The following is a 576,716-nucleotide window of genomic DNA, read 5'->3' as shown; positions in this document are numbered from 1 at the left end:
GCACTTGTAATTGGGTCTGTACTTGTTCACTTCAAGGGTTCCATGCTATTTCTACTTGAACCCATTTTTTGATACCGTTCAGCTCAGCAGTGCCAGCTAACTCTTGTTATGTAGTTGAAAAACTGTGGCCATTAAAAATAGGATACGGTGTGATTTTGTTTTGCAGCACTGCATGGAAAATCAGTTGCTGTTCATAACAGCTCTGTGGTTGGTTGATTTAAAGCAGGGGGGTGACTTGGAATTGACAAGCAGACAGTTTGTGAAAAGGGATATTGTATCTTTAAGGCTTTCTGACTGATTGTGTTTAACTGCGCCACGCAGCAGGCAGTAATTAGGCTGTAGCTTCACCGAGCGCTTAAAGCACCGGCTCTGGCTCTCAGATCTCCAGATTTTTTTTTTTTAAGCACAAACATTTTTTTTGGGGGGGGTGGGGATTTGAAGCCATGATTTTTTTTTTCCCCAAATAAACCATGAGTGAGTGTGTAAGTGAGCAAATGAAATCTGACCCCAGCGGCTTCCTGTGTAGACTGTCTCCAGGGACCACTCTGTTCTGATGGACTCTGGGGAGACCAGACGGTCACCCTGGGAAGTGGTGAGAACCCTGATGGGTGTGCAGGATGCTAGAGAAGGTCAACGTGCTCTTGAAATGAAAGGAAGGCAGTTCTTATAACATGACACGGTTTCTTCTGGCCCAGTTCGCAATGTTAATGAGACTAGTTGAAGCCTGTTTCTGAGATTAATAGACAAAGTGCCTAATAATTTTTATTTAGGGGAAAGAGAAATTTTCCTTTACCTATTAAGTAGAAAAGAGAGCATGCTACAGAAACAAAGCAAACAAGCCATTAGTTTAAGGAAAACTTTCCATCCACCACTCTGCCTCTGTTCCCCCAACCCCTCCCCCCACCTCACCTCCTTAAAATACTGCTGTGATGAACATTTTCAATTGTTATTATTTGGTAAAGCCCGAATTTCAAGTTTTTCAGGCGTTTGTTATCACAGAGGAGCAGTTGACAGATTTTACATTGACCTTATAAAAAATGAACCTTTAATTACTGGTTGACCATGGTAGCTGTCTTCGTTCTGAGTCAGGCCACAGGGGCTGAGTCTCAACTAATGTGCAAGATGCTACAGTAGGTGCCATGAGAGATAAAACTGTCCTGGAAATGGATTGTGATCTTGACTGCACTGTGTACAAGCATTTCTTCCTTTCCCTGGTTGTCTGAGTGAGATTCTGTACAGATTTGGGTACCATTTGATTTTTACATTGTTAGGCTTTTTTTTTTTTTTTTCTTATTAAGTCAATTCCTTTAAAGAAAAAAAAAAACCCATCTCACTTTCTTAGTGATACTTATAAGTATCTTTATCTATCCCTTCTAACACTTCTGTAGATTACAAACATATAGGGATCACAGACATTTTGGTTTAAAATGATAACTCTTCATATTTGTGGATCATGCCAGAGTTTTGGATGTGCTTTACCTCAAATGGTATCATTTAGTCTCTCTAGCCCATCATGAGGGTAGCAGGGTAGCTGAGAGCACAGTGTTGAGATACTCAGGAGCTGGATTTTGAAGGGGGCTGGGGTTAGGGATCAGCTTCGCTGGATTTCTGCTCTTTTCACTATAACCTGGTCATATATCCAATTCCAGAACAAAGCATCTTCTAATTTAACAGTAATAGAAATGGGGACTTCCCTGGTGGTTCCCAGTGCAGGGTTCTGTCCTTGGTCAGGGAACTAGATCCCACATGCTGCAACTAAGTAAGATCTGGTAAAACCAAATAAATAAATAAGTAAATTATATATTTTTTAAAGAGTAATAGATACATTTTGTTATAACTTTTCTAGTTAAAACCTGGAATTCAAAGTCAAAAATAGGTCTCCAGAAGGAGATGCTGATTTTTAAAAGTTGCTTCTAGCAGTTTTATGCCAATGATCGTACTTTCTCTAAAGAGTTTCAAACATTCAGAAGCATTCTATTCTTTCGGTTTTATTTGTTTATTTATTTTTGGACTGCCTTGAAGATAAATTACTTTAATCTGCAGGCCAAGTTGCATTGCTGTATTTATCTTTCCCAACATGCTTTCTCCTAAGGTCAGTCTTTCTTAGAAAGATTTGATCTAAATAAATTATAAATGTGTATCAAAATCTATTTGCTATTAGTGTAAACACATTCAAAATAGATCCCACTGTTGCTCTGAAAGAAACAAAGATGAATTCCATTCTATAGTTCAAATTTCAAATGTGCATGTGTACTTTTATATATGTCTGCGTCTAAATGTTGAGGTCAATATTTCTATAAATTCCTAAGGTTGGTTCATTTTGTAGTGCTGATAAATGTTCCTTGGAATTAGGATGTGTAGAAGATCAAAGATTAAATTGCAATTTTTTCCCCAAAGTGACAATGAGCCTAATTTACTGTCAGTTAATGCCAGGTGTTTCTCCCCCTTGTATTAAGTTCTTCAAAACAGTGGCTGCAGAGGACACGATTCACAGAGGCTTAGCACTGGGGAGAAAATGATTACATTAAATCGAATGATATGAATAATTCATGACATCACGTTTTGTAATCCTGGTGTTAAGCATAAAACCAGTGGTTTATTTTTCAGCAAAATGTTTTTGTATCATTTTAGATAGTGCATAATGCAAAACAATAACTGCATACATAATGCAAGAAGGATGGTGGTGAATAGGGTCCTTAATAGGGCTTGCAGCATCAACTGGGGTATGATCACAATAAACACATTTTGAGCCAATGCCCATGGGTGCCCATCGCTTGCTGGAATCTTCTGAGTCCAATAGAATGTCTGCCTTTTAATTTGTTTTTGAATATTACACCTGACCTTTACGAGGGATCCGAAAGTCAGTCCTTGTATGTTGCTAAAACTATGAACCCTTTCATCCCCCTTTCTTTTCCGTGTGCTGGGCGGGGAGAGGGGAGGTGGATTCTTTGGGGGTAAATAGCAGATTTTTAAAATGGTCTTTTATTTTCCAATCTGGAGTTGGAAATTCTAGAAACATCCATAGAGCCTGAACTTAACATTCTTCAATAAAGATCTTCAATCTCCTGGAATAAAATGCCAGTTATTTAGTAATTCAGCCAGGTACCTATTAGGAATGTCATTTAAATCTTTGAGACTAAATAAATGATTCCTTATCTTATGTAAATCTTCTCAATGTTTCTTAGGAAGAAAAAAATCTTTTCTTTGTAATTATCAAAGGAGATTGAAGGTGGCCCTGAAAGCCTTCATGAAGCAATTTCCAGGTCATGTACACTGTAGCAATACCCTAACATGAGTCTGATTATTCTGCCGCATTTCAGGCTGAAATAATTGTGGACCCAGACCATCTGCGGCTGCCTTTTCCAGCACCTTCCTGTGGACAGCTCCAGGGCACTCTCGGGAAAGCCAGAACGGACTCCTGCTGACTTGCCCACATATTTGTCTTGAATGAAAGAATGGCATGTGCCAGTTGATTTCAAAGCTTTTCACAAACCATCTCCACATTTGAAGTCTCAAGAGTTTATGTCACGCATTTGTATTACTTACAAGTAATTAAATATACCATTGGTGTTTTACAACACAAGCACATCTGCTGATAATATTGTAAATAGCCTGTATTATTATTTATTTGAAACAATACATTCATAATTAATGGTTGGTCAGGAACCTTGAAATCCTGACCTATTTTTAATAGATATTAATTACCACATATATGAACAATAGTTTGTTTGAAATTCTTTCTTCACAAAAGGATAATCTGGAAGCATGTTCAAGTGTTTTGTTATCTTTATTTACTCTGATCCCAAGAATATTGCTTAAATCCCTAGTTTTAAGATTTTAAATAGACTGCCAAAATAAGTAGATGATGATAATGTTGTTGCTGCTGCTGCTGCTAAGTAGCTTCAGTTGTGTCTGACCCCGCGTGACCCCCTAGATGGCATCCCACCAGGCTCCCCCATCCCTGGGATTCTCCAGGCAAGAACACTAGAGTGGGTTGCCATTTCCTTCTCCAAAGCATGAAAGTGAAAGGGAAAGTGAGGTCACTCAGTCGTGTCCGACTCCCAGCGACCCCACGGACTGCAGCCTACCAGGCTCCTCCGTCCATGTGATTTTCCAGGCAAGAGTACTGGAGTGGGGTGCCATTCCCTTCTCCAGATAATGTGATTAGGGAAAAATAAAAAGATGTAGCATATAGTAGTGCATTATAAGATCTTGTTGAGAATATTTGATGGAAAAAAGTCTTGATGACCCAGTTGAAAGGTGTGGAAATGGGAACACTGCATTTGATTCAATATAGAAATGCTGAGATGCATGATACATGAGTTGTAGCTTGAGATTTGTCCTTCTGTGAAAGAGATATGAATTACCTAGAACTAACAGAAGGCAGAAATCAAACTCTGTAAGGGAACTGATATTTTCCCCTAAAGTACAAATTTTATGTTAAAAATCCAAAAGAAGGCTTCCCTGGTGGCTCAGTGGTAAAGAATCTGCCTGCCAACGCAAGAGACACGGATTGGATCGCTGGTACAGGAAGATCCCACATGCCTTGGGACAGCTAAACCTGGGCATCATAACTACTGCGCCTGTGCTTTAGAACCCAGGAGCCACAACTGCTAAGCTCCCATGTGTAGCTACTGAAGCCTGTGTGCCCTAGAGCCGGTGCTCTGCAACAAAAGCTGCCGTGTTTAGATCCCATGCACCGTAACCAGAGAGTAGCCCCCACTCACTGCAGCTAGGAAAAGCCCGCGCAGCAACCCAGAACTGCCAACGATAAATAAACAAACTTATAAAAAGATCCAAAAGAGAATCCTGTTAAGACTATGCCACAGTTGAGTATCAATAGAAGTTGGTTCCCACCTCCACCTCTCTTATTCCTACAATTGTTTCTAAAGTTACCATTTTGAGGGTGACTGGTAGTGATGATACAATCACTTACTCACTGAAGACCTGCTCATCGTGGTCCTGACAGCTGCTCTATGAAGGGACAAAGATCTCCGAGTTCCCTCCTCCCCATTTCTTATCTTCATTTATGGGAACAGTAACTTCTTTTTGGTATAGCCTATCAAAAGGAACAGAAGAATTGTGCATAACGTAATTTCAATTCTGAATACAGAGAATGATGAAAACATTGCTAAAATGAAAATCTATGGATCCCTGTAGCAAATATTTCCATTTTTTCCTTAATATACATAGATAGCTATGCTGCATGGCATAAGGCAGAACACAAGTTTCAGTGTCAAATGTGACCACTTATCAGCTGTGTGAATTTGGGAAAAATCAGTGAGTAACTCAGAACCTCAAATGCTTCGTCTGTAAAATGGGACTACAGATGCTAGCCTGGGTTTCCTACAGGAAAAAAAAAAAAAAAAAGAAATGATGCACAAGGGACTATTCTATAATAATTCTCTATGGAAATAACTATATTTAACTATTTAAAGAATTTCTTCTTTGTCAGATAATAGGTGATTAAACAGTGCCTTAAAATATAAATTTGTTCCAAAAGCAAAACACAGAAACCCATTGGGAGGTTCATCTATATGTTTAAACTTTTAAGACCACCAAATCAGTGATGTGGGCTTTCATGGGTGTCTGGCTTTCTCACACTTTAATGCATAACCTTGAAAGGGATAAAAGTTGCTGAGTTGGCTATTTCCCTGCCTTCCCCAGAACATATGTCAATGGAGCAACAGAGAATTAGCTGTAGCAAGAAGGATGGTTGAGTGGAAGCTCGTTCAATAATTAATCCGCTGAGTAACTGTATGAATATTTGATAAATATTTAGTCAACTCTGTGTATCATGCAGCACTGGTTGCATACCAAAGAATTTGCAAAGGTAAAAACTGCCAGTCACAGGCATCAAATATCTGAAGATTTCAAGCTCACAAGTCAGAGATGTGCAAACTATTCCACATAATATAAACCCCAAAATATACGTTCATGACTATCCACGTGATATTTTGGAAAGGGTGATAGAAGACCATTACTTTATTCTCCACAGTTCTTTTAAAGTGTATTTGGCATCACATTTTAATTTAATAGCTGCCTGCATGCTTATGTGTGTGAGGTACAATATTCTGATGCATACATGTAATGGAATTATAAAATAACAACCGAGTGTCCTCTTGAAATTCATTCTATGGTGCTAGGAAAGCACTGGTGGGTGATCCACTGCTTTTAACTGAATGGAAACAGAATTTGCTTCAGTATCTAGAGAACAGACATTTGAATTCACCTTAATAAACATTTATTAATTCCTTGGGATGCCTAACCACTATGCACAAAGAGACGCTAACCTGTGTGAATCTTTTTAGTGCAGGATATGTAAAAGTTAAATCAGTGTAGCAAAAATGAGTAAGTAAAAATGAGAAGGGGGTCTCTGATTGCTGGAAAGATTATCTTTTATAGTGAACATTTTGAGGTTTTCATTTTACTATCCATTTAATCACTCACACATCGTGTTAGGTTATGAATTCTTTGTGAAATCCTCCCAAATCTTTAAAAAAAACCTCTCCAGAGAGCTCAAAATTTCCTTCTGCCGTGGCACCCACACCACCTTCGGTTAGTCGCAGGTCCTCTGCTTTCCTGGGGGTGGCTGTGAACACTTACAAACAGAAGGTGCAAGTGCCTGCTCTTCCTGGCACCCCCTGCTGGCCACAGGGGCACTAATGATGGCTCCACGGAGGCCTCATCTTCTCTCTTCCAGCCCCTGTGAACTGTTGCCATGGTAGCCACAGCAATAAAAAAAAGAAAAAGAAAGGAAAAAATAGGAGCCCGGGGCTGCAGCATATGAAAGAGACATGACCCCAAATGAGGCGCTGGAATGGAATGCCTCTAGGACTTCCCCGCAAACACAAAAGACTGATCTTGCAGGAAACTATTCTACCTGGATTTATTCACAGGAACCATGTTTTATTCCTTAATTATGGTTCCTTGTCCATACCCCCATACTTTGATTCTCTGTTTCCTTACTGTTCTCCTCTTTTACACATGACCAATAGAGTGAAAAGAGACTGAACAACAGCAAAAACAGAGATAGTAAGAAACGTTGACAATGCAAGGACCAGTTTATAGATCAGGCGACTTACTCTTGGTGAGGCGGCAATGCTCCCCAACTGATCTACAGATACAATGCAATCCCTGTCAGAAATCCAGCCAGCTTCATTGCAGGAATTGGCAAACTGGTTCTAAAATTCATGTAGAATTGCAAGAGATTCAAAATTGGCCAAAACAATCTTGAAAAAGAATAAAACTGGAGGACTCACACTTCCTGATTTCAAAACTTAGTAACAAAGCAACAGTAATCAGGACAGTGTGGTACCAGTATATAGTAGATGGAATAGAAAAAAGAGTCCAGAAATAAACCCATGCGTCCACAGTCAACTGATTTGCAACCAGGATGCTGAAAGGATTGAATGGACAGAAGTCATCTGAATAAATCGATAGCCACCTGAAAAAGAATGAAGCTGTACCCTTAGATCGTACACAAAAATCAATTCATAATAGTTCAAAAAACTTAAATGGAAGAGCTAAAACCATAGAACTCTTAGTATTAAATTCAGTAAATATTCAGGACCTTGGATTGGGCAGTGAATACTTTGATATGATATTAAAAGCATGAGACACAGTGACAAGATAAATTGGACATCATGTAAGTTAAAAATATTTATATTTCAGAAAACACTATCAACAAAGTGAAAAATGGGATGAAATATTAATAAATCATATGTCTAAGATTTGTGTCTGGAATATATAAAGAATTCTTACAATTCAATAACAAAAAGACAAATAATCCAATTAATAATGGGCAAAGAACTTGAACAGACATTTCTACAAAGAAGATATAAAAATGGCCCAAAATCCCCTGAAAAAGTGCTCAACAGTATTAGTAATCATGGAAATGTGAAACAAAACCACGATTAGGTATTACTTCACACCAACTAGTGCACCAAGAATAAAAAAAGATAATGAGTTTCAGCAAGGATGTATAGAAACTAGAACCCTCATTACTTGCTTGTAGAAATGTAAAATGATGTGGCCACTTCAGAAAACACTCTGGCAATTTCTTAAATGGTTAATATATACCCAGAAATTCTGCTTCCAGGTATATTCCCAAGAGAAAGGAAAACATGTGTCCACATAAAAACCTGCACAGTAATGTTTATGGCAATGCTATTCAGAGTAGCCTAAAGGTGCAAACAATCTAAACATCCATCAACCAATGAATGAATAAACAAAATCAACAGGATGGAATATTATTAAGCCAGGAAAGGGAGGTACTGATGCATTTATAGCATGAGTGAACCTTGAAAACCTAGTGCTAAGTGAAAGAAGCCAGGCACAAAAGGCTACATATCCTGTTCACCTTTTCTGTTTAAATGAAATGTTCAGAAGAAGCAACTTTATAGAGATACAAAGTCGATTAGTGGTTACTTAAGCCTGGAGGGGATGAAGGATAGACAGGTGGTATTACAGGCTTTCTTTTGAGATAATAAAAATGTTCTAAACTTGGCCATGGTGATATTTGCCCATATCTATGAATATGCTAAAAAAACCCAATGAACTGTACATTTAAAATGTGTGAGTTATATGGTATCTAAATTAGATCCTAATAAAGCTGTTTACAATAATGAAATGACTTTTACAACATTAGGATCAGTGTATAGCAGAGAGGGCCAGCTCTCATCCAAACTGTGTTTGTGTTTCCATCACCTTTCTTAGCCCCCTCCTATGGATCTCCTTGGTTTGTGAGCAGCTGCCTCCTCTACTGCCCACCACAGGTGCTAAAATCCTTAGTCTCTTTTTATGTGTCCAGATACGTAGAGCTAATATCGGCACTTGATTTCTTGTCTAAAAATTAGACAGTGTGTGCTCAGTCGCTCAGTCACGTCCAACTGTCTGTGACCCACTGGACTATAGCCTGCCAGGCTCCTCGTGGGATTTTCCCAGGCAAGAATCATGGAGTGGGTTTCCATTTCCTTCTCCAAGGGATCTTTTGGGAGCAAACTCAAAGTCTCTGTGTCTCCTGCATTGGCAGGCAGATTCTTTACCACTGAGCCACCTGGGAAGCCCTCATATACAGAATACATTGTAGTAAACATGATATTTGCATAGGCAAACCTAGGATTATATTAGCTTCCCCCTATTAATTTTAACTACAAAAGTATACTTTATATGAAGATAAAGGAGTAGAAAGAGGACTAAGTTTATAATTAAAAGCCTGAATTCAAATTTTGACTCTCTTTTTTATCCTGTGTTTTCTTTTCTTTTCCTTACCATAGCCCTAGCCCTTAGAATATAGGTTGAAAAATAGTAGATACTTGACAAATAATTTTCTAAGAATAATGCATATTATGTGTATAAGAAATACAAATGTAACTCACTTAAATGTAAAAGGCACATTATACATATAAAGTATAGAATCATAAACTCTCGTCTAGAGCGGGCAATTACAGAAAACCAGGAATTTGAAAATATAAGATCACTAAGACATAGGATTTGCACTTATTGTGAGTGTAAATACTTAATAAAAAAAAAAGTAGGCTGACTTTGAGAAAGTCAGAGGAACATGGGATTAAAGGAGACTCAGTGATGACGGCTTGATGTAGAAGCGTGGTTCCCAGTGGTGACCACAAAAGAGAGTACCCCTCAGGAAAATCGTTCAGCACCTAGGTGTCGATACCACACCCACAGACCTTCTGACTTCCTTGGTCTGTGACGAGACTTAGGCATGAATATGTTTTGAAACTTCTCCATCTTATTTTGATATGCAAACAAGATTGTGTGTCACTAGGATCTGATACAATCACTTCATGGGAAGTAGATGGGAAACAGTGGAAACAGTGTCAGACTATTTTTTGGGGCTCCAAAATCACTGCAGTTGGTGATTGCAGCCATGAAATTAAAAGACACTTACTCTTTGGAAGGAAAGTTATGACCAACCTAGATAGCATATTGAAAAGCAGAGACATGGCTTTGCCCCAAAAGGTCTGTCTAGTCAAGGCTATGGTTTTTCCAGTGGTCATGTATGGATGTGAGAGTCGGACTGTGAAGAAAGCTGAGTGCCGAAGAATTGATGCTTTTGACCTGTGGTGTTGGAGAAGACTCTTGACAGTCCCTTGGACTGCAAGGAGATCCAACCAATCCATCCTAAAGGAGATCAGTCCTGGGTGTTCATTGGAAGGACTGATGTTGAAGCTGAAACTCCAATACTTTGGTCAACTCATGCGAAGAATTGACTCATTGGAAAAGACCCTGATGCTGGGAGGGATTGGGGGCAGGAAGAGAAGGGGATGACAGAGGATGAGATGGCAGGATGGCATCACCGACTCGATGGACATGAGTTTGGGTAAACTCTGGGAGTTGGTGATGAACAGGGAGGCCTGGCGTGCTGCAATTCATGGGGTTGCAAAGAGTCGGACATGACTGAGCGACTGAACTGAACTGAACTGAGGATAAGGAAAAATATTATAGATTTTGAAAAAAGATGCAGTTATGTTGGAATTGGTGATTGTTCACTTACTGATTGAGTCATCTCGGGCAGTTACTTATTATCTTTAGCTTTCATTTCTTCACCTTTAAAATGGGGATAATACCTGTTACATAAAAATATAAACATCAGGTGAGATGACATGAACACTGTTCCTAAAAGAGTGGTCATTCAAAAGTTAATGTCGGCTGCATTCTTGTACATCACTGCACTGTGCTCCTTTTCATGCTTTGTTGTTTTTCAGTCGCTAAGTCCAACTCTTTGCAACCCATGGACTGCAGCACGCCAGGCTTTCCTGTCCTTCACCATCTCCCAGAGTTTGTTCAATCTCATGTCCACTGAGTCATTGATGTCATCCAAGCATCTCATCCTCTGTTGGTCCCTTCTCCTCCTGTCTTCAATCTTTCCCAGCATCAGGGTCTCTTCCAATGAGTCAACTCTTCAGATCAGGTGGCTGAAGTCTTGGAACTTCAGCTTCAGCATCAGTCCTTTCAATGAAAATTCAGGGTTGATTTTCTTTAGGATTGACTGTCATGAGAAAACCTATAGCCACTGGGATGGATGAGAGGGAAATTAGTGAGTGATGGGCCAGTATTATTTCTTTCTGGATTTGGTGGCACAATAGCATTATTATTGGTAGCATCTAAATTCATCTAATTATCAGTTAATTATTTTTTTTTATTGGTTATGCAGAGTTCTCCCAATAAGCAGAAATGGAAAATAACTGAGGGGTCATCTGAGGCCTGTTTCATGCTATCTTGAGTCATCCTGGTTAAAGAAACTCATTTTTAGTTTTAAGAAACTAGCACAACTTTTTTGTGTGTGCAAGTTTCCAAGTCCTAGAATTCCATTAAAATTTTCCTGCTCATATCTAATATAGTGCCTGGCATGTAATCAATGCTCAAGATATATTTTTAATTGAATTGAGTTTTAAGATAGTCTCTCTCTCTCTCTCTCTCTCTTTTTTCTTTTGCTGACAGTTTTGTTTTCCTCACTGTTCTACCTGGTTGTCTTCCAGGTTTTGCAGATGGAAACTTTACTGAGCAGTAAACGTTCAGGTGACTATTGTTAATTGTAGCAATGCCAGGGTCATGCCCCTTCACTCTTCAATATTAATTTTACTTTTTGGCTTCATTTGCTTGATCCTTTGATGCCTGGTTTACCCAGCCATTTTGTTCCTAGTTTGAGACCATCTGGCATGCTCCTTTCCTACTTATATCTTTGTGTATATATCTCTTCAAATCTCAAAATATCTCTGGATTATCACCTATTTTCTCTTCTTTCCTTATCAAGAGAATAAATCCCCCCCCCCCCCCCCCACCATTGCCAGGTCTAAAATCCTCCTGGAATCCTCCCAACTTTATCCCCTCTTTGCTTGCCTCTGGGAGCATCAGCTGGTCCTTGTAAGAATGAAACATTTAATCTTTTAAATACCTTTCCATTGGTGTCCCCTCTTGTGCCTTCAGATATATCTAGCTTTCTCTTATTTTACACACACACACACACACACACACACACACACACACACACATTCAACATTACTCAAACTTCTTTCAGCCTTTATACCCACGTTAAGTTCAACCCAGTAATTCAGTGCTCAGTCGTGTCCGACTCTTTGTGGTCCCATGGACTATAGCCTACCAGATTCGTCTGTCCATGGGATTCTCCGGGCAAGAATACTGGAGTGGGTTTGCCATTTCCTCCTCCAGGGGATCTTCCTGATGTAGGGATTGAACCCATGTCTCTTGCACCTCCTGCACTGGCAGGAGGATTCTTTACCACTAGCACCACCTCTTCTTCTCTTCTTGACATCCTCTTGTCGTTATGCTTTATTTAAACTTCAGTATAGTTGCTTTACAGGTCTACAGCAGTTTAGGTATAGGTATATATACCTATATATAGTATAGATATATTATAGTATATATTGTATACCTATACTAATGTATAGTATAAGTATATAATACAGTGATTCACAATTTTTAAAGGTTGTATTCCACTTACAGTTATTGTAAAATACTGGCAAATTCCTCATGTTTTACCCTTGTAGCTTATTTTACACATAATAGCTTATATTTCTTAATCCCCTGAAGAAAATGACAACCCATTTCAGTATTCTTGCCTGGAGAATCCCATGGACAGAGGAACCCGGTGGGCTACAGTCCATGTAGCCATGTAGAGTCGTGTCTGTAGCCCACCGGCTTCCTCTGTCCATGCAGAATCTCACAGAGTCACACACGACTGAAGTGACTTAGCACACATGGACCCCTATCTTGCCCCTCCCCATTCCCCTCTCCCCACTGGAAACCACTAGCTTGTTCTTTGTATCTAAGCTGTATGTCTGATTGCTTTTTTGGCATATCTGCTACTCTGTTGTGGTTTTTAGATTCCATATATAGGTGATATCATACAGTATTTGTTTATCTTTGTCTGACATTTAACTTAGCACGATACCCTCCAAGTCCAACCACAGAGCTGCAAATTCTTTCTTCACTTTTATGATTCCTTCTATTTCCTTTCTTTCCTTATTTTACTTCTTCGTTTGTCTATAGTTGGGTGAAAATTGAGTTGATTCTTATTTTTATTTAATTTTCTCCCTCCATATCTTGTAGAATTTATTTTTTTCTGACAATGTCAAATATAAATTGCAGGTACCATTCATTTAAAAAATTTATTCCAAAAAATTTATTCATACTCATTGATCTACTTGCTCATTTAAAACACAAACAAAACATGAGCCTGACTATGAGAATGAAAATTAGTGACCTGTCTGTAAAGATAGTTTTCTGATCTCTAGTCCCACTGCCTGCTGTATTTCATCATGTATGTGCTATGTGCTAAGTCGCTTCTGTCGAGTCCAGCTCTTTGTGACCCTCTGGACTGTAGCCTGCGAGGCTCCTCTGTCCATGGGATTCTCCAGGCAAGAGTACTGGAGAGGGTTATCATGCCCTCCCCCAGGGGATATTTCTGACCCAGGGATCCAACCAGCTGTCTCCAGCTTTGGCAGGTAGGTTCTTACCACTAGCGCCACCTGGCAAGCCCAAGACTTCATCACAATTTCCAACAATATGTCAATAGCCAAGCTAGTTCTCTTGCCCCCAAAACTGATTTCTGCAATGCGTCTCATCTCTTTCTGACTTGCCTTGGTTGTCTGGCTCACCCCTTATCTCTTCCTCTCTTCACATAATGTGTTCATCTGACTTCTCTTTCATCATCCTCATTTCCTCCTTCTGTCCTCATGAGCACTCTAATATAAAATTCTCGTCTATAATAGAATTTGAGTCTCTAATTGATTTTTTGGACAGTCTTTCCTCCTCTTAGTCTTCTGGCACGTAATTTTCAGCTTTTTCCCCACAAATACAAGCTCTATCTTCTATTCAAAAATATTGTTGTTGTTCAGTCGCTAAGTCATGTCTGGCTCTTCGTGACGTTATAGACGGCAGCACACCAGGCTTCCTTGTCCTTCACCATCTCTGGGAGTTTGCTCAAACTCAAGTCCATTGAGTCAGTGATGCCATCCAACCACCTCATCCTCTGTTGCCCTCCTTCTTCTCCTGCCCTCAATCTTTCCCAGCAGAAGGGTCTTTTCTAATAAGTCAGTTCTTTGCATCAGGTGGCCAAAGTATTGGAGTTTCAGTTTCAATATCAGTCCTTCTAATGAATATTCAGTGTTGAGTTCCTTTCTATTACAATAATAATCATCCTCAAACTTCTGTACCATCAGTCAGTACCCTGCTTCTTCTCCATCTAAATAAACCATCCACTTTAGGTGATTATAATGTCCAGATTTGTCAAAGAGATTTCTGAATCTGTCTTCCGTGTGCTAAACCTACCCTTCTTTGTAGCTCAAGTCCCTAGGTAGTCTCAGCCTTAACTAACCACCCTATCCTTGCCTGAGTCACAGAGCAGGTAGTGGCTGACACTTGTTTGCGGTAAGCCCCTCATATATATAATTGTCTAGTATCACGTCCTGCCTCTGGGACAGAATGTAGCTGTTTGCTGGTAGGGAACACACATGTGCCATATACGCTGTGGGCAGAATATCCATAGTCTCATTGCCAGACAGTGAGAGTCAAAAGAACTTGTGTTGACACTGGGTGATTTTTCATTTTTAAACTCCAAGTATTAAAAAAACTAAATATAAATTGTGAGCATTGCTGATTAGCCTTTGAAATGACTGTTTTCCAGAGTGAATAATAATGAGTGTTTTGATGATGCCCTGATAACGTAAAAGAACGTGTAGAAGAGAGAGAGCTAGAGAGAGAGAGGGAGAGAGAGAACATGAGAGACACAGAAAGAAAGTAAGAACTATATTCCTTATTTGCTTAAATGGAGAAACTAAAATGTTTGATCTTTTGACTTCCTCAAGCATAAGCAATATAACATTTTCAGAAATAATGCATATAAGTGAAAGTTGCTCAGTTGTGTCAGACTCTTTGCAAACCCATGGACTATATAAACCATGGAATTCTCCAGGCCAGAATACTGGAGTAGGTAGCCATTCCCTTCTCCATGGGATCTTCCCAACCCAGTGATTGAACCCAGGTCTCCTGCATTGCAGGTAGATTCTTTACCAGCTGAGCTACAAGGAAAGTAATGCATAGGGCCTGCTAAAAATAAGCACATTAAAATGCTTTGATAGTATTGAAACACATTTGTCTAGTGATTGCATTTCATCTCCTGTGGGAGTGGCTTTATTTCTTTATTTTTGTTACCCAGCCCAGTCCTGCTCAGATCCTGAGTGCTCATAGCCTCTTGGCAATTGACTGTTAAAAGGGACACGTGTGTCTGTGTTAAATGCACATGGAAGAAAATTAGCCAAAAATGGTAGTAGAAGGAACAGAGTAGGTGAGAACTTTTTGCTTGTGGTGTCTGCTTCCTTGGTGGCTCAGTCGGTAAAAGAATCCACCTGCATTGAGGGAGACCTGTGTTCGATTCTTGGGTTGGAAAGATCCCCTGGGGGAGGGCATGGCAACCCACTCCAGTATCCTTGCCTGGAGAATCCCATGGACAGCGGAGCCTGGTGGGCTACAGTCCATGGGGTCGCAGAGTCAGACACGACTGAGAGGCTAAGCACAGCAGTCTGCCAAGCTGCTTGTCTTCTTTCTTTCTTTCATTTTTTTAAAGATTTTTTTTTTTAATATGGACCATTTTCAAAGTCTTTATTGAATTTGTTACAATATTGCTTCTGTTGTTTATGCTCTGGTTTTTTGGCCTTGACGTATGTGGGAATCTTAGATCCCCAAACAGGGATCTAACCCACACTTCTACATTGGAAGGTGAAGTCCCAACCACTGGACCACCAGGGGTGTCCCTCTCCCTGTCATCTTTCTCCTCCTACGTTTTCACCCCAGAACATCTTCTTTCAATTTGGATGAGAATCTGTTTTCTTTTACCTGGTCCCACTCTGTTATACTGACTGTGTGTGTTTTAGTCACTCAGTTGTGTCCGACTTTGCCACTCCGTGGTCCGTCCATGGAATTCTCTAAGTAAGAATTCTGGAGTGGGTAGCCATTCCCTTCTCCAGGGGATCTTCCATACCCAGGGATCGAACCAGGGTCTCCTATATCCCAGGCAGATATTTTTTTGCCATCTGTGCTATCAGGGATTAGTTTACAATTTCTACCTTGTTCCTAATCTGGGAGCAAGCCATTTATTACCATCTCTGATTTCTCATAATTCAACTGGAATAAGATCCACTGCCCAAGGGCCATTAAAACCTCACAGAAATTGTGTTATCTTCCCGTTTCACCCTCAACACTCCAAGGAGGGGATCCTAGCTGGATGCCTCTGTCCTGGGGCCTGGTGGGTGCTGGCCCCCCAGAAACTGACCCCGGAGGCTGGAAACAGTGTCTGTCTGAGATGCGTGGGTCCTTCAACCACCTTCGCCACGGACGGGCCTTGTCCAAACAAATCCGCTCCACTGAAGGGAATCACAGCTCTCTAATGTCTTTTCACCTTTCTTTTAAGCACCAAAAAGCTAGAATTTATACATCCTCGAGTAGACATTTTCCTCATGACAAAGTGGTGCAAATAAATATGAATCCTAAAACATTTCAGTTTGATTGATAGTATAGTACAGCTCCTGGATTTTTGTCACTAGGAACTGTTTTTATTGGCTTTCTCCTCTGGGATCTTAACATCCAACCGTGAATGATAAGGCATCTTCTCCCCCTATCACCCAAAAAGAAAATTTGAGCACTTTATGCTCACTGGGAGGGGCAGAATATAATTAATTCATGGTTTTAACGTGCAGGGAACTTACTCGACTGTCTCTAGGAAATAAATGACATCCCAGGTGGTAATATGCTTGCTGGTTGAATGACTTACTGTCTCTGCTTTTTTTGCCTAATCACCCTCCTGACCTCCGTATCTGACCCTCATCTCACCCCCCACCCCTCAGGATTCACTAACTGAACAGGGATCTTAAAGGTATTCTCCAAAAGCACACAGGGGTTGTGAGCTTGCTTTCAGAAGCTTTTATTGTCACTTTTAAGGCTTATTAATCGAGTGTTTGAAATCTTGACCCTAGTATCATTGTTCTTCTCATAGAGTTCTTTGACTTATCTAGAAATATTCATATATTTTCTGCACACATATTTGGTTACATTTTACCCATTGGTGTATATCTTTGCTTGGCTTAAAATATGTGAAAAAGATCTTTAGATTTTTGAAAAGGGCTATTGAATTAGGTGGAGTAATTAATAATTATGGGAATGAATGTATAAACAAGATAAAAAAATAAGATGTTTATTATTGAAAGTTAGTTTCATTTCTATGGATAAGGACAAAAATAGGCAGACAAACTTTTAATTATTCTGGATAACCAATAACTGGTGATGGGGAGAAGACATTTTCATGGGAATTAAATATAATCAATTTCAGGCTATATACACATATGTGTATGCATGTATTGTATGCATACATATATGTGTACATATAAGTGTATGCATACATATATGCTTGTATTGATGAACGGAGTTTGTAAACTATCTGATCTAATTTGCTCTTAAACTACTTTAAATTTTCTGTTTAGTGGTATAGCTACTTTTCTCAGACGCTAATAGCGATATAAGAGTTGGGAACAAAAGGCTTTGATCCGTTCTCTGTTTTCTTATGAGTTTGAACATCAACATGCAAATGTCTATACCTTTTGTTCCTGAGGCAGTCTGGTTTTTTCCTACTTGGTGGGGAGCTGCTGTGGACATTGGTGTCCTGGAATATGAAGAAAATGGTTCTCTAGCATGTGCTGTTGTTTTGCATGTGGGCATCCGTTTAAAATTCTTATGGCTCTCCATCTCCTCCCCCCACCTTGAGAAGCAAAATGCATTTAGCTCTGAGCTGAAGAGACTGTGGCTGGAGCAAGCATCTCCTGGATCACACCAGCATATACACACACGGTCATTGTCTCCGTGCTTCCCACGGCCGCTTTATATAATAACACAAGCCGCGTCAAAGAGGCAAGCCTGTAATATTAGGTAAAATCTAATTTCAGTTTGGTTATCATATAGTGTTCATTTCCCTAAGGGAGGGAAAAAAATTAAATTTGTAAGCTTAAGATTCCAGCTGAAGGAGCAGAAGATATGAAAGGCTTTCCTTTGCCTTTTATTATTCACTTTATGAATTAGCCTTAGTTTACTTGTTTCGATCGGTGTCGACATATTTCTGAATACTATTAGCATAGCAATCAGGGCTGTTCTCAGGTTATTGAATGGTGTGTTGACTTCCGAAATAAATAGATATGCAGTGTGAAGGGCGAGCTGTCACTTTAGGAGAGCTTTCCTGATCTAAATTAAAAGGCACTTCTAATTGAAAACTGTAATAGCAGGAGGGTTAGGGAGACAATGAAACTGCTCAGTCCTTTCCAATTTTCACAGGATTCTGTTAGTGAATGTAGGAGAAAAAGTAAAATGAAAATATTAAATTACAAATTGCAATTTAAGTAGCAATATTAAATTATACCTAAATAGCCATATTGCTCTGAAGCCATTTTAGATGTTTGATTTAAAGGCTCTCAATGCATCTGAGTTTTTTCCTGTAATATCTTGAGCTACCTGTTTTATTACTTAGCATATAATTCTATGTTTACACCAACAAATGCATCTTTATTTATGAAATAAGAAATCAGTCTTGAAAGACTCCAGATTTTGTGGTGTAATCATAAATTCTGGCTTCCATTAGCGTTTCTGTGTCTTTTATCAGACCTGAAGGGCTATGTCCAGACTAGGGAAACTCAAAGTCAGGACAGTTTTCTAAAACCTGAGATAATCATTCTTGAGTCAGCTATGCAAAATGTTTTCATAAATTTACATAAAATCAGTTATGAACTTAAGTATTAGATGAAATTATTAGCTATTTCAGTTACATGAATAGCTACCAGCTGTTTGAGTCTATATATTTTGGTCCTTTAAGGGTTAACAATTGAAGCCTGTCTATAGCTCATTTCTATAGTAACAGCAAGACGGAGACTTTTTATGGGCACCTAATAATTAGAAAGTGCTAGAAGGTATAACAATATAATGAATCAAAACTGATAGACTTGTGGGTTTCCATAGAAACATGTATAATTATGATAATCGGTCCCTGGCGTACCCTCAGAATTGTATACATTCAGTTAAATGCAATAAACATTAGGCACTATTTAGTGAGCTGTGATGCAGATTAACAGTGTGAGATATGGGGAAGCTATGAATAAAATTGCTGTACAGTTTATCTCAAACTAATTTCCCAGATTGCTTTAATAGATGTAGTGTGTGGATGTGAAAAATTGGAAGTGTATTTTTGTTAGTGGTAAAGCTAACAAAGATAATATTTCATAAAGTGGCTGGCTGATTGTTAATTTCGGCGCAGATCAAAATGGGCTGCGGCACATTAGTCAGGGCAGGAGCCCAGGGCCTCAGAGCACGTGGCAGTTTGGACCTCCCTTTGCTGATTTATCTCAGAAGTAAATTATAAATCTTTTTATGGCTGTCCATTTTTCTTTCACCTTCTCTCTCCCTTCCTCTACCGCTCCATTTGAGGGAGACTTTTTGCAGTCCTGTTATGGCAAGAGCAAATCACAGAAGGGAATGTCCTCCAGTTCTCATCCAGGGAAAGGCAGCAATTCCTTCTGGCTCCTTTGCATACCTAGGTTTTAATTTTCTTTCAGCTTCTAGATTTCACATGTACTGGGCCTTAGCACCAGCAGAGGCCCACGAAACAGCCAGAGTTCCATTGTAAAGGGGTACAAGTAATCATGTGTGCCATTCACTGTATGTGTGCGTGTGTGCATGGGGAGCCAAGGGGGAGGTGGTGCTACCAGACTTTTAATATTATTTTATTGGATTGTTTTCTTTTTCTTTGCTGAGAAAGTCACACACCCGTTTGGAAGATCCCAGACTGTTCTTGAGGGGAGTAAAAGGGCCTGGAGAAGGTGATGTGGGCTGAGAGTTGTAGGAGAATATTCTCACCAACAGAGTTGAATGGAGAAAGATGCTTTCAAGCCAGTGTGTGTGTGTATTTATCTATATTGCTGTCCTCTGCCAATGTTCAGTAACCTGCCAAGCACATTTCACGAGAGACATCTGACTTTTCCCTGATGCAGGAGGAACATGATTATCCAGATATGTATGTGAGAAATGGAAGAACCTTTATTCTGGGGCCGAGATTAGGGATGGAATGATACAAATGTACTGTGTTATCTCTTGAACCAACTTTAAAAAAATAAAGTAAATGAAAGCCTTCTGGGGGAAAAATGTTTTTCCTAGGCAGCTTCAGGGCTTCTCTTGGAACTGACAGTTGGGCTGGGGAGGTCTTTTCTTCTGACTCAAGGCTGCCACAGTCTTCCTTGCAGGGGAGCCTTTTAGCATCCTGGCCACATAGATGAAGCTTTTCTTCTCTCCTTTGTGATCCTGTTACTTTCTAATGCTATAATGGTGCTCTACAAAAGAGTCTAGTTCCTGCCTGGCAGGAGTTGAAGTGCTGAGGATGTAGGGGAGGGAGGTTGGCTACAATGTCTCAATGTGCAGAACTTGTCACCCCCTGTTTCTAAGATTCCTTGTCTTCAAAAACCAATGGAAGACTTTTCCATTTCTCTCTTTTATCCATGGCAAAAGCATCTAGATTAAACGGATGGTAAATAAAGGAAACATGGAATATAACTGCTTCTTTGAAGCTCATCTCTTATACTTTATCTTTTCTTTTAATCAAACCTTAACATCCTTCTTCCTTCACAACTCAACTCAGTGACATTTGGCATATACCATTTACCCCAACATTTATGATACCATGCCACTGTGTCTATGCATTTTTATAGCTTGTTTTATATACACATATGTGAATATATTAATGAATTATTCAACAAATAGACAGCCAGGATCCACTTAACAAGCATGTACACATATGCACGCATAACACACCTAAACATTTATTGACATTATATTTGTTTGTACATGTATGAATGACAACTCAATCCCAGATTATTGCTTTTTACAAGACTCCTCCAGTACTTATTATGGTAAATTATGAATATATGTTACTAAGCATTACATGACTATGATATTTTATCTCCACACAAGGCAGTCATTTCTCTGTACAAAAAGGAGAAACAATACCTTTCTGGCAGCTGATGATATACTCATGCATATACATTGGCTGAATAAGGAGTTTGTATTAACACATTTGGGTTTCCCTGATAGCTCAGTTGGTAAAGAATCCGCCTGCAATGCAGGAGACCCCGGTTTGATTCCTGGGTCGGAAAGATCCGCTGGAGAATGGATAGGCTACCCACTCCAGTATTCTTGGGCTTCCCTTGTGGCTCAGCTGTTAAAGAATCCACCTGCAATGCGGGAGACCTGGGTTCAATCCCTGGGTAGGGAAGATCCCCTGGAGAAGGGGATGGCTACCTACTGCAGTATTCTGACCTGGAGAACTCCATGGACTGTAGAGTCCGTGGGGTTGCAGAGTCAGAACACATTTAACAAATATTGATTAAATGTTGATTACACTCAGAGTACTATTAATCTTATGGGGAGCTGTAAAAGTATATATTATGATATTATCTATTCATGTACATATTTATTTACAAACAGTAGGTTGCTGTTGCCAGTGGTTTCAGCAAGAAATAATGGAAGCAGCATTAAATAAAGCACACTTATAAGGCATTTATTTTTTATTTCAGCAAATATTTATTGAGAGTCCTCTATGGAGTGGCTTCCCTGGTGGCTCAGATGCTAAAGAATCTGCCTGCAATGCAGGAGACCCGGGTTCAATCCCTAGGTCGGGAAGATCTCCAGGAGAAGAGTGTGACTACCCACTCCAGTATTCTTGCCTGGAGAATTCCATCAACAGAGGAGTCTAGTAGGCTCCAGTCCATGGGATCACGAAGAGTTAGGCAGGACTGAAGCGACTTAGCGTATACTCATGCACACTGGTGAAGTCTAGGACTTCCCTGGTGGTCTAGTGGTTAAGACTCCAAGCTTCCCATGCAGAGGACACAGGTTCAGTTCCTGGCCTGGGAACTAGGATTCTGCACGCCACACAGTGCAGCCAAAAAAGAAATGCCCAATCCCAAATTATCTTTTATACAGACACTCAAGTGTTAGTATTTAGAGCTGAGAATTTTAAAAAGGAAAAAACAAAACTAGCATTTGTGGGGTATCTAGCAGGTGCTCGATACTATGATAAGCTGTTTTTGCCCCCCTCAGTGGGCCATTTACTGCTTATATCTTGCCCTGAGAGATGGGCAGGTATTATTATCTCTACTTTACAAGAAAGAAAGGTGACATTTAGTTGCTAGCCCAAGGTCACACACTGATATGCTGGGATTGAAACCCAGTTCATTTTCTTCCGAAGCCCATGCACTGTTAGCAGCACCCGGCTTCTATACATTAAGAACAAAGAAAAATTCACATTTTCAGTGCCACACAGAAACGTATCTAGCTTTCTTTATTCTTTGTATAGCTCAAGAATTCTGTTTCTCTGAGAGAGGACGGGCATAATAACTTGACTGGACGTATCGGAACCCAGACACACAGTTTTCCTGAAGGGCTGTTTTCTCCTGCTGAACCACACGCAGCTATTAGTCTAAGCTTTCTTATTCAAATCCTTAGGGATTTGTAGGGTAGAAAGTCTTCCACATGGCTGCATCTCTGCTGCTTATTTTTAGTTGAGCACTGTTGTTGGGAGGATATTTTTACAATTTCTCTTCCACTGCATTGTGTGCCTTGAAAACAAAATTGTTTCTGTCCTGGAAAACCTTTGAAGAGTCTTAGAGTGTTGCCTATTTCATGATCTGAGTTCAATTATTTTGACTGAGTTTACTGATGACTTTGATCAAAGAAAAAGGTTTTTTTTTTTTTTTTCTAAATGTATTTACTAGTTGTTTGGTTTACTGAAATGGTCATGATTAGCAGTATTTTTCAGCAGGATTTCTATGGAGAAGAACCGGGGGTTTGTCTGTTGGATTTCTGGAAATGAGACATTTGGTAATGTCTGCAGTAATATTACAGTATAGATAGATCAGCATTTTTCTTTCAAACAAAAAGATATGTGCATACTTATGGTGGAAAAAGCAATTATACTGTACCCATACAGCAGATATCTATATTTGCATTAACAGTCCTTATCACTGGGACTTTCCCTAATCAACACGTATGATCATTTGATAATACTGTTATATTTAACCAATGTTTTGGTTCACTTATTCAAAAATATTGAATGGCTTAATAAAAAAATGCAGTAAAAGATAAAAACTGTATACTGTAAACTTACATAAACATGCACACATCCTCTTTCCTTGAGGTTTTATCTCATCATCACTAATGACCAGATTGACGATTACAGTTCAAATGAACTAATATTTGGATATGCATGAACAAATTAGTTGTTTGGTTTGAAGCCTTGACCATATAGATGTTTTTGAGAAACATAGACTTCTCTCTGAGGGTCTGTGGCTTCAGATCTACATGAGGAATGAATAAGTCTTATTCAAGAAAATATTCTTAACTGAGGTTTCTTGAGTTTAATTCTTTTCTAAATGGGAAACAAGGAAAAAAGTAAGGACTTCTGTTTTGTTTTGCTCATGATTTCCTCTGTTGTTTTATGAAGCTCATACTGTTTATATATCTCTATTTTTTCCATTTACAGAACTTGGAAACAGAAAGCTGTTTCCTGCGGTTGCTGTAAAGAGTAATTAATTCCAATAATTATTACGAGTTTGCATATGGACAGTGTGAAATGATTCTTGGTTATAAAACGCCAAGGATTCCTCTTTGGTAATTTGGTAAATAAAAGTGCTGGGACCAGTACAGGCCTTTCTGTTTGGGCCAAGATTGGCTACTCAGGATCAAAACTCTGCCATCTTGTCAGGTTTCTTTTGGTAAGTTCTCCTGTTAATAATTCCATCAATGGCAGTTCTCCAGCTTTGGTATTGTTGACACTGAGATGCAAACATCATAATGGATCTCTAGGTGCAGACTAGTTATGTATTCCTATCAAATATTACCCTCAAGCACTCACACAGCCCTCAATTTACAAAATAACAGAACAAAAAACCTATTGCTTAAAAAGTGCTAAAAATGACCATTTATGTAACTCAAATATCCTACAATATGTTGGCTAAGCCATGGTACAGCTATTCAGTAGAATGTTAATTCAGCCATTAAAAGGCATGTTATAGGGACTTGATAAGGTGTCCTTGGCATATTGTTGAATAAAATGAGTAGGTTAAAATATTAACAGATATATGCATAAAGAAAAAGCAATCTGGAGCCACATACCCAACGATATGGATAGTAGAATATGAGTGATTTTTTTTTCTTTTTTGAAATTTCCTCCACATTTTCTCAATTTCCTACAATGAATATCTGTGACTTCTATATATTAAAATATAGGTTTAACTCTACACATAAAATAGATAAACAACAAGGTCTTACTGTATAGCACAGTGAAGTAGATTCAATATCCTGCAATAAAGCATAATGGAAAAGAACATGATTTTATATATATATATATATATATATATACATGCTTAGTTGCTAGTCACGTCCCACTCTTTGCATTCTCATAGACTGTAACTCACCAGGCTCTTCTGTCCATGGGATTTCCCAGGCAAGAATATAGGAGTAGCTTTTTGCTATTTCCTCTTCTAGAGGATCTTCCTGACTCAGGGATCAAGTCTAAGTCTCCTGCATGTCCTGCACTTGCAGGCAGGATTGGCAGTGGATTCTTTGCCACTGAGCCACTTGGGAAGCCTATATATATAACCTTTATATATATATATATATAGATAAATATATATATACACACATATATTAATGTATATAACTAAATGACTTTTCTGTACACCAGAAACTAATACAATATTATAAATAAACTATACTTTAAAAGGTTTTTTAAATATATATAAATACGTATAGTTTTAAAAGAAATCAAAATGTTTTTCTGCATTGTAATATTAATCATATACATGCAGACATACAGATGCCAGACAGACAAAAAGGTGAAATATTAGCAAAGGATTCTGGATAGTGAGATTATGTTTGATTTCTTATTCTTTTCTGTAAGCTCTAGATTTTCTCCAAATACCTGACTTTTTATAGTCAGAATTAAGAAATTGTTCCAAGAAACAAAAGGAGCTCAACTTCACTCATTATCAGAGACATGCAAATCAAAACCACAATGAGGTATCATCTCATGCCAGTCATAATGGCTGCTATCAAAAAGTCTGCAAACAATAAATGCTGGAGAGTGTGCAGAGAAAAGGGAACCCTCTTACACTGTTGGTGGGAATGCAAACTAGTTCAGCCCCTATGAAGAACAGTGTGGAGATTCCTTAAAAAACTAGAAATAGAACTGCCATATGACCCAGCAATCCCACTGTGGGACATACACACGGAGGAAACCAGAATTGAAAGAGACACGTGTACCCCAATGTTCATCGCAGCACTGTTTACAATAGCCAGGACATGGAAGCAACCTAGATGTCCATCAGCAGATGAATGGATAAGGAAGCTGTGGTACATATACACCATGGAATATTACTCAGCTATTAAAAAGAATGCATTTGAATCAGTTCTAATGAGGTGTATGAAACTGGAGCCTATTGTACAGAGTGAAGTAAGTCAGAAAGAAAAACACCAATACAGTGTATTAACGCATATATATAGAATTTAGAAAGACGGTAACAATGACCCTATATGCAAAGAGACGTAGATGTAAAGAACAGACATTGGACTCTGGGAGAAGGTGAGGGTGGGATTATTTGAGAGAATAGCACTGAAACATATATATTACCATATGTGAAATAGATTGCCAGTCCAGGTTCGACGTATGAGACAGGTTGCTCAGGGCTGGCGCACTGATATGACCCTGAGGGATGGGATGGGGAGGGAGGTGGGAGGGGAGTTCAGGATGGGGACACATGTACACCCATGGCTGATTCATGCCAATGTAGGGCAAAACCCACTACAATATTATAAAGTAATTAGTTTCCAATTAAAATAAATAAATAAATAAAAGGAGAGTGGCGTGTGTTTTCTAACAGTCAATGTTAATTTATCCCAATATATGTCCCAGAATGTGGTGACTTGCCTAACGGAGCTCCCAGCAGAAGACCCTATGCTATTCATGTATTAAATCACATTTTACCATTAAGCCAGAAACATCGCCCCAACTCTAACTAAACAGTCCCCTAACCCTGTTGCCAGTTATATGTGTACAGTATAAAAATAATAGATGTTATTCCCCATATTTTGAAGTCCTGGTATTGTAAGTTCATTTTCTCCAGCACCGTCAGGACCTTCCCATTCTCCTCTAGAAGTTTTGCTTTCTTTGTGCGTGCCTCTGCTTCCCTCTCTTTTGTTGAAACCATTGGTCATCTTGGCAGGAACTTGTTCTAATCACAGCTGCTGATGTTAGATGTAGTTACTAATTTCAAGCTCTAGCTTTTCCAAAGCTGCAAACTCCAGTTTCTGTTTTTTGTCATTGAAAGGTTATTGGAAAACTACCTCTCCCTACCACCCCCAAATAAAGTAAAAATTTAGAAATAGCAGATGGAGCCAACTGAAAAATCAAGGAAGAAAAATGGGCCCGATTTTAGGGTTTCTGAGCCACCCAGAGAGTCATGATTCATTAACTAATCTCTGTATTCTGAACGTGGGAGGATCATTACTCACCTTTTGGTTTCTCTTGAATTCGGATATACTAACTCTTGTAGGAGTTTTTGATATGCTATTGCAAAAAATTAAAATCAGGTAATGAATTTGTTTTTTGAACCAGCAAGTGTTTTGACATTGGACCTTTTTCTCTCACACACCAAAAAAAAAAAAAAAAAAAAAGGAATAAATAGAGCACTTGAGAAGAAAAACCCCTGCCAAATCTGTTGTTTGATAACAGCTACTGAAAACAACTAAATTAGTGCCCTTATATGCTGTCTGTGTAGACACAACTTGAAAATATTCTTCCTCCTAAAAAATGTGCTTCTCTATCTTCTTGAAAAAGTAATTTTTCTCTTTGTTATCCATTTATGTCCAAAATAGTATCTTTGCATCCTACTTTTTGCACTATAACTTTTGATTGAAGTCATTGCATAGAAGAGAATGAATCCAAAATGGAAGTTAATACCCAAGGCTGTGGCTGTTTAGTTGCTGAATTGTGTCTGACTCTTTTGTGACCCCTTCGACTGGGGTCTGCCAGGCTCTTCTGTCCTTGGGATTACTCAGGCAAGAATACTGGGGTGGGTTGCCATTTCCTTCTCCAGGGTGTCTCCCTGACCCAGGGATCAGACCCATGTCTTCTGCTTTACCATCTGAGCCCCCTAGGAAGCCACAGACCAATCAGCACTCCTTCTAGCTTTTCAATGTACTTCCGCAATTGTAGTTCTTGCTCGAGTTCAGACCAGAGGTCATGCCTACTGAATACCATCAAGAGAGCACACTATACTATTTTTAATTTCTTTGAAGTGTGGTAATTATTACTAATTATCATCTCACTCAGAAATTAACAACTGGTGGCAGTAACCTAACTTCCTTCCTGTCCCTGTGGCTGCAGTGGAGCGGGAAGTGTGTTATTGGGTGGGTATTTCATACTTGAACACCAAAGAAGGCATTATTACCATGGGAGGGGAGTTCTATAGACACCCAACGAAATCTAGGCTTCTGCTCTGCAAAGTTATTTCTTGATGTATCAATCCAAGAATTTATTTGTTATACTAACTTAAATGTGTAAAGCTGCTCAAAAAATGCTCTCCTCCCAGTTGCCCCAAATAACTGTCCTGGGTATTTTCAATTATTTGTTTCCTTTTGATTTTTTCCCTGTCTCCTTTCTTCATTATCCTCTCAGTCTACAATTACTTTAATCTTTGGAGTTAGGGTCTAATGTTGCTTCCTTATTCAAGTAACATAATACTACTGGCATAACTACTAGTAATAATAACTACGACAATAATAATGATACTAATACTTAATTATTATGATGTGCCAGGCACTGTTTAAGAGCTTTAAGTTAGATAGTCCTTCATTCACACATCAAGTCTTTAAGTTGTTACATAATATTGAATAGAGTTTCCTGTGCTATAGCATTGTTAATCAACTACTGTTATTGTTGCTGTTCAGTCACCAGGTAGTGTCCGACACTTTGTGACCTCATGGACTGCAGCATGCCAGGCTCCCTGGTCCTTTACTACCTCCTGGCATTTGCTCAGATTCATATCCACTGAAACCTATATGCAGGTCAGGAAGCAACTGTTAGAACTGGACATGGACCAACAGACTGGTTCCAAATAGGAAAAGGAGTATGTCAAGGCTGTATATTGTCACCCCGCTTATTTAACATGCAGAGTACATCATGAGAAACGCTGGGCTGGATGAAGTACAAGCTGGAATCAAGATTGCTGGGAGAAATACCATTAACCTCAGATATGCAGATGACACCACCCTTATGGCAAAAAGTGAAGAGGAACTAAAAAACCTCTTGATGAAAGTGAAAGAGGAGAGTGAAAAATTTGGCTTATGTCGGAGAGTGTTTTGCCTATGTTCTCCTCTAGGAGTTTTATAGTTTCTGGTCTTACATTTAGATCTTTAATCCATTTTGAGTTTATTTTTGTGTATGGTGTTAGGAAGTGTTCTAGTTTCATTCTTTTACAAGTGGTTGACCAGTTTTCCCAGCACCACTTGTTAAAGAGATTGTCTTTTTTCCATTGTGTATCCTTGCCTCCTTTGTCAAAGATGAGGTGTCCATAGGTTCGTGGATTTATCTCTGGGCTTTCTATTCTGTTCCATTGATCTATATTTCTGTCTTTGTGCCAGTACCATACTGTCTTGATGACTGTGGCTTTGTAGTAGAGTCTGAAGTCAGGCAGGTTGATTCCTCCAGTTCCATTCTTCTTTCTCAAGATTACTTTGGAGGTTTTTTGTATTTCCATACAAATTGTGAAATTATTTGTTCTAGTTCTGTGAAAAATACCGTTGGTAGCTTGATAGGGATTGCATTGAATCTATAGATTGCTTTGGGTAGAATAGCCATTTTGACAATATTGATTCTTCCAATCCATGAACACGGTATGTTTCTCCATCTGTTTGTGTCCTCTTTGATTTCTTTCATCAATGTTTTATAGTTTTCTATGTACAGGTCTTTTGTTTCTTTAGGTAGATATACTCCTAAGTATTTTATTCTTTTTGTTGCAATGGTGAATGGTATTGTTTCCTTAATTTCTTTTTCTGTTTTTTCATTGTTAGTGTATAGGAATGCAAGGGATTTCTGTGTGTTAATTTTATATCCTGCAACTTTACTATATTAATTAATTAGCTCTAGTAATTTTCTGGAAGAGTCTTTAGGGTTTTCTATGTAGAGGATCATGTCATCTGCAAACAGCGAGAGTTTCACTTCTTCTTTTCCTATCTGGATTCCTTTATGTCTTTTTCTGCTCTGAGATCTTCTATGACCCACCTCCCAGAATATTGGAAATAAAAGCAAAAATAAACAAATGGGACCTAATGAAAATTAAAAGCTTTTGCACAACAAAGGAAACTATAAGTAAGGTGAAAAGACAGCCCTCAGATTGGGAGAAAATAATAACAAATGAGGAAACAGACAAAGGATTAATCTCAAAAATATACAAGCAACTCCTGAAGCTCAATTCCAGAAAAATAAACGACCCAATCAAAAAATGGGCCAAAGAACTAAACAGACATTTCTCCAAAGAAGACATACAGATGGCTAACAAACACATGAAAAGATGCTCAACATCACTCATCATCAGAGAAATGCAAATCAAAACCACAATGAGGTACCATTACACGCCAGTCAGGATGGCTGCTATCCAAAAGTCTACAAGCAATAAATGCTGGAGAGGGTGTGGAGAAAAGGGAACCCTCTTACACTGTTGGTGGGAATGCAAACTAGTACAGCCACTATGGAAAACAGTGTGGAGATTTCTTAAAAAACTGGAAATAGAACTGCCATATGACCCAGCAATACCACTTCTGGTCATACACACTGAGGAATCCAGATCTGAAAGAGACACGTGCACCCCAATGTTCATCGCAGCACTGTTTATAATAGCCAGGACATGGAAGCAACCCAGATGCCCATCAGCAGATGAATGGATAAGGAAGCTGTGGTACATATACACCATGGAATATTACTCAGCCATTAAAAAGAATTCATTTGAATCAGTTCTAATGAGATGGATGAAACTGGAGCCCATTATACAGAGTGAAGTAAGCCAGAAAGATAAAGAACATTACAGTATACTAACACATATATACGGAATTTAGATAGATGGTAGCGATAACCCTATATGCAAAACAGAAAAAGAGACACAGAAGTACAGAACAGACTTTTGAACTCTGTGGGAGAAGGTGAGGGTGGGATGTTTTGAAAGAACAGCATGTATATTATCTATGGTGAAACAGACCACCAGCCCAGGTGGGATGCATGAGTCAAGTGCTCGGGCCTGGTGCACTGGGAGGACCCTGAGGAGTCGGGAGGAGAGGGAGGTGGGAGGGGGGATCGGGATGGGGAATACGCGTAACTATATGGCTGATTCATGTCAATGTATGACAAAATCCACTGAAATGTTGTGAAGTGATTGGCCTCCAACTAATAAAATAATATTAAAAAAAAAAAACAAAAACGAAAAATTTGGCTTAAAGCTCAACATTCAGAAAACTAAGATCATGGCATCTGGTCCCATCACTTCATGGGAAATAGATGGAGAAACAGTGGAAACAGTGTCAGACTTTATTTTTGGGGGCTCCAAAATCACTGCAGATGGTGATTGCAGCCATGAGATTAAAAGACACTTACTCCTTGGAAGGAGAGTTATGACCAACCTAGACAGCATATTAAAAAGCAGAGACATTACTTAGCCAACAAAGGTCCGTCTAGTTAAGGCTATGGTTTTTCCAGTGGTCATGTATGGATGTGAGAGTTGGACTGTGAAGAAAGCTGAGTGCCGGAGAATTGATGCTTTTGAACTGTGGTGTTGGAGAAGACTCTTGAGAGTCCCTTGGACTGCAAGGAGATTCAACCAGTCCATCCTAAAGGAGATCAGTCCTGGGTGTTCATTGGAAGGACTGATGTTGAATCTGAAACTCCAATACTTTGGCCACCTCATGTGAAGAGTTGACTCATTGGAAAAGACCCTGATGCTGGGAGGGATTGGGGGCAGGAAGAGAAGGGGACGACAGAGGATGAGATGGCTGGATGGCATCACCAACTCAATGGACATGAGTTTGGGTAAACTCCAGGAGTTGGTGATGAATGGAGAGGCCTGGCGTGCTGTGATTCATGGGGTTGCAAAGAGTCGGACATGACTGAGTGACTTGACTGAATTGAACTGAATTGATACCCATTGAGTTGGTTATGCTATCTAACCATCTCACCCTCTGCTGGCTCCTTCTCCTTTTGCTTTCAATCTTTCCCAGCATCAGGGTCTTTTCCAATGAGTCAGCTCTTCACATAAGGTGGCCAAAATATTGAAGATTCAGCATCAGTCCTTCCAATGAATATTCAGGACTGATTTCCTTTAGGATTGACTGGTTTGGTCTCCTTGTGCTCCAAGGGACTCTCAAGAGTTTTTCTGCAACACTGCAGTTCAAATCTGTTCTTTGGTGCTCAGCCTTCTTTATGGTCCAACTCTCACATCCATGTGTGACTACTGGAAAAACCACACTTTTAACTATATAGAGTTTTGTCAACAACTCAAATCCTAAAACATGTTGCTGTGAAAGTGCTGCACTCAATGTGCCAGCAAATTTGGAAAATTCAGCAGTGGCCACAGGACTGAAAAAGGTCAGTTTTCATTCCAATCCCATAGAAAGGCAAAGCCAAAGAATGCTGAAACTGTCATATAATTGCACTCGTCTCACACACTAGCAAAGTAATGTTCAAAATTCTCCAAGCCAGGCTTCGATAGTATGTGAACCGTGAACTTCCAGATGTCCAAGATGGATTTAGAAAAGGCAGAGGCACCAGAGATCAAATTGCCAACATCATTTGTATCATCAAGAAAGCAAGAGAGTTCCAGAAAAACATCTATTTTTGCTTTATTGACTACACCAAAGCCTTTGAGTGTGTGAATCACAATAAACTGTGGAAAATTGTGAAAGAGATGGGAATACCAGACCACCTGACCTGCCTCTTGAGAAATCTGTATGCAGGTCAAGAAGCAACAGTTAGAATTGGACATGGAACAACAGACTGGTTCCAAATCGGAAAAAGTATGTCAAGGCTGTATATTGTCACCCTCCTTATTTAAGTTATATGCAGAGTACATCATGAGAAATGCTGGACTGGATGAAGCACAAGCTGGAATCAAGATTGTGGGAGAAATATTAATAACCTCAGATAAGCAAATGATACCACCCTTATGGTAGAAAGCAAAGAACTAAAGAGCCTCTTGATGAAAGTGAAAGAGGAGAGTGAAAAAGTTGGCTTAAAACTCAACATTCAGAAAACTAAGATCATGGCATCTGGTCCCATCAGTTAATGGCAAATAGATGCGGAAACAATGAAACAGTGACAGACTTAATTTTGGGGGGCTGCAAAACCACTGCAGATGGTGACTGTAGCCATGAGATTAAAAGACGCTTACTCCTTGGAAGGAAAGTCATGACCAACCTAGACAGCATATTAAAAAGCAGAAACATCACTTTACCAACAAAGGTCTGTCTAGTCAAGGTTATGGTTTTTCCAGTAGTCATGTATGGATTTGAGAGTTGCACTATGAAGAAAGCTGAGCACCAAAGAATTGATGCTTTTGAACTGTGGTGTTAGAGAAGACTCTTGAGAGCCCCTTGGACAGCAAGGAGATTAAACCAGTCCATCCTATAGGAAATCAGTCCTGAATATTCATTGGAAGGACTGATGCTGAAGCTGAAACTCCAATTCTTTGGCCACCTGGTGAGAAGAGCTGACCCATTTGAAAAGACCCTGATGCTGGGGATGATTGAAGGCAGGAGGAGAAGGGGATGACAGAGGATGAGATGGTTGGATGGCATCACCGACTCAATGGACATGAGTTTGAGTAAGCTTCAGGGATTGGTGATGGACAGGGAAGCCTGGCGTGCTACAGATCATGGGGTCACAAAGAGTCAGACATGACTGAGAGACTGAATTGAACTAAACTGATACTCCAATATGAAATTAAAAGTTAAAAAAAATAAGACGGAAAGATGGGGCATGTTATTAACCCTGACTTTCTACATGACACTGAGGACTAGCAACATTAAGGCACAAAGGTAGTGAGATGCAGACCTGTAATAGGAATCAGGCAGCTGGACTCTTGAGTCAATGCTGTTCTTACTTCTATACCACATCTCAAGGTCAAAATCTCAGATGTAGTGCCTTGTGTAGAATCAGGGCTTAACCACTGCAGATTGGATCCAATTATCCACATTATTATATAGCGTGTTCATTGCCTGTAATGATAAATTTTATAGCTCCCTACATGCATAGCTCTGAATTCTCATTTACACATTTCAGTTTGAAGTGGTTTCTTCAGCTTCTCTTTTACTGACTATAGTAAATAAGACTCTTGATCTTTATGGAAGCGTACATTAGCTTCTTCTGTTTTCTGTGTTACAGAGTGGGAAACAGGGAGGGGAGTAGAGGACATTGCATACGGAAGACATCTGCAGAGTCTTGCTTCACCGGTTCAGTTTATAAATATTCATCTTAATTTTTTTCAATTACTTTCTTGGACATCATCACATAAGCCATGAAATCCTAGACATTCCTCCTGAAGTCCCTGCAGGCCAAGGGCTCAAGAACCCTTGTGCACTCACTCCTGAAGCAGAGCCAGTGCTGCCTTGAACAAGGTGCTTGAGGGGAATCTGGAATTGCAGCCCTGCCATTGCCTGCTGCCGCCACGTGGAGTCACTTTGGGAGACCCCAGTGTGTGAGAGGCTCGGGTCTGCTCTGCCAGGCTGCCCGCGATGCTCAGATCCCTGCCAGCTGCACTGATGCCCACATTCCAGCTCTCTCCATTTCATGCCCACGGGCTTGGCCATCGTTCCCCAAGCTCCAACCACTGTGCCAGCGTTGCTGGGTCAGTAGAAGCTTCCAGAATCTGTCATGTGCCATGGAAAGCATACAAACACACACAATCTCTGTCTAATGAGCACTTAATCCCTTGTAGAGTGAGCAGATGCTAACCCAGACTCTGCCTTTCCTCCAGATAATTTAATTGTAGGAGTATTGTTGTTCTTCCCTGCCTTTGGTCCTGATGTGAAGCATCCACGTTCATGCCCGTGGGTATCCTTAGATTTGAGGACTCCGGAGTATCCTTTGTAAATTGGTTATAGACCCCCACTTCTCTAGGGGAGGGAGATTTTTAAATTTTTAATTGGAGGATAGTTGCTTTACAGTGTTATGTTAGTTTCTGCTGTATAGCAACATAAATCAGCTGTAAATATACATATATCCCCTCCCTCTCTAACCTCCTTCCCCCACCACCCCACCTCTCCAGGTCATCACAGAGCACTGAGCTAGGCTTTTTGTGCTATATAGCAGCTTCGCACTAGCTAGCTATTTTACACATAGTAGTATATATACATCAATGCTACACTCAATCTGTCTGTAGGGGAGAGAGATTTTTGACATGAAATTCTAAAAGCAAACACAGGAACTCCTAAACATTCTCATTCCAATGTCCTTTCAATACCAAGGGTAGCCATTTACCACCCTGCATTTACAAAACCAAGAAAAAATATTGAAAGAAGTTCCCTAACAATCTTCTTCCTGATAAACTGAGATCTCCATTCCTAAATCTAAGACTGCCTAGCATTTCAACTACCCTTTGTGGGTGAAATTCATCTGAATCATGTTTGAATGACACACCCACCCCTTTGATAAAGTATAAAGTGATTGGAAAAACAATATACATTAGACATATCCAGAAGGAGTGATAAAGAATAGATACACCCAGAAAGACAAGAGAACTAGCTTGTGTGTTGTACCTAATCATGTGCAGGACATTGTTAAATTGAAACCCTGTATGGTTGACACATATTTCAGGATGCCCGGGGCTGAGGCTATGTGTGTTACATGCACATGTGAACGTGTGTGTGTGTGTGTGTGTGTGTGTGTGTGTGTGTGTGTGTGTGCGTGTGCTTGCACACAAAATAGCAGGAAAAGTGCCCCAAAGAGCAGTGGTTGCTTTTGCAAGAAGGGCAGGTATAAATTCCCTGGTCATAATTGTAGCCACTCTTCCTTCCATCCACTTCCCGGCTCTTCTTCTGTCTAAGTGTGAGTGAAAGTCAGCATTTCAATTCAGGATCCTTTTTGCATTTTGGATTTTATGTTCAAAAAGCCAAGTCCAGGCAGATTTTGATAAAGGGCAGTTGTCAAGGCTTTAGATGCATGAGAAGGCAAGTATTTGAGCCAGCCATGACCTTCCCCTCTGAGGCCATGTTACAACCCAACAGGGGATTGTGCAAAACAGGGGGGAATTTGGGTACTAGCCTCATACCATTTTCTGGGCTCACTTTTAGAGATCAACTGTCACCTTGACACCCTAAGTAACAGTGCCAAAATGTCCTCTTGATTGACACCAGGTTAGTGGCAGAGAGTTGAACATAGGTCTTCTGGACCTTCAAATCCATGTTCAGTAATCTCATAGCAAAGAGATGGAAAGTAGGTTTTAACTCAAGTTTTATTCTGATCTTAACACAGTGTAAAGGATTCACTCTCAGGGGCCACTCTGGGAGGACCCTGAATGTTTGCCATTGGCGGAGAGGAAAGAACTGAAGTTCTCGGGTCAGACAGCTACTCAGCAATTCTGTTCGAGCCTCTCCAACCCGAAGCCCCAGGTCAGGAGAGACAAAGTGCCCCCATGCTGCCTGCATTCCAGACAAAGGAACCAGATTGTCTCATGTTGCCTGTGTGCTCGATCACTAAGTCATGTCTGACTCTTTTGTGACCCCATGAACTTTAGCCCACCAGAGTCCTCTGTCCAAGGCAAGAATACTGAAGTGGGTTGCCATTTCCTCCTCCAGGGCATCTTCCCAATTCAGGGATCAAACCCGTGTCTCCTATATCTCCTGCATTGGCAGGTGGACTCTTTACCTCTGAGCCACCTGGTAAGCCCTTTATCTCATGTCAGCAATGTATAACAAACAAAACCCAAATTTCATTTAGAGCGAAACTTGCTTTTGACAATTTATATAAAAATTTTTTCCTTCTAAACAATTAAAAACATGATAAGCTCAGTTTGATGCACATACATATGGCAACCCTCTCCATATTCTTGCCTGGAGAATCCCATGGAGAGAGGAACCTGGCAGGCTACAGTCCAGTGGGTCACAAAGAGTCAGACACGACTGAAGCAACCTAGTATGCATAAATGGCACTTGAGGCTTTATTGCTTTTTCTTCTCTCAAGTTTTTTTTTTCTTTTTTTTTTTTGTAGAGAGGGAAATTTACTAAAGGCAGAAGCACCCTGACAGATATTTGTATGTTCTGGATAATGTCCTGTAATAGGCAGTGAGAGGTACAGAAAGATGAATTCAATTTAAGAAAACAAACACAATGAGAAGAGAATAAGGTGATCCATTTCAATTTGGGAAATATTCTGAAAAACTTAATATAAAATATAGCAGTGATTGTGGGTTTGTTAAGCTGGATTTTCGATTCTCCTGCAAGGAGTGAGAGATCTGGAAATGCATGGCAGGGGTGTATACAAAAAGCTGGGTGGAAGGAGACAACACAATGTAAGTTCTGAAGACAAGCAATAGGCAGGAAATTACAGGAAAAAAACCCATAAACATGACGAAAACATAATTCCTTTTCTGCCTTAGGAATTGTAGAGCTCAAAATTAAAATCACCGGTGTTTTTCTACCTTACTTTAAGTAATGTTAAATAACAGGAAATTCACTGTTGCGATACATCCTTAAGCTATTTAGGCAGTTTATACATAAACCTTTTTATTGCTTGAGTCTCTGTGCTAGTTTTTGTATAGATATTCAGCAGAGGTTCTTAGGAGGTTACAGTCAAAACATTACACATTTGCATTTACAATATTATTCTAAATATAATTCAAAACACAAGCAAAAAGAAGATTATGAAAGTTGAAGAAAAGAAGGACAAGGAAATACAGGGTATGGGAGAGAAATAGCCTTCTACCTACCCACTTGGATTGGCAGAGAAGAAGAGGGAAGGAAGGAAGGAAGGAAGGAAGGAAGGAAGGAAGAACAGAGAAAGTGAAGGAGGAAAAAGAAAGAAAAAATAGTACAGTTAAAGTTATTTTCTCTGGCAGCTTCAACAAATAGTGTTAATGCAAAGTAGAGACAGGCCCTGGAACTTGGGCTCCCAATGACAGGGAAGGTCAAGTGTTGTAACAAAAAGCCTCAAATCTTGATGGTTGAATACAAGAAAGAATGATTGCTTACCTACCTTACAGCCCACAAGGGTTGGGAAGCTCTCCTACAAGCAGGAGACACAGGGACTTAGGTTCCTTCCATTTGTGGTGCTACCATCCCAACCAAATGTAGGAGGGAGCTCACAAAGAGGATCTCAAGAGGGTGACTGTCTACCACAGAATAGGGTCATACAACCCTGCCTAATTGAAAATATGCTGGGAAATGTATTTATTTTGTTTCCAGGAACTGGAGACAGTTTTGGTGTAAACATGGCCAGGCTCTGCCCCAGTGTGGTGGAAGTATCCAGTGTATGAACAGGTGGAAGCAAATGGCCGAGAAGGAGAAATGATTTTCTATGGATGCTGAAGTTTCTATAAAAACTTTAATTAAATATTTTTAGACCTGAATCCTTATAGGAAGGGGCTTCCCTGGTAGCTCAGTTGGTAAAGAATCCATCTGCCATGCAGGAGACCCCAGTTCAATTCCTGGGTCAGGAAGATCCCCTGGAGAATGGATAAGCTACCCACTCCAGTATTCTTGGGCTTCCCTGGTAGCTCAGATGGTAAGAAATCTGCCTGTAATGTGGGATACCTGGGTTTGATCCCTGGGTAGGGAAGATCCCCTGGAGGAGGGCATGGCAACCCACTCCAGTATTCTTGCCTGGAGAATCTCCCTGGACAGAGGAGCCTCGTGGGCTACAGTTCATGCGGTCACAGTGAGTCAGGCATGATTGAGTACTGAGCATAACACAGCACTCATAGGAAAGGTCTATAGCTAATTAGTTAAGGTTGTTCTTAGGCCAAGAAACTGTCTTGACTTCTTCCGAGGCTCATTGCTTTTCAACTATTGCATCCTCTGATGAGATTCAATGAGCCCCTTTGTATTATTTTTCCTTAGAAATTCTTGTTGAGTTCTTACCCTTTTCTGAGGACTCAAGCAGAAATCAGAGTTTAAATGCATTGGTCCCTGTCACCACCCAAGGAAGAGATGGAGAGACATCTCTTAGAGATAACATAGAAGAGGTTCAAGAGTTTCTTTTCAGTTCAGTTATTTCAGGTTATTCTGGATTCTACATATTAAGACAATGTTTTTAATGATTAAATTTTGATAACTTACCTTTTGATTTTGATTTTTTACAAGTCTTACACAGTAGATATATTTGCTCTGGAAAAAAAATTGTGTTTTTCTCCTTTAATCTTTCCTAATTTCCAATCATTTAATAATGGCAAAAAAAAAAACACCCAAATTTGAAACTTTCATATTTCCAATCAAAAGTTAATCTTTTACAGTCTTATAATTACACAAAAGAGAAACAGAATGCAATTACTAGAGTAAATTTAGCTTTTGTATAAAAGAAATCTATGGTAGAACTATAATTATTATAATAGCATAGTAAATATACAGATTGTAACTCTCTGCTATATTTCAGTGTGATCATTATAGTGTTGCTATTACTAGGTCCAATTTACTATAGTTTTACTAGGCAAAATATTAGGTACTCTATTTTTCATTTAATAACTATGGTTTGTTATGGTTTTATGACAAAGCTAGAATGCTATTATAATGAATTTTATTACGTTGTACTTATAAGTTGTAGAGAGGGACTGTTAGCTTATTTTCTTGCTTGCTGTTTGTACTTATACTGTGTTATGACCCAGAGCATGTTACTTGAACTTCCTTAATTTTTTTTCCACTATGGAAAAATATTCATTTTAAAAATCCCTTTAGAAAATATAATCTAAAATCCAGTCCTCACTAACTTCACTTAGATTCACATCATGGATTAACTGAAGTGAAATATCAACCCTCTGTTATTGAGTATATATTGAAGTACTTTTCTTTACTGCAGTGAATTAAGTTACTCATAATAAACAATATATTTACTCTCAAAAAGGAAATAATAAAAACTGAACCAAGGCCCAGGAGGTCTTTGTCCTCATTTCTCTTTGCCTAGTCTGATCTCTTCAAGTTTCTTCCCCTCTCTGACGAGTATCTGTGTTGGCAATGTCAAACTTTTATGCGTTCTAAGCAAAGACAAAGTATTCTTGGGATGATTTAGGTTACATACCACCCATTTGAAGGTACTGCTCTATTATTGGTTATAACCAAAGTTAAACAGAATGATTAAGAATGAAATTGTTAAGTGTTATGCAATATATTGTTTTAATTGTCTTGGAATTTTGTAATGTCTACGCATTCTTCTGGGAGGGGTTTAGTCACCTTTGATGTACATTGACTTTTTAATTTTGCATGCTAAGTTATTGCTTTAAAAAATTAAACGAAATAGTAGATTGGTTTATGCTGAGCTTTATGCCATTTTTGTCCCTCAAAGTTTAAAGCCATTGGAGAGAAAGGATCGAGATGGAACGAGATCAAGATATCAGTTATATTAGTGAAAAGTTCTATTGGGAGTGTGGCTTGGCTCCACAATCAAGTCCTTCTAATATTCACACTCTAAATAACTCTCCAACATGAGCCGAAGGCAGAACTGTAAGGTAGCCCTGAGTAGGCAGGCACTTCCCATACAGCAGAAAGATGAACCAGAGAATTCTGAACATTGCTCTAAATAGATTAAGGAACTGAGTCAAACATGCCAGGTGTTTCTTTCAAATTTATCAATGAAATAAATTACTACAACGAGTAATGAAATGTTAGTAGGGCAACCACTGCCTCTGCATTACTTTGGAAAAGTCTAAGAAAAAAACAATCAGTCAGGAAAAAAAAATTGTAGAAAGCTAAATGGTTTTCAAGTCTGATTATTTAATTTGGATTCTATCTCTTCCTCTTATTAGCTCTGTGATCTTGGTCAAACTTCTTAACACCTCTTGTCTTCATTTATACAGTGAGGATCAAAATACCCACTTCCTTGAACAGAAGAAATGTAGCTTTATGGGCAAAAACCCTTTCTTTTTCTTCTTTGGTATCCAAGAAACTGTTTCACAGACTATGTGATTGATGTTTTGTCTTATCACACTTTCTGCACAGTCCTCCGTACCCTTCATTTCCTTGCACTCTAGCCAGACCAAGAATCCAATGAAGGAACTCAAATCTCTATAACTCAGAGTATCTTAACAATTATCCAACTTTGCAGTATGGTTTGTTAGGATTTTATAGAAGGGAAATGTATCCCTAAAAAGATGTCCTATTTCTCATAATCTCAAAGTAATTTTCTGTAGATTTCCATACAAATGAAAATAGGGAAGAAACAATCCAATGAATTGAGATTAGAAGTAGGCAGAAATGAGGGAATTGAAATAAATAAACAGCTAAGATAAAAGAGACCAATACATTAATACTATTATAATTCATCAGTGAAATATAATCAAAAATTGTGTTTAACACTCTGTTTAAACTTAGAACCATCTCTCTTCCTTTTACAGATTTATAGAGAGACTTACTTTATATAGGGATAAACTAGAGTGCTCATAGCTCCTAAGGGGGAACAAACAAAATAAAAAACCTTGACTAGCCTTCCAACGATTCTGATGAAACTAATTTTTGAAGGTCTTAGATCCCTAAAGATGATTTTTCTTTGGCTTACTGTTTGTATGTTTACTCACTCAGGGAAAACTGATTGTGTCACATAGGGTCACATTTAAAAAAATTTTCTTTTGTCTTTCCAAGTGGGCATCTCACAGGCACTGCGCTTAAAGCTCCTTGAGAATAGGGAGACAGTTTGTTTTTTTTATGCTGCTGTGTATCTAACAATTAGTATGTGGAGAAATGCAATGTATTATTAAAAAAAAAAAAATAAGGCTGAAAGAATCTGTACAAGGGACTCCCCTGGTGGTCCAGGGGTTAAGAATCTGCCTTGCAATGCAGGAAACACTGGTGCAGATCCTAGTCAGTAACAAGATCCCCAAATCCTACATGGCTTGGGGCAGCTGAGCCTCTGCCCTGGAACTCCTGTAGCCACGCTGCAAGAAAAGATTCCACACACAGCAGGGGAGATTCCAAGTGCCACGACTAAGCCCTTGTGCAGCCAAAAGTAAATAAAGATTTAAAAAAAGAACTGTAAATCTTTATTTACATGAGTAATGTTACTTTCATTTTTTAAAAAGTTGAATCAGCCCACATGCTCGAGAGACCGGGTACTCTTTGACACATACAGTGGTTTGAAGTAAGAGAAGTGATGGATGGTAGAGCAATGAGTTAAGAAGTCCTTTATAATCCAGGCACATTGTTTACAGTTGGAATAAAGTTGAGACAGTGAGGAAACCAAAAGGGTGCAAACTTGGGATTTTTTTATTTTATTCCATTGAAGATGAATGAGTGAGAGGGAAAGATAGAGGATATCCTTTATATTTTTAATTTGAACAGTTAGGAGTGTGGGTAGAAATACTATTGACCAAGATAAGAGAGTCTATGTAGTGAAGCAACGTGATTAGAAGAAGACAAAAGTAGTACGGCCAGTCATAATATATTATATGTAGTTGGAAATGAATAAGAGCAATTGGAAATATGAGTCAGGAGTTTAGGCACAACACTGGGGAGGGTATAGACTGAGAATCAGAAATGCTTTTCATCCAACCACACCTCATGTGGCTACAGAGCATTTGGAACAGAGCTAGAGCAAAGAAGAATACCTTCTAAGAGTAATATGTAAGTGGGTTTGAAGACAATAAAAAAATGAAAACCATTTCATCAATTACTTTCACATTGACAACACATTGAAATGAAAATATTTTGGCTACCTTGAGTGAAATAGACTATATTACAAAATGCTTTGCCTTTTTCTTTTTAGACTTAGTTTTTATTTTTAAAAAAATGTAACTACTAGACAAATATAAAGTTACACACCTTGGTTGCATGATTTTTCTATTGGAAAGTGAAAGGCTAGTATGTTGAAAGGAAAAATAACTGATAGCTTTATACTTTATTTAATTCTCTTTTATTAGTTATTTTAAGTAGTCTAGGTATGGCAAAAAATGAAAAAAAATACATTTTAACTACCTGAATAACAGTAAGAATACCATATAAAACATTTTACAGAGTAAAGCTTGTGTGTTTCCTGTCTCTGCCAAGGAGGTACGAGTTCAGTGCTGCCCCAAGAAGTTCCTACAGGGGAAAGATCAGGGCTCTGTGATATATTTGCATCAAGCACATGGTATGTGACTGTGTGTGCATGTGCACTTATGTGTGTGTGTGTGTGTGTGTGTGTGTGTGTGTATGGTATATATAGACATGGAATCTGCTATTTTCTTTCTATACTTTATATGTAAAATATTGCTTTTTTGGTTCCTCCAAATTTGCATGTATTCTTTCTAAGAAAAATGAACCCAAGTTTCTGCAGCAAAATTTTTCTTCTGGCCTTCAACCAATGGAATAAGAAACAACTGTTCCAAGTATATTGCAGTGGGGGTGGGGTTGGGGGTGGGATGGGCGGGAACTGTTCATTTAAAAATCTGGGAATTAGATTACACAACATCTATAGCTAATGGTGGAAGTTTGATTGTTACTTAATCTATTGCTCTTACTCTCCTTTAAATTAAATTTATGTAATAAAGTAATCCAATACTTTTATCATTTCTCATCAAAGCATCCAGAATTGATTCAGATTGAATATTACAGCAAGGGTAGAATTCATTTCATCCCATATAACTTATTTGCCCTCTCATTCTAGGTGTCTTTGGCAAAAGCCATTATTTCATTCTATTGCCAATATTGTCTTATGTCAGATAATCTCTTGTTCTATGTTCTTACAAACAGAAGTTCATGTAAGAAATAATTGAAAGCTACCTATAAACTTCAGGGAATATTCTGGGACAGGAATAATTATGATCTTTATAATTTTTTTAATTAAAGAGAAAAATTGTTAATATTCCTTTCTCCTTTTTAGTCAACATGCAAATTTTCTGTATTGCTGATAAGAAAAGGTACAGTCATAAAATATACAGTTGGTAGAGGATGTTCAACGGCAACTTAATATTTTTGAATATAAGTAGGAATTGTAATAGACTTAAACAGAACATAACCCAAACCACATACATTAAAGTCCTTGCCTTTTTAAGATTTTAGTATGGAGTTGGTCATATTAGGTAAGGATTTCCAAACTGAATTGCTAATGTAGATATCTCTTTTAAATATTAGTTATGCATCTATAACTAACACTATATATTGTTAAATAAAAAGTACAAATTCTTGTTTATCTGCTTCCTGCTCCAGTCAACTCATTCCCCAGGGAGTTATTTATTGTTTTTTCCTATTTCTTAATTCAAACAGAAATTGGTTATGAAAACATTTTCATTCACACGCCAACCTTGGTGGACCTCTTCCCTAAACTAGAGAGGTTGGTGAAGAAAAGGAGAGTTCAGTTTGTTTTTCAAAAAGAAAGTAAATACTTGTGATTGTTTTATGACACAGATACATACCTCCTGATGCTAAACTGTGAATCCTAACAATGAGTCACCCCCTAACTATCAAATATCAATGATTTTTAGATTTTCCCAAGCTTGATCAAGTTTGAACAGTGGCCTAGTTAAATTTTTTGTTTGTTCCCAAGACCCTGAAAACCCAATTCCTTTGTGTTCCTACTGAGTTCTTTTTTAATACAGTTCAATGAATATATAAATTCACACTTCTTATAATCAAACAATAAAAACAAACAATAAGCAAACAAGATAACAAAATAGAATACATATTATTAGATCTTAAGTAACAAATGCTGAGTTCAGTTCTACTCACCCAAATAGTGACCAGAGAAGAGACAACACCAGAAAATTCAGTTCTGTGCGATTGTCCCACATTGTCCCAAATAGCATGATATTCTAATTTATAACAGGTGGCCCAGTAGTAAAGAATCCTCCTGCCAATGCAGGAGACACAAGAGATGGCGGTTTGATCCCTGGGTCAGGAAGATCACCTGGAGTAGGATATGGCAACCCACTCCCATATTCTTGCCTGGAGAATTTCAAAGACAGAGGATCCTGGTGGGCTACAGCCCATAGTGTTGCAAAGAGTCAGACATGACTGAGCAGCTGAGCACACACACATAGTCTACTGTAATTATAAATGTTCCATTAAAATGTGTGAGAATATAACATGGAAGATACAGCATAGCACTACATTTTAAAATGGCCATTTTATAACTTCAATAAATTGTCAAGCAAGTATCCTCATATAGTCAATGAAGATTGTGATATTTTTCTGTTATTCTTTTAAAGTCTCCACTTACCATAGTCCTTATAGTTATCAGTTACCTCTTATTCAATTCCATCGTTTTTTGGGAAAAGCAACACGATACTAATGAAGAGATTTAGTGCTATTTTTCTAGTCTTTCAAATTCATTATTTTCTTAAAGATGTCTGTAGAAACCAACATGCTAAAGAACACCTTTACTCTGAATGTCAACTAGGTATTTAAAGTGGTCCTTCAGCAGGATTTTTCTTGGCAATATGGCTATTATTTCAAATGCTTTGGAAAATTAAAATGTGTATTTTGAACTCTCCACCGCCTGAACTTATTGCGGGTAAGATGTGTGTCTTAAGATGTTAATACATACACTTGTGCTGATGATTTAGCTTGGACATGGTATTCCTCTCAGTCCCCAAAGGCAGGCAAAAATCTATTCAGATAATTCTCCACAATGGGATAATAGAACCTTTTTAAAGGTTACTATGAGAGGAAATGTTATACAAGACCCTGTGGATTTGTGTTTGTAAAAATAAAACACACAAATGGCTTCACAGTTCTGTCAATTCAAATTTGCAGCCATTCATTCCCCTTTGATGCTCCTTAAGATGGAGCCTCTAGGTACATACATTTCCAGGGCTTAATGAATCCATGGCAGCTGGTGCTTGAATCTCCAGCCTGGCACATCTTCACCCTCTGTTGTATGTTATGAGCACCTGTAGGCTAAAGTCATTGTCACAGTCTTTCTCTTTTGTATTCCCTTCTATTTTCTCCTTCTATAGTATCCATCAGATAGTAAAGAATCTGCCTGCAATGTGTGGGAGACCTGGGTTCAATACCTGGGTTGGAAGGATGCCCTGGAGAAGGAAGTGGCAGCCTACTCCAGTATTCTTGCCTGGAGAATTCCACGGACAGAGGAGCCTGGCAGGCTACAGTCCATAGGGTCACAAAGAGTCAGACTTCACTGAATGACAGACACTTTCATAGGATCCATAGTGTAATAACTAAAGCAGCAGAAGTTACTTTGAGTTAACCATACTCTCAGAGAAGAACTTATGCATCAGGTCCTGCCGATTGTGCCATGATATGAGCCTTAGTCATGATCAGAGCCAGAAGGACCCAAAGAAGTCCAAGACAAAGATGCTTCTGTCGGGACTGGATTGTGAGCAGGCATGCTCTGTAGTAGATAGGATGGTGAAGTCATGTTTTTGTCCCAGTGTATCTGCCTCGTAAATAACATGCATAAAAAGCATATCAAGCTAACATATTAAAAATAAAAATTTGAATTTTTTGTTTTGTTGGTTTGTTTTCACATCAGAGAGGAGTCTGAATGGAGTGGCTGAGAAACTAAGAAGATAGATGAAAACTGGAAAGGGAAAGCCCTGCAAAGTCACATTCAAGACTGGGTTGTTTTGTTTTGTTTTTTTCCTTGTTTGGTTTGTTTGTTCTGTTTTGTTTTTGTTTTTTTTTTAATATCCATCCACAAATATCATCTTAGTACCACCCCTCTGGCCATCAAGTTAGACTTCTCTGGTGGCTGAGATGGTAAAGAATCTGCCTGCAATGCAGGAAACACAAGTTTGATCCCTGGGTTGGGAAGATGCCTGGAGAAGGGAATGGCTACCCACTCCGGTATCCTTGCTTGGAGAATTCCATGGACAGAGGAGCCTGGATTCACAAAGAGTTGGACATAACTAAGCAACTAACACTTTCACTTTCACTGCCCATCAAGTAGCCAGATGAGAGAGAGGCTCCGGAGCCAGGGACTCTGTCATGCAACAGAAGCACAAGTGTTTAGGTTCAGATCTCCAGTATCTCAGACAAACAGAGAGAAGTATAACAGAAGTATTTTAGGAAAGACTCCCTTAAATTTTGCTGAATACAAAATTAACTATTTTATATATTCTTTCTGAGTTATTTTTAAAGTCTCTTTAGCTTCTACTTTCCTAGGGTTATAGAATATCAGAGCTGCTGTAATGAACTGGAAAAGGAAATGTGCTTTTGAGCCCCACAAAGCCAGCTAAAAAAAAACCTGCCCTCTTTTCTGTGTGGCTTTTGACAATTTACTTCTCTCTTGCCTTGTTTATCCGTAGCCTAAAATGGATGAAGGGAAGCCTGGCATGCTGCAGTTCCTGGGGTTGCAAAGAGTTGCACACAACTAAGCGACTGAACTGAACTGAAAAGGGATGAATGCATGTTATTCTGACAGTAAAACATGGCAATAATACTGAAATAACACAGAAAACTTCTTAGAGTTGTGATGCAAAACTGAAAATAATAAATAGAAGCAAATGAAAATTCTCAAACAATAGTTAGGAATAATAGTAGAAAGTACATAGCTGAAGAGGGAGTTCGTGAGTTCAAAGACAGGACAGAAGAAAATAGACACAGTGGAACACAGAGAGCCAAAAATGATGGAGAATATAAAAAGAAAAGAAAGCATAAGAGACATAAATATATATTAAAATGACTTACATATATGTAATTGAAGTATCAAAATAGAAGACATATGTAAAAGACAATGACTAAGAGTTTTCTAAAGCTGAGTATAGAAACAAACTGCAGATTCAAGGAATACTGTGAACCCTACTGATGCATACTGGATCAGAGCAGAGAACATCACAACCAGGTAATAGAACAATTGTTGACAAGTATTCTAAAAGCATTCAGAGATAAGGAGATGCACGACTTTGAAAGGAGTCATAATCAAAATTTCTTAACATACAAATTAAAAACCTGAAGACAAAATAATGCTGTCTTTAATGATAATCATTGCCAACATCAATTTCTACACACAATGTGTAAGTTCTTAAAAAAATAAAGGTGATATTAAAAATTTTTAAGCTAAAGAAAACCTAGGAGAATTTTCACCAGGATATACAGTCTAAAAAAATTTTTTTTCAGGCAAAAGGAAAATAATTTGAGGAGTATTTGGAGGTGCAAGAAGCAATGAAGGACAAAAATAATAATTATTAGGACAAAATAAATGAATATTGATGGCTAAATAATGACTACTTATAAACTATTATAGTAACAAAAGATTTGAATCAGTCGAAATAGGTAACAATTTTAAATTAAGATGTAACTAATAATATGACTTTAAGTTTTATAAGCCCCAAATTAATAGAACTATAAGAAAAAATAGATCTAATTGTAGTCATGGGGAGATTTTTAATATACATTTTTTTAACTGATAAAAAATCAGAAAAAGTGCTAAAATGTATATACATTTAAATAACGTGATTAACAAATTTGACATAAATGACAGGTATAGAGTATTAAATTGCCAAACTGAAGGATTCATATTTTTTCCCAAATATATATGAAATTTAAAAAAAAATCATTATACTGTACCATAAACTAGTTCTTAACATATTTCAAGGGATTGAAATAATACTTAAAATGCTCTTTGGTAATGGTAAAATTAAAAAATAAATGATTGAACCTTGGTCTCCTGCATTGCAGGCAAATTCTTTAATGTCTGAGCCACCAGAGGCCTCCCAAAATAAATAACAGGATACTATCAATAGAAAATCTCTCTATCTTGGAAATTTTAAACATTTCGATTACTAATGAGTTAAAGGAAAAAATAGAATGAAAATTTTAAAAACTTCAAATTATTTCATACCAACATTTGATGAGATGCAGTTAAAACCTCAAATTTATTTATAAAAAAGAAGAAAAGTTAAAAATAATTATTTAAGCATAATTTATGGTGAAAACTTGAAGTTTTTTTTTTGTGTTTGTGTGAGATCAGAATCAACGGAAAAATGATCATTATCATCTGTCTTTAAACATCATAGAGAAGTTTGGTTTGAAAAAGCAAGAAAATGCATATTAGGATAAGGATTAGAAATAAAGAAGTAAGACTCATTGCTCTCAAACAACAGGATTCTTTATGTAGAAAAAGATAAATCTACTGATAAATTATTAGGAAATGTGATCTTAGCAAGGTTTTAATGAACAAATAATTTGAATATAACATTTAAGTAATTATACAACTTACAGGAACATCAGCATACATCAAATTCCTAAGAATAAATCTAACAAAAGCTATGAAAGAGCTCTACCCAGAAAACCATAAAATTTTCATTGAAAGGAAGTAATAGAGACCTAAATAGATGGAGATATATATTATGTTTATAAATTGGAAATCTCTACATTATATTAAAGAGAGGTGAATTCCCAAATTGATCTATAAATTCTCTGAAATCCTCATTAAAATGACAGGTTTTATTTGTGTGCACCTGCGTGCTCATGCATGTATAAGTTGACAACCCAGTTCTAAAATTTATATGGAAATGCAATGGCCAAGAATAGTTATAAGATATTTGAAGAAAAAAAAAGCTGGTGGAAGACCATGCTCTACTAGATATCAAGACTTATTCTAGAGCTACATGATTTTAAGGCACTAACATAAATGAAGAAATTGATCAATTTGACTATGCAAAATCAAGTTCTTCTGGTCATTAAAAAACATCAATAAGACAGTGAAAATGATTGTTAAGGTGTGTAGGGTGGGAGAAAGTATTTGTAACATGTATAAATATAAAACATCCATTTGTACAGTCTGTATATAGAATCCCCCTTCAATTCAACAAGAAATAACGGGAATCACTTAATAGAAAAATACAGGCAGACTTGAGCAGAGATTTCAAAATAGTAGGATACCCAAATGGTCAACAAACATATGAAAAGTGGCCCAACTCATTAATCATCAAGGAAATGTGAATGAATTAAAGTCATAAAGAGATACCACTTCAAAACACCAATGAGCTAAAATTAAAAACACAATAATCAATGTTAGAAGAATATGGAGCAATAGTAAGTCATATGTTAACAGTGACAAAGTCAATGTAAACATGAATAATACAACTACTTTGAAAAACAGAATAGCATTGATTAATTGACGCATACACTTACCTTGTGACCCAGTCATTCCACTCACAGGTATATAACCGACATGCATATGTGCATAAAAACATACACAAAATGTTTACATACAAAATATCCATAACAGCATCACTGCCAGAACTAAACATATGTCCTAAACATTGGCCGAAAAGTTTGTTCGGTCAGTGAAAACACTGTTGAATGAAGTTCCAGGTGAATACGAAAAAATACCTGTTTTAGTTGTACTTAAACCAGAACAAACTTTTTGACCAACCCAGTGTAATGTAATTTATCCACAATATGTGCATGTGCTAAGTTGCTTCAGTTGTGTCCAATGTGACCCCAGGGACACAAAGGCTCCTCTGTCCATGAGATTCTCCAGACAAGAACATTTTTCTTCTCCAGGGGATCTTCCTGACCCAGGGATTGAACCTGTGACTCAAGTCTCTTACACTGGAAGGTGGGTTCTTTACCACTAACGCCACATGGTTAATGGGAGACTGGTTAATACCAGTATCCCATTAATAGCAATGCCAATAGGCAGACCAACAGTAAGACATACAATACCGTCTGTCACAACAGTATTGCCATATTTCTTGATCTCCTTCATTTTTTTTCCTTTTGATGTGGACCATTTTTAAAGTCCTTATTGAATTTGTTAACAGCCCTGCTTCTGTTTTATGTTTTGATTTTTTGGCCACAAGACATGTGAGATCTTAGCTCCCTGAGCAGGGATCAAATCCACACCCCCTGCACTGGAAAGCAAAGTGTTAACCACCAGACCAGCAGGGAAGTCCGTTTGATTTTCATTTCTGTAGTTACATATCCTTTCTCACTTATTATGCTTGAATTATATCAAGCAAAGAAAATAAGTGACTCTAGCTATGTGCAATCACATGGATAAATTTTATTAAAATTATTTTTGAGTGAACAACTGAACACTTAAGATTACATAGTCTTTGATCTCATTTATGCAAAGCTCACAAGAGGCAACGCCCTCTGTGGTGTTTAGAGGTCAGGATAAAAGTCACTTTTGGTGATGGAAAAGAGACATGATTGAAAGGGCGTGAGGAAGATTTCTGCGATGCTGGTAATAATCTAATGCTTTATTTCTACACCATGAGACAAAGGGGTGTTTGCTTTGGGAGAATTCACTGCACCCTACACTTAAGATTTGTGGATGTTTGCGTGTGTGTTCTATTTCAATAAAAATGGTAGGAGAGCAGTTTCTTTGTACTGTCTCACTCTCAATGTACTACATTATCTCACTCCTCAACATTATTGCCAAATGTCTGGGAAGAATAATTTCTACTTGGTTCTCTCTCTCTTAATCTGGCTTTTTCCCTGCCCTGGCTTCTGCCCTGGTACTCAGAAAGTGTTTTCACCAAAGTCACCCACGACCTGCTAATTGCCAACTGTGTGTTTTCAGTCTGGTCCAGCTCGACCTCTCCACACCACGCGATGCTGCTGAGCTGCTATCACTTGTAATCCTTTCTTCCCTTGACCTCTTCCTCATCCTTCTCTTTCTTTGTGGACTATTTCAGTTGTGTCCCTACTTCCTTGGTTTGCCTTCAAACAAATGTTTATCTACTTTCTTGGCCATTAATTTTGTGTTTTCTAGTTACACGTGTTCAGGGTTCTCTAAAATCAGATTTACAGATTGGCTGTAGACATGTTTTCTGTGATTCAAAGAAGTTTTTAGCAAATTATGAATTATTTGCTATTATATAAATCTCAGCAGATTTTACATAAAATATCACGTTTCTGGAATTAGAAAATTTAAAAAGCCTGGGTAACCCTGGGATTCACCCTGTAGAGGGGGCAGAGATCTTTTAGAAGTAAGCAGTAGGATATTTTAGACCAATACAGAAACTACTTATCTCTATTTTTTTTTTTTTGAAATAATTTTACTGAATAAGAGTTGATTTATAATGTTGGGTTAATTTCTGTGTCTCTACTTTTTATAGTCTGTTTGGAGTACTTAGGACACTTGAACTTCTCGCCATGATAGCATGTGTCTCCTTAGAATATAGGTTTTGAAATAAGTGGAACTTCCCAGGGGTTCAGAGGTAAAGAATCTGCCAGCCAATGTAAGAGATGTAGGACACTTGGGTTTAATCCCTGGGTCAGGAAGATTCCCTGAAGGAGGAAATGGCAACCCATTCCAGTATGCTTGCTGGGAAAAGTCCGTGGACAGAGGAGTCTGGTGGGCCCCAGTCCATGGGGTCTCAAAGAATAGGACATGACTGAGCACACACACACTTTGAAATGATGTAAAAAAAATAAAATAAAATAAATAAAATACATCACATGGGAAACTTGTTCAAATGCTTTTGTTTCATCCCCAGGGAAAGCAATATGACTGGTATTGGGTGAAGTCCAGGAAAGAATATATTTAAAAAATCCCAGGTAACTGTGATGCAAGTAGTCCATGGAAGATTGTTTAGGAGATTTCTTTAACCTTTATGTCTTGAACTCTCAGTTCTTGGTCATAAGTGCTTCACTCTTTGCTAGATGATATATCTGTACAAACAATAGCTGTAATAAATATGCCTGATTGATTGTTCCTCCCAGGCAAGCTGAGGCCTGAAGTTTCCATCTCTGTGAAAGTCTACAGTTTGAATCGGGTGTAGAGCATTGACATTTTGAATACTGGGTCAAGGAACTGTCTCACTGAGCAGGAAAACTGTTGAAGAGTTAATCAATATAATTAGGCAGAGTTGTTGTTGTTGTTTAGTTGCTAAGCAGTGTCCAACTCTTCATGACCCCGTGGACTGTAGCCCTCTAGGCTCCTTGGCCCATGGGATTTTCCCAGGCAAGAATACTGGAGTGAGTTGCCATTTCCTTCTCCAAGGGGTCTTCCCGACCCAGAGATTGAACCTGCATCTCCTGCCTTGGCAAGAAGATTCTTTACTGCTGAGCCATCAAGGAAGCCCAATTAGGCAGAGAGACAGGTATTAAGCCAGAGGACAAGGACAGGGAAACCAGCGGTCAGCGGGAAGTTTTGGAAGAGGCATGAAGAGCTGGGCTTGTAGCAAATCTTCGAGGCATGAGAAGGTGGCTGCCTTTGAAATAAAACTTTTGATGTTAGCACAAGGGGCATAGTTAAATTGGTGTGGATTATAATATGATCAATGTTATACTGGAGTAATACATTGTGTCTGTAAATGAGGTTCCATCAACACCAGAGTCTGAAAATAGTCCCGAGTCATTTAATGAACCATTTAGGTCAGCATCACTTGTTTGTGGCATCAGTCTGGGTAGCAATGATGTCCAGCTGCTGAATAGGTTCCGTGCTGTTTACCTGTAGCTACAGAGTTGAATCCCTGTTTTGGTCCAACAGTTGGATTCAATGAATCTTTAAGGTATAAAGAAAAAGAGGGCAGAAGGCTTGAGGGTGATGGTGAGTGATTTCAGAGCTAGACCATAGGTTCAATGCTTAATAGTGAGGCAAGAAGTTAATTGACAAGGAATGAAACCATCAAGGAACTGGTGGCCGAGGTGACATTAGAGAACAGGTAGGAAGAAATGGGAGAAAATGAGGAGTTGATGAAGGAAAATTGTAATAAAAGAGCTTTTGGTGATTAAAATCTCAAAACCAATTCATTTAGGGTAATGGTGATATTTCAAAATGTTGCTGAAATGAGGTAGAGTTGAAGGTCTTTAGCATGAGAAGATTAAGGAGCTATAAAGTAAGAGAAAGAGTGTTTGTGAGATAAATGTATTTCCACATGTAAATATCAGAAAAAAGAAGTTGTTTCTTCTTTTTTAAAAATGGTTTATTCCTGCTGTTGCATTAGTTCACCTATACTCTGACTCATTCATGGTCATTGTCAATTTGATGAAAATCCTTTGCATTTTTTAATCTCTTTTTTTAATCAAATTTTTATTCCCTGAAGAGATGATAGGAAGAAAAACAGTTCAGTCTACATAAATAAATGAGAGGTAAGATAACATGGATAATACTGTGGAATTCCACAGTTTTCAAGATATGTTTCACAGAAATCACTACACTTATTAGAACACCTCATCATGTAGACTGGGGAGAAATTATCATCTACTTTTAATAGACAAGAAACACTAGAAGACAAACTGAAGGTAGTAAATTAATAAGTGACAGAAGACACACTAGAATCCCTGCACCTCTCTTTTATTTTTAATATTTTAGATACTTTTAAATTAATGAAGTTGTTGAGGGTGCATTTGGTGTTGCTATATTTTCTTGCTTTGCAATTATCATTTTGACTTATGATTTTCCCATTAATGCTCACGAGAAAATTGAGTTATTTAAAATCATCTAACAGTTAATCCAACTTACATACTCATTATGGGAAAAAGCAAGAAGACTTTTACTTTTAGTCTTGTGTAGCTTAGTTTTACAGGATAGAAGCAATTATCTAATAGAATTTATAGGACTCTGGGTTCTGTCACCTTTCGGATTTTTGATAGAAATAACAGTAGATCTAGTTGATGTGTATGTGGTGTGTATGAATTCTCATAGACCTCTAAGTCTTATACAAAACACAACTATCAAGAGCCGCTTCTGGGACTTCCATGGCAGTCCAGTGGTTCAGACTTCACTTTTCAGTGCAGGGGGTATGGGTTCGATCCCTGATCAGAGAGTCACATGCTTCAAGGCCAAAAAAAGCAAAACATGAAACAGAAGCAACATTGCAACAAATTCAATAAAGATTTTTTGAAAAAGAGCCACTTCTAAAATTTTCTATCTGTATTTGATGTTTCAATCTTCATTTTTCGGTCAAGTTTAATACAAGAGGGCTCTTGGTAAAGTTTAATACAAGAAGGGCTCTTTATAGACTATTTCTAAAAAGAACATTTTCCATATGAGGGCAGGTCTCAAGAATGAACTGCAAAGGGAGAAAGGTCAAAATGTCTGAGCTGTTCTCGTTCTCTCAATACACTCACGTCTATTTTCCCAGCTTTCTTTTCTGGAATATACCCCAGAAGAACAAGGTGTGAGGGAAAGGAGGCAAAATGTCTACTCAGAAAATGGGGTTTCAACTTATTTCACCTATAAGCTTCATAGTTACTGTACTCCAGTTTCCACATCTATAAAATGGATCAAATAAGAAAAGGTACATGGGAGCATTTTGTAAAATATAAAGCACTTTATAATAATATATTTGATGAGGTGGAAAACACATGACCCTGGAGTCAGATCTACTCTGTTACTGGCAGCAAATCACTTAATCTCCCTGAATCTTAATTGTTCATCTGCAAAATATAGATAACACACTGTTAAACGTTGCTTTGATAAACTTGGGTTCAAAAATCAAATCATGTGTAGCATCTGTATTTGCATTTATAAATGATACATTTTAACCTAGAGAACAGGGAACAAGAACCCTTGCACAAGGCCTAGGCTTTCTTACAGAGTAAAACACATTTTTTTCCATAGCAAATTCTGCTAGAATGCTATGGTCACTAGATATTTTTAAATGTTTTAATAACACACAAATAAATGGGCAATATCTATCTGACTGAACATGCACAAGGTGTATAATGACCTTCTCACCCAATTTTTCTCTTTGTATAAATTGGTAGTTTTTTTTTTCTAGTTATTAATACAAGTAATTTTTTAAAGGAAACATACAGTTCTTGGTAAATATAGAAATACTATTAGAATTGAACACAAGGAGTTTCAGAAGCCAGAGTGCATCCTGACTTTGAACCAGCTTTTGACCTGGAAGAAAGAAGTGACACGAAATATAAGCAATTATGATAAAAACACAGAATTCAGTAAAACTGGTTTGCATGGCTCCAAAAGGGATGGGAACATCACCTTTTTTTCCAGCTTACAAACAGTTTTCAGTGCAGTGGTAAAGACGACAAGTTTCTAATTCCGTCACGGTTATGTCAGTTACTCCCTAACGTATGTGATCTCCTGTCTTCCCACCCATTCCCCACTTTGCTGTCAGAGAGATCTTTATGAAATGAATCCCCCTTTTAAATCCTTCAATGATTCTCCACTGCCCTCAGGATAAAATTCATATTTCACATCAGGGTCCCTGTCTTCCTCTCTGCTTTCATCTTCTCCTGAGATTCTATTCATGTTCCTCCAGTTACAATAACACACCAGCAACTAACCACAGCCTTGTTCCTTTACACAGGTTTCTCTCTTCACCAACCCTTTCTCACCCTTCCCACCTTCTGAATAGCCCTCCCTGACCTTTTTCTATTTAAATTTTATTCCTCTACATTCCCAGACTGTCATGTGCTTATCTCGATCTTGCAGCTTATATTATCCTGTCATATTTATTACTTATTTCAACTACTAGAGAGTTTATGTTCTAAGTACTGAAAATTTATTCCTATTATAGATAGACCTTTGATGTCAAACACAGTTTAGGAAACAGAGTGGGCACTGTAAACATTTGCTGAATGAATGAATAAAGGCAATGGGCATTGTTGTTATTGGTATTTAGTTGCTAAGTTTGACTCTTTGGCAACCCCATGCACTGCACCCAACCAGGTTTCTCTGTCCATGGGATTTCCCAGGCAAGAATACTGGAGTGGGTTACCATTTCCTTCTCTGGGAGGGATCTTCCCAAACAAGACATTGAACCTGGGTCTCCTGCTTGGCAGGTGATTCATCACCACTGAGTCACCTGAAAAAGGGCAAACATTGGGATATATCCTTGGGTTGCATCTACTAAATCTCCAGCTAATTATTAACATTTGGTAGTTTAGAATGTGAATATACAGCATTCCCTTTTTAGAGAGCATTTAGAAAAAATGTCAAGAGGAAAATCAGCATGAGTCCTCTTTCTAGCCAACTGTCCGAGGTTAGAGAGGTACTTCGAGATTAGTGAAGGTTGTATACTAATAGGCGAAGGAGGTAACTGGAATGAAGTCCCTACCCATCTACCCTTTTAGGGGAACACAGATTTAGTTTTCCCATTTCTTCTCCTTCCCTGAGGCATTGGCTAGCCCACTCCTGAGATTAAACCAAATACCGGATGGCTTTGATGAAGCCCACGAGGAGATAAGCTCAGCTTTTCAGGACAGATGATTCATTGCCTCACATGTCACCCATTTGTGCACTGAGGATAATAGTACAGGCTGCCTCCTAGAGATGCTGCGAGGATTAAGGAGCTCAGAGAGATAATAAACATAAAAGAGCGTTGAAGGTTGCTTTGGGATCCAGTCTGAGAAGTAGAGGGAGATTCTCCTTAAATGCTCCTTATTTACCCGTCCTTCATCTCCAGACCATGTTCTGAATGTGCAGACTCCAAAGCGCAGATGGAAGAGGTGGGGGCCAATCCCTGGGACTTGATTTTCTGGTTTGTTCTACAACGCCATGGCCAACTTCTGTAGGTTCATTCAAGCCTCTGACATTTTCTGAGTCATTGCACTGTTGCACTAGACTCCACAGACATGGAAGCCAGATAAGAAGCCCTTGATGCTTCTTTAAAGGAAAGCTTGTTGGACCAACGAAGCCATGATAACCCCATAGCAAAGGACATGGGAGCTGCCCCACTTTTGAAGATCTGGTTTAGGATTATCCATTTGGGTGGACTTTGAGGGGAACATTTTAGAGATCAGAGTGCCTTGGACAAAACAGACAACTGGAAAAATAACCACTGAACCAAGTTAAAGAACTTGAACTGAAGTCCTGTACTTTTCCTCAAATATCTAGATATAGTCAGTGCTCTTTTCTCAAACTGTATGAAGATATGTGTTTGGGGCTGCATGCTGGTATCCCTACTGCCGAATTCTGGTAAATGATGATAACAAACAACGGACATATATGTACAGAATATCAGCAACAGCAAAGAGAATCTGTATTAGTTGTAGGAAGTGTGTGGGTAAAATTGAATTTTAATAGTGACCTGCTAACTACTTGTGTGTGTGTGTGTGTGTGTGTGTGTGTGTTAGTCTGCATAGTCTGTGGGGCTGCAAAGAGTCAACCGTAACTGAGTGACTAACATACATACACACGAATGGTTAACAGGTTTCATAGAGGTACGTGGGGTTGGTGTTCCCTTCTCCAGGGGATCTTCCTCACCCAGGGGTTGAACCTACATCTCCATTGGCAGGCAGGTTCTTTATTGTTGGGCCACCAGGGAAGCCTATGTAATTCTTATATTTTAATTATTTGAGTGCTAATTTAATAAAACTTGTAATATTTTAGGCTCTATACTTGAGGCAATGCATTTGTACTTTGGCTAATGATTTTCTTAATAAATCTTTATTCACACAGTTGGTGGTCTTGAGGTTAGCAAGACAGCTCACTTGATGTACAGAATTAGAAGAATATCAGGGTCCTTTCAAAAACTGAAAAAAAACCTAATCCTTAATTTGGTTCCATTGATTTTCTTCCTGTCATTTGATTTGTTTCATTCAGGATTCTGCAAAACTTTCTCAGAAAATATTTTATTATATCTCTGTTTTACTGATTATCTTGTCTCAAGATGTTTTTAAAGCACATTCAAATTTGTATAATTTTATAAAATAAAGTGTACACTTCTTTCCTGCTTTTTCAATATTGAAACATCCTCTTTACTTCACAGTTTGTTTCTAGTGTAATTATTTTACCATTTCGACGGATAACTTTGTCTTTTAGTTTCACAGAACTTCTTTTGAACTTCAGAGTTATTTTGGACCCAGCATGTGGCCCATTTCAACTATTTTGATGTCTTGATTTTAGAGCAAGGTGACCCATGCTCTATATTTTCTGTTGGCAAATGTATACTTACTTCTTATTACAGCGATTCTACCTGTGATTTATGACACTTTTTTTTTTTTTTAGTAATTTAACTCAGTATCTCTCTGCAATTCCATGTTGGGCTGAAGGCTAAATGGATAAGATTTGCAGCAACTTCTCAAATGTGTTTCTAATGAGCATGCTGCCACACCTTTCCATTAAGCATTTATTTCCAACTTTACATTCTTTACTTGAAAGCTCATTATTTTGCATTTACATATAGGGAAATATATGTAATTTTTTGTCTATCAGCACAGACACATCAATGTTTTCAGTCTTGATGTATCCCTCACAATCTTACTTATCCTTGCTTTTCTAGTCATTTGAAAATAATCTGCAAACAAGCAGAGTGAAAGAGTGGTGAATCCTATCTAATCTAGGTTATGTCTTTTTTGTTTTTTTTTAACTAATACAGATGGATTCTGAAGAAATTTAATAGAAGGAGAGGAAATAATGATGAGACTGACTTGCTTCCTCGGCCCTTTGACTCTGACATGAGCACCATTGTTTTACTGCACATCATTATGGTAATAGCAGTAAAGCAATGTATGGCCATAGCTAAAAGTAATTGTCCACTGTGACCTTCCCAGTTATCTTGCTGCCTAAAAAATACAAGGGAACTATGATCATACATAGCAATGAATGGATTCAGAGAGTTCCATATGATTTTAAGCTGTGTTGATAGGGGTATCATGTAAGAAGTTATTTTATTTAATGTTCGTTCATTTGTTTAATAAGCATCTACTGAATGTCAAGTACTCATGAACTTTTTTTTTAAATTTTGTCTGTGCTGGATGGCATGTGGGATCTTAGTTCCCTGACCAGAGATAGAACCTGTGCCCCTCTATCATCAGCACGAAGTCTTAACCATTGGACCACCAGGGACGTCTCCCTGTAAGAAGTTATTGAATCAAGTAATTGAATGAATAAAAATGAATGAGATCCTTAAAAATAATACTGAAGGAAAGGGTTCGGTAGGTCTTGAGATGTAAGGTCTACTTATTCAGAGTTATTTTGTAAATGCGATAATCTGCCTAAGGAGTGTTATAGTTGTGGGGATTCATTGCTATTATGTGTTATTATAGCCAGAGAATCAAGAATGTCTATGTCCTTTCAAATCAACAATCCTTTTTAAAGGATTTACCTCCACAGTAACCAGCAGCAGATGAAGTATGAAGGTAACTTTTCATGACTTCGTGCGTGTCTAATCATTTAGCAAAGAGTTTCTATTAACATTGGATTGGAGGGTATTTCTTGAGCCTCAGAATTTAAGTGGGGGCTCAGTAAAAAGATCTCATCCCCATATTCTGAATTCTGGAGTCAATCTCTGAAAGCAGAGAAGGAGTGAAGGGAAAGAAACACAAGAGAAAGGAAGAGACTTTGTATCTAAGAACTCATCACACTCCCTGGAGAGGAAGAGAGAGAGGCTTCCTGAATGGGCGCCAGGAGGTAGGGCCCTCCCTGCCACCATCTACCACAGAGGTAGGAAAGGAGACCTTTGCAAGAAAGGCAGAATAGAGTGTGTTCATCTATTTTTGTGTGTTTTAAGGCATGATGATCCCACATCGTCCAGTGAATGTCCTGGGAATCAAAATAATTAAATAAAAACTCCTTTTATTTCCCCAGTATAACCCTCCAAAGCGGAAGATCCCTGGTGTGAGGTTATGCTTGAACATTCCCTAGTTGATTGAAGAATGAAGAGGGAAACATTTTAGTTTTGGGAAGGGATTGGTAAGACATTCCATGGTGGTCTAGTGGTTAAGACATTGCCTTCCAATGCAGGGGGTGCAGGTTTAATCCCTGATTAGGGAGCTAAGATCCCCCATGCTTTGGGGCCAAAAAGCCAAAACATAAGACAAAAAAAATCTTTAAAAAAAAAGGTAGGAGCTAACCAGATGATAAAATGGGCAAGGACATTTCAGAGCAAAAGGACAGATGCACAAAATCACCATTTGCTTTTTTTTACTGTGGAACTGAAAGAGGTTTGATTTGGTTGGACCATATAGTGGGGCAATCATATATCAGCTGTGTCCTGGGTGGTCTAAAGAGCCTCCTCTCAGACTGATTTTAGAATCCCCATCATGAGTGAATATACCCCTTTCAGAACTCTATTCTCAACAATCTTACTGTATCACTTTTGCGATGCAGACATTTTCATCCTGGGTATAATTTTGGAAAATTTATTGAAACTCTGTGTCTTGGTCCACCCATATGCCAACAGGAAATATACAGTAGCTACTTCACAGGCTTGTTGGAGCACATATGGAATTATGTCTATGAAGAGCTTTGTGACCTGGGAAGTATAATACAAAATTGTGATTATTAAGTGGATGAGATCTCTGTCATGTCTTCTATTTTGTACCATAGAGCCAAAATTTTAAAAACAAATACTCATTTCAGTTCAGTTGCTCGGTCATGTCTGACTGTGATCTCATGGACTGCTGCACACCAGGCTTCCCTGTCCATTACCAACTCCCGGAGCTTACTCAATCTCATGTCCATCGAGTCAGTGATGCCATCTCATCCTCTATCATCCCCTTCTCCTCCCACCTTCAGTCTTTCCCAGCATCAGGGTCTTTTCCAATGAGTCAGTTCTTCGCATCAAGTGGCCAAAGAATTGGAGTTTCAGCTTCAACATGTCTTTCCAATGAATATTCAGGACTGATTTCCTTTAAGATTGACTGGTTGGATCTCTTTGCAGTCCAAGGGACTCTCAAGAGTCTTCTTCAACACCACAGTTCAAAAGCATCAATTCTTTGGTGCTCAACTTTCTTCACAGTACAACTCTCACATCTGTATATGACTACTAGAAAAGCCATAACTTTGACTAAAAGATGCAATATTCAACAAATACAAGTCACTTGATCTTCTTATGTACAAATACTTCTTTTTCCATAAAGTTCAACTCAATAAAAATGGTTATATTTAAGAAAAAATCTAAAGCACAGATGTCAGGTACACGGTACATGGGGCTTAATTCCTCAGTTGTGTTCTCAAGGCAGATCACTAATTGATAATGCTTTTTCCATTGTGCCAGGATGGAGCCTCAATATTCTTCTCACCATTCCAAGTAGCTAAAACATAAGTAAAAGTTGACCCTTGAAATCTATTATTATTTTTACTGGATTAAAGCTAGGAGAAGGCAGGACACCTTTTTCCTCCCTGCAAATCATCCTTGAAAATAACTAATTCAGAGAGAAAAACTCCATCTTAAAACATTTTTAGGGATGAGAAAGTGAGAATTGTGAAGTGAGTTTTCTTAACAATGAAACAAGAGAGATACTTTTAAAAATTGGGGGTATTTTTGGTATCTCAGATTACTGATTGCTTAATTTCCTTCAAATTCAACATGATTTTATATCAATTGTGTTAGTTTTAAAGTGATGATTACAAAATGACTAGGTGTGTGCCAAATAATAAATATAAATTCAAGTAAAAATATCCTTGAATAGCTCAGAACAATTTTGTGAATGGAGTCTAGAATACAGGCAAATGCATTAAAATGCCATAAGCATGTATACACATAGTTATCAAGCCATTGTTGGATACTATCTTCATGCATCATTTTGATGCTGCTTAATGTAGGATATGCTGAAAAGCTATTATTTAGTCTTTTCAAAAATACCTAGTAAATAACCTTCTGCCCAATTACACTTTTCCTTAAGATTCAAACACTAAGGCCTTAAAGATGCATAATGGTTTTCTTCTGAATGTGTAGCAAAATATATAAAAAAAAAAAGTGCTGCTTTTAAGCTGGTAAATACTTGATAACAGACACATTTAGAATGGATAAGTGTGGACCAGGAGAAATGAAACATGCTGTGAAAAGGAACATTCTTAGGTTTATGCAAAGGTTCTGCAATGGAGGGGATAAAGATGAGGGTGTGAGTAAAGTGGACATTTGTACTGATTCTGATGTGGGTCTCACCTTCTTGTAAAATGTAAACAATGTGCCCAGTAAGCAAACTGCAGTGTTAACCATTTTGAGAGATGAGAAGCAAAAGCCATAGGCCATTCCCTCAGCCTCTCAATACCACTAAAACCTGGCCTCAGGTGATTTTTCTTCCCTTCATAATGGAAGGTCCTCCCACTCTGCTTTACCTCCTGAAGGATGATTTATTTTGATGAACTAAGAGACAGAATTATGGCAGTAAGATGTGAAGACCAAGTGAAAAACAAAACTTGTTTTGTTTGTGAATACAAGATGCTGTATTTGCAAGAAGCTATATCTGAATAGCCATGTGGGTGCAAAAGGGCTCCTCCCTCTGCAATTTTAACCAACATGTGACATAACACTGCATTCACTTACACACCATAATTAAAGGTATGTTTTAGATATTTTTTCATCTGTGGCAGAACATAGGTACACTTGCTCCAGTGACCCAGTTCTTTCAGTTTTATTCATTTAATATATGCAGTGCAGAGGGTTAGAGGCTCAACCCAGCGAGATGCCAGTTTTTCCTTGGCTAGACAATTGGAAAGAGACAGAGAACCGATAACTCTGCACCCTCAGATGTCCTAGGGGGAGATGTCAGTTCAGATCAGATCGAAAGGGCAACCTTGTAGAAAGAGAACAGAAAAATACTCTTATCCCAGCCTCTGTCAAATGTTCATCAGATCTTTCAATTTTGCAGCAAGAATACTGATACATTATATCTCACATATAGCAGTTTATTAAGTATGTATATAAAGAATAAGCAGCATGAACTATGACAAATTATAGGGAAAATATCTCATGACTTTGGGGATATAATTTTAACGTAGTTAGTCTTCTCCCCATGATAACAAAAGGGGAGGTGGTAGAATCTTCTAGTTAAATATTTCAGTGTCAGAGTTGGAGAGACAGGCTTGATCAATGCCAGTTCTCCCGCTTACTGGTTATATAATATTGAGGTGTCCATCTAGCACAGGAGGACAATAAGAGAGCCTATCACACCAGCTCTCCTGGGAGATACACTGACATAGCACTTTCAATGTATGTATTATATTTCTATACATGTGCATTTTCTGAAAATAACTTATGTGTAATGTAAGGTATTGTGGCTAACATTTATCTTTTAGCCATTCAATCAAATACATAGACACAGGTTGAATGTGTTACACATGGATGGATATAAAAACAGGAAATTATTTAAGCATCTTTAAACATCTGAATTCAGGTGTCTTTGTTTATTTATCAAGATATTTATAACACTAGCAGCTGGACTTCCATGTATAAAGAGTCATGAATCTAAACAGTGGCACAAGGCATTGACTCCATGACAATTAGGTAACTTTGAACTTCTCAACACATAAGCTGTAAAGTGTCTATGTTCAAGGAGAAATGTTTTCTAGGTGTCAGCTTCTCGAGGCTGCAGCTCCAAAGGAGGTCACTGCCCTGAGTAATGAGAACAGTTGGGACTCTCTCCCCTTCTCCATCGCCTGAAGGTCAACAGCCATCTGGTCTAACTCATGCTGGCTTTCCAATTGAGAATGAAAACAGATTTTCTATCATGTCCAAGAACAAAGGGCAGGGCTGAATCATGGGAAATGTAGATGACACATTTGCCTTCATCCAGGCAGAGTGTGTGTCTCAATTTTCTGTAATTCATTCATGGGCAAAGTGTCCTGTGATTCAGAGGCAGAAGTATAAAGGGTATTGGAAAGAGGGGGAAAATGAGCCATGCACTGGCATCTCCTTGGAATGATAATGCAATTATGAAAATGAGGAATCTCTTTGGTTAATCCAAGTGCTTTCTTTCAAATACAGAGAATAAACCCACCAGTCAAAGAGCTGCCTACTCTTTGCAAATATGAAACAGAAGTTGTATACTTCAGCATTCTATGTCATGAACCTTTTCTTTTGCCTTTGCATAAAAGAAATATGACACCCCAAATAGAGTACTGACCAACAGGTTAAAATCACTTACTATGAGTGTACTTTATATTTTTGGTAGGCTATGTGCTAGTCCAGCAGTTATCCATTTTCCTTTTTCCCTGACTGGTTAACAAATATTATCTGGTGATATTACTGTCCAATTTTCTTATACCCAAAATTATAAATATTGGAAAAAAATGCTTGGTTCGGGTAAATGTCTTATCCATGTTAAATATTTCAGACACATTACAGAGTTCCATGTACTTGGTGGAACATTTAAAATAAATATCCAAGTGCCAAATACCTTGTTCTTTCCAATTTATTTGAGGGATATTAAATATGTTACAATTAATTTCATATGCTGTATTAAGACATTCCATTTATATGCTCAAAACTACAGGAGTCTCCATAACAGCCCTGAGTGATTCCATTTTGCAGTACAAGGGATATTGTTAATGTTCAAAGATTAGAAAATTCACCTTCTTTGATCTTTGCTCCTTATTGAAAGGCAGCATTCAGACACCAGGACTGCATTTTCCTCCAAATAGTTGATTTCTCCTAGAGGAAGATATAATTAAATAGAATACTCCAGACTTAATAAGGCAACAAAAGAACTGGCAATTTCTTTTTAGCTCCCTTCGTTCTAGCTTCCCAGAGCTGTTTGCCTTGGGATTGAGAAACTGAGATGGAACAAATTGCTGACCTCAGAACAGTCACGTGAGTTATTTTGGTCATGCCAGTTTTGAAAAAGAACATGGGCCAGAGGCAGAAACGCTTTGCCGAGTGGGCATTCTGTACAGTTTATTTTAATAGAGGTGTATTAGTCACTCACTACTGACTCTTTGCGACCCAATGGACAGTAGCCTGCCAGGCTCCTCTGTCCAGGGAATTCTCCAGACAAGAATACTGGAGTAGGTAGCCATTCCCTTCTCCAGGGGATCTTCCCGACCCAGGGATAGAACCCAGGTCTCCTGCATGGCAAGCAGACTCTTTACTGTCTGAATCGATGGCTCAATGTATATTATAGATTGGGCATCTGGTCAAATGTGTCTTCAAAATGACTGGATTCTTGCAAGTAACAAAACTAGAGGTTTAGAAAGGAAGTTTCCATAGCTACTGCCCGCATTTCTTCAAATCTCTCTTTGTTTGCAGCCCTTTTCCATAACCCTTGATTCTTGTAGTCATTCATTCATGGAGCTATTGCCTGGTGTAGGGGTAAGCATTAGACTTTTGATTATGTTCACAACTTCTTTTCATGGGGATTACAGTTCATTGATAAGACATCATGGATAGATATTTAGAGTTCTAAGCTAAAGTTTCAACAAATCTAGTGCATTATTCCCCTTTAAAATAAGCTTTGGCTAATTGCGTGGCCCATGCAACCACAGTGAACCCTTTGGGTTCTCCTGGTGGTTCAGCAGTAAGGACTCTGCCTGCCAATGCAGAAGATGTGGGTTTGATCCTTGGGTCGGGAAAATCCCCTGGGAAAGGAAATGGACACCCACTCCAGTATTCTTTCCTTGGAAATCCCATGGACATGGAGCCTGACAGGCTAAAGTCCATGAGGTTGCAAAGAGTTGGATGTGACTTAATGACTAAACAACAATTGCAAAATGCATTTCTATTTTTATTAATACCTGTGAAAAACACAAGATAGCAGATAACTGTAACCAGGCTCTCTCCCACAAGTCTTTTCAAGTATTGCCAGACTGTCCCAGTGGCCTCACTTTACTCTATCTTCCATTGTATCTTCTAGAATGGTTATAGCTCAGAAAATTTTCAGCAGCTTTCCATTGTCCTCAGAATGAGGACAAACAGTTTGAATGTGACCTTCAAAGCCAGGCATGATCTGACCCCTGGGGACAACTGTAGCCTCATCTTCAGCTCAATGCCCTCCAGCTAACTGTTTTTCTCTCAGTTACACCTATATTCCTGACCCAAATCAATCCAAATGACATGGCCAAACCCAAGTACAAGTAGCTAGATCCAGGGGTGTGTGTGTGTGTGTGCCCAGTCTTGTCCGAGTCTTTGCTAGCCCGTGGACTGTAGCCCGCCAGACTCCTTTGTCCATGGGATTCTCCAGGCAAGCATACTGGAGTGGGTTGCCATTTCCTTCTCCAGGGGATCTTCCTGGACCCAGGGATTGAACTTGCATCTCTTACATCTACTGCATTGGCAGGCAGGTTCTTTATACCAGTAGCACCACCTGGGAAGCCCACTATGTGCCTGGGTTGTTGCAAATTCTCTTTCCTCTACAAAGTTCTCCATCAGAATCAAACCTTCTGAGCTTGGGTAGAAGGCCTCCTGAAGTTTGTGAAACAGCATTTCGTAATTTGTCTTGAACCTATTCCCAAGAAGAGATCAGAATCTAAGCATGGTCTCCACATCTGTGGAACACTTTGCTTCTAAATCCCTTTATTCTAGATTTGGTCTCCTGAGTTGATGTTAGGAACAGCATGGCAAAATTGCAAAAACTTGGTTAATGCTGTGAATCACTTTTTACTGGAATGTTACTCAATAGAAAAAAGACTGCAAAAAACTTAATAATATATTAATCTAGAAATTTGAGTTCATTTTAGAAATGTAATTTTTCAGAATGTTTTCTTTGAAGTAAAATTTCAATTTAACAAATATTTACTGAAGATCTTCCCCAAGTAAGTAAGTTCAGAAATTTTTTGGTAATGATTAGAATTTTTTAAGTGTTTTATTTCAGCAGTATTTAATTTCATTTGTGATTTCTCTCTCACTGACATCTGTATCAGTGTTATCTCTCTATTAGTGGATGAGAACACAGAATGAAAATTACTTGATCACTACTCTGATTTTTGGCTTCAGGGGGGCACTAGTGGTAAAGAAACCGCCTGCCACTGCAGGAGATACAAGAGACACGGGTTCTATCCCTGAGTCAGGAAGATCCCTTGGAGAAGGAAATCCATTCCAGTATTCTTTCCTGGAGAATCCTATGGACAGAGGAGCCTGGCGGGCTATAGTCCATGGGATCACAAACTGTCAGACACAACTGAGGTGACTTAACACACACATGCACCCTAATTTTCAAGTCCAATGATGTATGTGCTTTTTAAGCCTTTGTTTGTGTCATATTTCCTAACATCCCACTGTCCAAAGTAAATCTAATGGCTAAGCTTAGAGGCAGAGTGAGAGAACACTGCTAGGTTATGTGACAAATGTATAGATACAGAGTGTGTTACGGGCTGACAATTCACTGACACCCCCCACAATTCACTGACACCCTAACCCTAGCACCTTTATTTGGAAATGGAGTTTTAAAGAAGTGATGAAGAGCATGAGGTCCTTAGGGTGGGCCTTCGTCCAATTTCACTGGTGTTCTTATAAGAAAAGGAAATTTGAATATACAAAGGGACACCACAGGTTCAGGCACATAGAGAAATTATTCAAGAACAAGAAAAAAAGACAATCATCTATCTGCAAGTCAAGGAGAGAAGCCTCAAGAGAAACCAAACCTGCCAACACATTTATTGTGGACTTTTAGAACTGTGAGCAAATAAAATTCTAATGTTTAAGCCACCCATTTTGTTATGGCAGCCATGGCAAATTAATGTAGGGAGAGATGCTAAAGATGATGAGAAAGAGAAACCATTGTTTTTGCAATATATTACAAACAGATAAAAATCTATGTATTCTTAGACCCTAAATTCCAGACTGGAGAAATAAAGAATACCCATAATAAAAACAATGACCTATGTAACAGATGACAAGGGGACAAATGCTATAGAAAAATGAAAGTTACTTGGGATTAGAGGATCAGTAATGCTGGAGACAGAGGAAAGCAGTTTGCGGTATTAATTGGATAGTTAAGGTGAGCATCTCTGAGGAGGAAAAAATGAACAAGCACTTGAAAGATGACTTCCTTCAAGGGAGCCAATCCCCAGGCTATCTGGGGAGAGCACGCCAGCAGAGACTAGACGAGCACAGAAGCTCTGAGCTAGAGGTCCCTGGAAAGTTGGAGGCACAGCAAGAAGCCAAGGTGGATGAGAATTGTAGGAGATGAGTCAGAGGCTGAACAGAGGCTAGCCTAGGTGGAGCCACGTAGACCAAGTGAAGACCTCAGATATTGCAAGGTTGTGAAGGACTTTCTCCATGCATGGCTCCTTCTCATTTCTCAATATCTATGCCTGCCATTGGTCCTACAAATTCCCAGTTTCTAAAAACTGGCTACTAACCTGGTCCAAGGTTTGCCATTTCCCATAAGTTTGAGATATTTAAATGGTACTCCATGAGGAAAGGGCTTCCTGGGTGGCTCAGTGCCAATGCAGGAGACACAAGACTTAGATTATATCTCTGGGTCAGGATGATCCCCTGGGGAAGAAAATGGCAACTGGCTCTGGTATTCTTGCCTGGAGGATCCCATGGACAGAGGAGCCTGGAGGGGTACAGTCCATGAGGTCGCAAAAAGTTGGACACAACTGAGTGACTAAACCACTAGCATCACCATTGCATGAGGAGTACCACCACTCAGACTCTACTTCTGATTCTCAAGGTTTCTCCCCTTAACTACCTAATCTTTGGCTTTCTTAAGTTGCTGAAATGATTATGTTATAAACTCTTTCATTTGACACTTGCTAAAATTGCTTGTTAATGCTCGGATCAAATTGAAAAATATTGGAGACCCAGGACCATTGCTTGTAAAGCACTTAGAACTGAGTGTCTGGCATACAGTAATTGCTTAATAAAAGTCAACTTTTTTATCTTTAACTGTATTGCTTTTTATAACCCTGGCAAGTTGTTTGATGGTCACCTTGCTAGCATCCAGGTCTTCTGAATTTTTTATCTACTGCTTATTCTGCCTGCACGAGCTTTTGCTGAGGGATACGTTTGTGAACAAATTTGGTATGTGTGTTCAAACTGAAATTTTTCTCAACTGCATGTTCATAGAAATATGAATAGTTTTTTATTTGATCTTGTGCATACTACCATTCAAATATGGATTTTGAGATCATTGCCAGTTAACTCAAGTCTTTCAGATTATAATGAATGATTTAGAAAGGTTTCTTACTGATTTTTTAAATGTAATTTTTATTGTTTTTCAAAGATATCTATTAGTAAGTAATAAGGTGAAGCTACCAAGGGAAAAGTATATTTCTCTTGCCACTTGCTTTACTTTATATCAAGTTGAAAACTAACACTGTAATTTCTTATAAAAAATTAAAATAGTGATGGTTTCCAATGAAATAAATACAATGTTCACTAGAAAAACTTTCCTGTGTTAAATCAATATTTATCAGTTCATTCGTTTCAGTAGCTAAATAATTTTTATTTGAATCAGTAAAGTTCTATACTGTCATTATGAGCTAAGATTTTATGCATTTTGTTAATATTCAGGAACTGTAGCTAACCTAGTTTAAATAAGGAGAATTTTAAAATTAACAAAAAGGTGAATTTTCATCATGTTACATCATCATCAGATATTTACCGAGTGTCAGGTTTCAGGCACAAAAGATGTGGTGAAATAGACATATTGGATTTCTGTTTTCTTAGAACTTATATTTTAGCAGGAGAAACAGATAATAAATGAGTAGAGAGGTAAGTAAATCAATAAACAAGACAACTTTAGGTGGCAGGTGCAATGAAAAAATACTACAAGAGCAATGAGGTCAAGAGTGACTTCCAAAAATGGTAAGTAAGGTGGTTGGAAGATACCTTTGAGGAAGGATGTTTGAGCTGACACCTGAATAATAAAGAGTTTATCAGGTGAAGATCTGAAAGGACAAAGCTCTGGGCAGCAGAGAGGGTCACTGACTAGGCTCTTGAGGTCTAGAAAGTTTTGGTGGGAGTGGACAATGAAAGGGAGAAACCAGGGAAGGCAGGGTGGGTAAGTGGAGATGAAGATAGAGATATTGGCAAGACTCAGATCATATGAGACTGAATAGCTCCCACAAAGAATTTGCACGTTATGTTTTTTCTCAAATAGAAAGCATCAAAGAGTTTTGAACAAGACAAAATGAAAGTTGATCTAGAGGGCTACCTGTTTGGAAGCTATTGAAGTAGCCTAGTCAAGAAATTGTTTGAAAAAAAAAAAAAAAAGAAATGGTTTGGATGATGGTTTGAACTAAGATGGTGACAGTGGATATAAGAAGTGAACTGATTTGGGATATATTTACGGGGCAATGAGAATAGGACTGCCAGCTGAATTGAGTGTGAGTGTTGAAGGAATTCAGGATGAATCCTATGTTTTTGACTTTGCATGTACGTTGGTGATGGTGCTATTTACTGAAATAGGGAGTATAGGGAATCCTATTTACTGTTAGAGAGAGAAGGCTTGAAAATGAAGGTGTATCAAGCATTCTAGCTTGGGTCCATTAAATTTTAGATACCTTTGACACACTCATGGGAGTTGGATTTATCCCCTAGGTGACTTAGAGGAGAAGCAGAGATGGGCACACATGTTTGTGAGTCATTGAGGGGCAGTGGATGAAAGCATTGACATATACGCTTTCTTAGGACAGTCACTACGCTGCCCTGTGAAGTTTGAGAGAACCCCAACTTTAAGACTCTGAAAAGCCAGGACACCAGAAAATTCGAATTCCCCAAGAACTGAATCAAATACCCTTTTACTGTCCCATTTCCATTACCATCCAAACTCCCTAGAATCCTTCACAAGAACAATCTCTTCCTTGCTGTCCCTTATAGTCCATCGACATGTTCTACAGATTTCCTTAGCAATCTGAAAGCTTGTGGTCTTAATACACAAAGTGAAAGTGTTAGTTGCTAGTCAATCAGTTGTGTCTAACTCTTCACTACCCATGGTCTGTAGCCTACTAGGCTCTTCTATCCCTAGGATTTTCTAGGCGAGAACACTGGGGTGGATAGCTATTCTCTCCTCCAGGGGATCTTCCCAACCCAAGGATCGAACTCGAGTCTCCTGTATCACAGGAAGATTCTTTATCATCTGAACCACGAGGTAAGCCCTCTCCTAATATACAAAAATGACTGTGTAAATCTATGAAATCTTATGAGGCTCCAAACTCTACCCACTGCTTTCTTTGCATTCCAGCCTCCATATTTGAACTCTCATGTCCTCTCAAATTTTCCTGCTGTGTGTTAATCGTCTCAGATTCTGTTCTTGCACAAACGCTGGTGAAGGAAGGATGAGCAGCATCTGGAAGGTTTTTTTTTTTTTTTTGGTTTTCTTCTTTATGTATAAGAAGAATGAAGAAATACGGAGTGGTCAGAATGTGCAAGACTAGCTCAGCAGATTCCCACAATCAACCAAACTCCTGTCCTTGTCTAGTAAGTCAGAACGCAAGGCCAGATTCCCAAGTTCAGGCCAGAGTGTGAGTTGTCTGGTGAGATGCAAGGCGGAGCCAAGAACAGAGCTGAGGTCACAAGCTAAACAGAGAACCAAGAGGAAAGTTTTGAAATAACCAGTTTGATGTAGCCTTCTGTGTTTTCTGGTTCTGAAAAGATACTCATGTAAACAAAACCATCACGGCTTCATCTCAGATCCCTACTTCATTCATTTCTCACCCCCACAGCCACTCATTGTTCATAACATCAAAATGGCCACTCAAAATATTATGTAACAGACCTAAGAAATAACTTCTTGTGTGAAATTGACATGAAAACTTGACACTTTAAAGAAACCTCAAGCTGAAGTGATGAATTAGATGGGCCAAGAAGAGGCATGTGGTATTCGGTTGGAAATTGGGAATACCAGAATGGAAGCAAAGATTTTAAATTAGGAGAGGTGGTGGTACAATATGGACCTGGCGTGGATTATGTGGTTCTCAGGGGCAGAGCCATGAGGTCTTTCTTTTGCTTCTGTGGCCATGGTGCATGGCTGACAAGTGGTCAGTGGGTCAGGACCCAGGATCACTTTTTGAGTTTCTTATCTCAACCTGCTTATTCTTCTGCTCTTGTCACCTCAGCCCATTTGAGCTCTGACCAAATTCAGCACAGTTCAGATGGCAGACAGAAAAGGCAGGCAAGCAGCCGACATCCTGACATGTTGGAAGCGCGAGATTCCTTCATGAAAATGACATCCTCAAGGACAGAAGACTTAACCAGAGCCACACAACCCATTCAGTCAGTTCAGTTCAGTGGCTCCATCGTGTCTGATTCTTTGCGACCCCATGAATCGCAGCACGCCAGGCCTCCCTGTCCGTCACCAACTTCCGGAGTTTACTTAAACTCATGTCCATTGAGTCAGTGATGCCATCCAGCCATCTCACCCTCTGTTGTCCCCTTCTTCTCCTGCCCCCAATCCCTCCCAGCATCAGGGTCTTTTCCAATGAGTCAACTCTTCCCATGAGGTGGCCAGAGTATTTGGAGTTTCAGCTTCCTCATCAGTCCTTCTAATGAACACCCAGGACTGATCTCCTTTAAGATGGACTGGTTGAATCTCCTTGCAGTTCAAGGGACTCTCAAGAGTCTTCTCCAACACCATAGTTTAAAAGCATCAATTTTTCGGCACTCAGCTTTCCTCACAATCCATCTCTCACATCCATACATGATCACTGGAAAAACCATAGCCTTGACCAGACTGACCTTTGTTGGCAAAGTAATGTCTCTACTTTTTAATATGCTGTCTAGGTTGGTCATAACGTTCCTTCCAAGGAGTAAGTGTCTTTTAATTTCATGGCTGCAATTACCATCTGCAGTGATTTGGAGCCCCAAAAAATAAAGTCAGCCACTGTTTCCACTGTTTCTCCATCTATTTGCCATGAAGTGATGGGACCAGATGCCATGATCTTAATTTTCTGAATGTTGAACCGTAAGCCAACTTTTTCACTCTCCTCTGTCACTTTCATCAAGAGGCTTTTTAGTTCCTCTTCACTTTCTGCCATAAGAGTGGTGTCATCTGCATATCTGAGGTTATTGGTATTTCTCCCGGCAATCTTGATTCCAGCTTGTGCTTCTTCCAGCCCAGCGTTTCTCATGATGTACTCTGCATATAAGTTAAATAAGCAGGATGACAATGTACAGCCCTGATGTACTCATTTTCCTATTTGGAACCAGTTCCATGTCCACTTCTAACTGTTGCTTCCTGACCTACATACAAGTTTCTTAAGAGGCAGGTCAGGTGGTCTGGTATTCCCATCTCTTTCAGAATTTTCCACAGTTTATTGTGATCCACACAGTCGAATGCTTTGGAGTAGTCAATAAAGCAGAAGTAGATGTTTTTCTGGATCTCTTGTGCTTTTTCGATGATCCAGCGGATGTTGGCAATTTGATCTCTGGTTCCTCTGCCTTTTCTAAAACCAGCTTGAACATCTGGATTTTCACAGTTCACGTATTGCTGAAATTAGCTCCCTTCTATTTCTGCAGATTATATGAAAAAGTGATACAGATCTATAAATAAAAACAAAATTTTTAGAAACCACTTTTTAAAGGACTTGAGGTTGTACATGATATTATCAGTGCATTTCTACTGAATGTTGTGCCCTTTAAGAAAGTCAGAGATGCTGTTAAATAATAAAATTTGGCTTTCTGAATTATAGGTTGAGATACTGAAATTTAGATTCTTTTCAAAAAATTTTTCAATATTAAAAAAAATTGTTTTTTGGCCATGTGGGATCTTAGTTTCCCTGACCAGAGATTGAACCCATGCCCCCTGCATTGGAAACGTGAAGTCTTAGCTACTGGACTGCCCCTGCAGAGAAGTCCCAGATAGAGAAACTTAGGTTCATATTAAGGGACTAGCAGTATAAAGATCAGGAAGAACATTAGCAGGAAGCTTCTAAATTGAGGAAGATAGATGCTCAGATAAAACTATAGATATTATTAAATAAAACAATTCTTATGAAGAAATATAGCTGCATCATAAAAAGATGTCAGTAAGAAAAAATGTCCAGTAAAGCCAAAGAATAAACAAAAGGAAAGACAGTTGGAAGCAACACAAGGGATTCTTGCCACACCAAATTACTCACGTCTCCCCTTTCTTTTGATAGGCAAAGTGGTCAAGGAGAAACAGAGTGCTTCTTGATTTCAAGAGGCATTCACAAAACTCTTCCATAGTTTCCCTTCGTGGATAAAGTTTAGAAATGTAGTCTGATAGCCCGGCAAGATAGAGTCCCAGTTGATTAAACATCCGAGAGTGCATATTCTTTTTACTCCAAGTGAAGTCTCTCCTAGCAGCCCAGATAGCCTTTCTTCATTTGGGCCTGTGTCATGCTGAACTGAGGACTAAGATTGAGTTGTGAGTCACATCCTGTTCAACTCTGCGACTGACTCAAAATCCAAGATGAACAGCAAATACCAAAATAACAAAAAGAAGGTTGAAAATGGTATGAGCAGGCTGAAAGGAAGGCTTAGCTTGTGAGACGAACTGTAATGGTAATCAACATGATGATCCACCACCAACTTGGGAAAGTCCGCGGCTGAGTTGCAGAATGGGCAGGCCAGATGTCAGCAGTAAAATGATCTAGGAGTGTTAGGGGAACTCAAGGTTCAGTGTGAGTACAACCTGGCTGCAAAAATAAGGCCACATCTCATTCCCCCTCTGTGTGAGCCATTAATTATTTCAGTAGTTCTCCAACTTTCCTTCCATCTCTAAAAGTCCATCATGTTCCGTTTACCCCCATGGTAGAACCACCACTTTCAGTTAAAATGTAGTTGTGTACCTACAAGGAAGGGCTTCCCAGGTGGCGCGAGTGGTAAAGAATCGACCTGCCAGTGTAGAAGACATAAGAGACCTGGGTTTGATCCCTGGGTCGGGAAGATCCTCTGTAAGAGGACATGGCAACCCACTCCAGTATTCTTGCCTGGAGAATCCCCATGGACAGAGGAGCCTGGTGGGCTATAGTCCATGGGGTTGCAAAGAGTCAGACACGACTAAAAACACTTAGCATGCACACACGCAGGTGTGTGTGTGTGTGTGTCCCAAGTCCAAGTCCAAGTGAAGGTGTCTGTGCATGTGTAAATGCTCATACAGGCCTGCCCAGGTGTGAAGGAGCAGTGCCTGACCACAGACAAGATCACATCCCTTCTTTTTCTGACTTGAGGTGTGTGTGTGTGTCCCAAGTCCAAGTCCAAGTGAAGGTGTTTGTATACGTGCCGATGCTCATACAGGCATTTCCAGATGTGCAGGAGCGGTGCCTCACCAAGGATGGGGCACACCCCTTCTTTTTCTGACTTAGGGCACCTCCCTGCTACCATTCTCTGTATAAAGCCACTTCCCTGGGTGCAGTTGAAACCACTCCCCTAGTCTGACTACATGCAGAAAAAAACTGAGTTTAATGACAGGGTGACATATAAATACAACAGGAGAAAAGCAAATGGAGGCCTGAGACTAGCAAACCTGAATTTAAACTTGACTTGAACCCTCACAAAATCGAAATTCTTCCATGCAATTTTTTGGGTAAATATTATTTTCATAAGGAGCAAAAATGATGTTCTTTCAAAATAAAAAACTACTGGAAATAGGCAGTTTCTGAGATGGAGAATCCTGACCATTGCTGTGTTTTAAGGCAAGCAATGCCATTGTGCCTTCTGGGGGAAAAACCTGCTTTTTTTTTCGCCCATAAAGCTACAAAATGTTTTCATGGAAAGAAGCTCAGGAGGAAAGACTATTTCCTTCATTTCCCATTTTTGTAGAAATTCCACGAGGGTTTTTCATCTTTTCTGATTTTGTCAGAGGTAAGGAATTTTTTTTTTCCATAGAGCTGCAATTTCAACCTTCTGAACATTAAGCAGATATAAATTATCTACAAGGCTAAAAAGTCTTTGATTAACAAGCTGGGGAATTGCAGGTATTAAAATTGCCCCCCAGAGGGAATGCATACCATTTCATGAATGCATTAGATATCTACTTTGAATTACAAAGAAAAATTAATTAAAAAGTATATGTTTATAAGTAATGTGCATTCCCTTGAGTTCCTTCTAAAAGCCACATATATGAAGAATCTAATAAAATTAAATTACATTCGCTGCCTATTTTACTGCAGCAACATGGAGAAAAAGATAAAAGCAGGGGCTACCTAACATTTCGTTCTGGAGAACTGGTGCCCCAACTGATTGGGATGGATTTTAGTGCCTGATACTCATGGGAAAATTCTCTGTGTGGCCGAGACAGGGCTGTAGCTGCCTTGACAAGGGTGACTCCGAGCTCTTGCAAACAGCTCTGTTTCCATCTCACTCTTGGCTCTCTGAACTGGTCCAGCCATGCCCACACGAGTTCTGCAGATCCGTGGTGGTGCAGGCTTCACTTGCCGGAAGACATCTGCATTGGGAGCTAGCAGGCAGCCCTGCCTGTGGTTGGCCATTTTAACAAGTCCAACCACAAACACAGTCTTTTTCCTTCTTGTCTGACCTGTCAGGCAGTACGGCCTTAGCATCTCTGAAAGTATGTAGGTCTAGAAGCCCTAGGAGTATTCTGACATCCCACACTTGCCCATATTTTGTTTATTCCATAGGTGCCTCATTCCGTTAGCTTTTTGTGCCTCTTTTTTAAATCCCTTTCCTTCCCTGTGCTTTTTCCCTTTTGGTTGCCATGGCAACCATTTCCCTGGTAGGGGAGGAGCCTAAGGGCATCCAGGAGTGTGAAGTGAAGTCAATTTATATCATGGTTTGTGAAATATTGGGAGTTTGTAATCACTGTTATCACCACATATGGTAAATCAATCTCTCTGTAGAGCAAATTTCTAAATATTGATATGAGTATGGGGGTGATAGAATTTTAGAAACTCGCTCATCCCAGAAACTTGCATGGCAACCTTTATGATATACATTTCTATTTTCTGTTGTTTGTATAAGTAGGACATGAAATACAAAAGAGATACTTATGCTTTTTTTATCTATTTTAACTTCTTCAAAGGCATGGAATGGTCTCTAACACAAAGCATATGGTTGTTTTAATGATTCAAATTAAGAAGTCCTGTCTGGTCAGTTATAAAGTTTGTATATATTCTGTATGTGTGTGTAAATGTGTAATTTTTTCACATGTAGCTCACGTATAGCAGAGCAGTTATGCTATCTTTACACTCACTGCTATCATCACTTGAAATCAACCGATATTTGGACAACTGTGTTAATTCACAAAAACGCAGGCTTTGAAAGTTTGTCAAAATATGTGCACTACACACAGGCAAGTGAGGTGATTTTATTTTTTAGGTTTTAAAATAGCCTGGTCTGTCCCACTTGTCGGAACCACAATGTGTTTATTTGGCTTTAATAGTCACTTGTTCTGCTCTCTGTTTTTTCTCAAAGAGCCGTGAATGATGAGACGAGAAAATATTGGATTTTTTGTGTTGTTGAAGCAGATGCTACCTGAGTTGTGACAGGTATTTTAAGTATCATCTCCTGCACTCATTTAACACTCTGATGTGAACATTTTCAAACCATGGGCATCTTCTTGTTCGCTTCCCACCAAAATGAGTCACCTCTTGGGTGTGAAGAGAGCTGGAAGAAAATGGGAACATAAAATTCAGGTGCCAAGGGGACCAGTAAGAGAGGGGGAGTAGAACTGTTGCTAAAAGTTTGGCTGGCTCTAAACACAGATGTAGAACCAGGGAGACTGTGAGTATTTTGATTTTTTTTTTGTTTGCTTGTTTTCTGAAAGAATACCCTATGTTAATTTTAATGAAATTGTGGTTCAGCTGACATTTTTGAACAACTGTTCTTAAACAACTTGTGCATGGTGCTATCCTAGCATGTTGGCCACTTGTGAAGAGGATTAGAGACTGACTAGATCCTTGAAACACTGTGTAATCTCATTCCCTTTTTAGATTTGAGGAATGATGAATATTTTATGATCGTTCAAGACATAGAAGTCTTTAGCTTAAAAAGGGAAGAAATTTTTAAAAACTTGAAAAAAAAACTCAAGCCATTTTAAGATTTTTATAGAATGTACACAAAAAAATTAGACAATGGAATTCTATGCAATTAAAGACAATAGGAAAGGCCTGGAGGGAGGGGATGGAAGAAAGGCCAGGTTGATCATTGAACTTATTTTAAAAAGTGCCTCTGATTTCAGCAGAAAGCCAAACAAGTCAGGACACTGCTGGTTGGGGTGTCTGTTCTTTTTCCATCCTTTGTCTTCCTCTGCTCAGAGACATGTTGGTTGGAGAAGCACTACCCTTTCTCCCAGGCTTTGTTTGATTGCATGAGTTGGTTTTACAATTTTTTTTTTTTTTAAGTGTTATTGAGGTGTAGTTGTTTTACAATGTTGTGTTAGATTCTGCTGTACAACAAAATGAATCAGCTATATATATATGTGTGTACACACACACACAGAGACACACACACATCCCCTCCCTCTTGGACATCCCTCTCTCTCATCACCCACATCCCACTCCTTTAGGTCATCACAGAGCACAGAGCTGAGCCCCCTGCTCCATAGAGCAGCTTCCTGCTAGCTGTCTTTTACACATAATAGTGTATATATGTCAACCCCAATCTCCCACTTTGTCCCATCCAACTCCCCTCCAGGTCCACACATTCGTTCTCTATGTCTGTGTCTCTATTCCTGTCCTACAAATAGGTTCATCTGTACCATTTTTCTAGATTCCACATACTTGCATTAATGAATGATACTTGTCTTTCTTTTTCTTACTTTGCTCTGTATGGCAGTCCCTAAATCTATCCATATCTCTACAAATGACCCAATTACATTATTTTTTATGGCTGAGTAATAGTCCCAGGTGACCCAGTGAGTAAAGAATCCACCTGCAATGCAGGAGATACAGGAGACTCAGGTTCGATCCCTGGGTTGGGAAGATCCCCTGGAGAAGGAAATCGCAGCCCACTCCAGTATTCTTGCCTGGAGAATTCCACGGACAGAGGAGCCTGGTGAGCTACAGTCATTGGAGTTGCAGAGTTGGACATGACCGAGCAACTAACACTTTCACTTTTGGTAAAATTGGAAAAGCTCCAAAGTTCTCACTGTATGTTTATTATTTGTTTGACTTTGATGTCCAACAGATAAAGGTCATGGGTGACTTGAAGAAAAGGAAACATTCAAGAGCGTGGGTCTGGTCCTGAGCAAAGTCACTGCCAAAGCAGAAAGGGATAGAGTCATGAACAGAAAGCAGGGAGAAAATATCTAACTTTCAAATTTTCGGATACTACATCTTAGTGACCTCCATCTAATTCAGTCAGCTTCAGTTAGATGCCACCTCCCCCAGGACATCTGGCCCCATGTTATTAGATGGAGCATCAGAGACTCTTCCTGGGCCCACAGCAAGAGGGGTAGGAATGGGCTCATTTAGGGAGTAAGAAAAAGAGCTCATGTCTAGAAATTGGTGCCCAGCTAACGACAGAGAATGGCTTTCATCAGAAGGTATAAAGAGACAGTTTGGAATTATAAAAGGAAGACAAATCATGAGAGCAGAAACCAGGCAGGTCTGGGAAGCTAGGATGAGAGGTGACATTGAAATGGAGCAGGACCCTATGGCGCTTGTCCCCTGCGTCCTCAGCCTGCCTTTTGTCTGCGCAAAAACTTTAGCCAAAGAGTAAGTTTAATCAGAGAAGTGAGAACAGGTAGAAACAAGGGAAAACAAAGGACAAAAATAGTAATAGTTTAGTCATTAAGCACTGTCCAGGACTTTAGGTTCCTTCTCAAGGCCTACAGATAATATTCAGAGCCGTATCCTATGAACTGTCTTATAGATCCTGAAACTCCGCCATGTGGAGAAGTTAACCACACGACGCCCAGGCTGCAGCTGTGACATAAGATGCCACAGTTCCAAGAACTGCCATGTAACCCCCTTCTCTGTCTATAAAAGCCCTTGCCCCCTGATTGTTAGTGGAGAAGAGTCAGCCTCTGGAGTTTGCTTCTCCTCAACACATCCCTGCTGCCACAGTTGCTGGCATCCGAAATAAAGCAAACTTTCCACCAACCTTGCCTCTTTATTGGCTTTTGAGCAGTGGGCAGTTGGACCCCACTTTCAGTTACATCATAACCCAATGTGCTCTGGATGGTTGTTTGCTGGGTGACACAGGGACAGACCACGTGGGATTCTGGCAGGTTGAGAGGATCAGGCAGCAACCTCTGTGCTCGCCATGTGTTCTCTTGACTTGGTGACATCAGACTTTCTTCTTAATGAAACTTTGCTATTCTGAGATAATTGTGGATTCATATAAAGTCTTTTGAAAGAAACCAGAAAGAGCCAGGCTTCCCTAGTGATAGCATCTTGCAGACCTAGAGTACAAGAATCATGACCAAGACATCAGCACAGATAGAGTCAAGATGAAAGATATTCCCATCACCCCATGGTCTTTCAGTTGCCATATTCTAGCCACATCCATTCTTTCTGATCCCATCATTTCCTTACCCCCAGTAACCACTAAGCTGTTCTCTATTTCTGGAATTTTATTTTTTCAAGTATGTAATGTAATGGAAGCACTGTGTAATCTTTAAGAACTAGCTTTCTTTTCAGCATAATTCTCTGGGATTTCATCCAGATTGTTGTATGTATCAAAACTTTGTTCTTTTAATTATTCACCCATTGAAGGACACCTGGATTATTTATAGTTTTTGGCTATTATGAATTAAGCTTCTACAAACATTCACATACAGGTATTTTTGCGAACCTGAATTTATTGTTTCTTTAGGATAAATACTAGGTTGTATGGTGGTTGCTTGTGGAGTGTTTTAAAAGCTACCAAAATATCTTCAAGAAGGGTATATCATACCTTCCCACTAGGTGATCTAGTTTCTCTGCATCCTCACCAGCTTCTGATGTTTTCATTATTTTTTTAACAATAAAATATCACTTTATATTTATTATACCTATAAACATTATTTAAAAAAAATTTTTGCCATTCTGATAGGTATGTAGTGATTTCTCGTTGTCATTTTAATGTGCATTTCCTGACTGGTTGATGATGTTGGTCATCTTTTATTTGTTTTCAATAAAAGGTCTCCTCAAGTTTTTTGTTTATTTTCTCTCATTGGATTATTTTTACTGTTGAGTTTTGAGGGTTTTTTGTATATTCTAGATTCTAGCCCTGTATCAGATATACTGTTTGAAAGTATTTTCTCCCACCATGTAGCTTGTCTGTTTATCCTCTTGACAAGGTCATGGGGTAAAAGTTTTCAACTTGTCAATAATTCCTTTTGTGGCTCATGCTTTCATCATCAAAGCTACACGCTGCATGCTTAGTCCTAGATCCTGAAGAATTTTCTCCTATGTTTCTTTTTCAAAACATTTTATAGTCTTACATTTTGCATTTTTCAAAAAAAAATTAGACACGAGACTTAGGCCTTTTTTTTTTTTTAACCTACAGATCTCTAAAGGAAGCGTGAGAGTAAAATTTAGCATGAGTTGCATATGACAATCAAGTGCATCATGACTGTGTCAATGAATGTCTGTGAAGATGCCAACACCAAGAACAAGGGTATGGCAATTAAACGCCTCATTGAAAATCAGCTCAGGGTTGACCATAACCAAAGGACAAATTCTAACTGTCCCTTTACTTGCTATGTGACTTTGGAAAAGTCATTGACCTTACTTGCTTTGGTTTCCTCACCAATATAATGTAGATAATGTTGCCTATGCTAGTGTATAATGATGAGTAAATAACATATGACTCCCCAAACATGGTAAGAACTGGAAAATACATAGGTTGACCATATTAAAAAATATTAATGTATATCCTATTCATCTCATTACTGATTCATTGGCTTTTAGGTATATCCTTCTGTCTTCTAAAAAGAAGGAGAGTAAGAATTTTCAGAGCATTTGTATCCTTTTTTCTCTTGAATCCTAGATATTCAGACTAGGATGAGGGCGTCTGGGGAGGTAGGAGGAGAGAAAATGGGAATTACCATTAAATGACAGCCAGAAGAGTCAAATACTCAATTGTTAATAACTCAAGCTGGATATAAGGTCATTTTTTCATTTTTCACTTTTCTTTTTATTAAATTTCAATATCCTTAAGAATGTCCATGAACTTCTTTGAATTAGAGACTATCGTGCTTTTGTTGACATTAATGGTGGTTTATAGAATGAACGCTTTAGATATGAGACACACGCATCTAATACAAGTGGCAGCACACTTACATTCATAGAGTCAGTGCAAGATGGTGGAGCATGAACTACACAGTGGGAAATGTGGGTGAGGGAGGCTGGTTGTTGAGGGAAAGAGAGTATCTATCCCAAGCTCTGTAACCATGGCAGTGGGGTTTGGTAAGAATTTAAGACATTTACATTCTCATAAAAGGAGAGAAACATACTCCTTAATTCTTTCAGTGCTTTCATTGGTGGATTGCTGTTAGGAAAACCTTTCTGTTTGGTACTTAGCATAGTTTGGTCATTCTCTACAGTATAATGATGTGTTCTAAGCCAGTCATTTCTTTAAACTGGGAGATAAAATTATTTATTTAAAGAAAAACATATTATTGCTTTAGGGCCTCCAATGATGTGTACAAAATACAAATTCAACAATTAAATTACATTAAATTAAATTAACTCCAGCAGCTGTAATTTCCCATAAAAAGCACAGCAGAGTATTGGGCATGAGAGAATGCCATGTAAAACCTATTACTTTTTTCTTATGGTTTGAGTTATTTAATCTTTTCATTCCCCAAAGAATCAGAATGTGCAAATATATTTTTATATGATTTAAATCTTTCATATTAAATATATCTACTTGATTTGTCTATGAAAATTTCTGTTTGGCAGCGTATCATTAATAACTTGACTGCCTAAATTGAAAGACAAACTAACAATAATTTGGTAACTATCAATATGAACTGATGAGTACCACAAAAGCAAATTCTCATAATATTGATTATGGCTTGTTTAGCATATGTGTGTTTTATAGCCATACTTCAATTTTTATCTAATAGTAATTTAATATTATGAGCTCCTTGCAGCCTGGAACTATTTCAATTTGGGTATTTAGCAGTGGTTGACATATCATACTTGTAATTTGAGTTAAATTTAAAGACTACATAGTATTGGGGATTTGATTTTTCAGCTTTATTTATTTTTTTTAATGTTTTAGGGCACACCGTGTGGCTTGGGGGATTTTAGTGGGTTTGATCAGGGATCAAAACCATGCCCCTTACATTGGAAGCATATTTTAAACCACTGGGCCACCAGGGAAGTCCCTCAGCTTTAGTTCTTAGCATCTAGTTTGAGTATGACATTTAGACAAAATATCCTTAAAATGACTCATCTCCCTCTCTGCCTCCATCTTCATCTCCTTCTTCTTTTTCTTCCGATATATATTTTATTTGTCTGAATTTTTTAATTTGATTTTTGAACTATCAATACAGGTTGTGACTGACCTCAAGAATTAAAGATTATCTGAAACTATCAAAGTTACAAACAGCAATAATTCGGGCTGGTATATACAGCTGAAAATTTGTATATACCAAAAGTCTTTACTTAATCTGCCAGTGTATCTGGATAATGATACTGAAAATGGGAGCCAGGTGACTTAGGTTATGGTCCTGGCCCTGGCATTACTCTCTTTTTCAAACTCAGAAAACTCACCTGATCATTTTTTGATTTAGTTTACTCATATATATCATGAGAAACGCTGGGCTGGAGGAAGCACAAGCTGGAATCAAGATTGCCGGGAGAAATATCAACAACCTCAGATATGCAGATGACACCATCCTTATAGCAGAAAGTGAAGAAGAACTAAAGAGCCTCTTGATGAAAGTGAAAGAGGAAAGTGAAAAAGTTGGCTTAAAGCTCAACATTCAGAAAACTAAGATCATGGCATTTGGTCCCATCACTTCATAGCAAATAGATGGGGAAACAGTGGAAACAGTGGCTGACTTTATTTTTCTGGGCTCCAAAATCACTGCAGATTGTGATTATAGCCATGAAACTAAAAGACACTTACTCCTTGGAAGGAAAGTTATGACCAAGCTAGACAACATATTAAAAAGTAGAGACATTACTTTGCCAGCAAAGGTTTGTCTAGTCAAGGCTATGGTTTTTCCAGTGGTCATGCATGGATGTGAGAGTTGGACTGTGAAAAAAGCTGAGCACCGAAGAATTGATGCTTTTGATCTGTGGTGTTGGAGAAGACTCTTGAGAGTCCCTTGAACTGCAAGGAGATCCTACCAGTCATCTTGAAGGAGATCAGTCCTGGGTGTTCATTAGAAGGACTGATGTTGAAGAGGAAACTCCAGTACTTTGGCCACCTGATGCGAAGAGCTGACTCATTGGAAAAAACCCTGATGCTGGGAAAATTGAGGGCAGGAGGAGAAGGGGACGACAGAGGATGAGATGGTTGGATGGCATCATCGATTCAATGGACATGGGTTTGGGTAAACTCTGGGAATTGGTGATGGACAGGGAGGCCCGGCGTGCTGCGGTTCATGGGGTTACAAAGAGTCGGACACGACTGAGCGACTGACCTGAACTGAACTCATATACAAAGTGCTGATAATATAAGGGCTTCCCTGGTGGCTCAGACAGTAAAGAATCTGCCTCTAATGTGGGAGACCTGGGTAATATGACCACATGATAATATGACTATCTAAAATAACCTAATTATGAGGTTGAAAATGAAATATATTTATAAAATATATGTTATACATACACACATATATTAAAAGTATAGATATTATGCAAATGTTAGTTGCTTTGTCAGAATTGTCAATAAATTAGTTAATAAAATACAGAGTTAAAAATTTGCAATCTGAAGCATTATAGTTATTGTATTATATAAATTGTCACATGTTCCAGAAACGTGTTAGCAATGTAAAACTGTGCATTCAATATCTGTGGTATTATTAGAAAGTCTTGAAAGATATCAATGCTCTGTTTTAATAAAAATCAAGTTTTACCAGATATCCAAGCCAACCCAGGTGTTCTCTGCTCCAATAGACTTGCAAAATTGAGAATTCATTAGCCCTAAAAGCAATCATCTCCATCACCAGGAATTTTGCAAGCTTTCATAGATCTCTGAGGAAGTTTTTTCACCCCTTCCCATTGGCTCAAGATGGCTTAGAATTGAATTTAGACTTGTGAGGAGAAAGTAATTGGTAATTTTTCATTTTACTAATATCTCTCTCTGTGTGTCTTCGTGTGACAGAAAAAGAGAGAAAACTATTGATGTAAAAGTCTTATAGCTTTTTTTTTCCCATATATACTTTCCCCATTTTTTCCATATATACTTTCCCTATTACACATCAGAAATTTTGGTGGCTTGGTTAAAGCAGATATTTGGTCATTATGGCTTGGGGAGCAAAACATATTTTAAAGATAGTTCAGGATCATAGTTGCAGATCAGTCTAACGATCTGGGTCTGTTTCTATGCTGGAATTCCTGAGGACTTCATGCAGAGTTCTCCACTGTGTCTGTGCTTATTATGCAACACTGCAACAGCAAAGGGAGAACAATAGCTTTTCATTTTTTCTGACATATATTGTTATTTTTTGGTGACTGAAGGAAAAAGCAATGTGTGCAGGACAGTTTCTATAAAACTAAGAGATTTCTGTAGAAGGCAGCCCCAATTGTGTTATTATTGTTCAGTCATTCGGCCATGTCTGACTCTTTGTGACCCCATGGACTACAGCACACTAAGCTTCCCTGTCCTTCACTATCTCCTGGAATTTGCTCAGACTCATGTCCATTGAGTCAGTGATGCCATTTAACCATCTCAACCTCTGGTGCCCTCTTCTCCTCTTGTCCTCAATCTTCCCCAGAATCAGGGTCTTTCGCAATGAATTGGCTCTTTTCATCAGATGGCAAAATTAGGTTCTCACAAATACAATCCTCAAACCAACCAGATGTAGTCTGGTTCATGAAATGTACTGATTTTATGAGCTGTTTTCAGGGGAAAAAAAAGAAAAGAGGAGGAATTCACTTTTGGAAGCTATTGTCCAGAATCTTTTCTAAGTCACAGGAAAAGGAATTGGAGGCAGAATGTTGATCCAGACCTCAGGTCAGCAGAGACCCCTTTCTTCTCTGAGAGCTCCTATTAGATCTCACATATACAAAGGTGAATCTTTGTTAAATGTATATATTGTTGTGTTGTTGTTTAGTCTAAGTCATGTTCAACTCTTTTGTGACCCCACGGACTGTAGCCCACCAATCTCCTCTGTTCATGGGATTCTCCAGGCAGGAATCCTGGAGCAGGCTGCTATTTCCTTCTCTAGGAAGGAATCCCTGACCCAGGGATTGAACCTAGTCTCTTGCATTGGCAGGTAGACTCTCTACCACTGAGCCACCTGGGAAGACCTATATATATATATATATATATACACATATACACATATATAAACATATACACATACATAAACATATACACATATATAAACATATACACATACATAAACATATACACATACATGTGATTGTCAGATTCCCTGAAAGCAGCTTTGTTTAACAACATTTATCTGAGTGATGGAATTTGGGAAGTTCTGGTCCCTTCCACCCTCTGTCACAGGATGCGAGGACTTGGAAGGATGCTGTGAGATCTTTTTTAACAGGCCTGTTTTGGGTCTCAGACTTTACCTGCCTGCTTCCCCACTCTTATATTTTACCTCTTCCCTTCCAGAACTCTATATCTAGTCTTACTCTGTGACTTGCACTTCTATAATGAATGAACTTGGGAGCCTCTTATATCCAGAAATTCCATCCTTCCTACATCAACTAATCTTGAAAACCTTCAACTTTTCCTTCATGACTCAGGCCATTGTCTTTGCTACTAAGAAAGTTTCAATACTGCTGGTCTAAGTCAGGTGCATCATCCATTTATCCTGATAGATCTGGTGTACGTTTTCAGTGTACCACTTATCACACCATATCACAATTGTGTTTATTTATCAGTCTACTTATGAGCTCCTTTAGAGCAAGTGCAAAAACTTTTACCTATAATCACCATAAGGTCGTATAGTGCAGAGATCATTGTAGATCTTTATCACACATGTGCACAGGCTTGCTCGCGCACGCACACACACACACACACATTTTAATTGGTGAAGGAGTAAATTGGAGAAAAGGATTCTCAAACAGGGGCTTAGAGAAAAGTTGAAGATTATAAATACCTCTTGAGAGCAGGGATCATCTCTTGTTTACCTCTGAGCTCTCAAAGCTTAGTACAATGCTTGGAATATAGTATGTACTCCATAAATATTTATTGAGGAAATAAATAAAGGGATATATAGAACAACAGATGAATATTTGCTGTCAGCAAAAGTGTTGCTATAAAACTTTGATTATCTGCTCGATAAGGGCGTCCTTGCCACCAGTTTAATTTCTCCTGTTTTGTCTTCTACTCCCTGCAACTTGGTGTGTTGGCAGATAGACCCACAGGCCCAGGCCTACACCAGTTCTGAGCCAGATATGACAGGGGCAAGGATTATATCAATAACCTCAGTCCTACCCTCCTGGGATCCAGTTTTCTTGATTACCTAGGCCTGGTGCATCATGAATAAGTTCTGGGACTGTGTCAGCAACTTATTAATAACAACCTTGGGTGAGCAGGGCCCATTTGGCAGGGTTATTTCATCATCCCTCCTATCAGTTTCAATTTCCTCTGCTGTATGCTGGTACATTTCACTTTCCTGACTGGACTTCCTCCATAGACAGCTGGTAGGCAATTTTTTTTTGTTTGTTTGTTTCTTTCCATTATCACACCCTGCTACCTGCTCTCTTCTTGATTTATTAGATTTACCAACTGCTCAATCATTTCTGATACTGAATCTTTACACCTCTGCTTACCTCTCTCCAACCTTATGTTTCATGAGGTAAGATGCAGGAGTGGTGATGGTCTTCTATTTTCAAATCCAATGAGGCAAATCGGGTGGTCTTTGGGGCATCCCTGGTAGGTCACTTTTTCCTTCAGAAAAGTTCTATTCATTCTGAGTACCTGGCTAAGCATATTTTTTCCTAGACTTATTTTCTCTACATAGACATTGCCAATGTTTTCACACATGGTAAATTTTAAACACTTTGATTAATGTATTTATTTGGCTGCACTGGATCTTAGTTGCAGCATGTGGGATCTAGTTTCTTGACAGCAATGGAACCCAGGCCCCTTGCAGTGGCAGCATCTTAGCCACTGGACCACCAGGGACGTCCCTACACTGGTAAATTTTTGAAGGCTCTCTTACACATCATCCTTAAAATGAAATAAATATCCATGTGTTCATATTGATTTAGAGATAAAATAAGCATATAAATTAGGAAAAGGAAAGCTCTTTCTAATAGAAGAATTTCAATTAATAAATGTGGAAGAAATGAGGGAAGATGAAAATCTTCAATGGACAACCAGTAGAGTAATAGTTGTTACAGGTGAGGTATATCAATGGATGTTAAAATTTGTGGGCAGAAGCTTGAGGAGAAATATCATGTTCATGTAGTCTCAAAGCATCTCTCCCAAATATTCATTAAATACAAAAAGAATTAACATTACTGTGTAGATGTCTGCAGGCACAATCTTATCAAATAATCAAGGTGAGCATCATGCCCTGGTATGATTCACTGACAAGAGCACATCATTTCTATGGTAAAATTGTCCCAAATACATAATCTTAATCATGAGAAAATAATCAGGAAAATAAATTCACCTGGAGGGCATTTTACAAAACACCTGACTGGTACTCTTCAAAAGTGTCAATTCATGAGAGACAAGAAAAGACTGTCACAGACCAGACAGGGAGAGACAAGGAATTGTCAGAGATCGAAGAAGATTAAGGAGACACAACAATTTAGTACATAATAAAAGAATGATGGAAGAAAAACTTGCAAAAATTATACTAGTTTGTGGTTAGTAGCAGTACATCATGTTAATTTCCAAGTCTTGTTGATTATCATCCTGTGATCATGTAAGGAACACTAGGAATATCCTGTGAACATGTAAGAATGTTAACACTAAGGAAAAACTGCATTAAAGGTACACAGGGATTCTCTGTTCTCATATCAACAACTTTTCAGACAGTTTGTATCTGCATTAAAATAATGAACTTAGGTTGAAACAATGTAGATTGCTTAGAACAGGGCCTGGCATACAGTAAAAACAAAGTCTCAGTTTTCCCGGGTTGTGCTGGTGATAAAGAACCTGCCTGCTAATGCAGAAGACAGAAGATATGCAGGTTCAATCCCTGGATCAGGAGGATCCCCTGGAGGAGGGCATGGCAACCCTCCAGGATTGCCTGGAGAATCCTGTGGATAGAGGAACTTGCTGGGCTATATAGTCCATGGGGTCAAAAAGAGTCGGCTACAACCGAAGCAACTTGACAGGCACACACAGTCATCATCATTGTCACTTTAGGTGACACCCAGTATGCAAGTGAAGTCCACTACACATACAAGCTCTCCGCGCCAAACCCAAGCCCTGTGTGACAGAGCCCCTCTAACCAATGAGTAGTTCTTTCCAGAAAGGACATGGGAAAACTGGGCTCTGATGCTCCCTTCCAAAACATGTAGGAAAAGAAAACAAGAAATTGTTTTTGCTTACTTTATCTGTTCATCTACTTGAATAGATTGCTTGAATTTCTCTGAATGTACATAGAGACTACTAGTCAGATTGCTCTGAGATAGTCAAGATGGACTCAGGCCTGGGAGGCCATATTTCTCTCATTGTCCAGAGCCGTTGAACAGCACTGCCTCAATAGATAAGAAAAAATTGTTTTCAAAAAGCATTTGACAAGATTTGATGTCGAAGATTTATATCTAAAGCAGACCCAGGGAATAGGAGGTAAAATAGTGTATTGTTGCAGAAAACTAATTTAAGAGCTGTAGACAAAAGGCAGTCTTAGATGGCAAGCTCAGCTTCAAAGGGGGTTAGAAATGGCATGCTTTCTAGAGCTCTGGGAATCAGGCCCACCTATTTGGGGACGTGTGCAGAGAAGGAAAGATCATCGAATTTGCTGGTGATACTAACATTGAAGTCTTAGCGAATAATAAGGTGCAATATTATCAGATTGAGAAGGATTTAAATTGCAGGTGATTAAGGCAGAGGATGCCAAACATGGTTCAGGTGTAAAGATACAAACTACTGAGTACAGGATCAAGGAGCCAATTATGCAGAACATACACCCAGGAAAGGATTTGAGGATATTGTGGGGAAATCTGGAAAACCATCAAGACAGAGCACAACTGCATTAGAAAAAGGAACCCAGATTTACTAGGTTATCTCATCAAAGGCGAAGGAGATGAGAGGAGAGAGTAAAACTATACCTTTTGAGGTATTTACTTGATCCCTACTTTGAATACAGTGTCCACTGCTGGACTGAACAGAAGATGAAAGAGAGGAGGTTTGAGGATGGGAGATGTGGCAAAGAGAAACATTTAATTGGGAACCTATTTCCATTTTACTCTCATTGGGAAATAAGGGATTTAATGGTGGACATTTTTTTAAAATGGGATATTCTCAGGGAAATTTTTGAAATACAGAAAACAGTGGACACGTTAATGTTTAGTTGCAGACCTAAAATCTCCTTTAAGAGACTCAACTAGAAAAGTCAACTATACTGCCAATGTGTTGGTCTGTGCACATAAAGGCAAAACTCAGCCCCGGGGTTAATACAGTAGAACCAGAGCAGAACTATTTAATGCTATATCCAAGAAAAAGCTGTCAGGAAAAGCTGGGAAAGTAAAAGTGCAAATGAATTGAAGAGACACTTCAACTTATTTTTGGTGAAGGAGGTGATTAAGAATCACTGCTAAAAAAAATAATAATCACAGGGAAAAGGAAGTGGGAATAAATTTTAAGTGGCCAGTTTTGACAAGCTAAATTTTCCTAATTTGCAATATCTTCCCATATATCCACTAGAATGTAGTTACATAAACAAGACTTGAAGTTTTCCACTTATTTATATTTGTGTGCATTGCCTTTCTGATTCTGCCACAGCAAATGTGGATCCATTTTAACTAAGCAAGGTATGCCAATTCCAAGTAGCTCAATCTAGCATTCTGCTTCCCATGGTCCACTAGACTTCGTATATATGAGTCAACATGGAGTTTTGCCTACCTTGGCACACAGTAAAGTGAAAGCAGAAGCAATTTTACTAGTGATTTAGGATTAAAAAATAATTATCATCTGAAATATGCAGACCAGCAAAGCAAAGTAGAGTCTTGTTTACTCTTTGAAGCAGCTATGTGATTATCGCAGCTTTCCACTTTACTTTGCATGATAAAAAAAATCACAGAAATTTCTAGCTGGAAGGGACCTGAAGAATCATCTAGTACAATCCTCTTAAATTTCCGATAAGGCAAATGAAAAACAGAGGTATTAAGAAATTTACCCAAACTTTCAAAGGTACTTAGAAGCAAGCCCAAAACTTAGAGTCTTGATTCCTAATCCAGCATTCTAATATTTGAAGTTGGGGTCTCCTAAATGTATAAAACAAATTTAATAATGTAACCTTGAATTATAACATGCAATTATGTTGGATATGTCTTATTTTTTTCATATTTTTTTGAAGTAGGACGTCTAGAGTCTCTTGCAGCATTACAGTGTAGGATCCAACTGTTGAGAGCAACACAAAGGTTGAGAAGTACATGTCATCTCTAGGACAAGAGTGGCCCCTGACTATTAGACTGGGAGGGGACAGATCAGTCCTTGAGAAAGCATAGTCCTTCAGCAAGAACCACATGCCTTAAAGTAAACATTTACTTGGAGATCAAAACGACTTTGTATCTGAATCAGGAAGATCCCCTGGAGAAGGAAATGGCAACCCACTCTAGTATTCTTGCCTGGAGAATCCCATGGTCAGAGGAGGCTGGCGGGCTACAGTCCATGGGGTCACAAAAGAGTCGGACACGAGTGAGCGACTAAACAACAACAAATCTAGTGATAGCTTTACTGCAACTAATGCAGCTTGGGCAAATCAAGTGTGCTTCTTTCTTCCTGATCCTCCTAAGGGAAAGAATAGGATTAGATGGTCTGTTGTTGTTTAGTCACTGTCATGCCTGACTCTTCTGTGATCCCATGGACTGTAGCCCGCCAGGTTCCTCTTTCCATGGGATTTAGCAGGCAAGAATATTGGAGCAGGTTGCAGTTCCTTCTCCAGGGGATCTTGTCTACCCAGGGATCAAATCTATATCTTCTGCTTGGCAGACAGTTTCTTTTCCACTGAGCCACCAAGGAAGCGGAAGCCCTTTTAGAAGATCTACAACTAAAAATATAAGATTCTAACATTACAGTTCCTAAAGATGTAAGATTCTAACATTACAGTAACAATGCTTCTTACACAGGGGATGAGGAAGTAGAGAGGATGGAGGGAGGGGAAAAGTGTAGTGAAGAGAAAAAGTATGAGAAGCATAGACCTGAAATTAAAAAGTAGAGAGGGTAGCAAAGATGAGATTGGTGTGTGACAGAAATTACATTTGGACGTGCTTTAGGAAAGTGCCATATAATGCAGTTCCAGGCTTCCACCACAGGAGCCATGGGTTTGATCCCTGGTTGGGGAAGTTTGGCATTCTGCTGGATGCTGCCAAAAAGAAAAGAAAAAAAAAATTGAACGTCCCTGGTGATCCAGTGGTTGAGATTCCAGGAAAACACAGTATTGGAAATCAACATGCAGTTTCTCCATAAAACCAGGACTGCAAGTTTGTCTTTCTGAAGCAGACAGCATTCTGTGGGGTAGGGGGAGTGAGCATCACATAGAAGAGATTTTTTTTTGTTGTTCAGGGACATTGATATGTGAGAAATACATACTAAGGTGATTTAAAGTACAATCACATTCAGGGCTGCAAGATGTTCAAACTATGAGAAAAATCTATGCTTCTGAGACCAACTGAAGGAACATAGCTCACTGCATGGTCTCGAGAACCAGGAAGGTAAATATAGATTTCAGGCCGCCAGGGACAGAGGGTAAAATATTTATATAACTCTCAATTAGGGAAGATTTTCTTTATCCTTTAAGAGAGTCTTCCTTTGACCCAACTGGCTTATTGACTTATTAATCTGTCATTGTTTCCTCCCCAAAAGTCTCTATCTTGTTAAAATCTTTAAAGTATTAATATCAACATAACATGATATCACATGTGGATTTACAAAATTGCAGGACTCTATACCTATTGGAAACTTTTCATGCATATTCTCTAAATGTTCTGCCAGGAGAACTTTGCTTTTACTAACGAAGATATGTTAAATTATTCAAATAATATTCTGGGTTACATGTTCAAAGCTAAATGAGGGGAGTGGAATCTTGCAAGTGGCATTTCATTATTTGGTACTGAAATGGGAGCAGCCACAATCTGTACCTGACTTTGAACATCACATTGTTATGGCAAGGCCCCTGTAGTAGTTGAGATTGTCTGCAATATATGTCCTCTGAGTGTATGGGACTATGATGTTGCATTATTTTGTACCACCAATTCATCAACATTTTGGAATATGTCTACCACCAGGAATAGGACAATAGGGTCCATAGTTTCTCTACTATATTTTGAGCCCTGCTCTTTTGTTGTTGTTTAGTCACTCAGTCATGTCTGACTCTGCGACCCCATGGACTGCAGCCCGACAGGTTCTTCTGTCCATGGGACTTTTCCAGGCACGAATACTGGAGTGAGTTGTGATTTCCTCCTCCAGGGGATCTTCCTGACCCAGAGATCCAAACCAGGTCTCCTACATTGCAAGTGGATTCTTTTACTGCTGAACCACCAGGACATTTACAAAAGCCCAAAGGATATTTACAAAATGTGTGATTCTTTGTTCTTTTAAAATCATGTAATTAAAAAATTAGGTAAATAATGTAGTAAAGTTCCAAAGTCATAGCTTGAATGATCTTATTCACTAGCTCAAGAGTTCCTAAAAGTCAAACCTTTTAGAACTAACTGCTATTAATAACCGTCATAGTCAATATATAGACTTCTCTATTTTCTTGCTATTTTTTCTTGTAATTTATTTATAAAAGGTGATGTTTTGATATTGTTTAAAGGAGATTGTTATTCATTTATGTGTGGCCAGATTTGTATTACAAAGATTATGCTACACAATAGTTTGGGTGATTTATTTAAATAGTATCTAATAATAAGCAAAATCAGAAAATATTTTGGTGATTACATAATTATAAGGAATCCTTCTTGTGTTTAAATATAATATCCATATTCTATCAGTCCACTGATATCTTATGATAAAGTAGATATTTGTAAGATGTTTAAATTTTAATTTAACTAAATGTAATGAATAAACACCACTGATATTTAAATAATTATACATGGATACTTCCTTAGTATATTATCACATGATAAATTAATATGAAACAGTCAATTAGACTAAATTCAATAATGTTTGGTTACTGAATATTAACCAGAATATTTTTGCTACCTTTAAATGTTATAAAAGATACAAACATCTGTGAAATTATCATTAAGTTAAAGGTAATGCAGCCTATGTATTTTTCATCACTTTATAGATTGAGGTAATAGATTTCCAAGACTATGGGTTGTGGTATTTGACTCAGCCCTAAATTATCAGGTCAATGTTGAAATTAATTATATCATGGGTTTTAAATGAAGAATATGTTAAATCTCAGAAATTGTTTTAAAATATGCATTCAGAATATAAAATAGGCACTGAATAATTAATGATGTTCAGAATGATAAGGAAGAAACGAAACAATGACAATTTCTGTAGAAACTTTTCACTTACCTAGGCACCTTCACCCATTTTACTTAATATTATTTTTACTAGAAACAACCATACCAAATATAACCCACTCAAGAAAAAAAATAGTTTTGCTCCACTTACCTCGCCTACAGTGCCAGGGGGATGGATTTAATGATCTTATAGGACTTTTCAATCTCTCTAATATTTGTGAAATGGCAACTGTCAATGTTGAACCAGAAATTGCTGAAATAGCACAACTTTTTGAAATGGATAATATCTCATAGGACAAGAGCCCAGAAATGGAAAGAACAACCATAAACCTCACTGAATCTCATCTCAATAGGATGCCAACTTCACTCTTCAGCTAATAAAAACAACCAACTTTCAAAATGATATCTGTCAGTGAGTTAAAATCAGCCAATTTGAAAATCACAGTGCCATGTATTATGTGTGCCAGGGTATAGTAACTCCTTTTTTTTTTTTATAATTGACATATAGTTGCTGTACAATATTACATAAGTTACAGGTATACAATATGGCAGTTTCCAATTTTTAAAGGTTATGCTCCATTTATAGTTATTAACAGTGACTCTTTCTTAGTGTGTGTATTTTTCATTTTGAGTTTGCTGCTGCAGGAGGAGAAGGGGGCGACAGAGGATGAGACGGTTGGATGGCATCACCAACTCGATGGACATGGGTTTGGGTGGACTCTGGGAGTTGGTGATGGACAGGGAGGCCTGGCGTGCTGTGGTCCATGGGGTCGCAAAGAGTCAGACACGACTGAGCAGCTGAATTGAACTGAACTGATCATTGGTTTCTATCATGTCTTGTTAAAGAGTATGATCAATTATGTATATCCTAGATGGAATTAAGTTTAGTGTTACATACTACTTAGACTGCCTATTTGTTGATAAATGGAACTTCTATGGAAATACAACATTTAAACAAAAGCATTTTCAAGTTCTTCTAGTACTTTAGGCAATTAAAATCTCTCTTCCTATTTCCAACATAGAATCTGAATTTCTAAATATTATCAATATATGACAATTTTTTTTAAGTCGCGATTTTAGAGCAGAGATCCTTGAGAGAAAGAATGCACAGAGAAAGGAGTCCAAGATACTTTTATTTTCCTCCTAGAGGCATTTGACAAATTCTAATGTATATAAGACGGTAGACAAAGAAACCAAGCAGAAGTCACTGCACAAAAGTTGAATTTTCAGGAGTCGTCTAGTGTTGAGGGTGTGAGAACTAGTGTTCAGGCCTTACCAAAGAGGAAGGACCCTAGACAAGCAGTAAAGACACAGAAGAGCCAAGCCTGGGAACAGGGGAGAACCAGAGGTAGAAATTAACTATAAAACTTCAGTTCGATTGAATCATTCTTATATTAGATTAAGGTGATCTGCTCCAACTCAGGCTGCCTACTAGAAGATATATGCACATCCTCCAGAGTCTTCTCAATTTTCCTTGAACAATACCTTGACTGAATAGCCAAAAAATTTATAGGCATCCAGAAGAGTCAAATGACAGAAAACATACAAAATTTCCAGATGGACCAATCCATGTAGTTCTCAAACACAAACTTTAAAATAACTGTAATTATAGTATTCAAGACAATACATGACCAAATGAAATATTTCACTGGAAGTCCAACATCCAGAAAAAAGAATAAAATGGAAATTATAGAATCACAAAAAGCAGCAATGAAAATTAAAGACTAGTAAATGTGTTTGATCTCATACTGGACACAGCAGAAGAGCAGTTTTGTAAACTTGAAGACAGGTTAGTAGAAAATATTCAGACTCAAACATGAAGATCAAAAAGAATGGAGAATTTGTAAAAGGGGTCTAAGAAACACAAGGGAAATATGGAAAAGTCTAATATATGTTCAACTGCCTTAGAAAGGCAGGAAGGAGAAAGCATGACAGAAGTAATAATTACAAAGGTAATGACAAAACATATTTCCAAACCTGAAGAAAGAAATCAACTCATAAATTCATGAAGCAATACGAAATCCAAGTAGAATAAACACGAACAAACCACTCCTGGACACATCATAATAAAACTTCTGAAAAAGAAAGGCAAAGTAAGAAGTTAAAAGAAGCCAGAGGAGAATAAAACACATTAACTTCAAGGAGGAAACAATAAGAAAAATAAATTTTTATACAAAACAATAGATGCCAGCTGCAATAGAATGACAGTTTTAAAGAGCCGAAAACTAGATGACAACCTGAAAATTTTATACTCTAGGAAATTATCTTTCAACAATGCCAGTAAAATATAGAAATTTCCAAACAAGAAAACACTCATATAATTTAATTCATTGCCAGTACATCTGAATTAAATAAAAATAAAATTGAAAGGACTTTGTAGGCAGAGGAAAAATTATTCTAGAGAGAAACAAAAGAGTGCTGGAAGTAATGAAGAAACCAAGTAAAGGTAGCTATGTGGGTAAAAATAATTGAATATCCACTAAACAAAATACAAGAGTAGTGTTTTGAGACCTCAAATGCATAAAGAATTCAAAGGCATGGTAACAGCAAAATTTGTGGCAGTTTGGGGAAAGGAAGATGTGCATCTAAACTGTTTATTAAAACTGACCACATGCTGGCCATAAAACCAATGCCCAGAACTTTCAGAGAATAAAAATCACTCAGGATTCCCATGGTGGTCCAGAAGTTAAGAACTGCCTGCTGGAGGACACAGGTTCGATTCTAGGTTTGAGAAGATTCCATATGTCACGAGGCAGCTGAGCTGGCATGCCGTTCAAGTCTGCCTGCACAGAGACTGCTCTAGAGAAGCCCCTGCCGTGAGAAGCCCACACACTGCATAGAGCAGTCCCTGCTCACTGCAATTAGAGAAAGCCCATGCAGAAATGAAGACCCAGCACGGCCACACACAAAAATCACACAGATTATGATTTCCAATCATGGTAAAGTTAATCTCAAAAACAATAGCAAAAAGTTAACTTACAAAATACAACAGTACTTGGAGATCATGGGAACTAAAGGTACTAATTAATAAATCTATTAATTAAGAATTTTCAGTGGGTATCAGAAAGCATTTTTATTGTATAATAATAAATATAGATATATAAAAACTTGTAAAATGTTGCTAAATTGGAAATTAGAATGAAATTTGTAGTTTAAAATGCATTATATTAGAAGAGTAAAAATGGTGAAAATGTAGTCATCTAAATACAATCCCAAAAAGTTAGTAATGGTTAGTTAAAAAAAAACACAAAAACCCACAACAAATAAAATGGAAGGAAACAAAGATGATACAGAAATTAATGAAATAGTAATCAATAAGTGGAAATAATTAATCATGCCACAAACCAGTCACTTGAAAAGTATAGCCTGATTTATGAATATCTGGCAAGATTTATCAAGAAATAAAACAAAGTACAAATTCCTGATCTCAGGAATTAAAGCAAAAAGAACCACTATAGGTGCTGCAGATCATAGGAATCTATATTGTAGACAATTTTTTTTATATTGTAGACAATTTTGATCTGAAAATTAAAAGAAAAAAGTTTTCTAAGAAACAACATTTACTAAAATTGATATAAGACAAAACAAAATAAACTGAAAGTTCTTTATCTAATCAATTGAATCACTAGTTAAAAGCCTCTATAGAAAGAGCATTCCAGGTCTAAATGATTTATTTTATGATTATATTCTTTCAAATATTGTGGAAGAAATAAAATCATTCCTATACAAATTCTTCCAGAGGATAAAAATAGAGGGTACATTCCAAACTCGAGCTACTTATAAGATCAATATCATAATACCATAATCTGGTATATTGAAAGAAATGAAAATTACATTCCAATCTCACTTATAAACATAGGCATAAAAGTCTCAAATAACATATTAGCAAATTGAATCTAGCAATAAATAAATAGAATAATATTTCATGACCTAATTGAGCTGATTTCGGGAATGCAAGATTGATTAAAGTTTGAAAATCAACCAATGTAATTCACTGCACTAGCAGAACACTTCAGAGAAAATATATGATTTCATTAAAAGCAAAATAATTTTATAAAATTCAATACTTACAGTAATTTTAACAATGTAGAAATAAAAATTTAGCCTGATACATGATATTTGCAAACACAGATAAAATAAGTGTTTATGAAGAATCAGACAAGGAAATTCACTACATCTTTGCAAATCAAAGTAAGGTTTATAGATTGACAGCATCTGTATCTCTAGGGAGCTTGTTAAAAATGTAGAATCCTAGGCCTCACTTCAGACTTACTCCCTTAGAATTTGCATTTTAAGAAAACCTCCAGTAGTTTTATATGCATATTGAACTATGAGAAGGATTTCTTCAAACCACTTTGATTCTTTATGGTCCTATGGTCTCTGTTAAGACAGGAGGTCTTAACAATTGCAATAAGATAAGACAAATAAATAACATGTACAAGGGCTAAAAGGAGAGGAAGTAAGGTGTCGTGATTCAGGACAACCAGATAGTGTATGTAGAAAATCTGAAAACTCTATAGATAAGTTATTAGAATTAATAAGTGAAGTTAGTACAGCTGCTAAATGCATATTTAACATAAAAGTTAAAAGTATTTCTATATATTAAGAAGAATTGATAATAAACTTGGAAATTTAAAATGGTACTTAGTAAAAAAAAAACTAAGTAAAATATCTAAAATATTTTCTGTGCTGAAACCTATAGAACATTATTGGAAAAAATTACAAAAACCTAAATGAATACAAAGACATACTATATTTTTGTGCTAGAATATTTTATACTGTAAAAATGCTAATTTTCCACAAATTGATCTAAACATTGCAATTCTGTAAAAATTCTAGAAGATTTTTTTGTTGAAAAATAATAAGCTTCAAAAAATAAGATTCAGAATTACAATGAAACTGAAAAGTTTCAAGAGTATTTTAAAAACATTTGAATAAAAAGAATGAATCTGGAGGGCTTTCTCTACTTGATATTGAGACTTACTAAAAAAACTATTGTAATTAAGACAGAGTGGTAAGCACATTGGGCAGGCAGATGGACCAACAGAACAGAATACAGTCCAAAAATGTATATAAAATCATCGGAATTTTGATGAAGTTACCACTATAATACAGTAAAGAAAGGATTGCTCTTTCAATAAATGATGCTGGGTAAATTGGCTATCCATAGGAGCTGCAAGAGACGCCTGTTCAGTCTCTGGGCCTGGAAGATGTCCTGAAGGAGGGCATGGCAGCCCACTCTAGTATTCTTGCCTGGAGAATTCATGGACAGAAGAACCTTGCAAGGCTACAGTCCACGGGGTTGCAAACAGTCAGACACAACTGAAGCGACTTAGGACACAGCACACACAAGGGAACTGAATTGTGATGCTGCCTTATTCTATTGAAAACACAAATTCCAAAGTTATCAATAGACCTAAATATAGAATCTACAATAGTAAAGCTACTAGAAGATAACTTAGAAGAATATGTTGACCTGGGATGGGTAAAATTTCTTCAACTAGGCAAAAAACATACTCGCCCATAAGAAAAGAAAAGATTGGAGAATGGTAAAGAAACTGCCAACTAATGCAGGAGACATAAGAGAGGTGGGTTCGGTCTCTGGGTAGGGAAGATCCCCTGGAGGAGGGCATGGGAAGTCATTCCAGTATTCTTGCCTGGAAAACTCCATGGGCAGAGGAGCCTGGAGGGCTATAGTCCTTGGGGCCACAAAGAGTATAATGTGATTGAAATGACTTAGCGCAGCACAGCACTTCATTAAAATTAAGAACTTTTGTTCATCAAAAGAACACTGTTAGGAAACTGAAAATGCAAACCACAGAGTGAGACATATGTCTGGAATTCATACGTCCACCAAAGATCTCCTAGTCAGAAGAAACCTTTACAAGTTAATAATCAATAATCAATAATCTAATAAGTAAATAGAAAAAGTATTTGAACAGTCACTTCACAAAAGAGAACATCAAAATGGCCAAACATGAAAAGGTGCTCCAGCAGAATTAGTCATCAAGAAAACACTGATTAATTCCAAAACGTGGTACTGGTATAACTCTACCCAAATGGCTGAAGTTATAAAGACTGTCAATAGCAATATCTTATGAGAATATGGGACCAACAAGAATTATCATACATTGCTAGGGAGAGTAAAAATTCTTTGCACGAAAGTGATCCTTTTGTCAAGTAACCTATGTGCAACCATAACCATGTGTCTTGGGAGACACATGGGAGCCAACCAAGAAAGTAACTTGAGAGATCAGCCTCAGAGCAGTCCTGTGTTCTGTAAAGCTGGGACAGTGTAAAGGAGCTGAGACAAGAGAAATAGTCAGATCACCTCCTCTTTGGGATTAATTTCAACGTCTTACCACTCAAGGGCCAGCTTCCCAGGTGATGCTGATGGTCAAGAATCTGCCTTTCAATGCAGGAGACACAAGAGATGTAGGTTTGATCCCGGGGGGTTGCGAAGATTCCCTGGAGGAGGAAATGACAACCCACTCCAGTATACTTGCCTGGAGAATGTCACGGACAGAGGAACCTGGCGGGCTACAGTCCCTAGGAGCTTTGAAGAGTCCGACGTCACAATAAGCACCACTCAAGTAGTAGAAGCAAGTTTGACCAAAGAGAGCTCAGGCACGTGTGCTTCCATTTCCATTTAACTAATTAACTAATGTGTGTGTTTATATTTTTAGATTGGTAACTGTATTACCAGTCTTTGCTGCATTACACATTACTCTCAGACTTAGCGGCTTACACAACAAGCATTTATTATTTCCAAGTTTCTCAAGGTCACAAAACCAGGGAGGATTAGCTAGATGGTTCTCACTTATAAGGTTCAGAATATACCAAAATCTCCCCTGGACACCAGTTCCATTTCTTGGGTTTATCCACTCCTTGTGTGCCCCAGAGACAGTGTGTGCTGTGCTATGCTTCATCGCTCAGTCGTGTCGGACTCTTTGAGACCCCTCCAGGCTCCTCTGTCCATGGGATTCTCCAGGCAAGAATACTGGAGTGGGTTGCCATGCCTTCCTCCAGGAGATCTTCCTGACCCAGGGATTGAACCCAGGTCTCCTGTGTTGTGGGTGGATTCTTTACCATCTGAGCCACCAGGGAAGCTTCAGAGACAGTCTATGAAGTTACAAGTGCTGCTAAGACTTTAAATCCTCTGAAAGTTCTAGTTGCAGGGCGTGTGTGCTAAGTTGCTTCAGGCGTGTCTGACTCTGCACCCCATGGACTGTAGCCCACCAGGCTCCTCTGTCCACGGGATTCTCCAGGCAAGAACGCTGGAGTGGGTTGCCTTGCTCTCCTCCAGAGGACCTTTCCAATCCAGGGATTGAATCCGCATCTCCTACGTCTCCTGCATTGATAGGTAGGTTCTTTACCAATAGCACCACCTCGGAAAATACGGCTAACACTAACTCCTTTGAAAGCTATAGCTGCAGTACTATGAATTAAACAGTCTCCCTGACTTTTATCAGTTCAAATCAGCACTGTTTTCTGTGCAGGGTGTGAGTAGAGGAATAGAGAATGACCTTCTCCATTCCTTCTCATATAAACTCTTGCCAACTTCAACCCACTTAAAATTGTAGTATATGCCTTTTAAAACATCGGCTTAACAAAAGCTATTTAATTGTAGCTGGTTTTCCCCTCTTTGGAACATTCTTTGTGGCTTTCTCTCACTGTTATCCAGGGCCTTAGGCAGTTACTACTAAGGACTAAATTGAGTTGCTTTTGTTATTAGCTGTGGTTTGTGAGTCAGCTTACTGCTTCTAAAACAATTACCGAAGGAAGCTATTATTTTGAATAGAAATTTGAGTATATTTAGAAGAAAACGAACCATGTATTTTCTTCCGGCTGCCTCTGCTTCCCAATCTCATTTCAAAGATGAAAAGACTTTTTAAAAAAAAAGAGCAAAGAAGGAGGGGAATAAAAGGGGTTAGATTGAGAGTAAGAGAAAAGGAAAGTGAAAGACAGAGATGTGGAGACAAGGACTTGAAAGAAGCATGGCAATACTCAAAGATTGGGAAAATTACATTTTAAATTTTATAGAACATACAGTTAAATTATTTTATTATCTTGAGATTTCCCCAAATGATAGGATTTGTGCTGACATACTATGCCAATCCATATTAGCCCAAAGAGATCAATTCTGAATAGCTTCATTCTTTTAAAGATATGTAATACATTCTGTGACTCTTCCTGGGGAAATGATGCAGGATAATAAAATCATTGTTTGTGTATGTGTGTTTGTCCTAGATATGTCACACATGGTTTAGATTCTCAGTTTTTTTTTTTAAAGTGAAATCTAAGCTGAAACTAAAACCTAAAGCAAACTTCCTTTGACCTAATTCATATCTAGCTAATAAGAGACTGATTTTCCCTTGAGATTCTAGTATTTGAACACTGTGGATGAGTTCCCTTGTGCCACAAACAGTTCAAAAAGTTTTCATGTAAGTAACATTTATGAAGAGACCATCTTTCACTTGTTTGGCTAAATCTTCATTCCCATTTAAAACATCTTACATCCTTTTTGGAAGTAGGTAGCTTATATTTAAATTGGTAAGTAGTCACTTTAGAATTTCACAGATTTTAGCAGACAAGCCATGAAAATTGTCATCCGTGACATGTTTATGGTAGAGTTTCAGAAAGAATTTTTTATCTCCCTAAAGTTCTAAAGCAATGAGGATAGGTGAGATGATTTCTGTTTAAGAGGAGACTTGAAAGCAAATCTTTCCGAGTCTTTCAATCCCATTTTTACACTGGTTCTTTCCAGAATAATTTTAAAGATTAAAATATAACTGTATACAGTTAGGTGTAATCAAATAATAGTGGACAGTCAAAATGCAAACCTTTAAACAATCATTCTGATAATTTTATCAACATGAAATGGCAGTCTATCACTAACAACCATTTTAGATTAATTTTTTCCCCTATAACACAGCTTTAATCATGAACACTTTAAGTTCAAAAACTCCCAGTTGCTCACTGTTCCCTTAACCTGGCATTCTTAGGGCTTCAGATTCTATTCTTGGTGTATTTCTCCAGCCTGAGTTCCCACATGTCTTCCCATACACCACCCTAGACCTCCCATATGTATGTATGTCTGTGTTCAGTCGTGCCCAAGTCTATGCAACCTCATAGACCGAGGCTCACCAGACTCCTCTGTCTATGAAATTTCCCAGGCAAGAATATTGGAGTGGGTTGCCATTTCCTACTCCAGGGGATCTTCCTAACCCAGAGTTCAAACTTGAGTCTCTTGTTTGTATTGGCATATGGACTCTTTACCACTGCACCACCTGGGAAGCCCCTAACCCTCCGGTAGTCAAGGCAAAGTGCCCTGCTGGGGTCCCCAGGCACTGGAGCTAACAATAGCAAAAGTGTTCTGCTAACCCTGTATATATCACTGGTCTCCAGTTGGTCTAACCTTGGGCCCAGGGTAAAAATGGCTTATTGATCCATTATTGTTCTGTTTTCTGGACTTCTAATAGGCCCTAAGCCTAAGGCAGAGATGAGGATGCATAGGCTATCCCTAGAGGCTTCCCTGTAGCTCAAACAGTAAAGAATCTGCCTGCGAGGCAGGACACCAGGGTTCGATCCCTGGGTTGGGAAGATCCCTGGAGAAGGGAAAGGCTACCCACTCCAGTATTCTGGCCTGGAGAATTCCATGGACTGTATAGTCTTTGGGGTCGCAAAGAGTTGGACACAACTGAGCGACTTTCACTTTCAAATGCAAGTAGAGGTTCTTCTTGTGTTAGTAGGTGAGTAATAGATGCTGAACTACCTAGAGTTCCCCAAAAGATGATGAAATTACCTGATGAGAGCTCTTTGGAACCATCTCTAAATTAGAAATAGAAGGTCAGATTTTCTGGTTCATTCTTCCTGTGTCCTGTCTTGTGTTATTAAAATTAATTCTTATTATTACAGGATGCATTTCAGCTGAAAAAAAAAAAAAACCACACTTAGGATGACAGACTTAGCCTCTATAAATTGTTATTATAACTTATTTCTTAGGGTGGTATTGGGAAATAGCAAAATCTACTCCCACGTTACTACTTCTATATTCCAAAGATTTTTCTAAGAGTCTGAAAGCTGGAAAGGACTTCACCCTCATTCCATTAGCCCAGTGTTTCCAGGAGGCATAACTACCAAAATGTTTTCCCGAGTGCCCTCGGAGCTTGAAGACCCTTTTAAGTTAGGCTTTAGACTTCTTGTCTTCTGGTCATCATTCAGCCAAAGCATCATCTTGGTTCTCCCCAGTTTTCTGATCTTTTACCATTAACGGGAACCATATCTAATGTTATATTTATATGTGTCAGAAACAAGTAAAAGTTACAGCAAAGGGAACATAAATTGGTACTTGAGTATAGAGTTTTCAATCAATTTCCCTGACTCAGTCAAGGTCCCTGACTCAAGGAGTTCCTGACTCTTCTCCTTTGCTGACTCCCTATTACTTGTAGGCTTCCCTGGTGGCTAAGACGGTAAAGTATCTGCCTGAAATGTGGGAGACCTGGGTTTGATCCCGTGGGTCAGGAAGATCCCCTGGAGAAGGAAATGGCAACCCAGAGCAGTACTCTTGCCTGAAATATCTGATGGTCGGAAAAGCCTGGTGGGCTACAGTCCATGGGTTCACAAAGAGGTGGACACAACCTGAGTGACTTCACCTTCGCTTTCCTTCTTTCATTACTTATAGTACAATGTATATGCTCATTATTATCTACAAATAGCATTGGCCATATTTTCGTATTTACAAATTATCTCCAAATCTGAAGATGCAATGTTAATATCATCCAGTGGCTCTCCATCAATTGAGAAGTGGATATCATACTAAAAGGTTAATTGAAATAGTTATTTAGCACTTGGAGTTAATTTTCCTGTCTAATTTTCAAAGTCTTGGGGGATCCAGGGATGAATTTCTGTGGAAAATGGGAGGGGGGATTCTCTAAAAGTATGTACAGCTTAGAACAGTTACAGTCTTTCAGAGCTGGAACTGAAACTCTTACTAGGGCCATAGGGGTCTCATGTCAGATCCAGTAACAAATTCTTCCTACTTACTGATATTTTTACTACTGGTTTTGTATAGGAAAAAAATATTTCCTTGGCCTTTTTAAAAAAAAAAAAAAATTTGTTTATTTATTTGGCGGCATTTGATCTTAGTTGCAGCTCGTGAGACCTTTGTTGTGTCATGCAAGATCTTTCTTTGAGGCACATGGACTGTCTAGTTGTGGCCTGTGGGCTCAGTAGTTGTGGCATGTGGGCTTAATTACTCCATGGCATGTTGGATCTCAGTTCCCCAATCAGGGATTGAACCAATGTCTCCTGCACTGCAAGGCAGATTCTTAACCCCCAGGTCAAAGGGACCAGGGAAGTTCCTTTCCTTGGCTTTTTTTCCCCTTAAATTCTCAATTAATTCCTATTGCAAACCCCTTTCTCCTGCATTTCCTTTTCTGTCGATCACTGAAAATAATTGATGTTCCAAAAATGCTGCCCTAGGCGTTTTCTTCTTCCTCTACTCCTCTTGATGCTGTAATACTCATTTAGAACAGAGACACATGCCACTATTATCTGCTTTCTAATCACAACAAGAGTTGCCAAACATGACATTTTCCCCCTTACTAATTATAGAAGTAAATTTAGACTCAGTATAGCTTCTAGGAAGGCCCCATTGATTTATTTGAGTTGCTACACAAGATGAACATTCTGGTTATTATTGACAGATGCTGAAGACATTGAAAAAGATACTTGCTTGTCCTGGCTTCAGATTCAACCATTAAATGAAAGTCAAAGTCATCACCAGGCTTCACAATCTATCTAAAGCAATCTCTTATCCTTTGCTCTAAATCTTACTAGGTTTCTTTAATAGTAGATATACAGATATACATATGTCACTTTATTTTCAGTTGATAAATTTAGTATCCTTCTACTAATTATGCAAACCAGAACACTTGATGTCATTTTTCTTCTCTTTCTTTTCCTAATACCTGTGTTTATCACTTTTCAGTTGTACTTCAGAATGATTCCTAACACTTGTTGGGATTTTTCTTTTTTTTACTGTTTCATCATCACCGAGGCAGTTCAAACAGCAGTGCCTTCTCTCATGGACTATTAACAAAAGTTCTCGGACAGAACACCCTCTTGGTACAGCATGATGACTGGATGGATGGCCATGGAAACCCATTGATAAAATATGTGGAGAAAAAGCTAATGAGTTAGTTTTGGACATGATGGGTTAAAGTGCTCTGAGGATGCTTGTAGCAGTTGTTGAGGAAGACCCGCTCAGGAGGATTACGCTAAGAAGAAAGTGCTACCCCAGAGAGCAGACTGGGAGTTGGCCTTCAATCTGTCTCTTCATCCTGCTAGAGTGATATGTTTTCGAAAACACAAATGTGAATGGTTTCTGAAATTTGTCAACAACTACCCGTAGTTATCAGGATAAAATCACACTACCGTTCCTTAAATTAACATTATCAAGGGAAACATCATGTTGTTGGATGTTGTCATCTAAACACTTCCGCTAGAGTTCAGCTTTCAAGAATGACAGATTGTCAACTCTCCAACGGGACCTTGCAGTTAGAAACTCTAGACAAAATATTTAAAAACCACTATTTGAAGGCACGGGAAAATGAGCAAAATAGAAGATATACTACAATTCCACATAAACGAAACCCTGAAACATGCAACAAATCTATAGGAACAGAAAGCAGATCAGTGGAGAAAGGTAGGCAGGTAGGAAAGGAGGGTGGGGTTACAAAGAGACCCTCAGAAACTTCTGAGTGTGATGTATATGTTCAATAACTTGCCTATAGTGATGGTTTCTTGGACATACATGTGCACACAAATAGATCTATATACAAAACTTATCACATGGCACACTTTATGTGTTGCTTCCAGTATGACAATAATTACTTACCAAAAAGTTATCATTTTCATATACCCAGAGATACTACAAATCTAAAAAAGTTAATAAAAATAGATAGAAACATTTCACAAGGTATATGAGTTTTCTATTACTGTAGTGACAAAAATGTGTGTGTGTGTGCTCAGTCATGTCTGACTCTTTTGCAAACACCTCTGTTCACGGGATTTTCAAGGCAAGAATGTTGGAACGGGTTGCCACTTCCTATTCCAGGAGATCTTCCCAATCCAGGGATCGAAGGTGATTCTCCTGCATCTCCTGCATTGGCAGGCAGAATCTTTACCACTGAGCCACCTGGGAAGCCAAAATACACAAGCCTTAAAACAACACAAATTTATTATCCTTCAATCAGGGAGCCCCCAAACCCCAATCCATCTCAAGAGTGAAGTCAAAGGGCCAGCAGAGTGGGTTCCTTCCAGAGACTCTGAGAAAAGAATTTCTTTCCTTGTCTTTTTCAGTTTCTAGTGGCCACCTGTATTTTGGGGTTTGTATCTTCCTAGTCCATCTTCATAGGGCATCACTCCAATTTATCCTTCCAGCCTCACATCCCTTTTCCTCTAACTCTAACTCCTTCTGTGTCCCTCTTTTAAGGAAACTTGTGATTACATCATTATACCAGGCTTCCAAACAAGTATAAACAACTATCCACTGGAATGTTGATAGGACAGTTCAAATAATTGCTAACCTGACAAAGTTTGCTATGGATGCCACTTATCACCACACACAATATTTTGTAAAAGAGAATTTGCATTATATTAACTGTGCATATAGAAATATGGCTCTTCAGAAACGCAAATACTGTTTAGAAAATGTTCAGTATATATATTTTGTATAATGTAAATGTAAGTACTATGAGCAAACTATTTATAAATGATTCCAGGGACAAGGGAAGGTAACACATATGATTTGTATATACATTGAATATTTAAATATGATTTTTAAAAGCAAAAATGAAGTTAAACTACATATTACAAGCTATAAAAATTAGAGTTATAATAAAAAAAAGTGGGCCACACATTTTTATGAGGTAAAGTGCTTAGAATCATTATATCTTCCCTGAACACAAGCTAGCTTTAATTTGACATGGAAAAGTATTTGTAGATATACCAGGGACATAATTGGGATATTGAATTATTTTACTAACAACTTGGCTGTGGTTTGAAAATTTTCAGCTCACTTTGGAAGTTTTCCACTACCATAGAAAAGTTCTAGAAAATGTTTAATTGTATTTTTACTTTCACTTTGTACATAATGAAAGCTACTTAAGAGACATTTTTCTAAGAACCACTGGAAGCATTACGGTTCCTAATTTATCGACAAAATAATAAAGGCAATATTCACTTCTCATTTCGACAAAAACTGAGTACCTCTAAGGCAAAGACTGTACTTATACCAGAAAGGATTATTGTGGAAGCGTGGCATGCACAGTGCCCTTGAAACATTGATTACTGGATTATCCCCAAGCTATTATTCCCCAAAGCTTATTGTGATGAGAGGAAAGTTCCAGTGATGGTAAATCTTGGAGGTTGTAGCCATAACTTCTCTTTCCGTGGGTAGCATTGGCATGCCCATAAGGACATTTATTACATTTGGCTTCGCTCCTCTCAGAAGCTGTCTTCCCAGCCAATCGTGAATTCATCATCGTCATTGCCCGTCATCCGGGTCTGTGGATCTCCTATAGCTGATAGTGTGGGAGGGAGCCGTCTCCCATTTTACAGCAACACACAGGATTCGTCCTCCCAAAGATTCAGTCTGATGTGACAGAACTGTTCTCTTTCACAACCCAAAAGTCATATGTCAGTGAGCTATTAATATTTTCAGTTTCTTGACCAGTAAAAAGGCTGACAGAGGTTTTTTTTTTATCTGTGGCTGTTTCAGCCAATTTGACTTTTTTCTCCTTAGCTTCCCAAACTTTTCTCAAAGGCTCAAAATTGGACTCCAGGTGGGTGGGGGAAATAAGCAACGGGCATGATTTAAGTTTTGTGGATTATTAGGGAGACTGGAAATAATTTCAACTCAAATTGAAAGCAATCAACATTGCAAGAAGAATTCATATGAAGAAATCAAAATCTGCAGAACCTAGATGCCTAGTTTCGGTCTGAAGTAATTGAGTTATTGCTATCAGTTGGAGCAATCAGACAACACTCTTTGTAGATTTTTGTGGTTAGAAAACATGTGTTGGGTAAAATCTCCTCATGCATCCTTCCAAATCTCTCTAGGTTATTCAGACCTCAGGACTCAAAAGACTGGAGATTCTGTTGTCTAGAGACCTGGAGGAAAAGAATAACACAGCGTAGATATTTCCATGGGAGAAAGAGTCAGGTAGGTGTTTTCAGAGTAGCCTAATGCTGTGGTTTTTCTTCCCGGAATTAGTACTTTGCTCCTTTTCTAGCTACCACTTTCAGAATATTAACCTGATTTTTTTCCCCCTTGAATTCTAATCATGGCATTATGGTCATTATATCTTAATTCAAGAAACAATAATAAAGCCTTTTCAGCAGGTGACAATTCCAAGTAAGCAGTAAGCTCTGGGGCCAAAATATTCTGAAAAGATTTTGTAATCCAATAAAATGCTCAGTGAATTCTGGCAAATGCTTTATCTTGAACTTACTATTCTGTTCTATTATGTGGATAAGATTTGTATAAATTACATGATGTATCATAATTTCTATAAGGTGAACTTTTTTTAGATTTTGAGGAAAAGAAGGGCATAGTGGATGTCATTTTGCTCTGCTGAAGCACATACAGAGTCCTAAGAATTCCAACACAGAGTTGCTGGGATTGATGGTAGCCCCTGAAGGTCCATGCATCATGAGTGATGGGGCCTCAAGTGTGTGTCTGGCTGGGCTTCGGGGAAAATGAGATCCTTCCCCTGTGCTATGAAAAGTTCCTTGACCAATCTCAGAACAAAGAGAAACTCAGGGCATCAACCAAGCCTTGAAGACAAGGTAGAAGATAAAGAGGAAGCAAAGCTCTCTGAATGGGCTTCTGTGGTGCTCTATGGCAAAGAATCTGCCTTCCAATGCAGGAGACATGGGTTCAATCCCTGGGCTGGGAAGATCCCCTGGAGAAGGAAATGGCAACCCACTCCAGTATTCTTGACTGGAAAATCCCATGGACAGAGAGCCTGGGGGGCTACAGTTCATGGGATCATAAAGAGTCACATATGACTCAGCAAGTGAACAACAACAACAGCAGAAAATTCTGAGGCAGTGGAGGAGACGGAGTTACATCATTCTTGCTTCCTCGCCTCCTCAGATACACCCTCAGCCCCTTGGGTTACATCTCCTAAAGTGGTTCAGACTATCTTAGTCTAGAATGGTCATGGGTCCATCTTAGAGACCTCTTTCCTCGCCCATGATAAAAGGAATCTGGGATGAGACCCCTAAACATGTTTTTATTTCTTTCTACACATCCCAGCTGACCTTAGTGAATGACCACACTGGTAGTAACTATAGTGGCTTAAGAAGAATGTTGTGGTGTCCCCAGTCATCTCCCCTAAGCCTGCAATTTCATTATTTTAAACTAACAAGCAATAATTACTCTAGCAAGTAATATAAGATGCTGTTATATGAATTCATTGAATCCAATTGCTTTCCTTGTTTGCAGAGGGAAAGAAAACTGGAGAACTTTTACCATTTGTAAAGTGAGATTATGTATACCTACCTAGCATGGTAGAAGAGAGGATTAAGTGAAATTATATATGACAAATACAAAAAGGCAAAATGGTTGTCTGAGGAGGCCTTACAAAAAACTGAGAAAAGAAGAGAAGTGAAAGGCAAAGGAAAAAGGAAAAGATATATCCATCTGAATGCAGAGTTCCAAAGAATAGCAAGCAGAGATAAGAAAGCCTTCCTAAGTGATCAATGCAAAGAAATAGATGACAACAATAGAATGGGAAAGACTAGAGATCTCTTCAAGAAAATTAAAGCTAAAAAAGGGAACATTTCATGTAAAGATGGGTTCACTAAAGGACAGAAATGGTATGGAGTTAACAGAAGCAGAAGATATTAATAAAAGGTGGCAAGAATACACAGAACTATACAAAAAATATTTTAATGATCCAGATAACCACGGTGGTGATCAATCACCTAGAATCAGATATCCTGAAGTCTGAAGTCAAGTGGGCCTTAGGAAGCATCACCATAAACAAAGCTAGTGGAGGTGATAAAATTCCAGCTGAGCTGCTTCAAATCCTAGAAGATGATGCTGTGAAAGTGCTGCATTCAATATGCCACCAAATTTGGAAAACTCAGCAGTGGCCACAGAACTGGAAAGGTTCAGTTTTCATTCAGTTTTCATTCCAATCCCAAAGAAAGGCAAGGCCAAAGAATGTTCAAACTACCACACAATTGAACTCATCTCACACGGCTTCAATGGTAATGTGAATTGAGAATTTCCAGATGTTCAAGCTGGATTTAGAAAAGGCAGAGGAACCAGAGATCAAATTGCTAACATCTGTTGGATCATAGAAAAAGCAAGAGAGTCCCAGAAAAACATCTACTTCTGTTTCACTGACTACACTAAAGCCTTTAGACTGTGTGATTCACAACAAACTGTGGAAAAAATCTTAAAGAGATGGGAATACCAGACCACCTTACCTGCCTCCTACGAAATCTGCAGGTCAAGAAGCAACAGCTAGGATGAGACATAAAACAATGTACTTGTTCAAAATTTGGAAAGGAGTACATCAAGGCTCTATACTGTCAAGCTGCTTATTTAACTTATACACACAGTACATCATGCGAAATGCCAGGCTGAATGAATCACAGTCTGGTAAGCTGACACCAATCTTATGGCAGAAAGTGAAGAGGAACTAAAGAGCCTCTTTTTTTTCTTAATTTAATTTTTTTTACCATTTATGTTTATTAGTTGGAGGCTAATTACTTTACAATATTGTAGTGGTTTTTGTCATACATTGACATGAATCAGTCATGGATTTACATGTATTCCCCATCCCGATCCCCACTCCCACCTCCCTCTCCACTAAAGAGCCTCTTGATGAAAGTGAAAGAGGAGAGTGAAAAAGTTGGCTTAAAACTCAACATTCAGAAAACTAAGATCATGGCATCCAATCCCATCACTTCATGGCAAATAGATGTGGAAACAATGAAAACAGTGTCAAACTTTATTTTCTTGGGCTCCAAAATCACTGCAGATGATGACTGTAGCTATGAAATTAAAAGACGCTTGCTCCTTGGAAGAAAAGCTATGACAAATCTAAAAGCAGAGACATTACTGCACAAATGTCCATCTCGTCCAAGCTATGGTTTTTCCAGTAGTTATGTATGGTTGTGAGAGGTGGACCATAAAGAAAGCTGATCACCAAAGAATTGATGCTTTTGAACTGTGGTGTTGGAGAAGACTCTCGAGAGTCCCTTGGACTGCAATGAGATCCAACCAGTCCATCCTAAAGTAGATCAGTCCTGAATATTCATTGGAAAGACTGATGCTGAAGCTGAAGCTCCAATACTTGGCCATCTGATGTGAAGAACTGGCTCGTTGGAAAAGACCCTGATTCTGGGAAAGATTAAAGGCAGGAGCAGAAAGGGAAGACAGAGGATGAGATGGTTTCGTGGCATCACCGACTCCATGGACTTGAGTTTGAGCAAGCTCTGGGAGTTGGTGATGGACAGGGAAGGGTGGTTTGCTGCAGTCCACGAGGTCACAAAGAGTCAGACAGGACTAAGTGACTGAACAGAACTTAACTGTTACGATAAACTCCAGTTCTTGTTTGCATGTGTATATAGTCAAAATAGGCTAGCTGTTACGTAATACTTATTGGCTAATAAGAGAACGTTCGACCCCAGAAGTGTTGCTAACTATTCCTTAAGTTTGCTATTTAATATTCTGCTTTTTTAAGCTTTCAATTTATAGTGTTGATTTAATTTAACATTATGAATGTCTTCTCTCTTTCTCTCTTTTCCAGGTGACTTTCTTGAGAAGAAATAAAGAGCAATCATTCAACAAGGTTGGGAGTGAGAGCATAGGGTTGAGTTAGCAGGTGGATCTCCAAGTCAAAGCAAGCAAATGGAAAATTCAAGTTCACTCATGAAGAGGGGATAGATCAGACAGTATTTGATGATCTGTGAGTTAGTTGACTCCTTAGAGGCAAGTCAGCCTTGAGAACGACACTGAGCTCAAAGACAAGCCAGACTTGGAGGACAGGGGACTATGCGGCTTTGAGGCATTGGAAAAACCAAAGAGAAATGTGGAGAGGATCTCTGGTCTTAGAACAGAGGTTATTTGCCTTTTGCCGGATTAACATTTCTCACGAGTACTTGATACACAAGTTAGAGGTAGAGTTTGAAGAGGTAACATTGGCCATCTGATGCGAAGAACTGACTCATTGGAAAAGACCCTGATGCTGGGAAAGAATGAAGGTAGGATGAGAAGGGGACGACAGAGGATGAGAGGCTTGGATGGCATCACCGACTCGATGGACATGAGTTTGAGCAGGCTCCGGGAGTTAGTAATAAACAGGGAAACCTGGTGTACTGCAGTCCATGGAGTCACAAAGAGTCAGACATGACTGAGAAACTAAATTGAACTGAAGAGGTAGTGACCTGATTCTGGTAGAGCAGAAAATCAGTGTGTAGAAGTAAAAGGAGGCCCTTGTATGGATATAGACACACTAACACCACCTCTCAGGTACATCAGATATTGTGGGAAATTGAACTGTATTTCTCAGCTCTCTTATGTACCACCTAATAATTCAATAAATATACTCAGTGTACTGAGAATACTGAACCTTCATGTGGCACGTTAATGTCAATGTGGCAGCTCTTGTTATCATAAGAACTAAGCAACAGAAGGGACCTTGTTCAGCATCTTTAGTTTTCCTTGTGAATTGTTTGTGATAGGAGAACAAAATCAGGTCACCTCAAGGAAATGATTTAGTCCTAAAAAAGAGCCACTTAACAGGCATATATTTTCACCGTTCAATGGAAATTAATAAAGTGTTAGTGTCTACAACTTTTCTTTTAGTATAATGTGTTATGGAAATAGTATTCATTTGCATTGGAGAAGGCAATGGCACCCCACTCCAGGACTCTTGCCTGGAAAATCCCATGGACAGAGGAGCCTGGTAGGCTGCAGTCCATGGGATCACTAAGAGTCGGACACAACTGAGTGACTTCACTTTCACTTTTCAGTTTCCTGCTTTGGAGAAGGAAATGGCAACCCACTCCAGTATTCTTGCCTGGAGAATGCCAGGGACAGGGGAGCCTGGTAGGTTGCTGTCTATAGGATCGCACAGAGTCAGATACCACTGAAGCGACTTAGCAGCAGTTGTGGCACTGGAATTTGCATTGCATTAGGAATTTCATCCACATCTGAAAAGCAGGATCAGAGAGCATTATATATAATATATAATATATAATACAATTATATTTATAAGTATGCTTATTACATATAATTATATTTAAAGAAAAAGAGAGAAGAGGAAACATGCCCAGACAGCCAATTCCTAGCTCGAGTATCATTATCAGTAGGGTCATAGTAACATAATTACCAAGTTTGCCCACTTGTGGCCTCACCTAAGTGACTATAGCATATCGGCATTCCTGCTAAATCGCATGTTATTTCTGGGCATACCCGGGGGTATGTCGCATGTACTTGGAAATACCTGCTCTCTTTCTTCCATTTGATGCCCTCCCCAAAGCCTACTGACTCGAAGTCCTTTGATGAACCCCCTCCATTCTGCTCTTGCTGTGGTCCTGGGAGGGGGTCCATCAGACTGTTCTAGGATGCTACTGAATTCCATGTATAAATTGAGAGAGTTTCATCCCCCACTTCTGATACCTCACTAGTCACTGGGACTCTGAAACTGCATCACTTACATCCTGACTCTCATGACATGCCTCCTTCAAATGGCCCTTTTATCATCTGCTTGCAGCTAGTCCTTTTCCTTCTAGGTGGGGTCTTAGACATAGTCTCTCAGAGTGTTGAGAACCATCTCCCTAAATAAAAGCTTCTCTGTTGTCTCTTAATTTCCTTAAATCTGCCCTAAGGATGATGTTGGTCTTCCCTGGTGGCTCAGATGGCAAAGAATCTTCCTGCCAAAGAAGGAGATCCAGGTTCGATCCCTGGATCAGGAAGATCGCCTGGAGAAGGGAAAGGCTACCCACTCCAGTATTCTTGCCTGGAGAATCCCATGGACAGAGAAACCTGGCGGGCTACAGTTCATGGGGTCTTGGAGTTGGACATGACTGAGTGACTAACACTTCACTTTCACTGATATATAGTATATATATATATTTTTTTATATGTATAAAATATATATATTTTAATCTTCTATCATGTATTTTCTTATATTGATATTCATGAAAAACAGTGTTTAAGTATCATATAAAATCATAGATACAGCCATCATAACCCTTCCTATTGCCTTGAAAAGAGGAGCATAATTCTTCAAGTCTGCCCATGCTAGGTTGTGGTGGGTACCACAAGCCAGGCAAGGCCGATGGTAGGACGTGGGTGTTACATGCACTCTTAACTGCAAAAGTGGTGTGATTTTTATAATACCCAATGGGGCAGTTCAGGCCAGAAATGAAGGTTGGGGTCTAACAGGTAGATATATGATGTGTTTGAGAATGAGGATGGGTTTGGGTTGGAAGTTCTGGCAGGACAGGATGGTAGCACTGTGAGAAGATATTCCATGCACCCAGGCAAGGGTGAAACTCATGCTTCAAGCCAAGCATGGGCGGACATGATTGAGAGATAGGGACCAAACCAGAAGACCGCATGAACAAATGATCACAGATAAACTACTTTTTGGCTGTGCATTTAAATTACGAATCACTGAACATTCATGAGAATAAACTCATATTCTAAGTCAGTCTGTATGTGCTCACTTTTTTGAGGAATCACATGGCTTTTCTAAAATCATATGGGACTTCCCTGGTGTCCCGGTGGATAGGAATTCATCTGCCAATGCAGGGGGCAGGGGTTCAATCCCTGATTCAGGAAGATTCCACATGCCTTGTAGCTGCTGAGCCTGTGCAGCAGGGAGAGAAGCCACGGCAGTGAGAAGCTTGGACACCACAGTGAAGGGTAGCTCCTGATCACTGCAGCTAGACAACAGCCTGCAGAAAGCACAGACTCAGCACAGCCATAAATAAATAAATAAAATGAAAGCAGACATTGCTACAATGTGACTGAGTCTATATTCTAATCCACTGAACTGAAACTGGTGTTCTAAACCTATCTCAGGAGAGAAAGAAATTGCTTAAAATGGCTAATTTTTCTCTCATGCTAAGACTTCTTTCTCACTCCCAATCTTTTAAAACATCAGTAATTCATCACAAAGAAAGTAACTTTCTAAATCAAAACTCTTCTTCTATGTCTCAAAAGCCATCTGGACTCTGCCTCTCCCAAAACCCCCTTAACTTTGAGTCCTAGTGAAAATGAGAGTGTGCTGATTCCCAACCTCCCCCCCCAAATAAAAGCCCATTTGTTTCCATAGGATCTTTTTTAAGATGTCTCCAAATTATATGGCTTGCTTACAAGCACGACGAGAGAATGTGCAGCTGAAAACTCCATATATAGCCCCATCCAAAACCAGAAACATTCTCAAAGGAAAACACACTTTAGATTTGGGAGTATTTTTAATTGCTTATGTGCCTCATCCCAGCCTTAGCGCTTACATTCTGAGTAAGCTGCCAATTTATAATCATGGTTTAGCCACTCTGACTTGTCTCTCACTCAGGTAGACACTTAACGGGCTTCCAGGTAAAGACAACTTGCTGCTTGCATGCTTTTGAATGCATCAGTGAAAAAGATACTTCAAGAAATGAACCCAGTATATTTTAAGCTGAATATATTGTGAAAGCAGAAAACTATCATATAGACTACAGCATTAGTCAAAACTGGTATGCCTTTACTGATGAATATATCTAGTGAATATACTATTACTTCAGAGCCTCTGATTAAAAAAAGAAAGTAATACAAGTCAGGTAGACCTAATTCAGCCAACAGCAGTTTAAAAAGTTAGAAAAGAGGTAAACAGATGGAATAAGAGCCCAGCACCTTTATTTCCTTACATGGACGAGTGAGAACTTTCAATAAGCTTTGGACAATGATTTAGAAGTGGGGAATTGCATTCACTCTCTCTACATATTGATTAACAGTTTTTAAGCCCATCAGTCATACTTTAATTTCTATGTGTGATGTGTTTAACATGAGCTCCCAATCCACCTGATTGGATTACCTCACCACCCATAAAAGAATCAGCAGCTAGTGGTTAAAACTGTAATTAGAATCAGGCAGTAATTTGTCATGGGGCGGGGGGGGGGGGGGGGGACATTCTCACCCCTTCTGTTTAGATTTTTCCATACAGATAATGAATAATAATTATATTTCATCCAATTACCTCTGAGATAACACAAAGTGTATATGTGACAGATAACCAAAGAATTTAGATATTTGAACTCTATTTCTTCTTTTTTCATAAAGTGGTCAGTAAAACACTGAAAGTAGGTTTATTATTCACAGTCTCTGATTTTAGTAAAATTAGAGAGTGGTCAGAGCTGGATCCTGTCTTGAATGCTCAATATAGGCCGCTGCTGCTAAGTCACTTCAGTCATGTCCGACTCTGTGTGACCCCATAGAAGGCTCCCCCATCCCTGGGATTCTCCAGGCAAGAACACTGGAGTGGGTTGCCATTTCCTTCTCCAATGCATGAAAGTGGAAAGTGGAAAGTGAAAGTGAAGACACTCAGTCGTGTCCGATTTTTAGTGACCCCATAGACTGCAGCCTACCAGGCTCCTCTGTCCTTGGGATTTTCCAGGCAGGAGTACTGGAGTACCCGGGTTGCCATTGCCTTCTCTGGCTCAATATATTTTCCATTATATTTCTGTTCTGTGGATCAAGAGTCTTAAAGAAATAAATAGTGTCTATTTTAGGATATAAATGAACACAAAATTCTATTTTTAAAGACATTTAAAATATATTTATTTTCTTTTATGTATCATGTTGCTGAGATAGATGTTTTCTGTGAATGCTTTATGTACTAAGTCACTTCAGTAATGTCCAACTCTTTTTGATCCTATGGACTCTAGGTTCCTCTGTCCATGGGGTTCTCCAGGTAAAAATACAGGAGTGGGTTGCCATTTCCTCCTCCAGGGGAATCTTCCCAACCCAGAGATTGAACCCCCATCTCTTACATCTCCTGAGTTAGCACTAGTTTAACACTAGTACCACCTGAAAAATCCCAGGGGTTTTATAACCATGTTTTTTTTTAAAATTAGTTTTATTGTAAAATTCACTCCCAAGAAATGGACATTGTTCAGGACTTTGTTGAAAGCATTTATCTTATTTATATATACAGCTTTTTAAATTATTTTCTGGTTAAAAAATATAATGTCACTTCTAAGACACAGAGGTCTTGAAAAACCAAAATGGTTTTTTGGATTAGCAATCATGTGATAAAAGACATAGTGACACTGCTTTTAAGATGTGACTTGAAAAGTTAGTCTTTGAAAGTCCTAAAATTAATTAAATCAAAGATGTATAAGGAAAATTTCAGTGTCATAGGAAATAAAACTGGAAAATCATACAACTGAGTGAAAAATGGGATTTGGTAATTTAGCATAAGATGCTATAAGTTGAATTAGTTCCACAAAATTCACACATGGACAGATTGAAATGGAAGAAGCTACTTGTGATATCATGATTTATAATAAGAAATATATATTTGGTTTTGGTCCCCATTTCTGGCATAGAGCTCCTCAAATCCTTGGAATCTCCTAAGTTAAGAGAACAATAAAGGCGTCTTTTGTTATGTTACTGAGGTGACTTTTGGAGAGCACCTAGGGATGTGGACCGATGGCCAGGAGAGCCCACCATGTAATTAGAGCGTTGGATATTTCAGTTCCATCCCCACCCCAGCCTCCAGGGAGGTCTCATCAATCACCAATAGCTAATGAGCTAATCATTTATGCCGATGTAATGAAGACTCCATAAAAGCCCAAAAGGATGGAATCAGAGAGTTCCTGTTGGGGAACGCATGGAGATGTGGAGAGAGTGGCATTGTCTGGGGAGGGGATGGAAGTGCCAAGCCCCTTGTCATGTGCCTTGCCCTCTGCATCTATCTGGCTGTTCCTGAGCCATATTTTTATGTAATAAAGTGGTAATCTAGAAAGTTAAATGTTTCTCTGAGCTCTAAAAGCCACTCTAGAAAATTAACTGAACCCAAGGAGGTTCACTCGAACCTCCGCACTATGGCTGGTCCATCAGAAGCACAGGTGACAACCTGGGCTTGTGACCAGCATCTTAAGTGGAAGTCTCATGGGACTGAATACTTCTCCTGTGGGATCGGATGTATCTCAGTGTCATGGAGTCTGAATTGAATTGAAACTCACTATAGTATTCTTGCCTGGAGAATCCCATGGACAGAGGAGCCTGACCAGCTATGGTTCACAGGGTGGCAAAGAGTTGGGCACAACTGAAGTGATGCATGCACACACATAGGACGCCCAGCTGGTATTTCAAGAGTTGCTTGTTGATGGAGAAACATCCCACAATGAAAGCATGTGCAGAACCCAAAGGAACTAAATCTCTTTCCCTTTCACAGCACTAGACAATTTTGCTGCCTTCACCTTACTCCAAAATCACTGCAGTTGGTGACTGCTGCCATGAAATTTAAAAATGCTTGCTCCTTGGAAGCAAAGCTATGACCAACCTAGACAGAATATTAAGTTAGACATTACTTTACCAGCAAAAGTCTTTCTAGTCAAAGCTATGGTTTTTCCAGTAGTCATGTATGGATTTGAGAGTTGGACTATAAAGAAAGCTGAGTGCCAAAGAACTGATGCTTTTGAAATGTGGTGTTGCAGAAGACTCTTGAGAGTCTCTTGGACTGCAAGGAGATCCAATCAGTCCATCCTAAGGGAGATTGGTCCTGAATATTCATTGGAAGAACTGATGCTGAAGCTGAAACTCCAATCCTTTGGCCACCTGATGCGAAGAACTGACTCACTGGAAAAGACCCTGATGCTGAGAAAGATTGAAGGCGGGAGGAGAAGGGGATGACAGAGGGTGAGATGGTTGGCTGACATCTCCGACACAATGGACATGAGTTTGAGTAGGCTCCAGGAATTGGTGATGGACAGGGAGGCCTGGTGTGCTGCAGTCCATGGGTCGCAGAGAGTCAGACACGACTGAGCGACTGACCTGAACCTTACTGCATGCACACACATGTAGATGCACAGGCTAAAGCCAAACTAAAACAAAAAGCATGCATGACGATGATGATAACCTTTGACCATAAATCTCAAGACAGATAAATGATGGGTCATAATTATTTCACCCTCTGTCTCTGAGCCAACATGTGATTCTGTACTAAATCTTCCCTCTCTTCTTTCCCTCTTTCATCACATGTTATCATCCCAACCCATGCTTGCTCTTACTTCCAGCCATTGCTAAAAGCTGCTGCCCCCTTTACTGTCTTTTCTCATCTCTATGGGTCACTTTGTTTCTAAAAGTCCAGTTCATTTCTTTTCCCATTTTCTGCCCATATTAATATCTTGTTTCTTTAATTCCTTGTGCAGTGATTAATACCTATCTTGATCTAGTAGAAAGAACCTTGGCTTGGGCCTTCATAAACGCCAGTTACTAAGGTAAAGACTAATTAAGATATTAAGACTAATATCTCTGGGCACCAGGTCCCTGATATGTAAAATGAGGGGGAGTTTGAGAGAATCTTGAAACTCTAAACATTGTACAATCCTTCCTACACAGGTAGCTTAGCATTTTCATATTGTTCCTTGCTCAGCAGCAATTTCACAAATGGATGCTCTGCCTCTCTAATTGGACTGTAAGATCTCCAGGAGCATACACTGGGACTTCCTTTTCTGTTGTACCTTATAAGTTTCTAGCACAGTTCTAAGTATTTTATAGATATTCTTTAAGCATTCATTGATTAGTTTATTGAAGCCCCTTTGGACGAATTTTCATTTCATATCATTACTACCAACAGTCTAGTGCAGAAGGGGACACATAAAGCAATTAACAGGAAATTAATAGAAAAAACAACAATGCAACAAAAATGACTCTGCCTTCTATATTACCTGATAATTATCTATATTTGTAACTTGCTCCTTGGCCCTTAATAATTATACCAATAACTTAAAGTGCAAATGGGTAAAAGCTGTGGGGATAAACTTAAAGGTTGCATTAAAGAAATGATTCTTAATTTAGGGAGGGAGGAGAAATGGGGAACTTTGAGAATCTGATGTCAGCTATGGACTTTCTCTAAGATGGTTTACAGGTTCCTTACCTGTGATGTAAACGCCATGTTTTCCTAAATCCTGAACATGGGTCCCATGTTTCCATTTTAAAGGGTTTTCTTTAAAAGAAGATATCAGTCACTGCTGCTCCACTTAAAGTCCTTTTGAAATGAGGAAGTCTCTTTTAGCACTTACGATTGAAGCAGAGGTGGATATGTCTTAACTACCTATGTAAGGACTGGTTTAAACAAACATATAGAGGCCAATCAGACTCCTTCCTTGGGAGTTTGAAAAGGAGGTAAAGTTTTAGATTCAAGTTAGTTGGTAGAGGGTTCTAGAATTTTATCCTTATAAGTGTCACATAGTCTTGAGCTTAACTGAGTTCATGGTATATATTCAAGAGGCATAGTAACACAATTTTTATTAACTTTTATGGAACTTTTGATGGGCTGCTCCAAAGCTCTGCCAGGGATTACACTCGGAGACATATCCTTTCTTCTGAAAAAAAATAATATTTTGTAAAATGATTTTTAAATGCTAAGTATTTCACAGATGTTTTCAGTTGCTGTGGGGAATACCATGGGACATATGAAAAAGAAGGAAGGAGGCCAAGAATGGAGCCAGAACCACACACTGCTGGTGACTCTACACCTCTGTTTTCAATAGACTTGCCAGCAGAAAAGAAAAAGTTTTGGCTTGTCAGGAAGTCAACATGGGATTCTTAATTTCCTAGCCTGTGGGTTTTGTTACTGTATCGAGATGCTGAAGGATCTTATTCCTCTCTTGCAGGTTTGCTTTTTGAATTTCTGATCATAGGAACATGAAATGACCTCTTCTGGAACACAAATAAAATACTCAATGCCTATTTATCTGTTGTACTGGCAAATATTTTGAGGTATTTGAATAAAAGAAGCCTTATTAATTTTTCCAACTTTTTACTGTAAGAAATGTTCTTAAATGTGTGTGACGCAAAAATAGTGCATTCACTTTTCAAAAAAATAATTGTTGGTTAAAATAGGCAATACTGTAATACTTGGAAAACAGAATTGGTGAGGAGGGATGGGTTGGATTTTTGACTCAGCCCCACCATGAACTTACCCAATGTCTTTGGGCAAGTCACTGGTCTTCATTCCACCTCTGCATTAATACCAAAAACAGAAAGAATAATACCCTTCAGACTTTGTTAGAAGGTTGGGATAATCACTGAGATCATGTAACAGAATGTAAGAAATAGAAGGAATTTTAATGGTCATTCCAAGCCCACTAATGTTACATGGACAATAACTAAACCCAGCAGTATTGAGTAACCAATGGTTTTCCCCAGTCTCCATACATAGCTTCCTCTTTACACTTTTATGAGAATGCTTGAGTCACATGTGTTAATTCTCTACCATATATCTCCTGACTAATCCATACGAACTTGAGAACAGAGAAAACATCATATTCATATTGGTCTTTCATACCCATTTTTCTCTTATTTTACTCCTGCTCAGCATTCCTAGGGAAAGATTGTTCTGATCCCATACCTTTGTTATATCTTTTCACCACATCCTCTACTTTCTTAGTAACACTATCACGACTGCAATTTTACATATAAATATATATAATTGCATTAAATAGATATATTTGCATAATTTATATATGTATTATATGTATACATATATATACAATGATTGGGTTAATGTTTTTCTACCCAACCTGTTATGTTGCAGTTTCCTCATCTATTACTTGTGAACAATAAAGGTATCCAGCTTATACAATAATTGTGAAGAACATTTGATTAACAGTATACAGGACACACAAGAGGAATTCAATGAATTATTATTATTGTTCTTATTATTATTACTATTAATTTCCAGGCAATCTGTTTATCACTCGGAATGATGATAGAGATTAAAACAACTTTTGATATCAGGCTGGACATGATAGCTTTAGGTTTAACAGGTTGTAAGGTTATCTCTGATGTGAAGAGTTGACTCATTAGAAAAGACCCTGATGCTGGGAAAGATTGAAGGCAGGAGAAGGGGATGACAGAGTATGAGAAGGTTGGACGGCATCACTGACTCAATGGACATGAGTTTGAGTAAGCTAAGGGAGAGAGTGGAGGACAGGGAAGCCTCCCTGCTGTAGTCCACAGGGTTACAAAGAGCTAAACACAACTGAGCAACTGCACAACGTTATCTCTGTGCTGCATCATTGGTGGGTCATCCACCAGATTGCTTTTCATCTCTTCCTTCTAGAGGCAGATAATTCTGTTCAGGTAGAGCAATCACAAGGCAGACTGAAGAGAAACCACAGAGGGTCAAGTCTCGGGCTGGGAAGACCCCCTGAAGAAGGGAATGGCTACCCAATCCAGTCTTCTTGCCTGGAGAATTCCATGGACAGAACCCTGGTGTGCTACAATCCGTGGGGTTTCAAGAGTTGGACACGACTTAGTGACTAAATAATAGTAACAACCACAGCATATGATTGTAGTCTAATGGTATCTTGCCAAATACATGCTTATAGAAAGTTTCAGTCAATTCAGTCTCATGCATATTTGAATTTCTGCTCAGTTCATTTCAGTTCAGTCAGTCAGTCATGACCGACTCTTTGCGACCCCATGAATCGCAGTACGCCAGGCCTCCCTGTCCATCACAAACTCTCGGAGTTTGCTCAGACTCATGCCCATCGAGTCGGTGATGCCATCCAGCCATCTCATCCTCTGTCATCCCCTTCTCCTCCTGCCCCCAATCCCTCCCAGCATCAGGGTCTTTTCCAATGAGTCAACTCGTCGCATGAGGTGGCCAAAGTACTGGAGTTTCAGCCTCAGCATCAGTCCTTCCAATGAACACCCAGGACTGATCTCCTTCAGGATGGACTGGTTGGATCTCCTTGCAGTCCAAGGGACTCTCAAGAGTCTTCTCCAACACCACAGTTCAAAAGCATCAATTCTTCGGTGCTCAGCTTTCTTCACAGTCCAACTCTCACATCCATACATGACTACTGGAAAAACCATAGCCTTGACTAGATGGACATTTGTTGGCAATGTCTCTGATTTTTAATAAGCTACCTAGGTTGGTTATAACTATCCTTCCAAGTAGTAAGCGTCTTTTAATTTCATGGCTGTAAACACCATCTGCAGTGATTTTGGAGCCCCCAAAAATAAAGTCTGACACTGCTTCCACTGTCTCCCCATCTATTTCCCATGAGATGATGGGACCAGATGCCATGATCTTAGTTTTCTGAAGGTTAAGCTTTAAGCCAACTTTTTCACTCTCCTCTTTCACTTTCATCAAGAGGTATTTTAGTTCCTCTTCACTTTCTGCCATAAGGGTGGTGTCATCTGCATATCTGAGGTTATTGGTACTTCTCCCGGCAATCTTGATTCCAGCTTGTGCTCCTTCCAGCCCAGCGTTTCTCATGATGTACTCTGCATATAAGTTAAATAAACAGGGTGACAATATACAGCCTTGATGTACTCCTTTTCCTATTTGGAACCAGTCTGTTGGTCCATGTCCAGTTCCAACTGTTGCTTCCTGACCTGCATACAGGTTTCTCAAGAAGTGGATCAGGTGGTCTGGTATTCCCATCTCTTTCAGAATCTTCCACAGTTTATTGTGATCCACACAGTCGAAGGCTTTGGCATAGTCAATAAACCAGAAATAGATGCTTTTCTGGAACTCTCTTGCTTTTTCGATGATCCAACGGATATTGGAAATTTGATCTCTGGTTCCTCTGCCTTTTTTAAAACCAGCTTGAACATCTGGAAGTTCTCGGTTCACGTATTGCTGAAGCCTGGCTTGGAGAATTTTGAGCATTACTTTACTAGCGTGTGACATGAGTGCAACTGTGCAGTAGCTTGAACATTCTTTGGCATTGCCTTTTTTTTGGGGTTGGAATGAAAACTGACCTTTCCAGTCCTGTGGCCACTGCTGAGTTTTCCAAATTTGCTGGCATCTTGAGTGCAGCACTTTCACAGCATCATCTTTTAGGATTTGAAATAGCTCAACTGGAATTCCATCACATCCACTAACTTTGTTCATAGTGATGCTTTCTAAGGTCCACCTGACTTCACATTCCAGGATATCTGGCTCTAGGTGAGTGATCACAGCATTGTGATTATCTCGGCCATGAAGATCTTTTTTGTACAGTTCTGTGTATTCTTGCCACCTCTTCTTAATATCTTCTGCTTCTGTTAGGCCCATATCATTTCTGTCCTTCAGCGAACCCATCTTTGCATGAAATGTTCCCTTGGTATCTTGAATTTTCTTGAAGAGATCTCTAGTCTTTCCCATTCTATTGTTTTCCTCTATTTCTTTGCATTGATCACTGAGGAAGGCTTTCTTATCTCTCCTGGCTATTCTTTGGAACTCTGCATTCAAATGGGAATATCTTTCCTTTTCTCCTTTGCTTTTTGCTTCTCTTCATTTCACAGCTATTTGTAATGCCTCCTCAGACAACCATTTTGCCTTTTTGCCTTTCTTTTCCATGGGGATGGTCTTGATCTCTGTCTCCTGTACAATGTCACGAACCTCCGTCCATAGTTCATCAGGCTCTCTGTCTATCAGATCTAGTCGCTTAAATCTATTTCTCACTTCCACTGTATAGTCATAAGGGATTTGATTTAGGTCATACATGAATGGTGTAGTGATAATCCCTACTCTCTTCAGTTTAAGTCTGAATTTGGCAATAAGGAGTTCATGATCTGAGCCACAGTCAGCTCCCAGTCTTGTTTTTGCTGACTGTATACAGCTTCTTCATCTTTGGCTGCAAAGAATATAATCAATCTGATTTCGGTGTTGGCCATCTGGTGATGTCCATGTGTAGAGTCTTCTCTTGTGTTGTTGGAAGAGGGTGTTTGCTATGACTAGTGCGTTCTCTTGGCAAAACTCTATTAGCCTTTGCCCTGCTTCATTCCATACTCCAAGGCCAAATTTGCCTGTTACTCTAGGTTTTCTTGACTTCCTACTTTTGCATTCCAGTCCCCTACAATGAAAAGGACATCTTTTTTGGGTGTTAGTTCTAAAAGGTCTTATAGATCTTCATAAAACTGTTCAACTTCAGTTTTTTCAGCTTTACTGGTTGGGTCATAGGCTTGGATTACCGTGATATTGAATGGTTTGCCTTGGAAACGAACAGAGATCATTCTGTCATTTTTGAGACTCCATCCAAGTACTACATTTCGGACTCTTTTGTTGACTATGATGGCTACTCCATTTCTTCTAAGGGATTCCTGCCCACATTAGTAGATATAATGGTCATCTGAATTAAATTCACCCATTCCAGTCCATTTTAGTTTGCTGATTCCTAGAATGTCAACGTTCACTCTTGCCATCTCCTGTTTGACCACTTCCAATTTGCCTTGATTCATGGACCTAACATTCCAGGTTCCTATGATATTGCTCTTTACAGCATCGGACCTTGCTTCTATCACCAGTCCCATCCACAACTGGGTGTTGTTTTTGCTTTGGCTCCATCCCTTCATTCTTCTTGGAGTTATTTCTCCACTGATCTCCAGCAGCATATTGGGCACCTACCGACCTGGGGAGTTCCTCTTTCAGTATCCTATCATTTTGCCGTCTCATACTGTTCATGGGGTTCTCAAGGCAAGAATACTGAAGTGGTTTGCCAGTCCCTTCTCCAGTGAACCACATTCTGTCAGACCTCTCCACCATGACCCGGCCATCTTGGGCGGCCCCACAAGAATGGCTTAGTTTCATTGAGTTAGACAAGGCTGTGGTCCTGTGATCAGATTGGCTAGTTTTCTGTGATTATGGTTTTAGTGTGTCTGCCCTCTGATGCCCTCTCGCAACCCTACCATCTTACTTGGGTTTCTCTTACCTTGGACGTGTAGTATCTCTTCACGGCTGCTCCAGCAAAGCGCAGCCGCTGCTCCCTGCTCCTTACCTTGGATGAGGGGTATCTTCTCATGTCCGCCCCTCCTGACCTTGAACGTGGAGTAGCTCTTCGCGGCCCTTCTCCGCCCGTGCAACAGCCGCTCCTTGGCGGTGGGGTAGCTCTCGGCCGCCGCCCATAATCTCCGGGGTGTGGTAGTTCCTCTTGGGCGGGGACCCTGATATCCGGGGTGGGGTAGTTCCTCTCAGCCACGCTTCTGCGCGGTCCTAGAAAATCCCAGAGAATAAGACAGATAAAGAGACTTTCCATTGAGGAGAAGACTTCACTGTAACACTTATACAAGTTAGGGCAAAATGTGGAAGACTGAGGCTACTACAGGATAACTAAATATTTCTGAGAAACCAGCCTGCTAGCAAAGAAATGTAGTAGAGAAATAAAGTCTATGATAATCTGGGAAAAAATGAAACATGCAGTTTTTAGGATCACATGCAAAGGGTGAGCAATTTAGAGGTGAAAGGATCAATATTATTTTTCTTCATTCTCATGAAACTGGGTAGCCCAGTTCAAAATAAGCACTCAGTAAGTTGGTTACATCTTCAGAGTTGTCAAATGATGACAGGTTAAGTACCTTGCAAATTTAAAAGCAATTAAAATTATTGAGTATTTTGTTTCATGAATGTGTCTAAATTTGAAAGTCGAAACTACATTCTGTACAATTGTCTTTTAAATGAAGAGATAAAAGTATGTCTTTTTCAGTGTTTATTATGAAGTTAACCAGTTTTTATAAATAAATGCAGTTGACAGGTATGGGTGAATTTATGCAAGGTAGCTTTGAACTATTGAAGTGAGACTTAACATTATAAGGTTTGATATAAGAGGGGGAAAAATAGTTATGCTGCAGAAGAATTTTGTGACATTTTCTGTAAAGTAAGTTCTGAGTATAATTTGCACCCTGAATTGTTTTATAATGGAGTTATACATTATATAAAATAGATTATTTTATATTTATATAAAATATATTTTAAAATTTGGGATATTTTATAATATATTTATATGTTATTATTTATATGATACTTGCCAACTATGACCAATCCAATGATATTGGTGAATAAAATATTTCCAGTTTTAAGACATGCATCTTTTCAAACTAAAAGCACTCATAGAACAAAATCTTTAGCTGAATACTTCACTTTTTACTAGAGTGTTCAAAAATACCATATACTTCCTTCCTGTTTATTGCCCAACTCTTTGTAACCCCAGAGACTATGGCTCCTCTGTTCATGGGATTTTCCAGGCAAGAATACTGGAGTGGGTTGCCATGTCCTCCTCTAGGGAATCTTCCTGATTCAGAGATCGAACCCAAGTCTCCTGCATTGCAGGCAGATTCTTTACCATCTGAATCACCAGGGAAACCCACTTGCTTATAAAGAATCAGTTAATTTATTCCTGATAAATTGTTTTCATCCTGATGTTTGATTGCTTTTTAATGTTCACAGTACACTATGTACTGGTTTTTAATAAGGATACTGAGGCATAAATAAAAGTTAAAAGTAGCAGGGAGTTATATCTGTCCCTATAGGTGTCTAATGAGAGAACAAATAACTATTTTGAGGGATTTTGTCACCTGGGAAACATTAGAATTTTTTGGACTCAGTCATTTGACTAAATGATTATAAACATTTGTTTTTAAACTAACTTTTGTTGAAATTACCTTCTGTGCAGGACACTGTATTAGGTGCTGTAAGGAAACAAAACTTGAGTGAGCTGTATTTTGTGTTCTCAAGTTACTTCAAGTCCAATTGTGGAATATATATACACACAAATAATTTCAATAAAAATTTTTGATACATATGACAGAAGAATAATGTATAAAGATATGAACGGAGGCAAAGATAAGTTTGTGTGTGCTCAGTCATTTCCAACCCTTTTGCAACCCCATGGACTGTAGCCAGCCAAATGCCTATGTCCACAGGATTTTTCAGGCAAGAATACTGGAGTGGGTTGCCAGTTCCTCTTCCAGGGGATCTTCCCGAACCAGGGATCAAACCCGTGTCTCCTGTGTCCCTTGCACTGCAGGTGGATTCTTTACTGCTGAATCATTAGGGGAAGCCCAAATTTAGCTTCACTTCAGTTCAGTCGCTCAGTTGTGTCCGACTCTTTGTGACCCCATGAATCGCCAGGCCTCCTTGTCCATCACCAACTCCTGGGGTTTACTCAAACTCATGCCCATCGAGTTGGTGATGCCATCCAGCCATCTCATCCTCTGTCGTCCCCTTCTCCTCCTGCCCCCAATCCCTCCCAGCATCAGGGTCTTTTCCAACGAGTCAACTCTTCACATGAGGTGGCCAAAGGATTGGAGTTTCAGCCTCAGCATCAGTCCTTCCAATGAACACCCAGGACTGATCTCCTTTACGATGGACTGGTTGGATCTCTTTGCAGTCCCTGGGACTCTCAAGAGTCTTCTCCAACACCACAGTTCAAAAGCATCAATTCTTTGGCACTCAACTTTCTTCACAGTCCAACTCTCACATCCATACATGACTACTGGAAAAACCATAGCCTTGACTAGATGGACATTTGTTGGCAAAGTAATGTCTCTGCATTTTAATATGCTACCTAGGTTGGTCATAACTTTCCTTCCAAGGAGTAAGCATCTTTTAATCTCATGGCTTCAATCACGATCTGCAGTGATTTTGGAGCCCCCCAAAATAAAGTCTCTCACTGCTTCCACTGTTTCCCCATCTATTTCCCATTAAGTGATGGGACCAGATGCCATGATCTTGGTTTTCTGAAGGTTAAGCTTTAAGCCAACTTTTTCACTCTCCTCTTTCACTTTCATCAAGAGGCTTTTTAGTTCCTCTTCACTTTTTGCCATAAGGGTGGTGTCATCTGCATATCTGAGGTTATTGGTACTTCTCCCGGCAATCTTGATACCAGCTTGTGCTCCTTCCAGCCCAGCGTTTCTCATGATGTACTCTGCATATAAGCTAAATAAACAGGGTGACAATATACAGCCTTGATGTACTCCTTTTCCTATTTGGAACCAGTCTGTTGGTCCATGTCCAATTCCAACTGTTGCTTCCTGACCTGCATACAGGTTTCTCAAGAAGTGGATCAGGTGGTCTGGTATTCCCATCTCTTTCAGAATCTTCCACAGTTTATTGTGATCCACACAGTCGAAGGCTTTGGCATAGTCAATAAACCAGAAATAGATGCTTTTCTGGAACTCTCTTGCTTTTTCGATGATCCAACGGATACTGGAAATTTGATCTCTGGTTCCTCTGCCTTTTTTAAAACCAGCTTGAACATCTGGAAGTTCTCGGTTCACGTATTGCTGAAGCCTGGCTTGGAGAATTTTGAGCATTACTTTACTAGCGTGTGACATGAGTGCAACTGTGCAGTAGCTTGAACATTCTTTGGCATTGCCTTTTTTTGGGGTTGGAATGAAAACTGACCTTTCCAGTCCTGTGGCCACTGCTGAGTTTTCCAAATTTGCTGGCATCTTGAGTGCAGCACTTTCACAGCATCATCTTTTAGGATTTGAAATAGCTCAACTGGAGTTCCATCACCTCTACTTGCTTTGTTCGTAGTGATGCTTTCTAAGGTCCACCTGACTTCACATTCCAGGATATCTGGCTCTAGGTGAGTGATCACAGCATTGTGATTATCTGGGTCATGAAGATCTTTTTTGTACAGTTCTTCTGTGTATTCTTGCCACCTCTTCTTAATATCTTCTTCTGTTAGGCCCATATCATTTCTGTCCTTCAGCGAATTCTTGAAGAGATCTCTAGTCTTTCCCATTCTGTTGTTTTCCTCTATTTTTTTGCATTGATCACTGAGGAAGGCTTTCTTATCTCTCCTGGCTATTCTTTGGAACTCTGCATTCAAATGGGAATATCTTTCCTTTTCTCCTTTGCTTTTTGCTTCTCTTCATTTCACAGCTATTTGTAATGCCTCCTCAGACAACCATGTTGCCTTTTTGCCTTTCTTTTCCATGGAGATGGCCTTGATCCCTGTCTCCTGTAGAATGTCACAAGCCTCCATCCATAGTTCATCAGGCACTCTGTCTATCAGATCTAGTCCCTTAAATCTATTTCTCGCTTCCACTGTATAGTCATAAAGGCTTTGACTTAGGTCATACCTGAATGGTCTAGTGGTTTTCCCTACTTTCTTGAAAGTGAAAGTGAAAGTGAAGTTGCTCAGTCATGTCCGAGTCTTTGCGACCCCGTGGACTGTAGCCCACCAGGCTCCTCCGTCCATAGGATTCTCCATGCAAGAATACTGGAGTGGGTTGCTGTTTCCTTCTCCAGGGAATCTTCCCCTACTCTCTTAGGAAGGGACAAATATTAGGTAAAACTTCATGGGAATAGTGACATTCAAGGTTTACCTTGAAAATGGCATAGAACTTTGGAGGAAGCAATATCGCGGAAGGCTTCTCAGTGGACGGAGCAGAGAGGACACTGGTGTGGAACTGACAAAATTCTAAGCATATGAAAAAACTAGTAGAAAAATGAAGAGAATTATGTGCTGGTTCCTTTGGTGTCTAATCCTGTTCTCTGCATAACGTATCTGCTTAGGATTAAAATGAAATAAGCTGTAATTAAACATCTATAAACTAAGAAATATTTACCCACACAAGCGTTATTTTGAGGCAAGAGATTTTGACTCTTCCAGTTGGTGGTGGCTTATTAGTTCCATGCTCCTTACCAGACCTCCTCTCATAAAACAGCTCATGCAATGGATAACTATGGCACCTGGTCAGGGTGGGCAGCCTTAGTCAGTGTGTTTCCCCGAACACCTTCAACATGGAGTTATGGACAGAACAAGTCTGTGGGTCAGGGGACCTTGACTTTGCAGCCCTCTGGTTATGTACTTTTGGACAAAGGCCTCATCTCTGTATCTCAATTACTACCAAATAACCTCTTAGGTCCTTTCCAATTCTTTTGTAATAATATCTTTTTAAAAGAACAAAATGAACATTAACTTTTTTTTCAGTTTGAAACTCCTCCAGATTGTCGAGATTAAAACAAAGGAGCCAAGTCATAAATCTGAATGAAGATTTGAGAGTGAAGGAATGTTTTAAAACAATATTGTTCTCCTAAATCCCTTTCTAAAGGTGTAAATTGCAATCTGACATAACTGCCATTCTGAGTTGTTTTGTTTAACAATGGGTTTAATCAGACAAATAGCTCTGTAAAACCAGCAAACAGATGGGCCATCAAATTTAAAATGTGGAAGCCCAGTAAAATAATCTGTTAGCCTCAGGCCAGGCAATTGTGACCCACTAGCAGGAGAAAATACGGGGGCAGAAATGTTTAGGAAGATGCTTGTTAATATGTTTTAAACACCATGAACAGAAGTAGATGTTACCATCCTCAAATATTTGATATTATCTAATTCATAACAAAAATCAACTATTTGGACACTGTTGATGAAACTGCTTCAATTTATAACATCCATTTACTGAATATGACTTTAGTGGTAAGCAACCTACCTGCCATAGCAGGAGACACAAGAGACATGGGTTTGATCCCTGGGTCGGAAAGATCCTCTGGAGGAGGAAATGGCAACATGCTCTAATACTCTTGCCCAGATAATCTCATGGACAGAGGAACCTGGCAGGCTACCGTCTATGGGGTCACAAAGAGTTGAACAGGACTGAAATGACTTAGCACACACAACAGGAACTTCTAAAACTGTTCTTTAATACCCATGACCTGTGGTGGTACTGAGGTAGGAGATATTGGCCCCAGGGCCAGACACCTGGGCTTTATCAGTTCAGTTCAGTTTAGCTCCTCAGTCATGTCTGACTCTTTGTAACCCCATGGACTGCAGCATGCCAACCCTCCCTGACCATCACCAACTCCCAGAGCCTACTCAAACTCATGTCCATTGAGTCAGTGATGTCATCCAACCGTCTCATCCACTGTCCTCTCCTTCTCCTCCCACCTTCAATCTTTCCCAGCATCAGGGTCTTTTCAAATGAGTCAGCTCTTCAGATCAGGTGGCCCAAGTGTTAGAGCTTCAGCTTCAGCATCAGTCCTTCCAATGAACACCCAGGACTGATCTCCTTTAGGATGGACTGGTTGAATTTCCTTGCAGTCCAAGGGACTCTCAAGAGTCTTCTCCAACACCACGGTTCAAAAGCATCAGTTCTTTGGTGCTCAGCTTTCTTCACAGTCCAACTCTCACACCCATACATGCTACTGGAGAAACCATAGTCTTGACTAGATGGACCTTTGCTGGCAAAGTAATGTCTCTGCTTTTTAATACACTCTCTAGGTTGGTCATAACTTTTCTTTCAAGGAGTAAGCGTCTTTTAATTTCATGGCTGCAGTCACCATTTGCAGTGATTTTGGAGCCCCAAAACTAAGTGGAGTACAATTCTAGCTTTGTTCTCACCCAGGCCCCCCAAGGACAAATTAGTGGTAAAAGCTGAGCTCCAGTAAAGCAAAGAGGTAAGGTGCCCACTCCCAAGGTTCAGGAAGACTTCCCTGCATTCTCAGGAAGTTTTCTTGGGGGTAGAAAAGGGCGGGGGCCCCACCCCATAATATGGATATTTGCCCATAGGCCTCTGCGGTGGGATCCATCTTAGGAAAAAGTTGCACACGCATCTTGGGGAGCTTCCACGAACCAGTCAGGTGTGAAGAAAGAAACAGAATAATCAGCCAAAGGTAAACAAACACCCGTATGGACTGTCCTATGTCAGTGATTTACGTCATCTCTTTACTGAGCTCCTCCTCACTCAGGACGCCCGCACTCCTCTCGGGGTGCGCGTCTCTGACTTCTGACTTACTGCGCTCCTCCCCATTAGAGCGGGCGCCCATGCCCTTTCTCTCCAGGTGTGTATCTCTGCCTAGGTTTTGACTCACTGCACTCCTCACTCAGGACACCCGCGCTCCTCTTCGGGTGTCCATTTCTGCCTTCCACACCTGAATTGTCTTAAACGTTTCTCTGTGTGCACTCCCATGCATTGTGCTGTGTCTCTAATAACAAATTTTGTACCTATTTTTACAGTTTTTGCCTCCTGGATGCATTCTTGCTTTCAAATGGGGGAAAGAGCCAGGGCCACTTTGCTTCTAGCCTCTAGCCCCTGCTGGTCTGGTGGTTAGGCCTCTTGGTTTCCATCCAGGTTACCCAGATTCAATTCCTGGGCAAGGAAGCTAAGATCTCTCTTTAGGACTGACTGCTCAATGCTTTCCCTCTGAAATCAGTATTGGGATGCATCAATTTGTCCCCATTGTTCCATTTCTGAAACCCAGCAGTTGTATGAGGTGAGTCATTTGATTGCATGGGATAAAACAGGGTAGTAGGTGAAAACCTGAGATTTAAAATGTTTGCCTGTCTTTAAAAGTTAATTTCTTTTGAAATAATATGATTTCTCATTTAACCAGAAATTTTCCATTTCTATTCCATATTTATTTTTTGTACCTAAAATTGAAGCTTTATGCATTCTACTCTCAAATTTTCTATGTTGAAACCAAAATTTGTTTGTTATGTATGTAGACCTATTACCTTAAACCACACAAAATTTCCATTTGTTAGATAAAAAGCAGTTAAATATTATTATACCAAATACATATGTGAGTTTTTTGTAATTAGAACACACATTCCATGAATTACTGAAAATAACTTCCGTATTAGACAGTGACTTTTTATTTTACTTTGCATGTTTTTATTTTTCCCACAGCTGAATCTAGTGCAATTGACAGTTTAGTAAGTGTTTCATGAATACTTGGTGATGAATGTTATATATATATATACGCACACACACATATATATAATACTAATTATATATATATATAATTGTACATATCACATGTATATAAAAATTATGTATGTCACATGTATACACACACACACACACACACACACACACATATATATATATATATATATATATATACATGAGATAGTGGTGGTTTAGTTGCTAAGTCAGGTCGCTTTGCAACCCTATGGACTGTAGCCTGCCAGACTCCTCTGTCCATGGAATTCTCCAGGCAATAACACTAGAGTGGATTGCCATTCCCTTCTTCATGAGATCTTCCCAACCCAGGGATTGAACCCACGTCTCCTATGTCTCCTGCATTGGCAGGTGGGTTCTTTACCACTAGCACCACATGGGAAGCCCATAGCATGCCAGGCCTCCCTGTCCATCACCAACTCCTGGAGTTGACTCAAACTCATGTCCATTGAATCAGTGATGCCATCCAGCCATCTCATCCTCTGTTTTCCCCTTCTCCTCCTGCCCCCAATCCCTCCCAGCATCAGGGTCTTTTCCAGTGAGTCAACTCTTCCCATGAGGTGGCCAAAGTATTGGAATTTCAGCTTCAGCATCAGTCCTTCCAATGAACACCCAGAACTGATCTCCTTTAGGATGGACTGGTTGGATCTCTTTGCCGTCCATGGGACTCTCAAGAGTCTTCTCCAACACCACAGTTCAAAAGCATCAATTTTTCAGCACTCAACTTTCTTCACAGTCCAACTCTCACATCCATACATGACCACTGGGAAAATGGTTTGGGGCTATCTAAAATCAAAGGGGGAAAGTACAAAATTCCTATTCAAAGCTGTCCCAGAAGAAACATGATAAAATATTTGTTGTCTTCAGGGTCATCATGTTCTAGTGCACACCCATAATTAGTTCTTTCTGAGCTGAAAAAGCTAATTAAGAAAATGCCTATCAACTGCATGCAACTGATGCTAATGTGTGCTCTGTGATGAATGGACTCGACACCCAGGATTGTCATCCCATCCAAACCCCTAAGGAGGAAAATTTCAAGACTCTGTGTGCTAGGTGCAATCCCAAAATGGCAAAAATGGGTAAATTAATATGCATACATATGTGCACATAGTGATGAAGTTGTCAATTTCAGGTAGCAGGAAGAATTTACCAGCACTGAGTTCTGTTAGGCAGAAGCCATCAAGGAAGAGGAAGTAGATATTAAATTTAGATATTCATTTAGATTTTTTTCCAAGTAGGATTACCAGGCTAAGTCCCATGTAATATCAAGTCAGTTCAAGTGAATCAAATGTGGACAGAGAAAGTGGCCAAGACTCCCTTGTCTTGTTCAAGAAATGTAGAGTTTCTGAAAGTCTAGGAAAGGATACACCTCTTCTTCCTCTTTGGTTCTTTTTAAGGGCTAAGACAGAATTTTGTTTAGGGAATACATTGCTCTGTCTTTAGCCATTTTTTTTTCTTTTGTGTCCCTTGCTGAACATTAATCTATTTATGTATCTGGAGGAAAAGGTTTAGAGTCAGCAGATATCAATGTGCCCTGATGGAGGGACCCCAAAATGGAACCAACTTTTCAGAGGACAAAAAGCACAGACTTCAGAGTCAGGTGGACTTGAGTTTGAATCTTAGCTTCTCTAATTTCTACTTGTGTGATCTTGGACAACTTACCTAACTTCTCTGAGAATTATTTTCCCCTTCTGTAAAATGGAAATATTAATCCCTACCTGTTGTGATGATTAGATGAGGCAATGCATGTAAACCATCTAACATAGCTTGTGACACTGTACAGTCTGAAAAATCTTTTTTTTTTTTTTTAAAGAGTCACCATGTACTGGGCACTAATGTATCCTGAAGGTGTAATAATCAGAGACACAGAGTTATTTTTTCATTATGTGTTTTCTCTTCAGTTTCAAAGGTAATGATCTAGTCTTAAAACCAACAAATATGACAACCTGAGTCCTTCCATGCAGACTTTAAGCCAAGTATTTGGTAAGTGTTATGGGAGTCCATACGAGAATATAGAATTTCTCTATGGAAACTGCAAGAAGATATGCTGAGTACTTTTCACTTCTTCCCACAAAACTTGATCAAAAATGCGGAGAAAATGAAACTTTTGTGATTCAGTTCCAAGTGTTTCTTTAAAGGGGCCTCTGAAGATGGTTGAAGAGTCAGCTCACTTTCAAGCTAATGCTCCCAACGTGCAATGTGATCTCACTATGGTTAAAAAAAAATAGATTTCAAGGTATAGAAGAGAAGAATACTGTTGAATAGCATATTTAGAATGAAAAACTGGACACAAACTGTGCTGTTCACTTTGAAATCGTATAAAAAGCAGTAATGCGGCTGGCACTATATAGCCCCAAACTGACTGATACGTCTTTCCATTGAAGATAGCAGCAATCCCACTGTGCGTGCTTGTTGGGGCTTCTTTGAAAATTCTGCATTTCCTTTGCACACCCTCAAGCACACTCGTGTCCCATGGCCTTCTCTGACACTGTCCCAATCTTACAGGAAACACTGGAGACTCATCATTTATACCACACGACCAGTGCTCTGTGGCACCAGCATGTAGCCCAGCAAGGTATAACTGGAAGTTTTTTCTTTCTGTTGCTGTTGAAACCATAGAGGATTAAAGATTTGCCGAAGTTCAATCTAGGTAATCCCTTCTATAGGATTAACTCACTGAATGGCTTCCCTGGCGTATTTGTTTTAGGAAAGAAAAAAACAAACAGATTTCAAATCCCTAAATCTGGAGGTAGCATTTTATTTATTGCGCAGATAACATCATCGATTAGCTGTGTGTCTGTGTGTGCATGTGCTCTATGTTCACAGCTTATCTCATGAGAAATCTAAATGAAAATTTAAAAAAAAAACTGTAGTTTTTCACAAACTATAATTACTTTAATTACAGGATAATTATATAAATAATGCATTTGAATGTAGGTTTCAGATTTCTTTGTTTTCTAAATATTATCATCTTTCAGTGTTTTCAGACGTGTAAACAGGAAACATTTAAGTTTCGATGAAGAGCAGGTGAAATGCCTGTGATACAAGTACAGACAATCAAAAGATGATTAGGCTATTGAAAACTGCCTAACTAGGTACTAATTTTTAAGTGAGCAGGTGTACTTAGTCATTATAACTTTAAAATGAAAAAATATATGAATTACACCAAGACCCCCCTTCCCAACATTAAAATAACATTAGAGGTCTGCCCGTTACCAACTAAATCCAGCAAAAGCAAAAGAGGTGGAAATTCCACAATGAGACAGTCAGCCACTCCAGAATTAGAGAAGGGATTAAAAAAAAAAATACAGGCTTCTAAAGAAATGTTGAAATGATTTCACAACACTTTATTGACTTTTTAAAAATACAGCCCAAACATCATTAACATGGTACAAAGATTAATATTTTGGTTATTGTGAAGGGATGATTAACTTTGCACAGGAATTGTATAAAGTAAGAAAACTCTTATAATTATCATGGGTGGAAATCAATTGTTCTTGTTTTTTTTTTTCCTTTCTCAATTCAGTTTTTTTTCTGGTTGACAATGAAATGCAGCAATGCACTCCCATTCATGTGGAATGCACAAAGACTCAATTCTGAGACAAAAGGAGATGGTAAACTTGTGACTAAACCATGAGCATTGAATTTCAAGGTGGTGTGACGTACATCATACTCATTGAATTCACATATGGCTGCACCCGAAATTGAAAGCCCAATTTTCATCAAAAGTTAATGCAACAAAATAAACTTATACAATATTTGATACAGGGCTAGTTTAGATCCATTAAACACTATGGAAGAATGTAAACTGTTTGTAAGTATCCAGGTGTTATTCAGAACACTTTGCAATTTAATAAATTTGTCTCCATTGTGCAAAATTATACTTCAATGATCAGAAAGGTCCAAGAGTCTGTGAAAAGAGAAAATGTACTACTACACATTCAAATATATATGAAAATAATCTGCATGAACTCCATGTAGATTATTTGGCTGGATGTATCCTGTGATGTAATCAACTTCCAACTCTATCTCCTGAGGCTTGAAATGCCACTAATGGTCTCATCCTCTGATCTCCAACACCATCTTTTCTTCCATCATCCTTAAGATATATTTTCTTCCAGTGTCAAAATTTGTGTATGTTCTACTCTGCATATACTGCAATGGATTCACTCTGAGTGTCTCATTAATTGCTTTAAGTTTTTGTTCTATAATAATTTAGCCACTTTTATGCAACTTCTTGGCACCCTATGCTATTTTTCTTGTCTTATCACAAAAGGAACAAAGCAAAATTGTATTCAGTTCCATCTGTTTTGTGTTGTCATGCTGCACATGCAGAAAAGGGTTATTGGCAAATATTTCAAAATATTTCTGGCAGAACTGAGGCCATCAGAATTCATAGATGGTTTTGCTATAGTCACAGAAGAGAGGTTGCTGGAACCGTACATGTAGGTTTGGTGCATGTGCTTAATTGTACAGACCCCATGAACTGTAGCCAGGCTCCTCTGTCCATGGAATTTTCCAGGCAAGAATTCTGGAGTGGGTTGCCATTTCCTACTCCAGGGGATCTTCCCGACCTAGGGATCCAACCTGCATTTCCCATGTCTCCTGCATTAGATTCTTTACTGCTGAGCCACCTGGGAAGCCCAAATGTAGGTTTATGGCACCATAAACCTCAATTTTGAAGAAACTCAGAAGAGAGAGAGAACTTGGAGGCTGAGAAAGATGAAGGCAGTATGCAAGCTTACTCTGAGCTAGGAGAATCTTTACCATGGCTGGTGTCAACCATACAGCAAAGGAAACCATTACAGGGTTTAGTGGGTCTTGATAGCACAGCTGATTCTCCAAGGGGCATGAATGATCCCTTTATGTTTATTCAAATACCACATCATGTTACTTTCTGTACGTACAGGTAGAAAAACCTAGGCTTTAATATGAATTGACATAACAGCAGTTTCTGATATCAATTGCTGCTTGTGTGTATCAATGCTAGAGTAACACAGACCCTCAATGAATATGTGTAGTTTGGAATAATAAACAAATGGACATCCAACTCAAAAAGTCTTCTACTCATGCATTTGACTTTCCTTCATTCCTTTCAGTTTTTCTCTTCTACAGTCCTGATTCTATCTGGTTTGTTTAATCCCTTTCTCATCTTCTTACTCTTAGACTGATTCAGTGTAAGGCCTGTGGGACTCCTAATTCCCATAATTAAATTTCCAGGATATTCATCAAATTAAGGTCTTCTTTAAGATCTTCATGAATCTGACATTAGTCTTTTTTGTACTCAGACACATTCCCTATGCCATCTTTGCCTATGGAAAAGGAAGCGGATACAGAAGGGAACAGACACTCCCCTCTGTATCCACTTCCTTTTCCTTTGGCAAAGATGATGTAGGGAATGTGTTCAAGTACAAAAAGAACTAAAGTAAGATTCATGAAGATCCTAAAGAAGACTTTAATTTGATGAATGTCCTGGACATCGGGCTTCCCTAGTGGCTCAGATGGTATAGAATCTGCCTGCAATGTGGGAGACCTGGGTTAGACCCCTTGGGTTGGGAAGATACCCTGGAGAAAGGAATATCTACCCACTCCAGTATTCTGGCCTGGAGAATTTCATGGACAGAGGAGCCTGACAGGTTACAGTCCATGAGGTCACAAAGAGTTGGACACGACTGAGTGACTTTCCCTTCAGTTCACTTTATTAGACATTTACATAATATTTGATAAAGAAATAAACCAGGCCTTCATACTGTTCCTAATGAAAACCAATAACACTTAGATTCAGAGAGTTGAATCATCTGGCAAGAACAGGCATCTGGTAAGTACTAAATTTGGACTGAAAATGAAGCTTAGAACCATGCTCTTTCTATGTGTCATGCAATCTTCCCACTGCTTTTTTTTAAAAAATAGAAAACTTCTAAAACAATTACTGAATACATTACAGAGAATAAAATAAGTAAAAAATTAAAACAAACAAAAAATTGAGAAAACCAAAAAAAGAGCCAAAGACAAAAGTCTGTCTCCCTTTGCTGATTTTTGAAATCCCATTACTGATTTTTGAAGTAGATCATATCAGATGGCCAGAGAGCTAAGAACTTAGACCACATTTGTTCTCCCTTTGCAGACATCTCTTTTCTGAGTTATATGTTCTTTCTTTCAATTTTTGTTCAGGTCAGTTGAAAGAAACATTCCTATTAAAACCACTTGAGCTTATACTTTGGTGAAGGCAACATCCTTTGGAAATAGGTACACATCTATCTTTCTTGGAGCACCAATGAGATTTGTATATTTCTCTTTTTGTATTTTCTCCTCTGATGGCTTATGTTCGTTTTTTATTTCATGTTTTATTTTATTCATGTTCCTTATCATTTTATAAGGCATCCCAAATCTTATAAAAAGAAATGTGAAGTATAAGTGAATGAATTAACTTTGTAACCCTGATGTCAACAGCCAACCTGTCTACAAGGGTTGACTTGTTTTTTGTTTTTTTTAGGCCACACTGTGGGACATGTGGGATCTTAGTTCCCTGACCAGGGACCGAATTCACATGCTTTGCATTGGAAGTACAGAGTCTTAACCATTCCCCAAGGGAATCCCCAGGGTTGACCCTATTTTGACTCTATTCACAACTTAGTATTTACTTGTGATCAGCAGATTTGAATTTTTTATTAGATATTTGGGTTGTTTTCAGGGGAAGTTACAGTGTGCCTAGAAAACTCACACCTCTCCCATCACCATGAAGAGAAATTGCACATTAATTACAGAAAATCTGTAGACTATGAGGTGATTCTTTTATTTATATATAAGAAGAGAGATACTTAAGCATGGCTATAAGGGGCAGAGAAAGACACAGAAGGATCTGATAAAGAAGAAGAGGCTACAAAAAAAGAGGGAAGGGGAAATAAACGATACAGCTATAGCGAGTATGGAAAAGGGGATGAATTTGACCAGGGAGAAGTCATGAACTGAGAAAGAGGCAGATCTTTCTAGGGGATGGAAGATAATATGAGTGATAGTGATTACAGTGTACCCATGTAGTTAAAAGAAAATGGAGGAATTTTCCTTTTTATGTCTTGTTTTTTTTCTTTCTCGAATAAGAGTTAGTGCTTTACATTGAGATGTGGGTGGTGAAAATACCCTTGAGAAATCTGGTAAAAATTTATATAATTTCCATGAGAAACTCAGGAAAATTCACTTCCAAGAGAGAACGTCAGAGGTAGGACAGTAGAGGTTGGGGAAAGGTAGTGTTATAAAACCTAGGGACTGATAGCTAAAGGGGATGAGGTCAGGACGGCATTGAGCTGCTTTTGAAGCCTATGGGATGATAGAATCCAAGATCTACTCATAAACCCATCAATTCCAAAGTGATTAGAGAGCTACGGGCATATTAACAGCAGTAACTAGGGCTATGGGTTCTTTCCTAACCTTGTTCCAAACTCTAGAGCAGAAAAGAAAGCCAGCAGAAGACACAAACTTGCCTACTGTCCTGTCTCCCACGTCCCTTCAATCTTCACTCCAGCTGAGTCAAGTTCACATCCTTGTGTTCTCCCAATATAATTTTCTTTTCCTGGAATGAGACTAGAAAATTTCTGATTTTGTCACGAAGTTCAATAAAGACAATAAAAAAGCATTATTATCTTTAGGAATAATTAGCCTTAGGAACCATGGATGAGGGGATGAACTATAATTTATTGTTACTAAGGGCTTCCCTGGTGATTCAGCAGTCAAGAATTCACCCACAATGCAGAAGACCCAGGAGACGTGGGTTCATTCCCTGGGTCAAGAAGATCCCCTGGAGGAAGGCATGGCAACCCGTTCCAGTATTCTTGCCTGGAGAATCCCCTGGACAGAAGAGCCTGGCGGGCTACAATTCGAAGTGTTGCAAAGAGTTGGACATGGCTGAAGTGACACAGCAGGAGCATATGTATTATGTATGCGTGTAGGTAAGTATGTATTCTAATCAACTGGATAAAAACCTATGACCTGAATATCATAACCTGTATTATATAAAAGAGGAAGCAGATTTAGAGAGATTGAGTCAGCATGCAAAGTCACATAGCTTGTTAGTAATAGAACAAGATTCAGGCTAATAGTCACAGACTCTCTAGCCTGTATCTTTGAGGTAACAAAGGCTTTAGGTAACACAGCTGTGATCAATCAAAGATCTTTGATATCAAGATGAATGGTCACCACTCAAGAGCTCCAGACAGTGGATTCCTTTTACTTAAAGTTCACTTTCAGTATATATTAACATGATACTTAGTATTCTTGCTTCTCACCTCACCCCCTTTCACACATGACCTGACACCCTCTTGTTGGCCAGCTGTAATCTCATGAGGTTATAAGACTGAGATTCCATCTTGGGTCAGGATGTTTGAACATCTGTAGGAAAGGAATTCATATTTGGGGAATCATTTTCATTTGAAGAGTTGTATGAATATGATATTTATTGACTGCACCTATTGCCAAAGATTATATCCAGTTCCAAGATTTCAGAAAAAAAATCTTGTTTTTTGCTGCTCAGAAAAAGTTTACTGAAAATATCAGTTCACTAAAAGTGCTGAAATCTCAAAGTCTCTCTCCTGCTAAAATAATGTTTACAATTACAGAGGGTTTCTTGCTGGCATGCAGTGGTGAGGATAGTGAATGATATCCAGCAAGCATTTGCCTGGTTGAATACAGGCAAGTTGAACAAATTATAGCCCTCATTCATCACATTTGAAATAGTGCTCCAATGATTTGTTCATTTTAAGGAAGATAGATTTTGGTTAAGTAGAAAAAATTTTTATCCATATTTGAATTTTGTCACTGCTATTTGCAGACACCCTGTGCCTTAAGAGACTTTGGTGAAGAAGTAAATACAAGATGCAAAGAACTGACTCACTGGAAAAGATTCTGATGCTGGGAAAGATTGAGGGCAGGAGGAGAAGGGGTTGACAGAAAATGAAATGGTTGGATGGCATCACTGACTCAATGGACATGAGTTTGAGCAAACTCTGGGAGATAGTGAAGGACAGGGAAGCCTGGTGTGCTGCAGTCCATGGGGTTGCAAAGAGTTGAACATGATTGAGTGACTAAACAATGAACAACAAGGTAACTGGGTCTGAACAAGGACTGTGCATGGGTTCTGTTTGTTTGTTGTGCTTTATTATGGACACTGTGAGTAATGGGCAGTCTAAGGAGGAGGACGTATTTCTGGCACAGGCTCTCCATTCCTCTTCACACAGGGCTCATCTTACATTCCAAGTCACACTAATTAACAACACCAAGTAGCTCTCTAGAACCCTGAACAACTCATTTGTAATAAATGAAGTTACTCAAAATTTCCCAAGTATAAAAGTAAAGGGGATACATCTTAGACATACCTACATTAGGCGCATTTAGGCATTATTGACAAATAAAATTCATTTAGGAAAGACATGAATTCACTGATGAACATTATGTTTTCCACCAAGCATTTTTTTTAAACTTAAGGTGCTCAGATAGAGTCCATTTTCCCATAGTGTTAATGTTGAAAGCTCTGACAATGACACCACAATAATGCCCATCACCATGATGCATAATATAGATGTTATTACACATAATAGAAAGCATTCTCTGGGGGTAATGCATTTTTGTTGCCTACTTGCTGACACCAAGCATATACAAATGTGTCTTAATGTGTTTCCTTTTAAAGGGCCAGTGTAGATGCATCCCCACGTACACGTTTTGTATAAGGTTTGGTGAGTGGCTCACTTTTACTAGCTGCTTTCTAGATTCACTTTAGTACTCCTAATAGCTCTAATTATAAGCTGCACCGTTTTCTATTCCTTCCTTGCTGTTCTTTGTCATTGCACTGCTCATAGACATTTAAACAGTGGAAGCTGTTTATAGTTCATTAAACGCTTTAAGCTGTTGTTCTAAAGTTTTCTACTTTTTTTGTATTTTCCAAGTCATTTCCCTCTGCTGTCATATGAAACCATGCACTGCAATTCGACAGAAGACATCAGAGATGCACATTTAATGAATAATCAGCAAGGCTAACAGCCATAAATGAATCAGAGACCTTGGCTATCTATTTTTTATTGTGTTTGGTATGGCACTTGACATAGAATGCATTGGTATTTTTTTAATGATTCCCTCTAATTCTTTTTAAAGTAGAAATTTTGCTTCTTAAATAAAAACACTAGCCAAAAGGGAGTATTAACTCATATTATGATATGATAGAGCACAGAAAATGTGGCTATTGGAAAACTAAACATTTCCTATCATATCACAGTAGGAAAAGATGGGGCAATTACTCCAATAAATGACCCACTAGGATGATATTAGAATTTGAAGTAAGACAGATTTAACGTGTTAAGACTGCCTTGGAATGTGTAGGAGACCATGGTGGTATCAGAAGGAGGCTGTCTCTTTGATTTTTATTGTACAGTCACACTATGCCTGTCACTTTTCCATGTTCTCCTGGGCAAGCCCTGCATCAGCCATGGTGTTGGAAAGCAGAGTAGAACAGGCTAATTTAGAATTCCTCCCCTAGAGCACGACGTGATCTTCCTGTGAAAAATGAAAGTGAGAGAGAGGTCAGGGATTTATTCTTTGCTGTTCAGACCATATGAAAAAATTTTCTCCTTTGTATTAACATTAATTTATTAAACAAATACTTTCATGCTCATATTCAGCATGTTTAAGACCCATGATTCTACACTAGAGGCAAGAGCAACATACCAAGAACCAGTTTAAAATACTAGAGCAAGAAAATAAATCAGCTATGAGACTATATTGTATAGTGCAGGGGATATGGTGGTGGTGGTTTAGTCCCTAGGTTGTGTCTGACTCTTTGTGATCCTGTGGACTGTAACCTGCCAGGCTCCTCTGTCCATGGGATTTTCCAGGCAAGAATGCTGGAGTGGGTTGCCATTTGTTCCCCTAGGGGAGCTTCCTGACCCAGGGATCGAACTTGCAACTCCTGCATCACAAACAGGTTCGTTACCACTGAGCCACTAGCCAATATTTTATAATAACTATAAATGGAGTATAACCTCTAAAAATTGTGAATCAGTAAGCTGAACATCTGAAAATTATATAATACTGTACATCGACTACACCTCAATAATAAATAAATAAAATACTAGAGCAAAATAGGAAGAATGGTACAAAGAAAAGGAGGCTGTAGGTTAAGATTGAATTTCCCAATGATGATTAATTTGAGACTCCAAAGGGTGCCTTCTTCTCTAGGAAGAAGCTAGCTGTGGTAAGGGGGCTAAGGTGCAATTGTGCAGATGACCCGCAGTAAGCAGGCAGGCCCTCTCTAGGTCAACTGCATGAAAAATGAGTCTATTTTCTTCTTATTCCCATCCATGCAATATCCTTCATTCCTGACCTTAAAAAAAAACACCACATTTTCTTTTATTATTATGAAATCAAATGATCTCATAATAAGATCAAAATAATCACAATCAATAAATAGGCTTCTAGTGGAAAATTTTTTGTATCAATACACATAACACAAAGAGAGCAAATTTCTTTTAACGAATTGGACTTTGTGAACCCTAAGATTTTTGGATGAGCTGATTGGATGGCATCACCAACTCGATGGACATGAGTCTGAGCAAGCTCCGGGAGTTGGTGATGGACAGGGAAGCCTGGTGTGCTGCAATCCATGGGGTTGCCAAGAGTCGGACATGACTGAGTGAACTGAACTGAACTGAACTGAAGATTTCTGGTCCAAAGTATACAGTTGGTAACAAACAATCAACTGTTTGTGAGTACTGCTTCTCTTGATTTTAGTTCATGCTCACAATATATGTATGCTATATGCATCAATGACTCAAAGTCCCCCAAATCATTTATATTAATTATTACCATAGGATATAATTTTCAAGAATATGCTTTTTTCTCCAAAAGCTGGGTTATATTTCTGCTCTGTCATTTACATTTTTGTATAAAATCTTGTGACTTTATCTCAATATCTTTATTTGTAAAATAGGGAAATGATATCTAATATAACAATGATATGAGGGCACATGAGTATTTTTTTCAGTATGAAAGCACTTGGTAAATGATACACAATGCTACATAAACGTGTGTATTATAAGTCTTCAAACTAGTAAAGATTTCCCCATTGTTTTGGAAAGTTAATATTGAGACAACCTGGCAGCTGGGACCCAGGACCCTTTGCTTCTTGACAAAGTCTCCTTGAGCAACAGAATACAAAGAAACAGCAAGGGACTAAAAATAACTGCATGCATGAGCAGTTGGGGCAAATTATGAACAACAGGCTGCAAAAAGACCAAAAGCTCAGCTGCCAGGTTTGAGGTGCCAGGAGCAAAACCAGGGAACTGTGGGTGATACCTGCACACAGCACCACTGAGGGGGTGACCCAGCCACCCTAAGACCCTAAGCCACCCCTCCAGCCCAACCCAAGGTCCATGCCTATCCTTACCCCATGTAAGGTACCAGCTCACACCACTCTACCGTCATCCTGCAGGGAGCAATCAAGGGTACCTGTTGTTGTTTTTGCACCCTCGTCCCAAAAATGCACGGCGTGAATTTTTCATCTGGCCTCTTATCCATTCCTATTGGTTAAACAGTCTAAGAACCCCATTCAGTAACAATATCAGGAATGCCTTTGAAGAAATGAATTGAAAAGAAATAGTGAAGAGAAACACAGAACTGTTTGAATGATTGACAGAGAGCTGTTGGTGGAAATGCCGGAAGAAGCACGTCTAGTCGTTTTACTGTGATTCTGCATGGACTGCCCTGGTGGCTCGGGTGGTAAAGAATCTGCCTGCAATGCAGGAGACCTGGGTTCAATCCCTGGGTTGGGAAGATCCCCTGAAGAAGGGAATGGCAAACTGCTACAGTATTCTTCCCTACAGAATCCCATGGACAGAGGTATAGCCCAGGAGGTCACAAAGAATCAGACATTGATTGAGTGACTAACACTTTCACCTGCATGGTCCCTTATGGTTGTCACACAGGCACCCTGGCCGCCAGCGCTAAGCCTGGTTCCAGCTGTGTTTTCATCTTCTCGCCTTCCAGCACATCCTACTGTTTATTAATATTTTATGTTTCTCTCTTCTCCTGCTAGAATGCCCTGAGGGTCGGCACTTCGGCCTACTACCTACTGATATATTGCTGCAGCCTGAAAGAGTGTTCATGGGGGGTGAGGTGCTCAGTGAGTATCCGTGGAATCAACATATGGATGGTTCAATACTCACTGGGTCTTAAAAAAGTAGAGAGTTGTTCACAGAAAAGGCGTGTGGGAAGGAGGAGTGTCTCAGACAGATTCAGAAAACAAGTGACCTTGAGTAGAGAGACAGTGACAGAGAGGAGAGACCTCTGGGCTGGAAATGACCTTTGGTGTCCATTGAAGGAATTCTTTCAGTAAAGGAGCACTGGAGGAAGACTGAGGCTTCCCAGGTGGCACTAGTGGTGAGAAACATGCCTGCCAGTGCAGGAGACATGAGAGACAGGGGTTCGATCCCTGGGCCAGGAATATCCCCTGGAAGAGCCTGGCAGGTAACCGACCTCAAGGTCACAAGGAGTCAGACACGACTGTGGTAACTTAGCACACGTGCATGCGTGGCGGAGCATCGTGTCAAGCCCTAGGCTAATGACACCAGGAATATAAGACTAATAAGCTAGAACTCTAGAGCAGGGGTCCCCAATCTCTGGGATCTAATGTCCAATGATCTGAGGAGGAGCTGATGTAATGGAAATAAAGTGCACAATAAATGTAAGGCTCTTGTATGATCCAGAAAGTATCCCCCCATCATGTTTCATGGAAAAGTTGTCTTCAATGAAAGTGGTCCTTGGTGCCAGGAAGGGGCCCTGCTGTAGAGGCACTCAGCTAATCCTCACTACCCCTTCCAAGCATTAGCTCCCCCTTTTCTGAGACATCAGAAAGCTCTCACTTGTAATTAGAGCCCCAGGTGTCACTCGCCCTGCCCACCCTCCACCTCACCTTCTGGGGTCAGTTCTCATAACCACAGCTGGAAATGTCAGAGAGTTTCACTCTCTTGCTCAAAATTTTCCCATGTCTTCTCATCTCCCTCAAAATAAAAGCCCAAGGCCTTGCAGGGGCCCACATGCTTGGAGTCCTCAGACTTCAACCTCTCCCTGACCTTCAGATCCGCTGGAGAAGGGATAAGCTAACCACTGCAATATTCTTGGGCTTCCCTTGTGGCTCAGCTGGTAAAGAATCCACCTTCAATGCGGGAGACCTGGGTTCGATCCCTGGGTTGGGAAGATCCCTGGAGAAGGGAAAAACTACCCACTGCAGTATTCTGGCCTGGAGAATTCCATGGACTGTATAGTCCATGGGGTCGCAAAGAGTCAGACACGACTGAGCAACTTTCACTTCACTTCACTTCATACTGGCGTCTTTGCATTTCCTGTAAGATGCAAGCATTTCCTGCTCAAACCTCAAGATTTTCAGATTTTCCCTCTGACTGGAATGTTCTTCCCCCAAATAGTCACATAGGTCCTTTCTCCTTTGATTCAGTTTTCCGCTCAACTGTCACTTTATCAGGGAAATCTTCTCTGACTACTCACCATAAAATAGCATGCCCCACTCCACTCTGACTCTGTCCCTCTTGGTCAGTTTTAATTGCTGTCTTGACTGATGCATAGCAGCTGATCAATAAATATTTTTTGTTGAATGAATGCATAATTTGTGCCAGACTTTGAATGATTGATAATAAAATGTGATCTTTCCACAAGAGCAAATTATTATACATAAATTTACATTAAAATGAGAAACATGACTATTTGGGGATAAAGAGAATTATGAGGAATTTAAATTTTCTTTAGGTTTCTTTATATTTAGTTTTTACATGTTCTACAATAAACTATATATTTTTTAATAATGTGACACAGCTATTAGAAAAGCAAATTTCTGTTTGCTGTTAGTACGTGATACTAGATATGGCTCACTAGTTTACTATATTCTCTTTGGAGAATTCTGGAAGAAAATGTAGTCTGACTTAAGTATCCCACAAAAAGTTGTAGTTTATCTGAACTTTTGATCAATTTTTATCTCAAACACGGTGTCCCTATATCTTTGAATGTGTCAGCTCTTTTGAGTCTTGGGTTTCCATATAACAACAAAATTTAGGAAATGACATATATATTCAAAAGTAGAAAGTGAGTGAAATCAACAATATCCCTATATGAAAATGCACCCATATGTGTTTATCAGTACATAAAAAGAGATTTTTGAGGCCGTACAACAAACTTTTATGAGTATGCAGAGTGTGGCAGTGATGACAGAGGGAAATATTTTTATTAGTTGAACATTTTAAAGTAAGTATGCATTTTATTGTCATTATACATTTTATATATGAAAATAAAATCAGATAACATACATCAAAGTGTGCAGAAACAGAAAAATATTCACAGTTTAAAAGTTTTAGAGTAGTGTACAGGTTAAACCATCATTTATAAACATTAAATAAAGATTACATGGAAGTAGCTCAAATTGGCAACAGTGGTATCTCTGATTGCATGATTTTAAAGGAGTTTATTTTATTTCCCTTCCTTCTATACATTTATTAAACATATTTCAATGACCCCATTTTTCTTTGTTAATAAACAATCTTTTCTAAATGAATTAAATTTATAAGGAAAGCATATATAAATTTCTGTGTCTGAAGAGAATAAAAACTGCAATGCATATAACTATCACTACATAAAGACCTCATAAAACAGCAGAAGTACCCAAAGACCTCAACAGATAAACAGTCAAAGACCGCAAAAAGACAATCTCTTTTGAGGACAAATAGCTAGGGATAACATACGGAAATAAATATTCATCATTAATCAACCAAATGCAAATTAAATGAGGTAACTCTTTATAGATTAAATTAGCAAAAAATGTAAATGATCATACTCAGTACTTTTGAAGGAACAGTGTACCTACAATCCTCATGCCTTTCTGGATGCCCTCACCCATGGGGCATTTATGCAGAGTCCAAGCTCTGGAGACACAATGCTTTGCTGCAAATCATATCCCACCATTTTCTTGTTGGGCACTGTGGCATGTGGTGCATCCTCTCTGCAGCTGCAAGATGGGGATAATAATAATACCTCCTGATAACGTGCTATTGGGAGGATTTAATGAGTCAATACCCAGAAATTTTTTAGAAGAATTAACAGATAATACATATTAACTATTAATTATTGACTAGGTATCAACTAGGATTTCAACAGGAAAGAGATAACACCCACATTAGTCTAATTCGAAGAGGATCTATTTTCAAAGGACTATTCACAAGTTGTGTGCAGAATGTAGGGAAAGCATTAAGGGAGGGGGAAACCCTGGTTGAAGAAACTGAGGCTAACAGTACTGGGCTGTGGTTACATCTAGTCCAGAGGAATCATAAATAAAAGGAATTTCTGAAATATAGAAGAATACTTAGATATGTGTGAAAAGAGGAGTGATCTTCCAGTGGGAGAGAGGCTCAAGAAGGAGATGATATATGTATACATGTGGCCGATTCACCTTGCAGAAAGGAACACACCTTTATAAAGCAATTCTGTTGTTGCTTTGTTTAGTGGCTACGTTGTGTCTGACTCTTTTGCAACCCCATGGACTGTAACCCACCAGGTTCCTCTGTCCATGGAATTTCCCAGGCAAGAATGCTGGAGTGGGTTGCCATTTCCTTTTCCAGGGAATCTTCCCGATCCAGGGATTGAACCTGGATCTCCTGTATTGCAGGCAGATTCTTTACCACTGAACCACCAGGGAACCCCAAGGCAATTACACTCAAATTTTTTTTAAAAAGGCAACTTAAGGAGAGAACCAGGGGGAGTAGATATTCCAACCTCATTTTTCTCTCTCCTTGTCTTGTCAAGGCTCCCCATTAGCTGAACATAGCTATTCATCTTTGTGGAAGGAGTCAATGGATGCAGCCCATGTGGCTGAGCCTCCTGGCACACAGCAGAGTGCAAAAGGAAAAGAAATGGGTCTAGAGGTTGCCTAGCCTAGGCCCTCCTAGAGAGAGAGGCATAAAGCAGATTTTTAAGTGTTGTAAATCCCCACCAGACCTTCCTGTCTTCTCCAAGGAGTCTTTGAGGAAGCAAATATATTTCTTGTCTTTTCCTTGCAGAGTATCTCTACCAGCTTCCTTCAGTCCTAGGGGTCAGTGGAGCCCAAGCTCTGAACATCCAACCTCTGTGAAGCATCAGCAAAGAATTTAAATACAGTCTCTTTTCAGAAGTTTGTCTCACACTCAATGATGCTGCTGACTAGCCATCACTAGGCTTGCTGTTGTTGTTGTTGTTTTTTATAATTTACTTATTTATTTTAATTGAAGGATAATTACTTTAAGACCAGAAACTACAAAACTCTTAGAGGAAAGCATAGGCAGAACACTCTCTGACATAAATCACAGCAAGATCTTTTATGACCCACCTCCTAGAGTAGTGGAAATAAATACAAAAATAAACAAATGGGACCTAATTAAACTCAGAAACTTTTGCACAATGAAGGAATCTATAAGCAAGGTGAAAAGACAACCCGCAGAATGGGGAGAAAATAATAGCAAATGAAACAACTGACAAAGAATTAATCTCCAAAATATACAAGCAGCTTGTGCAGCTCAATAATGGAAAAACAAACAACCCAATCAAAATGTGGGCAGAAGACCTAAACAAACATTTCTCCAAAGAAGACATACAGATGGTGAATAAACACATGAAAAGATGCTCAACATTGCTCATTATTAGATAAATAAGAGTTAAAAATACAATGAGGTACCATATCACACTAGTTAGAATGGCCATCATCAAAAAGTCTACAAACAATAAATGCCGGAGAGGGTATGGAGAAAAGAAAACCTCCTTACATCCCTGGTGGGAATGCAAACTAGTACAGCCACTATGGAGAATAGTATGGAGATTCCTTAAAAAAACTAGGAATAAAACTACCATAGACCCAGCAATCCCATTACTGGGCATATACCCTGAGGAAATCAGAATTGAAAGAGACACATGTACGTCAATGTTCTTTGCAGCCCTATTTACAATAGCCAGGACACGGAAGCAACTTAGATGACCGGATTGTTTTGAGAAAGTGGTTGAGGGCTGTCCACAGAGCATCAGAGGATGTTTGATGACATTCTAAGCCCTGCATATGATTGAAATGACTGTGACAGGGGCTAAGGCTTCATCACCAAGGACAAATCATTCCATGACTGAGCCAGGGGTATTGGCCAATGGCTAACTTCTGCTGGATTGAGGAACACTCTTGTTGGAAGCAAACCTCAGGCCCTAAGAGTATGAAAAAGGACTCCAGAAACCTCAAAGAGTGGTAAACTAGGCAAATCAGTGAAAACTGAAAGAAAGACTATACATTCAATTCAAAGATGGATACAAATATATAGCTTTTCCATGGCTAAAATAACTGAATGAACTTGAAAAATAATTAGAATTCACTACTGCACCTATAGAGAGTTCTGTTTCTTTTGCCTGAGTCTTTTTAGTACTAAGGAAAAGATGGACTAAAAAAGTCCAGTGAGGAACAGGTACATTAAACTAACAAATTTTCTCTAAGCCATTATATGAAAAGTGTGTGTACCTCCTGCACAAAAGCTCCAAGATTTAAAATATAACAGAAAATGGTAACAGTGAAAACGACAAATCTTCAGCTTCTTCTCATTTTCGTCCCAAGATAATTTTGGTGTCTGTACATCCTCATCCGCTCACTTTCTTTCTCTCTCTGCCTGTTTTTGGTAGCTCCTCTTCTTCCTCTCGCCTCTGAGTCTTCATTCAGATTAGCTCCAGGAAAGAAAAGGGAAGAAATCGTCTTGCTGTATGTCTCCCTCACCCCTGCAATATTTCACATCCCTTTTCACCAGGAAACTAGTTATGCAGCAAAAGCAGAGGAGACCCACCAGTGCTGTGATGCTAAGAATGCTTTATCTTGTGAGTAAAGTAAACAAAAAGGGAAAAGAGATCACGTCATAACACCCAGAACGGTTTCAAGGGCAAAGAACAGCTATCGTCATCCTCAGTCCATGTTCTTCTCTTTGGACTTCCTTGGAAATGATTTTCTTTTCTCCTTAATTATAAATGATCAACAATCTAGAATAAAAAGACAAGAAAATCATTTTCATCCTAACAATATGTGAGAAAATATTACTGGCCATAACTTTGTAAATAATGGTTTTATTTAGATTTACTGTTGCTGCTTATATTTCTAAATAATCATCATTATGTGCTTATATTTATTGAAGCAGATTATCAAAATGCATAACATAGTCTTTCCATTAACTCTTTCACATTAATGAGTTGCTATTTAGCAAATTACTATTTCCCGTCACTAAAATGAAGGAAGCCAGTGGCCTGAATGATTTTCCAAAGTGCCTATTAATAAACACCCAAGGCATATATTAAAATACTAGAATGCAAAGGTCTTTGGGAAGTAGATAAGCACATGAACTAGGTTTTTTAAAAATGTGCAGTAACCCTTTCATGACCAGAGCATATTGTCCAAAAAAATTCCTCTTCCTGGTTTGCTTATGGCAATTTTGCAATGACTTTGACTTAACCAAGGCCATTTTCATCGCATTACTTTGTGGGGAAATACTAAATGATTATTTCTAAAGCAAGGATTTTCTGATTACATTGCTCCATTTTTTTATTTCATTATGTTAGAGAGAGAGTAGTATACAAGTCACCCACAAGAGTGGAAGAAAGTGAGTGGAATATGTTTGATTTCAAGACTCACTATATAGTTGTACTTAAATAGTGAGTCTTGAAATACATGTATATATATATACATATACACACACACACACACACACACACACACACACATATATACATATTTGTGCTGCTCAGTAGTTTCACTCATGTCCAACTCTTTGCAAAGCTGTAGACTGTAGCCCACCAGGCCCCTCTGTCCCTGGGATTCTCCAGCAAGAATACTGGAGTGAGTTGCCATGCCCTCCTTCAGGGTATCTTCCCGACCCAGGGATTGAACCCACCTCTCTGACATTTCCTGCATTGCAGGCATATTCTTTACCCACTGAGCCACCTGGGCATGTTTGTGTTCAGTTGTATCCGACTCTTTTGCAACCTCACGGAATGTAGCCTGCCAGGCTCCTCTGTCCATGGGATTTTTTGGGCAAGAATACTGGGGCGGGTTGCTATATATATATATGATTTCAGGCTGAAATATATATATATGTGTGTGCACATATACTTTCTAGGTTTTAAATCATATTTACATAGCTTACAGTCTCCTGATGTCATTTTACTAGTTCAAGTGAACTATAGAAACTTTACCTTCTTTTACTCTGCTCTGTTTATGATATAATTATATTTCTATTTCCCATACATAGATTTAGAACTATATCAGATAATATGAAATTTTTTTCTTCAACCATCAAACATAATTTTAAGACCTCACAAGAAGAAGGAAAACAAAATTTTACCTGTATTTTTGCTTATCATGTTCTTGCTTCTTTCCTGAATTTCAAAATTTCCTTCTTCAATCATTTCTTTTCTGTTTAGAGGACTTTCTTTAGACATTCTTTTAGAGTAGATCTGCTGGCAATAAATTCTCGTAGTTTTTCTTTATCTGAGAATGTCTTGATTTTTTATTGCTAAAGGTTATTTTCACTGGGTATATGATTCTAGCTTGAGTTTTTATTATTATTATTTTTAGCACTTGAAATACACTCTACCATTTTCTTCTGGTTTCCATGGTTTCTGATGAGTGAAGAATGATTCAAATTCCTTTCCCTTCTATATGTAAGATGCCCTTTTTTCCTCTGGCTGTTTTCAGTTTTTCCCCTTGCTTTTAGTTCTCACAAGTGCAAGTATGATGTGTCTTGCCACAAATATATTTGGGTTTATGCCATTTAAGGCTTCTTTAGTTTCTTGAATCTGTAGATTTATATGTCTTGCCAAATTTTTCAGTCATTATTTTCCCTTCTAGTACTTTTTGCCCCAGTCTGATTCTTCACTCCTAATGAGACCCTGATGGTATGAATGTTTACCTAGTTTATAATTCCTAAGTTTCTGGGGCTCTCTTTATTATTTTTTCCCACTCTTTCCTCAGGCTGGGTAATTTGTATTATTCTATCTTCCATTTCATTGATTCTTTCCTCTGTTCTGTACATTCTGCTCTTGGTCCATCCATCTATTGGGCTTTTTATTTTGGTGTTATTGCTTTGCTGTTATACTTTTCAGCTCTAAAATGTCTATTTGTGGGGACTTCCCTGGCTGGCCAGTAGTTAAGACTCCAGCTCCCAATGCAGGGGTTGCAGGTTCCATCTCTGGTTGGGCAACTGAGATCCCACATGCCTGTGGCATGGCCAAAAATAAATTCAAATGTCTATTTTTTTAATGCCTCCTTTTTTTTTTTTTTTGCTGAAGCTTTCTATATCTTTGCTGAGTCTATTTTTTCATTTGTTTTGAATGTGTTCATTTTTCACTGAAACATTTTTATCAGAGCCACTCTAAAATCTTGATGAGATCATTCTAAGACGGCTGGCATCTCAGTTTTGGCATCTGTTCACTGTATTTTTGTGTGGAGTTTGAGGTCCTCCTGGTTCTTACTTTGGCAAATAACTTTCTCTTGAAAATTGGACCTTTGTGTATCATGAAATGAGACTCTGGATCTTATTTAAACTTTTTGTTTTAGCTGGTCTGCTGTATTCCATGGGGCTTCTTCTGAGCCAACCCAGTGTTGAGAGGAATAGCCATCTCATGTGTGCTGGGTAGCAGTGAAATTTCAAGATTCCCCTTTTGTCTTCAATGATGTGGGAGGGGAAGGGGTTGTCTTTACCAGATAGACCAAAGTCCTGGCTCCCTCTTTGGTTTTTTCTGATACTATTTGGGCAGGGGGCTTCCCAGATGGTTCAGTGGTAAAGAATCCACTTGCCAATGCAGGAGACACAGGTTCAATCCCTGGGTCAGGAAGATCCCCTTGAGAAGGAGACGGCAACCCACTCCAGTATTCTTGCCTGGGAAATCCCATGGACAGAGGAGCCTGTTGGGCTACAGTCCATGGGGTTGCAAAGAGTCAGACACATCTGAGTGACTGAGCATACACATCTGGGCAGAAGTTTGGAGCATCTCCTTATATACTTATGAGTATGGAAGTCTAACTAATCCAGCGTCATCCATCCCTCATTTAACCTTAGCTGACATGGATGGGAGTGGATTCACTTTTTTTTTCTTTCTGTAGTGTTTGGCTAGAGTACAGCTCTTGCTGGCTAAAAGTTTTCTTTCTTGGTGGGCTGCCCCTTTCCTTTTGGGTAGAGAAAGCGGGTTTTTCTTGAAACATTTTTGTGTGTCTGTACCTGTTCAGTTTCTGGGTTGTCAGCTTCTTCAGTTTCTAGTCTGAGACAAGAAGGAAATCCAGAAAACTTGCCAGTGTGTTATACCTTGATCCCTCGGGCCTCAAGGACATTGCTTGGTCTGCTGTCATCTCTGCACTTTTTAGATACTTGTTATGCTTATTTCTTATGCTTATTTTATATATATATATGGTTTCCCTCATAGCTCACTTGGTAAAGAATCTGCCTGCAATGCAGGAGACCCTGGTTTGATTCCTGGATCGGGAAGATCCTCTGGAGAAGGGATAGGCTACCCACTCCAGTATTCTTGGGTTTCCCTCATAGCTCAGTTGGTAAAGAATCTGCCTGCAATGCAGGAGACCAGGATTCGATCCCTGGGTTGGGAAGATCCCCTGGAGAAGGAAATGGCAACTCACTCCAGTTTTCTTGCCCAGAGAATCCCATGGATGGACAGAGGAGCCTGGCAGGCTACAGTCCATGGGGTCGCAAAGAGTTGGACACGAATAAGCGACTTTCACTTTCACTATTATATGTATCATGTCCAAGGATTTTTGTTGTACTTAGTGGAAAGAATAGAGAAACTTATGTCCACTTCATCTTCCCAGAAGTCTCCAGATTTTTATTTTTTAAAGATGGCTCTTCTGGTAGTGATTCTGAAAAAAATTTTTTCCAAGTCTTTTTAAAAAATGATTTTTAGTTATTTATTTTTTGGCTGCACCACATAGAGAAGCGGGAGAAAGAATGAGATGTCTGGATGGTATCATCGACTCAACGGACATGAGTTTGAGCAAACTCCAGGAGATGGTGCAGGGAAGGGAAGTCTGGCATGCTGCAGTCCATGGGGTCGCAAGAAGTAGGACATGACTTAGCGACTGAACAAGAGGGTACTGATGTGGGCAACTCCCTTTCTTGATTTGTCCTGGTGTATTTTATCTGCTGTTTGATGTTGTGCTCCCTCAAGCAATGGGCTACTTCTCTTCCTGGGCTGTTTCTTTGCACAAGCTCACTGTCACAGCCCACAGTGGAGAGGCTACTCCAGGGATTTTTTTCATTTTTCCAACAGTTTAGAGCAGGAACTTTATTCATGGATGTGTGGAAGACATGGTAAGAGCCCTCAGAGTGGAAGGCAAAGGGGCAATGGATGGGGACTGAAAACAGACACCCCAAGTCAGATTCTGGGAAGTGCTCAGGAACCTGGTGTGTGTGCGTGTGTGTGTGTGTGTTGGAGGTGGGGGGATGGTGGATGGTGTTGACCCCACCCAGAAAAGAGATGACATGGTGGCTGATTCCCACAGTGGCAGCAAGCCAAGAATCCTCAAGTTAGAAGGAAACAGGGAGGGATCAAAGGTAGTGCGTGTGTAACCCCAGTGAAGCGCCAAAGACAGAGTGGCAGCGGGAACGGCTCAGGCCTCCACCTCCAGCAAATTCCATCACTGCTTTGGGCCTGGGCACCACTTTGGCTGCTCTCAGAGGCAGCGTGCCCAGGCTCAGCGTGCTGGGCCATGTGCCCTTGACCTTGACGGCTTCTGCTCCGGGGCCCAGCTGTCTCCTCCTCACCCAGCTCCCTCGGCACGGCCACCAGCTCCTTCTGTTCTCTGCGAAGAGCCTGCCAGGCCTGGCCCCACAGCTGCAGCTCCACCACCTGCCCGTTCTCGGCCTTCTGTTCCTGAACACCATGCCGCGGGGTGTCCCATTTCTGCAGGAAGCAGAGCATCTTGGCGCTAGGCTGGTCTTCCTCCAGGACCCACTAGGGTGCCAGGCTGGCTTCTCGTGGTCTTTGCTGTTGTCCACAATTATATCCAAGGTATTTTAGACAGCTTGCAGCTTCCCCTTGGGCACGCTTGGTCCTCCTGCAGGTGTGCATGTGAGGTTTGGTAGTCCCCTGTGAGCAGGCCATGGGGCTCCCTGCCTGCTTGGACTGAGACAGCTGCTACCACGCCCCATCATAAGACACAGGAAACCCTACGTCTAACTCCAGCTCTCTGGGCACACACGTGCCCATCAGTGGAGGAGGACAGAGAAAGTTGTTGGACAGAGGCATCAAGGGAGAGCTTAAAGAGCCCTGAGGATGCAGGGATGGGCTGGAAAGAACCCATGGAGGCCGGTATTAGGCAGGGTCATCTGAGTCAAGATTCCAGAACTATGGCACGTGCTCCACAGTCCCAGGGGACTTCACTGACAAAACACAGATAAATTCAAAGATAACATTTAAAGATTTTAATTAAAAGTTATTAAAGTATAATTGCTTTACACTGTTATGTTAGTTTCTGTTATACAATGAAGTGAATCAGCTGTATGTATACATCACCTCCTCCACCCCCCTTGCAATCCCAGCCCTCTAGGTGATCACAGAGCATGGAGCAGAAGAAGGCGAACACAAAGCATTAAGCCTTAGCATAGCAGCCTCCTCAGCCCAGTGACCTGCATGACTTCACAAGTCTTGTGCAGTGAAGCTGGCCCCTGAACGAGGGAAGCAATGGTGCAATGCCTTGAAATTCTTTTTAAGACTCCCAAAGAGACTGTTTTCTTTTTTATTTAAATGTAAAACTTTAGTCTTTAAAGCATATATTTCATGTGTTTTGTTAGCACACACTCTAGGAATCTGACTATTTTTTAACTAAATTGTCTCGTTGTTTTGACACTTGGAAGACATTAACACCTTCAAGTGGCTTTGATGAGATGGGGCTGTTGACTTCCTTAACTTCATCATATCTTGGTATTATGGTAAAGACACTTATTTTACACTCATAAATTTCTTAGTGATCCCATTATTATTCTGTAATTATTCCTTCAAGACAGAAACTAAGTTCCATTACACAATAGGGACTGTTTAGTTTCATCAAGAACAAAGAAGCTGCAGAATATTTACTGTCATCGGTGGAACTGAAAATCCTCAAATGACTCTCACCAACATCCTCTTCCTTTTTTCCCCTACTTTGCTCTTAAGTAGGTATGTTTGTTTGGGTTTTTTTACCTTCACTAATACTCAGCATTAATTCTTTGGGCTGAATCAGTATGTCTACCTATGTGGCTGTCTAATAGAATTGAATAAGTTGTACTGACTTCAAATTTCTTTCTGATGTTCTTGCAAGATTTCTTTTTAATGTTCAGGTAAAATAATAAAGATTAAAATGTTAGGTTTTATAGCTGATTTTAGGATTTGACATGAATTCTAATAATAGTGTTACTAATGTCAATGGTAACATAATTTTTTTTTTTATTGAAGGTTGCCTATGTGTCAAACAAGATGTTACAGAATTTATGTCTCCTTAACACATTTAATGGCAACATTTATTCTTTCAATGTTGCAGAATAGGTATTATTGTTTCTAATTGACAGATGGGGAAATTGAGGCACCGCAGTATGAATTTGCCCCAAGAAATTAAAAAAGGTACAGTTTACCACTGATGTTCTTTCCACTCTTCTTTGTAGTCTCCCCAAAAAATGTCTTCTCTTGCAAAAAACGAAAGTCTTATTGTTATACATTTGTTTAAAAATCTTGTAAAGATGATCGTCAAGGATGCCTCTGTAATCTAAGATGCATTACTCACAGTATTTGTGGTGTTGTTTGGTACTTTTGTTTGTTTATAGCTTGCATATTTAGCCATCAAGAATAAATTTATTTTACAGAAATACTTAGGAGAACTGGTAAGATATTCACCCTTTTGTTTGAAAAATAATGAAATTTCACCCTAACTTGCTTGATAAATAGACACATCCATCTTGGAGTTCTTGCGTGGAGAGTAAGTTGCCAGCGACAGCAATGCTCTGGGATAACTGGATTCTCTCTAAAGATGACTTTGGGCGCATACCTCAAATACAGAGACGCAAAGTGGCTACCGGGCAGGTGATTCGTGACATTTACATGCATAGTTAATTTGGGATTTGCTTATTGCTCTCTGTCTTCATTTCAGTGTTTCTACCGCTTCTAACCAATTCCATTTTTATGTGGAACTTACCTGGAATGTTGGCTTGAATCTCTAGGAATAAGAGAAATGGGATTAACACATGGGGTCATTTTCCCCAAGAGATTAGAATGTATTTAAGATGTTCTCTTGCCTATGTTTTGGTACTATCTAACTTTATAGTTCTTTTATACGGAAAACATTTTGAACCAAATGCAATGTATCTGACAGAGTTTACTTATGCTATTTGGGCTTCCCAGGTGGCTCAGTGGTAAAGAATCCTCCTGTCACTGCAAGAACCTCAGGTTCAATTGCCAGGTCGGGAAGATCCCCTAGAGAAGGATATGGCAACTCACTCCAGCATTCTTGCCTGGGAAATCCCACGGACAGAGGAGCCTAGTGGGCTACAGTCCAAGGGATTGCAGAGAGTCAGACATGACTTAACAGCTAAACAGCAACTTATATTGTTTTCTTCTCTTATGAAGATGTAACTTAACATGATTTGAAGCAAAAGAAAGATAATAATGAAATCTGATAATTTTTATATTACCTGTGCTTTCTGTATAGGCATCACTGACTCGATGGACGTGAGTTTGAGCAAGCTCCCGGAGCTGGGCTGAAGCTTGCTATGCTGCTGTCCATGGGGTCGCAAAGAGTTGGACATGACTGAGCGACTGAACTAGCTGGTTAACTATACCTTCTGTACTGAGTAGTGATTTAGCCTAGAGTTAAGAGTACATCATGAGAAATGCTGGGCTGGAAGAAGCACAAGCTGGAATCAAGATTGCCCGGAGAAATATCAATAACCTCAGATATGCAGATGACACCACCCTTATGGCAGAAAGTGAAGAGGAACTAAAAAGCCTCTTGATGAAAGTGAAAGAGGAGAGTGAAAAAGTTGGCTTAAAGTTCAACATTCAGAAAACTAAAATCACGGCATCTGGTCCCATCACTTCATGGGAAATAGATGGGGAAACAGTGGAAGGAAGCAGTGTCAGACTTTATTTTTTGGGGCTCCAAAATCACTGTAGATGGTGATTGAAGCCATGAAATTAAAAGACGCTTACTCCTTGGAAGGAAAGTTATGACCAACCTAGACAGCATATTAAAAAGCAGAGACATTATTTTGCCAACAAAGGTCCGTCTAGTCAAGGCTATGGTTTTTCCAGTGGTCATGTATGGATATGAGAGTTGGACTGTGAAGAAAGCTGGGCACCGAAAAATTGATGCTTTTGCACTGTGGTGTTGGAGAAGACTCTTGAGAGTCCCTTGAACTGCAAGGAGATCCAACCAGTCCATCCTAAAGGAGATCAGTACTGGGTGTTCATTGGAAGGACTGATGCTGAGGCTGAAACTCCAATACTTTGGCCCCCTCATGCGAAGTGCTGACTCATTGGAAAAGACCCTGATGCTGGGAGGGATTAAGGGCAGGAGGAGAAGGGGATGACAGAGGATGAGATGGCTGGATGGCATCACTGACTCAATGGACATCAGTTTGAGTGAACTCCGGGAGTTTGTGATGGACAGGGAGGCCTGGCGTGCTGCGATTCATGGGGTCGCAAAGAGTCGGACATGACTAAACGACAGAACTGACTGAACTGAATTAAGAGTGCAAACTCTGAAATCAACTCACCTCGTTTTGATCCCAGTTTTGCCTCACTAGTGAAATCTTGAGAAAGGCAATCAAATCCTCAGATCTCAGTGACCTCATCACTACCATAAGCAGTGTTAACAACCATGCCTGGACGATTTTATTAAACATAAACTGTGAATATTGTTTGATTTCATCTTGTTGTTAATGCTGAAAATAGCTTCCTAGAACATTTATAGTTAACCTTTAATATAGACCAACTAGGAAACTAGGGTTCCAAGTGTTTTCATGATCTAAGTCTTAGTATCTGCCAGCAGATACTTTATGACTAAATTATATATCAATTAGATGACCAACAAGGACCTCCTGTATAGTAGAGCGTGCCACTTGATATTCTGCAATAATCTAAATAGTGAAAGATTTAAAAAAGGATATATGTATATGTATAACTGAATCATTGCCGTACACTTGAAACTAACAACATTGTTAATCAACTGTGCTTGAATATAAATTAAAAAATTTTTTAATTTAGTTCAGAAAAAAAATGTTGGCTGATTCTTAGACAAGATCTTTTACTTTTACTCAACACATGTGGATAATGAATGTTTTTCCATTTACCTGAATACAAGGTTCTCAGTAATTTTAGGTCCTTTGTGAGTTGTCTAAACTTTCATGTGTAATTATTTAAACTCTCTTACTGAAGTATCATTCTTCCCCAAATTGCTCTGGTTACTTCATTCTCAATCTTGGGGACTCAACTTACTCTGTAATACCATACTTGGAAAATCTTCCTTGAATAAAGTCTTAACTCCTCCCTGTTTCAAGATCAAGTTATACTTCCTCCTAAATGCTTCCTTAGAAACCTACAAGTTAATTATCCTACAAGATAATTTGCCAAAAGTCTGATATTCCTCTCTGTGACAGTCCTCAGTCCCTTAGTCGTATCCAGCTTTTTACATGGATGATAGCCTTCCAGGCTCCTCTGCCCAGGGAAATTTCCAGGCAAGAATACTGAAGCGGGTTGCTATTTTCCACTCCAGGGTATCTTCCTGACCCAGGGATCAAATTCACATCTCCTGCAGTGGCAGGTAGGTTTCTTACCACGAGCACCACCTGGGAAGCCTCATGCTCCTCTCAAACAGATTATCAGGACAAGAACTGTATCTTCTACAGTGGAGTCTTTCATTTGAAAGAAATGCTATTTGATGGGTTGGGAGTTGAGGACCAGAGTAGGCTATTCATCTCTCACTCTTGATCACATCTTATCTAATTCCTACCCCATTTCTCTTCCTTCCTCTCAAGTGCTCACTTTTTCTACTTTGTCACACAGAATGGTAAGTGCACATACTAGCAGAAAAATATTTTTTTCTTAATTTTCCTTTGTTTGGGCCAAATCCTGGGGTAAACTCCAGGACTACTTAGTTGGAACATAATTTACCTAACACTTCTTTTGCTGCTGACCAGAGTCTTTCCACACTATAACTTCCCTAAATATTTTCCATCAAGGATTATGAGGCATTTTGTGAAACAAAGATAGTCCCATAGAAAACTAATGACCGGTCTATACATAAAAAGAATTCTATGTTTAAATAGGGGCAAAACAAACAAACAAACAAACCCAGCCTGGCACTGTCCCTTTTTAGCCCTCATGATGTGCAGTAGAGACTTGTGAAGGCTGTAGTTGACAGCAAAGAAATGAAATCACTTACATTACCTTATGTTTAATCAGATTTACCTCAATTATCTGCCTATGAATTCTTAGCTGCAGTGTCTTGTGGTTCTTGCTGTCTTGGGTTTGCACCTGGGGAATCTCATTCTCTCCTGAAATATGTCAGCTGCTGTCATTCTTTACACTAGTGGTGCCCAGACATTTTTGGCACCAGGGACAAGTTTCCTGAAAGAATATTTCTGTGGATTGGGGGCAGGGAGATGGTGCGGTATTGTGGGATTGCAAGCAGTGGTAACTCAGTAATATGAGCAATGGCGAGTGATGGGGAGCACATATGAAGCTTTGACCGATGGAGTTTGAGGACTCATGCCCTACACAGAAGATAATCTGTACTGATTCTCCAACATGTCGTGTGCTTTTTAGGTTCTCATTTGTTAATTTGTCCCCTGATTCCCAATGATTGGAACATCATTTTGACTGATCCTGAACAAAATTTTTAAGGAAGAGTTTTTATACAGGAGACACTAAAGAAATATATATGATACTACAAAACATAGAAATTGTTAAGAATATTATAGTTAACATTTCTGATTCTTGGTATACCTTCTGGTGAGTTTCTTGTTTATGCTTTTAAATGAATTAATTGCACTTCAACTGAATGTTAACAGAGTTTGTAGTCAGTTTTTATTGCTAAATTTTCTTTGTATAATCATTCTTAATATGCTTTTCACATACAGTCAGAACAACTAGGGAAACACATCCCAGGTTTTATAACTCTTGGACATTTGATTGTAGTAGTCAAGAAGCAGTGTGTTTGTCACAGTGTATTTGAGGTGCAAGAGACTTGAATATATTTGAAATGGTTCCTTTGTATTTTTATTAAACTCTCTACTTGTTTTTCTATTCTTCTCTGACTGACAGATGGGCTTATTTCCCCTATTTCTTTTGTCAATATCTGTAACTCAATAGACGAAGAAACTGGAAATTAGTTTGTACCACATTTTCGAAGGAAAATGTTTTATTCCAGCTGTAATTTGTTTGAAAGAAAACCTTTTGGGTGACTTATCTACAAGAGGAAAAATAAGAACCCAAGTGTCCAAGATAAAAATGCTTGTGGTATTTTCCTGATTATCACAGCAGCCCAGATGAACACAAGGTCACTTCCAGGTCCTTCTGATTACAACCATTCTCCCCATCACTCAAAGGTGGGTGAGTTCGCTCAGAGAGTTTATCCAGTTGTAGTTGTTTTTGTTAAAGAGCTTGTTGTTGACTTGACAGATGCTGTGTCTTATGAAATAAGGCTTCCCTGGTGGCAAAGTGGTGAGGAATCTCCCTGTAATGCAGGAGACCCAGGTTCTATTCATGGGTTGAGTAGATCCCCTGGAGAAGGAAATGGCAACCCACGCCAGTATTCTTGCCTGGAGAATTCCATGGGCAGAGGAGCCTGGTGGGCTACAGTCCATGGGGTCACAAAGAGTTGGATGTGACTGAGCACACATGTGCTATGCCTTATGAAGATATCACAGAATTTAAAAATCAAAATTTGATGGTGGTCATTGTATGAAGAATTAAATATTGCAATGTAATATTGATGCTTTCAGGGGAAAAAAAATTATTTTTCTATGCAGTCCCCAGTCCAATAATCTTCCAGTCCAGAGAGTCTATCTTGAATCTGGAGCCTATCTTGTCCTGAACACTTTGATTAAATCTCACCAAGCCAGATCTTCATCCTTCTATAGCACGTGTGTCCTCCATATGTATCTGCCCATGCTCCAGAGGCTCTGGCTGGCTTGGTACTTTCCTGGGTAGAGTGAACTCTTTCCTGATTGGCTCGCCATGAGCCTGACTCACTTTTTCAGGCCTGGGGGTTCCCTGAGGATTGCCATATTTTCTAATCTGTATTCTCACAGCTGCATAGTATTCCCCTCAGATCTGAGGAAGGAAATTAGACAGCCCAAGGTCATCTACATCTACAAAGAGGCACAGGGAAATTTAAAGCCTTGCTTAATTTATGCAACAGTTACTGTTGGTACCATGGACAGAACATTCTATTGGTCTATCCTCAGTTCTGGACCTGAGATGAAAAGGCTCAGTCTCATGAATGAGCTCTTCATTTCTTGGTTTTGCTGGTCCCTGCTCCCCATCCTATGAAGAAAATCTGCTTGGAGTTTTCTTACTTCTTCTGTGCATTCAGACATGCCTTATTTTCTTGCTAGGGAGAACCTCTTCTCTTAGTATTCACGTTTTGTCCCTTCTTCAGGTGCTAGCTCAAATTTCCTGTCCTCTTAAAAGCTTCCTAGTTGAACTATGCCGATATCTGAGTGTTACTTTTCTTCTCAGGTGGGTTTTTATACATTAATTGGCTTATGCTACAATTTCATTGTGAACTTTCTTTTTTCATTTTCCCACCCAACCTCCCCTTCTCATCAGGTTATAAAATCTCAAAAATCACATCTTCCATTTTTTTTTTTTTTTAATTCTTTAAGGTGCTGCATAGCCATGAGCTCTGTTTTTTGTTGTTGTTGTTTTGTTTTTTCTCTTTCTTCATTGCATTGAAAAAATAGAATGCAAATATTTTCCCTCCAGGGAGGCTTTGGGAAGGAGAATGAGTTTTTCAGTGGCTAATGATTTGTACTCTGTTTAATGGCCCAGTGAAGTCTATTAGGTAATAAAGGGTGGAAAAGAGGGTTCTAAAGGAAGATGTGTGCTGTGTGCTAAGCTGTCTCAGTCATGTCTGACTCTTTGCGACCCATGAACTGTAGCCCACCAGGCTTCTCTGTCCATGGGATTCTCCAGTCAAGAATACTGGAGTGGGTTGTCATGCCCTCCTCCAGGGGATCTTCCCAACCCAGGGACTGAACCTGCATCTCTTCTGTCTCCGGCATTGGCAGGTGAGTTCTTACCGCTAGTGCCACCTGGGAAGCCCCTAAAGGAAGGTAGGAGGGGATAAATCGGGATGAGGAAATAATTTCCCTGAGCCTACAGGGAGGATGTTGGGAAGTGGAGGCGGGAAGGGTAAGTTTTACGGAAGAGGAGCCTGGGGACTCAAGGCAAATGGGAGGGAAGGACAATCAGGGAAACCTCAGGTTCAGCTGAGAGAGGCTGGATCTGATAAAGGACCCAGGAAAGGCTGTGTTCCAGAGCCCAGAAGGCACCAGAGCTGAGTTAGAACTCACAGGTCAGTTCTCCTTCTGGCCCTCACTGGAGCTGGCATCTCTCCTTTCTTCCACTCAGGGACCAGGAATGTGGCACCTTTGGTGCCTGGCAAGTTCACCTTGCATCATTCAGCTTCTCACCGGCTCTCCCCCTCTCTGTGCTGGCCACCCAGCTGGGTCTCTGACAGCCACCTCTATGAGGCAGGGGTATGGCATATGGTGGCTATATGTCATCTCTGAAGCTTTTATCTTCAGCACAGATTTCTCTTCTGATTTTAATTCCCCATTTACATATCTATTCAAGTATCATGGACATTACAAATTTAACACATCCCAAAGCCAACCTCTGATCTTCTTCATCTTAGTAAATAACATCTCTATCCATCCAATCACTTAAATCATCACCCCAGAAGACATCCCAGCCATATTCAAATGATGTGTTTTAAAAAGCAGAGACATCACTTTACCGAAAAAGGTCTGTATAGTCAAAGCTATGGTTTTTCCAGTAGTCATGTACGAATGTAAGAATTGGACCATAAAGAAGGCTGAGCATAGAAAAATGAATATTTTTAAACAGTGGTGTTGGAGAAGATTCTTGAGAGTCCCTTGGACAGCAAGGAGATCAAACCAGTCAATCCTAAAGGAAATCAACCCTGAATATTCATTGGATGGACTGACGCTGAAGCTGAAGCCCCAATACCACTTGATGTCATCCAATACCATCAGTGAAAGACACTGATGTTGGGAGAGATTGAAGGCAGGAGGAGAAGGGGGCAACAGAGTATGAGATGGTTGGATGGCATCACCAACTCAATGAACTTGAGTTTGAGCAAATTTTGGGAGAGAGTAAAGGATAGAGAAGGCTAGTGTGCTGCAGTCCAATAGGCTGAAAGAAGAATCAGACACAACTGAGAGAATGAACAGCAACAGCAAGAAAAACCTATTTGCAAAGGTGAAGGTGGTGTTTAATAAAACCAGCAAGTAATTTTGCAGTATCTCTGAAATAGTAAGAATGAGAATCCATTCCTAGGCCTGAAGGGGCAACAGAAAAGAGTAGTTCCTAAAATCTGAGGCATGGAGGGGTGTGTGGAAGGGACTTGACAGGATCTGTGTCTTCCAGATAATGGATGTGGGCAGCCTCCAGCACAGTGAGGGGTGTAGGCTGGAAAGGAGACCTCAGAGTCACTCTACCAGGCACCACTCCTCTACTCTTTCTGAAAGCCATAAAAAAGAAATTTAAAAAAAAAAGGAAAGAAAACAAAACCTGTTGATGATATTGAGATGGTCCTAGAGGTGAGCCTCCTAGAACACAGGGCAGAGCAGAGAAGGATAAAGAGTAAGTCAGGACTGGGACTTGCCTCGTGGTTCAGTGGTGAAGAATTCACTTGCCAGTGCAGGGGACATAGGTTCAGTCCCTGGCCTAGGAAGATTCCACATGATATGGGGCAGCTTAAACCCCTGAGCTGCAAATGCTAAAGCCGGCGTGCTCTAGAGCTCGTGCTCCCCAAGAGAAGCTACCCTAATGAAAAGCCTTCACACCACAACTAGAGAGTAGCTCCCTCCATCCTCTCACCCTCCCACCCCTGCTGCCCACTTGCTTCAACTAGAGAATGCTTGCTTGTAGTAATGAAGACCCAGTGCACCCCAAAATAATTTTTAAAAAAAGCAAATCAGGAGAGACAAGGAGAAGAAATAAAGTACAATTTTTGACTCACATCTATTTCATGTCAATAACTTCCTCATGGTTCTCCAGTATGTACTTAAAGAAACAACCCAAAAGGTGGAAGGCGGTTGGGGAAGAGACCAGTCTGAGAGCCTTGGACTGGACTGTGAGTGGTTAATTCCTTGTCTGCCCAGCGCCTGCACACTGTGGGCAAGGGTTGACTGTGGTTGTTGACTGCCTCCAGCTCTCTCACCCCCCGGAAGCTGAGGTTCATTCTTTCTGGCTTGTGCACTTTCATGGGAGCGTGAAGCAGCTTTTGAAGACCAGTTTTGTTGTGCTCATTCATTTGCTGACATATAATCAAATGTTTTACTTTGGTTCCATTATCTTTTCATCAAAATGCTTTGAAAAACTATGATTGATATCACCAAGTTGGTTCAGTCGAGGACAAACCATCTTCAAAGCTGAGTTGTCTCTCCTGATCCGGCTCAATAACTTCACCATATTACATTCATAAATTGAATTACTTCTGATTGCTTCTGACTGACTTTTGTTGAAAACAAAACTTATTCTCTTTTTTACATAATCAATCATGGAATAAAGTAGGTGACATAGGTCATTTGCCACAGATCAATTGCTCTATAAAATCACAAAGGAAGGTCAAAGAGAAGAGGGTGAAGGCTTTCTAAATTGCCAAAATGGAAACTTTGCAAAGAAAATCTGAAACTACTTCTTCCTTTGGACCCCAGAAAGCTGCATTCTCCTCTTTCTCTAAGGGGGAAGGGGGCGGCGGTTGAACCTGATTTACGACTCCTTTGACAATCCTCTTTTCAACAGAAAATCTAAATTCCCTCTCTTTAAATATGTGTTGGGTTTACTGACTCACTTCTAACACTGTGTGCTAAGTTGCTTCAGCCATGCCCGACTCTTTGCAACCCCGTGGACTGTAGCCCACCAGGCTCCTCTGTCCATGGTGTTCTCCATGCCAGAATAGTGGAATAGGCCCTCCTCCAGGGGATCTTCCTGACTAAGGGGTCAAACCCGTGTCTCTTAGGTCTCCTGCACTGACTTGGCAGGTGGGTTCTTTACCACTAGCACCACTAGGGAAGCCCCACTTCTAACACTAGAAGGAGGCAGAAGCAAGGCTACCTACGAGACTTCTAAGTCTAGTCACAAAAGGTGTTCTCTTTTGCAAGGCTCATGGTTTCAGAGCCCTGAGCTGCCATGGAAGAAGTCTGACTATGCTGAAGTCACCACGTTGGAAAGATCATGGAGACACAGGGCCACTGGACACCAGGGGTGTCCAGTCTTCCAGCCACAAGCTCCTCAAGTGCCACCCCCAGGAGAGAGGAGACTCTGGTGATTCCAGCCTCATTACTCTCTGACTGTAATGAAATGAGAGACCTTGACGAAGGAACATCTGTGGAGTCCAGTCAGCCCCCGGAACCGTGAGACACAGTACGAGGTAATGACTGCTATTATTCTGTTCCACTAATTTTGGTGTGGTTTATTACATAGCTGCAGTACTCAGAGCACTGGTCTTTCCCTTCATTAGACTTTGAACGGTGGATGTTTTTTATCCAAGTCTTGGGCATTCTCCTCTTATGTATTATTCTCTTTCTGTCAGTAATCCAATCCTCCCCATGGTTTTATTTTGTAAACTTTTCCATTCCTCTTTTTAAATTAACTTTTATGGGAGTATAGTTGATTTACAATGTTGTGTTAGTTTCTGGTGTACAACAAACAGTGTATATATATATATATATATATATATATATATATATATATACTCTTTTTTTTAAAGATTCTTTTCTAATACAGATCATTATAGAGTATTGACTTGTGCTATACAGTAGGTCCTTATTAGTTCTCTATTTTATGCATAGTAATGGGTATATGTCAATCCCAGTTTCCCACTTTATCCCTCTCCCCCACTGTCCTTCCTAGTAATCAAAAGTTTGTACTCTGCATCCATGACCATTTCTGTATTGTAAATCAGTTCATCTGTGCCATTTTTTTTCAGAATCTGCACCACATATAAGCAATATCACATGAATTTGTCTTTCTCTGTCTGACTTATTTCACTCAGTGTGGCAATTTCTAGATCCATCCCTGTTACTGCAAATGGCATTACTTCATTCTTCTTTTATGGCTGAGTAATATTCCATTGTGTATATGTACCACATTTTCTTTATCAATTCTTTATTCATGCCTTTAAATAGCAGTTATATATTGTGAGGGTTGACTTTATGGGTCACCCTGATTGGGCAATGGGGTGCCCAGACATTTGGTTAAATATTATGCTTAAGCTTGTCAACCCAGAAGTTATTCTAGACATATCCTTATCCCTTATGTTCCCAAACCAATGCATCACCAAGTTCTAGCAATTGTTTTTCTACATAAGAACCATTATAAATTATTTTGGTCCTGATTTCTGCCACCCTAGTCCAACCAATATTGTCTATCACATAGGATAATACAGTAAATTTTCAATATTCTCTTTACTTCTAATTTTGCCATCTCCACTGCGACCACTCTACAATACAGTCTTCATGTAATGGATGTTTTAAACATAAATCATATGACTTTATCCTCCTGTTTAAGAACTCTCAATCAAGGCTAAAATTCCATATCCTCTAACTTGGTCTCTGAGACCCTGCTTTCCTCTCTCACTCCATCTTGGCTTGCTCTCTCCCTTGCTCATTAGGTATAATCACAATGGCTTTCCCTTAGTCCTTAAGAAATCCCAGACCCTTTCTTCTTACATGTGCTGTTCCTTCTGTGTGGAATATTTTTCTTTCCTCCTCTAGTCACTTACTCATCCCTAAGTCATCTCTTCTCTTAATTCACTCACATTCATCTTTCTGGTTGCAGCCTAAATGTCATTTTCTCAAGTATCATCTCTGACACTCACCTCCAAATTTGATTTTGGTTTCTAATGTTAGTCTCCATCAAAAAATTGCACTTATTTTTAAAAATATTCATTCATTTACTTATTTGGCTATGTCAGGTCTTAATGTTGGCTCAGATTCAGTAGTTGCAGCATGCAGGCTTAGTTGCCCTTTGCCATGTGGGATCCTAGTTCCCCAATCAAAGATCAAACCCACACCCCCTGCATTGGAAGGCAGATTCTTAACCACTGAACCACCCTGCACATATTGTTAATTATAGGCATTATCACAGTTTGAAACCATCAACTGACTTTTATTTATTTGGTTTACAACTTATTCCCATCACTACTCTGTAACTGAATTCTTCTACTCTGTCGCTACTTATGACAACAGGGATCAAGCCTCATTTGTTTATCACTGAACACTCAGAAGTTAATAGTTTCCAGAGCTGAGTAGGTGCTCAATACATATCTGTTAAATGAATAAAATGTGTTCTTTGGGTCGACATTTCTGAGATACTTGGCACTTTTAAGAAAGCTACTTTGTGACCACATGATCATGTAAATAGACATCTTAGAGGGATAACTCTTCCACTAGAGGATAAAATTCAAGAACTCTACTCAGAGGCAAACCACAGTCCAAGATCCGTCTTCAGAAAAGTCCTAAGACCGTAGGTTACTTCCACTTAAGAAATCTGTAAATTGCTCTCTACACCTTTCTTTGTATTTTATGCAGCAGATTTCTAATGGTTTCTAAGCTTCCCACTCTAAAAAGTCAATTGAAACCAAGATGAATCAGACAAAAAAACCCTGCAACATTATTATTAATAATAAGGATGCTTTTCCTCAGATTTACTGAGACACAAATAACTTTCTTTTAAGAATAAAAATGAAATCTTATTTCTACTATTCCTAATTCTTTTACCTTGGCTTTAAAACCATCCAGAGCAGCAAAGTAAAAACAAAAACTTTTTGTGGTCTACATACTTGTTCCATTTTTGGATATCTCCATGGCCAGAGGATCAAGAATTCTGAGAACTAAGTAAATAATAAAATAAATAAACATCTGAAGTAGAATAGACAACAACAAAAGCTCTTCAAAGGCTACACTACATGAAATGACTATTCTCTATATAAAATATCATTGCAATTCTGGCTTCTGATTTGCTGCAATCAGAACCCTAACAAAGATTCTACAGTGAGCTGTGGCTAAGAAATCATGTCTGTGATTACATACAGTGCAGGAAAAATTCTTTGGTGAATACCTATCACATGCATGAAGCTCTCCACTACTATTGCTGCATCCATAACAATTGAGAATAAAATAGGTCAGATAAACATCATTCAATCACATTTTCCTTTCCTCCTGGGATCAGAAACATCCCAGCTTTCTCCTGCTGCCCTGAGCCTGATATCAGCATTTTTAAAAAAACCTGCAAGATTGTGATTAACTATTTCCCCCCTCTGTCAATACTTTTAGTAAAAAAAAATAAATAAATAAACTAAATAAATTAAATCAACAGATAAAAGAGCATATGAATGAATTAGGCATTGGTCTCTCTCATCACTGTCCTTTCTGTAAATGACAGATTAGCTGCTCATCTAAAATCTGTCAAGCAAAGGCTTTGAAAATTGAGATAAATTAAAAGAATTATAAGACAGTCCTGTTAGGCAGACGTAGATGACAGCATTATGTCCTGTAGCTGTATTTCTTGAACTAAAGCCTACAGGCAGCAGTCTTGAATTTTTGAGATGAATATTTTTCAAAATTATTGTTTTTTTTATAAGTATGTTTTTGCTCATTGAACTAAGCTCCTCAAGTCCTACTCCTTAATACCCTTTCCCCAATATTTTTAGAAGTACGCACTTTATGTTTGTACATTATTTCCGTTACATAGCCTTTCCAAAAGTGTTATTGCAAGATTTAATGTTTTATGTTTAAAAACACACACACACACACACACACACACACACATTTCTTGGAAAACACTGCTCTAGAAAAATTCACATAAGCATAAAGCAGCCAAGAGAGCCCTCAGTCATTCATTTTTCCTCTCTCTCAGCCTTAGGCTGGAGAATTGTCAAAAAAGCAGAGTTGGCCATTTGTTAAAGGTAGCAAGACAGATTTTATTCAGGCCACTGCAGTAGGAAGGAGACATTCCAGTATAAACTATGCTCACCTGGAATCTGTGCATAGCCGTCTGGACATTTTAAAGGGAAGATGAGAGAGGAGGGAGGAGGAACACATGGAGGCTTGAGCAGAATCAGGGAAGTGGCAGTTTTCAAAAGTCAGGTAGGGGGCTGCTTTCCAAGAACTGTTAGATGGGGTGGGTATAAGATCAAGGTGTACCTCAAACAGTAAATTTTTTTGGCTACCTTGAGTGTTCTCAGGCAGGAAAGTTAAAAGGGAAGGCTGCATCATCCTAGGGATGTAAACACTGCAAACTGTTAGTAATGTTGCTAGTCAAGTCTCTTAGTGTAGGGGGTGGTAGGTGAAAGTGAAATGTGTGGATGAAATCATTTGCGCTGAGAATCTGCAGTTATCATGGGCTAAACCTGAAGCTTAGTGAAGAAGAAGGGTGCAGTGGAGCCTGACTAAAGTCAGCCAAGAAGACAGTCTTTGTTAGATTTCTTTCTCTCTTGTGTGAAGTGCAGTGATCAGTCTGAATGACAAGATCTCTAGGTCCTGACTCAGTGAGGCCAACCACTCTCCTTCTGTAGGGTTTGTAATAGAACTGAGGTGAAGGAAGATAAATTAGTAGAGATGGAGCAGAACGAAAAAGATACCAAAGATGCTCACTAGGACCCCACAGCTGATTCTAGGAACCTTTATAACTTTCCTCTACTCAAAGCAGTGAGACCATGAATCAACTTACAGTTGGTTCTTTTATTATGTCTCTTTTTAGTATGGGAAGCGGGGTAAGGATTTGGCTTTTTATTCTCATTGATGATTTGAAATTTTAGGGAAAAAATACAGGAAAGAAAAGAAAAATAAATGCCATTTGTTGCAATTCTCTGAAAGATATTCAGGAATGAACAGTGCTTTCAGTTCTATCCTGGGCAGTATGGTATGGCTCTTCCTTAATCTACAAATATTCATATCCATCATAGATAAGATATTGTCCTGGGAACTGGAGGATATAGATGTGAGTATGTAAGAAGAAGGGAAGAGACAGACTTTCTCTTAAGAACTTCTAGCCAAAGAGAGGGGGAGAGAGAAAGCCTTTACAGAATTAAAGATGGTATATAACATATATAGATGTATCATAAGGATATGAGGTAAAGCAAATTATTTTGTTGCACTGAAGGACAAAGTGTGTGAAAGGAAGTAGAAGAAATGATGCTTCAAGTAGATCCCACTGAGCACTGTGATAGGATAGATATCATTTAACACATACAAAAAAGTGTGCAAGTCCTGGGCTTACAATGACATTTGTTGTTGTTTAGTTGCTCAGTTATGTCTGACTCTTTTGCAACCCCAGGGACTGTAGCCTGCCAGGCTCCTCTGTTCATGGGATTTCCCAGGCCAGAATGCTGGAAAGGGTTGCCATTTCCTGCTCCAGGGAATATTCCTGACCTCAATGATTGAACCCCAGTCTCCTACATTGGAGAGTCACCCTGCATCATAAGAGAGAGTACTATACAGCATGTCACTAGCCTGGGAAAAGATCAAAATTCAACATTTGAAGTACGATTTCTACTGAATGTGCATCAGTCTCAAATCACTGACATCATGCTCTGAATTACTTACTTGCAATGCAACCAATAAGAAGGTCAGCAAAGTAAGCAATGGGAGAAAAAGCACATATTATCATTCATAAATGATGGGTCTGATTTGCTGGTGACAGAGTTTGTGGAGTTTGCGTAGCAGGAAGTGTAAGTGGAAAGCAAGGAGACAAGGCTAGGAAGATCTGTGCTTCCTGTCCAGTCTTTATAAGAATGGATATATGCATAACTGTATAGAGAATGAATGATAAGGAGAGGAGGGAGGAGGGAGGGGAAGGACAGGAAGAAGAAGGAAGAAGAGTTGGAAAAGGAGAAGGGGAGGAGGAGGAATGGGAAGGGGAAAGACAAACAGAGAAGAAGAAGGAGAAAGAAGAAAGGAGGAGGAAGAGTCAGTGAAGAAAGGGAGGTATAGGGAGGAGGGAGAGGGGGAGAGGAGGATCAGGAAAGACTGCAATGTGAAGGGTGTCAGAACTGAGCTGAGCTGGAAAGTGGAAGATCCGAAGGTAGAGGAGTTATCACCACATCCTCGTTTAAGATTAGTTTACAGACTAGGTAGAGACTAGGAGAAAAAAAAAACATTTTACATTATTGCTGGCCCAGAGGCACAGAAGAGGGTCAATGAGGTAAAGACCCTGTATTGATATGCATGTGACATTCAGTGTAATTCAAATAAATTGAGTGCCCTTGATGGATCCCTTCTTTCTGCCAGAAAATAGACTAGAGGTATACAAAGTGGAACCATCAATCCTCTTTCCTACCTTCAGGGAGATTTTAGGCTAGTGGGAAAGAGACAGCCTGCATCTAAATAGCCATAAAACAAGTGCTTTCAGGGGGGACTTGTGTGTGCATGCATGCGTGCTAAGTTGCTTCAGTCGTGTCTTGTGGACCGTGGCCCGCCAGGCGCCTCTGTCCATGGAATTCTCCAGGCAAGAATACTGGAGTGGGCTGCCATTCCCTTCCCCAGAGGATCTTCCCAACCCAGGGATCGAACCTGGGTCTCCCTCATTTCAGGCAGATTTTTTTTACCATTTGAGCCACAGGGAAGCTGTCAGAAGGGAAAGGCACAGGCAAAATATAACCAGGAAATGAACGTGGTGCAGCTGAAGAAAAACAAACAAAAACTTGAGATGAAGTCATACCCATACAAGTAATTTTCTCTGCACACCTAGCTGCTTACCATCTCTTTAAGCTTCAATTTGCTCATATGCAAAATAAAAGCCTGGGACTTCATTACCTGGAGGCTCCTTATTGTGTGCTTATTCGCTCAGTTGCGTCTGACTCTGCAACCCCAGGGACTGCAGCCCGCCAGGCTCCTTTGTCCATGGGAATTCTCCAAGCAAGAATACGGGAGTGGGCTGCCATTTCCTCCTCTAGGGGACCTCCCAAACTAGGGATCGAACCCAGGTCTCCCACATGGCAGGCAGATTCTTTACCACCCGAGCCACCAGGGCAGCTCCTTAGCAATTCTAAGTGTCTGAGCCATTGCTCTGCAGTTGGCCAGGGTAAGATTTAAAGATTCCAGGCATTCAAGAGAAGAATTAGCAGCTGATAGGCCTCTTCATCATTCGTTTTGTTTCCTATTTATTTTATTATCAAACTTACATTAAAACAAGTTAAGCAATTGTTTGAAACAAAGCATCGTTACTCAGAAAGCAGCATTTCAGCTGTGCTGTGATTAAAAGACTTTGAAACGCTCAGGAAGTATAGTTTTCTCCCCATTGTTTTTCCTCTTCACTACAAAAACCTTTTGTGCAGGTTCAAGTGTAAGATTAGATACCAATTTGATTCTCGGTGTTATGCAACAGTCTTTAAACACAGAAGTGAGATATGCGCTTATCTAGAGGGACTATTTTTGAAAGAAATGCTGCTTTGTTTTTTCTAAATTATCCAGACCAGAAATAGCTGGCTGATGTGTTGATATGCAGATAAATTATTTAGCCAGCACTGCCTGAATATCTTTCCACCATCCTGGGAATATTGAACTTAAAAAAAGAGAGGAAGAGAGAAACTTTTATTTCCTAAAGAATAAACATCAGATGTTACATAGTCCCCTTAAGGAATAAGAAAATTAGATAAGCTCCTCTTTTTTTTTTTTTTTCTCACAAAATGAAATTCATTCTCTTCGAGTACTGATAGAAAGTTCTCTCTAGATGGACCTGATAGAATGTCAAAACGGAGGACTTGAAAACAAAGTAAGTTACAGCCTTGCCTGGCTATGACCAAAATCAAGAGTAATGTCTGATCAGTTTCCAACTAGAAATGATGAAATAGCAATTAACTACGTCAAGATGAGACTTCCAGTTGGCTCAGCAGTAATGCCTGTCAATGCAGGAGACACAAGAGATGTGGATTTGATCCCTGGATGGGGAAGATCCCCTGAAGAAGGAGATGGCAACCCACTCCAGTGTTCTTGCCTGGGTAATCTCGTGGACAGAAGAGCCGGGTGGGCTGCAGTCCATGGGGTCACAAAGAGTTTGAAAGGATTCACCGCATGCGCACGCAAACACACATACACACACACACACACGTGTGAAGATGCAAAATGCAGCTTTCTTTTAAAGTCCTGCTGGCTACATGGGTTGTTTTTCTCTCCACTTGCCCTTCTAAACTCTGTAGCTTTCCATTCACATATTGAAAGACTTTTCACGGGACTAACCACTCAAATTTAATTGAAAATTCCAGTCAGATCTACGTGGTTTTGTTTTGGAATATCCTTTCCTCTGACAGAATTTGTGTTTTCCAATTTCAAGGCAAGTGGGTTCTATGTTCAGTTTGCCAAATTATAAATCCTGAAGCTGAAACCATGTAACTCAAATTAGAACTAGAACCCACAGTCTCACACTTGGTCTCAAGACTTAATGAAGCTCAAGTTCTTGATGTCTCATTGCAGAAAGAATTCAGTGAGAGACAAAGTGATAGGTAAGAAGTGGATTTATTTAGAGAGTAACACATTCCACAGATAGTGTGGGCCATCTCAGAAGGCGAGAAAAGCACCAGGGCTTGGTGGTGTCAGTTTTTATAGGGGTGGATATTTTCTTAAGCTAATAAGTGGGAGGGATCTTCCATCTATTTTGGGGAAGAGGTGAGGGTTTTCAGGAATTGGGTCACTGCCCAATTTTTGATGTGGTGTTGGACAATAAAGAAGGCTGAGAGGCAAAGAATTGATGCTTTCAAATTGTGGTCTTGAGAATCCCTTGGACAGCAAGGAGATCAAACCAGTCAATCCTAAAGGAAATCAACCCTAAATATTCATTGGAAAATGTGATGCTAAAAGCTGAAGCTCCAATATTTTGCCCATCTGATGCAAAGAGCCGACTCATTTGAAAAGATCCTGATGCCAGGAAAGATTGAGGGCTAGACGATAAGTGGATGACAGAGGATGAGATGGTTGGACGGCATCACTGACTCAAGGGATGTGTGTCTGAGAAAACTCCAGGAGGTAGTGAAGGACAGGGAAGCCCAGTATGCTACAATCAGTGGGGTGGAAAAGAGTCAGACACAACTCAGTGACTGATCAACAACAGCAACCGCTTTTTGAACTTCATGGTTGGCCTTGGAAGTGTCAAGGTGTCTGTGGGTGTGTCATTTAGCTTGCCAATGTGTTACAATGAGCATATACTGAGGCTCAAGGTCTAGTGGAAGTTGAATCGTCTGCCTTCTTGGATGTATTTGGTTTTAATTAGTTTATGTCCCGTTCTTGGGCTGTGTCTTTCTTTTAACGGTTGCGCCCTTCCCCCTTCACTCCTGTTTCAAAACCATGTTCCTGTCAATTAATGCCAACACTTTTCCATTGCCCGTCACTGGACCACTCCTCTTTCCTTTCCTTCTTTCTACACTTCCACCTACTTTGTTCACATTACTGTCAGTCTAAAAGTAAGACATCCCCTTCATAGTCTGTCCTTAAATATACAACTGCACTTCTCTTTTTCTCAAGGTGATCCGTGTAGAACACTAGTAGCTGATACCTGCTAAAAACATTTTTCTTTACAATGGGCGGCTGCTGCTCCGAGCTCAGTCATATTTGCCTCTGCAACCCCCATGGACTGTAGTCCACCAGGCTCCTCTTTCCATGCAAACTTCCAGGTTAGAATACCGGAGTGGATTGCCATCTCCTACTCCAAGGGATTTTTCCCACCTAGGGATCGAACCCATGTCTCCTGCATCTGCAGGTGGATCCCTTAGCACTGTGTCACTGAGGACTATGCTTTGTTAAAAACTAAGTTCGCACTTACAGCATCCTTTGAGGTTGCTGCTCCAAGAAACGATTTCAGCTTTCACTGCCTCACCACCTTGCTTGTCCTACTTTCCTCCATGAGAAGAGTAAGGCTTTCTACCTGTGACAAGGGCAGCTGCTCTTTTTGCCCATCAGCGTGCCCCTGCTGTGTGTTTCTCCGGGCACTGCCAAGTTCTAGGCACCAAGGAGAAGCGGCCTGCAGCACCTGCCACGTAGCTGCTAGAGCCCAGACGGGGCAATGTGTCTGTCTGCGGATCCCGCACCCACAAGTCCTTATGGCACGGAAAGACTGAGTCCAAAAGAGGCGAAATACATTTCATACCAGCCCAGCGCACATCAATACCCTTCCCCAAAAAGTGCAGAGGCACAGGAGGAGAACATGTGCAATCACACAGCTTTGCTGGAGGGAGGATTCCAGGTGGTGAGGGGAGATATAGGCACCGAACAGACACAAGGTTAACCTTGCAGGTGGTCAGAGCAGGTGTGCACCCATGTGGTAAGATCTTAGGGGGCCTGGGAACAGCTAAACACTAGTGCGAGATCTAAAAGCACTCTACATGAAATGTTCAAAATATCACTGATGCAGATTCAACCCTTTGCTGGGCTTCTGCCACGTGATGAAATACAAATACCTTCAGAAAGGGATAGATTTTAAAATGTGTTCATCAATATCACTTTCATGGAAAGGGTTTATAGTGCCTCTTCTGAAATGCAGTCCATTGGGTCACAAACTGTTGAACACGACTGAGCAGCTAAACTTTCACTTGTGAAATACAGCAGGCTTTTCTTGGTGGTAGGTCAAAAATTATGTTTTCACCCAATAAAAGAGGAGAAAGAATGATAGGGGCATATGGATGTGAAGGGTAAGGTTACTGAAGAAAGCTCTGGTGAACAACCTGCCACAGGCATAGTTCAGTATTGGAAGGATCCAATTGGCAGTGCATTCTCTGAGTTCTGGAATCTTCATCCTGTTCTTATTGTACTCAAGTTGCATTAAGAGCAAACACATTGCTAAGGAACATGCCTTCCTTTTATTTTCCAGAAGGTGTTGCATCCCTCTAAATCCAAAGAAAACACCACAGTATAGTACATTTTACTTTCACATAGAATAACATTTCCATTTATATTTGAGGTTTTAAGTAAATTTCTTAATACTGTGTATCCTTTCTCAAGGCTCTTGATCTTGTTAATTATGCAGAATAATATGATTTTATCTTGAAAATGCAAACTCTTAGCATATTTCTTTGATATCTAGTGTTTACATGTTATGTATTTAAATTATAATTAAAAATTAATGAGTCAAATGTACAAAGCATGCAATGCAAAAGAGAAACAAAATAGAAAAAGAAAAGAAAATATGACTAAAATAGGGAAAGTTAGCACTCTTTTACTTAGATTCTTTTCTCTGTGCATGTGAGCAAGCATGTTAAGTAGCTTCAGTTGTGTCCGACTCTTGGCCATCCCATGGACTGTAGCCCACCAGATTCCTCTGTCCATGGGATTCTCCAGGCAAAAATACTGGAGTCAGTCACATGCCATCCTCCAGGGGATCTTCCTGACTCAGGGATCAATCCCATGTCTCTTATGTCTCCTGCATTGGCAGGTGGGTTCTTTGCTACTAGTGCCATCTTGGTAGCTGGTATTGCAAAAACAGAACTTGGTTATTTTGTTAAATTATCAATTAATAATCTTACTGAATTTAATGATCAAATCATTTCTTATTTTTTGAGTGAACAGGTTCTATCAAAGTTAGAAAGTTTTCTAAGATAATTTTTACTCCTAGGTTCAACCTCCATGATACTGTTTCCTGTTAAATTTTCTCTGTCTTATATAGTGTATGCATAGGTTATCATAGGTTTTGTTGTAGATTAATCCCTTATGGGCAGTCTACAAGTAAATGAATTAACAAATTGTCTTTTTCTTTTTCTAAGATTTCACGTTTTTCATTTAAGTAAAAAAAAAAAAAAAAAGATAGTGAGGCCAGGCCTCTGATTTCAGCTATAAAGAATTTGGTATAATTGGTGTCTTGTTCTTTCTTTCAGGTAGCATAACAAGGGGTTGCAATGGATAAACTCTAGGTCCTTTTTCAGATCAAAAATTCTAGACTAAAAATCAGAAGATTAATTCCTAGAACAATATATCAGATTAGGAGTCTGACACAGCCTATATTGTTATGTGACAGAAAGCTAAAAAATAATAATTTGAAAATAGGACAAAAGTTAATTTTATGCCACAAAAATTAAATGCTATACAAATTGTTAACTTTCTTGAACATAGTGGATTAATATTTTTAAGATAGGAAAATGAGCCTGTGTTTTCTTTTTATAGTTTCTATCTCTTTATTTATATTCAGTATTTAGTGAGATAATGTTCTCCTGGTTTCTCTCAGTTCTTGATTCATGGATTAATTTGTTGCTTTGAATGTATTTAAGATAGTTGAATTAACCTCTTTGTCTCATAAGTCCAATCTATGGGCTTCTTTAAGGATAGCTTCTGTTAATTTCTTTATTTTCTATGAATAGACCACATTTTGTTATTTCTTTACCTGCCTAATATGCTTTTCTGTTGCTGAAAATTGTATGTTTTAATATTATAATATAATGTGGCAACTTGGAAATCAGATTCTCCCCCTTGCTAAGGGCTTTTTTTTGACTGTTACAGTGGTCATTGTATATTTATTTAATAATCATTCTGATTGAATTTTGTAAAGTCTATATTCTCTGTTAAATGTATCCACTGAATTCTATATTTTGTTGGCTTAGTGGTTAGTTAGTGATGGGACAGGGGTTTTAAAACCTGGCATAAAAAAGGAAAAATAATTCTCTTATTCTCCGCAGATGGGCTTTGTGTACGTGAGGCACACATTCAACACCGGGCCAGGCAATTTACAGCTGTGTTATAGTTTTTGCTTTCTGCTTTCACCGAGTCTGAAGGTCAGCCAGATGTGAGCATTAAGGCTTTTTTAGATCTTCTCTGGGCATACACCATGCTTTCTAGATTCTAAGAAATACATCAGAACATTTCACATACCTTTCCCTCTAAGCTTCTCATTCTCCAGCCTTACTTCCTAGGCATCCAGTTACTCTATAGCTCATCCCTGGTTTGTTTGTTTTTTTTCCCATAGCCCTAAGCATTAGAAACTAATACCTTTTTCTTTAAATGTTTTCAACAAATACTTCATCTCAACACTGGGGGAACTCAGAGTTAGGTGAGAAAGCACCAATCCTTTGCGCCAGTACTGTTGAGAGCTCCCAGACAGCTTAAAACAAAGGATCACAGAATAAGGCTCACTGTGCCACATTCTGCTACTATGTGGTACGAGCATCCATGTTTACTCTGGGCTGTTGTTCAAGGCCAATTACAAATATTGGGATGAGGGATGTGGCCAGGGTGAGTTAAAATGCCACAAAACTGTCTTACCAAGATTCAGCGTCTTTTTATTTTCTTCCTAATTAAATGTTTTCCTGGTTGCTGTAAACTTTTGGTTAATTCCCAAACTCCCCCAAAGTTTGATTCTGATAGTATTTGCTGCTTATTCTCTGCTTTGTGAAGGATTGCACTTTTTCCCCACTCTGCTATTTTTGCTGATGCCAATTTGATTTTTGACAAGCATACAAAATTGTGTACCTACCATTATAGGATAAACGTGATAAAAGAAGTCAGATTTGGTGTCTCATTCCAACTCATTCCCTAATAATCCTAACATTCTCATAAAACATGGAGTAGCAAGAGTGCATAAGTGATAAGTATTAAAGAGCAAAGAAAAAAAAAAGAGCAAACATCATAGTTTGGAAAATAGTGCCCAGGAGAATTATGTAAAGGTCACAGGATATGAATAAATATTAATGCACTTATCATGCAAAATTGGAAAAAATGTGCTGTTACAACTGAAATATTATTCAAAGACAAGCATTGTAATTAAGGGTTTCCTTTTCCCATGGCGATAGTGGAGAAATGCAGGTTTATTCTCAGCCTTTAGCCAGTTCATAATCATTTTAAAAATTCAAATGTAATTCTTGTTGCAATAATGCTTAAAGACAGAATGAATAAGTAGTTAATTCCTCAAAAGCATGGCATTCAATCTGCTAAACATTCATATTCCCCATCTAGCATGTTCAGGAATGCTGTAGTATCAGCTCAGTTTTAATCCTCAGAAATTTACATCTAACTGAAAACACTATCGGCTCATCATCTTTTGGGGACACCAGACATTTTTGGATGATCTATTTCTGGTGCTTAGACGGTAAAGAATCTGTCTGCAATGCAGGAAATCCAGGTTCGATCCCTGGACCAGGAAGATCCCATGGAGAAGGGAATGGCTACCCACTCCAGGATTCTTGAGTGTACAGTCCTGTGGACAGAGGAGCCTGTGGCTGCAGTCCATGGGGTCACACAGAGTCGGCAGCGACTGAGCGCCTAACACTTTCACTTTCCATAGACAGCTAGCATCTATATTTGGGTCAAAATGTTATCTCTCCGCTTCAGACTTCCTTTGTATTATCCAATTAAGCAGAAGAGTTTTTGTGGACTACTTTGCATTTGAGATCTAAGATCAGTGTAGCTCCATCACAGTTACTCTGTTTAGCTTCTACCTCAATGATATTTCAGTTTCCTTGTGGCTCAGACAATAGAGAATCTGCCTGTGAATGAAGGGGATTTGGGTTTGATCCCTGGGTTGGAAAGATTCCCTGGAGAAGGGCATGGCAACCCACTCCAGTATTCTTGCCTGGAGAATCCCATGGGCAGAGGAGTCTGGCTGGATATAGTCCATGGGGTCACAAAGAATTGAACACAGCTGAATGACTCACACACACACACACACACACACACACTGATAATTGCTCCACATCACTACAATATATAAATGTTAGCAAACATTTAGAGGGGCAAGTTAGTTCTGAACCCCATGTCAGACAGAGGGATGATTGTCTTCATGGTTAGTCTCCCAAAGGGCTTCCTAAAATAAAATTTGATTCCAAACCAAATAGATCTTAACTCTGACACACGTTTTCTCTGGTTTCCTTTGTATTTTGAGTCTTGCTTAAAATAGCAAAATTACATATTAAAATAAATACACTGAGGTTATAAGGAATAAAACAGGAAATGAATCTATAACTTTGTACTGCTTTCCTTTTCCAAACAACAGAAATTTTTAAGGATGATGTAGTTAATTTTGATTTTCTTTAATTATCAAAAAAGTCAAGAATAAATGGAAGATTCAGAAATATCATTATCTGATTGGGTTAAAAATTTTAAATTGCTTACTTTTCCATTGATAGACAAGCAGAACATTAAAATAATGCACATGCAGTGTTTTTTAAATTTTGCAATTTTGTTAAGTGAAATGCCAAAGCAAATTAGGTCACAGATTAAAAAGCATTAAGAAGTGCATATTAATATTCATATCAAAAAGTACCTTGCCATGAGAAATATAAATATATAATAGTACTTATATAAAATATTTCTTCAACAACAAAAATGATGACAAACATTAGCAGCAGATGAACTGAGATATTTAGCTGTGACAGTAAAAGAGGCTCAATTTCTTTATACTTACTCCAAATATGAAATTTTTTACTGTTTGATGGTACAAAGTCTTGCTTTCTTTATATCGTCCACAAAAGTATGCACACTATCAGATAAATAATGGCTTCTCAGTAAAGACTTATTGAAATAAGCTAAATCAGATTGAAGTCACATAATAACTATTTCTTATCATTTTGGCCCGTATGAAAGGGGACAAAGTAGCTGAAGAAATCTTTATGAGGAGACTATTTTAAATTTAAACCAGAAGAAAGTGTTTCAGAGGTGCTTCTATACACTATGAAGTATACTGAGGATTTTCAAGTGGGTATAGTTGCAAGTCCCCGGAGGAGGGCATGGCAACCCACTCTAGTATTCTTGTCTGGAGAATCCCATGGACAGAAGAGCCTAGCAGGCTACAGTCCATAGGGTTGCAAATAGTCAGACGCAACTGAAGCGACTTAGCATGCGTAGTTGCAAGCTTGGAACTACTTACTTACCACATCATGATGCATCTTGCTTCTGTGCCTTTGCTACAGACTTCTTTTTATTATTTTTTAAGTTTTTTTTATGTGAATCATTTTATAAGTCTTTATTGAATTTGTTACAATATTGTTTCTGTTTTCAGTTTTGGTTTCTTGGCCTCAAGGCATGTGGGATCTCAACTTCCCAACCAGGCATTGAACCCACACCCCCCTGCATTGGAAGGCAAAGTCTTAAACACTGGACCACCAAGGAAGTCCCTCACAGATTCCTTTTGATCAGAAAGTGTTTTCCTCAGTTTTTTGCCTGGTTAATTGTTCTTTCTTCTTCAAGATTCAGTTCAATTTTCACTTCCTTTCAGAAACCTTGCCTTATTGTTCAGGCTGAGTTAGGTCCTCTTCATTTGTACTCGTATCAGTTTTTGTCCCTTCTTCCCTGGTGACTCAGTAGTAAAGAACCCACCTGCCAATGCAGGAGACAGAGATTCAATCCCTGGGTTGGAAAGATCCCCTGGAGAAGGGAAAGGCAACCCACTCCAGCATCCTCACCTGGAGAATCCCATGGAGAGAGGAGCCTGGTCGGCTACAGTCTACAAGGTTGCAAAGAGTCGGACACAATTTAGCAAATAAACAACAACAACTAGTAGCTTGGAAGTGATTTAAGAGAAGCAATGATGTACTAATAATTTTTTATTTTCCTTGCATCTCTCCTGATCCTTGAAATATCATGGACCTTCTATTACAATTTGTTAAAAAAAAATGGAAAGAATTATGCTTAAACAAAAAACTACAATCCTATTTGGTTAACAGTTATTTTCATATTTAAACCTGATAATATGTGTAAAGAAAAAAAACAAAATTGCTCCTTATATAAAATGCAATTATTTATCTATCAGTGGGACGTGTGTTACCTCCCGAAAACTCCAGGAGGAGTTTGAGCCAAGTGGCTCAGTGGTTAAAGCGTCTGCCTGCAATGCGGGAGACCTGGGTTTGATCCCTGGGTCGGGAAGATCCCCTGGAGAAGGAAATGGCAACCCACTCCAGTATCCTTGCTTGGAGAATCCCATGGAGGGAGAAGCCTGGTGGGCTACAGTCCACAGGGTTGCAAAGAGTTGGGCACGGCTGAGCAACTTCACTCACTCAGTGTTTGAGCCAGGAATCAAGGTGGGTCTTATAACCTGTATAGGCTTGCTTCTGCCACTTGGCGCTAGTGGTAAAGAACCCGCCTTGCCATGTAGTAGACAGGAGTTGGATCCCTGGGTCAGGAAGATCCCCTGGAGGAGGTCATGGCAATCCACTCCAGTATTCTTGCCTGGAGAATCTCATGAACAGAGGAGCCTGGCAGGCTACAGTCCATGGGGTCGCAGAGAGTCGGACACGACTGAGTGAGCACACAGGACATGCATTATTGTTTTGAGATTTATGTCACTTCAAGTTACATCCAGGGACTTCTCTAGTGGTCCAATGGCTAAAACTTCATGAGCCCAATGCAAGGTGACTTGGTTCAACCCCTGGTCAGGGAACTAGTTCCCACCTGCCAAAATTAAATCAGCCCGAGTGCTGCAACTAAGACTTGGAGCTGACAAATAAATAAATACAAAACGAACAAACAAACAAAAAGTCCTAACCTTCTAGTCCATTAAAAAGGTGTTGGGTGAGAATTCATTTGAATCAGTTCTAATGAGATGGATGAAACTGGAGCCCATTATACAGAGTGAAGTAAGCCAGAAAGATAAAGAACATTACAGCATACTAACACATATATATGGAATTTAGAAAGATGATAACGATGGCCCTATATGCAGGGCAGAAGAAGAGACACAGAAGTACAGAACAGACTTTTGAACTCTGTGAGAGAAGGTGAGGGTGGGATGTTTCGAAAGAACAGCATGTATATTATCTAGGGTGAAACAGATCACCAGCCCAGGTGGGATGCATGAGACAAGTGCTCGGGCCTAGTGGGCTGGGAAGACCCAGAGGAATCGGGTGGAGAGGGAGGTGGGAGGGGGGATCGGGATGGGGAATACGTGTAACTCCATGACTGATTCATATCAATGTATGACAAAACCCACTGAAAAATAAAAAATTAAAAAAAAAAAAAAAAAACGTGTTGGGTGAGATGGAGTAAAGTTAGCACTTATTTGTCCTCAGGGAAAATACCCCAAGATTACAAAGAAAATATGAAATAGATATGCATGTTTGATAGTCAATAAAACTAAGAGACATCTAAATTTTGAGACACAAAATCAGAATGAGGAGTCCCAAAACAGTGAAAATCAAATAAGCATTTAACAGAGTAAAGTGTAGACCCCCACTGTAGCAGATATAGAAACAGCTGGCATAGTATACTTCTCCAGGGTGATACTCAAACCCAGAAATCTCATTATAATACGAGAAATCACTGTATCAGCTTGTAAGCTTCTCTGGACTTGGTTTGTTTCTGAGGAGAAATTAAGGACCACCTGTGCTTAGTCCCTCTGTCATCTCTGACTCTTTGTGACCCCCTGGACTATAGCCCGCCAGGCTCCTGTGTCTATGGGGATTCTCCAGGCAAGAATACTGGAGTGGGTTGCCATGCCCTCCTCCAGGGGATCTTCCCAACCCAGGGATTGAACACAGGTCTCCCACATTGCAGGCATTCTTTAATGTCTGAGCCACCAGAGAAGCCCAAGTATCACTTAGACAAGCCATATTTGCAGAAAACCATCCATCACATGGACTAGGCTGAGTAATCTCCACACTGTGAGAAGCCCAACAATGCCAAATTTGGGGCAAGTGTGAAGTAAAGACTAAAAAAAGAAAAGTTACACCATTATTCTATGACATTTGAAGAATCTCTGCTAGTCTGAAATATGGACCTGGCCTTTCTGACACACAAAAAATCTAAAAATAGCTGCTCAGAAAGAAATTCCATTCCTCAAGACAGCAATATAGAAAGAAGAATGGGATTTATAGAAAAATAACACACACACATGCAACCGGAGGCAAGGAAGGAAAACAAATGGAAAACGAAGAAAATATAATGGAAAAAAGTCTTGCATTAAAACATATGAAAATTGTGATCCAACATTTCCTTAAGAACTGAACGTTTTTCCAAGAACTGAAAACACTTAGAATAAGTAGGTTTATAATGGGAAAGCACTAAATAGAGATAAAAGACCCCAGGAATAAAATGGCAATGAGAGTACTATAAAATATTTATTAGTAGAGGTCAAGGAAGAAGTAAAATGAAAATAAATTAATGTAGAACTTAACAGCTTTTATATACATAAGCATCCATTTTGAAGAGATAATGGAAGAAAAGTCCACAGTTTCAGTGACAGCAACACGCATGAAATATTTAGGATAAAATGTACAAAGAAATAGTTGTGATTCTTTAAAAAATCCATAAAATATTACAATAGGGCCCAAAAGGAGAATTAAACAAATGAAAAGTCATATTTTTGAAATACTATCATATAGCATACATTGACATATAGAGATCAATTCTGTCTAAGTTGATAAAAGAAAAGCTGTACTTTTCAAGCAAAGAAGCTAGTTCTTAAATTCATACAGAAACCTTTAACCGTCACTAGTAACCAAAATACTGAAGAGTCATGAGAAATGACCCTACTAGATATTAAAATGTATTATCAAGTGATGACATTTAAAATAGCTTTGCGCTGGCACATGAGTATATACATCAATAGAACAGAATAAAAAGATACTAATAATTCAAATATATAAAAATATTATGGTATAATCACTATTTCAAAACAGGAAAGCAATATTATTTTTAAAATAGTAGTAAGACAACAGAAGAGGATAGCTACTTGGAAATACAAACAAACAAAAAACCTGGAACTTTTTATTCAGAAATGAATTTTAGATTGATCAAATATAAAAATGCAACCAGAAATTATTTTTTAAAAGACCAGTTTTTTTAAATTCCAGGAAAGCTAAGGCTTTTCTAAGTATGCAGTAAGTTCCTGAAGTCATTAAAAGAGATGGTTGATTCAATCAATTTCTTAAAAATAATTCTTTACTGATTCAACATAAGTAAAATCAAAAGCTGATCTAAGCAATAAGAATTAAAATTTATAGAACATCAAAGGGCTAGTCCTTATATGGAAAATTTCCCTACAGAGCCATAGTTAAAAGTCCAACAAGACAATTAAAAAATGCAAAAGATAAGAAAAACAGGTCATGGAAAAGTAAAAACGCTTAAATAAATATTCAGACTGAAGCTGCAATGAGATACTGTCTTCATCTCTTCAACTGGCAAAGACCCAAATGCACATAGACAAGGTCTGGTGATGTACCGCGTCGGCCATGGTTTGGGAAAAGCAGATACCCTCACATACTGATGATGGAATGTAAATTAATACCACCCTCCATAAAAGCAATTTGGAAATAAACGTTAAAAACACAGATATTTTTAGACTCGGTGATCATACTTCTAGAAATTTGTTCAATTGAAACTCACATGGTGCAACCTGACATAAAAGACGTTATTGTGGCAAATGATTTGTAATAACTTAACTGTGTAATTTAACAGAAGATTGGTCAAGGAAGTTTGTTATACCCATATATTTTCTAATATTCAGTCGTTTAGAGTATTCTAATATTCAGCCATTTAGAAAAAAATAAAGCAGTATTTATAAACTGATAGAAAATGGCTGCAAAATTAAGTGGAAAAAAACAGGATGCTAAACAATGTATTTAGTAAGCTAAAAATTTCATTAAAAAGGAAAAATGGGTATATTCTATAATTGCTCATATTTGCATAGAATATTTCTGAGAGAATACTCAAGGATGCAATAGCAACAGTTATTTTTAGAGAAAGAAACATGAAGGCTGGGAGGCAGTGTCATGAAAGAAATCTTCACAGAATATTTTGTAGGTTTCAAATTTTATACCACAGGTTTATTCATTTATTTTAAAGAAAGAAAAGGATGGTGTAGAGAGCTTTGACTTTGGGTCAAGTACTTAAATTTTCTGTGGCCTATTTTTCTCATCTGTAAAATGGGAATAAAATGTCTGCCTATGCAATAAGGCTGGTATAAAGTCTTGACTCATTAATACATGTAAGGCAACTAGAGTACTTAACATAGAAAAGTGCTTTATTAATTAGCATTTTCTCATTAAAATAAAAGGGTAACACAGACAAAAACAGATGTACTGGGTATCAGTACCATGCAGAGCTGACTGGACCTAAGTGCTGAGACAGTTTAGAGAAAGACATCCTGACAAACTTAGATTCAACGTGGGGCTGAGCTTCTGTGACAGCAGTCACTGAACTTCTCAGAGAGAGAATTCAGGTACCTATCAGTTTAGTTTTTACCAAGCTGATCCTACAGGTGCCATTCCAAAGGATCTGGACTTATACAACAACCACCACCAACATCACCACCAACCTCATCCCTACCACCATCACCACTAGAAGGTGTGAATGTAATATAGGGAGAAAAAGTACTAGCTGAGAAGCAGAAAAACACACAAGGTCGTCTAGCTCTGATGACTTCAGTTGAAGAAGACACAGCACAGAGAGGGTTCCAGGATAGCGACCCCATTTTCAGAGGGGCAGAGACCAGTGGGAGAGAAATTTCTGTCCAGGAAACAGAAATAGAAGCTTCCTGAACTCAGCCTCTAGTGTCAGCAGTTCTTCACTGGGCTGAGTCACATCCACTGAGCCAGTTCTTGGCTGAGCTCTGAGAAAAAAAGAACTGGGCCTCCCGGGCCAAACAGAGCTGTGTCTCTCTGATACTAGAGTTTTGTATCCTTTATGTGTCCTCCTCAAAGAACTTTACTACTGCTGCCTCAGTGAGTGTGTGTTCATGTTCAGTGGCTCCCCTCTCTTTGCGACCCTATGGACTGTAGCCCCCCGAGCTCCTCTGTCCATCGGATTCTTCAGGCAAGAAGCCTGGAATGGATTGTCAAGTCCTCCTCCAAGGGGATCTTCCCCACCCAGGGATAGAAACCGTGTCTCCTCCTGCACTGCAGGCAGTTTCTTCTCCCACTGAGCCACCTGGGAAGCTTTACTACCTTAGTGTATTTGCCTAATTGGTCAGTAGCCATGGTGAAGTCACACTGAGAAATTTAGTGAGAGTTTAGGTTTCTTTTGGTATATCCAGAGACAACTGTAAATGTGTGATATGCTCCTTTGAGAAGGTAAATTCAACAGGATCCATTATTCTGTATAATTATACAATTCAAATTGGAAGCAAGTTTTCATCTTTGGGCAACAAAAACAACAAAAACAACTTCTGAATCTTCCATGTATGTATAAATTCAACTAAGATTTGTTGGATAACTAGTGTGAACAAGATACACTCTGCCATGCTTTCTCACCACGTGCTGTCTTACTGGAAACAGAGGGCAGAGGATGGGGCCAAATTCAGCTTGGTGGTCTTGTTTTGAGCTGAGGTTTAGGCTGCTCCCCAGATTCTCTTTAATGCCTTTCTACGCTATCCTTCAAAAGGATGAACTCTCAACACTTTTTCTTTGTATTCTATCAGTTTCCATCTTTGACACATTTTCTTCACACTCACGTACAGTGGGTTTGGTGGGGGTTTTTGTTTTTTCCTCCTGGATTTCTCTCTTAATGTTTTTTTATTCTGCTTCTTTGGGGAAAAAAAAAAGTTTGCCTTGGTCTTCATGTTTACCCTAGCCTTTCTGATTGCCTTATCTTAATCAAAGTTGTTGATCACCTATCCTCAAATAATCTCCTTTTATTAACAGAAGCAGAGACAAGTAGACATCTGTGACTACTAGGGGGAAATGGAATTTCTCCTAAGAATGAACAGAGTCATTCAGACGTTCTTAGCATCGAATAGTAAGAAAATAAGTTTTCTTCTTTAAACTTCCAGCCAACAATGTGCTTTGTCTCATTCATCTCCCTTAAAAGAAAATCTGCTTTGTCTATTGAGCAAACATCTAAGCCAGAAAATTGAGATTCTTAGTTTTTAATCAGTGAGGGGTTTTGTTTTTGTTTTTGGTGTTATTTTGGGGGGCGAGTGTGTGATTTTTGGAGATCTATAAAGACATCTATAGGATTGTTATAGAAATTGCTGTTCAAAGCATTCTTAATCTGGAAAGAAGTGGTTATGAATGAGGATGTACAAGTCACTATCAATTTTCTTCAAGCTGGTCCATGTCTGTTTATCCTTTTGCTGTATGTGATGACACGCATTGCAGTCTATGTGAAAATGTCCCAGCCGCCAGTAGGAAAAGCTTAATAATGTATTTGCAGTCCATCTTCCTCCAGACAAGTGCATGCCATCTATTTGCTGAGTTGTGTAACCAGCTCTCAGATGGGGCACATGGTTGGCTGCAAATGGTTCTGTCTGACATCTTTCCATTCCTCCTCGTATTGATATTTAGCCCCTGAAAGCCTGGTCTGCATTTTCAAAACAAACCAGAAGTGAGGAATCGGTTGTGTGATGTTGGGAGGAAAATGTCATGACCTTGATTATAACTGTCATTTCTGAAGGGGAAATTATAGACATGAAATTCTTTAGGGTCAGAATCAGTGCAGAGCACATCTAACTCAGAAGGGCATTTTCCAGTTGGTCTGTGAGTAAGTTTAAAACCTAAACTGCAAGGGAACCCTGAAGGCATTCTTTGTGCCCTGGTCAAAGCTCTTTGCTTCTGCACTAGGATCATATACTAGAAGATCCCTGCCTTGAATAAGGAGGAAGATGTATTTATAAGAGTCTAAATTAACCTGATCTTGAAAAAAAAGGTTAAGAAAATGATTGAACTTACAGGTTTCCTTTCATTCTGGATTATTTATTTATTTATTACTAACTCTACTCTCATTTACAAACACCTTGGAACTTATTAATGTGATGATCTTTTGCTCTAGAATGGGATGCAAGCAAATCTAATGTGGACAATGTACCCATTAGATATCAGTTTGGAAGCCACTCAAATAACCTCCTACAAAGCCCCTATAAAGGGCTTCCCAAGTGGCGTTAGTGGTAAAGAATTCATCTGCCAATGCAGGAGATGCAAGAGACTTGGGTTCAATCCCTAGGTTGGAAAAGATTCCCTGGAGGAAGGCATGGCAATCCACTCCAGTATTCTTGCCTGGAAAATTCCATGGATAGAGAAACAGTCCATGGGGTTGTAAAGAGTTGGATGTGACTGAGCACACACACACACACACACACACACACACACACACACACACACACACACACACACACACACAGTCTCTCTACTCTACTTTCAGGGCACAGATTCCAAGGGCAGCATCATAGAAAGGCTCTAAGTGCTCTATGTTCTACTGGCCTCAGCTTCACCTTTCTTCTGTCTTCCTGAAACACTTAACTCCAAAAGGCTAAGAGCATGTGACAGACACCTGTCTGTGAGAACACCAACTGAGCCTCTGGAAAAGAAAAACCAGTAGAAAACAAAAAGAATTGCCTAAGCATAGAACATTATTTCATAGACTGTTCTGATTAGTATCACTCTGGTTTTATCCAGACTCAGAGCTGGTGATTATTTCCATGGCCCAGAGGAATGATTTGGCAGAATAAAATTGCAATCTCTCTCCCACCTATTTTCTGCAGAGATTTCACACATTGACTAAACATAATATGCCACACTAAGAACCTTGAGGTTTGAAATTCCTCTCCAGCATCTGTGCAGAATACTAAAAAACCAAGGGGGCAGTGATTTTTTGAGCTGAAACTTCATCCTTGCACTTTTATAGTCAATGTTAGGAAATCTCAGAATTATGTTTTCATACACAGAATCACCTCATGTAGTCACCTTGCGATGACATCTTAACATTTAGAGACAGAAATCCCTTTAACGTGGCAGGACCTATGGCCCTTGGGGTCAGCTGTGAAACCTATGTAGGGATTTCCCTTCTACTATCTTGCATGCCTGCGTGCTAAGTCGCTTCAGCTGTGTCTGACTCTTTTCGATCCAGTGGACAGTAGCCCACCAGTCTCCTCTGTCCATGGGATTCTCCAGGCAAGAATACTGGAGTGGGTTGCCATGCCCCCCTCCAGGGGATCTTCCTGACCCAGGGATAGAACCTGAGTCTGTTAGGTCTCCCACATTGGCAGGTGGGTTCTTTAGCACTAGTGCTACCTGGGAAGCCCTTACTATTTGGTACCACAAATTTAAATTCTACATGACATTGTGTTCTTCTTGGTTGTCGTATGAAAAGGGAATTATTTAACTTTAGCATTCTGGAAGACTCATGGTCCTTCTTTGGCAAGGCACTACTTTTGAACTAAGAGAGAGGTTTTTCCTCTTGTCTACACCACTTTAATTGTTGATGGGAGCCCCATGGAGCGTGTTCAGAAAGCATGGAGCCATCCTCTATCTATTCATGAGGGAAAACTGTTCTAAGCCATTTGCATCCTTTACAGGAAGGCTTGTGAGAGCACAGCGGGACACACATCATGGAAGCACGTATTGGTCACGTAGCGCTGCTGTCAGCAAAGACCTCAATGGGCTTAGAAGAGGATATGGATGCTGCAGAAAATGCCGTCCATCAGCTATGGCAACAATAAAGTACCAGAGAGAATGAGAATGAAAAGGTGGAAGAGAAAGAGAATGGGAGCCGATTCAGAAGACTGGGATGATAGAAGTGAACTGTTTCAGTTTGGGGAGTGAAAAATTATACTTACATAAAAGTGAAAATGTTAGTTGCTCAGTCATGTCTGACTCTTTGCAACCCCATAAACTATAGCCCACCAGGCTCCTCTGTCCATGGGATTCTCCAGGCAAGAATACTGGAATGGGTAGCCATTCTTCAGGGATCTCCCCAACCCAGAGATTGAACCAGGGTCTCCTGCTTTGCAGGCGAATTCTTAACCATCTCAGCCAGTAGGGAAGCCACCACTTTACAGAAGGCCCCCAAATTACTTCCTAATAATTTTACATAAGTCCCCCCCCAAAATACCTACACAAGTCCCTCCCTCCCAAAAAAATTCTCAGTGGAAATATCAAAATTGTTCATGGTCAGAGATTTTATCTTCAGTTCAGTTCAGTTGCTCAGTCATGTCCAACACTTTGTGACCCAATGGGCTGCAGCATGCCAGGCTTCCCTATCCATCACCAACTCCTTGAGTTTACTCAAACTCACATCCATTGAGTTGGTGATTCCATTCAGCCATCTCATCTTCTGTCGTTTTCTTCTCCTCCAGCTTTCAATCTTTCCCAGCATTAGGGTCTTTTCAAATGAGTCAGCTCTTCTCATCAGATGGCCAAAGTATTGGAATTTCAGCTTCAGCATCAACCCTTCCAATGAATATTCAAGACTGATTTCCTTTAGGATGGACTGATTGGATCTTCTTGCTGTTCAAGGGACTTTCAAGAGTTTTCTCCAACACCATAATCCAAAAGCATCAATTCTTCATTGCTCAGCTTTCTTTATAGTCCAACTCTCACATCCATACATGACTACTGGAAAAACCATAGCTTTGACTGGATGGACCTTTGTTGGCAAAGTAATGTCTCTGCTTTATAATATGCTGTCTAAGTTGGTCATACCTCTTCTTCCAAGGAGCAAGCATCTTTTAATTTTATGCTGCAGTCACCTTCTGCAGTGATTCTGGAGCTCCCCAAAGTAAATCAGCCACTCTTTCCATTGTTTCCCTGCCTATTTGCCATGAAATGATAGGATCAGATGCCATGAGCTTAGTTTTCTGAATGTTGAGTTTTAAGCCAACTTTTTCACTCTCCTCTTTCACTTTCATCAAGAGGCTCTTTAGTTCTTCTGTGCTTTCTGCCATAAGTGTACTGTCATCTGCATATCTGAGGTTATTGCTACTTCTCCCGGCAATCTTGATTCCAGCTTGTGCTTCATCCAGTCTGGCATTTTGCATGATGTACACTGCATAGAAGTTAAATAAGCAGGGTGACACTATACAGCCTTGACACACTCCTTTCCCGATTTGGAACCAGTCTGTTGCTCCATGTTCAGTTCTAACTGTTGCTTCTTGACCTGCATACAGGTTTCTCAGGAGGCAGGTCAGGTGGTCTGGTATTCCCATTTCTTGAAGAATTTTCCACAGTTTGTTGTGATCCAAACAGTCAAAGGCTTTGGCATAGTCAATAAAGCAGAAGTAGATGCTTTTCTGGAACTCTCCCACTTTTTCGATGATCCAGCAGATGTTGGCAATTTGATCTCTGGTTCCTCTGCCTTTTCTATATCCAGTTTGAACATTTGGAAATTCACAGTTCACATACTTCTGAAGCCTTGCTTGGAGAATTTTGAGCATTTCTTTGCTAGCGTGAGATGAGTGCAATTTTGTGGTAGTTTGAGCATTCTTTGGCATTGTTTTTCTCTGGAATTGGAATGAAAACTGACTTTTTCCAGTCCTGTGGCCACTGCTGAGTTTTCCAAATTTGCTGGCATATTGAGTGCAGCACTTTCACAGCATCATCTTTTAGGATTTGAAATAGCTCAACTGGAATTCCATCAGCTCCACTAGCTTTGTTCATAGTGATGCTTCCTAAAGTCTACTTGACTTTTCATTCCAGGATGTCTGGCTCAAGGTGATAATCACACCATCATGATTATCTGGGTCGTAAAGATTGCTTTTATATAGTTCTTCTGTGTATTCTTGCTACCTTTTCTTAATATTTTCTGCTTCTGTTAGGTCCATAACATTTCTGTCCTTTATTGTGCCCATCTTAGAATGAAATATTCCTTTGGTATCTCTAATTTTTTTGAAGAGATCGCTGGCCTTTCCCATTCTATTGTTTTCCTCTATTTCTTTGCACTGATCACTGAGGAAGGCTTGCTTATCTCTCCTTGTTATTCTTTGGAAATCTGCATTCAAATAGATATATCTTTCCTTTTCTTGAATTTTACATTTGAATAATTGTACCATTGAGTCGGTTCTTATATTTATGAAATTGAGTTACTGAATGGTGTTGACATCTTAAGATACTCCACTTTAAGTGTAGGAAGGAACACAAATGAAGAGCCAATTTTCTCACATCCTTATTTTGAAGCACACCATTAGGCAACAGGAGGACTGTGAGCTTGTTTGACAATTACATTCAGCAGGTATATCAATATGAAGTGTTTGGCAACTACTCCTTGTTGAGAGATGTTCTCTGAAACCACGTACTGGCAGGAGGAGTTAGAGTCTACTCATCTACCTCGGGCTTCCCAGGTTGCACTAGTGGTAAGTAACCCACCTGTCCAGTGCAGGAGACATAAGAGACATGGCTTCCATCCCTGTGCTGGGGCAATCCCCTGGAGGTGGGCATAGCAAGCTACTCCCGTGTTCTTTCCTAGGGGATCCCATGGACAGAGGAGTGTGGCAGACTATAGTCCATGGGGTTCCAAAAGAGTCAGACATGACTGAAGCGACTGAGCACACATCTACCTCACATACATAAATGTATTATGCCAATGGGACAGAACAAAATTATAAGAAATCATTTCTCAGCATGAGCTTTGAAAGTAACACTAGCGTGATCTTCACTCATCAAAACTACTTAGAAAACTTCCCTTCAAAACAAACCTTACTGAAGAACTAAATCTAATGTATCCATTGCTTGACTAAGAGAAAGAAATGGATACCTTAGGGTCATTAGGTCTGGAATTTCCTTCATCATTAACACTGATTCATTTTGCTTTCACATTTAGTGCTGAAAAACCTGGGGTTAATTACTTGATTATTCTCATTTACATCAAAGATGTTTCATTGCTCCTAGGGCTTTAGAACTTAAGATAGTCATTTGAGAGGAATAGGTAATAGGAATTAAAATGAATAAAATAATGTTTTCAAACATCTTCTTTATGTAGTTCATTAGTTTAAAAATGTGTTGTTTGAATTGAATCAATATACTGAAATTGAGAAAGATGAGATGGACAGAAAGTATAACTACCAATATTGTAGGAAATGTTATAGGTCAAAGAGAAATCCTTGCTTGAAAGAAATTCTCAGATTCAAAAAAAAAAAAAAAAAAGCAATTAGGGCAATTAAATGTGTAATTTGAAAGGTCAAAATATTTTCAGCTTTAGGGTTCTTGTTCATGCTATTCTCACAAAAAAAAACTTAACTATTGCTAATCCTGTCTCTTTTGCAACCAGTCCAGTAAATTGGTTCTTCCTGGGTCAGGAAGATTCCCTGGAGGAGGGCATGGCAACCCTCTCCAGTACTCTTGCTTGGAGAAGCCCATGGACAGAGGAGCCTTGTGGGTTATGGGTACAGTCCGTAGCATAGCAAATAGTCAGACAAGATTGAAGCAACTTAGCACACACACAAACATATTTCTAAATATAATGATATATTATTATATGTATATATGTATGCATACATATATATGTCAGAAACTACAGCTCACACACTTTCTTAGTATATGATAAAATACATTTGACTATTTTTGTCTTTTTGAAAAAAAATTTTGAAAATGCATGATATCAAAGCTCCACAAGTCTAGAGACTATGTTTATTTTGTTCACTCTTGTTTGCTCAGTGGTTGGCATGTAATAGGAACAAATTTTGTTAAGGGAACTACTGCAGTGACCATTTCATGATGATGGAATTCTCCAGAGAAGAAGGCACATTTTAAAGGCATCATTTTTCAAATGAATCTCTTCATCTGGAACTGTGAATCTAGTGATCCAAGTAGTTCCATGTTTCTTTTCTAGAAGTTTTTTTGCCAGTGAATACCACTGTAATTTGAACAGTCTCTTTCTTTGTAGTGTACTTCAGTACAAACTCTGTGAGCGGACTATTCTCTCACTAATAAGTTGTATCCTTTGGGGGTTTCAAAACATTGTCTCATTCACACATTTTAAAATGTTAGGGTTGCCATTCTCTTTCTCTAATAAATCATTCATGCTAGAGTCAAAAAATATGATATATTACATTGAAACCTAACTTGAAATAATTTAACTGATAAAGAGACTGTAAGATAATGTTTAGTTAATTTTGATAACAGTTTATTATAATCATAAGTGAAAATTGTTTTAGAACTAGACAAAATTAATTTGATCAAGGGTATCTACCATAGATTTACAAATTCTTATGCAACTGGAGTGTCAGCATATTTGAATCTGATAACCGCAGAAATATGCCAAAGGATAGAGGGATCCCAGATGTTTTATTAGACATAATGCGGGATTGAGTGCTCTAAATAATGCCTTGTGCATTTTTACTTGTCTATATTAATATTAGAATATTAATAATCCTATACTAATGCATTCCCCCATGGCATATCATTTTTACCTTGTAGGTAGGTTGATTCCATACATAATCATGTGTGTGGATAATGGATCATGTATTTAAACTGCCTCTGAATTGTTTTAATACAATTGAAAAACACTAGAAAGACTGATTTCCTTCATTATTTGAATTACTAGATTGAAACAGAAGACACCTATGCATACTGTTCATGTTTATTTCTTGTATTCTTTAAAATTTATAAAATTAGATATGCTTAAATATTTCTTAATTTTGAAAGTGGAGTTGTTTCTGGAGCCACAAGAAAATCTTAAATTAAAATATAGTACACAGGTAATCCTGTACATCTGGAAATTATTCATTTACCAAAATATTTATTCTCAAAGAAATAACAGGATGCTATTTTCCAAAGTCATTAAATTATGTTTGAAAGAAAATATTTATAAAGATTGATTGTAAAGCATTGCAAATACTTATTCTAAAATACTGGAAGAAAAATGAGAATAACGTTTTCCACATTATGAATACAATTATGCAAAAGTGTCCAGAAAAAAGTGACTGGAAGGATGTACCTCAAAATCAAACTTGCTATTGTTTTACTTAGTGGGGAAAAAAGTAGGTATTCTCTTTTATACTACTATTTAATATCTAATATTCTATAATTGCAGTATCATTTTATATATACATATAGAATACATTTTATTTTAAAATGCAAATTTAATTCTTGCCTTTTTTTCACTTTAAATCTTTTCTCAGTGTAAATTTTTTTCTTGTTTTGATCCTTTTGCTTTTGTTAGCTGTACTATTTTCTCTACTATTCTCTTCTCATTTGCTTCTCAGAATTGTCTCTGGATCCCTACTCCGGTCATTGTTCTCTCTTCACTGCTTGCTTCTTTAACCCCACCAGCTTTTGTCACATTCTGGTTCTTTGTCTTCATCTCTGCCCTTGATGACAGCTCAGCCAGTTTTCACCCATAATCAACTCGTTATCTCTTTTTTCTGACCCTTCAGCCTTCTCTATTTCTAAAGACAGAATGTTACATTAATAGCAAACAAATAGCTTGTTAATGACATGATTTATCATCTTCTAATCTGTTCTCAAAAAGATCTTTTCCAACAATAGAAATTTTGTTGCGTCTTCAGTGCCTGTGGAATTATCTTCTTTCCAAGGGGACTGGCCAGCTTGTTCTGTCTTTATAGTGTTTTGAAATTCATATACGTTCTTTTCCTCTTGCTCCTTTTCTGCTATTTTCTGTTGTGCTTTTTCTTTCTCCATCACCCTTTTCCATATTGCTGTCAACTCATCATACCAGCTTTGTGTTTTCCAAAAATTTGAAAACTATCATCAGTAACTGAGCACATATCCAGGGAAACCCCATGATCGAGAAGCTAAGTAATGAATGCTGTGCTGAGAATGTGGTCTTCAAAGCAGACAGACTTGGGCCTAATTCTCAGCTATGTGACTTTTGTCAGTGACCAAATCTCTCTCAACCTTGAAAGTGAAAGAGTTAGTCATTCAGTCATGTCCAACTGCAACCCCATGAACTGCAGCCCGCCAGGCTCCTCTGTCCATGAAATTCTCCAGACAGGAATACTGGAGTGGGTTGCCATTCCCTTCTCTAGGAGATCTTCCTGAACCAGGCCTCCTGCATTGCAGGCAGATTCTTTACCATTTAAGCCACCAGGAAACCTTGATCCTCGCTTATTTTCAAACAGGGGCAAGCATGTTCTCATAAGCTTCTGTGGGTATCTAGTGAAAGAAAGATCTTGGGTAAATGTGCTCTGTAAACTCTGAAGGACTGACCAGCCTTGCTCTCTGCCATCTGGTTTATACCTCTTCCTTTTTCTCTCTCAACACTCCACTCTATTCACTGCTAAATGCTATGTTTCAGCTACACTGAATATGCGGCTCCCTGAAAATACCTTGCTATTTTTGATATTGTGTTTGCCTGAAGTATTAGCGATCCTCTCTCAACCTGGCAAAGTTTTCCTTATCTTCAAATTTCAATGGAAATGTTGGCGTCTCTAAAATCCCTCTCTTCTTACTCCCCCAATCTCACCCCACCCCACTGGGTTAGAGGCTTCCTCTGTGTTACTCTCTGCCCTCTGTATTTCTCTGTAATTTTTCTCACATGACTCTTTATCTCTCTCATCAGTTTTCTAAGCTATGAGTTCTTTGACACTTTGTCTCTTCTCTCAATACCCCAGTGTCTAATGGTGCATCTCATGTGCTACAGAATGTGCTACAGACATTCTATAAATATTGGATGAATAATTGACATTCAATGAATGCCAATGAAATTATTTGCAGCAGCAGATTGCTTAATCTTATTATTGCATTGAATTAAAACACAGAAAAATAGATAGATAGACGATAGATAGGTCCTCCTTCACATGGGTACTGCATATTTGCCATTAAGTGGTTGATTCCACAGTCAATATAAAGACTATTTTATTCTTCATGGGTCTTTTCTGTCCTGAAGCAGTACCCAGGTGCCCTGGGAGAAAAGATTACAGATTTCAGGGAAGGCACTGAGTTTGGTGATAGAGGAGGAGAAGGAAAAAAAAAAAGTCAGAGAAATGTTAAAGAATTAACATGAAATGTATGCAATCCCAAAATGGAGTAATTTGACTACAGAACAGTAAACCTGCAGAAAGGAAGCCTAAATAATTACTGTTCACTTCCAGACAGTTCCTTGAATTGGATTCATATTGAGCTAAGGCTATCAGAATTAGAGGCAGCTGTATAATCCGAGTGTCGTGCAGCATACAGAATCAGATTGAGTGCTTGAGCGTCTGCACCCCAGGAAATTGATTTGACGACTATGTCAATTACTTCTGGCACCAAGCTTTCTGTGGGTTGCATTACAACTGCTCTCTTGGTCAGCTGTGACTGCCTCCCCATCCACGCCTATTGTTTTAGATTTATTTACTGCACCGGCAATCATAAATCATGGACTTTTTTTCTATACCATCTGGAACTCTGGTGTCATTGTTTGGGTCACTTTTGATTGCTCGCTCTTATTCTCAGCTACTGCCAAGGCTGATGTATCTTGAATTATGAAAGACTTCCGCCAGGAGCTGACCTATTTGTGAGCCACCTTTCAGCATCTACATATGTTTATTTTCTCCAACACATAGCTGGGTAAAATAAAAATTGTATTCTCTAACCCTCTAGGGATTTATTCCTTTGCGTGCAATACTGAATTTTTAAAGATCACAATTTGCCTAACAGTTTGCTTGCCAACTCTCTGTGCATTTCCTTTATACTCACAAGGTCAAATGTAACAGGAGGAGCATCACTTTTTCCTTGGTGCTGGGAATGTAATTTTCCCAATATTCTCACCCCAACTCAATCCTTACCAGAATATTCCATTTTGAGCCTAATATTAGAGTTAAGGTTGCTACTTTGCTGTTTTCTTTTTTTCTTAAACAAATAGTGCTTAGGCAAAGATGCTAACACACTTTTTGTCTCTTTTTATTCTGGGTTCCCTATTCTAAAAACGGGGGTTAACTACTCCACCACTTTCCCAACAAGCTCACTCGAAAACATCTTAGCAGTGTTCTTTTTTCGACCAATGAGGCTGATGTCTACCTGCACTGACAATGTCAGCAGATTGCTTTCATTTTATGCAGATGGTTCACTGGCAGTCCAGATCAAATCTGAAACTGTGCTATCAAGCAGTTTTTATCTAGAGAAGCAATTTGAATATTGGAATTTTGTTGAATTTCCCAGGCCACAGCTGCTTGCATCTGACATCTGCTTCAATTTTTGGAGCAGCCAATTTTTTTCTGGCAATCTCAAGGTTGAATTTTGTAGGGCTGTGTTCATAATTACTTAGTCCTCATCAAGGATCCTTCCCTAAGGAGGGTAATGATCCCCATTGCACTGTGTATGGTAGAATCCTGACTCTTTTCTACAGCTCCTTTTTAACATCAAATGCCAACTTAACTATGGTTAGGCAAATATCCATTTTCCTACACCTTTTCCCATACAAGAAACTTCATCAGGGCTTCCCTGGTAGCTCTGTGGTAAAGAATCTGCCTGCTAATGCAGGAGATAAGGGTCTGATCCCTGGGTTGGGAAGACCTCCTAGAGGAGAAGATGGCAACCCACTATAATATTCTTGCCTGTAGAATCCCATGGACATAGACTGTAGACTGGAAGACTACAGTCTATGGGGTCGCAAAAGAGTTGGAAATGACCTACTGACTAAATGACCCCAAACGTCATCAACTATCATTTGTTGGAGTCACTATCAAATTGACGGGAGACAAATGAAGTATCATTGTTAGAATTTTCTTAAATAAGTTTTCCATGAGTCCTCAGTAGATGTAAGAATGCAACATGAATTTCTCATTGCTCAAGGATCCTAGAGAGGCTATAGATATCAAGGTATTTCTTTTCTCCAAGACAGAGCCCTAAAGAATGTAGTCTAATTAACGTTACATCTTGCTATATGAAAACTACCATTTCACATCTTTGACAGTAGCGCCTGCTTACATAATGCCATGTCAAATTACATCTGATCATTTTCTGTGATGTTAGGTTTGCAACGCTCCAATAAGTCATGATATCACCAAAGCAACATAGTAGATACTTGAAAAACTTCTTGATTTGTTGCTTCACCACCAACCTTTCAAAATGCAAAGTGACACAACACATGTGTCGAGCACAGTGTATTTAAGGTGTTTCAGCCATCGTTTGTTTCTAAATGATTTTTAATCTACCTATAAGGCCCAAAGGTCCGCTGTTAGTTGTTAACATATTGTCATATTTCCAGATCATCTGAGTAACAGATCTAGCAAGAAAGCAAAGAGTAATATTACAAGAACACCTGTGATTTGCTATTGAAAGAAGTCATAAAAAGCACACCATTTTCTCTTTGTTGTTCAAAGGTTGAATATTAGCATGTTGGGCCTTTGCTTTTAAAGAAAAAATATAATAAAGGGCGCTGTTGGCAAGGTGCGATATTACTTTAGACATGTGTCTGCTATGTTCCCATCTTCCTTTTACTTCCTCCCTGTTTACCCAGCTAAGGAGAAAAGTGATGAACAGTTTGACTGGTGTTATTTCTGGTGAAGAAGCTACAGAAAGAGGAGATTCCTTGATCTTTTGCTAGGCACGTTTGCAGTTCTTTTCCTTAGACTTTTCAGAGCTAAATAATCAGAGTATTTGCCTCAAGATTCCCATATACAATGGGTCTTTAAAATATATCAAGGCAAAAGGATAAAATATACCACAAGGCTGGTATTGACAGGCTTCCAGTGATAAGATTTTTAGATTTTCACCATCAGAGAAAAATGTGGAAAGACAAAAAGATAAGGTTGTAGTGCAGAATTCTGAAGGTTAAAATGGGACATTCAAGTCAGAGTAATTTCTCTAGTCTATTAGCAATAATAGTTCTTGTTGAACAGAAACCAATGCTAAGCAAGAAAAAAAAAAATATTTTCTGCAATTAAGAAGACTCAGAAGGCAATCTTTTCTTTGTGTTTGTCTCATTTGTTTTAGATTTACCAAAATAAAGGGGAGTCTTTTTTGGATCATTGTTGAAGACCCAAAGTATCATCAGTGACTGGAAAAGTGAAGTGAATGAGACATCAAAGAAACACTCATTATAATGCTGTTTAACATTTTATTAAGATTGCTATTGTATGGCAATGCATGAAACAGTGGATATTGGGCTCATTACATCAGTACTATCTTGGCACTTTCTGAGGTCACTCTAGTCATCTTTTATTCATGCTGTCACTGGAAATGGAGTTATGCTAATAGAGCTGGGTCAGCCTAAAGAGGCATAAGGAGAGGTTGAACATAAATCCCAGGCAGTAGGTTCATCAACAGTCAGGACTGCAGCAGTGAAACTGCACCAAACAGGGCAGAGGGGCCCAGTTTGAAATCATTGTCCTCTGGTCCCTCGATGACCACATGTCAGGTAAATCCCATGTGACCTATTCATTCGCCATCCATTCATTCATTTATTCATTCATGTCCAGTAACAAAACAAAACTGGCAATGTAGAAGTAAGAGTTCTCATGTCAACCCTTTCCAAAATAAGGTATGTCTCTACCATTTACAGAGCTTTAAAAGCCAGAGATTCGTGCCAGATTTGGGTTCAGAGATGTAAAAACCACAAAAAGTCATCATGCATCTTTTGAAAATACTTTAACATACTCATCTTAAAATTTGCCATGGTTTTGTTCTCTTTCCAGTTCTTCCTTTCAGTTCAGTAATTTCTAACATCTCAGCTAAATAAAGCTTGACTAGTCTCTCTATGGCCCATTTTTCATTATCTTGTGATAAATGACCGAGATACCACCCAAAGGAGACATTTCAATGGATTTTTCAAGGGTATTATTTTCTTTCCTGAATACTATGGCCGATGATGAAGATGGTGCACGCTCGGTCGTGTCTATTTGTGACCCCATGGACTGCAGCCTGCCAGGCTCCTCTGTTCATAGGATTCTCCAGGCCAGAATACTGGAGTGGGGTGCCGTTTCTTCCTCCAAGGGATCTTAGCCATCCGGCGATTTTCTGCCTCTCCTGCTTAGCAAGCAGATTCTTTACTACTGAGCCACCTGGGAAGCCCTGCTTAAAAGAATATATTGTCTAAAGTAAATTAATATTTTAAAAGATGTATCTCTACCAAATCTTTAAATAACTTAAAGAAATGAAACAATTCTCTTCTAAAAAATGATTGCTTTTTCAAATTTATACAAACTCTAATTTTATATATTTCACTAAATACTGGCAATACCACCATGTGTGCTCATTACATGTGATTATATTTAACTGATGAAATAAAACATGTGTTCTTTTCATTGAAAGATTATTACACATTCAGAAATTTCTCATTTGAAAACTAAAGACTTAATTTAATTTTAAAAGATAACTTTAAACAGAGTAGCTGACTCCTTAGTTACTCCAAGCAGTCCATGATGTACCAATAACATAAAATAACCATGAGTTAATGTTAGAGTTAGATAAACTCAGTGTATGTATTGCTCTTATTGTTCATAATGGGTCTAAATAAAATGTCAATATATATGGAATATATATGGGAGCAAATGCTGATAAAGGCAAAGCCAAGCTTGTTAACAACAGTGTTAAAACCAATGTGCTTAATTAAAAAAGTGAAGTCAATTAAAATCAAAATAACACTGCAGTATGTACAAATGTTGGAATAATCATTAGGCCGTGCTGAATAATGGAAGAGTATAGAATTTTTTTTAAATGGAACAGCAGGGGCGATACATTACACAAAGCAACAATCTACAACAATATGACAATCGAATTACTTCAGCCCCATTAGGCAGGTGCGGAGGAATAATTAACATGAATTTTTCCAGTGAAAAGGAAAAAATATAACTTTTTTTCCCCTCCAATAACACTAAAGTTTACATTCCTTCCAACCCTATATTTAGGACTTTTAAAATGGTAACCTATGAATGGCAAACATCTATGATTTTAAAAAGTTAGAGTTTGCTAGACAAAGAAGATTTCTGTTTATTTCCCACATAAATTGTGAGCAATATAGGAAAAGATATATATGGAGCCCTTGTGGTATAATGCTAACTTCTAAAATGTACTTTGCCTGTACGCATTGCTTTTGATTTTTTAAGGATTAAAAACAAAATAATAAAGGATTTGCACTAGTTTCTTATGGTCTAATCTAATTCAGAGATAAAAGGCATCCCAGAAAGCCCTAGGCAATATTTGTTATCTTATTTCCAGCTCAAATTCAAAACAAATTGTGACCTCCAGTTTAAAGTGAAGAGAGAGTCAGCTCAGTAAAATGCCAATAGAAATGAAAGTAAATTCACATTTCTTCATGAAGGGCAAAGAGTTTAAGATCTCTTTGCTACTTTCTCTGACAAAAATATCCTGTTTTAAAACAGTAAGATAAAAATCTGACTCTTTCATTTACTTCCAATAGGAACCATTTAATTTATACTGAGATAAATGGCTATGTACTGAAAAGGCTGAAATGTTTTATGTCTTTCCTTACCATCAAGAAATTAAAAAATGAAAACCCCTCATCCTCAGATGACCTCTTCAATTTAGATAGGTCTGAATCAACTAACATGTGTGGAGGTTTTCATAGAGAAGGTGACTTAGTTTAGAAAAGATAATTGTTTGCCCTCATAGGAGGCCTTTTATCTTTAGTCTTGAAGTAGTTTACTGGCAAGGCCTCATTAATCCCTATTTAGCTTTTAAGGAAGTTCTTTCTTCCTCATTTGGAAGAAAGAGGCACCAAATTTCTCCAGATGCAGCAAGGTACAAATGTTCTCCTGAAGGTCATCTTGTAGAATCAGTGGAAGAATCAGAACAGACCCATTGATTCTCCTGTGGTGGCATTTTGTCGGTGGGTAGATATGTCACACATGTCAGGAGGAGGGTGGACATGGCTGACAGTGTGAACTGAAAATCATTATTCTATGGAAGCCATCACTTTGCAATTCCAAAACAATCTATCCATATTTTATTCATAGGTTACTATGAAAAGTAGAACTATTGAAGTAGAAAAGAGTTTTAAAAAATTTAGTTTGGCCCCATTTTTACTAGGAGAAACAAAGAATCTCACAGGAAATCTTCTGTTCCCAGAGATTATCAGTTCTCAATTATCCAAAATCTGAATCTTGAATTGGTATAATATCAAGGGATTTTATACATACGAAAGTTTAGCTGTAATGTGAGAAATGCAATCAAGTATTTTCCCATGTGGTCTGGAGCTGAAAGTACAGAGTATGAAATTTCTAGTTGGGCTATTGACCAAAACATTTCTTTCTTCATCCTCTAGCATGCAACTCACCAAAATGTCAGAATGACAGTTTTTAGGTGATTTGGAAAGATAGTCAACCTTCTCAATTTATGAGAGCTATTGCATACTGAAATAAAATATTGGTAAGTAAAAGGTCATCTTTACTGATAACAAGTCAACAAGAATGCAGTAGGTTTAACATATAGACAAATAACACATTTTTACATGCAAAGTATTAACATTCAAAATGAATTCTCTCTTTTAAAATGTAGGTTTAAAAGCATTATAAAAGCATAGATGGGTGTTTATAAGAACTCACATAAATAGAGGGATTTAGAGTAACTCAATGTAAATAGAACTATGTCTCCTATGGTTTGTGGTTTGACTTAGTGGGGTGAAAAGAGACACATAGAATCAGATTGCATCAGATCATAAAATTGAATATGTGAAGACGATGTGGGAGAACAAGTTAATAATAAATGGTCACACTGTAATGGCCAATAGACACATGAAAAGATGCTCAACATCCCTAATTATTTTGAAATGCAAATAAAAACTATAATGAGGTCCACCTCCCACTCGTCAGAATCAGTTCAGTTCAGTTGCTCAGTTGTGTCTGACTCTTTGTGACCCCATGAATTGCAGCACGCCGGGCCTCCCTGTCCATCACCAACTCCCGGAGTTTATTCAGACTCATGTCCATCGAGTCGGTGATGCATCCAGCCATCTCATCTTCTGTCGCCCCTTCTCCTCATGCCCCCAATTCCTCCCAGAATCAGGGTCTTTTCCAATGAGTCAACTCTTCGCATGAGGTGACCAAAGTACTGGAGTTTCAACTTCAGCATCAACCCTTCCAATGAACACCCAGGACTGATCCCCTTTAGGATGGACTGGTTGGACCTCCTTGCAGTCCAAGGGACTCTCATGAGTCTTCTCTAACACCACAGTTCAAAAGCATCAATTCTTTGGTGCAGCTTTCTTTATAGTCCAACTCTCACATCCATACATGACCACTGGAAAAGCCATAGCCTTGACTAGATGGACCTTTGCTGGCAAAGTAATGTCTCTGCTTTTTAATATGCTGTCTAGGTTGGTCATAACTTTCCTTCCAAGGAGTAAGTGTCTTTTAATTTCGTGGCTGCAATCACCATCTGCAGTGGTTTTGGAGCCCAAAAAAATAAAGTCTGACACTGTTTCCACTGTTTTCCCATCTATTTCCCATGAAGTGATGGGACCAGATGCCATGATCTTGGTTTCCTGAATGTTGAGCTTTAAGACAACTTTTTCACTCTCCTCTTTCACTTCTATCAAGAGGCTTTTTAGTTCTTCTTCACTTTCTGCCATAAGGTAGTCAGAATGGCCATCATTAAAATGTCTACAAATAATAAATGGAGATGCTATGGAGAAAAGGGAACCCTCCTACACTGCTGGTGGGAATGTAAGCTGGTACAGTCATTATGGAGAACAGTATGTAGGTTCTTTATAAAGCTAAAAATAGAGTTGGCATATGATCCAGCAATCCCACTCCTGGGCATATAGCCAAACAAAACTATAAAAGAAACATACACCCCTATATTCTTTGGAGCACTGCTTATAATAGCCAAGATATGTGTGCTTAGTCGCTCAGTTGTGTCTGACTCTTTGCAATCCCATGGACTGTAGCCTTCCAGGCTTCTCTGTCCATGAGGATTCTCCAGGCAAGAATACTGGAGTGGGTTGTCATGCCCTACTCCAGGGGATCTTCCCAACCCAGGGGTTAAGCCCAGGTCTCCTGCACTGCAGGAGGATTCTTTACCATCTGAGTCACCAGGGAAACCCAAGACACGGAAGCAACCTAAATGTCCAGCAACACATGAATGGATAAAGAACGTATACATACACAATGTGATATGAAGAGAGAAGAGGGACAATTAAGGATGCTAAAATGTCAGGCCTTGGCCTGGAATCAGTTCCTGAGGAAGTTCTTACTGCTCTATTAGAAATATGAAAAGTGCAAAAAGAGAGTTTTTCATAAAGTCAATACATCTCAAGAAATCTATCAGTTTGAGGTTGTCTTTCCTGCATTTATGCTAATTAAAATGTTTTTAATTCATAAAATGTTAGTGATTACAGCTGCTAGGTTATTTAACTTTTTAATATACTTATATGGGGAATTTTGTAATGTCCTTAACCATATAATAATTACTCTTTTCAAGAGAGGTCCTAGATATGATTCTAGTATTTTAATAAACACCAGATTTTGATATTTTAATAAAACTAAATTTTAATAAATAAATGTCACAGTTTCCTTTCTTAATATTAACTGAATTTCTACCTAAACTATTTTCAAGTATATTTTTACATACAGATTTTGCTGTTCATTTTTAAAAGATTCATTTCACCATAATCAGAATTCTTACTGAAATATTTCAGAGCTCAATATCCAGCAATAACTAACTGAAAAATGTAATTTAGTAAATTATCTTTCAAATATGAAGACAAATCTTTGCAATTTTCCTACTATGAGTTATATAAAATTAATATAGTTTTACCTAGGTAAAATATAAGCTTATATCTTACTTAGTAAATGCATAGTTTTCAAAGATAAAATGTGAAAGTAAACATAAAGAACAGAAGCAGCCACACCTAAAAGTGTTCTAGGGTTATTTTCTGAAGACTAACATTCTCAAATAAAAACAAATTCCTAGCTTCAGAAATACTATCATATACTGAAACATATTAGATATATTTTTAAAATGTAATTTTGAAGACATATTCCCTAAGAGTGATTCTTTGGAAACCTATATAGATAATTCATCTTCACCATATATTTAGATTTCAAATCACTGATATTTAAAAATATATAATCTAATGAATTGTCTTTCTCTAACAGTGGCTGACTTTATTTTTCTGGGCTCCAAAATCACTGCAGATGGTGACTGCAGCCATGAAATTAAAATACACTTACTCCTTGGAAGGAAAGTTATGACCAACCTAGACAGCATATTAAAAAGCAGAGACATTACTTTGCCAACAAACGTCTGTCTAGTCAAGGCTATGGTTTTTCCAGTGGTCATGTATGGATGTGAGAGTTGGACTATAAAGAAAGCTGAGTGCCGAAGAATTGATGCTTTTGAACTGTGGTGTTGGAGAAGACTCTTGAGAGTCCCTTGGACTGCAAGGAGGTCCAACCAGTCCATCCTAAAGGAGATCAGTCCTGGGTGTTCATTGGAAGGACTGATGTTGAAGCTGAAACTCCATTACTTTGGCCACCTGATGCGAAGAGCTGACTCATTTGAAAAGACTCTGATGCTGGGAAAGATTGAGGGCAGGAGGAGAAGGGGACGACAGAAGATGAGATGGCTGGATGGCATCACCAACTCGATGGACATGGGTTTGGGTGGAGTCCAGGAGTTGGTGATGGACAGGGAGGCCTGGCGTGCTGTGGTTCATGGGGTCGCAAAGAGTTGGACACGACTGAGCGGCTGAAGTAAACTGAACTGAAAGCTTTTATATAAGCAGGAAATTAAACATGCTTATTATTTTTTTATGCTGTCTACCAGTTTACCATGGGCTTCCCTGGTGACTCAGATGGTAAAGAATCTGCCTGCAATGCAGGTGACCTGGGTTTGATGCCTGGGTCAGGAGGATCCCTTGCAGAAGGGAATGGCTACCCATCCCAATATTCTTGACTTGAGAATTCCTTGGACAGAGGAGCCTGGCAGGCTACAGTCCATGAGGTTGCAAAGAGTCAGACATGACTGAGCAACTAACACTTTCACTTTCACTTTACCATAAATAGATAGAATTGCATATATTAAAAATGAGAGATTTAGATATGTTTTTTGATTTTAGCTCCATTCTCCCATGGTTGTCATCAAAATTTCTTTATCATAAAAAGAAGTCTTAAAATAGTAAGAGACACGGGTATATGGAAACTTAATAGTTCTTTTTTAATCTTCTATTTTTGACTTTTCTTCAACCTTTGCAGGATATGGAAAGGAAAGCAGTCTTTGTAGTGACAAAGTTGACCAATATACCCTTAGGGAAAAGACTCATTTTCTTCAAGACTGAAAAAGGCAGATTTTGACACCTTAACTATAGGTGTAAAATTTATAATTAACCTCTAGAAATGAGCTTTACTCTCTGGCCAGTGACAGTGAGATACACTGCACAATACTGACAATATCTTAGCTGTATATACCAACACGTCCATCCTTTTAGCAATTTGATATTTAAATCAAAAGGGACTTGAGTAATATGTAAGGGCTAATTACTTAGAGCTGCAAATGCGTAAGTCAATAGTGACAGAGAGTAGTTTTCACTTTTAGCTTAAATCTCCAAATAAATCCTTTTTGCTAATTCAGATATTAAAAACATCCCTTTGTGTGATTCTTCAAAAATGTATTTGAAGGTTACAATATCCAGGAGAAAACATATTGTAAGTGAACCAGAGATTTCAGAATATCATGAAAAGATTGTTTTCACTTGGGTCAGGTTTATTTCAGTTGAAAGTGATGTTTGGAATTTTTATCCACCCTAAAACAGAATCCAATGAATATATAGTTCCAGTGTTTGAGAAAAATTTTAAAATATTGCAACACTGAACTACTAGGTTAAGTGGGCTCCAGTTGGAAATTCAAAAATTGTAGAATAATATGTGTGTGTGTGTGTGTGTGTGTGTGTGTGTGTGTGTGTGTGTGTAAAACAGAAAGTTCTAAGCCTAACAAAGCCAGTAATGCATTGAAAAGCTACTGTGTCATGATCAAAAGGAAATTCAAGGATGGCTCACTAGTTATTTTTTGGTTTTAGCTTATTTATATCTTTAGCTTATTTTTCAACAGTTCTTTCTAGTAACTTGATGTGTACTCTTGGAGTATTAGTGTTTGGATAAATTAAATTAGATATTTATATATTATACATGAACAGGTCACTCACAGAAGAAAAAAATCAATTTTTCTAATAAACGTGAAAGAAAGATAACCCTCTCTAGCAATAAAAATGTGAAAATAGTGCAACAATGGGAATCCACTTTTTATTCACTAGGTTAGGAAAATTTAAAAAGAAGGATGATATCAATTTTTCATGAGGAGGTGTGAAAGCAGTTTTATCATGCACTGCTGAACAGAATATGAATTGCTATCCCTTTCCCAAGAATTTAGACAATTATTATTAAAAATGTAAAATAAATGCATCCAATCCAGTAGAAAATTTTTAAAAATTAAAAATTAATTTTATAAAAATGTCTAAAAAATTTAGACAATTGTTATTAAAAATGTAAAATAAATGTATCCAATCCAGTAGAAAATTTTTAAAAATTAATAAACATTGAATGTGAAATAAACTTGTGAAGTAGTGCTGGGAATATTAATAGGGAAAATCACTTTAGAGTGACTAGTAAGTGGGTACATATAATTCCACTTTTGTGTATATGCTAGTGATATTTGAACACAATCACAAAGGGGGGTGTGATGGTTAATTTTGTATATCAACTTGATTGGGCCACAGGGTGCCCAGATGTTTGGTCAAACATTATTCTGGTTTGTCTGTGAGGAAGTTTTTGGATGAAATTAACATCTAACTTGTTAGACTGAGCAAAACGGATTGCCCTTCTTTATGGGAATGGTCCTCATCCAATCAGTTGAAGGCCTGAACAAAGCAAAACTGCTGGCCCTCCCATGAGTGAAAGGGAATTTTTCTGCCTAACTACATGAGCTGAGATAGCAATCTATCCTTGCTCTATATCTATATCTGCTCTTCGGGGGTCTTGAGCCTACCGACTTTCAGCCTGGAACATATACCATCAACTCCCCTAATTTTCAGGCTACAGGATTCAGAGTGGACTGACACCCTAGGTTCTCCTGGATCTTTAGTTCACTGCATATCTTGGAATATTTTCAGCTTCCATAATTGTAAGGGTTGACTCCTCCTCATAAATTTCTCTCTCTCTCTCTCTCTCTCTCTCACATATACACCGCACATACACACACACACACACAGCCTCCAATTCTCTCTTATACTTGCTTCAATCAGGTTGTGCCCAACCATTCCATCTATGTAAAATACTTCTGCCAAGTCCCTAATGACCTCTGCATCACAAAATCCAATGCAAAATACCTTTCTTAATAGTGATCATTGATTTGCCACTCCCTGCTTTCAGATATGCTCTCTGTTCTTGGCCTCATAAAAACCTCAAGTGGAACAGTTGGAAAACTTAACTCCTAGTCATTTACCTCTCTCCCCGCTGTGTGTGTTCCACCTACAGTCTTCTTTCCAGCTTGCTTTATAGCAATCCTAACCTTTCTGTAGTTCAGATCCCAGATCATGTAATTATCTTTTACTACTCGGTCTCTGTCAGAGGCTACATCTATTAGTACAACAATGCCAGAATCCAAACATTTCCTTTTTACCACCAAATGCCAAGCTATTATTATTTCTTACTTGGATTATTGTAAGATTCCTAAAATGTCTTCCTGGTTCTATCTCTGTTTTTCTTTAGGTGACTATCTACAGATCACCCATCAGACATTTTAAAAAATACACTCTATTTTTTAGAGTGGTTTTATAGTCATAGCAATATATAACAGAAGGTGCAGAGACTTCCCATAACCTCCCTGCCTCTACACATGCATTGCTTCTCCTGTTATCAATATCTCCCGATAGAGTAGTACATTTGTTACCTTTGATGAACCTTCATTGACACATGCCACCAGTTTTTCCTTTCTTTGCATGAAGGGTTAAGAGGCTCTTCTACAAACCTCAGGTCTTGTGCTCCCAGGTTTGAAGAAACTTCTTGGAAAATATTAGTTGGATAGCTTTCTTCATGTTAACCTCTTAACGCCCCTTAAGATAATTCACTGGTATCAACTTATACCCACAAGAACTCAGATAAAATAGGTAGCAATGTACAAGAATAAAATTGTCTTTGGATTTGGAGTCAGATAAACCTAGATTTGAATCCTGGCTTCAGGCACTCATGAGCTGTGAGAACTTGAATAAATTATTTAACTTTTCTGAGTGCCAGGTACTTAGTTATACCTGTGACATAATAAAGTAACACAAGACAGAAAATGTAGGCAAATCATACAGCATAAACAGGTGTCCAATACAAGATCAGTTCAGTTCAGTTCAGTCACTCAGTCAAGTCCGACTCTTTGTGACCCCATGGACTGCAGCACTCCAGACTTCCCTGTCCATCACCAACTCCTGGAGCTTACTCAAACTCATGTCCAAACTCATGTCATCGGTGAGGCCATCCAACCGTCTCATCCTCTGTCGTTCCCTTCTCCTCCAATACAAGATAGTTATTACTATTACCTCACTATGTTGGTGCTTTGCTGATGCAGGCCATTATAATTAACAATTTATGGTTATTTTTAGTGTTATTGAATTTAGATAGACTTTAGAAAAATAGATCTTGGGAAGCGAATTTGGTAAATATTTCATCACTGCTATCCCATGGTAATGGTAGTAGTAATGGCCTGAAAAAGTTCACATGCTTGCAAAGAAGCTAAATTAACCAAGTGGATTGGGGAATGCGGATGAGACAAAGAAATAGATTATAGTCTATCTAAGATTGAAAAGACCTTGAACCATTTCTGCATAATGTTAAAAACTATACCTGGATGCTCACAGTCAAATTTTACTGATAAAAAGGTATTCAAAACAGATGTTAGATTAAGTTGGCTGGTAAATTTAAAGAAACTGATTAATTCATTGAAATCACTTGAATAAGCAGGCAGCCACAAGTACATGTATGGAAACTCTTATCACAATATTCTCTTTTTTCCTCACTAACATCAATTCTCTGCATTTCAGACTTCTAAGTTTCATTAGAAGCTATTACCCAGCCACAACTCCAATAACCACAGGATGCCTTCTTACATCATGAGAAGTAGAACTAACTTCAGCTATAATAAACTTATTATAATAATGTTGACTGATGAAAGAAAGTTTATAAAAAATATTAATAGTATATGGAGAACAAGTAAATTTCTCCCTGGCATTATTGTACATATTATAATCCCCACTGTTTTATTGTTTTTAAAAATAATGGCCCAATATACTTTTTGAAATACAAACGTCCTGTCTTTTAACATTGTTGGTTATTTAGTGGCTCAGTGGTGAGGAATCCACCTGCCAATGCAGAAGATGCAATGATCCCTGGGTCAAGAAGATCCACTGAAGAAGGAAATGGCAACCCACTCCAGGATTCTTGCCTGGAAAATCCCATGGACAAAGAGCCTGATGGGCTACAGTCCATGGGGTCACAAAGAGTTGGATATGGCTGAACATACACAGCAGTACCTGGAAAACACTCAAATCATCATTGCAATCATGTTATTTCTTTCTGACTCTAGTTATCATCTAGGAATGGAAAAAGCAACTTTTGAATATTTGTTGCTCATCTTAGTCTTCATTAGATTTTTTTTTTTAATCTATAAGTCCACCTGACTGGGAGGTGAAAAATTTTAACAGGGCTTCCATCTGTGACTAACCAAGTTACTGAAAGCAGACATGATTTCCCACTGTGGACAATTTAAAAAATGGACAAAATATACTGAACAATAGTTTTCAGACTGTAATCCCAAAGAGAAGAGAATCCCAAGAGTAAGTTCTAAGCTTTCTGCCTTTAGGCACAAAAAAGACTAAGGCACAGAGAAGGCAAACTCAGGCAGCATGAAGCTGCAGAGACAGACTGAAGTTTGAGGAGCCAGAAATGGCTGGACATCACGGAGCAGGGCACAGAGACAGTAGACATAGAAAAAACTTCAGAGAGTAGACATAGAAAAGATTTGCACTGGGGGCTTCTTGTGTCTTCAGCTGCATACCAAGGTCAAGAAAGAAATCACTACCCAGAAAAAGAACTTAAAAACTAAAACTTATAGGTAAAACAATTAAAAATAGCTGTACTTACTATCTCGGGATAGTAGATTTCTTAGACGGACACAGCACAGACCATAAAATTTAAAAATGGATATACTGATTGGACTTCTTAAAATTAAAATCACTTTAAAAAGACATCTTTAAGAAAGTTTAAAAAAAAAACAACAAAAAAGTGTAACAGGCAAGGAGATCCTATTAACAGCACACAGCATATATATCTGATAAAATACTTGAATCCAGAATATCTATGAAGAAACTTTCCAACTTAGTAAGAACCTAAGCATCTTAGTTTTTAATTTGTGCAAAGGATTTGAACAGACTCCACAAGGCAAAATATTTCAATGGCTGGTAAGCATGTAAGTGAAAGTGTTACTTGTTTTCATGTCCAACACTGCGACCCTGGGGACTGCAGCCCACCAGGTTCCTCTGCCCATGGATTCTCCAGGTAAGAAGACTGGAGTGTAGCCATTCCCTTCTCCCAGGGATCTTCCCGACCAGGGATCAAACCCCGGTCTTCTGCATTGCAGGCAGCTTCTTTACTGTCTTAGCCACCAGGGAATCCTCCATGATGCCAGGTATGATTAATCAGCAGTAGTCATCAGGGAAATGTAAATTAAGACCTCAATGGTTTATCACAAAATACACTAGAAAGATTGAAATTTAAAATACAGTAACAAGTATTGGTAGGGAACGAGAGCAACTAAAGGTCTCACTTGTTAATCTTGGGAATATAAAATGGTATCCACACTTTGGAAAATAGATTGGTATTCCTTAGAAAGTTTACCACCCACTTACCATATGACCCAGCAATATTACTGCTAGGAATCAAAAAGAATTTAAAAGAAATAAAAACATTTGTCCACACAAAGACTTGTTCACATTCACAAATGTATACTGAAATTCTGTTTATAATAACCAAATTTGGAAGAACACAAATATCCATCATCAGTACAGTACTACTCAACATGGGTGAGTTTGACATTATACCAAATAAAGAATCAAAAACAAAGAGAACACATACTCTGTAATTCTACTTAAATGAAATTCTAGATCAGACACACTAGTCTACAGTAACAGAAAGTAGAACAGTGAGTGGTTTCTTGGAGTGGGGGAGAGTGTGGTTGACTGCAAATTGGCAAGTGATAAATTTTGAAGGTAAAAACCTTCCATAGCCCAATTGTGGTGGTGGTAACAGAAGTGTATACATATAAGAATTCTTTTGTCTCTATTCTTATACTATACTTTATTAAAGTTGTATTAAAAAGTAACAAAGAACCATAAGATATAAGTGCATTTATAAAACATGGTATAAGAACATAATTTTTAAACATATCTAAACTCTTCAGTGTATCAACTTCTCACATTCACATATATACTATATTTAATGAGATTTGAGGGATTTTTGCACTTTCATATTATGTAGAATGGATTTACTTTGTTGCTTGTGTTAAAATTCTTTATTCTGGACAAATGCTCCTTCTCTGTAGGGAAAATAATGTAGTTATCAACTGCACAGACTAATCACTCTGAATTAAACATTTTCTTTTGGATAATACAATTTAAACCATCTTGAATATTATACAGATTATTGCTAAAAGTAATTAAGGACTAGAAAAAAGGTAATTATAATTTCTGATGGATGAATTGATAGGGATAAAGTAAGCACTGACCTGAACTCTAATCTAAAACTAGAACTAAATTAAACAAAATCCTAAAACTTAAGTTGTGTTTTTAATTGATTTTCACACATCAGTGCACTTCCAAGTACCCTATTTTTATTGAGGACTGTAAGCAGGAAAGATATTATGGTACTTGTGACAAGGAATGAGTCCTCTGGAAATATCTTCCAAAAGATATATGACATGCTGCTTTATTCTAAAACCTACATATTCTTAAAGGAATTTATTTCCAAGTGGAATTTCTAAAGTTGTTGTTTACATGGATTGGGGAGAAACAAATCTTTCTAGGATATTAGTTAAATAATTGGCTTCCCTGGTGGCTCAGTGGTAAAGAATCTGCCAGCCAATGCAGGAGAAATGGGTTAGATCCCTGGGAGATCTAACTGGAGAAGGAAATGGCAACCCACTCCAGCATTCTTACCTGGGAAATCCCATGGACAACGGAAGCTGGTGGGCTACAGTTCATGACAAAAGAGTCAGACAAGACTTAAAAACCAAACAACAGCAAGTTAAATAATAGTGAAAGATTGATTTCCTGACTAAGACTGGTTCAGGCAGTCTGATTTATGCAGGATCACATTAATGAAAACTCATGTTTTGGAACTGTGTGCCTGCCTTGCATGGGTTCGTGGTAACTGATGTGCAAAGCAAGGACATGATTCCGATATGCACGAGTTTCAGTTAACAGTACTGTGGCTTTGCTATTTCCCTGCTAACACGTATTCTTGATGAAATAAAAGAAAAGAGTCAATCAAATAGCTGGCTTAAAACTCAACATTCAAAAAACTAAGATCGTGGCATCCAGTCCTATCATTTAATGGCAATTATGGGAAAAAATAGATGGTAGATTTTACTTTCTTGGGCTTCAAAATCACTGCAGACAGTGATTGCAGCCATGAGATTAAAAGACACTTGCTCCTTGAAAGAAAAGCTATGACAAGCCTAGGCAAAGTATTAAAAATCAGAGACATTGCTTTGTTGACAAAGGTCTGTATAGTCAAAGCTAAGGTTTTTTCAGCAGTCATGTACTGATGTTAGACTTGGACCATAAAGAAGAATGAGCACCAAAGAATTGATGCTTTTGAATTGTGATGCTGGGAAAGACTCTTGAAAGTCCTTTGGACAGTAAAGAGGTCAAACCAGTCAATCCTAAAGGAAATCAAATTCATTGGAAGGACTGATGCTGAAGCTGGACCTCCAATACTTTGGCCACCTGATGCGTAGAGCCAACTCATTGGAAAAGAAACTGATGTTGGGAAAGATTGAGGGCAGGAAGAGAAGGGGGTGCAGAGGATGAGATGGTTGGATGGCATCACAGACTCAATGGACATGAGTTTGCGCAAACTCTGGGAAGTAGTGAAGGACAGGAGACTGGTGTGTTGCAGTCCATGGGGTTGCAGAGTCGGATACAATTTGGCAACTGAACAGTAACAACAAAAAGATCTCATATATCTCTATTTCATGCTTGTCTTTACTCTCTAAGGAAAATGACATTTACAGTATGGTATTTTTCTGTCAATTTCCCTTCTATTATATATGTATGTATATATACATATATATATATATATATATACACATTATGCATGTATACTACATTTAGATATAGCATATGTAGTATATTTATACATGCTGTATATGACACAGTCATAGATGAATTTTAACAATTTGCATTTACTAATTTTTCTTGAAAATGAAAATACACATGCAATATTCTTATAGGTACAAATTTGTTGCATCCCTTAAAGTTTTATTATTATTTATATACTTTGAGATTTTTTATTCTTTCTGTAAATTAAGGATGCTTTAAAATTTGCAACTGTTGGACTATGTATGTTTAAAAATCAATGCACTAAATCAATCAGATTGTCTATTAGTCATGATACACAATTTTTTCATGTTAAGGAATTTTCCTTCTATAAATAATTTTAAGCTTATTTTTATTTTTTTCTATTTATTTTTATTAGTTGGAGGCTAACTACTTTACAATATTGTAGTGGTTTTTGCCATATAATGAGTTGATACAGAATTTTATCAAATATGGCTTTAGTTATCAATAGAAAAAATCCCATAGAGACATATATTAATGAATTTCCTAAAACTAAAAAAAAACTCGCAAATTCCTACAAAAACCCAGGTTGATTGTGTTTTATGTTTTAATTTGGGGCTAAGTTGTTAATATTTCTGTAGCATTTTTACATCAATATTACAAGTGAGATTTTTTTTTCCTATTTGTTTTGGGATATTTCTGTTAGGTTTTATTTTCAGTGTTATGATGAATATAAATACATTTTTAAAATTCTACCTAAGCTTCACATTCATTGAGTTTCTTGGGTGTATTTTATGAAAGTGAAAGTGAAGTCACTCCGTTGTGTCCGACTCTTTGCAAACCCATGGATGGTAGCCTACCAGGCTCTTCCGTCCATGGAGTTTTCCAGGCAAGAGTACTTGAGTGGGTTGCCATTTCCTTCTCCAGGGGATCTTTCCAACCCAGGGATCAAACCCAGGTCTCCCTCATTGCCGGCAGACACTTTTACCCTCTGAGCCACCAGGGAGCCCAATGGTGTGTTTTATAGTTTTCATCAATTTTGGAAAATTTGAAGTAATTTTTCCTATTTTTTTTACTGTTCTCCTTTCTTCTCTTCTTCAGGGACTCCAACTACACATATATTATACTCTTTGAAATTGTCCCACAGCTCACTGATGCTCTTTTTCTTGTTAAAAAAATTATTTTTCCACTCCATGTTTTATTTGGATAGTCTCTTATTGTTATGTTTTCAGGTTCACTCATTCCTTCTGCAAAGTCTACTCTGCTGTTAACTCCTCCAAGTGTCATTTTCATCTTACACATTAAAGTTTTCATCTCTGGAAGCTTTGTTTAAAATATTTCTTATGTATTTCATGTTTCTACATAACTTTTGAACATATGGGATACAGTTATAATAAGTCTCTTAATATAATTGTCTGGTAATTTGAACATCTGTGTCGGTTCTGTAGTAGTTTTGATTCGTTGATCACTCCCCTTATTATTGGTTGTGCTTTGCTACTTGTTGCATGCCTGATCATCTTTAATTGGGTGCCAAACATTGTGAATTATACATTGTTGAACGCTGGGATTTTTGTATAGCATAAATTTTCTTGAGTTTTGTTTGAGAATGTAGTTATGTTACTTGAAAACATTTTTATCCTTTTAGATCTTGCTTTTATGATTCAGTATGGACACTCAGTGTGGAGTTCAGTCTAACTATTCTCTACTATCTAGAATTATCCTTCTGATCATTCTACTTGGTTTTCTGTGAATTGTTTCTCCAGTCTTACTGGTGTGAATGGGTGCAATTCTCAGCCTTCTGTCAGCTTGAAGTTACTGTTCTCTCAAATCCCTTTAGCTGGCTCTTTCCCTAGCCTTGGGTAATATTCTTTGCAAACAAATAGTCTGCTTTTACTTTTTGGGGGAATTATATATAATTGATATCATATAACATATTTTTTCTGGAAGACTTCTTTCACTCAACATTATGTTTGTGAGATTCATCCATGTTATTGCATGTGGAAACAGTTCATCCATTTTATTATTTTGCCCTATCCCATTGTATGAATATTTATCTATTCTACTACTGGAGAACATTTGGTTGTATCCAGTATTCTCTTACCAGCTATACTGCTGTGAATTTTTTGTACATATCTCTTGGTAAACACGTTCACACATGTCCGTTACATATAAAACAAGGGTTGGATTCGCTGAGTTCTTAAGGTATGCATATATTAAACTTTACTGAATAATTTCAAAAGGTTTTCCAAAGTTATTGTATCAGTTCATATTTCCACTATGAGTATATAAGAGCAACAACTCCCCCACATCTTCAACCAACTCTTTCTAGTATTGCTTTTCTAATTCTAGCTACTTTGGTAGGTGTATAGTAATACCTCATTATAGTCTCAATATATCCCTGATGGTGAATGTGGTTGAATGCTTTTCATATATCAATTAATTGATCATTTGGATAGCCTCTTTTGAGAAGTACCAGTTTAAGACTTTTGCATATTATTTTATTGTATGCTCTTTTTATTAATTACTTGAAAGAGCTCCTTTATCTTGGCTATGAGCCTCTTGTTATATGTGTGAAAATATCTTCTACTTTGCTATTTGCTACTTTGCTATTTACTCTCTTTTGAGGAACAGCCATTCTTAATTTAAATTCATTTATATAGTTTTTCTTTTATGAATAATGTTCTATTTAGGAAATTATGATGATATAGGTCATATTCAAAATGCTTAGTTTGTTTTGACTTTCAGGTAAAGAAGTACAGTTCAACTGCAATTAATTTTTATGTACAGTGTGAGATAGGGATCAGAATTAATGCTTATTCTATATGGAAATCCAATTGGCCTGGTATCATTGAAAAAAATCATCCCACTACGTTATAGTACTATCTCAGTGCTAACTTAGATAGATATTTACCCCTATGTGTTTAAAATATTGATAATATTTTAAGTGATATTGTCCCTTAAATTTTGTTTCTTAGTTATCTCTTATTTTGAAAATTCAATTTATTTTTTAATCTAAATGATATCCAAAATTTGTTAATTATAACAAATGTCAGTTCTGGAGAGGTTTCCATGGACTGATTATTTTCTTTATTATGGGCTGTGTTTTTGTGCTTATTTGTATGCCTCTTAATCTACACCTGAATGACAAATATTGTGAATTTTACATTGATGCTTATTTTGTATCTCAGTTTTCTTTGTACTTAAACATAAAGTTCCTCTGATTCTCTTTATATTGTTTACTAAATTCTACTTTGCATTTCTGTTTGCAAAATGGCCTGCTTTTCAGTTTTGTGAATTTTCATTCATTTAATTATCCCCAGTTGTTTAAGGTCCCTTCAGCTTCTGTGTGTTTTCCACCTCAGACTCTTTGCCTTCATAACCACCTTATATATAGCTGCTAGAACACAGGCATGCATATTATATATAATGTGCTTATACATAGGATTACTAGGAGTAATCATCATAGTCATAATCAGCAACTAGGCACTTAGCACATATTATATGCCAGATGCTAAAAATATAGCATTTCTAACAAAATCTTTTGAAATGATTCTATTCTCATTTTATAGGTGAGAAGACTGAGTCTCAAAAACCTCTCATTTGTATAAGGTCTCAGTTCTCACATGAGGAAAATGTGAATCTAACATCTCACGCTAAGAGTTAAACATAAGACCTCATATACTGCGTGTTCAGTCTGTCCGACTCTTTGTGACCCCACGGACTGTAGCCCCCCAGGCTCCTCTGTCCATGGGATTATCCCAGCAAGGATAGTTGAGTGGGTGGCCATTCCTCCCCCAGGGGATCTTTCTGACCCAGGGATAGAACCCATGTCTCTTGCATTGGCAGACAGATTCTTTATCACTTGAGCCACCTGAGGAACCCAGCTTACATCTGCTTAGTCCCAAAGATTGTAGTCTTGAAGGTGCCATAGCTCACTTCTATAGGATGTGTTATATATTGTGAGTGTTGTTATTTTTAAAGTCCTTTCGAATGGACTGTAAGCTTTGTGAGGTCTTTGAGTTCTTTTATATCATCCAAGCACAAACTGCCTCAGAAGCCAATAAATATTGATCAACTGGTTGAATTTTTGTGACAGAATTCTTCAAAATAAGAATAAGCAGGTAGCAGAGGTAAGTTTAACCCAGAGAGGCTATAAGGCTCTTTTGCTCCAAAATTGTACTCACTGGACAATGGTCCCTTGATGAGAGAAAATAGTTCTAGAAAATGAGTTAGTAACAATGAGGTCATTTTCTCCTTGGGAAAAAAAAAATGGCTTCAGTTCAATAACACCTGGACATTATATTTTACTGATATCCTCTGAAAAGTCAGGAAATAGGAGACCATCTCCAAGGTTGTTTCACAACTAATTCAGTGAATTTTCAGTTTTCACTTCAGTCAAGGTTACAGTCACAAAATGGGGCATCTATCAAATTACCGGACAATGCAGACTGAAAGAATTTCCCCTAACCCTATACACATCCACCCAAAAGAAAAAAAATATGGAAACTGATTAAAGGAAAAGATTCACAACTTAGTTTGTGCTCTCTACTCAATATATCTTCCATATATTCATTACAGAATTTTTCAGTAAGTATATGTGCTGTCAAAGCGAGCACTAGAATTTTTCAATTATTTTCTTTACTTTGGTTAAGGTGATGTGATAGCTTCATTATGAAATGTAAGTTTTTCCCTCTCTGGCTATTACCAGGTTGAAGAGATTAGATAGAAATACAAGTAAAATGGACATAAATACAGAAAAGGAATAGCTAACCTAGGGAAACCTATGTATCTTCCCGAATTTGACGACAGACTTGGGGATTTATGAACGACTATTGTTAAGCTATAAGTGGTTGTAAAGACATGTGTCTGGATGCTGCAGGAATGTTGTTGTTCAATTGCTCAGTTGTGTCCAACTCTTTGCGAACCCATGGACTGCAGCACACCAGGCTTACCTGTCCTTCACTGTCTCCGGAATTTTCTCAAACTCTTGTCTATTGAGTCGATGATGTCATCCAACCGTTTCATCTTCTGTCGTCCCCTTCTCCTCCTGCCTTCAATCTTTCCCAGCATTAGGGTCTTTTTCCAATACTTTGGCCATCAGGCTCTTCACTTCAGGTGGCTAAATTATTGGAGCTTCAGCCTCAGTATCAGTCCTTCCAATGAACATTCAGGGCTGATTTCCTTTAGGAGTGAGTCTTTGATCTCCTTGCTGTCCAAAGGAAGCTCAAGAGTCTTCTCCAATACCATAATTTGAAAGCATCAACTGTTTGGCATTCAGCTTTCTTGATGGAAGAAGGAATGGTGGAATGTAGCCATCGAAATACATGAACAATGACTTTTAAATAGAGTCAGATTACTTAGTCGTGACTTTACTGATGAGTAAAATTTATTAAACTGTTGCTTTCTGAACACTCATTCTAAGAATAAAATGGGATTAGATTTGATATTTTAAGCTTTAGCTACTGTGACTAGTGGCATTTAATTGTATGCAATATATTCAAGTAAGCAAATTGCAAATAGAACTGAATGATCTCTTAATGTTAACTGTGGTTTTTATTGACTCATTTCCCTCTATGTTCCTTAAATATTTTATCATTCTGTTTCCCTGTTGCCTTTTATGCATATTTTCAAACAAGAGTTTTCTTGTCCTACAGTCTTTTAAATTAGATCACCCTGTTACTGTACCTATCAATATTGTAAGTAAACACTATTATCCCTGTTAATATAAATTGATCAGCATTTCATTTATGGTGTAAAATTCTATTACTGTCCATTAAATTCCCTGAAAAAGAAGACCTTAATCTGTGAGACATCTTTCTTTTATATATAGCTAGAAAATACCACCAAATTCTCTTGGCACTTTAGGGTTTGTGTTTAGAAATTGGATGTGATTAAAGAAAAACATTAAATGGATATGATTTTTTATAACAATTGACAGGGCTTTAGAAAACACTCATAAATGGTATACTGATCCTTTGTTTATTCTTAAGTTCATTTTATTTTTCTCAGATATAAAAGTCACTGGACAGTGGGATGCCTGAGTCAAGTGCTCGGGCCTGGTGCACTGGGAGGACCCTGAGGAGTCGGGTGGAGAGGGAGGTGGGAGGGGGGATCGGGATGGGGAATACGTGTAACTATATGGCTGATTCATGTCAATGTATGACAAAACCCACTGAAATGTTGTGAAGTGATTGGCCTCCAACTAATAAAATAATATTAAAAAAAAAAAAAAAAAGTCACCGGACAGCTCCTCTTATGTGGCTTTGCTCTTATAAGGAACGCGAAACTGAGAGACTGTCTGGATAAACCCAGGTGTGATAGGAAACTGATTTCTGTATCAGAGTGGCTTATTGGATCTGTTTCTATGTTTGTTTTCTGGATTCAGTGGCTAATTTGGTTTCTAATCATGCTTTTGACCCCATTTCCAGCCTGTTTGTGGTACGGGTAAAAGAGAGACCCTGTAGTAGGTAATTAAGTCTGCAAATGCAAGGCTGCTTACTTTTCATGGCAGCAGATAATCAGAGTGCTGCTGCTCAAGTGTAAAATGCAGAAATTAATGATCCTATATAATACAGATTAAGGCTTTCATTTTAAAAACTATCAGTGCAGAAGAACAAAGGTAGGAAGAACAGCATGATATTTGGAATTCCAATATATAGTAAAGCTTGCAAATTTTGAAAGAGCTTTCTAAGCATGAAACTAATCAAAATTCGCCTTGTGTTCTAAGGTGATTGATGAGTTCAGAACGCAAATATGTGACTGCCCCATTGCATCTTTGAAAAGGCACAATTAGACACATTTGTCCATGTCTTTTCACTTGTAAACATGCTCTATTGTTCACTCAGATCAAATGGCTTACGTGGAAGCATTTAGCATACTGAGTGCCACATAGTAGGTACTCAGTAAATATTAGTGTTTGAATAAAAAAATCATAAAGAAATAACAAAGCAATATCCAAGAGCCATGAAAATAACATGTACGTGTTTAAAAAACACATAATCTCATAAAATTTTTATGTATTGTTTACCCCAGTCTAAGGGGCCACAAAGAGTTGGACATGACTGACCACACACACACATACACACACACACACCTTGTTTACCCAGATATTTTCACTGTTAGAGCTCAGTAAATCACAAAAGGACTCCTGACATAGAAGGGTATAAGTTTACAGAGTATTCTTCATAGAAAGAAAACTGATTTCCAACAAAACGCCAATATTTGTTGATACAAAGCTTACATATACCCCCCAAAAAATGTATACATGGCACCACATGATCCAATGATTTAATTTTCACTGATCTAAGCATACTGATATAGCTCAGAAACATGATCAATTTAATCGAAGATTAAATCTATAGATTTTCCCTGTTCTTTCCTAAATTATTAGGTCATCATGATAATATGCTTCTCCATGATACACCATTAACCATTTTGTCAATGATTTTTTCCTGCAAAGTTATTTTTCATTTGTCACTGATAATAAACTGATTAATCTGATAAATACTTCCTTAAAGTAACAACAATGGTGCTATACTGTTTGTGTTACATACTGAGAAATTTAGACACAGAGTAAAAACAGTAGAACTTCCTCAATGGTATAGTAGGTAAATGATCTACCTGCAATGCAAGAGACACAAGACACACAGGTTTGACCCCTGGGTTGGGAAGATCCTCTGGAGAAGGAACAGCAACCCACTCCAGTATTCTTGCCTGGAAAAATCCCATGGACAGAGGAGCGTGGCAGACTACAGTCCTTGGGGTTGCAAGGATTCAGACATGACTGGGCAACTAAGTACGAAAACAGTGACACGATTGTCATTTATAGGAACAGTCCTTATCAATTAAAATGTATCATTTTGTTCTCTAATTTATTACAGAGTCTCACCAGGTCATGCTCAGTGACTCTTAGATTGGAAAATACAGTCATAGAGCCTCTGAAAAACTGCTTTAAAAGATAAAGCCAACATGAAAACTCCAAGCTAAACAATTCATAAAGAGACAGCACCACTCCCTTTCAGCAGTTGGGAAGACATTTGGTGTGTTGATCTGGCATGGTTCTAAGCTTGTATTAGAAAAATCATGAACACATGAAGAGCAGCATTTGTTGCATATTGGTAACCATTCTAATCTATTTATAAAATATGCTAGGCAGCATTGTTTTCTAAACAGAGAGAAGTGGATTTCTGGCATGTCTTCTCCATCAGATTTTAAATGGCAAGAAAATGGTTTGAAGTAAGCCCAGAAGCTACAATAATGAACTCTCTAGTCAAGCCCTTTTGCTTTGCAGGTCTGGCCCTTCTGCACATTGGCCAGAACACACTCAAGGGTTTAGTGTTAATTCATTGTTTATTCAATAAATACAGTCCATTGCAATACAAATTTGCTAATTTATGTTCAGTAACCATAATGCTGTCACCACCAACAATAGGAGAAACCAGAGTCTCGTTGCACTAACATTGCAAGATCATGCAGATGTTTATAGCTGAATTGATTTATTCCTTTTGCAACAAATTATGCAGTTAGGTGTTTCATCTTAGAATTTTCCCAAAAGCAAAAATTAAAATTACTGTTGGTTATCTTGAACCAAAATGATGCTATTAAAAGTAGGATACTACAACTATTGAACAATCTGGGTTCTCAGGAGGGTCTCCTCTTGTGCTGCTGTCTGGAAATGGATATCCGGCCTCTGGCCCACTAAATAAAAGCCAATAGGGAGAACTCCAATGCTGGTGCTCTCATGATGAAGGGATGAGGACCCAGGGTTCTGATGGACTACTCCAACATTTTCTCTCTTTTTTTTTTTTTAATATTTTTTTATGTGGGCCATTTTATAAGATATTTATTGAATCTATTGCAATATTGCTTCTGTTTTATGTTTTGCTTTTTGGCTATGAGGCATGTGGAATCTTAGTTCCCTGATCAGGGATTGAACCTGCACTCTCTGCAGTGGAAGATGAAGTCTTAACCTGCACTGCCAGGGAAGTCCTCCAACATTTTCTTAGGCTCAGTTTCATGGTTTTAACATCTTTGAAAGATTTTTTATCCAAAAAAGCCCCCATTTATTCATTGACAAGTCCAAACATGTGAAATAATTGCTCTTCCAGGGTCCAGCAAATAGGTGGGAACAGTCAGCAACTGGGTCTGAATTCGATCACTTTTACATGCAATGTGAACTGACAGAATCAGAGTGGGCGCAGGAGATAACAGGACTACAAACCAAAGGTAAAGGATTGAGCAAGAAAAACTCCTATTTCCTTCTCTTTAAGAAATCAGTTTATTCACATCATTTGGTTTTAGATTCAGGCCTATTTATCTAGTTACCACAAAATAAGAAATTAAAGCAAAAAAAGAAAACTGAACTATGATGTTGGAGCTGTTTTTGTTTTTAATGTCCACTGGTCTTCCCAAGTGGTACTAGTAGTAAAGAACCTGTTTGCCAATGCAAGAGACCCAGGTTCCATCCCTGGGGCAGGGGAGATGCCTGGAGAAGGGCAGGGCAACCCACTCCAGTACTCTTGCCTGGAGAATCCCATGGACAGAGGAGCCTGGCAGGCTACAGTCCACATGTAGCCAAAAGAGTTGGACATGACTGAAGCAGCTTAGCACACACACGTCAAGGTTTCATGTTTCTTAAATCTAAGAATCCTTACAAGTTGACTTTACTATTGCTACCTTGTAGATGAGGATAAAAAGAGTTAGACTGAAGGATTGGGGGATATCATTCAACCATAAATAGAAAAGCTGAGGCTCAAATGCTCAATTGGAAAACTGAACTGGTACAAATAGAACTGAACATCTTTAAAAGAAGCAGAATCTAGCTTAATTTAGCTTTGATACATATATATTGCCATACGTAAGATAGATAGCCAGTGGGAGTTTGCTGTATCACATAGGGAACACAAAGCTGGTGCTCTGTGACAATCTAGAGGGTTGGGATGGGGAGGGAGGTTTAAGAGACAGAGGACATATGTATATCTATGACTAATTGATAATGATGTATGCCAAAGACAATCACAATATTGTAAAGTAATTATCCTCTAATTAAAAATAAAATAAAAGAAGAAGCAGCGTGGTAGAAAGGTACTGTCCAGTTTTGTTGGTATTTATAACCATTTCCCACTCTCCCATAGTAAAGGCTTCAAAAAGTATACTAAGCTACTCTTTTTGACTCTTGCTATTTATTCTGAAAATTCCTCTGATTCTTAGCCTTGAATCCTTTCCTTCTTTTTTATCAATTTGTCTGCTTTCCACATCTAACCCTATGAGTTCATGGCCAAAGTCGGATAGTTTTCCTTTTCTTTTCTGTCTCTATCCAGATGAAGTTCCTCAGATTAACTGTTCTTTACTCCATGCAATTCAAATGAAAGTAAGAGGCTCCCTAGATTGGACCCAGAATCCAGACTTTCATATCTGTAAGTGACACCGAATAGAATTTATCTCACTAAGTAATCAAATATATAATAAAACTACCATAATTGAAAGATTTTGACCCTAAGGTAAGAATAGTTATTTCAACTTCTTAGAATAATTAGACCACACAGATGTTACTATTTTTATAAGAATTTAATATTTAATGAAATTAACATAGTACACGATGGAAGAATAATATTCAATAAAGTATCTAAAAATGACCTAGAAGACTGGAGAAAGATGATATTTAAGATTCTAATCTTATCCTATATACTAAAATAAACTCCATAGGCATTAAATAACTAAGAAAAAAAATCATCTCATAAATAACTAAGAAAAAATAAGAAATAACTAAATAAAAAAGATTAAAAGGAGTAATGGGATATTTAGAAATTGCTGAAAAGTTGATTCTGAACTAAAAAATATATACTGAAGATATTAGGACAAGAACAATAATAATGACCTACTGAGCACCCATTAGAAGAGCTGACTCATTTGAAAAGACCCTGATGCTGGGAAAGATTGAGGGCAGGAGGAGAAGGGGACAACAGAGGATGAGATGGTTGGATGGCGTCACCGATTCGATGGATGAGTCTGAGCAAACTCCGAGAGATGGTGAAGTACAGGGAAGACTGGTGAGCTGCAGTCCATGGGGTCACAAAGACTCAGACATGACTGAGCCACTGAACAACCGAGCACCCAGACGAATGGAGGAGACTAAGAGAAGCATGGCATTGGGATGAGCTTCCTCCTGCTTAGGAAGCAAACAAAGACAAAAACAAACAAAACAGCAGCTCTCTGAAAAACCAAAGCAAGAACAAAACCCCTCAGAACTCAGGAAAATGTCCATTCATGCTAAGTTGCTTCAGTCATGTCTGAATCTGTGCGACCCCACGGACTGTAACCAACCAGGCTCCCCTGTCCGTGGGGTTCTCCAGGCATGAATACTGGAATACTGGCACAGGTCACCATTTCCTCCTCCAGGGGACCTTCCCAACCATGGGACCAAACCCACCTCTCCTGCGTCTCCTGCATTGGCAGGCAGGTTCTTTACCACTAGCTCCACCAGGAAAGCCCCAAGGGGAAAGGGGTGTGTGTGTGTGTGTGTGTGTGTGTGCGCACGCACGTGAGCACACACTTAGTTGCTCAGTCATGTCCGACTCTTTGTGACCCTTTGGACTGTAGCCCACCAGGCTCCTCTGTCCATAGAATTTCCCAGGCAAAAATACTGCATTGGGTTGCCATTTCCTTACATCATCTTAAAATTCTATGTGGACTAACAGGACTTGGGCAGGATATAGGAATCCAGGTGACAGGAGGCACCAATGTCAACCAGCTGGTCAGCTCTCTCTCTTACTCTGAAATTCAGACTGGTTGCTTCAGGGTTTGCACTTGAGATTGGCACTATGAAAGATATGGAAGAACCTGGTTAGAGAAACAGAAGCTGGCTGTGCATTTTGATATCCTGAAATGAATGCCTGCTTTTGACATGGTCAAAGCACAGTCTGCTCTTGCCTGAACCAAAACATTAACTTGCAGGCAGCCACACTCCAGGCACCTACACAAACCTCAATCTCAGCTCTGCTATTTTGAAAAAAAAAAAAAAAAAAAAAAGCCTTATTTACCTTCCCATGTGCAAAGGAAACCCATAGCAGTTACTATAGCACAATCTCACTTAGCTATTCATTTCTAAATTTTTGTAGATTATCGAGAAGTTCAGGGTTAAGAGTACCTGTTGGGCTTCAAGAGAAGCCAGAAATGCAGAATTCTGTGTGAGATTCCTCAGGCTTAAATGTTTGTAATTTTACAATTCTAAAAATATGTACAGCCCCCACACATCTGTAGACTGATCCAGCATTCTAGATCTAGTCTAATTCTTGTGACTTCTGTACTGTAACAAAAAGACAAGGAAATGGGAAATATGATAGAAACTTAAGAAAATTTATCACTCTAGAATGCCAATATGTAACAAGAGGAATTCTAGAAAAAAATTATAATTTTCCAATTATGTAGATTACTACATATTTACGACATAGCCCTTAGGCATGATTTACAAGGGGGAAAAAAAATGGAGCTATTCTAGTAGGGAAACTATTCCCAGAGAATATCAAAGGCTTCCTGAGACTATTTTTTTCAAAAAGAAAATAGATTTTATTCCAAATGTTTTGTGAAAAATAAACTGGCAGCTCTCCATAAGATGATGAAGAAGACATACTTTTCCTGTCAGTTAAAAGACTCGGATATTGGAAATGCCAGGGAAAAGTATTTGTTCCATGAAGTTGTGGTCCAAACATGAAGTGAATGAACTTGTGCCGGAATAATGGTGGTCAATAATAAATGACTGCATAGATTGCATGCTCAGTTAGGTCCGATTCCTGACAACCCTGTGGACTGTAGCCCGCCAGCCTCCTCAGTCCATGGGATTTCCCAGGCAAGAATCCTGGAATGGGTTGCCATTTCCTCCTTCAGGGGATCTTCCTGACCCAGGGATTGAATCTGAGTCTCATGTGGCTCCTTCATTGGCAGTGGGATTCTTTACCACTGCACCAAGGGAAACAGGTGATACGTATTTGAATATGTATTACCTTTTAAAATAGAATTTAATTCAAATCAATTAATGTAATCGATTTAAGCATATAATTAGTTTTAATAATGGTCCTGTTTAACAATTAGCTCACAAAATTCGTAAAAATTTAACAGTTGGCTATTAAGGGGCATCCCAGGTGGCCTTAGTGGTAAAGAATCCCCCTGCCAGTGCAGGAGACATAAGAGACACAAGTTAGATCCCTGGGTTGGGAAGATCCCCTGCAGAATGAAATTGCTACCCACTCCAGTATTCCTGCCTGGAGAATCCCATGGACAGAGGAGCCTAGCAGGCTGCAGTCCATGGGGTGGCAAAGAGTCAGACATGACTGAAGCGACTTAGCATGCATGCATTAAGAGGCCACCTGAGCTGGCTCCCAGGGCTTCTTTACCTCCTATTATTCAGTGTCTAGCTCCAGAAAGTACAAACCTATACTGAACCTTCATCAGTTTGGTAGAGGGGTTCCTTTATTTAAAGTGATTAATTAATTGTTTTAAAATACAGATAGCGTGGAGAAGGAAATGGCAACCCACTCCAGCATTCTTGCCTGGAAAATCCCATGGACAGAGTAGCCTGGGGGTGGAGGAGCGGCTACGGGGGTCTCAAGAGTCAGACACAGCTGTGTGACTGAGCACAAGCACGCAGATAACATAAACTGTACCGTGTTAACCATTTTAAAGTGTACAGTTCACTGACACTGCCACCATCATCACCATCCATCCACATAACTCTTCATCTTGCAAAACTGAAACTCTGTACCCATTAAACAGCAATTCTCTATCCCCTTTCCCTACAGTCCCAGGCAGTCACCATTCTACTGATCTCTGTGAATTTGGTTTCTCAAGGTACTTCCTATCAGTGAAAGAATACAGTATTTGTCCTCTTGTAATTGGCTTACTTCACCTAGCAAAATGTCTTCAGAGTTAGTCCATGTCATGGTGTGAAGAGAGGTTCCTTCAAGGATGACCAGTGGTCCCTGGCCAACCTCAGAAACACCGGGGATTCCCTCTGCAGCCTCCTCGTCCTGCTGGTCCCGCCCCCCAGAGGGTCCTGTCGGACAGTTTTCTGCTGTGAGTCAGGGACCAGACATTGCTGACCATACACATGCCAGGACTTCCCTGTCGGTCCAGTAGTTCAGACGCTGCGCTCTCAAGGAAGGAGGCATGAGTTTGAACCCTGGTTGAGGAGCTAAGGTCTCGCGTGTCCCACACCAAAGCTAAACAAGAAAGAAAGAAAGAAAATACACTTGCCAAGCTCTCCAAGTTCCCTTCACTTGGGTTAGGGTTACCCTCAGAGAAACCCTATATTGTCCAATATTTATATAATAAATACTCATCTTCTCCCATATGGTCTGGAAGGGGTTAATGAATGACAAACCCCTTTGGGGTTATATTTGCTACAGGACTGTGGAAGCCCTAAAGCGTCTACTCTTCTCACCTCTGACTGGTGTTTAGTCACTTAGTGGTGTCCAACTCTTTTGCGACCCCATGGACTGTAGCCCAGCCAGGCTCCTCTGTCATGGGATTTCCCAGGCAAGAATATTGGAGTGGGCTGCTATTTCCTTCTCCAGGGGATCTTCCAGATCCAGGGATTGAACCCAGGATTCATGCATTGGCAAGCAGATTCTTTACTACTGAGCCACCTGGGAAGACCCTTTGTTCATTACAATATTAAAATTTAAAGTGATCCTGATTTTCTCTCTTTCCAGCTCTTCTCTTCTTTCCTTTCTTTTTGTCAAATGTTCACATTTCTAACTATATATTTATATATAACTGTCTCTCTATTTTTTTTTTATTTTAAGAGACACATGTTTACATATGAGTCTCAATGGTATATCTGCTTTTATACGTAGCATTTCTTTCACAAACTCTTGGATATATAATCCTAAGTAATGCTTTTTCATAAAGAAAGATTAAAATTTACTAGAACAAATACTCTTCTAGTAAAACTGCACGAACTCAGTTATATCAGCCACCAAAATCAGGCTATTGGTATCCCATCTCTGCTCCTAATGCTGTCTCCAGATTTGCCAAGGCATTGCCCACAACTAATTGTTCCTTTAAACTTTCTTTCCCATTATTTCTCATTCATCTCATCCTAAAATTCTTTTTCAAAGCAGTTGTTCATTTTACAGTAACTCATTCTCATAGCTCCTATGTAGTTTAACTAGTAGGTAAATACATTAAGAACATATTTGAGATAAAAATAAATATCATCTATTAAAGCACATATATGGAATCTAGAGAAATGGTACTGATGAACCCATCTGCAGGGCAGGCATAGAGACGCAGATGTAGAGAATGGACTTACGGACACAGTGGGGGAAGGAGAAGGTGGACTGAAATGAGAGAGTAGTGTTGAAACTGTAATGACCTTGTGTAAAATAGACGGCTATTGGGAAGTTTTGTTGTGTAACACAGGGTGCTCAGCCTGGTGCTCTGTGATGATCCTGAGAGGTGGGGGTGGGAGGGAGGTTCAAGAGGAAGGGTGTGTATACACACACACACACACACACTCATGGCTGATTCATGATGTCATATGGCAGAAACCAACACAACATTGTACAACAATTATCCTCCTACTAAATATAAATTTTAAAAAAAGAATGTATTTAAACATCATGGTCAAAATGAGATCTGGCACTTCATACTCTCATTGATTGAATTTCTCCAGTCTCAGATAAAACCACATGGGCAGAACTCCTTTCCTATCTGTAAAGATAGAGAATTGACTAGGAAGCTCGATAGTTCTAAAACAGTGCCCTTCTATGCCCAGGTCATAAGCAATTAAAACACCAGAACATAGTTAGGCATCCTTACATCTTTGGTGCCTAGTACCTAGAACTTGAAAAATTAACATGTTTTGAGTGATGTAAGTCATCAATATAGAGCCACATCACAGCTTTATAAGATGCAATGGGAGAAACAGGCTTAATAAGAGAACAGCAATTAGAAAAATAAAATTATTATGCTCTGTTTTGGTATTAACTTTTGGCAGAAAGGGAATGGAAGATTAGAAGGAGCTAATTGAATTGTACCTTTTTTTTCTCTTTCATCCCACACTGGAATATTATTTGGCCATAAAAAAGGGATAAAATTGGACCATTTGTAAAGACACAGATGGACCAAAAGTGTGTCATACAGAGTGAAGTAAATCAGAAAGAAAAAAACAAATATTATATACTAAGGCATAAATGTGCAATCTAGAAAAACAGTATAGGTGATCCTAAAAGCAGAAATAGAGATACAAACTTAGAGAAAAAAAGTATGGGCTGCAAGGGGGAATAGTAGAGGTAGGAGGAATTGGGAGATTGGGATTTACACATACACTATTGATATCATGTATAAAATGGACAACTAGTGAGAACCTACTGTATAGTACAGAGAACTCTGCTTACTGCACGGCAGTGCCCTGATTGGAAGGAAGTCCAAAAGGGAGGTGATACATGTATGGCTGGTTCATTTTGCTGTGCAGTAGAAACTAATGCATCATTATAAAGCCACTATGCTCCAGTAAAAATTAATTTTTTAAAAAAGAAGGAGCTAGCTGGAACCCAATTTATGCCACACACTATCATATATATATATATATTCCTTATATGCATATAAGATTAGTGATTTAGAGTACACATTGGTGTCAAAATACTTGAATTGGAATCCTGACTCTGCCACTGTGTAACTGTGAGACTCTAAATAAGACATGTGGTACCTCTATCCCTCAGCTTCATCAACATAAACTGATACTAACAGTCCAGGCTGATAAAGTGATTGTGAGAAGTGAATTAAAACATATAAAGCTTTAGCACAGAGACTGTAATATAAGTGTGATTTTTAAAAAATTTTTTATCATTAGTTGACCATTTTATCATCACTTAGAGGTGGGTATTAATGCCACCACTTTACATCTAAGGAAATCTGAAACTAAATACAATAATTTGCCATGCATTACACAGTAAAACAAATTTGAACTCAAGACAGAGAGACTTTAGCTCATGTATCATAAAAGATGCTCTTATAAAGCACTGTATTTTATTCTGTGTCATTCAGGCTCATTACTATTTCTATCAGTTATTGTACAGTTCTAATAGCCATGTTATCATGCTCTGAAGAGCTCTGAGTTCTGTAGAGTCATTTGCTCCTGCTCTTCGTGGCCCTACCTTGCCTGCCTGTTCCACTTCTTTTATCTGAGTTCTGAAGTTCGATGCTCTCCTCCTCCAGCCCATGTGGACAGCCCTTCACAGGTCTGCGCTGGCAGCATGCCTGCCAATAGTAATCCCCACTTCCTGATGATTTTTACCTTAATCATTCTATGGAGTTGATAGAAACAAGTACATACAACCAGACAGATCATGACCACCTCAAAATCAGAACAAGCAGAAACTGAGTGAAGATCTGAAAGGAATAATATGAGTGAAATCCAGATACTGTATGTATGAGCATTATAGAATCTATTTTGTCTCCCCAGAGACCTTTAACTCACTTGTGTTTCTCTGTAAGTTCATCAGGGTATTTGTTAATGTACTTAGTTAATTCATTCAACTGTACCACAGTGTAAACTTGGAACACTAATACCTCAAGATGGAGATTTATTCAGAAAATTATTTTGAAGCAAGACGATTGATACTTCAGTCTGAGTTATCTGAGCTGTGATGCTCTGCAAAGTTAGGTACCAACAAGACACTGAATAAGTTTGTCACTAGGTGTATTTTCAGAAATTTTACTGATTTTTTTCCATCTGCAACGTCTCACGAGGAAGATGACATAAATATTTCAGATAATCACTTATCTGAGAGCAATCTGTTTAAGGATGCTCAGTGCAATGCACTAAGCATGATACATACAATAAAATGCTACAATTTTTCTTGCAATCCAATCTAATCCTTAATTAGAAGAGAAATGGTGACCTAATCTGTCTAAACTCGATTCCTAAATATTTGCGTGCTAATTTCATTTTTCTTCTATTTCTACTCCGGTTGACATGCAGCACTGTGTGAGTTTAAGATGAGCACTAAAATAATTTGTCTTATAAACATCATGAAATGACTGCCAAAATAAGTTTAGTGAAGGTCCACTATCTCATAGAGATACAAAATGGAGTGAAAAGAAAAAAATTATTCCTTCTGACGAGGACTCAGGATTGTCTTTTTTATTAACCTACACATATAACATACTGCAGTGCCAATTATATTTATCACGCTGTACATTACATCCCTGGTGCTTATTTATCTTATAACTGGAAATTTGTACTTTTTGGTTACCTTCATCCAATGCTTAATTTCAACTTATTTAGTCATTAGATTCTAAAATTTATAAAATTGTGAAGTATTTGAAACAATACTTCTTCTTTAACTTTATAGTAGTTTTATTTCATCTAATATGCTTTTCTAATTTTTGCATATTACTATTTCAGACATGCAGATGAGAAAGCAATGCTGCCTAGTGAAACACCCTTAATTATAATTATCAATTTGTATTGCTTGATGGTCTTGCTGAATTTACTTTCAATCTTGATGAATTTATTTTGAGCAATAATTTTCTTTTAAATTGTCCTTTTATTTTATCATGATCCTGTCCCAAAACAGTTATAAACATTAAACTTAAATTATTCATCATAATCATTGCTAAGCTTTTTCAACAGTTTTTTCCTACTATAAAACCCTAAAGTCATCATTCCAATACCTTAATCTTTCATACAAAATCTTTACTATAATATTGCTGATTTGCTTATTGTTCTGCTTATATTACTTATTTTTCTTAATTCTTGCCATTGCATATTAGTTATTTTTCTACCATAATATCTTTTTTCTGTACTCCATTAATCCAAATATCATATTTTCTTTGCATCTTCCAGCAAACTTTCTTGCTTTAGCCACACCTAATTTTTGCATATTTTTAATATGGCTAAATTGAGCATGCATGAATTATTTATATTATTTGTGCTGTTGAATATGCTTTATTTTGCCTTCCACTTGAGTATATGACCCACTTTTCAAATCAGATAAATCAATTGCTAATAGGCACCACATTTTATCAATTCATATTTATCTCCTTTGGCCAAGATATATTCTCTAAGTTATACATTCTTAGCACATGTTATTGCTTGACTAATAATAGAGAAGCTTGGGGAAAAGTGAAAATGGTAAAACTTTACCATACATTTTATAAACTTTCCTGTTTTACTATGTCTTAGGTATTTGGCTGAAAGTCATGAATGTGAACATTGGAACAAGTGTCAGAGGTCATCAAGTCTGACTTATATTTTACCAATAAGGACTGGTAGGCCTCAGGTGGCACTCACTAATGGTAAAGAATCCGCCTGCCAATGCAGGAGACTTAAGAGACGCGGGTTTGATCCCTGGGTCTGAAGATCTCCTAGAGGAGGAAATGGCGCCCACTCCAGTGTTCTTGCTGGGAGAATCTCATGGACTGAGGAGCCTGGTGGGTTACAGTCCATGGGCCCTCAAAGAGTCAGATGTGATGCAGTGTCTGAGACAGTACAGGTCTAGAAAAGTTAAGGCACACATGTGTGCGTGCATGCTAAATTATTTCCGTTGTGTCCAACTCTGTGTTACCCTACAGACTTTAGCCTGCCAGGTTCCTCTGTGCATGGGATTCTCCAGGCAAGAATACTGGAGTGAGTTGCCATGTCCTCCTCCAGGGGATTTTCCAGACTCAGGAATGGAACCTGTGTCTCTTACATCTCCTGCATTAGCAGCTGGGTTCTTTACCACTGAGCCACCAGGAAAGCCAAGCACTGTTTTAGCCTTCCATATACCATGCCTGAGCTCTGGGATACTAAGGGGCCATGGCTCTGTGCTGGAACAGAGGTGCTGGAACAAAGAAATGTCACGTGCTGACCATGGTAGCAGAACAAATCTACAAAGGAGTAAAAACAGAACACTCTTCTGTGTTCTATTTCTTAGTGTTGTCAACGAAACTACTGCGCCTTTGTGAGAACAAATTCTGTCTTCCCCAGAGGCTACATAACTCCCTAATGGTAAATTAGTCACTTTGGAGGCACATTAACTCGTCCTGGCCACTGGGGTGTCATTATTAGGAAATCTTCTGTTTCTAGGCCATTGGCTGGGATGATAGTAAACTATGCTAAGTGGGATCCCAGTGGCCCGAAAGACCTAAGGTACCTTCCTTAGTGCTAAAGTTGCTGCAAAACCTAGGGATATTCCCCCTAACTCTTCAGCTCCCGGACACTTAAACATGTTTTAAGGTTTTTTGGCTAAAGTTGGCACCATATCAAGTTGGCTTTGAGTTTATTTTAACTTCAGAGGTCTCACATCTGCTCTCCATTCATCCAGTATCTAATTCATCCAGGGACCCAGAGTCCTCACACTGCCTCCAGGTGTTCATTTTTTTGTGCCATCAAGACTTGTGATCCAAAAAAATAAGACTTGTGATCCATCTTTACATTTTGCTCTCCTGGCTCCATACTCCTTCCTCTTCCACAGTAAAATATATCAACATTCAATTCCATTCCCACAGGAGTCTGCACCAGCCAGGGTTTTGTTTTGTTTTTTTTTTTTCAATTAAAATATAGTTGACACATAAAATTATGTTAGTTTCATATATACAACATAATGTTCAGATATTTGTATATATTGTAAAACACAGAGGCAGTTTTATTTAAGGGACAAAATAGCACATATTATGTTTTTAGCACTGTGAGTTGTTAAATAATGGTTTAATAGTTAATCATTAAATGATTCAATAAAGTTAAACTAATAATGACTTTCATAGATAATAGTGAATTTACATCTTCCCTCTAAGATATGCTTTAAAACTGAATAATTTATCTCATTAGATCAAGAAGTGCATTGATATTATAAGAAATTTAAAAGGTACAAAAAGTTATAAAGTAAGACATGTCTCCTTCAGTCTCTGATCTGATCCTAAAAGTCTAGTCTCCCCCTTCTGTAAGGCCACTTATCTTATGAGTTAACTGTGCATTTTCCCATGGGAAATCTATAAATATGTTCACATATACACAAATATATAGACAATTTTTTTATACAAAGGTTAGCATTTAGACACATTGTTATAAAACTTGCTTTATTCACTTAAATATATGGGCTTCCCTGATGGCTCAGACCATAAAGAATCTGCCTACAATAGAGAGACCCAGGTTTGTATATGCAAATATATAGACAATTCTTTTATTCAAATGCTAGCATTTAGACACATTATTATACAACTTGCTTTATTTGCTTAAATATATAAAGTGGGATAATTCTATTTTTATATATACTGAGTAGCAGCATTATTAACAGGTATATAGTTTTCCTTCAGTTCAGTTCAGTTCAGTCTCTTAGTTGAGTCTGACTCTTTGCAACCCCATGGACAGTAGCACTCCAGGGTTTCCTGTCCATCACCAACTCCCAGAGCCTACTCAAATGCATGCCATCCAACCATCTCATCCTCTGTCATCCCTTCTCCTCCCGCCTTCAATCCTTCCCAGCATCAGGGTCTTTTCCAATGAGTCGGTTCTTCACATCATGTGGCCATAGTACTGGAGTTTCAGCTTAAGCATCAGTCCTTCCAAAGAATATTCAGGACTGATTTCCTTTCAGATTGACTGGTTTGATCTCCTTACAGTCCAAGAAACTCTCAAGAGTCTTCTCCTAACACCACAGTTCAAAAGCATCCATTCTTTGGTGGTCAGCTTTCTTTATAGTCCAACTCTCACACGCATACATGACTACTGTAAAAACCATAGCTTTGACTATATGGACCTTTGTTGGCAAAGTAATGTCTCTGCTTTGTAACATGCTGTCTAGGTTGGTCATAGCTTTTCTTCCAAGGAGCAAAACATCTTTTAATTTCATGGCTGCAGTCACTATCTGCAGTGATTTGGGAGCCCAAGAAAATAAAATCTGTCACTGTTTCCATTGTTTCCCCATCTATTTGCCATGAAGAGATGGGACCGGATGCCATGATCTTAGTTTTCTGAATGTTGAGTTTTAAGTCAACTTTTCACTCTCCTCTTTCACTTTCATCAAGAGGCTCTTTAGTTCTTCACTTTCTGCCATAAGGGTGATGTCATCTGCATATCTGAGGTTATTGATATTTCTCCCAGCAATCTTGATTCCAGCTTGTGCTTCATCCAGCCTGGCATTTCGCATGATGTACTCTGCATAGAAGTTAAATAAGCAGGGTGAAAATATACAGCCTTGACGTACTCCTTTCCCAATTTGGAACCAATCTGTTATTCCATGTCTAGTTCTAACTGTTGCTTCCTGACCTGCATACAGACTTCTTAGGAGGCAGATCAGGGGGGTTGGTATTCCCATTTCTTGAAGAATTTTCCACAGCTTGTTATGATCCACACAGTCAAAGGCTTTGGCATAGTCACTAAAGCAAAAGTAGATGTTTTCTGGAACTCTCTTGCTTTTTTGATGATCCAGCAGATATTGGCAATTTGATGTCTGGTTCCTCTGTCTTTTCTAAATTCATATTGAACATCTGGAAGTTCACAGTTCACATACTGTTGAAGTCTGGCTTGGAGAATTTTGAGCATTACTTTGCTAGCGTGTGAGATGGTTGCAATTGTGCAGTAGCTTGAACATTCTTTGGCATTGCCTTTCTTTGGGATTGGAATGAAAATAGTTTTTCTTAGGATGGAAATATCATGATTTATCTAACTAGTCCCCAGTGGTAGATATTTAAGGGTTTTCCTTCCAACCTTCTGTTATTACAAACAATGCCACATACAATGTTTATTCACTTATTTGTTTTTGTCACAGCACGTGGCTTGCAGGATCTTAGTTCCCTAACCAGGGATTGAACCCAGGTCCTTGGCAGTGAAAGCAGAATCCTAACCACTGGACCACCAGGGAGCTTCCTACATGTGGTATTTTTAAAAACAGCCTTTAAGCATGAGTGTGAATATATCTGTAAAATAAATCCCTAGAAATGGAATTGTTGAAACCAAAGTCCTATATATTTTTAGTATTGATAATATTAAAGGGCCATCGGCAGAATCTGGAATGATTCACATGAACTCGACACTATATTGTGTTATCATGTTTCAATGTTGGCCAATTTAATAGGCAAAAAAATGATTTCACAGGGAAGAAGCTAACAGTTGGCTCACGGAGCCAAGATTCACACAAGATTTAGGACTATCAGACACCTAAACCAATGCTCTTTTTCCCCTCTGAACCTAGTTACAGAGATACAGTTAGGAAAAGGGCTTCCTGTATAGCCACAGAAAGGACAGCACATTTGTGGACCCCAGCATCCTCTGATCTGAGTAGTCAGGCAGGAAGGGTGTGAAGTCTGGGTAAGAACAGGTAGCAGAGGACAGCCAAAATACAGAGAGAATAGGAAGAGGGGGATAGTAAGAGTCACCACTGACATAATGCAATGAGACCTTGGCGACACCGATGGGACACATTGAAAGAGGGCATGGTGAGGAGGTATCAGTCACCCCAAGATGGAGCTCTGACTTGACTCAGCAATCAATGTTACTTCTCCTCCATAAGCCCTCTAGAATCCTTATTCTTCTTCTCACAATGGTATATTTACAGGTTTTGCTTCTGAAACATTAATAACAGACTTTTCATCCTACGCAGCAGGATTTAGCAAGAACCATGTTTCTCTAGGACTTGTCTTTCTTTCTTTTTTCTCTCTTTCTCTTATCTTTCTTTCAACATTTCTGAAATACTGTGTTTGAATCAATGGAACAAATGGTAAGTAAAAGTATCCCAAAGACTCTCTTTTCATTAAAAGAAAAAAAAAAACTTAAATAGGATAAACCAATCTTTCCCAATAAGAAGAGAAAAAAGAAATAACAGACCCAACATAATAGTCTTTATAGCCTCATAAACCACAGTACCACCCAAGATGTTAACAAGCTGGCATGTTTTGAGCATCAAAGATAGTGAGGAAACCGTGTTTACATGTTTGGCACAAAAACTAATGAGGAAAGTCAATTGGCCCTTTGTCTTGAGGGTCTGAAGCGCTCAGCTCTAATGTTTGGTTTCTTCGTTGGCACTTGTTCAAGTAATCGCTCGTGGCCTGACAAAGCCGCACTTGTGTTTTATTACTGGCCATGCTGAACTCTCCGGCGTGAGCTGTGTTGTCTCTCAATAGAGTGCTGCAGCCGAGGGCACACTTATTTGAAAACACTAAATCAGAGCATGATGATCTTTGCCCAACCAGAGCAACTCAGAGAACAACAAAAAAATGTGCAGAGTACGCTGCCTTTTGTTTGCAGAGGGAGGGCAGTGAGGACAGGAGGAAGATAGCCCCGGAGCCTGCGACAGAATGATGTGGAAACAGCAGCTATTAAACCTACTTTGTAAGAGAAATCTTTCCCCCTCCTAATCAGGGAAGCGGTGTTAACATCAGAACCTGACTTCCTGCATCACAGGGCAGGATCTGATCCGTGAGGCCTCAACTCAAGCCTGCAGGGGCAAGAGACGTCAAGGTGACCCCACAGGCCTTTTCCCCCTGGAATTCGAAGGTGCTGTGAAAGAGTAATCATGTTACTCTGTGAGGAAGCTGACTTTGGCTTTGAGAATACAGTCTGGTAGGAAGGGAAAGCTCCAAAGTAGGTCAAGCACCATGTTTGTAACTTTTCTCATTAGCTCACTTAAAAAAAAAAAAAAAACCTTCCTTCCTGCTTTTTCTTCTTTCTTTTATCATTATTTGTATTATTATTATTTTCCATTTAGACTTAGAAATGCCTTGGACCATCCTGGAATTTTTATCTGCACCACTGAACAAGTATCCAAACATTTGGCTGCTATTTTCAAAGTTCTGAACCAGAAACGAGGACTCCAAAATCTGGTTGCAAACAACATTTTTTAAGTGACAGTTTTGGCACTCTTACCTACAAATCCAGTAAAAATAAAACCTAGAACAGTTTGTTCTTAAACTATTTCTAGTACCAGTACTGTGAAGAAAGTACTGAGCTACACATAATTAAATTTATTTTTCCTTTAAGTGACTGAAATTTTACATGTTCAAAACAGGAAAATTTGGGCTAGGTTAAGAGACGTCCTTGCCTTTGCCAAGTCCTTGAAGTTCTCTCTGGCTGTCTGCCTCCCCTCAGATTTTTTTCCTGAAGGGTGTAAGTGTACACTCAGCACTGCCCCGCCACTGAATGAACCTGAGCCACGCCTGTGCTGAGAAGATGCTGAGAATTATCCCTGGGGAAGTCACATGATGTAAATTTAAGCCTTTAGAATATTCAGATTTAACTGCAGTGTCATCTCTCTACCTTTAAATAAGCAGTATTTTTTTGCTAATTACTTCTTCAATATTTACTTTGTAAAATGAAGAGGATGCTCATCCCAGGAATGCTGCTTCTGACAAATTGTGGACTACTTTAAAAAAAAAAAAAAAAACTTTAAATTTTATATTTGAGTAGAGACAATTAACAACGTCGTGATAGTCTCAGGTGAACCGCGAAGAGACTCAGCCATTCATATACATGTATCCATTCTCCCCCAAACTCCCCTCCCATCCAGGCCACAACATGACGTTGAGCAGAGTTCCCTGTGCTGTGTAGTAGGATGCTGTTGGTCATCTGTTTTAAACATAGCAGTGCGTACATGCCGATCCCAGACTCCCTAACTATCCCATCCCCCCATCCTTTCCCTCTGGCAAGCATAAGTTTGTCTTCTAATTCTGTGTGTCTGTTTCTGTTTTGTAAATAAATTCATTTGCATTATTTCTGTTTTAGACCCTCATATAAAGGATGCCATACAGTATTTCTCTTTTTTATATATCTCAAGCTTCCACAGTTCCTGCAGAAAGGAAAGCATTAATTTTACATGCAGGTGAAGTCATTCCAAATTCCTATTCCTGTTGTTAGCAATATTTACTCTTGGGTAATGACCTGAGTGTGCCAGAAACACAAATGACCTGTTGGTGGTTGTAGAATAAGTAAATACGTAGAAGCTTCCTAAGAAAAAAAAACAAAAAAAAAAACAATCCGTAAGGCGCGGGGGAAGAAAAATGGTGGGCTGCGGGCCTTTGAAATCCACCTAAGGCGATACTAGGTGAAGTCTCCTACCTGAAGTCCACTACCCTCGCCAGTGGAGACACTGTGTTTAAACAGGATTTGCTTGTATCAATAGGCGATTCTATTCTGAGCCTTGAGATGAAGGGAGATCTCCTGGGAAGGGATGAGCCCCCCTCCACGCCCAGTTCCCCGTCTGCCCCTGCTCCTTGCCACCCAGCTCTCCGCTCATCCTGCGTCTTCCCACCCGGCGTAGGCACCCAATATTGCTTCTTCCCGCAGGCTCTGCTGCAAAAATGTCAGCCATCACATCGCAGCAACTCACAGTCAGAGCTCAGATTGCGAAGCGGAGCCAGGGGATGGAGGGAGGGGATGGAAAACAGGAGCTGCGCTCCTAAGCTACTTCTCCATGGAGGAGCTGTCCACAGCCAGCGCTCTGGATGGATGGGCTCGGGCTGCGGAGTTGCAGGTTCTGCGAGCCGCCCTGAATCCTTAGCCAGGGAAACAGGCTGCTCTGCTCCACGCAGAGGGACCTGCGGGCCTCCTGACCTGATCCCTCCAACTCCCATCTTCTGTGGATGATTCACTCAGTATCTATCGACCTGAACGTTAAAAGCTAACCACTATCATGTTCTTTTATGGCAAAAACTCCCCCCATCCCCATTGTGACAGGTATGCCCTCCCTATAAACCATTTGCAGTTTTAATGTACACAGGGCCTTTTTGTGAAACAACATAAGCTAACGAAATTTGTTTTCAACCTACAGTGGTATATAAACATATCTATGAATAGTCTATACATGTCATAATGTGTATTATATTTGCTATATTTTACAACACATATTCATATGCATCATAATGTTTAGCGGTGGTGGCTTAAGTGGTGAAGAATCTGCCTGTCAATGCAGGGGACACAGGTTCCATCCCTGGGTTGGGAAGATTCCCTGAAGAAGGAAATGGCAAACCACTCCAGTATTCTTGCCTGGAGAATCGCAAGGACAGAGGAGCCTGACAGGCTACAGTGCATGGGGTCACAAAGAGTCAGACATGACTGAGCAACTGCATACATACATATATATATATATATACACACACACACACACACATATATATGTATATCTATACACATATATCATAATGTCTACTTAAATGTATACTATTAGAATCCATTCTTTGTGTAAACACACTAGGCTACAGAATTAGCTTAGTCACTAAACAACTGTTCCACATTCAATACCTGTAATTCATGGGGATATGGGATTCACTCTCCAAATGTGGAAGAACCGGGGCCACCCAAGTATAATAACAACAGTACATGGATGAGTGTAAACGCCACAGTGGGAACCATACCTCATAGAATCACGGTGATAGCTTTGTGCTTTTGGGTCCCTCTGTTGGGGTGACCACCACGTGATCAGTCTTCGGATTCCCCACGGATCGTAATGCCTCAGGCTGATGAATTAGACCTGCTGGATGGACACTAGGCCTTTAGGCAGTGAGTCAGGGGACACTGTAGTACCACCTGTTCAGGGAAGTGGAGGTGGAGCAAAATAGGCAGTGGGGAAAGGTAAGAGAGGGAGCCTTGTGTAATTTCCCTCTAGAAGCGAAATATTTTCAGACAGTTGTTCAGATTACAAAATCAAAGTTGTTCAAAACCAAGCCCCCAGATTTTTGAGTAGCACTATAAAAATTGACACTGAATGGTAATGAATTAGAAAACACCTTATCATCTCCTAAATATATTTTCACAGTGACAAAAAGAATTATCTTGTACAAATAACTGGTTTTTATTAATTGCATGTTTATCATAGTTATAAGAAAAGAAAACCAGAAAGCACTGATGTATGCAATCACAAACAGTAGGTTCTGTGTATCACAGAAATCCAGACACTTCATAAACCAGTTTCACAGTCTGTTTTCTTGGGGGACCATTGCTCTCTTGTTTTTCCATCACTTTAAAGACACCAAGGTAAATAAATAGGCCCAAATCTTACGTACTATTTAAGCACAGACTGAAGATGTTGATAGCATCATTTTTTGGTCAATAAGTTTGTACATTAATTTATAAAACATAATTTTATAAGCATTTAATGATAGCTAATGATAGCATTTCATTCAACCTTTTCCCAAATGTTAACCAATAATACCTACTGTTTTTTTTGCCAAAAATATTTACTAATAGAATTGTCATTACTTTAGCTATGATGGACTTGAATATCACAAATAAGTTGGCTACATGATGTTACTGATACTGGCATTTTTTGGAAGTCTATAGGCTATTTTATCATTGAAAAACATTAAACTTAAAAAATTTGAGGCAGAGCTTTCATACAACCCCAGTTGTTTTAAAACAGTTGGAAAGATAATAAGTTAGCGGCTTGTAAAACGTTAGAAATTTCCTGTAAAAAGTTAGAAATGTTTCTCATAACTAAATTTGACATATTTATGAACTATCAGTAGTCTCAACAGAAATTCAGAAACTATTACCAGAGATTTTCATTAAAATTTAAAGTTTATAAATAACAAATTATGGCATATTTTACTTTTTAAAAAATAAAAAACTGATAAAGATATTTATCATCTCAGTTTGATGAATTCTGCCTAAGGTCATCAATATAATTGTATTATGATATCCAATAGTGGCAGTAAATTTCCCCCCACTCTGGGCTGTTATATTGCTCCCAACTCTATTCTGAACTATTAATACTACATTTTTCAAAATCAACTTTTTAAAAATGTCAGGATATGAGGCTACTTTATAATTAGTCATTTTTTTTTTTTACCATTAACAGGATTCTTTTAATTTAAGGATATACTGTGGGGAGTGTCATTACTTACATATGTTATTTTCTCCTGTCAGGGAGAGATGTTTGATTGCTAGGCTGGATATAAAGCAGAAGATCTACTCAGTAAATGGTTATGGTTTTTACTCTTTTGGTTTTATAATAATAAACAGGTATAGTCATTCCACCTATCAAAAAAATGTGAAAACACAAATATTTCTGAAACAATTCAGAGAAAGCACCTGACAGTCTTGTTCACAGCTCTTAGAAAATAAAAGTATGGCTTTCAAGTGGTTGAGTCTTTCCTTTAATTTAAAAACTGATGTTTTAATATAGATATTGATGACCTAATGCTGTTCTCTCTATATGGTACAATTTTTTGACCTTCAGAATTATTCATAAGCCTCAAACGTAGCCCTGCGTCTTAAGCATGCCTTTGAAGTCTTTGACTAGATTCAATGTTTACAAGGTTTCTCTCTGCATGAATTGGGTCCTGTTGTTACCATACCATGTCCAAAAACCAAAGAGAAATGGAATTATGTATTGGCACATATATGATTCATCCTAGTTCTTAAGAATGAAAGGATAATTTGACTCAGCATTTTAGGAACTGTTGAAATATAGTTATAATTTAATTTCATTTATCTAGATTGACTTTTGGTAAGTATCTAACATAACGTTTCTTTGGAAAACTGAAGGTCCTTCCTAAAAATCCAAGAGGTCAATTTGATCATTTCAACCCTGAGACTATAAGATAGCTTTTCCTGTCTCTCATTTTCAACCATTCCAAGGGTTCCACTGAGTAGTGAGATAATGCAAATGGACCAAAGCTCCAAGCCAGGCTTCTGCAGAGAAAAATCTGAGTCCTGCAAGTTCGATTAAGCTAGCTAATTTTCAGTCCAACAAGCTAATTTCCAGACAGACTCTTCTGATGTTTTCCCTCTGTTTGTAATTTGCATCATTAAATAGCTCGGTGTTTCAAAGCGAACCCAGTACTAAGGTCACAGGGCTTTGTGCTAAATAGCAACCACCTCGATTTTTCTGGTTTTTTTTTTTTAAGGAAGAAACAGAAAGCAGCTGATCCTGCTGTAGCATGGATTTCTTTCTTTTTTTCTCTTAGTGAGAAGAGGCTGGAGTGTCTTGTGGATCACAGAAATTTCGCTTTGGTTTGGAGAACAGTTTTCCTCAGTGTCTTTGTGCTCCAGAAAGCAGCTTAGGATCACAGGTGGCCTTGATTATCAAGATTTTTTTTTTTTAATGGTATCCCCCTCCCTTTTCTGGAGCAGCAGGACATCTCCCTGACATGAATATCTCATTTTTTTGTGGCACAAAATTAAAAAATCTTAAAGAGATATCCAAAACATAAATTTAAAACATATAAATCTACCCTTGAACTTCAAAAGGTAAAAGTGGTCAACATCATTGGTGCTACAGAAAGGGTTTTACAGGCGGATAGGTGGAGTTATGGCTTTTCATGGCCCATTTTCCCTAGAAGGTTTTCAAAGGACTGCTTCTTAAAAATACGCCATATACAGAGAAAGCAGGAAAACACCTCTTCTCTCTTACCTATGCGTCTCAAGAATAAAATCATTCCTCTTTGTCTCTGTGGTTACAGGAATATGTAACTTGGGCTCACTGGTACCCTGGAGCACTGTTTCTACCCTTCACGCAGAAAGTGGGTGCTAGTATTAAAAAATCTTCAATCATGTAACTCCAAGCCATTCATATTAATGTGCACGAGTGAAATGACCCTTCCTGTTCTGCAGGGGAAAGGAAGACCATAAAATGCTCTCTGCGTCCATCAGGATAACCCCACAGGCACAGATGGGAATTTTTCTCTGAAGTGGGACGGCACTGCCTTCCTGCAACATGACCTACTGACTGCAAAGAGTTTCTTTGGAAACCCCATCATGTGTCTTAGACCCATCTCTGCCACATCACACATTCCTGAGCCATCCCACAGCAATGTTCCTGGGAAGTTAAGAGATGGCTCAGAAGAAAAACGGCCACCTCTCACAAAGAAATGCAATACATGTTTGTCGCGGGGAAAGAACTAATTCAATCGACGGTGTCTCTGGGTTTCTATTTCGACTCGAGTTGTTTTCAGTACATTCTCCATGCATCCCACAAAGTTAGAAAGTGTTATTTGAGGAAATGCCACCATGTTTGATACTGACTGAAAACGGCACACTCAGGGATTTGTTTTCCTGAAAAGAGAGCCCAGAGAATTTAAAAACACACAGTGTAGAAGAATTAGACACGTCCTAGGATGCCATGAAAACGTAGCAGAGCTCTTGCCAGACAATAATGAGATGTGACTGTTGCGAGGTATACATGTGAAAATGTCTATGTCCTTTCACTGACACTGGTTTTTACTGCCACAGGTAAACTTGGGGATTATAAAACATTCCACTGTTAGAAGGAATACTTAAAAATTTTTTTTTCCCAACGTATAGTTCACTAATGCTAACCTCTCTCAAGAGTAAAACTGTTCTCTCCTATCTGGTCCCTCAGTAATTGGCTTCAGAATTAAGTATAACATTTACCCCTTCACATCATAGTCTTAAGAGTATGATCATCTCGTGGGCAGGGACTGGTTTGGGTACATCTCTGACACAATGCTTGGCACATTTGCTGAACCAATCACACAAGGCATTAAAACACATTTGCTTTTTCTTTTTAGAACAGCATTGTGGTATCTCATGATAACATTTAGATTTAGGTTATTTTGAAAAGTTTCAATTTATTGGGGAGAAGCCAGGGGAGGGGGAAACTATTCAAGGCCCTTCCAACAATGACAGAATGTTAACAAGATCCATTAACAGATTAAGTGTGAGGAAGCAACAGAAACCAAGAATTTACTCATCAGCAAGGTATACAAATGTTTTGGTGCAAACACACCTATGATCATTTATTTTTATTTTTTATATTTATTTATTCAGTGGCTACAGTGGGTCTTTGTTTTGGCACCCGGGCTTCTCCATTTCTGGCTCAAGGGTTTAGTTGCCCACCCATACATGGGATCTTAGTTCCCCAACCAGGATCAGACCTTCATCCCCCTGCACTAGAAGGCAGATTCTTAAACACTGGACCACCAGGGAAGTCCTGACCTATGGTTATTTAGATGGATGATTTCTCACATGAATTTACTATCCATTCTACTCTAGGGATGTTAGGGGAATGTGTGTACACTTAGTTATCTATGGGCTTCCCTGTGGCTCAGCTGGTAAAGAACCCACCTGCAATGTGGGGGACCTGGGTTCAATTCCTAGGTTGGGAAGATCCCCTGGAGAAGGGAAAGGCTACCCTCTCCAGTATCCTGGCCTGGAGAATTCCATGGTCTGTATAGTCCATGGGGTCGCAAAGAGTCAGAAATGACTGAGTGACTTTCACTTCACTTTTACTTTGGTTATCTATCTTTACTTGCCCAATGAGATCCCATGGCGGGTGGCGGGGAATATGAAAATACTTCAATAAGTGATACAAGAAAGTTTCTTTTGAGTACATTCCAGTGTATGCAAACATGACATATTTAATTAGTATTATATTTCATCGTTCAAAAGACACCCAAGATTTGAGATATGATAATTACCCTGTAACAACCTACAGCTGTTAACTTCTTAGGTAACCAACCATAACTGCTACCGGACAAGTCCCACAGTAATGAAACCAGAACTGGAAACTTATTGTTTTCATACTTCTCAATGGAACCCGGCTAACGAGCCATGCACCTATGTTGTAAGTTCTCGTGGCTCAAAGCAAAACAAGCCTGAACAGCTGCTTAAATAGATCATGAAAGAACTTGTGATAGGTGACAGATGTGTTATAAGGACGTTGTGTTTATCCATGGTACTTGGGTTGAAGAGAATCATCAGGCTTTTAATTTTGCTCTAGAAAAACTAGTTAGTCTTCAAAAAGCAATTCTGTGGCCCCCACTCTATCGGATAGGCACAGCATTTTCAAAGCAGCACCATGTTGTAAAAAAAAAAAAAAAAATGCCCTTTTAATCAGATTACCCTTGGCGAATGTCCCAAACCCAGGCTGGAGGGCCGTGCTGTGGTTTTCTCAACAGCTTACACTAAGCCTGTACCATGGAAATAATCTACTTTTAAAACCCAGGAAACAAATCGACTGCACTAAGGACATAAGTCGCTGTCATTAGGGAGTGATTAGGCTAAACATTTTTATACACTCTACCAGCCCACTTTGAAATTCTATATCTCTCACCGGTAGGAAAAAAAGGTACTTCAGGTGAGTGTTCAGAATGACCATGCAGAAAAGTTAATAAATCTGAATGAATAGAACAGAGAAAAGAAGAATGAAAAGATCTCTTGTCTCAACTTTAAACTGCTAATACCTAAATCAGGATTTTCTGAACCAAAAATGGAGCATTGGGTCCTGTAATACAGGAAAAATATTTTTCCTGTGTTTTTATTTTTCACACAAAAAATATTTTTCTTTTTTGCATAACATGTTTTCAAGGTTTAAGACATCACATGCCCCTCTTATTTTTTCAGACCAACATGTTTCCTATTACACACTTTTTATAGCAACTTCTGTGAGGATTAAGGAAATATCATTTTTAGAATTTATTGTCAGACCATCCATTTTCTTTTTCTTTTTCTTTTTTTTTTTTTTAACAGGGAGGGTTAGGTTGGGGATTTGGTGATCTATCCTGGTATTATATTGTGGAAATTACAACAGGGTCCTAAACACATCTCTCTTCCCATAAGCCCTCTTTCCACAAACACACAGGAAAGTGCTCTGGAAATAGGACATTTCGAATCCTACATTCTGTTAATATTTAGTGCTATTCTACCAGTTAAGACATTAATACTCACTAATGAAATTCTTAGCACTGAGTTTCTTGATTTTAAAGTCACCTTTGAGGTTGTTTTCCTTTTTCTTGTGCATTTAGTTTGTCTTTGAGAAATAGAAATGAAAAATATCATCCTGCCAAAAACATGTAGAAAATATAGATTTATTTAAGGAAAGAAGCTGAATATACGTTCTCAGCCAGTGGGTAGGGAGGTTTATTTTTTTCCCCAGAAGATTGAAAGGGATTGGATTTAAGACTGGGCTATTCCACTGGCCCAAAGCTCTGGCTCAAACAATGTTTGAATCCTACTTTGGACATTCTGCTGATAGTTTCATCTCTAATTTATGAAACATTTCATTAATCCCCAATCTGTCAGCTCTTTCTTTGACAACAATAGAGGCTGACAGACAAAAGATTAAAATTTATTAAATACTCTACACTTAAGAAGTGTTTGAGACACTGTTCATTTTTGTCTGCCTTTCACCTAATTTTAAACAAACTATGCTCTTCACAATTTCCTCAGAAAGCAAGTAGACACAACAGTCAAATAGCGTTTAAACACCAAAACATACAACACTGAATCCAAACATACAGGGAAAAAAAAAAATCAAAATACAGCTATTCTTGAGCAGAATTTCTGGCATTCACATTAAAAGCATCTCCTATCCCAAGTATTTCAAGCCTATATATATATTTTTATATGTTCTTCTTCCTCATCCTCCCAGTACTCCCCCTCTCCACTTTTCCAATCTCATAAATAATTCATGAACTGATAAATATGCAATTTCAAAAAGTGCAGACAAGGCAGCACTGCATTAAAAAAAAAAAAAAGCAAAAAGAAAGAGAAAGAGCTTGTGCTTTTTACACACAAGTCCTGTGCTGCACTTTACGGATGACAAATTTCCTAGTATTCAAACCCTGTATTGTATATGATAGGAGTGTGACTGCATTTCTGGTCAGATACCTTGCTAGACATGTTATGAACTATTCAAAGAAGGCTGTAATACATAACATATAAACACTGGAAGAAATGAAGTTAGCAGTGTTTTAGAGCCGGGCACTGTACAGAGGAATTTTTGAATGAATGGTTTAATTGTTGACTCTATCAAGTAAAGGAGAGCAGGGACGTACAGGTTTTACTCCGAGGATGTCTCTCTACTGATAGATAACACCACAAAGAGCTCAGGCTCCTAAGGTCTGTCCTAAGCCACAGTCATTTCTTTGACATTATAAGAATGCTCTTCAGAGGTCAGTTTAACCAGATCAACAGTAAACTGTTCTGCCTGAGCTTGCAAACAGGTAAAACCACCCCATCGGAGAGCCAACATATAGAGCAGAGCCGAGAACCTCCATTTTGTGGCTAATTGCTTGATTATCAGCCTGAAACAAAATGGAGGCCAGACCTTTTTAAGGCAGCTCAGGGCTGATGTACCAGAAGGGAATAAATGTGTGGCGGGGGTAAAAACGTCCCTTAAAGGCTATGAGTGATCCAAGCCGATAAGTATTAAAGGTTATGTCATCAATACAGATGGCACTGTACTTATACAATGCAAACAGAGAGAACAGAAGGAAGGCACCCCTTGAAAGAGAGCTATTCTAGTATAGCAACAGTTAAGTTTTTTAAAAAGAAACCTGATTTCTGCCTGAAATGTAACCTTTCAAATGAACACTTAAATTGGAAAACACCATGGGTAAGAAATAGACCACAGCATTTAATTTGGACCGGCTAGTTGGAAGCCTATATTTACTGTACTATAATTTCAAATTTAATTAAGTCACACTGCTGACGCCAGTAGCATCAACGCAGTAAAGATGATTAATTGCATGCGTAAATGAAATATAAACAGCCCTAAAAGTAACATTAATGCTGAAACTTGCACACAGAAATGGTATGATAAATTTAAAGATAAGCGCCTACCTGGTCTTTGAGGCACATGCCAAAATGGGGACGAGGGCCCCCGCGTTTGAATGGAATCACTGTACCAAAAATATAACCTTTTACAGACCATTATTTTTCTAAGACATGTGTCCGGCCTCCCCCTTCCCTCTCCTCTCCCACCTCGACCCCCAACATGATTTGTTATCTTCGAGAAGACTTTTCACACAATTTGCATTGTCATCTTAGGGACTGGCCACCGGTGCACAAACACGAGCTGACACACGGCGGTGGCGGGGCTGCGCTGTCACAACACGGCAGCTGCCCTGTTCTCTATTCCACTTCGCTCCCATTGTCCTTCCAGGCACAGCAGCAGTGGGACAAAGGGCCTGACAGAGCTAACCACGGATTGTCACCTTGATTTGTCCAGTCTAGGAGATACGCAGAAATGAATTATAGTCTCCTGCTTTATGAACACAGCCCAGAAGCAAATACGCTTGCAAACAGAATCTTCCAAACCATATTATCTAAGAAACATCAAGCATCTCCATAGATTCTACATGCTGCCTGGCTCAGTAGGTGAGGAAATGCAGAAAGGACCATCCGATCAGTGAAGACACAGAAAAGCTCTCCTCCCCTAATATATTCTTGACATTAGAGCCCCAACTCTCTGATTGAGAGATATGTAATTTGTATTCTGCGTGGCTTTTATTGTTGATGAACGGGATCACAACGCTTCAAAACGCAAACTTAAATCATATTTTTCAAAAAAAAAAAAAAAACGTGCTGTGGGAAATCTTGTAAATAAAGCTGTTTTCCTTTTAAGAAAAAAACTGAGTTAAACTGAAATATTTTTATTAAAAATGAGAAAATAAGTGACCACTTCATGTTTGTTATAATACTCTTTTTGCTAAACCCAGAGTCCATCCTTTTAAAATTTTGCCAGTGTTAAAGCTCTAAGCCTGAAACACCCAAAATAGTTGTCTGCTAATGAGGAAATTTACTGGAAGGTTTTCTGTTGTTGTGTTTTTTTTTCCTATTGCCAGTCATTTAATTTACTACTTTATTGACAAGGTGTTTGTGTGTCTTTGAGATCCAGGCAGTTTTAATAGCCACACATGGATAAATGGCAGACAGGGTCTGGTCATTTCTTTATGAAAAGATGCCTTCAAAATTGGAAAAAGGGGGAAAACTGTTTTGTTTTTTTTTTTCTTTACCAGTTTTTTGAGGGAAGGATGATAAAGGAACATTTCTCTGTGAAGCAAAGGGAAAAAAACAAAAACAAAAAACTGTTGTCCTTTAAAACAAAATGATATAAAGATTATTTCACACACTCATACGTTCCCTTACAAATTCTTTCCATTTTTGTAGACAAAGCAGTGTGCTTGCTGATCCCCTCAAAGACATATTTTTGTAAAAAACCAGAGTCTCATTTTAAGAACTCTGCACTACATAATGTAACATAGAGTTCATTTTATTATTATTTTTTAAAGCTACCCACCTTGACAGTATACATAGAGTGCCTGGCTCTGAAGAAAAGCCTCAAGAAGCATTTCATTTGTTTGTTTGTTTTTTTCTTTTAATTTATGAGACAGAGCTAATCGGAAGATGCAGCATTTAAACACCAAAATACTGCATTTTGTATCTGAGTATCTATTTAAAATACCCACAGCAAAAAATATGTTCCATTCCAAAGACCTATTAATTTTGAATTTTAAATTACACTTTTCTATTGTCTTCCACTTATACATATGGATTCTGCTCACAAGGCAGCACTAGGTACCTAGTGTTTTAAATGGTGACTAGCACGAACCAACATGATACATGTAGTAGACAGTATGTATGAAAAGAACATAAAACCCGGCCCCATACAGAAATGCAAATGATACTTGATCAAAGGGCTGTACATCCTAGGGAAGGATTCAGGCAAAAATAAAACCTCCACTTTAAGGAGAAAGCAGACGTAAATCCTGTGCACTTTCCAATTGACTTAGGGAAAAAATCTAAATGTATCAAAAAGTACTGTTGATTATTGTCCAGGGGAAAATGGCACAAATGTGTCTTTCCTCGGAATTCTCTGCAGACAACCATCAGAGCTCTGCCGCCCCGCACCTGACTGCAGCAGGATCAGGCTTGATGGTTACGGTGGGTGACAGAAAGGGGCCACTGCAAGTGCCATTATGCAGTTTGCACGGGGAGCTTTCAGCACATTTCAGCTTTATCTAGTTATGCTAGGTAGTTGTGTGTTCCTTCTCTTTCTTTTTCTTTTATTTTACTAATAGTTGTGCATAGCTTCCAATTCTGAAATCCAGTTTGGACTCTGTGACCACCATTTACAGAGCCCTGTGTTTTAAGATTTAGCATTATTTGACAGGTTTTCAAGGTGCTTTGGCATTTCAGTCTGCTTTATGGTTGTAAATAAAATTCACATATTCATGCCTTCGTGCCCGTAGTCCTCTTTGAAAGAGATGTAATGCCACTTTATCTCTTTATTTTAATGGTAAGTTCTGAAAATGAGATAACAAAATACCAAGGTTTTCTCCTAACTTATAGTAGAAATATACTCAGTTTAAGGCTTTCGTGAAATTTTTCCATCTTTAGGACAAAATGGATTCCTCGAAGCGTGTCTTTTGTGTTTTTAAAATGTAACACATATATTTTTCTTTAAAGTTAAGTGTGTCTTATTACACACAAATTTGAAATTTGGAGTTATTTGCAATTATTTTATAATAAGTACAATTAAATCTCTACATAAAAGGTGGAGGAGCATTCTATAGTCATTAAAGAGGAAAAAAAAATTGCCAAGGTTGAAATTTTAAAGGTTTAAGATAAACACATACAACCAGTTATTATTATTTAAAATCAGTAATTAAGCTTAAGGAAAAAAAAATAAAGCATTTCATAGAGAACATAAATAAAATATTTGAAAACCTAAGATTTTGTCCCAGACAATCTTAATTGGTCACCATTGCATTCTCACTCCACACCAGAATGTTCTTTAGGAACATAGGTTAAAAGGGGGGAGGAGGCGCACGTGACTGCTCAGCATTGCCCTAAACTTTCATTACATTTAAGAGCAAGGCAAGCCACACAAGTCTGCTACCTGATATATTATGGAGTGGGCCGTCTAAGGTTCTATTTTCCACGTAGGGTCAAGACTGCTGACATGGGATTAATCAGCTACTCCTCCTAAACCATGAATCAGAACAATTGCTGTCAGTTTCATGTGGTACAACTGCCTGGAAACAGGAGAGTTGGAAAGTGAAAGAACATACCAGGAATGTGGAAAAGAAAATGTTAGTGGATAGCTGTAACTCCAGTTGGGATCCTTGTGATTTGGGATAGTAATCAAATTAAAAGATGAAATCTATGTCCAGATGACTTGGGAACATCTTTCTCACCTTTGTCTTTTCCCATAGAGATCTCATTCCTGACATCAATGGTGACATTTGATAAAAACTTCCCACTCGTTGACTGTCTTTCTGTAGGCACCACTTATGTTCAAGTCCACATTTAAACATGTCTGTTGACCCAGGGTTAAATTCAAGGAAGCCTGTGCAAAATGTGTGTGGCTCTTCTGCATACATATTGCAAAGCCAACATTGTATTTAACCTCTCTGTGAATGTTTACATTACAGAATTGGAAAATAGTAGGTGCAAATGTCTGGGTAAAGGGAAACTGAAATCCTTAACTATTAGAGAGGAGTGTGACAAGCTTCTTTTCATACCAGGATCCACTTAGATTTAAATGGCCTTCTTCCTAAATAAGATTGCTTCTTTTACTAAAAATGATATGAAAATGGACACTTACCGATCACATTTGGAAAAAATAACTATCTCTTGCATCATAAATGATATTCAGAGAAAACCAAGAATTATTTTTCTTGAGGATAAAGTATCACATGCAAAAGCATTTTCTATTTGTTAGCATTAGAATTGGATTTTCTCAGGACAGCAAGTGTTAAGACTGTGTAATATAATATACAACCAGGCTACATGGGCAAAGGTGATGAATAATTGTGCCATAAAAATGGACTAATATTTTATTAGGGGATAGAAAAATGTAGGGAATTTTTTTAAATGAAAATGTATTGTCAATGATTAAATTTAATATTATTCAATAGCAATCTTTTGTTAAATTTTGAGACAGAGTTCTCTAGAAAATAGTCCTGCCATGATTAAAAAGTGAAAAGATGTCTTTATGTTGACAGATTTTTTTAAAGTTGAGAGAATATGTTATTCAAAATATTAGGAACAAAAATTATGTATAAATATAATAATGTGTCATTTATAAATGTAATTAGATCCCATGTACACTGAGATCTGCTTTTGCATAACTGATTGAAGATAAAAATGTATTTTGGTGTTTTGTGATGTTACCAAAAAACTGTTCATAGCATCAAATAATACACAAAAATATTCAAATTGATAGTATATAATGCAAAAATTACATTCTATGAACCAAATTCACTCACCATCTACTCAAATTGTATTTATCTTAGCCACATACATGGTACATATGGGCAACTAGAGGTTTGCTATTATTAAAACATACTGCAGAATTAATATGTTAAATGAAATGAAATTATTCCAAAGAAAGATATATAACATTAAAATTATATAACTTTACTTTAGCAAGCAATAGTAAGTACTCATTTTATACCACAAAATTTCTATAGTTATCTTAAATGTAATATTTAATCTATCTATATTAAAGTTCTCAAGAAGACAGAATGACATAAGAAAGAAATGATAGTATAGGTAACCTTGTCAGAATTTATTCTTCTTTAAAAGAACTTGCCCTCTTACTTTAAGACATTGCTTGGGAACAAATGTATTGCTGTCATCACCACCTCTTTAAGATTAGAACAGTATTTAAAATGTTTTTGCAAATATAAATATTTATTTGAGTAAATAGTATGGGGATTGAAATTAAAGCTATATTATTTCTTCAGTGAAAAATATTTTTGTTTGTAGAAAAAAGTGTAAAATGATGTGAACATAGAATAGCCCTGTAGAAGTGATTACAAGAAACACTGTTTTTGGAAATAACTGGTTTATTTTTACCTAAATAAGATAAAAGATTAATGCATTTGATAATTGATGAAATATTTGATTATAAAAATGATTGGTTACAGTGTAATTCAAAATGACTGTTTAACAGAACCCTGACAGTGATTTATAAGATGTTTGATAAAATTACTGCCACGTTTTCAAATTGTACAAGATGGTCTAAATAATTGGTAAAAGGTTATTTAGAATGATTTTAATTTTTCTTCTAGTTTTTATTATTGCTTGCAATATAAGTAAAAACATGATAAAAAACATTTCCAAAGCCTTCCATAAATGTACCTGGGTTCTATATACATACATGCATATATATATATATATATATATATATATATATATATTCTTTTTTTTTTTACCATTTCTGGGATTTATTCTAATTTGGAGCATTTAGTGGTATTCTTTTTACTTCAAAAGAAAATTCATAGTATCAGTATAATTATCCTAATTCTTGAACGAAAGCATCATATGAAATTATTTATATAGCAAGTGGTATTTTGCTCCTTTTTTTGAGAATGAGAATATTCTGTTTATCCAAAATTTTTAAAAATGTGCTATATATATATTTTAAAAGATTTGAAAAAGGTGGTCAGAGATGAAAACACATGCATGAATCTCTGAGTAAAATCAGGGTAATTGAGTACAAATAAAGATGAACAGGTTTAAGGCTTAGCATTATACCTGAAAACAATTTCTGCCAAAGTCAAACTGCTGCAGAAATATAGAAGTGCTCCCAAAGAGAGTAAGGTGGGGGAGGCAGCAGAGGAAAAGAACAGGGGTCTTAATAACCTTTAGGAAGGCAACCAGTTCACTGATAGGACTCCTACCTTTCTGCACAGAATGGTTTGCACTGAGAAAGGCTGGACACCCTGATCAAAGCCATGCTCAGCCTCTGGACTCTTGCTAATTTGTCCTCAATTATAGATGACCTTTAGGCAAAGAAGGAAAGAGAAATAATTCTGTATCATTTTCAATGGAATAAAATTAGTACTTTAAAATTGCTGTGTATACATGCACGACTGAACCTCAGACCATTTTTACTGGCCTTTTCTTTACCTACGTTTTGTCTGCTTTCTGCGTACCACTTGGGAGAAGAGTTTTAAATACTTATGTATACCTTTAGACAATATAATCAATACTTTATTTGCTCTACAAATTCCATTTTAAATCTACTTACAAGGATCAAGAAGCATGTGTGAAAATGATTTATAAAAGCAGAATTTTTTCTATAAATAATTGGTGTAAAACCTTGATTTTTTTCTAATGAAAATAATACCAAAAGGGTTGCTAATTATAGTAAAACCAAGCTATTATTATCTCTACTTGGAAAAAAAATCCCTTAAGCTATTTGCTTACCAAATATATGGATACCTTGAAATTAGAAAACTGTCAAATATAATTTGAGGAAGAGAGAATTCTTCTGGCCAACTAAGAATGCTCTAAACATATATCTGAGAAAGATTTTAATATTATTAAAATTACTTTTAAAATTTATATGTTTTTTTATTTGAAACACAAAAATATTTTTAGCTAAATGCTACTCTAAAAATCCACATGGAAAAAATAGAACTATCACCTGATAAATGTATTGTCAAACAGGAAGAATTTTTGAATATCAACACATTCCATATACGTAGTATTTGGTTAATAAAATTCCTCTTATAATTTGGAACTTACTCTCAGAGATGCCAAATCACATAAATTATCTAGTCTTTATTCAAATCACTGAAACGGTTAAGAACAAAATTTAAAGATTTTATATCTTTAAAAATCATTTATGTCTTTCTTACATTATACCAGAGAAGTGACACTTTAAAAGCCTTCATAGAATCCTTTTTGTTAAGAAAAAAACCTTTGTAATTTTTTTTTCATTTTTTAACTCCACTGTGTTAAATCTGAAAAAAATGCATAATAAGAAAATAAATCATCTACAATCCTAAGAGCCATAGGCAACTACTGAAAATATTTTGGAATATTTCCTTCCAGTCAGTTTTTTCCCTATAATTTTGCTTTTATTATAAATTTAATATTATAAATTTTACATAACTTAGTATTCTATACTTTTGTTTCAAAGTATATTAGAATTTTCTCACATCATTGCAAGCACTTTGTAAACAACTGCAAAGATTATGTGATAATCAATCATATAATAATGTTAGCTAAATCACTTTTAAGAAAATAGGGAAAGATAGTTGTTTGAATAATATTATGGTGGACACTTTTGTGAAGATAAAAGTCACCCTGAGTTCTTTTTTTTCTTCCTTATACAGTTTAGAATTTTTTCAGTTATTTAAGACCAAAGAGAAAAATAAAAAACACTGAGTTATAGTGAAAATTGTTTATCAGATAAATAGCTCATCTTAAACAACACAATTTGCCTAAAAGCTTGCAAAGCGTCCCTCACTTGGGGGCATGTGAGAAGGGCTGTAATAAGAATAGCTGAGATTTGCTGGAGTCAAAGCTTATGGAAAGAAGAATCTGCAGGTTTAAAAGGTAATGCTATAATCTTGCGTTTATTCGGCGCAAACCACAGATGTGCAGTGTGACCATTTGCAAATGTCATTTAAAAAGGACACACAGCTATGAATTCCATATTTGTTTCAGATAACCTTGTTGTTCTGTATGCTGAGATAATATTTGTGTGTGTGATATATGTACATTCACCTTAAAATGTTGTAGAGAATGAAAGTCACAGGAACTGCTAAATGAAATGATGAGGAAAGTGTGCAATCGGGTGTGTAGACAAGGTGTCCATTTGAGAATATTTAAGAATGTTTTAGGTGCATAAAGATCTTCTTTCTTTGCTACTTTCTCACTATAAAAAATTCCCCAGGAGAAAGAAATGGCCTGTTTATATCAATAGGGTTTTTGGAGATATTAAGAAATATCTTGCCAAAATAAGCCCCAGCAACAACAAAATCTCATCTTTATTAGATGGTATTTGAGATATACAGGCAAGATTTTTTATTTCCTCTTTCACTGATCATTCTAATTGACTGAACTGACTTGATCTGACTTGATGCTAAAGATACAATGGAGTATCTTAAATGTAGTGATCAACTGAACAATTTGACAGAATTTTTGTTTAGTTGAACAGTTATTGTGCTTAATTGATCATCTTATTTTGTTTGGGGGATATATTGTCTCCGTGTGTGTGTGTGTGTGTTTGTGTGTGTGTGTTTATGTGTGTGTGTTGAGACAGGGATGATGGCTAGAAAATTTCATGCCTAAGGAGAAGTAGAAATGATCACAGATGCAGGAAGTATTTAAAATAACACACACAGGAATCTCTGAAGCCTTGATTACAAGTGTCAAATATTTCTCACATGTTGCAACTATAAAATGATCCTGGCTCCATTACTTCAGAGAGCCAAAATATATGGTATTTGCAAGTTAAAGATCTAAGTAGGGTATTAATTGTGCTCTTTCTCATTGGAGTTTATTTTCAAAGCAAAGCACACAGGATATATTTAGAAATATGATTTGATATATCCATGCTTGCAAAGGGGAACCCAGTTGATTGAAATGATTTTATAAAAATGAATATGTCCTAAGATGCGCCCTCTCAGTTGTTTTGATGGTTTATTTTAATTCGGAAAAAGTAATCTAATCTCTGCTTGTTAAGAAGATTATTTAATGTATTAATTTATTTAAAATTTGGATACTCTTGATATCATGTGAGTTCCAGACATGCAAAGCAGAGAAAGAATTATGAGCCCAAACACAAAAGAAGGGTTTAAGCTTCAGTATCTGTTTTATTACAACCCTCATTTTATAAAGTAACAAAAGTGTTCATTCTTGAGTTAATGAAAAAAGTAATAGTCTCCATTTTTTTTTCCCCAGCAAATCATCAAATTGAAGAATGAGCCCTACCAAATTTGAAGGAAAGTAAAAACTTAAGATGTTCTTTCTTGTTTTCCTTGGGGGTGTAAAGAGAGATTGTTCTTTTTCAATTTATTTTGTCCCAGGAAGTTACGTATTTTTGTGTATAATTTAATTACCTTCTATACCTTGTGGATTTAGAACATTTCAAGGAATGTTTCCACTTCCCTCCCCTCCACCCCATATCTCACATATGATATGCAATAGAAATCTTTGAAATGCTAGTGTTTTCACATGAGGCTAATTCCTTGAAATTATAATCTTTGTCTTTCTAAGGGAATGTGTGTGTGAATCAAAAATTCTTAGCTTGGTAAAATATGTTTAACCCTCTCAAAACACTCAACATATACTTGTTTTCACTTAGTTACTTCCATCTAATATACTATAATGAATTCCACTGACAGATCCCATTCAAGCACCATATAATTGTTTCCTGATTTGGGGTACCAGAATTCCACTAAATGTAGAGAACTGAATATAAATTAAGAGACGTGATCTCACAGAAAAACCCCAAACTGACATATTCAAAGAAGTCTTTTCATTTAGAGGCATCATCTCAAGAGCCTGTATTTACTCCATTTGTGTGGCCATTCTTGTCTTTAAAATGAACTTATATGTACACCCCACTTACAAATTTGCAGTAAGGGTAAATCATTGTGTATTGAGAGGATTTGTCATATCATTCAGTGTCAATACTGGTGGACATGTAGGTAATCTAGCTTGTTTTAAGTGAAAAAGAAAAGAAAGATTGTAAGAGGCTGGGTGATATAATCATGAGATCAGTTTTCTGTATTTTTCTTTAAGCTTTTTTTTTTTTTTTTAATGTAGACCATTTTAAAGCCTTTATGGGGAATTTGTTACAATATTGCTTCTGTTTTATAATTTGTTATTATGGCCACCAGGCATGTGGGATCTAAGATCCTTGATGGGGGATTGAAATCCAGTCCCTTGCATTGGAAGGTAAAGTCTTAACCACTGGAAGCCCAAGGAAGTTCCATGACAAATCTTCTTGTGTGATTCATGACCATATTCAGAAGATAGTTCTAAAAGATGAGTTTCAAAACAAGTTATGAACAAAGGCAGTAGAATTGGTGAACTGGATGTATGGGCCCCAAGATAGCTCATATAAAGGACAATACTCATTTGAATATATGCATACTAATTTGCTACTTTTAAATATATCTACTCATTACTCTATAGCAACACATTTTATGACTTTCACTGCATTTATATCTCAAAAGGCAAAAAAATCATGTGCAGTTGGAAACTGGAGCAACAGTATATTCTGTAGCTTGGGTTCCAGCCAGTTAACCATTTTCTCCCAGGACTGCTATTTATAAACTGTAATCTATTTATAATGTATTTATAAACAGGAATAGCACTTTATTCCACTGCACTGGGTTTTGTTTTGATTACAGAGTCCTTTATTTGGTCATTTCATCCATTAGTCACACAAGAAAGTCAGTCTTATTACCTTTGCATCACAATTTTAGACCCCCAAAATGGCATTATCCAGTTTGGAATGATCGGTTTATTTGGATGTATCTTTGAATGTGTTATCATCATTTCTCAAACCAAAATAATCCTCAAAGAGAAAAGGTTTTCAATCGTTGATGGGAGTCTGTAATTTGAAGAACATGTCACAGGTTGTAAAAATATTTCCAAAATTCCCTTTTAATAATATTTTTATCAGTGCCCACTCATCAATTTTAGGTGACTTTTTGAAGGGGATAGAACTCTGAGTGTCTGATTCCTGATGTATGTGTCTAAAGCTTTTTCAGAAAATTTTATTTTCACACATATAGTTATTGCAGAACATAGTTATGAAAATGATATTAAGTCACATGATTACTTTGTCTCTATGAGTAATCCCTTACTTAGGATTTAAATTCAACTCAGAATAAAAACTAGATTAAAGAGCATACCAAAACTAACTTTAATTGTAAAGTAAAATAATTTTTAGAGGTAGTGTCTTATTATGTTTCACTTCCCCATTCCAGGAAAACAGCAAGATCATTATTGTTGGGCTCCATTTTTATTTTTTACTACAAAAGTTTAGAATAAGAAAGAACTAATGTATTTCAGGGCACTGTTAGAGGAGTAATAAAAAGCACTTCAAAATTAGAAATATTTGATTTGTCAATATATGATTATGAGCATCTTATCCACTGATTGACTTAAATTAGTTACATGTCTATGTATATGGGCTTCCCAGAAGGCACTAGTGGTAAAGAATTCACCTGCCAATGCAGGAAACCTAAGAAATGTGGGCTCGATCCCTGAGTCTGGAAGATCTCCTGGAGGAGGCGATGGTAACTCACTCCAGTGTTCTTGCCTGGAGAAGAGAATCCCATGGACAGAGGAGCCTGCTGGGCTATAGTCCATAGGTCACAGAGAGCTGGACATGACTGAAGCGGCTTAGCACACAGGCACACACACAGGTCCATGTATGTAGGATATGTCTGGCCAGGAAGTCATCAAATCCTTTCATGTATTTCCCTGGGCCAATTTCTTTTGTGTAAGTTTGGATATTTCAAAATGTAAATGTGAGAATTGTTTTAATCCTTTTAAATTTTCTCTTGCTTTATTTTACTTAGATGGAGAAATCTACAGATTTCATTGGAAAATATTGCTGTGAAAATTCTTGTTAATATGCTGTTCCATTTCCTAACCATTAAGACTTAAAGCCAACTTCAAGAGACACTACTTCTATGTATAGGGCTCCAGAATTCTCTGAACATTTATGACAAAGTTTCTCTCTCATCCATATATCTCCTACTCCTTGCCCACCCCACCCTTCAAATTTCTTATACATTTCCTATAACACCAAACTTTATCAAGGAAAGTTCTAAAAATATGATTGATGGATAGATTATTTTCAGAACCAGAAGAATTTAGTCTAATTCTATATTCTGTACCTGTGGAAACCAAGACCCAGAAATGAAAGAGGTGATTTGCTCAAGATCATCCACTTGGTATCTTTCAAGTGTGAAGAACTTCTCCAGACTCTCAGGACATACCACAGTGCTCCATGATAGCAGAAAGAGAAATATAATCTCTCTCATTCTTTTTTTGGTCTCTTTGTATTTAGCTGATCCGATGCTGTTTATTATCTAAAGAGATTTAGAACTCATTTCGGCTCCCCCCGTCCCCCGCCCACGATCGTGCAAAAATACATTTTTCTCAAGGGAATAAGAAAAAAGTCAAGGCTAAAATAGGTCAAGCTTTGAAACCACCAAAGTGGAGCTGATTTGAAACTTTTCCAAAGCAGTCAGTGTCCCCGCACTATAAGAGGTGATGGTCGCCAGGAGCATCTTGTCTCTGGAGCCCCCATCAGCTCTGTAGCAACACAGGGGGACGGGGGGAGGGGGGCGGTGGTGCAGGGGGGTGGGGGTGGGGGGTGGCTGCCAAAGAGATGAGCTGAGCAGTAAATCCTTGAAGACCACAGGGCTTTTTAGGATGTTCATTGTGTTCTTCCTTATTTGGAATTCTGTTTATGCTGCTAACATTAGCATAGATTTTCCTTAATGAATGCTTTCCAGCTGAAAGATGGTGAAAGATATACTATGTGAATCTTTTTAATATTAGTTCATTAAATTAAAACAGTTCTGACTTACAATAAGGGCTTCTCCTTTTGATGTGCAGGCTCGAGTTTGCAGATAATGTCCATGACAATACACGTGTGTCCCCCAAAGATGATCTTTTTAATCAAAGTCATTTAGTGTTAGCACACTTGTATAATAATTCGAGAATTTTTCTGTCAGATAGCATGAAAGTGATAACATGAAAATGTGGCTTTTTTAGAACGTGGATCCATGCATTTAGTTGAAATCATTTCTTTCCCTCAAACTCAGGCACCGGCTGCCAAAATATACATATACATATTTTACTCCTTACCAGCATTAAGTTAGGCTACTTCTTTCATTTTCTTATAAATTACAGGGAGTGGGGGGAGGGAGACTTTTTCAAAATCCACCTATACAAAACCAAAGGGAAAACATCACCACATTCTTGATGGCTGCATTTACTAAATCACTCCCAAATTAGATGCTTCAGAAACAACATGCTACACAAATAGTAAATATCCAATTCATGCATTGCCTGAAGGCTATGGACTGCATTACCCTACATACCCATCACAGAAACAGTAAAATAAAATGATTCTTCAAGGCTAGAGAAATCAAACCCACTCAGCCACTTTTCACAAGGAATATTTGGATAACCAAAGCTTGATGCAAGTATTTGTTACCATCCTTTGTGACAAGCTGGGGACATTCCATGATCTTATTAGTATCTAGTCATCCACAGTTTGCCTTTTTCTGTATCAAAACATGCACACAGATAAAAGGAATAAATTGTTTATTTCCCATGCTACTAGGCAATTATAAATATTTCAGCAAAAAGGGTTTTACAGTGCCAAGGTTAGAATCTAATAGAATAATTCAAGATGCAAATAGCATTGTCTAGTTAGGGAATGCCGATGCCCCAAATTATCCTCAATGATTGACTTCTAGAGAAAAAACTTAGAATAATGTAGACAGTAGCTTTAAAAAGCAGCTAGCCTATCACTTGTCACTTCCGTGGAATCTCTTTCATTTGTTCTTCTCTGGATTGTATTCATAGGAAATCGTGCTATACACTGCCCACAGATATTAACAATTGAGAACCACTTATTTCAGTTCTAAAATATTTTTAAAAAATATTTTTAAAGTCAATGATAAGAGTATTTATTGTAACAAATATTGAATTTGTTATAATATTGCTTCTATTTTGGTATTTTGGCCTCCAGGCATGCAGGATCCTACTCCCCAACCAGGGATAGAAACCACACCCTTTGCCTTGGAAGGTAGTCTTAACTACTGGACCACCAGGGAAATCCTTCAATTCTAGAATATCTCTTTTTTTCTTTATATATATATACACACACACATATATATACACACACATATACATATATACATATACATACATATATACATATATACATATACATACACATATACACACATACATATATACATATACATACATATATACACACACATACATATATACATATACATACATATATACACACATATATACATATACACATATACATACATACATACATATACATATATATATACGTATACATACATATATACATATATATAATTGAGTATAGTGGCTTCCCAGGTGGCACTAGTGGAAAAGAATCAGCCTGCCAATACAGGAAACATAAGAGATGTGGGTTCGATCCCTGGGTTGGGAAGATTCCCTGGAGAAGGCAATGGCAACTGACTCCAGTATTCTTGCCTGGAGAATCCCATGAACAGAGGAACCTGGCAGGTTACAGTCCATGGGATTGCAAAGAGTCAGACCCAACTGAACGACTGAGCCCACATATACTTGCCATGTTTCAGGTGCACACTTATACATGTACACATATATTATTTTTGAAGTTATTTTCCATTATGGGTTATTACAAGATATTGTAGTTCTCTGACCTGTACATAACATCTTTGTTGCTTGTTGCATATCCATATTTTTAAAAAAAATAGAAATCTATCATTCTATTCATACTAAGTCAAGCAAGTGGAATCAAAATCTAGGATATTTTAAACATAAAATTTAAAAGAGTTACCAAGCTACTTGGTTATCTCACCGTTTCTCTTATATAAAAATTTCAGGGAACTCTGCCAAATTTAACATACTAGGCAACTTTTGTTAGTACTGTTTTTCATAACTTACAGAATGGTTTGCAATAGCAAGCATGTAAGTATTTATTCACAGGGTGGATAGTCTCTGACAAATAAAAATATGGTTATAGAGTCATGGAAGTAGAAGGGCTTCAAAGACAGCATGCTGGTGAAATAAAGCAATTTGTCCTCAACTGAAGTAAATCTTTGGTGGCAGAGGCAAGACCAGTACCAAGATCACATGACACATTGGTTGATGTAATGCTTCTTATCCCATATTACATTTTTGCCCTTTCCTTTCCAGAACTAGTGTTTATGTGTTTGCCTGTTTGTTTGTTTTTCAGGAAGGGTGAATAAGGAGAGGCTACTTAATTGTCTACCTACTCCTTTTGCATCTGTGTTTCTCATAATCCTCTATAGCTATGGAAATTTTCAACTCTTCTATGTGCCAAAATCATTACCTTCATTTTCTACCCTTCTCATGACATTACCCTTGGTGTTCTTTCTGTTGTACGCATTACAAAAGATTCTTAAACTACTGTGGTTCTTTTTCAGAGGTTCTGGGATACACAGGAAGGATTTAAGATATTTCAAAACAGAAATCTTTCTTCCACTTATAAAAGATGAAGCAGATGGGACATCCTGCTCCGCAGTCACTGGAGTCTACCTTAGGGAAGAAAACCAGGGGTGGATTTTTCCAGAAGTTTTAGGCTCCTTTGTGATTAAATTTTAATCAGCTAACTCTTTGTCAGTTAAAAATAGTCTGTCTTATGTCCATTATGATAGAGGAGTGGTAAGAGATGAAGAACAAAAACAAATTCTCCCCTTTGTTGAAGGAAACAAAATAAAGGACCAGGCTACTTGTCCAAAATTTTAAATCTAAGAAGGATGGGCAGAAACAAAGAGGCCATTTGTGCTGCTTTAGTATTCAAGTGCATTAACTAATAACATGCTCAGATGGTAAAGAATCCACCTACAATAGGGAAGACCGGGGTTCAACCCCTAGGTTGGGAAGATCCCCTAGAGAAGGGGAAGGCTACTTACTCACTGCAGTATTCTGGCCTGGAGAATTGCATGGACAGAGGAGCCTGACAGTCCAAGGGGTTGCAAAGCTTCCGACACGACTGAGTGACTTAATTACTTTCTTTCACTTTCTATATTAGTTCATTTGGGGGTTTTCTTGGTGTGTGTATGTGTGTGTGTGTCTGTGTGTTCCATGGACAGAGAAGCCTGGCAGTCTACAATCCACGGGGTTGCAAAAAGTTGGATGAGACAGAGCGACTTTCACTTTGTATATTAGTTCAGTTGGGGTTTTCTTGGTGTGTCTATGTCTAAGGGTCAGTGTATGTGTCTGTGTGTTGATAGAAGTGAGTATCTCATGTGTGTATCATTTAGATTCTTTCCAAAATATTATTCTGAAACATGAAGGAGGCAAATATTTCACTAATTACCATTGTAAAAATAAAGAAAAATCCAGTTAACTGGTGAAGGTTGTTCAACTCAATGCTGTGAGATCCCAAATGGGAATACAACCTTCTGGAACACATCCTTTAAGAGAATGCATCCAAAATATTAATTAAAGCAGTGTATCCTTTGAAATGCACATGTTTTTTGCATTTTTACATAGTTTGTTTATTAGCCTTATATGTTTTCTGGGCATATCAGAATATATGTGTGTGTGTGTATATATATATATTTAAATATGTAAAACAGCTATAAATACAAACACAATTGTTAATCAACATAAGATGCAAGAGTTAAAACATTATAGAACTTTACCTCCTCCTCCTCAAAAAAAAAAAAAGTAAAGCAAAGATTCTAGGCTAAAGACACAAAGAGTGGGGGAAAAAAAAAGGCTACTATGGAACATTCAGAAACTGAGCATGAGGCTCATTGTATTTCACATTTCCCTTTAGAATGGCAGAAGTACTTGAGTAGGGCAGAAGTACACAGAGTGGGGACACACAATCTTTATACACGATAAATAAAATGGCGATTTTCCAAGAGTTCTAAACTGCAGCTAATTAGCATATTAATTTATATAAATAAAATTCTCTTTGCTGTTCCTCAGTGTTCTGCCTGAGAAATGCAACGAGATGAGTGAACATGACAAATCAAAGTGAAATTTACAGGCCTAAAAAAAGAAAAGATACGGAAATAATCCTTTGACCCTTACTCCAACTTTTCTGACCCTCTTTTATCAGGGACATTCTTCCATGGAGCCCCTAAACATGAACTTCTCATTCTTCCAGACTTAAATTCTAAAGGCAAGTTTACAAAGAAGAGAACACCCATCTGTTTCCTTCTGGACTTGGACTCCTGGCTGGAAGAGCCAAGATCACAATGCAGGGGAGTGACTTTCATTTATTCTTGCATCTACTGTTAGGTTTTTGTCACATACATTTTCTTAACAAAAATAAAAACTTTTATTTCCATCTTTAAAAGACTTTTCTCTCATACCGAATATTTTAACTATTTTTAACTACTATATTTTAACTACTTTTAACTATTTTTAACTACTTTTGCTAATTTTTATGTTTAACCCAATTTAAAATAAATGAATCTTTTTTCAAAGCAAAGTCCATATTTCAAAAGAAATCTCTGGTTGAAAAGAAAAACAAGGCCCTAATTTCCAGGAAATATTTCACTCAACTAATGCTTTCTTATAACCCTGTTACTCTGAAAATAAGTTTGATATAATAAGTACTTATAGATATGTGTGTATATACCCACTCATTTTTCTCATTTTTATGTAGACACATACATATGTACATATATCTGGCTATAATCCCTTTGGCAGGATACAGCCTGCAAAACCTTAAGTGGTAACGCTGGTTGTTAACCACTACTAAGTGGTAAAATCAGTTCTATGAAAAATAGAGTAAAACAGAAAAGAATTTATTTCATATAGTAAAGATAAATAATGTTCTGTGAGATATTTTATCAGTTATGTGTCTGTGTCTCAGTGTGTATATTGTAATGTATTATGTATTCGTTGTGGTAAATTATAGCCACAACAGTGGGAAAGATCTTCCAATAAAGGAGCATATAGGAACATAGAAAAAAAAATAGAATCTAGACTATGAAATGCATTACTTAATACATATGTTCAATAAATATTTATCACTAGTACAACAGAGAACAAGACAAGGTCTGTGGAATGATGGAACTTATAGTAGAAAAAATACACAGGTAAACAAAATGCACATGCGATATAATCTCTAGTGATAAGTGCTATAAAGAAAGGAAAGATAAAGAGGATTAGAGGATGAAACCAAGGATAGGAGGGGAACTCTTGCAACAAATATGACTGTAAAAGCGACCCACGAGGAGTTGACATCTGATCAGGAGCTTGAACAGTGTGAAGAGCATTTGAAACGAGGACTTAACAAAGGCAAAGTCCCCAAGGTATGAACAAGACTGGCATGTATTGAGGAACTCCAAGAAAATCAGTTTGAGTGGACTGGAGTGACTAAAGTGAGGAGTGGTTGAAATGACACCCAGAGACACAGCTGCCAGCTCTGTGGAGGCTTGTCAACTTTGCAAAGAACTCTGGACTTCATCCTAAGTATGATGGTGAAGTTGCATGGAGGATTAAGACAGGATTCCATCTCTTATAGATATCTCTAGGTACTCTGCGAAAAATAGACTAATGTGAAAATGGTAGAGTAAAAAGAGAGAGGAAGAAAGACTAGTAGGAAGCCAATAGAAGTAGAGAAAAAATAATATGACAAGAGCTTGCCATAGGAGGGCAGTGATGGAAGGACAAGAACAGGTTTGAGTCAGGATACATTTTGCCCAACAGGATCAGCCAACAGAATAAGTGATGAATATGAAGGAAAAAGAAGCACAAGAATGAATCTTCGACGTTTGATCCTAACAATTCTGTAGACAGTGGTGGTCTTGTACTGATATGTAAAAGGCTTGAGGAAGAGAGGATTGGGGGTGGGTAACTGAAAGATTAGGCACTTTTGCTTTTTCCTCCTCTTAATATGCTATCATTATTATAGTTTTCAAATAAATATTAAGAAATTTCTAGGATCCAGGCTCCGTGATAACTGTTGGGAACATAAAACCTTTACTTATGCAAAGAAAACACAAACCAAACTAGAAATTGTAATGTAGAGATCATTTGTACTATCATAAGTGTATGAAGAGGATATTTGAGCAGCAGAGAGTAAAGAATCTATATGACTTTGAGAGATTATTAAGTATTTCCAGTAAGGATGAAACTGGAGCTGTGTTTTAAAAGATGAGTTGAAATTAGCAAGAATAACAATGGGTAGGAGATGCAGAGCATAGTGTGCATGGCCACAGACTTCCCTGGTGGTTCAGTGGTTAAGACTTTGTCACCCAATGCAGGGGATGTGGGTTCAGTCCCTGATCAGGGAGCTAAGATCCTACATGCCTCATGACCAAAAAACCAAAACATGGAACAGAAGCAATGTTGTAGCAAATTCAATAAAGACTTTAAAAATTGTCCACGTTAAAAAAAAAATTTCTTTAAAGAAGTTCATGGGCAAATGCATAGAGACATAAAACCCAAATTTTTGGAAAACTAGAAGCTCATAGAATAAAGGGTCTACGTTGGATAGTGACAAATGAAAAGCTGAAATGCTCAGCAGGGACAAAATCATAGAGTTTTGTCTAGAGAGCTAGGCATTTGATTTTTACTGAAATATATGAAAAGACATAACAGGATTTAAATATGGGGGAACATTGAGAGTGTTGCTCAGTCGTGTCCAACTCTTTGTGACCCCATGAACTGTAGTCCTCCAGACTCCTCTGTCCATGGAGTTATCCAGGCAAGAATACTGGAGTGGGTTGCCATTTCCTTCTCCAGGGGATCTTCCCAATCCAGATATTGAACCCAGGTCTTTGCATTGTAGACGGATTCTTTACTATGAGGCACCAGGGCATAGTATGATTAGATAAATTAGATGAGGGTGAGACTAAAGGCAGAAAATACAAACAGAATGCTTCTACATGAATCAAGGATAGAAGTGGTGAGATCCTAAATAAGGCACTGATAACAGGGTTGGGAAAAAAGAAATTAAGTTCCCACTACGTTAAGGAATACAGTCACTGTAAGGTGGGTGCCCTATGAGAGGCTCTCAATCCATGGGCGTGGAGAGTGCAAGCCGATTACACTTCAGACCCATTTTATGCCGGCTTGGGAAATATTTAAAAAGATCCAGTCATAACAACTTAAACAGTTCACTTGCCGAGCTCTAGACTACTCTAACTTAGGTTCTTCCTGATCCCAGACACTTTACACTTCAGGCTCTTAGGTCCCGATTTCTGTTACAATAAGCTGTCTAATCTTCACTTCCCCTTTGACCTGTACACTTCCCGTTGTTCTATTATTACAAGCAGTGTGTGTGAAAGTGTCAAGTGCATTGGCAGAGGAAAGAACAGTGGTGTAGACCTCACACCTGGTGCAACATTAGCCACTAACCAGCTACTTGGCCTTCAATAAAGTTCCTTTCCAGAATATAAGGGTTTTCATCACAAGGCTATTTGTCACTGTGAGGAATTAGAAACATTCATAATGGGCAATAATATGCGATCAAGTAAATAGAATTTTTGTTAAATCTCAAAATATAATGTGTGCCTTTGGAATATTTAATAATACAGAAAATGTGCACGAGATAGTCTTGTGTATTTTGTTTTAAGCTATGAAAAACTGGATACATATTATAGAAAAAACTTTGAAATGATATTTAACAAAAAGATATTCATGCTTATATCTATGAAAAGTGACTGTGGGTAATTTTTATTTTCCTATTTGCAATTTGTCTGTACTTTTTAATATGTTCTCTAACAAAAAAAACTAACTTTATAATCACCAGAGAATTCATTAAAATAATCCATGATTTTCTCACCCCAAAGACCAATTTCAAATACAGTGTAGATTTGATTAAGGTATATTCAGCAGTAACTCCAGAAAACTCAGTTAAAAGTGCCTTATATTCCACTCCCATTCAGGATAAAAACAGTTTCAGGATAATGTTGCTTCCATTCTAGCAATGAGAATAACCCAGATAACCTATACAACCATAACTTTGTTTTTCTGTTTTTTGTTTTTTTGGTTTGTTTGTTTTTAATCATCATAGACCTCAGGATGCAAAGAAATCTAAATAACTGATATCTAGAGAGAAGGTTGAGTGCCGAAGAATTGATGCTTTTGAACTGTGGTGCTGGAGAAGACTCTTGAGAGTTCCTTGGACAGCAAGGAGATCAAACCAGTCAATTCTAAAGGAAATCAATCCTGAATATTCATTGGAAGGACTGATGCTGAAGCTGAAGCTGAAGCTCTGATACTTTGGCCACCTGATGCAAAGAACTGACTCATTGGAAAAGACCCTGATGTTGGGAAAGATTGAAGGAAAGAGGAGAAGGGGTCAACAGAGGATGAGATGGTTGGATGGTATCATTGATCCAAAGGACATGAGTTTGAGCAAACTCTGGGAGATAGTGAAGGACAGGGAAGCCTGGCGTACTGCAGTCCATGGGGTCAAAAAGACTGAGACATGACTGAGCTACTGAACAATAAGAGATTCCAGAAGAGCAAATAAACCCAAGCATAGGCTTTCAGAGTGAAGTTTAGGGCTGGGAGATGAAAATGTGAAAGAACACCATTAAGGTGTTAGACTCTATTCTGTAGATGACAGGGAATCATTAAAGGCTTTTGTTTTTACTTTTTTCAGGTAGTAACAACAGATGCCATTTCCAAAGATCATTAGTAATAGTAACAACTATTTGGCAATAGTAAGTTCAGATGGAACCCAGGAAAGAGAGATTGGGGAGATACAGGGTGCCAGAAAAACCCCATGACACAGAAAACTTACAATAATCTACTTGAGAAATCAGGAAGGTGTAAACTAAGGCTGGTAGAAAAGGATGGAAAACAGGGAGCTGGTAGGTTACAAGTTTTGGGAAAGCTTAATTTTTAGAAGAAATGCCAGTTTTAGCGCTAGCTACAATGTTTGAAATTTATGAGAAAAAAATGTGAAGTTTATTGAACGACTTTTATTTACAGACAGTCACATAAGAGTACCAGCAAATAAAGTGTTGTGAAGTAGAATTCTGCAAAATGCTTGGATTATTAGAACAAACATTTAAAAAGTTACTATTTGTAGCCAGTAGGTACTATTAAGCTACTTAAAACAAGCCTGAATGTTTAAGTAAGATAAGTATTTCTTTCTAGAGGAAAAGAGCAATTTTCTTTTTTTCTTTTTTTTAACTTAATTAAGATGTCTTTTTTTTAAAGACACATATCACATTAAAGCTCAATCCATTTCTGGTTGAATTGTTGTAAATTATAAATTAGCAGATTGGGAAGTAACAGGATTTAAAAATACCTAATCAATCTCTATTGCTTAGATTTAAATTTCTTTCTTACTTATTTGTTTTTTGGAGATAAAAGAAAACTGATTTATACCTCTATTTAGGATGTTGGTCTAATGGAGAACACATGAAAGGGTCTCCTGGATTCACTGCGTAAGTTATAAACGAATTAACATTTCCTCCTGGACAAATCTCTTTCCCCTTTAATCCTAGTGATTTGACAATACCCTGACTCCCTTTGCCAATCATTTTAGAGCAGTCTTCAGTGTTATTCATTAATCCTATTCTCTATGAAGCAAAGCAGTCATAAGCTTTATTCCCATTTCACAGATAATTTATTTATTTGAGCAAAATTCTTGAACACATAACACCATTCAACAGTAATTTTTGCACAAAACTTATCACATGTATTCTTGGCTGTCAGTTGTAAAAATGGAAAATTTTCTGCTTTCTATGTTTTCTATAACTCCATTAAAAACACCTGCAGCCATAACTTGAAATTTAGTATGTTGTTGGTGATTCAGCAACATTCATGAAGTATTGATATATCTCATTTTATATATTTTTAATACTGTAGTAGTTCAATCTCTTTATTATTATAAGGTTGTGTTCTAGCGACCACTTTGGTTTTAAGAACCTAAGGAATATAAAAGAAAGCATGGACCAGTTAAAGAGATGTTTAGATCAGTAGCAGGGCTTCAGTCTCATCTCTGACACCGCTGGATTTCTTTGGGCAGTTCACGGAGATCTTTCTGCAGCCATGTACATCGTTAAACTGGAGACCATGATCCCTGGATCAACTTTATTCAAAGGATGCTGTGTGAATGAATGCAACAATGTGTCTGCCGAGAATGAATGAAAGAAAAAGGATTCCTAGTTCATAACCACAACACAGAGGACTTCCTATAGATCCTCTACTGATTTTTATAATACGTAAAGAGAAATTTCTGAATCTCTGTTTTTCACAACACCTTATAATTCTTATTCCTTTGATTGACTGCTTTCTGATCCTCATAAAATGCTTGGATTAACCAGTTTCTGATCTCTGCAAAATGTTCTAGGTGGCCCCAGAATTTCTTTCGGCAGCTACAATTTCCCCTTTATTTTGTGTTCATACACAGCAAAGTTAAGGCTTATCCACTTGAAATGAAGAAACTAAACGTGTCTGCTAGGTACTTAGATCTGAGGTACAGGTAAATTCCAATTACTTCCCTCTGACAATCACAAACTTTTAGAGTTCTCAACTCTCCATCAGAAAGTCCACTCCACACTTCAAAAATAACTATATAAAATATGAAAAGAAATTATTTTGGTGGAATCCCCTGCTCTAAATTAAACACTGTTTATAACAGCCAAATTAAAATAACAGCAAATTGCAGGATGCATATATATGTTTATTTACATATTGGTGATGGTTTAGTTGCTCAGTCATATCTGACTCTTGCCACCCCATGGACTGTAACCCACCAGGCTCTTCTGACCATGGAATTCTCCAGGCAAGACTACTAGAAACTATTAGCATGTAAATTTATATTTGCATATCAATAGCTTCAAAATAGTGAAATATCTTTGGAACTTCATTAAGAATTTTTAGATATTTCAGAATTCTGATTTTTGCATTCTAATTTGAAGTTTAAGTTGGGTTTATACCATTGGTACTTTTAGAGGTACTGCCATGGCTGCAACAGGAGCCTGGTGTCTGCATGCTAGAACTTACTTTAAAATCTTGAAACTCTGGTTATTTATTACCTAAGCTACAAACCCATACATATCTTTATTTGAAAGACATCAAGACTGTATTAATTTATAGCCTGCTTTTCTTTCCTCTGTGAATACTGCATCTTCCATCATTCAGGCTGGATCCCAGGACTCTGGCACATTAGTTATACCAGAGCAGAAATGCCCATTTGGCTAAAGCAGAGCTGCCCTTGGAATCCCATCTCTGGCCCCAGTTGTGTTTATCCTCAGTATCTGGTTTCAGTTATCTTTTTGTTCTATTTTGGACTGTGATCTATTTGTTTCATTGGCTAAGCTCCCCATTATAGACTGTTGAACGGGCCAGGGCGAGGTGCACAATATGGCCAGGCTCAGCCTCATTCCTCGTCCCATGGCTCTTAATTACTACACTTTGCTTGCCAACTATTTCTTGGCAACTAATTTAATTCGGGGACTTGCCTCAGTATTTAATTGAACTTGGAGAACTTTTTTCAAATGTTTATCCCCACTTTGTCTTTTACCTCCTGCCCCATCATTTCTGTACATTTCAGATCAGATCTATTTTCATTTTTTCCAAAATACTGGCCATTCAATTTTTTCTGCTGGGTATAGTGACTCACATCCCAAATCCTAATAAAATTTTATTTTTTTAAAACATAGTTTGCCTTCCTTTTCTTCTACATCTCTTCTTGCCTCACTATAGCAGAAGAATTTTACATTTTCTCTGTCCACATAGTTTTTATCTACCTTGCATCTCAACCCTCAGATAATTTTCTGCATAAAAATAGGCAGCTGGAAGGAAATGAAAGTGGGTTCCTTATACCTGAAGCCACATAAACTTCAAATTTTCATATCTGACCACAACTCTACCACTTGGCTCTTTCACTCTCTAAGTCTCTCTTATATTTAAAAGGCTCTTCAATTTCATCAGTATCTACAATTTCATGACCACTCTTACTTCTCTTCTCAGTTGATCTGCGTTCTGCTGGTTTATGTCCTTCTTTCTGTCCTCAACCTCATTTCCCATCATTTTATCTAGCCTTTTGTCGTCATCTGCAAGCCCGTATCAGTCAGTCCTGTTACTGTTATTGTTGTTCAGTCTCTAAGTTGTGTTGGACTCTTTGCGAGCCCATGGACTGCAGCACGCCAGGCTTCTCTGTCCTCTACTCTCTCCTGGAGTTTGTTCAAATTCATGCCCATTGAGTTGGTGATGCTATCTAACCATCTCATCCTCTATAGAACCAATACTTCCAAATATACTTTGAGCTGGAGTTTTTCCTTACTAACCTCCAAATCCCTGTGTTTGCAATTCATAAATAATGGGTTTACCCACAATATTGATAGCATGTTTAAAAGTGTGGTACCAGTGCAAACTTTACCAAACCAAATAAATGTAACAGATAATCTAGAAATAAATTCAGTACTGTGTAATAAGAAAATATACAAATTAGTGGGAAAATGGATTATTCAATAACAATATTAGAACAACTGGTTAGTCATTTGGGAAAAAATAAAATGAGATCTCTACCTCATTTCTAACATCCAACAACAATAACAAGAATATAAATAGCAATAATTATTTTTGCATCATTGCAATTATGAGTTTATTCATAAAAAGTAATGCTTAAAATACTTATAAACTGGCTTTAGGGGAAGCCTTTCTAACCATGTCATAAAAAACTAGAAACAATAAAGCAAAAGTGGTCAAATTTAATTACATCAAAATCCTGTTTTGCACAACCCAGTCAAAAAGTGGGCAGAAGACACAAATGACATTTATCTGAAGAAGATATACAAATGGCCAAGAGACACATGAAAAGATGTTCAACATTGTCAATTATTAGAGAGAAGCAAATCAAAACTACAATGAGGTATCACCTCACACCAGTCAGAATGGCTATCATCAAAAATCTACAAATAATAAATGCTGGAGAGGGTACGGAGAAAAGAGAACCCTACTACACTATTAGAAATGTAAATTGGTGAAACCACAAAAGAAAACAGTATGGAGATTCCTTAAAAAAGCTAAAAATATAGCTACCATACAACCTAGCAATCCCACTCCTGAGCATATATCTGAGAAAGATGAAAACTCTTAATTCAAAAAGATACATGTAGCCCAATGCTTATATCAGCACTATTTATAATAGCCAAGACATGGAAGCAACCTAGAGGTCCATCACAGATGAGGGCAAAGAAGATGTGGTACATATACACGATGAAATATGACTCAGTAATAAAAAATGAAATGCTTCCATTTATGGCAATATGGATGGACCTAGAGATTATCATACTAAGTGAAGTAAGTCAAAGAGAGAAAGACAAATGTTGTATGACATCACTTATATGGGAATCCAAAAAGTACTGCAAATGAACTTATATACAGAACAGAAACAGACTCACATAGAAAAAATAATAATGGCTGCCAAAAGAGAAAAGTTGGGAAGGGATAATTAGATATATGGGATTAGCAGATACAGAATACTATATATAAAATAAATAAACAATAAGGATTTACTCTATAGCAAAGGAGCTATATTCAATATCTTGCAATAACCTATAATGGAAATGACTCTGAAAAAGATTTTATATATATATATATATATATGAATTACTTTGCTGTATACTTGAAACTAACAGAATACTGTAAATAAATAATACTTCAATAAAAAATTTGTTCTGAAAATAAGACAAATAAAAAACAAGTAAACAAAACAAAAAATCAAGATGGCACAATGATGTTATCAAAGCATTATTTAAAATAATGAAAAATTAAGAGTATATTTTAGCAAAATTTTTAATTCATTAAATTAAATCAGTTAATACCTATTATAAAATGCTATACTGTACTAAAATTAAAACTGAAGCTGTAATACATAAAGTAGTATATGATAACATGGAAAGATAGCCATTTTTTCTTATCAAAGAAAAGATACAAGTTTGCAGTATGGTATAACATTGGATCAGTGTATGTATGGGTGCATGAACATATATGTGTATGTACAGTGTATACAATTGATGTGAGTTTCTATAAAAGGAAGGCTGAAAGAACTTAGATCATTAAATTAATATAAAATCTTGCCCTCTACTATTAACATGCTTTCAAATTGTGGTGCTGGAGGAGACTTATGAGAGTCCTTTGGATTGCAAGGAGATAAAGTCAGTCAATCCTAAAGGAAATCAACCCTGAATATTCATTGAAAGGACTGATGCTGAAGCTGAAACGCCAATACTTTGACCAACTGTTGCGAAGCGCCAACTCATTGGAAAAGACCCTGATGCTAGAAAAGACTGAAGGCAAAACAAGAAGGGGGTGGCAGAGGATTAGATGGTTAGGTAGCATCACTGACTTGATGGCCATGAATTTGAGCAAACTCTTGGGAGATAGTGAAGGACAGGGGCTTCCCTCATAGCTCATTCAGTAAAGAATCTGCCTGGAATACAGGAGACCAGGATTTGATTCCTGAGTTGGGAATAATTCCCCTGGAGAAGGAAATGGTAATCCACTCCAGTATTATTGCCTGGAGAATCCCATGGACAGAGGAGCCTGGCAAGCTACAGTACATGGGGTCACAAGAATCGGACATGACTTAGCAACTGAAAAACAACTAATATATTTTATGTGAGAGCACTACTCCAGGAATTAAAAATATAACTTGCCCCATTTAACAGACTGTAAATTGTCTTAGAGAGAGTGAGCAACTTTCCCTGGATAAATCAGTAGGACAATGATGAAGCCAGAACCTTACTCTTAGTCAACTGTCTGATCTACCACCTGAGAGGTGACCCTAAAGAGAAGATAATTTGTTCAAACCAACCCATTATTTTTTATCTTTACTAAGATGAAGAAGGGTAATGATTTAAATTAATGCAGTGTAGATATTATAAAGAATCATTTTTTTCTCTTTCTTTTTTACTATAAAGAAAAATATAGGGATAGGTATCAAATAAAGTCCTTTCCACTGATTTACCTGCAGTGATGCCAAGAAGGCAGCACAGATAGAGTGTTTCCCAAGGATGATGTCTGTTGGTTTAATACACATACACGAGATGGATGGTATGGCAATCCACTCCAGTATTTTTGCCTGGAGAATTCCCATGGACAGAGGAACCTGGTGGGTTACAGTCGCAAAGAGGCAGACACAACTAAGCACAGATGTGGATGAGGGCTTCCCTGGTGGCTCAGTGGTAAAGAATCTGCCTGCCAATTCAGGAGACATGGGTTCGATCCCTGGGTTGAGAAGATCCCCTGGTGAAGGAAACGGCAACCCACTCCAGTATGCTCGCCTGGGAGAGCCCATGGACAGAGAAGCCTGGCAGGCTATAGGACATGGGGTTACAAAGAGTTGGACATGGTTTAGTGACTAAAACAACAAATGAGATGGATGAGTGTAGCCCAAGACACATGAATCACATATCATCTACCTTGGCTAGAACAGCTGTTGAAAAAGATTTCAAAAAAAATTTTCTTCTCCAGCTTGTGATTCAATCTAGTCTCAGCCCCTTGCCCCTTCAAAGATAAGATGAATTCATGCAAGGGATCTAGGTAGGGTTGGGGGGAGACAGTGGGGTAGAGATAGTTGCAACTCGCTTCCAAAGTAGAAAAAGCAGGATCACTGTTAAGTCTTTATCCAGATGACTTTTCATACTTAAGAAAGAGGTGGCTCACTGAAGAGTTTAAGTTACAGTCAGTCTTAATTAAAAGAAGTGGGAATTCATACAAAATCTAGAACGGTTGAATCCAAGCCAAAGAGTACAAGTGTCACAAGTAGAATGTTTAAAATAAATCTGAAATGGTGAAGGATGAAAGAACTTCATATTTATTAAAAACTCACTGTGTTTTGTGCAACAAGATTATATATATTATATATATATAATATATTATAATATATAATATATAAACTGCCATTGGAATCCTCACAATAGAGTTCACCTGACCAGAGACCTGTACAGGTAAGAAGCCAGCTTGTAATATCTGAGAACAAAAGTTGCAAAACTACCTAACTCTGTTTCATGACTCACTTCCTGGGTGATTATATAGAAAATCTCTGGCAGAAACAAGGTATCTAGGTCAACTTCCTCAACCCTGTGATAGTTCATTCTGTTAAGTAATGGTATTGATTCTTTTCTTGCTGATGAGTTTTTATTTGTGTTTGCTACCCTTCTTCAACTAAAGTGGTCTGCAATTTCAAACTCTAGTTGATAAATGGTACTTTTACATGATGATTTAGATAAACAGTAAAAGTAAGAAAAAGGTAAATGTGGCAGTCCACTGGGCATGAATTCTTCAAGCATGTAAGGTTAGCTGTGTTATTTAGTAGACTGGGATGGCTTCAGTGCAGAAATGCTTCCTTTTTTGCAACACATCGTATACTACTGGAGTAGGTATATTAAAGTAACATGTTTTTGAGACGATACTTGTTAAAGTACATGATAGGTGAAATATAGCCAGGACTCGAGGTTGAAGTCACCCCTGTAGATGCTTAAATCAATTATTTAAATAAATTGATTGTCAGTTGTTAAAAAAAAATTCAAGAATTCCTATAGCCTGCTCTTTCTTCAGATTTGACGATCAGCTTTAATGTTTATATTAGAAAACAACTGTACTGATAAAGATACTTGAAATAGTAGATTTAAATCTTTCAGTTTAAACACTAAGTGGGCACAATAAATATTCAAAATATGTTTTGACCATCCAGGCTAGAAATTTTCTTAAAAGAAACAGAAAGTCATTCATCATAAGAATAATTTCCTAAAGTTCCAAAATTCTATGTAGATTAAATATGTAATAAACATACAATTATTCTTGAACTATCAGTATCACAATTCCCTAAATTCCCTTTTTCCTATAATTTTTATTTTCTTTATGTGGGATCATCTCTAGCCCATGCTAACTGTATATAATGGAATATGAACACATTTCTCACCACACTGTTAACTTGGGTCATTTCTTTTCAGAAATTGAGGAACAATGCATGCTTGTCTAAGCATGTTATGCAAATTATTGGCATAAAGGGATTTTTAACATCTAGGTAGTAGAAAACATGTCATAGTGACAATTCTTGCATTTAGTATTCATTTTTCCCGACAATTACCATGTTTATAACGCCTTTCTACATGTAGCCATTTTATACGCATCTAAAAGAGCAAGGCATGTGCTTGTACCTGCAAGATACTAGCGTTATATCCCAAGCACTTGATCTCCAAGTTGGGACTGGGACTCTGTTCTTCTCTGTTTATAAAACCACATACATGAGCTATCCTACCAAGGTGAGTTAGTCTGTGCAGAAAGTTTGAAGCAGAAGTACATTAACACAGAAGGAATTTTCTCTTTGCTCATTTTAGACTCTGTCACATGGTCTGAAGCTGAAATTTACACCAGACATTCTCAGAAGTCTTCTGGTAGCCATGTTATCGCTCTCTTCAAAAGACAATGACACATTCCGATTTTCCAGCTGCCTCTGCAACACCGTACAGATCGTGGCACACAATCCCCAATTTTAAAATGTACTTTACTAAATAAGTTTTATGTTATAAAACAAAATAATATGAGTACCATCATGCAATCTGCTATTCTGTATTGTGAGATATGTCTTTTAAAAGAAAAACTCTATAGCAATCAATCACGTGACATGGTGAGGTCTCTTCTTTTTTTCAAGAAAAGAATACCATATTTCATCTATGAAGGAGGCAATATAAAAATGCTACTAAAATATCAGTATGGCTTTTTAGTCACTTGCAAATGCACAGTGTCCCGCATTTGCTGGAATAAGGTCTCAGAATACAGCTTGTCAGTTTGAACAATTGTGTGGGGTTGAGGCAGATGGGCAGCTGCTGCTTTTTATAATCCCAGATTTTGTTCTTTTACTTTAAATAAGGTTGAAAATTTTTTTCAATTGTGGGAAAAATAGACTTTTTTTAAAAAGAAGAAAAAAATGGTAGATATTGAACAGTAATGAAAGAAAGATAGTTCCTGTTACCGGGATTAAAAATCTCTAGCTTCATTTTACTGAACACAATAGATTTTACTGGCTGTACTGTGCCAATGAGGATCATTATTTATACCATAACTGATATGACCAACTGTCTTTTCAGTTTTATAGGAATAGACAAAAATACTGATTAAGTCAAATTTGAATAATCAACTAGGCATCATTATTTCTCTGTTTAGTGCTTATGGATTTTCTCCATTTTGGTCCCAAACGTAAACGCCTTTCTTAGCTGTACACTGCAATATGAATTAATCCAGACTAAAACTATTTTTAAAACCCTTTTCTTCATATAAAAAACATGATAAGAATGCCTGTATTTTTAAATTGGCATTTCTTTCTTCTATCATAATTACTTCCCCATATTATGAAAGAATGAAGATTTAACTAATGCCCTAAGTAAATTGGCCAAAGATTATAAATAATAACTTTTCACTAGGCACAAATCTTCTGTAATTAGAAAGGTTGGAAAATAATCTGTAATGAATGAACTGTATTTAATATGTAAGTACTGAATATTGAACACAGATGCTTCCATACTAGTGCTGTACAGATTTAAAAAGCACATTTATATTCTGTCCTGGGTAGAAATGCCATACTCTGGGAGGGTAAACACTAGACTCAGAAAAAATACCACCAAAAAAAGTAGAATTTTAATTGGTTGAAAACTGAAAATGCTCTTAAAAGACAAATTTTTAATAACAAAATGATCATTATCCCATTGTGTTACTTGAGAGTATTCGCATAATGTGGCTGACCAGAAACTACTCCTGTATCCTACTCAGAAATCTGATTTTTTTTTTCAATTTCAATTAAGTAAAAATATCATTTCGTTGGCCAGTTCCATACTACACAGCAATGCTGACGTGATAAACTTATGTAGAAAATACAGTTCTATTGAATGCTTTTAATGGATTGGATCTGTTCATAAAACAGTGCTTGATTAAAGAATCTACTTTAATATCTTAACTTTAAACAGACTACAATGCTTTATAACTCTAAATTGTTAGAACCCATTTTTAATTTCTTTAAAACTGATAAGCTTTCCTGCCCTTCCCTAATTTCACATTTAATTAAATCCACAATACAACCACACTGAAGGGAAAGGCCAGCTTTATTTACATAACATAACAATAGAAATAACAATGAATGAATAGCACTGAACCAACATCAGTCTTAACCACAGAATATTACTCTTGACCTCTTAGATGAGTCACCTTTTTTTCTACCCAGCCAAGAATAACATTCAATTTTGTGTGAAAATAACTCCTGTGATGGAACTCACAAATGAACAAACATATTTTTGGAAGTAAATCAGGGCATTCAGCATCAAAATCATCACTATTAATATTCTTTTTCAATAAATGGAGGAATCCTTCATCTTAACCCACAGTATCAGCAGAGCTTAAATTTTATCTTTTATAGGTACTATAAAAAATTACCCATGTCTTAAGCTCTTAGGGTGGGCAATAAGGAAATTAAGGTGTCGATTACAAAAATCTGGGGCACCAAGAGGTTAAGGGGGCAAGATCAGAGGAAGAAAAATGGTAGAACCAGGTTTTTACAGCACTTCCTTTTCTTCCAGGTTGTATTCAGACCTGAGGCCTGCCTCAGGCAGAGTCAAAGGAGGAAGGTGCCTGGAGCAGCTCGCCTAGAGGGAGAGCCCCTTCATTAACCAAGCCCCAACTGTTAACATCTACTCTGTCAGAAAGCTTTCAGTCTTTGCATTACATGTGTATTGGCCACAGCATCACTGCATGTGCTTACAAATTTGAACACATGCGTTGGCTATTTGGGAGTCAGAGCTACCAAATTTCTGAGTTGTTGTTGTTTAGTCACAAAGTCCTGTCCAACTCTGACACCCCATGGTCTGTAGTCCACCAGGCTCTTCTGTCCGTGGGATTTCCCAGGCAAGAATACTGGAGTGAATTGCCCTATCTTCCTCCAGGGGATCTTCCAGAGGCTTCCACAAAAGTAGAAAAGGCAATTCACAATATCAGTTTCATCTGTTACTTGAAACTATGTTCTCCCTACAGTGAATTTTCAAATCATCCTAAGAGTAGCAGCCTTAGAGTTCAGTATGTTCACTTGAAGCCAGCAATCCCCTTCTTGCCATTCTTTTTAAGTCATATACACACAAAGCCTACTTTCAGAGTAAAACTTGACCTCCTTTGTTTCTGATGGGGTGCATCCTTCCAAAGAGCCCACATTCTAATGCTAGTGCCTCTAATGCTATTTTCTAGGAACAGTAGTTGTTCTTCCTTTAACTCTTTCACTTCTTGAACTATGTTTAATTTTTGAAAATCTTAAAAATTCTTCCTCTTTGAATCCACTCTCATTTTAATCACTTTCCGATCATTTGACATTATCTTACGGCTAAGCTCCTCAAACAAGCAACATGCCTCCACATCCCACTGCTCTCATGAGCAGCTACTCCTTACTTGCTTAAATCCCTATAATTTGAACTATGGCCTTCCCTGGTGGCTCGGATGGTAAAGAATCTGCTTGAAATGTGGGAGATCTGGGTTCCATCCCTGGGTCGGGAAGATCCCCTGAAGAAGGGAATGGCAACTGACTCCAGTATTCTGGCCTGGAGAATTCAATGGACAGAGGAGCCTGGCAGGCTATACTCCATGGGATCTCAGAATCAGAGATGACTGAGCGACTAACACAATCTGATCTATGCACTCATCAGTGTCCTGAAATTGCTCAATTAAACATTTTCCTAATAGAATTGAGTTTCTTTATCCTGACATGCCTCAAAACCCACACTGTACTTCACATAGCTTATCTAATTTTAATTTCCAAGCTAATGTCTGTGATTTTTTTCTCTCTCATTAACTGAGTGTTCTTTCTCTCTATCCCATCCAGTTCAGTAATTCTCTTTGTTGCTGATCTGCTGACTTTCCTCTAAACTTATAGAATTTATACATTCAAATGTCTTAATCATCTCCTCCATAATCATAACTCAAAAATTCTTATTCTCCTGGACATCCCATCTTTTACTTTCCCTCCTGTCCCATTTCCCCAAATTATGATAAGCCCTTTAATCATTCATTCATTTAAAAAAAAAAGTTGTTTATATTTCTATCTATACATTATCTATTTCTTGGATTATTGCAATATTTTATAGAGAAGTCATTTAAAAAAGCAAAGAATACTTGCTTTCATGGGTTATGTATTCTGTTGAAAGAAATAGGTAATAAACATAATAAAAAAGTAAAATACCAGTATAATGAAAGTGAATGTTAAAGAAAACATAAAGCAAAGAATAGATATGTGAGATATCAGAGGTGGGCTGAGAAAAGATTTACATGGGTGTAGAATGTAGACCATGTAGGGAATGCAGAAGCTAAGAGACCAATTTAAAAAATGCTACCATCATCCTAGAGATAGATGATAGTAGTGTGGAGAAGAATTGTAGCAGCTGGAATGAAGTGACATAGAGTTGCATTTCAGATCCATATTGAAGATAGAGTAGACATAAGTTGTTGTTGCACCATATATGAAAGGAAGGAATCAAGATTAATACTAAAGTTTCTAGTTATACATGTAACTGGAAGAATGTAGTCACTAACCAATATAGGCAAGTGAGTTAAGAAGTTATAGATATAAACTAAGAGAACAATCCTAGATGGAGAATATGAATTTTGCTGTTATAAACATAGAAATGGTATTTAAGACCATGAGGAGAGAATTGCATCACTTTGGAAGTGAATATATAATTTATAATCAAATAAACTTGCAACTGTATATAGAAACTCCACCCAATAACCCCAGAATACACATTTCTCTCAAGTGCACATGGAAACTTCTCAAATATAGAACACAAATTATGTCATAAAACAGACTTCCATAAATTCAAAATAATTGAAATTACACAAAATACGTCTTATGGCTGCAAGAGAATAAAATTAAAATCAAAATCAGAAATAAATTGGGGAAATTCCCAAAGATGTGAAAATTAAGCAACACCCTCCTAAATAATCAATGGGTCCAGGAAGAATTACACACACAAAAAAAGTATTAAATACTTTGAGACTGATTCAATAAAGGCACAGCATACTAAATCTTACTGGATTAGGGAAAGCAGTGCTGAAAGGGAACTTTGTAGCTTAAATGACTACATTTAAAAAGATGAGCAAAATACACAAATTTTCACTAAAATAACCAAGACAAAAAGATCTAGGACTCAAATAAATAAAATCAGAAATAAAGGAGAAGACATTAAACTGATATCACATAAATACAAAGGATCATATGAGACTACTATGACCAATTACATGCCAAAAAATTGAACAACCTAGAAGAAATGTATAAATTCCAAGAAACATCTAACCTACCAAGACTGAATCATGTAAAAATAGAAAATTTGAACAGACGATTAGTAGTAAGAAGACGAATCAATAATTGCAAATCTCTCAACGAAGTCCAGGATGACATGGCTTCACCGGTGAATTCTAACCAACATTTAAAGAAGAAGTAATGCCAAATATTTCCCAAATTCTTCCAAAAGTCAGAAGAGAAGAGAACATGTCCAGAAAAATTTAAATGGTGTTGGAAGCATCACTCTTTAAGAGATGGTGTTGGAAAACTGGATATCCATGTGCAAAAGAATAAAACTGGACCAACAGCCTACACCATACAGAAAAATTAAATTCAAGTAGACTAAAAATGTGGGCATAAGAACTAAAACTTCAAAACTCCTATAAGAAAACATAGGAGGTAAATTCTTTGACATTGGTCTTGGTGATGAGTTTTTGGATTTGATACCAAAAATTAAGACAACAAAACTGAAAATAAGCAAATGAGACTCTATCAGACTAAAAAGTTTCCATACAGCAAAGGAAAGCATTCCCAAAGTGAAAAGCAATCTATTGAGTAGGAGAAAATATTTACAAATTGTATGTTTGACAAGACATTAATATCCAAAATATATAAATAATTCATACAATTCAATAGCAAACAACAACAACAACAACAATTTAAAAATGTAACAGAGGGGTCTTCACTGATGGCTCAGTGGTAAAGAATCTGCCTGCCGATGCAGGAGACCCGAGTTCAATCCCTGGTCCAGAAGATCCCACATGCCTTGGAGCAACGAAGCCCATGCACCACACCTACTGAGCTTATGCTCTAAAGCCCAGGAAGCACAACCACGAAGCCCACTACGTCACAGTTTCTGAAGTGAGCATGCCCTGGAGCCTGTGATCCACAACAAGAGAAGTCACCGCAATGAGAAGTCCACACACCACAACAAAGAGTAACCCCTGTTCACCGCAACTAAAGAAAAACCCTCTTAGCAGCAAAGACCCAGCACAGCCAAAAATAAAATAAATAAATACATTTTTAAAAAATGTGCAGAGGATCTGGATCACCATTCTTCCAAAGAAGACATACAGAAGGCTAACAGGTACATGAAAAATTGTTCAACATCCTTCATCATCAGGTACATGCAAATCAAATCCCAAATCACCTCACACTTGTTGGAATGACTATTACCAGAAAGAAAAGAAATAACAAGGATTACGAAGGCATGGAGAAAAGGGAACACTTATGCACTGTTAGTGGGAATGTAAATTGGCACAGCCACTATGGAAAACAATATAAAGGCTCTGTAAAAATTAAATATAGGTTTACTGTATAGTCCAACAGTTTCATTCTGGATTTTTATCTGAAGGAAAAGAAAACACTAACTCAAAAATCTATGTGCACGCTTACATTCATTGCATCATCAGCATTATTTATAATAGTCCAGAATGGCATTTTCCATTGAAGATGAGTGGATAAAGAAAATGTGATATAGATATAGATACAAATAAAATGGAATGCTATTCAGCCATAAAAGGAGGACATCCTGTCATTTGTGACAACATGGATGAAACTTTGAGGGCATTGTGCACGCTCAGTTGTTCAGATGTGTCTGACTCTTTCCAACCCCATGGACTATAGCTCGCCAGGCTCCTCCATCCATGGGATTTTCCAGGCAAGAATAATGGAGTGAATTGCCATTTCCTTCTCTAGGGCATCTTCCCAACCCAGGGATTGAACCCTCACCTGCATTAGCAGGCAGATTCTTTACCACTGAGACACCAGGGAAGTCCATTTATGAATAATTATAGGCTGACAAATTATTAACTCTGATGAAATGAAAAAAATCCTGGGAAAAAATTAATTGCTATAACTAATTCAAAAGGAAATAGGAAATCTGAATAGGACTTTAACAAGTGAAGAGATTGAATTAATAATTTAGGGTTCCCTAAGACCACTTTTGTGCTAAATAGTTTCAGTCCTGCCTGACTCTTTGCAAACCCATGGTCTGTAGCCCACCAGGCTTCTCTGTCCATAGGGATTCTCCAGGCAAAAATACTGAAGTGGGTTGCCATTTCCTTCTCCAGGAGATCTTCCCAACCCATGGATCAAACCCATGTCTCTTGTGTCTCCTGCATTGGCAGGAAGGTTCTTTACTAGCACCAGACCACCTGAAGGATAGATAATTCACACACATACAGGATTGACATGTAATTGTACTCAAGGCTATGATTTATATGAATGAAAGGATACCAACCACAGTCAGGAAAGGGTAAAACCTGCATGTGATGAAGGGACATAGGCAACAAGCATCTAAGTGTCATCATTTATAGAGTAACACAAGACAGGATTAATTTCCCACCAAAGAGTTATGTGAACATGTGTGTAATGCTGCCAGTCATGAAAGCTCATGGGTGCCTCAGCATCCAGAGGTACATAGCATCCAGAGATACCCTCTGCCTGGTACATACATACCAGACTCCCAGAAGGAAAATAGATGTTCAACATAAACCACATTGCACATACAGGTAAGGAACAGTGGGTTACTCTTATCAATTCTGGGGATGGTAGGGACCCACTCAAAATCTGAATTCCCAGACAATAGTCAACTATAAGCTGAACTTTCTAAGGATCTTGGACCTGCTATGTTAGCTTTCCTCTGTACAATTAGAAAATTTAAAACTTTCTACAAAACCAAGCTAAGACCTATTTTTTTTCCATCGGTGAATTCTACCAAACATCTTCTCGACCCAGGGATTGAACCCAGGTCTCCTGCATTGCAGGCAAATTCTTTACCATCTGAGTCACCAGGGAAGCTCCCCAATATAAAATCTTCACAAACTCTTACATAAAAGAAGAGGAGGGAGCACATTTCAAGGAATTATACAAAGCCTGTATTACCCTGATACCAAAAGCAGGAAAAAAAACAAAAAACAAACAAAAAAACCTACTAAGTCTCTAGTAAATACATATGCAAAACTTCTTTAAAAATTCATTTTCTTATTATTTACAGGAGTTATGTACTATAAAATCATTAAGAACACTGAAGTGGACCATTGCTCATAGAAGAAATATAGGGTTAGGTTATGAAGTGCCTCAGGTCACAATATTTTTATCAACTGATCAATAATAGCTTTGTTTTATGTGAGTTTCTCCTTAAAGGCATCTTTTAATATATATCGCTGATTCATTAACGTTGAACTCATGGCCATCAGCACTATAACTCATGCCTGAACAAAGCTTATCTAACAAACTGTTTTCTATGTAAGGCACATCACAGTCTTCTAGCACTTAGAAACACTAGCCAAGACTTCAGAACTAATGCTGCAAGCTATTTTAAATGCCCAAGTCAACCATAGAAAGCACAAATATGTGGAAAATGTAACAGTAAATAGATCACACAAAAAAAGTGCACTTTGTTTACAGAATAAGAGCTGAAAGAGAAAAGCAGAATATCACTGTTTCAGCTTCTGTTGGGGATGTGGACTTTGGGTAACTCAGATTTTCCACTGTTCACAAATGATGATGAAAGTACTACAAATAATGGTTTGTCAGTTACAAGTACATTTTAGCCAGTAGGTGAATTCAAAAATGTGGAAACTGCACATAATGAGTACTGACTGTTCTAGCAGATAGTACTTGCTGTTGCTGTTTAGTTGCTAAGTCATGCCGGGCTCTTTGCGACCCCATGGAGTGTAGCCCTCCAGCTCCTCTGTCCATGGCATTTCCCAGGCAAGAATACTGGAGTGGGTTGCCATTTCCTTTTCCAGGGGATCTTCCCAACTCAGGGACTGAACCCACATCTCTTGCATTACAGGCAGGTTCTTTACCAGTGAGCCACCTGGCAAATAGTAACTAGCAGCATGTAAAAAGGATTAAACATGAACAAGCGGAAAGTATCCCAGGAGTGCAAGTTAGTTTAACATTCAAAACTCAATATACCATATAATAGAAAATAGAACAAAATCCATATTATTGTCTCAATAGCTTCATAAAAATAATTTGATAAAATGCAATATCCACTCAAAGTAAAAAAAAAAAAAAAAAAAAAAAACACTCAAAACACTGGAAATAGAAGGGAGCTTTCTCTACCTGATAGGGAAAGTTAACATTATATTTATCAGTAAAACATTGGGTTGGCCAAAAAATTTGTTGGGTTTTTCTGTAAGATGTTATGGAAAATCCCAAATGAACTTTTTGGCCAACCCAATACTAAATAGTGGAGCTTCCCTGGCAGCTCTGTGGTAAAGAATCTACTTGCCAATGCAGAAGACTCAGGTTTGACCTTGGTTCTGGAAGATCCCATGGAGGAGGAAATGGCAACTCACTCCAGTATTCTTGCCTGGGAAATTTCATGGACAGAGGAGACTGGCAGGCTACAGTCCAGGGGTTGCAAAGAGTCTGATATGACTAAATGCTTGAGCATACACACACATACTAAATGGTTCCCCCTGAGGTCAAAAACAAGAAAAGTATGTCCTCTTTCACCACATTTATTAAGCATTGTACTGGAGTTTCTTCAGGAGAGTTGGGCAAGAAAATGAAATAAAAAACATCCACACTGAAAGAAAGAAAGTAAAATTCTTTCTACAAATGACATGATTTTGTATACAGAAAATCCTAAAAATCAAAGAAAAAATTATTCCACTTATTATAGTATCAAAAGGAATGATACCCTTAGGAATACTATTTTAAAATAGAAGCAAAACGTACACTCTGAAAACTATAAAACATTGCTAAAAGAAATTAAACAAGTTCTAAATAAATGTAAAGACATTCTGAGCTCATGGACTGATAGACATAATTGTTAAAATGGCAGTATTCTCAAATTGACCTATAGATTCAATACATTTTATCTAAAAATCCCAGCAGAATTCTTTTCAGAAATTGATGATTTGATCTTAAAATTCATACAAGAATTCATAGTACCCAAAATTGTTAAAAGTCTTGTAATGAAAGATTCATACTTCATGATTTCAGCACTTTCTAAAAAAAGCTGTAAGTCATCAAGACAATGTGTTACTGGAATTAGGATAGACATAAAGATCAGTGGGTTAGAACTTAGAGTCCAGAAATAAACTCTCACATTAACAGTTAATTAATTTTGGACAAAGGTACCAAGACACTTCAATAGTGAAAGAATAGCAAATGGTGTTACTGGATGTCTACTGGCAAAATAATAAAGCTGGGCCACTATTACACAACACACAAAAATGGACTCAAAATGGATCAAGAATCTCAATTACTTAGAAGAAAATCTAAGAGTAATTTTCATAAACTTGGGTACGACAGAACCTTTAGACATGACACTAAGGCAAAAGAAGAAGAAGAAAAAAAGAATAGATTAACTGGATCATCAAAGTTAAAAACTTTGTGTTTCAAATGACATCATGAGGAAAATGAAAAGGCAGTTCACAGAATAGGAGAATATATTTGCATAGGTACATCTCATCTGATAAGTGATTTGTATTCAGAATATATAAAGAAATTTATAACTCAATGATAAAAAGACACAATTTCAAAATGTATCTAAATAGACAGTTTTCAAAAGAAGATATTTTATTTCAAATGACTGATAAGCACAATAAAAATTGTTCAACATCATTAGTCACTGGAGAAATACAGATCAAGGCCACAGTGTGATACCACTTCATATACACCAGGATGGCTAAATATTTTTCTAAAGCAGATTATAGCAATGTTGGCAAAGGTATGAAAATTGGAACCCTCATACACTGCTGGGTGGAATGCATAATGATGCAGTCAATTTGGGAAATAGGCTAGCAGTTCCTCAGAATGTTTGTCTAAACATAGTTACCATATGACTTAGCATTTCAACTTCTAGGTATATACCAAGAAAAATGAAAGCACATGTCCACGCAGAAACTTGTACACAAACTGGAAACAATTTAAATGTCTATCAACTGATGAAAGTGAAAAGTGTGAAAGTGATGGTTGCTCATTTGTGTGCAACTCTTTGCGACCCCATGGACTGTAGCCGGCCAAGTTCCTAGGTCAATGGGATTCTTCAGGCAAGAATACTGGAGTGGGTTGCCATTCCCTTCTCCAGGACATCTTCCTAACCCAGAAACTGAACCCCAGTTTCTTGCATTGCAGGCAGATTCTTTACTGTCTGAGCTACTAAATGTGATAGGAAATCCAAATGTGACATATCCATACAAAAGAATATTATTTGGCAGTAGAAAATGACTGAAATACTGACTCATGTTACAAGATGGATGAACATCAAAAACTTCACATCAAATGAAGAAAGTTAGTCACAGAAAAAATATATATTATATAGCCCCCATTTTTGTGAAATATCCAGAATACACAAATCTGTAGAAGGGTCATTAGTGGCATAGGGTTGAGGTATTGAGGAGAAAAGAGAAGTAACTGCTAACAAGGGCAGGTGTTGTTCGTTTATTTTTTAGGAGGATTGAAGACATTCTAAAATTAGTTTTAGTGATGGTTGCAAATCTCTGTGACTATGCTAAAAAACCACTGCCTTACATGTGCTAAGTGTATGCAGTATAAATTGTGTCTTGAAAACAGTTACATTATTAAAATCAGGAACTTCCTCTCATATATCCATGCCAAAGTCTGATCATACCTCATGCCAGCAGGTAGTTCAGTGCCATCTCCTAGGGCACACTTCAATCACTCCTATATAGATTACGACAATAATCTACTACAGAAACTGCTTCCACTTTTGATGAGCCATCTGTTGCAATGGATTTTTATTAAAATACTATTTTCATGAAATTACTCCTTTGCTCAATATCAGTAATTCTCTAATCTCTTCATTCATCCATTTAAGGCCCTGAATCAACTGGGCTACGTTACCCAGTGTGTTAGGTAGGAGAACAGCCTCTCAGAGAGGCCTGTATCCTAATTCCCCAAACCTTTAAATACGTTGCTTTATGTGGCAAAAGAGACTGCGCGGATGAGATTGAATGAAAATCCTGGAACCGGGGGAGATTATCTGGGATTATCCAGTTGGGCCCAATGTAGTCATAAGCATCCTTCTAAATGAAAGATGGAAACAGGAGAGTTAGAGTCCCAGAAAAGATGCAACAAAGGAGCAGTGACATGGACCACAGTCTCAGGAAGGCGGGCAGCCTCTAAGTAAGATGAGGCAAGAAAGTGGATTCCCCCTAGAACTTTCGGAAGGAATGTGTGGCCCTGATAGCCAATTTTTCACTCTGACACCCAGAGCTATAATATAATGAATGTGTGTTGTTTAAAGCCACTATCATTTTGGTGATTTGTTACAACTGTGATAGAAAACCAATACACCCATTCAACAATCTTACTATAATTCTCTGCTTTTTTCACATTCTTGATTTGAATAACCTTTTCCTACTGGTCCGGAAATTCCACTCTTCTCCTCACTACCAACACAGGATTTGAATCCTAATGTCCTCAAGATACGTTCTCCCATGAATCCCACCTCGATACAGTTTCAATTCTTTTAAAAAAATTTTATTGGAGTATATTTGCTTTATCATGTTGTGTTCGTTTCTGCTGTACAACATGAATCAGCCATATGTGTACATATATCCTCTCCTTCTAGAGCCTCCCAGCGCTCCCCCATCCCGCCCCTCTAGGTTATCACAGAGCACCAAGCAGGTTCCCACTAGCTATCTGTTTTACACATGGTGGCAAGTGTATGGCGATGCAGAGTACCGATTTTAATTTTGACTAAAGATTTCTTCAGAATAAATGTATGCCATCTACAGATGACTAGCACAAGCGTCACCTAAGGAAGATCATCTGATGAGTTGAACGTGGAATGTACTTGGCACATTGTATGGAGACAGGAGTGTGCTGGTGAACCAGCCCAAAAAAAGAAACAAAAGCTGGGACATATAGTGTTTGCTGATTAAATACTCCCAACAAAACTGATTTCCATCATCATGTTGTATACCTGAAACTTACACCATGTTATATGTCAATTATATCTCCAGAAAACTGAGGGGGAAATTTGCACTAGCAGGTAAAGTCTTAACCAGTGGACCGCAGGGGAAGTCTCACAATTCTGCTTTTAATACACCTCACTGATCTGCCTTCCTCCATATTCTATGGGCACTGGCTTCTAACTCAGCTTTTCTTTGCACAGTCCTCATTTATTCTGCATATTCTCCTTTGCGCTATTCTCCACAGGTAATTGTACATGGTGGAGAAGGAAATGACAACCCACTCCAGTATTTCTGCCTGGAGAATTCCGTGGACAGAGGAGCCTGGCTGGCTACAGTCCATGGAGTCGCAAAGAGTTGGACACAACTGAGCGACTAACACATACACACATATAATCTTTCATGTATCTTCTTAAAAACCCTTTAATGTTTCCTCATTCTATTGATTGACAAAGACCACATCCCTTTGCACAGAAAGTTCCATATAATCAGCTCCAACAGCCCATCTCTCCAAGGCTCTCACTGAACCCTAACACTGGTCTTGGGAAACTGCTTGCCTTTTTCAGATTGTATTATATTCAATAATGCTTCTCATGCTCTGTGAAGGTCATTTTCCTTTTCCAGAAGACCCCTTCCCTCGTTTCTGTCTGATGAATTTCTAGCTACCGTACAATTCTCAGCCAGCACTTCCCCTGGGGAAACCTCCCTAACTTTTCCGATTCAAGTGCATCTTTACATATATACAAGTTTGATGCATCGACCACACTGGGTTGTAATCCGGTGTCCCGTATGAGCTATATGAGAGCAAAGGCTATGTCTTCCTTCTCTCCCATGTGAACCCTAGCTGCCACAGAGGTTCTAGCATGAGATAAAGGTTTAATATTTCTTGAGAGAATGAAATGTTTGCCAGAGTCAGATTTTGAAGGACTTTGAATATCACGTTAAGGGGTTTTGTTCCCTAGGCACAAATCTGAAGCATAGGAGGGATATAATCAAGCCTATGTGTTAGAGAAAAGACTTGGGGAGAGGCAAGCAGAGGCTGAGGATGTAGGATGGAGTATAAGTACATGAAGATGTATTTGCTGTAGGGTAGACAGAAATGTCTGCAGACACAATTATGGATTTATTGGGGTATTAGTTTGAAGAATGGGGATATAATTTATGTAATATTTGTGTCAGGGCTAAATTACATTCTAAATATTTAGTAAGGAAAAAGTAAACATTATTAAACTGCTTCATATCCATGACATAGCAGACCCAGTGTTGCAGTTCTGATAACAGATATTAGGCAGAAAAGTACATTTACCACTCTTCAAAGTTAATTAAACAGGTAAGGGACTTAAGCATTTATTCCAAAAATATTTCTAGTTTCTTATAACAGCCTAATATGACTGGATCAATCATAAATTTATAAAGTCCAGGGGATATTTGTTTATATTTAAGCTCTAGGAGCAATATATTCTATGGTCTATTTGACACTGTATATGAACTTTTTCTAAAATTCTTCTACTTAGAGTGTTATGATAGTCACATGATATTCCAATAGTTGGTGAAACCTGTCCATGAAGATGAAGAATAAACACTACAAAATACCACTTTCCTGTACATTGTGAAAAAAATCATCAAATTTTCAATAAAGAATTATATTAACGTCCAGTATTTCTGTCAGAATTTCTTTAACCTCACCTCATGTTTTCTTAGGTATGATTTGTAAGAATTTAATCTAAGGAGGTCTGCTGTAAAGATGAAATCTAAACAAATGTCAGATCCCATGGTGTTTTCCAACATTTTATAACATGACCAAATTAAAAGACCATTCAGCACTAATTTACAGAATTAATCCTTTTCTGAAATAAATAGTAAGACCACAGTTAAGGCTCATATGTCCTTTAGGAAATGGATGAAAATGCAGTAAATGTTGAGTAAAGGCAATAAAAATTTGCTGCCTCACAATATCCAAGTTACTCTGTCTGAACATGTTTAAAATCCATAAGATTTTTTCCCCTGGATGTAAATATAATTAGATGTTTCATCTACTTCAAACATGTAACATAAAAGACTGAAACTTTCATAAAATTCTAAACTTAAGATGGAATTATTGTTATTACCATTATCTTCATTTAGGAGGAAAACAGACTGTGGTGAGGAAGGCAAGGTTATGATAACACATTAAAGATAAAATACGGCCAAAGAGAAATAATTCTCCCAAATTACAAAACCTGTGAGCAAATACACAAGGAAGAGGGTAACTGCATTTCAAGGGGTCAGCACTGAATCTATTTTGCTCCATGAAGGGTTGTTTATGACAATCAATATTGCCACTCATTTTTGATGATCTTTTGTGTCCTCCGTGCCTCGCATTAAATGCATCAACATGTTTGATTTTTAATTTCGCCTTGTTAAAGTAATTTAGTTCAACCTTCACTGAGGAAATGCTGTTATTTGCAATGACAGTGAATGCTATTTGGCCTCTTAGGGCAAATGGGACTGTCAGCCTCGCTGGCAAGTTCTGAGGTGACACAGTTAAGGAGTTTATGAAGCAGGGGGAGAGGGAGGCAGGGCATTGAACAATGGGTCCCAGCTTTTAGTGGCATTGGGTGGTGGGGGCAGAGGAGATGATGCATTTAGTTAGTTTTTATTTATTTTTTGTCTTCTAATTCATCATCTGTTTTTTATTCTGTGAATATTTCCATCCCTATCCTTTAGGGTCAAAATCTCAGTCATTTTTTATGCTTCTGTCTCTCATACCACCCAGTCTTGGTCATGTCAATCCATATTTCAAGTCTCATCCTAATTCAAACTTTTCTCATTTGACAAACTGTGGTTTTGCTAGCATCACAATTGATCCCTCAACTTTAGTTTTTTGAGTAAACAGAATCACCAAATAGACTACTGAAATGTTGATTTTTTAAAAGTCTAGGGTGGGATGAGGAGGGGTGGGAGGGAGGCTCAAGAGGGAGTTCAGCTCAGTTCAGTTTAGTCCCTCAGTTGTGTTCAACTCTGTGACCCCATGAACTGCAGCATGCATGCCAGGCTTCCCTGACTTCACTCAAACTCATGTCCATGGAGTAAGTGATGCCATCCAACCATCTCATCCTCTGTCATCCCCTTCTCCTCCTGCCTTAAATCTTTCTGAGCATCAGGTCTTTCCCAATGAGTCAGTTCTGCCACTGTGAGCTCTATTTAATAACAGAGGAGCAGGCCATGCCCTTTCTCATCAAGTTTAGTGGAGAATCTGAGACTGGACCCCTTCACCAACCAGAACATTAGTGTTTTTGCTGCAGATATTGTGGCATTGGTTCTTTTTTTATCTGCAGGAAAAGACCAGGAAAGTGTGGATTTTGATATATTTTCAGTTCTTGCCAAACCATTCAATTCAGTTCAGTTGCTCAGTTGTGTCCGACTCTTCGAGACCCCATGGACTGCAGCACGCCAGGATTCCTTGTCCATCACCAAGCACCCAGAGCTTGCTCAAACTCATGCCCATCGAGTCAGTGATGCCATTCAACCATCTCAAGCTCTGCCATCCCCTTCTCCTCCCACCTTCAGTCTTTCCCAGCATCAGGGTCTTTTCCAGTGAATAAGCTCTTCGCATCAGGTGGCCAAAGTATTGGAGTTTCAGCTTCAACATCAGTCCTTCTAATGAATATTCAGGACTGATTTCCTTTAGGATGGACTGGTTGGATCTCCTTGCAGTCCTTCCGCGCTCAGCTTTCTTCATAGTCCAACTCTCACATCCGTTCGTGACTGCTGGAAAAACCACAGCTTTGTCGAGATCAACTTTTGTTGGCAATGTCTCTGCTTTTTAATATGCTGTCTAGGTTGGTCATAGCTTTCCTTCCAAGGAGCAAGTGTCTTTTAATTTCATGGCTGCAGTCACTATCTGCAGTGATTTGGGAGATCAAGAAAATAAAGTCTGCCACTGTTTCCATTGCTTCCCCACCTGTTTGCCATGAAGTGATGGGATGAGATGCCACGGTCTTCGTTTTCTGAATGTTGAGTTTTAAGTCAACTTTTTCACTCTCTTCTTTCACTTTCATCAGGAGGCTCTTTAGTTCTTCTTTGCTTTCTGTTATAAGGGTGATGTCACCTGCATTTCTGAGGTATTGATATTTCTCCTGGCAATCTTGATTCCAGCTTGTGCTTCATCTAGCACAGGATTTTGCATGATGTACTCTGCATAGAAGTTAAATAAGCAGGGTGACAATATGCAGCCTTGACATATTCCTTTCCAAATTTAGAACCAGTCTGTTGTTCCATGTCCAGTTCTAACTGTTGCCTCCTGACCTGCATACAGATTTCTCAGGAGGCAGGTCATGTGGTCTGGTATTCCCACCTCTTGAAGAATTTTCCAGTTTGTTGTGATCCACACAGTCAAATAATATGGCATTATCAATAAAGCTGAAGTAGATGTTTTTCTGGAACTCTCCTGCTTTTTTGATGATCCAACAGATATTGGCAATTTGATGTCTGGTTCCTCTGCCTTTTCTAAATCTAGCTTGAACATCTGGAAATTCACAGTTCACATACTGTTGAAGCCTTGCTTGGAGAACTTTGAGCATTTCTCTGCTAGCATGTGAGATGAATGCAATTGTGCAGTAGTTTGAGCATTCTTTGGCATTGCTTTTCTTTGGAATTCAAATGAAAACTGACCTTTTCCAGTCCTGAGGCCACTGCTGGGTTTTCCAAATTTGCTGGCATATTGTGTGCTGCACTTTCACAGCATCATCTTCAACTGGAATTGAAATAGCTCAACTGGAATTCCATCAACTCCACTAGCTTTGTTCATAGTGATGCTTCCTAAGGCCTACTTGGCTTTGCATTCCAGAATGTCTGGCTCTGGGTAAGTGATCACACCACTGTGATTATCTGGGTCATGAAGATATTTTTTGTATAGTTCTTCTGTGTATTCTTGCCACCTCTTCTTAATATCTTCTGGTTCTGTTAGGTCCATACCATTTCTGTCATCTTTGCATGAAATGTTCCTTGACATGAAATGCCCAGCCACTGGTTCCTAAGTAATAACTCAGCTCTAACCAACCAGTCCTTCCTCGTGTCTTTCAACTTCTCAGGATGAGAAATCATCAAAGGCCAAAATGAGCTAATACTTACTGAAAGCTTACTATATCAAGGTTATCTCACTGAATTATCACAGTGTTTCGAGGCAATACGTACCATTCCTGTCATCTTTTTACAGGTGAGGAAACTGAGGGACAAAAAGATATAGCAATTAGCCCAGCTAGTTCATAGCATAACTGATTGATTCTAGATCCCAAATTCTTAAACCCTTCTATAACAACTTCATCCCATACACTTACAGAAAAAGAAAAGAAACCCTAGCTATAAAAAAGAGATAGCAAATACAATTATAATGATATATGTTAAATGATCTTACAAAATAAAAAGCAGAAGAAATATGATTTAGATACTAATTCAATTAATTATATTAAAATATTTTAAATGTTTTTTTACTTCCTTTATTTTAAGTGATCAAAGAATTTTTACCTACTTAGGTTTTTTGCTGTCATAGTATGCTATGGTGCACTCCGTGAGTTAACCAATGAATTAAAATTGCTATAAGCTGAAAAATACTATGAAGTTGACAAATCTCTGACCTTGTCAACTTACACATTTACAACATCAGGTCAACAGTGGGTGCAGAATTCAGTTCACCACTTCAATAACAAGCATTAAAGATCTTGATGATCAGAACTTTTGTGCTGTGTAAATTTAGCAGGCAATTTTCTGTATGCTAAACTAATGGTGGGTGCTGCAGAAGTACTAGGAACCCAGATTCCTGGGTTCCTGACATTTTTTTGTGGTCAGTTGCCCTACCCTACCATGGTTATGAACACTGAAACCCAATGGAACAGGCGATTTCATCACATTGGAACTCACTTTCTTACTCTGAGCCTTTTGACTGTTTCAAGGGCTAATGCTCCATTGGTCCAACCTTTAAGCCAGTGATCTCATATTGTGAAATAATACTAAAATATAGCAGGCACTTTTATTATATTATGTCCACATCCATTCTTTAGGGAAGACCTCTGTTGATCAACACCCAAGAGAAATATGGTTGGATTTCTCTTCTCTTTTTATCTGTTGCTGAACCTTGTACCCAATCATGACATTACACGTGAAAATAAAAGCCAATGGTATTCACAACAATTGCAAACTTCCTGATTTTCCTAACAAGGAAAGGAAAATATAATACACAAGGCTTAACATTAATAAATCCCAGACCTACACTTGGGACTTTAGTTTGGCAATAATAATAACATTGTTTTCAGTTTGCTGAACTCATACAAAAATTACAGCTCTTTTGAGCAAACGATGGAAGATTATTGTAAGCATTTTTTTCTGATATTGTCCGCTTCCCATTTAACACTCAACTACTTGGAGAGCAGTTTCCATTCACAGCCTTCACTTCATTTCTCAACCCACAATACTTCTGCTGCTACATTCACCTACAATGGTATGGATCTCAAAAGCTCATGTTTTTTGGGTGCATTCATGACATGCATCAATAAATTCAATGATTTCTTTTAATGCTTATTTTAATTAGAACGTGACATCTCTATAGAATGTAGCACTATTAATAACCCCTGCCTTCTTATAACACTCGTGTTTCATGGCATCTGGACAACTAGTTAGGTTTTTTTATTTATTTTCTTGTTGCTTCTTTTAATCCTTCTTTTTAAATTTATTTTCCCTACCATCCCCTACCTGTTTACAGAATTCTGTCTTTGAATCTGCATCACATCCATCTTTTCCTTTCCCTTCCATTCCTATCCTTCTTTCCCTGTAAATTTCTCTCCACCCGTCTCCCTTTCCATCCTTCCTGGTTAATATCATTCCCTTTTATCATTTCATTGATCTATGTATGCATAAATAACACTCATAGCTATATTTATAGTCTAGGTCTTAACCTACAACATCAAATCCATGTATTTAACTACTAACTTGGAAGTCCTATGTCGATTTTCTGTATTCAACCACAACTCAACATACTTTAAACTGCACTCACCTTCTTTTCTTCCAAAACCTTCTTCTTTTAGCATGTCACTTATTGTAAATTGTTCTACCATTTATTGAGTTACATAAAACAGAAATGAAGGAGTCATTTTTTACTCTTTTCTCTTTCTCCAAAATCATTCAACTGTTAATTCTGATGAATTATTTAATACTCCACTCCAATACATTAGCTGCTTTTACTTGGTCACCCATATCTTTCCCCTACAATTTTTCAATGGCATCTAACTTTCTATTTTCTGTGGCAGTCAGAGTGATGTTTCTAAACTTAAAAACAGTGCATGTCATTCTGCTTAAAATGCTGCACTAGTTTCACATTGCTCTTGGGATCAAAATCCTCAGCTCTCTTATATGTCAATTATGTTTTCCTCTTAGGTCCCAGAGCAAATTTTCCACTTCCATCCTCATTTTCTCAAATACCTTTGCCTTGCTCATACTATAGTCTACCCATCTTTATGTTTAAATTTAGACATCAATAGTATCAATAAATCTTCCCTAATACCCAAGCCTGAATGAGGGACTAGGTTTGATTCCATACTGCCCCATGATAACATTTATCACATTAAACCCTAGTTGCCTCTCCAGTAGACCACATCCCTTTAAGACAAAGATTGTACATTGTAGTATTTGAATATATAGCATGTAGTAAGCATTCAGTCAACATTTAATGAATGACAGGCTATCTTGTGACAACTGGGGTTGGGCATAGTTTGCTTCATACATGGATGGCAGGTAAGACTGCTCATTCTAAAAAAATGTCCTTTTCTGCAGAACTCTTTTCATTGAATATTTGAATTTAAATGTTGGGACAACCTGCCAAATGACAGAAACTTGGCAATGACATAAGCTTGGTTGATTGAGACATATTATTTAGCAGGAGCACCAACATTTAGAAAATTGAAATCTTGAGAAATCTTTTAATTAGGTAGTCTTTTTTGTTTACATATGATATTGCACATCCTGTCACTAATAGAAATTAACTTGAATTCCATTTGGAAACCACACTGGTAATTATCCTCACTTATCAAATAAATGGAGGAAAGGACAGCAATGAAAAAGTTTCACTTTAAAATGGAAGTTGGTGCAACTCCAAAAGTCCTGAACATTCATCAAGACCCATAAACTATGTCATTTTTAAAGATTACAACTAAGATTGAGGACCTTATCAGCTATTTTTGACTTTCAAGGCACCAACAAAGCCACTTAAAGTCATAGTAAACTGTCACCTAAGTCACAATTTTATCGTATTCTTATCTAGGTCTTCTTAAGCATTCATGGATGAACATCAAGCATTTTGTAAAGCCTATAAAATTGTTTCTAAAATTGTCTGTGTGAACTTTTATCCAGGGTAGGGCCTAAACATTTTGAAAATCCATTTCTCAAATGGATTCACCACTCCAAAGAAATGAACAACCACTGGTAATCATTTTATGTTGTCGTTTAGTCAATCAGTCATGTTTGACTCTTTTGTGACTCCATGGACTGTAGCTGTCCAGGCTCCTCTGTCCATGGGATTCTCCAGACAAGAATACTGGAGTGAGCTGCCATTTCCTTTTCCAGAGCATCTTCCTGACCCAGGGATCAAACCTGCATCTCCTGCATTGGCAGGCAGTTTTTTACCCACTGAGCCATCAGGGAAACCCAATCATTTTATAAAAACAAAACTATAATCCACTTAAATATCCCCATATATGAAAAGATAATTCTTGGGAGAGAGAAAAGTTAGATATTTACTGAATGAGTTAAGTTAAATAAAATTAATGTGCATGCATGCTAAATCACTTCTGTCATGTCCAACTCTGAGACTCTATGGACCATAGCTCATCCACGGGATTCTTCAGGCAAGAATGCTGGAGTGGGTTGCCATGCCTCTTCCAAAGGATCTTCCTGACCCAGGGATCAAACTTTTGTCTCTTGAGTCTCCTGTTTTAGCAGGCAGCTTCTTTACCACTAGTGCCACCTGGGAAGCCCTAAAATTAAATAAAATTTTAATTTCTTTCCTAGCACATCAAATTATAATTTACAAATGACAGAAATAAGGAAAAATGCCTCTAGAATTTCAGTTTTTATGTGCAAGTCCATAGAAGTCACTCTGTCATAGAGTCTTCTTTTGTGTATATGAACAAAATACTTCTAATATTTCAAGAGTGCTTCTGATAGCCCTTCAATGATAATTATCTAATACCTTCCCCCACACACTGCCTCATTCTTATCCTTCTCTGTTGATAAATGAACCCCTTATAACCTCTTCATCAGTCTCTATCTCTCTCAGTCTTTCCAGATCAAACATTCCACTTGTTCTTCTGGTCTAAGGTCTTGATTGAGCTAGAATCTATTTAAAGTCTATGATCAAATGAGCAGGGAGAGAGGCAATTAAGGATTAAAAAAATCCTTAAATATGAATATTTTTTACTGGAAAACATGAGCTAGCATCTGCTATCAGAATTTGTGCTTCAAATCTCAGAAAATCCCCTACACTGGAGACCATGACACAGATCAGCCAAAATGGTCAGAATTCCAGAGTTCTTTCAGAAGGAAAATATCAATTTTACATGACAATTTTAGCAAATTTCTATTAGAATATTCCCTTTTTTAAGCTCCAAATACATCTCTAGAAATGACTTTGCAATAAAATTATATGCTGGAGGTGATTGTGTCTAGGGGCCTTTTTAGTTAGTCAGGATTTAGCACATTATTTTGCACATTATTTTAGCATTTCAAACAGCTTGGCTGCATCTCAGCAAGTATCAGGAGGTAATGAGTTTTAAGATAAAGAAGAAAGTAAGTATATATACCCTTCATTTGGAGACAATTTCATTTTTGCTAACCCTATTCTGGATGACTATTGCAGAACACCAGTGCCAAGCCATGAAGCTATCACGGGAACTTCCTTTGGACTACCTCGTGCTTTTTGCTAACTTTTATTTAGATGACTTTGATCGTGTCCCTGAACTCCAGTAAGATATTTCCACTGTCCTCCTGAGTGCTATGGCACCATTCTGGTTCTATAGAAAAAAAAAAAAAAAAAGCACAAAACTATTGAGAATATGGAAAAATTTGAGAAGAACTTGGAGGAGAGGAAACAAACAAAAATACACACACACAAACAGAATACGATGGTAGAGGACTGATCTTGAAGTTAATAAATATAAGTTAGACCCCAGAATGTTCATAGAGAATCCATTTAGTGCTGTATGCTTTGCTTAACTTGGCAAGAAAATTCCTATCACTGGTTCCTTTGCAATGATCCTCTAACACTGATTACCTTTTTCTGCTGAAATCATTGTGCTACTTTTGTGATGGCCATTTTTTTTAAAGTACATATTACTTTGAAAATAGAAGCAAGATTAACCTAGTGGATAACAGAAACCCAGGTTTCAGAGATGTTTAAACAAGGGTATTGAGTGATATGGGCTGTCCAGGTGGCTCAGTTGTAAGGAATCTGCCTGCCAATGCAGGAGACACAGGAGATGTGGGTTCAATCCCTGGGTTGGGAATATGCCCTAGAGGAGGAAATGGCAACTCATTCCCGTATTCTTGCCTGAAGAATCCCATGGACAGAGGAGCCTGGCGGGCTACTGTGCACGGGGGTCCGAGAGTTGAACATGACTTACTGACTGAGCACACACACATACACTGAGTGATATAGCTGCTATTCAAATTCTTATTGGAAAACTTTTCTTTCAGTAGCATGAGGTCTTCTAAACGTAGGTTGTGAAGACACATAAAACTTTATTTACCATGTTCCAATAAATCACTTTAGCCTGCAAAGCAGAATGAAACTAATTGTTTCAAAGGTAAGAATTGTTCAGACAAGAGAGTGAAGAGTAAGGTCCTGAAATGAGTGATTCTGTTTCAAAGAGGAGGCTAGTACCTGTGAGATAATGGAGTAGAAGACTAGGGTTGGTGAAACATCAGATCTCATGGGCATTTTTGTGTTTTCAGATAATAACATCCCTCAGTGTGCCATTGTGAAATAAGCAGGGCAATGAGTAAGGTACTCAAGCATTCACATGGGCGTGCACGCCCAGTTGCATCAGTCATGTTTGACTCTTTGCGACCATTTAGGCTGCAGCCCACCAGGTTCCTCTGTCCATGGGCATTCTCCAGGCAAGAATACTGCAGTGGGTTGCAGTGACCTCCTCCAGGGGATCTTCCCAACCAAAGGATTGAATCTGGGTTTCTTTCATCTCCTCCATTGGCAGATGGATTCTTTGCCCACTGAGCCACCTGGGAAGCCCAGGCATTCACACCACACACACACACACACACACACACAGAGATATGCTGGGCAGTTCAAGGGATCCAGAGTCTGTTGATCTCCATACAATACCAAGTCCTTCAAATATTGATTCATTTTAGTCTTTCTCTATGTATTACACTGAGGTTTGGGCTGTGCTACACTTCTGTAAATTGAAATAATAAATTAAATACATTTTATTTTAGTTACAATTGGATGGAAAGGTGGCTACTTTCCAGTGAAAGAAGATACTAAATCTCTGTGTAACTTCACCCTTCTTTAAGCTGAAAAATACTGTAGGAGTTTTGAAAACCACTGACTACATTCTTCAATTCTTAGGGCCATTTACTTAGAGTTTGCTAGTGCTCACATATAAATTATGGCCTATCATTATAGTTCTTGATATTAAAACCTGTTGGCTTGCCAAAAGAATGAAGAGAAAATGAGAAAACAGGAAAGTCCACTTCACTAACAAACTTTCACCACCATCTAGTTTGAGCCTAATGCAAAGAGAAGAAATATCTGGAGGCATTTTAGAGGGCTTTAAAGTAAGCAAAAAAAAAAAAAAAAAATGTTTTAACTCTATCTTTCTTTTCCAGTTCTAGAGGGATTAATGTTTTGTTTAGCCATTGTGCGCATGCTCAGTCGCTCACCTGTGTCCAACTCTTTGAGACCCCATGGACTGTAGCCTGCCAGGCTCTTCTGTCTCTGGGATTTTCCAGGCAAGAATGCTGGAGTGGGTTGCCATTCCTTTCTCCAGGAACCCGACCCAGGGATCAAACCCGGGTCTCCTGCATGGAAGGCAGATTCTTTACCATCTCTGAGCCACCAGGGTAGCACATTTAATAATAAGGGATTAAAGATGTTTTCACACTCTAAATTATTTTAAAATCTTAGATTTAAAAGACTATTTGATCTAAATCTTTGATTTAAAATTACTACCAACAGCTATCCTTTGTTTTTTATTGAATTCATGGAATTAAAAATGCAGGAAAAAAAGAATGTAATTGAGGTCACTGGCTCCCAAATGTTGTCCTTAGATCAAGGACAATTTACTTGGTTTTTATTGGCCCATGCAAATTAAGATAAATAAGAATGATGTCCTGGGTCTCGCTTAAAGTTAAATTTATTAATACTAAGAGAAATCCTTTAATATGAGACCATGTTTATTCTATTTTATTGTGAAAATATTGCAACATTTATAAATGGTAATGGTAGATAGAATTATGTACTTATTTTGATTTAAAATGCTAAAACATTGAAAAATAAATTTTAATATATAGCTAAATGTGCTTCTATCTATCATTATTAACTTAATTTTTTCTTTCAAGTCACAGAAATCAAATATTGCTTCACAATAAACTGAAAAAATCAAAACAAAAATAAGGCCCCCCAAAACCTTCTCTAGGTTGAACCCTTCTAGTTTCCTCAAACTTTTCTCCAATTACATTGAACACAAATGATCTTTCAGAATGCATTACTAAGGAATAGACACATTACTCCAAACGTGATCTTACCCCTCCAGCTCTGCCATGACACTTCACTGCTCCATATTTGTAGATGCGTATCATAGTTACCCTCATGTTTGGTGATGTCCATGCCTGCTCTCCTAAACTGTGACTAAGGCTGCAAAACCTTTTCTGTGAGAACACCTGCATAGTAGTATTTTTTGAACATATGTACAACACTCAGTTCTATTCACTAAATATGACTATTTCCCAGACACTCATGATAGCAAAAAGGAAGTCCTCATCCTCTAGAAGAAGGGCTGTAAACACAAAACCTCAATCACTGTTGTCAGTGCCATGATGGGGGCTCTTCCAAGGTGTTTGTTGAACAGAGTCGAGGGAGTAGGAGTGGGTGGAGACTCAAGGCACATGAGACACGACTTTCACTCCCTTGATCTCAAGAGAACATGAAGTATCTCTTGCTAATAAACTATCTTAGAAGAAAAAAGAGATATGGTATAAAAAATGAGTGAAGTCTATAATTGACCTCCTCACTGGATTTTGTTAAATGATGTGTAATTAATGGCCCTGAAATTAAAAGACTCTTACTCCTTGGAAGGAAAGTTATGACCAAACTAGATAGCATATTAAAAAGCAGAGACATTATTTTGCCATCAAAGGTCTCCCTAGTCAAGGCTATGGTTTTCCCAGTGGTCATGTATGGATGTGAGAGGTGGACTGTGAAGAAAGCTGAGCGCTGAAAAATTGATGCTTTTGAAGTGTGGTGTTGGAGAATACTCTTGAGAGTCCCTTGGACTGCAAGGAGATCCAACCAGTCCCTCCTAAAGGAGATCAGTCCTGGGTGTTCATTGGAAGAACTGATGTTGAAGCTGAAACTCCAAAACTTTGGCCACCTGATGTGAAGAGCTGACTCATTTGAAAAGACCCTGATGCTGGGAAAGATTGAGGGCGGGAGGAGAAGGGGACGACAGAGGATGAGATGGTTGGGTGGCATCACCGACTCGATGGATGTGGGTTTGAGTGGACTATGGGAGTTGGTGATGGACAGGGAGGCCTGGCATGCTGCGGTTCATGGGGTAGCAAAGAGTCGGACACAACTGAGCGACTGAACTGAACTGAACTAATGGCCGTTTTATTTTATTTATTTTATTTTTAGCTGCACTAGGTCTTCATTGCTGTGCTAGGTCTCCAGTTGCGGGAAACGGGGGCTACTCTCTAACTAGAGTAACTATGGCATGTAAGCTCAGCAGTTTTGGCATGCAGGCTTAGTTGCACCACGGCATGTATAATCTTCCCAGATCAGGGATGGAATCCTTGTCCCTTGCATCAACAAGTATATTCTTAATCACTGAACCACCAAGGAACTCACATGATGACCACTTTAAACCATAATAAAAAATACTCTTAGTTCTTTAATCCCTCTCACACTGACAATCTTGTACACTCTACATCTTTCTCACTCTGTTCTGAAAATTTATCAGTTTGGAAAATGGAATTTAAAATCATCAAAAAATGACGTATATCTCACATGTGTATTTATTTGGCATTCATGGAGCTATCTATAGATACACTTACTAATTTGTAGAGGGCCCCCACCAGCTTTAGTGGCTTTTGTTGCAATCCCCTAGAAAAGTAGGTCCCCATGTATGGGATTCTATAACAAAAAAACTTATGGTGAGCTATAGAACAGAGACAGCTTGGGACTTTTGTCTACAAAGCTATCTTTGACCTTTATGAGATTCACTGAAGTTAGCCTTCCTCTGCTCATTTACCACAGCTCAATTCAATTTCCTTCTTGAATCAACCATTTTGAACTACTGCTGGCTTTTGCCTGCTCTCATAAGGTAAGTGTTCTTAACTTTTTCTCCTGAAACTTAAAAAGTATCAAACCAAAAATTTTCTTTCTTTTTTTTTTTTTTCAAAAATTTTCTTAGGTGGAATGTACTCCTGGCAGTGACTGCCACTTGAATTCATATTAAGCTTTTTTTTCCAAGGCACCTCAAAGTCTCTGTAAATCTTACATGACCTCAGAACATCATTTATTGTAAAACGGAAACTGGACATTTTTCCTGTGGTCATTGTCACAGCAGACTCTGAAAGCTTAAGTGATTTTCACAGGATGCCAAGAAGAGGGCAAAAATATAATATGAAAGAAAAACCTATATTAATTGTATCAACACTCATATGAGGTATAATCTTTTCCTATAATTTATAGGACACTTATCTGTCTTCATGCAGTAATTCATTGATTTACTTACTTGTATTTGCTATTTAATATCTGAAAATATGCCAAAGTAATATCAGTTCTTCAGGTAATTCTTTGATCTCTTAAAATAAAAACAATAATAATAAAAGGTGGGAAAGCTGAACCACTCTAGCCATTCAAGACATCTTGATTTTCTTAAGAAATAATCTTCATTTACTTTTAATCTGCTTTAGACAGAGTTTGATTGAAAAGTACTTGGTCTCTAAGGAATCAGCCCAGAATTGTGGAAATCATTTTGGCCTTTCATTGAACCTAAGTTTGAAAATAACAGAATCCAAATCTCCTCTACAACTCCATGTTCTCTCCTCATCAAAAAATAAATTTAAAAAATTGTCAGCTGCATTCAGTTGACAATAAATTCTATCATTGCTAATGTCCTATTAAATTTACTTTTCCACCTAAGCATCTTCTAACAAACACCTTTGCTTTCTTCTGCAATATGTTGAAAACTACCTTGTAAGTGCTGTATATCCTGTCTATGATTCCATTTACAGGAAAACAATGAAAGCAGTTGGTGATTTGAGGGTGTTAATATATTCATGCGATACATTGGTAGACATATGGGGATCCAGGTTTTTTCTGTGCTGGTGGAGTTTAAAAGGAACCTTCTAGACATGCATTTTACGTACATAAAATACAGTGTTCAAATAGGGACCATGTATGAGAACATCCATACTTGTCAGCTCTGTGCTGTCAGCAAAGATGAGCTTCCTGCATGTGGTATTTTAAACTTCATTATACTGTCCCAGGGAGCATTCCCCAAAAAAGTAGCAGGTAGAAAATCAGGAGCATTCCAATGAAATTATCCTCAAGGGGGTGAAGACTGTTTTCCCCCCTCAAATTGTCTCTATTGACAGAGTTGACTTCACTTTGCCATTGAACTTTGACAAGGTGATTATTTTTAAAAACCAAAATATGGTGCATAATACATTTTAGCCTGAAGCTAAAAGTTAAGTGTGAATATTCATTCTTTTTTTTTTTTTTTTTGGCTCTTCCCTGAAAAAAAATAATGTGGCTGGAGCAGCAAATAAAGTGTTAAAGTTTATCAATTATTATCATCATCATTAATGAATGATGTTTAAATGGAACCACTTTTAACAGAGAGCAATTCTTTTGATCTTATACTGAGATTCTGTTGAGAGGAAAGAAATGACAGCTTTTTTTAATTCACGGTAAACTGACCATCATCAACTTATCAGGAAAAAATAATGAAATTAAATATACTAAAATACATTGTATCCATAAACAGGAGCCACACATTCTCACACAAAATGGACAAAATTAAGTGCACCCTGTCAGTAGGTATTGGACGGTCTGGTCAGAAGCTTATGCTGAGAATTTTAGGCTAACAGATTGATTTTAAGGCCAAGCTCTGCAAAAGTCTCCCTGAGATGAAATACACATAGGCTTCCTTTGTGTTGATTCTGCAAGTGGCCAGAATGATAATCTGTGGAATGACTTGGCCAAGGTCAGGCAATAAGTCAGTGGATAAGCTCACCCCTTCCTGTCTTACACTGTACTGTGTTACTCATCAGGCCGGGTTTCCAAGCCTAGATAGAGTTTTAAATATTTTTTCATGAACAGCAAATTCAGAAGGTTGATCAGGTCAAACTTTTAGAGAATTAGATTCACAGAGCTCTACTGACCTTATCTGTTTGCAATTTGTGCTTAGCCTAGTATCTTAATTTTTCTAAAGCCTAATTTTTAAAAATACTTTTTTCCTTCAAGTCTAAAGGCAGAAGTACACAGGTTTTGTGTGTGTGCCCAGTTGTTTCCGTCATGTCGTACTTACTCTTTGTGACCCCATGGACTGTAGCCTGTCAGGCTCCTCTGTCCATGGGGTTTCTAGGGCAAGAATACTGTAGTGGGTTGCCATTTCCTTCTCCAGGGGATATTCCTGACCCAGGGAATGAAACCATGATTACTACATTGGCAGGCAGATTCTTTACCCACTGAGTCACCTGGGAAGCTCCATACAAATTTAATATAAATTCTGGTCATTTGTCCTCTTCCTTTTCATCTAACTGGGACAAATCGAGCAAAATCCACTTTATTTTAAATATTGTCAAAGGCAAATGAAGTTGAGAAAGTGATAAGGGATTCTTTGCTCCAGATTTTTTTTTAAAAAGTCCTGTTATCAGGTATTGCAAATGTCTTCCTTGAAGCATCGATACATCTTTCCTCCCGGACACTCCAAATATCAATTCTTGTGTGTCCTCAGTCACAGGACAGTGATTCTGCTTCTATGGTTAATCTTTCACTTCTTACTCTGGTCATAGAAATGTGCACCCTGAAATCATTTTTCTTTCATGAAGAGCAAAAGTTAACAACAGTTCTTACCTTCCTATGAGCCGGATAAAATGAACTGTTGAGAATTCTCTTCTGTTTTTTTCTTAATATTACTTATTTTACAATATAGTGTTTTAAATAGACTATCAGAAAAAACAAGCAACAAAATACACTTTGAGTCCATAGTATATTCAAAATTTACAAATTTAATCACAATTTAAATGACTCCTTCTTGGAGTCCTTTTTAAAATTTTACTTCTGATGATTTATCTTTTTTATAATAACACCAAAAGGAAACCAACTGGATACATGTAATTTAATATACATCAAAGGGAAAGAAAAAGTCAATATTTGGAATGCTATCTACACTGAAAAAATTTGCTTTTTGATTTTATTTAATTCTCATTAAATTCATATTTATTTAAATAATTTAAAAATTAGATTGAAGTTTTCCCTTTTTTTCAAACTATCTTTAAGGCTGAAATAAGATTGAAGAAAAATCTTAGATGGTTTAAGGGGTCCAACTTACACTTGGATGAGATAGGTTCAAGTTGCTGAAAATCGTACAGAACGCAACTTGACAATATCCATCAAAATTAAAAGCTCACCATATTTTTGACCTAGTAACTCTGCTCTCAGAAATTTATCCTTTGGATAATCTTGATCACATTTGAATAACATACAGGTATACTCATGACAGAATATTTTTTACTAGGAAAGTGAAAGGAATCTAAGTGGTCATCAATTGAGTACTGATTAGATAAAATAAAACCAGAAAATGGAATATAATGCAGCTATAAACAATAATAAGAAATTTCTTTGTATATTGGTATGGAGAGAACTTTAAATCTTTTACTAAGGGAAAAATAAGGCACAAAACTCTGTTTTAACATGCCACATCTTATAAAGGAGGGAACCAGATATTCATATATTCTTATAAATACTTGTATAAGCCTAAGGTATCTTTGAAGGACACCAAATAAAAATGACATAGATACACATAGGGAGCAGAACTGAATTACTAGGGGAGAGACAGAAAGGGAAATTTTCAGTTTTAATTTTGAACCATGTGACTTTGTTATTGTGATACTGTGATTTATAATCCCCATTCCTGTCCCAGACTTCCTAAAACCCTTGAAATGTCCAGAGTGAGGATAGTAGAAAAGGTGTCTTTTGTTAGGTTGATGACTTTTGGAAGACCCAGAGAACCTAAGGATGAGGGGTGGTTGCCAATGGAACCAGCCTTGAAGTAAGAGAGAACATGCAGTCCCATCAACAGTGCAAGAGGATCCTCTTTTCTCCACACTCCCTCCAGCCTGTATTGTTGGCAGATTTTTTTATTGATACCATGTATAAAATAGGTAACTAATAAGAACATGCTGTGCAGCACAGGAAACTCTATTCAGTCTCTGCGGTGATGTAAATGGGAAGGAAATTCAGAGACGAGGACGTGTACATACACATATAGCTGATTGATTTGCTGTACAGTAAATCAGTGTAATCAATTAACATCACATTGCAAAGCAACCATACTCCAATCAAATTTAATTTAAAAAATAAAATGAAAAGAAATTTCAGCCCCAGCCCTGGAGAGGAGAGAGGGGCTGGAGATTGAGATCGAGAACTACTGACCAACAATGTAGTCAATCATTCCTATTCAATGAAGCCACCATTTTGTTGTGTCTAACTCTTTGGGACCCCATGAACTGCAGTACGTCAGACTCCTGTCCTTCGCTGTCTCCCAGAGTTTGCTCAGATCCACGTCCATTGAGTCAGTGATGATATCTGTCTCGTCTTCTGCCACCCACTTCACCTCCTGCCCTCACTCTTTCCTGGCATCAGGGTCTTTTCCAATGAGTTGGCTCTTTACATCAGGTAGTCAAAGTATAGTATATTCAGCTTCAGCATCACCAGTTTTTCCAATGAACATTCAGGGCTGATTTCCTTTAGGATTCACTGGTTTGATCTCCTTGCTGTCCAAGGCATTCTCAAGAGTCTTCTCTAGCACCACAATTGGAAAGCATCACTTTTTAGCACTCAGCCTTCTTTAGGGTCCAACAAACCCAGGACAGGGATCTGAGAGCTTCTGGGTTGGTGAACAGGTGAAGATTTGGGAAGAGGTTCAGAGAGCCTGGAGCTCTGTGTCCCTTCCCCATACCTTGATTTACTCATCTCTTCCATCTGGCTATTCCTGAGTTATACTCTTATATCAAATGGATCATCTAGTAACTAAAGTGTTTCTCTGAGTTCTGTGAGCGGCTGTGGCAAATTAATTAACCCAAGAAGGAGGTCATGGGAATCTCTGATTTACAGTTAACAACTTGGTCTTGCAATTGGCCTCTGAAGTGTGGGTCACTCCTGTGGGATCTGACACTGTCTCTAGGCAGATCGAACCAGTCAGTTCTAAAGGAAATCAACCCTGAATATTCATTGGAAGGACTGATGCTGAAGTTGAATGAAGCTCCAATACTTTGACTGCCTGATGCAAAGAGCCCACTCATTAGAAAAGACCCTGGTGCTGGGAAAGATTTCGGGCAGGAGGAGAAGGGGACAACAGATGATGAGATGGTTGGATGGCATCTCTGAATCCATGGACATGAGTCTGAGTAAACTCCGGGAGATAGTAAAGGACAGGGAAGCCTGGCCTGCTGCAGTCCACGGGGTCACAAAGAGTCGGACATGACTTAGCAATTGAACAACAACCAAGCAGATAGTATAGAAAGAAGTTGAGCTGTAGGACTCCTAGCTGATGATGGAGAATTGCTTGGTGGTGTTAGAAAGCACCCACACATGGGAATTGATTGCAAAACCAGAGTCATCTATTGAAACAGAACTCTAAAACATCATTGAGTTTCTGAAGAAGACAGATCACCTCTGAGCCCACAGGCCCCTTGTGAACTTGCTATTGGGATTGTAAGTTATACAAGAGTTTATTCTCCCTTGATCACCTCTCCCCTATAGAATATAATGAATCAGCATTTTAGCACCAAATCCAACATTAAAGACACAGCACCACCCATCAGGAAAATGGAGAGCAATTAGTCAACCCTTCTTGAGACTCTCTGTGTTGCTGGCATTCATGATACCATTGTGATGTTTTGCTAATTCTCTAACTTTCCAGTTTCGACTTCATTTATGGCTTTCTCTTCTTGCTCCAATCTCTTTATGTTAACGGGAGAACTCTAGGGCTTAGCTTTGAAATCTCTTTTATATTCACTGAGCATGCACTCTGTATAGTTTGTTGGGGCTGCCATAACAAAGTAACATAAACTGGGTGGTTTAAACAATATCAATGCATTGTCTCCTGGTTCTGGAGGTCGGAATGTTCTTCTGAGGACCTTGAAAGAAAATCTGTGTTACGCCTCTCTCCTAACTTCCAGTGGTTTTCTGGTAGCCTCTGGTGTGTGCCTTGACTTGTGGAACCACCACGTCACTCTGCCATCATTGTTGCATGCGATTCTTCCTTTGCATGTGTCCCTGTCAAAATTCCCCTTTCATATAAGGACACGAACCGTATTTATTTAGAATCCCAAAGACTTCATTTTAACTTCATTCCCGGGTGGCGCTAGTGGCAATGAAACTGCCTGCCAATGCAGGAAATACAGAGATGCAAGTTAGATCCCTGAATCAGGAAGATCCCCTGGAGAAGGAAATGGCAACCCACTCCAGGATTTTTGCCTGGGACATCTCGTGGACAGAGGAACCTGGTGGACTATATAGTCCGGGGAGTTTCAAAAGAGTCAGATATGACTTAAAGACTACACAACTGCGTCTATTCCCAATCCAGATACCAAAGTAAAATCTCCACCTACATGTATCACAAGATCTCAAACATATCAAAAACCACTACCTCTTCCAGTCTTGTCCATCTCAGTTAATAGAAACTCCATCCATTCTCTTTCTTAGACCAGAATCTTGGGGAATCATCCTTGATGTTCTGATATCCAGTCACTCACTAAGTCCTCTGTCTATTCAGGCTTCAGCATGAATCCCACACTTAATCAATTCTTATCATCCTACTTTACTGCTGCCACTATGGCTACCTAAAAATGTCCATTTCCATGAAATATCAAAAATTCACATGAGCTATACACTACTAAAATATTGAAAGAGGACTATGTTTTATTTAAGATTTTAGGAATAAAGTTTACTTTCAAATGGTTGATTCTCTTCTAAGCTTCTAATCTCCCTCTTTCTTTTTTCCTGTTGTTTGTTTTCTTAGCTGCCATTTTCATCATTATCCTGTATAAGAGCACAAGGGTTTGTTACTATATCAGAGTGAGATTACTAAAGGTACGACCTTTTTAATTTGCCAAAGTATGAAGCAATGAAAGTAAAATACAAACAGCACAAAATTCAGCCTATGAGACAGGAATTAGACATACACTACTTTCTAAAAAAGCCTTTAGATACACAAATTAAGAAATTCATAAAAAGATAATAGTTTTCCTGAGTTTTAAATTCACCAACATACCATAAAACTCAGAATCTGTAATTCTAAAGTAAATAGGCCATGGCATTCCTCAAGAGATACAGTTCTCACATAGTTTTTAGCTGTATCCTTAAACAGAATGCAAAGGTGTCTTCAGCTGGCCTATGAATCACTCAGACAAGCTTCAGATCACACAGAACCCACAAAGAGATGCCACACGAAGAGGTGGACAAGTAAACTAGATAAAATGAACATGTGAATATGACTAAACTGATTCAGCAACAGTGAAGCATACCATTGAATTTTTGGAATAGAGCTTATGGATTTCACTAAAATATCCACATTTCCTTGTTAAGACATTCTTGTGTAAAACTGTCACACAATTTCAAAATGGCCACTGGGGTGCAATTTGAGATAGAAAACAAAGCAAAGCTACCTAGTTTATACGGGGAGCAAACTAATTAGATTGGCATCATTAGCACAGACCTCTAACCAATGTGCTAATGTAATTTCAAATTGCAGGAAAATGGGGAGTCAGGTTGACCATTTTGTAGGACAAAATATAGATGAATATTCTGAAAATTCATGAATCTGACTATAATATAAAGCACTTGCAATATAAAGCACTTGAAAGAATAAAACGTAAGTCAATCTTAACTACTCTGTGTGCCTTAGGAAAAAAAAAATCACTGTATCTCTATATCTCGGTACAATGAAAAGGAGAGTTGTGTTATATACACTTTAAAAAAATAACCTTTCAATTATTGATGTCTTTGTAAGAACTAGATTACATGCAATTACTATTATCTTTAAAATTCATTGAGTATATTTTAATAGATTTGAATGACTAATCAATTCTTTTTCCCTTATTGGTATTTCTCATATGTTTTAAAGGCCTGTTTTATTTTATTTTATTAATTTTTTGGCCATGCTGTACAGCACATAGGATCCTAGTTCCCTGACCAGAGATCAAATCCATGTCCCATGCATTGGAAGCACAGAGTCTTAACCAATGGGAAGTTTTAACCTCCAGGCAAGTCTCTCTCACTTATATTTTTAAACGTCATATTCTTGAAATACAGAAATCAAATAACCTCAGCGCTTCAGTAGGATTGAAACACCAGCTCCCCGGCAGTTTCCATTTTACCCAGTTGCTCCTGTCAAGTGATCGTCCCCATGGAGTGACAGAATTCACTAGCCGTTCTTCCTTCTCCTGCCTTGCCACCCTGTGGCTCATAGAAATCTGACCTCTGCCATCACAGTTGAAATAATTCTCATAATCAGGCCATTCATTCTAGTATTTATTGAGTGCCAACTATAATATTCAGGCACAGTTAATAATTACAGCAGTGAACAAAACTACATTTGTTTCCTTATGAGCTTATGATAGGAACGACAAGAAATGGAGAAATAACCAAATAACTATAGCGAGTATGGGATGGTATAAAATCAAGCTAGGAGAACGTAATAGACCTGAACCAGCAGAGTAGAGGGCCAAATTTTTATTTATTTACCAGCCAGACAAGTCAGAGAAGACCCCACAGAAAGTCAGCATCCCAGTCTGTGAATATAAGCAAGAGAATGTTTTGAGGAAAAAGCCAGACTAAGTCCCTGGGGTAAAGGACTGCTTGGTATACTTATTTTATTTATTGTAATTTTTTGAAAAATGTGTCTTTTTAAAGTCCTTGTTAAATTTGCTCTAATATTGCTTTCTGTTTGGGTTTTTTTGCCCACAGAGCTTGTGGGATCTTAGCTCCCCAAGTAGGGATCAAATCCTCTCCCCTTGCATTAGAAGGTGAAGTCTTAACCACCAGAACTCCAGGGAAGTCACTGCTTGGCATATTTAAATAAGAGCAAGGAGGGCAGTGTGCTGGATGGAGAGTAAATAAAGCACAAGGAGATTGTAGGGCAGTAAAGGCAAGATTGTATGGGACTACATACTTTAGTTCAGAAGGACTACAGATATTATTAAGTGAACTCAGAAACTATTAGAAGATTTTGAGTGGAGGAAAGACATGTTCTGATCAAAGTTTTAAATATCCAGTGCTAATGGGCAATAGGATTATAATTTTTAAAGACCATTCATAAAAGTGTTACTACTATAAATAAACTTAATGGCAAATTTAACCCCCAAATGCACTGAAAGCTACAAAACAGTGCCCTGGAAAGTTAAAGCAAGCTTAAATAAACAGACAGATATGCTTTATTTGTGGTTTGGAAGACTCAACATTAATAAGCTGTCAGTTCACCCCAAACTGATGTATCCATTCAGTGTAATTCCAATTAAAACGTCAGCAGGATATTTGTAGAAATCTAAAAACTGAGTCTAAAATTTATATGGAAATACAAAAATCCTAGGAAAGCTAAAAGAATTATGAAGAATCAAGAACAACTTGGAGAACTTCCAATATTTAAGATAAAATGAATATTATCAAGACAATGCAGAATTGGCATAAAGATAGACATATATATCAATGTAAAAGAATAGGAAACCAGGACTAGACCCACATATGTAAGGTCTATTGAGTTTGGATAAAAGTTTGAAGGTGATACAGTGGGTGAAGAATTAATCTTTTCAAAGAATTATTCCGAAACAACTGTAATGAAAAATCCAATAAAATCAAACCCTACTTCACACAATATATGAAATTAAACTCAAAAAAAGTAATAGAATAATACATAAAAGATGTAAAAGTTCTAGAAGAAAACAGAGAAACTTTTTGCCCCCTGTGCAACTCTAAGCAAGGATTTCTTTAAAAGGACATAAAATAAGCTATCCACAAAAGAATAGAAATGATAAACTGGAAATTTTTATTCTTGAAAAAGCACTATTAAGAAAAGTCGGGTGGGGAGGGAGGAGGGAGGGGGGATCGGGATGGGGAATACGTGTAACTATATGGCTGATTCATGCCAATGTATGACAAAACCCACTGAAATGTTGTAAAGTGATTGGCCTCCAACTAATAAAATAATATTAAAAAAAAAAAAAAAAAAAAAAGAAAATGTAAAAGCAAAATACACACTAGGAGAAAATATTCATAATACACACTCCCAACAAAAATCTTTTGTCCTGGATACATGTATAATACAACTCAGTAATAAAAAGATAAATAATTTTTTAAGTGTGCAAAAACATAAAACAGATATATCACAAAAGAAATACAAATTTCAATAAATCAATGAGAAAAGAGCCCAATATTATTAATAATCTGAGAAAAAGAAGTTCAAACAGTGGAGCTATATCTCCACTTACCACTAAAATGGCTATCTTTTTTTAATTAATAAGACAGAGTTAGTGAAGATATGGAACATTTAGAACTTCCCAATGGAAAAATTCACTCTTTGGATTCTAGAATGCTATAAAACTCTTTAGAAAACAGTTTGACAATAAGTTTTTATATGTATATATACACTCACCATATTACTCATCAAAACCACACCTCTGTGTATTTAACCAAGAGACAAAAAGTTATATATATACATATCTATATAAAAGAATATATATATTCTTTTTGTGTTCATAAGGTCAGTTTTCATTCCAATCCCAAAGAAAGGCAATGCCAAAGAATGCTCAAACTACTGCACCACTGCACTCATCTCACACACTAGTAAAGTAATGCTTAAAATTCGACAAGCCAGGCTTCAGCAATACATGAACCAAGAACTTCCAGATATTCAAGCTGGTTTTAGAAAAGGCAGAGGAACCAGAGATCAAATTGCTGGATCATTGAAGAAGCAAGAGAGTTCCAGATAAACATTTATTTCTGCTTCATTGACTATGCCAAAGCCTTTGACTGTGTGGATCACAATAAACTGTGGAAAATTCTTCAAGAGATGGGCATACCAGACCACCTGGCCTGCCTCTTGAGAAATCTGTATGCAGGTCAGGAAGCAACAGTTAGAACTGGACATGGAACAACAGGCTGGTTCCAAATAGGAAAAGGAGTATGTCAAGGCTATATATTGTCCCCCTACTTATTTAACTTCTATGCATGAGAAATGCTGGTGGATGAAGTACAAGCTGGAATCAAGATTGCAGGGAGAAATATCAATAACCTCAGATATGCAGATGACACCACCCTTATGGCAGAAAGTGAAGACGAACTAAAGAACCTCTTGATGAAAGTGAAAGAAAAGAGTGAAAAACTTGACTTAAAGCTCAACAATCAGAAAACTAAGATCATGGCATCGGTCACATCACTTCATGGCAAATAGATGGGGAAACAGCGGAAACCGTGTCAGACTTTATTTTTCTGGGCTCCAAAATCACTGCAGATGGTGATTGCAGCCACGAAATTAAAAGACGCTTACTCCTTGGAAGGAAAGTTATGACCAACCTAGATAGCATATTAAAAAGCAGAGACATTACTTTGCCAACAAAGGTCCGTCTAGTCAAGGCTATGGTTTTTCCAGTGGTCATATATGGGTGTGAGAGATGGACTATAAAGAAAGCTGAGCGCACTTGATGCTTTTGAAGTGTGGTGTTGGAGAATACTCTTGAGAGTCCCTTGGACTGCAAGGAGATCCAACCAGTCCATCCTAAAGGAAATCAGTCCTGGATGTTCACTGAAAGGACTGATTTTGAAGCTGAAACTCCAATACTTTGGCCATCTGATGCGAAGAGCTGACTCATTTGAAAAGACCCTGCTCCTGGGAAAGATTGAGGGCAGGAGAAAAAGGGGATGACCGAGGATGAGATGGTTGGATGGCATCACTGACTCAATGGACATGGGTTTCAGTGGACTCCGGGAGTTGGTGATGGACAGGGAGGCCTGGCATGCTGCGGTTCATGGGGTCGCAGAGTTGGACACGACTGAGTGACTGAACTGAACTGATAGTTCAAAATTGGGAAAAGAGTATGACAAGGCTGTATATTGTCACCCTGGTTATTTAACTTATATTCAGAGTACATCATGTGAAATGCCAGGCTGGGTGAAGCAGAAGCCAAAATCAAGATTACCAGCAGAAATATCATAACTTTGGATATGCAGATGACACCACCCTTATGGCAGAAAGTGAAGAGGAACTTAAGACTCTCTTGATGAAGATGAAAGAGGAGGGTGAAAAAATGACTTAAAACTCAACATTTAAAAAATGAAGATCATGGCATCCAGTCCCATCACTTCAGAGCAAATAGGTGCAGAAACAATAGAAACAGTGACAGACTTTACTTTCTTGGGTTCCCAAATCATTGCAGCCTTGAAATTAAATGACATTTGTTCCTTGGAAGAAAAGCTATGACCAACTTGGACAGCATATTAAAAAGCAGAGACATTACTTTGCCAACAAAGGTCCATCTAGTCAAAGCTATGGTTTTTCCAGTAGTCAGGTAGGGATGTGAGATGTGGACTATAAAGAAATCTGAGTGCTGAAGAATTGATGCTTTTGAACTGTGGTGTTGGAGAAGACTCTTGAGAGTCCCTTGGACTGCTAGGAGATCCAACCATTCAATCCTAAAGAAAATCAGTCCTGAATATTCATTGGAAGGACTGATGCTGAAGCTGAAACTCCAATACTTTGGTCACCTTATGTGACGAGCCAACTCATTAGAAAAGACCCTGATGCTGGGAAAGATTGAAGTCAGGAGGGGAAGGGGACGACAGAGGATGAGATGGTTGGATGGCATCACCGACTCAATGGACATTAGTTTGAACAAGCTCTGGTATTTAGTGATGGACAGGAAAGCCTGGCGTGCTGTAATCCGTGGGGTCTCAAAGAGTCGGACATGACTGAGGAACTAAATAATAGAAACAACTCTCTCTCTCTCTATATATATATATATGTATGTACTGTGCTGAGTTTAGTCACTCAATCGTGTCCTACTCTTTGCGACCCCATGGACTATAGCCCGTCAGGCTCCTCTGTCCATGGGGATTCTCCAGGCAAGGATACTGGAGTGGGTTGCCATACTCTCCTCTAGAGGGTCTTCCCAATGCAGGGATTGAATCCAGGTCTCGGGCATTGCAGGCAGATTCTTTACTGTCTGAGCTACAGGAAAGACCATGAATACCAGAGTGGGTAGCCTATTCCTTCTCCAAGGGATCTTTCTGACCCAAGAATCGAACCAGGATCTCCTGCATTTCAGGTAGATTCTTTACCAGCTGAGCTACCAGGGACGCCATGTATATATGGCTATCTCTTGTTGGGGAACTAAGAATTCCTAAGCCATGTGGCCAAGGAAAAAAAAAAAAAAAAGACTTGAACATGAAAGATCACAATAGTTTTATTAGTAATAGCCACAAAGCAGAACTTCAGTGTCCAAATAGTGACATATTCATGCAATAGGATGCTAGTCATCAATATGAAGAAAAGAACTATCAGAATTCAAACAACATGGGTGAATCTTAAAAGTATGCTGAGTGAAAGAAAAGAAGCATAAAAGCATACAAGCATGTGTGCTCAGTCACTCATTCATGTATAACTCTTTACAACCCTATAGACTGTTGCTCACCAGGCTCCTCTGTCCATGGGATTTTTCTGGCAATATTACTGGAGCAGGTTGCCAATTCCTCCTCCAGGGGATCTTCTTGACTCAGGGATCAAACCTGGGTCTCTTGTGTTTCCTCCATTGGCAGGCAATTCTTTACCACTGAGACACCTGGGAAGTCCCATAAAAGCATATATATACTGGTGACCTATTTATAAGAGGTTCTAAAAAGGTAATATTAATCTATAGTGATAGAATACAGATCAACAGTGCCTGGGGAGAGCTGGAATGGCTTCCCAGGAAAGGATACCAAGAGGAAAATGAGAAAACTTTTGGGGATAACTTGATTAGGGTGTTGGTTACACAGATATGCGTGTAAACATATATCAATATTCACCAACTATTCATTTTAAAAATGGATGCATTCCATTTACTGCATGTGAATTAGAACACAATAGTATCAATTTAAAGAATCCAATGAATGTTTCATTAAATATTTATTATCTGAAGCACTTTATAATGACTAGATAACATGATATCCTGGTTTTTAAAAGACTACAAAAAAGTGCATATGGAATAAGAAATATAAATTCAATTTATAGCCTTCTACAATAAGACATAAGTTGCTGTGTTTATTTAGAAAAGAACAATGATATTTTACTGGTCTTATATTTAATGCAAAAACTTAAAACTAAGTTAAAAAAATAAACAATTATGAATAGTCCCTCCAGGGAATTTTTATATGTCAGCTTTTTACTTCTTCATGTTAAATGAAGTGAAGCCAGTGAAACCCCAAGCAACTAAAAACACTACCAGAAAAGGGTAGAATTAGAATTCCCTTTTTTATCTGGACAGTAAGAAAATATTCCTCTGTCACCACAACTTCTAGCTTGTAATGAGGCAAGACTTTACAACAAGAATCATTTAAAATTGGGTGGGCTTCCCAGGTGGTACAGTGAATACCTGCCAATGCAGGAAACTAAGGTTCCATCCCTGGGTCGTGAAGATCCCCTGGAGAAGAAAATGGCAAACCACTCCAGTATTCTTGCCTGGAGAATCTCAAGAACAGAGGACCCTGATGGATTACAGTCCATGGGGTCGCAAAGAGTAGAACCCGACTGAGTGACTTAGCCAATTTTATATCCCATATCACAATATCTTGAATTTTAAAAAGTACCATCAAACTGAAGTTTCCTTACCACTGGATTGATATCCAGCTTATCTTTATGACTTGATATACTTTAAATGTCTAAGTGAATTTAGAATATATATTGTGTGTGTAGTATGTTCAGTACCCTTCTGGGGGTAGTGACTTATTATGAATGACATTTGTTGTATCACCTCTTTTGAAAGGTAAGGTTGGGTTGCTCATGAAACCAACTTGCATTCCACCAGTGCTTCAGAGCACTTTCCAATTCAATCAGTTATATATCCATCTCAGATTACGGCAGGCAACAATCTTTATTAATTACTGCTGATTAAATTAAATTCAGGTAGCTTAACACTGAAAGTTTCGATAAACCAATAGTTTACAACAATAGAGTGTAATCTTTCAGTTTTATACATTACTTTCATGATTCTTTACCATCTGAGCCACCAGGGAAGCTCACCAATACTTTAAGATCCATAATAATTAAATATTTTCATCATATGAAGTAAATTATAAAAAGACCCCAGATACTAACTCTTCCTAGTTCATTTTCACAGGACTTTCCCCTTTGCTCAGTGGGCCTGATAAATATCCATGTTCCTCAGCATCCTATTCTCAAGTTTCTGCACTTTCTCTGAGATACTTCATCCACATTCTGGGTTTTGACAACTAATGAACTGCCATTTTCTCTCAAAATGATCTCTCAACTCTCTCTCACTCATTTTCCAAGTCCCACAGATCTGCTATCAAATACTCATCAATTAAAATTTGTTATCATTCATATTTCTACCTTTTCAAGCCCTTTGCATCTCTACATCAAATGTCATACATACTTCCAAATGGATGACTTTACCAGCTGTCTCTTTTGACTCATTTCATCTTATCCAGCCACCACAATATCCCTTCAGATACATTAATCTGATCACATTGCCTCTGTTTATAGCATGTAACACTTCCTCAATGTTTTTAAGATTGAGCCCACATTTTTTAAATAGCATTTAATAGCTTATATCAAACTATCTTTTGAAACTTGACCTCCAGGACTCCCTTGCCCTCATCCCTTCCACAGCTATAGGCCCTCCAGCTGCTATCTACCTATCTATCTGCAGATATAATACATTGTTATAAAGCTATATTTAAAAAAAAATACTTTCTCTGACTATGAACACAGAGGTTGGAAGTTATTTTTTATTTATAACTTTAATGTTTTTCAATTGGTGCTTGTGTAATGACTCTTATCAGCTAGCTTTGTGACAACGAGCATCAACACATCTGAGTATCAGCTTCTGTCCACAGAAAATAAAGGCTAGATACCTACTTCTAAGCTTCCTTTCTCCTTTATAATCTCCCAGATTATAACTTTCATGAAATAAAGATCCAAATCTGTCAGTGAAACATCCTGAATGTCTAAGATAATGCCCAGACCTCAGTAAATATTATAGAGTAAATTAAGTAATATATATTTGTATATGTTGTTTTATTAGTGGATTAATTCACATTCATAAACACATATATGTTATATATGTATATTATTTCTGAATTATTTAAAAATATGACTTTGCCTAAACATAGAATTTCATCTTTTCTGTGTATTATACTTTGATTTTCTTGTCTAGATTTTAAGCAGTTTGTGTCATCAACCTTTTTAACTAATTTTTTTGGCTCATAAATTTCATATCTGTATTTTTCAGTTAACCATCAGTTATCAAAATTCGTTTTAGATTTCCTTCTAGAATTATGCTCATTTTGAGGAAGATGAGTTATGGAAATATTCAAAAATAAGTGCTTCACAAGATTTTTTATGTAGTAAAATTGAGCATATTTATACTTTATACAAAGAGTTTATTGACAACACATCTACATATATTGCACTTTTTAAATATGGCTGGTTGTTAGCTTCAGAAAGACTGCCTACCACTTATATTCCAACCAGACGCTATAAAAAAAATTAAGTATTAATGGACCTACCACACCTTCAGCCTCTTGTCTCCAGTCACTGTGCTTAACTGTGGGATTCCCATTAACATTAATGGGAGTTCCATGCACACATCACCTGGAGAACAGACCCCTCAATGTTTGATCATTATCTTCCCAGACAGGTAGGAATGGCATCAATCAGGTATCCCGCTTAGTTTCACAGTATGTACTATTAAAGGCATCAGGGCAATAAAAACACAGCTTTCTAACACTTTCTTTAAAAAACCATAAAAATGTACAGAACAACGAAAGGAGAAGATTTTAAAAGCATACAAGAAGTACATGGCTTTCTTGCATATCTTTTTATAATTACGAATGACTCCAAACTGAAGTATACAGGCTACTTCCTTGCTAAGGCAGCCATAATGTGATAATAAAGACAAGTTTCATTATATAAAATAGATCTGATTTACTATAATGTAGCCAAAGAGTGAAGAGGCAGTGGAGTTTACACAGAGGCTGCTTGACCTCTGGATTTTCTTTCCTCTTAACATTTTCCCACCATATCTTTAATAAATCAAAAGCTTTTATGTGGTTAAAAGAAGACAGAATGAGTGATTAGTATGAGTCTGTGAGCTCCAGCATGTTGGAAGGAACATGATGAAAGTAAGGACATGTTTTCAGTTCTGATTTTACTGAATTAAAATCAGTAAATCAGGAACAGCAACATAGCGACAAGGGAAGAATGAAAAGGAAAGCCTGGGTGAGACATGGGCGACAGAGAACATGGTCTGACTGTGAGACTGGGATTTTCACAGCGATGTGACCTTGGATAAACTTAATGAAGACACTTTTTCATTTTGTAAAGTGAATCTAAAAATACCTGTACTCCAGACTCATTAAGAGGTGTATATGAGACATGTTTTCCAGAAAAACATTTACTTCTGCATTACTAACTATGCCAAAGCCTTTGACTGTGTGGATCATAATAAACTGTGGAAAATTCTTCAAGAGATGGGAATACCAGACCACCTGACCTGCCTCCTGAGAAATCTGTATGCAGGTCAAGAAGCAACAGTTAGAACTGGACATGGAACAACAGACTGGTTCCAAATCAGAAAAGGAGCACGTCAAGGCTGTATATTGTCACCCTGCTTATTTAACTTATATGCAGAGTACATCATGCAAATTGCCAGGCTGGATGAAGCACAAGCTGGAATCAAGATTGCAGGGAGAAATACCAATAACCTCAGATATGTAAGTGACATCACCCTTATGACAGAAAGGGAAGAAGCACTAAAGAGCCTGTTGATGAAACTAAAAGAGGAGAGTGAAAAGTTGACTTAAAACTCAACATTCAGAAAAATAAGATCATGGCATCTGGTCCCATCTCTTCATGGCAAATAGATGGGGAAACAATCGAAACAGTGACTATTTTCTTGGGCTCCCAAATCACTGCAGATAGTGACTGCAGCCATGAAATTAAAAGATGCTTGCTCCTTGGAAGAAAAGCTATGACCAACCGAGACAGTAGCATGTTAAAAAGCAGAGACATTACTTTGCCAACAAAGGTCCATCTAGTCAAAGCTATAGTTTTTCCAGTAGTCACGTACAAATGTGAGAGTTGGATTATAAAGAAAACTGAGCACTGAAGAACTGACGCTTTTGAGCTGTGGTGTTGGAGAAGACTCTTGAGAGTCCCATGGACTGCATGGAGATCCAACCAGTCAATCTTAAAGGATATCAGTCCTGAATGTTCCTTGGAAGAACTGTTGCTGAAGCTGAAACTCCCAATATTTTGGCCACCTGATGGGAAGAACTGACTCACTGGAAAAACCCTGATGCTGGGAAAGATTAAAGGTGAGAGAAGGGGATGACAGAGGATGATATGGTTGGATGACATCACTGACTCTATGGACATGAGTTTGAGTAAGCTCCAGGAGCTGGTGATGGACAGGGAAGTCTGGCGAGCTGTCGTCCATGGGGTCGCGAAGAGTCGAACATGACTAAGTAACTGAACTGAACTGATGAGACATACAGCATGGGTCATGACAATTAGTTAAGTGCCTAAAATATAATGACTATTACCCTATGTGTATATATAATTATTAATTACAAAGGTAGTCTGTTAATAAAGAACAAGCATTAGAGTAAGATAGACTTGAATTACAATCCCACATCTGCCTCAAAGTGACCTTATGAACCTGGGCAAGTTTGCTTTTTTTCTGTATACTTTTTCCTAATATGTATCAGTAATGCTTATATGTGGGCTTCCAAGGTAGCTCAGTGGTAAAGAATTTGCCTGCTAATGTTGGAGACATGGGTTCAATCCCTGGCTCAGGAAGATTCCCTGGAGAAGGAAATGGCAACCCAATTCAGATTTTTGCCTGGGAAATCCCATGGACATAGGAACTTAATGGGCTACAGTCCATGGGGTCTCAAAGAGTCGACATGACTGAGTGACTAAACAACAATAATGCTTACATGTACATGCATTACACACATACACATACATACATATGTACTGCATACATATCCACATGTATAAATATGTGTGCCGTTCTTAGTCACTCAGTTGTGTCTGACTCTTTGAGACCCCATGGACTGTAGCCCACCAGGCTCCTCTGTCCATGGGATTCTCCAGGCAGGAATACTGGAGTGGGTTGCCATACCCTCCTCCAGAGGATCTTCCCAACCCAGAGATCAAACCCAGGTCTCCCACACTCCCGTATATATAAATATATTATTTAGTTATTTAATATATATACTTATATCATCAACTTAGCTCCACTGGCTCACAATTTTGTGGTTTATATCGATCTGAGTTAGACAATAGGGCTCAGTTGCTAAAATTATAGCCACAATTTAAATATACAATCTCATAAAGACTTATATTAGGGAATCTGAGTCAGAGGCGATTGGCTTGGAGGGCTTCACTACTGCCTCCGAATGCCTGGGTCTTGCTGGCCCTCCCATGTGTGCTGTCTGTTAGGAAGTGTTAGTCGCTCAGTCATATCTGACTCTTTGCAACCCCACATTGCAAGCAGATTCTTTATTGTCTGAGCCACCAGGGAAGCCATCAGGGAAGTGCTGTCTGTCAGTTCATGAATATCTGCATGCACAGGCTCTGCAGGTTCTATTTTCAGGGAAATCCCCACCTATGGGGGAACTCCCTCCTTGTCCTAGCCCCCCCATTTATCATACAAATAATCAACTCCAAGACAGGACCCGCTTCCAGAGTGGAGTGTTTTGTATCTGGAAATATCTGACTTAGCTGAATCTGACCTACATCTAGATGAGATTTTACAATGGACCGTAACCAGGTTTAAGCTCTCCAGAGACTAAACAAATTCCTCTGACATCATCAGGAGAACTGGGTGAAAAGCAGAGGAATAAATACAGGAAAAATATGCTCATTTAATTTTTTTATTTTTATTTTTTTTTTAATATTATTTTATTAGTTGGAGGCCAATCACTTTACAACATTTCAGTGGGTTTTGTCATACATTGACATGAATCAGCCATATAGTTACATGTATTCCCCATCCCGATCCCCCCTCCCACCTCCCTCCCCACCCGACTCCTCAGGGTCCTCCCAGTGCACCAGGCCCGAGCACCTGACTCATGTATCCCACCTGGGCTGGTGGTCCGTTTCACCATAGATAATATACATGCTGTTCTTTCAAAACATCCCACCCTCACGTTCTCCCCCAGAGTTCAAAAGTCTGTTCTGTATTTCTGTGTCTCTTTTTCTGTTTTGCATATAGGGTTATCGCCACCATCTATCTAAATTCCGTATATATGTGTTAGTATACTGTAATGTTCTTTATCTTTCTGACTTACTTCACTCTGTATAATGGGCTCCAGTTTCATCCATCTCATTAGAACTGATTCAGATGAATTCTTTTTAACGGCTGAGTAATATTCCATGGTGTATATGTACCACAGCTTCCTTATCCATTCATCTGCTGATGGGCATCTAGGTTGCTTCCATGTCCTGGCTATTATAAACAGTGCTGCGATGAACATTGGGGTGCACGTGTCTCTTTCAGATCTGGATTCCTCAGTGTGTATGCCCAGAAGTGGTATTGCTGGGTCATATGGCAGTTCTATTTCCAGTTTTTTAAGAAATCTCCACACTGTTTTCCATAGTGGCTGTACTAGTTTGCATTCCCACCAACAGTGTAAGAGGGTTCCCTTTTCTCCACACCCTCTCCAGCATTTATTGCTTGTAGACTTTAAGCCACAGTCATCAAGACAGTATGGTACTGGCACAAAGACAGAAATATAGATCAATGGAACAGAATAGAAAGCCCAGAGATAAATCCACGAACCTATGGACAGCTTATCTTTGACAAAGGAGGCAAGGATATACAATGGAAAAAAGACAATCTCTTTAACAAGTGGTGCTGGGAAAACTGGTTAACCACTTGTAAAAGAATGAAACTAGAACACTTCCTAACACCATACACAAAAATAAACTCAAAATGGATTAAAGATCTAAATGTAAGACCAGAAACTATAAAACTCCTAGAGGAGAACATAGGCAAAACACTCTCCGACATAAATCACAGCAAGATCTTCTATGACCCACCTCCCAGAATATTGGAAATAAAAGCAAAAATAAACAAATGGGACTTAATGAAAATTAAAAGCTTTTGCACAACAAAGGAAACTATAAGTAAGGTGAAAAGACAGCCCTCAGATTGGGAGAAAATAATAACAAATGAGGAAACAGACAAAGGATTAATCTCAAAAATATACAAGCAACTCCTGAAGCTCAATTCCAGAAAAATAAACGACCCAATCAAAAAATGGGCCAAAGAACTAAACAGACATTTCTCCAAAGAAGACATACAGATGGCTAACAAACACATGAAAAGATGCTCAACATCACTCATCATCAGAGAAATGCAAATCAAAACCACAATGAGGTACCATTACACGCCAGTCAGGATGGCTGCTATCCAAAAGGAAAAATATGCTCATTTTATTGTATCACAATTTGCCCCTCAAAATGCAGTCTTAAGTCTGATCTAGTCAACGTTCAAGATCCATGTGGCAGGTATTATGATCCCATTTAAACAGATGAGGAAGTCAACACTCAATAAAATTATTTCTTTCCAAGATTATGCTGTATTTAGTGGGAAAATCATTACTCAATGATTTGACCTTCTAGAGTTATTTATACTTATTCAATAAATGCAGCTTTAAAATGGGGATGACCATGGTATCTAGTATTGTTTTTATTAAGCTTCAATAAAATTGTACCAACAAAGGGCTCATAACAATATTTGATACATATGGTGAAGGACAGGGAAGCCTTTAAAATGGGGACCTTCTAGAGTTATTTATACTTATTCAATAAATGCAGCTTTTTTTTACTTTTTTATACTTTTTTTATGCTTTTTTTTAATGCTTTTTTATACTTATTCAATAAATGCAGCTTTAAAATGGGGATGATCATGGTATCTAGTATTGTTTTTATTAAGCTTCAATAAAATTGTACCAACAAAGGGCTCATAACAATATTTGATGCATATGGTGAAGGACAGGGAAGCCCGGTATGGTGCAGTCCATGGGGTAGCAAAGAGTGGAACACGACTGAGTGAGTGAACTGAACTGAATACATAATACATATAACATATATTCAATAATTATATTACAAAACACAAAGGAAAACTATTTGTTATTCTACATCTGTACACATTTTTACGTAATAGTTTTTAGAACATCTACCAATTTTTTAGTAGAAACTGAAAAAGGCCTAGTGGGGGAAACAAACAATAAGCAAATGATCAGGAAGTGAACATGTAAGTAAGCTCACGTAAGTCAAGCTCACAGGGGAGCAGGAGGTGGAGAGCTGGTTAGATAGGATGGTCAAAGAAAACCCCTCAGAAGTGGTGATATTTGAGCCAAGATCTTATAAAGGAGAGGGTAACAGCCTCAGGGGAAGATGGAAGAGAAAATTCTCAGGACAGTAGAAGCTGTGAAGTGGAAAAGTCTGATATGTCGTCCCTTTTTAGTTGTATGGGAAAATGGTTTATCAGCTTTTGTAGGTATATACATTTTTAACTTAAAAAATAAAACATCTCCTTAAAGGAGAAAAAAACCCAAAAACCTGCACATCTATTGGGGTTGTTAACAAGTTGAATACTTTCTCTCTCGTGTGCATTTCCCTTAGCTGGGGCCAAGTTCACATCTTCCTGTACTCTTGTGTGAATGTGTGGAAGGAGATGGGAATCTAGAGCAACAAAGAAAGCATCCGCCCTCCCAGTTGGCAACAAATACTGCTAATGAAGGATGCGTTCTGTGTTTTGCCATAGGCTTACAGAAAAGAAATACCGTCAACTCTAAACTTAAAAGCGCGACATAGATAATACTGCATCCTGATATCTAAGTGATTTATTTGAATACATTTATTCCTTTTCCTTCATATTTGTTTTTATTGTGGTAAAGTAACATAATATAAAACATAGTGTTTTAACCATATTTAGCTGTATGGTTCTGTGGTGCTGGGGAAGACTCCGGAAAGTCCCTTGGACAGCAAGGAGATCAAACCAGTCAGTCTTAAGCGGGAGGGATCAACCCTCAATAGTCACTGGAAGGATGGATGCTGAAGCTGAAGCTCCAGAATGTTGGTCATCTGATGCAAACAGACAACTCATTGGAAAAGTCCCTAATGCTGGGAAAAATGGAGGGCAGAAGGAGAAGAGGATGTCAGAGGATGAGGTGGCTGGACGGCATCACGGAAGCAATGAGCATGAACTTGAGCAAATTCCAGGAGACAGTGAGGGACAAGGAGGCCTAATGTGCTGCAGTTCTTGGGGTCACAAAGAGTTGGACACAACTAGGTGAGTGAACAACAACAAGTATACAGCCCAGTGGCACTGAGTACATTTACATTGTTGTGCAACTCTCACTATCACCCGTTTCCGGGATTTTTCACCTTCTTACACTGAAACTCTGTCCCCAGTCTTAACCACCAACCCACCAGGAAAGTTCCAAAACTGGGTCATACACTGCTTTTATTTCACTGTATAACTGCATCTAATAACAATAATTTCTCATGTTGGTATTATGCTTTGCCATCTTCAAAGTGCTTGTACAAGAAAAATTTACTCTTCAGAACTCTGTAAAGTAAAGCCTGACAGGTAGTTAGCTGATCTTACACCTGAGCATATCTAAGTGACTGCATAGTAAGTGAACAGGCATCTGATTTGGGACTTCTTACAACAAATGTGTTCCTTCTGTGTGCAGGACTTTCTTTTGGAGAGAGCAGATGGACTGGATTTTTAGACCTGGTTTGTCTCCACCACTCTCTATTAACACAGCTCCCTGGGTGGCTCAGTCAGTAAAGAATCTGCCTGTCATGTAGCTACCAGGGTTCGATTCCTGGGCCAGGAAGATACCCTGAGAAGGTAATGGCAACCCACTCCAGTATTCTTCCCTGGAGAGTCTCATGGACAGAGGAGCCTGGTGGGCTACAATCCACAAAGTCGCAAAAGTTGGAAAAAACTCAGTTGACTAAACCACCACCACCACTCTCTATCTACTGACCCAAGTTTTATAATTTCAGGCACTATGACATTGTCAGAATTTACCCTCAAAATATCACCTATATCTGAAAAAAAAAAAATATATATATATATATATCACCTATATCTGAAATTTTATGAGCTGTTTCCAGAATGGGTGGAAAGAAATCTCAATGGGCTAAGTTTGAGACATTCCACATACAATAGATTCATTTGTGACACTCAGAATTTTCAAAAGCATGTAAAGGTTCTGAGAGGTACTATATGCAAAAAACAAACAGAAGTTTAAATTCAGCTAAATGGCACAAGTGAACCTTTGAAAATTTCAGAACAGATTTTTAACATATTAAAACTGATTAATGACATACAGAATAATGCACTCTATTTTGGATCTTCCCTCCCCAGAAATCAAACCTGTGTCTCTTACATCTCCTGCATTGGCATTGGCAGGCAGGTTTTTCACCCCTAATTCCACCTGGGAAGTCCCTGAGTTGCCACGCCCTCCTCCAGGGGATCTTGCCAACCCAGGGATTGAACCCAGGTCTCATGCATTGCAGGTGGATTCTTTACCATCTGAGTCACCAAGGAAGCCCATATTGTTGATAGAGGAGACTGAAGAAGTATGCAAAGATAACAAGACCACTGCAAAGAAAATGAGGAATGAGCTATAGACAGTGAGGTTGGCTGCAGCACAGCTGGGAGCTCCCAATACCTTTTGTCATCTTAGCATAGTCCTCCATGTAGAGAAAAAAAGAGGAGCTGACCATTTCTGAAGATAATTTTTAGGCTTTTTAGAAACAGCTTTATGATTTTATGATATTTTATCCTTATTTTGGGCTTCCTAGGTGATGTTAGTGGTAAAGAACCTGCCTGCCAATCCAGAAGACACGGGTTTGATCCTTAGGTCGGGAAGATCCCCTGGAGAAGGAAATGGCAACCTCTTCAGTATTCTTCCCTGGAGAATCCCAGGGACAGAGGAGCCCGAGGATACAGTCCATGGGGTCGCAAAGAGCCAGACATGACTTAGCAACTGAGCACACATGCATCCTTATTTTAGTATCTCAAGTGGCCACACTAGAAAAATGTGACAGAGAACAGCTAACATAAAATGCCAGTGCTTTAGAGTGGCATTGTCTGTGTCCATAAGGAAGCGTTTTATTTCTCTTTCTTTTCTTTCTTCTCATCCTCTCCCATCTTCTTCTTTCTTTCTTCCCCTTCTTGCCTTGCATTTTCATAATATAGTTGTTAGCCAAAGGCAAATGCCCCAAATTTCATTCATTGACTTAGCCATGTTTTCTCTGCCTAAAGATAAAATAGCACACTACAGAATACAACTGAGCTTCGTATCTCAAGACACAGAACTCCAATAGTGAACAACAGATGGCTTCACTTATCCTGGGGACTTAGTACCAAAGTGACCAATGAACAAAAGGAGAACATACTTTTTTAAAGCTGCTCAATCTGGGATCTGTGAGGAAGCCACTCATCTCAGCCACAATGCACCTCCCCAAGTAACGGCTACTGTCTCCTATTTTATAGAGAAAATTAATATTCTTCTTACCAGAAGCTTATAGCAAAATCTCATTTAAGAACGTAAACCAACAGTCTAATGAATTGATCCCAATATTGTTTTAATTTTCAATCTTCTAATTTTAATGAGGTTACTACAGGAACATAAAAATAATTGAATCAGAAAATAATGAACTATTGATTCTTTTGTTGTGAACTCATCCCACTCTTTGACGTATACTTTGAGACCACAGGGCATTATATGAGCAAATTATAGTACATGAAGGAGAATGTGAAGCAGAAATGACAGCTATGATTTTCTCATTAAAACCAACCTAAAACAATGTTTGCATTCAGAATTAACCAAGCCTTTTTAATACGTCTTAATTTTATGATGCTGACTGCCACTGGAAATCTATAGAGTATATAAGCTAGAAACTCCTCACTGTCACTGAGATTTTTAGCAATATTTCCTTGATGATTTTGAACAAATCAACATAATAAAAAATGTAAAAGATTCAAAGGCAATACGAAATTGTAAAAGTTATAGAATTCTCCCCATCTTCATCTTTTTGCATAGATTCAATAAGAACAAATGGAGAAAGGAAAATGAAATTTTTTAGCCTTCCAATCATATGTTGACAACAATTTTTAAAGCTAGCTGCTGAAAGCAGCTTATTGCTTAATTTTGTATTATACATCTATCCTGGGATATACCTGGAAAATCTTCCTATTTCTGTATTTCAGCTGGTTTCTGCAATAATTGAAGTTAGGGGGAAAAAAAAATAAACCTGTCTTTCATCCAAAGAACTAACATAGTATATGGTTACAGATTTAGTGTGCTAAGCCAAACAATATATATGCACTTAAAAGGCAGAATACAAAAAGAAATCGATTATCTTTTCTCTTTCTTTTTCTTTTCTTTTTTTGCTATTTATTGCTTTGTGTGTAGGGGAACAGTACCCTTTGAACTGAAACATTTTCCTTCTTTCCTATTTCTTCATTACAAACAGCCTCGCTTTCTTAAATATCAAAAGAGTCCAGACCTATACCTGAAATAAACACTGTTTCCCTTTATGTAATTTTCAAGGGGCTTTTAGAGTATCTTTCCCCAATGATTATAGGGTATTTCCACATACGCTGTCATTTTAAGGTGAAAAATGTGCAAGGACAGTCACACCATCTGTCATCAACTGGGTTCCCTGACACCCGGAGCTGCTCTGAAATGGCCAGCGGCCTCCTGCATAACAAAGACCTCGCCCCTTGGCATTGTTTGTTCCTTGACCTGAGCTGAGAGTCCTTCAAAAGGCTCTTTCCTGCAACCATTTCAGGACTGCTTCTCAGGGGCAGGGTCTTCAAAAGAAAAAAAATTATTTATGCATATAGGAAATTTGAAATGCTCCGGCCTTACATCTAAACCAATAGACTAAACCGTGATCCCTGAAAGAAAACCTACTTAGCATTATTCTTTTTTTTTTTTTCCTTTTTTTCTTTTGGAAGTTTCTTTAAGATAAAATTTATGTGTTAAGCAATCCATCTGTAAAGCCAGAGTGTATAGGTTAAATGTAACCGGACCATTCAAATACAGAAGCTGTGTCATAATAAGTGAAAAATACACCTCTGACCAACAAAACCCCAGTGCCTTTCACAGTGGAAGTCACAGACAAGCTATTCTTACTGCCATGTCAAGTACCACTTACGACTTACAAATACAATACAGTACAATCTCACTGTAGGTCACTTGTGCCCAAAGAAGGATTACAGCTGTAGCTCACAATATTTATGAAAGAAACACACAGAAAAAGAGAAAATGTCAACTATTGTGAAAGATTTTTTACTAAAGAATGGATACCCTCATATGCCTTCCATATGAAGACATAAAGCTGTGGCTTCTCTTCCTTTTAATTTGCCATGGCTGTAAAAATGTGTGTTCCTCAATTTAGGGAAATCTAAGCGAGGGTTCTCTTATTTCAAGAGACAGAGTTTTGAAAATCAGGCAGATCTCTGTTAAAAGAAGCTGCAGCCATTTCTAGGAATGAATGAATAAACACAAAAGGATATTCCCTCTGTCAACATAATTAATGGCAAGATTTTATGAGCTTCATTTAGTCCCCAAGACATAGTTATATACAATACATGAAGTGTGTGTTTATGTGCACCATAATATAAATATGTAAAAGTCACATCATTAAATCTTTTATATGTCTGTATTCATAATACACAAAGCTGTTTTTAAATTATTTAAAGATCTATTCTCTTTCCATACACATTAATACTAATAAGAGTTGCCGTCAACATCAAAGGGAAACTAGACCCCTAATTAGAGTCCTGGTCTGCCCTGAGACTCGCATTGCAAAGCGAACAAATATGGAATAAGTTGAACATTAGAGAAACTAATAATCAGTCTTCATTCTCAACTTCTGATTATTGCCAGAATGTAGTGATTTCTTAATAAAATGCAATCACTTTCTATCACATTTTGTAAATATAAAATTTCATGTGAACAGTTCCCAAAGAAAAAGATAACAGTTAAAACAGATAAAGCTGTGGTATCCTATTAGGATATGGGACAGTTACAGTGGCTCCAGAAATTTTAAGTAGATTTCAATTTTTGAAGTTTTGATGTTGCCTTTTTTTCTTTTGCCTTAGACATTTTGATTATCATTTTGACAATATGCATGTGTTTTTTCAAATGGCAAATTCCCTATTGAAATTCCGGTTTCATATGAGGCTGGTATTAAAAATATCAGCCATCTATTAAACAAACATTTGGCGAGAACATTCTCTGTACCAGAAATTTTGCTAGATACTGAAAATATATAAGCAAAAAAAAGCTTCTGGCCTTGTGTTGCCAAGTGGTTAAAGAATGAAACAATTAAACAGATGTAGAATTAAGTATATGATGAGAACTATTTCTGAATATCAAAGTAATACATGCAAATGTTTAAGGATCTCAAATGAAAAAGAAAATGTACTTTGTGACTTTAATTTGACTACTAATTTAATTTTTCAGTTCTGGATAGATTCTCAAAATTATTTTTATGGAAAATTTCATACATATACAAAAAAATGTAGTATAATGGATTCACATGTATATATCACTAGCTTCCCCAATTATCAACTCATGGCATGTGCATCCTTTTTCATGTTATTTTTAGGAAAATCCCAGACACTGTATTATTCCATCTGTAAATATTTCAATACGTATCTCTAAAGATAACCACAGTATTACTACCAAATCTAAAATTAGCCATATATCATTAATATCATCAAATATCTCATCAGCATTCAAATTAAAGTGATTTTCAAGTGTCATGTTTAAAATTTATTTACATAAGAACCAAACAAGACTCACACACTTAAGTCTCTTTGTATATATAATTTCTTTAACTTCCTCTATCTTCTTTTCTACCTCTTTCAATCTAGTAGTTGTAGATACTGTGAATGCTATTTCACAGACTTCTCCCACAGTCTGAATCTTGCCAACTGCATTTTCGTGATCACTTTTAGAAATTGTTGGAGTACCAATAAATACTCTGAAAATTGTTAAATAAGTAGGAAAATAATCTATTTATAGTGACTTCCTGGCATGAAATATTTGATCACAGAAAATTCTTCTCTATAGAAGAATAACAGTGAACAGATATAAGAGAAATGGCAGAATAAGAAAAATTGTCATTTTGAAACTTCTATTCAAATAATACATCTAAGTTTGCAATCAGTTAAAATAATTACATGAGAAGTTAATGAGGAACTTTATAATGGATAGATGAGGCTGACAACACCTGAACCCACAATATTATTAACATTATCAAAATGGGACAAAAAGAAACTTGTCTTGTGATGCGACGCAAGTAATTGACACAGTATCATCTATGAAGTATTCTAGTCAATAAATAATTAACTAAATTAAGTCAGACCTCTAAATTCACTATCATTTTACAGAAATATGGGAGATAATAAAGACTGATAAATAACATCAAATGAAGATGTCATCAGCATGTTCAGAATATGGGAAATGTTATAGAAAATGAAATAACCTAGCTTATTCAACAATTAAAAAAAAACTTCAAAAATAAAAGAAGAGGAGTAATTTAAAATATTTTATACATACTTAATAGATAAGTTGACCTAAAGCAATGTAAAAACTTTGTAGAATCCTAATTCAAATGAATTCACTATGAAAATAAGTTTGTGAGACAATTAGAAATTCTGACCCTGTGATCATGGCACTATGCTTATTTTTTAGAATTCTTATTTGTCAGAGATACACATTGAAGTATTTATGGAAGAAATGATAGATATGACGGATTTTCTTTAAAATACTCCAGTAACAGAGGTAAATTGAGGGAGCTGCAACAGTTGATGAAACAAGACTGTAAATTGTTGATAATTATCACAGGTGGCTGATTGGTATGTGAGTTTTCATCTATATGTCTGAAAATTGTCATATTAAAGTGACTTTTTAAAAGATAAATAATTTCTTTTCTATCTGGTGTTACCTTTGAAAGCTTATTTACCCTGAGGTTGAAAATAAATGTGATCAGGTTTTAAGCACAATTCTTCTTTAAGAAATCACTACATATTTTAGAGAAAGAAGTATACATGTTCTATTAAAAATCCTGCAGCTAGGCCCTGATAGTTGTAACTTAAAGTATAGTCATGAGTGAAAAGCACCCAATACCTGAGCAGTTGTTAGAATGTAGAATCTCACCTCCCCTCTTGACCCAATGAATCAGAGTCTGTATTTTATATAAGATCCCCATTAACTCTTCTGCATATGAAAGTTTGAGAAGTACTGCTCTAGATCCCATTCTCCTCATGGATCTTTCATCATTAATTATTACTTTAACCTACGTTCCCAGGTGGCTCAGTGATAAAGAATCTCCTGCCAAAGCAGAAGACATAGGAAACATGGGTTCGATCCCTGGGTCCAGAGGATGCCCTAGAGAATGGCAACCCACTCCAGTGTTCTTGCCTGTAGAATCCCATGGACAGAAGAGTCTGATGGGCTACAGTCCATGGGGTTGCAAAGAGTCAGACAGGACTGAGCAACTGAACACTTAAAGCACAACCTATGTTCAGCTTTCCTTTTTCCTAGCTTCTTCTTAATGGCTTAAACACAAGCCTGGTTATTTCTCATCTTTAAAAATGAAATAAATGATCAAACAAACACAGAGATAAACTTGTTTCAAGTTCACTGCTGACTTAGAAGCTTGGACTTAGATGAGAAAATTACATACACTTAACCCAAGAACCCCTCTTTTTACTTAGGTTCACTCTAGTAGGTTTCTGTTGCCTGCCATGAATAGAATCCTCACACATCAAGGGTCCATCTTTGATTCCCACCTAACTCTAATTTCAGTGTAATTCTGTCCTGCCCACACAGATTCTCTTTCCGAGGACCACATGAGCATTGCTTTTGCACCAGTAGGCCAAGAGAACAGTGCCATGAGCCAAAGAGGATTACTCTCAAGTCTTAGAAATCTAACGAAATTTGCCTTGCTAGATTTTGGACTTGCTTAGAACCCATGACCCCTTTCTTCTTTCCAATTCCTCCATTGTTATATGTCAGAAGCACATAAATTGACCAGCTTCTCAGATTCACAGCCAGAGAGAAATTTTGTATCAGGAGCAATCATACCTCAAGTCTCACCCATGCCTGATTTAGATGATATTTAGGTTACACTTTGGTCTTACAGGTGATTCTGAAATAAGTTAAGACATTAGAATGTTTGGGATGGGGAAAATGCATTTTGCATGTGAGATGAACATAAATTTTGGAGGTGAAATAATATGGAATTGTGTTTTCCCAGGTGATATTAGTGATAAAGAACCCACCTGCCAATGCAGGAGGCATAAGAGACATAGGTTCAGGCCCTGGGTCAGGAAGATCTCCTAGGGATGGAAATGGGAGCCCACTCCAGTATTCTTGTCTGGATAATCCCATGGACAGGGGAGCCTGGCAGGCTACAGTCCATAAGGTAGCAAAGGGTTGGACATGCCTGAAGTGACTTTGCAAGCTTGCACATGTCTGTCCAAAATCCATATATGAGTTTGTATGACTGTATTTGAAGTTCAGATTTTTTTCCCTAATATTTAGTTATTTACTTGGCTGAGTAGGGTCTTAATTGAGGTACTTGGGCCCTTTGTTGTGGCATGTGGGATTTAATTCCCTGACCAGGGATCAAACCCAGGGCCCTGCATTGGGAGTTTGGAGTCTTAGCCCCTGTACCACAGGGAAGTCCCTGGAAATAGGATCTTTAAGGAAGAAATTAAGGCTACATGAGATTATTAAGGTGGGGCCCTAATCTGGTAGGATTGGTGTCCTTATAGGAAGAGAAAGCAGGAATGTCAACATACAGAAAAAGAGCCATGTGAAGACAGAGAGAAGACAGCCATCTGTAAGTCAAGGAGTGAGGTCCCAGGAGAAACCAAACTTGCTGAAACCTTGTTCTTGAACTTACAAACCCTAGAACTGTGAGAAAATAAACTTCTGTAGTTTAAGCCATCAAATCTATGGGATTCCGTTATGGCAGATGAATACAACTCCCCCAAGGCCTCACTGACTTCACCACTCTCACTCCCTGATGCTTTATCTTCAGTGTTTACAGGCTGATTCTCCTGAAAGGTAAATTGGGTAAAATTTTTGCTAAGCTCCAAACATAATGTCATTCATGTCCACAAGATAGCATTCCAAGTACCTGTCATGACACATAGGATTGGTGGTCCCTGTTTTACTCTCCAGGGTCATTTCCTGACAAACATGGGCAAACAGCCAACACTCTAGAAAAACAGACACAACCATTTTCAGTTCTAAATTGCCATGCTGATTCATAGAACATAGTGTTGTCATTCATGAGTCAAGCCCTCCCCAGACCACCAAGCAACCTGCAACTCATCCTCAACAATTCCCACAAGAGTCTTGTGCTCAAAGAGATATTTGATTTCCCCAGACGATGTTGATCACACCCTTCTTTGTGCTATTACTGTATAAAACTTTTTTATACTTAAGGAACAACACTTCACTTTAATTCCTTACTGCTGCTCCCTTTCAAGATTGGATTTTTGATGATCACACTTTATTTATCTGTATATTCTCTCTACTTGTCATATAGATAACTCAATTACTAACTGAAAGAAATGAAGAATTGATTGATTGGTTAGTTGATTAATGAAGCATATGAAGTATCATTTACTAGGTCCAGATCATCCCTAACTTAGAAGATCTATAGGCGATCAGATTGGAAAAATATTCTAAAGAATGGAAGAATGCCGAAATTAACATGATTTGAGAAGCTAAGGAAGCAAGGAACAAATTATTGATTATTATATTCCACTTCAGTCTCCCCAGATTCTCAATTCCTGTACTTCTTATCATAATCACAACACATTCATAATAGAGCTCACTTTACTATATGTTAAATTTACTTATCATCACATAAGTCATTTTACTGATTTCTCAAAGAGGACTCAATGTGTAATGGAAAAGCACTAAATTAGAAAGCAGAATACTTGAGTTTCTAGCTCTGTGACTTAAGACAACTCACCATCTCTAAAGTGTCATTTTTCTCACTGCAAAATGGGATTTTTATAACTAACCAGTTCAACTCAAGAAGATTTTGAAAATCAAGAGGGATGATGTACAGTTTGCATTCATCTTTCCATAAAGGTTTTTTTTCCTAGCGAACTGGCAGTGTTTCTGCATATCCCTAACACCGCTCCGCATATGGCCTCAGCTCACTGCTGCCCTTTGCATTGACTGACGTTGTCAGCTCATTTAAATTTTCTAAACCTTAATCTTCCTAAGTATACAAGTGGAATAATATGATAAAGTGTTTCTAAGGCAAAATGCAAATCTAAAATATTTTGTACTCTCACATCATTTAGTTTCAGGTATTTTTATTATCCTAATTATATGACCTTGGGTAAGTATGTACTGCATTACTTTCCTTATGTATAAAAAGAAAATATAATTGGATTGTTGAGGAATTGAGACAATGTGTGTCAAGTATTTAATGTAGCATATCATTGGTCAGCATTATCAATTATAATTACTGTGTTAATATTACTAGCACCTACTCTTGAGGTGGCGCAGACAGTGAAGAATCTGCCTGCAATGCAAGAGACCCAGGTTCGATCCCTGGGTCAGGAAGATCCCCTAGAGAAGGTTTATGGTAACCCACTCCAGTATTCTCGACTGGGAAATCACACAGACAGAGGAGCCTGGCGGGCCACAGTCCATACAGCTGCAAAGAGTCAGACAAGACTGAGTGACTAACACTTAAGATATTACTGCTACCAACAGGTGTCACTGGAGAACTAAACCTGCAAAGTTTACCACGACTCATGACACTTTGGATATAGCTTAAATATCTGTGACTTATACCTAATATTTGTTTCATTTGGAAGGATGACAGCTAATTATATAAAATAGTAGAATTTTCCATTAATAGACAAAATATATACAATTCATAATAAATATTTGCTTAATAAAAGACATTTGTAATATCTGGTGGTTGTGTATGGTGTCTTCTGGAGAAAACTGGTCTTTGATCTTTGCTCCCCGGTCAAATCATCAAACTTGATCAAATCATTATTGTGTTAGTTATTCTGTGTATTCTGGTGCCACTTACTGTAGTCTCTTGATGAGGGTGACAGAGAAGTGTGGAAAAGCTGACTTAAAACTCAGCATTCAAAAAACTAAGCTCATAGCATCTGGTCCCATCATTTCATGACAAATAGATGGGAATAAAAGGTAGAAACAGATTTTATTTTCTTGGGCTCCAAAATCGCTGCAGCCATGAAATTAAAAGGCACTTGCTCCTTGGAAGAAAAGCTATAACAAACCTAGACAGCATATTAAAAAGCAGAGACATCACTTGTCCAACAAATGTCCATATAGTCAAAGCTATGGTTTTTCTAGCAGTCATGTACAGATGTGAGAGTTGGACCATAAAGAAGGCTTAGCACCAAAGAACTGATGCTTTCAAAATGTGGTACTGGAGAAGACTTTGAGACTCCCTTGCACTGCAAGGAGATCAAACCAGTCAATCCTAACCCTGAATACTCATTGGCAAGACTGATGCTGAAGCTAAAGCTCCAAAACTTCGGCCACCTGATGTGAAGAGCCAATTCATTGGAAAAGACCCCGATGCTGGAAAAGATTGAGGGCAAGAGGAGAAGGGGAGGACAGAGGATGAGATGGTTGGATGGTATCACCAACTCAACGGGCATGCGTTTGAGCAAACTCTGGTAGATGGTGAAGGACGAAAGTCTGGCGTGCTGCAGTTAATGGGGTGACAAGGAGTTGGACATGAATTAGGGACTGAACAACAAAAACTGTAAACATTGTAAAACTTTGTAAACTATAAAACATTGTCCTCATACTTAAATAAAACCATTGCTATTAAAGCTGTCATTGCAATTGTTGTCTAGTCGCTCAGTCATGTCCAACTCTTTGTGACCCATGAACTATATATTGTGACCCATGATTTCTATATATTAACTATATTTGTGAAGATCATTCTAAAATATTTACATTTATATATACGTGCTCTAAATACCAGATACATTTACTATGTATGTCCTTAATGTATATTTCATACACATGTATGTGTCTACATATATATGTGTGTTTATATATTTCTAAAACAAGGCAGAAGAAAGGATGAGAGGGAAAAACAAAAGGAAATTATACCTAAACTAATTTCCAAGTTTTGTGACTTAAAAATACTCTGCAGTTATTCAAGAATAATGCCAGACATGATAAAGAGAAAACATCTATTTCATTTTATTCCTATAAAATACTATGTTTGCAGCATAATGTAGTGGAGTACCACATATTTTCTGAAAGACTTATTTTCAGAAAATAGTGTGCTCACTAGAAACATTAGGTTTAATTTTCCATCTATATTTCTCACCAATTTGTAAGTCTGAATACTGGGGACTCACAGATAACCTCCATCTGAGAAAAAACAAAAACAAATATTTGAGAGGCAGGACGTACTTGAGACCCCATAAGGAAAAGAACTTGCTCTCCAGTGGAGGGAACTGATATGAAAACACTTTGTTAGCAGTAGGGCACCAGTGATGGACACTGGTAAATGCAATCCATGTAAGAGCAGATAGAAAGCAGGCCAATCTTCACTGTCCATGCAACATATTCTAATAGGGTAAATATAAAAATCCACTGGAAATAAATTTTTCCAGATCAGTAAAATAAATTAATTTAATGTAATAGAAATAGAATAAAACAATGGAATGGGAAAGACTAGAAATGTCTTCAAGAAAATTAGAGATACCGAGGGAATATTTCATGCAAAGATGGGCATAGTAAAGGACAGAAATGGTTTGGAGCTACCTAACAGAAGCAGAAAATAGTAAGAAGAGGTGGCAAGAATACGCAGAACTGTACAACATAGATCTTCATGACCCAGATAATCACAATGCTGTGATCACTCACTTAGAGCCAGGCAACCTGGAATGCAAAGTCAAGTAGGCCTTAGGAAGTATCACTATGAATAGAACTAGTAGAGGTGATGGAATTCCAGTTGAGCTATTTCAAATCCTAATGCATGATGCTGTGAAAGTGCTGCACACAATATGCCAGCAAATTTGGAAAACTCAGCAATGGCCACAGGACTGGAAAAGGTCAGTTTTCATTCCAATCCCAAACAAAGGCAAGGACAAAGAATGTTCAAACTACCACACAATTGCAGTCATCTCATACACTAGCAAAGTAATGCTCAAAATTCTCCAAGTGAGGCTTCAACAATATATGAACTGTGAACTTGCAGAAATTCAAGCTGGATTTAGAAAAGGTAGAAGAACCAGAGATCAAATAGCAAACATCCATTGGATCAGAGAAAAAGCAAGAGAATTCCAGAAAAAAAAAAAAACATGTATTTCTGCTTTATTGATTACTCCAAAGCCATTGACTGTGTAGATCCAACAAACTGGTAAATTCTTCAAGAGATGGGAATACCAGACCACCTGACCTGCCTTCTGAGAAATCTGTATGCAGGTCAAGAAGCAACAGTTAGAACCAAACATGGAGCAACAGACTGGTTCAAAATTGGGAAAGGCGTACGTCAATGCTATATATTGTCACCCTGCTTATTTAACTTATATGCAGAGTACATCATGTGAAATGCCAGGTTGAATGAAGCACAAGCTGGGATCAAGATGCCGAGAGAAATATCAATAACCTCAGATATGCTGATGACACCACCCTTACGGCAGAAAGCAAAGAAGAACTAAAGAGACTCTTGATGAAAGTGAAAGAGGAGAGTGCAAAAACTGGCTTACAACTCAACATTCAAGAAACTAATAATGGCATCCAGTCCCATCACTTCAAGACAAATAGATGAAGAAACAACGGAAACAGTGAAAGACTTTATTTTCTTGGACTCCAAAATCACTGCAGATGGTGACTGCAGCCATGAAATTAAAAGACGCATGCTCCTTGGAAGAAAAGGAGTTATGACCAACCTAGACAGCATATTAAAAAGCAGAGACATTACTTTGCCAATAAAGGTCCGTCTAGTCAAAGCTATGGCTTTTCCAGTAGTCATGTATGGATGTGAGTGTTGGACTGTAAAGAAAGCTGAGCACTGAAGAATTGATGCTTTTGAACTGTGGTGTTGGAGAAGACTCTTGAGAGTTCCTTGGACTGCAAGGAAATCAAACCAGTCAATCCTAAAAGAAATCAGTCCTGAATAGTCATTGGAAGGACTGGTGCTAAAGCTGAAACTACAATACTTTGGCCACCTAATGTGAAGAATTGATTCATTGGAAAAGACCCTGATGATGGGAAAGATTGAAGACAGGAGGAGAAGGGATGACAGAGGAAGAGACAGGGAAGTCTGGCATGTTGCAGTCCATGGATCACAAAGAGTTGGACACAACTGAGCGACTGAACTGAACTGAACTGAATGTTATACAAGGATTCCCAGGGGGCTCAGTTGTAAAGAATCCGCCTGCCATGCAGGAGACATGAGTTTGATTCCTGGATTGGGAAGATCCCCTAGAAGAGGAAATTGTGACCCACTCCAGTATTCTTGCCTGGAGAATTCCATGGACAGAGAAGACTGTGGGGTCACAAAAGAGCTGGACATGACTTAGCAACTAAACAACAACAGTTATAGATTGTTTTTCTCTGAAGGATGACTGTTTCTGCTTAAGTAAATAACTCACTACATAATAGATGAATAAGAGATACTTAGGCTCATAGCTAAATACTTTCAGTAAGATACAATTCTCTTAACATGGGCTTCCCAGGTGGGATTGTGGTAAAGAATCCACCTGCTAATACTGGAGACACAAGAGATGTGGGTTTGAGCCCTGGGTCCAGAAGATTCCCGCAAGTAGGAAATGGCAATGGTACTACTAAATAGTGATGTATTTGAGTGTTGTTTTGGCAGATTGTTTACTACATATGGAGAGCAGTAGAATGGAGCCCTTTAAAACATGCTGCAGCTCACTGCCAAATGTATTCATATTTCTTCTTCCAGTGGGTGCTTTTTGCTGCTCTCCTAATGCCACATGTGGTATTAGGGTGATAACCTGACACCTGCCTTTATTATGAGTAGGGAGAGGTCTTGGAACTCTCAAGTTTTCTGGTAACCAGAAAAATTTTCTTATTCTTTAAAATAAAGCATTCATACAGCTGAGACCTACATTCTTTGGAGTCTTGATTTAATCTAAAATTGTTTGGTCAGACACAGAAATAATTTGCAAAAATAGAAGACAATGAAAGAGTAAATTTGGATATTAGAGAAAACAAATAATCCTGTATCCAGCACAACATATACTAAAATAAATGTTACCAATTTATTGATATTGTTTTTGTAATTTTTAAAAATTTCTATTCTATCTCTTTTTTAAAATATTTATTTATTTGGCTGCCCCAGGTCCTAGCTGTGGCATATGGGGTCTTTTAGTTGCAGCCTATGAGATTTTCTTTTAGTTTCAACATGTGGAATCTAGTTCCCTGGCTAGGAATGGAACCTTGGCCCTCTGCATTGGGCCTGCATTGGGAGGGTCAAGTTTTAGCTACTGAACCACCAAAGAAGTCCCTATTGATGTTATTATTGACTTATTATAATATTCTAAGTAGAAAAATTCTTCAAATTGTCAACTTTAGCATGTTCATTGTATTACTTTTAGACAATTTAAAAATTAAAATAATTTAAAATATTTCCTTAGCTTCCAAGACACTTAAGAGTAGAAAAAAGAACCCCGTTAAACATCCTTTGAGAGATTTTTTAAATATACTTGGAGCAATAAAATTATATCCTATACTATTTTCCAAATATTTAAAAATCCAGAAACATTAAAATTTTACTTTAGTAGGTTGTGTTTTACATTCAACATTGCTAGAGATCTCTAAATTTTTTTTTTAAAGATAATAAGCAAAATGATTATATTATGTTGTTTTTGTTTATTAGTAGGTTTATTCTTTATTTTATCAACATTATTGGTTATGGATCAAATTCTCAAGCACTAGAGTTTCCTTTTAAACCTCATACCTACATTTTATTGGACTTTGGGGCCCATTTTATAAATAATGCATGCTGGATATTTATGCTTTTTTTATATAACTAGCAGCAGCTTATTTTTATGATTTTGCATTTTTATAGATGTTTATAGTTGTTTTACAGTTGCTTTTATGACATATTATGTATAAAATCTATGATTTGTTTGGTGTTGAGTACTTGATTAGGGAGAAAACTATGCTTATAACATTGTGATGAGGAAATATTATCTAGTTTATCAAAAAGCACTTCATACACTGCTTCTCGGCATGCATTACTGAGTGAAAAGGGATCAGTGTCTTTATTAAATGAAGTACAAATCATGTCAAAATCACATTCTGTGGTACTTTTCCTGACAACTCAGAACTAACAATGCCTTTTTCATGAATCAAAATTGAACAAGATTACTTGGATTTTTTTCCTCTTAATGTAGCTCATATGGTTTTATAATGAGATGATTTTTTTCTTCTTAATCTCCATCCCTCACCACTACCATCTCCACTTCATGTATTTACAAAAACCCATCCCTACCTGCATCTTTCTGGAGCTGACATAACACAAGGGTCCCCTATGTAATAAAGCTCAACCTTGGGAGGGAGACAGAGTAACTTTCTCATGAGATTTCTCATAGATTTAGTGTCTAGTGTTTTTCTTGAAAATTTAAGCTTCCTATATATCTAGTAACTTTTTAAGGTTTACTAAATTACAGATTTTGTATTTTTGTGGTATTTTCTTAAGTCAAACAAATTTTAAAGTAGCATTTTAATGTGCTAATGTTCAGGAAAATATAGAGGCCAGTGCAAAATTACCAGCAGATATTCAAGTTTGTGGATTTCTGTGGGTTTTTTCGAGCACGTTATACTACATTGGAGAGGACTGCCATAGGCTGAGTGAGATAAGAACAAGTCAAATCATAAAGCAGCTTTTTGAAGAGAAATAACTCATTAGTCAAAGTCAGAGCTAACTAATACCACTTTTCAAACCCTCCTCCCTAGACTTTTATTGTTGCTTAGTCGCTAAGTCGTGTCCAACTCTTTGCAACTCCAAAGACTAGCCTGCCAGACTCCTGTCCATGGGATTTTCCAGGCAAGAATACTGGAGTGGGTTGCCATTTCCTCTTCCAGGGGATCTTCACAACCCAGAGATCAAACCCACATCTCCTAAATTAGCAGGTGGATTCTTTACCACTGAGCCACCAGGGAAGACCTAGACTTTACCATAATTATATACTCAGGTCAATTGTGATGCTCATACCTTACTATCAGGTATGGCCAGATATTTCATTTAGCCTCTAACATAAAGAAAACATCTGATAAAGTTTCACAATGCCGCTGTAAACACCTACTTGATCGGGAAACTTACTGCTAGAATCACTGCCCTGATCTGGTCATTCTCTGTGCCTACTGTTGAACTGTGAATAATTGTCTTGATCCTTGGGAAATGGCTGCTGGAGATGGTATAGTCTTTCTTTAAGCATGGTAGGTCCCTTTCAAAGACCTATGCCTAGTCAATACATTTTTAGTCTACTCAACGAGAATTTATTTATTAATTATACTAAATGTAAAATCACTGGACTGTTTCTTGAGAATGAAAATGGAAGTTGAGTGCATTGTTAAGGCAATTTTATTATACACTTAACATTATAAGACAATGTTTGAGAGTCCTTATACTAACGGCATTGAGCTATCAGCACACTCTGTAGTGTTTTCTAAGTTTATTAAATACATCTAAGAGTGATAGTCCTTGTGTCTTTTTATTTTTTAACACAGGCATATTTCTGACATTAGTAATTATTTCATGTGATTAAAATAGTTAATAGGATGGTAAAGAGTTGATGTTTATTTAAATTGCTTAAAACTAAATTAAGGTAATATTTTAAATGTATAAAATACTCAGCATTTCTAGGACAAATGTCTAATCTAAAATCAGTAAGTTGGTTTATTTCAAAATTTTAGTAGATGTGCATTTATGGTCCATTCTAGTGAATACTGACCAAACTCCCTTATTTTACACTTATTTATTATCTAAAAGGTTAAGGCATTATGTAAAATAAGCAGCATGCAAAATAGGAAAAATTATTATAATATTAAATAATTCAGAGATCTTGGTTCAGTATTTGCAAAATTAAGATATTTTATTTAGATGTTTTCATTTACATTCTAATAGATTTTCGTATTATTAGGAATGTAAACACTTGGTTCAATGAATAACCCGTTTTTTCATACACATTACATTGAGGATTTCCCAAACACAGACTCCTACAAATTTTTATATTTTGGGGTCGATAATTTATTGTTTTTTCAACCCAAATTTCTTAACCTTTGTATCTACATTTATTATTATCTGTATACAGAAGAATAGGAAACACTTGCTTAAAATACTTTATGAGATACAATATTTATATATCTCACTTTCTTCTTTTAAAAGATGTAGAGCCATTTTCCCCCAGGAGGAAAATTCTTTCACGCACCCTGTAAGAAAGCAAAATCTTCCAGGTGGTGGTTTCTTCATATACTTTCATAGCTATCATTGGATTTGTAGGGATTTCTGTACTCCAACTTCAGATTAAGGGAGATCTGGATTTTAATATCTAGATACATGTAGCTACCTAAGTCACTAGTTTATGTTAAACTAAGCCAAATGATCTAAGATGGATTTAAACGTAACAGAGAACTGAAGCAATGTCCACCAACAATAAGTCAGAGTGAAGATACCCTCTAAAGTCCAGAGCCAGCCTGGATGACCTTGGACATGAAGTGGGAAAGGTAGCATTCCCGAGCGGTGGGAGCCAAGAAGGAGGCTTCATTATATTACACAAGTGGTTTCCTGGCCTTAAACTCTCATGTATACTTGCAATGGGTATATGTGTGTGTTATATTTTCCCCAATGGGGAAAATCCATTTTCAGTTTTGATCCCATTTAGGAACTTACTCTTCCTACTGAAATAAGTGAATTAAAACCACTCCTTTCATCACCACCACAGAGGCTGACTAGAGTGCGTGGAGGTAAACACAGATATGAAATACAGAGATGAAAGCTGCAAGCCACACAAATACAAACAGAAGCCAATCCCCAATAATAAGCACCCAGGAGCAAGCATTTTGAAGAGCACAGTAGAGGTAAGCAAAACCTCCACCAATCCCATTGATAACATTCTGCACTTGACATGAGCTTTGAAGAAGTCCATGATTAAACAAAGAACAAGCTCACTGATGAACGGAAGTGATCAGACCAAATTAGGATGGTTGGGAACAGTCACCCAGAATGTGGACTGTTAAAGAGAAGAGAAGTGTGAACCAGACAGAGCAGTTTCCCGTAGCTATGCTTGAGTAAGGAATATTTTTTCACTACTAACTTCTCATTGAGGGAATGTTAGAAATGACCTCAGAACCCTCATGCATTGCTTCTAATGTATTGTACATTATATTTGAATCAACTATACCTATTTATCATTCTTGGCTGTGGACTCGAAAATTCAAACCTGATTACTTTGTTAATGTTCAGAGAGAAGAATTCTTTCAGGAATATTGTCAACAGACTACCACAGTCATAATTTTGATACTCATTGTGAGTGAACCAAATAAGGAGGACAGTGAATCAAGCCAGTTGCCTCAGGGTACAACCATCACACCTGCAACTCCGTGAAGTAACTTCAGAGTAGTCACCTTGGGAGGATGTGCACTACTTTGAAGAACAAAGTCATTGCCCAAGCCAGGGTAGGAAGATCTCTTCTGGAGTGCTTTCAGCGTCCCTGATGTATGTTTTTTACTTTTGCGAACAGATAATATTTTCTTCTGAGTGCTAATGGAATATCTAAATGGTCTTCTGAGCCAATCCTAATAAATAAACCATGTAATCATACTAGGAAAGTTCCTCATTTTCATAGGTAAGTTCTATAGTACTTCCTAAAAGTCAGTCATATTGCCTCACAGACTCATTTGTGACCAGGTCTGATGACAAGAGTGTGGCTTAGAAAGAAAGCTTAAAATGATTATAATCACAATACTCATTTTCACTTTATTAGTGGCTTTTTAGAATATTGGAGGTCAAAGGGTAAAGTAAGAAATGATCCCCCAACAAAGCTTAACGACAGAGAGAGTGTGTGTCCAATTCTTTGCAACCCCATGGACTGTAACCTGCCAGGCTCCTCTGTCCACGGAATTCTCCAGGCAAGAATACTGGAGTGGGTTGCCATGCCCTTCTCATGGGATCTTCCCGACCCAGAGATTGAATCCCAGGTCTCCTGCATTGCAAGCAGATGCTTTACCCTTCGAGCTACCAGAGAAGCCCCACTACAGAGAGAAGTCATTTAAAATTCAGAATCATCCTTTCACAGTAAAAGCACTGGGAAGTGCCTTGACCCTTTCTAGCTGCATATTAAGAATAAGCATATTTGAATCTTCCTGCAGGATTTGACTCTGAAATAAAGTCTCTAGGCAATTTCAGAGTTGCCTAGAGAGTGACCACAGACTCTAGAGCCAGAGTACCTCAGTTCAAGTCCCATCTCTGCCTCTATCAGCAGTATGATTTGGGACAAGTTCTTTACCCTCTGTGTCTCAGTTTTCTCATCTTAAAATGAAGATAAATAATAGTATCTAACTCAATACATTGTTAAAATGATTAAACAAATTAATATAATATATGTTCAGGTACTTAAAACATGGCCTGGAAATTAATGCCCAGTAATAACAATGCTTCCCAGGTGGCACAGTGGTAAAGACTCTGCCTGCCAATGCAGGAGATGCAGGTGACGTGGGTTCAATCCCTGGGTCAGGAAGATTCCCTGGAGTAGGAAATGGCAATGCACTCCACTGTTCATGCCTGGAGAATCCCACGGACAGAGGAACTGGCTGGCTACAGTCTATGGGGTTGCAAAGGGTCAGACATGCCTGAGCAACTGAGCAGGCACACAATAATATTAATTGCACAATAATATTTAATATTAATTGCAATTAATTAACAATATTAATTAATATTTAATATTATTAATTTAATAATAGTTAAAAGTAATTATAGCTATTTTTTTAAAAAATTCAGACTCTTGTCTTTGTGTGGCAGTAGTAATTTGTTTTATTCTGTTAAAATCCAAAAGATTCATTGGGAGCAATCATTTCATTAATCTGTTTAGGGCTCCAGATATCATAAGTATTAAATAAATACATTTCACTTTGGAGAATGAAGACCTATACAGAAAATGTTCTAAGATCATCCAGCAGTTTCCAAGGAGACAATGTAGAAATAGTTTGGACTGTGGTGGCCACATTAGGACCCAAATCAACCATTTCAATGCTACTAGGTATTCCCAGGTGACCCTAGTGATAAAGAACACGTCTGCCAGTGCAGGAGACCTGGGTTTGATCCCTGGGTTGAGAAGATCTCCTGGAGGAGGGCATGGCAACCCACTCCAGTAGTCTTGCCTGGAGAATCCCATGGACAGAGAAGCCTGCTGGGCTATAGTTCATTGGGTTGCAAAGAGCTGACACAACTGAGCAACACAGCACGCATGTAGGTATTCAATACACACACAGATATGCTTTCAATATATTGCCAAGGCCACTACAGCAAATAAATTGATAAAACCATCCAGTATAAAGTCGTGAGTTACAAGGCTTCAAAATCATTTCTTCCTTACTTTTATAGATGGTGAAGGACAGGGAAACCTGGCGTGCTGCAATCCCTGGGGTCACAAAGAATCAGACACGATTGAGTAACTGAACAACCGCTTTTACAAATACTGATGACAATGAGCTACTTCTGAAAGGTTTGCATATCTGCGAGGACCATGAATTCCAAACCTTGGCCTCTTTCATGCGTCTTTCGTGGGGGGGAAAAAAATCTTCGAAAGATCTTATGTTTTGCTGACCAAGCAGTATTGAAAGAATTAGAAGTCACAAGGAAAACTCTGAAGCAGTTATCTGACTTTCAGAAATAAACTGTATCTCCGGGACCCACTAAGCAGAATTCAGAGTAGAAATCAGTATTTCATGTAAATGTATCCCCTTCTTTCAAGAAGTAATAAAACTGGAATAGGTGGGACCACACCGCCAATGTATTTGATGATAATAGAATCGGTGATACAGTCCAGTATCATCTCAAACTAAAATTGGGAACCTTTCACAGAAAGAATTATTTCAACCACGGTAAACAACCAGGAATCAGAGGGAGGATAGAAATCGCATTCTGCTCTCCTCTCACAAAGCAGCTGAAGAATATTATGTTGCTATTTCAATAAGAATAACACTACACTGATAACAGACTCTATTCAAAATTTAATAAAGCATTAGTCCCTTAATCAAAACATGACTATGAGGCTTGGACTGTCGCTGAAAAGCAGAATAATGTGAACAAAAGAGAAATGGAACTGTGTCTGAATACCAACTCTACAAACAAATAACATCTCGTTATACATGCAGCAATTAGAGACAGGAATTGCCAAGCCATTCTCAACTTATCTCTGCCAACCAGGGAAAAGTTTAAATCAGGAACTCAAAGCAGGTATGTGACTAAACAACAAGCAGTCAACCGATAAAATGCCATAATGCATAAATGACCATATATGCTTTTTTGGACTTAGGCTGAAAACATTATCTGCATTAAAAATATAGAATTATAAAATATATACCAAAATTTATAACTATTAATACAAGCATAAAGAAAATAAACTTTTATTGTAAATTGTATATGTAATTTATTTAAAAGTTTATAAGTCTTTTCCCTTTAAGTCAGCACATGCAATAGTTAAAGAAATGGTTACAGAAAGTTTTTTTGGATTCAAACCATCTGGGTCTAAGTCCTGACTGCCACTTACAGACTTAGGGCAAAAGAGTAAACCAGTTTTCTCATGGATAAAATTAAGATAATAATTGCAATTACCTCACAAGTTTGTAAAAATTTAATAAGGTAATACTTAAAAATCAAGCATTCATTATCACTATTCAGAAAATAGAGTCCAATGAAAAATTTTAGAAGTCAAATCTTCCATAAGAAAGCTTGAATTCCATGGTAACTATATCCCAGTTGTACCCCAAATTGAACTTGGTTATTTGGACTCATTTTCATTTCTGAATAATGATTTTTAAAAGTCATTTACCACTTGGTTACTCAAATCAATACAGGTTCAATCAGGTTTGAAGAGTGCCATAACAGTATCTGATGCCATCTTACAAGCTAATCTTCAGGTTCAGGCTGACAACTCATATTAATACTTTTTGCTCATATGGACCTTGAATTGCAGTGGATTAATAATCTAATAAAACACAAATACATGAGACTGATTTAGAGTTAATGTGCTTATTATAATATTGAATATATGCTCAATTTTTTGCTTTGATTTTCTTTCTTATTTATATTCTTTGAATTTCTGGAGCTATTCTTCTTAAATGTTGCTGTGCCAGATGGTAGCTTTATAACCTATTTTCCTGTCCTATGGCCTTTCCTTAGGACCTTAGCAAAGACCATGGTCTCTATCATTTTAATGGAACTTCAATTCTTCATACTAGGGACTGCAAAAAGCGTGGCTGAGTCACCTTGGGCAAGAATCCGCAGCAAGGGGCCAAGTGGAGAAATATAAACCAGCTATAGACAACAATGCCAGGGGTCTCGGATACATGGAGAGAGTTTGTGTGGTGAGTGGAGGTGAGAGATGTCAGGCTGCAGCAAGGACTCGGGCATTCTCAATTCACGCACAGGAAAGGAGGGCCAGATCATTTGGAACTGAACAGACAGGTGAACTGCATTAGAAAGCAAGATCTGGTCCCCATCACAGTCAAAAGCAAAGATCTGGGTTTTTTGGACATCAACCAATAGCCTTGCTTTCCCTTGCAACCAGGTTCCTAAGCCAATAGCCAGTCTCCTATTTACTGTACTCTCATGGGGCTTCCCAGCAGACTCAGATGATAAAGAATCCGCCTGCCAATGCAGGAGACTCAAGTTCTATCCCTGGATGGGGAAGATCCTTGGAGAAGGAAATGGCAACTTACTCTTGCCTGGGAAATCCCACGGACAGAAGAGCCTGGGATGCTACTGTCCATGGGGCTGCAGAGTCGGACACGAATTTGAGACTAAACAATAACAACATGGGAAGACCACTACATTTTGTTTCCAACCCTATAGCTATAGTTGTTCAACTAACACTCATAGACATTGTAGCTGGTTTGTCTTTATTTCTCTTCTCATGCATTCTCCCAGGCTCTTTCAGCTTCCAATACCCTTTGATGTAAAGTCATCCTGTCTCTGTGATCTCGCTGTTCTTCCCTAGGCAGGACACTTTGAAGGGAAAGTTTCCCCCAATTTACCCAGTCCATGTCTCACTTCTTCTGAGTCTGTTGTCTGGAAGATGATTCATCCACTTAACTACCCAGTCAGTCCATCCATCACCCACTTATGTATTTAGTGGGCAGAGCATAATCCTATGGGCCAGTCCACTCGCTGGGTGCTGAAGATATTCAGAGACAACACAACAAACCCCTTTTTTCACGGGCTTACCTTTCAGGGACAGGATCATGGAATCTTTGAACACATTTTAACTTAATTACCTCTTTAAGAGGGCTTCCCCATTGGCTCAGCTGTAAAGATTCTGAGAACCCTAACTCCAAATACAGTCAGTGTTATGGATTGAATTGTGTCACTTCAAAATCCGAATGTTAGGGGAATCCCTTGGGGGTCCAATGGTTGGACTTGGCACTTGCACTGCTGTGGCCTGAGTTCAATTCCTGGTTGGGGGCACAGTCAAAAAAAAAAACAACAGCAACAAAAAAAAACCAAAAAAACTGCCCCAAGCCCCAAAACAAACAAACAAATAAAACAAAACAAACAAAACATTCATATGTTGAATCCCCAACCCACAGTGTGACTCTTTGGAGATAGGATCTTTATAGAGAGAATTAAGGTTAAATAAAATCGTCAGGATGGGACTATAAGTCCAACAGTTCTGGCATCCTTATAAGAAGAAGACAGGGTACCAGAAATGTGTGGCCACAGAGAGGAGGTTAACCACACAGCTCGAGATGGTGGTTAACTGTCAACCCAAGGTAGAGGACGCAGAACAGAAATTGTCAGCATCTTGACCTTGGACTTCTAGCTTTCAGAACTGTGAAAAAATAGCTTTCTGTTGTTTAAGCCACCCAGTCTGTCATATTTTGTTACGGCAGCCCTGGAAAGTTAATACAGTCACGGTCCATGGTACTGAAGGTTAGTACTCCAATATATGAATTGGGGAGAAACAAAATTCAGGCCATAATGCATAGTTACACATAGACTAATGAGGAGGCAAAGCCAGCCTGGCAATGAATTTCGAGCAAAAACGTCCCGAGCAGTGCATGAAGTCCCCATGACAGGACTGAGTCCCCCTTAAAGGCAGAATGGTCCATCCAGAAAGCCATTGTGCTTAGAACCACATAGTCCAGGGAGAGGAACAAGGTCAAATTGGAGGCAAAGCCAGGTTATGTGGTAACATTCAGGACGCGGCAAGAGGTTTTTATCTCATTGAAGTGGCGGGCAACTTTGGATGGGTTTCAGCAAATGAGGGACGTGATCTGATATATACTTTTAAAAGATTACCTTCTCGATGTATAGACTGGACTGTAGAGAGGCTAAAATGGAAGTGCCAATAACTGTTAGGAAGGGATGGAAAGACTGTGTGTGTTAGTCGCTCAGCCATGTCTGACCCTTTGCAGCCCCATGGGGTGTAGCCCGCCAGGTTACTCCATCCATGTGATTTTCCAGGCAAGAAAACTGGAGTGGGTTGTCATTTCCTTCTCCAGGGGATCTTCCCGACCCAGGGATTGAAACTGGGTCTCCTGAATTGCAGGCCGAGTCTTCACCATGAGGCTTCACCTGAGCCACCAGGGAAGCCCTGGCATGAAGCGATCAAAGCTTTAATATTATTTTCAGAGAAAACATAGTTAGTTTTCTATTAAATCAAAATCACAAAGAGCATTAAAAAAATCATTATTAAGAAAGACTCCACAAAAAAACAAGTCACTAATTTTGAAGGAAATTTGTGAGCCCAGGCACAACGTTAGTAATGCATGAGATTTTCAAGAAAAGGCATAAGAACCTTTGTCACAGGAGCAGAGGGGAGAGAGAAGCTTTTCTGAGTGCCGTCTCATGAGCAGAGGCTGGATCAGCACTGTGGGAACGCAGTGGGAAGGGTTGCAACAAACAGCCCAGGCATTCTGCTTTAAGGAGACCCACTTGTCCCCACCTGGGGACTTTCTCAGGAATCCAGATTCAGCAGATGGACACATGAGAAAGGCCGCAGGGTTCATGGGTTTCTATCTGCATTATCTCAGACAAGAGCTGCTTATTGTGAAGACTGTCAGTATACGCAGAATAACATCAGGGAAAGAGAAGAAGTAGGAAATGCCCCAAGCTTATTCCTCCACATGAGCAGCAAATACACTGACTACAACAGTCGAAGTCAAGTTCATGAGAACTCTGGAAACTAGTCAAATGTGTATAGCAAACAGGTGAATGCTTAAATGAGAACAAAAGAGCTGACTCTCAGTTTTAAAATGCTGAGAAAAAATTCTGTCAAGCCATTATCTACCTACTAAGCTAACAGAACAGAAATTTAAGGGGCCACACACAGTAAACAATACAGACTTTAGAAAATTAATACAGAAAAATCACTATACAACCAAATAAGTACTCCAGTAAGTAGCAACAAAAAGCTGTGGAAAGGAAAGAGAATCTGATCTCCAGGGTTATATTATAATGTTCGGAATACCCAGTTTTCAACAAAATATTACAATTTGCACAGAGAATCAAGACAATAGAGTCCATGAAAAATCAAGAAGAATTAACAAAAACTGTTCCTGAAGAAGCCCAAACATCAGACTTTTTAAACAAACTTTAAATCAAGTATTTTAAATATAACCAAAGAACTAAAAGAAATTTTGTACTGATATCTACAGGAAATCACTAGAAAGTTGTCTTACCAAATCAAGAATATCAGTAAAGAGATATAAATTATAAGGAGGAATCAAATAGAGACCCTGGTAGACCTAGTTGAAAAGTACAATAGTGCGAAAGAAAATTTTACTGAAATGGTTCAACCGCAGATTTGAACAGATAAGATAATTAGTAAACTTCAGACAGGTCAATAGAGGTCATTTAGTCTGAAGAACAGAAAAGGAAAAGAAAAACAAAAGTGAACAGAGCCAAGAGACAGGTGAAACCTCCTAAAAGCATATCCTCCTACATGTAATAGGAATCTTAGTGGGAGAAGAAAAGGAAAAAAAGATGTAATGAGTATTGGCCAGGATTTGGAGAAAAGGGAGTCCTAGCGCACTGCTGGTGGGAATGTAAACTGGTGCAGCCTCTATGAAAAACAGTATAGAGTCTCCTCAAACAATTAAAAGTAGAACTACTACACGATCCAGTGATTCTACTCCTGGGTATTTACCCAAAGAAAATGAAAACTAAGTTTAAAAGATGTATGCACCCATTGTAGCATTATTTACAATAGGCAAGGTATGAAAGAAACCTAAGAGATCATTAAAAGATAAGTAGATAAACAAGTGGCATATATATATATATATATATATAAAACTTGGCCATTACTTGGAATATCACTTGGCCATAAACAAGGCTAAAATCTTGCCATTTGTGATAACATGGATGGACCTAGAGGATATTTTTCGAAGTTATATAAATCAGGAAGAATGGTAAATATTTTATGATTTCACTTACATGTGGAATCTAAAAAAATACATCAATAAAAACAAATAAAAAACAAAACAAAAAAACAAAAAAAGAGTCATAGGTACAGAGAACAAATAAGTGGTTGCCAGAAAAGTATAGGGACGGGGGAATGAGAAACAGATGAGGGAGATTGAGAGGTTCAAACTTTTAAGTAACAAGAAAACTGATTCACAGACAGAAATGTAGAGTGTGGGGAATAATTATGTAATTTCTTTTGTATGGTAACAGATAACAGGTAGATTTATCATGGTGATCATTTTGAAATGTACAGAAATAACGAACCACTATATTATGTACCTGGAAATAACACAGTGTTGTAGGTCAATTTTAATACTTCAAAAATACACAAACAAACTCATGGAAAAGAGATCAGATTTATGATTACCAGAGGCAGCAAATGAGAAGAGGGAGTGTTGGATGAAGGCAGTCAAAATGTTCAAACCTTCAGTTATAAGATAAATAAGTACTAGATATGTCATGGACATGATAAACATGGTAAAGATAATTAATGATGTTGTATGTTACATGTGAAAGTTAAGAGAGTAAATCCTATGAGTTCTTGTCACAAGGAAAATATTTTTCTAGTTAATGCTGTATGTATATGAGACGATGGGTGCTCACTCAAATTATTGTGGCAATCATTTCATGACTTATGCCAGTCAAAATGTTATACTGTGCATTTTAAACTTATACAGTGCTATACATTAATTGTATCTTAATAAATCTGAAAGAGAAATGTTCACTAAAACAACACATATAAATTTCTTCTCATTTTTGTGATGAATTTTGTCATTACAGACTATACAACTGAATTATCTCCAATTTCTTTCCTTTTTTAGATATCGTCTCAAATTATATCAGTAACTGTTTTTTCTCAATGTTTTGCCCTTTCATACATTCACCACTTTGACTTTTTTTATATATCCCCTCTCTCCTCCTTTATCCTATTTTTCCTTTATTTCATCAAATGATATAATTTCACTAAATGATATTTTTGTAAACCTATATTTGATTCAGAGATATAATTTTTTTTCAGCTAATACTAATCCTTTACTTCTACACTATGCTTTAGCATTAACAAAAAAAGTTATCAATAACAATTCCATTTAGGATTCAAAACCAGCTTGTAAAATATGTAGGAAAGACATTTAACTTCTGTAACAGCTCAGAAGTCAAGATGTAGTTTATAGTATCGGAGAAAGGGACAAATTCAGACCATCAGTCATATAAAGAGAAATATAGCTGCCAGTTATGCTTTATAAACTCTACCAAATAGAACCAATTAAGGGAAGAACAATACAATTACTAATAATTTTATTAAAAAAAAAACTTCACCTCAGTGAAAAGTATTCACACATAAAGCACTGCATTGAAAACTCAAGATAAAACCTTTACCTGAAGACTGGAAAATCAAAATGTCAAAGAGAACGTATATAGCAAACAATAAAGGGAATGATAACACACAAACTATAGCATCCAAGGTAACTGAGGATTTGTCCCAAGATGAAGGAGCTGCAAATCAATAAAAATTCCATGAGATTCAACAAAGCAGTACATTTTCACAAAGGCATGACTTTATAAAAACCTTGCAAAATGATGCAAGGGATCTTAAAGTCAGAAACTAGATAAAAGCATTAGAAAAAAGAAAGAAACTCAAATACGCTGAGCTAATAGCTCAGTTTTTGCCCTTCAAAACAACCCCTAACAATTGGGAAGTGTCAGTACGGGCGAACTTATAGGATTTAACAGATCCTTCTCTGCTAAATCATATTCTGCTTATGGCCAACAACTGTAATTAGGAAGGGAGAGAGGAAAGAAAGAGAAGTGGGAAGACAGTGAAAGAAAGAAAAACATGGAAATAAGAGAGAAAGTGAGGAAAGAAGGAAGAAAAGGAGGGAGGGAGGGGAGGAAAAGGGCTAACCTGTGGCCAAAAGGGAACAGCTTAGTAATTAGGAAACCAAATGGTGCCAAACAATTTTCCTTGGAAATGAGTGAGATAAAAGTAAATCACAAAAATAAGGATTCATGCAAGGAAAAGACAGCAGGAACAGTGAAAGTTTTTCATAATGACTTCAAAACTAGAAATCATTCTTAGCAAGAGAATGTCTAAATAAGCCCATTTTAGTCTCATGATATCCTGTTGAGACCACTTAAAGAGTACATCACAATAAATGCCCTCCACAGTGGAGACAGCCCTTAGCCTTGCAGGAGTCAATCACAGGTATTCCTTGGAACCCCCACAATCAAAGTAATTCCTGGTTGTGTGTCTTTACACCCGCCATTAGGATACACCCACTGGCATGTTCAGATGTTTAGGATCTGTTTGATACAGGAATACTTTCCTAAGAGCTAGTATATGTATATTCAATTCAAGTACACCTTGGTGACATGTGAAAAGGATCCGATAATAATCAACTAAGATTCTAAAGCAAGTTCTACACGTTACCTATCATTTATGGAAGAATCAAGCACTTGACAAATCAAAGTATTCTCCTTCTAAGTGAAGCTAAATATGTAATATCCTGTGATCAGAACTCCAACGTGAGCTGAAGGAACTAGTTAAAAAATATCATGTCTTTTTTTTGCTTCAAAGTTTGGCCTTTCTTTGGTCATAAAAGTGACTTAGGACAAAAACTATGCTGCTATTTCAGTAAGAATACAGTTCTCTAGAGCTTCCCTGGTGACTGACTCAGCGGTAAAGAATCTGCCTACCAATGCAGGAGACCTGTGTCTGATTCTTGGGAGAGGAAGATCCCCTGGAGAAGAAAATGGCTACCCAGAGCCTCTTGATGAAGGTGAAAGAGGGCAGTGAAAGAGCTGGCTTAAAACTCAACATTGAAAAAACTAACATCATGGCATCTTGTCTCAGCACTTCATGGCAAAAAATGGGGGGAAAAGTTGTAGTAGTTGCAGATTTTATTTTCTGGCCAAAATCACTGTGGACGGTGACTGCACCCATGAAATTAAAAGACACTTACTCCTTGGAAGGAAATCTATGACCAACCTACATAGCAAATTAAAAAGCAGAGATGTCACTTTGCTGACAAAGGTCCCTATAGTCAAAGCTATGGTTTTGCCAGTAGTCATGTACAGATGTGAGAGTTAGACTATAAAGAAGGTTGAGCTCTGAAGAATCGATACTTTCGAATTGTGGTGCTGGAGAAGACTCTTGATAGTCCCTTGGGCTGCAAGGAGATCAAACCAGTCAATCCTAAAGGAGATCAGCTCTGAATATTCGTTGGAAGGACTGATGCTGATGCTGAACTCCAATACTTTGGCCACCCGATGAGAAGAGCAGACCCATTGGAAAAGACCCTGATGCTGGGAAACACTGAGGGCAGGAGGAGAAGGGGGCAATAGGGAACGAGATGGTTGAATAGCATCAATGACTCAATGAACACGAGTTTGAGCAATCTCCCAGAGATAGTAAAGCACTGAGAAGTCTGGCTTGCAGCAAACCTGACTTGCCGCAGTCCAAAGGGTCACAAAGAGTCGGACACAACTTAAAGACTGAACAACAACAGCCCACTCCAGTATTCTTGCTTGGAAAATTCTATGGACAGAGGATCCTGGTGGGCTACAGTTCATGGGGTCACAAAGGAGCTGAACACTGCCTAGCAATCAAGCAACAACAGCTCTGTAAGGAAATTTGCTAATTTTTTAAGGAGATACTGTTCTGTTTGAATACAGAGCATTGATCAAAATTCCAACATTAAGTAAAATTTCAACTCTTTAAGAATCAGGATTAAAATCACTCAGATACATTAATATGGTGACATTAAAAAGTTAGATTTTACCCAGGTGATGTTTGAAGTGTAATTTTATCCTGAGATTCTCAAGGGTTATCTGAGTAGCATTTCTATTTCTCTAAGAACCATTCACATGGTTCTCTAAGAACCATTCACCTAAAAATCTTTCTCTCCTCATATAAATTTCATGAAATTATTATGTTGGTCCACACAAAGTGTTTGGTTTACCCTTCAATAGCCAATACTTCTCTTAATGATTACAAGCACTAAGAGATCAGTTTTGTTTGGGTTGTTGTTTTAATTTGCCACTTACAACTACGGTGCAGGCTTCAATTTCATGTTAAATTCCCAACATGGAGTAAAATTCCCAACATGGAGTAAAATTATAGTTCTCAAACCTAGTGTACACCAGAATCATCTGGGAGCTTCAAAATATACACCTGGGTTCCATTAAAAGATTCCATTGATTATAACCAGTCTCCAATAAAATCTGCGCTTCATAGTTCTTGAACTTCTTCAAGTGAGTTTAGATTGTGTCTAGGACTGAGAAACACTAGTTAAGGAAACCAAGAGCAATGAGTACCTTTTTTTTCCCTACAGTAATAACCACCGAAAGAAAAAATATTACAACCTGGAAAGATTAGAACTCAGGTTGCTGTATTGTGCTAAGTCTTAAAAAGCACATGACTACGGCTTTCCTGGTGGTTCAGCAGTGAAGAACCCACCTGCCAATGCAGGAGACATGGGCTCTATCCCTGGTTTGGGAGGATCCCACAAGCCAAGGAGCAAACAAGTCCGTGCCCCAAAACTATTAAGCTCATGCTCTAGAGCCTAGGAGCCACAACTCCTGAGCCCACTTGCAGTGACTACTGAAATCCACGTGCCCTAGAACCTGTGCTCTGTAACAAGAGAAGCCACCACAGGGAAGAGCCTGCACAATGCAACTAGAGAAACGCCAGTGCAGCAACAAAGACTCAACGCAGCCATACATAAAAATAAATAAATAAATTTTTTTTAAAAGGCACACAATTAAAAAGAAGCACACCATCATAAAAAGACAATCACTCATACATGATTCTAAACATTTTAATGTGTAAAATGACCCTTGGTAGATTCAGAATTAATTGGTATAGACCTAACATGTAGGCACTAATCAGCTGACTCTGAAAAAAGTGAAATGGACAGAATGAGTCTTCAGCGTCCTGGTCTTCCCCTTCTCTTTCCAACCTTTTCTCTCTGATTTTTCAATAGTAGCTCCTCCTACAAGGCTTCTCTAGAGAGGTAAGGTCACAGGAAGATAACTCCAGAAGAAAATACAAACGATTCCTTCTCTGGAGTCAATTTTTTATTGTTTAACCCACACCTAATAAACACAATGGCAGTAGCAATGCAAACCAATAGAAGGCTGATGAATAAAAGTACATTACTAGATAAAACAGTTGTCCTTACCTCTAAATGTGGACATCTATCTTTCTCATGGTATTACATCCTTAAAGTTTCCAGAAGACTTTCTTGGCTACAAAAGAAAAAAAAAAATCTCTTTAGTTTTTAAACAAGTCAATAAAATGTGTTTGAAATTTGGCTGTGCCACTGTCTGACCTGAGGAAAGAAACTTTTCTAAGTTTCAACTGTAGAACAAGAAAAGAATAAAATATAAACATTAGACACAAAAAGGCAACCAATATTGATGAAAACTTTTGCACTTGCACCATTTTCTTAAGAAAACATTCTTTCATCTCAAGATTATGTATATATTGGGCTGACCAAAGAGTTTGTGTGGGTTTTTCCACACAGTATTGTTTTTCCAAAGCATTTTTACCCCTATAATTTCACATTGTACTTAAAGAAGACAGGCATTAGAAGCACAATAGCAATTTATTTTAAATTGTACATGTAAGTGGAGTTTAAGGGTATCTCTTATCAAAGAATCTCATCAGAATCACTTGGAAATTCTTTAATATATTTGTAAATTCCTGTGCTACTCATGGATGAACCCAAAGTGAATCTCACAGGGATCTTAAACTGCTGAAGAAGTTCTTATGCACAGTAAGGCTTGAAAATGGTTAGGAAGATATTTCACAATGCGCAGAAGACTGTTCACCTTCAGGACTGTTCACAGACAAAAGAGTTTTCTTTCAAGGTGAGGGATTTCCTGTTTCTAGACAGCAACATGTCCGTGTGTGCGTGCTGTCTCTCAGTCATGTCTAATTTTTTGCCCACCAGGATCCTCCATCCATGGAATTTTCCAGGCAAGAATACTGGAGTGGGTTGCCATTCCCTTCTCCAGGGGATCTTTCTGACCCAGGGATCAAACCCAGGTGTCCTGCATTGCAGGCAGATTCTTTACCATCTGAGTCACCAGGTATCAGAAAATGAGTATTCCCACAAATTTAAAACATGTTTTACAGTGAGATTCATGCTGTAATATTGTCTAGAATAGACATGAACAGACACGATGGTTTATAGTTTATGAATTAACAATATAAAGCAGAAAGGACTGAATTTGGGATAAATTTATCCTGGTTTGGGGACTCAGTTCTGCCAGTAAAAACTTCGTGGCTTCTGAACTTTAATTCCTCCTTTGAAAGGTAGGAGTCACAAAACTGAGTTTCTCAAGGTAGATGTGGGAATAAAATGAGATAATGAATTCATACATATTTTCACTCAAGTATAACAGTCATCGTTCAAGGATTTGATATGAAAGCATTTTGTAAATGTAGAAAGTTCAGGTTAAACATAAGAACATGTTCTTTTCAATAGCAAAAAATTTTGTTGAGTGATTTTGGACAGTGATAATATTTTTTAAATGATCACAAATTATATACACATTGTCACTTCAAAGTATAAAAGCTGGAATTTAAAGCAGTTATTCGTGAAATCTAATTTAGTGTTTGAAAATATTCTGGAAACCTAAATCTATGAAAATAAGTGATTTGAAGATGTTTTACTCACCAAACTAAAGTTGTAATAAATGGGAAACTTTTAAAAAATTAACTAAACTTCAAGCTAAATTTTAAAAAATGAAGACACATTATTACTGCAGAACACAACAATGAAATAAGCTGACAATAACAATGAAATAAGAACGAGTTTCTTGAATTGGAACACTTGAATTTCCACATATCTATCTTATCAATGAAACATCAGACCCATGCCCTCAATCATGTAATGATGGGAAAAGATGGTTGGATGGCATCACCAGGTCGATGTACATGAATCTGAGCAAGCTCTGGGAGTTGTTGATGGACAGGGAAGCCTGGCGTGCTACAGTCCATGGGGGTCCCAAAGAGTCAGCACAACTGAGCAACTGAACTGAACAGACTGATGGGATGTTTCCCACAAGAAATGCATCTGGCCCATTATTTTCAGACCACATACTGAATCAGAAAGACTTCTGATTGTGGAAAAAATGAGACCATCTTGAGCCCCTTCCCCCACTTTTGTCTTATCTGGGTCAAACAAGATGGCTATCAGAAGTACACCATCCTCAGTTTTGTCTAAATATCAACCCAGTGAATACATTTTGGTTCATTGGCTTCCATTATTGCTATGACAAGAAAGCACTTGAATGAGATTTGAAACACCTTTAAGAGATGATATTAAAATTGAGCTGGCTGATTCTTTCTCATTTACAATAACACTTTATACATTAGTGATATGTCTGTCTATAACACTCTTTAATTTATTATTTACATGGGAAAATGGAAAATGTTAAGGTCTGTAACCAAAATATTAAGGTCCAAAATCGAATGCAAAAAAGGAAGAGAAAAAAAACCATGTAATATTCATATCTGAATTCAAATAAAATTTTGCAACAATTTTAAAATGTGTATGATATCCACTTTTTGATATAGCACATTACATAAGGTCGTTAATTAAATATTTAAAAATCATTTGTGAAAGTTGTGATCTAAAGACAACAGCCCCATGTAAACCCATGTGAGACCATTCATTTAAATCTTATATGTGGTGCCTCAGCTTTTCCAAAGCTCTAACGTGGGAAAATATGTGGAAACTGAAACCCAGCTACTGTAACAGACTGGGAAGTAACCCTTCATATGAAACTATAGTCTTTGTTTTTAAGTTTTTATTAGAGTAGTTGCTTTACGGTGTTGTGTTCGTTTCTGCTATAGAGCAAAGGGAATCAGCGATACATTGACATGTGCTGTCCTCAGGAGCTCCCCAGCGTCAGACTCCTTGCAACCCACGGACTGTAGCCCACCCAGCTCTTCTGTCTATGTGATTTTCAGCTAAGAGTACTGGGGTGGGCTGCCATTTCCTTTTCCATTAATGTCTGATGAACACCCATATACAACTAATTTTCATTCACTTTACAACCTGCAAGTTTCCAGAAGGCAAATATTGGAAACTGTGGGCTAGCAGGTATTTGGTAAATATAAAGTTAGGTGCATCAATGTATCACATGGTGCTTTGTCAGATATCCACATATGAATGAACTATACATGTATATGCATATATACACATGCACATATATCACATCTTAGTCTAGAAACAGTCAAAGGCAGATAAATGAGCAATGAATTTCTTTTTCAACTTTCATAGTCTAAATCACTTTCAGACATATTTCTGCAGGAAAATTCCTATGAATTCACAAAAATAGAAATATGACTATATTTTCTCTCCCAACTAACGAAAAATAGCAAGTGTTTCTGCCATCAAATCTATTTTAATTAGTAAGGAAGGTCTTTTGTCTCTCTTTTAATATCATAAGTCCCTAGACCAAGTCTGTGTCCTTAACAGTAGTGAGCTCCTCATGTTCTCAGCCGAACAATTCTAAATCAAATTCTTCCTTTCTGAGGCCATGAACATGCTTTGCTTAGCCCAGATTCTTTCTCTTTGCTTTCACGGGCACTGCAGTGAAATGTCTTCCCTGCTGGGCAACCTGGCAACTTCCTAATCACACCCCTGACACCACCCAGCATCTTGTGTGAGACGCCAGCCACTTTGTGAGACCCCAGTCACTCCAAGGGGTTGCTTATCTTCACCAAAGCTGTGTTGGAGATGGTTGGAGCTAGTTGCTGAGATCCAAGCTTTCAGAAGCAAATGATGTCACATTGGCTCTTTGAAGCTGACCATGATGGGAGCATTTCCTTTGTGGAAATCAACAAATGCTATAAATCAGAACTTTTATTTTCAGACGGCAAGTGCACCAGATCATGGCTGACAAATCTTTCTTCCACTCTATGACAGTATCATGTTAAACTGTCATTTTCTTAATCAAAATGCCTGGATCCAAAGGCCCATTTTACTAAGTGACATTGACTAAGTTAACTTTCCCAAATAATCATAATGGGATAATATAGGTGCCTATCTCATACAGGTCTTGTGAGGATCAAATGAGATGATTTATATAAATATATAAAGGTACACAGTACTTTGTAAATGCTAATTGCTATTATGATCTACTTTTAGTGTTCTTACTATTTTTTAATTTTTACCAAAATAAACTTTTGTCTCCATGCTCATCTACTTCTTATAAAGAAACTCCCCCTGTTGTCTTTCAATACATATCAAAATAATACCTTTTAGGGAATCTAATGATTCAAAAATCTGGCAGCATGCAATCAATGAATAAATGGCAATAAAACAATCCATTTTAGGAAACAAAAGATGACTTATGTGTGGCTATCTCTTTTCCAGAGCATAGAGGGCCCTGAGGCTGGGTGGTATGTATCTTTTCTCCATACACTTCTACTCTAGCAGCAGGAGAAAAAATTCTCACAAAACTCTGTTTTACACTATGCACCATGAATTCGTTTGTGTGTTCATTTAAATGTTCAGCATTGATTATATTTGGCAACAGGCTCACAATCTCAGGGAAGTAAAAGAAAAACAACTAGGAACTTCCCTGGTGATCTAGCGGTTAAAACTTCACCTTCCAATGCAGGGGGTGTAGGTTTGATCCCTGGTTAGGGAGCCAATATCCCACATGCCTCTCAAATCAAAAAAATCAAAATGTAAAAACAGAAGCAATACTGTAGCAAATTCAATAAAGACTTTAAAAATAGTCCACATCAAAAAAACTCTTTAGAAAAAGAATAACAACTAAAATTAACAGCATTCACAGGCACAATTGTATTTTACAATGTATGTACGATTGTTACCTTTATCATCTTCATATTACAAACCAGAATTTTAAGGCATAGAGAAGCTAAGAATTTGCTAAGGTCTATAGAACTAATAAGTAGTGGAGCCAGGAGTCAAACCTAGAAAAATCTGTTCTTCCAGCAAGAATCATATCATCATTTGCATACCCACCTAAAAAAACTCCAGGCCATTACCCAAACCATTCACCCATTTCAGTCTCAAGAATCTGACACCAGTCCTATCTTCATCTTTTGAGAGAAGATAAGATAAATACAGAGTGATTTCTTTCAAATATACTAGGGACAGAGGAATATAATCAGTATAATATGCAATACACACTACAGTGTCATTCTAAAGACTCCAACAAAAACTGCAAAGAACTATAAGATGAAAGGTCATGAGATTATATCCTGATTAACTTATCCATGTTCATCCTTTTAACAGATGTGTGTGTTGGGAGATGGGAGGTGGCAAATTATGTGCCAGTCATCTGCTCATATGCTTGGTGATAGAGAAACCTCGATGAATCAAATTGAATTCCTGTCCTTTAGGGATTATGGGTTGAGCTTTCAAGTACTTACACAAGGGAAAAATGAAACGTTATTGAGAGAATTCTTCAGAGTCTCGTGACTTAAAGTGTGGTCCAAGGATGGTTGAAATCAACAAGTGTGCATGGTATACAATTCACAAAAATAAGTGAAACATATTAGTTTTGTAAAAGAGGCCACAAATACAACAGGATTAGAAGCATAAAAGACCAGAAAAGCATATGGTAACTGGGAAAAGGTATTTTTTAGCAAGAAAGATAGAAACACCAATGTTCAGAAAGGCATGTTTTTAGAAGCTATTTGAAGAACTGTCTAGGAAGACAGAACATTGATACTAGATTGCATCTGACCACAAATGGGCAATTTATTTCTAGCTTAGCAGGAAAAAAAAAAAAAGTAGCAATCTAACCACATAAACGTCCATTTAGACCAAATCTTAGAGATAGTCAACACGTTCTCCCAACCCCTGTATTCTCCCCTCATTCCATCCTGTGGATCAAGCAAACAGCTATGTTAATAAAACTGCCCAAAGCAGGCAAAGATAGGATAAAACCAAATTCATTTGGGAGTGCACAAGGCTTCTGGCTTTTAAGTGGGCATCATAAAAGTGTAACAGAACAGGGATTATCCATCTCTTTAAGTATCCATCTTGTAACATCTTACCGAAAAACCCAAACAAACTTTTTGGCCAACCTAATATACGGATGAGGCATTCAAATTTTGCATCTTGTTCTAGTGTATTCCAGCTGTCTCATGACAACAGGCTGAACTCAAATAGATCCTGAAGTTGTTTTACTCAGGATTTTGATCACATTACCAAACAGAAAATGCTAAATAGATAAAGTAAAGAAGCAAATGAATGAATACACAGATGATGTAATTCTGATACGTGTCAAAGTCTTGAAAGTCCAAGGTCCATTCCAAGGATCTGTTTAAAATGGGTATTCCCTTTTCTCTCTTCCTCAGATTTGTCTATTCTTTCTTATTTATTATTTTCTCTGACCATAGGCTTCAATGTGTTTTGTTTCTGAGTATTTCATTCAGTTTGGTCTAAGAACATTAGAAACTTAGAAACTTCTAAAACTAAATGAATTACCAGTTTAGTCGACTAATGTAAATGATCTGTCTCATCCTCAGTACTCCCAGATATGTCCTTTTAATCTTCAGTGGAATTCTATCACCTAGAAATGTGTGTATTTAATTTTTATTTGTGTTAGCACCACAAGGGTGGGGATCGTGTCTGTTTTCATAGTTCTCCTCCCTGAAATTTCTACCCAGTTATATGCTATAGTAAATACCGAGTAAACACCAAAAAATTTCAACCCCACCTACTCATAATCTCAACAGAGTGCCTTTGGATACTTCTCATTCTTATAAAAAAATAAAAAATAAAAGTAGGAGAGTAGGGATAAAAATATGTCAATGTTAAATGGACAGCAAAAGAAAACAGAGTTCCAGCCAGCATGTGTATGTGTATATGTGCTCAGCTGCTTCAGTCGTGTCTGACTCTTTGCAACCCTATGAACTGTAGTTCGCCAGGCTCTGCTGTCCATGGAATTCTCCAGGCAACAATACTGGAGTGGGTTTTCATGTCCTCCTCCAGGGGATCTTCCCAACCCAGGGATTGAACCTGTGTCTCCTGCATTGACCAGCAGGCTCTTTAGCACTAGCACCACCTGGGAAGCCCTTCCTACTAGCATACAACACTTCAAAATGGCCACTGGGATTCTAGATACTTGGAACCTTGTAAAGTGGCACCATGGATGGAGGTCTCTCTCCATAAAGCTTTCTGCAATGATGGAGTGTCATATCCCTGAACTGGTCAATAGGGTAGACAGCAAGAGCAGAGAGCTATTATGTACAACTACTCAAGAAGACTAGCTCAACTAAGGATCATTTTTTTTCTGCTCATTTAAATTAGGATTAAAATTGCCAGACATGACTGACACATTGGACAACAATTCATATTGGACAACACAACTCTAGGTTCAAAACTAGCACTAAGTCACATGCTGACTTTTGATGCCAAAGAACAACATACAGTCCTCTCAACCAAATACTTCAGAATAGGACTGAGGGACAATCATGCTAACATTTTAATGAAATCATTTTTACTCTCTTGTGTCTGGAGAATAGAATACTATTTTTCTGAATAATCATTCTTATTGATGCTGAGCCTCTAATTAATATAAACCATAACCTTCAAGCTAAATAACTTAAACTTCCTTAAAAATCTCTTAAAGGACAGCACGATATTATCTGCCTATCATGTCAGTGATGGGGTTCAGAACATACTTCCCTAAAAGAATGACACCTTGTCATATTGATTATTTTAAGTTGAAGAAATTTGAAAAATGGCAGATGCAAGGACTCTCTGGACTTTGCTGGTGGCTCAGTGGTAAAGAATCCACCTGCCAATGCAGGAGATGTGGGTTTGATCCCTGATCCAAGAATATCCCACATGCCATGGAGCAACTAAACGCATGAGCCACAGCTACTGAGCCTGTGCTCTAGAGCCCTGGAAATGCAGCTACTGAGCCTGCGCGCTCTAGAGTCCGTGCCCCTCAGCAGGAGAAGCCACCGCAGCAATAAGCCCATGCCCTGCAAGTGGAGAGTAAGTCCCCCACTGGCCACAGCTAGAGAAAAGCCAGAGCAGCAACGAAGTCCCAGCACAGTCAGAAATAAATAAAAAGAAAGACTCTCTGAATTGCTCCTTCTCTCCTGAAGCCGGCGTTAAGACCCTCATGTGAGAAGTGCATCCTTGTACCTGGAGGAACAGAGCATCCTTGTCTCTGAAGACAGAGGTGCCTAGGGGTACCAGGATGAACAGACTTTACTCATCTTCCCCCAGACTTTACAATCCACAGCTTGTACCTTGTTTGGCCCATCATGTTTCTCCAAGCTTTTTACTCTTCATCAAACTTAGTACAAAAACATTCAGCTTAACTGTATCTTTGAATTTTGACTTCCTAATGAAGGCTTCCAAGTCATGTAAAGCTTTTATTAAATAAATTTGTCTGCTTTTCTCTTATTAATCTATGTTTGGCAGTTTAATTTTCAGGCCCAGCCAGGGACCCTTCAAGGGTTTAGGAAAACCTTTTTCTCCCTTCTACTAAGCCTTCCAGGAGGTATGGAAAGGGTGTGGTGCTTGTGCATGAAGTAATCACTTTTACTGCAAACTGCATTGCTCCCTTGCTGTTTCCTGCTCTTTAGCATAGGGTCTCTAACCTGGTCAGAGGTAACAATACTTTAAACCAAGGGGTATGTCCAAGTGTTTCCTAAAAGTGGCAGAGCCAGTGCCCTCCCACAGGGCTGGGCGCCCCTGGCTTCCCATTATTCCAGGGAGGGCTGCTCCGGGCCACTTCCACCATCTGCTTCCAGCTGTGTTGGCAGAACAGAAAGTCAAACGGGCTCCAACAAACTGCAACCCCGAATTTATCATAAAAGCCACCATTTCTATTTCATTTGGCTAGTAAACAATCTCACACTATGAGGATGGTTAATTATAAATAACAGTCTAGACTCTTAATTGAAATCTACATTTATTTAGAGCTTTTTCATGAGGCTAGAATTAAGAAACAAAAAAGCATTAGCAATGAATGGAAATGGACCACACTTGAATTCAAGTAGAAAAACCTTAAAATCCAAGCATTAGAGTGCTTCTAACAAGTAACAGTACTTCTCACTTTAGCAGACATTTCCCTCTCCTGTTCAGTGTTAAGTCTTCCATCACTCCTGAATTGAAAGCAGGAGTTGCCATTGCTATTTTTAATACTAGAGTCTACCTGCAGAAATAAATATAACTGATGTAGCATACATCAAGTATACTATAAAACTGATGTAGTTTTATAGTGAAAGAGAAAATTCATGAAAATCCATCTTTCATTAAAAAATATTCATGATTGCCTGTTATACACAATTAACAGAGCTAAGTGCTATATGGCAGTGATTTTAGAAATTTTGATTGCAAGAAACAGTAAGAAATGTATTTTATGTTATGATACAGTACACTTACAAATGTATTTATGTGACTTAAAATTTTATGAAACAATATTTAACTTTAATACGTGTAATACCTCCTGATATTTTCTATCCCCTTCTAATCAGGAATTTGTTATTATAATCTATTTAATAAAAATTATGTTAAACTCACTAAATTAATCTCAAAACCCACTAACGGGTTGAAATTTGCAGTTTGAAAACTATATTGAAGAGATGGCAAGATAAATAATACTCTACTTCTTGTCCTTAAGGAGTTTTGGGTCAAAGAGCAAAAGTAAACCCCCAAAAAAAGAGAGAGAGAGAGATAATAAGAATAAGAAAAAGGAGAGAAAAGGAAACAACCTGAGTGTTTAATTAAAGGAAAGACTGTTAAGAGAATATTACAGGCATCATGAAAGTTTAAAAAAGAGATGACACTCAGGTAAGAGGAAGGTTTAATGGAGAAGCTGATGTTTATGATGGAACTTGAAAGCAGGTAGAGTTTTGAGAGGCAGATACACAGAGAGCAGAAACGATAATCCAGATGGAGTTCACAGCATGGGCCAAGGCACACAGATGAATGAGGAGAGGAGGGGTAGATTTCAGAAACAGTGAGTCATCCATTTGGCTGGAGAATAATGTTCAGTCTGAAGTAATAGAAAAGAACGTTGGAAAGATAAAAGGAAGTTTAAGTGTCAGGGTAAGTATTATTTTAAAATTCAGTAGACAATGAGGAAGAATTTAAAACTGTCCACCCACCTATTCATCCATTTATCTATCCATCCATTCAACAATTAAGCTATAACAGGCAAGACCCTCTACATGTACAGGAGAAAATGTGTAAGAAACAACTCCTGCTTCTTTACTGTTTATATTCTTGACAAGGTATAAAACTATTAAGCAATCCACCGTAACAAAGAAGGAGACATTTTAGAAAATTAATCTGGCAGACTCTTGGAGAAGAACTTTGATCTGTAAGAGACTAAAAGAAGGAAAGTCAATTATGAAATGAGAAAGTCTAATTGTCTAATAAGTTCGAAGGTGAGATGGAATTGTTTCTGTAGGTTTGCATGTTTTAGCTCTGCCAGTCAAACTTCCTTTGTTCTTTTACTGAGAAATTGGTATGAGTTTGGCAGCAAACCATCTTCAAGGCCAGTTCAGCATTCCTCGGCAGTGATGTCCTATAGAACCATCTGCCCATCCACTATCGCTCATTTATTTTGGCACTAGGATGTATTTATGTATATCTCTTTTGTCCTACAGGTTTCCTCTTAATATCTTTAGAGCATCATTTTTGCCAGCCATAAATTCAGTCTTGGTTGGAGATAACACACTCTCCCCTCTCATCTATTATGTGCCTTGTTTCACTTTTTCTGTCATGGTGGATTTTATTAACACAAAAGGCAGGGTATTAAATTGTTACTAAACAGATTTTTATTAGCTCATTTCACCATTATATCCAGCCAACCCATGTCTCACATTTCTAAACGCTATAGATGTTACCGTAACTCATGTTCTTCTATTAATAGCACTAGGGAGAAAAGTAACCTAATTTTTCAGTTGCGTGATTTATGTTTGGATGATTACTATCTACTTTTCTCTTTTTTTTTCAAATCTATTGTATGATTTTTCTCTTTTATTTTAAAACAAATACTTTCATCCCTTTTTACTCAAGGTAGTTGGATTGGGTCATAAAAGGGGCCACTTGGTATCAGAACACCCTCACATATTTGCCTAATAATCCCTTTTAAGTAATCTGGTCTGTTGTTAATGGCTTTTTTTAAGCCAGTCATACACTTAGAACCAAAATTAGCATCTAAATGAGGATGTTTTAAAACCCATGCCTAGGGGTTGCCGGTTTCACCTTTTTTATAGTTTGCCATGTTAAATTATGTAAAATAGAAATGGTATTTTAGTATTTAATGAGCTAATGCAAAACCTATTGAGACTCCCTCCCATCCCCCCTTTTTGCTTATACAGCCCACCAAACGCTTTTTAAGGTATGAGAAATGGCCATGAATTTTAAAGCATATGTCAGAACGCAGAGACCCCTTTCCTTCTCAGCAGCCACCCATATGAAAAGCAACGTATTACTAGGAAAAGTGCTAAGCATTGGGAACCTGACTTTATAATCAGTTATCTGATGATGCTGTGCACAATAAAATTAATTAATTTAACATTTAATTTTTCTAGAAAAAATTTACTGTGGTTTACATAATATTATAGTCACAACTCAATTAGCAAAAAGAAAAATTTATTAGGGAAGTCGAGAAATGGTGACACAAGCAGAAGAAAAATGATATACCCCTTCAAAATATCCAAAGAATATTTTAAAATTTATGGTCAGAGATATATATTATGAAGAAAAGTATAAAGAAGTCAAGGGTTCTAATTAGAGACCAGTATATTTTAGCTGGACGTCTTGAACATTTCCAAAAAATTAGTTCTATTATCTGATAGTTTGGTCCTAAAAGAGAAAGAGGACCTCCATTGTTTAAGTCATTCAGAAATAGATGACACCAAATGATATGGACTATGGTATAGAAGAGGGAAGAAAGAAAGATTAGATGCGTTAATAAATTGCCTCTTTCTGCTATTCCAAAGATGTTGTTTTGTAGTGTGGAAAAGCAAGATAGAAGAGATTCTATGTGAGATTCGATAAGGAAGATAATGATGATTTCTGCTTAAATAATAAAGAAATTCTTAGTGAAAAGATTTGGAAGAAAAATATATATATACCTATCAAAACCATAAGAGACTTGCTAAGCGATGAAGGCTTAAATCATCAGTAGCACTCTAGAATTTCAAAGCACTGAGGTCTAGGTTGATTATTTTATTCTGTTTCTCTGTTTCTCATCATTTTCTGGGCTGTTTTTCTCTCTCCTAATCTATTCCCTTACACCCTACACAGTGTCTCCACTCATATCTTTATTTTTATATATATATATATATATATATATATGTATATACACACACACACACACACACATATACACACATACATATATATATATATAATATATATATACATAATTTTTTGCCACAACGCTCGGCTTGTGAGATCTTAGCTCCTTGACCAAGGATTGAATCCTGCATCCTCGACAGTGAGAGCACAGTCTTAACCACTGGACCATCAAAGAGCTCCCTATTTATACCTTTAAGGCAACTTCTTGTCCACTTTACAAGATGAACTCTACTTTTCATTTAATTGTTTTTTGCTGGATTAAGTCTAATGTGACACCATATTCATAGAAAATCACATTTGCCTCCTTTCTTGAATATTTTTTACTTAAAATATTTTTCCTTTTTCATGATATTTTCAGTGTATGAATATATCATTCTCATTTTTTATGAACTAAATATGCAGCTGTGCCCAAATAGAAATTAAGATTTTCCCATTCTTCCTGTATCACACTAATCACTTCTTAGAAATGGCTATCAACATATTTTGGTATATATTTGATGCTCATGTAAGCATTCTTATGTATACCTGAATGTGTATATACTGTTTTTTTATACAGCATCAATTAATTCTCTGCTAATGGATATTTATATTCATTCCAATATCATACTATTACATACAGCATTGGGGTTTTCATCTTTGAATTTAAAGATATATAGGCCAAATATAAAATAGTCACTGCATTACATCTCTGAGTGTGATAGAGCTTGAACTAATGGCCTGAGTGTACACAAAACTTGTTTCACATTCATATCTTCACTGAGAATCAGTATCATCAATCTTTTAATCTTTGTCCATCTAATACTTAAATTACTGATTATTGCCTTAATTCGTGTTTTTCTGTTTTGTATAACATTATGGTTTTTTATGTGTTTGTTGGCACTTACAGTTCTTTTCTTTGGACAGAATTATTTAGACCCATTGGCCCATCTCATTGTTTGTTTCTTAGCAGTGTGTGAGAATTCTTATTTACTAAGTACTAGCTTTTTGTATGGTAAACAGTTTTTTTGTTTGCTTCTGAATGTTGTTTTCTTCTGAAGCTTTGTTTATTTTTATAAACTCAAATGTATTGCTTATCTTTGTATTATGGTTTTATTTATCATGTTATTCAGACAAAGGTTTTAATTTTCAATAGAATCTCTTAGTCCTTGTTGCTACCACACTACCGTCTTTTCCACTGGACTGGCAGGTTATTCTATAATTATCAGTTTCCATCTCTAGATTGTGGGTTCCAAGAGGGCAGGAATTATTTATATTTGTTTTTATATTCTAATAAATTGAAAAGACAAAATATCATGACATATAAAAAGTACATGCATAGGAATTATATATAAATAAATGAGTTAGTGACTGAATTAATAAATCAAATTAAAAGTTTAATCTCAGCCTGTTCACTATGAAATAAACACAAAACCTTGTTATGGAACTAATCATATTCATTTACAAAATAATAAAGTTTTAGTTCCTCAAATTCACCATTATTTAATAATCATTTTCTACAGTGCGGTTTTAAAAATGGTCCATTAAATTTTTTCTGTCTCTCATTTTAATGTCTTTTTGCTTCTTTTTTATTGAAATTATTTTTTCACCTTATATAGTCTATACTCTGCTTTTTTTTATTTTAGCAGGCATAGTATTTTATTGGGCAAAGCGCTTTGCTAGGATGCTAAACTAGCTTTTAAAAAGTGTGGAATGCTATGTTGAACTAAATTTAATTCTACTCAAAATAATCAGAGGGGAGGCCCCAGTCACTCAGGAGCAACAGAAGCCAAGTCTGTGAAACAATTAGGAGTCTTTCCTCACTCTGCTCTACTTCTGCTGTCAACGCCATTCTCAGTCTGATTTATCTTTAATACTAGAAACATAACCATTTACACCTTTTGGATTCAATAGTTTTAAAGCTTGGAATCAAGAGAAGTAAAATGTATTGCCTTCCAGGTCTGTGTTAAAACAAACAAACAAAAACAAATTAAAAAAGAGAACAGTCTCAGTTGGCCAAGTACGGGTCAGGCACAGGTCACATCTTAGAATAATCACTGTAGCAGTGGTGATGATATACACTAAGGGCTTTTAGGCCTTGTGACCACTGAGGAGTAAATTCCTAGAGGAATTTATAGACGTTTCAGCAAGGGTCCTGGTTAAAGCCTGTGCATCTAAAGTCAAGCAGACCTGAGTCTTGCAATGCTATGTAACTTAAACTTTCTAAACCACAGTTTCCTCATCTGTAAATGAGCATAGTAACTATACACCAAAAAGGGATATGACAAAAATTCAGTGACATAAGTGCTTAGTAGATTACCATTTACTAAAGCTTAGCTGTTATTAATATAATCATCCTCAACTTCATCCTCTTTATTATCACTGCCAAATAGTCTAAAAGTTTTAGAAATGGGAGAGTATTTTTACAAAGAAAAATGATTGAAAAAAATAAAGAGAAAAGTGGACAATTTTGACAAAAAATAAATAAGTAATTGTAAGATGCAAACAGTCAAATACTTCAGATACTATAGAGCCTAACAATAGTTATAAATCATTAACCCCTTAGCACTATGCTAACAGCTATGTATGTGTGTGTGTGTATATATATGTGTGTATATATATATATATACACTCTCATATAGTCTCACGGGCTTCGCTGATGAGATGACTCAGGTGGTAAAGATTCTCTGGTTTGACCCCTGGGTCAGGAAGATCCCCTAGAGAAGGGAATGGTTACCCACTCCGATATTCTTGCCTGGAGAATTCCATGGATAGAGGAGCCTGGAGGGCTACAGTCCATGGGGTCATGAAGAGTTGGACATGACTGAGCATAGCGGCACAGCCTACCCTCCCCAAACCCCCGTTAGCTGAGGTAACCTGACCATGCTTCTGTGAAGTGAAACAGCAAGTCTGACAACCACCCTGTGAATTTCAAATAAAGGTAAAATAAAACATGAAAATTCCTTAAACTATTTTTTAAAAACTACACAAAACAAGTTATTTTATAGCAAAGGGATATAACAACCCTTACGTACCTAAAAAGATCAAAGTTCAATAAAGTACCTAAAAAGATCAAAGTTCAATAAAGATAAAGAACTACTTAGAATGAATAGGAAAAGAGAATTCTATTTATATTGACAAAAAAAAATGAATTTAAAATATATTAGAAAGGCATTTTCAAAGTTCTGATTTCCTTGAGGGTTCCAGTGAGGATAACTGTCAGAATATGTTATCTTACTCTGGAAAAAAAAATAGAACAGTTTTCAATGAAAATATCTCAATTTCTCCATAGTGTTCCTAAAGAAATGATAGAAGCTCCTTCACTTGGAATATATGGCTTGGAAAAAAAATCATTAAAAGATGCTAGTGGGAGCGTGCCTGTCCTGTCTTGGGGATGGAAGAGTTGAATGTAAGCCCTTTCATCTTTATTTAGACTCTTCTGTAATATATTTTCTTTCTGAGAAAGGATTTATCTCCATCCAACAACATGCTGGGGAAAATGGCACTACCAAACTATATCATAATGCAATAATCTATGTAATTAAATTATTTCATGGATCAGTGGGAATGTGCAAATTGTAAAAAACTGTGAAATGCAATAATGTGTCTGACATTATAATTTCCAATGGCTTATTTATTCTTCAAGGGCTTTCTACACTGATGCTCATTTGATTTCCCTGAACAAAGAAGTGTTTCCTGGTCTGCTTTGGTTCTTCATTCCTTAGACAAATATATGTATGTAGAGAACACGTTCTATGTCAGTCATTGTGCTAAGTGCTGTAGGGGATGAGAGGAAAAACGGGCCTCGCTTTTTAAGGAGTCTATGTTCTAACACGGGCCCAGAGGCTGCATGGTACTCAAGGGAGATAAAGACTCCGGGAACACAGTCTGGGTTCAGATTCCACCTCCGCCTCTTGCCAGCTGGGTCTCTGGCTCTTTTGAGTCAAATCGGGATTAAAATTACTGACTGTTATGAGAACAGGGCAACAACATAGATAAAGTGTCTAGCAAAATATTGCTGTTTGGTCAATCAGACTTCCCTTATTCCTTAAATAAGCAGAAAACCATAATCAGGGCATTATGTGCTGAATTTATAAACCAGTTAGAGAGTAAGAAGGGAGTTTCGTTACATACGGTTTCATGTGGTGATGTCAACTAGTAGAATGAACTATCAGAACATCTGGGAAGATTTTTTAATTCCTCAAACCATCTCACTTTTACCCCAACTCCACTCCCCTCCCTGCCTCACACATCCATCTTAAAATGTATCAGACTCAGATGCAGAGTAGGTCAAAAAATAATGAAATGATGAGTTCTGTCTCTGACTGCTTATGGCCAAGTCATTCAAACCCTCTAAGTTTTAGTTCCAGTCAAATACCATGACTGCAAGGGTTTTCTGTTCCCAGTAAGTAATGTCGTGAGTGCCTATACAAGGTACCCAGCAAATGGATCCCAATTGACTAAATAAACTGTGAAATTGGCAAAATCATAACAATATTACAGTATTATTGTGAGAATTAAAATGATTTCTGTAAAACACCTTCTCAGTGTTGTAGGCATTTGATATCTAAATAGCAATTATCATGGTTGGGGGGAGATGCATCTAAGAAAAACATCTCAGAGGAAACAGCACGGAGCAGAGTAAGATCCTGAGAGTCCAGAGAATAGAACAGGCTAACTCAGCAAGCCCTGGGAGGCAGGGTCACCCTGTGTTTGAAAATAGCAGATAAGCTGATTTAGCTGGTGTTTAAGCACCACGTGAGCAGAGAGTGACAGATGAAGCTGTAAAGTAGGTTGTGGTTAGTTTGTGGAAGTCCCAAAGATGCTGTTAGGATTGTATTCTGCCCATCGTGCAAAGAGACGCCGAGAAACATCGCAGCACAAAAGAAGGTGACAGGATCAGAACTTTGCTTTCAGAGGTTGAATTCGGCACTTCTGTTCAGGATGGGAAAGAAACCTGCGAGAGGCTTCAACAACAGCCCAGCGGGCTGGTCATAAGAGTCTTTAAATAATAGCAGAGACATTGATGGAAGGGACAGGTCAAGGTACATTTCAGGAAAATCAACAGAGCTTGAGAACACTGTGAGGGAAGGAAAGAAGAGACTCTTTTAGAATTAATTCAGTTTGGTAACTATTAGAACAATGATTCCATTTACAAAAGGAGAGATGTCATAATTTGGTTTTGAACTTGCTGCATTTGAGGTAGCAGGAAGGCATCCAGGAAAAATAAAGTGAAAGTAAAAAATAAAAATAAAATTTAAAAAATGATTTGATAATCATTCCAACAGAAGTTTAAAAAGACCCCATCAAGAAGGGTTAAGGATGGAGCATCAGGGTATCTTCATCTTTCAGGGGCAAGAAGAAGGGATAAGTTTGTTTACTTTACTGAAATTGTTGTAGTCCAATAGTCAGTAAAGAATATATGTTGGATTTTATTTAATTGTCTGTTAAGAGCATTACATTTATATTTCATGAGATTTCTAGAAACACACTGGTTGCTTTTATTTTCACTGCAACTTTTTATTTATTGTCTAAAACTTATCTTTCAGGAACTTTACTTAATTTCATACAGAAATGAGTCCCCAAATGATCCTAGACTAGTTTTCCACTTTATATAACTCCAGGCATCCTGAATTTATTTTCTTTATGCTCTTCCTTCTTTTTGCCACCCACATGGATTATTGCAAGAGGAATGATTCATAACAATTAAAATTCAGTTTGCAATAGAATTGTAGACATTGAAGATAGAAAGGGACCTGCATAATTTATCATAAAATAAGTTTTCTTTTACCCATTATATTTTGACTTCAATATTAACATTTAGTTTATGAAAATTGCCTTACACAAAATCACCTGTAAATGACGCACATCATTTCCACCATTTAAGTTCTGATAATATCTATGGTATCTTTAAAAGCACAGCCATGCTGGGTGGTGACTAAATTCAACTTGTACAGATATTTTATTTCAGTAACAAGCTGAAAAAGAGCAATATACGCTGCCCCCAGTGAGTTCACAGTCTAATGGGGGATGCAGATAAATGAACTGCAAAATGACGGAGGTGACACTGAGGAAGATGAGAACAGCTCTCTCTGGAGTAATGAGGAAGTTCAAAAGGAGCTTCTAGAAGGAGCTTAGAAATGCCTTGAGTTCCATCTTTACAGACATATAGGAATAAACCAGGCCATCTAGGTGGAGAAGGGTCAAGAAAGGGAAGGCATTTGGGTACAGAGAACAAAGCATTGGGTTTTCTGTCTGGGATAGCCTTTCTAGACCATCAGGTCTGTGTTCTCTAATCCACAGGTGATGAAACCGAGACTCAAAGAAGGCCAAGTGCTGTGCTACATACACTTCCTCTCTCTTCTTTCTCCTGGACCACTGGGGGCAGCTTATATTTACCTTGATGACTCTTGCATATGTCAATATCTAGATATGGTAGGGGTTCAGTATATTTTTATTGAAGTATAATTGATGCACAATGTTTCACATGTATTAGAGGTTCATGATATCATTTTTTATCAAAGCATTTATAATGTTTCAGATGTATAGCAAAGGGATTCAGTTATATACATATATGTGTATATAATATATATATGTATTTGTTTTCCAATTCTTTTCCATTTTAGTTGTTACAAGGTACTGAGTATAGTTCTCTGTGCTATACAGTAGGTCCTTATGGTTTGGTATATCGTGAGTGAATAACGCATGCTTTTAAGAACTCTCATAAAAGCTTTTCTAGAAAAATGTGTACTTCTAAGATCTTTTCTATACTCCTGTACACAAAAGAACTCTGTGGAAGGCGATGATAAGATGCTATTCTTTTGTCAGTTGAGAACTCTGTCAAGAGAGTTTTTCCTATTACAGAAAAATTTAGACTTGGATAAGAATCCATTGGAACTTCGGTGACCCAGATCTTTATCAGACCCCACAGTGGTCACTTTCGGAGGATTACTGGGCTTAAAAGTATAATTATCTATTTGGGACAAATTACTTTTTCTTATCTTCATGCTTCACCTTCATGTTTATCACAAAACTACTTCATTATTCACAGTGGTTTTGAAATCAATCTTGTTGATATAAGAACAATCAATCATTAATTAAAAAGGCAAACAAAACTGATTTATAAACCATATAACTAAAAGCAAACATTTAATTGTGATGTTAACTCATACATTTTGAGAGTAAAATGAATATTATGCCAGTGTTTTGCGTGACTGATGAAGGATTAAAACTTTGCTTATCTAATTCACTTTTTGATGATTAAAAATGTTATCTCCTAATATGAAGGTGGAAAGTCTTATGAACTGAATTAGCAGGTAATTTATATTAAGCATTGATTTAATACTCTGGTTTTCCTTTTTTCAGCCCCATGATATCCCTCATATGTTGCCTGAAATTCCTTTATCAACAATAGGCAGGTTTTAACATTTGCAGTAGTCCTTCAAATACCTTGTCAGACTAGCTTTCCTATAAAGGCCAGTGAAAAATACAGTTGTAAAGAAAATCACAACCTTCTAGTTTTAGTTCATTTAGAGGCCCTTGAGTGTTCAATGATGTGAAAAGTGACATATATCTGTGAATTAAGGAACTTTAATTACACCGAGTGCACTTCATTATATGATACATAATTCAGGAGACAATTCCCTGTATTGAAAATTCAATCCAACTTCAGTGTTTAAATGTATCCCCTGCTTTCAGGCATATGCATAGCACTGTAAAACAAGAGCAAAAATTTTGAGGCTCTGAGCTGGACAGAGTCAGAGCATAAGAAGGAGGTTGATTGTGATGGGTTTTGCTAAAATGATTTAAGATTCCTCAGACGCAAATAGAGGGGTGTTTTTCTTACTTTAGCACCACAGTAAACTCAAGGCAGAGTGTCTTAGAAGGATGCTGATTTCTGACATGGGCCTTGCCCACTATTAAACTACCGTCTGTCGGTTTTCCATCATGGTCAGTCTCTCCTCACGGGCTTCCCAGGTGGCTCAGTGGTAAAGAACCCACCTGCCAATGCAGGAGACAGAGGTTTGATCCCTGGTTTGGAAAAATTCCCTGGAGAAGGAAATGGCAACCCACTACAGTATTCTGGCCTGGTAAATCCCATGAACAGAAGCTTCAGTCCATGGGGTCACAAAGAGTGGAACACGACATAGTGACTAAACAACAACTCAACAGTCACTCATCAGGAAACATCTCCCATTTCACCATCTTAGAAGCAAAGAAAGAATCGTTTTCAGTTAAACTGATGGCTAAGTAGGGATTTATGAGTGTTAACGATTTCTAGGATTAGTGTTTAGCATTCACTACTCAGGTCCAGTGACAGAACAACTGTGCAAATATGCTCAGACTGAAAGGTGCCCAGATCCAAAAACCTAAGACATGAAATGACAAATAACTGAGAAAGAAAGAGGAACTTAGCTCCTTCTAGGTTAGCTCCTTCAGTGCAGGTGTAGGTAAATCATTTAACTTTTAGCTTTGGGGGCAAACTTTAGCTTTTGTAAGTCCACATGCTTTATCCTCACCCATTCTTTTATTTTTCATTTCTTTGTTTACTGTTTCTGTAAGTATCGGTGAAATTAATTCTTGAACAGAAAGGAGTTTACCCTAAATAGTAGTCACAACTCTGTTCTGAGAAGCCATCTTATTCTTGCCACACTTACAAGGCAGTCAGTTGCCTTCCAGAGATTTTTCTTTTCTTACTTAGGAAAAGGATATCTAATGTTCTCAGCCCAGATAGAGAAAGTCCCATTGGAGTGTACTTTCAGAGATCCTTCTTAATAATACTATGTGTAGTTGTGGCTTTGGAGAGAGCACAAACAATCATCTTTTTAAAAATTGATTCTCATTGGGGTACTGTTGCTTTATAATTTTGTGTTCTTTTCTGCTATACAGTAAGTGAAATAGTAATATGTATACATGTATCCCTTTTTTTAAAATTTCTTTCCCATTTCGGTCACCAGAGAGCACTTAGTAGGGTTCTCTGAGCTATACGGCAGGTTCTCATTAGTTATCTGTTTTATACATTGTATCTATAGTAGATATATGTCAATCCCAATCTCGCAATTCATCCCTCTGTTTTGCAAATAAGATCATCTATGCTATTTTCCTAAATTCCACATAAGTACATTAATATATGATATTTTTCTTTTTCTGACTTCATTCTGTGTAACAGTCTCCAAGTCTCTACAAGTGACCCAATTTCACTCATTTTATGGCTGAGAAATATTCCCTTCTCTAGATGTACCACATATCCATTCCTCTGTTGGGGGACATTTAGGTGGCTTGCAGGTCCTGGCTATTGTAAACAATGCTGCAATGGACATTGAGGTGCATGTATCTTTTTGAATTATGGTTTTCTCTGGGTCTATGCCTGTGTGTGTGCAGTGAGTTGCTCAGTCATGTTTGACTCTTTGCTACCTCATGGTCAATAGCCCTCCAGGCTCCTCTGTCCGTGAAATTTTCCAGGCAAGAATACTAGAGTGGGTTGCCATTTCCTACTCCAGGAGATTTTCCTGGCCCGGGGAGCAAACCCACATCTCCTGCATCTCCTGCATTGGCAGGCAGGTTCTTTGCCACTCTACCACCTGGGAAGCCAAGTAGTGGAAAAGCAATCCTCTTGATATGTGACTCATATCAAATCTTTCCTCAGTTCAGAGCCTTCCACCAGCTCCCCATCTCTCTCAGAGAAGAGCCACAAACCACCACCTTTTTCACCAGTCTCCCCAACACCTCCCAGTTTCCTGGGCTCCTTTCTCTTCCTCCGATACCCAGACATTTTCTTGCCTCAGGTCTGTACACCTGCTCCCTCCTCTCTGTCTAAAATGCGTTATCCTCAAATGGCATATCCTGTTTCCAATGCTTGGATTGCCCATATTTTAAAAACTATTTCTATTAATCCTTCAGATCAAGCTCAAAAATATGGGAAGGCAACTTAGAGTTTTCCCAAAGCAACATTAGTGACTTCCATCTTTGGGATTCCTTAGTACTTTGTTAACCCTTTATAACTGAGATCACTACATAACTTCACAATATTTTTATTAACAAGAATGTTTCACTAAGTTATGAGCTACTTGAAGACAGACAAATAAGGAGAGCATTCATATCCATATACTCTGAAGATTTATCACAGAACATGACATGTAATGTTTACTACATTGAAGCATTCAAATAATAAGTTGAAGTATTGTTCAATTAATCAGTTAATGCAAGCTTGCATTTAAATCATGTGCAACAAAATTGGTGCTTTTAAAGAGGTCATATCTAAACCAGAGGAAGTTTCATGCCCAAATTTTGACCCAGAACTACATGACATTCCAAGAACCCATGAAAAATGTTGTTAAACATGTAATAAAAATGGGGGGGGGGAGTAATAGGATGATTGCCTGCAATAGCACTGGTCTTCTTTCTCAAGTCAGGGTACATTTCTGATGAAGTTTCAAAATGGAATGATATATGGCTCATGCCTTTACCATAGGTGCTCAGTATATGTTCACTGAATTATCCAAAACCTGCTTCCAAGCTTACATTCTTTGCTAGATTTAGCATCCAATCTGAAGCAACTCTCTTAATCATCAGGAGCTTTCAAGAGGAGAAGGCACAAGCCGAAAATTTAAATATGACTTGGTCTTAGGTAGAGAGGGATGTGAGTAAGCATTTCTAGAAGAGAACGTGGCATGAGACATTCAAGGAACAGCCTATAAATAGGTGTGGCTGGAGTAAAGAGAAGGTATGGGTAGGTGGTAGAAAATGAGATGAGGGTGTGGACAAAAGACACATCATTCACTATCTGGTGTGCTAAGCCAAAATGTCTTAATTTTTTTCCTGAATGGTCTAGGAAACAAATGAAGGATTTAAGTGGAGAGTAACATGATCCTGTTTTGCATGTTAGAAAGACTGTGTGCTCAGTTGCTCAGTCATGTCCAGCTCTTTGTGATGCCACAGATAGTCTGCCAGGCTCCTCTCTCCACGGGATTCTCCAGGCAAGAATACTGTAGTGGGTTGCCATTTCCTCCACCAGGGGATCTTATGACCCAGGGATCAAACCCGTGTCTCCTGAATTGGCAGGCAGATTCTTTATCATTGAGCCACCTGGGAAGCCCTGATAGGATTATGCCTTTGGTAATGTAAGGAATGGATCAAAGCACAATATTGGAATGACCAAGCAAGAAATTAATCATTAGGGCCACAGCTAAGGTAGTGGAAGTTGGTATGGAAGAAGGAGGAATGGTGATGGAGATAGATTCCAAGAAGATGGATGTAAAGAGCACCATGAAAGATTAGGTATGGAGAAGAAGGAAGAGTCAAAAATGACTTCTTGGGTGCTAGAGTGGTTGGAACATATTTGCAAAAAGAAAGCTCCTAGAAAGAAGGTTTCTGGAGCAAAATAATGAATGTTAAGTTTTGAATACTAATGAGTTAGGTAGATAAAGAAATCTTGGCTGCACAAAGAGACTCGGGCAAGACACATAGCCAACCTTAGTGGAGGCTGGACGAGGTCACCAGAGAGACTGTGAAGAATAAAATGGATAGGGGGCCAGTGTACATGGACCTTTGGGGAAAAGTTGAAATTCACAGTAAAGTGAAGAAGAAGAGGCCAAAGAGCAGGCTAAGCGGCCTAGAAATAACTGAGGAGGAGGAACTTGGACAAGGAGGCATGATTAAGGGTATTGGATGCTTGCAGTCAGATCAAAATTGAAACTAAAGGGTTCTGTGACCATTGTTCTATGAAGATTTGACATCACTTTAGCAGGTGGCTTTCTTTCTACTGAATTGGACAAGGAGAAGGTCATTATTTTCTGTGCACCAAGACAGTCTTAGCAGTAGGTAACACATGAAGAGCAAATCATACTCTGTTTTTCTCCTTACCTCCCTTCCCCAAGGGCTCAACTTTTTTAAACAAATGGAATCTTGTCAAAATGAACAGCAAGAGTATCTTGAAGGGAACAAAATCACAAAAAGAAAATGTATCTCGGGACTTAGATGAGGCAGCAGGAGCAGGAGTTTTCTTTCACATACATGAGATGATTATGAACAAGTATGAATATCAACACATGGGAACTTCAATGTCTTTTAGCATTTCCTGACACCTTTTCTCTGCTTTCCGTATAATTGCTTCCTCCTAAAATGAAATAGGAGCCCTGATATATCAAACATGACTGCCTGATGTGTTCTTTTCTTCTCCTTTTCTTCCCTTTTCAAATATTTACATGCAGTTGAAAGTCTGAATGTCCAGTAAGGTTTCATAATTAATCTCGAGAGTTAGCTTTAATAAAACAAAAATATATGTAGGAGAAAATACCAATTCTACCAGATTCACATTGTGATCTGTTTGTTATTCTCCTTCAAACAATCCTGCCAGTGCAGATGTCATGTTAATGACTGATCAGTTAAAAAATGAAAGCTGGACAGGAATAGAATAAGTCACATCTGTTTATAGTATATTTATGTATTATTAACACATTAAAAATAATTGGGGAAGATAATAAACTGATAAAATATACCATATTATTCTTAAACTTTAATTAAAGAGATTTCAGCCAGTATAGGAAAATAGTATAATTATGTGCCTCTGCTCAGGAAACATTGAATAATTTGGCCAAGGTCACAACAGACAAGAAGTGGTGGAGTTAAAATTAAAATCAACAGCAGTGCGCTTAACCACAATTGTTAATTCTTGCACAAATGCTTTGTGCTCACATCTGTAAGGTGAAGAGACCCAGGTAAAGAAGGAATTCTCATGTAAGACGTGCTTTAGAAGTATAATTCTCCAAAAGACATGTGTGTGAAGTCCTTGAACACAGCAAAAGAACTGAGGGATACGTGCAGGTGTGGCAAACATGTATTAAAAATGTCCACAAAGTGTCTGGGTTCACCTCTTTTCTGGAAGAAGATTAGATGAGAGAATTGGGAGCCCATGAGGTATGGGAACCTGGAAAACCTAAATATTAGAGAACTTGGAAATAACTAGGCTTCTAAGTGTCCTGGCAGATATTTTTGTAGTGGTTCATAATAGGTGCCAGGGGTGTGGAGTGTGGTTGTGTGTGTTTGTGTGCATGTGTGTGAGTGCGTGTACATGCATGTGCACTTGCATTTACATGTACTTTAAAATGCAAGCTTAAATTAATACTTTAGCTTTCTATTCTAGCTAGAAATGAAGATACCTTCTCAGTAGCAGGGCAGAGGAAAATATCAATAAGACGACCCAGACTTGAAGTCATTGCATGAATCTCTAGTTAAGCCCAATAAGAGCTGAACTAAAACAAGGAAGCTAGAACCAGAAATAGAATGAACTTGAATGATACCAGTTCCAGTTGATGAGGCATTACCATTTGTCTGATGAAGATGTAAAAGTGATATAAGAAAACTAGACTTACTGCTAAGTCTTAAGTTTCAAGTTGGATTCTATAGCCAGTAAAAATCTATCCACCTTAAACTTTTACTTGAGTTAATAGGATGTCTTGCATAAACTATACTTTCTTATTAGTACCCCTGGATTTGGCATTAACTAGCTCTGACACCTTTGGCAAGTTGCTTCACCTTTCTGTTTTCAGTCTCCTCATCTCTAGAATAAAGTTAATAGTACATAACATATGGTTGGGTAATGGATCTAAGCTACACTGAAATTACTCAATAAATGTTAATTACTGTCACTACTGTGCCTGTTATTATTACCATCTTTAACTCCTGTAAAACTTGTCATTAGAAATTTATGTCAAAAAATGAAAGTTCAGGACAAATTAGGAAAATTCTTCTTTCAAATTACTAAGTTTAAGTTGGTACCATTCACATGTTTCTCAAACTAGGAATATTGGCATATTCTCCAATTACTTCATGGCCTTCCACATTCAAAGAGGTCACCGTATCTTACTGAAGGCGTATTCCAATGACTTCCGAATCTTACCACATTATTTCATCTCCACTCTAGATTTCACAAGATGAACATCCCCAGTTCTTAAGAAGCAAACAAGAAGAAACCTCACTGTTGACTTTCCAGCTGTCAAACCACGTCTCTACTCTTCTTCATAATAAATGCCCTCAAAATGCAAAATGTCATTCTTAATCACCGGCTCTACTATCAACCTTCACATTTCTCTTGAACGAATGACTCATATACGCTTGTCTACCATTCCACCAAAAATAGTTCTTATTGAGGTCACCTCTCTGATGCCAAATCAAATGGCCAATTTTCAGTTGTAATCTTTCTCAACCCTTCTGCAGCTTTGTCACAGGTGATCACTCCCTGTTTTTCCAAACACTGTATGACCACCAGGGAAGACCCTGATCTGTACCTCTTCTCAGATTCATAGAGGAACCTGATCACCCTCAGATCACACTTAACCTCATCCCCTTGCTACATTTAATCTTCTACTCTGGCTTAATTGCAAAGAGGTATGAAGGAAAGTTCATGCAATTGAAGATGGAGGAGACCAGGCAGCTGGCTTCTATCCTGCAATGCCCAAATTCTACATCTGTAAATTTCAAGCTGGGCTAAATAGAAGCAAACAAACATTAATAACAAAACCAGCCACATGATTTGCATATGATCCATTCCCTCGCCTCTATTTATCTCCATAATTCGGGAAAAGACAAGAAAACCACAGCCTTCTGAACTATCACGAGTAAAACAGAATTCAGGAGCCTAGCTAGGAATATAAAATGCAAGGGATGGGAGGAAGAGGAACTGGAAAAGCACAAAGGGAGAAAGAGCATCTAGAAAGCCAGCACTTAATGGATCCTCATTTTTTCCCTATAAACAATAGCTTTCTTTGAAATTAGGGTCCATAATCCTGCTAGAAAGCCTTTAATTTAAAACAAACTGGTGAGAAAGGAAAAGAAAACCCTCTTAATGATAATTAAAGGATTCAAACATATCAAGAGAATCTTTCCTTCAATAATACTTGCATTTTCTGCAATAAATCTGTATTCATAGAGTTGCTCTAAAGTATTTCAGCATTTAATTTCATTTTAAATTACTGAACAAAGTTTTAGGCAATAGAAAAATCAGCCTATAGCCACAGTGCAATAGTAGTTAAACACTCATATTGAAAGTACATGCAGGACACAATTGCCCTCATCTACTTTTATTCTGGCAGAGACTTCACCTAGGATAGAGACAGAAAGGTCAGATACTCACTTTTTCAGCCTCCCTTGCAGTTACAGCCTGAATGTGTGACCCATTCTGGCTCAGAGGGCTTGCAAGGAAACCTACTGAGTGAGGTGGGGATGAAGGATAGAGCACAAAGTTCCTGAGAGATGCCTAACTCCATATTCAGCATGGTTGAGAAGATGTGATGATTTCTGGGGCTGTTGCAGCCACCTTGATCACCATGAGTCATAACATCACTGTCACACTGAAGACAGTGAACCTGAGGGTGGCAAAAGCCTGAGTCCTAACTGATTTCAATGAGCCACTGAGCTGCTCCACAGTCCTCTCTACTATGTAGAGAGTAATTCATTCTTATTGCTTAAGTCCCTTGAAGTTTGAATATCCTGTTACATTAAGCAGCCAAAAGCAACCTACCTACTAATGAATCAAGCTATGCACTTAGCCCAGAGTGTTAAACTGTCAAATTCTAATAAGCAAGGACATTTTGCTTGCTATTAATATATTTATTTTTTGTCTCAAGATAAATGATGATTCCTACCTATTTTAATTATATGTATTTAAGGTGATACTGGGAAAGATTAGGGGCAGGAGGAGAAGGGAGTGACAGAGGATGAGATGGCTGGATGGCACTACCAACTCAATGGACACGAGTTTAAGCAAACTCTGGGAGATGGTGAAGGACAGGGAAGCATGGCATGTTGTAATCTATGAAGCTGCAAAGAGTCAGACACAACTTAGCAACTGAACAACAACAAGGTGATTATAGTCATAAAAATGACAGTGTGATGAATAAGATCATCACAGCTCCTGGTAGGATGTAGCTATTGGAATACATTGTCACTGTTGTTTAGTACTGAAGTCATGTCCGACTCTTTGCAACCCCATGGACTGTAGCCCACCAGGCTCCTCTGTGGGATTCTCCAGGCAAGAATACTGGAGTGGGTGGCCATTTCCTTCTCCAGGGGATCTTTCCAACCCAGAGATCAAATTCATGTCTCCTATGTTGGTAGGCAGGTTCTTTACCACTGAGCCACCTGGAAAGCCAACTGGAATAGATTAGGGTTTCCCAAAGTGTTTCTTGGAAGGTCAGTCCATTAAAAGGCTCCAAAAGAAAGTTGACTTCAAGGCCATGTAAATTTAGGAAATGCTTCTTGTCATAACTTTTTCTAAAAGTTCAAGTACATATTGACAATAAAGACATTGAGATGCCCAGTAATTTTAAAAAGTTAACTTTATTTTATCATTTTGGCCAATTTTTTCAGAGATCATTTATTAGTATGCCCAAATCTGACTGATTGAAGTCCCTCTAAGCTCCAAAATTCTACAGTTAGAAATACTTGCTAGCTGTGTCAGCTTGTTGTGATACTATTGCTAGGACATAATGCTCAAGAATACACCTCTGGTCAACTGGAAGGTTTATGAGGGCAGATTATGGATAACTGGATGTCCCATAGGGTTTACTCCTAATGCACAGTGAATATACACATTTCACCCAGGATAATGGCTTCTCAAGTCTCTCGCTATATCTGTGTACAAAGATATAGGAAATCGCAGATGGGTCAGGCTCCACTGACAAGTAAGCTACTTTGTAAGGGCCCTTCCTAACACTTTTAATCACCTAGATTCTGTACCCAGTGCAGTAATTTGTAATTCAAATGTATCTGTTGTTTTTGTTTTTTTTTTACCTCTTTATTCCACTTCTAGACAGGAGACTCAGTCATGTTGCTCAGATAACTTTCAAATATGAGGTAGTCACTCCAGCTATCTAGGCCTCACTCAGTTTCTCAAGCCTTGTAAAACTAAATATTTTAGTTTTGATATTCTGATATTCAACATTCATTATTTGGCATGGGAATTTTTAAGTTTGTGGCTAGTTGGTTTAACTGATTAGTTTATGCTCCCAACGATGCCACCTTTGAGAATTAAGTTTGATTTATCAGATGACCCAAAAGTTAATAACATGTCAAGAATGAATTTATTCTCTTCTATTTTTTATTAGAAGACTAATTCTATCAAATGGTTGCTTGGAAAATACTGAAACAGAATATAAAATTTCATATATGCTTTTCTTTAAAAGTGAACAGGTTAATGGATACAGAACTTTAGTTTAGGAAGCTAATGAAGTTCTGGAGATGAATGGTGGTTATGGTTGCCCCAAAATGTAAATGTACCTAATTTTACATGCCACTGAAATATAAACTTAAAATGGTAAAATAGTAATTTTATATTAAGTATATTTTAGTATGTATGGATGTGAGAGTTGGACCATAATGAAGGCTAAATGCTAAAGGACTGATGCTTTCAAACTGTGGTGCTGGAGAAGACTCTTGAGATTTCCTTGGAAAGCAAGGAGATCAAACCAGTCAATCCTAAAGGAAATCAACCCTGATTATTCATCAGAAGGACTGATGGTGAAGCTGAAGCTCCAATACTTTGGCCACCTGATGCGAAGAGCTGACTCATTGGAAAAGATCCTGATGTTGGGAAAGATTGAGGGCAGGAGGAGAAGTGGGTGACAGAAGATGAGATGGTTGGATGACATCACTGACTCACTGGACATCAGTCTGATCTAACTCTAGGGGATAGTGAAGGACAGGGAAGCCTGTCATCCTGCAGTCAATGAAGTCACAAAGAACCAGATGTGACCTAGCAACTAAACAAATATTTTAGCAAAATTTAATAAAATATAACATTATTGTGAAATTATTTTATTTCTCTCTTAACATATAAAAAAATGACATAAAACAATTTTACTACAACTGAATATCCACATGCAAGAGAATAAAATTGGAACTTTATTTTTCACCTTACTCAAAAATCAACTCAAAATGGATTAAATACTTAAACAAAGACCTGAAACTGTAAAACTCCTGGAAAAAATCCACTGTTTAAAAAAACACCATTCGAGATTGCTGAATATGCCTTTAGTTCCTTAAGGACAGGGACCATATTTATTACTTTTGTATTTCAAAAAACTTAAAAGGGTGCCAACAGCATTATAGACATTCACAGAAAATTGATTAATTAAGAATTCATGAGGAATCGATCTGAATTTAAACTGAACAACCAGACTTCAGTGAAGTAACATCTAGTTAGACTCCTAATTAGTCACGTTGTCATAGGAAAATTGTGATGGTGGTGATGGTTCTTTCTTTTCATATTCAATGTACTATCTAGTTCACTTCTACAAATACTAGAGAAATTTAGTACTATTTCATGGTAATTTTCAAAAGAAAATCTCTCAAAACCCCCAGGTCCAGAGGTTTTAATAATGACAGCTTCAGTTCATCACTTTTACATTACACGTGAACGTTTTTATATGTATTTTAAAATTTTAATTGGAGGATAATTGCTTAACAACATTGTGTTTCTGGTGTACAGTGAAGTGAATCAGCTATATAAACACACACACCCCCTCCCTCTTGAGCCTCCCCTCTTACTCCTTCATCCCACCTTTCTAGGTGATCACAGCACCAGGCCAAGCTCCCTGTTTTATACAGTGATTTCCCACTACCTGTCGAGCGATTTTATACATGTTAATGCACATTTTTCAATGCTACTCTTAATTCTTCCAGCTCTCTTCTTTCCCTGCTGTGTCCACAAGTCCATTCTCTATGTCTGTGTCTCTATTCCTGTTCTGCAAGTAGGTTAATGAGTTCCATTTATCTAGATTCCATATATATATATATGTATATGTTAATATACAATATTTGTTTTTCTTTTTCTAACATACTTCACTCTGTGTAACATGCTCTAGTTTCATCCACCTCAGTTCAACTGACTCAAGTTCGTCTCTTTATCTGGCTGAGTTCATTTTCAAATACCCAAGAAAAACTTTATGTTGATCCTATATGAAAAGAATGGTTGTTGCCCAAGCCATCCACTTAAAAGTCATGAGTTGTTCTTCGGAGTACCCAGGAGATCTTTAATTAATGTGTTATACCACATAACAACAAATCAGTAAACATCAATTAAGAAACACTAGGTAAGGCTCTAACATTTTTTAACTGTCTTTGCGACTATTTTGGAGTGCTACAAAATAGTGTGGTTCTAACATCCACATCACCACGTGCCTTCCATGGCTTATACTTTAGTAGAAAATTCTAAAAAATGTCCTAGCTTCACTGACAAATATATGAGACAACAAGAGAACCAAGGCTATTCAGACTTAGTAGAATAAAAATTTTTAACAAGACTGAAATCTTCAGTTACAGCCACAGTAAAACAGGTAGCAGCTATGGCCCACTCCTGAACATTCAGCCCCCACTCACCACTGGAAATATGTTTGCTGATTAATTTGTCAGTATTGTCCTCAAACAAAGAGCCCCTTTTCATTGGCAGATGCAGACAAAGCTTGGAAAAACTACACAAAAAGGACTCAATAAAAAAAGAGAGAGAGATGTCCTTGCTGAGATGGTAGTTCTTTCTGATTTTCTGTAATAGACTTCACTTTGCCATGAAATTAAATTTATAGTATATCTGTGAGACACTGGGACTCCAGCAAAGCTTTGCTATTCCCTGACTTGACATTAACACAGGCATTTTCATGGGAAGGCCATTGCAAGCCAAATAACTGGTTATGTGAACAGTTTACAGAAAGCCTTTATTTAAAAAGAAAATGGATAGGGGCTGCTGTTTCCAGAAACTGTGAGTAAACAGATGCACATTCAAATTTTGTTTTCCTTTGAGAATAGTCTTAAAAGGAAAGACGTAACATTAGACAATGGGAAGCTTTGGGACCTAGTACAACACCTCTGTGTTTATCATTCTGATTCATAATCTAGCATTTATCAGGCTACAAATGGACTAGCAAAATCTTATTTCAATAGCAGATGATCACATCATAGTAAAACTCCAGGCTGCAGTTTCAGCTCTGGAGTGGGTACTAGCATAGCATCAAGTGGTACATAATTCTTGAAGAGTCCACACCAAGAAAGTACTCTCTCCTGAGTCAAAAAAACTACCAGCCTGCATACTGGTTTTAAGGAAAATGAGCTGATATTGACCTACTGTGTTTTGGACTTGAACAGTGGATTCAATTTCCATTTGTGCAACCAATTTTAAAATCAAAAGAAATAAAGAAGTTAAAGGGACTTCCCTGGTGGTCCAGTGGTTAAGACTTTGCCTTCCAATGTAGGGGGTGTGGGTTCGATTCCTGGTCAGGGAGATAAGATCCCACATGCTTCACAGCCAGAAAACCAAAAAAGCACAAAACAGAAGTAACATATTTAATAATAAGAAGAAGAAGAAGTGAAGTTGCTCAGTCGTGTCCGACTCTTTGCGACCCCATGGACTGTAGCCTATCAGGCCCCTCTGTCCATGGAATTTTCCAGACAAGAGTACTGAAGTGGGTTGCCATTTCCTACTCCAGGGGATCTTCCCAACCCAGGGATTGAACCCGGGTCTCCCGTGTTGCAGGCAGATGCTTTATCATCTGAGCCACCAGGGAAGTCCAACATTTTCAATAAAGACTTTAAAAAATGGCTTATATCCAACAAATCTCAAAAAAAAAAAGAGATAGAGAAAGTCAAACCAATTAAGGGTAAATCTATACGAGGAGGTCAGGTTGGGAAGAATACATTGTGGACTTGATATCATGTAATTATCAGAAAAAACTCGAGGTCTTATTGATAGCTCTCAAATGAAAACATCAGAGTGTTTCATTCTGCTACAAAATATAAAAACAGGAAGAAATAGCTTATTAATTAAACTGATGGAAAAGCAAGTAGTTTCCCACTGATATGACTTTTTGAGATCATTTGGTTCAATGTATTGATAAATGAAGAGTGATTCAAAAGAGTGACTTGTCCAATGACAAGCATAGACCATGACTCCCCAACTCAATCATTCTTCCACCAGGACATGCAGCTTACAAGTCTGGCAAAAGTAATCCTCAGACTAAAGCCTTTTCAGGATCTGGAACTTTAATCAAGTTAATTCCTGAATTTTTAACCAGAATTTCTTTTGTTCTGAAGCTTAATGTCCCCCAAGAATCACACTCTCAACAAAGATTTACCTACTCTACCTGATAATACAAGACAACTGAAACATTAGAATATGGCCAGCTTAACAGCACTAAAGCGAGGATTAAAATAATTCTTGTAGCCAAGAATTGGGTAAAGAGAAGATGAAGCAAAGCCAGCCATTGCAAACTGCTTTTGTAAGATTAATTAAGATGGGGTCTGCACCCCATCTTAAAGGCAGGAAGAAAGCCTTTAAGAATCATCAAGGCACAGCCTGGACATTGAGACTGGGGGTTATAACTGTAATCGGTAGGCAATAGACCAGCTCATCTGGCATGCAGGTATAATAAATGAACCAGTTCTCCAGAGAGGAAGATTTGGACCAAACTTTGACAAAGACACATGGAATGTAGGAGCTGAAAGGTATCTCAGCATGGTTTGGTTGATTACCTCATTTTGCATGTGAGAAAACCAAGGTCTCAAGAGGTCGCATGGTTTCCTTAACTTCCTAGTTCTTGTCCAAATGATTTCCCCTTGTACAGAGCAAGTCTCAGGCATAAATATTCCCTATAGAAATAAAGAACAGAGAAACTAATCAAAGGAAATTTTTGATAAATATTTGATGTGCAAAGGAATATTTAGCTCTGATTAGATAAAGAATCCACATTCTACAAGTTCTGAACTTTGTATATTTGAATCTCTATTATTTCTTCTATAAAATGGGAATAGTATTTTTTCATACATTTTAAGGATTAAATAATGAATCACATTTGAATGCATTTTTAAACAATGAAGTGATGCACAAACATGACCTTTGATACTTAATCCCTGCTAGGAGAATCCATTTTTAAAGTAACATAAATGCTATTTACAGCAAGGATGACAGGGCATAATGGAAGACATAAAGCATAAAGCATGTTCATGGCTTTGGGAACATCATTATTTGATATGGTGGCATGAGTTTCTAGCAGAAAGGATCTACTCCTAGGATTTACAAATATTTCCAGGTACACAACCTCAAACCAGTGTTCAATAAATTCTCCAGATGACATTCTGAGAAGAATGAACGTATTATGTACAGATACACAAGACTTGCCTGGAGTAGGAAATGGCAACCCACTCCAGTATTTTTGCCTGGAGAATCTCATGGACAGAGAGGCCTGGCGGGCTACAGTCCATGGGGTCGCAGAGAGTCGGACATGACTGAAGTAGCTTATCACAGCACAGCACACAGACTTACTTAAAATTCTCAGTATTTCCCCCAAAGCCCCAGTTAGGAACATTGTACAAAGCAAAACTAGTGGTAAAGAGCACACCTGCAATGCAGGAGGCATAATGAGATGCAGGTTCGATCCCACGTCTGGAGAAGGGCCTGGCAATCCACTCCAGTATTCTTGCCTGGAGAATCCCATGGGCAGAGGGGCCTGATGGGCTACAGTCCATGGGGTCGTAAAGAGTTGGACATGACTAAAGTGACTTAGCATGCATATGTGCATAATTTGGAAGTCCTTTCTCTTTTTCTTTTGTTTATAAAACACTCCAAACCATAAATCAAGTAACATTCTAGAAGTCACACTGAAAAAAAAAATAGATAATACGATTTAAAGAAAAATAGATAAATAAAAAAAAATAAAAGTCACACAATTCAGGTTCCAAATACTAAGTAACCTCTACTTACTTAAAATTAAAGAAATATACAATCATTCCAGATCTATTTAACAAAACAGACAATATAAATCCCTGCACATTTCTGAACTAGATATCATGGACAAAAGCAGGAGTAGTAATTATTATTGCAAGGAATCAATGTAGCTGGTAGCATTTTGAAAATTCTAGAACTATGAGTATTGGTGATGCATTAATTAATACTAACGAAAGTTAAAATTTGGAGATTTCTTCTCCTGAATAGACAGACATCATTAATAGTTTATTTCTGAGAACCAAAGAATCACATTACTGTTTACAAGTTACATTCATGTCTGTGATATGATAATCCAGGACTGACCGCATCTTTACTATAATACTTATTTCTGTCTGAAAATCACTTTGTAGCTGAGTCCTAATTATTGCCATACTTACTATAACTAATGCTTCAGAACAGTCGCCTCTCATAAGAAGGCAATTTGTAAGATCTCTTCAACCTTTACTTGAAGAGTCTTCTATTATGATGATAAAAAGCCTGGAAACCACATCATATGATGAACGACTCAAAGAACTCTGCTCACATAATGCTATTGTGAGTATATCTATTAACACTTCTTCCTGTGCTCTAATTATTTGTTTATATATATGCCTCTCTCCCTAGACTGTGAGAGTTTTCCAGAAAAGAGAGAGTGTTGCTTTCATTTTTGTATCCATACATCTGGACATACAACCTGATAGATGGTTGATGGTCAATAAATTTTATATTTATTGAAGAAAGAAAGAATAAACAAGAAGAAAGCAAGTTAGTTAATTAGTAGATTAGTTCCAAAAAGGTAGATTTGGATTCAACATAGATGTGCATGCATGCTAAGTTATTTTAGTTATATCTGATTCTTTGCAGACAGACTGCCTGTCAGATCCTATGAACTATATAGCTTGCCAAGCTCCTCTCCTGGGATTCTCTCCCAGGATCGTCCCTACCCAAGGATTGAACCCATATCTCTTCCATCTCCTGCACTGGCAGGTGGATTCTTTACCACTAGCACCACCTGGAAACCTCTCAACACAGGGGAGAACACCAAAAATTTATCCTAAGACAAGAGGCCCACACAAAAGTAAAGAACACATGTATGAATACCAAGGGAGGTAAGGGGAGTGGTGGGATGAATTGATAGATTGGTGTTGACATATATATTATTACCACGTATAAAATAGATAACTAATGAGAACCTACTGTTAGCACAGGGAACACTACTCAATGCTCTGTGGTGAACATATCCTGCATTGGCAAGCAGGTTCTTCAGCACTAGCACCACTTGAGAAGCCCAACCCAAAAGGGAAGGAAATCCAAAAAGAGGGGATATACATATACGTATAGCTGATTCACTTTGCTGGATAGCAGAAACTCAGACAACATTTAAGGCAACTGTACTCCAAAAAACATTATTTAAAAAAGAGCAGAAATCTAGCCAATCTGATATTTAGTCAGTAGCTACATAGGCCAAAATGGTGCAGTTAGGAAGCCCTGGTTAGGTACAGAGTTATGTAAAAAGACGTTACTGGAAGTTACAACTCAACTCTGAAGTTCTGCCATTTTCACAGGCACTGTGTATTGACAGTGAATTCCATTTCCTTCCCTGTGACCTACACTGACATATTCTAAATGTTTTTCATACATTATTCTTTACATCTTTCCAAATGGTTTATTCTTCCACAAATTAGTTTTTAATATCTCAAAAGGGGAAATAAAGGATAAAGCATTCCTGAACTAACTTTGAGAATTAAAAAAAAAAATCATAGCAGTGCAGTATACATCCAGCTATGAGAAATGAACACCTGTTAAATATCTAAATATGAACAAATTGCTGCTTTTTATACCTGAATTTGACTTCTTAATCATACAAGCAACTTAAATGCACCTCATAACAATTTTAAAACCTCAATGAATATAAATCAAAGGACTGCAAGCTTGACTTTTCCAAACACTGCCTTCTAGAAAGGATTTTTTTAAACTGCATCCTTTGTTCCTCATGTACACACTGTTATATTAAAAATGGACAACCAACAAGGATCTACTGTATAGTACAGGGAGCTCTGCCCAATATTTTGTAATAACCTAAATTGGAAAACAATTTGAAAAGGAATAGATACATGTATATATATAACTGAATCTCCTTGCTGTACACTTAAAACTAATGCAGTTTTGTTCATCAACTATACCCTAGTACAAAATCAAAATGAAAAAAGAAGCTTTGAGCAGGAACAGAAGGAACATACCACAACATAATAAAAGCTATATATGACAAACCCACAACTAGCATTACCCTCAATGGTGAAAAACTGAAAGCATTTCCCCTGAAATCAGGAACAAGACAAGGGTGCCCACTCTCACCACTACTATTCAACATAGTTTTTGAAGTTTTGGTCACAGCAATCAGAGCAGAAAAAGAAGTAAAAGGAATCCAGATAGGAAAAGAAGAAGTGAAACTCTAGCTGTTTGCAGATGACATGATCCTCTACATAGAAAACCCTAAAGACCCTTCCAGAAAATTACTAGAGCTAATCAATAAATATAGTAAAGTTGCAGGATATAAAATTAACACACAGAAATCCCTTGCATTCCTATATACTAACAATGAGAAAACAGAAAGAGAAATTAAGGAAACAATACCATTCACCATTGCAACAAAAAGAATAAAATACTTAGGAGTATATCTACCTAAAGAAACAAAAGACCTATACATAGAAAACTATAAAACACTGATGAAAGAAATCAAAGAGGACACAAACAGATGGAGAAACATACCGTGTTCATGGATTGGAAGAATCAATATTGTCAAAATGGCTATACTACCCAAAGCAATCTATAGATTCAATGCAATCCCTATCAAGCTACCAATGGTATTTTTCACAGAACTAGAACAAATAATTTCACAATTTGTATGGAAATACAAAAAACCTCGAATAGCCAAAGTAATCTTGAGAAAGAAGAATGGAACTGGAGGAATCAACCTGCCTGACTTCAGACTCTACTACAAAGCCACAGTCATCAAGACAGTATGGTACTGGCACAAAGACAGAAATATAGATCAATGGAACAGAATAGAAAGCCCAGAGATAAATCCACGAACCTATGGACACCTTATCTTCAACAAAGGAGGCAAGGATATACAATGGAAAAAAGACAGCCTCTTTAACAAGTGGTGCTGGGAAAACTGGTCAACCATCTGTAAAAGAATGAAACTAGAACACTTTCCAACACCATACACAAAAATAAACTCAAAATGGATTAAAGATCTAAATGTAAGACCAGAAACTATAAAACTCCTAGAGGAGAACATAGGCAAAACACTCTCCAACATGAATCACAGCAGGATCCTCTATGACCCACCTCCCAGAATATTGGAAATAAAAGCAAAAATAAAAAAATGGGACCTAATGAAACTTAAAAGCTTTTGCACAACAAAGGAGACTATAAGTAAGGTGAAAAGACAGCCCTCAGATTGGGAGAAAATAATAGCAAATGAAGAAACAGACAAAGGATTAATCTCAAAAATATACAAGCAACTCCTGAAGCTCAATTCCAGAAAAATAAATGACCCAATCAAAAAATGGGCCAAAGAACTAAACAGACATTTCTCCAAAGAAGACATACAGATGGCTAACAAACACATGAAAAGATGCTCAACATCACTCATTATCAGAGAAATGCAAATCAAAACCACAATGAGGTACCATTACACGCCAGTCAGGATGGCTACTATCCAAAAATCTACAAGCAATAAATGCTGGAGAGGGTGTGGAGAAAAGGGAACCCTCTTACACTGTTGGTGGGAGTGCAAACTAGTACAGCCGCTATGGAGAACAGTGTGGAGATTTCTTAAAAAACTGGAAATAGAACTGCCATATAACTCAGCAATCCCACTTCTGGGCATACACACTGAGGAAACCAGATCTGAAAGAGACACGTGCACCCCAATGTTCATCGCAGCACTGTTTATAATAGCCAGGACATGGAAGCAACCTAGATGCCCATCAGCAGATGAATGGATAAGGAAGCTGTGGTACATATACACCATGGAATATTACTCAACCATTAAAAAGAATTCATTTGAATCAGTTCTAATGAGATGGATGAAACTGGAGCCCATTATACAGAGTGAAGTAAACCAGAAAGATAAAGAACATTACAGCATACAACACATATATATGGAATTTAGAAAGATGGTAATGATAACCCTATATGCAAAACAGAAAAAGAGACACAGATGTACAGAACAGACTTTTGGACTCTGTGGGAGAAGGCGGGGGTGGGATGTTTCAAGAGAACAGCATGTATATTATCTATAGTGAAACAGATCACCAGCCCAGGTGGGATGCATGAGACAAGTGCTCGGGCCTGGTGCACTGGGAAGACCCAAAGGAATCGGGTGGAGAGGGAGGTGGGAGGGAGGATTGGGATGGGGAATACATGTAACTCCATGGCTGATTCATGTCAATGTATGACAAAACCCACTGCAATGTTGTGAAGTAGTGAGGCTCCAACTGGTGAGGATAAATGAAAAAAAAAATTTTAAAAAAAGAAAGAAAAAAAAAAGAAGCCTTGAGAAGTTTGTATAAATGAAGCATTACCTCACTGACACAGTACACAGAAGACTGGACTATAACTTGAGAGGTTAACATTCCCATAAAAAATACTCTGTCCACTTGAATTCTAAACTGGTCAGACTCATAAATCAGACATTTTCACTTCAATCCGCAGCACATAAACAAACAGAAATAAATCACAGCATTTAAATCTGGAGAAAGTGAGGGGAAGGGTAGTTTGAATGAAAGCATAAAAATTAAAACAAAGTTGGGAAGTAAGGCAAACATCTTTTTTTGAAAAAAAAAAAAAAAAAAGAAGTCCAGAAGTTCAGAACAGAGGGACATGGATAGCATTCTTTTTGGCTCTCAAAGACCAGGAGCAACAGCTAAGGAATTGTCACTATGAAGAAGCAGAATAACAGAGAAGTAAAGCAAAAGGGCCCTGCAGAAGTGTAGCCCAGGAAAACAGAGGTCAGTCCCAAGCAGGGAGTTAAAACACAGAGGAGCAGACTGATGCTAAATCTAAGTCAGATCTGGGAGCCTGAAGGTAAGCTGCTTTTACATAGGGGTACGCTCATAAATAATGCTCTGTGCCCTGTTTCCTGCAGGGAGCTAGACAGTTGTCAAGCACAACCTGTTTTAGTCCTTTAGATGAATCCTGTTCTTTACCAAAAAGGGAGAAAAGATGCTATGATCAACTCCAATGGGGACACATGCTAGGGGCTCTACACGTGAACAAGAGAGGGCACAGTGTGTTCCCTCCTGCTGATCTGGGGCTTTGAGGGTAGATGGTGTGGTGTAAGGTGGCACTAAAAAAGACCCCAGATTCACACAATCAGTCAGGGATGACACTCAAAATACTCAGCAGCTGCAATAGCGGAAACATCTACCAATCAGGACAGATAATCTAAATTTAGGACACCAGCTATGAAAAATATTTTTGTTCAGTCGCTCACTCAAGTCTGACTCTTTGTGACCTCATGGGTTGCAGCACACCAGGCTTCCCTGTCTTTCACCATCTCCCAGAGCTTGTTCAAACTCATGTCCATTGAGTCAGTGGTGCCATCCAAACATCTCATCCTCTGTCACCCTCTTCTCCTCCTGCCTTCAATATTTCCCAGCATCAGGTTCTTTTCCAATGAGTCAGCTCTTCACATCAGGTGGCCAAAGTATTGGAGCTTCAGCATCAGTCCCCACAATGAATATTGAGGGTTGATTTCCTTTAGGATTGACTGATTCGATCACCTTGCAATCAAAGGAACTCCCAAGAATCTTCTCCAACAACACAGTTTGAAAGTATCAGTTCTTCAGTGCTCAACCTTCTGTTCCAACTCTCACATCCATACATGACTACTGGAAAAACCATAGCTTTAACTATATGGACTTTTGTCCATATTTGTCCATTGGCAAAGCAATGTCTCTGCTTTTTAATACACTGTCTATGTTTGTCATAGCTTTTCTTCCAAGGAGCAAGTAAGTGTCTTTTAATTTCATGGCTGCAGTAACCATTTGCAGTGATTTTGGAGCCCAAGAAAATAAAGACTGTCACTGCTTCCACTTTTTCCACACCCATCTATTTGCCATGAAGTGGTGGGACCAGATGACATGATCTTAGTTTTCTGAATGCTGAGTTTTAAGCCAGCTTTTTTACTCTCCTCTTTCACCTTCATCAAGAGGCTCTTTAGTTCCTCTTCGCTTTCTGCTATAGGATGGTGTCATTTGCATATCTGAGATTATTGATGAAAGATACACCAAGGTACAGTCCATACCTTCTGCACATCAGCACAGCAATGAGCTCATATACCCAGCTCTTAGGGTGAAGGCCTCCCTTACTTTGACTCCATCTCCTGCTGCCAGAAGTCCTACCATGTCCTGAAAGTTCTTTTTTTAACATTCCACTGGGCCCCTTGAAAATTGATTTCACTCTGTTTTAAGGAAGGGAATAAAGTTGATCATACATGGTAGGTGGAAAATAGGATACTATTTTCCCCCAAGTTTTGAAAATGCATAGATTTTATATATATGATAGGAGAATAAATATAGAAACGAGTAAATGTAAGAGAAAGAGGAATATAGAAGCTTTATCAGAAGTCAGGTGGAAGTGGGAGAAGGAAATGAACAGTTACTTGTTTGTTTGGTCATATGTTTGGTATGTTTTTCTTACGGGACTGGCCTTTAAGTCAGTGAATCTGTAAGGACAAGAATCATAGCTATTTTAAGAATCCTTGTATCCCTCAGTGCTTAGAACATAGCAAAAGCACAATAAACTTTTCATTCTTTTAATTTTTAACCAGTAAAAACACACAAATACATCCAGCCCACAATTTGAAGAAATATATTTCTGTATGAAATATATTTCTGTATGACATACTGTATATATGCAGTATGACAGATTAATATATACTTTGTTAAGGGGTGTGGTGCTGTACTTAGTTGCTCAGTCATGTCTAACTCTTGGCGACCCCACAGACTGTAGCCCACCAGGCTCCTCTGTCCATGGAATTCTCCAGGCAAGAATACTGGAGTGGACTGCCATGCCCTCCTCCAAGGGATCGTCCCAACCCAGGGATCAAACACAGGTCTCCTGCTTTGCAGGCAGATTCTTAACCATCTGAGCCACCAGGGAAGCCCTTGTTTAGGGGGGATGTGGCCAATATGGCAGAGTAGGAAGACCCTGAGTTTACCTCCTGGGCACGAAAAAAATCACTATTCACAGAACAGTCACTTAGGAGAATGATCTAAAAACTAGCAGAAAAGATTGTCTACAAATAAAGATATGAAGAATAAAGCACAACAAGACCTATAAGAGGGATGGAGATGCCATAGGATCAAGACCCACACTCCAGGGTAGCAACCCAGAAATGAGAGGATAATCACAACTGCAGAGGTTTTTTTCCAAGAAGAGAGGGGCCCAAGCTCCACCTTAGGCTCCCCAGTAGAGAGAACCTGCATTAAGAAGATGAGCCCCCAGAATGTGTGGCTGTGATGGCCAGCGGGGCTGGCTTACAGGAGAGCCAGGGGACTGGGAGAAACAAATGCAAAAGGGTACATGCAAATCTCATACACCAACTCCCAATACAGAGGCCATAATCTGAACAAATCCTGGGTCATACTCACTTGCAAATCTGTCAAAATTACATAAATTACATAAATTTATAACAGGGTAGTTTATAATGATATATGCTTAACCTCAGGAAATAGGAAAATTTTCCAACAATCTAACCTCACATCTATAAGAACTAGAATCAGCAACTTAGTAGAGAAAAGGAGATAATTGCTTGAATCTAATTTGAATTTAATCTAGAATGTATTCTATATTTGATGTAGACTATAGAATAAATGTATATTTCTGAGGTAAGAGAATCTCATAAAACTATTCAAATGACTCATATACATGAACTATTGAAATAGTAAATTGGATAGAATGACTTAAAAAAGAACTAGAAAAAGAAGAAATAAACCCCAAAGTTAGTAAAAGGAAAGAAATAACAAAGATAAGCACAGAAATAAATGAACATTTTTAAAAGTGTAGAAAACATCAATGAAACTAAGAGCTAGTTTCCTGAAAACAAAGAAAAATTGATAAAACTTTAGCTAGACTCATTAAGAAAAAAAGAGACTCCAAATCAATAAAGTTAGAAATTAAAGAGAAGTTACCACCAACACCATAGAAATATAAATGATCACAAGAGATTACGACAAACAAGTACACACCCATAAAACAGACAACCTAGAAGAAATGATTACATCTCTAGAAACATACAGTCTTCCAAAAGTGAGTCAGGAAGATATAGTAAATATGAGCAAACAGATGACTAGTAATGAAACTGAATCCATAATTTGAAAATTCTTCCAATAAACAGAAGTTCAAGACTAGACAGCCTCACAGGTGAAGTCTACAAAACAATTAAGGAAGTGTTAAAACTATTATTCTGAAACTATTCTAAAAAATTGAAGGGGAAGGAATGCTCCCAAACTCATCCTAGGAGTCCAGCATTACTCTGACACCAAAATTGGATAAAGACATCACAAAAAAATAAAATTCCAAGACAAAAATCACTGGTAACCATAGACACAAAAATTCTCAAAAAATATTAGCAAAACCAAATTTAAATTAAATTATTTAAATTTAATTGGTTTGTTAAAAATATTAACAAACCAAATTTACATTAAAATGATCATATGTCATAATCAAACAGACTTTATCTCAGGATGTAAGATGGTTCTATATCTGGAAAATTGGTATGATAATCCACATTAACAAACAGAAGAATGAAAATCATATGATCATCTCAATAGATGATGAAAACGCTCTTGACAAAACTCAATATCCATTGTGATAAAAATTCTCCAGAAAGTGGACATTCTGACCTTATATGTGTCTATTGAAATAAAAGTAAAAATAATGGCAATTTGAATAAGTAGAAAAAATTCACCATAATATCGAAAGGTTTTAATACAACTTTTTGAGTAGGTAATTGATCAAAGGGAGAAAATATGGAGAAGGATATAGAAGTTCTGAATGAAACCATTAATGCACTTTATCTAATGGTCACATGAAGATTATATATCCTAAAACTAGATAGCAATCTGGTAACTCTCACTTGTCACATTTTTTGAAAACTGATCACAAGTTGATTAATGAATCTTAAAATGTTTCAAGTAATTAATATACAAATCATATTCTCCCACTAGAGAGAATATAAATTAGAAATCAATAACCAAAAGGAATCTATAAAAAGTTTTTTTTTCTTTTTAAAGAACTTGGAAATTAAGGAACACACTTCTAATTAGTGAATGGATCAAATTAATAAATAAAAATTTAGAAATTACTTTGAATGTTAACAAAAATCTGGTGAAAGCCTATGAGATACTGCTAAACCGATACCTCAAGGCATATCTATAGCTTCAAATATCTATAGAAAAAACTGAAAATTAATGAGCTATGAATCTCACTGAGGATATAGAATGAAAAACTACATAAAATCAAAAAATGAAGACTAAAGAAGGAAGAAAATAATAAAGAGCAAAAATGGCAACATGGAGAGCAAGCATAGAATAGAGTTATTTAAAAATGGACAATTCATCATTCCTATGCTGAGTTTATTCCAGCAAAGTTATTTAATATTAAAAATGCCAATTAATATAACTCATCATATTAATGAATTAATGGAGATAATTTGTATGCTCATCTCAATGTATACAGAAAAGACATTTGATAAAATGCAATATCCATTTTATTATAAAGAACTTGAGAATAGAAAAAAATTTGCTAGACTGAGTAAATATTACCCAAAACTTGAATTGGATATCATACTTAAAAGTAAATATTGAGTGGTGGAGCCCACGAGCAGGTAAAAGATGCTCATTTCCACCACTTATATTCAACAACATCTGGCAATCCTAAACAGTGCAGTAAGGCAAGAAAAGAAATGAAATATATTAGAATTAGAAAGGAAGAACCAAGACTGTCTTAAATCTTTAAATAACAATTTGATATGATTCTTTAGAAAACTATTTACAATCAATGGAAGACTATCAGCCTTGACAGATTTAAAAAAATAAATATACATATACAGAAGTCAATTGCATGTCCATAAGCAGAATCATATAGTCACTTTAAAAACGCATCAATTGCATGAGACAAGTGCTCAGGGCTGGTGCACTGGGAAGACCCAGAGGGATGGGATGGTGAGGGAGGCGGGAGGCGGGATCGGGATGGGGAACACATGTAAATCCATGGCTGATTCATGTCAATGTATGGCAAAAATGGCTACAATATTGTAAAGTAATTAGCCTCCAACTAATAAAAATAAATAAATAAATAAATGAATACAAATGCGTCAATTACAGTAGTATTAAAACAATAAAGTAACAAGAAATAAACAAAAGCTATGCATTATATTTTTGGAAACTTTTTTAATATTTTGATAAGCATTAAAATAGACTTAACATAATTAAATGTCAATTTATCAGGAGACTATATAATCTAAGGGCTTCCCTGGTGGCTCAGTGGTAAAGAATTTACTGGCCAATGAAGTTGGGGAAGATACCCTAGAGAAGGAAATGGCAACCCACTCCAGTATTCTTGCCTGGAAAATCCCATGGTCAGAGAAGCCTGGCGGGTTACAGTTCATGCAATCACAAAATAATTGGATATGACTTAGCAACTAAACAACAACAACAATCACCTATGCCTACTCAATAATATAATCTTTGGGCTTCCCAGGTGGCTCAGTGGTAAAGAACCCACCTGCCAATGCAGGAGACATGGGATCAATTCCTGGGTCCCTGGGTCTGGAAGATCCCCTGAAGGAGGAAATGTCAACCCACTCCAGTATTCTTGCCATGGATAGAGGAGCCAGGCAGACTACAGTCCATGGAATCGCAAAGAGGCGGATGCAACTGAGCAACTGAACACTCACTGCACGCACATATAATCTAAAGATTCTCTCTAAATTGGTTTATAAATTCAATGATATTTCTAATACTTCTGCTATTTTTTTTAAATTGAAATGGACTCTTAACTCATATCTCACACAAAAATCAATTCCAGGCACATTAAAGATTTAAATGAAATGAACAAGGCAATAAAATTTAAAGAAAACTATACAGGAAAGTAATCCTATGACCTCCCAGTAAAGAATAATTTCTTAAACAAGAGAAAAAATCCAAGTAGTAAGTGGAATGCCTGATCAATTTGGCTACATTAAAATTGAGAATGTCACCTTGAAGATAACTTAGAAAAGTTAATCTATAAGCTACAATGTGAGACAAAAATGCATAAATGATCTTGGTCGGCCACCAGAAGTCCATATTTAACCTTTATACAAATTGCTAAAGGTTCAGTTCAGTTCACTTCAGTCGCTCAGTCGTGTCCAACTCTTTGTGACCCCATGAACCGCAGCATGTCAGGTCTCCCTGTCCATTACCAAATTACTAAAGGTATCAATACTCAAATTTTTTGTGCGTAAAGTCTTCTTTTCATCTCTTAGCTGATGAAAGTCACCATCACATAGTATAACACCCAGTAACTGGAGAATAATGTCCCTCAACAGTAGGAAAATTAGAAGTCTGAAAATGGTGCTGCAAAATGTCATCCTTCTATCTGTGCAAGACTTTAGAAGGCCCACTCTGACCCTCTTCCAAAGGATGACAAGTCCACAGGATCAAAGAAACACACCAAGCTAGAGAATGTGCTTCCCACCTCATATCATGTTCAGAGGATAACTGGCACTTTACAACATCCTCCAGCTTGCTTCCATAGCTCTCTCTAGTATTTATCTTAACCGAGGTAAACTATGCTATGTAGGAGCCTGAGGAATAGTCAAGGAGTGGCTGGTGGGAGCAGTCTAGGCGGGTTGGCATGGGGAGAGCTTGGACAGTCAGACTGGGGTGTATACATACAGGCATGTGAACTTCAGTGAGAACATAAGGGTCAAGCTGTGGCACAGAGTCAGGGAGTCTGAGCGTTTTAAACGGAGTCACTATGAAGGTTCCTGTGAAGGTCTATTTGCCCCAAAGTTTAGACAGAGAGTTTTATGTGCTGGTTAGCTTGATTTATAAATTTCAAACAGTTGGTCATATATTTTATAAGCCTCTATTTGCACTCTTGTCCTGAGTCTTGCAAAGATAGCAAACAGGCTTGATTGTGGAAGGCAAAAGGGAACACTTCAAAGAATTGTAAGAGTTTATTTTAATCTTTCTGTATAATACAAACTCTTGGGTTAGCCAAAAGCTTCATTCAGGTTTTTTTTTTTATAATATCCTATGGAAAAACCCAAGTGAACTTTATGGCCAACTTAATACATAGTGAACACATTAATGAAATGCATAGTGACCACATTAATGAAAATATATGAATAATAGAAAATAATGATAGGAGGAAGATTCAATTTTAAAGAATGAAATTGAATAAAATAAATAAAAGAATAAATTTTTAAAAAATAAATAAAAAGAATAAAAATATGAGCCATGACTCAGATCAGGAATTTGAAACAGAGTTAAGAGAGAAACCCAGGCTCCATTCCACCAATTTTTCAATTTTCATAAGCATATAGTCTACAAAGGTTATACTTGGCTTAGAGAAGGTGACTATTCCTTTCTATTCAACACCCTCATTACTTTTTGCGGAAAATGTAACTTTTTTACTATGGTCTTTTGATCCAGGGGGCTATTTTTTAAAGGGGCACAAAATAGCTATATTTAATGTTAATTTGTTTAATCATCACCAATATACTTTCTAAATCTTCGATTGTGTGACAGATAAATAAATACCGAATAATGGTTCTTCATATTCTAAGAATATAAAAGTCACCAATCAATTTGTGATATATGAGATCCAAGCACAAATGAATGGAAAATATATCAAATATGGCTGAACTTTTGCCAAAATAAACTCAAGAGAAAACAAAGGAGAAATAATCATAGATGTATCAGCATTGGAAGGGATTTATAAAAATAATTTATTTACAACCCAGGCCCTGACATTCACTATCAGGTGAACATCATCTATCTATTTGCCCAGAATGGAAGCTTTATTATTTTAGAGATTTGCATAACAGTAGTCCTGACTTTTGGTAGGTGCTGGGGGGTGAATACATGTTGAGTGAATGAATGGGCAAATAGATTTTTTTTTCACAGTAGGTTCATTTTCTGGTTTTCATTTGTCATCCTTCTATTTATTTTAGGTTATAAGAACATTAACTAAGGCTTCTTAAAGCTGCCAAATTCTTCTCCCTTAATTCTGGAGTTGGAGCATCCTTTCCTTTTGTTTTTTTCCACTTACATCATGTTGGTATACAAAATTTCAGAGAGCTTAAAAAGGTTAAATATCAATACAGATAACATTGGTATGGCCATCACCACATTTCTCCTTTCTAAATAAAACTAGTGTAATTCAATAGATGATTGATAGCATCTTAAATAAGTGTCTCTTTTAGAATTATCTTCTGGATCTTTTATTCCCAGTGATTTTACTTAGGAAGTCAAATCTATACCAAGTTTGATCTTGGAATAACAAACCATAATTTTTAAATACATCTAATGGAGAGACATAGTAGGGTCTCTGGAACTGGACTACACGATATCTAGCTTGCTTTATTTTCTAATTACTCTTATTCTGAGTGTTCTGAAGTGTTGCATGTTTGCCAAGAACTGAAGGTGAAAAGGAAAAATAGAAAGTGCTTCCTTGAGAAAGAACAGAGGAGAAAATTAACTAATAGAGAAATCCAAACTAGGAATTACTTGGGAAAAAAAGCAATTATGAAGTCATTAGTATTGCATTACTATGAGTCAAAGTTTAAAAAATAGTGAATGCTTCAGATTTCTGTAAATAAATGCATAGCAGCATCCTGTTCTGGCAGACCTGAAATATGGGGTAAGTAATTAACCTTCAGGTTGTCAGAATTGATACACAGTCATCATCATTGTATCTCCAATGGTATAAACCCCAAAGGAAAGCATAATTCTTGTTGCTGTCACTCTCATTTGTGGCCCCAAATCACACAGAGAAAGTTTTTTCTGCTTTTTTCAGTGCAGAATGCTGCCTATGAAATTGATTTTTGTAGAATAATAAGACAGCTGAAATGCCTTCTGAATGATAACACTGCAGAGGCCAGCTTTAGGTATCATATCACTGCATACTGAAATTCAATTCATATGTTCTGCTGATCAGTTGAGACATTTTCTAAATTCTTGTGGTTGGTTGACACACATTCAAAGTAATTATCATGGGATTCTTAGGAATATCAAACTGATAACTGACCTCCAGCATATAAGAGTTACAAGTTTTAAGTATCAGTTCTCACCATATGTATTTCTCAGCTTCAAATGATTTTATAAAAATTATAAATCCCCAAATTATCTTTATAAACTTGCTCTTCAACCTGGGTACAGAGAGGACTGAATAAATGAAATTTCAGTATTTACTGGGAATAAACCACCAGTTGTCTGGGCAAGACATATAAGATATTTATGTCATTTGCTTAATTTACACAAACTGTGAAATGAACATTTTCCTCTACAGACTTCATGAATTTTCTGAGCACTCATTTTCTTCATTTAAACCAACTTTTTTAATCCAACTGCAATCCTTCCATAGACCTGCATAGAAACATGCTACTATTAGTTACATTAAGATTACTAGTACAATCCCCATGGTTTAGTCTTACCCATTAATATATTCATAGTGATTAAGCTAAATAAATCAGCCCAAAAAAGCTTTACTTCTTAGGACAACTGTGTCCTCTTCGCAGAATCAGTAATGTATTATTAGTATGTCTAACAGGCTTTCTGCCTAAACACTGGTTCTACTCCTTTCCAAAAAGAGCATAAGAAAAGTTGTTTGTTCATTTTTCATTAAAATATTTAAGTCTAGCACCATTTCTTTTCCTAAGTGACATTCCATTTTAAGATACTTCAAACACAATGACCCCCCCAAAGTATACAGAATCATAATAGAAAGTGAAGGTTTAGTAATAAATGCAATATGGAACATTATTTTAAGGTTTTTGATAACAGTCAACATTTTAAAATTTTTATTTCTTCTTTGGAAGATAACAAGAGCCACATATTTGATTCAGAAAATGATTTGAGGGTAAGAAAAGGCTTGTTTTATCTTGCCTGGTAATAGATTTTTTTTCTTTTGCTGAATTCTCTGCGTGAATAACAAGAGTGGCAGCCATTTTTCTCCCAGCTCAACATCAAAACCCCTTTCATCTGCTGTCTAAATGCAAACAAAGCAAACCTTCCACCAGGCCTTTCTTTCCAGATAAATTAAAACTCTCATGTCCTGGGGCCTAAATCAAGCCTACAGGCCTTCCCTAGATAAATCCGCTCTCAACCTGAAATCTTCTTGCCACACGTGCTCCTTGTAAGATAATTTTGCAGTAGCTAATCAATAATGCAACAGTAAATTGCATTTAAATAAACATTAGCAGCCCCTCTTAATGAATAAACCCTCATCTGCAATTTGTCAAAGTCAGAAATACTGGACTCTTTTGATATTCATTGGAATATTGGAAATTGGAGCTTTGACAGGTTTTATGTACATTGCAATTACCATTGTGTGTATGTGTATGTGTGCACTAAAAAAAAGGCTTATTTTTATATATTCTGCACTGAATATAGTGGAACATACAGCAGGTTTCTAGACTGGAATTCATATGTCTGCTACCACCCTGGTTAAAAATATATTGAGATAATCCTGCTTTCCATTGCAAATTACGAGGCAACTAAGTTGTATGTACCTCATTTGAATTTTCTGACTTTAGATGAAAAAAAAGTAGAAATCTTTACTCTGAAATGATAATGAGGAGGAAAACTACTTGACTTGATATTATGTGTATCATCATTTCTATATTTCACAGAAGAAAGTCATTATTATTAAGGAATTCTGAAATAATTATAGAAATTATAGAATCATTGAACTGCAGACCTAATAATTTTAATATACAAAGATACTTTTCTAAAAATTTTATTTTTAGGTAGATTATGAATGTTATAACGGGCTTAATAAGTACAACCCCTTGACATTCATTTCTATCATTCTATAGAATTCTTACTTTAAAAAAGTCAATGACTATTATTTTTAAATGCTTTAAAAGGACCAAAAATATTAAGACATATCTTTGATTGTAATCTATAAGAAAGAATGGAAGACTCTATCTATATTTTGAGATGCTCTGTAGTTTTTTTGGGAAAAATTTTTTCCAAAATTTTTTGGAAAAATTAAATTTTCCAAATTTAATATCATTTTCTGGATATTAAATGCATATATTTTAGAGATCCTAACTAGAACAGTCACTTCTAGTCAAAATGAATACCATTTTAAAGCTATGAAACTAAATAGCACTTTCTATTTTATAGGAATTTCAGAGCATTTAGTGTGGGAACAAAGTGGAATAATACTATGACATAAAGATTTGCTTGAAGAAAGAAGCTTCTGTAGGAGTATCATTAGAATTAAAGCCATTCTTAATCTATATATTCTCTACATAATGCTATTGGAGTAGAAAAAAGAATTATTATTTTTTACAGATGGAAACTTTGGGTGTCCAAGAACTACCTGTCAATTAGTTAGGGTTACAACCAAGAATTAGTGTTCAAAGCACCCAGTCAGTGTCTATGCCATTTTCTCAGTTCACATACCAAATGGACATTCAAAGATGTCATCAAAATAGACTGATTAAAAAAAATTAAAGCTGAGAATGCATAGATAAATCAAGAGGGCTGTTTTGACCCCTTAAAAACACCCTTTGAAATATTCACACTTTCATACATCTAATCATTGGTAAGGACATCTCAAAATGATATGTTCAAAAAAATTTAATTTAAACATGAGAAAATGATTTGTTCTAATTTGCTAACCTTCCTCTCTGTCTCAACTCACAGTGACAGGTATTCTAATGTATACTACAGAGACCTCAGTGGCATTCAACATGCCAGGCATCAAGAGGCATGCCTACTGCAAGCATCAAGCACCAGGTGAGCATCCACTGATGATTATCTCACTCAAAGTTTAGGAGTCAATGGAAATGCAAAACCAAGAAGACCTTACTCTGGAATATATATGGAATCTAGAAAAATAGTACTGATGAATCTATTTGCAGGGCAAGAATAGAGACGAAGACATAGAGAACAGACTGTGGACACAACAAGGGAAAAGAAGACGTGGGATGGATTGAGAGAGTAGCGTTGACGTACACACCATGTGTAAAGTGGTGGTGGGAAGCTGCTGCACCTCAGCACAGGACCTCAGCTGGGTGCTCTGTGATGAACTAGATGGGTGGGACGGGAGGTGGCTGGGAGGGAAGTCCAAGAGGGAAGGGACAGATGTGTACATATAGCTGATTCACACTTCACTGTACAGCAGAAACTAACACATTGTAAAACGATTATACTTCAACTATAAAATAATTGTAAAAAATCCTAGACACTTCTCTCTGTTACATCAGAAGATCCCCAAAGCAAAACTGTATAATAAAACTTTAACAGTGTCATGGTTCACCCACCACGTGATGGTAATTGTCTTTCTAGTATCTGTTGAGATAAAAACAAGGACAAAATGCTATATAATTTAGTAGCACTCTTAATTAGTTATATCTTATTAAGCACATCAGTATCTACCTTCATTTGAAAAAAGTGATAGCTTCATTAATTCAGCTGAGTAGGTGAGTACGGCTATAGCCCATTCCAAACTCTCTTCAGGGTTCTCTCACAGTTTTCACCATCCACACTTCATGCCACAACCTGATAATTTGTTTGCTGTTTGGGGTTCAGTCTACTTCATTTGAGGCACTATCAACAGTTTCCTTTAAAATAGTCCAAGGGCAAAGGTAACTTGGATATTGATACCAGCTCAACCACCGGTATCAATTCTTAGTGCACCAGGAGGTGATAAGTTCATAAGTTCATTAGGCCAGCTAGGGGCTTCCCTGGTGACTCAGATGGTAAAGAATCTGCCTGCAATGCAGGAGACCCAGGTTCAATCACTGGGTTCAGAAGATCCCCTGGAGAAGAAATCACAACCCATTCCAGTATTCTTGCCTGGAGAATTCCATGGACAGAGGAAACTGGCAGGCTACAGTCCGTGGGGTCGAAAAGGGTTGGACCCAACTGAGCAACTAACACCTTCACCAAGACCAGCTATACCAGTTGTATGAAACCTAAAATGAGGCCAGAGTTTGAGATTTACCCTGCAATTTTCATTAAACATTTTCACTCATGCCCGCCAAAAGACACTCAGCCTAGAGGATGTGTGTGTGTGTGTCTGTGTGTCTGTGTGTGTGTGTACGCACACGCACGCACGCGCTTCACTCAGTTATGTCTGATACTTTGCAACTCCATGGATTGTAGCTTGCCAGGCTCCTCAGTCCATGGGGATTCTTAGAGGATACCTAGGGATTGGCCGCAGTTTGATAGGGAAGGAAAGACACATTTCAATTAAACATTCACCATAGCCAGTGGATCACAGACCTTTTATGATATGAATTAGGCATGGCTATAGGGAAACAATCTAAGCATATTTTGGTAGTTTTTCCTTAGTGACACAGTCATTAAACACAAAACCAAGATCCTAACCAACCCAGCTTTGCCTGACTCTAAATTCTATGGTCTTTCAACTATACCAAGTTGTTCTTCAACAAATTCATCCATAAGACTCTTTAGGGAACTAATGGGGTAGCATTCTAAGCCTACCCTCAGTTCTCTTAAATCAAAGCCAACCCAACTGGAGTCACAGTTGGGTGACTTCAATAAGGGTGTATAACTAATTCTTCCTAGAGCAATGGGAAGAATCCCCCGAGGATTGTCAAGGATAGATTACAGAACTCTGCTGAGAATTAAAGACTTGGCCTCCTATACCAAGTTCAGTAATTGAATGTCTTGGATGAACTCACTTAACTTTTGGGTGCTGCAGTTTCCCCAACTATGAAATGAGAATTACCAAATGAAAATTTTGGATCTTCGAACCTCCACTAGGTAATATAGAGAAGTTTCTCTGTATCAAATTTCAAATATCTGCAAGACATTTAAAGAAAAATATAAGGCACCAAAAAGCAGATTAAAATGACCTAAATTTTGGAGAGGTACAGTATTGCAAAATTTGATTTAAAAGTAAGGACTTTCTGTTCTGGGGTGGGCGTTATAATTAATTTTTCATATGGACTAAACTGCTTTGTTCCTCTAATCCAAATTAAAATGAGGGCATATTTAATACACTTAAATTACCAAGAAGAAAATAAAAATTGCAACCAAAAATGTATATATTTATTACTTTGATCAATAAAGTTTTTATTTCTGGAAATGTGGTAGTATAACCAGATATATAAATTTTGAAGTTTAAATTCTGAAATAGAAGCAATTTTAAACATACAGTACAAAAAACAATGGTAAATATTATTTAATTCTGATGGACTCAGCACTTCATATTATTGGTCTCTGTAGAAATTGAAGCAATAATAAATAATCTCAGAACTAAGAAAAGGACTGCTAATCCATAGATGGTCTCAGAAGACAGTCTGTATATAGTTACCCTTAGTAAATTAACTTTATCATCCTCCCAAGTCCCTTAAGCGGGAGAAGGGAGTTTTTCTCCTTTCTGGTTTTTCTTCCATGAGTATATTTACCATGGCTTTTGTGTAGGAATTACTACATACAGTAATTGTAGTTGTACTTGAGGTTAGCAAATCAACATTGCTACTGAGACAAAAAGATTATCAATGGAAATGTTACATTCTCAAATAGAATATTTTTAAATATAATAGCTGTCTATTTCTTCTAAAACACTACTAAACATGGTAATGAGAAATTATTGAAATTCAGGTAATTTTTCAAACATACAGAATTTCTGAAAGTACTGAGGGTGTCATGTACCCCTTAGTGCATTTTAATCTCCCAGATATCTTGGTGAATCTAGTTAAGTGTGTGGGTCTGTATGTTAGTCTCTCAGTCATGTCCAACTCTTTGCAATCCCATAGACTGCAGCTCATCAGGCTCCTCTGGCCATGTTATTTCCCCAGGCAAGAAAACTGGAGCGGGTAGCCATTCCCTTCTCCAGGGGATCTTCCCAACCCAGGGATCGAATTCAGGTCTTCTGCTGCAGGAAGCCTCTTTACCATCTGCGCCACCTGGGCACTGAGTATGTCATGGAGCCCTTAGTGCATTTAAATCTCCCATACACCTTGGTGAATTTAGTTAAATCCTACCTCAAGTATGCCTTCTTGCTCAAGTTTTATTATGTTACACCCTTTTGGGGAGATGCAGGCACTTGGTGGCCAGAGTCCTTGGTAGAGGGCAAAAGAGTGTTTGGGGAATCTCTTTTGGGCCTTTCAAGAATAGCTGGGGAGACTCTGGCCATGAAATGGGGCAGGGTAGCTGGCAGGCCATCTCTTCCCCTTTGTTTATTTTTGTTATTGTTGATTTTTTTTTTCTATGTGGGATAACATTCCCTCCCTCAAATCACCCTTTTCTTGAAATCCTTTAGAATCCTCTCATAAAGCCTGCCTCTTAGGTGGAACAGAACTTTCCTACCCCACCAGAAACACCAAGGAGCCAAGAACTCTATTTCTACCTTATTAAATATATATATTTTTAATATATACCTAAAATATTATATTTTATAATATTTTTTATATATTAAATATATATTTTTTAATATATAAATGTTTTGAAACTTATGCACCCAAATTCCCATGGACTATCCTGATGATTCTGGTAGCATTTCTATAGGTTCTATATATGGCTTCTAAGCTGTCCTTTCCATCATGTCACCTGCCCTTTTAATTTCCAGATAAATACGGAATTTAGAAAGCAAAAACAATGAATAAGAGTATTTTGAAAAGGAATAAAATACTCTTCTTCTTGGGAAACATTTTCTATTAATTCAATAAGCAGTTAAAAAGGAAAAGGAGGCTACTTCTGGAGATTTAGGAAATAATTGCTTTTCTTTTTTCTATTTTCTAATACAAATCACTCTGAAAACTGTGAATACCAAGTTTTGTGAATCATTTTTATTTTACACGAGATAGGGTCACACTTTCTCACTGGTTTTGCTGGCGAATCACTCATTAGCCAAGTATTTTGTTAAGGAATTGATATCTATTAAATATATCTTTGTAATAGTTTGTATTCTCCTTTAGGGTTGTGTGTATGTGCTCAGTCACTCAGCCGTGTCCGACTCTGCAACTCCATGGACTGTAGCCCCCCAGGCTCCTCTGTCCAAGGTATTTCCCAGGCAAGAATACTAGAGTGGGTTGCCATTTCTTTCTCCAGGGGCTCTTTCTGGACCCAGGGATCGAACCTGCATCTCTTGCATCTCCTGCATTGGCAGACAGATTCTTTATCAGTATGGAACCACAGGGCTGTTTATTTAGGCAGTCTCTCAGGGAAGAGGAACTTCCCCTTTCAAGGGTTCTCTTGCACAGTAATGATAAAAAAAAAAAAAAAAAAAAAAACTAAGAACAACCAGGAAACAGAATGATGATGGCATTTCTTCATTTAAACAACACTAGGCACAGATTATCATATCTCTTTCAATTTTCTGAAAAAGTATTGGGGGTTAAAAAAAAAAAAACTACAGCTAACGAGAACATTCAATAAGAAAAGCTTGACCTTTGATCATACTATTTCACCTCGCTGGACCTCTGCTTTCCTCACAGGAGAAATGAGGAAGCTGGATGAAATCATTTCTATCGTCCATTTCTGATCAGGAGACGGGTCTCCTCCTAAGCGTCAGAAATCATTCCTTTTGTTAAGTGGCCTTGACTCAGTATGACTGAGGGAATGTGTCCCTGTATGTAATTAATACAGCATCTGAATGGTCTTTCTCAACCCTTGAATGATAATTTACTAAAATCTTAAAGGCATTTGTAATTTAGGAGAGTACAAGTAAGTTCGCAGCTTCCAGGAAGCTTCTGCAAAATATTTCCAAAAGAAAATTAGGGTGGGGGATTCATTACTTTCCCTGGCTATTAAAGACAGGCATCTGCTCTCAGCTGTAGCAGTGAAGTTTCACACCTATCTGAGATATAGATTTGCAGATCTGTGTTACAGTGCCTTACACATGACCTCTGACATTCTATTAGGATGTCTTTGGAATTAGACTCATAGAACAAAGATATGGTTCCCAATTTATTCATTGCTTTTAAAAAAATGAAAGAAAGAAAAGAAAAACCTTTGGTTGGTAAAGAGGTCCAGAAATTATTTCAAATCAGATACTCCTTTTTATCTTTAATAATGGTTTCTCCTTGAACCATAAGCTTTAGTGTATCTAGGATGTCCTGAGGTTACCAGGATACAAAATTTCCTCTAAGCCAATTAGATCTCCCAATCCTGATTAACAGAAAGAGGTCAGACACTAAGAGCCTTCTTTATCTAGTTCCACAAACATGTTAAGATTAACTAATATATATGTTTACTTTTACAGAACCACAAATTTGCTTATTTTATTAAGTAAACTTATTACAAGTCCTGTAGGAAAAGAACTACAAAAAGTTTTCCTTTATCAAAGTGAAGAGTAAAAATACAAAGTATCCGAGAAACGCTTTTTTGTTCTTCTAAGATTTAACATGCTTATTCTTCATATAAAGGTATAAATGGGCAACATTCTTTTATGAGGTTTAGATAAGGTTTTTTAAAATATCTGTGAAAGTAAATATTTTTATATACTTGCATAATTCTGTATAGCTGTCAAAATAGGATATTTCACACAGTAAACAATATAAGAGTTAAAAAAAAATTCACTACATTTTCAAGTATACCTTCACAAACATACAACAAGCAAGATGATGAAATCTGAGCGACAAGACCTATTTGGCTGCATCGACTAGTCGATGTTTTGAGCCTTCCATAGCAAGGTCTTGCTCAGTTAACTTAAAGGCTTCCCAAGTGCTTTAGTTACTTCACCAATTGCTTCCTTTATTTCCTTTTTCTCTCTTTAGCATCACAGTTTCTGAGAGGATAAGCCAGCTCAAATTGGGCACTCGAAATTCTCTTGGTACCAGCACTTAAACAAGGATTAAGAAATGTGTCAGTGAAGGAAAAAGAAAAGACTAAAATATGCAAACTGAACTTTCTTCAAATAATGCAGCTATACCTCTTGTGTGAATCACCTAAGAATAATGTCAAGGATACTGTGGATGACTTGTTTAGCCAATAAACAAAAACAAGGTAATGAAATTCAGTCACCTTTGCTCTTATTGTGATGATGTCACAAAGAAGAAAAGGAACCTCATTGGTTCTCCTGCAGACTGAGGCGTCATGACGTCAGCAAAAGGCCTCCGGTAATTTATAGCATCTTGTTTACTCTGGAGCCATTTGATATGTATTAATACATGCAGCAGCAGCTGTCTCTTTTACCAGGGAAGTGTGCTCACATGAGCTCTTTCACCCAAACTGAGAACATAAGCACACTCTAATAGCAAAAGAGGCAGCTGCTGTTGCATGAATTAATGTATTATAAGTTACTCTCTCATTTGTTATTCTTTTTAAATTCCACTCTATTTTAAAAATAAAAACGCTCAAGGTTTGAAAAGAAATGAAAATTCTGCAGAGAACTCATATGCTGGTAGAGACCATGAAGAAAATTTTGTCATTTTTTAAAAAATGTTTTTAGGGATAATTCATTTGTATACCAATTTTTTTTAATTAAAATATGTATTATTTTTAGAATGTAGGCATCTGGTGTCTTTTAAGTGCTCAAAGCAGAGAAGAAAAGGGGGTTTCCTGATTCTAGTTATGATGCAAGACTGAGAGGGGATATGCTCAATAGGTTAAGACCAGAAATTAGCATTAGTATTTACTCCAATCACTTTCTCAACATAAAACTACTCTCTTGTAAATACTTAGATAATTATTAAAATTGATTCTTAATCTATTTATATGTTGGAAATAGCTAAATTTAATATCTATACTTGTAACTATTCTAAGGATTTTAATAACCTAGGGATTCCTAACTCAGAGTATAACACTGCAGCCAGGGTTAAAGAGGTTTTTTTACATTGTCTGTCTTTAGGCCATTATATAGCTCAGCTATATCTATGTATTCTGTTTTATGGCATACAAAATTACTAATAGCAAAAGCAATTAATACAATGAACTTCCAACATTTCTAAATAATTGAAATGTTTATGATAATAGAAATTTTTGTTTTGTTTGGAGTTGGTGTAGTATAACTTATTGGTGTAGTTCATTTGTTGTTTTAATAAACTGGCTTTCAGAAAGCTGGGAGAGAAATTCTTTTTAGACAAATGGAGAGTTTAGTTCAATTTCCTTGATTCTTTTCAATTCCATTTTATAATTTCCTGTTCTTCTCAGTACTAAGGTTACATTTCCATTTTGTAAATATTGTACTGTGTAAATCTTGGCCTTCTAATTTTATGCATTAATTTATCATTGCAAAATATCTTCAAATGAGTGTTCTGTTTATCTAGGAATTTTAAGTATTTAATATCTTTTTTATGTTATGCAAGCTCTGTTAACAATATGGCTCATTATTTAATTCAGAAAGAATTTAGAAGGTGTGAGGTTTGTAACAGAACGTGATATAGTTGCCTAATTAGTTCATTTACATGCTGACCTTTTAAACTAGTGAAGTTTCATAAACCTGACTTGTGGTTATAACTACTGCACAAAAACCATCTTGGAGATGGGATAGAAAACCAGGTAAGATTCATAAAGAAATACTGATGATAAACTAATAGGAAAACAAAATTAAAGTCATGTACTACCATCTCAATGAATTATATGATGTCACCTTAGATGATTTTTTTATATGAACTTTTCAGGGCAGCCAATCAACCAACTGGACCTTTCTAATTGCTTACTTTTAGTAAAAGTGGAAAATTATCCATCCAAGTTATAGTAGAATTTCATGTTTTTAAAATCATATCTAAATTTCTTGAATTGTAAACAAGCACTCTGAATTCACTATCTTCTCAATATATGTCCTTCCTCTGCAAGGACATTACTCAAAATTCAAAATCTTACAGAAAATTTAAACATCCTCACTTTTAAAAACTGGTACAATCTTACATTATTTGAAAAAAGACAAATTTTGCAATGGATCTGCAGGAAAATGATATGGACAGATAAGTGACAGTGAAAGTGAATGTGAAGTTGCTCAGTCATGTCCGACTGCTTGTGACCCCATGGACTGTAGCCTACCAGGTTCCTCCATCCATGGGATTTTTCCAGGCAAAAATAGTGGAGTGGGTTGCCACTTCCTTCTCAAGGAGATCTTCCTGACAAAGCTTAAATGAATTCCCTTTTCTGAATTACTAGGAACTGTTAGATTAAGCCACCCCTCAAAATGCATGGGGCTTCCCAGGTGACACTAGTGGTGATGAACTTGCTTGCCAATGCAGGAGGACTCAGGAGACACAGGTTCGATCCCGGGGAGGGGAAGATCCCCAAAGGAGGAAATAGCAACCCACACCAGTATTATTCTTTTTTTTTTTTAATTGAAGGATAATTGCTTTACAGAATTTTGCTGCTCTCTGTCAAAGCTCAGCATGAATCAGCCATGGGTATACCTATATCCCCTCCCTTTTTAAACTCCATCCCATCTCCCTCCCCATCCCAACCCTCTACGTTGAAACAGAGCCCCTGTTTGAGTTTCCTGAGCCATAGAGAAAATTTCCCTTGGCTATCTGTTTCCATTACAGTAATGTAAGTTTCCATGTTACTCTTTTCACACAGCTCACCCTCTCCTCCCCTCTTCCCATGTCCATAAGTCTATTCTCTATGTCTGTTTCTCCATTGTTGCCCTGTAAATAAATACTTCAGTATCATTTTTCTAGATTTCGTATATATGTGTTAGAATATGGTATTTATCTTTCTCTTTCTGACTCACTTCACTCTGTCTAATAGATTCTAGGTTCATCCACCTCATTAGAACTGACTCAAATGTGTTCCTTTTTATGGCTGATTAATATTCCATTGCGTGTATATACCACAACTTCTTTATCCATTCATCTATTCATCTGTCGATGGACATCTAGGTTGCTTCCATGTTCTAGCTATTGTAAATAGTGCTGCAATGAACAATGGGATACGTGTCTCTTTCAATTTTAGTTTCCTCAAGGTATATGCCTAGGAGTGGGATTTCTGGGTCATATGGTGGTTTAATTCCTAGTTTTTTAAGGAATTTCCATACTGTCTTCCCTAGTGGCTATATCAATTTACATTCCCGCCAACAGTGCAAGAGTGTTCCCTTTTCTCCACACCCTTTCCAGCATTTGTTTGTAGATTTTTTTTTTTAAATGAGGGCCATTCTGACCGGTGTGAGGTGATATCTCATTGTAGTTTTGATTTGCATTTCTCTAATAATGAGCAGTGTTGAGGATCTTTTCACGTGTTTGTTAGCCATCTGTATGTCTTATTTGGAGAAATGTCTGTTTAGGTCTTTTCCCCAGCTTTTGATGGGGTTGCTTGTTTTTATGGTATTGAGTTGTATGAGCTACTTGTATATTTTGGAAATTAATCCTTTGTCAGTTGTTTCATTTGTTATTATTTTCTCCCATTCTGAGGTCTGTCTTTTCAACTTGCTTATAGTTTCCTTTGCTGTGCAAAAGCTTTTAAGTTTAATCAGGTCTCACTTGTTTACTTTTGTTTTTATTTCCATTACTCTAGGAGGTGGGTCATAGAAGATCTTGCTTTGATTTATGTCATCGAGTGTTCTGCCTACATAGACAAAACTCTTCCTCTAAGAGTTTTATAGTTTCTGGTCTTACATTTAGGTCTTTAATCCATTTTGAGTTTCTCTTTGTGCATGGTGTCAGGAAGAATTTCATTCTTTTCATTTCATTCTTTTACATGTAGCTGTCCAGTTTTCCCAGCACCATTTATTACGGAGGCTGTCTTTGCCCCATTGTATATTCTTGCCTCCTTTGTCAAAAATAAGGTACCCATAGGTACATAGGTTTATTTCTGTACTTTCTATCTTGTTCCGTTGGTCTATATTTCTGTTTTTGTGCCAGTACCATACTGTCTTGATGACTGTAGCTTTGTAGTATAACCTGAAGTCAGGAAGCTTGATGCCTCCTGCTCCATTCTTCTTTCTCAAGACTGCTTTGGCTATTCAAGGTCTTTTGTGTTTCCATATGAATTGTGAATTTTTTGTTCTAGTTCTGTGAAAAACGCCATTGATAATTTGATAGGTATTGCATTAAATCTGTAGGTTGCATTTGGTAGTATAGTCATTTTCACAATATTGATTCTTCCTACCCAGGAACATGGAATATCTCTCCATCTGTTTATGTCATCTTTGATTTCTTTCATTAGTGTCTTATAATTTTCTGTGTACAGTTCTTTCATCTCCTTAGGTAAGTTTATTTCTAGATATTTAATTCTTTTTGTTGCAGTGGTGAATGGGATTGATTCCTTAATTGCTATTTCTGATTTTTCTTTGTTAGTATATAGAAATGCAAGTGATTTGTCTGCATTGATTTTGTATCCTGCACCTTTGCTAAATTCACTGATTAGCTCTAGTAATTTTCTAATACTATATTTAGGGTTTTCTATATACAGTATCATATCATCTGCAAACAGTGAGAGCTTTACTTCTTTTCCGATTGGATTCCTTTTATTTCTTCTTCTTCTCTGATTGCTGTAGTTAAAACTTCCAGAACTATGTTGAATAATAGTGGTGAAAGTGGACACCATTATCTTGTTTCTGATCTTAGGGGGAATGCTTTCAGTTTTTCACCATTGAGAATATTGTTTGCTGTAGGCTTATCATATATGGTTTTTACTATGCTGAGGTAGGTTCCTTCTATGCCCATTTTTTTGGAAGAGTTTTAATCATAAATAGGTGCTGAATTTTGTCAAAGGCCTTTTCTACATCTACTGAGATGATCATATGGTTTTTATTTTTCAATTTGTTAATATGGTGTATCACATTGATTGATTTCCATATATTGAAGAATCCTTGCATCCCTGGAATAAACCCAACTTGATCATGGTGAATGAGCTTTTTGATGTGTTGCTGAATTCGGTTTGCTAAAATTTTGTTGAGGATTTTTGCATCTATGTTCATCAGTGGTATTGGCCTGTAGTTAAATTTTTTGTGTGTTGTTTTTGTCTGGTTTTCGTATCAGGGTGATGGTGGGCTCATAGAATGAGTTTGGAAGTGTTTCTTCTTCTGCAATTTTTTGAAAGAGTTTTAGAAGGATAGGTCTTACCTCTTCTCTAAATGTTCGATAAAATTCTCCTGTGAAGCCATCTGGTCCTGGGCTTTTCTTTTTGTGAGATTTTTGATCACAGCTTCAATTTCAGTGCTTACAGTTGGGTTGTTCATGATTTCTATTTCTTCCTGGTTCAGTCTTAGAAGATTGAACTTTTCTAAGAATCTGTCCATTTCTTCCAGATTATATATTTTATTGCCATATAGTTGTTCATAATAGTCTCTTATAATCCTTTCTATTTCTGCATTGTCTGTTGCAACCTCTCCTTTTTCATTTCTAATTTTGTTGATTTGATTCTTCTCTCTTTTTTTCTTGATTAGTCTGGCTAAAGGCCTGTCAATATTTTTTATCTTCTCAAAGAACTAGCTTTTAGTTTTATTAATCTTTACTATTGTTTCTTTCATTTATTTCTGCTTGGATCTTTATGATTTCTTTCCTTCTACTAATTTTGGGGTTTTTTTCCTTCTTCTTTTTCCAGTTGCTTTAGGTGTAAAGTTAGGCTATCTATCCAATGTTTTTCTTGTTTCTTGAGGTAGGATTGTATTGCTATAAACTTCCCTCTTAGAACTGCTTTTGATGCATCCCTAGTTTTGAATTGTCATGGTTTCATTGCTATTTGTTTCTAGAAATTTTTTCATTTCTCTTTTGATTTCTTCAGTAACCTGTTGGTTATTTAGAAACATGCTATTTAATCTCCATGTGTTTGTGTTTCTTGTAGTTATTTTCTTTGTAATTGATATCTAGTCTCATTGTGGTCAGAGGAGATGCTTGATACAATTCCAATTTTCTTAAATTTACTGAGGTTTGATTTGTGACCCAAGATGTGGTCTATCCTGGAGAATGTTCCATGTGCACTTGAGAAGGAGGTGTATTCTTCTGCATTTGGATGGAATGTCCTAAAGATGTCAATGAGATTCATCTCATCTCATGTATTATTTAAGATGTGTTTCCTTATTAATTTTCTGTTTTGATGATCTGTTCATTGGTGTGAGTGGGGTGTTAAAGTCTCCTACTATTATTGTGTTACTGCCAATTTCTCCTTTTATGTCTGTTAGTGTTTGTCTTATGTAATGAGGTGCTCCTATGTTGAGTGCATAGATATTTACAATTGTTATGTCTTCCTTTTGGATTGATCCCTTGATCATTATGTAGTGTCCTTCCTTATCTCTTGTAATATTCTTTATTTTAAGGTCTATTTTGTCTGATATGAGTATTGCTACTGCAGCTTTCTTTTATCCCATTTGCATGGAATATACTTTTCCATCCTCTCACTTTCAGTCTGTATGTGTCTTGAGGTCTGAAGTGGGTTTCTTGTAGACAGCATATTTATGGGCCCTGTTTTTGCATCCATTCAGCCAGTCGGTGTCTTTTGGTTGGAACATTTAATCCATTTTGAGACCCCTGGTGGCTCAGATGGTAAAGTGTCTGTCTGAAATGCAGGAGACCTGCGTTCCATCCCTGGGTTGGAAAGATCCCCTGCAGAAGGAAATGGCAGACCACTCTAATACTCTTGCCTAGAAAATCTCATGGATGGAGGAGCCTGGTAGGCTACAGTCCATGGGGTGGCAAAGAGTCAGATATGACTGAGCAACTTCACCTTCACTTTCACTTCCTTTGATGCATTTACATTTAAAGTAATTATTAACATATATGTTCCTATTGCCATTTTCTAATTGGTTGGGGTTGATTTTGTAGATATTTTTTCTTCTGTTTTATTTCTGACTATATAAATCTGTTTAACATTTGTTGTAAAGCTGCTTTTGTGGTACTGAATTCTCTAAAAGCTTTTGATTTCTCCACGAATTTTGAAAGAGATCCTTGCTGGGTACAGTAATCTTGGTTGTAGATTTTTTTCCCTTTCAGTACTTTAAATATATCCTGCCATTCCCTTCTGGCCTGCAGAGTTTCTGCTGAAAGATCAGCTGTTAAGCGTATGGGGTTTCCCTTGTATGTTACATGTTTCTTCTCCCTTGCTGCTTTTAATATTCTTTATTTGTGTTTAGTCTTTGTTAGTTTGATTAGTATGTGTCTACTTGGGTTTATCCTGTATGGGACTTTTTGTGCCTCTTGGACTTGATTGGCCATTTTCTTTTCCTTATTGGGGAAATTTTAAACTATAATCTCTTCCAAAATTTTCTCATATTTTTTTTTTTCTCTTCTTCTTCTGGGACCCCTATAGTTAGAATGTTGGTGCATTTGATATGGTCCCAGAACTCTCTGAGATTGTCCTCATCTCTTTTCATTCTTTTTACTTTATTCTGTTCTTCAGAAGTTATTTCCACCATTTTGTCTTCCAGTTCACTGATTCATTCTTCTACTTCAGATATTCTGCTATTGATTCCTTCTAGAGTATTTTTAATTTCAGTAATTGTGTTGTTTGTCTCTGTATGCTTATTCATTGATTCTTCTGGGTCTTTGTTAATTGATTTTTGCATTTTCTCCATCTTGTTTTCAAGGTTTTTGATCATCTTTACTATCATTATTCTGAATTCTTTTTCAGGTAATTTTCCTGTTTCCTCTTCATTTATTTGGACTTCTGTGTTTCTAGTTTGTCCCTTCATTTGTGCAGTATTTCTCTGCCTTTTTTTTTTTTTTTTTAAGTTATTGTGTTTGAGGTCTCCTTTTCCATGGCTTCAAAGAAAGTTGAATTCTTTCCTTGAAGAAGGTTGAATTCTTTCTTCCTTTTGGTTTCTGCCCTCCTAAGGTTGGTCCAGTGGTTTGCGTGAGCTTTGTATAGGGTGAGATTTGTGCTGAGTTTCCTTTTGTTGGTTGGCTTTTCCTCTTATGGGCAAGGCTGAGTGAGGTGTTACTCCTATCTGCTGATGATTGGGCTCCTATTTTTGTTTTTTGTTTTGTTTGTTGTTTAGATGAGGTGTCCTGCACAGGGTGCTACTGGTGGTTGGGTGATGCCAGGTCTTATATTCAAGTGGTTTCCTTTGTGTGAATTCTCACTATGTGATACTCCCTAGGGTTAGTTCTCTAAGTCTAGGGTCTTGGAGTCAGTGCTCCCACTCCAAAGGCTCAGGGTTTGATCTCTGGTCAGGAACGAAGATTCCACAAGTGGTTTGTTATGGCATTAAGGGAGAATTAAACAAATATCCAAAAATGAGAAGCCAAAGATGAACCCCAGACAAATAGCAGTAACAAAATCAGGCAAATAATCATTAAAATAATGAAATATACACATATACATATACACCCATGAGCAACGTGAAAACAGTCCAACAAAGACAAAGTACAGTAGGTTGATCCAGTGAACAAAGGAAATAAAAAATTATATTTACCAGTTAAGAGCAAAACTAGCTTAAGCACAAACTGGAAAACAAAACTAAAGCAAGGTGCCAAGTGGGGAATAAAGCAATGAAAAAAAATAGCTAACAAATATGTTAAGAGGAAAGGAAAGAAAGAATAGATATGCAAAGTTAAATAGAGGTAGATGAAGTTTATATATATTAAAGATTAACTGCAAGAGGAAAAGGACAGTAGGAAAGGCAATCATAGGAATAAATGTAGAAAAAATATAATAGGTTTAAAAATTAAAATTATTTAAAAAAAAAGAAAAGAAAAAAATGGAAGAAGAAAGAAAAAAGGTGGGGGGGAGGAAAGCTCAACAGAACTGCAAAAACCCAATGTAGAGGCAGTGGTTTATAACAATAGAACATGTGACTGAATATACACATATACATATACACCCATAAACAAAATCAAAACAGTCCAACAAAAATTAAGTACAATAGATTGACCTGGTGAACAAAGGAAGCCAAAACTTCATATCTACCAGAATAAAACTAACTACAGCACAAAGTGGAGAATGTTGCATTTTCAGCCAACTTTTTTGCTCTCTTCTTTCACTTTCATCAAGAAGCTCTTTAGTACTCCTTCGCTTTGTGACATAAGGGTGGTGTCATCTGCATATCTGAGGTTATTACTATTTCTCCTGGCAGTCTTGATTTCAGTTTTTATACCCACTACCTGCAGCCATTTCCACATACACTACCTCACTGGACCACTCTAATAAGTGAAGAGACAAACTAAAGCCCCCCAGCTGGTAAAGAGCAAAGCCAGGAGTGGAAAGTTTATGCTCTTCTCGTATATCCTATAGCCTCATGTAGCTCAGATTTCTCACATCCCCAGCACAATTTATTAGGAGTTTAACAGTTGGCAATTGAGGGCCTGTAAACTTCTCTTCATGGTATCATCTGGTCCTGCTTGTCCTCCAGTTTATTCATGATTCTGTCCTGGAGTAGAGGGTGTGAGAGCCTTCAAATGCACTTACATCCTCATGATCCATCAGCTCTGTTGCCTTTCATCACTCACTTCTGCATGGTGGATCACAACCAATCAATCACCAACTCGGGAGAAGCACTCCTGCTCCCTCCAACGGCTCAGGGGAAAAGCCCACACCAGTATTCTTGATGGGAGAATCCCATGGACAGAAGAGTCTGGTGGGCTACAGTCCAAGGGGTCACAAACAGTCAGATGAGAGTTAGCACAAAATGCATGCCACCCCACCTCTCTTCTCTCCAATCATCTATTTATTTAATTTAATTTTTTAATTTTTTTATTGGAATATAATTGCTTTACAATGTTGTATAAGTTTCTGCTGCATGGCAAAGTGAATCAGCTATATGTATACAAATATCCCTTTTTTGGATTTCCTTCCCATCTAGGTCACCACAGAGCATCGAGTAGAGTTCCCTGAGTTATATGGTAGTTTCTCATCAGTTATATATTTTATATGCAATATTAATAGCATACATATGTCAATTCCAGTCTCCCAATTCCTCCCACCCTCCAGTCATCCATTTAAATGCTGTAATCAGTCTATCTAGACCATCCTCCCACTCCTGCCCTTTTTGCCTAGACTCACTGAAACTCCTGTCACAGGTATCTCCCCTACAGCTCTAACCATGGACTTTCTACAAAATGCCCTTCTTCTAGCACCTATAAGTTGTCAGCTTATCCATGCAGCCCTCTCAAATAAGGGCTGCTTACCTCTGGCTACCCAGAATCTACAGCATTTGAAGAATGAGGAGTAGCCTGGAAATGAACAGTCAGAATTCTACTTGTTGCCTGCAACCCTGCCTCCTTCATATCTCATTTCACGTTCACACTCCTGTCACTCTATGACACTCTGTGTTTCCCTGTCACTATCATATAATGTTTCCCTTGACACTTTTCCAGAATTCATTGAAAAGTTAAAAAAATCAATCTTTCTCTTCAGCCCTTCTCTTGGGCAAGTTTAGAGTCTACGTGAATAATCCAAAAATGGATTGAATTCCTTGACCTCCTCAATTTAAAGGCCTTTTTGTCTTATTCCACTTCAACTACACCCCACCCCATGGTCTTATTCTGGAAACTTACCAATACCCAAAACAGCCTGATGTCTTGAGCTCTGGTATATGACACCACGAACTTCAGGTTCTTCAAACTCTGGGTGACCATCTCCATTCCTATAGCTTCAACTATGAACTAGGCTTGATTTCTCCCCTCAGTTCCACTACCTTGGAGACACTTTAACTTAGATGTCCCTGGAGCACTTAATATTTATCAGGACCCCAGTGAAATTCTACGTGATATAAGAGTTTCAAGAATAAATTTTCTCCAGAAGTCAGCTCCTTCTTCTGATGTTCATGTTTCTCTTAATGGCAAAACCATTCTCTCAGTTAGAAAGCATTACATTCACCCAATTTTTCCCTGGATGAGAGATTATGTATACATATATGTATATATGTATTTTATAGCTTATTTTTTTAATTAATTTTTATTGAAGTACAGTTGCTTGAAAATGTTGTTAGTTTCTACTGTATGGCAAAGTGAATCAATAAAATAGATAACTGATGAGAACCTACTGTATAGCTCAGGGAATTCTAATCAGTGCTCTGTGGTGACTTAAATGGGAAGGAAATCCAAAACATAAGGGATATACAGATACATATGACTGATTCACTTTGCTATACAGTGGAAACTAACACAACATTGTAAAGAATGTAACAAAACATTATATTCACTTTTGATATATCCCTTCTTCTGAAATAACTCTTGAATTCTTCTTACTTTTTTTCAATGCCACCTTTATTACTATAGTTTCTACCACCATTGACTAGAGAGAAACAATTGTAATAACCTCCTAAAATTACTGCCTATCTAACACCATGATTTCCACAGTATTTCATAAATATTTGTAAAGTAAATTCATGCATGCATGCATGAACAAGTCCTCCCCAGGACTAATGAATCCTGCTGCTGTTCAAAAAGCATTGCTTCTACTTTCTAAGGAACAAAATGGTCCTTAGCCAAATATTCGAGTTCTTCTCTCATCTCACCCCAAATATTTTTCTAGCCACTTCTTCTATATGCACAATTCACTTCTACTCAAACATTTCCATAAGCCAGTGGATCTGAAAGTATAGTCTGCAAGCCAGGAACACCAGCATCTCCTTGGGAACTTGTTAGAAATGAAGTTTTGGGGGGACTACCCAAGACCTGCTGAATCAGAAACACTGGGTAGCCTGGATGCATGGCAAAGTGTGAGATTATGTTCACAGCATCACACGCATGTCACTGTCATTCTCTAAACTTGTAATTTCCTCCTCTACTTTCCTTTCTATAAAAATTATACTTCTGTATTTCAAAGTTCAAGTCAAATGCTATCTTTTCTCTGAAAATTTCCTTGTGTCCTCTTTGATTTCTTTCATCAGTGTTTTATAGTTTTCTATGTATAGGTCTTTTGTTTCTTTAGGTAGATATACTCCTAAGTATTTTATTCTTTTTGTTGCAATGGTGAATGGTATTGTTTCCTTAATTTCTCTTTCTGTTTTTTCATTGTTAGTATATAGGAATGCAAGGGATTTCTGTGTGTTAATTTTATATCCTGCAACTTTACTATATTTATTGATTAGCTCTAGTAATTTTCTGGAAGAGTCTTTAGGGTTTTCTATGTAGAGGATCATGGCATCTGCAAACAGCGAGAGTTTCACTTCTTCTTTTCCTGTCTGGATTCCTTTTACTTCTTTTTCTGCTCTGATTGCTGTGGCCAAAACTTCCAACACTACGTTGAATAGTAGTGGTGAGAGTGGGCACCCTTGTCTTGTTCCTGATTTCAGGGGAAATGCTTTCAATTTTTCACCATTGAGGGTGATGCTTGCTGTGGGTTTGTCATATATAGCTTTTATTATGTTGAGGTATGTTCCTTCTATTCCTGCTTTCTGGAGAGTTTTAATCATAAATGAGTGTTGAATTTTGTCAAAGGCTTTCTCTGCATCTATTGAGATAATCATATGGTTTTTATCTTTCAATTTGTTAATGTGGTGTATTACATTGACTGATTTGCGGATATTAAAGAATCCTTGCATTCCTGGGATAAAGCCCACTTGGTTATGGTGTATGATTTTTTTAATATGTTGTTGGATTCTGTTTGCTAGAATTTTGTTAAGGATTTTTGCATCTATGTTCATCAGTGAAATTGGCCTGTAGTTTTCTTTTTTTGTGGCATCTTTGTCTAGTTTTGGAATTAGGGTGATGGTGGCCTCATAGAATGAGTGTGGAAGTTTACCTTCTTCTGCAATTTTCTGGAAGAGTTTGAGTAAGATAGGTGTTAGCTCTCCTCTAAATTTTCGGTAGAATTCAGCTGTGAAGCCATCTCGTCCTGGGCTTTTGTTTGCTGGAAGATTTTTGATTGCAGTTTCAATTTCCTTGCTTGTGATGGGTCCGTTAAGATCTTCTATTTCTTCCTGGTTCAGTTTTGAAAAGTTATACTTTTCTAAGAATTTGTCCATTTCATCCAAGTTGTCCATTTTATTGGCATAGAGCTGCTGGTAGTAGTCTCTTATGATCCTTTGTATTTCAGTGTTGTCTGTTGTGATCTCTCCATTTTCATTTCTAATTTTGTTAATTTGGTTCGTCTCTCTTTGTTTCTTAATGAGTCTTGCTAATGTTTGTCAATTTTGTTTATTTTTTCAAAAAACCAGCTTTTAGCTTTGTTGATTTTTGTTATGGTCTCTTTAGTTTCTTTTGCATTTATTTCTGCCCTAATTTTTAAGATTTCTTTCCTTCTGCTAACCCTGGGGTTCTTCATTTCTTCCTTCTCTAATTGCTTTAGGTGTAGAGCTAGGTTATTTTTTGGCTTTTTTCTTGTTTCTTGATGTAAGCCTGTAATGCTATGAACCTTCCCCTTAGCACTGCTTTTACAGTGTCCCATAGATTTTGGGTTGTTGTGTTTTCCTTGTCATTCATTTCTATACATATTTTGATTTCTTTTTTGATTTCTTCTATGATTTGTTGGTTATTCAGAAGCGTGTTATTTAGCCTCCATATGTTTGAATTTTTAACAATTTTTTTCCTGTAATTGAGATCTAATCTTACTGCACTGTGTTCAGAAAAGATGACTGGAATGATTTCAATTTTTTTGAATTTTCCAAGACCAGATTTGTGGCCCAGGATGTGACCTATTCTGGATAAGGTTCCGTGTGCACTTGAGAAAAAGGTGAAGTTGATTGTTTTGGGGTGAAATGTCCTATAGATATCAATTAGATCTAGCTGGTCCATTGTGTCCTTTAAGGTTTGTGTTTCCATGTTAATTTTCTGTTTAGTTGATCTATCCATGGCTGTGAGTGGGGTATTAAAGTCTCCCACTCTTATTGTGTTACTATTAATTTCCTCTTTCATACTCGTTAGCGTTTGCCGTACATATTGCGGTGCTCCTATGTTGGGTGCATATATATTTATAATTGTTATATCTTCTTCTTGGATTGATCCTTTGATCATTATGTAGTGTCTTTCTTTGTCTCTTTTCACATCCTTTATTTGAAAGTCTATTTTGTCTGATACGAGTATTGTGACTCCTGCTTTCTTTTGGTCTCCGTTTGCGTGAAATATTTTTTTCCAGCCCTTCACTTTTAGTCTGTATGTGTCCCTTGTTTTGAGGTGGGTCTCTTGTAGACAGCATATATAGGGGTCTTGTTTTTGTATCCATTCAGCCAATCTTTGTCTTTTGGTTGGGGCATTCAACCCATTTACACTTAAGGTAATTATTGAAAGGTGTGATCCCATCACCATTTATTTTGTTGTTTTGGGTTCTCATTTATACAACCTTTCTGCATTTCCTGTCTAGAGAAGATCCTTTAGCATTTGTTGAAGAGCTGGTTTGGTGGTGCTGAATTCTCTCAGCTTAAACCTCTAATAGCCAAAGTAATCTTGAGAAAGAAGAATGGAACTGGAGGAATCAACCTGCCTGACTTCAGACTCTACTACAAAGCCACAGTCATCAAGACAATATGGTACTGGCACAAAGACAGAAATATAAATCAATGGAACAGAATAGAAAGCCCAGAGATAAATCCACGAGCCTATGGACACCTTATCTTCGACAAAGGAGGCAAGGATATACAATGGAGAAAAGACAGCCTCTTCAACAAGTGGTGCTGGGAAAACTGGTCAACCACTTGTAAAAGAATGAAACTAGAACACTTTCTAACACCATACACAAAAATAAACTCAAAATGGATTAAAGATCTAAATGTAAGACCAGAAACTATAAAGCTCCTAGAGGAGAACATAGGCAAAACACTCTCCGACATAAATCACAGCAGGATCCTCTATGACCCACCTCCCAGAATACTGGAAATAAAAGCAAAAATAAACAAATGGGACCTAATGAAACTTAAAAGCTTTTGCACAACAAAGGAAACTATAAGTAAGGTGAAAAGACAGCCCTCAGATTGGGAGAAAATAATAGCAAATGAAGAAACAGACAAAGGATTAATCTCAAAAATATACAAGCAACTCCTGAAGCTCAATTCCAGAAAAATAAATGACCCAATCAAAAAATGGGCCAAAGAACTAAACAGACATTTCTCCAAAGAAGACATACAGATGGCTAACAAACACATGAAAAGATGCTCAACATCACTCATTATTAGAGAAATGCAAATCAAAACCACAATGAGGTACCATTACACGCCAGTCAGGATGGCTGCTATCCAAAAGTCTACAAGCAATAAATGCTGGAGAGGGTGTGGAGAAAAGGGAACCCTCTTGCACTGTTGGTGGGAATGCAAACTAGTACAGCCACTATGGAAAACAGTGTGGAGATTTCTTAAAAAACTGGAAATAGAACTGCCATATGACCCAGCAATCCCACTTCTGGGCATACACACTGAGGAAACCAGATCTGAAAGAGACACGTGCACCCCAGTGTTCATCGCAGCACTGTTTATAATAGCCAGGACATGGAAGCAACCTAGATGCCCATCAGCAGATGAATGGATAAGGAAGCTGTGGTACATATACACCATGGAATATTACTCAGCCATTAAAAAGAATTCATTTGAATCAGTTCTAATGAGATGGATGAAACTGGAGCCCATTATACAGAGTGAAGTAAGGCAGAAAGATAAAGAACATTACAGCATACTAACACATATATATGGAATTTAGAAAGATGGTAATGATACCCCTATATGCAAAACAGAAAAAGAGACACAGAAGTACAGAACAGACTTTTGAACTCTGTGGGAGAAGGTGAGGGTGGGATGTTTCAAAAGAACAGCATGTATATTATCTATAGTGAAACAGATCACCAGCCCAGGTGGGATGCATGAGACAAGTGCTTGGGCCTGGTGGGCTGGGACGACCCAGAGGAATCGGGTGGAAAGGGAGGTGGGAGGGGGGATTGGGATGGGGAATATATGTAACTCTATGGCTGATTCATGTCAATGTATGACAAAACCCACTGAAATGTTGTGAAGTAATTAGCCTCCAACTAATAAAAATAAAAAATAAAATAAAACAAAAGCTGAGAATGGGGAGAAAAAAAAAAAAAAGAAAATTTCCTTGCTCTTCCAGTAGCATCTAGTTGCTAATTCCACTTACCAGTCCCTTCTCTGAACTCCCATATAAGGTGAAGTTCTTTGTAACGTATTAATGGCACTCATAGCACACTATCAATGTGTGTGTGCTCACTTGCTTAGTCATGTCTGACTCCTTGTGACCCCATGGGCTGCAGCCCTCCAGGCTCCTCTGTCCGTGGAATTTTCAAGGCAAGAGTACTGGAGCAGACTACCATTTCCTATTCCAGGGAATCTTCCTGACCCAAGGATCAAAAATGCATCTCCTGCATTAGCAGGTGGATTGTTTACCTTTTCATCACCTAGGAAGCCCCAATAGGTAATAGTTTACATCTATAAATAAGCAATCAATGCTGAGGCCAAAGTTTTAATGTATCAAGGTCAAAGGCAAGCTCTAATCCAGAAGAAACCATGATATGTGTGTGTGTGTGTGTGTGTATTTGTCTATCTTTAGTAAAGCTGAAACTTAACAAGTATCCTAAGAAAATCCACTTTATTAAGAGTAGAGATGGCACTTCCATAAAGCACTGGTGATGGCCACTCAGCAATGGGGTTTGTGACAGTCACTGTGCTGCCTAGAAAAGAAGTTGTGGGGAGAGTCTCATGATTAAAGTCTGTCCCCCATCCAACTGTCAGCACTAAGTACATTTAAATTTCTCACTTATACTTGGAACAGGGCTACAGATTAAATACATACAATTCAGCCAATATTTACAAAGCACACACTATGTGCCAGGCACGTTTTGGCTACTGAGAATCAAGCAGTGGAAAGATTTGTGAAGAATACAATCCTCATTGAAACAGGGAGAACAGGACGTCATCAAGTAACTAAAGTGTCTATCACATACTTGATAACTGCCTAGAGTTAGTGTATTTCTAGGACCACTCATCTCACACTTACCTGTACTCCAGGATGGCCATTTCAGCACATCAGCATCAGTTCAGTTCAGTTCGGTTCAGTTCAGTCGCTCAGTCCTGTCCGACTCTTTGCGACCCCATGAATCGCAGCACACCAGGCCTCCCTGTCCATCACAAACCCCCAGAGTTTACTCAAACTCATGCCCATTGAGCCAGTGATGCCATCCAGCCATCTCATCCTCTGTCGTCCCCTTCTCCTCCTGCCCCCAATCCCTCCCAGCATCACAGTCTTTTCCAATGAGTCAACTCTTCACATGAGGTGGCCAAAGTAATGGAGTTTCAGCTTCAGCATCAGTCCTTCCAATGAACACCCAGGACTGATCTCCTTTAGGAGGGACTGGTTGGATCTCCTTGCAGTCCAAGGGACTCTCGAGAGTCTTCTCCAACACCATAGTTCAAAATCATCAATTCTTCGGCGCTCAGCTTTCTTCACAGTTCAACTCTCACATCCATAATGACCACTGGAAAAACAATAGCCTTGACTAGATGGACTTTTGTTGGCAAAGTAATGCCTCTGCTTTTTAATATGTTATCTAGGTTGGTCATAACTTTCCTTCCAAATAGTTAGCGTCTTTTAATTTCATGGCTGCAGTCACCATCTGCATAGCGGTAGTCAAATAGATGAGTCCTCGGCCACTTACATTATAATAAAATCTTGCTAGCGTTTATGTTTTATAGATATTTACCCACCAATCCTACAATTTTAGCAAGACCTAAACTTGTGCTTTCTTATTTTATTAGAAAAACAATAAATTATTAGAGACTTTCCTTTTACCAATGAGTGTCATCACTTTGGCTTCCCAAGTGGCTCAGGGGTAAGGAATCCACCTGCCAATGCAGAAGATGCAAGTTCAATCCCTGGGTTGGGAAGATTCTCTGGAGAAGGGGATGACAACCTACTCTAGTATGCTTGCCTGGAGAATCCCACAGACAGAGGAGCCTGGCAGGCTACAGTCCATGGGGTCGCAAAGAGTTAGACACGACTGAGCATGCACGCAAACACTGTCATCACTTTAACAGATTCAGCAGTAAAGAGCAAGGAGCAGTGGTTCCACTACTGGAAACCAGGAAATGTAGAAAGCAGAAGAGATGTGGGGAAGCTAATGAGCATTCACAGTAACCTCTTCTTGCTTTGCAACATGGGTAACATTCCCTGATTTGCAACTGCTTTTTTTTTCTGAGTTCATGAGTCCCAGAATGCCCCTGAGATCAGAGGAGCATCTTGTATAAGTGTCCTGATGGTGTCCAAAAGGCAGAGGTCTCTGTCTGAGTGATTGCAGAAGTTCAAATAGAATTTTTAAAAAGTCAGTCCTTCTCTGGGCAGGAGGGAGGCTCTTTCAAAGGTCAATTAATAATTTCTCATATTCAAGCTTGTAAAGACCTCCTCATTACAGCTTCTGATTATATTTAGCAATTCTATGCACTCACATTAAACCAAAACAGGATAATAACAAATTTCAAACGAAGACCTCTAGAGTCAAGATCATCGACTTTACACTCAAGGCTATAAAGCAAACTCAGCTATTATTTTGTCTCTCATATTCTTAGACCACAAAGACTAAATAAAAGCAATAATCAAGTGGATGTGGTAAACCGTGGCATGGATTCAAAATATATTCTTTCACTAAAGGTAAAATATTTACATACTAACAGTGAACAATGTTGGAACTCTTTCTAATGGGAGTTAGAAAGATTGCCTGTTCTGAAAACTAGAAAGGGGACCATCCCAATAGTCCTGGTGACTGCTGAATGCTTACATGACACATACCACCCCAATGCCCTCAAGGAAAATAAATGCTTGAAAATAGAATCTATGATTGGCAGCATCTGGATTTCTCAAGGTTTAACTCTAGAATTAAAACATGGCATTTTCTTCTGAGCAATAAGGCCTGGATGTGGTTATATCCATTGGATATATTATAGAAAATGAATCAACAAATCTTCATTTAGGGATAATCCAGTCAACTAACTATAAGACAAGATCAATTAAATCTTACCCATCTTCATTTTTGGCTGATAGAATCATTTCTTCATTAGTCACACTTCTACTTTTCCACTTCTCTTTTTTTAATATTTTGTTAATATTAATAACATAGACTTAAAAATATTAATAACTATGCTCTTTTTATGTGGCTACTACTTCAGAGAGTGTGCAAGAAAAATAATGGAAATCCAGTCAAACTTAGTCAAATTTGAAATTGGTTAGGAGCTCTCAATTTCAATAGGAAATGAGGTTAAAATTACTTGCTTTAAAATGAGCCTTGTTAATTTGTTGTAAAATTTAATTGTCCATATTTTTCTTGCTCTCAGTTACCAAGGCTAAACAAAAATTTGTTATATTTATTTGATTATTCATTTTCTCCTATTGAGGGGGGGAGAAGAAAAAGGCACTTTTGAATTTAAACTTCATAAAAGTTTAAAGTTCTTAAACTTTTATAGTACCTTTTAAAATATCACATCCAGCAGCTAGAAACTCAAAGTAAAAAAAAAAATTTCCTTTCTCCTCCCAAAGAAATCTTTTTTCCTCACTAACCAGTGTTCTATTTATAATTTTTTATTCATGTATCACATATATAGTCTTCAGTTATTCTAAATTCCTAAAATTTAGCCTACTAAAGTCTCATTTGAGCCAGAAAAAAAAAACAACTCAAGGCATCAATTTTATTTCTAGAAATCTTATGTAATTCTTAAGCTGTCACAATCAATTTAATTTTTGAGGAGCCATTATTAAATAAATAAAATGAATTTAAGATACTCATTCAGTGATCTGTTGTCTAAGTAAGCTATTGACTACACTGTTATAATCTGAGACTCAAATAAATGGCCTCTCTCACATCTTGCAAATGACACTAAAGAAACAATTCAGTTTTCAGTCGAACAAACTGCTAGAAGCCAAGAGAACATGGAAAGTAAAGAACATTCCATTCTGTTCTTGTAGAAGAGTCAGGAGGCGTGTTAGCGATAACGGATGGTGCTAGCTTGAGTGACTAATAGAAAGTCGCTCAGTCGTGTCCAACTCTTTGTGACCCCGTGGACTGCAGCCCACCAGGCTCCTCTGTCTATGGAATTCTCCAGGCAAGAATACTGGCATGGGTTGCCATTTCCTTCTCTAGGGGATTTTCCTGACCCAGGGATCGAACCCCAATTCTCTCTCATTTCAGGCAGATTCTTTACCGTCTGAGCCACAAGGGAAGCCCAGTACTGGTTTAATTCAATTCAATTCTGTTCTATTTAATTCAGTTTGGCACATATTTAGCACCTCTTGTTTGTAGGGACCAGTATGGTGGATCACAACTGAGGTTTAAAGACTTAGACTTGGAAAAGACTTTGGAAATCATCTATCTAGTTCACTGGGCTTCAAGCTGTATCCCAAGGCAATACATGAAGAACCCTGAAAGATGCCATAGGAAGGCTAGACCATGCAGCTTCTGGATGAACTCTCTTCCCTCTTCTGCAGGAAATGCTTTGCTTTTAACTGTCACATATAGAAATGCCAAGAATGACTTTAATTCTAAAATGCTATTGTTACTAAAAAAAAGTTTGAAAAAATACCTAATTTAACCCATTCCCCAAAATATACAGATGAGGAAACTGAGACTGGAATTTAAGTCACTACTGAGGGATTTGTAAATAATTTATGGCAAAATGAGAAACTCCAATGAATATAATTTCCTAGTTACCATAGAGTCATGGAGCCTAGATCAGTGCCTTATAAATATTGAATTGAAAAAAAAAAAAAAGAAAAGATTTGAAGTGATGATACAGGAAGATAGAGATAGATAGACAGATAGATAGATAGATATTAATAGATAAATTATATTCAAGAGATTCTATCTTCTAGGGGCTTCCCAGGTGGCACTAGTGATAAAGAACCTGCCAACCAATGCAGGAGACATAAGAGGTGCAGGTTTAATCCCTCAGTCAGGAAGATCCCTTGGAGGAGGGCATGTCAACCCACTCCAGTATTCTTGCCTGGAGAATCCTATGGACAGAGGAGCCTGGCCAGTTGCAGTTCACAGGGTCGCACAGAGTTGGATACAACTGAAGCAACTTAGCACATACATTTCATCTTCTTCTTTTTTACAGCACATTTCAAGAGCCTCATTCACAGAAAACACATGCGTGCACACTCAGTTTCTCAGCTTGATCCTTCTGATACCTCTTTGCAACCTCATGGACTGTAGGCCACCAGGCTTCTTTGTCCATGGGATTATCCAGGCAAAAGTACTGGAGTGAGTTGCCATTTCCTCCTCCAGGGAACCTTCCCAACCCAGGGATCAAACTCACATCTCCTGCATTGGCAGATGGATTCCCCACCACTGAGCCACCTGGAAAGCCCCAGAGAAAACACCTGATAGAAACATTATATCAATTGCACATATTCTTAGACTTATTCCTAGCATTAGGAAAGGTAAAATGAAAGAAATAAAACAAGTATAGCATATAAGATCCAAAGTTTTGAATTTACTAGGAAAGCAAAGAGAAAGCCTCCTAAAGAAAATAAGAAATGGTGTGTACACTGGTTGTATTGCAAATGAATGGAGAATTATGAAATGAGGCCTGAAAGCCAAATTGAAGGTAAAGATGGGGACCAGAATGAGAAAGAGAATTTAAGAAGAAAATAGTATTAATGGCCAAAATAATAACAACCAAAATACAAGTGAAAATCAATTGTGCACATATCAATACATATTATCTAAAAATATTTTTTGTCTGTATATATTGTTATATGTTTTTGATATTTTGTATTCCAAACCACTTTATTGACCTACTATCAGTAAAACATGTACATTCTGCTGTTTCTCCAGTTGAAATGGGCATGCACAGCACCTAATTCTGCTACTGATGGAACTTTATGATGTATTTGGCTGGATGATAGATGCACTTGTTATCAGAAGAACAAAGAAAAGCTATATAACTCATGCTGGGACATCAAACCTTGGACTTTAATCTCTTTAGTCTGAGTTAAGTAGCTTCATTTACCCAAGTAAATAAAACCAACAGAAATACCAAAAACTTACCCTACATTTTTCTGCATGCTCCAAAGAACAAAAACACCATCATCAATATGCATAATTCAAATCAACCTAAAGTAAATTCGATATGCTCTTCACAGTGAGCAAACCTGAGATTTCAAAATATCAAGGAGTAACAAATATGAAGGTAAATCAATGTGGTTTATTATCCACACCTATCCATTTTCTCACCCTGGCATCAGTCATAACTTCCATCTACCTGACCCGTATCTCTCAGGTAGATGTATCAATGATTGCTAATAAGATAATGATCTTCATTTTCCCTAGTTACCCACCTTTCACCATGAGATGATCTTGTTCTGAAATACACAGTGGAGGTAAATAAGATGGTAACAAAACATTAAGAACCACAACAAGGAGGTGAAATGCAAGAAAGGGGTTTTTAAATAAATAAATTATAGCTTTAATTCTAGATTTATACAATATGAAATTGTAGAGGAACATTAAAATGAAATGTTACACCTGATGAACATTATGCAGCAAAGGGAATTCAAATACACATTGCAATATATTAGTTTACACTATAGGGGGAAAAAAGCAAACGAAAAATTACGAACATCACAAAGGCACACAGCTCACTTTAAGTAACTGAAAACAATTGACGAAAGTTATTCATGATTATTATAACTCTATGTCTCAGTTGGTGAGCATGCCTTAGTGACCTATTTAGTTTAATGCCAGATTGATATTTAATACCACTGTAGTGACATATCTTGTTAAGGTGGACTATAATGGGATCGTCCAAAAAGTTTCTTCAAATTGCAAATCTTTGTTTTTTTCTGAGGCATTTCGTTAAACTACACATTCTCCAGAGAATTGCAGTATTTAAATACATGACATTGTGTCACATCCACACACTCTTTTGTTGTGAAAAAACACATATTAAGTCTACTGGAGAGGAATTCTCTTATAGAAATATTTGGAATTTCCCTACCTATCCCTAGCTCAAACTTTTAAGTAAGAGTTTAATAAATCCTCTTTTGAATCAAGAAACTTTTTTCTAATATCTTTCAGGAAACTTTTAATTTCCTATATATCTACAGTTCTCTAGTCAACTGCTCAGATAAAAAAAAAATGCATGTTCATTAAATTCATGGCACCAAGTTGGTCATACTGTCTAATACTTTGAGAGACAGTATTATCACTTCAGATGATCTCAACATCTTGTAGAGATCAGAAACAAAAGGTAAAAAAGAGAAATTAAAATTCAGAAGGCAAACTCAGTTTCCTAGAACTAGATGTGGGCATGGGAAATAAGCAAACAGCTAATGACTGTGGTAGAACTTTATCCACAGTATTGGAGAATTAGATATTGAATGGCATGATAAGGAATGCAGGAATCATTGAGTATTCTATTATTGCAAATGGTCAGGATTGGGATCTCCATATCAAGAGGATATTGAAAAGCTCATCCTTTAAAAGGAGAAATATCTACACCAGGGGTGGGCAAAACGTGGCCTGCCTGCCAAATCCAGTCTGCTGCCTGCTTTGTAAGTGGATAAAGATTTATTGGGATATAGTCATGCTTATTCATTTCTGTGTTGTCTTTGACTGTCTTCCCTGGTGGCTCAGACAGTGAAGAATCCACCTGCAATGCAGGAAATCTGTGGTTCAATCCCTGGGTTGGGAAGATCCTCTGGAGAAGGGAATGGTTACCCACTCCAGTATTCTTACCTGGAAAATTCCGTGGACAGAAGAGCCTAGCAGGCTAGAGTCCATAGGGTCTCACAGAGTCAGACACGACTAAGCAACTAACACACACGCACACACATCCACAATGCCACCATTTATTTTAGAAAAAGAAGATATATACAAAAGTCACAACAAGTTGAAGGTATGACATGGTTCTTCCTCCCATTTTCAGGTTCCCAAATATGACTGTGGGCAGTGGAGCTGAGTGGAAATTACCTGTGAGGTCTAGGGAAGATGGGAGACTGTGACTTCCCTGTTAGTCCAGTGGTTAGGACTCTGCACTCCCAATGCATGGGTCATGGGTTCGGTCCTTGCTCAAGGAATTAAGATCCTGCATGCTGCACAGCATAGTAGAAAACAACAGAAAAACAAAAACAAAACAAACAAAAGCACTCTCACTTTATTTAAAAAAAAAAAAAAAGGAGGAAGACATTTGTTTCTGTTCAATAGGAATTGCCTTAGGAGAATAAGAAATAACTTCCTACACCCTAAGACTGCCAGGCCTAACTCAATGAGAGAAAGGATCTTAAAAAGTCTCTATTTTCTGCCAAGTAATCCTTCAGATTAAAGTCAAAATTGTTAAACAACGATAAACCCATACTATACAAAAAAGTTGTTCTTTTCTATTTAGGGTTCTTTAAAAAATAGGTCACTGTAAAATGTTGTAATATTTTCTTTCCTTGTTAATCACACTGACTTTGACAGATCTAGATTGCTGTTAACAGTTAAATTATTTCTTCTGCCCTTTCATCCCGAGAATCCTGTGATTCTGTATTCCAGTAGGCCTGAGCTTCAGACACTTTAAAACATTCAAATAAATAGGTTGATTCCCTTTGTTTACATGTCCCTCTTTAACTGACATCAGCAATTAACTTCATTCTTATTCTCTAAAAATTTATTAGATCCCATGAACTGAGAGAGATAACAGTCCAGTTCAGTTCAGTCACTCAGTCTTGTCCGACTCTTTGCAACTCCATGAAGCACAGCACGCCAGGCCTCCCTGTCCATCACCAACTCCCGGAGTTTACCCAAACTCACGTCCATTGAGTCGGTGATGCCATCCAACCTTCTCATCCTCTGTTGTCCCCTTCTCCTCCTGCCCTCAATCTTTCCCAGCATCAGGGTCTTTTCAAATAAGTCAGCCCTTCACATAAGGTGGCCAAAATATTGGAGTTTCAGCTTCAGCATCAGTCCTTCCAATGAACACCCAGGACTGATCTCCTTTAGGATGGACTGGTTGGATCTCCTTGCAGTCCAAGGGACTCTCAAGAGTCTTCTCCAACACCACAGTTGAAAAGCATCAATTCTTCTGTGTTCAGCTTTCTTTATAGTCCAACTCTCACATCCATACATGACTACTGGAAAAACCATATTCTTGACTAGATGGACCTTTGTTGACAAAGTAATGTCTCACCCATTTTTGTCCTAAGTACATTCTTAACATCCAATCAGTATATTTTCTTTTTAGCCCATCAAGGCTTGTTATATCATTTCAGACAATGTCATTTCACATAAACTATACATGACCTTTAACATGCCAATGACTTCATCAAATGTTATGGTAAGTTTTTAAATGACTGAATTATTTGGGGACCACTGTAAAATTGTAAAATAACAAAAGGATGTGAGGGAAACAAATGAATTGCTTAACAAAAAGGGTTAAAGGGATTTTTTTTCTCCCTTGTGCCTGGGCAACCTCTCTGTGTCTTCCTAGCCTCTATTTCACCTGGTCTTTTTATTAAGTAATATGACATAATCTACAAAAAAGCAAACTATCTCGAGAACTATATCTTTACATCATCATCCATTCCACAAGCCCCACAAATTCAAGTCTAGAAACAGAGAGAAATGTACACTTGTACTGTATGTTTTCTTGAAGGGAAACAGACTTAATCAGTGGTAAGCCACACACACACACACACACACACACACACACACACACGCTGAGCTCTTCACCTGAGCTCTTCCAACCTCTGAAGCCCCTCCCTCTGCCTCTTCTGACCACGCCTTCCCCAGGCAGCCTCCACACTTTGCCCAGTCGCTCTTCCACCAGCCACCCTTTACGTGGTCCTCTCTGTCAACTGCCTCTGGGAAGTGTAGCCATGCCTTACATTCTGGCTCTTCCTTACCAAGCTGGAAAATACACTTTGGGGTACATTTCAATTTAATTCAAAACCCCAAAAAACATGGACTTCCCCAGTGGTTCAGTGGTTAAGAAATCCCCTACCAACGCAGGGGACATGGGTTTGATCCCTGGTCAGGGAAGCACCCACATGCCGCAGGGCAACTAAGCCCACGAGCCACATCTACTAAACCTGTGCCCGAGAGCCAGGGAGCCACAACTACTAAGCCGCAACTACTGAATCCCTCATGCCATAGAGTCCATGTTCTGCAACAAGAGAAGCCACCACAATGAAAAGCCTGCTCACTGCAACTTGAACTTAGCCCCCAAAAGCCACAACTAGAGAAAGCTCCTACACAGCAATGAAGACCCAGCACAGCCAAAACTAAGTTAAGCAATTTTAGAAAACATTTATAAAGCACATATAATCTGTGCACAAAGTCGATGGCTAAGTTCTAGAAAAAAAAAAATCAGCTGATTAACAAAGGACATTTGCATAATTTTGGCCCCAGAAGAGGGTTGGAGAGTACGCGTTTCCCTGCTCAGTCATGTCTGACTTTGTTGCGGCACTGTGGACTATAGCCCACCATGCTCCTCTGTTCATGAGATTTTCCAGGCAAAAACACTTGTGTGGTTTGCCATTTCCTACTCCAGGGGATCTTCCCTTTCCAAGGATCAAACCTGCAACTCTTGCATCTCCTGCATTGGGAGATGGATTCTTTACCACTGCACCACCTGGGCTGTGAAAAATAAATGTGTATTGTTTAAGCCCTGCTCTATGTTGCCTTGTTATAGCAGCCCAAATTGACTAAGACAAAGAACATGCAATATGGTTAAAGTAAAAAAAAAGAAAGAAAAGGTTGGGTGCCAAAGATATAATTAAATGTTGTAGAAGTACTCAGAAATAAATAACAAATTTTTAGTTGGGGGGGACTAGGAAATGACTATGTGAGAACAAGACATTTAAGCTATGAGCCCAATTTCAATGCACATAAAATGCATTTCAGACTGAAGAGAGATGATAAACACAGGCAGATAAATGTGAAAGCACATTATGTGTTTGGGGAATATCATACTGACATTAAGATAACGGGAAAATAAAGAGCAGAGGGAAATGGGAGGATGGTGGGAAATGAAATTGGAAAGTGACTTGGAGTCCATTCAGTCATTAAGCATGTAATAACTGGGTGTCTACAGCGTGGCAACCATACCATGTCAGGCACTGGGGTACATGGCCAGTCGATGCACACAACACAATTTCTCCTCTCGTGTGATTGTGTTAAAACATAATGCCAGGAACAAATCATTGTAAACTGCGACAAGCAAATGAAGGCGAGGTTAGTAGTGTGGAATCATATTGTATGGGGACCTAGCCTGTCGGAAGCTTGGGTAAAAGCTTCTTTGAAGAGGGATATTAGAGTGAAGATCCCAGGGATTATATTTCATCACAAGAAGAGGTGAGATGACAAGAAAGTACTCCAAAGAGCATCAAAGGGGAGTTCCCAGATGATCCCCTGGTTAAGACTCAGCACTTCCAAAGCAAGGAACAAGGAAGGGTTCAATCCCTGGTTGGGGAAACTAAGATCCCACATGCTTCATGGCCAAAAATAAATAAATTAATTAATTTCTGTATACCTAAAAAGTATAAAGGCATGAAAGCATGAAACTAGGTAAACAGGAAAGAAACGATGTGTGGTCCCAAGTCTATCATCAGAGGATCAGGAATCACTGAAGGCAATGGGCTGTATAGATTTGGAAATGAAACGTCTTCCTGGACCAGAGAAATCTATTAGGCTAAGGACTTGGCATACAGAGGTTATCCCATTTAGCATAGCAGATGTGTTTCTAGAAACAGAAAGATTGAGTCAGCAATACCTGAATCATGCTACAGAGGTATATATTGTCAGCATCATCTAGACAGACAGGGCGAGAAGCTCACTCTCATTCTCTGCAGATCTCCTGAAGTCATAGCATACCGCCTGCCAAACTGATTTGCAGCCATCATTTAATGTAATGGTTGACCGGTACTTCCACACAGTGTGGATGTTTTTGATACCCTTTCTAAAACCAAAGCATTAGTTCCTCATGCCTGTGATCTTTATTTTGCTCTATCATTTCACTGGGTTTCCCTGATACCTCAGTTGGTAAAGAATCTGCTTGCAATGCAGGAGACCCCTGTTTGAGTCCTGGGTCAGGAAGATCCCCTGGAGAAAGGATAGGCTACTCACTCCAGTATTCTTGGGCTTCCCTTATGGCTCAGCTGGTAAAGAATCCACCTGCAATGAGAAAGAACTGGGTTCAATCGCATTTCACTAAGTTCCTTCAGCCACTTGAAAAAATCAATCTTTATGTTTGGTAATATATCTTTTGCTTGATTTCGGGGATGGTAGCAGGTCCATTACATTTTCTGGCAGCCATCCTGAGTCAAAATTATTTACAGGAAAATATAATAATGGCAAAAAATAGAGGCTGAAATTGAGGGCATTTGTAGTATAGTACAGTAATCCTCATTGGCTGAGAGAGCAAGTCTAGCCCAGTTTGTCGCATTAGTTCTTATTGGCTGAGAGACCCTGCTAGCCCAAAAAGCAGCAGAAACAACTGCAGTCAGTCTATGGTTGTACCATACACGAATGAATGTGCATAAAGGTTACTTCTATTGTAGAAAAAAACAGAGACAAATAGCACTATAATATGTCAGGTCCTTATAACAAATCAGGACACTTAATTGAACATATATTTGTGTGGATAGTTTGTAATGATATGATCCTATGGGTTTTTAATGATTGGCAAAATTTTTGTGCATTTAGGAGAATATGTTTTGGTATACACAAAATACATGAAGACATTAGTAAAGTGAGTTATAAAAGGATAATGCTGTCTTCTTGCAATTACAGAAATGACAGCTCTGAGTTGAGAAAAGATCCTCGCAGAAAAAGAACGACATGGTGTCACTCCTGATAACTTCTGTTACAAGATCTCCTCCTCAAGTTAATAACATTACAATTAGCAAACACATATGCAAATGTGATAACTAATAATCAGAGGCAGAGCAACACATGACCAAGTGAGATTCACATTCAGGGAGGGAGGTAGAGTATAAGGGCTTTGAATAAAGAGAGAACAAAAAATGAGATAACAAAACAGGGAATGACTTGAGTGATAAACAGAGATGAATTCACAGAGCTTGGGATCTTGGAAATTTTGGGGGGGGTTGGTTTGTGAAGAATAGTAGCTTGTTCATTTTCACTAAATGAACAAACTCTAGACAGAGAGGCAATGGAACTCATGCACTTGGTGGCTTTTGTTAACTGTCTTAGACTATGGCAACTTTGGCATTTTCTCCTTTTGACTGCCCCTGCTGCCCATTGACATAGCCAAAGAAGTCCAAGTCAGGCCAGGAGACTTTATTAAGGCAATAATAGATGTGTTTTGGGGGGAAACATCCAGCTTCAACACAGAAAGGGGATTTAAGAGAGGTCAAGAATGGAATGCAATGAGTTGACTCTTTGGAAAAGACCCTGATGCTGGGAAAGATTGAAGGCAGGAGGAGAAAGGGAAGACAGAGGACAAGATGGTTGGATGGCATCACTGCCTCAATGGACAGGAGTTTGAGCAAGCTCTGGGAGACAGTGAAGGACAGGGACGCCTGGCGTGCTGCAGTCCATGGGGTCACAAAGAGTCAGACATGACTGAGGACTGAACAACAACAAAGAATGGATTAAAGGAGGCCAGTAAAGAGATTAAGATAGCAACCCAAGAGACCATTTCATGTCCTGATAAATGTCCTGATAAATAGTTCTAGGCTTATCTTGTTATCCTTGATGGGTCATTTTGAAATTCCACTGCACAACAAAACCGGGAAATTTTCTTCCAGACTCTACTGAAGGTCAAGACAAAACACCTACTTCTTTTCCCCACTCCACACTACTCCAGTCCATTGCCTTCTGACAGCCCCGGCCATGAGTAGATTCACATCCTCTGCTGCCCTTCCACTACCTGCTTTCAGAGTTGCCTCTGCCAGCGCTCAGGGTGCCAATTCGATGGGCAGCCCTGGCATTCAGCTCTCAGGTAAGCAACAAGCAATGATCAAATGCCTTGTGTGTGCATTTTGCATTGTACGTTATCATTTCACACCTCCTAACAATAACTCTGCAAAGAAAACCTTATGCCCACTCCCCAGATGCAAAAAGGGATCATTTAGGGAGTAAAAAGACCTGGTTCGTGTCACACACAGCTAGTCAACAACTGGGCTGATTTGAACCCAGGTCTTCTCTGACCTCAAAGTCCTGCACCTTCTCACGGCACTGTGCTGCCTCCTAGTGGAACATCCACCTTTGACCCATTTTTGTAGTTCACAATACCAAATGAGTCCGTATTATTATTTCTTTTTCTGATGTACTCCTGAGTTTAAAATCACTGGTGGCTCAGAAGGTAAAAAATCCACCTGCAAGGCAGGAGACTAGGGTTTGATCCCTGGGTTGGGAAGAACCCCTACAGAAAGTGAAAGTGAAGTCGCTCAGTCATGTCCAACTCTTCGCAACCCCGTAGAGTGCAGCCCACCAGGCTCCTCTGCCCATGGGATTTTCCAGGCAAGAGTACTGGAGTGATCAACCCACTCCAGTACTCTCGCCTGGAAAATCCCATAGACCAAGGAGCCTGGCTGGATACAGCCCACGGGGCCACAAAGAGTCTGAACAACTGAGTTTATTTTTCACATTTTTATTGGAGTACAGTTGATTTGCAGTATTGTGGTAATTTCAGGTGTACACCAAAGTGAATCTGTTACACATACACCCACTCTTTTTTAGATTCTTTTCCCATATAGGACATTATAGAGTATTGAGTAGAGTACCCTGTGCTATACAGTAGGTCCTTATTAGTGATCTGTTTTATATATAGTAATGTGTATGTGTCAATTCCAATCATCCAATTTACCCTCCCCTCTGTATTACTTTTAAACGGCTTTGAACATAAAAAGAAGATTGATATCCCGCTCCCTGTATAGGGCATACTGTGGACCCTAAAAGAGGATGTACTGTTTCCTTAGATATTCAGTTATTTACCATTGCCAAGGGAAGGTTGATCAACAAGCTGTCTACATCAAGGATTATGGTTAGATTTTGTAGGAAAGAGGTCATAATTTTTTATAATTCTAAATTGCTCTATTACCACCACTATTGATATCAGCAGGAAATATATCAAATGAAGATCACTGGACATGGCTTAATAAAATGAGTATGGGTCATTAGGCTTCCCTGGTAACTCAGTCAATAAAGAATCTGCTTGCAATGTGGGAGACCCAGGTTCAATTCCTGGCTAGGGAAGATCCTCTGGAGAAGGGAATGGCGACCCATTCCAGTATTCTTGCCTGAAGAATTCCATGGACAGAGGAGCCTCGTGGGCAACAGTCCATGGAATCACAAAGAGTCAGACACGACTGAGAGACTAACACACTCAATAGAGGATGGAAAATAAAAGCTCAAAATAGCAATATTACTAAAATAATAATACCACCTACTATCTTCAAAGAACATTCAGAAGTTGAATCTTTTACTTTCCTAGGAGGCCAGCATTCCTGTCTATTTTACATATGAGAAACACAAGGCCCAGAGAAGTTAGGAACCTGTCCAAGGACACACAGCTCATGAATCCAGAAGCTGTATTTAAAACCCAAGGTTACCTTAGTTCAAGACCCTTGCTTTTCCTACTATGCAACTCTAGCTCCCTAGTTAGAAATCTCTCTTCTGTAGATTAAAGAAGTTTTCAAATTTATTTATATAAAGCATTACAAGAAGTATAAGGAGGAAAACAAAGATGAAGAAGACAAAAATAAATGATAGTGTGTCCCCTCCAAAGCTCACCATGCAGGAAAATCTCTAAAATATTTTTTAAGTCTTTCTTATTTTAGTGGTCTATACTTCTTTTAAAATTTTATTTCCCATATGCCAACAAAGGGTACTTTTCTCATTATATGCTTCTTATTTTCAGTTAAACAGGCTACCAATTCAAAGTCATCATTAAAATTTTTAACTTGACCTTTCTAAACATATGTCTATGTATGTACGTATACATCATAGATATATGTATAGATATTGATAGGTGTATATATACATTGATGCCTACATATGTATCCATAGGAAGAGATATGCATATGGATCTATATATCCTACCAAGAGATATATAGAGATCAGACATGAACTAGTTAATTTTTAGGGAATTCATAAATCAAGACAACAACCTTCTTTTTAAAAAATGTATATAAAGAATACTAACATACTACATACTGACATAAAGAGTCAGTTGGGAAACTGAAGAGTACAGCCACTTCTGTTTTATATAGTCAGACGAATGAATTCAGTGCTATTAACGTGTAAGACATTTTCAGTATTACTTTATTTTTCACTCAGTCCCCTAGTTGTGACATCATATTTCACTCAGAAATATGCACAAGTCAAGCTGATATGTTCTAATTTTTATTTCTTTTTCTTATATAGTCTATCTTTTAATTAACAAAGTGTCAGAACAGTCTCCTACATGATCTATCACAGTTAGACTTGATCCTTTTTCCAAAATGATGATGGAAAAAAACAAAAATAACAACGTCTATATCCAGATTATGTTGCTAACATAGGTAGTAATTCTGATTACTGAAGACATATGTCAACTGAAGATAAGACCAAGATGATTAACTATTTTATCTTAACCACCAAACTGTTGTTGTTCAGTCATCCAGTCATGTTCAACTCTTTGCGACCCCATGGGCTGCAGCACATCAGGCCTCCCTGTCCCTCACCATCTCTTGAAGCTTGCCCAAATTCATGTCCATTGCTTTGGTGATGCCATATAGATAGTAATTTTGATGACTGAAGACATACGTCAACTGAAAATAAGATCAAGATGATTAACTCATTTTATCTTAATCACCAAATACCAGCCATAAAACAATAACCAGCACTCACAAATGACTAGTCCTGGGTTTGAACTGGGGACCTGAAAGTCAGAGGCTTTTTACTTCCCCTTCCTAAAGCCAGTTCCTAGAGTCATGCACTGCCCCTAGTCTGAACATCACCAGATCAGTAATTGGACAGAAAACAAAGCTACAGATGGCCTTTAGATTTCTGAAGACGTAATGTTGAACTATTTGGTGTTTTCTTTTTGGTCTTCCTTTCCTTTCTAGTTTGACAGTTTAAAAAAAAAATCATCCTACAGCATTCTGTTTAGATGCTCTAAGTTGAATTTTTGCAGGGCCAACCAAGAGTGTTTCAAGTGAGGGAGAAATGAGTCCTCGCCTGAGAGCCTTTGCAGAGTAATGCGGTCCCCAGAGAACCCGAGCTGCACGCAGACGCAAATGCGCAGTGAACCGACTGTCTCCTAACGGCAGGGGTGGCCTAGCTCCGGTATAAACGTAAAACCCCAGGAAAGCTAGAAGTAAAGGGAACGGAGAAAAGTAACGTAATGTGTTCGCCATTTTGGGCTTTAGAAGTGCGCGGCGAGATTTCCCCTTGGGATCGCTCCGCTTTGTAGTTTGTTTCTCTCTCTGTCCTACCTCGTTACCTTCTTTCAGACACCTGAACTATTGATGTTTCCCTAACCGGAGCTCTGCTCTTAGGAGCTACCCCCAAAATCCTTCATTGCGGAGAAGGTCATTATATAGCAGATAGAAACCTTCAGGGGGAAAACTCCCATATCAACTGGTGGTATAATCCCCAAGGGGAAACAGACTTCAGTTGAACAGTCAGAAACCTGGCTTGCTTCGTGGTGTTTACACTGCTGCTTGCTAATGGATCACCATAAAGGAAGCAAAAGGGCTCTTACACCATTGAGTAGGCTATCATGGGAGTCTTCTGAGTGTGCCTTTTTTATTTGCTGCAGTCAGGTTAATGAGCTCACCAGCCCACTTGATGTTGAGGACTTTGTAACAAAGCAATCTCTCATTAAATGCTGCCTGGCACCACTCTCTTGAAGCAAAGGGACATTCAGATTATTGAATGCCTTTGTACTCCTCATTCCTACCAGGCTGTGGAGTCCAGCAGTGGCATTGGTCCCACACACTTCCTGGCAGGCATCCAGTCAGTCATCCGCCTGCCCTCTTCAAACTGCGTGGGCATTTGCCAATCTAAGCAGCACTGGTAGGCAAACAAGCATGGCACACGACTCCTTTGGCTGGGAGCCAAATGTGCAGCTGAACAATCTAATTTGTTTCTACTGTAGAGAGAAACATTCTTCCCCATTCTTTCCTATTCAGTTGAATTTACATGTAAAAGTTTTGTTATGGTACAAAGGAATGTGCATTTATCTACATTTCCTTTCTGCTTTTACACCTTTTTGGACTTAACAGTGCAGGTCATGATTTTGTCTGTGGCTTTATTTTAAGTACCTCCTGGCTGACAGTTTCTTCAATGAAATGACCCCGGAGTGTTATCAGCTAGCTAGCAGGTGTGTCTCTATTCAGAATCTTGCAGACAGAAGTGCATCTTGGGTAAAGAGCAATCTATGCAGAATCCAGCTTTTTTCAACATTACTCATGAGATTTAATGGTTCACTGTCATTTTAAAAAAAGCTAAAAAGATTTTTTTTTCCATTTTGATATTTTTGTAGAGTGTTGATAATGCCCTGAGGCAAACTGACCTCAAATGGTATCACATAATTATTTTTTAAATGCATCTTATTATATTTTAATAAACAGTTGTCCTTTGCTACTAATAACTTCTCTTTCCAAGCTAATAAATACTTACTGTAAAATTTTTGAGAGCACGTAGCATAGACGCTCAAAGATTAAGTATAATTTTGGCTCTGGTGTTACATTTAGGCATAGAAGAACATGTAGGGGTATTTTGAGATAAATAAACCTATAACCATAACTATACATTCTTAGTCTATTCAATTTTCAAATAAAAATGAAGCTTATTTCACTATTTTAGAATAGCTCTTTGGAAAAAATAATTATAATAATCTTAAAAAGCTAGAACATTTTGGAAATTTTCCCAAAGAGATTTGTCTATTGAATCAAGTAAAAAGAGTCTACCTATACTCCTAAATTTGAGAACATAAACAAGACTATGAAATACAAATTCAAAACTGCTCCCTGAGAAAGATTCACAATTTAAAACCAAACCAGAAAACAACTAAAATATAAATGTGTAGTTTGAATGCACAATAAAATAGCTGTCAGGAAGAAAATAGTCTTAAAACTAGCACACTCTTCTCTTGTGTTTTTAAATATTAGAATGGGGAAGATAGTGACTTAACAATACTAATTTATTTTTTTCAGACTATGTCGTATTTCTATTTATATCATGCAGTTTAAGAAATAACAGTATTGTGGAGTATAAACCCAAAACCCTGCTCTATAGATCATTTATACTGCTTACTACTCAGTTTAATATACATGTTTACAGTTTGCTTACATAATGTCAATTCAAATGCTTCTAAATTTTTAAAGTACTGGTTGTGTTCAGGTAATATGAGTATCAAATCTAATATTTATTAACTGCTTTCTATATTTAAATTTATAATGATTTTTCAAAAAACATTTTCATTTCACATTACTAAGCTTTTCATTTTATGTCTGGTTCTAGGTATTATCTGTTACAAATATGAAGTAAATCTTTATTAACAAACACATCTAGCTCTCTACTCAGTCATTAATTTAGCATCACTTGCTATATAGTCTTTATGAATTGTCAACTTTAGTTGACAACTTTAGTTGAGCAATATGAAACAGAAAAAGCACATTAATAGTCTAAGATATCTGTGATCATTATTTTTTAAAAAAAGAGTAGATTTGGATAAAATGTACACTGCCAGCAATAATTTTTCCTAAAGGAGGGGATGAAGGTATCTTAAAAACACCAACTGCAGGCAGTAAAGTAAAAGAGAAAAAAAAAGCCTAAAAACAGTAAGAAATAAGTTGGTAGGTAGATGGAGCTTTTCTTACTAGATGAGTGTTCTGTGTTGTTCTTAAGGATGTTCAAAATGATGGAAGTTTATTTTATTTTCCAGCTATGTGTGTGTGTATATATATGTATATATATATTCACATCTTAGCTCAGTCTGGATATTTGAACACTTGAAAACAAAGCATTCATCCAATGGTCTAAATAGACTGAGTAAGCTAACCACATATTTTGCTAAACTGCAGACAGGCTATCTACAACATTTCAAGGAAATCTGTCTTACTGATTTCTAAAGTAGCTTAATTCACTATTACTATGACCCAGGTAACTTGCTATCATCTTTACTTGTACAAAAATCTATGGAAAATTGAGAAATGTCTCAATCACAAAATATTGCTGTTAGTATTAATCTAATAGAAACAGTGTGCGATTTTGGAGTATTTGTAGAGAAACTGATTCATTTAAAAATATAACCAAGTAACTATCTTTGAAAAATTGCACAAATGTTAGAATATGACTGATTCATGTGAAATATGATTGAAGGAAATGCATATAAATTCCTTACCCTTTCCAAATATTCATGTCTTTGTTATTATCTCAGCTGATTTTTAAAAGCCTTACACTATTATAATTTGAAGATAGTCCTCTTGTCCAATATACTATTTAGTCACTAAATTTTTGCAATTCTAAAATAATAACTAAGAAATCTACATGTGTGTGAACACGTATGACCAGATAATAGAACACAGCCTGCCCCACTAGATGCTGGCCAATACTTACATTTAATTTTTTGAAAGTGTCGCCTTTTAAAAGCATCAACTTAATAACAAAGGTATATATACATAAACATATTTTATGTGTATGCCCAAATATTCCACTATTAAAATAACAATTTACAATGAAAACCATGGATAATAACAATATTTTAAAAACCAGAATCATAGCCTATCTTAAATGATTCAGAAAAGGAGGTTGGTTGGCTAAATGCTCGGCAAGTAGTCTTCAATTTTTTATCTAGCTATTTATAGAAAGCTGCAGAAACAGCTGAGCTGACTGAAGTGATGTCACATTTGCTGATGGAATGGTTTGTTCCAGAGCACGCCCAGAGGCTGCGTGAGTCTACTTAAGGTTTGGTACGCAACCCTAAGCAGTGAGAAGGTGTAAACATGGGCATTTTCCAGCCCCACCAATCAATATTGCATTGATGACTTTCTACTGACCTTTAACCCCACGAGGAATACCAATAGCACCATACTGAATCTTCCTTCTTCAAGGGCTGCCTAGCATAAGCTACCAATTTTACAATCGATCAAAAGTCATCTCTGTGAATAAAGCTTGAGATTTCAGGCAACAGCAAGCAATTTTTGAAAGGTCAGGGCTGGGTTTTTATTTGCTTGACCTGTGCTTTCAACTTGTATCATAGTTCTTTATAACCACTAAAAGTAGTACGAAAATTTCAGATTTTTTTTTCCCCATGTATTTTTAGTAAGCCTTTGGGCATTTTCACTGTCCCTAAAAGAATATGGTTGCATGGCAACCTTCACAGTTGCTATGGAGACTCCATGTGTAAGCAGCTGCTGCAATCAGCATTAACTCCAGGCTTGCAGGTTTGTCATTCCAATACATAGGGAGGGGAAAGCAAATAGGACAGCACATTGCCGTAAAGGGGAAGTCACCTAGATAATGTCACTCACAAACATATGTTCCACAATTATTCTTTCCACTGTTTTATTGCTGCAATTATAGCTAAACTAAGATTACAAAATTATATGGTTTTAATTTGCCTCTATTGACTATGTTTCACTTCCATTAAAATTAAGTCTGAACCCATTTACGTGGAAAACTGCTGGCTTTCTGGAAAAAAATTTTTTTTTTTTTTACTTTCTCATTTAATGTCAACAGGAAAAAAAAAAGTCAATGCCCGTGGAAACCTTTGTGTGAAGCAAGCAACTTAGCCAAAATATAAATTAACATAACATGGACAGCACAGCCCCATCCCAAAGTACCACCCAGAGTTGTGTCAGGACAGACCACAAAGATGCCTCGGATGACACTGATCTGAGTCTTTAAAATGTAAGCAGAGAGGCCAGTTAAGCCATCTTAAGCTTCTATCCTCCGCTGATTCCATCAAGCTTAAATATTGCAGCACATGATTCCAAAATCAAAGTCCTTTAAAAAGGAAACTCAAGAACAGAGATGGTAGGAAAATTGTAGTTGATACTTCTCTCAAACTGTTATCTAACCCTTGTGAGCCTGGATACTGCAAGTATCTTGGATACCCACAATAACTGATCAATTTATTCCCTAAGAGACAGGATCTCTTAATGTATAGGCACAATATTATAAACTTAGAATCATTTACAATATAACATTAGTCAGTCATAGTTTTGCATCACCAAAATAAATAATCGGTTAGTACTCTTATTCTAATATTTGTGCCTTTTTTGGAGATATAATACTTCTTCCCCCAAAATTAAGAATCATCACTAAAAATCAGCATTTTACTTAAGGGCAATGTAACCATTTGTTTTCTAATTTATAGGACATAATACTCACTATCCTACAAGCAAGTAAGTAGTTTTCATTGTATTTAATTAAATTCAAGTGGCAACACAGTGTTTTTACTCTGCCATATAGAAGGGTTACCTTTTTTATTTTAAATTTTTGTTTTTTTAATAATCATGAATCCACAAAAGATTTATCAAACATACTTCTGCTTGTATATATAAGTTGCTGACATGGAACAGTGTTAAAATGAAGCCCTTCGGAAAACTTTAGGATAAACATAGGTGGTATCAGTGTTAAAGACAGCAATTTGGTTTTACTATTCATGCAGGAAAAAACATTATTATTTTTTATTATATGTCACTTAGAAGCTTCAGACATGTCAGACAAGGTATTTTTTGAATGAAATGATAATATACAAAATCTCTGTGTGTATGTATGTATATTATGTATACATACACATACATATAAAGTATCAGTGGCATTATCTTTATGTTAGAAAAATAAGACATGATAACAAAGTATAATTGCCTCTTTTAAAAAGCTTTACTTAGACACATTTAAAAGGTGAAATTTAACAATAGCTAAAAGGTAGCGTGTTAATATGTTCATGATTAAAATATAAGACACAAAAATTTCAAAAACTTATAATTACCATTTTAATGGATCTTTAAGTAGATATCTAATTGCACAATTCATAGACCTTTTTAAAAAGAACCAAATGTAGAGTTATCCAGTGTTACAATTATTTTATTAATCTAGTGTTTTGATTTTTCACCTCTAAGCATACAGTAGAGCAAACATTCCTTTTCTAATTGCAGTATGCTATAAAAATACACATCCTCCTGCAGACCTTGCTCACTACCATTTGGATGGAAGCTTATTTAGGTTCAGGGAATCAAGATACAGTCTCCAAACCCTGAAAATGAAAACACTGATAGACCCTCAAGCATAGCAGCGTTAGCAAGTGCTGCTGTAATACACAAATCCAGATAACATTAAGTGACCTATTTTTAAAGCCTGTCCAAGAAAAAGCAACGTAAGAAATTGAATTCTTTGCCCTTTGCTTTTATAGTTCCTTGTCATGCAATCTTTAAATCAGAAAGGGTGATCACCACAAAACAAATCCCCAACCTGATACATAGAACAGGGGCATCTTTTGCCATCCCCTAGGCTGGGACTTAGGGCCTATTTATTACGGTTTGCATTTTACTGGGGCAGAGAATTCACACTCAAGTGAACGCACACGTACCCATCAGGATTTCAAACCAGGTCTTTTAGATAATAGGCCATGTACAATCATATTCAGTTGTTTTAAATGTTGATCACTTCTCAATATATTTTAGATTAACCTGGAAGATACCGCACTTCAATTTGTATAAGAAAGGCACTTTAACATTTTCAGTTTGCGCATTTTTAATGTAAGATTAGAACTCCAAATTTGCCATTGCCAAACTAATCAAAGCATGAAGTCTTTGAGCTCTAAAATTATAGACTACATTCTAATTAATATAGTAAAGGATATACCTATAGTTGGAGATGCAAAATGCACTTCAAACTGGTTTTCTGATGAACGAGTTGTAAGTGCCACTTTCTGTAAAAGTGACATGGATCCATGAAGCAATTATTTGGATAATTTAAGCACTATTCCCCGTGACTAAGAATGAGAAGTTTTTATTTGGGTTGAATAATAAGAGTTAGCTGCATCCATTGAATGTAGTATACCAGCTTCAACTAAATTATTTTTATGGCTCAGTAAAATAAGAGAAAAATGTAATCTTTTCTCCAACGACTTTGAAAATTTTCACAGCTATGAAAGATTAGAAATAGTATAACAGGTACTCATATATTTCTCACTTACATCAACGATTATTTACAATTTTGGCCACATTTGCTTTCTCTTGGTCAAAAATTGTTGAATATTGGCAATATCATGTTTCCGCCTAAAACATATTTTCTTATGCTGAACCATTTGAACTTAAGCTACAAACATCTTGACATTTCTCCCCTAAATACTAGTACTTCGGCATATATCTCTAAAAAGCAGGAGCAATGCACTTCATAAACCATAATATCATTCACACCCAATCAATTAACAGTTACAACAGTACTGTCTATTATAAAAACCACATGTAAAACTTCTCCTGTTCTCTTAATAACATCCTTTATACCTTATTTGGTTGGTAGGGAGGATGTTTGGAATTCAGCCAAGAATTACAGACTATATAGTGCATTTAGTTATATATCTCTCTAGTCACCTTTAATTTAGAATACCTCCTCACTATTTGTTTTAAATGCTTTGAAATTTTTGAAGAACCCATGTGAGCCATTTATATGTCCCACAATTTAAATTTCTCCCAGTTGTTCTTTTAACAATTAGATTTAAGTTAAGCATTTTTGGCAAGACCACTACAAAGGCCATGTTATACCTGGCCATGAAAGATTATCTTCTGATAAAGGACTGCACCCAACCTCCATCATGGGTGTGTTCATTTTTCTATTATTAATTTGAATGAATTGCTAGGAAAGCACAGTCATTTGCTATTGTCACTGAAAGTATGAAATCCTACAATTCATTTAAAATAATTTGTTTTATTATACTGCGGACCTGAATCCCTCAGCCATTTTATTCATATGGCTTATAATGAAAATTTGGGGGTGCCTGAACACTCTGTGATTAAATTCCCTTCATCCAACCCCCTATTCCCTGATAGATGATAGAATGGCCAGCTTGGAAATAAAGGCATTTCATAGCATGTTTGTGTTCTAAGGTCTAGAAAAATGAATTTTTCTCCCAGCATTTTAAATATATATTATATTACTACCTCAGTACTGCATATCTTTGGCATACTTACCAAAAAAGCAAAATATGACAATTATTTGCAAAAAAAAAATTACTTTCCCCACACTATTCCAAAGAGCACAGTGAAAGACAGAACATAATTGTTCACATTTTTAAATCTTTTAAAATAATTATATAACTTAAAATGGTATTAAAGAGACAGATATAAAGATATTTTATTTCATTGATTGGGAAAATCAAGAGAGAAAAGTATTTGATGGAAAAACAAAGGACCTCCAAGAATTGTCAATGACTTCCAGCATCTACCTGTTTTCAACATACCTGACAATTTACATGTATAAATGGAGCTTTATCATTTTTTGAGAGCAAAAAATCCAGAAAATACTCCTAATCTCTCTTTACTGCTCCCATTCAATCATTCATTATCTAGTCCTTGGTTTTGACTTGCAAATAGAAAACTACATTTGGAGCACATGCTCTAAAGGCCTCTTATATTGAATAAAGTATATGGGTCTTTCAACCTTTATAAAGCTTTTCTATAAAATGTAAAACAATATGCATTTATTTTTGTCAACCTATCAAGAATGGGACTACCCCCAGATGCCACCAAGTTCATTTACTTTTTAAATATTTTAGACATTTTTTGTTTTATTACAACTCATGAGCTTCGAATCCTTTGTATCAGGATGCCTTATAAACTTAAATCTTTATACAAACACTGGGATAAAGAGGCCAAGTAGATTCAAATGTACAGGGATCAAAACTCACATTTACTGGTGGCATTACATTTGGCAAGTCACTTAACCTTTCTTAGCCTTAATTTTCCTTATAAAATTAGGATGTTAATAGCTATCATTTAGGAGGAAATGAATGAAAAGTACATGACATAGAGTAGGTGCTCCTTAAGTTGTAACTAGTTGTATCTTTTTAAAAACCATGATCATTTATCCATTCTCCCCTAAACTCCCCTCCCATCCAGGCTGACACATGACATTGAGCAGAGTTCCATGATCTATACAATAGGTCTTTGTTAGTTATCCATTTTAAATATAGCAGTGTGGATACATGTATATGTATGACTGAGCCCATTCGCTGGTCACCTGGAGCTACCACAACATTGCTAATCAGCTATACCCCCATTACAGAATGTTTTTGGTGTTAAAAAAAAATGAAATTATAAAAATGTAACCAAGAAAAAAATAAAAACCATGTTCATAGCCCTAATTTCATATACAATGCTATATGCTAATAATCTTTTGACTTGTTTAAATACATAGGTGAGATACATCTAATGTAAACTTTCTTAGGTAAAAATACTCTTTCTTGAAACTCTGTGGCTGAATTAGACACATATATGCACCTGCAGTTATATATACACAAAATTACACATACATCAATGGAAAACGTTGGTGTAACTAAAGTTCTGAAATGACAGAAGAAATGTAATTGACCTCAGGGGAAAAAATAGCCTAATACTTTGTATTCCAGAATCCTAGCATACCGGTTTGATGTCACATAAAACAAACATACAATCGAAATCTGAAAAATGGAAGCTCTGCTTATAGACCACCGTCAAGAATTATCCCAATATGCAACTATTATTCACGCTCTCAACATGACGATCAAACCAAAAGAGGGAGTTATCTAGAACATGGCAACATCTCACTATGTTGCTGAAGAACATGCAAAGCTCACCATTAATTCTGCGTACAAAGCAACAATCAATACTAATGTTTAAGAAGGGATTTCTTGAATTCAATAATTTTTTAAAGTGTTGCTCCGTATCCTTATTTTCATTTCAATTTTTAGTTTTACTTACTTTCAAAGCAGTCAGGCAATATTATGTTTTACCTAATAATCTGGTTTAATATATTTCTTTTAGAAGGAAATCAAGATTTTCTGCCTCTTAAACAGTGTCTTTAACTACTTCCCCTTCCCTTACATCAACATCACAATATTGTAATTATCCTCCAATTAAAATTAATCAATTAATTAAAAAATAAAATAAAAATTAAAAAAAAATACTTACCTTTCCCAACAGACATATGTTTAAATTTGAAAAAAAATACTGGCACTGAGTATGTAAACCTAACTCTGTAAAACCTATATAATAAATATTTCCAAAAAAAAGGGGAAAAGTCATAGCAATGAAAAAAAGAAGCTGAAACTGTAGGTATTTAACAGAATTCTCTTAATTCTGACAGTCAACTCTTAGATACTAATGTATAATGACATATAAAGATACAGTATTCTTACATAGAAAAAATTTAAAAATTCAAGTCTCTTAATAATTTTTAATAAAGTCTAAATCATGTATAAAACTTAGCTCTTTGAACACAAATATAGGACTATCACTAAAGGTTTATATTTGGAAAGAAAATTGCTCCTCTGATACCCACTTTTACAATCTTTAATGTCAGAGCTGACAAGATACTGCCAAGAGGACAGTGTTATAAATGAAAATAATTTCAGTATGATTCTTGGCAGTAGGAAAACACAAACCAACTTACAACTGCACAAAGTTATAACAGCACAGTTTCTATAAGGCAGAATATAGAGTGTTATATATTAGATTACTATATCAAAATACGTACTTGTTTATTAGCAGCTATAAACAAGCAAGCTTTCAAAAGCTGCTGTTTTTTTAAACAAAATTGTAAAATCACCTACTATCAATATCACCTCTAAGATCTGAGTTAAACTTATTAGAACTCACAGTCAGTCTATATTCCGACCAAATGTTGTCATTAACTCTTTAAGTGATTATACAAAATATGATCTATTATTTACAAACCTACATTTATGGCAGTAAAACACAATAGTAATTGCATTTAAAAATATATTACTTGTGTATTTTGATGTTCAGCTTAAAGGCCCTAATCACATTTCAGCTTCTTTCTTAGTAAGACAAATTGGTTTGGACCAGAGATGATTCAAATGACTTAACAAATTTTAAAAGTCAAACAGTCTAAAATATCTTGGGAAAGTATTAAAAAAAAAAAAAAAAAAAAAAAAAAAAAAAAACACTTTTTCTCCTTCACTTCTCTTATCAACTAAATTTTTTCCAAGATGGAGAAGAAATATGTTTATCTTACCATCTACTGTAACATAAAAATTCACCTTTTCTAATGGCTTGGCTCCCTATTACTGTCATTTTGGTCCTTTTGTGTTTTAAAGAGGAAATCCTCTCTGGTCCTAAAGACTATAATGCCCGCTCTCATTCACGAACAATGTCCTTATTACAGAGACTGGTGCAAATTAAATCAGTGACAGAGGTGTAATACTGACCCAAACCCATCAGAATTTTCATGGGAAGAGGATAATCACATTCCAGGCTACTTTTGTGGGCTTTCATGGGAAATTCCTTTTAACAAAAAGTGATATAAAAATGATATTCACACAGCAAGGATAAGAACAGCAACTAGAGGTTTGAAAAGCCCACCAGGAGAGAAAATTCAACCCACTTATAATAAATCAACTGCTATATATTTCTCTAGGTTTAGTACCCAAAAAAGAAGATGATATGAATCCATTTTTCTGTTCAGATTCTTTTTAATCCCACAGATGAAAACTACCCTACTGTTTCCAAATGCTTTTTCATTCTAATGGTAAAAATAGCTATCCGAAAGATGGGATTTCACTGTGCTTCTCTTACAAAGGACACAATATTGCAGAGTATAAAACACATACACATCCTTTTTAAAGTCACTAATTGCTAGCTTGTATTTTTAAAGCCCAAAATATTTTCATAATGTCATTAGCTACATCATCAATATTTTCTCAATGGTAAAACCTCAAATATCAAAATATATTCAGAGAATCATGCTGTTAAATAGATTTTATGCACAGGACACATTTAAAGTAATATGATTCTCACAATGAATACCAGCAAACTGAGCTTGTTTGGCACAATATTAACCTGCCTAATTTCAAATTCTTACTTCTTAAAAGCACAGTATAGATTATTCATACTCTCAGTAAAATGCAACAAAGAAAGAGGCTTTTGACAGACTAATCATATTGACTTATAATAATCTATTTGGAAGATGAGAAAATTATGATAAAAGATTTTAAAACAAAGTTCTGATGTTAAATGTGAAATTCCACTTGAATTAATTGCTCTAAATAGGAACTTTAAAAAGAAGTGAATTTATATCATCACTTAATATCCCATAGCTATATAAGTATGACTCTATTCTGTAGCTCACATTTTTTAACATACCTGATTTTCAAATATTTGTTCAAGAACTTTACCTAAAATTTATTCTCCTAATGGACTTATTTTATTTATTCTTCTGGAAAAGAATGGCTAGTGCTGACACTTTAGAAAGATAATTATTTTGACCAATATAATATTCATAGAAACCTTACAAAGTATATTTTTACTTGAAGTAGAGGTAGTACTTCTAAAACTAGTTCTCTAGTATGTTAATTTCTTCTCTTACCTAGACTCACAGAGTCACCTTATTCATTCCTTCATATTCAGTCACTCACATGTTCCTGCATGTTGAACATGTGCTTTTGAAATTTTGCACAACTGCAATGAAACTTAAAAGCTATAAATGCACAAGTGGAATTCTTATTTTATAATATTTTAAAAACATCATGATAATCTAAATTGCCAACTCCCAATATTGACCACTGTTTACCTTTTAATTCTTAACTTGGTCAACTACTAATAGACTTTATAATCTATTTTTAAGAGTAAAATTATTGCATCATTATTTTTGATTACCCTAAATCATAATTATTAATAGTCAGGTATTACTTTCTTCTCATAATATACCTTATCAGCTAGCTGCAGATGTTTTTCTAAATTGAAAGAAAATAATGATTATTAATTACAGCATCGTGTATCGCTCATGTACATGATCTTTCTGACTACATGTCATTCTGAATAGGTTCAAGTAGGTAATGGTTTTCAATATAATTTCAAAGGTATGCACTCCAAAAATTAAAATGTGAAGGACGTAAAATGATGATATTTTAACAATCTCTGAGTTTAAAGACAAATCTTCCTTCATAAATAGTAATGCTTGTAATTCAGCTTTTATTACCAAAAGCAAGAAGAAATTTGGATAATTGGAAATATGAGATGGAACTTTCAAGTAAGTTAAGTTTTTTAAAAATGTGGATACATTGAACTCTGTTACTTACTACCCATGAACATCAGGTATCTTTCTCTCCTGGTGTGTCAGCAAAACCACACACATTCTTTCTTACTACAAATCTGTAAATCTGAAAAGGAGTAAAGAACCTGAATAGAAAATCTCTTTATAGAATAAAAAAAGCATGGCATGTTATTAAGGAGAACTGTAAGCCCCATTCTATTCATAGTAATTACAGGATCAGATCAGGTTAATGTGGGGACCTAGGTCAATAAAATGCTGTAGGTTCACCGCTTTAATCTCCTTCAATCCTATAGTCTGCGGTGCTGGCTGCTCTGCTTGATTCACCAAATCACTATAGGTACCATGGATGTCATGGGAATTTGGGGCAGAGTGGAAATTTATGCATTCAGTCAGTCTCAAGTTTTAGACAATGAAAAAAAAAAACCTAATTTCTCAGAATAATTTGACAAATTTTTCTCTCTCAACTCAAATAATAAAGGCCAAATTTCATTTCTAGGTAATGCCATTTTTAGTCCTCTTTTCACAATAAAATCTGTTTCCTTATTAAATTTTTCACCCACCCATCATTCACAGAAGATATTACACAATCTTGATAAACATATAAATGAGAACTAAAATAGATTACAATTTGGCCTTATGCACCTTGAGATAATCTCTTTCGTTTTCCTCTGATTTTCTCTAAAATTTCTATGGAAGATGAATAACTAAAAATTCAAAACTGGTTACCTCATGCCCAGAGATAATTTGGTTTTTTGTCTTTGAAAAGTGTTTCCCAGATTATATTTCTCTCCTACTATTTTGAAATTTTCTGCCAATAAAGGATTCAAAGTTCCAGGTTGTAATTAGAGTATTTTAAATTGTGATGTGTGAAAGTTACAAATGATGATGATTCTTTTGCTTTTTCATTGTTTTTTTTTTTCCCCAAAGATTTGTTTGGGGTTAGTATCAAAAACATCTTATTCTTGGAAAAATTAAAAGACTGTGATAAATGTACAATTTTTAAACACTTGTCTCATTGTATGGAAATTCATGCAATGTCTGTTAAAGATGGAAGACAGTCAAGTTTTGAAAATGCAATTAATTATTTCAGTTTAATGCCTGTGAATGAAGTACACATTGCATCATTCACCCATCCTAAGCCAGTGGTCCTTTAGTGAGTTTTTCCTTCTTCAGGGTTTTGGTAACTGCTTTTGCCGCTCTTTGCTTCTTAAATTGCCAGTCACTATAAAATAGCTCATATTCAAAGCCTACACATACTAGACTCTAGGAGGAGCTTACACAAAGAGACTCTGAAAGTTAAGCGAAGAAAATAGGTGCTTATGTAGTTGTATCACTCTTTAATCCTAGTGTTTGGATATTTCCTACTCTGTCTTTCTTTCCTCTCAAATACAGTAGTGATGAACAGAACAGACAAGGATCACAATCAATGAGGAATCAGTCCCAAAGGCTAATAAAGTGTTCTTATCATGGAATAGACTATTTTGGATCCTGGTCATTTAAAGTTTCACTTTTTAATCACTTAGCTTTTCTATGAGCTGCTAAGTAATTATATCTAACATGTGTATATCAATACTTACAACATCAATATTAAAATAGACTTGGCACTCATCTTGTCTCTGTTAGTATGCAAGTACCTTGAAGGTAGAAACAGTGTCTTCTCCTTTCCTTTAAAGTTATTATGGACTTATTAACTTGAATCATAATTGTTACTGACTAAATACTTTCCCAACAATTTAAACAGGTGATTATTCTAATTTGCTTTAAGTATTTATCACTCAAAATGAGTAATATATCTTATGAGCACACTAAAGTACATTGAAAGCATAAAATTTTTTTCTATAGTTAAATTTAAGAAACTATCTAGCAGAATTGAGCATTTGATATAACAAAGCAAAAGATGAATTTTAAAGCAGAGGTCATCCTTAAAAGATTTTTTTAATGGTTAAAAAAAAAAAACCCAAACCTACCAAATATGTTACGACTTGAATGATGTGAACTGTGGTAAACGCCAGCATGCAATATGGCAAAAACGAATCAATCAGTTCAGCTTAGTTCAGCCTCTGCAACTGGCCATCTGGCACAAAATCAACCGAATGTATCCCTACATATTCATCTTCATTTTCACAAATACTCAAGAGAATGTCATTCTAGGGCAAAATAAAATTAAATCACCATAATTTTTAAGACATGTTTCCTTTCATACCCTCTTGAGAATACTGTGTTTATATGCTATAGGCTTGTATAATTCTTATTTGAATGCATTCTCTCTTTTCCAAAGGTTGAAAATGAAATATTTAATTATAAAACTTTTCATTTTTCAAAGACTATTCTTTCAGAAGAGAGAAACTTCTATAAATAGGTCAGTTTACTTTCAGTCAAGTCAATAGTAGATAAAATGACCAAAACCACTTTCATAGAAATTAATAATTTTGTAATTGCACTAATCTTCAATGAAGTTGGCCTAACATGCGATTAGTTATCGTTCAGCAAGATCAAAACAATACATTAGTTTACATTTCAATTTCTATTTACATGAAATCAGATTTCATGTAGTCAAAGATTTCATTTAGTCAAACAAAACTTTTCCATAATATTCTTATTATTATATAAAATTAGTCAGTCAAACATTTTATTAAATCCTGAAGACACAAGGCTAGATTTTACGGCATTATTTTGTAATAGTTTTGAAATTCTATTAAATTTTTTCTCAGGTGGAAGCAAAAATATAAATTATACTTAGACTCCTTTGGTCATTTTTAATTAAAATAAGGGAATAGTTTAATAACCTATTTTTAAGGTTCATACTGAATAAAGGACTGAATCAAGTTTATTGTTGATTTTACCCATGAATTTTTGTCTAAGATCTGAACCACTATATTTAAAGCTTTGACTCTTTAAATAAAGTAAATGAATTTTAATTAAGACACATAGAAACACTAAATAAGTAACAGTGTTTTCCAAATTATGTTTGTAAGTATAACAAGACCTATATAAAATATTTAGTTTTTTAAAAATAGTACAGTTTAAATTCTATTCACTACAATTTTGCTCACTAAAAACTACTTTGTTAACATGGACTGTAGCCTGCCAGGCTCCTCTTGCCATGGAATACTCTGGGTAAGAATACTGAGTGGGTAGCCATTTCTTTCCTCAAGGGATCTTCCTAACCCAGGGATCGAACTCCGGTCTCCTGCATTGCACCCAGATTCTTTACCATCTGAGCCACCAGGGAAGCCCTTAATGTTGAAAGGACGGGAGATTATAATTTAAATTTCTTCTTTATACATTGCTCTTTTTCTTACGTAGAAGGTTAAGTTGCAAATAATAGTTCATTCTGTATTTGAGTAAAGAAGTTTATCAACAAATAATTTTTTTTTTCACAAATAATTTCTAAGCTCAATGTCCTGTACTTAAAATGTTTCTTCTGAGAATTATATACTGATCTACATCAAAGTACTTTATTTTTTCATTTTTTTATCCTGCAATTTTTTCTGTTTTAAAATTACATTTTACCACAAGCAATGTTTCCCGAAGCTCTTTCAGCCCAGAGCCCGCTAATGGCTTAAGATCATTTCTATAAATTTTGGTTTGCCTTTTTGTGAGTGTGTGGCCTTCAGAGATGTTACAGTTTGCTGTTTTGTAAATTAACTCACAGTTTGAAAGCATTCTTTTGTTATTAAATACACATGAAAAGGAGACTCTCTGTAGACAGAATGTACCATCAGACTGAATGGACAAAAACTTGGAACCATCGTCAGTATTAAGAATCTGGGCTCATCATCTTCAATCTGAAGATGTCAGGTTTACTGTGGTTCATCTTTCTTTTGCATCACTGATTTAGAAATGCTGCCAAGTACACGCAAATATTAAATAAAATAAACTTGGCTATAAAAGACTTTGTATTTACGTATCTACTTTGTGAATCACTGTACCCATATCCCTGGAGTGTTTTTAAGACTTAGAACTTTTTGTTCACAAAACCTACAGCTTATAACTTCTGAACATTAAGTTTTTATCCTGGCAAAATCAGTAGCTGTTGATGAATAGCTTACATTTATGTATTTTTATGTTTCTTTTAAATAACACACACATACATTATCTCACTGGATCCTCACAATAACTTGCAAAAGAGTGTTAAGTGTTTTCCCCCTCATTTAAAAAATCAAAGAAATAGGATCACAGAAGTTATACAGTTCACACAAGTTTCCTTCTACATAGCAGGAGACACAGATTTACATCCAACATATCTAGACTGCTAGAATTTGTGCTGTACCACAATCTCTGCTCCTTGGAAAGAAAACTATGACACACCTATAGACAGCATATTAAAAGGCAGAGACATCCCTTGTCCAACAAAGGTTTGTATAGTCAAAGAGATGGTTTTTCTAGTAGTCATGTACGGATGTGAGAGTTGGACCCTAAAGAAGGCTTAGCACTGAAGAATTGATGCTTTCAAATTGTGGCACTGGGGAAGACTCTTGAGAGTTCCTTGGAAAACAAGGAGCTCAAACCAGTCAATCCTAAAGAGAATCAACCGTAAATATTCATTGAAAGGACTGATGCTGAAGCTGAAGCTCCAATACTTTGGCCACCTGACATGAAGAACCAATTCATTGGAAAAGAATCTGGGGTTGGGAAAGATTGAAGGCAAAAGAAGAAGGGAGCAGCAGAGGATGAGATGGTTAGAGAGCATCACTGACTAAATTGACATGAATCTGAGCAAACTCCAGGAGATAGTGAAGGACAGGGGAAACGCATGCTGCAGCCCATGGGATTGCAGAGCCAGACATGAGCTAGTGACTGAACAACCATAATAACAATTTTTGCTCCTTGTAATAGTCCAACCCCAGAAAAGAGCTTATCAAACTCCAATAACCCGATTATCCATCCACCTGTTTCTTCGGAAAATCTCTGAGCTGGCTACAAAATGAAGGCACTGTTTTCAGCCACAACCTTCTTCCCAAACCACCACAATCACTGTCTAACATTTATAACTACAATTTTGAAAAAGAAGTTTAAGCCTGCAACCTCCTTTCTCTAGTCCAGTCACTTCTCAAGATTCTTCAATCTGGCATCAGTCTACAATGCTAGACGGCTAGCCATCCCCTCTCCATCACCTCTCAGCACCATAAACATACTTTTTCTTTGCACTTTTATTCCCCCACCAGTCAGAGTTCTTCAAGATAAAGAACCCAACCTCCTTAACTTCTGTGCTCACCACACTTAGAATGGTGCCTAGCACCACATGTACCTCAATACTGAATGAAGGAATGAATGATAGAATTATAATGAGAGTTAAAGGACATTGTTTTAAGAAAGGAACAGCTTTTGATTGGCTAAGATAGCTTGAAAAACTGTTCGAGGTAAAAAGTGAGAGCAGAAGACACGGATTAGAAAATAAGAGACAAGCTAGCAAGGTCAGAGAATAGCTAAATCGTTTTGTATGAGATGAAGGAGAATCTGGCTTTTGTAAAAGAGTTAAGAAACAGTCTCAAGTTGTGCTAGTGGAAAAGAAACTGCTGGCCAATGCAGGAGATGCAAAAGACTCAGGTTTGATCCCTGGGTTGGGAAGATCCCCTGAAGGAGAAAATGGCAACCTGCTCCAGTATTCTTGCCTGGAGAATCCCCTAGACAGAGAAGCCTGGTGGGCTACAGTCCCTACGGTCGCAAAGAGTCAGACATGACTGAGTGACTTAGCTTGCAAGGAAGAACAAATAGACAAAAGGAGCACAAAGAGACGGTTAAGAGAATCACTGAAATGGGTCAGTTAGAGACCCCTGGTGGTGGTAGATTCCATTTGAAGCTGTTTGCCCTGCTGGAGTAGAAAACCATCCATATCTTCCATACATACCCTCCTGCCCATTGTTTCAGTAAAATTTCCCACATTCACAATTCTTATATGTAAGACTCCTTGAAAATTGTGAAAGGACTTGAGTTCCTATGGGCCGACTTGATACAGAAAAGGAATAATAGTCCCAAGAGACGGGGAGTCAGTAGTCAGGAGGGCAAAAGCCAACCAGAAATGTGACAAGATCCTGAGGTGAGCTTTGAATTTCTAGAAAAAAACAGTAATGTGGGCTAAAGCTAATTTTACATAGATCTTAAGGAAGTAAGATGCCCAAGAAGACACACAAATTTCATAATAAATCAATGAATGAAACCAGGCAATATCAGTAATTCATTTATTCATATAAATATTCATTCAGTCACTTCGTTAACCATCGTTAAGCACCAGTATATCTTAGTTGTCAGAACTGTAGCTATAAACCAACATGGCTCACCCCGTATAAAGCTACAGTGTAGGAAAAATATATTGATAGACAAGCTCTGACAGATGCCATCACAGATAACAAAGTATAGAATAAGATGGAAGCAGGTATGAGTAGCACCTAAACCTGACTCAAGCCATTAGGAAAGACTTGTAGTGAATAATGTCTAAACTAAGAACTCAAGTTGAGAGATTGGTAAGAATATCCAATGCATAGGAAACAGGACATGTGAAGTTCCAGAAATGAAAAGAACCCCAGCATATTGGACTTCCCAGGGGGCGCCAGTGTTAAAGAACCCACCTGCCAATACAGGACACACTAAAGATGCAGGTTCAATCCCTGGCTTGGGAAGATCCCCTGGAGGAGGAAATGGCAACCCACTCCAGTATTCTTGCCTGGGAAATCCCATGGACAGAGGAGCCTGGTGGGCTACAGTCCATTGGGTGGCAAAGAGTTGGACATGACTGAGCACTCACACACACACACACACACCAGCATATTGCGTATTTGGGAGGCGTGCTGGAAGACTGGAACCTAGAGGCAAAGCTTGCATTTATGGGCAATGAGATGGGGCAATATGTCAAGGGCAATTCATGAAGGACGTGCAAACCATGTAAGAGGCTTGTGTTTTACTCTGAAGGTAATGTGCAGTCACTAAAGAGTTTTAAGTGCAAGTGTTACATGGAGAAAGATCACTCTGGCTGCAGTGCATAGACGGGATTAGAACAAGGCAGCCTAGGGGTGGAGAAAAGAATTGGATTAATTGCTATTGCCAGTGAGAGCATGGTGACAGAGGTAGGGAAGGGATCATGTTCAGAGAGAGAATTTGAAAGATTTAGAGATATTTAGAGACAATAGTCCCAGCACTGGGTAGCTAACTGAATATGTACATGGGGATGGAGACCGATATCTAAGAAGATACACAGGGTGGGACACCTGGGTGCTGCCACTTACTGCCATAAATCACAAGAAAAGAGGCACATTGGGAGGAAAAACTCACATTTTTTTGGAGACATGGAGAGTTTAATATTTATATGAGGAACTCAAGTGAAGTTCTCCAGAAGATAGCTGGGACCAAGGGAAGCTCCAAAGAGAGAACTAGGGTATGGATTTGAGAGCTGCAATCAAAGAGGTTGGCACTTCAAGACCCAAGAGTGAAGGAGATTGTCCAGGGAACACGTGACAGTGAGTACAAGATAAGACCTTGAACCACACTTTGCCTTGACCCGAACTTTGAGGAAAACTGACTTTGGAGGGAAAGGCAGAAACAGGAGGCTGCATTTCAAACTGAGAGAAGAATCTGAAGGGATTGGGGGGAAACCAGGAGAGAAAATTATCTGATGATCCAAGAGAAAAGCTTCTTAAAGAAAAAAGAACCAATTCCTTAGTGGACCAGTGGTTAAGACTTCACCTTCCAATGCGAGGTGGGGTGGAGGTGGCTGGGTTCAGCTCCTGGTCAGGTAGCTAAGATTCCACAGGCCTCGTGGTCAAAAAATCAAAACATAAAATGGAAGCAATACTGTAACAAATTCAATAAAGACTTTTTAAATGGCCCACATTAAAAAAAAAATTAAATAAATAAAGTAGTGATCTTCAATACCAAAATGTCACCAGGAGATTAATAAGATAAATCCTGAAAGTTATCCACACAATTTTTCTATAAAGGCCTTCCTGACTTTCCTTAAGGAGTTTCAGAGGTAGGATTAGTTAAGCTGGAAACCAGTTTGGCATGTTCAGGACTGAAATGAAGATAAAAGGATGTAAAAATAGCAGGGTTTCATTAAACATAAAATGTCTTTATGGTAAGGACAGCATAAACTAGGGGGAATGTTAGGATTTGTAACAAATGAGAGACCTGAAGATGTCTTAGTGGAGATAGGCAAGAGCTAGAAGAGAATGAAGATGGGAGAGATGATCAGTAGTGTTAACACAAGAAGTCCTATTTAGGCAGAAAGACATGAGCACTGGTCTAGGAAACAAGGAAAGACCTCATATGGCAACAGGAAAATGGAACAGAAGAGATGAGAGTATTCCTGTCCAATAATTTCCAGTCTTTCTGTAGAATACTAAGCAGGAGTCATCTGCTGATGAGAGGGATGGCAAAGAAGAGAGAGAATGGAAATTCATGGGGTCAACATTTTAAAACAGTGCTGAAGCTGGAAGTCACATTTTTGGAGAAAGAGAGTAAGAACTGGCTAGCGAAAGACAGGAGCGCTGGAGAGCAGTGTTGAAAGCACAGGGGAAGTGGAGACCATACATGTGTGTTACTCAATGTAATTCATTTTCTCCATTGGCCTCAGGGAAAAGGTGGAGACTTACATTGATTTAGGGGTGCTATTTGCCCTGTGAGTGCAATGGAAGAAAAAGAGAACAAACACGTTCAGGATTTTGGCAAGAAAATAAGGTGATGAGCAATGATGTCTCAGCAGAATCAGACACACAGGTACCCAGCCTGTAAGAGGCTTGAAGGAGAGCAGGAGAGGCTCATGCTAAAGTATTTCTGATGCCACACACTCTGCTCATTTGGAAACAACTTTAAAATTACAAGTTGTTGTTGTTCAGTCACTAAGCCATGTCTGACTCTTTTCGACCCCACGGACTGTGGCACGCCAGGCTTCTGTGTCCTTCACCATCTCCCTGAACTTGCTCAAACTCATGTCCACTGAGTTGATGATGCCATCTAACCATTTCATCCTCTGTCACCCCCTTCTTCTCCTGCCTGCAATCTTTCCCAGCATCAGGGTCTTTTCCAACAAGTTGGCTCTTCTAATCAGGTGACGAAAATATTGGAGCTTCAGCTTAAGCACCAGTCCTTCCAAGGAATATTCAAGGTTGATTTATTTTAGGATTGACTGGTTTGATCTCCTTGCTGTCCAAGGAACTCTCAGTAGTCTTCTCCAGCACCACAGCACTCATTTATTTTTGAGCAACAACAACAAAACAGTTACCTTCTAGTATTCATTACCTAAATAAATGGCTTCTCTTTGACTGTAAAATTTAGTTCTATGTGTTTAGAAATTAGACAGTAAGGAAAACCCAGCTATCGATTTTCTCTTAGCCCATGGAAGCAGTTAATCAAATGTACTTCCTTAACCTTTAAGAGTACCACCTGTTTAGGACCGTTCAACACGAAATAAACAAATAAACAAACAAAAACTGGGCTCTGGCTCTGCTATGCAAACAAAACTGCAGTTTTAAAACATGTAATAGACATCACTAGTGATGCCAGTTAATAGTGAAGACCTTAAGGATAATAATAATTGCTGGATTACATAATTCCAATTTCACTTATTCATTAATTGAACAAATGCATTGTGTCTTGTTGCTGGGGATGCAAAGATGAAAATCACAATTCTGGCTCTCAAAGAGCTTACATAAAAAACAAAACCCTAATAATTCTAATAAATGCAATAAAACCATGAATGAGGTGTGAAGAGGACAAAGGAAGTGAGCCTGACTCTGTCTCATTAACAGAATCAAGGGGGGCTTTCACTGTGACTTTAAATGCACAAAGTTAGTCTTACTTATTTTCAATTATGCACATAGGTGTGGAGACATCACCAGGTTGAACTGAGATTGTATTCTGAGATTCTTAAAATAGACAAATACTGACAAATATATACCCAGTAGAAAATACTGACAAATCTAGACCTATAACTCCCATATCACAATATTCTACTTTTTATATGTCTATGAAACCATAAATTGATCACCAGGGCTTAACTTGAAATAGGTTTGTAAAAGTTTAACATCATATTCAAGACTCAGGATTAGTCTTTCTCTGTTACATTGTTGTTTGATTACAGTCAGTCATCGGGTATTTTTGAGTTATAGCTGATCATACCATCACTAAGAGTGGCAGAATCCAGTGTATCTACCCTTGCAGAACACTACATTCTAGAATCGCAAGGTGCTGTACACACAAACGATGCAAATGGCAGAACTAAGAACAATTAATGGGATTTTTTTTTTGCAATCTTTACTTGAAGGCTGATGTTATAATTCTGTAGGTCAAAGAAGATACTGATTATACACTGCTCTGTCCATTGTTATTCTGTGCTTTTAAGCTCATCTCTAACCAGTTTATTAAAAAGTACAAGGGAGATATGAAATGAGCTGGCAATGCAAATATTATATTAGAAAACATTTATTAAATACAGCATGTTATCAAGATAGTTGAAAATATATTAAGTCAAATTCTCTCGAGTGCCTAAGCACTAGTAGCAAAGGTGACATATGATAAAGTACGTTAACTCTCTCATGGCAACATTGAGCTCTTCTTCAGTCCTTGTACATTAGTGAATATATCCCTCATAAAACTGGCTTCATTCTGAGACAAACCCTCTCACCCATTAGCAGACACTGCTGTTTTGACAGTGATCTGTGATTCCTGGAAAATAACGAGCCTGGTCCCTTGAAGATTTCACATTCTCTGTTCCTGTGACTCAGCTCCTAACGTTGATGACCAAAAAAATGTATGCCGTTTTGCAAATTTGTACACAAAGATATTCGTAGTCTTCAACATGAGTTGGGTTCTCAACCCTATCTGTGTAATCAACGTTCTTGACCATTTGTCACAGTAATTATTTTTGTTAGATAATTGACTTATAGTAAGCTATACATATTTAAAGTGTACTATTCCAAACCTTTGACAGACATAAAAACATGTGAAACCATCAAGTCAATCAAGACAATGGACACACACATTCAGCAGCCTCAAAACTTTCCTTGTGCCTCTCGGTAATCCACCTCTCCTGTCCCCTTCTTACTCAGGCAACCACTGACCTGCTTCTCTTCATTGTGGATTACTGTACGTTTTCAACTTTTATACGAAGAGGCTCATACAGTACATATACTTTAATGTCTGGCTTCTTCCACACAGCATAACTATCACGAAATTCAATTTTGCTGTTCTGTGAATCACAGGCTCATTCCTTTTTATTATTGAAGAGTATTTCATTTGTGAATAAGCCACAATTTATTTATCTCTTAACCTGTTGATGGACCTCTGATTTTTTTTCGTTTTGCAGCTATTGCAAATATAGCTGCTATGAATATTCATGTGCAAGTCTTTGTATAGACATATGCTTTCATTCTCTTGCATAAATACCTAGGAGTGGAATGTCTGGATCATATGGTAAGTGTATATATAGCTTTTTAAGAAACTGTCAAACTGTTTTCCAAAGTAGTTACATCATTTTAAATTCCCACCAGCTTTCTTTTCATTAGTGTTAGCATAGTATATCTTTTTCCATCTTTTGATTTTTTAACCTATTTGTGTCTATATTTTTAAAGTAGGTTTCTTGCATACAATATATATAGCTGGGTCTTTCTTTTTTATCCATTCTGAGAATCTCTGCCTTTTAGTTGAGAGTGCTTAAGCAATTTATATCTAATGTGACTGTTGACATGATTCTGTTAAAATTGGCCAGCTTGGTATAGATTCTATATCTGTCTCATCTGTTTTTTGTTCATTTTTGCTCTTTTTCTGCATTATTTTGGATTAATACAGTGTTTTTTCTGAATACACTTTTTTCCCTTTGTTAGCTTATTAGCTATAACTTGTATGTGTGTGCACATGTGTGTAAGTGTGTAACAACTGCTTTTGATTTAAAATATATATTCTTAACTAATCACAGACTACCTTCAAATAATATTATAAAACTTAACATCTGATATAAGAACCTTACCATATCATAGTTCTTACATTTCTGCCCTTAAAACCATTTTGCTATTATTTCAAATATTCAACTCCTAAATATGTTACAGTGTTAGTCGCTCAGTCATACCTGACGCTTTGCAACCCCATGGACTGCAGCCCACCAGGCTCCTCTGTCCATGGGATTTTCCAGGCAAGGATACTGATACCAGAGTGGTTTGCCATTTCCTTCTCTAAAGGATCTTTCTGATCCACAGATCAAACTTGGGTCTCGCAGCCAGCTTCTTTACCAACTGAGCCACCAGGGAAGCCCAAATATGTTATAAGCTAACACTATTTTGTCATTACTTTTGTTTTCAATAGTGAATTATCTTTTTTTTTTTTTTTAACCACAATGCGCAGCATGTGGGATCTAGTTCCCGGACCAGGGATTGAACATGTGCCCCCAGCACTGGGAGTCCAGAATCTTAGTGACTAGACTGTAAGGGAAGTCTCAGTAGTCAATTATCTTTAAATATTTATATTAACTCACATATTTCCCATTTTTGGTGCTCTTCATTCCTCTTTGTAAATCCAGATTTCCATATGGTATGATCTGCCTTAAAACTAAGAACATTTTTTTTTTTTTGGGCTGGGAAAGATTTTTTTTTTTAATTTTTTTTATTACCATCTATGGGGTTGCACAGAGTCGGACACGACTGAAGCGACTTAGCAGCAGCAGCAGCAGCAGACCTGCATGACAAGAAATGTTAAAAGTTCTTAGTTTTAAAAAAAAATTAAAAAATTTAAAACTAAGAACTTTTAACATTTCTTGTCATGCAGGTCTGCTGCTGCTGCTGCTAAGTCGCTTCAGTCGTGTCCGACTCTGTGCAACCCCGTAGATGGCAGCCCACCAGGCTCTGCCGTCCATGGGATTCTCCAGGCAAGAGTACTAGAGTGAGTTGACATTGCCTTCTCCGCCACGCAGGTCTGCTGATTAGTAATCTTTCAGCTCTTGTTTGCCTGAAAATGGTTTTGTGTGTGCATGCATGCTAAGTCACTTCAGTCATGTTCAACTCTTTATGACCCTATGGACTGTAGCCTACCAGGCTTCTCTGTCCATGGGATTCTCCAGGCAAGAATACTGGAACGGGTTGCCACACCCTTCTGAAAAAGGTTTTATTTCAGCTTAATTCTGAAAGATATTTAAGTGACCATTTTCCCTTCTTTCAGTATTTTAGGTGTTCTGCTGTCCTGATTTGCAGGGGAATGCTCCAATGGCTCGCCATTGAAGCCTATTGCTGCCATTCCTGCCTCTGTTCCTCTGTACCAAATATGTCCTTCATCTCTGAGTCCTTAAAGATTTTTCTTTAACCTTGGTCTTAAGGAATTTAACTCTGATGTGCTTTGATGACGTTTTCTCTGAATGTCTTATGCTTGGGTTTATATTTTTCCTCAAATTTTGAAAAATGTAAGCCATTATTTCTTCAAAGGTTTTTCTGACCCTCACTTCAAGAACTCCAATTTCACATAAATGAGGTGTCTTTATATTGTTCTATTTATATTGTTAATGATTTATTTTTCAGTCATTTTTCTTTCTGTGTACCATCTTGGTTAGTTCATTCTGCTTTGTCTTCAAATTCATTACTCTTTTCCTCTACAGGTTCTGATCTGCTATTATACATCCAGTATGTTTTTTTTTTTTTTATTTCACAGTATTATTTTAGATCTAGAAATCTGATTTGAGTCTTTGTAAAATATCTTTTATGTCTCCATTTACCATATTCAATCCTTCCCCTATCTTCTTGAACATATAGAATATTATTATAATAATTTTTAATATCTCTGTCTAGTGAATCTATCATATGTGTTATTTCTAGGTCTGTTTCTGTTAATTGACTTTTCCTTTCATTGTGTGTCATATTTTCCTGCCTCTTTGCATGTCTAACAATTTTTATTGGATGCCAGACAGCACAAATCCTACCTTGTTTGGTACAAGATGTTTTGTATTCTTGTAATATAAATATTACCGGGTGCTGGATATTTTTGTACATTACTAAATAGCCTTGAAATGTTTTCTGAGCCATAGTCAACTTAGTTGCAAATAATCTGATCCTTTTGAAGCTTTAAATTGTCAGCTAAATCAAAGTCATCTTATTCTAGGGCAAATATTTCCTCATTATTACAGCAGTACCCTTTGGAATACTCTTCCTAATGCTGCCAATGCAGGAGACATAAGAGACAAACGAGTTTGATTCCCCGATTGGGAAGATCCCCTAGAGGAGGAAATGGCAACCTTCTCCAGTATTCTTGCCTGGAAAATTCCATGGACAGAGGAGCTTGGCCAGCTGCAGTCCATGAGGTCGCAAAGAGTTGGACATGACTGAGCGCATGCACACACAAATGCACACACATCTGGTGCTTTATCAATGACAAGTTTTTCCGCTAAGGCTTGTGGTAAGATACTTTTCCTGATCTGATCCTGAATGAATGACAGTCGTTGTTTTCTCCGTTACTTCTAAGTGGTTCTTTCCTCAACCCTGGACTCTTCCCTCACATGTGTGTGAACACCGTTACAAAACTGAAGAATTTAAGGAACCCTGATGATCTCTGGAGCTGCTGCTCCCCTTTTCCTCTTTTCCCCTCTCTCTCCTCCCCCTTCTAGTACTCTACTCTGCAAACTCTTCTTACTTTGGTCTTGCTGAAGCCCCAGTTTTGTTTCCTCAGATCAAAGACTCCGTTAAGATACACGTGGATAACTCCCTTCTTGTGTATAGGTGGAAATTCTCCAGGCAGCCAGCTGGAGTAATCTGAGGGATCACCTCATTTATTCTGTCCTTCCTTTTCTTGTTAATATTCTTGAAACATGCTTCCTTTTCTTTATTTCCACTGCCATCACTTTAGTTTAAAAATGTATATTGATACAATACAATCTGGTTAGGTTGCAACATAGTTTGCTCCAGGCTCATATCTTTCTAGCCATGTTGCACTCTATTGTTATGAAAATGCCTTTACAAGACAAACCTGAAAATAGTATCTGATGTTAACAATCCTCAAAGATTTCAGACTATCATTGATATCAGGATAAATACAAAGCCTTTCACATGAGCTATAAGGCTCGTCTATAACCTAGTTACCAGATATCTATCTAGCGTTTCTCTGCACCTCCTGTCTGTCCTAACTCTCTAACACCTCTATGCTATACTCTGTAATAAATTACTTGTAATTGTCATATGAAGCTTGCTATAGTACGTCTTCATGACATTGTCCACGTTATTCTCTCTGGAGTATTCTTCTCTTGACTAATTGCTTTGTTCCTCAAAACTCAACACATAGGTTATTATTGCCTCCCAATAAGTTGTTACAGAACTGGGCTTCACTCTTCATAGTCTGGGCTAAGGATTCCCTTAAAGCTTCCATGACATTCTTGTATCTTATCTCTAATGACACTTAGCATTTACTTGCCTGGTCCTCTATTAAACATAATCTTCTGGATAGTATATATTCTATCTATCCTATTTCCAGCACCAAGTACAGTAGCAGTTACAAAACAAAATTTGATGAAGGAATGCCTTAACAAATAGAGGGATATGACTGATTCCATTTGGCCATAGAATCATTCCTTTTAACTAAAAGAGGTTGAGAGCACATTTTCATGTATTGTAAACAAATGTATTTTACATGTCTCTATTACAAGAAGTAGCTACATTAGAAAATGTATTGCTAAAATAATATCACTCAAGCTTTAGTTAGCCAGAGATAATACACAAGTTTACTTTCATGCAGTGTATGTCTTTACTTTTTCATCTTAAACTTTAGGGTAAAAAGTTATTTACAAGAATAGGTAGCTATAAAGACATTCGTATTGACTCCATGCAGTTTGGCATAGCAGTCAAGCATTTAAAAGGCTAATCATTCAGACTACATTTCCAAGTCAGCTGACTCAATCTTTGATCTCTACTCTTCAAGTAATACTGTTCTTTCTAAGGCCTCAAGCCCTCTTAGAAACTTGATTCCAGTTTCAGATTTCACTATCACTCAACCACAACTCAGTGATACTTTTCCTATCACTTTTTTTTTTTTTAAATCAAGTGACTTTTCTTTCCAAAATGTTACCCAGATCCTTTCCAGACTCAACAGTTTCTTCTCTCCTCTTACACAGCTTTCCAGATACTCACAGCCAACGCGGGCATTTCTTTACCCATCTGTACTGTCCCTGTCTTCAGCCTCTTCACTCATTCTAAATTCCTTACTTAAGCTACTCCACTTCTTCATATTACCTGCCAACTCCAAGTGTAATGTTGCTCCACTCCAGGTAAAAGAATTGCTATTACATAAGCTGCTTGGCGCAGGACTCCCAGATGGAATAGAACACTGACATTCTGAACACTTAAGCTAAATTATGAATAATCCTGCCCAGGGAAATTCTTGGTCTCTCTTTGGATTTTTCAGGGGTACACTTTCAATCCACATTTCAATATGAACAGGTAACTCACAGTGAACGTCAAGTGCTGACATCAGTTATGCTGAAGTCCCTCCAATTCAGCCCTACCCTGAGAAGTCAGAATCCCCTGGACACTTATGTCACCTGTGCCATATCCAGGCTTCAGCCTGCCAATCCCCCAGCAGCTAGCATAAGTTCTATTATTCAGTCTGCTCCTGGGTTCCAAGACCAAACAAAATCTTCAGTTTCAAAACCTAGTCATTTCTCTGACTTGGATCCTGGGTCCCTGTTCTGATATTTCAGTTTGTGTTTTGAGATTAGAATTCTGTCTGACTTGTACCTTGCTGCGGTGACTGTTGATTTTATGAGTCAACTTGACTGAGCCATGGGTTACCCAGGTATTTGGTTAAACACTATTTCTGGTATGTCTGTTTCTCAGCTGTATATCTCTCCATCAGAATGGATGCCCCCCCACCCCCACCGCTCTCAGCCCTACAACTCTGCCAGGACCTAACTCTGTCTGCCTCCTCTAGTTTACAGTGAGTATAAAATGAAATTTGGGAGCCAGTAGCCATCCAATGCTAAAAATGTAGATAACCTATTTTAATACAAAACACCAGTCCAAACCTTTTAAATGAGCATATTTTCATGAAATTTAAAATATGTCAGTGTATTAAATAGTAAATAGAGGGCATTGAAGCCATGGGAATGATTAAGTAAACAGGAATAAACAGGAGAGAGGAAGACACCATAGTGGGTAGAAGGCATTTAAAAAGCAGATGAAGAAATGAGACTGAATAGGAGCAATTGGAGAAGTAGGAAGAAAACTGCCCAAAGCGTCATCAGATAGTCAAGGTAAGAAAACTGCATAGAAGGATAAACATAATCATGTAAAATATCCTCTTATCTTTGAAAGAAGTAATAAGACCTGAATATATAGTGCTGGGCCTTTCAATTATTTTTAAAATTTTCCTAGCTTTATTGAGATATAAGTATCATATAACACTGTATAAGTTTAAAGTGTACAATGTAATGATTTGATGTTATAGTGTTGAAATTCTAAGAGTCGCTGATCACCTAAAACAGACACTTTCTTTAGTGGAACAATAGGAGAAAAGCCCAGATTGTATTCACTGAAGTATTAAATCATTTAACTATTCTCAATGAATGTCAACTAAGCACCAGAGCCTGTACTTATTGATGGAGACACAACAATAAACACAGTAAGAATATTTCCTATCTTCATGGAGTTTAATGCACTAAGACCAGGTCATAAATATAGCTTTGTCACAATACAAGTTATTTAATTCTTATTTTCTTATATCCAGAAGGCTTCAGAAATTCATGTTACCTGCCTGGCCCTGATAGTGTGGGTTACTGACTCCAGAAAATACTTCAAAATGTATTTTAATTCATTATAATCAAATATGTGCACAAACAGTACATACAAGAACTGATCTAGACATGAAGTAAGGGGGGCTTCCCCTCCAAAATGCAGTGAGTCAGGAAAATTGTAGATAACAAAAATAAGAAGAAGAAAATGTCTGCCATTATTAAATGGCAAAATTCTCAAAATTGCATGGGTTTTAACAGAAGTATGCACAAGCAAAAACAACAAAAAGAAAAATGAGTGACTATTAATACATACTTCCATCTCTGGTTTGGGGATAAAAGAAGGAATAGCTTCCACTCAGTGCTAAAGCAATATTTGACACTAAACAGCTTAATATGTTTTTATACATGAACAAAGAGACTCGTTTCTCCCCTCACCACCTCCATCCATCTCCTGATGCCTATGAGAGGACTGATGGGGGCTGGTTGAGAACTGCATAGGCTTTTTTGAGGCCAGTTGTTGGAATGGAGGTCATGGGTACTCCACTGAAGGAACAGTTGAGCTGAGTGGACCATATCTGGCTCTGTCTAAACAGGGACTATTCTGAACAGTTACAGAATATAAATAAGTCAAACATGTTTCCTCACCAGTGCCCTGAAATTTTTGCTACCTGCTCCACGTACACCTTCTGAGACACTCTGGACAATAAACAGCACTTCCCTGAGATTGCTTTCCAGAAATCCAACACTGGGTAGTATTTTCCATTTGTTTCTAACTTTGTCTTTATAAAATAAGGAGTTTCTTTTGTCCTTTTTTTTTTTTTTTTTTTTTTGCTTCACTTCTATAAATTTTATTGATTATTTAAATAAAAATTTTCTCTTGAGGTGTAAAGCAGAATATTTATTTAGGAAATCCCATCTGTTGCCAGGTTACTTGCCAATACAAAGGTGGCAAACATAGTTATTTGTGAGTTTTAATTCAATATCTTACAGTGTTTTTAGGAGCCTTTAGACAAATATATATACATATATATAACTACTTTTACCTTATCACAAAGTTATCTTTAAAACCTTAAAAATGGGGCTGTCAAACTTTATTTAGATTCTGTAACTGCTTAGAATCTGATATGAAAGATGATAATATTTAAATTAAGAGCAAGAAATATTTTAAATAAAAGCAGAGGAGAAGCCAGACAGCATGGCTTCTTTCTATCAGGTGCAAGGTACTCAAAAGGGGGAAAAATCACTTTTCCTTTACATGTGTTTTCTTTGTTGTCATATCTTCTCTTTATTATTGTTCTTCATTTCTCTGAGTGATTTTCCCTAATCTTTCTTAAAGTCCTGCTTTTCCTTCTGTTTTTCCCTACTCTTCAAAATAAGATTAACTGAAAGAGCAAGAAAATAAAAATTGGAGGATATATATCTGGTAAGACAATTCTAAGCCAGATTGCCACAGATTATTTATAAGGACCTTCTTAGATGAGTCAGTCAGCATATGCTTTTCCTAAGGAAAGTTGAAAGGACACAGGAGATATTTATTTTGAATCAGTTCAATTCAGTCGTTCAGTTGCGTCTAACTCTTTGCGACCCCATGGACTGCAGCACTCCAGGCTTCCCTGTCCATCACCAACTCCCAGAGCTTGCTCAGACTCATGTCCATTGAGTCGGTGATGCCATCCAACCGTCTCATCCTCTGCCATCCCCTTGTCCTCCTGCTTCAATCTTTCCCAGCATCAGGGTCTTTTAGAATGAGTTAGTTCTTCGCATCAGATGACCAAAGTACAGGAGTTTCAATTCAGCATCAGTCCTTCCCATGAATATTCAGGACTGATTTCCTTTAGGATTGACTGGTTGGATCTCCTTGCAGTCCAAGGGACTCTCAAGAGTCTTCTCCAACATCACAATTCAAAAGCATCAATTCTTCGGTGCTCAGCTTTCTTTAGAGTCCAACTCTCACATCTATACATGACTACTGGAAAAACCATAGCTTTGACTAGACAGATCTTTGTCAGCAAGTAATGTCTCTGCTTTTTAATATGCTGTCTAGGTTGGTCATAGCCTTTCTTCCAAGGAGCAAGCATCTTTTAATTTCATGACATGCAGTCATTATCTGCAGTGATTTTGGAGTCCAGTAAAATAAATTCTGTCATTGTTTCCCCATCTATTTGTCATGAAGTGATGGGACCAGATGCCATGATCTTTGTTTTTTGAATGTTGAGTTTTAAGCCAGGTTTTTCACTCTCCTCTTTCACTTTCATCAAGAGGCTTTTATTTATTTTTTGAATAAAAGAAAAAACCTCTAGTAGCTTCCAATAACCATCTCAACAATAGAGTCAAGACCAGCAAACATGCTTTCTCAGACCATCATGATACCCTCCACATTCAGCGCTTTCCAAAATAATTCCCAAGGTATCATGTCTCAGTTTTGGGAAGAATCAAATGCAGAACAGTAGCAAAAGGAGTTGCAATAACTGTTAAGGGAGCTCTCAACAGCACAGTAGGGGCCTGAGGCAGCCTACAAAGTGGCCTGTATCTCAGAGGGTCCCACCAGCAGGGAAATGGGTGTTTCTCCGTTTGCATCCAAGACTGAGATCACGATGGAACAAGCAAAAGGCAGACTCTCCCAGATGTACCTGTCTGGGGAGGGCAGAAGGTGTCTGCAAGGTTTGTGCATCAGGAGCAATGAGGCAGAAGCCACAGAGAAACCAACAAGAAGAGCAAAGACCGCAGGGAGCAAGAGGAGATGCAGGCAACTAAGCACTGACCCAAAAGGCCAGCTCTGAAGAGCACAAAACTGGCTTCCCGACTCTCCAGCCAGGTGGGGGGAATGCGTGAACCATGTTGTCTTCACAGAGTAAAAGAAGTAGAGCCAGGAAAGCTGGTTGATTTGAACCCGACTCTTTGTATGGCAGTATGGCCATTGCAAGGGCTTCTGAGGTGGTGCAGTGGTAGAGTTCACCTGCCAATGCAGGAGACATAGGAGACACGGGTTTGATCCCTGGGTTGGGAAGATCCTCTGGAGAAGGAAATGGCAACCCACTCCAGTATTCTTGCCTGAAATTTGAGGAGCCTACCAGGCAACAGTCCATGGGATCTCAAAGAATCAGACACAACTGTGAAACTGAGCATGCACACACACACACACACTCACACACACACTCACACACACACTCACACACACACACACACACACATACACACACTCACACACACTCACACACACATACACAGTCACACACACATGCATACACACACTCACAGTCACACACATACATACACACACACACACACACACTCACACACACACTCACACACACATACACACACACTCACATACACATACACACTCAGTCACACACACATGCATACACACACTCACAGTCACACACATACATACACACACATACACACTCACACACACACACACACTCACAGTCACACACACACACATACACACACTCACACACACTCACACACACATACACAGTCACACACACATGCATACACACACTCACAGTCACACACATACATACACACACACACACATACACACTCACACACACACTCACAGAAACATACACACACTCACACACACTCACACACACACACACAAACTCACACATACACACACACTCACAGTCACACACACTCACACACACACTCTCAATCTCACACACACATGCTCTCATACACACACTTACACACACTCACACACACACTCACACATACACACACACTCTCTCACACACACACTGACACCACACACTCACACACACACTCACACACACACTCACACACACACACACACACACACACATGGCCACTGTAAACATACGCTACCTAGTTTGCTCAAGGCTTGTCATTGTTGTTTTATTTTTCCTGGTAGTAATTAATGATTATAACAACCAATATTTATAGAGTACCTACAGAACAGTTGGTTTCAACCGCTGAGATATGGCTACCCATTATGCTTGTACTTTGAGCTTTATACTAAGCACATGTGCATTATCTATATATAAATAATATATAAAATATATAAATATATATATGTCTTTTAAAACCTTATGAGGTAGACATTAGTACTAATTTAAGTTCATAAATTATAAAGGAAGAAATAAGGTTGAGAAAGTTTAAGAAACTTGTCCAAGTTTGCAGAGTTAATACATGACAGTCAAAATTCACATCTGATACCTCTGGTCAAACTCGCAATCACTTTATTAACCAAGTGAGCATTGTCCTAGAAGCTGGGAGCTGGCAGAATTGTCATGTACTTGGAAGCCATTTCAATAGCAAAAGACAGCTAAGACAAAAAGGTCTTCCCAGATGGCACAGGGGTAAAGAATCCTCCTGACAATGCAGGAGACGTGGGTTCAATCCCTGGGTTGGGAAGATTCTCCAGAGAGGGAAGTTGCAGCCCACTCCAGTATTCTTGCCTGTGGAATCCCATGGACAGAGGAACCCGGAGGGCTGTAGTCTATGGGGTGGCAAAGAGTTGGACATGACTGAGCATGCAAACACACACACACACACACACACACACACACACACACACACACATACACACACACACACACACACACACACACACCAGCATATTGAGTATTTGGAAGGAGTGCTGGAAGGCTAGAATTCATTCTTATTTGGAGAGAACTTGAGACTGCATCATGGAAATTACCACATGACTACAGATGCAATAAGTGTTAGTATAGATTTTGAACTCTATCATGACCATCATTTAAAGTAATTTCATGTTCTCAGTTTTCATGGTAGAAAACCAAATAAAAATAAGCAACAAAGAAGCTTTCTGACAAATATGCCCATAAGAATAGAAACCTGTGAATATATGGCTTTAACTAATGTTAATAAGATGTGAGGATTTTTTTTTCCAGGAATGCTTTGAAAATCTGAAAAATTTTAATGCTATTTTCAAAGAACAGTTCTGTGCTACATTTATCTCCCTGTGTTCTCTAAGCACCCATGGATTTTAGTAGTTCTCTTCTTAAGCAGCTCATGATGCCTGGAGAATCACAGGGCCAAGAGAATTGAGCTCAGTAATTCCAGGAGAAGAAAGTCCAACTGAGGTAATGTATCTGAATTTAGTACCTAAATTAAAAGTTTGAGACTCAGCTTTCCCTGAAGTAATTTCTTCTCTCATCAGGGAACGTATATGCTATAAATAAGATTCTGTGGCTCAAAAGCTAATTGTTTGAGAACACCTAATTGAAAGTAATAGCTAATGAGGGGGTCGCATTAGCAACTTAATGTTAGTGGTCACATTAGGATTCTGCATTTATACAAACCTGGTTTATTTCCCCTTTCATAGACGGCATTAGTGGATAAGTAAATTATTCTGGGAGAGCTGCACTGGCTGATGTATGCTGGGCTGGACCACGGGACATTAAGGAATGAAACAAAGAAAGCTCCGCTCCTAACTCACAGGTCTTTAGAAGTAGGGTATAATTCTGCCTGAACTAAAGCAAATAAAGGATCATGGAAAACACCCAAAGAATATTAAAAGTCAAGAGTAGAGTCCAAGGTTTTAAATCAAATGTTTAGGGAAACATGGAGAAATAAGAAAGTCAGGGAACAAATTCAAATGTTTTCTTCTCTCAGGGTCTCTGCATTCTGTGAATGTATGGGGTTGGATTTGGGTTTAAAAATGAGAAAGTTTCCCTCCAGTCAACAAACCTGGCCTTGGAGAGAGGCATACAAAACAGATTCACACATCACTGTCTGACAAGATGTTCGTTGATAATTTTAGCAGTGTTGAAGAACTTATCTATACACGTTTCCTCCTAGAAAAGCATTTTAAACTCATGGAAAAAAAGAATTGAACTACAAAAAGCAAACATGGAATCCAAAACTTTGTAAGAAAGTGGGTGTCTGAAACAGACCATCTTAGAAAAAGGTCAGACAATATGGTGATGTTTATGAACAACTGCCTTGTTAACAGCAAATTTCTGTCCAGGATTTTGAAGGTAAAAACTATTAAAATAAGCAATTTGCAACATGGTTAACAACAGACTGACCTTCTTTAGTTTACAAATTATAGAATACAAAGACAAATGCTACAGTTTTAGGTATATAGATATGGACGGAACTCTCACCAGAAACACGCCTACTCCCTGTTACAATGGCGATTGAGGAAAAACTAGAACCATTAGTGATTGGTTTCAGTACACTACATTAGCCACAAAAAAGAAGTTTTCATTATTTGTTAAATGTTTACATAAACTAACAAAAGGAATAGATTTAAGCATCCAGTTCTCCTGCATTTTGAATTTTCAAGTATCTGAGAAATAATCCTCTTTCTATAAGAATTTTAAATATATTTTAACACGGTTTATTCACTAATCCACTCATTTATTCAACAAATATTTATGGATGGCTGCTATGATGAAGGACAGAAATACCTACAAAGAATGATCAGGTATTATATTCTTATTGTAGTATTCCTTTCTGTTCAATCTTATGAATCTCTCTTTTTGGCAATAAAAAGGGGAGCCAGTCCAAACAATCTAAAAGGAAAGATCACAACAGAGTGAAAACTTAATGCATTAGGAAACCTGGAGGAGGAAAGTGACAGGGACCCATGATACACTTAAGCAAAAAAGCTGAAATGCCAGAAAATGTGTTTAGGGAGACAAAATTATTTCCGTATCTCACTTCCTTGTGGGGATGAGACATAATTTATCATCAGAGATCTTTAGGACTCTAGAGAAAGTAGACTTGAGTGCAAGTATCCTCAATGATGATACTAAGATGAGGCCAAGTAAATTAGCGATTTAGATATGTTACTCTTGGACCACTGTTACATGAGACCTTGAAAACCGCTCCCACTCCCACATAAAACTACTAGTGGAGTTCATTACCACCTTTGCAGCGTTTGTATGAGACCCTGAAAGTCACAATGTTCAGGAAATTTTGAGGGGATAAAACTGATCCTTCACTTTCACATTGAAAAAGTTACAAGCAAAATATAATGGATAAAAAAACACCTGCCTCTCACCACATCACTAGGATTTTATTTTCAACTTTAAGTATACATTTAGGGTTGTTATCATCTAGGCAGGGAAGGCATGCTCCCTGGATATCTAAAAAAGGTATGACTATAAATGCTACCATTTATTTACCTGACTGTGTAAATTAAAGTGTAGTTTTGTACTGACTTAGGATAATACAGCACAGGTGAATTTAAGAATGTTTATGATTAAAGTGATATTATTGTCATGAGGCACAACTTTTAAAATTTAAATGCCTTGCATCTGTGCATGCTAAGCTGTTTCAGTCATATCCTACTCTTTTGGACACTGTGGACTGGGACCTGCCAGGCTCTTCTGTCAATGGGATTCTCCAAGCAAGAATACTTGTCAGGCCCTCCGCCAGAGGATCTTTCCAAGTCAGGGATCTGATCAAACCCACATCTCTTGTGTCTCCTGCATTGACAGGTGGGCTCTTTACCATTAGCACCACGTGTTTGCATCAAAATATACCTTTGATGTAAATGACAATGAAAACACTAAATGTAAATGAAACACTAAAAGCTATCAATACTTAACGAAGAAGACTTGCTCGTTATATAATATAACTCCAAGAGCAAAATTCTGGGGACAATTAAAAAAAAAGTTATCCTATAGATTCAAGGAGGGTTTCTATAACTGTGACCCAAAACCTGTCACAAAGTCCTCTCTGCTCTCAAATACCAACCCCCAACTAGAGAAAGATGTCCATCATGTAGGCCAATAATACTAGGAGAATATCAAATCCCAAGACAATGGACAGGAATAATTTTTTAATGCAGGAAAATGCAGGTCTACATTTTAGTGAAGTGGATGATTAATAAAAATCATGTATCTAAGAGAATGTAAAACCAAGCACAGCATGACTATTTAGGCCAGCTATTTTTCTACCTACTTCAGAATTAAAATCAGTAACATGAACACAGTTATTTCATGCTAACACAGGCCAGTGCCTTCACTGTCAACCAAATATAAAACTGGCAGAGTATTTATAAATAGTATTATACAAAACATTATTTTATCCATCAGCTTTTGGCTGAATATTTGTGCTCCTCCTACTCCACAATTCTTATGTGGAAGACTAATCACCAAAGTGGTGGTATTTGAGGTGGGGCCTTTAGAAGATAATTAGATCATGAGAATGAAACCCTTCATGAATGGGTTAGCATACTTGTAAGGAGAGACACAAGAGAGATTAGCTCCTCCTACATGAGGATACTTCAAGAAAATGAGAAAATAGATATCTATAAGCCAGGAAGAGTGTACTGGCCAGACACTAGATCTGCTGGCACCCTGATCCTGAACTTCCAAGCCTCCAGAATTGTCTGAGACAAATGCTTATTGTTGAAGCCACCCAGTCTATAGAATTTTTGTTTATAGCAGCTCAAACTAAAATACACTATACCAATATATTTCACTAAGACAGGTTAATGTTGAGAAAATAATTAAGCATCTATTTCAATGAACTGCCAAAGACCATACATAGAATGTAACCAATAGGGGTTTAGTATATTTAGATTACATATGGAGAAACAGAGACCAATAGCAAACACTGCTAAGTACCTAGAATTTAAACTTGCATTTTTTTTTCTTGTGAACATTATAGATTTAATTCTCTTTACTATTTATGAAAAAAAAGCTGCCTTAATATATAGACCTTTAGTACCATGTTATGTAGCACCTTCCTACCTCGCAATTTCAGAAACTATGACTAGACTCCACCTTTACTCATATTATACTTCCATTGAGGACATTTTTGTTGGGTTCCTCCTATAGATCAAGTACAAAATTATTCAAAAGACTAAGGAATATGGGAGTAGATTCAACAAGTGTCTCCCTTTGTAGAGTCTATATAGCAAAGGAAGGAGAGATATTATATATGCAAAATTTTTCTAAAAGAAAATTGTAGACTGGATAAGCTTCATGAAAGAAAGAAGGAAAGAATTAATCTGATAAACAGTGATTTTAAATAGCACGGCTTCTTTTAGAAGATAGAAAATGAGAAAGAACTTCTGCAGATTCATGAGACTTTTTCAAGTAGGAAAAAAATGTGAAGACCTTAAGGCAAATAATAACTTGTTTTTTGGTTTTTTGAAGAATTGAAATAAGGTCAGGATGACTGAAGAACCATCCAACCTGAACCAACTTTGCACCTAATTTGTACTTTCAATAATGCTACTTGCCCTCCACTGATAAACAACTAGAAAACTGGACAAAATACATGGTGGAGGGGGGGAGAAAACCTGTTTTCAGCTATTGAAAAATAGGCAGTGCCAGATCGTGGCTCCTAAAATAAAGGAAGAAAATGAGCTGACTTCTACCATTCTCAGTTTTCTGATTGAAGTTGACAGATCATTTTTGGAGAAAGGAAGAACAGAAGCTAAGCACACTACATGGAGACTGAAGTAACTGGAGTTGGCATCACACTTTACCAGAGAAGAGGAAGCTATATGAAAGCAAACAAACAAACAAACAGAAATATGAATAGAGGTTTCCTTCTGTCCTTGTTTGAATATAAAAGTACATTAAATGTAGGGTAAAATGCCATAATGCCAAACATAACACTCACAGATCTAGAGATTTAGACATGTTACTACACGATTTCCAGAGCTCATGAAGACTAGGGAAATATTGAAATTCCCACAAGCCAAAAGGGAAGTACTTGTTGAAAGCACTATGTATTGAAATAGGACTAATAAAGAGTCGTGCCTTAAAATATTCCTACAATAAAGGCCTCTCTAGTCCCACTGAAGTATTAAGTAGCACCATAAGTAAATTAAGTACCTGCCAAACAACTGTTAAAGAAAAATAACAAAATCCAGACAACTCAAGATTTATGAAGAAGCAGTAAACTTTAACCAATAGCCAGAAGTAAAATCAGTCAATAGAAGCAGGCCCATTAATGACAGAGATGATAGACTTAGTAATCAAGAACTTTATAACAGCTATTATAAATATGATTAAAGATTTAAATATTTGAGTACAATGAAGAAAGGGATAAAAACTTTTTGAGATTCAAGACCTAAAAAACACAATATCTGAAATAAAAATTAGTAGATGGGTAGATTAGACACTGCAGAAAAAGAGATAAGTGAATTGGAAAACATAACATTAGAAGTTATCAAATCTGAGGCACAAAGCAATAAAATACTAAGAATAATTCCCAGAGAATAAAATTAATGGTCTTAATAATCTCTAAAGCAATGTTGAATGATCTAAAATACATGTAATTGAAAACACACAATGAGAGGATCAGAGAAATAGCTCAAGAAAATTTGCTAAAATTTTCCAAATCTGATAAAAATTAAAAACACAGATACACTAAGTTCTTTAAACTCCAATAAGAATAACAAAGAAATTCATAAAAATAAGCATCATGATTAAATGGTTGAAATTTAATAATAGAGACAAAATTTTAAAAGCAAACAGAGTGGAACAAAGATCAGAATAGTTGTCAATTTTTAATAAGAAATATTGCAAGCAAGAAGATGATAGAATGGCATCTTTCTATACATGTCAAGCTACAATTCTATATCCAGACAAAATATTTTGCAAAAAAAAAAAAAAAAAAAAAGACATTTCCAGACAAAGCTGAGAGAATTGAAACTAGCAGCCCTGCACAATAAATGATTTTTTAAAAATGTTTGGGTTGAAGAAAAATAATACCAGATGGAAATTGGGATCTACAGAAATGAAAAGAAAATGCAAGAAAGAGTCATATGTCAGTATATGCAATGTCAGTTTTTCTCATTTTTAAAATTTCCTTGAGAGACAATTGGTTATTTAAACAATGTATTGTCAGGTATGTAACATGTGTAGAAGTAAAATATATGTAAGAAAAATTATATAATATTAGCATGAGGAAAATGAAAGTATACTCTTATAAGGTGTACTGTTTTATTGTATACTGTTACAAAGAAATAAAGATCAGATGAAATAAAAATAAAATAAATAGTAAGAGAGCAGAACCTAAATCTAATCATAGCAATAAATACATCATTAAATAGTCTAAACAAAAATTAAAAGGTAGATTGACAAAATTTATATTTAAAATTAAGACAACTATATGCAGATTGCAAGAAAGCATTTTTAAATATAGAGACAGAGACAGACTAAAAATAAAAGGTTGGTGAAGAATATGCCATGCAAATACTAAACATAAGAAGGCAGGAGTAACTATACTAATAAAAGACAGACAATCAGACTTCAAAACAAGTTATATTCCCTGAGAAAGAACTTATTTTATAATGATGATAAAAGGAGCAATTCATCAAGAATACATAACAACCCTGGGAACTCGCTGGTGGTCCAGTGGTTAGCGCTCTGCACCTCCATTGCAGAGGGCATAGATTGAAGCCTTGATTAGGGAACTAAGATCCCACATGCCAAAAGGCACAGCCAAAAATAAATGAAGAGAATACATAACAATCTTACATATGCATGTAACTAAGAACAAAATTTCGGTGAAGCTAAAATTGACGTAATTAAAAGGAGAGAGACATATTCACAGTTACAAGTGAAGATTTCAACTTCCCTCTCAGTGACTGACAGAACAAGCGTACTAGAAAATCGGTAAGTAAAAAGAAGCCTTAATCAACATGGACAAGCAAGTTTACCTAATTGGTATTTGTAGCACGTCACTATCATGAAAGCCCAACTTGCCAGTATCTGTAGGGTGGAGCCTGAGAAATCACTTAAGTGTTAGTGTGCGGGACTGAAGGCAACTGTGAGAGTGGGAAGAGGTGAGGAAGTGCCCAGGAAGTCTACAGAAAAGATTCTCTGAAACCAAAGCATTTCTGCATGCTAGCTGGCCTGAACTTTCATCAGCCTAAACCATGTTCCAAAGATAACCTGTTTGTAAGACAGAATATTAAGCAAAGCAAATGCCAATGTTCAAAATTCAGTTAAAAAAAAAAAAATCAGGAAAACAAGAGACCAGAACATAGCTGCAAAATACGGGGCGGAGCAGGGGGATGCTAGAATAGCTATTTTAAAGAACTCTGCAAGAGAGAATTTTAAAGAATATTTTACATTAAAATGAAGCCACATACTTCCCATATTTCTGTACTTAACAGCAGCCTTGGAAGACTAACTAGCCCATGTTCTTTTCATCTGGGGTAACTCTGAGAAGTTACTGTGAGATCTCAGAATGATCAGAATGATTGTGTTGGAGAACACATGCACTTAGAGTTTAATGCATTACAAGTCTAAATAAATATAATCATATTTCTTCTATTAGTGTCTATTCTGAACCCTCTTTCCCAAGGCAAACAGCTTATTTGTTTGTGGATGTATTCTTTTGACTCTGACATTGTACACATCTATTTCCACGCTCACCACATATATACTTATTCCATTCAGGGCTTTTCATTCCTTATCCCAGCAGGTATTCATTGTTTCAATAACATTTTCTGCCTTCTTGCTCTTACCACCAATGTCTTATAGTACAATATATCTTCCATCGGGCTGAAATCAATCCCAAGAGAAGATGAAAGTTGTGTAGATTTGATAAATTTGTAGATCTATACTGCTTTGCTGTACATCCATAGGATATGCCCTTTGACAAAATAAGCTCAAATTTTTCCTTTTCAAAATGGGCATTTATAGCATCTGGCTCTTCAAGTCAACCTGTGTCACTGGTTTGCAATTTACTGTGGATGAGTAAATCCCCTATGTGATCTCTAATTTGGGTCTGTAGTGCATTGTGGATATGAAAACAAAATCCAATAAGTGTGCCACCAAGATGAGACAGTGCTCTTAAGCAAGATACAAACAGCGCTGTGACATTTCCCTAACTAAAAATAGTCTTTAGCTTTTTTATTTTTGAACAAATAAAGTCAAGAAGTAATATTTTTGCTCAACTATAGCACTTCCAAGTATAACTCTGCATATCTGTCTTCAATTTTGATTCCTTTTAATTTTTCCGTAATTAATCTTTTCCCACTTATAGCCCATCAAAGAGACTGAACATGTAAAAACTTAATAGATCTACCCACTCAAGTGTTATACCAGCTTTTGTTGTTCTCAGCCAGAATAACAATGCCAATTTTGCTTTTGAATGAGGAAATTAAATTTGTTTTTCTCTGAAACATTGATGACATCAACTCATAAAGATGACAATCTTAGTTCAGATTACTTATTACCTTGTGCTATATAACTCATGTAAAGAGGAAGAATCAAGTTATATAACTGAAAAATTATATTTAGTAATGAGGCATTGTAGATGACAATAATTTTGTTGCAACCAACTATTTAAATTATTTTTACAAAGAAATTTAGCATTAGCTGTTAAATAATGAAACAACTTAATTTAATAAAATGATAGTAGAAATGAATAATCTAAATAAGATTACCCTAATTGTCCCCTAAATTCTTATTACTCAAAGCACGATCCATGCATCAGCCTCACCAGGGAGTTGATTAGAATCTCAGGCCCACTATAGATCTACAGAATCTGAATCTTCAATTGAACAAGACTCCCAAGTTATGTATATTAAAGCTTGAAAATTCATCTAAATTAGTTGAACTTGTGGTACTAACTCAAAGTGCCAGAATTCTAACACCACCATGTTTCACAAAGCATTCAAAGACATAAGCTAACTGATATTTTAATTTCTCAATAGTAAAAGTCAGCAAATTTTGATTAATACTGAAGCAAGTTCTGCTTTATTTATTGGAACAAGTCATTAAGAATCCACAGATACCATAGGTTGTAAAACTTTTTATCTCTTCAAGTCCCAATCTATTCTGTTTTACATTGTGAATTTCTGCTCTCCGTTGTGTTAAAGAAAAAAACTAGAAAGTTTATCATTTATTACATATCATTAGTAATTCTTCTACTTAAAATCTAAAATGATATTTATCTTCAGTATGCAAGCAAATATGATGTTGAATTTCAGAAAATCAAAATACTGCTTTGCTTTTTTGCTTATAACATGAGATATAAATGTTCAAAACCATAAAATACAATTGTGTCCTGAAATATTCATGGGAGCCAGTACAGTAATTCAAGAACCCTGAGGGTTTTCTCCCTTATCTTAAAAATGAGCTGATGGTTTAAATTAAATCAAGACAATGAAAGGGCAAAAGCAGATATCCAGAACTTACTCTGTCATGAAACTTCTCTGAATAACTTTTTTTGAAGAACCAAGACATTAGAAGGTGATGTTCTTCACTCTATTTTGCTACTTCTGTTTCTGGGAACACCACACTTCCATGGATGTCAAGTGAAATGTTGGAGTCGTGTCTTGTCCCTTCCTTTCCTTTGTTTTCTTTTCTCTTCCTCTCACCTCCATTAAATTGGTTTCAGAGTTACATACATTTCACTCCACATCGATCTCCTTCTTTGCATTCCAAATACTGTCGCACATTCAGACCCCCATCACTTCCTGACTACACTTTTAAAGAGAACACTAACTGATATCACTACTTATTTTTCCACATTTCCATCAGTCCTATTAGTTCTGTGGTCAACTCTCCCAAAGCTCTGATCCAAACATGACACCTTCTATTTCTAAAACTTTCAATAACTGCTTGCATATAAGACTTCTCATAATAACTCCCCAATCTTCCGGTGTTCACATTTCTCCTAGGCATCAAAATGAACTGTCTCCAGGACATACTCTGTTCCCCTTTGCAGTTTTGCTTCTGCAAAATCCACTCCATTTGGAAAAGTCACTTCTCTTGATGTCCCTGTTAAGATTTTATCCATTCACCTTAGTCCATCTTAATGGTCACATACTCTTGATTCCCTAAACTGATTTTATCTCTACCCACTTTGAACCCCCTTAAGAAGCTATCTCTATACCACAGTTATGGAGTCTCTTTTGTGCTTTGCATTACAGTTTTTTGTTCACGAGCTGGCTTCAAATATTTGAAAGCCTGTCATGGGGAAGAGGGATTAAACTTGTTCCACAAATCTCCAGAGTGGAACCAAGACTAATGACTAAAAGACACAAAAGACAGCTTTTAGCTCTATATAGAAAATAATTTTCTGACATTCAGAGTTGTCCTAATGTTGGGCTGCCTCAGTGTAGTACATTCCCTGTCACTGTAATATTCAAGCATAGACTCGAAAAAGACTTTTAGGAAATGTGGTAGAAAAGATAGATGAACCGGACCAGATGGTCAATAATAGTACCTCACAAGCCAGTGATTTTATTTTAATTTTATGCTTCTAAAGGCACTTTAGAAACCCAACTTAAATATAGTCTTGTCATATATTGGTATACTGAATCTGCCAAGAAAATCAAGGCTGATTTTTTTTTAATCCACTGTCTCTCAACTCCCCAACATCAGAATAAAAAGAATTCATCCAGAAAACAAACTAATGAAGTTGGGAGTGAACCAAGAGGGGAGACAACTTAATTTTTGTAATTGAAGTCCTCTGTTACGTAAATAATAATCTATCCCCTGAATATAAATTATATAAATATATAGATAATAGCAGGCTTCCCAGGTGGTGCTAGTGGTAAAGAACCTGCTTGCCAAAGCAGGAGAGTAAGTTCATTTCAGTTCAGTCGTTCAGTCGTGTCCAACTCTTTGCGACCCCATGGTTCTCAGCACGCCAGGCCTTCCTATCCATCACCAACGCTCGGAGTCTACCCAAACCCATGCCCATCAAGTCGGTGATGCCATCCAGCCATCTCATCCTCTGTCGGCCCCTTCTCCTCCTGCCCCCAATCCCTCCCAGCATCAGGGTCTTTTCCAATGAGTCAACTCTTCGCATCAGGTGGCCAAAGTACTGGAGTTTCAGCTTCAGCATCAGTCCTTCCAATGAACACCCAGGACTGATCTCCTTTAGGATGGACTGGTTGGATCTCCTTGCAGTCCAAGGGATTCTCAAGAGTCTTCTCCAACACCATAGTTCAAAAGCATCAATTTTTCGGCCCTCAGCTTTCTTCACAGTCCAACTCTCACATCCAAACATGACCACTGGATCATCGAAAAAGCAAGAGAGTTCCAGAAAAACATCTATTTCTGCTTTATTGACTACGCCAAAGCCTTCGACTGTGTGGATCACAATAAACCATGGAAAATTCTGAAAGAGATGGGAATACCAGACCATCTGACCTGCCTCTTGAGAAACCTGTATGCAGGTCAGGAAGCAACAGTTAGAACTGGACATGGAACAGCAGACTGGTCCCAAATAGGAAAAGGAGTACGTCAAGGCTGTATATTGTCACCCTGCTTATTTAACTTATATGCAGAGTCCATCATGAGAAACACTGGGCTGGATGAAGCACAAGCTGGAATCAAGATTGCCAGGAGAAATATCAATAACCTCAGATATGCAGATGACACCACCCTTATGGCAGAAAGTGAAGAGGAACTAAAAAGCCTCTTGATGAATGTGAAAGATGAGAGTGAAAAAGTTGGCTTAAAGCTTAACATTCAGAAAACTAAAATCATGATATCTGGTCCCATCACCTCATGGGAAATAGATGGGGAGACAGTGGAAACAGTGTCATACTTTATTTTTTTAGGAGAATAAGAGACCCAGTTAAATCCCTGGGTCAGGAAGATCCCCTGGAGGAGGAAATGGCAACCCACTCTGGTATTCATGTCTGGAGAATGCCATGGATGGAGGAGCCTGGCAGGCTGTGGTCCATAGGGCCACAAAGAGTAGGACATGACAGCTTCCTAGCATGCATGCACATATAGATAATAGCACATTCCTTGAATATCCATTTCAAAAATCACTTACTGTATGCTTTATAAAATCTGTGAAAGTTTCTTCTATTACATTATCATTTTTTATTATTTTTTAAATTAGTTTATTATTTTTTAATCTTTTGGCCACACCATGCAGCATATGGGATCTTAGTTTCCAGATCAAGGATCCAACCTGCAACCCTTGCATTGTCAGTGCGGAGTCCTACCCACTGAACCATCAGGGAAGTCCTATCATTGTTTCTCACGTGAAAACAGAGTGCTTAGGCCTGCAATTCAAAATAGTGCATTTTTACCTCACTTAACTCTGTGTATCACATATTCAGGACCTGAAAAATACAGCGCATATGCACAGTTTTGACATTTAAAGGGATTTCCTAGTATCTTTTTTAAATATAAGTTGATTTGACAACACTGACGGAGAGATGATTATGATAGTCTTAGAATTTAGTGAATGACTTATCAGGAATGTAAATTTCCTTTTAAAATAGAAATTTAAAAATCACTTAAATCATTGTAGAAAACACTTCTTAGAAAGTAACTGCTTCAAGATCTTAATATATAAACAGACATAGACTAAGAATACTCACTTGACACAAGAAAAAAATCTGGCATATAAGTAAACACACGGAAAACTGTTCAACCATACTAATTACCAACTAAATTTTATGTTAAAATGATGAAGTACTATTTCATACCTATTAAATTATAAAACTATTTTGGAAACCATTTTCAGCAATGGTATGGCTGCAGTGACTCTAATGTACATTGCTGGTGATATTGCCAATCAGTACAGTATTTTTGGAAATTATTTGACAATATATATTAAGATCTATTGTATTTCCTTATTCTTTGACCTAAGAATCCCAAATATCAGACTGTATCCTAATGAAATAATAAAGGAAAGGTTACTTGCATTGAGATTCATAACTATATAAGTAACAACTAGAATTTCCAATGTTTTTGTATAATACTTTCATTCAATTAAATATTTTATAACCATTAAAAGTATAATTTAAAAGGTTATATCACAATGTGAAAAATGATAGGCATGTGATTAAGAGTAAAAAGCAAGATTCAGAACAATATACTATCATTACATTTCTGTGCAATTTATGCCACATGGACAAAAACTGGAAGGAAAATTTGAGTTTTGGAAGGGTGATACTGAAAAAGTCCTATATGCGTTCTGTGTTTGCTGCATTGTCATGGTATTTCTTTGTTAAAGTGAGTAAGCTGTCATGCTCAGTCTTACTATGTGGAAGGGGGCGATGCCCAGTAGGTTCCTCAGCTAACCCTTTGGCAAAAGATATTTTTGGTGGGCATGATAGAGCTTTGGAAATACATTCTCTCCAAATTCTTTCTAGTTTCATTATTCCAAGTGATCTGAAAGAAACAGTATATATGAAAGTCTCTGTTAATTGAGGAAACTCACTTTTTCATAATAGTGAATTAGCCTCTTAAGATAAATTTTGAGAATATCCTGAAAGTATAGGAAGATAACTTCATTTGGGGCCACAATAACAGGTACCATGCATTAGGTGTTGACAACAGAACAGGCACTGAACTTGGACTTTATTTCTATTGCCTATTTCTCAAAATAATCCTATGAGTTTATTTCTCCCTGTTTTCTGGAGGAGACGGTTGAGGCAAAAAAGAAAATAAGAAGTTGCTCCAATATAAAATAAGAAATTTAAATTTCAAAAAAAGAAAATAAGAAATTTGCTAAGTCATACAGAACTTATCAGCCAGTGCAGAATTTGATTTCAGATCTATCTCCCTTCCTGTTCATATTCTTTGCATCATAATAGGTTACCTCCCAGACAGGTTTCATTTCAGGGTAAATTTTCTCAACTCCAGGGGAAATGCCTGCAATGCAGGAGACCCTGGTTCAAGTCCTGCATTGGGAAGATCTCCTGGAGAAGGGATAGGCTACCCATTCCAGTATTCTTGGGCATCTCTGGTGGCTCAGTTGGAAAAGAATCCACCTGCAGTGTAGGGGACCTGGGTTTGAACCCTGGGTTAGGGAGATCCCCTGGAGAAAGGAATGACTACCCACTCCAGTACTCTGGCCTGGAGAATTCCATGGACAGAGGAGCCTGATGATCTACAGTCCGTGGGATCGCAAAGAGTGGGACACGACTGAGTGCCTTTCACTTTCAGGGGAAACGTTACAAAGACAATCACTGCACCAACAAATTACAACCCAACAAAGGCACCTGGAGTCACTGTAGCCCGAGTGCTGTGCTGTTAATGCCGACATTCTCAGTGTCTGGATGCAACAGACCATCATCTTATGCTGTGGACATCCACTGATGGAAACCACTCACAAATTTCTCCCTCCTCTAGGCACAAATGTAAAGTTTGAGGAAGTTTATTTTCTTGACTACCAATCTATTCATTCTTTTTTATAAAACATTTTATATTGGGGTAGAGTCAATTAACAATGTTTTGATAGTTTCAGGAGTAGAAGGAATAGAAGGAATCAGGAATGTAAATTTCCTTTTGCATATATACTCAGTCATATATACACATGTATCCATTCTCCCTCCAAACTCACCTTCCATCCAGGCTGCCACATAACATTGAGCAGAGTTCCCTGTGCTATACAGTAGGAACTCCCAACCTCTTCAATCTATATATCCCTCACTGAGTGGTCAAGGTTTTAACAGTGGTCAGACAGTGATGCTAAAGAAATAGATAAACTGTGGAAACTCAGACAGCAGCAAGTCAATTGGCAAAGTACTAGAAGAAAGCAAACTTTATTGCAAGTCCTAAACTCACGTAACTGAGGTAGCCTCCCAAGTGGTGCAGTGGTAAAAAAAAAAATCTGCTTGCCAGTGCAGGAAACCGAGGTTCCATCCCTGGGTCAGGAAGATCCCCTGGAGAAGGAAATGACAACCCACTCCAGTATTCTTGCCTGGAGAATCCCATGGACAAAAGAGCCTGGCGGGCCATAGTCCATGGGGTTGCAAAGGGTCAGACACAAGTGAGCAACTAAAAAACAATATGCTCTTCCTCAAAATAATATGAATTCTTTTCTCAAAAGATAAGAAAATAACTTATAATGCTGTGATCTGGGGAAAAACATGAAGTGAGATATGCCTTTTTAATTTTTAAAATTAGGGAGGGGAATTTCCTGGTGATCCAGGGGTTAGGACTCTGCACTCCCACTACCATGGGCCAGAGTTCAATCCCTGGTCAGGGAACTAAGATTCCACAAGCAAAAAAAAAAAAAAATTAGTGAGGATTTAAGCAAAGTGAGAACAAATTCATTTACCAGAACACTAGAACAACAAATGACCTGGAAACATTTTTAAAAGATAGTATAAACCAAAGGTCTATTACTGCTAAGTGAATTTGGAACTATTCAAAGGGGAATCAAACACAAATAAGCCCCCCAAAATCTATGATAAGATAATATACCAGGCTAAGGGTAAATAAAATTTCGGAGGAATTTTGAAGGTCAGAAGCTGAGGACAGCCAAATATTCCCTCAAAATAGAGTTTTTAAGGCTATCGCTAGAAATGAAACTAGTGAACTTGGCTCAGTTCAGTGTAGCAGTTCTCATGCTCATTTATACCTGGTGCTGCTTTAGTCACCCAGTCATATCTGGATCTTTGTGACCCCATGGACTGTAGCCTGCCAAACTACTCTGTCCATGGGATTTTCCAGACAAGAATACTGGGGTGGGTTGCCATTCTCTTCTCCAGGAGATCTTCCCGACCCAGAGACTGAACCTGTGTCTCCAGCATTGCAGGCAGTCTCTTACATTGCAGGGGGATTCTTTACCAACGGAGCCACTTGGAAAGCCCCATTTATACTTGCATGCTTGTGTGCTAAGTCACTTCAATCGTGTCCGACTCTTAGCAACCCTATGGACTGTAGCCCACCAGGCTCCTCTGTCCATGGGATTTCCCAGGCAAGAATACTGGAGTGGGGTGCCATTTCCTTCTCCAGGAGATCTTCCTGACCCAGGGATAGAACCTGTGTCTCCAACATCTCCTGCATTGCTAGGCAGGTTCTTTACCACTAGCACCACCTGGGAAGCCCCTATAGGTACACAAATAATAGTACCTCATGCAAATATAGGAATTTACTTTTATATTTTACTTCTTTTTTTTTATTAGTTGGAGGCCAATTACTTCACAACATTTCAGTGGGTTTTGTCACACATTGACATGAATCAGCCATGGATTTACATGTATTCCCCATCCCGATCCCCCCTCCCACCTCCCTCTCCACCCGACTCCTCTGGGTCCTCCCAGTGCACCAGGCCCGAGCACTCGTCTCATGCATCCCACCTGGGCTAGTGATCTGATTCACCATAGATAATATACATGCTGTTCTTTTGAAACATCCCACCCTCACCTTCTCCCACAGAGTTCAAAAGTCTGTTCTGTACTTCTGTGTCTCTTTTTCTGTTTTGCATATTGGATTATCATTACCATCTTTCTAAATCCCATATATATGTGTTAGTATGCTGTAATGTTCTTTATCTTTCTGGCTTACTTCACTCTGTATAATGGGCTCCAGTTTCATCCATCTCATTAGAACTGATTCAAATGAATTCTTTTTAACGGCTGAGTTATATTCCATGGTGTATATGTACCACAGCTTCCTTATCCATTCATCTGCTGATGGGCATCTAGGTTGCTTCCATGTCCTGGCTATTATAAACAGTGCTGCGATGAACATTGGGGTGCACGTGTCTCTTTCAGATCTGGTTTCCTCGGTGTGTATGCCCAGAAGTGGTATTGCTGGGTCATATGGCAGTTCTATTTCCAGTTTTTTAAGAAATCTCCACACTGTTTTCCATAGTGGCTGTACTAGTTTGCATTCCCACCAACAGTGTAAGAGGGTTCCCTTTTCTCCACACCCTCTCCAGCATTTATTGCTTGTAGACTTTTGGATAGCAGCCATCCTGACTGGCGTGTAATGGTACCTCATTGTGGTTTTGATTTGCATTTCTCTAATAATGAGTGATGTTGAGCATCTTTTCATGTGTTTGTTAGCCATCTGTATGTCTTCTTTGGAGAAATGTCTGTTTAGTTCTTTGGCCCATTTTTTGATTGGGTCATTTATTTTTCTGGAATTGAGCTTCAGGAGTTGCTTGTATATTTTTTAGATTAATCCTTTGTCTGTTTCTTCATTTGCTATTATTTTCTCCCAATCTGAGGGCTGTCTTTTCACCTTACTTATAGTTTCCTTTGTAGTGCAGAAGCTTTTAAGTTTCATTAGGTCCCATTTGTTTAGTTTTGCTTTTATTTCCAATATTCTGGGAGGTGGGTCATAGAGGACCCCGCTGAGATTTATGTCGGAGAGTGTTTTAGCTATGCCCAGAGATAAATCCACGAACCTATGGACACCTTATCTTTGACAAAGGAGGCAAGGATATACAATGGAAAAAAGACAACCTCTTTAACAAGTGGTGCTGGGAAAACTGGTCAACCACTTGTAAAAGAATGAAACTAGAACACTTTCTAACACCATATACAAAAATAAACTCAAAATGGATTAAAGATCTAAATCTAAGACCAGAAACTTCTTTATTATTTACATTGTTTCTTTAAGCTATGAATATTCCTTTCCTCTTTGCAGCTTAGTGGTTTTACTTAATGAATATTATTTTTAGAGCAGCTCTAATTTACAGAAAAACTGAGCAGAAAATACAGAGCTTCCATATATTCCCTCTCCCATCTCATCCATGCACACGTGTTTCCCCTATTTTCAACGCCTTGCATTTTTGTGGTACATTTGCTATAATGGATAAGCCAATGTTGTTATGTTATTAGCTAAAGTCCATAGTTTGTGTTAGGGTTCACTCTTTGTATTATATTAAATACATTCCATGAGTTTTGATGAATATATAATAATGTGTATCCACCCTTACAGTATGATACAAAACAGTTTCACTGTACTAAACATCTCTAAGACTACATATTTTAATGGAGCAATCTGCCTCTCTCAGTTTGATATTGCCTCCCCATAAACGATGACATTGCATACAAGCAGGTACAATGTTGCACCTTTACAAAGTAATGAAGAAAAGTCAATAGAACTTAAAATATTGGAAAGGTTAATACCTACTCCAACTATTGCTGGGAAAACTGCCAACCTCATAATAATACTGTCTTTGGCTTTCTCAAGAAGGGAAGGATGATGCATGCACTTAAGTTCTTTGAATAGATCACTGTTTAAAATATGAAAGAAATTTTGCTTACTAGAGCTAAGCATGATATCAAGAACTGAACATAGTGTTACTTGATAGACCACAAAGTTCTAAAACTTGGTTAGCAACACTCAATGCATAATATATATCCAAAGGATTGATATTGTTCCATATAAGTCTCTTGAAAGATCAAAAAAATTTTAAATAGCATACTGTAAAATGACAGAAGCAAAAATGGAAAAGAATATCCAAGAAGATAACAGTGCTATAAAAAGTAAATAAGTATGCTCCATGTACTGGGTAACCATGAACACTTCACCAATAATTAATAAATTTATTTTTATGAATTTATGTGATGGTAGGAGTTCCTTGCAAAAAGAAAAAGGAATATATGATCAATTGTTGCAGTCAATCAAGGCTTTTACCCCCCGCACACATAAAAAAATGCTGATGAGTTGGAAAGTGACAATGCTACAGCAGATTATGCAAAAGAAGGAAAATTTATTTCCTTGAGGGAAAATAATCTTAACTTGAGAGATTGATATTGCAGTGGACAAGCATTCAATTCCATAATTTTCTGTGTGTACCCTCAGGCTACTTAACATTGCAGGAGAAAGCCGCAGAATCATGTCAACTGGACTCACTACAAATTATGATACCTAAAACCATGCCCTCCACACTGCTCAGAAATCATTCTCATTTTTGTCTCCCTATTTCATATTACACTGCAACTGAATTAAACCCTTCGCAATCATCGTAAGGCTTCATCCTCAGCCGCACTGGGCTGATGACATTGTCATTTCACTGAAAAGATGGAGCTATCCTATTAAAGATTCTCTACAACCTCACCACCCACTCGACCTAACCCCACCCCAGAGAAACATATGGTAACTCTTCCACCCCGGTGCCTTCTATCCTTGCCTATCAATCTTTCTCCGAGATTTGTTCCATCTGCCATCTCCCCTTATTGCATTTTCATTCTCTCCAGCCTCATGTACATTTTATCCTATGCCTAGACACTTAATCAAGTTTCTTTTAATCCCTCAAGAAAAGTTTGTTCATCTCTCAAGTTTTCATTGAATGTTGCATATACTGAATCTTTGAAGAAGACCATAAGTAGTTGATTCGGTAATCATTTACTACATATTATAAATTAGACATTATAGATTATATATTAATTTATTTTATAAGTTGCCTGAAAATAGGCTTGAAATTCCCTTGCCAAACAGAGGAGATGAAGATAGAGAACTTTCAAGATGCTTAACTGAAATGGAACTTCCAATGATTCCCCAAGATACACTAAAGAATATGGATAATTCTTCCCTCCCTACCCTCAGTCTTTCTCCAATACCTTTAGAAATAGAAATCTCAGATCCAGTTCTGATCTCACACCTACAGTGACAGTTTCTTAAAAACCTGCTTCAGATCTCTATAACTGGTTATTGAGGCTCATCAGTGATAATATCTCATTAGTTCAGTTCAGTTGCTCAGTCGTGTCCAACTCTTTGCAATGGACTGCAGCACACCAGGCTTCCCTGTCCATCACCAACTCCCGGAGCTTGCTCAAACTCATGTCCATCAAGTCAGTGATGCCAGCCAATCATCTCATCCTCTGTCGTCCTTTTCTCCTCCTGCCGTCAATCTTTCCCAGCATCAGGGACTTTTCCAATGAGTCAGCTATTTGCATCAGGTGGTCAAAGTATTGGCGCTTCAGCTTCAGCATCAGTCCTTCCAATGAATACTCAGGACTATTTCCTTTAGGATGGACTGGTTTGATCTTGCAGTCCAAGGGACTCTCAAGAGTTTTAAGCCAACTTTTTCAATCTCCTCTTTCACTTTCATCAAAAGGCTCTTTAGTTCCTCTTTACTTTCTGCCATAAGGGTGGTGTCATCTGCATATCTGAGGTTATTGATATTTCTTTCTCCCTACAATCATGATTCCAGCTTGTACTTCATCCAGTCCAGCATTTCACATGATGCATTCTACATATAAGTTAAACAAGCAAGGTGACAATATACAGCCTTGATGTACTCCTTTCTCAATTTGGAACCAATCTTCTATTCCTTGTCTGGTTCTAACTGTTGCTTCTTGACCTGCATTCAGATTTCTAATATCTCATAACTACCCACTAGTAAAATCAATATAGTGATAAATTAGTCATAGTAGAAGTGAGTTTGTTCATTCCAGATGTACTTAAAACTCTTTCCAAGGCAAGTATACTAAAATTCTTGTTGTTCAGTCTCTAAGTCACGTCCAGCGCTTTGCAACCTCGTGCACTATAGCACACCTGACTTGCCTGCCCTTCACTATCTCCTGGAGTTTCCTCAAACTTATGTCCATTGAGTCGGTGATGCCATCCAACCATCTCATCCTATGTTGTCCCCCTCTCCTCTTGCCCTCAATCTTTCCCAGCATTAGGATCTTTTTCAATGAGTCAGCTCTTCGCATCAGGTGGCCAAAGTGTTGAAGCTTCAGCTTCAGCATCCGTCCTTCCAATGAATATTCAGGATTGATATCCTTTAGGATGAACTGGTTTGATTTCCTTGCAGTCCAAGGGACCCTGAAGAGCTTTCTCCAGCACCACAATTTGAAAGCATCAATTCTTCAGCACTCAGCCTTCTTCATGGTCCAGCTCTTGCATACGTACATGACTACTGGAAAAACCAGAGCTTTGACTACACTAACATATCAGATTCTAGAGCAGAGACTCCGAGCTGAGATACAAAAGGTAATAGGTTGTATCAGTGCTCTCTCTCCTCCAATCCTACTTTTAATTCCTCTGCCACTTCAATCACTCAGGCAAAGTAACCCATTGTTTGTGAACGGTACTACACAGAAAACCATAAATCAGAGTTATTGTCATCACACACAAGAAGTTCTCACCCCAGAGAGGGGGCAAGCTGTAGACACAATTTGTCTCTAATATCTATTCTAGGTCCTCACAGCTGGCTTCCTTGTCTTTGAAAAATTGAACCAAAGGCAATGATAACAATTTAGTAAGTGCCAAGTGCTTTACATGCATTATCTCATTTAATTCTTATAACAACACTACAACATAACATTTTTACCCCTATTTTATAGATTAGAAAGGGAATTTCAGTGGGTAGCTTTGCAGTCACCTCATATTTGGGTATGCCAAAGTCAAAACATTTTCACCAACACTATATTTTACAGTATTCTCATATTATATAAAAATGAAATGATTATTGTCTATTGACTGCATATTCCATATTCCACTCCTAAATTTATTTAATCTTCACAACAACCTAACCGACAGGTACTGTTTTTATTTCCATTTGTATCTGAGTTACTTGCTCAAAGGGCACCTGAGTTACTTCCCAGGTGGCACAGTTTAAAGAATCCGCCTGCCAACAAAGGAGACGCACAATGTGTGGGACCAATCCCTGGGTTAGGAAGATCCTCTGGAGAAGAAAATGGCACCCCACTCCAGTATTCTTGCCTGGAAAATTCCATGGACAGAGGAGCCTGGTGGGTTACAGTTCATGGGGTTGGAAAGAGTTGGACACGACGAGCCTGCATGCATTTCATATCATGTCAGCTTGCTCAAAGTCTATATAAGAAGCAAAGCTATCTGAGCCCCAGAACCTTCACATATAACTTCTGTTAAGTACTTTGAAAATCCACAGGATATACATCTGGTGAAAAACATGGGAAAGGTTATCTGTCTGGCATGGTTCCCTGAGTATCCAGCACAAACACTGGAAAACATAAAACCCACCATCGCAATTTTCCCCCCCAAATCCTAGTATTTCCATAGAAGACTAAGGATAGACTAGAACAGTTCTCATAATATAGATGTCTGTTGTGCTTACTCCTGAATGAGCTCCATCTCAGCTACTGTTCCCTGCTTTGTGAAGAAGCTAATTTGATAAAGAGAAGTGCCGAGTCACACCTGAACCTACCAGCCCTTCTGCCTCCTATGACTTGGACTTCCCATGTCCCCTCTCTAGAGGTAAATTCTGAATTTAAATTCATTTCCTTAAAACTGGACTGAAGCCACACCTTTATGAGTGGGTCAACCCAAATCCCAAGACCCTCCTCCATGCTACTGACGCTTTATTGTGAAGTTCTAGAACACTTCACAACTAAACCTGATAACAATCTTTCAATAAATACTTAATGAATGAATTTAATGAATTTTTAAAGTGCATTTACACTGCCTTTTGGGCTTCCCAGGTGGTGCTAGTGGTAAAGAACCCACCTGCCAATGCAGGAGATGTGGGTTCAGCCCCTGGATTGGTAAGATCCCCTGGAGGAGGGCATGGTGACCCACTCCAGTATTCTTGCCTGGAGAATCCCATGGACAGAGGAGCCTGGTGGACTACAGTCCATGGGGTTGCAAAGAGTTGAATGCGACTTAAGCAACTTAGTCCATGTGCATGCATACTGCTGTTTACTTCCTTTCCCAAGGTTTCAAATCAATTGAAATAAGATTTATTGAGATACTCCCAATCACCATTCAACATAATTCTGAAGCTTACCTATTCTTTGTTTGTTATTATAACTTACAGATGTCTATATAGTATTTTCTCTGTTCTTTCTGTGTCTCCTAGCACATCCTAGTTTAAACTGATGGCTCCAGAGTAGTGCTAAGGGTTCCTATACTCTAGAGAACATACATATTTAGGGATGTAGGGAAACATAAAGGATGCCTCTAACCCTGACGGCACTGACAGTACTTGGTCTCTGCTTTGGTCCAGGCTGCAATGGAAGCTGTGGGGTATAAGTACATCTCATAAAGAGAGTCACCTTGGCAATTCAGATGACCATCAAAGTTGCTGCCAAAATCCTCAGGAAGTAACTATTCTGCAGTGTCATCCCAAAGTACACTGAGTAGCTTGCTACTGAGGATCATCCAAAATCCTGATATTAGAATATCATCTAAGGCAACAGCCATAATTTTGAAAGTGAAGGACTAGGAAGATGGAAGGACCACAGGCACTCTCTGCACATTATGGTGGCTGGCAGACATTAAAGAGGTTTAGTTCATGAAGTAAGTTTTTTGAAGAACATAAGGATGTTCCATAAATAATACAGTTGATTATGGTGAATAAAAATAGTGCTATGAGCTACTCGTTCCCTATTGCCAATGGAAAAGAACACCACAATATTTCTTAAAAGTTCAAGTTAGTTGAAGGACCCACACTCTGAGGTACATTCATGAAACTGGAAGTCAGTTAAAAATATGCTTTAAGATTTTATAATTCTCAAGTGAAAAAGCTGTTAGGGATTGCTTATTACACTCAAAATACATGTTTACTATGTGCCATGTCAATTCTAAATATTTTACAAAGGTAACTTATTTAATCCTCATAACAACCCTGTGAGGTAGGTACAGGCTTCTCTGGTGACTCAGCAGTAAAGAATCCGCCTGCAATGCAGGAGATGCATCTTCCTGGGTTGGAAGATCCCTGGAGAAGGAAATGGCCACCCACTCAGTATTCTTGCCTGGAGAATCCCATGGGCAGAAGAGCCTGGTGGGCTACAGTTATTTCACGGGGTCCTGAAAGAGTCGGACACGACTTAGTGACTGAACTACAAAACAACAACAAAAGATGTGGAAACAGGCACAGAGAAGTTAAATAATTTGCTCAAATTCACATAGCTAGTAATTATTGGAGCAAGCTTTCAGACATTGGCTCAGAAGGCTCAGATTATTAGCTCTTTAATACTGAACTCTCCTCTCCATCGTTTATGAATGTTTCCTATGGTTTAAAGAGATGAATGCTCAAAGTCTCTGAGGACTCAGTAAAAAACTATTTTTGCCCATCATCCAGTGTTGATCCCACATCTATAGTATGACAGGGCACCACCTAAGTTTGGGGACAATCACGGAAAGCAAGAGAAATTCAGTCTTTATCTTTGAGGACCTTATCTTCTGGTGGGAAATGCAAGCCCGGAAACAAATAGAGATAATTTTATGATAGGGGTAGGACAGGGCCCCAGGGCACACTGGGAGGGCACATCACCCTCTAAAGCTAGAATGGGAGGCTTCCTGGAAGAATTCCAAGAGAAAACCTGAAAATTGAGAGAGAATTATTTGGAAAAACAAACTGTAAGAAATAGCAAAGACAGTAAGGCAAATGGAAGATCAGTTAGCATGTTCCAAGAGATGGAGAAGACTTTGTTTTAAAATAAGTAAATTCAGTGTGGCTTGATTATAGAATGTGTAGTGGGGCATGGAGGGAAATAAGGCAGGTTAAACCTAGATAGCATATTAAAAAGCAGAGACATTACTTTGTCAACAAACGTCTGTCTAGTCATTCTATGGTTTTTCCAGTGGTCATGTATGGATGTGAGAGTTGGACTGTGAAGAAAGCTGAGTGCCGAAGAATTGATGCTTTTGAACTGTGGTGTTGGAGAAGACTCTCGAGAGTCCCTTGGACTGCAAGGAGATCCAACCAGTCCATCCTAAAGGAGATCAGTCCTGGGTGTTCATTGGAAGGACTGATGCTGAAGCTGAAACTCCAGTACTTTGGCCACCTGATGCAAAGAGCTGACTCATTGGAAAAGACCCTGATGCTGGGAGGGATTGGGGGCAGGAGGAGAAGGGGACGACAGAGGATGAGATGGCTGGATGGCATCACTGACTCGATGGATATGAGTTTGAGTAAACATCCGGGAGTTGGTGATGGACAGGGAGGCCTGGCGAGCTGTGATTCATGGGGTGGCAAAGAGTCGGACATGACTGAGCGACTGAACTGAACTGAACTGAAAGATGAAAGAGCCAAATAATAGACTGTGTTTTAGGTCTTTTGAAGGAATATGGGTTTTTATCCTTAGAACATATCCTTAGGGGTATCTTTGAAAAGACTCTTTGTATGCAGTGAACAGATGAAAAATCATAACAACTCTGAAAACTAGAACCAATGACTTGACCATTAATATAAAGGTGACATATATACACTATTGATACTATGTATAAAATAGGTAAATAATGAGAACCAACCGTTTAGCTCAAGGAACACTACTCATTGCTCTGTGGTGACTTAAATGAAAGGCAATCCAAAAAAGAGGGAACATATGTATACCCATAGGCTTCCCCCATGGCTCAGTGATAAAGAATCTGCTTGCAATGCAGGAGATGCGGGTTCAATCCCTGGGTTGGCAAGATCCCTTAGAGGGGGAAATGGCAACCCATTCCAGTATTCTTGCCTGAAATATCCCACAGGTGGAAGAGCCTGGCAGGCTCTTGGGGTGTCTATGGGGTGGCAAAGAGTCAGACATGACTGAAGCAAATAAGCACACATATAGGGTAGTTCTACTTTTAGAGGAACCTCCATACTGTTCTCCGTAGTGGGTGTATCAATTTACATTCCCACCAACTCTGTAGGAGGGTTCCCCTTTCTCCACATCCTCTGATCATATATTGCTTATAAATTTTTTGACAATGGCCATTCTGACCTGTGTGAGGTGATACCTCATTGTAGTTTTGATTTGCATCTCTCCAATAACTAGTGATGTTCAGCATCTTTTCATGTGTTTGTTGGTCATCTCTGTGTCTTCTTTGGAGAAATGCATATTTAGGTCTTCTGCCTGTTTTTTGATTAAGTTGTTTGGCTTTTTTTTAATGGAACTGACTGAGCTATTTGTATATTTTGGAAATTAACCCCTTGTCAAGTCACTTCATCTGCAAATATTTTCTCTCATTCTGAGGGTTGTCTTTTCATCTTGTTTATGATTTCCTTTGCTGTGCAAATGTTTTTAAGCTTAATTAGGTCCCATTTGTCTATTTTTGTTTTCATTACTCTAGGAGGTGAGTCAAAAGAAATCTTGCTGCAGTTTATGTCAAAGAGTGTCTGCCTGTTTTCCTCTAAGATAAAACTGTATTTTTTTAAAAGGCACAAATGATAAACTCAAGATTTGAGATTGTAATTACCTCTAAAAAGAGAGGAGGGGTTATTGAATGGCTGAGGTTAACACATGCAAATCATGTGAATATGTTGGGTAATGGGTTTCCTGTATTTATTGCATTAAAATTAACTTAAAAATTTAAAAATTAAGTAGTTAGTCAAAAATAAAACACCATGTATAGGACCAATGATCAGAACCAAGGTTAATGATTAATTAATGATTAATTCAATTTATTCCCACATTTGTTTGTTTAAATCAAAGCCTTTTTCAATTTTCTAGGAATGCAAATCTAACCATGAGTTTGAAAATCAGGTGGTGGGGGACAGGGCAAAGGAACAGTTATGGGGTTAACTAATGGTTGTCACAACAAAAAAATAACTACCATTTGTTGGTTCATTGGAGTTCACAAAAATATTTCACCAAGTATTAATTCATTGACTAACACTGTATTGCTACAGATGTTCTATGCAAAACCCTTACAACAAATGACCCTTACGTCTTGAAATATACATTTAAAAAAACACATTCTGCATAGCCTAAATTGCCAATCTGTTTTGCTTTTTGGAGAAAAACTATCAGAAATTGAAAGGTGTTGGGGGAAATGAGCTAAGAAAGATCACTCTGGAGCAGGGAGGGTGAAGGCATACAGTGCCTACAAGGAGAGAGGAGCAGCGCAGGGGCTTGTCTGGATCCAGACTGCATGAGCAAGAGAAGAATCCTCTGGCAGATCACGTCTCTCCTGCCCTCCTGCCAGCCCCTATACGCTCCAGTTGTCTGCCTGATCAAGTGGGAGTCAGCTACCTACTATAAACTAAAAGAGAAAAAAATAAGAGCTTTCTTAAAGGCATAAGTCTGTATTAATTTACCTTTCTAAATCTAGCATTTAACACTTGCCAGTTTTAATATCCTAAACTATGTCTAATCCAATGAAATATTATATTTCGTATACCAAGATGCATTCTTTTAGTTGTTTTTTGTTTCTTCAACTAATAAATTAGTCAGATACATCGATAATTCATAAATGTACTAATGTAATATAAATGTTGTTTGGAGCATTGATATCATACATTACAGATTCAACAATGTGTTTTATTTATAAACTATGTGCTAGTTTATTCCTTCCCTAAACTCAGATAAATACAGAAATAAAAAATAAACTCCAGACACTGACTCTTATTTAAATTATGAATCTGGCATGCTTGAAAATTCTTTCCTTGGAAGAAAGGAATGATATACGGGTGAAGGAAGAACAAAGGTTTGGTAATGAAACCAGAAGTAAATTACTCTAAACAAGAGTTTCTCAAATTTTCCTTACAAGTTAATGGATGTGACATATCCATTTAGCTGGAGAAAAAAAATTATCAGAGGTAATAGTGGAAGAAAGGAAAAAGAACATTTCCCTCTCAGTGCCATATTTTCAAAAGAACATAACCCTTGGGAAAGTTGATAAAACACATTAACTTGGTTTCTCAATGGAATGAATGGTAACAGCCTCAAGTAATAATCTATCATCGAAAGGTGGCAGTGATAAGGGAAAACATCCTAGCACTTGAGCTGACTTCTCCAGGGACTGGCAGCACCCTGGTGTGTTTGGTATGAAGATGGATGCTTCTTTGGAAGAAGGACGGGAGAAAATGCTGGAAAAGTAGGTTGAAGCCCTGGAGGTTTGCCATGCCAAGAAGATTTGATTCCATTCTAATCAAAGCTATGTCAGTTTTCAGGAAGGCAAGCAAACTCTTGTTGCTGTTTTATAAACAACCAGTTTCTTGGCAAAATGCTATTATTTTTGTTTAGCTGCTAAGTCGTGTTCAACTCTTTTGTGACCCCATGGATTCTAGCCTCGCCAGGCTCCTCTGTCCATGGGATTTCCCAGGCAAGAATACTGGAGTAGGTTGCCATTTCCTTCTCCAGGGGCTCTTCCGGACCCAGGGATTGGCAGGTAGGTTCTTTACCACTGAGCCACCTGGGGAGCCCAAAAGATCCTTTTACACATGTGCATTTCCTTATGTCCAGCCACTGACATAAAAGTCAAAGTCCCTTACATGAAAACAGAATTTCAAGCACAACACATCAATTTATTCAAGAGGTTGTACACAAACTTCTTTAAATTTCCATATCCACAACTTCTGTTACCAGCACTTTATTGATTTTTTTTAACTTCCTCGTGTTTTCCTCTTAACATTTAGCATTCTCTTTTCCCTAATCATCCAAAATCAAAAGAAGAGCATCTAAAAAAGAAGCGAGATCCTGCTGGCCCTCTGGATAGAAAACCGCTAGATGTTCATGGACCACTGGCTGCTTATCTGTGTGCATAGTAAAACAGAAATGGTCTCACGCAGACTTTCAAATTCTTTGAACACACTGCAGCTTTATTTTCCCAATGCTTGGGTTCATTACTTACAATACCTTAAGATGCTGAAAGTGGGAGAAAGAAAAACAAAAGGCTCATGAGTCCAATCCAATGTGAATGCCTCAATTTATGTCCCATCTCAATCACTAGTCTTCTAGGTGATATTGGGAAACCTCCTTGACCAATTTGAAGAAAATTTGTAAAATGGGAATCAGAGTAATACTTGATTTATGGACATCACAAGGTTTTACATGTAGATCAGAGCAAACGATGTCTATAGAAGCACTCCATAACATGCATGCTGATACAATTATAAATGAATGACCCTTCATTTGTGATGATAATCCTTATGAATGACATGCACTTTCAGCTATTTATCTGGTGGCAGTGTTGGTTCAACCAGAGTCACACACACTGTCTAGTCTCCTTGTGACAGGACAGAGTTAGAAGTATTATCTGTATCATGGACCAGTCTCCTAATGAAGCCATCTAGCCCAGAAAGAAATCTGTTGTAGTTTTAGTCTCAGCACAACACTCCCCCAGGTTTAACTCCTAAAGGACCATCTTGTATTGAGAAGTTCAGTGCCCTAGGCAGCCTTGGCTGGGTCAGGTCTGGTGAGATAATAAACTTCACACTTGCAGAACATACTTCATTTTCCAGCAACTTTATCAGCTCTTTTGGTCCTCAAAACAATTCTGGGAAGATACCAACCTATGATTACTATTCTGGTGTTATAAATAAGAAAACTGAGGCTAGGTACCCGCCAGGTGGTCCAGTGGCTCAGAATCTGCCTGCCAATGCAGGGGTCATAGGTTCGATCCCTGGTCTGGGAAGATCCCTAATGCCACAGGGCAAGTAAGTCCATGCCCCTCAACTACTGAGCCTGCACGCTACAGTCCTCACTCCACAAACAGAGATGCTGCCACAGTGAGAAGCCTGCCCAACGAGAGAGCCTGCATGCAGCAACAAAGACCCAGCACAGCCAAAAATAAATGTTAAAAAAGAAAGAAAACTGAGGCTAACATTAGGTGTGTGATTTGCCGAAAGACACAACTTCTAAGCAGCAGAGCAAAGAACCAGACCCAGGATTTTAGATTTGGGGTCTCTATTTTTACTGTAGTGCCCAAATTTCAGAAACTTGCACAACTCCCTCTTCTGAAAAGAAGAAAAGAAATCAATAGGTTTTGGATAAATGTCACTTTGTGAGAAAAACAAGTTGGAGTGAAGACAGTGAGTTTATGACAATAACCTTGTCTCAGAGATCCATGGGGTTCTGTCTCAGGATATGAAGCATCCAGTGAAGACTGGGAGAAAATGCCTCATTCCTACACAGAACGATAACCAATCTGCTTTTCGGGAGCAGTAGGGACCTGCCAGCATGTTACAGTGTCAAAACTCCAAACCCTGCCTGGAAATATTCCTCGGACTCTCTGAAAATAACTGGAAGTGCTTGCTTGGTTATGATCACTCAACTCCTCAGCAGTGTCAGTAGGTACTTTAGCCATATTGGCAGGGAGGGATGAACGTTAGCTCTTGCTAAACACCTGTCTTCACAATGTGCTTTATTCATATGATAGTCATAATAAGGAAATGCAGGATCAGAGAGATGAATAACTTGCCTATAGTCACTCTCATGACAGGTGGCACACTTAGGATTCAAAACCAAGCCTTTCAGACTCCAAAGTTCATGATCTTTCAGCTATAGCTCCCTTTTAATCTCATGAAGCAACACTTTAGTCATTGATTCTGGGAACTCTCCCAAGATCCTTTTTAATTTATAGATTCCTTATTAACATGGATATTAGGTATATGAATCATAAACATGGCTATTCTTTACTGATTATCAGACACATTGTGTATTTTACTTTCAATCTCTTCAACAACTCTCTATGTCGAGTATTATAAGCAACCCACTTTTTGTGTAAAGAAACCAACCATTAGAGGCAAAATGGGGTGTGTTTCACACACACACCTCAGAGTGCCAACACATCTACAATTCCCACCATCTACTTCAATGGCTCTTTCTTCCCCTGCACTTGCCTGTTTTTCATGTCAACGGCAAGTTAAAAGGAATAATTTGCAGTGTTAAAATATACTATTATTAATAGGTTTCATTTTTCATTCGGCTGACTCTCTTGTTTTAGCTAATAAAATGTTTTACTTTTGCACTGTGCTTTGAGGCAGTGTTATAGCAAAGATTTTGCTGGCATAAATTGAAAATAAGTTAAAATGCATTTAGGATCATGTTTTTGACAAACACAAAACAAAGGGCAGATCCTAAGTCTTATAAGAAAAATGTAACTGCTAAAGTCATCTACAGTTCAGCAAATAAAAGACTGGATTCCCAAGAGAAAAAAATATATGTAATGAGTTATTTTTAAAAATCTTTTATGTATGCCTGCTTTAACAAATCACCTCTTTGCATTACTACCAAAAACCTAAATTTTCAATAAATTTAATCATTTCTCACTCATCTATTTAGATTTATAAATTACATTCAGGTCGATTTTGCTTTGCTTCATTTATTGGGATAAGGCAAAGTAATTTTTTTCAAGCAAACTACAAATCCTGAATGAAAAAGGATTGGTTAGATTAATACTTAGACTATGTCTATATCTCCTCATATGAGGCAGAATTTTTTTTTTTTTGAGGCAGAATTTTTTAATGATTTAAGTGCTTTAAACACGGAAGAGCCTTGTCAGTACACTCTATCCCCAAGAAATTCAGGTAGAGGATCACTGGGGTATCCTACAGGGAATTCGGGCATCTGATAGAGAATGAAGGTCCCTTTTCAAGCTAACCATCCATGAAATTCTGTGAAATAAGTAAAATTTCAAGTTGTAAAAACATGTATCCCACAATTTTACTAACATCATTAATTGTCTATCTTTAGAAAAACGGTTTGCTTGATTTAAAATAACTGGACCGAGGACCTCACAGCTGTGGCCACACATGCAACCAAGACAAGATTTCAAGTAGCTGAGTTTTATGGTCTTATTATGTTTCAAGAGGTTCCATTTGATCCTAGGTTGCATATACTTACAGTCATCCTATAAAACAGGGGTCCCCAACTTTCTTGGTAGCAGGGACCAATTTCGTGGAAAACAATTTTTCCACGGACTGGGGGAGAGGGGTAATGGTGTCTAGATGATTCAAGTGCATTACATTTATCGTGCACTTTATTTCTGATCTAATGCCACAGCTGATCTAACAGGAGGTACCAGTCTGCAGTTCGGAGGTTGGGGACACCTAGATAAAACATCATGCTTAGAAACATTGAACTTTTCTGAGACCATGCTTCGACAGCCCCCCCCCCTTTTTTTTTTCTAATTTGTCAACACATTCACTGTTGCTAGTATTAAAGACAATTTAGCGGCATGTTTAACACTGCAGCATTTCTGAAAGTCAGTCCAAAGAGAGAAAAGAGGCCAGAAAAGGTGATGGAATTTCCTCATCTATATCTTCTCTATAAAGTGTGGGGTGGCCTAAGGTGAGAGAAGGGGCCTGAAGGACTTCCCAAGACCCCCGCGAGTCCTTTGTGATATTCTCTGCTTTTAACTAGCAAGAGCAGCTTCCCATAAGAGACCTGTATTCATGCGTTTGCTCATTCCTTTTTAAAAAGCAATGGATTTTATGTGAAAGGAAGGACAGACGAAAAGAAAAGAGAAGAGAAAGGAAGAGAGGGAGAGAAGTGAAAAGCAGAGCAAGAATGAAATGATCAGAGATATAGGTATATCATCTAATGGACAAAAATTCTCAGTTCCTGACTAGCAGAGCAGCACGAGAAAGCTGCATTCCCCGATTCCATTTAATTTTTGCCTGAGTATTCTTAGGTGAGCCCTGTTGAGATGTCAGGGTCTGCTACGCAGCGTACGTGGCGCGCTGCAAGATATTTGGCATGAAGACGATGAATTTTCAAACTAGTTCAAGAGTAATTGAAAATGGAATTCTGAGAAAAGCTAACGTGTATCCTTATCTCCACATAAACACATCAATACTCATTTTAAGCCTGACAGCTATCTATCTGCTAGGAAACACTCAATACTGCTTCTTGTACACTGAGCAGATCATTGAGTTTTCTCTCAAAAACTAATAGTACAATCATTTGCAACAAGAAATTCTTCTTTGTCTGATGAAATTGTACCATCCCTGAGCTGCTGCCTTCTATTTCAGGAGACACAGGAGTTCAGTCTGTGAATTTCATACCCAAAAGAGGAGCTCAGACTCAGGCCCTAATATCACAGACTGAAGCTGTCAGGAACCTCTGAGATCATCCAGTCAAACCCCATCATTTCATAGGTAAATCAGGGAGCTCTCAAAAGCCACATTAATACCCAAGTTGCCTGTTACTTTTATTATCAAATTTGACTGTTCTAATTTTTCTTAACAAGCAAGGTTCCAAATTTCTAGAAAAAAAAATCCCCTTGGGGTAACAGTAGAGCCTGATTTTGTAATCACAAGTATGTTGACATTTACTGCACTTAGAGTATGCTGCTTACTGTGATTCTGGTCCTACTCAGAGCAAAGCTTAACAACGTGGGAGGAAAAATATTATAACTCTCTCCAAAGCTAACACTATATCACCACAAAGAAGCATAGACACATAAGAATCCACTACTGGGAAGACACATAAGAATCCATTATTTCATTTGATCCTTCTGCAAACCAAAGAGAATGAGTATAATTTTTTTTTCTACAAATGAGAAAACTGAGTCTCAATGTCAAAGACCTACTCAAAAAAACATACAACTGAGTGGGACATCTGGAAACTTAAACTTGCAAGAAATGAGTGAATTCTTTGAGGAATCAGGTAGTAGTAGGATCAAGTACAAATTGCTGGAATTAACCATGGAAAAAAATGAACAGCAGTCAGAAGAACAATGAGTGAAGGTATGAGAGATTTTCTGAATGGAAGAGAATAAAGTTGACAGTATTATTGCCACAGATGCCCCCAATGTTTTCAGTAAGTAAGGAAGGCTTATCTTTTAAGTGCAAAAGAGTAAGAATAAGACTGAGGACATAAGGAGTAGAAAAATGGATTGAAACTGTTGCAACCCAGTGTGACATAACATCACAAAGAACAAGGAAGATCTGGCTGAGGACAGACTGTATCCATTTCCATAGGATCCAATCAGTATGCTTTTGTGACCTTCTTTCCAACTGACAGGACAAGAGCTGGGAATGCATACTCAGGCTGCCTTAGGTCCCAGGACTGGCAACTGAGATTCACTGCAAGCCTGAGAACATGTAAGATTATTGCACTCAAGGTATCAAGGTTTCATCAGTGGTCCTGGAACCTAGAGTAGATACAGATTTCAAACAATTCAGAAGTAAATCAATAGCCTCAGGAAAAAGGAGTTTTAAAAACACTGTATAGGGGACAACTTTAAAATGTGCAAGGGACAACTTATAAAGATTGATGATGAAAGGAAACACTGAAAATAATACAACGATATTATTATTATTATAACTGATCTTATATTAGAGATAAACCATTCTAGGTGGGGATGAGATCCCATGGGAATAATCACACTGATAAAGTGAAGGTGAAGATGAAGAAGTTAAAAAAACCAAATATCTAGTAATGAAGCAAAAAAAAAAAAGATTTAAGAATGTTCACAGGAGCTAAAAATACGAAAGCAAACTATAAGCTGAAATTATCAAGATGGATGACAGAGATAGAAATCAGTTGATGAATTACAATGAAGATAGAAAGAAGTGTGTAAAATGGATAAAGGTGTCTGAAATATAATAAAAGGTTACTTACGGTAAATGTATGAAGTAATATTGAAACATACATTGAGTAAAAGTACAAATGTTAGTCTGTCAATCGTGTCTGACTCTTTGTGACCTCATGGACTATAGTCCACCAGGCTCCTCTGCCCGTGGAATTCTCCAGGCAAGAATACTGGAGTGGGCTGCCATTTGCTTCTACAAATGGGATCCTCCCAACTCAGGGATCGAACCTGGGTCTCCTGCACTGGAGGCAGATTCTTTACTGTTTGAGCCACCAAGGAAGCCCAAAACATATACACTACCAGAGGTAAAATAGACACCTAGAGGGAATTTGCTGTATGCCTCAGGAAACTGAACTCTGGTACTCATGACAACTGAGAGGAGTGGGATATGGTGGGAGGGGGGAAGCAGGTTCAAGAGGAAAGGGACATATTCATACCCATGGTTGATTTATGGTGATATATGGCAGAGACCAACACAGTATTGTAATTATCCTCTAATTTAAAATAAATTTTAAAAACAAACAAAACAATAAAAGTAAGTGACAATGCAAGTGTCAATGCAACTTCTCTCTCAAATGCAATAAATACAGAAGGCACATTTCCTAAAAAGGGGACATGATGAAACTTTTTATTAAGATTAGGTTTTAATCATCTATCCCTTCATTCTAAACATTCCTTGAATACATATGCCAAGAACTGCATAGGAACATGGTATAAAATAATGATCAAAACAGATAGGATTCCAGTTCTCAGCAGCCTAAAGTGTTCATTGCAAACATGTAAAAGGCTAGATACATAATCTTCATAACATCAGATCTAAGAATAAGCTAATTGGTCTCTCATTTATAAATTAGTAAAGATACAACTAGCTAGTGTCAGAGACACAGCTAGAAGCCAGGGTTCTAGGTTACTAGCCTGGAGTTTTATGCCAAATCACTCTAGTACCACACCACACTTGGAAGACATGTTAAAAAATATTGTTTTCATAATTTTAAGACAACTTCTTTACAATCACTGCTTTATAGCCCCCTCCTAAGCTCTGCTTTTCCCTAGATGCCATGTACTTGGAAAAGACAAAGAGTAGACTGATTTGAGATTTCCCTATTCTCCTTTGCAGTTCTCATCCTACAATGAGAAATTACCACTCAATGGGTGGCAAAAATAGAAAGTCAGAAGAACGAGATAAGAATCTGACAAATTCTGGGCATCCTTTTTAATTTCTCCATAATGCCTAATATAGTGTCTTTGGCAAAGTAGGTAATCAATAAGTACTTATTTTGTTTTCAATTATATGTCCTTTCAGTAATCATATGTACATTTAAAAATTAAATGCTTCAAACTTAGTTCATGAAAAATTATAGGAATAGATTTTTAACTTTTACATTCAAAGAATTGTTTTTCTGACTTTTCGGTTTCATAAATATTTAAGGCCCATATGGCGTATATGCAATATGTGTTTCTGAATCACCACTATTGGAATTAATATATCAGCGGAGCACATGCTGACATTTCTACCAGTTTCGGGTACATACTGTGCCTGACTTTTCCCACCACAGGGCAGCTGTTGAGAAGCAATGGTAAACCACCTAAAGGCATTCTGCACAACATCCTTTGAAAGTTAGGGCTTCCCTGGAGGCTCAGATGATAAAGAATCTGCCTGCAATGCAGGAGACCCGGGTTCGATCCCTGGGTTAGGAAGATCCCATGGAGAAGAGAATGGCTACCCACTCCAGTATTCTTGCCTGGAGAATTCCATGGATACAGGAGCCTGGTGGGCTACAGTCCATGGGGTCCTAGACCAGGGGAAGTAATCTGAAGGCTAAAACTATCTCTGAAAGAAAAGACCATCTCCTTTAACTCCTTCTATGAAAGCCAGAATATCATCACATACAAAACAAGGTCTATAACTGACAAGATGTGGACCTGACAGGTCAGATCTCTGCGGAGGCCAGCAGCCGAATACCAGGAGAGCAGAGCCTGCCTGTCGGTACCCAAAGGCAGCTAGGAGGATTCACAGCCTCTCCCCAGTATCCTGGTGTTGCCATGACTCTGCCTCCTATGCACGCCCGTTCCCTTAAACAGATATACATTCACACACACATACCATATTTGACCTTCTCAGCAACAAGAGACACACACAATTCTCTCCAACAATCACTGCAGAGGTTAGAACTCCAATAGTATTCCTCTATGCTTTACCTGTAAACACAGGCACCCACAACAAAACACACTTGCACAATAAAGAAATCCATCATTATAAGCTTAACAGTCACAGGAGTTGGGCACCTGCTTACACTGGATCATCTTAGTGATAATTGAAAGAGAAGAATACAGTTGAGTCTATAGTTTGAGTGCCTCTTCTTGGTTGATTGAATAGATTATAGTTTTATCCCTAGAATCTTTCTGAGAAAGAGCAAGGCTACAGAATCCTCCTTCTTATTCTTGGTATCTAATTTCATTCTCTGCCTGGAGAAAATCTCACTCTTCAAGATCTCTCAAATATCCCTTTCCTTAAAGCCACAGGGAAGAATTAATTCTTCTGTAATTGTGCTGGTATATAGCACTCTACTCATGATATTAAAACATGTAAAACTTTGCATAACAGTTTGTGCGTGTTTCTGTTCATAATTAGTCATCACTGTTTCTGTACTTTCAAAGTACCTTCTATGTATATGCCGGTGTTATATAACAACTCACTGTTCTGTCTGTGATTTATTTTTTGACTTTTGATTTTATATTATACGATAGCCAATTAACAATGTTGTGATAGTTTCAGGTGGACAGCAAAGGGACTCACCCATTCATATACATGTATCCATCGCCCCCCAAACTCTCCTCCCATCCAAGCTGCTACATAACATTGAGCAGAGTTCCCTGTGCTATAAATAGGACCATGTTGGTTATCCATTTTAAATATAGCAGTGTGTACATGTCCATACCAAACTCTCTATCCCTTCACCCCATCCTTCCCCTTGGGCAATCATAAATTTGCTTTCTAAGTCTGTGAGACTGTTTCTCTTTTGAAAGAGATATAAGCTCATTTGTACCATTTCTTTTTAGATTCCACATATAAGGAATGTTATAGGATATATCTCCTTCTCTGTCTGACTTACTTTATTCAGTATGACACTCTCTAGGCCCATCCACGTTGCTGCAAACAGCATTATTTCATTCTTTTTCATGGCTGAGTAATATTTCATTGTATACATGTACCACATCTCCTCTATCCATTTAGACTGTCTCCATATCTTGGCTATTGTAAACAGTGCTGTACACTGGGGTGCATGTATCCTTTCAGATCATGCTTTTCTTTGCATAGAAGCCCTGGAATGGGATTGCAGGGTCATACGTTAGCTCTAGTTTTAGTTTTTTAAGGAACCTCCTACTGTTCTCCATAGCAGCTGTTCCAGTTTACACTGGAAGAGGGAGGGCAAAAGACAGGTGTGACAGATATGTGAAAAAGACAGATGTGCTCCCACCAATAGTGTCAGAGGGTTGTCTGTGACAACCATCTGCTTTCACATCTGTCCTTTTCTCTGCCTCTTCCATCTGCCTTCACAAGATGACCTCATTGAGACTGGACAGAGATCTCAGCTCACTGACCTTGGCATCTGCCATTCAGTCTGCTGGCAGAGACTTGCAAGAGACCAAAGGCTGCCACTGCCCTTGGGGCTGGAAGGCCAGTCGATGGAGCCCCAGCTTTTGTCTGGTCTACCTGACTTCTCTAACTTGTTCTAGATCTAACTTCCATACTTGCTGCCTTTGTTCCTTCTCCCTAAGATCTTTGGAGGAAAATGCCTTCTTGCTCCTGATCGCAGAGCAGAATCTAAAACCACTTTGAAAGTGTCACCCTTGATACCTCCCTCTTAGGAACCATGATTGGCATATGTCTTCTCACTTGGGCCATACTCTCCTGATCTCCTGACATCCTGGTAAAGAACCCACCACCAATGCAAGAGACATGAGACCTAGGTTTGATCCCTGGGTCAGAAACATCCCTTGGAGGAAGGCATGGCAATCCACTCTAGTATTCTTGCCTGGAGAATCCCATGGACAGAGAAGTCTGGCAGGCTCTGGTCCATAGGGTCACAAATAGCTGGACACAACTGAAGCGCCTTAGCACACAGCAGACACTGCTGACCATAGCTTCCTGTGTTCTTTGTTGCTTCTCTGTCTTGTTTTCTCTGGCTGCCCTCCAGGATACTGAACATTTCGCTTCCTGTCTTTTCACATCTCCTCAATTGATACAGAACTTGAAGACTTTTGCTTCCTTTGTATTATTCTAATCAATGTTTTCAGCTCTGAGAGTCAGTAGGCATTTCATTATTTTATCCACCTTATTCTCTCTCCAGAGCATCCACCCTCACCTCCAAGAGAACGATCTCCTACCTTCACAACAGCCTTCCTTATTCATAAATTTAAGATATAAATTTCAATTTTGGGGGGAAGATCTCTTAGCTGTTCCCTTTGAGAATTTTAAACTATTGGGTTGACCAAAATGTTCATTCAGATTTCTCCGTACCATTACATAGAAAAAGTCGAATGAATATTTTGGCCAAGTCAATACATTAGATTCTACATTGACAATTCCACCATTCTTCCTAGATCTTTGTCATGGTAGGAGCAGGGACTCTGGAATCAAAGAAATATAAGTGGAACCCTGGCTTTGTGATCTCAGTTTTTAAATTATTTACAATTCAGGCAACTTCATTTACTCCTAAGTAAATCTGGAGTAAAAAACACACAAGTACCACGTTGTTGTGAAGGCTCAAAAAGTTTATATGACATGTGGCAGGCACACAATAAGTGACAACTACTTTCAGTAAAGAAAAAGCAAGTCTCTACTTATTGGATGAGTATACTCAATTTGTGTCACGGAAAGTCCAATGGAAAAAATGTTATTTAAAATTGGTTTCATCATAGTGGTCTCCAAATCCAACACTTTGACTAATATTTGTCTGAATTTGAGGTGCTTGCTTTCTCATTTTTATAAAAAGTTTCTGTATATGAGAAGACTATTGGACCATTTTATGAAAGACCAGGAGTCTAGAATGAACTATTTACTGGACTATCTGCATTTCTGAGTCTTGTACACTGCTGTGCCTCTATAAATAGTGGCATTGCCATCACTTCTGCCTAGAGCAAAGATTTAACTGCTCCATAAAGATGGAAGGGCCAAATAAAAGCTATTTCATTAATTCAGAAAACAGATTTCTTTTGAGCCAAATCTCTGCCATCCTGATGAGTGACTGAGCTTGAAAATACAGCCACAGATCTGCTGTAAGCTCACAGTGCTTGCTCCCCAGCTATGGACACAAAGAAAACACCATTGATTTTAAAATCAATAAAATGAATACTGAGGGGTCAATAAAATTAGAATGATGACAAAGGTCACATTCTAGTTCTCCAACTTCTTATTTGATTCTACCGTGTTCAAGCATTCAATAGTTCCCAGGAATAGCACTAAGGTGGAAGATGAAGAGACACCCTGCTGAAGGAGGTCTTTGGCAGTCTTAAAACTTATCGTATGTTCTCCCAGGGAAAAGATTCTGATAATACTTTTCCCTAGAAAGTACTTATTCAAAGTATTTTATTATTCACATCTACTTCCTGCCCACTTCTTATATCCACCTAATCTGTTGGACAGAGTAAACTCTGTACATATCCTTTTTAAAAACTCTCCTCCAATAAGAGCTTTCTTCCATTCATTTACTCAGTGGCACATCAACATTCATTAAGAGCTTCTTATGGGCCAGACATTAAGCTAAAGCTGTGGATCCAGTGAAGAATAAGGAAGACCCTGTGTGTGTCCTCTAATAGGGCAATGGCATCACCTTACAATAGAGTGCTAAGATTCAGTACGGAGAGAGTTCCCAGTGAGGCATCTCAGGAAGCCTGATGTTTCCACTGAGACCTGAAGAATGACCAGAATGTAGTCGTGTGAAAATCAGTTTCATCACAGTGGCTTCTGAATCCAACACCTTGAATAATATTCATCTAAGAGGATCCTGCTGAGATTTATGTCAGAGAGTGTTTATGGAAATAAAAGCAAAACTAAACAAATGGGACCTAATGAAACTTAAAAGCTTTTGCACTACAAAGGAAACTATAAGTAAGGTGAAAAGACAGCCCTCAGATTGGGAGAAAATAATAGCAAATGAAGAAACAGACAAAGGATTAATCTCAAAAATATACAAGCAACTCCTGAAGCTCAATTCCAGAAAAATAAATGACCCAATCAAAAAATGGGCCAAAGAACTAAACAGACATTTCTCCAAAGAAGACATACAGATGGCTAACAAACACACGAAAAGATGCTCAACATCACTCATTATTAGAGAAATGCAAATCAAAACCACAGTGAGGTACCATTACACGCCAGTCAGGATGGCTGCTATCCAAAAGTCTACAAGCAATAAATGCTGGAGAGGGTGTGGAGAAAAGGGAACCCTCTTGCACTGTTGGTGGGAATGCAAACTAGTACAGCCACTATGGAAAACAGTGTGGAGATTTCTTAAAAAACTGGAAATAGAACTGCCATATGACCCAGCAATACCACTTCTGGGCATACACACCGAGGAAACCAGATCTGAAAGAGACACGTGCACCCCAATGTTCATTGCAGCACTGTTTATAATAGCCAGGACATGGAAGCAGCCTAGATGCCCATCCGCAGATGAATGGATAAGGAAGCTGTGGTACATATACACCATGGAATATTACTCAGCCGTTAAAAAGAATTCATTTGAATCAGTTCTAATGAGATGGACGAAACTGGAGCCCATTATACAGAGTGAAGTAAGCCAGAAAGATAAAGAACATTACAGCATACTAACACATATATACGGAATTTAGAAAGATGGTAACGATAACCCTATATGCAAAACAGAAAAAGAGACACAGAAGTACAGAACAGACTTTTGAACTCCGTGGGAGAAGGTGAGGGTGGGATGTTTCAAAAGAACAGCATGTATATTATCTATGGTGAATCAGATCACTAGCCCAGGTGGGATGCATGAGACGAGTGCTCGGGCCTGGTGCACTGGGACGACCCAGAGGAGTCGGGTGGAGAGGGAGGTGGGAGGGGGGATCGGGATGGGGAATACGTGTAACTCAATGGCTGATTCGTGTCAATGTATGACAAAACCCACTGAAATGTTGTGAAGTAATTGGCCTCCAACTAATAAAATAAAATTAAAAAAAAAAATATTCATCTAAATTTGAGATGCTTGCTTTCTCATTTTTATTAAAAACAAAACAAACCCTCTGTGTAGGAACAGACTGTGTGGACCATTTTAAGAAAGATCAGGGAGTCTAGAATGAACTATTTACTGAACTGTCTGCATTTCTGAGTCCTACACACTCTGCTGTGCCTCCGTAAATAGTGGTGTTGCCATGGCCGCCATCCAGAAGAAACTGGTGATTGTTGGAGATGGAGCCTGTGGCAAGACTTGCTTGATCATTGTTCTTAACAAAGACTAGTTCCCAGAGGTGTATGTACCCACGGTGTTTGAAAACTATGTGGCAGATGTTGAAGTGGGTGGGAAGCAAGTAGAGCTGGTTTTGTGGGACACAGCCGAGCAAGAAGTTTAAGATCACTTGAGGCCTCTCTCCTACCAGGATGCTGATGTTATGTTGATGTGTTTCTCCACTGACAGCTCTGATAGTTTAGAAAACATCCCAGAAAAGTGAACCCCGGAAGTCAAGCATTTCCATCCCAACATGCCCATCATCTTGGTTGGGAACAAGAAGGATCTTTGAACACACAAGTCAGAAGCTAACCGAGGTGAAACAGAAGCCAGTAAAACTGGAAGAAGGCAAAGATATGGCAAACACGACTGGTGAAAAAGGAGACTTGAGAGATGAAGCTAGAGGTAATAAGAAACCAGGATCTTAACTCATGCTAAGGTGTTTAAACTTTACAATAGAAAGTTATAGGGGGAGGGTTACTGGAGGATTGGGGTGGGGGCAGTGTGATAAGAATATCACTCAACATTTTTTAGTATTTTCTGAGTTTCTCATCATAAACACATATATTGATTTTACAATAAGAAAGTCAATAAGGAGTAAATTTAAGTTTGAATTAATAAAACGAAAGAGAATATAATAGCAGGAAAGTAACGCTGAGCCAGAAACTTTTGGGTAATTTTTTAAATGTGTATTATCACAGTCTTACTGGACACAGACCATAAATTTACCTCTAAACTTATAAGAAACCAATGAAAAGACGGAAAAAATCCACTAGTTTTATAAGGCAAAAGGTCCATGAATAAGAAGCCAGAATGGCTAAAAAGGAAGAAGTCAGGAAAAAAAAGAGAAAAGGAACTAGAAGAGAAAGTGGTAGGTAGATGGTGTGGATCACTGCAAGGCCTCTGAATTTTATTCTGAGTGTGGTAGTAAGGTCTGTGTGGTTTTGAGATGCAGAGTGAAATGATTTGATTCACATACCAACTGTTCAGTTTGGCAGCTCTGTGGGGAATGGCTAAGACTGGGGAGCAGGAAGGTCAAGAGAAGAAATATGGAGACCAATCCACAAAAAACTGCTGTAGATCAAGAGAAATGATAGCGGTTCAGTGTAAGATGATAGTGGTGAAGATAGAGAAATATGATCTGATGAAGGAAAGATGGAGTTGATAGGAGTTGCTGATGGAGGGACAGGGTGTAAGACAGAAGGGGAAACAGTATGGTTTCTAGTTTGTTTGGGTTGTTTTTTTCTGGCCAGGTCACCAGGCCAGACAGGTTGCCTGTCAGGAATTCTAAGGCACTGACAAGCCCTTTTCATGAATCAAAATTATAGGGTTGGGTTTTCATGAGAATCAAACAAGACAGTGCATTAGAAAAGCAATTTTAATGAATTGAGATGTTATGTCTCCTCTATTGCACCCAGAATAGACCAAGCTCCACAAATTCCTTATCCCTTCAATAATTACTAACAATGTGCTGATCACTGATATGCTTCAAAGATGTTTCATTATAGAAAAACTCTCAAACCAACAGGAGAGACATTTACAAGATATACTAGTAAAAAGAAATTCATGTTAACCTGGATGGGAGGGGAGTTTGTGGAGAATGGATGCATGTATACATATGGCTGAGTCCCTTTGCTGTCCACCTGAAACTATCACAACATTGTCAATCGGCTATACTCCAATATAAAATAAAAAGTTTAAAAGAAAAGTGTGTATTGAAGTGCACAGAAACCCTGAAGAGGGACCAGCTCCTTCCTCCTAGGAAAGAGGTGACAAAGAGGCAGTGTCCCATACAGAATGCCAAAAAGAACATCCTATCATGGGACATATCTTAAATAATTTTAAATATGATTGGTTTGAGTGTTTGAAAATACTATGGCAGCAAGAAAAGAGACTAGATTGGAAAAGAGTGAGAAGGGAGACCAGGGAGAGGCTATAATAAGATTCCATGTCATGATGATGGTGTCTGAACTGAAACAATTATCCCTGGGATGGACAGGAGAAGATGGAATTTTCTTTAATTGCTTGCTCTTAATTTTATTCTTTCTTCATATTATTTTAATTTATTTATCTATTTATTTATTGGTCATGCTGCATGGCATGGCATATGGGATCTTAGTTCCCCAAACCAGCGATCAAACTCACACTCCCTGCATTGGAAACACAGTCTTAACTACTGGACCACCAGGGAAGTCCCAGAAGAAGATGGATTCTTGAAATATTTACATGGTAAAATTAAAAAAAAAAAACACTTCTTGCCTATATTCATGCTTATTTAAATATTCAGAAAAGGGGAGAAACCATGGATGAAAAGAAAGACTCTGGCTCAAACAAGATCTTGGCTACAGCTTTCAAGATGCGATTTATATATTCAATGCTTTAGTTTGAGTTTTCCATGGATATTTAGTCCTTTCTCCCAATGCAAATGCATTTTCCTTTTCTAAATTTCTTCAAATGACATCATGACATCATGAGGGAAACTCCAAACAAGTCCAACAGAAAAGAATTTTCCTGAGACAAATGGCCAATAACACCGTCGCATCAAAGCTCTCCAGGAAGATTTAGATGTGTTTCCTGGATGATTGCTTAAATGAGATATCACATGCAAACTGCAAACAGAGGGCCTGGCACATTAGAGCTACTCAATAAATTTTAACTATTTTGCCATTAAGGCTTAGTCATCAGCATTGATCACGGGCTTTTTCTAGATGGTTAATTAATCATCAAGTGTTTCAAGCAATATGTATTTATTGAACATGTGCACAGCTCTCTGCAGGCAACACTCCCTGCCACATAGTTTGCCTGGAGTTGATTCCTGGTCCACAGAAACATTCTGAAAACACCACGTAAAATGACGAGGAGCACATCAACCTAGAAATCAGGAGAGTCAGCACAAGATGGGCATGATGTGTGGCTTCCCAGGTGGCACTGGTGGTAAAGAACCCGCCTGCCAATGCAGAAGACAAAAGAGACACAGGTTCAATCCCTGGGCCAGGAAGATCCGCTGGAGGAGGGCATGGCAACCCACTTCAGTATTTTTGCCTGGAGAATCCCATGGATGGAGGAGTCTGGTGGGCTACAGTCCATGGGGTCCCAAAGAGTCGGACACAACTGAAGTGACTGAGCACGCACACACACGAGCATGATGTGAACCCACTGCACTTACTTTACGTTTGAGGAAACTGGCACTGCTCCTTGCCTCATTCAGTTGGTTAGAGATGGAGCCAGTCCTAGCAGTAAGCAAGACACCACATCCACCTGATACCCAGTCACCCTGGAAGGCTACCACGTGGTCTAACTTACTTCCCTGCACAAACGACTGCGATGAGTTAACTCCTGAAAACCTCAAACAATTTCTTAAAATGAGGTGAAACCGGTCAGATAAACTGATTCAATTTAGACTCATGCCTGCTCATTCACTGGCAGATGCTGCCGCACCTTCAGACATGGCACACATATCAGAAACTGAAGGTAAGAGAGAGTTGGATTCACTGTGGTTTAGCGGTTCATTTTTTCCAAATATATTTTTCTAGATTTCTACTTAAAAGACAAAAGTAACTGAACATTTGAGCACCTGTGCGCACATGTGCACGCGTGCGTGCATGCGCACACGCACACACACACATCTTAAGCTTTATAGGTAAAACCAGCAGAATTCAGTGTTTTCTACCAAGTGTTCCATTGTTATTTGGTTAGTTAAAATGAGCTTTAAGCTCTCCAAGAAACTCATCTGCGTTTTGAGTCTGTTAGGTACTCATTGCATGCGTGCATGCTAAGTCGCTTCCGTCATGTCCGACTCTTTGTGACCCTCCAGTCTCCTCTGTTCATGGGACGCATTGGAACAACCCAAATATCGAGATACACTGTATGTGAATACAGAACATCTGCATCTGTAGCATCTCTGAATTTGTTAGACTTCAAAACTAAATTAAGAAAATGGAATTTATTAGCAATGTTCCAGCCCATTAATTAATTAGCATTCACTATCTCTTTTGCAAGTAAGCAATTTTATCTCCATTTGGGGATGAAGAAATTAAATCGAATTCAAAGAACTATACTAGCTCACCTGAGGTTTAGCTTCAAATGAAACTGAAGATTTAATGATTATTCAGCTATTATTGTGGTCACTGATATTATAGCACTAATCTGAAAGAATTCATGAGTAAGTGTCCTTCTTGTTTCTTTTCCTTTGCTCCCCACAACAACTCTCAAACCTTGATTTTGAACAGTACTACAAACACTAACTTACACCCAAATGTATAACTTGCAAGGTCATTTGTATCTTTGAAGCACACACCTGGTATGATCTCCAATGTTTAATTCCAATCTAGAAGCCATTATATTAAACTTTAATATTCTATCTTTCATATTTCTATCATCTTTTACCAAATCATTTTAATCACCAAACTACTGTAATTTTAAAAGTACTACTCTATCTTTTTTAAACCTAATTTCCTCTAGTTTTTAACTCAATGAAAAGAATTCTTAGATTATTAACATTAAGGTTTTTACTTTCTCAGAAATAGTCTTTTATATGAGCAACAGTCATTTAAAGATTTTAACAGAAGACTCTTGAAAGAAAATTAATGTTTCAACAAGAAACTATAAGGAAATAGAAGGATTAATTTAACTTTAAGTTAAATATTTTCTAGCTTAGTACTTATATTTTGATTTTTGCACTTGATATTATTTATAATTTTCAAGGTGCTCACCATTATTAATAAACTTTTACAGTTCCTATTAAAATAAAGATTACCACTCTCATGATAAGAAAATTGAAGCAGAGAATTACATTCAATATACTAAAAATATACTCATATCTAGAAAACTCCATGCAATATAGGTATATTACTAATATAGTCTTTTCCTTTCTTTGAGAATTAAGCACTAATAGCAAACATTTAATAAATACAGTATAGTTGCAATATAGTGACTCAAGGGCTTGAAAGAGTTAATTCTACTAGAGACTGATGCCTAACCTCAATAAAGAACTAGCCCAAGCCCTTGAAGGTTCAGATTCACGATTTAATTGGCTAGATTGTGCATTAGGATGTGAAGTAGGATAGCAAAAAAAAAAAAAAAGCTTTCTTAAAATAAATATTAAAGAACTGGGAAAAGAAGGAAAACGAATCATCAAATCCCAAAAGCAAATTTCTGAGGAGCAAACTGCCTTTGTTACTGCCTTTGCCCAGTCTCTCTCTGTTTCACAGTATAATGCAACATAAAATGCTGTTTCATGTAGAGATAGGTATATAAATAGGTTTGGCCCCCAAGCCCATCAGTTCACACTCTCGTGTGAATAAAAGGCAGCCCAAGTCAACATCCTGGTGAAGGTATTGAGGGGGAACTGAACAGTCTGAACCAAAGAACAGAGCTTTTGGCGAGGAACGTATGGAATGGCTTAGGGGCTTCTGCCCCTATGACCAAAGCCTAAGGTGACCACAGGGAGGAGAGAGCAGAGCTGCGTCTGGGAAAATCCATAGTGATTAGATCCTTACTTCTGCCATAAATGATTATGAGGAAAACAAGTCATGTGAGATATTCCCAGTTTAAGAAAAAGACTACAGATTCTAAAAACAAGCTTATTTGAATTCTAACCTGGAATCCAAAATGTATTTTCTATATGATGGTGGTCAGGTTGTATAATCCTCCAGAGTTTTCTCATCTCTAAAATGAAGAACAACTAATACTTACCTTAATGGGGTTTGGTGAGAATATATGAAATAATGTGCTCTGAGAGAGCCTGGTAGAAACTTTAACATGTAATAAACCCAACCAAATGTCGTTTCCCTTCCTTTCCTATCTTCCTTCATCTTAAAGACCAGGCAACACCACAGATAACCTCTCTTACAATCCAACAATTCTGTTGTCTCCCTGGCAATTCAGGGTTTTGAATCCCCTTACTTTCTTGATCCACCTGTAGAAGTATATTTCCAACCTAGAGACACTGTAAAATTTCACAATTATTTGTCCTAACTTGATTTCTTTTGATGTTCTGAAAAGTCCTTGATAACCATTCTTATGTGTGTCTGCATTTCAACTTTAAATTAAGGCTATTCCCATATCTCAGCAACTATGCCAACCATTATTTGTCATCTCTCTCTCTCTCCCCTTACACACACGCACACAGACACACGCACACAGGCACACTTGAGAAGGGGAAGTGAGCATGATCAAAAGAGAATGATCTAGGAAGGGTGACTTATTCCCTTTTTTTGCATATCCAAAAAACGTCAAAAGCTTGAAGAGTTCCTGCAAGTTGGTGGTTGTGCTTCGGCAGTGTCAGAGGTGTGACTCAGACCAGTAACTTCAGGCCACCTTAAGCCCACCCCTGATGAAAACCACACCTGCAGTTGGGTCTTCTCCAGGCCTGTGGCCTGACTTCCAGACACCAGAGGGAGGCTCACACTCAGCACGGACACTAGTCTAGGACATTTCGCTTCTGAGATGAGTGGAACATTCAGGAAAAAAAAAAAGAAAGAAAGAAAGAAATAGACAAAAATGAGAAAAGACTCTTCATTTAATTCCTCACCTGAGAGGATTTAAAGTGAAACTAACAAAGCAAGCAAACCTACAGTGGAGTATTTATCTGTCCACAGGCTGATTTGGTGCCACTAAGGTCTGGAAGAGGAGGCAGGAGAGAGAATTGAACAGGGTGATGGAGGGAGAGGAAGAAAGACTGTGAAGAGGACATGAAGGAAGAGAGAATGAACACTGAATCACAAACCTCATTTTCTTTAAAACTGTAGGAATCATTAGGATTGATGCCAACACACCCAGGTCCTCACCAAAGCATGAAATTGGTATTACTCAACCACTTTGGAGAAACTGTGGCTCTGCTCCTGAGTGAAAGTTCCTTCAAAAAAACCCCCCAAGGAACCTGTCATATCAAGCCTGGCAGCCTTTCTGACCCAGTCTCAGAGCCCCCATCTCAATTTCTCCCTCGGGTGGCCCCTGAGTGACTCATCCTGGCTATATAAATATATATATGTACAAAGAAACCCGTTCATCTCTGAGTCTCGGGGGATCACTGAAACACTGTGGGATAAAAAGCAGTTGAGATACTGCGAAGTCTCAGCTGGCTGGTTTTATAAAGGCTGCCTTTCAGAAGAAGCTGGAGTATCTAGAAAAACTCTTGAGGCATTCATAAACATTAGTGAACCGTGGTCTTCAGAAAACTGAAGTTTGATTAAAGCTAGTTGGGACACAGTGCAATTACCTATTTGCATGGCAATGTATTTTTTCCCTCCCCAAAGCTAAGACCTTTTCCCTTCTAATGCTTTTTTTCTTACAAAATATGTTCAAGCAAATGCTCTCACTCACATGGTTTTAATTTTAAATATGGAATCCATGCATCTGCAATGTACATGTAAACTACTGGGAGCTAAGACATGGTGCACATACATAAAACATAACATTATATTGCTGCAGATCAGCAGGAATGCCAAAGCACCAATCCTGACTTGAGACCTGAGTCACTCTCCTGCCTCTCGATATGGTTGTCATCAGGTACAGAACAAATGATTTTCACAAGAGCTTAATTTTCCTGGGATCTCTCAGGTACTTTGAGTGGAGAGGCAGGAAAATGACAGAGAAAGAAAGGCTTGAAGGATGGATCCTTTCCTGGCACACAGAACTAGTTCAGTACCATGAGCAATACCACACCAACTCCCCCTGATTCACAGACTCTACTGTCTACATCTCCTCCTGTTTCACACCCATGTCTCCATTAGATTTCCCACAAAAGCAATAAAACATACAAGGATCATGGAAGGAGTACAAAGATGTGGAGCTACATTCTGGTCCATAAAACATTCAAAAATAAACACAACAAATGAAAACACCTTGGCTGTCTCCTACAACCTCAACACAGCTATTGTCCTATAGCGTTGCCAATAGTTTCCTGAATTGAAAAAAACCTTGTATCCAACTTATAGTTTCAGTGTCTGATTACCAAATCAAAAAAAAACCTTGTAGACATTTTAAAATTTAGCTTTCATTTAAGAAAAAAAAGTACCCTAAAGGAAGGGAGTGCTGAACAATGCCTTTCAGACTTAATAAACATCCATAAAGCACTGAAATTAAAACTGTTTAACCACACACACACACACACACACACACACACACATATCTTAAGAGCCTTTTGTGAAATTCTCTAGAATGCTTTGTCACAAATGGTTATATAAGCAGATAGATTTCCGGATGGAAATTTATTATATAAGTCAAAATGGAGTTCATACCCTATGTGTCAAAATTCAATTAGTTGAAGGGAATATTAAACTAAGAAAAACTGTGAAAATAATTGGAGGGGGGGAGTTTCATTCAGAAGCTTGATTTCCCCTCATTTCCAAAAACTAAGATATCATATCATGGTAAATACAAAAATACACCAAGGGTGCTCAGATGTAATACATGTAAACCTAATGAAAATTCTCCAGCAAAAGTTACTTTTGGTGTTCTCATGAAGTATTTAACGAATCAAATAAACACATATCATGCGAGGTCCTAGTTTTCTAAATATAACTTTGAATCTCTGGTGAGGCAAAAGTTTATAAATAAATAAGTACCAGGTTGAGTTTCCCCACAGAAGTCTTAAATCTATACAACTAACCAGACTTCTCTGGCAATGGGGCAAATCATAGGGGCAAGTCAAATTTATATGATTTCCTTTTTAACCGTCTCTCTATCGTGAAAAACTGCATTGGTTGATTTTCAGATAAAAGAGAAAATAACATGTATTAAAGAAACATTTGGCAGAATTTACATTTATACTTCATGATAACCTATTGATGCTATACTTTGTCAGATCACATTAATATAAATTTGAACTGAACTTGACAAATTCTGTCAAGATGGAAAAGTGTCTGAATTATATGCGTCTGCCAGGAAGAAAAAAAATGCAAAAATTGAAATATGTTTCAAAATAAACATATCAGATAGCATATAGTTTTTATTTTATAGCCATAGGCTCTGACACCTAACCTTCCTTTGGAAAAATATACACAAATTGTATCAAGATATTTGTTTCCTCTTGTAACTGAGGGTTATTTAAACATGTCAATTTTTTTTAGTGTCCAGATGGATTTTTTAAGGCAATTTTTTCTTTCAGAATATAAATGACTTAGCTACCTACAAAGTAATTTTTGTGATATGTTAAATCCATGACCCAAACTTTAAGTTCTTGTTATAGATGTACTTTCTTTTTTAATAAAAATGCAACAATATGTATACACTATTGAATAACTGTACTCTGGAATAACAATGATTTCATAAAGGTATACTAAATTTAATAACTATTGCTTCCATGGTAAATGATACCAAAAAATAACATTTCTCTGTTTAAACATTTGCTGAATACAATGTTTATGTATTATTTTTTTTCTCCTTTGACAAATGTGGAAGCTATTCCAATTTCCATACAAATACTCTAGTAGGTTTAAGGAAATGTCATTACAAGGCTATTTACTTAATTTCTTAGCCTCCCCCCAAAAAAATGAAAGAAAGAAGAAAAAGAAAAGTACTTGGAGTCTATAAATATGTTTTAAAGTGATGTGCTATGTTATGATACATATGCATACTCAGTATATTATATATTAAGATCAGAAGTTTTCTCAACCATTTGCTTATTCAATAGACCTCGCGCAGAAGATAATCTGTGAGTGGTCAGTCCCATTTAGAACATCAGTACCATCAGTTTACAAGTAAAAATACACTCACACATGTATAATAATGCTTCCCTTAAGCAAATTGGGGAGTCAACCAAAATACTGAAGGGAAAAAGATGGCATAAAATTGCCATGTCCCACGAATGGATTTTGAAGTGAATATATTCTCTGTATCCCTCTAAACACTTTTCTGAGAGAGTGGAGCTTTCTCTGGCAAATATGTTTTATAAAGAACAGTTCTTTTAAAACATTCCATTTTAGGTGACACGCTGTTAGGGATTAAACAGATTTCTACTCTTTTTCAGAATAATCTTATTTGCTGATTTGGAAAACAATTTGTGAAAGAATTATTCATTGTTCCTATGCATACATTTTAAAAATAATTCACCACACATGACCAAATTATTTTCAAAGTACATACAGAAAGAGAAGAATACTAAACTTTCCCCTGCCTACATGTGAGAGCTTGTCAGCATTCGACTCCAAGGCCTTTAATCCCAGGCTTTAAATAATTCAGATAACAGTTGATTACTCCATTGCAAGAAGCGTTGAGTTCTGCAAAATCTGAGTAACACAATATTTTCTACATTAAAAAGCCAATCTCAAATAGTAGGCATCTAAGTAAAACACTTTGAGACCAAACCATGCAACCCAGTTTTTGCATTTACTGCATCAACTCTGGTAAATACCACTGTAGTTTACTACAGAGTAATTCTGCATTCTTGCTTTCATTACCAAGCCATCTAGTTCAACAGCTCAATTTGCTGAAGTCACAATCTCCCATCCATACATTTTTTGGGTTTAAAGTTTAAAAAGGTTATAATTCTTTGAATTATAACAAGTGAGATGGTTAGTTATGTTACACAGAAATCCTAAAGTGCCCACAAACGAAATTTTAAACTTAAAAGAATACTGCTTTGACACTCACTTCTATTTCTTTAGGAAAATAATTGTGTTATGTTTTTGGACAAACAAGATTCAATATCTGTTGCCTCTGTTCACTTGCACACATCAGCCATTACAAAAGAGCTCTGCTCACTTGGCTAAATTACAACCTGAGTAATGTAAAACAGGCAGAAGCACCAAGAAATATTGGCTTCCGACCCCAAATCAAAAGGCGACAAAATTTTGCCATCAAAAATGTCTCGCTGAGCTCCAAATGGATTAAATTCATCCATAAAGCTGATGATGTATGTAGCACTTCACTTTGATGTATATGAGGGTCCATATATGTCTGAGCATGTGTTCATAATTATCATGGAACCAGACAAATGAAAGAAATACAACTAGGTTACGAACATCAAATAAGCCCTGTAAAAATTATCAAAGTTGAGCAAAGAACCCACTGATTTTCCTGGTCTGGAACATTTTGAATCATTTCCTTCTCTACAACTACTCATCACAGGCTTTCCCTTAAATCCTTGCCTAGCACAGGAACCATCAGTTTCTCTTCATCCTAGCAAGCAAGTTCAGCCTTTTCATACATCCGGACCGAAACATCCCGAAGTAGAAAATCTACAGACTGCATTCAGTATCGCCCCAAAGTACCACATTTGACTACTGCCCACACCATTTGGAAACCAGTCCTCACATGACTACTGGCCTGACACCTCATCCATCAGCGGGTGCCCAGAACAGACCTGGGCAGTCTCTTCCTTTGCGCCGTCTCCAGGGTGGAGGCCCAGCTGGGAAACAGGCTTCTCTTCCAATAGCAATTAGATCTTTAAGATCAGGCCTTAGCAATCTGACCTAAAGCCATCTTTCCTCGCAACAAAGTCTCCAGCATCTTCAGAGGAAAAAGACGGGCAGGAAGGCAAATGAGAAGAAATCCAGGTCTCCGTGGCCTGATTAGAAACTTTGGTGTGTCAAATAAACTTTGGCCACTGGCGGAAAGTACCCTATGGTGGCTCTTGCTTTAGAAAGATCTGTCCGGGGCTTCTCAATCTTCTATCACCCCCCTCTCTCCCACTCCCTCTGTCTCCCCTCTTCTCTTGTTTCAAAAGGGGCCTCTGGTCAGCGCTGATTAATAAGTGTTTTTTGTTGTGAAGTGTTGAATAATAGAGGATGGCCGGTGACCCAGTGAAGACTAAACCTTGCTCTGGTTTATTGTGGCAAGCTGAGAAAGGGGCTTTCGGCCCGGGACCCCAAGCACTGACCCGCACACATCCCGCCGATCGCCTATTCAGCCCCACAGCCCCACAGTCGCCCCGGCTCCCATTGTCTGCCAGGCAACAATGGAGATTTCGCAGGGAAAGTAAAGCTCCTTTCAGCTCCCTCTCTGATGTTTTGCATTTGGGGGAAACACCGACCTCCACTTTTTTCCCCGACATCTTTCCCTAAGGCAGTTAGAGCCGTGGATTTTCGGGGAAAACTTGTGTGAGTTTGGTGCTTGTTCGCCCAACACCAGTGTCGGGGAGGCGAGCCGGGTGGAAAAGAGGAGAGCCCCGGAGATTCCTTTTTTTTTTTTTTTTTAATGCATTTAGATGATGGAAGCCGCCTCTAGGGAGACAGGCGAACGGGGGGAGGGGAGCAGAAAACGGGAAGAAAATGATTCCTCGCCAGGGTAGCCCGGGCGGCGGGGGCTTCGGGGCGGAGAGGCGGGCGCGCGGGCGGGCGGCCGGGGAGTGGCGGGTCCGGCTCGGCGCCCGCGAGCCCAGCGCGCCGTCGCGGCTCCTTCCCCGCTCTCCACGCGCCCAGCTCGGCTCCCGAGCGCGAGGCGGCCCCGAGGCCCCGGCGACCCTGCCCCGGGCGCGCTCCGGGACCCGCGAGGCCGGGCGGGGGCGCGGCAAGACAGCGGGTGGGCCGGGGCCCCGCAGGCCTGGGCCGCGTCTCGGTCTCCGGGAGGCTTCGTCCTCTCGGCTTTCCCGCCCCCGGCCCGGGGCTGCCCTCCTAGGTTTTCCGTCGGCCCCGGGGAGGCAGCTGCTCCCTCTGGGCCGGGCGCGCGCGGCCAGGCCGGGTCTCGGGATGACTCGCCAAGTCTGCTCCAGTCGCGGTCCCTCTCGCCGCCTCGCCCCGGCGGCCTTCCATCCCGGGATCGGCCGCCCCCCGAAGACACCAAGGGCCTCGGCTTGCCCCGATGACTGGCTAACCGCCCGACGCGTGCGAGCGAGGGTCGGGCGTCAGCGGGGCGGCCCAGAAAGGCCAGACAAGGGTGGGGAGCTGGCGGCTCCCCGTGGCCTGAGGAGTGGAAAGTCCGCTGGGGGTTCGCGCGGCCCGGGGCGGGGGGGAGCTGAGGGTGCAGGGCTCGCCGGCCCCAAGCCGCAGGCTGGGAGGGGGCGCCGTGCGGGACTGCGCTAGGCCGCCCTCCCCGGACCCGCCGGGTCCACGCCCTCGCGGCCGCCTGGGACCGGTCGCGCCCGGGTTCCGCGTCCCCGCACGTCCCGCCGCGCGCCTCCACCATCCCCCGGCGCGCGCCTGTGCGCGGGGCAGAACGAGGGCTAGGGGCCGCGCAGGCCTGCTGGGCGGCGGGAGGTTCGCACTGCGCCTGCCCGCTGGGCCCCGGCCCTTCGCCCGGCGCTCTCCGACCGCTGCTTGACAACTCCGGGAGCCGGGAGAGGAAGAGGAGCGGGAGGAAGGGCACCGGGCGGAGGCGGAGGCGGCGGGCGGCGAACTAAGGGCAGCCAAGGGGGAGGAGGGCTCATTGTCCGGTCCCCCCAGTGCAATTGATATGCTAATCCCTTTTCTGATGCCATAACAAAGAACACCTTTGCACTTTTAAAAGACTTTTTGTGCCCTGGCTACAGAAGTTTATTATCCACTAATTAGCAACAACTTCTGGCAATGAGTTGGGTTACATTTTCATAAGCTCCAAGCCCGGGCGACGAGATGCGCAGGCCAGGAGGAGGTTCGCGCGCCTGGCAAACCCGAAAGGGGGGAAAAAAAAAAAACAAACCCGGGGCTGGAAAAAGTGGCCCGCTCAGATTCCTGGGCCCGAGGGCGGGAGACCGGGGTTCGGAAGCTCTGTGCTCCGAACGGACCGAAATGTGCCCAGAGAAAGGGACTGAGGGCCCCGGCTGTTAGGTGACCTTATTTGATCCGTCCGGAGAGCTGCGCGGAGGCGGCGGCTGTGAGCTGCTTTGCAGGTGCCCTGGCCGAGCCATCTGTTTGGAGTGGAGGGCTGCAAGGCCCGGGCGAATGTTCTAGCATTGGCCTCTGATCTCTTTAGCTTTTTTCTTTGCAGCCTCCACTTTAGAATAAGCCGCGGGCGAGGGAGCGGCCCATAAGTCGGAAACGCACACGTAGCCTGGGTTTCTTCCTAAGGCCTGCCCTGAAATTCCAGGACCCAGAAAGATGAGTCGAAGTTGGCACCGATAGTGCCGGGAAAGGGGAGGGGGTGGGGGACTTGCTGGATTAGGGGCCCACTGAGGTCGTCTGAAGTGGGCACCCCCCAGAGCAGACCCTTCTGGCTAACCAGTGGACATAGCCGCACCTTCCCTGGGGCCGGATGCTGTGCGCACCGCGTGACCCTGCCTCCCTCCGGCTTTGGCAAGATGCTGCCGATCTTTAACAGTCCCACATCCCAGGTCAATAAACTGGAAACGGATAGAATGAGCATCATCCGGCGAAAGATAAAGGGCAGGGGGACGAAGCGCATTCCTTCTGGAGTCTCCAAAGAGAACGCCGTTTCTCTAACCGCTAGTAAAACACCCGGTACAGTGAGGCCTTGGGTCTGTGCTCAGCCGCAGAGATGTTTTATGTTAGATAACTTGAACCCCCGAACCCAGCATTGTTTGAGTGTATGTATGTATGTGTATACACACACACACACACATACATCCTATTTTCTAAAAATCTTCTTTCATTTTTGGTTTTCACTTTTTTTTTTTTTTTTTTTTTGCAAGAGAGCCAGTTGGGGGTATTGTTGAATTTTTCAATCAGATGTAAGCTGGGTGCTGGCGGCCTGTGCCTCCTCCTGCTTAGGGCTAAGCAGAGGCCGGTTTGATAAATGTTCAAGGTGAAACATGGCCTTCCTCAAAACCCCGCGGTGATGTAGGGTACAAGGCGAATATGCAAAGGCGGAAGGTGGCGCGTTACACGGTTTCATTCCTTTTCGATGGAACGGCGTGCGGTTACCAGCAGCCCTAACCCCTCTGGTATCCGAGCGCACTGTTTCCGAACAGGAGCTGTTAGAACCAGAAAGTGGGGGGTGGGGGGGGGGGAGGTCAGGGGGGGCGACGACTTCAGGGAATACTGCCGGAGAAAATGCAGACGATCACCAAGATATTAGTGATGTTGGATCGCATGGTCTCCCAGACAGGAATCTCAGGAGCAAGAAAATATTCCCAAGTGTCTCGTCGGCAGTGGCCGTGGGTGGGGTGAGGGAGGAGATGGGTGGTGAGTGCGGGGGAAGAGAGAGGAGGTGTGTCTCAGTTGTCACCCTCGGCCCCCTTCAGTGAGGGAGAACAATAGCGGGGCCTGGGGTTTTCCCTGAAAGAGAAGCTGCAGAAGGCAGAGTTGCTCTTTGTGCCTTAACCCTTCCGAGGAAGGGGGAGCCGCACACAGGACCCCACCCGCTCCGACCAGTGGGCGGTGTCCGCGAGATCTAGACCCCTCCGAGGGCTTAAAAAAGAAAAAAAGAAGAGAGAAAGAGAGAGAAAAGAAAGAGGCGCCGGCCTTGTCGCCTGGTAAGGCCCACTCAGCCTCCGGAAGAAACCCGAGCAAAACCGAGAGACCCTCAGAATTCGCCAGGCGAGGCTGGGGGGGCGGGGAGGGTGAAAACCTCACACCCCCGCCTGGCGTGTCGGCCTCTTCACCACCACCCCCCGCCCCGCACAACTCCCACCCCCATCCCATCCCAACGTCTGATCACGGTGGATTCTGCTTACGTGTTGTATTTCAGATTAAGGATGTATTTATTTATTTATTTAATCCTTCAGATCTTCCCACACCACAAAAAGATTTCATTCTTTTCCAAGGCAAAGGGTTGATTTAAAAAAAAAAAAAAAACTCTCCATTTTAAATCAATGGGGGAAATCAGATGGCTGTGACCTTGACGTGTGAAATGGGGGAGGGGCGGGTAGATTTGGGGGCCCAAATCCTTGGCCTCTCCGTTTCTGGGGAGTCCTAGGCCTTTTCAAAGGACACCCACGAGAGGAGGGGGTCTATTTTCAAAGGTTACCATTAACAGTTCATTCGCTCAAAGTTGGGAACTTGGTATTTTCATATTACGTGAAATACATGATTTAATTATACTCCAAAAACAAATTAAGGACAGGCCTTCTACACAAATTGGAGGCAGCTAAATGCTCTTTTGTGCCTGCAGCCCTCGGGTTGTTAAAGAGGCTGCTGATGCATGAGAAGTGAGTGAGTGATTTAACTCATTGGGATGCAGGAAGCGACCTGCCCTCTTTTGAAAAAAAGAGAGAGAGAGGGAGAGAGAGAGAGACAGAGACTGAGACTTCGAGCTGGAGAAGAGAGAGGGAGGGGAGAGGAGGGAAAGAAGGGGAGAGAGAGAGGAGAACGCAGAGGGAGGGAGGCAGCGAGACCAAACCCCCGCTTTACTGCGTTGAAAGCTTCTGAATTTCAAGCAGAAAGTAGAAGGAGCCCCACACGGCTCTGAGCGTCTTTCCTTGGGCTGCGTGTGCAGAGCGTAGACAATGAAAACCTCCATCCCCCTCCCCCAGCCCCGCTAGGCTACAAGATTTTTGTTTTCGTTCCTTCTCAACGATGGAAGATGTGCAAAATCAAATATAGAGAGATGTGTTTATATTTTGAAAACAAACCAACCGAACGGGCTGAGACGCGGATTACCCAAACGCGCGAGGGCCGTAAGTAACATCTTTCTTTTTTTTTTTCCCCGGGTGAGCCGGGCTCCGCGTCGCTGCGGGGTGGGGAGTGTTCGCTTTGTGAGTTGGGGGCGCGGGTTTGCGTTCGGGTGCTTTTATTTCCCAGGGCTTTCCTCGAAGCTTGCACTTCCCGCACGTGAGCGGGATCAGCAGCCGTTTCGCCCGCGGTGGGCGTGCGGAGCAGGGCACTTGGCTGGCTTGGATGCGGCGGGCGGGGGGCGGCGGGGGGCGCCCAGGCGAGGAGTTCCCGCGTCGCGAGCATCCTTCGAGAGCCTCGCGCCCGGCTCTGGGTTTCCAGGTTGGTTCCCGGCAGTGGATGGAAATCAGGTCACCGAGGTCCCTAAGCTCCCGGACTCCCAGACGCGCCGAGGGGACGGGATGGAATTGGAGGAGAGATCCGGGGAGGAGGAGAGAGAGGAGAGCACCCCCACCCCCAACCCCCACCCCCCCAGGCCTAGGATGGAGTCTGGGGCGGCCGCTGGCCGGGACCCTCGGTTTGCGAGAATTGGTCTTGGCCGGGGTTAGCTGGCTAGCGAGCATCGCGCCTTCCTAGATAGAAGCTAGGAAGCTTCCTAACAGTTAGCTGGCTAGCGAGCATCGCGCCTTCTTCTGCACCTCAAAGAAAAGATCTGGTGACAGGGACTGAGTGAGGGTGGGAGAGTGTGCCTCAGAGCGCCCAGGCGGGAGAATTTGTGGTTCTGAGGGAGATTTGTTTTTTTTTTTTTTTCCTCCTCTTGGAAATGCGCAAGAATTCCGCGGGCTCACGCTTTCTTTGTGCGCCAGGCAGCGCCAAGCGCTTTGTGCTTCACAAGGAGAAAATGGCGAGTCCTATTGTGTTTAGGCCATTTTCTTCCGGTACAAGGATTTTCCCAAGTTCTAAAGACTTCTTTGGAAAGTAGCCTTCTCTTGCCCTGAAAAGTGTGAATCGCTGTAGTTCGGCCCAGTGGCCTGGGGTGGGTACCGACCTCAAATGAGGCAAGAGCCTGTTTTCTTACCGTTGGAATACTTTTATCAAAACAAAAAATATGACCAGTTTGTGCAGGTCGATGCTCTTCAAAGATTCGCAGCGGCTCTCAGAGATTCGGAAAATAAGCGTCTGTTTATGTGTTTATCTATACATATCATACTTTTCCTGATAATCTGAAGGGAAAGATAAAGGACAAAAGACAATTAAGTGTGTGGAAGATGGAGGGAAGTTTTTTCTTTATTCTTTTACCCCCTCAAGGAAACCCCAGGAGAGGTTAAATGTTACTCTGCCAGGTCAATCTTTTGTTTTTTAAGCTGAAGGTGAAACGATGTTTTGGGCTGAAGGAAGCAGCCTTAACCACTAGAGGATATGCCTTCTTTGCTTCACAAGAAAAAAAAATTACAGTGTTAAAGAAGGGATTTCGTTTAATACTCTTAGTGCTTGTGTATGTGCGTGTGTGTGATTATATCTGTCTATACAGAGAATTGAGAAGGTTGCTATTTGGCCTTTTTTCTTTATCATTTTTGTGAAGATTTCTGCATTTGTTAAGCCATATGTAAAGGTGGACAAGGATGCCTCTACAAGAATGCCTTACATTTCTGAAAGCAAAAAACAAACAATGAAAAACTGCAGGTTGAAAAATACTACTTCCTACTGACTACAATTCTTTGGAGCCCTAAACGTGGTGGTGATTTTATCAGCTCAAAAGTAATGTAATGCAAACTTTTCTCATCTGCTTCTTGTACTCTAAATTGGGTGCAAATATATAGAAATGAAAACAACTGGAATAGAAAAGAGGACTTAAACCCTACAGACGTTCCCCTCTTGACATTATCTTAAAATATTAAGGCATCAAATTGGTGCCTAGGCATCCTGATTTCCATTTTTCAAAAGGTACCCCTACCATCTCCCTTCATGTGGATCAAGACCATGGACAGCGAACTAATATGAAATCGCTTGAGCAAAAAAGCAGCTCTTGTAAAATTGTGTGAGAGCAGAATGGAAGCTTACATTCAAAACATGTCGGAAGACAAAAAACAATCTTTAGATTTTTATAAGGAATTAGACTCCTTTACCCTTTGGCATTTCAAACATTCTACCACGTTTGAAGAAACAGCGACTTATATACCATACTCAAGTAGTATATGTTATTAATCTAAGAGGAGGTCCGCCCTTTGTTACTGATAAATAACGAGTTTAAATCCGTCCTTTTAAGGTGTGAGCTGCTTCTTACAAGGCCTTCAAGCAGAGTGAGGATAGAGAAATTTTGCTGTTTTAGCCTGGCATTAGCTGAATGACGCTGGAGCAAATTAAATTGATTTTTATCAGTGACTGAATTTCTAAATGCATAGAATTGGAAAAATTAAATGCCACTTTGATAGACAGGAATAATATGAATGGAGATATAATCCAGCTACTCCTTCTACTCCTGTTAAGGCACTGTAATATATAACCAGCAATGCAGTGTTGTCAGCAAACATTTTTTTCTAAGTAAATCACAGATTTTTTTTCATATATACACATTTGATTTAGGGCACAGGGTTAGTTCAGTGCAGCTCTGTGCTGAAGATCAATTTATGCTGTTTCCTACATTGTATGAATTGCCATTATTCCTTTCCAGAATTGAACTTCATTTAAAACCATTTCATTTGTGGATTACATAACACATTCACAACTGCTCATTTAAATTTCCAATTCCGTGTATCTTTTTGGCTTATTTCATAACCTGACTTCAGTGTGACTTGTAGAGGCCTGGGAAACAATATAAAGCAAAGTTAATAATCAGATGTAAAGAAAACAAAATAGTTTATATTTAAATTTTAAAATGACATCAAGTTAAAGAGAGTTTAGGGTTTCTAAATTAATTATTTGATCTTTACTCATTGCCTCTGACTACAGAATGAAATTGCAGTTACTTGAATGTATAGATTCTTACAGTTAGGTGCTAGATATGTTTTGGACAGACACACACACACTTTTTTTTTTTTTTAACAATGTCTTCAAAGTACTTGCAAAGAAAATGCAGTGATCAGGACCATGGTGAGGTCCCCTTGGCACACCCAGTGCTGGCCCTGGATTCTGCTTGGGATGCAGAGGTCAGTTGGGAGAGGGGTCATTGTTTAGAAAGGCACATTAGTCCGAAATGGCATCCGCGATGAGATTAAACATAAACCTAAATCTTGGCCTGGGTAAAGGATGGCAGTGGGGCGAGAAGAGGAGATGCAGACAACCTTGGTTCTGCTGCCTGCGCACATAACTAAGAAGCCGCCCCTCTTCTGGAGCGTGGCCTCTGTCTGGGCCTAAGGTGCTTATTTTGCTGTTTCTTGGTCGTCTGTGTGTGGGAGTAAGAGCCCACGAGCTTAGATTTAGGGATTCAGACAAGAGGTCCTGAGGAGGTGGGCTCTCGTCTCCATTTTAAGGAGAGGCAGCCCGGAATGGTGACTTGGACTTGGCTGGTACAAGCCGGAGCGTGGACGGCAGGGCTGTGAGAAGAGGTCTGGAGAGACGGGCAGACGTCGCGGGGGGTGGGGGTGGCGGGCTGTCTTTGGCCCCTGTGCTGGTGCCAATGGGGCGCAGGGCAAGGGCAGGGTAGGCGCCCTCCGCTGTGCCAGGCGCAGCTCTTGGGGGCTGAGCGCCTTCTGCGGCTCTTTGGTTTCAAGGACACAGCGAGCTGCTCCGGACTTTGGGAGCCAACATCTGTCTGACTGGTGACGTCAGCAACCCGTGTAATCCTCTTCTGCTGAAGGCAGATGCCTTATTTGTTTGGCTGGAGCGAGCCATTAATCCCTAATTCTGGATCAGCAAGCGAGGGGGAAAGACTGGACCGCTCCGATCCACCCCCTCCCCACCCCCACCTCCCACCCTAAAGCACCTTATACCCCGAAGCCTCTCAGCCTCCTCTTTCCTCCGAGAACGCGCTGAGCAGCCATCGAAAACGCTCTGGTCCTCTGCAGGTTTGAGCAGGGCTAGCAGGTCTTTCTCCTTCGGATTTCCAGGGCGCTGTGTTATCTGTGATGCTTTCTCTCATCGATCTTTTCGATTTTCTTGCTGGGACTCGCCGATCTTGCAGTTTGCAGGGTACCAAGCCAAGAAGGGGTGGGGATTGGAGAGTGCGGAGCCAGAGTTCGGTGGAAAGAATGGGGTGAAGAGGGGGAAAGGGGGGTACACCATGCGGGGACGGCTGGACTGCACCGGAGGACCCTCTGCGGACGCGTTCTGAACGTGCCGGCGCCCGAAACCCCTTCTCTGGCCGCGAAGATGCCGCAGGGTCCGGCCCCCACCTCGCGGCTTCCGCAGCCGGAGCAGCGCGCACCGCCACCGCGCCGCCCCCCAGGTTGCGCTCCCGGCTGAAGCCTGGGGACAGCCTGGGGACGGAGGTTGAGGCCCGCCGGCTGAGGTGCCGTCCTCCCGTCACCTCAGTTCCCTCGCCTGCTCCCTCCCGCCTCTTGTCCCTTCTCCCCCCACCCCCCACCTATGTTCCCCCTCCTCCCTCCCGCCTCCCTCTCTTAATGATGCGCTGTGATTCTGTTTTTCAGGGGCTTGCTCTGGGGTCTCCGTGCTAGACCGGCTCCCGGCGGTCTCCGCAGCCACAGCCGGGCTCTACGCCGCCCCCGGTGCCGCGGGGGCCGAGAGTCCTCCCTTCCTCGGACACCGGAGCTGGAGTGGGCCTTTCCCTCCCGCGGACCGCGCCGTAGGGGACGCCGAGAAAAGAGCCGCTGCGCCCGCCGCCTCCGGCCCGCTGCGCTGATGGCTCCGCCCGTAGAGGTCAACTCCCCTCACCCCTTTCTCTGTCCTGCTCGCCCTCTCTCGGCCAGGCCCCGGCTCCGCCAGCCTCCGGACTGTGGCCGCAGTCTGAGGATTGCGCATCCGCTGCGCTGCGCTGCTCCGAACCGTATCCCCCAGGAGGGCCCAGACCCGAGGTCCGCGCTCCCGGGCGGTGGGGAAGCCTTAGCGAGCAGCCCTTTCTCTGCAGCAAGCTGTAGTTGGACCAGATGGGCCGCCCAGCTCTCTCGGGACTAGGCAGGTGCGGTTGAGTTAATTTTTCCGCATTACAAAGAAAGATGACCCAGCCGGCCCTTGGACTCTGATCTCCCCCAAACCTCCCCAGCGGAACAGCGGTCGCGTTATCACAGGGCACAGAGACGAGGCGTATCTGAGTGTTTATCTTCCCTATACACACGTGTGATGGTTGTCTTTTGTGTGTGCTAGAATCCTCCCCGACAGCAGGAAATGATTGGCAAAGCTTTCTGCAGTAGAACATGCAATGGCGCGGTCCTTAAAATCTGCCCTTCCTCACAAGCGACCTACAAGAGATGCAGGGCGGACCAACTCAGTTAATTGCCTTCCGTAAAATAACATGATTAAGAACTTAGTTCTGGACCAGAGGGGGAATTAACTTCGATCCACGCCCGTCGTTTGATAGCTAGATTTATAGGCGTCTGTATATTTCTAGGTGCGCTGTAAATGGCATGCAGATATATGCATATGTATACGCAGACACATGCATCGTCTGCATTTCCAGACTAATTAGCAGCGGCTCTGGCAGCTGTGGCAGGAGGCGAGCTGAGACCGGAGCCACATTTATGGGTTACAGGACTCCGGAGGAGTCCTAGGGACTCGACCTCCCGGCAAGGGAAAAGGGCAGGAGGAGAAGTGTGATCTTTGCAGTAGGTCAGTTTCTTTCCGGATCAAGATCAGACTCTGCCCTCCGTGTTCACAGCGGACCTTGATTTAATGTCATACAATTAAGGCACGCGGTGAATGCCAAGAGCGGAGCCTACGGGCGGCTGCACTTGAAGGACACCAGAGCTTCTTAGGATAAGAAAGCGCAAAGGCACTTGCACCGGGTCGGGGCGGGGGGCCGCTGAGAGGGTGGTAGAAAGAACCCATCCTTGGCCACCAAAAGACCCTCAAACTGATTCCAGAACCAGCCTTGTGTTCTGAAAGCAAAAGGGTCATAGTTTTCACTAAGGGCCTCAGAAATCCGCAGGAAAATCCCCGAGGGAGATCTTAGGGGCGCTTTAGTGACTGCTGTCAGGAGAGCGGTGGTTCCCTGTGCAAATACTCTACAGAGTTGAGGCGTTTAGAAAGCAGTGGTCCTTTCAAGAGTAGGTAGTGTGATTGTTTACAATCCTGGACCAAGATGAGGAAACAAAACAGAAGGAAGAGGGGATCATAACATTAAATGGCGCCCTCATCACATTGCACACGAAATCTCAAATAGCTCAGCTCCTCTGGGAAGATCCCAACACCCCACCCCACTCCACCTCTCCCTCTCACTTTCCATTCTCCAGTCGGCCTTGCTTCGCTTTAAAAAGAAAAAAAGATTTCCTTGTTTCGATGTAGTCACAATGGTCAAATCAGTCAACAGAGGAGGTCAGGGGGAACAGGCCACAAACTTTAGAAGGACCAGGCAAATTAATTTATTTGGAAGCCAAAGAGCTGGACCCTGTTAAGGTAATAATAGTTCCGCACCACGGCCTTGGAGCCAAAGACGAACTCAGCTGAGAAAGCAAACCTTGATAGATGTCTTTGTTCTGCCTTGGCCTACGGGGCTGGGAACAAAGGCGGGTAGCTGAGATAGTGAAGTGGGAACTCCACCGGCTCTCGGCGCTGTCCGCGGTGCTGACCACGGCCTTCTTCCCTTAATGCAATTTTACCCCAAAGCAATGGACCGTCCAGCCCTCCACCCCAGAGAATAATTGGACATTAGATAGTTTGCGAAAGAAAAAATAAAATAAAATCAGGGTAAGGCCATTGACAGCGAAATCTAATAGTTTACCGCAATAGACCACTCTAGCTGTCGCCACACTTGGCTGTACGTTCTGTCTTCACGTAGACAGATAACGCTTAATCTATGTACATTGGGGAACGATTTGTTTAGGCTGAAACTCGAATCTAGGACCTGCAAGAAGGGGAATGAGGAGAATGAAGACTTAATTTTTTTTTTTAAGTCATCTTCCTTAGAACATAAAATGTAAAGTACTCAGCTACGCCCCTTAAAACAGTGCTGGTGTAGTCACCAAAGGCATTAGTGCCGGAATCAAGGGTGGGCCTCGAGACTGACCGATACGGCAGGAACTGACTAGGTGAGGCCAAGCAGGAGCCCACCCAGCCTGCCTTCCCGGGTCAGGCTCGAAGCAGAGGCGGGCCCAGGTGCCGAGTCCTAAGACCGCTTCGGTGCGCCCAACTTGCTTGGCGCTTTCCGGCCTGCTGGAGGCACTGCAGAGCCAGGAAGCCTAAAATGCGCACTGCGGAAAGAAGCCGACCACAGCGGCAGCATCCTTCTCCTAGATCTGGCAGATGAAAAAAGACAGGGTGTTTACTGAATCCGAGGAAGAGAAGATTCACTTTAAAGCCGAGGGTCGCTGGGGTTAGTATTAACACATTCACTAAATCTTATAATCTCTGAGCATATTTCATCGTCCTAACCTACATATTGACAGCATTAAATAATAAAAATCGAAGTGCTCTAACTAATAACGGATCAAAGAGGAGAGAAACAGAGAGGGGGAGAGAAAGAAACGGAAAACCAACCAATCTGTAGCCAGCCTGGATTAAAAAAAAAAAATTGTTGCGTATTTCCTTGTATTTGCTTATAGATTCACAAAAGTAAACGACGTTAAAATTAGGAATAGATAAACCAATCCAGGCCGAGCAATGGAAGCAGCAACACCGATTTCGATCCAGATGCAGAAATGGGCCATAAATGGGTCTTGATTTCATCAGAGCTTTTCTTTTACACCTGAATGGTACAGATGTAGGAAATGAATCAGGAAAACAGAGCAGCAAAGTACAATATCCTCAGCAGGGGAGGTCCTCATCCCCTCCCTCAGGGTGGATTTTATTTGTCTTCTGATTTTAGAACTGGCAGTATTTGTTCTTTCATATCCGGCAATATCTTAGGTTTATATTTTATTTTATACAATTGCGGAGCAAGTTGGTAAAACACATTAGGGAAAAGGCTTACCCGAATGGTAAAAGAAAGGGGTTGGAGAGTATTTCTTTTGAGCTAATTGAGATCAGTCCACGGCACTGAAGTGGGTTTAAAGCATTCCACCTTATCCTGGAAGCCTTGATTTCCTTCCAGTATTCACATAGCTGAGCTCATCTCCCATGTCTGCATTCCCTTGGATATTTCATGAAGCAACAAGGATCCACGGCTACAAAACACTCCTGCCTGAGTTGTGTTATAACTCGTATTACATAAGTGGGACACATTTAATCTCCCTCACCCTAATCCTTCCTTTTAAGGACAGTCTAAACTCGGTTCAGCAGAAAGCTTAATCTGTTTAAAAATTACATGATATGAAAGAGAAGGTAAAAGACCACTTAGATAAGGGAACACACAATTTGGTCATCTGGTTGCAGTGATTAAATCTAGAGTGGTTATCACCCTTAATATTTCTTGATTTTAAAGAGTATTTCTCTTAAAAATAATCATCCACCCTAATGTCCATTCCCAGTTTCCCTTCTCTGAAATTCTATGCTCAGCATTTTTGCAGTAAAAGCAATCCCTGCTTCTCGCGTCGTGCCAGGGCGGGGGTGGGGGGGGTGTTGACAATCACAACTCTCGTTCAATGGTCTCAAATTAAAGCTTCTCGGAATAACCGAGGGACAGCTTGACCCTTTGAGATACTCACCGACCACCCTCCAGGGAAATAGTACGTTTCCTTCCTGGGAACAAGACGCTAGCGCCGCGCACCAGAAGGTATCCTTTGTCAACAGCGCCAGAGCGCCCTCTGCTGCCCGAAAGAGGCAGGACATCACTTAGGAAAGCCAGATGGCACTGAGCTGCAATAAGCGGTGAAAATATTAAGCTCTTAGCAGCATTTAATCTGTGAAATTTAAAAGCTCTCATCATATTGTATGAAGGGACCGCCTGATTTTGATTTTGAGCACTCGGATAGTTTTCTTCATTCTGGACGGTAGTGTAAAAATGTTCTGAAGGTTTCAGTCTGTTAAATTATTTTCTGTAATTACATTTCTGCATCCCTTCCTTCTTAAATTTTATATGGAAATGTAAAATTGCAAATTGAATTTAAAACCTCTGTGGTGAATAGATGATTAAAGAAGACTTTTCTTAGTTTCTCCAATTACTAAGATCTAATAAAGAAAAAATAATTAATATAAGGATATCAAGCACAGGATGTATAATTTTTTTTAAGATAAAGTTTTAAAAATTAAGGACTGAGATAAATAATTGTTTTCTGATTTGGATAATTGACCTAAATCTTTCTCAGGCTTTTACTTCCAGAATAAGAAATTGAGTTATCCCTGAGGAAGAGATTGAAACTTGCTTCGCACTAATATGTACACTCTTTCTACCCATGAAATCTTTGTAATGAATTTATATGCATACTTAGTTGGCAAAGAGTTAATCATAAAAGAGTCCACTCTGATCAGAAATGATCAGATATGGTCCCAGCATAGGCAATTCATCAGTGTTACTTGCACTAAAAATGAGTTTTTCGGTATGGAAAAATTTCTTCTCAAATTAAATGGAGGGGATTTTTTTAAATGTTAAAAATTCTTTAAATTTTTAATGAAATATAGGGTGTATATTAACTAAAATTAGTATACAACTGTTTTAATTCAATGTTGTGAATTTCAAAATTACATCCTATTTCTAAACATACACACATTTTTGCCATGAAGACTGTTGTTGAATATATCAGTGCTAATGTAGTAAAATGCTTCTACTAATTATGTGGTTATTAAATAAATATTTTAAAAATAAAGTTCTGTTTATTTTATGGTGTCAGAATGAAATAGCCATCTAATATCACTTGTTTAATTTTAATTTTAAATGAAAATTCTTACAAGAATATTAAGCTATAAGGTTGCTGAGGATATTAGGCTAAATTTTTAGAATTATATGATTACATAATTAGCTATAATAAAAAAAAGCTTTGATTAAATATTAAACCAAGTGAAATATTTAGCCAAACATGTAAAATTCCATGTTACTGTAAGTCCATTAGTCTTCTGAAAGCTACTTCTGCAAAAAATCCATTTACAGCCTAATGGCATTATAATTGAAGTATAAAAATTCTTAGAATTTTTATATTTTCTTTCTAAGCATTCTTTTAAAAATGAAAGTATTAATTTTCATCATACTTAATTTATATTTCTTTATAAATAAATTCATATTTAACCCAGGAGAGGATAAACACAATGACATAGTTTCTCTATAATCCTAATAGTTTTTATAGTAAGTTTGAAACCAACTTCTACAAGTAAATAAAATGCATAATACATATCAAAACATTTTTTCTCTTTTAAAAATCATTTGCTCTATTCTTTAAAAGAAAAATGTAAGCAAACAAACTAAAGCACTTCTCCATAATGCCAGTGATACTGCCCAAAATGAAGAGCATACACCAATATTTGCCATTCGATTTTGTATGTAATTAGCATTTTAACCTCTCTTTACTGTGTGTTTTTACAGGAATAGCATATTATAACTGAAACACTTCTTCTAACTTCCTCTGGTTATTTAGAATCCATGGAAACATTCACTTTTATAGGAATAATATTCACCTAAACATTAGTTTTACAGGTCATGCTAATACAGTAAAAGCAACTAATTACTGATACTTTTAAGAATTAAATACAGCAATAATTGTACCCCCTTTTATGCCCACTTGGTGAAATTAATATAGAATTTAATACGTGTTGATCACAAACATAAAAGCCTTAATCACAGATTTCAGATTAGAAAGAATAGGCTTTAACACACCCAGTATTTTTAATCCAGTATTGAATTCAGCTGTCACTACATTTTCCATCAGCCATTATTAAGAACTGGTATAATCCAGTAGCAATATAGGTGAATAGGAATGGAAAATATAAGTGCTTTAAGAGGGAATAAAATTGGAATATCAAGAAATTGAAATTGATTACCCTTTAGAAGATCAGGAGTTACAAAGGGCAGGGGGAAATATTTACACTGAAGAGCAAATACCTAGGAAAATAAAAAATCTCATTATTGGAAGCAGAAAATACTACCAAAGCAAAATGGAGTGAAATGGAAAGAAATTAAATCTTTGAGAAACATGAAGCAAGAATTAAGAAGACATTTGACTTCAATGCTGTTTTTAATATTTCAGTAGAAGATATTTATGTAGAAAACTTATAAGGATTTACTAGATGTTATCTCAAAGAGTGTTTCTTCATTGAAATGTGTTGCAATTTTGATCTTGTTGTGTTAAAGAAAGATAGAGGGAAAAATTGAGAATAAAATCGACAAAATCTTACTTTATTATTCAACTCTTATCCCATGGACTGAAAAGCAGAATTGTGTTTTCCTTTCCTTGTTGGTAGCTCAAACTTTTAAAATTATAATAATATTATAGAATTATTATAGCATATGTGGGTAAAATATCTTCCTTTTATCAATTTGCTTACATACAAAACAGTGATACGCTGTTCCTTGCTGATTTCAGTGTTCTAAGCAATATTCACGATATATTTAGACAGACAGAAGACTTAATCAGTGCCTTCTCATGAGTTCCCATTAGGTGATGGCAGTATGGGAAGTGAGTCCCAGGCTGATGTGTCAAATACTAAGAACCTTGGCCAATGTCAATTCAAAGGTGATGATGGAGTTTGGGCTGCTATGAAAACACCAAGTGGAGAAAGACATTCTTTTGCCCAGAGCTGTGTAGCATCAGTTTTCCAGATCAGAAGAACTGATCCCTCCTCTGGATGTCTTGGCCTGACTTGACTCTCTCAATTCCCAGAGCTAAGCTACAGTAACTGTTCGTTTTAATTGCTCTGCCGAGATCAGATAAATCAGGTGGAGACTGGCTACAAGCACTCCATGAATACATTCTTCAATAAAGTGCTTTTTACAACCTGGATACACCTAAAGGGATTCTGATTCTGTGAAAGGGTTCTTTTTACCAAAGTTTTCAATTCGGAACGCACAAATATCTAAAAGTAGCAAGTACCAGGCAGCTGTGTTAGACTGGAGAAGTGTAGTGGTGGGTGTGTACCACACTCACATATGTACAGACAGCGAAGCTAGTAACGATGAATATCTATTAGAGATCATAGTTCCATTTAAAACATAGTTGTAGGAAAAATAAAATCAACTTTAGTTGTGACCTGGACTCATCTCTCTTGCAGTTATCTTTTTACTGTTGGCTAGTTGACACGGTAAAACCCCACGGTACGAGAGAATTATTAATAAACATTGTGAAAAATTGGCTGGTCCCTTCACACTCTCCTCTCCACACTCCTGCTGTTGTTACTGCAACAAATTTCTGCAGTAATTAACATTTTCTAAATCTATGAATGTCCTTGCGAGGAGTGAAATTTCTTCTGCTTTATCTTTCCACATCTCTCTTCCTGCTTCCCCTTATCTGAACTGAAGAACAGAACCCAACAGAGTAAATGTTTAGACCAGTAAGATTAAACACACCCTTCAATCACAGGCTTTAACTTATACCACAGAATCAGATGTATAAAAGGACCTGAATTAATTTTTACTTAAAGCCTTCTTGTCGTGGTAAACACCCAAACTCTCCTGGATTTCCAATGATAAAAATATGTATTTGTTCATTCATTTCATCACTGTTTGCTTCTTATGCACTAGGCCCTTTTCATTCATCCGAGTTACACAACAGGTGAAAGAAAGAAGCTTATATTCTTATCCAGAAGCTTTCTCAATGTTAAATTTTCTACTCCCATAAACGTTCTATAATTTAAATCATTTTATTAATATCTTTACGTCCTGTTTCAACAGTTAGCATTTTCTTCATGATAAAAGCTGATTTGTGTTTTACTCTTTTAGGATAAATAAGCCCAATACAATTACGTTTTTGTTGTAAACCCACTTCTCTCTGCCATTTGTAACAAAGAATGCTTTTGTTTGTTTGCTTGTTTAAATTTTATTTATTTATTTTAATTGGAGGATAATTTCTTTACGATACTGTGGTGGAGCAGGGCACTCAAAGCCGGTGCTCTGGGACAACCCAGAGGGGTGGGCTAGGGAGGGAGGTGGGAGGGGGGCTCAGGATGGGGGAACACATGTGCCCCTGTAGCTGATTCTTGTCAATGTGTGGCAAAAGCCACCACAATGAATGCTTCTAACTATTCCATTTCAAGTTTGGAGATCAACTGAACAAAATATTAATCATATAAGCTAATCTAATGTTGATGAGAAACTATTAACTTGCACAGGACTTGTGGTTTTACTACTCACGCATGACCTTTGTGTTTACTGATTATACTTTTTTTCAGTTTATCACCAATTTTGACTTCCCATGTCAAATGACTTCCCATTTTTACTACATGTATGTGTGTCCAAACTCATAATTTGGCCCTTCTGTTGTTCAGTCAATAAGTCGTGTCTGTTTTTGTGACCCCATGGATTGCAGCACACCAGGCTTCCCTGTCCTTCACCATCTTCTGGAGTTTGCTCAAACTCAAGTCCATTGAATTGGTGATGCCATCCAGTCATCTCATCCTCTGTTGCCCCGTTCTCCTCCTGCCCTCAATCTTTCCCAGCAACAGGGTCTTTTCCAGTGAGTGGGTTCTTCACATCAGGTGGCCAGAATATTGGAGCTTTTGCTCTTATCCCTCACTTATGCATGCTTCTGATAAGCAGCAGCTTTGTAGCTGTTCATTTTTCCGTTTGTTTTCTTTTATTTTAATGAGCTATTTCTTCAATCATCAAGATTCTTTTCAATTTATATACTGTTTTTCTGCAGGGATTATAAATGTCACTAACCAAATCTAATTGAGTCAGTAAACTGGTCACCATAATTAGAACAGTTTCTTCATGACCTCATTATTTCATATGTTTAAAATAAGCATCAGATCAATGAATCACTCAAAAGTCTACTCCAATATACTCCCACAGATATAATTTAAAACTCTTCTTTAATCCATATTGTGTAGCTGTGAAGTTTTTATGTTTATGGCTTCAAGAAAAAATGATCATTTTTGTCATTGATTGCTCCTAACTGTCAGGTATCACCTTGACCAAGTCTTTGAAAATGTACCAATATTTGTCAGATTTTTGAAGATAATAATAGATGTCCTGTGTGCCGACGGGTCAAAGATCTTTTCCTATAAAATCTGATTACTCAATTCACCCAATAGTCTGAGGGAGGAATTTTCCTGTTTTGAGATGTGGTTGTCATACTATGGTATACCACGTAAATATCTAATTTGCCTATGTTGGAATTTGGAGACCAATGTTTTAGGCTGAATTCCAGTTTTAATTGGTTGGGTAATTTGGATTTCTTTCTTTCTTTCACTGGATTTCCAGTTTACATGAAATTGAGCAGCGATTCTCCATAAAATGAAGTAAAAAATACCCTGGGAGCTAGTCTTAAAATTTAGGTTTTTAGGTCTCATCCTCAGACATATAGTTTCAGAAGGCAGGTCTGAGATACATTTAATTAGCACCACAACTGGTTCTAATGCAATTGCTATACATTTTGAAAAACTCTGGGCCAGTTCTCCAACTATCTATCTCTGTAGCTCTAAATTTTCTGGCTATGAATTAAAGGAAATTACCAGTTCAAAAATAGTGAATCTCATCACTAGATAGGCATATCCAGAAAGAATTGATACTTGGGGGAAATCTTAGTTGTGACATGGAGAATAAGTCTGACTTCTTTGAGAAGTAAATGCCAAGATGGAATTAAATGTACAATGCCTTTTTTTTTTTTTTTTTTTTTTGAGAAAATAGGTGGCAGCAGTTCTTATAGGTGGGTGAGGTGTCAGATGGCAATGCAGGTCTGATCTCCAAAGAAAAGAAAAAAGAAGGTATGCTACAGTGTCTTAGAAAAAGGTGCTGTGTAAGGAAGGTTTAGGGGCTTTCCTGGTGGCTCAGTGCTAAAGAAGTCATTTGCCAAAGCAGGAGACGTGGGTTTGATCCTTGGATCGGGAAGATCCCCTGGAGGTGGGCATAACAATCCACTCCAGTATTCTTGCCTGGAGAATCCTATAGAGGCTACAGTCCATAGGGTCACAAAGAGTCAGACACCACAAAGTGACTTAACACGTGCTTACCTTTCTAAGACTTTGTTTTCTCACTTGAAAAATGAAAGGATGAAATTGGATAACTAAGATTATTCCAGAATTCAATTCATTCTAATAACAACAACCTTAATAGTAATGGAGATGTGATATAAGCTAATCCGTGTGCAACAAACTGCCAAGGAAAGCACTTTCTTTTTACTTGACATGTAGGAAATCAGGAGTGTTGCTCTAAGACTGGATGTTGTCTCAGGGTATTTGGGAGCACTTTGTGGATAAAGAGCTCCAAGGGGTGCCTAGACGCCTCACACTCATGCCCTGCAGCCTCAGCCCCCCACATGAGTAACACCGAGACAGGTTCTATACAACTGCTCATACGATCCTAGCAGGATCAAGCCTACAACACAGCCAACTCAAAAATCACTCTCGGATGGATTTTTCTCCTTCCCTGTTGCAGCAGCCCACCCCCGCCCGCCACCCCCTCCCACCCCGCCATCCCACCCCACTCCCTGGCTTCACTCCCAAAATAAAAGACCTGCCTATGAACGCCCTTGCTGTGTGGGCTCTGCTTCTTGCCTTAGCACTAATACAACACAGGAATCTCAGCCAGACAAGAGCATATAGGATCCAAGACGGTGAGGGGCTTAAGTGCTTTTAGAGCCAGCCCTGATCCACTGCATGACTCCTCTGTCGAGTCAGTGATACTTTTTGAAAGTCAGAAAGAACTCTTCACAGGAACACCTGGGCCTTCTCCAGCGACAGAACAGGTGAAGCAAGAAGCCAGTTTCATGAGAATGTGGAGATTCTAGTACAGACGGGAAGCCTTCCGTGAAGGACTCTTAGGAACTTGAAAACACTGACCCTGGCTTCCATCTCTCTGGTTACAGGGGAACAGAGTGTGCAAGCATTGAAAAGCATCCACGTTTTTGCAGTGCCGTGAGGGCCAGTCTATACTTTTTATGTGCTAATTTGATAACTAACAATGTGCATCAGTGAGGAAAAGAATTTAAGACACCTATTAAAAAGTATAGACGTCTCTAAACTCCAGTGTTAGCAAAGAGAGACATGAGTCGTTGTCCTAATTTACAGCAGGTATGGACACCATGGTGCTTCCTGAATAGGCAACAGCATGTTGATGCATTCTGTCTATGGATGGCAGAAATCAACACAATATTGTAAAGTAAATATCATGCAATAAAAATTTTTTAAAAAAGACACCTACAAAAATACAGACATCTCTCAACTCCAACGTTGGTAAATAGAGAATTAAATCATAGCCCTAATCGATAGCACAAAAGGACAGCACGGCTCTTCCTGAGCAAGCAGGAACACCCCACACGTGCACGTCATGGCCTGCTCTGCCTCGTCTCTCTGACCGATCACCCTGAGACGGGAACTGGTAACAGACAGCTGTGGTGCCCATACTTCAGGACAGAGTGTTTAGGCTACAGAAGCAGCATCTAGGCTACGGTCAGGAACAGGAAAAACTAAAGCACACCCAGACTGCGCACAAAGAGACAGACACATCACCCGCAGAAGGCGGAGGAACAGTAGGAAATCTGACACCGACTCCAAGTGCATTACCCTCCATTTAGATAGCTGTGCGTGAAACTTAATAAATGATGTTTGATCTGTCTGGGGAGACAGTCTTTAACAATGCATTTATTTAATGCAGTGGGAATAAGTCCTTAATACATGAGACTATAATCAGCAGATTTAGAATTAATTGGATCGTGTTGGAAAGGTATGTATCCTTCTCTAGCATTTGATTTGCACCTAATTATAAGGCACAGTATCAATGCTATCTAATTTAATGCATAATAAAATATCTATATATAGCAAACTTTTACAATGTACTTGTTGCTTCCAAAGAAGGTTCTATCAGCTTTTGCTATAGAGGGCTAGGACACCATAATTTCTTATTGAAACAGCGATATTTTATTTAGAATTGTCATCAATGATGCAGTTAACACAATATGTGGTATCTGAACCCAGAAGGATCTGTGGATTCTTCAGAAGGTGGCTCAAGGTCTAGTGTGCATAAATTTGTCATCATACTCTCATGTATGAATACAAGAGCAATGGCAGGAAAAAACCCAAATACTAGTTCATTGTTTTTCTTCTTTCCATAAAAGTAGTCATTGGTAGTGCAGAAATAAAGAGGTAATTTTATTTACTTTTAATTATTTGTTTTCTAAAAATAGTTGATGTACAATATCATATAAGTTACAGGTGTGCAATATCATGACTCAGTTTTTAAAGGTTATAAAATATTGGCTGTATTCCCTGTATTGTACATCTTTTGTATCTTGTTTTATACATAATAGTTTGTACTTCTTAATCTCCTACCCTTATGTCCCTTCCCCCTTTTAGCTCTCTCCACTGGTAACTACTAATTTGTTCTCTATATCTGTGAGTCTGCCTCTTTTTTTGTTATATTCACTAGCTTGTTGTATTCTTTTAGATTTCACACATAAATGAAATCATATAGTATGTGTCTTTCTCTGACTTACTTCACTCAGCATAGTACCTTTCAAGTCCATCCATGTTGCTGCAAATGGTAAGATTTCATTCTTTGTAGTGACTGAGTAATATTTCCAGTATACATACCACAGCTTTGTCATTCACCCCTGATGGACACTTAGATTGCTTCCACATCTCAGCAGTTATAAAAATGCTTCTATGAACATTGGGCTGCATGTATCCTTTTGAATTCGTGTTTTTGTTTTTGTTTTTTTCAGATATATACCCATGTATGTGATTGCTAGGTCATATGGTAGTTCTATTTTTACTTCTTGAGAAACCTCCATACTATTCTCCACAGTAGTTGCACTAATTTACATTCCCATCAACAGTGTAGAAGGGTTCCCTTTTCTCCATATCCTCACCAATGTGGTATTAATTACTGATAACTAATTCAGTTGGCTTTCCTACATGACTCAGTGGTAAAGAATCTGCCTGCAATGAAGGAGATGCAGATTCAATCCCTGGGTTGGGAAGATCACTTAGAGAAGGAAATGGCAACCTGTTCCAGTATTTTTAGGTGGGAAATCCCATGGATAGAAGAACCTGGCAGGCTACGGTCATGGGATCACAAAGAGTCAGACAGTACTTAGGAACTAACCAACAAGAATTAATTCAGTTACTAGGATGCTAGCTTCCATATGACCAACAAATGTATACTCTTACAAGTCTCTGCCTTTTGGTATCATCACTTTTTCATGCAAAAGCATTGAGGGCTGGTGACAACTCACATATTGAGGACACTTTCTCCCTGGGACAGAATCACATGGCTATGAGCATATTATCTTTCAGACTGAAAATAATTCATACTAATCACTGTTATATGTTTCAAAAATCAATTAATTATGGTATAATGCAGTTACCAACAAACTGTGTCCTCTAACAAGCATAGTTTTTAAACTCTACAAAGTAGCAAAATCCATTAACAGTTTTCAACCCTGCTGTTTCGAATACTCAGACCTCAGCAGTGTGTCCATCAGACAGAGGCTAAAAATGCTAGAAATTCTCTCGTTGCCAGGGTTGCCTTAAGTGCTAGTCTGAGTACCGTTCACTCGAGCCCCTTGTAGTCACCACACCATTAAACTTCAATTGTCTAGCACTTGATCGTTTCTGCAGCATTTGCACACGTGTGGCTTACAAGCCTCACAACTGTGCCATGAGGACAGACTTCGCCTGTTGTATGACATATGAAACAGACGTGGTAAGAAGCTTAAGGACAGGACAGCGCCAGAGTTGGAACTGGAGCTCACTGTCTTCTGATGCAAAATCCACTGCTCTTTTGTCTCCTTGTATCAGACTAACCTGGGAGTTTCTCACTGACTTTCATCCAGGCTGCATACAAACCTCTACTTGTCACTGAATATCAAGTAGCATATTCGTAACTGTCCTTGTGTCTTGGCTTTTGTGTTTGTGAGGCAAGATATTACCCTTAGTTCTGATCAAATGCTAAATGCTATATTTGATATGGAAAGTAATCTCCATAAGAATATCTCAAAAATATAATTGAGTTCCCTTGGAGCACAATTATATTTTTGAAAATTCTCTGAATATGTCTCCCAAGCAAATATTAATGAGTAGCATAAGAATATCTTTCAGCCATAGGCATAGATTTTCTTTGCTATTTTTAAGGATCAGTATCGGGTTATAGGAAATTGAGATGAAGTGAAAGAGAGAAATATTCTGGGAGTAAGTACATACAACACTCTTCACTGCAGAACCATCAGACAATAGCAAAATAAACACCCCAACCACTGTCTTTTAAGAGTCATATTCTTCAGTTTATCACTGATAGTCTAACACTCACTCACTTTTACTCACAGGAAGCTCACTGCCTAACCCATGACTCAGTAGCCTTTGTTCAGAGTGCTAATTTTATAAACAGCAAATAAAAAATTACATATACTGGTTCTCTATCACGAAGTCACATTTAGAGGATAATAATGGGCTTGCTGTGTGTGTGACTTGGTATATTTTTAAACACAGACTATAGCACAGAGCCCTCCTTTTCAAGTGATTCCAATATCACTGACTTTAGTTTGGATTTTTTCTCTGTCTACTGAAGTTCTTTTCTTCCCTCCTACCTGCCTACCTATGTGCCGTCATCCACACCCTGATCAAATTTCATTCCTTCAGTGCTGCACTTCCCAGACTACATAGCTGTTTTCAGAACTACAGATTTTAGGTCAAGTACAATGGATTCTGGTACTTGTAATGGTGGGTACCTACAGCAGTGCCGAACACACTTCTTTATACATTATGAGCACTTCCTGAATTCTTTCGAAGACTGACAATGAGTTAATGCATGTAGATAATTCTCAGAGTCTCCTTTACTTGCAGCTAAATTGAAGTGAAAACAAATGTCTATTATTATTACTACTATTATTTAAAAACAAATACTTCAGAATCCAAGACTTTCATGAAATGTTTTCAACTGGAAACAATATGTCAAAACACCCATGTGTAAGTGTGTCTTCTCCCATCTCCAAAATATCTATTTACTTTCTTTCTTCCTCTTTTTCTTTTTTGGCCACCGTTGTACAACTTTCGGGATCTTAGTTCCCCGACCAAGAGTTGGACCTGTGCCCTCTGTAGTGAAACTTTGAAGTCCTAACCAAACTCTCTAAGCCTAGACCACCAAGAATTGCCCCATCTACTTTCCAAAGAGAGCTTGTGAAGTACTGCCCTTGCTAAAGAGGTTCTCACACTACAGCTTAGCCCCTCCTTCCCTCACAGGCACACCTACAGAGGATGCCTGGAGACCACGTGTTTAAGGCACAGTCCCCTGGGTGTGATGCGGTGTATTCACATGTTGATTTCTTGCTCGATTCTCCCTCCTCCCTCCTTTCCCTCACATTCCTTCCCAAGTCCTTCCCCTCTTACTCCACAGATAAATTATTCTTATGCTCTCTCCCCCTACCCCGAATCCCACTCCAATAGGGTGATGGTGTGCCCAAGAAGGGGAGAGAATAGGTGGGACTGTGGAAAGATTGCCTAGAACTCTGCCAGTGGCTGTTTCACTCACACACCAGAGGGGTCTGGGTTTAATAAAAGCACAGAGAATGCTTTCCAAAAAAGCCTACTGCTGACAACTGCCCAAGGTTGAGCCTCTCAAGACTTCCACATGAAAAGGAAATGGAAGCTCTATATTTATCTCCTTTATCTTCCCAATAATGGCATTCAAAAAGCAAAGAAGCCCGTGTGAAGATAGGAAGTTTTGAGTACAGTTAGACACAAGTCTCCAACAATGATATCGAAAGGGAAAGGGAGAAAATGCCATTCCCAGAAGCAGAATGAGATATAAAAGACTCAGAAAGTGGAGCAGAGATTAAAGTGCCCATGAGGCACAGTGGACAAATGTTCTGACATCCTACAAAAGGAACAAAATTAGAAGTTTCATGGGGCTTGACATCAGACTCAAATATGCAGCTGAAGTCAAAAATCTTCAATAGATACAAAAAATCATGGAGCCTCAAAGTGACTGAATCCGTGGTTTTGCAGGTAATATCTGTCTCCAGATTATCCAGATAAAATTAGGAAATTCAGAGTTAAGTCCTCACATTGGGCACGAAGAAAACTTTACTTTGCTCCATGCATTATGATGGAATGACCCTCGACTACCTAATATTTATTGTCAACTGACTGGCAGTGAATTCTTTCAGCAATTTGCATATGTTCATAGATAGTTAGACTGGAGAAGGAAATGGCAATCCACTCCAGCATTCTTGCCTGGAGAAACCCATTGACAGAGGGCCTGGTGGGCTACAGTCTATGGGGTCACAAAGAGTCAGACATGACTTAGCAAATGAAAAATAGACGGTTAGATGGCATCACTGACTCAATGGACATGAACTTGAGCAAAGTCTGGGAGATGGTGGAGGACGGGGAAGCCTGGTGTGCTGCAGTCCATGGGGTCACAAAGAGCCGGACACAACTGAGAGACTGAACAACAACAACAAATAGATTTATTCACAATAACTCTAAGAGGTGTGCACAGTTATCTTTTTTCTATTTTATTAGGAGACTGCGGCTTAGAGACACACACATCTGGTAAATGGTGGGGCTGGGACCTAAACTCAGGAATCTAGTTAGTCACAAAATATTAGACTTGATAGACAAACTTGACTTTTATTTTCTCATATGTCTCTTTGTTTATTTATTTGGTTGCACTGTTAGTTGCAGCATGTGGGATCTAATTCCCTGACCAGGGATTGAACACAAGCCTAATCATTGGGAGTACAGAGTCTTAGCCACTGGACTCCAGGAAAGTCTCTTATTTTCTCTTGACTTTGCGTCATCTTTCATTTCAGCGTCATGCCTAAAATCATTTTCTAAATAAGTCAGTGTTTTGCTTCTCTATTTCTTTGTCTATCTGGGATTTTTTTTTTAAATTATCTCCTTTGTAAAAATTTGTGGCATCATAATTATTTCTTAG

Source organism: Muntiacus reevesi, chromosome 12 (assembly GCF_963930625.1).
Source record: "Muntiacus reevesi chromosome 12, mMunRee1.1, whole genome shotgun sequence".
Taxonomy (NCBI): Eukaryota; Metazoa; Chordata; class Mammalia; order Artiodactyla; family Cervidae; genus Muntiacus; species Muntiacus reevesi.
The sequence above is the reverse complement of the archived record's forward strand: the minus strand, read 5'-3'. Positions refer to the sequence as shown.